We start from the raw sequence: 524,112 nt of genomic DNA, 5'->3' as shown, positions 1-524,112 counted from the left end.
CCATATTTCAAAAGTAAAGCTTGATTTGTTTGGTAAGCTTTTCAAAGAGTTGTGTATGTATGATTGGAATATGTGTTGTTTTGCACTGCATGTGAATTAACAAGGGACTTTTTTTCTTTCAAGAGCAGAAGAAGAACTTTACATCCTTTCTTGTCTCCTGAAATGAAACATTGATGACCCACCATAGATAGCGTTTACATTACTGTCAGTCTCCCTGACTGGTGTCATCCGTGCTGTTATCTTAGCCTTTCAAGGATTAATATACCTTTTCAAGTTTAATGAGATAAGAGACCTGGGGGAGTTCTCCCCCTGCTGTGTTCAAAGACCATCCGGCCCGAGGAACTGCTTTATCTCAGCCATTGATTGACCCGGCTGATAGGTGATACTGAGGAACCACAGTGGTTGAGGGAAGTGGCCTCTCCACTGAGGAGATGAGGACTGGCAAACTTGGCCTCTGCTGTCTGAGAGAATCCCAGTGGGGCTCTGGCGTCCCTGGGATGCCGTCTCCTCCCTTTGATTCCTGCGAGCAGGCACTTTTACGTGCCCACCTCCCTTACATCGTCCAATCCTGAGCCCATAAAGCAAGTCTGCTACTCTCCAGCTAGTTGGGCAGGACGTGTTTGTAAGTGTTGCCTGAACGCACCACAAGGCAAAATGACACCCAGAGGGCTCGTAAGACTCGTGATTTCTTCTCCAAGCTTGTGCCGAGGGGCCTCTTTTGAGCTCTGGCTCAGTTCTCCTAACGTTTTGCCATTTGTGGCTTGTGACCATGGACCGCTGGGGTTTGTCTCATGATCTATATGGCATGGTAATGCAATGTATTGACTAGAGACATAATCATAAGGGAAACACCGAAAGCCAGTAATAATGGCCTGAATGAAACACCACATAATAACCTCACTCTTCAAAGGAAAAATTGTTACTAAAAAAATATTCATTCTAACCTCCGAATAACAATAATATAATCATTCAAATAAATTATCATTCAACAAACATATGTTCAACACCTTATTTTGTGGTTTATTTCTACATTTTAGGATATTCCAGGAGATTTATAACACAAGATAGTGAGGTCTAAGGAATGCAGCCGGAGGGAGCATTGCTCCGGGGAAATATTTTTCAAGGAGGGTTTAAGGGCTCTCTCATTATCACTATATATTGAGAGAATAAAATGGGGGCCCCTGAAAAGGTCCCCAAGGCATCTGCATGCAAGGGAGTTCACGCCACACACTATATCACAGGCTAATCTCTGAGGGAATCATGTGTGTGTGGATACATGAGGCACGTGTTGGTGGAGTAGCAGGTCGGAGACAGTGGGAAAAGCAGGGCTCCAAGCTCCATTAAAGTTGCTGCTGCCATGTTTGCTCATCTGTGCAATTTCCAAATAACGTCATCACTCAAATACACTGGAGGATACGCCTGATGTTTGAGGGCTGTCTCGTGTTAAATTTACTGCTACTATGTAAGATTTCATAGTCCAAGGTAGTCATAGATATAATCTGTAGTTTGAGTGAAAAAAAAATCCAAATGTATTATCATATTTAGCTAAAATGTAGGTCACAATTTTCTCAGCCCAGTCGCCAGAATAAAATGTTGGCATTGTACATTTCAGCAAGCCACAAATACGTTACATTTGTACATTTCATAAATATGATGTAGTTGAGATTACATGAGATTACATGTATATAAAATGAGTCTTCCATTAGCGGGCGGGTGGATGGCATGACACCTAGAGGAGACAGCTGCCAAAAAGCAGATAGCAGCTGACCATTGCTCAAGACCAACAAACAAAAAGTGTGAGTCTTTTCAACTACACGTCTGGACCTTTCCAGCCATATTTGTGGTGCCCAAATCAGGTAATTTAAACTAAAACGTGAGTGATATTTTGCTAACTATATACAAGAGGTTTTGTGCCTAAATCTAGCTACACATTAACCCCAGTGTTGTCAATACATAAAATTAAAATTGAAACATAGAAAATCGTTACGTTTTTACACATAAACTAAATATTACGCGTACAAATTTGACATATGGTTAATCTACAGTTTGCAGAAATGTACAGCCGCAACATTAATTCATGGCGACAAGTTAATTTTCTCCCTCTGAGGCGGAATCAGTGTTCAAGGATTTTAACAGTGGAGCTTGAGAGTTCATTGACTTTGGAAACAGCAGGTTGATGAAAAATTCTCAACGTGACTCACTTATTCTTCGCAGCTTTTATCCATGGACTCTGATTCAGCGTGTTGAATCGGCATCGGCAACAGTGGAGCACGTTGGCGAATCACTATGACTGGCAGTTAAGCTCAGTGCACAAAAAGTGAGATGGAATAATTTAACTTGCTACATGAGGTAAGATTGTTTTTCTTTAACCGTTGAGCTCTTAACAGAATTGTTTCCTGATGTGTTGTTGTTCAGTGGTGCACGGTAAATATAAATTGTTCTTTAAACACTGGGCTGTATTATTAATGTGCCAACCAGCTAACAAGCATCATGGTGGTTTATGGTCTTTATAAAACGTGTATGAGTCAGTTATATCGACATACATGGGGATCTATGGGGATTGGCTGACCTCTGGAGCTAGCCTCAAGTGGTCATTAGAGGAACTACAGTTTTTGACACTTTCGCCCCAGAGGTTGATGCTTGATATTTACACCATAAACTGTTGCATGAAAAACTGAGAAGGATGCAGGAAATTAAGTGTTTGATGCACAAGCTTTTCTGGTGGGTATTGTAATGAAACCTAGGCCTTTGTAGGAAACAACAACAAGTTAAACCATGTGTTGAGATATCTTTTGTCAAATCGGACAATTCTTGGTAGTTTTTTGTTTAATGTTGTAAATGAAAGGATATCTTGTTGTATGGAGTTAATTATGGATCCGTTCTTCCAGGAGACAAATCAAATTAAGGTGGCCATGTATTTAAATTATGCCTCACTTTGGTAAAAGTTGTTTATCTTTGCTGTGTGAAACCACAGTGAGATCCAGAGGGAGCATGAAAAGTTTGAAATAAATGTTTCTGGACAATATATGAGCTCTGAGAAGTTTAAGCAGTCGGTAGCCTATGGTCATGATGTGCCCTGGAGAGTCACTGTATAAATCACATAATTCATAATGAGGAATGAACGACACAGTTTCATGTTGTGTGACTGGGATTGGGCGAAGGCCAGACTGTGAAACAGCACTGTGACAGATCCACGGTGCTACATCACAGTTTTAACAGAACAGCCACAGTGTAGGCACATTGTTGACTGAACATAACGCACCACTAATGTAATGTAAGAATGTGTTACCCGACCAGACGGGAATGTGTGCCCACGCTGGTGCTAAGAGTCGTGACAGAGCATTTCTCTTGACAAAGTGGGAAATCACCCTCTATATGAGGGGATCATGTGATTTAAATGCATAGGATGCCACAAATTGTGGTACACTGAAGTTAATGGCAGTTCCCCTCGTGTTTTGAAGTTCAGCTGGCACTGCCACCTCATATGGCCTGGTGTTAATCTGCCATGAACAAGCCTGCATTATGCCAAGAGTGGAGTAGAAGTGAGTGGGAAACAGGTGGCCTCGACTTTCCCTCATTCCTGGTCTGAGCACTGGCTTCTGGACGCAAAGTTGGACAGCCTGCGTTCTTCTGGAGGGAATTTCCTCCCAGGCCACTTTATTAGTGAGTGAAAATAAACCTCAAATATTACTCAAGTGTTTACATATGTGGATTTATGCAATACAGACTCAAATTTAGTGACTGGGTTTAAAGGACAAGTTCATCATTTTGGTAAATGTGTTTATTTGCTTTCTTGCCCAGAGATATGTGAGATGATTGATACCATTCTCATGTTTGTACGTTAAATATGAGGATATGGCTAGAAGATTAGCTTAGCTCAGCACAAACACTGGAAATAAGAGGAAACACCTAGCTTGACGCTTTCCAAAGATAACAACATCTGCCTAGCAGCACCTGTAAAGCTGACTAATTAATCTGTCATAGCTTCAGGGGTGTAAATATTGACAGTGCAGTGTGGTTGCATTGGGACCTGTGCAGTGGTGGGGCCTGCAGAGAAAGGGAGTGGTCCTCTAACAATGTGTTGGGCAGAGAGTGGACCCTTGCAATTATTCAAATTGCCTCCTCAGAAATATGCCTGTTTCCAAAGATCTGGGGCTGCCACCTGAAGGTCAAAGATTCAAATCGTTTCTCAGAGACTCCTCAGCTGACAGAGATTCTTCAAGTCCAGCAGTTCTTTGTTTTTGTCAGTCAGCTTGTAGTGCACTCTGGGGATGTTTAAATCCCCAGTTTTAGTGAGTGAGCGAGCGCTCGTTTCTTTCACGCGGCTCTCCAGTACAGGCAGCTGCCAGCACAGACCTGCAGTGACTATGAGCGAGACAGAGACTGCTGTCCGCAGGAAGAGAGGCTTTGCTTTGCCAGGCTCTAAGATAATGTTATCTTCTGCCCTCTGCTTAGAGGTGGTGAACTTAAAGCTAATATCAACTACAAATGATACTAGCTCTGGCTTTTGTTTGAAATCTAGTGTTGGCAAAAAATGTTGCTGCACATTTCTGATCTGTCATCAGTGTTGTTAGCAAGCATTAGCTATGACGGTTTACAATATTAAGTGGATGTTGCTGTCGGTCTGAATGTCGCGCTGAACCCCATTCAAACTTTCATACTAAGACTCTATTTCTGAATTGAGTACAGCTTTACGGAGAACTCATATTAAATGAAAAGCTGAGCCATTGGCTACATGCCTTTGAAAAAGGCAAGCCCATCTACGCTATTTTTTTTCCATTTCTTCTCTTTTTTGACAAAATATTAAGTCGCAATCTCTAAAACACTTACATGCGTACTCTACATAAACTTTAAAACCTGTAAATAAACTATAAAGATTATCCAATTAAATTAATAACTTGTTATTTTCTTGGGTATTTTCATCATATACACATATGCAATGATGATTGCTGGGTGATATGTATATGAATGTTTTCTAATGTCAAGTCTCTATTTAATCATCTGACAAGATGTTCCACTAAATGGTATGTGTGTATGGTGTGTATGCACTTCATAATTAGTACATAATGTGCACTGGAGCCCCGTTGTAAGTGGGGATGGGCATGAGTATTCACGTACTTGATTTGGACATCAGTTGATTTTACTTATTTTTTTGCTTTGTAAAATGAATCGATCCTGTTCTATATATTAAAAAAAACAACTCTTTTGGATGGGACACATTGATGTTACTGCTTTCTAATGATATTAGCACAGATCCATATTGCAAAAACAATAGATCTACTCGGCCGCAGATAACTTCCAGCACTTTTAGTTAGACATCACTCAATATATAGCATTATGCCAACATGGCATAACAGAGATGTTTGGAAGTATTTTGAAAAATAAACAAAGTGAATGCGCAGTGCAAGCTCTGTAACATTAAACTTGTGTGTCATTGCTACTCTCTACAGTCTGTGCAGCACAGATGTAGACTAACCCTAACCCCCTCCTGTATTTTTGCTTGTGTGTTCATTTCAGACACTATTCTTTCTTTTCTTTTGCAACAACTCAATATTAAATTCATGCATGTACTTTAATATATAAATTTTTTAAATTGCCCATCGCCAGTCATACCTACCTTACTCTCATTTGTTTAATGTGTTTAGAAATGCAGTTTTTATGTTTTAAACACATAGTGTTTTCTTTTTGTCCTCTGAAAACTTCTACAATAGCTCCATAAGTAAAACTACTATTGTTATACCTGAGATAAAAAGAGAACATAAATTCTACTGTATATAAATTACTCCATCTATACATAAAAGACAACAGACAGTCTCTTTAGAAAGAATGTCTCATCTCATCTTCAAAAGACTTTGTCCACTGTTATCACTTATATCTTGGCCGCAGCACTCAGTGTAATTCCACGGATTTGAAGAAATTGATAGCAGATTGTCTGTGAGACTTCTTCTGGCACGAGAGAACGGGTAGTAACACATCATGACTGTCTGTTTTCTTGACAAAGTGGTAAAAAAAATCAGAAAGCTCATTGACTTTGTGACTAGAGGAAGATGACGGCCCACTGCTGTGTGGGGTTTTGGAAAAGTTTCAGGTGGAAACTTGATGAAAACAGGAAAGGATATTTTGGCCCTAGATTGGGTGGAACCCACTGTGAGTTGCAGGTTTAGGTTGCGGCTTCTTTGATTGGCTGCTATATGGGGAAAATCAGTTTTATCCCTGAGAAGTACAGAAAGTCACTGGTGATTACTGAAACCAAGCAGCTCTTGAGCGATTACTGCCATACACTCTTCCCTTTCAGCATCGTTTCTGCACAGGTAGTATGGTGTAACACCAGTTTGTCACGCTAATAGACAAAGTCAGGTGTCAGTCAATAATACGCAGACAGCCTGGGGAGCCATGGCAGCTCTAGCCCTCTGGTGCTGCACTTGGATGGAGATGAGAGAGCGCGGGGAGAAAGAAGGAGGCCTGCTTTCCATAAAGTTCTGGTATCCTGTGAGGCAGCTCCACTTCATAATCATAAATCGTCTAGATGGAAATTGGGGGTTCGTCATATCCCAACATAACAGGGAAGTTTCAAAATCAAAAGATGGACTGGCGGTTCTCGTGACAGTTTAATATCAATGGAAAGATTTTGAAATTTCCCAAGGTTTCTGTTCGGTTTTATTTGAAGTTTTGCGAGCGAGAGAAGGCAGCTACAGAATGCTTGGAGTTCAGTGCGAGTTCAGTTTGCAGAGAAACATTTTCTTCTCATGACAGACACAGATTACAGCTCATTTTCACCTATCTTGAGAACAAACGGATATAAAAAAAGTTGGTATTTGTGGTTCTGGGTTTTTGTGTGATCGACCCATCTCTCTCCTGGAGGCGGTGGAGGACTGAGGTCCCCGGCCTCTCCCTGGCTTGAGCTCCGGCCAGCTCCAGCCCATGCGTGTAATGCTGTTTGTAATGAGAAATCTAAACAGGGAGCAGCAGTGAGGCATGACAGGAATGTGTTTCCATTGGAGTGAGCTCCATGCAAGAAAAAGAGAGTTAAAAAAAAAGAATAAGAAGAAACGTTAAGGCAGTTGTGTCCAGAAGGAGCGCTCACTTGGGCCAAAGCGGAAGACTAATGTTATTGTACATTGGCTGTCACTCTGCCAGCCCTCCCTCACCAATTGGTTCCTGGTCTCCTTACCAGTTTCTCCCCCGCCTCCCTCTCTCTCTCTCTCTGCTTCCCCGAGACTCTGTTTGCTCAGGTGGACAGTGACACAGTTCTCAATGAGCCCCAGTCGTCCCCCCATCTGCACGCATGGCTGTAGACTGTGTCATCGAGTCAGAGTCCGGAGGGGCCTGTGGAGAGCTGGAAGTTGAAGCTCCAACCCGGGTTCACTCTGGATGGGAGGGAGCAGGAAGTCGAGGGACAAACACTCAACAAAAATGGAGGGAAAATGCAAAGAAGTGAGTGGTATAAACAGAGGGAGAACAGACAAAAGAGGAGAAGAAGTGGGGGCGAAAAGGAGGAAAAGAAAGACAAAGAATGAGCAAGAATGAGATGTGGAAAAAAAAAATCCGACCACCCATTTTGAAAATTAGAGAGGGGTGGTTGTAGTCTGTGGAGGCCGTCTTGGTTTATGGTCCATGGAGGATGTCTTGAAACAGCACTGTTTGGAGTTTATTTTATCATGCCATGCCGTCTCAGACCCTCTGTCAGGAATCTCATTCTGCAAAGACTAATTACAGTGTAAACACTACATTAAAGCCTGTAGGCCACTCCACTTCACTATTTACCTTTTCTTCCTAACAATCCTGACATCCCTCCGCAGATTGATTTTTTCCATAGAAACCTCCTCTGCTGGTGTTTATTTGTTTTGAAACTTGCATGCAATTCATGCTGGAGTGGATGGATACAGATTTCAGCAAGAAGCACGAATGACACAGCTCAGTTTGAAAGGCAGCAGAGTTGGTCCCACCTGCAAAATGCAACTCACCCTGAGCTTAACCAGGTTCTCCAAAGGAAAAAAAAATCCATGTTTAAATTGCCAAAACATTCTACAGATACAGTGCATTATATAACTGGTGATTGTCAAAGTGGTCCAACACTCACGAACACTGAACATAACACTGAATATCTCACTCTTTATTATGAAAAAAAAAAAAGACAACCAGGAAACTGCTTCATTAGCACATGCATGGGTGCTGAGGAGTGGTCACTCAGTGTCAGTCACCTGCATGGCCGAGCCAGAGAGCGTAATTACTACCACATGACAGCCAAAGGGCCGGAAGAGAATGCTTTTAAGGCAGCCAGAGAGTTATGGCCCCCCAGATCTTTTAGCATATAAAATAAACAAGGGAACTGCTACTGCGTGCAAGTGTATGTGCATGCGTCACTGTTTGTAACCTTTGTGTTTTAATTTTACATTTTATGATAGCTGTAGAATACCCGACCCTACCTTCTTATTTGCTGATACAGAAAGTTAGTGACAACAGTGGTGTAAAAAGAAAAACTGAGATGTTTTACTTGAGGAAAAGGAGAAAATACTACACCATTAAAAGTAAGTCTTGCAATTATAACATGAAAGTTTGTACAAACTTTTTTTTAAATTTACTTTTAATATCGTCAACATTAGGCAACAGGTTAACCTTCATCAGTGTCACATTATTGACTTATAGAGCTGGAACCAAGTTGGTGTTTTGCAAGTCACAAGAACATCTCAAGTCTTTGCACTCAAATCCCAAGTCAAGACTGGCAATACCCAGGTCAAGTGCCAAGTCCTAAACCTTGAGTTTTGAGTCCGAAGTATGTAATAATGCCCTCTTAACCAACAACTGAGTGATGGTATGTCAAATTTACATAAATCGTGAGTGCTTTTTAAAATTTTCACTTATTTGTTACATCTCTCTGAAAAAGTTAAGTAGTTAAGCTAATGTTATCTAAGCATTATCTCGCTAACTATGTTAGTATTTGCCTCGACTTTGTTCATAGATGCTGAACAAAGATGAAATGTGTTGCATCTTCTTGTGACATTTTTGACCCATAAGTTTTTCATACTGCAATCTGTTTTTTTTTCATTGTTTTTTTTTTTGCTGACTACCCGGTAGTTTTTGTACATAAACAAAATTATCTATGGTATCTTTTTTTTATCGGGTGCTCAGTAACGTGACGTTAGCTCTTCATGGCTCTGTCCTGCAACTTGACTGGATGCTTGACTGGAGGATGTGAGGAATTGAGCATCGACTTGCTGGGAATGAATAGCATTAACATTAGTGGATTCAGGAAATTAATTGATTTATGGCACACTTTTTAAATAACATACTTTTTAACCTTAGGACTAAAAGAATTTTCAAGTCAAAAGGCTCAAGTCCAAGTGAAGTCATGAGTCATTGCTTTTAAAGTCTAAGTTGAATTGCAAGTCTTTTTTGATTTTGCGGAGTCTTAAGTCATCAAATTCGTGTTTCACATCTGACTGTAGGCCACACCTCTGCTGACTTCTTATCACTTATGCATTAAGATGTGAGTGGCTAATTTGAACTACTTGATACAATATTGGATTGTTTAATTTGTATCAGTGCATCGTAAACTGAGCATACATTTTGTATGTGAAACCTTCAAGTAATACTTAAGCAGAAAAACAAGTAAAGTAAACAGAAATACAAGTAAAGTAAACACAACAGAAACTCTCAAAAATAAACATTTGTTCTTGAGTACAAGTACTTACTTACACTGCTTACTAATCAGGGTTATATAATTAAAGAATGAATAAAATAGAAGACACAGTTGCAGAAAAATGTAGCATAATCCCTCCTTATTCTTCAGTATATGATTTAAAAATAGGAGATGTTGGTGTGTGTTGTGTGATTCTTTCGCTGACACCTGAGGAGTGTTGATATTCAGGCTGAGCCAGTATACCCGGCAGCTGCCTGGGAGGTGTAATAGGTTGTCTTACAAAGCACAGACAGGAAATGAACCCTGGTATCAAGCTAGAATCAGCTACATCTGGACTCAATTATTCATCCTGGTTGTTTTTGGCTGGTGATAAATGATTTAGCCGCACCGCTGACACCATTTCTCAAGTACAAATATAACTATGATATAGCTCAAGGAAAGAAAAAAAGGTGGAAAAGCAATTTTGATACTTAGATGAGGGGAATGTTGCAGTTATTTGCCTGCAGCTGTTAGACGAGTTATTTAATTATATGAAAAATATTATTTGGGTTTATTGGTAATTAAATATTTGCAGGGTTGTATCATCACAAGGCATTTTCTGTTGTTTTGTTTGTCTGTTTTTTTCTCTCTTGTATTCAACTGTAGACATTCAATCTACGCTATGCCTTCTGTAATTTTCAAAACAAAGCAAACACATTATTATCCTTATCTTGACAAAATGATCTGATGTCGAAGCCAATTCCACTATTTTGTTGCACTTGCACGCAGGGTGGAGAGGAGTAAAAACATTCAAATATCTTCCCAGTCTAAATCAAACACTGCCATCTCTGGTGTGACCACAGGAGGAAGTTTAATAGCTCCTTGGAGGTTATGAACTGTTGACAGTTAATAAGTCATAAAATTTCCCCTTAAAGAGGATGCTAGATTCCATCTGCAGGGCACCCAGTACAAAGAGCCGGAAAGTAAATATCTCTCAGTGGCTGCTCATGGAGAGTCTCTAGAGCATGTCCCTCAAGGTTTCCTGATTTCTAGAGGCATGGAGGAAAAATGACCACATTACTGAGTAATTTTCCCTGAAAGTACACTGACTTTTTTTCACTTTTGGAGAATATGGGGCCTTGAGCGTGGAGGCAGCGCATTGCAGGCATCTGACCTTCATGATTACACCTCATATTATTGTACTTGTCATCTATTTTCTTTGGCCCTTGGGATGTTTGCCATGGTAACAGCACACAGCGGGCTGTCTGGGCTGACCCATGCTGTCCTCTGCATTTCCCAGCTTGGCTGTGATGAAGGGAAGTCTCTGCCCATGATCCCTAACCCCTGATGAGGAGGGTTCTCAATTTCAGCTCCAGGTCCTGCGTGGGCCTCACATCCCTCTCTGCTCCTTTGCCACCACCGTTTCACCCCCCTCATTAAACCACAAAGGGCATCCCTTTCTTGAATAAGCAGCTATTTCCAGAGCCAAACTGTAGCAGATTATCTAAACCACCTCGCAAAGAGTGGTGCTGGTCACCAGATCCTGAGCATGCTTGACATTTTGTTTACAGAAATAGTCGGACATTTGGCTTATTCTCTATCTAAAAGAGCCAGTTTGATGATAAGATTGATACCACTCTCATGTTTTGCTCTATAATTATGAGTAGTAAAAAAAAAGTTTTAAAAAAAAGCAATGAGCAAAGAAGATGTGGCAAAGAGGGATCTATAAGGAAGTCTAAGGAAGAAAATAACCTGAAAATAAGCAATAAAAAGGAAAGTAAAAACCAAAGACAAACAAGAAAAAGAAGAAAAAAAACTAATTAAAAAAATGTTAATTTTCTTTTTACAATTTTGTTATTTTGTAATTTTAATTATATGATGGTACAATTTATAAATATATATTTTTTGGACATTTTCCCCTTATATAATATCATCTCCCTCTGCTAATTTTCAGATCATTTACTTGTTGACTTTTGGCATTTCTTTTTCAATTTGTGGGACATTTCTTGTCAAGTTGGCTATTGCCTTTTTTCCCTATGTTTTCAAAATGAATTTAACCAATACTCTCAGGTCTCAGAGGTTTAGATCTTTAAAGAGAAGATTGGGACAAATAATGATGAAGAGTTTGCATGCCTTCGGTTGGAAAAATGGATGCAGGCGGTTAGCTCGATTAAGTATCAGCTTTTCCATTACAACAACATCTTAACATGTTAACAGTTTAAAGCTTTATATGATGAATGTTATCCTACACTTAGTTTCACCAGTACATCCCCTAAAACTACTAAATTATTATGTTAGCTGACTGATCTTATTAAAAAACTTTTCTAACCGATCATCTGTCGCTCTACATGGGCATCAACTAATGGTTACAACCTAATACCAAACTACAAATTAGGTGTGAGCGAAAACATTGACATGCAATATGGGAATTCATTGAAAATGTACTGCTATCAACTTTATATTTATTTTCGTCCACCATATTTCTGTATGTATGACTTCAACTTGACAACTGTGTACCGTAATTTTTGCTGACTTCCTGAGTAATTCATCTTACTTGAGGGTGCGTTCATGTACATGAATTGTCCCAGTTGGGAACTCATTTGTCCGCTTAAACTTGCAGTGTACGGGGGCTAAGTATGACTGTTGTGTTTACAAGCAGTAACCAACAATCCATGCATAGTATACCCAAAACATAAAAATCTTAATTTGCAAAATAATCATGCGGCATAATATTCCTTTAAAATCTAATTTGCTGTTGCAAATTAATCAACTGTTTATTCTAGGGGACAGAGTTGGCTTTACGGGTGCTTTTTCTCCCTGTTACCAGTCTTTATGCTATGTTAAGCTAATTGTCTTCAGGCTCTAACTACATATCGAAATGAGGGACATGAGCGTGGCATCAGTCTCATTGAATTCTCAGTAAGAAAGCCAATAAATGTATTTCCCAAAATGTCGAACTATTCCTTAAGTAGTGACCAGTAGACTACCTGATATTATTTCTGAAGAAGTATTTTCCTATCTTTAAGCAAAGAGTAGGATTGTCATGGCTATAATTGTACTGTCCATGTTGCTTTGACAGGTGTCCGTGCCATATGCCGAGAAACCAGCCTTAACAAGCCGACTGGGCACTTGAGCAACTGGGCTCCACGTTGGTGATGACGAACAGCCACAGATTGTAAAGAAAGTACAGACATGCTCATGCGAGCTTCACCTGAGAGCAAAACTAACAATGTTTTGGCTGACTCCTCTCAAAATTTTAGGACACCCTTATCCTGGGATACCCAGAGAAGAAAAGTTGTGTTTTTTGTGTCCTGTGGGGTTGAAAGAAGAAAATCTATTTACAAAAGCATGAAAATATTTTATCACTAGCAGCAGGGGCAGGAGTGTTTTAATGACCTGATCCACAGGCCTCTGGCTGGCTGCAGGCTTTCTCAAACTGCAAAGAGCCCACTGGTCTGCCTGCCAACCCTTGGGGCAGCATTGAGATGAAACAGATAAGATGATTGTCTCTAATGAAATCCAGATCTCTAGGTCTGTCTGGACGAGTACTAGCCGGGCCCTTTCCTCCTTTTCTTTTTTTTTTTGTTGAAGGGGGTGTTCCATATTGATCTTGAATTTGAAGGGAGACCGTGGAAGTCGTTCCCTAATTCAAACCAGAGCTCCTGTACCAGCCGTGGTGGAGCTTTGATACCGTTTGAAGTTCTTGCGAGCGAACACGGCACCGTCAGCCTGCTGGACCCCGTTGTCATGACAACCCTAATTATCTTCCTTTACGGCCTAGTTTTTACACAGGAAGGGAGCCATTATGTTCTTTGGGCATTTGCATCTCTCTGGGGCAAGTGTTAAAGGTCAGGGAAATGAACCAAAATAACACATAACACGAATACAGCAGAGCAAACTTATGCGTGTGTGAGAAAAGGTGACTCACAAGCGATGCCTTGGCAGGCATTTCTTTTGTTAAACATTCATTGAACCTGCTTAAACATGTGTTCCCAAGGACATTTGAAACTTCAACTTTCTGCAGTATTTTCTTAAGGTTACAGTGAAGACAAAGAACCTCTTCGTGCCATTAGATGTTGCTAAATCACTGTGCGCCATTAAAAACTCTGCTTCCTCTAAAATCCTACATATCCTTCGTCCAATAAAAAGCACAGGAAACAGCGTGCGTTGAGAAATAATGAGCCGCTCTCCTGCTTCACAGAATTATTTTATTAACGCTTTGAGTTTGGTCCTAAATAAACAGCAGTCTAATCACAATACATTATTCATGCTTATAATGTGATAATACACTTGTAATACAAAATAAACATAGTGCTGTTTTTCCTGATGGGTTTCCAGTTGTGTGCAGACGTCGTCTGTGGAAAGTTAATGTGCCACATGTATTTCTTTGCATGTATGTGTACCAGACTATTTGGTTCAAAAACAGCAGAACATGGCCCAGACTGAACTGCTGCTTTAAGACATCTTGTTCATATATTTTGAAAAGGGAAAAGTGAAAGACTGCCAATCACCTGCATCAAAGAAGCACTTTTTAAAATGATAAACAGGGATTAAATTCATTGCACGAGCAATTTAATCTTTATTTCCTGTTTTATATACTTTGGATGAATGCAAAAGAAACCCATGCCAACCACTGACGTCATGCACATTTCATACAATCATTAAGGTTGCAGGTGTAACTCAAATCAACCCAACATCTGGAACCAAATAAAATATATTTTGTTATACTGTCTGTGACTTTTATCATTCCTATACTTCAAATCCAGACAGGTAGTGTTAAAATTAACAAAAGCCAGCTTTATGTCTCATTCACTGTTTTACATACCAATTCTCCAATCTAATTTCAGCCTTTTACTTGAGTGGGACTTTTCTGTGTGGAGGATTTTCTCGTGCATATAAAAAGCATGACATTTTATGTAAAACTGCCAGACCATAAAAATTCAAAGTGGTACAACATCAGATCACTTGTTACCCCCATTTCTTATCAGACCGACCAGTGTGGCTGAATGAAGGGCCTTAAGTGGTGTCGCTCTGCCAGGGGTCACAGAGAGCTGCGAATCAAAGGGGGAGCCAGAGGTTGACCAAACACACTGTTCTCCCTCTGCCCTTATGTAAAACTATCTGCCAAACACCAGTGGTCCTCTTTGAACTTGATTTAGCACTAAGGTCACAAACGGCCGGCCCTCTGTTGTGGAGGATGAAGTCAGCACCCTGATGACATGAAGATAGAGGAGATAAGATGAGGTTTATGTTGTCTTACACTAAGATTTTCACTGGCTTCTCAATGGGGTCTCACACGGACTTCTTTATTATAATAGTTGGTTTATTATAACAGCTCAGGTTATTAAACTTGCAGGTTTTCACTTCTATGTGTCGTCTTGAGGGCGTATATAAGGGAAAAATCCTTTTCATATGTGTAAATATGAGCATTTTGAATATGTGTTACTTTTAAATGTCATCGTAACACGTTTTAAAATTAATACTTTCTGGTTGTTTTTAAAAGTCATGTCTATGCAGTTGATATATTATTGCATCAGAATTACTGTACAAGTTGTCAGTAAAATACAAAAAACAGATGAAATGTTTTAAATATACTTTGCATTTAAATGTTAAGATTTGGACCTGAATCTATCGACTACTAAATGCCCGTATATATTGGTTTTCAATTGAACAAAGTGGTTTGGAGGTTTAGTTACTCTTTATAGCGTATTTAATCAATCATAAAACGAATCATAGCTGCTTCATAACAACTTGTTTCATGTTGGTGTTGCTGACCAGGTGTCTCCTCTGCTGGTGGACTGAAGTATCCTGACGCCATGTGTGAAGAGTCAGCGTCCTGCACCAACGCTCCTGCTGGGATGTGAGGAAACACATGATGAGTCATAACTTTATAGAACTTTAAAGCCAGGTGAGAACTCGCCTAAAGCAACACATATTAAAATTAATCCGTGTTTACTACTCAGTGATGTCATGGCAACAGTTGAAAAGATGATTAAGGCTCTTAAATCATGAAATAAAACTTCACATTCACTCTTTACACTGTAAGTCACAGCTGGTTGTTTGGAATACAGATTTGATGCCCTTGTTCAGGTGGGCGTACTCGAGGTCAGTGGGTGGGTTACAGATGAGGAAGTGGGTTTACTCTCCAGTGTATTACAATAACCGTTTGACAGACAGGTGCTGTTAAGAGTTAGAAAAAAAATGGGTATACCCCGTATACCTCTGTATACCCTCTACTACACCTTTGTTTTTCTCCAGTTAAACCAGTTCAACCACATAGTTTCCTTTTTCTCTCAGTTGCCAGTTCTATAAATCAGTACATTGCTGCTATATTTGATTTTGGCACAATTTCTCAGTTATGGTAGCTTTTTTAAAGCCACTGAAGAGTAAAGATTTAAGAAACAAATTTCTTCTTCAATTTCATGGACAGGCAGGGGGGGGGGGGTTAACAAATCATAAAAGGGGGTGGCTTGCGCATTTCAATTGATTCTTAATTTTAATGGATTCTTCTTAATTAAAAATTAAAATCTCATATTGACATCATATATAAACAGTATTATATATATGAATATAAACATAATGTCCTTATACAATTATGTCAAAAGGATAAAACATAATAAAGCCCATGAGATTATTTCCATTATTGTCATCAGGATGTAGTGTCAAAAGACCACTGATAAAGTACAAGTCTTGATTTCATTAATTTTTTTACATTTATTTTTACATTTTATTTTTATCCATCACTAAATATCCATTTCTAATTGTAAAAAAGTTAGTTTTACTTTTATCCAATTAAAATCATTCAAGTCTGCACCAAAACAAATTTTTGCAGTGACTCTCATTAGATTCTCCTTGCATACCTGCAAAGACTGGACAAGAATAAAGCATTTAAGATGTTTCAGTAGGAATAAGGAGATCATTGTAACTGAAGGTAACAACACATCAATTATAAGTGTGACATTAGTCCTGGTATTCAGTGTTGGTGGGACTGGTGGGCCAGCAGGTTAATGAAGGCAATGGGATTAATACCCGGGGAGTGGTGGAGCGCCTTCAGGGACAGGAGCAGGGACGCTGCATCATTAGAGCCCTATTAACCCCCCAGGCACCACACAAGGACTGCATGCTTCACTCAGAAACTCAATAAGAGACAAATTGTCCCCTGCCTCCATTCCCATCCAGGAGGAAGTTCCTTTGAATCAGGAGAAACTTTCTTTTTTTTTTTTACACATCACAAATGTATTATAAGAGAGTGATACTGAATCTATAGTTTTTACAGTGTGTTGCATTTACCCAAACATGTGCTTTTCTTAATGTGTGTCTCAGTTTCCACAGTGAGTGAAACACTCATCACACAGTTTACATTCTATAGTGAGGTATTCTTTTTCCTCTCCCCTCAGAAAATAATCCTTTGTATTTCATGCTCAAACTGGGGCTACAGTTATATATATACTCCGTCTTGATTGAACATAAACAGGAATGTTTGAAATCACTGTGCTGGACTGCGACGGCCCTCCACTCCATCTGTATGTTTATACTTCCTGTGAGAGGCCCTCTATTTATGGACAACTGAAGAACACAAATAATCATTCCCCTCCAGTGAAAAATCTGCTTTTATTATCTGCAAAGTTTTGCAATGCCTTTGTGTACACTCATGCTGCCTTCTGATTGCCTGTTTATTATTCCAACGTTTCTGCTGAGCCAATGGGGATCCGGCCAATTCCAAAAGGTGCCAAGCCTTTTCCAGCCCTTTTCCTGTCTGTGACATCATTGTGTATTCCCCTAAAACACACTGATCCGTGTCTTGTCTGCAGCCTGGGTGGCACACATCACACGCAAATAAAGGTTAGACACAAGGTGCACACATTTTGACTGTGTCCTCTGGAAATGTGTCAAAGGACATCTTTGGTCCTGCATACAATCAGATGCATAAATCATGGCGTCATTCTCTGTGACCCCTTCACTGTGATGAAATGCTGACCTGTTATGGCTTCACATTTCAAATTGAAAACTCTTATTTGCCAAATTAAACATTGTGTGTGCTCCCAAGCCATCGACCAGATTTAAATAAGCATCTATTTAGCATTTTCTCAAACAGCCAGAGGCACACAGTTCCTCCCATTGTGTCCACTTTTATCCAAATATCTCAAGAAATAATGTTTCAACATTGGCATAGATTATTTACCTAAAAAGGCCAGACAGGTTTTCAGAAAAATAGCTTCATGATGATTTATGATCTCACAAAAGACCCTTTGCAAATGAATGTTTCCCTGAAAAAATAAGACATTACATTCGATAGTTGTTTTTTTTTTTTTGGTTTTCTTCCTGTAAGTTTACGTGAACTCTTAAATGCAAAAATATATGATCAAAACATCTTTTTCTTTTGGAAGATGAGAGATTCAAAAAAGAAAAATGCAGTTTGACCTTATCTGAAAACATGAGTAGTAAAATTTCAAAAGTTTCAGTCAATAATTTTGCCAAATAATTCTGAAGTCAAATCACTCCTCTTGTTGTTTTGTTCTCATACATAAATCAAGCAAGTGCAGCACAGGTGTCTGTGCCACTTTAACATCAAATGCTGCTGAACCTGCACAGAAATATTTTGGGACATGAAGTATTTTCACTTCTCAGTGCCAGGTTAGAGAAATTAGAGTTGGTTGATAAAAAGTTGATAAAAAGGATTCATATAAGGACAATTTTTTATATTCATTGGGAAACATTCTCGAAAGTTCGATTCCCACATAATTTGACAGTGATTTTGATCAGTTTATAACACGTTCAAACCAACAGTTGATTATTTAGCATGTATTTCAGGAGATAATTTTTAATAATGACATAATAATGGACCCAGTGAATCCTTCTGAACTTTCAAAATTAAAGTTTTAAGTTTGAACTTAAATTAGCTTCATTTCATTGCAGAAATGAGAGCTCAGAAGCAGGGACTATAGTGCATTTGGTCCTGTTGCATTTGCTAAAGTGGGTCCCCAGCGCAGTGAATTCCCAGAAACACACCTGTGCTTGCACACACACAAAAAAAAGAAATTTAAGGGTCCACGTCTTCATGATTATGATTTATGAGAGAATTATCAAATGAAGCTTAAAGTATGCATTCATATCTACAGCTACATTTCAGCTTTTATCACAGTAAAACAAACTGATCTTGATACACACATCTGGTGACAAAGAAACTCATATATTCTGAATCTGCATTTTATTAAACCGTTTGGCTGTCCTTTTCAGTTTTTAATATTTAATATGCTTCAGCTATCCTATTTTTAACCTTCATTAACATTCGATAACAATCTATAAGATCTATAATCATTCTCCTGCAGTGAACAGACGAAAAGGAGTAGAAATATGAAATCCCATTCTTTATTCTTCGACACGCAGTTCTTTATAACTTGATGTCTGAGCTCATGATGCTGTCATCTGAACATGTATACACAGCTGCAGGTAGCTGTTTTTTTTCAACAGCAGTAAAGGTCAGTGGACTGTTAACATGTACTAATAGCTGCCATTTTCACAGAGATGCACAAAGATTATGGATTAGATATTATGGATGGATATCTATTTTTAATATATTTGTATCATATTTCCAACCAAATAATTCTTCGAATTAATTTCCTCTGCTATTTTGTTTGCCGTAACTTTTTTTCAGCTTTACAGACAGCAAGGCCAGTGTTGGTATAATAAAGACAATCAAATACTAATCATTGATTTTCCATTTTACACCAGAAATTCAGATTTGGAGTCTGTGGGACACTATATGATTTCTTTTAACTTTAACTTTGTGGACAACAACTGCCTTGACTTTTCAAATAAAACGCCCTCTCAACAAAGAGCTGAATTCTAGATGCTAATGTATTCGATAATCAGCAGACTCCAGATGCAGGAGGTATGCACTGTAGCTGTCTGTTTCTGTTTAGCCTCTCCTCTGTTTCCTTGCCTTAAGTGCAGTCCTGTACTCTGATCTTATCTGCACACACTTCAACCAACTCCTGGCTTTAATATTCACCTTCTGAGGTATTGTTAAGGTGTGGATGAGACTGTGTTTGGGACAGAAAAAGTTTAATTGCCAACCAGAAGACTTTTCAAATCTCACTGAGGCTCAAAAAGGAAAATCTGGAATTTCACTTAAAATTGTGAAACTAGCTGTAAAGTCTGCACCTGCTCTGTCAGCCAAAAATGAACTTTTTTAATGCAACAACATGAAACAAACTTTTGTTGTCTTAAGGGCATGTATTGTTGAAGGTACTCTAATCTCCTTTTATACTAATTATCACTTACACCATACTCAAGAAAGCTGTACTTCAAAAATGTCTCCATAAATGCAAAAAGTGATAGATAAATTGAAATTTAAAATAACCTACTTAAAAGGTGGGAAAATATGGAGGCCATAAGAGAAATAATAGACATGTTATTATTTATATTATTATTTTTATTTATTTTAATAACCTGTCTAATGTTACAGATCACTTGCATGTCAGTTTCTGATGCACGTCAATGAACCGCGATATCTGGTCACAAAAGCGAGAGCTTTAACTGTAAAAAGAAAAGAAACCAAAAAAAAAAAAAAAAAAAAAACCCAATCTAAAAATGTATCATGATTTTTGCACCGTGCGCCCACGACTACAGCCCTACATAATGTCAAGAACCAAGTGCATTGATTAGTTTAACTCAATAATAATAATAATAATAATAATAATAATAATAATAATAATAATAATAATAATAATAATAATAATAATTGTTTAAATAAATAAAATCGTGGGTTTATGTTGTCAAGAAGTTTTATAGTTTTTAGAATAAGATGCACGAAAATATTCTAAGCAAATTAACCATTTGGAAACTTAAAGTTATTTCTCCGACAATAAAGAAGCAAAAAGAAAATATTAAAATGTAATTTGATAGTGCAGTCAGTCTAGTGTATTTATTATTGTCCAACTTCGAGTCCATGTCTGACACAACAGTTCCTGTCTATAGGATTAGTCAGAGGTTTCTGTGTGTCATACATTTCTCTTTTTCTCCCAAAAGTTGGATGATAAATTCTCGTCCGTTTCTCAGTTACTCCCCTCCTTTAAGCCCCCTCCCTCACCACACACACACACACACACACACACACACACACACACACACACACACACACACACACACACACACACGCACGCACACACAGAGACACACACATACGCGCGCGCTTCAAAGTAGCCTGAAACTTCGTCGGCAGTAGGCCCGTTTGTGCTGGAAGCTTTAGAAAAACATCCTGATCTTCACAGATCATCTTACAGCCAAATAATCAGCAAGTCAACATCTCACGCAATCACAAGTGTTGCAGACTGTTTCTACCTTTTCTTGGAGCCTACCTTCGCCTGAGCGCGCGCCGTCACCTCCACGTTACTTCTTGCAGGTGGTGGCCCTTTTTATAAATCCATTTGAATCAAACCCACTGGATGATGTGAATGTAGGACTAAAAGTCTCAGTTTGTGTCTGTGCGGAGGCAAAGCTCCTCCGAGCTCCCTCTCTGCAGAGTAATGCGCTGCACGGCGAGTCTCCACACAGTCTGAACATCTGCTCGCTTCACGTGACTTTTTTTAAAAATACTAACATCTGTTCTAAATAGGTTTCATTCTGTGCCTCTGCATCGTGTCAATTGCCAACTCCTCTCTCCTGAAAAAATGGGAGAGGAAACTTATTTAAGCCCTTTGCGTAAGGGCTAAATTGGAATTTTCAAAAAGAACAAAGATTTTTATGATATATGCCATTTATAATAGGCCCTGTTTATTTATCTGCTATTGAGTGAAAACTCTTAAAGTGTAAAAGGTCTCTAAAGTTGATTTTGTATGTGGGCTATGTGTGGAGCATTTTTTTTTCTCAATCATTTCAGTGAGAATAGCCTCTGTATGTACAGACCTACAGCGTTACTTTCACGGTCTCCTTAAATTTCATAGACATCTGGGAATTCCATACATGCCTCGCAAGCCAATTACACACCTTCAAACGGGCACACACTTTGATTTGGACAGTGAGTAACACATTCCCAGATCACTAAGATCAATCACAGCACGATAACAGTAGGAAAGATTTATCTAGGGACAATAATCCGGAATACCTATCATGCGCAAAGACGCATAAAGTTTTGTTGGTTAATATGTTACAGATTTGCAAAAACACAAACAAATACATAAAATTATTTCATTCAACAGTTTGATTTTTTTTTTTCAAGTATGAATTTATTTAGGCCAGGCATTGCTATGCTGAACCCCCCCCAAACAAACAAAAGACTATATAGAAAGACATTGACAAAATGTCTAAAACACTTAGCCTAACTGCTTTGCTGTTTATGTTCAGCTGCAGGCAGAAGAGAGACTGTAGCCCAACAGCAGGTTGACATGACCCCAGTGTAACTTATTTACTTATAATGGCAAGTCTCAGGTCCAGTCCTTAATCCAACTGTAAACAAATCCAGGAAAAGAGAGAGTGAGGGAGAAACTGGAGACTGCTACACGAGGCCTTTCAAATTTCAATCAAAATGGACTTTTAACTTCTGACTTTTTAGGACAGCGTTTTTCTTTAATAAAACTTTCTTCACTTTTAAATTGTGACTTAAATAGTTTTCGTTATAAATAACAAGCAAATTTATTTTTCCTGTCTTCCTTTTCTATGTGTAACAATATATGTATTTTTAAAAATATGGCTGAGTGTTTCTCCAACGCTTTCACTTGAGCCAATAATAACTCCATCTGTTTTCCCAAGTGACCGGCGATATAGTGGAAGCTTTTGTCATTAAATATGATGCGAAGTGCAGCCCACGTGAAACATGCATGAAAGCTATTTCATAGATAGGCCTAATTTACGTAGTCAAATTCCGGTGTGTTTTATCTAAATCTTCGTCTCAGCCGTCGTAATAATTAGCTAAATTACACAAAAAAGAAAGTCAAACACTTTAATCTTCAATTTCTTTAATGCAAAAAATATACAGACATTTACAAAAAACGATAATAAAAAATAGGAATGTATTTCAGACACAGGATCAATTCCTCCATGTAACGCGTTTCACCAATAAATAAATAAATGTATTCTGAATTTTATTTTTGCACAGGTTAGATCCACACAGTCAGCCTATAATGTGAGCTACACCACCAGTTGACAGTCTCACAACTGCTTCTATAATGCACTTCCACAGAAATAAGTCCAAAGACATGCATTTAAAAAATGTCTTTTTTTTTTTAAAAAATAAAAACCACATGATATTTTCAACATTCGTCGTCAACAACATGAAAAAGCATCAGAGTGGGAGTGTGTGGAGCTATCGCACGGCTGCAGGTCCCCAACAGGCCTCCTGCAAAAAAAGATCCCCCAGAGCTTCTGTCGTCTATGGTTTAAATAGAGTGATCCCATGTATCCAGCATTGGACTCCAGATTTGTCCCGTCAGAATATGATAAGTAGATTCAGCAGTCACCTGTAAATTAGACAAGGCATTATTATCACTAAATTGTGCAGAGAAGTAAACAAAATAACGTTGCAGTATACAGGCATTAAAGAAGATGTTCTGGGTTGGGGTTTTTTTGCCACGGTTTCAGGCTTGGATCATGCTTTTTAGCTGAGAATCGAGCGTACCATTTAGGGCATAACTTCTCCAGATGCTAGTGAGATGTTGACATGGACCAAGCGCCCTCCATCCTCCATACAGAGAAGGCGTAGCTCAGCCTCTCGTGAGCCACATAACTACAACTTGACATTTTGGAGTCCAGCTCGTCGCTCTGCAGCACCTGATACAAGAAGTCGATGTATCTGGCCGCAAGTTTTAGGGTCTGTATTTTGCTAAGTTTGTCCGAGGGCAAAGTGGGGATAATTTTACGCAAAGCCGCGAACGCCTCGTTGAGAGATTGGGTCCTCTGGCGCTCCCGGACGTTGGCCATGACCCGCTGCGACTGGAGCTCCTCGAAAGACTGGGGGCTGCTGCTGCTGGACTTCTTCCCTCTTTTCCCAGGGGTCGGGCTATCTGAGTCCTCCCCGTTTTTCCTGCTAGGTCTTCTCTTCCTCCCACACCTCTTCGGTTGTCTGTCCAGCTCCCCCTCGCTGTTGCTCAGGCTGTCCACAGGAGAAACAGGGGAGCTGCCGGATTCTTCCCCCAGATTTTCCTCAGACATCTCCACTTGGGTAGATGGCGGCCACAAAGTGTCCCAAAAATGATTCCCCTCTCATGAAGTCACAGAATTGGTCCACCTGTAGGTCCGACTGGCTTCGAAGACACCAAAGTATCCATAGATGGGTTCCTGGGAGGACAAGTCTTTTCTGATACTTGAGAAACTTAGGCTGTTCTTATAGGCTGCATGGCGTAAACTTTTTGGGGAGGGACGGGATTGGCCGAGAAGATGGATTACGTGAAACGAGGGGTGGAGGCAGCCAAGGAGCTATCAGAAACGATCCTAATATAAAGTCAGAGTTGGAAAAGATAACTACAATTTCACATCGTTACACACTGTAAAATCTGACAAGTTGATTTTACTTAAAAAAAAACTTGGTAACCACTTTCCTTGAGAAATGAAAAGTAAATAAATATAACCACTGATCTTAATTTATGTTTACTTTATATATAATTGTTAACAAAAAATGTAGTTTTTTGTTTTTTTTTAATTTTATGACGTTGTTGCAGCTTAAAAATGGCAAGTTTAACCTAATCAATCTTTCTAAGTTTTAGCACCTTCAGAAAACCAAGTTTATTGTGCTGTAGTCTGTCAGTGGCAAACTAGTCAGTCATATTGTATATTTTTAAACATGTTAAAAAAAGAACTCGCAGATCTCCTAACTTTGGCAAAATTCTCTTTGTCATGATCAAGTTAAGTCAGACTAACCTGGTTTACTAAAGTTGCTGACACTTAGAAAGAACAAGATAATCTCACTTGTCATATTTAAGTTGCAACAAATTCACAAAATTAGGTAAATAGGTTACAGATAAGATTTATAGTTACTTTCCTTTTCCAAGGCTATTGCTTTCCAAGTAAGATAAACTTATCAGAACTAGTGAACTATTATGCACATGCTAAAACAAAACATTTAAAAACACACAAATATGCCATAAATCAACACACTGTGACACCCTTGTTTGTCCTGCAGGTCTGAGGGCAAACAATGTGTATTTTTATCCCATCAAATCACTGCTGCTATATGTTTGCTATAATTTCCATTAATTATGAGCTGAGTTGACACATCTTTTTTAAAAATCAAGCATTATTCTACCTTGGCACATCTGTGTAGACCAAGCCCACAAGGATTTTTGGATTTATGTTCATCTAGTCTTTCTTAAACCAAGTGAGATCAAAAGACTTTCATATAGGCAACATATGATACCAATCTTGCATTTTTGACATGCAGCCAGTGCTGCAGATTCTCAAACTTTTCCTTGGAAGACAGCTGCATGCTCTAATTATATTCCCCACAAGAGGGCATTTTTTGTATGCTTTAATATACCTTAAAATGTATGTAAAACTGTGGTAAAATAATGTTTCTTTGTTCATCCGTAAAACAATACAAGAAGTGATTGTTCCTTGTAGATTCCAGTCAGGAATGAGAAAAAAAGGGCGGCTCTGTGTTTAAGACCTTCTGGTATTTACTAGGTTGGTGATACAATATCCATCTTGTTTGGTGGAGGATTACTTTGTTTAGGTTGAGATGGCTGTGGTCCACAGGAGCAGCATCTGGTTCAGGAAACAGGGGGGCAGTCAGGGTCAGAGGTCACAACACCAGCGAACATCTATTTACATCCTTATGGAGGCCTGAGAGTGAAGTATTGTTCCAAGGGAAACACAGGCTTGTTTAAGTGACACATTTTACATGTGAACTAAGGAAAATGTCACATCTGTTACATTTTCTGGCTCAGAAATGCATCTTCATTCATTCCCATCACTGTACTGCAAAGTAATTGCAACATTTCATACCTTAAATTTGTAACTTGCATATATCTGTGTGTGCAGATGCTGCTGATTGAGCCTTTTCAAAGTAGCTGGTTGAGCCTTTTCAAGGTGAGTGTACCTGTCTGCTGGCTCTGTCCATGGTGCTGATCTCAACATGTACACACACAACTCTCTACCTGCTGTACCTCACAGGTAAGCTCTCCGTCATCATATCTGAATCCCTTTGCCACCATTTTTCCTGCTGTATCTCTTAACAGAATTTGCAGTGAGTATTGATCTTATCTTGATAGCTTGATTCCCTGTTTCTTAAAATAAAAAATAGATGTTTTCATGGATGGATTAGTCTACTGAACAGGCCTAATGGGCCCTCGCCTAGGTGCTCAAGGTGTCTGCCCCCTCCGACTTTACCTGCAAAAATTTACAGGTTCTGAGCAAGAAGAGACCTAAAAAGACCACAAAGAGATGCAAAGGGACTGCAAAGAGACACCAAATAATGACAAAGAGACAAAATGACCAAATAAGACACAAAATTACCATCAAGAAAACCAAAATGATCTCAAAGAGTCACAAATTGACTACAAACGCACAACAAATGATGACAAAATGACCTCCAAGATATATAAAATGGCACAAGGACTTCAGAGAGACACAAAATGACTACTAATGACTAACGAAATCAAAGAGACACAGGACAGCCCCATTAAGACTTAAAAAGAGATACAAAACCAAGAAATGACATGCATTAAGACTACAACCAGATGCAACACAACAAGAAAAAAAATTAAAACCACCACAAAGTTTTTGTGTCTTGGTCCTCACAGATGTTCAGTGGCCAGGGCGCATGGATGTGTTGGATATTTCATACAGCGTGTAAACAAAGGACTAACTTCCCTTAATAAAATATGTGAATCCAAATGTTTTTAAGTATTTTTGTCTTTACAGTGGTAAAAAGTAACTTAGTATATTTTCTTGAGTCCTGTACTTAAGTACAAATTTGAGTTACTTGTACTTTGCTTGAGTATTTCATTTCAATGCTTCTTGATACTGCTGCATGCCATGTACTAAATTATATTACATTAACCATATTTACTTTTTTGATTAAGATTTTTCATAACACACAATTAGTTTATTAATCATTTTGCATTTTTATAGAATATCTAAATGTGAGGCAGTTCAATCGGCTTCATCTTGACCAACTACAACATTAATGCCTACTTGTTAATATATCAATAACAATAATCCAATAACATAATATTATAATACAGGAGTCACTGGGCATAATGAGTACTTTTGATATTTTAAGTTTTTTTACTTCTTCTTCCACTTCAATAACCGTTTGAATGCAGTAGTATTTTGACAGTGTTACTTTTCCTTAAAGTAACATTAAGTAAGTAAAGTTATCTGAATGCTTCTTCTACCACTGTGCCTTTATTAGGTAGTACACAGTCGAGAGCTGAGAGGAAATGAGAGATGATGTGCACCAAAGGTCTGTTGCTTCCTTATTATGTTTCTTTTACCTGCTCTTGTTTGTTGATATTTATGATTACACTTTTTTAAATCACAGATTGGCTTCCTTCCTTTCCCTTCACTTATCAACCGAGCTTCATCATTATCTCTTGTAATGATATTTTAATTGAGCAAGTAAAAGCAATGAAACATTCCTCACTCCATCCAAGAATATTTTGATTGCCCAGTCAACATCTTAGAACCCTTGGCCATAAGGACACCCCATCATCCCTTGTTGTAATAATAATAATAATAATAATAATAATGCAAACGCTAGTGTTCACTCCCACTCCACATTTACATTTCCTGGCAGATTGCTCTGCAGAGTTCAGCTCTTTGCTGCTGAAGTGACTCTGAGAAAACACAGCTGCTTCTCGAGAATATGATGTCATCACAGGACAACTCCACCAGTGTTGATCTTTAATAAAGACGAAACCTTCATCAGTCAGTCACAGACTGTCAGGGCCGAACAATTACACGCAAGAGGAGATAAACAGCAGTGATTGTTTGTCAGTGTGATTTACTGTACGCTGCCGCCTGCTCGGCCTGAATCAGTGGCGAATAACTGATGAAGAAAGCCTTTGTCCTTATCAATGAGCAGTGAGTGGGCGTTATGATAAAGTCAAGTGTATATATTTCTGACTCATGCAACCTGACACACCAGTCATGAGTGACCCCAGAGCGTCATTAACCACCCCTCCCCGAGGTCACATCAAGGCAGACACAACTCAGGCTCTCACTCACTAAGTCCTGAGCCACAGCCAGATCCACAGAGACCTGTCTATTTTCTCTGCTCCAGCCTTGGAAGGCAGTGTTTCTCTATCAGCCTACTCATATCTATTGAAATAACAAACCACAGTCCTCCACATGCACGAGGCTCCCACAATTGACAGTGATATTCATGTTCACTCCATTAAACTCTAACCGCAATGAGTGCAGTGCCAGCTTGCTGAGATGGATCAACTGCATGGGATGAGAAAAGACAGGGGTGCGTTCTTCAAAGAGCAAGTCCCAGATAGCCTCTAATCAACCCTCGGGACTAACAAGGTCAAACAGCAGAGTTGGATGACAGCATGTTTCCTCAGCAATCGCCTCAAAATGTCCCATTCTGTAGAGAAACCCAGACATCGTGTCAGGGGGATTTCTGATAACAGTGGTCCGGTGGTGGTGAGAGAGGATCTGGGGTGTTGAATTGGGAGGTGAGGATGAAAACAGGCCTTTATAAGCTGTCTGGACACATAGGAGCCAGGACTCCTGAAGTTAGCTGTAAAAGAAAGCCTTTGAAAGCTCACTGCTTTGATGTTGCAGGTCCTAGTCGTGGTTCCTGTATTCCTGCAGCAGAGCACAATTTAACCTTGTCAGAGAAAACTGAGCAGCAAAGCCCTTTCATTCCTGGAACCTTATCTCATAAAAAGTATTGATTTTTGTAGAGAGAAAGGCTCATTTTGTGCATGCAGAAGTGCACATGTGCATATGTGTGAGCGTGAAAGATGTTCTGTTTAATCTATTCACGCTGTCCTAATGACTCTGTGGGACATCAGACAGCTCTACCGCACAATGACACCTTATTAGCCACTAAGAACCAACAAACCTCCGGTATGTTTTCACAGCTTGGACGCTCGGGGTGATGTGGGGTCTGTGCGGAAGGACTGGCATCCCAGCAGTATAGTCTCTGTCTCTCTCTCTCTCTCTCACTCACTCACACACTCACACACACGCAAACACACACACACACACACACACACACCCACACACACAGACACACACACACACACACTCACACACACTTACAAAACAAACACAGGGCCTTCCTCCCAGGGTCTGAGAAAGTGTTTCACTGACAAAAACACAACATATACTTGGTGAAAACAAAAGTTTGTAGAATCACTAAATTCTGCATTTAACCCACATGACCTCACTCTGTCATAACCATCAGCTCATATATTTTGTGCCCCTGCCACTGCTAAAACTTAAACCCCAAGACCACTGAGGCATGCCTTCTGCTGCCTATAAAGCCTGCTGCCACCCAGCAGACCACACACACATTCACCCAGGCTGCTGCAGCATGGAGACCAGTGCACTGACCCATGCAATGAAAATATCTGTTCACAGAGTTACAGTAGCTTTACCACGTGTGATGGAACTATAAGAGCTTGACAGGTGCTGCTATTGAGAGTTTAGAAATACTCTGTCTGCACAGTTCATGAAGATATGGGATTTATTTGTCAGTGTTACATAGATGAGAAATACTCTCAGTTGCTAGTTTATAAATTGATGCAGTCTAATACAACAGTCTTGATTATTTTGGAGGCTTTGGTTTGGCTGCGCTGTATTTGATTTGTTTAAAGGGGTAATGTGCAGGATTTAGTGGCATCTAGCAGTGAGGTTGCACAACTGAAACTTCTTCTGTGTGCCAAAGAACTAGTGGCAGATGCAAAAATACAAAATTGCAAGAAAATGCAAATGTCCCTGAACTGTAGCCAGTGTTTGGTTTGTCCATTCTGGGCTACTGCAGAAACAACATGGCAGATTCCATGGAAGATATAAATGGCTCATTCTAAGGTAGGGAAAACATCGTGATATTTAGTTTCAGGTGATTATAAACAAATGAAACGTAGTTATGAATATTAATATATGGTTCACTGTGGTTCACTGTTCCTGTAATCATGAAGGGCTGGATTGACCGGGTGCGCACGCTGGGCTATGCCTACTCTAAAGAGAAGCGATACAGCCGGGGAGTCTTCAAGGACAAGATGGCCATGCTGTCCTTCACCACTGGGTCTCACGAGTCAACCAATTATGACATTATGACATAAATGCCCCTGTGTTTACATGGAATCAGGGAGAAATGGCAAACCAGATATCATTTTAGCAGACAAGAACAGGACAGTGAAAAATTGTACATTGTGACATTGGGTGAGGCCAGCAGAGAATACAAGCAACAGTGGATGAAATTGCTGTTCAAAGTAAGGCTTGATAATTAAACTCCATGTTTCAGACAATTCAGACAGTCAAGACTGTGTTGGGACCTGCAGGCCAAACAAGTACAACACAAAGGACATTTTCTTACTTAAAAACTTATGTTTTGTAATCACTTATTATGTAAGCGCTATTTTAAAATGCCTTTGATTGTAGAAGAGAAACTTTCTCCCAACTCAATGTAGAATGCTTGTTACACGTGATTTTATTGGAAGCTATTATAACTCAAAAAGATGGATGCAAACCATTGTGTTATTTATTTATTTACTGAGCCAAATATTTTGTTTTTAGGGTGTGATTAAAGAGATGAGGGAGTCTATTAAGTCTGGCCAGGTCATTTCAAGACCAACAGCTATATTAAAGCTGACTATTTTTTTCCAGCCTCAGTCCTCACAGGTGGCACCTTCAAGTATAGACAATTATTGGATCTAAGCTTGTAGGTATTTTGTATAAATACAAACTCAGTGTTACACTTAGAGGTGTTTCTAATGTGTTGTCCACCCTTTTTATATAAATGAGGGTAGACTTAACAGAGTTCCAGTACATATCAGAAAAATACCAAATACAGCAGTCTATATAGCAGAAATGTATTTGTGTAATTAAGAAATCTACATATGCTAAAAGTCATTTTAGATAGTAAAACAGTGAAGAGTAGTCAGTGCTGCTGAGTACACACTGCTGTACTGTCAGTGTTAGTGGTTCATTTCATCCAAATCACAAACTGGCGGTATCTATGCAGATAGTTTTGGTTTTAAGTGCTGCAATTTGAGGCATCTGTTTCTGTTATTTCAGTGGAATTTTGTTTGTGGTGCTCATAACATTGAAAAATAACATTTATGAAACTCAAAAGCAGCATTTCGTTCCAGAAACAATGCCCTATACAGTTAGCCTTGATAATCCACAGACCTCGCTGTCAACTGTTCTTATTTGACATATTTTCTGTATATCAAAAAGTCCAGATGAAATGTATTGAGAAATATAGAGAAACAGGTCACAAATCCTACACGATTAATCTGATATGGGTGTCAAATACCCTCGGTTAGAAATTACATTTCGGCAATTAAGCCTTATTGATACTACTTTAAGTATCAGATCAAATGTGTTGAAGAAAAGAACCAACTGAAAAAAATGTGTCGCATTTCTGACTGCACTATATAAAAGATAAATAAGCTTGAATATGTGTTAACTGTGAGTTTATTAATATTCATGCTCACAGATAACAAGTAAATAGAAGCAGGATTTACATTAATTAGAAATACATGTTGATATGTTTTTACATCATAAAATATACATATATCTAGAAAGACACATGCACCCATACATTCATACTCATACATACACATTTACAAATACACTTACAAACAACAATGTATGCATGTTATGCATTACACAATATACAACACTAACACACTTAAAAGAAAAAAATTAAACCAACAGCGTCAGCTATCCATCTTTTGTTGCATTCCATCTATTGCTGCTTTTAGCCCTTTAATGGTATAAAAATCACAATATTAAATAACATGCATTCAAATAAACAATGCTATATAACTCCTGAAATACAGTAGCACAGACAACTCTTGCTGCTGCTCTAAAGTTATTCCTCCTCATAAAACTTTTGCAGTAAATGATGGCATCTGTGGAATGGAGTCTGTTCATGAGAGCGCACCCACATCCAAAAGTGCTTTGCAGGTGCATGCTTGGAAACAACCACAAAAAAAAAACAGGAAAAAATAAATTAGTCTCTGCTGTCATGTTCCCACAAGCTAGTTCTTCTTTTATTGTTTCATATATCGAGCATAACTGACAAGATGACTTGGCAGAGACTACCTGGTTGGAATGTCATCAGTCACACTCCCAATATGAAATAATGAAAGATTGTTGTGAATGCAACAGCAACGTCTTTCTCCCAATTTGTGGCTCAAAGCCCAACAAAATAACCTTGGCAGAAGAGCACGTGTTGAAAAGCAGCGTCAACATGCCATGTCACATTAACTTATGTAAGTGATGAGCATAATGTCAGTAGTCCAGTGTGGTTCTTCACTCTTACCGCAAGTGCTGTGAGGAGTCCCACCACAGTCCCTGTTAATAAGGGCTCTGTATAGAGAGAGGAGGTCAAACAGAGTGCTCCAGCTGCACATGAGGATGAATAGTGTACAAGGGGATGATGGGCAGAGGTGTGGGGGCGGGGGGACGCGAGGACCTGGGGAGTGATCAGGACAGAGGAGGGTCTCCCATCCTTTGCCAAAAAACACAGAGGAGGAGTAAGGAGGATCAAGCCGGCTGCTTATCTACAGATAGATAGATAGATAGACAGATAGATAGATAGACAGATAGATAGATAGATAGATAGATAGATAGATACACTGTAAAATCTGAGTTGATCTTAACTTCATTATCACACGGATGATTTTGCCAGTGAAGAAATTAAAAGATCTGTGAGATCTGTTTTGTTAACATGTTGAAAATACAAATTTGACTGACTAGTTTGCAACAAGATAAATCCAGATAAATATCAAAGTATACTTGGTTTACTGAAGTTGCTAAAACTTAGAATCGCTGATTTAATCAAGCTTGTCATATTTAAGTTGCAACAACTTCACAAAATCAAGAAAATATAACAAAGTTTTAAGTAAACTTAAGAATTAGATATAAAGTTAACATAAATCAGAGAAATAGTTGTATTTACTTACATCTTTCAAGGTAAAAAGTAAAATCAACTTGTCAGATTTGACTGTATAGATAGATAGATAGATAAATAGAGCATAATAAATTCAAAAACACTTAAACAACCCTTTGCAGGCAGTCAAGTCTAAATTATGTGAGGTAGTAATGACACTAACTCTCCTCTGAACCGCAGCTGTGTTCCCATCTCCCCCAGATTTCTGCTCACCTCTGCTACTCCCTGTGTGTCAGTTAAAGGCGACCTCCTCCTCCTCCTCCTTCAGTCAGACCAATCTGTCAGGACACAATAGGCTACCTCTCCAGCTATGTTGTTTTTGGAATGGGAACCCTTCAGCACCGCTTGTTCTCCCTCGTGGTTGATAGAAATTAGTCAAGAGGACACTCTTCTTTGAGGGGTTTATCTCGGCTGACTGTAGATTTTTTTTTTTTGCTCTTGGGGTGTTGTTTACTTTCACTCATCAGTGTGGAAGTTGTGTGATCATGGCCACCCAGCTGGGGATCTCTTCAAGATGTGAAGTCATTTTGCTTGATTAACACACTCAACATTTCCAGTTAAAAGTCTAAATAAGACTATGCACACAGCTAAGGTTTTAATTACATGTTCACAAAATACATTTCTTCATCAGTATAACCAGCATTAGATGCCTTCTCTCTCTGGATGAAGGAGGATGGACTGAGGGCTGACATCTGTTAAAGACATTACTTTCTGTTGTAAGGCGTAGACACCTGCAGCTTCTGGCAATTCTCACCATCTGCTGGACATACTTTAAGTAATAGCAGGTAACAGGAATGTGTAGGCTACAGTCATAAGCAGCAGTGATTGTGATGCCACCTGTAGCCTAGCTTGAATGTTTTCTTGATGTTTACAGTAGTGGAACACATTTACTTCTCTGTACCTTGTGCAAACTGGTGTGCTTTATCTCAAAAACATGGGGGATAAAGGCAAAGAGCAACTTAAGAAATGTTTTGCATATTGCAAGGAATTAGTAGTTTGAAAACTTTTTTTTTTTAAAGCTAGGGAATACTATATTTATAATTGTCATTATTGAATATTTAACATTTCAAGTAATTTCCTTGTTTATTTATTTCTTCCATTCTTTCTTTCCTTGTTTATTGTTTTATCTCCTTTTTTATTTTATTTTTATTTTATTTTATTTTTTTAAGAAACCAAACTATTTTTCATTTTTGATGTAATTTCTTCTTAGGTTGCTCAATGCCTTCTTCACGTTTTTTTTTTAAGAAATCAAGCCAATTTGCTCAGATTGTAATTATTTAAAAATTCAATTAATTATTCACTAACAGATCTTTTTCATCTTTTTTGCTTGTGATCATGACCCATAACAAAATAAAAAGTGTTGAGTTTTCAGAGGGAACTAACATGTAAAGTGCTACAAATAAAGTTGGACTGATTAATTAATGAGGTTTATTTTTTCGATTCCAGTTGGTTTATATTGAAATATCTGTTTAGGCCAAAGATTCGTTGGGGCCTAGATGTCTTGTTTTTGTGTCGTTAGGTTACAGTAGCCTAAAAAGGTAGGTGCTTTTATTTTGGAAGAGTAATACCGGTAGGAGAAGAGGGCGCAGGTGTGTGGTACCTTTTGTTTGTTTAGCGCATGGCCGAAAAGAGCACAAGGTTTGTCAATATTTCCAGTGTTTTCCATGTAATGTTGAGTGACATCATGATGTGCATAAAGTTGTTTTAGTCGGTATAGGCCTACATTTACAAATGGCTTATTGTGCCACTTAGTTTCACATGTTTTAATTGGGCTAATTTTGGCTAACATGTAGCCAAACAATTTATTTTCGTCCTCTAACGTTACTCGCGGCATTTTCCAGCTAATGGTCAGCTAGCATAACATTAGCCTGTTTCACGATTAAGTGTGCGTTTTTCTTCAGTTTAATGCAGGCTAATAATAAGCAAAAGGCTAACACCGGTTGATTTTAGCCGTGTGCATATCTCTTTTGGGGTCCCCTAGAAACGACTTTGGTTGTCGTGTGTACTACTTGGTTGTTTGTTTTTCTATTTGCAGCTGTGTTTTTGTCAAATTAGTGAAGATGTTTTGTTTGTTTGCATGTGTTTTCTCAGTTTACAGTGCGCTGAGCTCTCAAGCTGACCGCACAATGTCACTTACTGTAATTTCAGTCTAACAGTTAGTAGCTCTTCCTTGGTTTTGCTGCAGGTAGCCTAGTCTGGTGAAATGCTGTAGTATGGAGGCATGTGTTACAGGAGCTACTGTAGGCTCTATGACGCAAGCATGCTTAAATTGGCATTTTATGTGTTTTATTCTCAGTGACAGTGTTTGTTACGTTTTATATGTGATTTTAGATTTTAAAAAAGTGCTAAATCATTTCATTTTAAGTTAAACAGTGGTGGAATGTAATTAAGTATGTTTACTCAAGTATTGTACTGAAGTAGGCTACAAATCTTAGGTACTTGTACTTAACTTGAGTATTTTCATTGATTAATCAATGAGCTGATTGTCAGCAATTTAATTTTGCGTTTAGGCGTGTTTTAAATTTAGTGTTTTCTGAATTTTTTTTAGTTTTATAATTTTTCTTTTGTGTGTTTTTTGTGTATTTTCTCTATTTTCTTTTCAGTAATTTTGAGGTTTTGGGGGTATTTTTTCTCATTTAATAAAAAGTACGATTTTCTTTCCTTTTTGTTTTTTTTAAATTTCTCTGCATTGTGTACTTTTACCTTTAAAGTTTTAAGTACTTCTTCTAGAGTATACTTACTTACTTTTACTTAAGTAACATTATTAATGCAGGACTTAACTTGTAACAGAGAATTTTCTCAGTGTGGTATTAGTACCTCTGATTAAGTAAAGGAACTGAATACTTCTTCCACCACTGAAGTTAACTGTGCTTACCCGTTACACCCTATCAGAACCTGTCATTGTGTTAGGTTAAACACGTTTTTAGTCTTAGCTCTTAGTATGTATCCACTGTTAGTTTTTTGGTTTTTAAAATGTCAGAAACATGCGACAAATGTCAATTAGTGTTTCCCAAACCCCAAGATGACGTCCTGAAATTTCTTGTTTTGTACACAACCCAAAGATGTTCAGTCTACTGTCATAGTAATCAGAAAATAATGACATTTAAGAGGCTAAAATCAAACAATTTTTACCTTTTTTTTTCTACTCAAACTGATTAATAAATGTTTAAATTAGTTGACAATTGTTTTATTAGTTGACAACTAATCAATTTATCATTGCAGTTGTGGCTCTACATTTTGCTTGTAATACTTATGTTCTAGGAGTTTGAATGCAGGACTTTTACCTGTAATGGATTCGTCTTCTTACACTGTTCTACATGGACTTTTATTTATGTAAAGGATGTGACTACCTGTACTGGCACTGTGAAGGTTTCCAGTGCAACTCTTTAGAAGCCAGTACTTTAATTGCTCATTTGGTAAGAAGGCCTGAGATTTGAGGATTGGATGCAGTCTGTTAATATAGGTTGTGTTGTAAGAGTTGTGCACATTTTAAGAACAAAGCGACCCGCTAGTGAAGCGCTAATCATCAAAATGTTGTGCTGCATTCCCACGTCCCATTCTGGCATTCCTCCATCTGTTTTTTAGATTATTGACGAACTGGTAGTGTCACGGTTGGTACATCAGGCCTGTCAGCAGACGTGCTCTTTGCACCTCCCCCATGCCATTGTGGTACACCTGACAAAACTTCTTACTGCAAGATAGGATGTGATCACATCAACAAAAATAAACGTGCCTTCTAACAGGGGAAACTGGAGAGAGGCTTTGCCATCATTCCACTGACGGCAAAGTAATCACAGTAAATCAGGGACTTTGTTGTGGTCTGAGGTGCAGATGCTTTTCTCGGATGTTTATCAAAAATATCGGGGCTTATTTGTGTCTTCTAATTTTCCTTAATCTTTATCACGGTGTTCTGCAATGACGAAACTTGGTTTCTGTGAGGTTGGTTGATGGAAAAAGTGAGAGTGAGAGTCAAGTGAGGTGTCCAAGGATGTGGATGGTGATTACTCACAAAGCCGCTCTGAACGCTGCCAAACACTTCAGGTTGTTTTTTTTCCCTGTGAGTCATTTGGTAACAGAGCTTCCTCCTTCCCAGCGGTGGTCATGGGAAGAGGCTCCAAGCAGGCTGTTAGTCAGCAGAAAGGCATTGAACTCTGGGCAACAATCGACACCTTGTAACATACACCACAAACATTTTCTGCTAAAACTGGAAACATACAAACTGTCACAGGTTTACGAAACTACAACAGTGTCTGTATTTTTGTGATAAGAACAACTTGCATCCTAGATTTTATTGTTTGAATAAAAAAAAGCCTTTGTTTTCAGGCATGTTGTGCATCTATATACACACACAGTTGTATTTCCCATTTTAAATTTTCTGCAAGAATTTAACTGTAGGTGTTGTCTTGTGGTAGAGTTTCCTTCTCTTAATGTATGGACTCCAACTGTAGTGAAGGATGCTGTGATCTCACTGTTTGATCCTTCACTGAGTGACTAAAACACCAGTGATAAATGAAGTGCAACCATAAACCTTTTTCTGACTTTTGTAATTGCTGAACTTTCTCCTCTTTCACATCATCTATTACCAAACTATTATGAGGCTATGAGAAAGGGAAGGAGGGTGGGGGAAACGGTGGAGGGGTGTAGGAGACACCACCACTACCTTTGCAGCATGCATAAATCACCAGGCTAATAAATTGAAAGCTAAATGACTTCTTGCCCTCCACATATATCATGGAGGCAAACCAAATGAAGCCTTATATACCCCAGAGGACAGAGGAATGCTTCTGTTCATAACAGTGATTTGTGGATGGCCCACATGGCTGTTGGCTTTAGAAATCAGAATCAAACTATTTGGACTCATGCATGTTCATTTATAGCAGCATTGTTAGAAATAAGTTTATTAGGAAAGAATACAAACAATTTCCAAAATCAAATAATTTCTATCCTCTGTTTTACATTGTCCATTAAAAAAAACTGAGTTGCAGCAGTGTACTGGTTTCATAGTATGAAAATTGATGGTTACATTTGCTTAACAACAGTATTGAAAAAAGTAGAACAGGATGGAAAATCTCACTTTTATTATAGTTATTGTCAAAAGGGACACTTTTTACACATACTGTCATTTTAAGTAATGGTTTCAAGTTTCAGTTATATTAGTGAAATGTGTGACACCAAAAAACCCCTCTGTTTTCATTTCTTTAAGTGTCATTGTAATCATTATTTAAAAATATTCTGTAATACTGTGATACAGTGATATCTCGATATTTTCTGAGATGGTTATTGTACTGTGAAAGTCTGATTGCATCTCTCCCTCAAATAGCTATCAAATTCTCTATACAACTGCAATTCTTGCAAAAGAACAAATCATATCAATGATACCAAAATCATAGTAAGGCCAATATCCAAATCGCAGGAGCTGCAAGTTTTTGTAACAACATAAAATTTTAAATGAAGCATTGTGGTGCTCCAGAGGTGCTCTGTGCTACAAATCATATTCCAGATGTAAAAGAGCATGCTTGTTTGATGCAGACTCTAGCAAAAAACATCTTTATACATCTCACATACTTTTGTATTAATGAAAATGAAATTACCATTCCCACTAATACCGTGACTTGTAATGCAATGTCTGTCACAAATAATTGCAATACAATTGTTTTTGCATATTGTGCAGACATAAAGAAAAGTATAAATGTGCACTAGATCTTTATTTATTATTATTTATGACATGCTGAGAAGTTCAGGAAACTCAGTGTTCAAAAGGCCTCACACCTGTCCCACACAGGAGCAACACATGCAAACTTTATGGTAGTTTTGGCTTTGTTGTTGTTGTTGTTGTTGTTGTTGTTGTTGTTGTTTTGTATCTCTTTTGTAGTCATTTTTGTCACTTTGATGTTTTTCTTTTTTGGGGGGGTGGGGAGTCATTTTGTGTCTCTTTGCAGTTTTGCCCCTTTTTGTAGTTATTTCATGCTTCTTCGCAGTTGCTTTGTATCTCTTTGAGGTCATTTTGAGTCTCTTCCTTGTTGGTATGTGTTCATTTCTGTGAAATTTAAAGTTGAAGGCCGGAGGCCGCTAACATTTCGGCTCCTGAGCCTGGTAGGTGCATTCAGTAATCCATCCGTGAGTGTTTTTTTTTTTAGCTGTGATCCTTATCTGATAAAAACATGATAATACCATTATCATGTTTTCATTTCTGTGTTTTTAAATATGTGTTTGTCAGCAAACACTCTTCAGACCAAACAGAAATGAGCAACTGTGGAAATGATTAAAACTCACTCAATATCGGTACAATGGCGCCACCCACTGGATGGAAACTGCCAGGTTCAGTGATGCTTAAAGGCGCTCTGGGTCCTCCATGAAAACACAAATTGCAGATATAACTTGCAAGCTTCTCTATTGTAAAGATTGTTTTCAATATTCACCTCAATAAGAGTGCATCAAAGATTAAATAACTGAGAGTAGGGCCCAAATGAACTCTGAGAAAGATGTGTTTCTGAAAACATTAAACAATTTGAGGAGAGGAAGCCTAAAATATGAGTTTTAGTCAACATCTTCTCAGTTAATGCATCATCCAAATCTCTGTGAAAAAAGATGCACTAATGGACTAAGTTTTTCTTGGCAGTTAGCTGGGATAAGAGCCAGATGAAACAGTAATTTCTGCTTTTTTTCTCCTCTTAAAGAAAATAAAATCCTGCCAGCCTCTCCTTAATCCCTCTTGGATCACTGCAGCAGATTGAGCAGCCAAGATGGGCTTTGTTTGTGAGGTCTCACCTTGTCCATTGTCCCAATGAAGAATAGGGTCCATGTGGGACACTTGTCGAAATGCAAGCTGTGGTGAGTATATTGCCAAGAAACAGTATAATATACATGAAGTATGCTGAACAAACATATTTGTGATGTGCCCTAGTTCATTACATTACTGGAATTGTATAAATGTTGCAGTAAAGGGCTGCACTTCAGGGCGTGAGAGAACATTTTCAGTGTCTCAGTTTGCTCTGCAAATATTGCAAATGTATTTTTTTTAAATTAATTCTTGTTAAATATTCTCACACTAACAGGCAGGACTCGGTGTTGGCACAGGTTTAGCAGGAGTGTTGGTGACAGGGACTACTTAATGTGTTAATTTGTTGATGTGTTATGAGGAGGAGCAGTGGCTCATGTTGGCAGGGAGCTTTGAGTGAAACACAACAGCAGTCTGGAAGAAGCTGTGGACATAAACTCTGTGATATATGATCTTCTTTTGATGATATAATTTCACTGAGAACAGTCTGTCCAGAGTTCAGAGGAGAGCTGTTATATAGTCAGCCCTTCTCATAACTAAAAATGCTCTTTTGTATGTGAAGCAGTAAAAATAATACAGACAGCAGTCTACTGTCAAGTGGATGAGTATATGTGGTATGTAAAAAAAAAAAAAAAAAAAAAGAAAGAAAAAAAAAGCCACTTGCTACAGACAAAGTGTTGTGGTGGCTCTGTTGTGGTATTCATTTTCCTGGTGTACATTTCCTGCTCCAAAGACTGGGATAGTGCCAGAAAACTAAAACCAAGCAAATCGTTCTATCGTAATAGGAACTGAGTCATTCGGAGTAACAAAGCCAGCAATAATTATGATGAACAAAGGCTCACTTAATGGTAAAACAAACAAAAAACTGTTGACTAATTGGCTAAAAGATTCTGAGCAATTTTCTACCACTAACAGCAAAACACTTGAGCATTATTGTGCAAAAATTCTATATATACTGATGTTTTGTTGTTGTGAATGAATGAGGACAACTGTACTTTAAGCTTAAGTTAGTTTTGTGACATTACATCAACAAATCATTTAATTTGGATGCCCAGTTTTGACCTCAAAAAGCAGGAACGAAGGTTAGGAGTGCAAAAGGCTGCAAACTTTCTGCTAAATTTCCAGCAACGTAGTGTTTTGTTTTGCTATACACAGTGTGAAACCTGTGCTGTCTCTGTCTTTTCATAGTACAGGCCTCTGTTTTGCTAAATTATATCCAGATAGTTATTGTCTATGTTTTCCACTTCATGTTCATGTCATCCAAGCAGAATACAGGTGTTATACCTAAAAGTGTCTCTTAAAGACTGTAATACATAGAAAGATGTTTGTTGTTTGATTGTCAGCAGATTCTTTTAGGGTTTTTATATAGGCTACATTTTGCAGAGACTTGATTCACATGAGACTTGCTTGACTAACACTGATTATCTAAAATGTTTATGATGTTGTTAGATGAATCTGACCTGTGCATTAATGTAAAAGCAGGAGCTCATTTTGAACTATTAACTACTGACTATTTTCATATTAGATTAATCTGCTTATTATTTTCTCTGTTATTTGATTAATTGATTGTCTTGTAAAAAAATCTGGGGATAGTGAGAAATTGTGTCATATCTGCCCAAAGCTCAAAGTGATGCCCTCTTGATGATTAAAAATAACATTAAAATTCTTAAATTAAAACAAAAGCAAAAACAGCAACAAAAAAAAAATCACTCACATTTGTTAAAAATGAACCATGAAATGTTCTTGCATTTAAAAAAAAAAGGACTTAAACGATTTGCAGTCACTGCAAATTAATTTTCTGTCAAGTTATTCATTGACTATTTTTTAAATAACTAGAAACTAAAGCTGTCAGATTAATGTAGTGGAATAGAAGTAGAAAGTGAGAGCCTTACAGTAAAGGCATTTAGTTGCGTTACACCCCTGGGCGCAGCTCATATTATTTTAAATTTATGCCTTTGTGATTATGACTTGACTTGCATGACTTATAGCTTATAAGCTTATATAGCTTATAACTTGGCTTGACTTGCTCAATTTTCACAAGTGACTTTCTTGAGACTTTAAGATTAAGACTTGAGACTTTCTTGGGACTTGCACATTGATTACTTCTCCCATTGCTGATATTTTGTGATGTTCCCCACTCGTTTTAGTTATTTTCTCTTTCACTCATTTTATGTTCGCATCATCTGCTGTTTAGTAGTGGCATGTGGACAGATGAGCGAGGTGAATGGCATGCAGTCTCTAATACTAAGTCCATCTTGTAGCACCGTCACAGACATGTGAAAGGCTGTCTGGGTTGGATATATTTCTTAACAGTTTTGCTTATCCTTTCACAGAAAAATCGGTATTAAAGATGTCATCGTTCTGCACCGCAATGTATAGTCACAATAACATAAATGACATCAGGAGGCGAAATATTTTCTCACAAAAATATAAAGCCTCAGACAGGCAGTGATTTTCATAATAATTAACTGTTATCTGCATTCTCACAGTGCTGCTATAAAAGGCTGCCAAAACAAAGGTGGTCACATTTCATTAGTCTCAAAGTTAAACGCCTCACTGCATCTGAAAAATAGGGACCTAAAAAGGCAGTGTCCTTTTTTAAATTGGATGCCTCAGACAGTTTTCATATGTGTCCCTCACTGTAATACTGTCAATGCTTCACTGTGTATCATGTTGTGAGAGCAAAAGCTACATCCTTCAGTATGTATAGAAACTGACCTCAGCATTTCTATCATTTTGTGCATTTTTGAGCCATTTATCATATAGGTTTAGACTTCTGAATGGCTTATCTGTAATTGGTTCCAACACTGTATATACCATATGCATAAGTACACTACACATTCATACATTTTTATTATAAAGCCTGAACATTGCAGTCTTTCTTTTTGGTAACCTTTGATGCTTTATACTGCAACATAACGCTGTAGTCATACTCTTTTATGTGCACAACTACAGCAAAAACATTCAGTAGTGATATTTAATTAATATCGGTATACTATGCAGCAATTGTTTGCTCCTGTTTGTTAACAATATCACCATAGAAACTATGTTTACTCCATTTCAGCGTGCCAGTGCATGTTATGGCAAAGGCCTGGAAAGGTTGTTGGATTGGAGTGTAATCTGTCAGCAGCAGCAACCGTGTAACTGTCAGCTGACAAAACAAACAACAATGTCGGCCTACAGGGCAAAAACCAAGGTAGCTTTCCTTGTTGTCAGATAATTACCTGCATAGACAGTAATGTTCACACACTGACTTTATGTAAGTCTGAAGGACATTCATCAGTTCTCTTTCTTATCAGTCTCCATTGACTTGTTTGTGTTTGTATCGGCCATGTGGTCAGTGTGACGTATATGATGCTCTCACTGCTGAAATAGCCAGATCTGTTGGCTGTGATACCAATAAAATAGTATGCATACTATGCCTATTGGCACACCAGAGGCTTTTGCCAGCATGGCAATGGTGCAAACCCAGTAAAGGCCAACCCCAGCTTTGTCCCTTGAAATTAAATTCTCTTTTCTAAAGGAAGACTTATTTGTAGCCCCCTCTTGGATGCATGCTGCATACTATCTTGAACCTGGTTGCCACTCTTTCATCAAGTCTCTACCTCTACTGTGCGCCGTGCTCAGGAGCGTCCTGAATACAGCAAAAGAAGAAGAAAACGCAGGCAGAGTCTCTGCAGATAAATATACTGCCAGATACTTGGCAGTTTGTCATACATAATGATTTAGAAACTACCAATGAGTCTATACAAAGTTTTTAGGAACATCCTGCAAAGTATCTTTTAAATGGGAACTAGGCCCATTTCCAAAATTCATAAATGTTATTCCTGTGGTCGAAACAGTCCAAAATTTAGGTAAAACATAAACAACTATCCCAAATCCCCAAACTAGAGTGACAAAACTCAAATTTGTGATGTCATTGGGTATAAAGTCACAAGCTGCCTCATAGATAATGAATGGTGAAAGATGTTGTAGATGACACTGAGAGCACCCAGTGAATGTTGAATGAGTACATGTTTACATTTTCTGTGTCTAAACTGAAAGAACTACAGTAGAATAAAGCTCATTTGGGTCTTAAAAGGAAAACAAACATTCTCTGAGTCCACAAAATCAGGCTCTCATTTATCGTCTGTACACAGCTGTAGACTTCATTCTTGATGACATCACGAGTTGGAGGCTTACTTCTCTGGTTTGTGGCTTTGAGAGAGAGAAGCTCATGTTCACAATATTGATTACCTTTTCCTAGGTCATGGAAATAACATGCTGGGATTCTAAATTTAGGTGGTGTTCCTCTTCAGTGTTTGCTTCAGTAACTGATTGTTAACTTTTTATCTATGACGAATTATACATTTGAGCTTCAGCTAGATAAACTGGCAACTTAATCCTTCCCCTGAACTGACCCTCACTCATGTTTGACTCTCACTCAAACAGTAAACCTTTGTCCTCTGTGTTCAAGGGAGTCTGCTATTAAATGCTTTAAACTTATATATAACTTTGTTTCAAATTGCAAATTATGTTTTAGGAGAAATGCCATGCCAAATTAATCTTAAAATTTTTAGCAATGATCAGAAAAATTACACACCGAGCTGAACACTGAATTATAAGGTGCAGTTCCCTGATATTTCTTTACTCGCTGCCAGAGAAGGACATAATTCTGGCTTCCTTGTGGTAATAAAAGGGAGGCTGATATGACCACTCTGTCTGATGGATGTTTACTACAAAAGTAGTTATTTCAGTGAGAAAAAACTCAGGAGTAATTTGCACATCATTTCTTACTTTGTGTCTCTAAACATCAAATCGTTTCATATCTCTGATTTTGTCCTTGATGTTCCCTCTAAACTCCCACTCTGTTTATCATCGACCATTACAAATAAAAATACAATCTTACAATCACTCTCAGCTTGCAGATTTAATCAGTTCCCTCTGTTGTCTGATACCATTTTCCTCATTTGATTTACTTTTCCCGCGGTGCTTTCAGTGAGCCAAAGTAAAGTCGGTGCAGCGTTCTGTGCTCTCTGTTTGATAGGGAATTGGCACACAATGCTCTCAGCTGAAACTTGCTTAAACAAACAGTGTTGGGAAAAGCAAACAGACAGAGAAAAGTGGAAAACACTGCAGGGAGAAGTCATTTGCTTCAATGGTGTGATTTAACATGACTTAACTGGGAAAATTACAAATGTCTCATGTCTCAAGTCTCAATGTCTCAAGTTTTTAGTTACTGAAATACTATTTAAACAACACGTAGTTTGTTAACAGTAACAGTTTAGCCACTGTCTGTCGAATGGTCTATTATTTAATTGTCTTATTTATTACTAAAGAGATCAGATTTGAGATCAGTTTTCTGCAGCTTTATTTTACGTTTTATTCATATTTCTTGCAACACATCTCCCTTATTTAATATTTCTGTGACTGAGGGCACTGCTTACTATACTTCACTGGCACTACTCTACACAATGAGGTTTCCATTTGGCAATGAAAACATGATGATACAAACACAACAGTAACATTGTATACCTTAATGAAATGGATCTTTGTACATATCTATACACTACAGTATAAAAAATAGCAAATACACTATAATTACTTACATTTAAGACAATAGTTTATATCACTTCTATAGTAGCATCGCTATGGTTTGTTTACTGGCATCAGAAAACTTTCACTTTGGTAGCACATTCTCATTTTTAGCACACACACTTCAATACAGATGAATGTACTGTCAGTACTGCGACCCTTGAGATTGTTAGTTAGCAACAGTTTTCACATTATTATTGGCTACTTACAGTATATTACAGAATAAACAGATGTTGTACATATTAGAGATGGTCAATACTATTTTTTCCTTCCCAATAGCAATTCCCGTTCCTGAACTTGTGTATCAGCTGATACAGCTGAGTTCTGATCCGATACCATTATACAACCCCCCCCAAAAAACCCCAAAACAAAACAAAAACATCTGTATACTAGTAACTCTGTACAGATGTGAAATAATTGCTATCAATGTGGTATCACATTGCTCAGATTAACCCTATGTAAAATATAAACATATACATCCTGAGAATAACTGCCATAGAACTTTCTTTATTATCTAGTTTGACATTTTTTTTAATGGCTAATGTTACACTTTTGAACAGTAATCAGTTCTCCATTGCCACTGTGTAACAGTAGTTGCCAGTGGCTGCACAGCATAACTTGCTGTGTAAGCTACTATTTTAGAGCTGCGAAGAATTGATATCTGGGAAACCTGACAATTTATCCAGGTGTGAAACTACATAGAAAACTGCATAGACTTATGTGCTCGTCAATACCTGCCAGAGCAAGCATTTTAGGCAGTATGTGAGTATTTCTGATATTAGTATCAGAATCAGAACAACTCTAAAACATGTTACAGAAAATGGAAACCTAACTAGACTTGCATCCAAGTTCCCTCAAGGCTTTCGTGAGATATCGGATTCATGAGAAATAGATGGATGTAAGGTGACATGGACTGACAACCCCAAAAGATAATACATCCGCCCATGGCTATTGCCAGCACAGATGCATAAAAAAAAACCCCTCAGATACAAAGTTTCACAGGATCCACAAAGATGAAGCAGATTCTAATTATGAGAATCCTTAATTTAAAAACTTATTGTAGTCAGTGATTTAAGGAATGCAGTGGAAGAAATCAAATAGAAATTGAAGTAATAATTCAACCTGCTCTACAGGTGATGCATATTTGCAGAAAGTAAATGTAAATGTCAGTAAATGTCTTGAGTAACATTTCCCTTCTATGCAAAGGCAAGGGATGACAAGAAGCATTGAGATAATTGATATACAGGACAGTTGATGTCAGTCGTGAACTACTGACCTCATATGTTTGACTGAAAATGATCTACCAAAATGAACTTTCATATTAAGGCTTCATCACATTTGCACAGATATATTTAGAGAAAGGTGACAAACGGGACTTCATTTTCTTCTCTTGGTGGTATGCAGTGAGATTTCTTCACAGTTAAAAAATTGTGAAAACATATTTTAAATTCACTTAGTGAGATCCAAGCTTTTAGTGCAAGTACCTCATTAAATTTCAATTAAGTACCTTTGTTTAAAAATGAGTGAGCAAAACCTTACAGAAAAGGGCAAAGTAACATCAAAGGCAACATCAAAACCTTATTCCTGTGGAACAAAACCTTTGTGTCTCTCAAGTGCGTGGATGTTGCCGTCGTCACTAGAGTGTGCTTGCATGAAGTTTAGGATTTTGGGTGTGCAGAGGCTCTAAAGATATCGAGACAGTTCACTGTCATGAGGGCACCAGTCAGCTGCCTCCACTGTCTGGTGGCAGGGTTTTTCATTTTGTCCAGGACCAGGTGCAGATCCTGAATCATGTCTCTGTAGCTGTCTCCGTACCGCAGACTCCAGGAGTACAGGAAGTCATAGGCGGGCTTCCACATTGACTGAAACCGAACAAGAAATACAGAAATCAACTTCGAGAATTAAATTGACGTCATATTCACTGCAGAAATGCCACAAAATCAGTGTTATCTACGTTATTACCATTGCTTGCTGCATTAGTGTTTACTGTTTAACCAACCTGGACACTGACTTCTCCGCTCTTCCCTCGGTGCGGCGCCTCATAGCCTGCTATCTGAGCACTGGAGAGTTTTCCCATTTTATCAGCAAGCTCCCGCCATCGAGCTCCTAGCTCCACAGCGGTGGACAAAATGACAGTGTTCTGAATCAGCTGGGCGACGAGATTCACAGAGTCCATCTTCAACAGACCCTGCGGCGGTAAACATAGTGATAAACTGTCACAGAACCATGAAGAGCACAGAACAAACCAGCGTACAGGCTGTGAAATCACAATAGTGGGCATGTCCATTGTTTCTCAAATTTGCTGTATTTTCCCAAGATTTATTTTTCTTGTATGTAATACACACAAAGATTTTGGTATTAAATAAGAAATACTCTCAGTTCACAGTGTGAATTCATCAGAAAATTTTAAAGTACTAATCTTAAGGATTTTCATTTAGATAACTATCTTTTGCCCAATGAGGCCACACAAATGTGACCGAGCCTTTGGCCCACCATTGAAAGTACTGCAATATTTATATATATTTGCAGTATTATGTACTGGGCGTTGAGGGCTGACATTTGCGAAAAAAAAATGTAGCATTAAAGAGAGAGTTGAGATTTTTTGAAATGGGGTTTCATGGGGTACTTATCTATAGTTAGTATATTATAGACAGTAGATGTCGGGAAACCCCGGTTTGGAGAAGCAGACTGGAGTCCGACAGGGAAGCTAAGCAATCTACTGCTGAAAAGGGGTCAGCACAAAACATTTTCAGCCACCTACAAAAAAAATCCCACCTAAAAACACCAATATCAGTTTGTATACTATATTGAGAGTTATGTCACTGCCTTACCTTAATGTCAGACAAGGATTTTCAGTGGGAAAGGAATATTGCTCTCATTAAAGCCAGACTCCATTGGAAAAAAAAAAGAAAGAAGCGATTTAACATCGCTGAACAGAGGAGCTGCTGGTTTACTGCTGCCTTGATCAGTTAGTTTGTGTTGTTGTGTGACTTTTGTGTTTAAGAGGGTTAGTTTAGATACATCAGAGTCACACAATAGAAAAAACTAACTGATCTTATCACAGTAAGCCATTAGCTCCTGTGTTCAATGAGCCAAAATTAATGTTTTTGTCTTGTGGCGTAGACGAGCACATAGATGGGGAACTGAAGCCATTAAGGACTTAGCCTTCGCAATGGGTTGTCCGATGTAAAGTTATAGCATTTAAAATACAATGTTGTATACACTTAAACTGTTACTGTTTTTTCTCTTAGGTGGGACTTTTTTTTACGTGATTTCAATACATGTTTTTGCTGACATCCCTCTGGGGACATGCTAACTAACATCTACTGTATGTAATACACTGACTATGGATAAGTATGCCATACAACCCCACTTGAAAAAGTCAAAAATACTGCTTTGAATTAGGGCCCATGCAAACAGAACAATACCTGTGGCTGCAGTTTCACATAAATAACATTTAACTGCTACTGCTTTCAAAAATGCATCTACAAAACAAAACAACCATTTTCTGCATATTCTGATAGCAGATCAGGCTGAAATACTACAGAGATTAATGGAACAAGAAGGAGCAGCCACAGTGAGCTGTTAGATGAAGAGCTGCAGGCAACAAGCTACATGCCTCCAACTTAGCGAGGTCCTTTCAATGTGCCCTGCTGTCTGTCGACTCATGCCATGTGCAGCATAAAATCAGATTACGGTTGCCCACAGAGTGGTGAAAAAAGCTAATTATTACCTTATTTCTTTATTAAACAACAATAGTTTGCTGCCCCCAGAACTCTGACCTCTAGAATTAACCTGCATTTGCTGTTACCACCAGTAACTGCAGGCATCGCCAAATCGATCTGGACGGAAATATTCGAGCCACTTATTAAATACATTGTTTTTCTCCACTTACCACCAGGAGCTCACGTAGAAACTTCTTCCTGCTCTTCTCAGCATGGCAGTCCTCCTTCAGCTTCTCCAGTACGCAGGCAACTTTATCAGCTTCAGTTTCAGCATGCCTCCGTGTGATGGTGTCCAGCATCAGATTGCTATACCCTAAAGCATCAGCAAAACCTCTCCAGCTGGTTATGTGCTCAGTGACCAATGTCTGGATGGCAGAGTACATATAAGTAAGTTTCTTGAAGGGCAGCGTCATGTTGTCCAACAGGACCTCTGTGGTGATTTGAATGCCGGTGAAGTCGATCACCTGGTCTCTGGTTATGAGCTTGATGTTCTTGCAGTGAATTAAACCAGTCCTGCCTCGGAGGAATCCGATATACCACTCCTTTACTTTTGAGTTACCCACGGACCTGACGGTCTCTCGGGATAAGAGAGCCACAGTGTCCCCCTTGAAATACTCCAGAAGGTAGTCTACGCGTGGTTGGCGGAGAACTGACTTTAAGGCTACGCCGTACCACTGTAGGTTCACAGGTCTGTTTGTGAATTTGGGGGAATCTGGAACCCTTTCCTCGGGAATAGGTAAGCTTCTTGACATTTCAACCCGCTTTTCTACCTGCCTTGGCACTCGCTTTTCTGATCTGATGGGGGCTGTGGGAGGGGAAGGAACCTGGAAATGTGCAACAGTTGCAGCATTTGTTTCCTTCACTTGTAGATCCAATTTAAAAGGACTCATTTCTGTATTACTAGCACAAGATAGCGCAACTGGCAGTTGCAAAACTGTCCCTATTTTGAGCTGACTTTGTCTCACTTCTTTCAGCTCGTCCCCAGGTTTGATTTTGAATATTGAGCCTGTGAGGTTTATCCCGACATGCAGGTTGTGCAGTTTGTCTGGTTTAAACTGATGTTTCCCCCAAAGCTGCAGCACAAGTGGAGGCAGATTTTTGTTTCCTGTCACTGAAAACGGAAGCTTTGGCGGAACGTCCTCATGACAGCAAACCACTATTACAGCCTTGAATGATGGATGGATGAACCTGGGACCATAAACTGCTACTGTGATTTGGCGGTCAAGGTAATCCCACACTGATGTAGCGGGAGCCTGGATTGCAGAGGCCTCTGCGACTGCAATTACATAAAAATGTGTCTTCAGTTCCTGCAGCTTCATCTGTATCATGTTCTTGTAAATGTAACAGTCGTCCACTTTAAGGTAAGGTCCCTCTCTTTTGTTGGACACCAGCCCGAACACAGTAGTCATCACCTGACTCAACGGGTCGTTCTTCACCTCTCCAGCCAGTTTCACCTCCAGAGAGATGCACTCCTTTATGTTGATGTTGCTGAGAACCACCTCGAGAAGCGGACTCATGGTTGTCACATAGTTGTTATTGAGTCCAGGAGGAGGGTCTAGCAGTGCTTTCAGTGTAACTTCCTGGACTTCTCCAGGAGGAACATGGCCTTCTGGGATATGGATGCTAATTTCTGATTCTGGCAACTGTACTGAGCCTCCAGCATGGCCGATCTTGCAGATGACCTGAAAGTCAGTGGCCTGCGTCTGAGCCCACCCTGGACTCTGGCTCATTAGATTTAAGTCCAGACATGAGCGTGTTAGCTGCCTGTGGCTCAGCCAGGCCATCTTATAGGCCTCTCTGTCATTCTTTAGCCACTCAAAATCCGGATTAAGCACTGGCCCAGGCGGTTTGAAGCTGTTCTGCCGTTTTGGCACTTTTCTCTCCAGATCATCTAGGATGTCTGAAGCACTTCTCCATCTCCCAGATCTGTTACTGGCTTTGTGTTTTTTTTCCAAAAACTTCCCGACATTGCCTTCATCTGAAGACGTACTAATGGCATCATCATTATTTGTGTCCAGATGTTTTTCATCGTCTTGTTTTATATTTGATGTGTTGGAAATGTTTTTTTCTACGCTGCTGTCTACGATGTCCTCTAAGAAAGGGTTTGATCCAGACAGTTTGTTCCAAAAGGGATTTTTTGACTGAGATGTACGTGCGACTTCAGGCTGTAAAAGTGGCCACTCAGAGTTCTTTGTCCTGTACCCACCTGTGAAAATATTTAAAGTTTTGTTAGAACGTTGTCAGAGGGTTTTCTGATTTTGAGCAAAGGCTGTCTCTGTTGCAAAGTGGGAAGTTTTACCACTCAGGTTGTTGCTGGTAGAGACGTCATCCAGATCAATCAGTGTCCCCTCAGATTTACTCCGCATGAGACTCCCAGCACGATGGAAGGACCTTGCTCTTCCAGCTGCCATATTTTCATCTGTAAACACAAAAATTATATTGTGTTAATATCCTAATTTACTTGCAGCTTTTACTTCTAAAAAAGCAACCAGGCAGCCTGAAGTTGAGCATAATGAATATGCATTACTCAGAATAACTTATCTAGGGCTGAAACAGTTAGTCAGATAACTGATTGGCTGTCAACAGAAAATGAATCTTAAACAGTATTGAAGAAATATACCCCCTCCCCAATAAGCATTTGTATATCATTTACACACCACATGGTAAGTTTAATTTGTGCAGAAAAGAATTTGTGGAGTTTTTTCACATTCTTCATAAGAATCAAGAAACCATATTCTCAATGAATTGAGGTCAGCAGTCTGTGTCCAAAAACAGCAAAACTGTATCAACACTTCTGTTTACAAACTCACACAGCTTGTGCAGTATAATCTAAGTCTCATTTATCCTATATGCTCAGTACTTCCCAACACAACACATACACTTTCACCAAAACTATACTTTTACTAAGACACTTCTGCATAAACAATCTCACGCATGGACGAGTAGCGCACCTGTGCTGTTTATAATGTGTGGTGAAAATGTATGTTTGGAATGTGCTCAGCATATGTCTGGATAAATATGACTTAGGTTATGCTTCACGAGCTTTGTGAGAGTTTGTTCACAGATGTTTTGATATAGGTTTGCTGTTAAACGCTTTTTCTTTTTACTCCAATCCATCCAGAATTCTCTTTGTGTCTAGATTCTGTTCCTGATCCCGTTAATCGTGGAGGCATGCAAGAAAATGTTTTCTTCCAGAATTCAGCAGAACATGTGGTGAGTATTTGATAGACAAATAGTTTTTGGTGGTATCTCTTTGATAATTCATTAAGTCATAAGTCATTCTTAAAACAAAAATGCCAGATGTCTACTGGCTACGGTTTCACAAATATGAATATTTGCTGATTTTCTTAGTCTTGCATCAGGCATACTAAACTGAATATCTTTGGGACTGTTATTTGGACAAAACAAGCATTTTGGACAGGTTATATTGGATTCTTAGAGGTTGCCATGTACATTTTTTATTACATTCTGTCTACATTTTACAGACGTTTTACAAAAGATTATTCAATAAATAATAGGCAGCAATATTGTTAAAGTATGCAGGCCTAAACATTAGCAGACATATATTTTGAAATGCCATGACACAACCACCAACACCTACACGATGAAAGACGTGAAAGTAAAGTCATTGTTGTGTCACAACTATGTTTCCTTGAGCACAGTGAGCCTCGGGCTCTCTGCAGTCTGTTACAGAAACTGTTCCAAAGCGAGGAATAAAGCCTGAACTCTGTCTGTCACTTGTTTGCGTAAAAGGACACTACCCATTCAAGACTTGTCACAGTGAGTCAGTCATTAATAATGTGGTTTCTTACACCAGTGCACAAAAACAGGTTGTTCTTGTCAAGCAGATGACACAGTAGTCGGTTCTCTAAGCACTTCTACTGCAGGGCCACTGTACTACTGACAGTAAATATGTATAATCTGATTATTTGCACTGTGCTGTGATTCAAGTAGTGCAGTTACTCAGTATTACCTAAGCTGAAATCTTGTGCATGTTTCATAGTTGCTTTTTTTTTTTTTTTATTAAATCAGATGAAAATGTCCTGAAACAAATCTAGCATTTCTTAATAACCCAGAGTAAGCAACACAGATTCACATATTAAAAGCTCCAGCTTCACCAAGCACAGCTTCAACAGCCAACATTGACAAGTATCAGCGCCCCAACAGGTGTGCGTATACACTCAGTAGTTACACATTAATAAAATGAATTTCTCTATTTAGGACACTCACTTTTATGAAAAAAGAGACGCGAAAAACCATCAAATACGAGAAAACCAAACAAAGTTTGATCTCACCGTCGGCATGAGATGATTGTAGTTTAGCTTCGGAGCGCTGGCAGGAAAAAGAGAGCAACCCACTGTCATTTACACTCTTTTTCTGGGGCGTATCTGTGATGTTCACCTCCTCACGTTACAGCTCTGTACTCTGTTTGCTCTCGGGCGGGGAGCATTTTGGGAATGGAAGTTTAATATAATGCCCGAACCACGGCAAAGGAGTGGCCTCTCGCGGTTAGTGACTACAATACCCGTAATGCACCGCTCTATTTACGCACGAGACTTGCAACACCTGAAACCGAGCGATACCTGTAGTTTCGACAGGAGGCTGAGGTTAGAGATAAGCATGCTAACAAGGCTACTGAAACACGTTATTACACAGGTTGGAGGTGACTAATGCGACGAGGAGACACAATAAACAAGGTTAATCACTCAGTGAGCATTTAGCTTAAAGATAATTATTATTCAAATATATTTACACTGATGCAGCTTGTGCGGCCAACACAGCACTGGGAATTTGGCAATAAAAGCAGGTGCTAAATATGCTTGTTGCAGTAGGCTATATTAATAAGGCATAAATACAGATCTGTGAAGATCAAAAGTCTTAAGCCACCTTAAACTTTGTTATTTGATAAACATTATAATAATAAATATTTATTTCTCAGTAATCTATTCACTGAAACACAACCAGAGCATACAGAAAATATGTATGCAGTGTTTAAAAAATGCAAATTTGGTGTTTTAATGCATCATGTGTGTTCTTTGTATTATTTCTTTGTATCTTAATAGAGACAATTTATATATATATTGTCATTACAACTTTATTACAACAAAAAATCAGTGGTGGCTTAAGACTTTTGCACAGTATTGTGTCATAATAGTGTTTCTTCTTGCATTGTTATTCATGCCTTACTTATTTTTGTAACAGTTGGTATTATTGATTTTACAGAGTGTCATTATCACTGCTGTTCTGAGTGACTCAAAGCCAAAATGAAGTGAAAGGTTAATCTCATCAAGGACTCAAGCCATGTTATCTCACTGAACATGTTATGCACATGTCCTGTGATGAATACCTTGATAGATCGCTATTTTAAACTGTTACATCATATTTAGTCTTTAGAAATAATACAAAAGGAAGCCAGTGTTTGAGCTGTTCACAGCTTTGCAGTTGCATGCCAAAGTGAATGAAAAGTAATATTCCAGATACCCCTTTTGGAGGAGCTTACTGTTTATATTTCAGCTGTTATCTTTGCTGAAGTTTAAATGTTCTGTCAGAGCTGTTGTGGTCTTTGGATGCAGGCCCTGGCATCCAAAGGCAGTTCAAGGAATGCAGCTAAGTAGTCTTGAGTAGATTATGAATTTTCATGTAACAAATATGCCTGCAGCAGCCTGGACTTTAGCATGACTGATTATCATTGCCCTGCTACAGAACGTATGAAAGTGTTATGTGAAATACTGTATGTGACTGAGTATTGAAATGTGTCCATTTTTGTAAAATGTCCCTCTATTTTCCACCTTTTATGACCGCAAGCTGTGCTTGCAGGATGTTGGTGTAAACTGTTTGAATATGAAACAAAACAGATGCACACACATTCCTCACAGCTGCAATAATATCAGTATAAGCACTGAGTCAGATAAATTGATATCAGGTAGGCTTATCTTAAACAGAGGATGGATGTGTGAGCAAGTTCTGCTCCCTTGTGGCTGTTTTGAGAACACAAGGGCAGTGGCATACTCTATTTTTCTCTTTTTTTAATTTTAATTTTCCCATGGATAGTATTACTTTTGTATCCAAGGCATTTTATAGCTTATTCCTCTGTGCCCTAGACCTCCATTGTTCTCCAAAAACTATGAGAAACACATAGATGTTGCTATTTACTCTTGTCTTAATGTTTGCTAAAAACTTCTGTGCCCAGAATAATTGAACCTTTATTGCAATGGAGTGGAGAGTCAGGAAGCATTGAAAAACAGACAACACATTGTTGATTTTGTTTTTTGGTTTCATGAGGATCAGTGACAACAAGTAAACCAGAATAACTCCACACTCATCCAGATGATGATCACAGAAGACATTTTGGCATGTCACAGGAGGAAAAGCTCGCCATTGTTAACCACTGTGATAAGTAAATCCTGTGCTTTTACTACTGTGACAGGTTAAAAATGTTGGCTTTGGAAAGGACTGGTTACTAATGGTAAGATGTATATATTATGTGCAGTTATTAATGAAAATACTCTATGAGCTGTACACATTTACAGCCTGAAACATTTGTAGGCCCGTGCTTGAAAGTTGGAGTAACTTAAACTTGCATGTATGCAGCCTGTAAATATGATTGATCTCGATTTAAACAAAATTGTGTTTTCACAGTATTTTACACAGCAGCACATTTTAATTCATTGAGTATACATTAATGAGTTCAGTGTCTTAATACTTTAGCAATGAGTTATTGTAATTTATTTCATCTTAAAAGAATGGCTGTTTCTTATACTGTTAATACATTAACCTGAAAAACATTAAACAGGAAATTATATTTGAAGATCATTTTGTGTCTAGGTTTAGGAAAAAAATGATAATTCTGTTATTTTTCAAATCCATGCAACTAAAATGTTTAATTCAAGACTGTGGAACTTCCTCTATCATTTGCAATGCATGAAAGGATTTCAACAAAGCCTGCTAATATCAGTTTTGCATGGAAACATATTTACAGTTTTGAATGCCTGAAATCTGAGTAATTTTCACATTTCACTGAAGTTACATAAGATGTTCAACCTGCTGTGTAAAACATTTTTTACCCCCTGAATAATGAAATGCATTTTCATCAGGTTAAGAATTTACGACTCAAATTTAGAAATGGTGAGACTTACATGTTTGTACCACTGGGTGGAGCCATTTCTCTACTGTTCATTTGGTCAGATTTTCATTGTATTTTATTCCAAAACCAGAGAGCAGATATCCTGTTTGTTTTAGGTTTTCAAACAAGTAACAAACTATCTGCCTCATCCAAAGCAGAAATTGATTCGGAAAAATCTGGTGACAAACATGACTGTGATTCTTTCAAAAGGCCGAAATAAAACTGTGTAAAACTCGGTGTACACTGTTACTACCAGCTGATGATACTAATACAACAACAGGTATTAAAAGGTACCCAAACCCGCAGTTAATCTGCGTTCTTATCATGCAGCAGTAACATTACACTGTAATCCTGATTAGGGCTGTGATTTAGGATTATTATTATTTTGGTTCTTGATTTACCTGCTAATTAATTTTCAACATAAAACACTGGAAAACAGTGAAAATGTCCATCACAGTTTTCCATAGTCCACGCTGATGTCTTCAGATGTCATTTTGTGTGTTAAAACTCAAAGATATTCAGTTAACTGTAGTATTGGACCTAGAAAAGCAGCAAATTCACAAACATAAAAAGCCATCAAATGTTTATTATTTTAACTTGACAATAAACTATCAAAAGTTGCTGTCAAATTTTCTGTCAGTGTAGAAATTGACTAATGCACCTTCAGATTTTCCAGTATATTTTTCAGAATAGTGGTCTCTGTCAGTGTCACGGAGAGGGGAAAGCTTTAAACATGCTCGTATCACCTTCACTAAGACACCGGCTCAGGCCTTACCTGCTGTAGGAGCCTTTGTCTTGAGTGTCAGCTGTCATAATCTTTGTAGATATAAAATATTGGGATGGATTTAATAGATGACCATGACTGAATTTAATGTGATCATGCATTTCAATGTCATACTTTTAAGTTTCAGTAGTATTTTCAAGTGATTTGCCTTGATATCAGAGGAGAAAATTTGTGTTTTTATCTCTCTTTCATTGTCAGAGTTCCCTCAGACGTTTGTTTTCAGGTAGCAAAGTATTCATTTATTCATGTATTCATTTAATAGACACTGATGTTATGAAGTCGTTATATCTGACTCTGTAAAACCAGCCGAGCCTCCCTCGGTGAGGTTCGGTCTGCAGGTAGTCCACTTATCAGCACAGACAGGTGAAACACCACCTGTGACTTCAATGAATCCAAATTTCTGAAAGCATTGTATAAGGGCACCACTGTCACTGTTGCAGCAATTACTGTTAATTATTTTGACTAACCTCTTTGCCTCGTCAAATTGCCTTTCCCAGGAGATTGGTTGGTTTGATGACAACGACGGTGCGGTTGGTGGTTTTAACCACAAAATTGGCCACAGATGCATCATCGTTGAGAGGTGTCACCACAACACTGTGATTTGCTGGTGGAGCTAGAAAACCTCAATATATTTCATCATACCAAGAGCAACTGGTGTGTGCACGAAGGCTCGATCATGATTGTGATCAACCATTTTATTAAGCAAAAATCAACTTCAGAATCACTTATACATCCAAATCTTTATTATTCAGTGGAGGTTAATATTATTTGTCTTGTGTTTTCTAGGTGACTGGATTTAAGCTGGCTTTGGCTGCCAACATGCTGCGTGCTCTGACCATGGCCGTTAATGTAGCCTTCATCCACAGTTGGCAGCTCACCCTCCCTCATCGCGGCATGTGTGCCCTTCCTCTCTGAGGCCAACTTGATTCAAATGAGAGCAGCGGTGGGACACTCCTGTGAGGACCAGGTGATGCTGCAAAAGTCTGGGGAGGTGTTAATAACATGACAACACAGAGCCGTGCACTCTGAGACATCAGGCGGAAACGACTCTGTTTATATCTCGTAATTACTTTTTGAGTGTTTATATTTTAGTCATGTTGAGGAAGTTGAAAACTTCAAGACAGTTTTTTTTAAGAGAAGATTTCTTCTCTCAGATGCTCAAGTGACAGTCAAACATGTCAGTAAAAAATATATAACTTTCCACATTTTGATAGCAGTTTGTGGTAATATACAGTATGTCTAGTAGTACATTATTAAATTAATTTAATGCCTTCCAATCCAGGTTAATGCATATGAAACATATTTTCCATTTCTTAAACTACCAACTTTGCCAATAATGCAGTCTTGCCTGGAATTTTGAATGTTTTTTGTTAGGCATTTTTTCTAATAAACCTATAGGAGGTAAACAGATAAACTTAATTTATCAAACCTTATGCAAAAGAGAAAACTGGACTACATAACCAAGTATTGATATTTTACCCATGGTCCTTTTTATGTGAATATATTTTCTGCCTTTAGTGGTGAACAGCGTATTTCTCTTGTCTCTGACTTTACCGAAACACAAGCAGCAACACAAAAGCTTGAACTATATCTTGTTGCAACCTGAGTTACAAAAATGACAGAATAAAGCATGTAAGCCACATAACAACTAACAGCTATACCATTACATTTAATCTCTGGCTTTGATTACTTATTATTTTGATAAATTCAAAACACAGGTAATTCAGTATAGCATGTAACTGTGCTGAAGGCCATAAATGTCTTCATATCCGAGTCCTAATTACCAGATTACAGGCAGAATTGCTGCAGTCAAAGCTCATCTGTACTATTATTTCAGTTTCTTGGTTCCCTCAGTCTTGGTTTATTTTTTAAATTTGGCTATATGTCCCTGCAGCATTTTCTGCTTGACTGCACCATCGTCAGAGAAAGTAAGAACAGAGCAGAGGAGACAGGACAAGAGGATGCAAAGGTGAAACCAGCTGCAACGTCATCCCTTTGAGTATGTATGTGTGTGTCAGCACCTGTACACTTTGCTGTATGTGAGAAAATAAAATTGAGAAAGGAAAACTAAATATTCTATGTCATTATAGGCCTTTTTCAGAAATTCCAACACATTTGGAGAGAGTATATTCATCGCTCTGATAAGGTGTCCTAATGAATTCCCCAGAGACCTGTGAGTACTTTTACCTTAAATTTAAGTACTTTTGTTTTAACTTCACAATTTGCCACAATTGGAAAGCATTATCATAGACACCGTCATTAAATTCTAATGAGTCTCTGTTTTCAGGTTGTGCTTCATCCCAGCCTGATGCCCATTTGTGCCGCACGTGATTAAAGGAGGTCAGGTAGGGGATCTGGGTCTTGTGATTTTTTAAATATTGTTCTTATAAGTGCACGTCTCTTAATGTGGAAGAAATGGTTACTTGGATGGTCCAAGTATTCGTCTCTACAGTTGAATTTGTTGTGCAGCTGTGAAAAGTCAAAAGTGTAGATGGGTAAAGTGGGGAGACTGAAAGAGAACTTGCTTAACCCAGAATACATTTTCCCAGCCGCCTGGAAAAACTCCAGAACTCCTAACTATAAACTGCTGGTGGATTCAGGCTGGACTTTGAATTACTGTTGGTTGAACATTAAAGCGCTAGATGGCGCTACAGAGCTGTGAACAGAGAGCAGTGTACCTGAAGTTTGATAATACTGGCTTTAGTTTAACCTTTAAGGATACGCTCAAGAAACAGAAAACACAATACTCAGAAAAATATAATAATCAGTAGGGCTGATGTTTTTCATGCTGCCTGTCATTTTTGTAGCACATTTTGGAGGATGGTCTTGACGCACGTGCGCACACTATCACTACCGCTGTGTGGATATACGTGCATAAATTTGATGCGTAAATCCTCTAGAAACAAGACACAGAACAATGTAAATATAGGGAAAATGTCGTTATCTCAATAAGCAGTTATAACTGACAGAGAATACAAAATACAAACTGTCAGCTTTGGCGGAATGTAAGACGTAGTTGTGAGACCTCAAACTGATATTTAAGCCCAAATACACATAACAAAATGTGAAAACAAACAGCAAATTGATATAAATAAATTGGTAATATAAACTTATAAATATGTTGTAGTTTCTAAAAACGTCTACTGATCATTTTAATTTTTTGTAATGGTAAACCGATTTAGTCTAACTGTACATTAAGTCAAAAATAAACTCAACCTTTAAACAAGACTTCTCGCCACAGAATTATCCATTAATTGTATTACACTAATTAAATATTTATCGTCCTTAATGTAGGCGTTTATCTGTAAACACTAAACGTATTGAGCAGGAGGTGTGCCTGGTTTAAGAAATGTCCGCTGGGCCAGAAAGTTTTTTTGGTTTTGTTTTACAAAAAAAAAAATCTAAATTAATATTTTCGGAATTTAGGGAAAGGACAAATAATTGACCAAAAGAGACAGACTAATTGACAGTACGTACCTTAAGAATTGCATTAAATTACGTGCTGTTTATCATACAGTTACCAAATACCAATAAAGTGGTGGGTTGACATAATTAGGCGTGTTTGACCTGTGATGACTTTCCTCGGAGAAAATGTTATTTTCACGTTGAACAGAAAAACTAATATAGACCGGTAATTAGGTCTGAATAAATCGACTTTATACTTTTCTTTTTAAACAGCATGCTCTCAATGTAATTATTTATTTATTTTTGTTAAAATATAAAATATTTTTTGCGTGAGGCCGCGTGTATTGCTGCAGGCCCCTTTTCTCACCCTGGCCTGAAAAACGTGTAAAAACCAGCAGCTGTACACGGAGGTCATGAAATGCAACACCTGTGTTATTAAATTAATGATAGAAAAAATACGTCATGTTATAATATAAAATAATAAATTCGGTGCAATCTAATAATTTCATACTCCCTGGTCTGTCGTTCAAAAACGGACTTTATCGACTCAACAATCAAACAAACCTCGATCAACCGCTTCTGAATTCATACTGACTTTATTGAGTGGCTTACATAAAAAGCCATTCTCGGAGAGGGGGGAAATACCATTGTAAAATTAAAATCACTTTACAACATGCTTACTTAAATTAAATGAGCGGGTAAACAGTAAATGATTTCAAAACCTTAACAAATAAATTCAAAGTGCGCCTAATGATAGACCCCTAAATACAAGAAAACTCGTGGTTAAATATAACTCCCCACAATACATTTCATATCATGTCAAAGAAAAATCCAAGTACATTTCCGTATATTTTCAAATATTTACTAGAGTCCATATACAACTAGAAATACCTATACAAAATCGTCTCCTGGACAAATACATTACTCACCTTTACATCGGGCTGTAATTATTCTAACCTACATTTCTCAGTATTTACAACACATTTTGCAGCGAAGTGTAAGTAACCTCGACTACTTACAAACTTGGCTTGGCGCACATACTGTAGGCTGTGGAGTGAATAGCAATATGTGATATAAACTGCTCCTCCATTATTAAACGCTTGATGGGATCAGGCAGATAAAACAAACCCATCCTGTATCTGACCATACTCTACAGGTATTTGTTCCTATCGAGCAGTCCGTCCACAGGGACAAACATGAACAATTTGCTCGATAATAAAGTGCCAGAGTTTGGTTTTGAACAATATGTATGACAGCAGTAGCACAACTTTGCAGGCCTAAATTTTCACAGCAGGGTTTTTATCTTTTGCGTCTCCTATGCAGGGAAATAAAACATCGAGGAAGAATTCAGATGCAAATAAAAACTTGTGCCCGGTTCCAGTGTGCCCACAATGACTTGATTACACGTTCACACCGCAGATGTATTAATGAGAAGTTTCTGATGGTACAGCTATGAAATTATATAATTAGTAGTCTTAAACACTTGGAAAAGGTCAAAGAAACGTATAGGCCTATTTTCTCATTAAATGACGATACTCGTTATGAAGCATTGCGCATACAGCAAAAGTATGTCCACTCCCGTGTCCTCTCGGACAATCCCATCACAACACTTTGTTGTTTTACAGTTTTTACTTCACTGAGGGGAGCTTTAGAGGCCGTTCATGCCTACTCCCTGGGTTGACTCAGATTGGTGCAACAGGTCGGGGGAATGGCACGGAGGGCTTCCCGGCGCGCTGTGCTCGCTGTCGGTATCGCTCCCCCTCTTCCCTCCGCTGCCCCCGGAGCCAGAGCCGGCGGATCCTCCGGCGCTGTGAGTTTTTACATGTTTACTCAGGTGATCACTACGCATAAATCTCTTGTTGCACACCGGACAGGCGAATCTTTTCTCCCCGGTGTGTGTGCGTAAATGTCGCTGGAGCTCGTCGGAGCGCGTGAACCTCTTCCCGCAAAAGAGCCAGTTGCACACAAACGGCCTCTCGCCGGTGTGCCACCTCAAATGCGCCTTTAGGTGCGACGTTTTCCCGTAAACCTTCCCACAGCCGGGGATGTGACAGCTGTGGAGACCTTTTCTCCGGAGGCTGGCGCCCGCCGGTCCCAGTCTCTCCGCCTCCTGGCAGTTTGGACAGTCGCAGGTGGCTCTGCCCGAGTACCGCCGGGCAGATGACCTCGGAGACCCCGCTAAAGACGCAGGTGGACCCCCGGAGAGCATAGTCCCCCCTGCCCCGGCTAATGGAGAGGGGCTCGTGTCCGGATAAGAGGACAACACCGGCTTGAAGCCGTCCATCAGGTGCTGGCCGGTTGTCAACAGGTGTGGAGAGGGACTCGTACTGAAAGCAGAGTGACTTAAACTCGAGTAATCAGAATTATATCCGCCCAGAGGAGAGTGCAAGGAGGTTTGGAGTCCACCGGAATGTAAAGACGTTTGTAGTGCTGCTCCATTAGGGTTTTGAACATCAATCCATCCCGCTCCCACATCCCACCACGCAGAGGCTCCGGTGGTTCCGACTTCTCCAGTGGGGATACCGGGATGAGACGACTTGAACCAGGACTCGTAGGGATGCGCCACGCTCATCCTCGGATAGATACCCTGCAAGCTGTCCACTGAGGTGTGCACCTTGGAGATGAAAACCGGCTGGTGGCTGGATTCTTGGGAGCTGCTGGAAACCGACGCTTGGAAAACAGAATAATCGTTTCCAAAGTGAGAGCCGGGCGAGGCGCCAGACGTGAGGGAAAAAGCACTGGATCCGGAGGAGGTGTTGGTGCCGAAAGAGTCCGAGATGCCGGATCCATTGCGGGACACCCCGAAGCCGGACAGGCCGGATCCGAGGCTGCAGCTGCTCGCGGCGGCTCTTTTCCACGGGTGGAAGCCTTTTCCAAATGACGAGGAATTATCCGAAATGGTGGACGGTGAAGGGCTCGGACTCCCTATTTTGTTGCATGTTGCAGCTAACATGGCTAAAGGAGTCGATCCTAATCTCGGCTCCTCCTGAAAGAAACAAGAAAAGCTGTGAGTGATGCTCAGTCTAACAAGTTTAGCAAGTTCATTTCATACATTTCTATGCAGAATTTCAGCTCGTAACTGAATGACAAGTTAGTTAACACATTTTTTTCAAATATCTGAGCTGGTGTTTTACTTTTTTTAAGTTTGGAAATCATGATTATTACTTCCTACCTGGACGAACAGAAAGTAGACAACTGCAACGCGACACACAGCGCTTACAAATGCATGCCAAACACAACACCAAGGAAAACATGCGCTGTTTTTGACAAAACTTCTCGCAGAGCTTTTCTCACACGAACCGCTTGCTGAAAATCTAACCAACGCACTGCCTTTGCTGCTACTTTGCGGCCGCTGCAAGTTTAATCCCCCTCCGCCGGACAATGACAAGAACTAATTAAACCAGTAAGAAAGTCCTTTCGACTCACCCCTAGAAGTGAAGTTGCCATCACACAAAAACACTGCCCTCCTCAGAGGATCTTTTTATATTTATGAATCAGAGCACTGTTTTTTTAGAGGTGTGCAATACAATGATGTGTTCCGCCCATTCTTCCACAATTGTAGGCTCCTCTCCGGCTTTGAAGTGCCGCTGTGACACGGGCGACCAATCAGCGGCTCCGTCCCGCCGCACCGCCACATACTACCGTGAGGTCATCAATAGAGCGCCTCAGACAGCTCTCCACCCTCCTCCACCCCCCACCGCCCCCTCCATAATAAAAGACAGCGGAAGGAAGGTAAAGTTAAATGAGAGTGAATTAGGAAGGAGGAATTAGGGGGCCACTTATTGAAATTTTACAGAACATCACGTTCCATAAATTTAAAGAAAGCGGGATGATGACCTGCGCTGGGTGATGAGGCTGGTGGTAAATACCCTATATTTTTAAACTATCACCATACAACCACCAAATAGCCAAAACAATATTGTAAATAAAAGTGAACTCCAATTTAAGTTCATTTTCAAAACATGTAGCCTAATGCTCCTTACTGTGCACAAATGATCTCAACCCCAAAGGTTTTACGCAAACTCTTCTCCACAGATATAAACATTGTTCAAACTTTAAGTGGGTCAACTCAACCTGCGCATACGTGTGTAGCCTGTTTACTTCACTTTAAAGCTACTCAAGTGTTTTATTCTATAAAAACCTCCCCGTGTTTTTTTCTCTCTCTCTCGTTTTTCTTCTCATTAAAAACTTATTCTGTCTGTGACATAAATCACCCCGCGGGATTTTGCACGTTTTGACTTCTTAAGACTTAATATACACAAACTATTACTCAAGACATAAAGGCTGCATTGTTCTGCCGGCAGACCTATATTATCTCAAACTTTCACATTACTGTAATTGCGTTCAATTATCTTAACAGTTTTGATTAAAACTGGTGCATTCCGGTGGAGGATTATTCATTTTATGATATTAGTCTAAAACATCAGATGGTGAAGATGATGATGAAGGGGTCGATGCAGTTGACTTTGGAGCATTTTATACCTCAAAAATGATAAACATTAACAAAAAAAAATCTCAAGGTGGTTTATTGGCACTATAGAGACTGTTGGTGCAGCAGGTTACTGAGATTATCTATTAAAGTAAGTGATTGCACTGTGTGTCAGACTGAAAATAAAATGATAAGCTGGTTATATTGAATAGGCTCATCACTTTGCCCGCTGACATTTAGTTAAATCTACGGAGGATGCTGCTGTTACATAATAAGAACTTGTGGGCAAAACGTGTGTTGAACCCTGGGACTCTCTGTGGGCGCTATTAGCATGCAGTGCGCACTGGGAGCATAAATTTCATTTGAATTTCAAATTTAATAACGCAGGAGGTTTTTAATCATCCGCAGTTTTATTTGTTTGATATTAACATGCTTATTGACCGGGTCTGTTGACCAGCTTGGTCATTACAGGACAGGGAAAAGTTAATTAAAACGACCAGGGATTATTCATCACATCATCTGCCTAACCCATGTCGCTTCCTTTATTACACAGCGTGATAGATGGACTATCTGATTAATTCTTGTGTTTCTAGGATTGGACATCAGCTTTTTGGATTAATTTACAGCGCTTTACCTTCACGTGTAAAAAATCTAGCCTCTAAAAAACCAAAAGCCCAAATTATTATTAAACAGTTAAATAAATAAATAAATAATAAAAAAAACACCCCGAAACAGATGAAGCATTACATATGCAGTTATCTTAATTATTATTTTCGTAGCGCATGTGTTATTTAATTGCAAATATTTACCAGTATTTAGAGACATTTTAAACAAATTTCTCATATTTATAGAAATGCGTAATTCGAGATGTATATTATTTAAGTTATTTTGTTGATGTGTGCGCTTGTTCTCAAATTAACGCGTAAAATCTTGATTTAATTATTTTAAGGAAAAGCGAGAAATCACGATCAGCCTGATATTTATATAAAAACAAGGGCAGATTTTAGATAATCAAAAATAAACAAAAAACAAAACACACCCATTCACTTGTCTTATTGACGTTGGAGATAAGAAAGGACTTGTATCGATCTGTTTTCTGCTCATTCATTATTTTATCTTAAACTACCCAATCACACAAACTATCGAAAATCATAGCAAGCTGTGGTCATTATGTAACCGCGTTTAAAAGGCAAATAAAATGTGACAAAGTAATGACGGAGAATAAAACCTACATACCGTGCTCCTCCGCTCCGCAGTGCATTGATTGACCCTCGACGTTTGCTCTCAGCAGAGTAAAACACAACATCTCCTGCTGCCGGTGTGACTGTGGACCATGCCAGATAAATGTTTCACTGGCAATTCAATTAGGAATAACTTGGAAAATTATCCTCCGACCCCCTTTTCCTTTACAAAAACTCCTCACAGGTACACAAAGATATTATTTGTACATATATAATTCAAGTTTATATTTCACGTTAAAATCAGCATGCACCTGTGATCAAACTGGTTTTCCCCTTTCCTCTTCCTCCGTGAGGATCATTCACAATATTATGCGCAATAGTGATTTTTGGAGAGCGGGGCATGGGGCTGCAGCTACAGGGGACATGTTGGCCTCTAGTGACAAATTACCAAGCGATCATACCAGCAAGACTGATGTCAGAGGTCAGTGTGATAACTGCTCGACAGGAAACGTCTTGCTGCAGAAGCTTCGCGAGATATTTCATCCGCGTGCAATTCAAAATGTGATTGTCTAAGTTATTCTTGGCGCACCACCTCTCCAAAAAAAAAAAAAAAAAAAAAGAAAATCTTTTGTTGACTGTTGCGTTCAGCAGCGTTCAGAGGGTCGCTCCTGGTTCATATGGTGCGCACAGGTTGTTCTTATCGCGCGGCTGTAACTGTAAGCCGCATTGAACAGATGTCCCCATTGAAGGCTTTCTTCTCCTACACACATGGGCTATATTACCATCATGAAATCAAACTCAAAACCTGTCCCTTTCGCCACCATAATGACCGAGTTATTCTGGGCCGCTGAGCACGAACAAAGTGTGTTCAATATTGCGTGCTCCAGAATCACTGCGTTTAGAGAACCGGGAGAAAGGAGTCAAGGCAGAGATGCAGAAATATACTTTAATGTGGAGGTTTACAAAGCAAGTCGGTAATCGGAGGGCCTTCCTTTTCAATAGTTTTTTTTTTTCTTGAAGAAAACAGAAGGTAATCACTTGTGGCTTTCACCAGCAATTAGACCGCTGTTGCTCAGGGTGCATATAGTCATAGGTATTTGTAACTCGTTTTTTTCTGCAGTTATTTAAAAAAACAAAACAAAAAAACTTAAAGGGTGCATTGTCAAAACTGTTATTAACCAATAAAAATTAAGTGGATAATCCTTGAGATAATTTAGTAGAGTGATGATACATAGATGGATATATGGATAGATATTCTTGTTGCTGCATGAAAACAGTGCTACTGTCCTATCAGACATTATATGCAGTAAAGTATGTAGAGCAGAGAGAGAGCAAGCTCTGTTGCTTGTTGTTTTCTCTGTTCACCAGGAGGTTGCAAAGAGCAGATGTCCGTCTGCACTGTGAGCTGCCAAGTGGGTCCGGAGCGGGGCAGCCACAGACACAAGGGCCCAAATGGTGTGACAAAAGATGTGCAGGAAGCCCCTCTCCGCCTGGGTGAGCCACAGAGAGGGTCTCCCCTTCTCTGCCAGCCTGCAGGGACACTGCACAACACGAGCCAGAGTGGTGGCAGCAGAGCCATGTGTTGCCGGCTGGGATGCATGGTACAACCAACACTCATATTCACACAAACATAAATACACATGCATATGCAGGAATGTGCAAATGCAGGCCAATCCCATGCTCCTCCGCCGTCAATGCATGCTCACACCTGCACGTTGCACTCAGCCTGAAACATACATTAATGCTGTTTTCTTCATATAGAGAGCTAGTCAGCTATTTTCAGGGTCACTTTTATCTTTCAAATGAGCTGCTGTCAATGATGCAAAATGTGGTGGCATAAATATTAATGAAGTAAATATAGCAGGAAAATTGTAAACAAACATAAATATCTATCCATCTATCTATGTCAGTATCTCACTTGGAGATTGGTGCCATTTTTCCTTTGAGGTCATGAGTTGTGGCCTGAAAGTGTTCCAAGCACAGGTGTGCAGCATGGCCTGCAGTGAAGGGGTGCACTGAACCATAAACAATGATATAAATGTCTGGCAAATAAAATGGCTAGTTAACAATCTTTTGACTGCTCTAACCTCTGAGCCTTTGTCGGGTATCGATCAGGCAGCTGTTCTCGGCTTTGTCTGGCAGGACAGGAGCATCTGGTTCCTCCTGGGATGAATGGAGAGAGCCGCCAAAAAACTTTTTCTTCCGCTTTTCAAGTTGTGTCTGTTGGGAGAAAAATCAAAACAAGAAGCCGTTCATCACCTCCCCTAGGTCAAGAAATTATATATTTATTACATTCTCGTAAAATAGAATCATAAAGTGAGCTTGCCAGGCGCTTCAGGCACTTCCAAAGCTTTAATTTTAAGTGTTATTTTTAACAACCCCAGCACTGGCTTCTTTGTTCACAGTTGCCATGTTGTTGGTTTACATGGAAACCATGTAAATGGTAATTTGGATGGACATAATTTGTCTCTCTATATTAAGATAATTGTATGTTAAATAACGAACATCCTCAGATTTGCAGTGGGTGTCATGTGATGGGTCTTGTCACGCAAATATGTCAAGACAGGGTGCTAATGATCCGTCTCAGCACCTGTCAGTCAGAGCACGGCTGACGGCAGCAACAAAGACATTCTCTGACCAGGACTTTATAGTCTGGGTTATATGGCTGCCAGTGCTGCCCTCCTGCTACTGTTAAAGCCCACCGCAGTCTGTCTTCTCACAGCAAAAGTCTGTCTACCAGGGTGTCTGCAGGTCATTAAGTCTTTAAATTTCTTAAATTTAAATGTATAAATATTAGGCCTTAGATGTCATTAGATAGCCTTAAATTTGAATATGTAAGGTTTTATTTTTTTATGTCTTTTTGTCAAAATAAGTTAAGGTCTTCTGTGTGAAAGTCCATATTTCTGAATTTTTTAAACCTACATCCTAACCTTATACGGTAATTTTACATTACATTTGCACTTGCCTTTTTGTAAAATGTAGCCTTATCTAATTCACTCTAATAACCATGTTCCTACATAAAACCTACCATTGCATAGGACTATATACTGTATACTATTTACAATTACACTTATGAAAGAAATGCTTAAATAAGAAAAAGATGATTTGTCCAAAAATCGGTCTTAAATGTGGTTATTTTTAAAAGGTCTTAAAAAGCATTTAATTTACGTGTTTCATACCTGCAGACATTTTGGTCTACTTATGTCAGAATAAACTTGGTTAAATATTTAATTTAGGCGTTTGTTGGGTAGCCTCGTTGGATGTTATGATGTGACGTGCAGGCCACTTGTTTGCCTGGCTGAATTGACAGATTGCAGTGTTTCAAACACAGGCTGTTTATGATAAACAGAGATAACAGTGTATTTTGCCGCCATTTGGCTTGACTGCTACATCTGTGGGCCATGAGGTCTTCTTATTGACTTTCACTGAGCCCAACATTGCACTTTGTCAGTGTGAGCGGCAGTCTAAGAGACAGGCGGGCGAGGCAGTCATACAAAGTGAAGTACTTAGGATTAGCCCTGGCTCTTCAAGTTTCAGTAATTATCCTCCTGGAGGCATTCTTGCTGTGTTGGATAATAATGGAAGTCCGGGTGTACGCCTGTCACCTCTCAAGTGTGGGTGGAGGAAGCCAACGAGAGGCGCAGGACAGAGAAATGTTTGCTTTTTCTGTTATGTCATCCGAGGAGCACAAGAGTATTGTTGTTTTGTTGTAATGTTCCCCTGAGCACACACTGATTCCTCTTCTGCTTAACATGTGAGACACACAACATGGAATCTTTTCGGCTGTGGATGTGATAATGAAACATGTTCTCCAAAGGTGATAATGTGCTCTGAGATCAAGTGTAATTACTTAGTGTCAGGCGTGTGTTTTTCATAAACATATCTGTTAAAACACACAGTCACATTATTTGTTGACAGTGAGTATCATCTGATTGGCATTGATTACGTTTGCAAACTGCACAAATATGCAATCCTTTTTTCTCCCTCTCCTGTCAGATATTCACACAGGAAGAATAACTCTGTATTTTTTTCTCTGCTCCTGATGTGTTGCTTCAGTTTATTTATCACATTATCCTTAAAGTTTCATTCAAGTGCATATTGGAATAATAGAAAGGCACTTTTATTCAGCAGAAGAAACACAATGCTTTAATTAAGAGTCAGTCCGATTTCCCAGAGGGGAGATTGTCTTCTTCCATTAACTTAGTTTATCATATAATAAAGAGGTTGCCTTGTCCTTCTCTACCCAGACAATTGGTTTTAATCAGCCAGCAGGCCTTTCGTGGCTGATAATTTATGCTAAATTGACAAGGGTGGAGGATATCACAGAAAATCATTATGACAGGGCTCAGGTCACTGCCTGTCACCATCTTGTTTTATCCCGTCCATGAAGCTCACGGACAACAACAAAATTCAGGATTAAATCCGATGGAAATATTAGCTGGAGAGACCGCTCACCTCATATCTTAAAAATAATTCTACTATAAATATATATTTAAATATATACACATAATTCTGCATCATTTGAAGAAGTTTGGGCACAGTTATAGTTATAGCAGACATTGACATTATAGTCTATTTTACTGAGAAAAAAATATGTAATTAAATTACAGTTACTTATCAAAATATTGATAAACATAAAAGGGGTTACATCTGAATCTATTATTTTCAGATTTTTAAAAAAGACACTGTGCTTTGCAGATTTTTTTACAGTGTAGAAAAGCCTTATTTTGGCAAAGCCTAAAAGAGCTTTATTGGCAGTTTAAACATTTGGTAGAAAAGTAATCAAATGTATTAAGCTGCATGACTTTGATGAAGTTATTAAAATAGTTACATTACTTATTACATTTTTAACAGGATTACTAGTAATCTGTAACCTAGTTATACTCAACAGACGGCCTGTGGGCCAAATCTGGTCCATAATATGTTCAAGGGTGCCCGCTGACAATTTTCTAATTTCACATGAAAATAAATATATTCCTTCTGGGATTTTTTGTACTTTCGTAAATAATGTGCCATAGTGGACTAAAATGCATCAATTATAGCTTGTTTATCAAAAAAATCCCCCAAAAGAGGTTTGGGCTAAGTCCCACGTGTGTGTTCACATGACCTGTGTGAGGCCGCTGTGACTGGATTTGCCTCATTTATTAATTTGTTCATCCTGGGCTCCTGTCATTTTGCAAAAGTGGCCCCTGGGGTGAAACAAGTCCTTTGCTGTAAACCTATTACATTTCAGAGATTATCTTACCAACTCTGTTCACAGAGTAAAAAACACAAACAGAGAAAGTTAAAACTGAAAAATATTTTACAAAAGTAAATAAGTAAAATCAGAAAGCAAAATAATCAACAGGTTATTCTGCAAACAAAAACTAATAATATCATGTAAAAGTGAATTGTTACTGACACACCACTTTCTGTGTCAAAGGGATACCACAACACACAGCAACTGATTATTCCGGTGATTGTACGGTCAAAAATGTCTGTTTCGACTTTGGTTTTTAAGTGCGGACTGTGTGAAGTGTGAAAGTACAAATTGTGATTTGAAGTGAGGGGGTGGTGGTCGAGGTGGGGGTGAAGAGAGGGAGAGGCAGGATGAGCACGAGGAGGAAGCAGGGACACACTTCTCGCCTTGCAATTTAATCACTGTATACCCAGGGAAGTATTGACAGTTGTCCTGTGGAAGCTATTAAAGTTGCTGTCCAAGGTTAAATGAAATTGCAGTTTATCAAGGCAGCATTGAGAAAATAAGGGAATCTGTTCATGGCTGTTGATTAATGTGGAGCGTGATCAACACAAGGGGTTCATTAAGCTATACATCACCAGGGTAATTTAACATGTCATCGCGCCTGCTGTCGCTCCCCTTCACACACTCTGTGCGTTGTGTATGTTCGCTGTATATGTGTGAGTGTTTGCGTGTTGAAATCAGGACCTCTGACCTCACACTTCGAGACGTGATTGTGCCTGTAAGCCTTTGTGTTTACACGGTCGAAACTTCAGAATCCCTCCTGTTAACACACAGCATTTCTCTCCAGAGGCTGTTATCAAATGAAACACTTATGTTGTGTGAGGGCTTAGTATAAACACTGGCTGATATATTGTAATCCATGTGTCAGTATTCAATCAGTCTGGAGGGGAGCTCCTGCAGAATCAGGACACTGTCATCCAAAAAATGTTGTGATTTTAACTCAAATCAGACTTTAACAAGAGCATGTTTTTTTATCCTGATCATCTCTTCGTATGCTTTTATCAGTGTAATGTTCATCTCATCACACGCCTGCTTTGATCACTTGTAGTTGCACAGCAGCTGACAAGCATACATAGAGGTATGCTAATCAGGCCTGGGACCTGGAGCTGTGGGTTTTTTTTTTTTTTGCCTGGTGGATTTGTTTACTGGTGGATAATTGATGGTGCTTGAGGGACAGGCGTGAGTCGGACATGAATCACGGGCGACATGGCTCATGATAAGGAGCTGAAAGTCGCCTGTAATTAAGCCGGGCACTAGAGACCAATTGTTTGCAGAATGATTTGGTCGGGGCTAATTGACACTAATTGTTTAATCAGATTTTCTTCCCCTCCATACTGCATGCAAGTGTGCTCTCTACCAGCACCTCGTCCAACAATGCAGTGAAAGAAGCTCTTGATATGAGGTTCTTGAGGGGGATGGCAACGGTTGGAAATCTAGACGTCTATTTATGACATCTTCTCAAATACTGCAGGACTGGCATGTTTAGTTGCATGCCCCCAGTAACTACATGTAAAGCACTTATACGTGCATTTTAGTTAGTTTTGCATATGGTACTTGCCTTTATGTATCATTTGACCCTTCAGATAAGATTTTTAACAATATTTTAGGGGACCTCAATTTTAACAAATGTTACATACTAAAAAAAAGTACTCAATTTTGAAGTCAAATGTGAAAAGAAAAAACATAATTAAAACAGAGGTGAATAAACAGTTACAGAAATTAATCTCATGGGCTACTACGCTATACACACACACACACACACACACACACACACACACACACACACAGACACACCAGTCTTTGGCTGTATTGATCATTACCAGCGTTTTGTTTCAGGAACTCCAGAAGCCCCCCCAGATATTTTCAAAAGCTTACAGTTTTTCTTTGTTAATATATGTTGACAATATATTCGTACTTTGTTTGTTTACATCCTTCCATCCCTTTGCTATTGTTTTTTTACCTTTTAAGTAACACAAGTGTATTAGTGCACAGGCATTCTTCGTAGTAATAAAATCACTTGGATAAATACCCAGGATGCACTGCTTTGGCCAGCAACAGATTTTTTGTTTTGTCCCTTCATGTAGGAATTTGTACCATAGTGTCGATGTTCTGCCTCCATTGAAGGGTACATTATTATGGTCTCCTCAACCATTGACACGTTTGTTGTTGTCAGAAACCTTTGACTCTGCTCTCTACTGCCTCCAGTGGATGTATCTGTGGCAGCATAAATGGCGCATGGCAGTATGTGGGCTGAACTGTGAAATGTTTGAACTGAATGTATCTTCATACGTAAATAGAGAATAAATGAGCATTAAGATGATATCTAGTCTCATATCACGATACAAATATAATATTGATGTTTTGCCCAGCCCTAGTTATTGATATGAACTATTTTAGCAAACAAGATACATGACTGACAGCTCTAATAGCTTTTTGTTATGGATGGTGACATCACCCAAAACTTATTTTGGTTGAAGTGCAGTTGATTGATCTTCTGCACACAGTTACCAGGTACTGTGTTGTTGAACAGAGCAGATTTATGACATTTGGAGAAGGCTCATAAATTAGCACAGTAATACCCAGGATCCTCCCACCGCACTACAGAAACTGTCTCGTTTAGCGTACGATTACACAACAGCTGGATTTGCACTCTGTCGCAGCACCGACTAAATTACTCTGCAGAGCATTGCACTGGGAGGCCAATTTGGAAGAATGGCAGATAATTGTTTTTTAATACCTGTAATACTTTGAGCATGGGTCAACATCAAAGCCATAAAAAATTGTATGGCTCATTTACCAAAAAGTGTAACAATAAGATGATAGCTCTTACACTGGAGCTGTTTTTTTGTAGTCCCTGATCATGATGTTGTTTATTGTGATTCAAGCGACCATTGGAGTAAGGCCATACTCACATAAACGCTCTGACATAAAAATTTGGAAGTAAGCTGACACCACTGAGGCTGCTGTTCTTTTGGTGTGAATTCATCTCCTAAAATCCAAGTGAGCACTCACTCATTTTACACGATACTGTCCTGTCTGCGCCCCAAATGTGGTTGATTTTACGATAAAACACAAATCATGTTTTTATGTATGCTAAGTTAATTCAATGCTGCTATGCTCTGCCCTGAATCTGATTATCAAACACAAGGGACAAGGAATATTCCACCAAATCAGTGCCATTTGCATGCCATAACTTTTCAAACTCCAACTTCTTTTTTTTTTTTTTTAATATTTTTTCAGCAAAAAATTTAATGACTAAAGTCAAATGTGTAATGGTCAGTCCCAAGCCATTTTTTAAAATAGGCTTCTAAATTGAAAGTGGTTCATATAAATAACAAGACTTCAATACCCCTTTTCCAACAAAATTAGTGCATGCACACAGGTTTTTCAAGCAAGGGGAATCCGCTAAATGCGGGCAATTGACTATATTCCCACTGGCAGCGAACACACCGCACGAGCCTGCCTTCTGTCAGCTGGCTAGTGTGTGTGGGTTGTTTTGTTGGTGCGTCTGTGAAACCTCACGGACAGGCAGGAGAACAGGTAAACAGTAGACAGCAACAGGAACAGAGGTCTTTTCAGTGGTTCCCATACAGCAAGTGCACAGGAGACTGTCAGTGTCAAATCCTGATGTTAGTTGGCTCAAAAAGTGAAACCACTGATTTACAGACTTCTTTTTCACAATATAAGTCTACAGGAAAAAGTCTTTGTGGGCTGGATGGCATCACGTGATGGATGGAATTCCACTGTTTGGCTACTACAAAAATTGGCTTTAAAGCCGGGTGCACTTCCTTGTGGCCTGTTCCCATGATATTTAGGCCAATTCTACATAGTGGTCAAATGTGGAATTACTGTGAACGGGTCCTTCACGTTATGCTGTGGGATCCAAAAGGACTTTTTCCTAAAGACTTCCATTGTGAAAGAGATGTCAGAGATGACATTTTTTTTTAACTTCACAACCACCACAAACTGACTTGTTTCAAAATCAGGATTTGGTGCGTTTCATTTGAAACATTTTGAAAGTCTTGAAGAGCTGCACATTGAAATCATTTTATTCCCATTTAAGTTAGCAGAGCGCTTAACTGTAACTTAGCTGCTTGGCCTGCATGGCCATGCCCTGCCATGCTCTGCCATTCTCGCCACTGTAAGTCTCTTGTACACTTGCTCTATAGGCCCCAGAATGCGTAAGATCTGGATAATTTCATAACACAGAAATCAGCCTTTTTGGCTTCATGCACCACTGAGCAACTTTCATAGAAATGAGCAGGGCCCTGCTTCCATATTTGTATCCAGTTCTTTTTATACATCCATCTTCAGAATTCTCCTTCCTGGTAATTATGTGTCTTCTGCGATGTCCCAAATGTGTCAGGATAACAGGAGTAAGTGTATTTTAATTTACATATTATGAATTTCCGATGAGAAAATTTGTTCTGTCTAAATATGAAAAAGTCACACAGTATACAAAAAAAAAAGATTTCTAAAGGATTCTAATCATATATTTTATGGTGAAGTGTAGTCTTATAGAGTGTGGGCTAAAGTCCTATTTTTCAGCACTCTTGGTATTTTTTTTTTTTCATGATCGATCTTCAAAATGCAATTAGGACCATGTAATGTTTTGGGGATGGAAAAGGCATCAGCTGTGGCTCTGAGTAAACACGTAATAAAGTGTATGTACACTTCATGTCATGTTTCATCATCAACGCTCATCTCAGTGAAGACACATTTGAAGTTGAGGCTATAGCACATGCGAGGAGCTTGTTTTAGTAAGATTAAATGATGAAGCCGAGCAGATAATTAGAGACAAGTCTTCCTTCTCTATCTGATTAAATCCAGCAAGTCTGAGTAACGAGCTGGTGATGGGTGGAGCTGAACACATGAACATGAGATCTAACATCATTACATTTAACGGCAATTAAACCTGTAGCTTTTTTAATTAACACAAACTATGATGAGAAATTAATGGTTATTACTCGGGGGCCCCAGCAGAGGGGAACATTAGATACTCCCTCACCTAATGTAAACCACACTGAGCTACTGTGAAAAAAAAATACAAACTGTCCTGAGAGGTTACCATACAGCTGATCATGATGATTACTTAGTTGTATAGATTTATCACAGTATACTGTATATCTCAACTTGTACGCTTCGGTACAAATGACAAAGAAAAATCATAGATTATTTAATCACACAAGAGTCATGCAGTTTCACATGATGGAGGGATTCATTATTAAAGGATCAGTTAATCCAAATTACCAAAACACATTCTATCGCTGACAACCATTAGCAGTCTCTTTCCATGTTGACAGCTTTGGCTTTATTTGTTCAGATTCATAAGATATCCACCTGAGATTTCTGCAGCCATTTAAACATGATGGTATTGGATGGAATTCCACTCATGGTGCTCACAGAATTAAATAAATGTGGTTAAAGATTAAACAGAAACCTCTCTTTCTCCAAAGAATGCCTCTGGTACTCCAGATAACCCCCAGAGCGCACTGTCAACAGTTTGAATAGGGAGGGGAGTTTTTTTGTAGTGCCATTTAAACGGAGTGTTCTGTGCCTTGGTTAAAAGGGACATTGTTTTTGTAGATACAAGATATTTTTTTTCTGTTTGTTTTTAAAGTCCTTTACTAAGAGCGCCACAAATAAGATTCAGTTGATCTCCTTTGTCAGCCCAGTTGCCAAAATAAAATGTGAACACTGTACATTTCTACAAACCACAGATATGCAACATTTGTACACTTCATATGTAGCATATCAGCATTTCTAAAGTCATGTAGTTCAGGTTACATGTATATGAGCTGCGTGTCTCATCAGGAGGAGGGGACGGTGGATGGCGTGAGACTAGGACAATATGACTGTTGAGCCAAACAAGCTGCAAAGCAACAGACCAGTGTTCAAGACCAGTAACATTTCCAGCTGTTTGTGGCAACCTAACTGGGTATTATAGGCCAAAACATGATGTTTTCCTAACCTGAACAAAGCATTTTTTGTGTCTAATCCTGATAACAGGTTAACCACAGTGTTGTCACAACATAAAGTTGAAATTTGAAATTTTAAGTGTCACACTGTCAACTACATATAAAAAACACAAACTTAAAGAGACAGTTCACCCCCAGTTCACCCCCAGTTCACACAAATACATATTTTTTCTTTAGCTTGTGGTGCGATTTTATCAGTCTAGATTGTTTTGGTGTGAGTTGTCAAAAGTTGGAAATATCAACTGTAGACACATCTGACTTTATAATATAATGGAACTAGATGCCCCTCGGCTTGTGGTGCACAAAGTGCCAAAAAAATATATATATTAAAAAAACTCAACAGCAATATGTCTTTCCAGAAATCACGACCCAGTTACTCAAAGTAATCACAGACTTGTTGTGAGCAGTAACATGTAGGAACTGTTTTCTTTCAACCAAACTACACCTGCAGCTACATCACAGCAAAGAAGGAGGCGTGCATCTACTCACAAATGAGAGGCTGGTTCTTGTGACAGCACGAGATGTAAACATGAAAGACGTTTTCCTTAGCTGAGCTGTAATGTAGCTAGCTCACTGTTGCTAGATGAGTTAGCGGTAGATGTACGCTTCCTGCATGGTGACACAGTTGGCAAATGTAGTTTTAAGAGAGAGAAAACAGTTCCTACATGAAACTCAATTCACGAGGAAAAATGTATATTTTTGATTTTGACATGACCATGATTTGTACAAACTTACAGCGCAAACATTTATTCTGGGAGTTGGGTCCCTTGATATAATGATAGAACACTAACGGGTCATTATGCATCACAGGTACTGTCACTTGTGTATTTTTGCAAAAAGTTCATAATTAAAGTTCATAATAACTTATTTTACAGTGTGTTTGTAGCTTGCCGCACAACGTGGAAACATCCTAGTTACCTTCTCCGAGACTGTTTTAATAGTATTGTTTTTAGTATTGCCCTTATTCGCATTCCAATTAGCATTTATCTTGTCTGTGTTGCGTTTCGATAAAGTTTTCTGATTTATCGCAGAAGGCTGCCTTTACTTTGTGCTAATAATTGGATGCTATTGAAAGGATGAGTTTCATTGATTTTGTGGATGACTGGGAGCATTACTGGCCCAGACCATAGATTGTCAGCAAGGTCTGTGTTGAGCTGGGATCGATGCCGGTGAATCTTCCCCTCTGGTTTTTATTTACTTCTGTCTCCATTGATTGAAACATGCAATAGTTCAGGGGCTATTATCACACTGACGCTAAGTTTCTCTGTCTCCCCATTGAAATAGCTCCCTCTGTTCCTCTGCAATATCTCACTCCAGCAAGTGCTCCCATCTTTCCCTTTCTAACTAATGAGTTAAGAGTATTGCTATGACCTGTAAACATCAATCATGGAGAAAGAGGGAGACAGTGACTAACTGCACCAGCAGGAGGGGGGACAAAATGAAATGAAAGTGTACAATAAAAGAAACATCCAGCTTGGTGTTTGTTGGAGAAAGTGAGATAAATAATACCACAAGTGAAGTTGGATAATCATCAAATGATTGCTAGTTTGCCGATTTATGGTAAATCATCTCATCAGAGTAGAAAAACTTGAATTGTCTTATCAGTTTAATGGAGGGTGACTAATAATACCCTGAGACTTTGGCTGCATTAAAGAGGAGACAAAGAAACTGAAACTTTTTTGTTCACTCATTGTGAATTCAGTGGTGTGCTCTTAATCCAATTTAGTGCTCTTCGAGTCTGAAAAAAGCCATGAATCTCCATTCAGCTGTTAAAATTAAACTTCTCTCAAACGGATAACTTGTGCAATCTGCCTTGTAGTGGCTGCCTTGCTAGATTGTTTCCACAATACAACATAGAGATGGTCCTGTGTCCTGCGTTTACATATCTTATTTCCTGACAACACGGCAGAAAGGTCAGCGTCCTATCCAACTGGGACTCTCATGATTGAATGTAATCAGTGTGTACTTGTTATTCTGAGTGCCGGGCCTTTTCTTTTATTTGCTGGCCCAGAAGTTAATTTCCCCGGTGACCTTTGTGTAATAAAACAGTATTATCTGTTTCTGGAACCACAACAAGGAAGCAAATTAGCTTCCTCAGCAGCGTTTTGTCACCGAAGAGATCAGTTATAAGTTTATTTACTTTAATTAGATTAAGGGTGCAGTAAAGGCATGTGTCTGTGTGGGCATCATCCCTTGTCTCCTTGCATTATCTGATTGTCCCAGCCAGTGAATTGGACAATTGTTACGCATTTTAATGATTGTTCACACCACACAGTCAATGGAGACACTTGCATATATTAGATAAGTGTTTTTTTTCCCCTTTTTTGCTGCATAAAATATCAATCTATGCACTTTTTGATTATTGGCATGCTTGTAGGAGTATTTTAAGTTAACCTGAGCATTGCCAATGTTATCTTGGACAAATTGTGGGACATAATCAAGCTGTTGATTTCTCACACTTCTGCACGAACATATGTCACCTGATACTGTGGAATTCCTCTAATCCTTCCCCTACTTTTAGTGGGAGTGACGCTTTTCCTTTTAAACTGGATCCCTTTTTTCTTAAGTGCACTCAAACAAGCTGCAATGGAACACCTTACATTTCCTCTTAAGTACACCATGTACAATTTGTACCAGTACAACCTATGCCACGGCTGCTAGTACAGCCAAGTAACAGCAACAACATACATTTTTGCTTTTTTTCTGAACAGATTCCTCATTCTACATTTTCTACGTTTCTCTTTTCTTCATTTAAAAAAAGTGTTAAATAATGGGTAAGATTTATTTCTAGACAATAGAACAACACTTGCCCATCATTTCATATATCTGCTGTTTTAAATATATCCAATAGCTGTTGCAGTTTAGACTAAAGGTGAATGTGTGAGGAGAGGCTGTGAGCTGTGGAGGCCAACGTGAATGCAATGCTTTACTGACCCGAGGAATCTCTTTTATTATGGGCTCTTTGTGCCTCTCCCTCCGCTGCTCTGTCAGGCCATTCAGACCCAGTGGCAGCCACCTACATTATATCCTGGATAGGCAGGACATTCATGCCTTTTTAACCCATTGTCCTTCCCCCTGGGGTGAGGGCCCAGAGCGGGATGTGAGAACCCCAGGCCGGGCATTGTGTCCCTTTGCGCTCTTCACACACCCGGCGGGGGACTTCCTTTCTGGTGTCACCGAAACCTGTGTGGTGTAATCCGCAGCTCCCTGCTGAGCAGGATGGGAAGGTTATTAAAAGTGCCTCTAATGTCTCGTTAATAAATCGCTTCCATTTTCCGCTTCATTTCTAAGTAATCGTGTTGGGAGTGTGGATGGGAAGGAATGTGTACCCGCTCCTGTGTTTTCAGTATCAAAGCAGCATAAAAATTAGCATGTCTTTTTATTGTCAGCTACACATATCGTAGACGCGCGAGTACAGATCCATTAGAGATGTGACCCTCACATTAAAGATCAAGTATGTGGACCGCTGTGTGACAGGGTCAACCTACAAGGTGTTGATGCTGCTGTGATTGCCGGAGGAGAGATTTTTAAACACACCGAGCTTAGCCTGGAGGTTTCGGGTTAATGGTGTCTTATACTGTGACCCGATGGATGCTGCGTTTAGGTCTCCTCTGGGGGTAGCTCTATAAAGCTGCAGAGGTCACTTCAGTTAAAGTGCTGCTGTGTTAAGAGGTTAGAGAGCAGAGGTCCCCACAGCGTGGTATCACAAGCACTCTCCATGATGCGTTAAGGATGCTGATGCCTCTGATTGCCACAGTGGGACCTGGAGGTGAGGTTAGGGATGGCTCAGGACTGCTGGGGTAATCCCATTAACTGTGACTCCTGTAGCCCTCTCCCCCTGTGTGTGTGTGTGTGTGTGTGTGTGTGTGTGTGTGTGTGTGTGTGTGTGTGTGTGTGTGTGTGTGTGTGTGTGTGTGTGTGTTTCAGTGAGAGAACGAAAGAGACAGTGTCTGTCTGTGAGTGTGCAGGGGGCAACCCAAAAGGCATTAGCCTGCCCTGGAGGTCAAAGGACAGACAAAATTAAAATATACGTGAATCATTCATCAAATATGAGCGTCTCTCTTGTTCTCAGCGGCTGCTCAGTGTGAGTAATTACCTGTCATGCAACTCGCGAACCATCAAAGCTCCCAAGTTTTTTGGCGATGACCACATTCTCTCATCTTTTCTCTCGAACCACCAGCTTGTTTAATATCTTACTTTTAATGTGTTTTCTTCTCAGTGATCTTTCAGCCTTTATTTCATCGCTAATAAGCCCATAATTGTTTGTGACAGCCTCTCCCATGTCATGTATTAAAGAATATATTTCTTTTTGAAGCAGTAATTTCAAACGGCTTGTTGTTTGACAGTTTAAAGTAAGAGTAGCTCAGTCAGTGTGCAGGGAAGCGAGAGCAGCAGATTCAAGTTTGTCACTTTCATGTGGTGGTTCACATCCCAGTCTTTAGTTGAGGTGAAAATAATCACTGAGAAATTAGCAACATGTCCGACATCTCTTGCTTGTGAGGACAATGCGTATCATTGGTTAATTGGTTTAATTATCATGTGTCTCTAATTTTGGTGTGTGACAATTAGCTCGACATGCACAAAAATATGTATTGACGTCCTTGACAGCAGCGATGATGTCGTCATTGAGCTCATTTTAACTGCATTGTTAAAGGCTGAAAGATGGTGGCCATTATGTGCTATACACTGCTATAGGCTATCTGCATTTGCTCCCAGGCAGCCAGTCAATGCAGGACTACGCCTGTTGAAATATAAGTGGGGTAGTTATGGCAAACAAAAAGCTATCAGCGATTCTGAATAGAGAAAAAAATACTGAGGGGGTCAGACGTCAATGGCAGGGAGTAGGAGAGTGTTTGGTATTGTCAATAATGGATTCTCTGTTCGAGGGTGGGATGTTCATGGGGAAAAGCTTTTGGTGGGCGGGATGTGGTGGGCCAAAGTCATTCATGCAAGAACACTATATCATGTACATACTGATAAAGAAGAGCAAACACATGATTAAGATCGAAGATATGGCGTCTTTCTTCCCTCTGTGAGGTCAGGTGATGCAGAAGGAAAATATGAGCTTCTGTCTATTTCTTTACAAAAATTAACTATCTTGGGTTTTGTTTGATTTCAATTAATTGTTTTTGTTTAATAATTTCTGTGTTTTAAAATACCCATCAAGTACACAGGTCCAAATCACTTCAAGAATACTGATCGACCAGGCACAGTCATCACAAGGTCATTTACTTAAGTAAAAGTAACAATACTATAGTATAAAAATACTCCACTACAAGTAAATGTCCTGCATTCAAAATCTTACTTCAGTAAAAGTACAAAAGCATTAGCATCAAAGTAGGTATCAAAAGTAAAAGTACTCATTATGCAGAATGGCTCTTTTCAGAATAATACATAATATAATATTGGATTATAATTATTGATGCATTAATGGGTTCATCACTTTAATGTTGCAGATGGCAAAGTTAGGGCTAATTTCAACCACGCTATATTCTTCTTAGTAGCTTGATAACCATACGATTATTTCATAAATTATCGGTTGATTACTATTTTGAATTAATCAGATTCTGCAAAGTAAATAGTAACTTATTTTGTAAAATGAAGTACCAAGTAGTGTAATTTTAAAGTAGCATAAAATAGAATAACTCAAGTAAAACACCAGTACCTCAAAATTGTACTTAAATACAGCACTTGAGTAAATGTACTTAGTTACTTTTCACCACTAAGTAACATTTTTCACAGAAAATTATCTTTTCTTTATGCGAACCAAACATACATTTATTAACAAACATTTGACACGTCGGATCGTCCGTGTTTGAAAGGGCACATTTAATTATTTGACTGTAACTAATGCAGTTAAGATGGATATTCACAGTTATTGGTATTTGGAACAATATGGTGAGTGTGTGTATTGATCAGACTGGAGTCTTGTCGTGTCTGTCAATACCAGTAGATGAATCTAATTATGGTTCCTCTCCGTCTACTCAGTTAACTGTCAGCATGGGAGCCCTTAGTCTGTGCATTCAGTATGCACACACACACACACACACACACACACACACACACACACACACACACACACACTACTATCACAACATTAGGACAGCTGGCTTAGAGTCCCACCTCCTTCCTTAGCATCCTACCATAAAGTCTTAATAGTGGTGCTAAAGCAAAAGCAGCTATGGTGGTTTGTGATACTTGTCAGTAGTTGATTTGTCTGGAGGAATTACATACTGAAATTTTCTTTCATTGAGCTGCATTGATGATTCTGGATTTCTTCTGAGAATCATTTGCAGAGACTTCAGTGGAGCATTTAATATGTTCCATTATTTGTACTTTTTTTTAGAGTGACAGAATCATCATGATCTGTTTATTCACAGTTTGATCTGAAACCAACCCTATTTACACTTCACCAATGCTCTAAAGATCCATTTACTGTGAGACTTACAGCTCAGGTTGTGTCAACAGGATGTTGGGAACCTGTAGATTTAACACATTCAGTAAACCGAGGTGTAGAGGTGAAGTCTGTATCCCCCCTGAAAGATAATATGCAAATTATTCGCACTGATTAAATGTCTGTCTGAGAGGTGTTGCAGACCAGAGTATACAGATACTGAATATTTTTTTATAATACATGCCAGTGCACTAGAAGTATCAGCACACCCCTCCCCCTTTTTATCACAACAGTTAACAAAATAAGAAACAAAAACACAGCATATTAAAATAACATCGCCCTCCCCCTGTATGGTTCATTTGGTACACCACTCAAAATCATGTGGTATTAAAAAAGGTATAAGTGCAACATTATATGATAATTAAAAATGATAATCACCTGAAAAAATAAATCAAACTATGTGGATTTGGTGGTAAGATATCAAAATAAGGTCTTATGGCTTGTTGCGATGAGGCCTTTTTTCTGAGAGAAAACAGTTTTTTCTCAGGAGCACTTTTTTCAGAAGTTTTCAGATTTCCAGTTTCTAAGTTTTTAGATGCAGTGATGGTAAGCGGAATAAAATACTTCTCTTGATGAGTCATGTCAAATGAGCTGACATCAACCTGTATCCAAACTTTAGGATCAAAGTCAATATAAGATTTTGAGATTTCAGGACTTGTTGCGATGAGGTATTTTCAAATAGCCTTTGGGACTGAACAGCTCCAGAACATGTGCAGAAAAGTCCTGGTAGACATTCTACATCTTTGACACATTGAAGAGAAACCGCCATTTAGCTTGTTTAGTCTCAAAGGAGTGCAATGCATTCTTTGTACAATGTTAAAATGAATTAGTATGTTTTTTCGGTAGCTCGGTAGCTTATTTTTTAATTTTTGAGTAACACCAAGACTATGCCCCTCTGAAAATGCATTACATGAGAGACAGCCAGCTGGCCACCTACGTGTTTCACAAGCATACAGTGCTCTGTTTTCAAGGATTATTTATTTTCAAGCTTTCTCACACATATAACAAAACAAGTTTTAAACGTCATCCACAGACATGACTACACACACACACACACACACACACAGGTCTGTGTCTTTGTTTGTTCAGTCTGTCACTTCACTCAGCCGCATGTGGCCGTTCAGGGACTCCCCTATCTCCACGGGTTTTTTCGAGGGAAAGTCATTTGAGTTCGAAATCTTCTTTGGCAAGTGCAACACTTCATCAAGGGTGAAGACTCCCTGGCTATCAAAGATGTATCAGTTGGTCTGATAAAGCCCTTGCCCTGGTCCCCGCACAGCAACATCCCATCATAAATAAAAGCAGCAGAAAAGAGGCCTTTGTCACTGTTTATCTGGACTGCTTTTCTTCCTCGCCCTTGATTTCCTCTTCAGAAAATTGATGCACCCTTAGATTGAAGCAGAGGGCTTGACAGGTAATGGTTAGTGTGATAACTGCTCAGATTTCATCAGCCGGGGCTTTTTTTTTTCTTTGTGTGCAATTGTTGGAACTTTCAGCTAGATTACCTGTCATCCAGTGCATCAGATAAAAATGCAGAGTTGAGGAGATATAGCCAATACTGGAGCAGATAGGAAGAAAAAGATCTGGATGGGGAATGTTGGATGTAAAAGGAACAGTGAGGACACAAATTTACATTTATCTGATAGTGAGGCAAATAGAACATATTATTACCATCACAATTGCAGACGGTTTCCTCTTGGCATGGAGATTTGTGATTTATATTATGCGGTTTAAATGGTGTGCATGCTACATATGCATATAATTTAGCAGTTTGCAGGGGGAAAAACAGGTTGCTGCCTGAATTGGCCTGGTTTGTCTCTAAGACACAATTTCCACTGGCACCAAAGTACAAAATACAGTGCAACTGCAAGGTTTAAAACAACTATTTAAAAGATGTTATACTCAAGTTTATTTTTTACAAGGTGTTCGGCCTTAAAATTCATTAGCCTTAAATTTAAATTTGAGGTCCTAATTGCAACAACAGTTTAATTTAATTTCATTAATCCAAAATGAGTCAAGTTCTTCTGTGTCAAAGTCCACATTTGTAATGTTACAAATGTTTGAATCCACCACTGAACCTAATACTATCTTTTTATTTGATCCTCTATATGCTGGCAAAATTTAGCTTATCCTAATTCAGTCTTATAACCACGCTCCTGCATAAAAACTAACTCAGGACCACATACGTGACCTGCTTGCCTTTATACTTAACCTGCAATGCTTTAATAAGAAAAAGATGATTTGTTAAAAAAAAAAAATGTCTTAAATGTTGTTAAAAAATGATCTTCAAAAAGTCTTTAAAAGCATTCAATTTAATAGTCTGATACTCGTAGACATCCTGTTTTTAACTAATATATAGCAATATATAAATGTTTCCCTAATCCACACAAACATTTTCAAATATATTTGGCAAAGGAATTTTTGCAAAGATCTTTTCTATTATTTGAAAGGTTATTGATATTTTGTCAGGGAGAGACTACCTATTCCCAAAAAAGTCAAAACTGCATTTGATCATTTGCTCCATCGATGTTATGGTAACCAATAGAGCTGAAATCTTTGGCAGATGTGTGGCAGCAATTTTTTCTCAGCTATTATAGCATTATAAACACTCGGTTAGAGTTACATAAAACATGCATATTTTTGACTGGGAAATTTTCTGACGAGAGAAACAGCTGTGCTGGCCTTACAATGCATTAAGTATTTCATCCCTTTTAGATGGTTAAATTGTGCATGAAATGTTGCTGGCGCAGGGTTCTCCCGAGCTGGACTGATTAGGCAACATCTGTTACATTGGGAGAAATCCGTGTCGTTTCTAATTAGCTGTCAGGCTGCGGCTACGTTGTGCCTGATGGTGCCGAGGATCTGCCACAGGTTCCTCTCCTCGTACTGTCACCTGCTTGTGTCCCCCCCTCCCCTCCCCTCCTCTAGTTCCCCTTTCCCTCCCCCTCTCCCCTTGCTCTCCCTCACACACACACACTCATCAGCTGTAATTAGAGAGCAGGGTCCATACAAAGGAGCGAGCTGGGAGCCAGGCTCGAGCCCATCTGTGCAACCCCATCATCAGCGAGCTCACAGCTCCTCCAACGCTGGGGGCCGCTCCCGAGCCGGGCCCCCGCATGCTGATCATCTTAGCAGCACACAAACTTTCTTCCTTTGCCTCCCTCCTCCCTGCCTTTATCTTTCTTCTTCACTTTGCTCTCTTTCACTCTGCGCTGAAAGGAAATCTATCGCACCGGGCTAATTCATCTTGCTTTAATAAGGTTTGGACGCTGGTAAATATTAAATACACCACAGCAAGGAACAGACAACACTGTGACCAGCTATTGACAGGATGCAGCATTAGAGGGATGGAATGAGCTGAAATCTATATGGACAAATTAACAAACACAGGAGCCTCAAAGAGACACTCACAACTGATGGTGTTTTCATTCACACACATTGTGCCTTGTTGTTTTAATACCATATATCTTTAAGATTTATCATCAAAATCCTTAAATCTCAGATTGTTTATTTTTTTAGCAGAATATTAAAGGATTTACTTTCTGTTTAATATCCTGGTGACCTTCTAAACTGGATCAGTTTCATCTCATTCATTACTAACCATGCACACAATATGCCATCGCTATAGGTCAACTCTGGTACTAGTCATCACAGTATCTGTCAGGTAATTCATTTCAGCAGCTAATCAATAATTGTTGTTTGCGAATGAAAAAACAGCAAGGGCCAACACTGTTTCTTTCTTATTGTGTTTTATCCATCAAATTCTTTGGGACTTTATTTTTTAATTTACATAGCTCCTTTATTGAACCTGGTAAATGTTTTTTAATTTAAAAATACTTTTCAAGAGAGACCTGGCAAAGAGAGCAGCATTAAAACAGTGTTGAGAACAATCAGTGCAAACCACATACACAGGCCAAGATAGACCTTACATATAACAAAACAGTCAAAATATCAATTTAAAATGCATAAACAAATATTAGTTTCCAAAACTATCTCAAATAAATAACAAAATAATGAATTTAGAGGCAAACACATTGACCAAGTGCTATAAAACTGACTTGAATTCACCAACCAGTCTTCGAAAGCATTTGTTCCTCTCAATAAAAACATGAAAGTAGCTTATTTTGAAAAAATTAAAGACATTTACATCATAAATTGATACAGAAAACACTTAAAAAATCACCAGGGTACGGGACATTAAGTTTTTGATGCTTACATTTCTGTGGCAGAGGACCCCCAATCCCCCCATTTCATGTCTGCCCCCACCTCACCCGTCTTGAAACTAAACCTATAGTATTATTGTTATAGCAGCGCTTTATGTGTGTATGTGCTTATTGAAATGATGGCTGATGTGTACTGTGTTGAGTCAAATACTCACTTTCCAAAAAAGAGTTTGAAAGGTTTTGCAAGAGATGTGTAATGTTTCTCTGGTTTGGTGGAAGGTTTTGTGGTTATTGTGTAGGGTTTTGCAAAAATATCTGTAAAAAAACAACACTATCAATCAACATTAACAGTTTTCTTCACGTTATATAAAAACAGTCATGCTTCAGCTGCAGATATAGAGTTATAGAGAATTACTCTTACAGGACAAATGCCCAAAGAGAGGAATCGCTAGCATGCAACTGAGTCTTTAAACTCTTGCATGTTTTCAAATAGCTGGCACACAGTAAAACTTCCTTTTTCCATTTCTTAACCTCTTAGTCTGGCCCTCTTGCTTTGTCATGACATAGTCAGACAGCATACACATCTGTCCCCTTTGGCAATCTCTGACAAGTTCAACTGGAGAGCCTGCGAGACGAAGGGAGGAGCTGCTATAGCCAAAGCCAGAAGTTCTGCTTGAGTAGTGCCTTAAGGCATCAGATGAGACATGTAGATAATGTAGAGTTGTTATTGTAGACACTTAACCGTATCTGTGAGATGTGTTTCAATTGAAAGCTGACAGGTTCGACATGTCATGTTTTGTATTAGTAACTCGTGTTCTTGCAGATGTCATCAGATGAGCTCTTAAACAAGGCACTTGACTGCTCAACTTTCTGTCAATGATGAGACAGTTTGTTACAGCAAAATTCAGGAGATTCAGGAGATGATGCGCTGATTTGTGACTTTTCTGCATCAATTTCTGGTATAAATGTCTGATTCTGTCAAAATAAAAGTCCTCTGCTGTTTTTGTGGCGGTGGGGGGACCAATAAATGTTCAAATACAAAAATAAATGTTCAGGGGGATGTGTCCTCCCCAAAATCTACACCCATGGTAGTGAGTATTGACCGTATATTGATATAAAAGAAATGCTTTTGATAACTTTTTTAAAAAGCAGTTTGGTCCACTGTTGTGAGAATATTATTTATATTAAGCTAAAAATGTCAGGTCATCCTAGATCCCCTATCTTTGCTGCTCCCATCAGTCCTTTATTTCATCCCCACATCACTTTGTGAGAAATCACATAATCACATTTGAAGCCACATGAATTGAAACAGGAAAAATATCTAAACTGGGACCTGACCCTGAGATACATAATAGTCGAGTGGAGAAAAAATGATGAGGGAAAAAAGTTAGAGGAAAACAAATTAGTCTCTGAGGTATAGACGCGAGGCTGTCACAATTCTGCTGCGAGCAAATCAAGGCAGAGAGAAAAAAACAGTTTGTGACCAAGAATGACAGGCCTGAGAGAATGTCACAGCAATTGTGGGGCCATCACTGGCAAGAGATGATGGGTGATTGCTTTGCGTTCCATGGCAAGTCCATCCTGGAGGACATTGCGCACCCTTGCTCATCTGTGGCCCAACCTTTGGCGCTGACATTTAAAGTGTTGATTTTGGAGCACTTATGCTAATTGTTGTAATTTTCCTGATGAAGCGCCATTCTGATACCTTGATGTGGCCAAGATAGTTTTACATTTTCTATGTGGTCCTCTTTGCCATTTGCACCGTGTAGTGTCAGCTCAGAGTGCTACTGAAAGCAGACAAAATTGCAAGCAAATTGCATCAGATTGCCAACATTGTGAAAAGGTAAATTGCTTGCAAATCTATTTAAACCACTGGCCTATTTTCATCAGCTATGGTACTTGGTATTCATGATTGCTTAATTGACGACCTTTTCTATTGTGTAGTGCTTTATGGTGCGACGGAAAACAATCTTTACCAAACCAATTACCCTTTTTTTCCTCCTCACTACTACATTAGAGCTGTGATTGCAACAGCTAGTCCTTTGTAAATGAACTTTCTGGTTTCAGGGAATAAAGTGTCATTTGTTTGATATGATGTTGTTAAGCTTTTTGTTTTTTTGAAATGACAGACTGCTTTAGTAATACCCTGTCCATGTGTGACAGTAATAAGCCTATAATAACCTTGTCCATGTGAGAGACTTGTTAAATATAGAAATATTTGCTCACACTATCAATCATGAGCATTTACCTACTGCTTAGGCTTTATAAAGCTTTGGATGTGGCCATTTAGATTTGAACATTTGTGGCAGTATCTGGGCCTTTATAGCAGTCGGCTGTGGATGATGACATTTGACACACAGAATTTCACCTAAGGTTCCTCATGCTGCGATACACTCTAATATTTTGTTGGTTTTTTTTTTTTTAATTTACTACAGTTATTTCTACCAATTGGTAATGTCAGACATTTTTCAAGGGGTGGCTAGATGGGGCGAATGAAAACCTTTTTCATTTAGACATCTTAAGGTGCAACCCAGTCTCACTCCCATGTGGGGCATGAAGTGACCTGGGCAGTGGCTTTTGTTGACACTCTGGGTAACTACTGTGGTAAAAAGAGCAAGAAAGTCTGCGTTTGGGGAGTGGGAGTGGAGGTGAATGGGTCAAACAAATTGCAGACTTACGTATACCTGGGACCCTGCTGTTCGTTTCTTGTGTAAAACCAAAAGTAAACTGAGGTATTTTAACAATGACATAGTGTCCTCTGTGTATGTGATGTGATGTATGTGATATGAAGTATGTCACATGATGTTACTTTACATTAATAACAACTTTAAGCCGAACCATGAACGATTTTTCTACACCTAACCGTATGTTTTTGTTGCCTACCAATGTTGCAAGTTTATTTTAAAAAAAATATTGCGCATTTAACAAGCAGAAACAGTACATTTCATTTATTTTGAAAAGAGATGTTGCATGTACCAAGCATAAACTGACAGACCATCCCTGAACATCTAAAATATATGCAAGGTACCTAGCAAGTCATATTTTGACATGATGGACCACTGACCAAGCGTCGGTATTTGACGTGTTGGGAGTTAGAATATGCTGTGAGATGACAGTTCAGTGGACCCCTTTGAAAAAGATAATGCCAGTTGCTTCCTCCGCTGCCAAAATTTAGCCTGACTTTGTCGCGTTATTTAGCCCCCATCCCAGACAAGCTAAGCCAACATGGAACAAAGGCATGCCTTAAGTTGCTTTCTTCGTGCTAGCTTAAAAACTGAGCGCTCCTCAGCCGTTTAAAGAGGATGATGTTGGCCAACAATTATTAGCTTCTCTTACACAGAGACTGGGCTACAACAAAGTCCCCTCTTTATACCACCCCTTCATTTTTACACAGAGTCAAACGATGGTGGCCGCTCCAGTATGCGATTATACACTGATGATGTCACACTCGTACCGCTCATGGTCATGTCTTTCCGGCTTTATGCTTTTCACAGATATTTAACGATACTGTGACTACCTCCTGTCCCGGCTCAGAGGCAAGACCACTCCGCTCCCCCTTTCCGCGATCAGATGTTATACAAAACAGCGAGGCGGCATAATGGCGTAATATTCCCGCCTTGAACAGGCAGTATAAATGAGCTATTGTATCAGGAAGGCCATGGCCCCCCCGTTCCCCCCTTTGGGGTGCCTCTGTTTCTACTCATGCAGTGTCTGATGGTTTAGAAAACACTGTCCACACAAAGTCAGCACCACACTCAGAACTTTCTTCTGAATACTGACAAAATTAATTTTTATTCTGCTTCAATCAACACATCTTTCATCTGTCGCGTTGTCTGCTACAAAATTCCATTTTCATTCATTACTGTCTCAAAAGCATGATGATGAGAGAGCGCCTCGCTCCCCAGACAGACTTAGTATTCCTGTATTGAATGTACTCAAGTGCTGTCAGTCTGCTCACATCTCCTCTGCCAGACAGGCCAATAGAATTAACCCTGGATTAACCCTCCAGGCCCTAGTGCAAGGTAATGGCCTCAGCTAATGGCTGTGTGTGTCCAATGCCAGGTACCATTGACTCTCGCTGGCACAGTTTGCTCCATTTGAGGGGCAGTACGACAGCATGGCCATCTCTGTACAGCTGGTCGTCCGAGTGCCACTGCCAGGCTGCTATAATACTCAGCCGTGCCATCCAGCTAGGATCATAAGGAGCGCTGCTCTCTGGCCTTGTCTCCATTTTGACAAATATGGGAAAGCATCCTTTAGGAGAACATGGGCTTTTTTTCCCCCCTCGTCATCTGGTTCACAGATATCTTCACACACACTTGAGAAAGATTATGTGCTGCAAACACAAACAGTTTGTCATTTATATCTCAGATTGATTTAACACATACAGGACTTTGAGACATTCTAGTCAATCATCTAAAACAGAAAACTGGCACTTTTTGCGGCTATGACAGGCTTTCCTTTAGTCCAGTCATATTCTGCTCTGGCAGCTCCCTGCGTGTAGTCGCTGTCGTATATAAACAGCTCTCATCCTCAGTTCTTTTGTGCTCTTGTCTTTGGGTGAGGGAGTGTAATGCAGGAGGGTGGTGGGGGATGAGAAAGAGGACTCAAATCAGTCTGAACAAGGAAGCGGTCTCCTCCTCTCTTGTAGATTAGCTTATTTTACCTGCGGTCAGGCTTTTACACTGACAGTGTGTGTATATGTGGGTGTGGGTGAGAGGAGAGGGAGGGGGTCATACAACCCCTGCTACCATTTTAGCAGACCTGAGCTCAGTGAATGTGGAGGTTGGGGAGGGGGCTGTAAATTTTCTCTGAGTCAGGGCAAAGCTGATTGATCTCAGAGTGTAAAATCGATAAGAAGACACTGTCATTTTTGTAAAGGATGAGTTGGAAAGAGAAAATAAATTAAGACTCCCCAGATCGTGCTGGATGTGCACACACTGAGTCTTTGGTCTCATTAATTCAGTGCAGTCAGGTATTTTGGTAACGTTGTGTCCACCGCTTCAATCTCACAGGTGCCTCGCCGTGGCAGGCTGTGCCGGCAGTAGCAGGCCCTTTATTATACTATGTATATTTCATGCAGAGAAATCAGACACTTGCCCTTGCACCCCCTCCATGTCTTGATTTCTGATTAATCTATTTTGTTATTTTCAGAAGTCCATCATGCCAGGGGTTGATTAAATCAGGAATTGAAAGCCATTGTCTCTCTTGCATGTCCCTTATCAGAACTAATGTACCGGCTGTGGTCATTTGTCTTGAGTTGTTATAAGAAATAAAGACTGGTGCACTTTTCTCTTCCGCCAGATATTGCAGGAAGATTAATTTACTACCTCTCATCTCTTAGCTCCTCAGTTTACTGTCTGCAATGTCTCCTGTGATATTTTTCATGCTTAGATATGCTGTTTTCACTTATTCATTCCTGTTTCACCTTGATCTTCTCATCTATTATATTACACTTCTTCCGAGCACTGAGAGAATATAGTCCTCATGGCCTTATTGGATTGATGGTTACAGAAACCATTGCATAATATCAACTTTCAGTGGGCCATTTTTCACTGTGTGCCCCCCTATGTTTCATTTGATCAGCGCTCATGATTCGCTTCATGCTCACATCTCCAGCTTGTGTCTTTGTTTATACCCTTGTGCTTTGTGTCATGTAGGACATCATTGTCTGAGGCGGCAGATGTGTGAGCGGTGTGTGTGTGTGCGTGTGTGTACCTGCCCAGTGGCTTTTATCAGCTGGTCTCTAATGTGTCAGTTGTTGCTGAGGATCCACTCATCACCCCGCTGTCTCTGCTGTTCAGCGGGGCCATTAAGGACGCATCAAGCTATCAGGAGGCAGCTCTCGGGGACTGGCAGGCATAAAATACACCCTTTGGCCTCACTCTGAATAATCTTCAGGTCAGAGGGGCTTTGTGTTTAGCTGGGGGCTTTAGAACAAGCGCTGTGGGACAGAAACCTGACAGATTGAAGACTTAAAGAGTCACACATCATATGTGTGGGTCAACTTTTTCGGTTTACGGACCTTGGGGATTTTTAAAGGCGTGACCTTGTGGACAGACAATATGTAGTGTTTGCTCTGAGTTTCATATCTCTCTTGGCTTGAGAGGAGCAACACTAACTAGACCAGATTTATCTGGATGCGTAAAACAAAGCAAATAAGAAATGCCCAGGAGGTTCAGAGACATCTGTGTTTTGCAAACCAAAAGAGTAATTCTTTAAACCACAGTGCTGAAAGGAGATAATTTGTATGTGAAATACTCATTTAATTCACATTCACTAAGCAGGTTATCAAATTAAATCAGGGCTCTGTTAGGCCTGCCACTTGCGCTTTTGGGCCCGGCTTCATGTGTAAAATTGGCCAACAAGAGATTTGGGGGAGCGCTTTGCACGCCCCTGTCACGTCATCTCTTGGCTCCCCTCAGGAGGCCGATCCCAGGGTCAGTGCTTGTGGAGAGATGCCTCTATGGACTGCCACAGGGAGACAGGGCCACAACACCACCTCCAGCTGGGCAACTTATTACAGCCCTAGTCTTTCTCACCCCCTCCTCACCTGCCCCTGCCATTCACAACATCATCAAGCCATCACATATTCATGAAGCTGTGGGCTGGTGGAGTGTGTGTTTGTGAGGGATGGGTGGCGGTGGTGGCGTCTGGGGGGGTTACCAGTGCGGTGACACTGTGCGGTGGTTGTGGCAATGGTGCAGTGGTTGGGAGAGTGCAGTTGGAGACTGTAGGGGGGTGAGTCTGCAGGTGGCTGTCACATCAGTAATTGCCTCATACTTCCCTCTGCAGCGTAAAATTGTTTTCATTATGTGTCATGCACACAGTGCCAGGCAAGGGCCCCTTGAGAGCATTCCCAAGAGCCAGAGGGAGGAGGCACTCCACTTAAACAGCCGCTTAGCTTCAAATAAGAAAGGAGAAAAGGAGCGGAGAGAGGAGGTGGAGGAGGAGGACAGGAGAGAGGGAAGGGGTGTGGAAAAAACAGAGGAAGCTCATCATTAACTGTGTTCGAACAACAGCAGACAAGTGTGAGCTCATGCACAAAAACCAGGCAGAGCTTATCCTAAACATCTCAGTTACCAGGGGGGAGTTGTGTGGCTTCAACCACACTGTGAGCTCCTGGAGGGCTTCCGTGGTCAGAGGGGGGAGACAAACAAGGAGCGGGAAAAGAAAAGGAGAAAAAGTTTCCACCTGACTGGAGTTCCCATGGTTTGCCATGCAGGAGGGTAAGCAGGTTTCAGCAATAAACTCAGGCATTGTCAGGCAATAATGCTCAGTCAGGTCCCTCCATTGGGATTCAAGGGTGTCTTTTTCTCTGCTCCCTGCGCTGCACTAATCACAGGCCTACTTTGTTTAATTGCAGCAAAAGGGAGAAAATGTGTTCAAGAAGTCATCCTAATCCCTCCCCTTTACCCCCTGCTCCCTCAAAACAGCCCCGGCTTTGCTCCTCCATACTCTGTCCCTCTCTGCTGCTCCCCACCCCCTTTTCCTTTTTTAATGAGTTGTGGAACTTTACAGAGACAACAAACAGCACCACCGTGATAAATAAAGGATAGAGCAGAGGGGGAGTGGGATAGGTAAGGGCCCGAGGTATTGGCTGCTTATCTATGAAGAAAAAAAACAAAAACACTTCCGCTGGATTTAAACGCTTGCAACAAGTGCCATTACAGTAGTTTTGGATGCTGCTGATGCACAGGAGGTGGGGAGGTAGGAGGATCAGATGGAAAATAAATCCTGCATGCAGCTAGCTGCTGGTAGCCCGCTGGGCATGCAACCTCAGAGTAATCATTTCTGTAAAAGCATGTCAAAGCTCCCTCAATGGACACAAATTCGCTTCTTCTATTTTTCAATCGCAGATTTAGAAACTTAAGGTGCTGTGCATTGTACTTGATGACTTCGGGGTCACAGGCGCCAGGGGGGCAAGGGAGGGGATTTATCAATCAGGACTCCTCGTCTTTCTAAAGCTGAATAAAAAGAGACCCATGAAGAGACAAACCAGTCCCCTTTTAACCAAAGGCTTTTCTTATTCATTAGATCCGGATTCTGGCTTCTCCCTCTACCTCCTTTTCTAGAGAACGAGGCATCTCAAGCATAGAAAACCACTCAGTGGAAGGAGGCAAAATTCAAAAAGATCCCTGATCTAAGGTTTAGGATAACGTCATAGGTCGTTCTCTATGACTGACTGAGTGAAAAGTAGTAATAATTATTATTATTGTTAGACATTTATAACATTTATAATTAAAAAATGTGGCCACTGCAGATATCCAAGAATTCACAGAAGAAAAGTTACAAAACGCAAATAGAAAATCACATGTCATCATTTGCTGTTCGTTATTTTATTTTTTTTCTGTCAATCACTGTGCTACTGTATAGATTCTGACTGACATAAGGAATATTCAAAAAAGGGAAAAACTCTAGAAATGTTTTTAAAAAGGCATGGGAGTCACCAAAGGCTTCACCATATGATGTTATCACGATACTTAAGTCACAACGTAATATTGCCATTTTAAACATGTTGCTATATGCTTTGTTTTGTGACAAAACACCTTTTTTAACTGCAAATTATGTCGCCAAAGAAACACTAATAAGATAAAGTTTTCATTCCAGTTATTACAGTTATTATTACTATATTCTCTCAGTTTTATTGCAGCAAGTTGTATCTAGTGGGCTGAAAAAGCAAGTGATCATATTATTCTAGTAGGCTACCCAAAGTTTAATTTGTATTTGTGAAATTGATAATTTAAATAATAAAAATTAGATAGTTGGCGTCCATGTAATGTACAATATTGCCTTACAAAAATATTGTGATATATGCTGTCAATTTCCCCCTCCCCCAATGAATATAGAAGATACAGTATAACAAGCTTTCAAAAAAGTCTAGTACAACTGCAACCTGCATAAAATCTCCTCTGTCCTCATAATTTAATAATGCCAGTCTTTATTAACAAAAAACAAAACAAATTAAATATATTTTTGAGCAGTTAAATGCACTCTGCCAGCACCGTTATCTATTCCTCTGATTTTTTGTCATGATGTTAAAAGTCCAATACCAGTGTTTATTCATTCATGTTTTAGGGAAATCAAAGCCCAAGTTATCCCAAACCGGTGCAAATGAAAGCACAAACCATCCCTATAATTATTCAAAAGATGTGATTTTTGCAAAACTTAAAATTGTTATTTCCTATTTTTTTGCAAGCGAACAGTCACCTTTAGGCTTCAGATGAAGGTAGAAAAAACATCAGCAAACAGCAAACTGATTTTACATTTTAAAGTGAACCATAGTAAGAGCTGAATAAGCAATCTTTTTGGAATGTTATAGAAACATGTTTGGCCTAAGTGGATGAGGGTTTAGATGAGAAAATCCACCCTAAGTAAACGACTTCCCATGTGACCTGGGGCAAGTCACTTAACCTCTGTCTTCATGCCCACCACCCAAGTTTGAACAAGAGGATTGCTCAGTTCCTTCCCCATACACTCCTCGAGTCCCCTTAGACCAAATCATTTTGCTCAGGGTGAAAAGCCCTCAAACACAGAGCTCTCAGCATAAACAAATATACAGTTTTTATTACAATGTGTAACCTTTGACTACACTCAGGGGTCATATCTAAAATGTAAATAACATTGCTGAAATCGCTTTGTTTTTGCATCATGAATGCTGTTTCTAATCTATCTTAACCTCTTAAAAATATGCGAAATGTGCTCCTGCTTTGGTTAATCTTTTGAACCAAAATGTTCAAGTTAATGCATGTCCTCTCCTCTTGCAACAAGAAGAGACTCAAGTGCTGTGGTCATCTTATGATATTTGCATTATCTTAGTTTTGTGTTTCATCCCCTGGTTTGTCCCTTAACTTTTTTGTGAATCTACAAGAGACTGTTGCAAGCCAATGAGGGCCACCGATGCCTGTGAATGTAGCATTATGGTCCAATCTCTTTCTCACTCCCTGAAAGACTGTTTAAATGGTTTGGTTTATTATTGCCCAAGGAAGGCTAAAGGCTTCTGTCAGCATTTGGGAGAGGGAATCACTGCCTCTTAACTGGACAGCTGTTCCGGCCTTACCCCACTTTTCATATGGATATGTATGTTAATGACAGGCAATGGACTGGAGATGAAGAGGCCTGAGCGCTAGGCCCTCTCTTCAGCGCACTTCTAAAGCTTCCACAAAAGGAGCAGTAAAAGAGGCTGCAATGGTGAAGCTCCCACTTTTGTGCCCTGAATTAGTTCTGCAAGCAATGAAAGTGATCTTTTCTGGACGACAGGGGAAGTCTGCCGATGGCTGGACCAGCTCATTAGCACAAAAGTCTGTTGGGACATATAATTGACTGATGCAGATCCCCCGCCTGTCACAACACAGCACAGGCTGTGGGACCAGAGCACATACTGAAAAAAACACCTTTCCTCTTCAAAAACTCACCTAACAGTTTACATTAGAGCAGCCCTCCCCCCTCTGCCTTTAGGTGCTGCTGTGTTTACTTCCTTCATGCAAATGTTGCATCCCGCAGCCTACTGACAGCTATGGAGCACCGCTTCCTGTTGCTGTCAGCACTGTTGATATCACATCTATTGACTTTACTCAGTGGGAAGAGAAAAACAGATATCACAACCCGTGTTTCTGTTTGTAGAGTGCTAGAAGATTGACTGCATTTTTTTCTTTTCTTTTTTTTTTTTTTTTTTTTTTTACATTTTATTATAATTTAATTTAACCCATATTACTATTATGTTATGGAAAAGATAAAATAATTGTGAAGATTGTGTTGGTCAGTAGAGACCTGGTTTTACAACAAGAAGTGTGAACATTAGTGATGTTGTTGCTTACTCAAGATGCAAAAGTAAAAGGATGAAATAACTAAAATGCATCTACTAGAATATCAAAATCACTTTCCTGATATGCTGCAGGAATCTCTCTCTTTTTGTTTCATTTATAGACTGGAGACCAGAGTAACAAACATGCTCAGCACACCAGAAGCCCCTAATGGCTGCATCATGGTTAAATTGACTGGAAAATGCCGTTTTAATTTCCATGTTAATTGAAATGGACTAATTGTTAATATATTCTGAGAGCAAAGTACCAAAACGGAATAATTTTCCCAAAATTTAATCCATTTAGAAATGGCTTTGGAACTGATCATGGTTTCAGAATGTTTGCCTGGCCATGCGTTAAAAATGAATCGCAGATAACAAAATAATTCAAGACTCATAAAGTTATTTTAACTTTTTAGCATGGCACATTAATAGAATTTGTTTCCAGTTAAATTCAGAGACTTGGACAGTGTAAAGGAGTCCACTTGAAAACAATTGCCATTGTTTTTCCATTTTTAGGCAAAAGAATTTTGTCAAGCAGCTAAATAGGGTATTCTTCATGGTCTCCCTTCTTCACAAGCAACTATAGAAATTAGCCCTACGTTTCTCGGCTCTCACACATGGATACACACGCTTGCATGGACACAAGAAAAATTTCTTTTCTTCTGTCAGCATTCCTGGCCAACAATGGCTAGATTAGTGGACGTGAGGGCCCCCTCGGGGGCACGTATTGTGGCACAGAATACCCTCGGCAGGAACAGCTGGTAGGGGTTAATGGCTACTGAACCTCTCAGCCGGAGCCCTTTCTCTATTGTGTGTTCCGCTCATGGGAAGGAAGGGGGCTGCTGACAGCTTCTGGGGTGTGAGGAACCCACAGAACAGCACCCGGGTCACCCCAAATGGGGAGCAGGGCAGAGGGTGGGGGAAGGAGTAAGGGGGAGGGGGACCTTGATGCTGAGGGTGGTAGGATGGTGGCAATGGGGAAGTCTCTGTGGACCAGGGACCAAAAGCTGCACATCAACACAGCCAACAGTAGAATTAGCATCAGTGTATATTCAGCAGATAACAATAAGGGCTGGACAATGGGAGGGGCAACCTGTTACACACGGAGGGGAGTGGGGGGGGGGGTAAAGATGAGGCGGGGGGTTGGCTCTGTGGAGGCTGACATCAACACATCATGTTATTTGATGTTTACATGAAAAAAAAAGCAGTTAATTATCACTCATTTTCCTTCCAAGATTTTCAAGGCATACAAAACAACTAAAGAATCATTTTAAAAACCTTATCACTATTTAAATATTCACCCTTGAAAAGTAATTTTTGTTTTGTTTTGTTTTGTGCTTTTATTGAAGTAATCATTCAGCAGTCCAGGGTAATGAGCCTGACAATTTGTATGTAAATGTATACTGGACAGAAAAGAAAAAAAAGCACCTTCAGAAAGCATTGTCAAAGCTCCCTCTCACACAAATGATGCTCCACAGTCTCGTTGCATCTTAATGATTCCTCATTTCGATGATAGCCTGATGTGATCTCGGGCTGGGGTCACTCTGCTGGGGCTTCTCTCCTCTGTAATGGCCCCACACATTAGTATTCAAAGCTGAGGATACACAGGAGTAAGCAGTCCTCAGATGCTGCCTCTTGGCTGTCTGTGTGTTTCAGCCATAAGAGCCGCTCTCCCTTCCAGTCCTGATGTGTCTGTGTGTGTGTGTATGTGTGTGTGTGTGTTTGTGTGTGTGTGTGTGTGGCCTGTGTCGCCTTGTCTCGTCACCATCACAGGACTTGCAGCCTTGCCACCCAGAGGAGCCCCTCTGTCAGGACCAGAGGGACCGCAACTCTGATTTAATCCTTCAGTTACTCACCCCCCGCTGGGCAGCGTGGAGAAGCCCTTCTCCCTGATCCATCCAAGCCTCTCACACCAGCGGCCACACTCATTAGCTGGCTGATTATGATAGTGTGCCGGTGTAATGTTTAATCGAGTCTGACACCTGATTCGCCATGTTACAAATCCTGTCATGCAAATTGAGCCATTTGTGTTGTTTGATATGGAGAGATGGGCTATGAAATGAAAGACTAGCCCCTGAAATGAGGCACGGGGGACATGTGCCCTCTGCTCTCGCTGCTGTGATTACAAAGATGAGAACAAGCATCTTTTTCCGTGCTCGGGGTATCGCGTTGAGCTAGGACACATTAAATTAACATGGTGTTTTTCTCGCAGCAGGAATCAGGAAAAGCAGCCTATCAGTTAGAAAATGTCTCATCACCCCCTACAAACAAGAGCAGGATAATGGGCCTCTGGGAACATGTTCTTAGAAATCATGCCAGTCTTTGACAGCTGATGTAAATAATTCAAATGTCCTCTCACATTTGGAGTCTAGAAGCAATATAGCATCTTATGTGGCTCCAAATCAGTATATAGGTGAACTATTTCAGCAATTCGAATGTATTTTCAATCTTTTTAATAGTGAGGAGAAGAATCATTGGCATGCTGTGGGAAAGTATTCCAATTTTACTGCAAAGACAAAACAAATTGCTGATCTGAGTGCCGTATTCATTTGAAATTGTAGGAGGTTAGTTGACATACAGATGGGGTGAATTAAATGGGGGGGACGCGCGCAACTTGCCATTTTTCACTGCCCCTGTAATGACACCTGTTTTAGAACGACCGCTCCTCATCTGTAGCAAAAAGTGACAGTCCGAACAAGTGCTCTCATGTGGCCTCACTTATCAGCCCCCTTACTGTAAACATTTCATTTCCTCACGCTGTCAGAAATGTCTTTGTTGCTGCTGCTTGTTGCTCCAGCTTTAATCTGAAAGACAAAGTCAGCCAGATAGCCCCCTCCACCACCTCCCGCTTTCTATTTGTCTCTCAGCTTCCTCCTCTCTCATCTCTTGTGACAACCTTGTCTTTAGAGCGACTTGAGTTCATGTTCCAGTATTTCTTGCCCTTTATTCAGAGTGCAAAGGTCCTCTGAAATATGTCCTTTTAAGTGGCTCACTGTTTGTCTCTTTGTCAGTCTGAGGTTACAGTGCTGATGTTTATCTCCCGGTCAACAGTGGATTACATTACCACAAGCGCTGTCAGATGCCTTCAGTCACACAGGGACTTTTTTTATATACTCCCTCCTGTGAGGATATTTGTGCAAATTAAACACTGCCATGATTTCAGCGTCTCTGGGCAGGCAGCCAGGACTCCATTGTGAGTTATTGCAGCAGCAGAAGCCTTTTATGTGAGTCAATTTGCGTTTCAGTGGAAATCTACCTGTTTTTACAAGTCATCTCCTCTGAGAAACACCTGTACTGAGCAACAGGCTCATTGTTTTTCTCTCAGCTACATCGTAAAGATTGAGAGAGCAGCGAGACAACACCAGGCAGGTTTGCTGAATCACTCATCCTTCCTGGCGCCACTCGGCTGACTGAGGAGTTCCTGTCAGAAACACTCCATCATGAGTGATGTCGAACTAGAGATCTGTAGCTTGTTAGAACTATTATATTGGGCTGTTTGCTGCACAGAAAACATAAGCTCATCTTCGGGAAGCATTACGATATAAAGTCACATTGATTGATGATTGCTGCATTACCATTTTTTTCATTACTCAATGGGTTTTGTGGCGAAACACAAATGATTTATCTATTTATTGAATATTTTGGTAAATGTGAATTTAACAGATTGTCAGTGCACACAATTTGAATGCATACAAAAAAATAGAATAGAGAGCATTTCCAGTTGAAAAAATGATTTTCTCAGAAATTATTTTTTTCAAAAGTTATTGTGAAAGACAACAATTTCTCTCCAACAGGCAGCGCAAACAGAGTGTGACTTATTTTCAGCCTAAGTTACAGTCAGTTTGTTGGGTATAAAAGAGTGACTTGCTCTTTTCTGTTAAATATAAATGTTACTGTTTTCCCAAACTGCCCAGAATATTGTAAAGTTATTGATTAGTTGTCATGTTTGGCGGCTCTTATTGATGGCACAAGAATGTGAAAGTAGCTAGCAACCTGGATGTAAAGATCAGGATTTATTGCCCAGAATCTCTCAAACAATTTTATCAAAAGCCCATTCCACTGTGACATTTTTTTTCTCCCATAAATCAGCGAGGGGAAATCTATCAGTGGACAGTAGTGAGAGATAGATGAGCAGAGGGATGAGAGGGTCAGCAGAGATTTTTCACTGGTCCTCCCCGTCACAGCTGCAGCCTCACTTTTTCACCTTTATGAATTGGTCTTTTACTGACTGGCCGGGCTTTTAATTTGTTCCACACACTCCGGGAAAAAAAAACCTTGAACATTTAGACTTTGCACATAAGATAATGTATTGATTCTTAAAGCACTGGTGCATTGGGTTTCTGGCTTATATTTAGATAGCACAAACTTTAGATAAATGGTTCTTGGGAGATGGATCAATCCCTATATTATTAATATCCTGGATATATTCCATTTTGGCAGCAAAGATATGAAACATCAGGGGTTGGTCTTAATATGTGTAATTTGTAAAATCCCCTCAGTGTAAATTCAAATAGGTTACATGAAGAGACAAGGAAACAGACAGAGTTTGTGTAACATTTTGCAGTAATGACAAAGTAGTAATGTATGGCAGTATTAGTCAGATACGCATCGTTGTCCTCAGGCACATGCAAGAAAAATTCTCAATACGAGAAGAAGTATTCAGGGTGAGGCATCTACTGGGAAAATAAAGCGAAAGCACGCAAACAGCAGCACTTAGGCAGCTGAGGCTTGTTTTGTTTTAAGTGGATCAATTTGAGTCCATAAAAGGAGGCATATTTTTGCCACAACGTAGCCACATACTGTAATTCTTTACATTTTTTGAAGTATACTTTGTTTTTATTGTTTTTGACAAGAACAGACAAAACAAGGGACATCAGACAGTGTCATCATAGGTAAAGTGAAATGCTTGACATCAAGTAAAGCATTAAATATTAAGAAGCAGGGTCACATTGCAGTAATGACATCTGTGGTTTATGATCCATGACTTTGATTCATGCAAAGCCAGAGTATTTTTAAGTAATGCGGGATCTTCCACTTATGAACTTAAGTCAGTTCTGTTTATCAAAGCACAGAGGGGAAAAAAAAACATAAATATAAAATAAAACAATGATTTAAAATGCAGATAAGATTAAATTTTTTTCAATATTTCACATTTTTAGTGGCATGTCTCAAAGAAAAGGTCAGTTTTCTCCCATAACATAATTTTCCTGAAATTCCTGAATTTCTTTAAAAATTCCAGATTTGTTGGGGACTCTGTTCAGCCATTTATTGTTTTTTCACTCCCTTCTAGTCATATTTGAACCTCCTTAGGTTTTTTAAAATGGGGGCTGTTTGGAAACAAAAGCGATCCCATTCCTTTCATTAAAAAATGAATCCAAACACAGTATCATATTGTCTCTCTAGAGACGGTATTTTGTTGACCCTGAAAGTTTCCCCCCTTTTTTTCTTTTATTTGATGGATTTATTTCTTTGTCATTACTCTCAGTGCTGTGTTGGTGCACCTATAGTCCATCCACCCAATCTGACTTGATTGAAGGCCTTCATTTGCTATGCGGCCATGTAAAGCAGAAGCCTTGAAATATCACACTGACCTTGGTGTTCCTTTCTGATTCATTTTTCCCTGACACCCTGTCCTCAGATAGGATTTCTCAATAGTTAGACGTTCGACTGATATACTTTCACTGTAGCTCTTCCCGTAACTCTAAAATGTAATTAAGCAATGAAATACTGTGAAGTTGTAAATGTGTAATTTTGTTTGTGTTGCTGTGAAATATTGTCAAATACATTCTTTTTTGTAAGGTACATATCAGCATGATTTCTATAATGTGATACATACTGGGGATTGTTTTTATGTCTTGTGACATAATTTAAGGTTTTACTCACAGAATTTAGTCAGCCTTTAGTTTATTGTCCTGTTTGTGGGATAGACCTTTAGTGTCATTGCACAAGTACAATGAAATTCTTGCCAGTGAGAAGTGTGATTACAAAACAGGATAAATAAAATATAACTATTTAAAGGAAATATAAACATATAAAACAAAGCATTGCACAGTTGTCCACCTTTTATTTTGCGCATTACGCTGATGGATGATTCTATTATATTGCACATAGAGTTTGCAGTGTCATACGCTACTTGTTCTCCTAAGGTGAAGTCATTCATTAGCATTTGTGTTATTCTTTAATCTGAATGATAATGCATATCTGTTACAATAAAATCATATTTAAAGATAGCCAAGTTAGACCAGTATGATTAAATCTATTGTACTAGCTGCTGATGTGAAGATTTTGGTGGCGCATATGTAAATAAATCTTAAAAGCAAAACATTTATGAAATCTCCCCCCTGAAATTACCACTGCTGACAACTTTACAGTCAGAATTTCCAGCTATAATTTACAGTAATTTACAGTATTTTATCCATCAAACACTTGTCTCATACAGATTTTCCATTATCACGCATGACTTTTGTGTGAAAATTCACTCTTCACTGTGTTTTGGAGAATTGCACAAAACTCCACAACACCCCTCCTCACCGCAGCTCTCTAAAATGGTTTTGTGGTAAAATGGCCCCACGGTGTTGTCACATGACATAGTTGGCATATTTGTTTCCTGTGCCCTAAGGGACAGAAGCAGTGAAGACAAGGCATGAGTGAGCCGCCTAGTGTCGTCTACCTGTCTGATTTACTGTCCTGCTCCGTTTGAAGTAGGACAGGCGGAATTCGCTTCACTCTGGTTCTTTGTGATCAGTCCCTCCCAGATTACAGCCCAGGTGAGGCCCCTTGCCATCAACCACAGGATATAGGAAGTACCTGTCTCATATTGCCCCTGGACATTGCCCCTGAACTAGCTTTCCTAAAGTCAGCATGTTAGTCAGTGTTCAAGACCCCTGTGTAGATACATCGTGACTTATACGTGCATTGCCTAGCTGTAAAAAGTGGTGATTTCACAATTCATGATGGGTTACAATATGCATGTAGCATGAGAATAGCCTGCAGCGGCAGCAGTGTGGTGTTTTAACCTGTTGTGCACCCAGACAGTGCAGCGTGCGCCTGGCGTCAATGTTTTTTTCTTTGTCAGACCTGTTCTGCACAAACGCAAACACAAGCCAATACTTGTGATGTGGCTGTGATGATGGCTGTGGCTCTTTCTGACAACAAGCTTTTTGAAAGCAGCAACACCACTGCTGCTGGCGGCAAAATCTTACTGTTTAGGTTTCAGTATAGTGTTGGTGACAGAGTGGAAACACTTTCAATAGAGTTCATCATTTCAAAACAATATCCAAGTTCAGTCACCATTGTCCCTGCGGACATATGACTGTTACATGTATGCATCAAAACATCCTTCGTGGTGTTTATGGAGCATCAAGGCATGCTAAATATTTATGTATTTTTCAATTTCCCAGTCTTCCCACCTAATCAGCCACCAGTGTATATGGGCTTCAGGACAGAGCGATGTTGGCATGGTGAGGCTGATTAGAGTCAATCAGCGGGGGGTGAAACCAACATTTCCTTCAAAACAACCACACAGACAGAGGTCTGGAATTTGTCCTCACAGTACATCAGCTAATAGCGCAGCCAAATTTTCATAGACCAAATGACAGCTTGATTGTGAGCAGCATGCTCATGTGGAATTGGGACGCTGATTTGGTGCTGTTAGAGATGATCCCGAGAGCAAGAAAAATGCAGAATATAATCAGCACCTTTAAAAGTTAAACAGAACGGCAGCATCAAAGAAATTGATTGGGGAAGATGCTGTAAGCGAGCCGATATATCCCAAGAACAAATCAGCCCTAAACCTGACATCCTGTTGCAGGAGCACAATCAAAGTGTTGAATCAACAACTGTTTGTATGATCATTGTATGAATTTGAAACATTGATATGATATTCAGATTTGATTATGCCAAGTGCAGGTAGGGAACTCAGTCTCTTTTAGGGCAGCAGTCTTGCAGAAAACACAGGGTAAGCACACAAAAGAAATGTTCCTGAAGCTTAAAATTCCATAAAAATGACTTTCTGTCAAAGAAACTCATGCTACACATCTCCAACTGTCTAAATACTTAGAATATAACATTCAATACATTCAGCAGAGCATCGGATCATGCAAAATGTATTTTGATAACAGGACAAATTAGGCTGTCATAGGAAGTGTGAAGACCAGTGATTTTCTAACACTGTAGCAACCGTAATGAGGTGGTTGTTGGCGTGCGTCGTCTGGGCAAGACCAAGTGTCTCTCTATTCCATGAGTAGTTCCAAATACTATTTTTAGAATACACATGTACAGAGTAAGTTTTACATATAACTAACAATTAAATTTAATGTCATTTGTATTGTACTGAACACTCTTTAATTTCAGGTCATTTTTCCTTAAACCAAGGATATAGAGTGGTGCAGGATTGAGTCGTAAAAACCCACAAATGAGTTAGCATGTTAGCACTTTCCTTGTCTTAAAATCAGTGGGGTTTTTTTTGCATTTTATTCTACGTCACCCATGAATTTTGAAGCCTTGTCTTAAAACCCAGCTACTAACAAGTGGTACACTGAATGCACATGTTTGGTTATTGAATGCTGCTAACTGGCTGTTTTTAATTTGTCTCTTGCTTGTGTGTGAATTTTTATGCTTCTTTTTTTTTTACTTTTGCTGTTATGCTTATATAGTCTACTTTTTCTTTTATGTGAAATTGTTTGTGCTGCTGTCTTAGCCAGGACTCCCTTGGAAAAGAGAATGAATCTCAGTGGGACTTTTCTTGGTAAAATAAATAAATAAATGGGAATACAGAATGTCATCATGCCGGACATGGCTTCATTTAGGTAGCGACGTTGAAGTCATACAACCGTAGTGCAGTTAATAGCCTTTTTACCTCTAGCGATTGCATGTACCCTTCAAATATAATAAAAGTGGTGCTCCTTTGTGAGGATGATCTTGCCAAGCAAAACCTGTAAATATCATAAAGTTTTTAATCTAAAATCCAGTGGAAAAATCCTATTGGTTTTTTGTCAAAGGAACTATGCCGATGCTAACTTTAGTGTTGACCTAGAAATAAACGTCAACCCTGTCGCGCTCTATTGAATTTTTCTTTCAATTTAGTCAAATAATGTCGCTCAATAGCACAATGAGAACAAAAATATTGTCTTTTTATGATTGTAATGAGGTCAGGGGTCAAATTCACAATAAGAGATGAGATTTCAGATGCAAAATCGGTCTTTTATTTCACAAAAAAGTGAATGACTGCTGTGAAATAAACATCTCTACAGTGGCTGGCATTACCATGTGTCAGATAAGAGACTTTCAAGTGTCTTTAGAGAACTAAATAACTGCTATTGATATTTTAGCATTTCAATAGCCACCTTAACACTCAAAGCTGTCATTGTTTTTATTTAAGGTCCCGGCCTTTGCTGTTGGTATCAGTTAAGTTTCCCATTGAAGAGGAAATCAGAAGAAACCAACCTTTAAATGAGGGATAAGAGGCCTCTGTGAGTCAAGAACTAAGAAAAGCTGTTTTTGTCTTGCATCACTGTATTGTAATTTCAATGACTTACTTCAAGGGTAAACAAATAGTGACAGCACTCACATTGTGCACTTAGTGAATATTCTTTTCTCATTAAAGGAACATACCTCTCAATTTATGTCAGCATAACTGATATCAGTCCCTGGTTGACTGATACTTCAAAGATTCAAACATACAATTCACGTGGGGTCATTGTAGGTCAAAGTTTCGTCTTGATTATGTTGAATCACTCTGCTTAATAGAAGACAGTAATTTTCCTACTCATTGTATCAAAATAAGATGTTTGTAGTTTAATTATTTTGTAATCATTTATCTATGGTTAATTGGATAGGTACAGATAAAGTATGTATTGACAAACTGAAAACAGAAATTTGATGCAATTATCATGGTGTATGTAGTGGATGCAAGTTTGGAGCACTCGTTCTCAGAATGGCTTTTATGAAACTAAGTTTAGAACAGTAAGAGGAAAAGAAGAAACATGAAATGCAGCAAGATACAACAAAGCAAACATTAAAAACCTAATTTAAAAAAAAACTAGACATGAGTTCAGTTTTGTCCCTGATTTAACCAGAAATTAGTGGCTCTCTAGTGGAAATTTTTTTATTACATTTCAAGTGATCAGGTAGCGAGTTCCAGCTGAACAGAAAAAACTGTAAGAGCAAAAGATGTTTTGCAGAATGTAAGCTGCTCTGGTGGACCTGCTAAGACTTTCTTGATAAAGTAGCAGATAGTTTGAGGAGCAGATCCATTTAAACATATAAAGGTTCAATGTGCCATTCTTGAGAGAGATAGTTGAGTGTTCAGTCTCATTCCCAGGTTGTCAAATGTGGACCTTTGGGCTGGTAGGAATGAGACCGTATTTGACAGCTTAGGAATGAGACTCAATCAACTATCTTACTCCAGAATTATATACTACACCTTTATCACATTTGAGCTTTATATAATGAAAATCCATAAAGTTTGCTAAATCTAAAATGTTGTATTTACTTAAAACGTAACAGCATACCATCATAAATGAAGCATTGTGGTGCTATGCCCCGGCCTACAAATCATATCCCAGACGTTAAGGGAACATGCTTGTTTGGTTCAGACAGCAGCAAAAATCACAAAATTTTCTGTCCCAAACCTATTGTACTAGGGGTAAGAGATGCAATATGACACTGATGTAGTCACACAGACATCAGTGTTTACATTTTCCAGTGAAAATGAAATGCAAGAGTTAGCATTTTCACTAATATCACGACACATATCGCAGTTTCTGTCAAAAAATCGCAATATGATCTTTTTTGCATATTTTAAGCTCTAATTGTATCCAAGGTTGTCTAGGCTGATTGTAAAGATGCCCTACTGATTTAATCACAGACTGGCCTGGGATCAGGCAGCCAAGCCATATGATAGGTGTAAAATTATTATTGAATTTAGGCACAGACAAATGTCAAGCAATTCTTTATCATCTTAAAACAGCAAATCTTTTATCTCATATTGGAGCTACAATAAAGAAGTCAAATTAATGTGACCCAGCAAAGAAATCTTGTAATCTGTATTGTAATTGTTGTTTTTTTTGTTTGTTTGTTTTTCAGATGCAGTGTATTCTGCAGCTGCTCAGTGTGGTCAGCTTCATCAACTGCTCCAACTGTGTATGAACTTCCAGTGGATTGACAAATCTCTGTGTGGGGTTCTTGAGGCAGCAGTGAGTCCCAAATTGAATTACATGCACATTTCTCAGCCACAAAGGGGAGCCATCACTAATTAAAACCATGTGATTGATGACACTGACGCTTCATGCCAAAGGAGGATAAATCACTCTCACAGTCACTTTGCTGCATTGGTTCCTGTCTCCACACCGTAAAGCTACTGTAAGTTCAACACTTCCTCAGCTGAGGGGAATAAACAACACAGCATTGTTGCGGCTGCTTTGTTTTTAATGTTTTGTTGTGTATTATGTCCTTAAGACTGGAGCTTCTTAGTTACAAATGGAAAATAATCTCAGGAAACAATGTCACTTGTGAAGGCCAACACCGGTGTATGAATCTCTGTCTAATGTATATGAATTTGTCCTATGAGCATACAGTTGATGCTCTTCATTATGTTTAGCTTAGAGAAACTTTGACCTTCTAAAAGGGAAGCTGTCAGCCTATCCATCCTCAGACAGCACTTTGTGAGTAATCGCTGTCTAATGGCATTTATACTGAGTCAGTGTATTATACACAGAAACCTACATGCGCTTACTTATATACACATTGCCAAAGCTTCTGTTCTCTTCATCTTGTAGTCTTAATCCTGAACAGGGTTTTTTTTTTTTTTTTTACCCTATAGGTTAACAAAAGCAAGTTTATCTGAAGAGACCATAGTCATGCAGAAGTGTCTTCAATGTTAAACAGCAAGGTAAGGTGATTCCCCTTATTTATATAATAACAAGTGTCTTGTATTTTTTTTTAAAAAGGAGAGGCAATCTGGGGAAAATGTGGAAAATAATTTCTTGAGTAAAGGCAGGGTAAAAGCTAAATTAAGAATTCCAATATATTATTTCCATGGCTTAGGAAAGTTCAATAGATATTTATGAACACATGTTAGTCTCTCTCTCTCTTTCTCTCTTTCGCTCTCTCTCTTTCTCTCTCAAAGACAGAAACCAGGAACTCTCAAACCTGCAATGTCATTGAGCAGCCATATTTGAAGTCCAGCCAGTTGTTGCCCTGAGACAGATTTTAAATGGCCCTCTGCTTGTCTTTCAAAATATATTTTATGATTAGCACAATGTTGATTAATCAAGCAAGATCACTTTGCATTTATTTTCATTTACCTCATGATGGCAATCATACAGTTTGCTGACATGCACCAAGTAGGAGCTACGTAGGCAAAACTAATATGTTTCCATAAACCAACGGTAAACCAGATATTTTCTGCAAGGTAGCAGGCATAGCCACGGCAAAATTGCATTAAGATGACAGCAAGGGCTGCAGCTTTCAGGAATGGTGGGAAGTTGAATACTTTTTCACTTAAAGATGAAACAGTTGCATTTGTGTCATTTGCATGTGACTTTTGTAATATCCTGTATGATGTGAGAAGCAGCTGGCCCCCAGGTATTTTCATATGATCTAATCTCACCCCTGTTCAAAAAACTTTTGACACCCCTGTCATAGAGTATGAAGTCTGGACCTAAATGGGAGACTGGTTTTGTGGAACCAATCCTGCAATGTCATTGACCAGCCATATTTGAAGTCCTAAATATATATATATATATATTTTTTATAAACAAATAAGCTGTATTATATTGTAGTGTACTCAATTTTGAAATAGAAAATCAGGAAATGTTCCCAGAGAGTTGTTCATGTTTACTAATGTTTTTGGACTGTCTTAGATCATGACAAATTCATATCAGTTTTGAAAATGGACATAGTTCCTCTTTAAATGTCTGAGTGTATGTGTAGATTTTGGGGACCATGCAAGGTACACATCTCCCTCAATATTTAGAACACGGGCAAATTGCCCCCCCCCCCCCCCCCCCCCCCCCCAGAATGCAGTATTTATGTGTAATGTGAACAGCAGCATAACAATAATACCTCTATTTTAAACAGAGCATATCTTACATCAGATCATCAATAAACATTTCCTGTTACAATTATGTGTCAAACAGCAGCACTTCCTGTTGCAATTAAAATTAAAAAGAAGCAGTAAAAGGAACCCCCTCCCCTTTATTAATATTTCTGAATATGATCACCCATATGTTGTACATGTTAACTCTCTCTGTAGGTGGACTATTACAGTGGTTTAAAACTGCCATCTCTGGCCAGGAACAATTTTGCACTCTTTAAGCTGCATACAAGTCAGATCCTGTCAGTGGGTTAGCTTTGTTCAAAGGACCAATTAGTGGGTCCTACCTTCGCCTGCAGCTAAAAGGCCTAATGGTGGGGGCATCCACCTGAGAGGTGCAGAGCTCTCCCCACTGGGCTTTAATTTGAGAGAGGGGTGGGTGGCAGCTTCTGAGGCTTTTACCATTACACAGGACTTCATTGTGGCTGCTGACCGTTTGATCTTAAAATAATTTACTTAATGATCTCACCACGGGAGCAATTGGTGCTGCTCGATTAGTCTGCAAGGTCTAATGGACATGGGAAAGAAAGAAGAGGAGGAGGGGGACGGGAAGGAGGGAGAGGTAGGTGGGGGGTGGCACAGTAAGAACTAAATGAATCTGCTATGTAACCTTGGGGAGGAACATTTTTTAGCATAAATTCAGAGGTAAAATTGTGACAGTGTTACAGACATTCGGGGGCTGTAAGAGAGGCAGCAGTTTAAAAAGCCAAAATAACAAGGAAACAAATGTTTAGTTTTAGTGATAGTTTAGCAGTTTCCTATTTTAACTTTTAAAAGCCTCCCGTGGACAGGTGTTGAAAATTAGCGTTTTGCTACAAATGCACATCTGGTTCTTGTGCATAAATGTACAATTCTGATGCTACTGTGGTGTCCATATAAAATAAAATAAACTAGACATAAAAGGCACAAAATAAATAAATAAGTGCAATTAAATTAAAAAAATAATCAGACTATTCCTTATTTATGAGAGGGAAAGGACTAAAATAGAGGAGGCACCTTCAACTTAAAATGGTTGTGTTTGGTATTTATTTAAAATATTTTCTGAACCCCAAAAAAGGGGGTTTGAAAAAAAGGGAAAGGCACGTTTTCTTTAAAGATCTCCAAAATAATATGATTCATAGCCAGAGATGGTGAAATATGGTTATTTATGGTGGAGGGATTGTCATGCACATTCCCCCAGGTTACCCAGGGAGGCTCAAGGAAAAATATTTGTAGTCCTGGAGAGGGTCATGATATCAAAAAAAAACAAAACAAAACAAAACAAAACAAAACAAAACAAAACAAAACAAAACAAAACAAAACAAAACAAAACAAAACAAAACAAAACAAAACAAAACAAAACAAAACAAAACAAAACAAAACAAAACAACTAAGTCATACCCCAGCTGTCCTCATCTAAAACTTGCATTGTTCTGGCAAGCTATGATAAATTAATTTCTCAAATATTTTAGGTAAAATACCACATAATAAATACATTAACTAACAAGAGTTGCATTTTTGTTTTTAATTTTATGATATTCAGAGCAACTGTGATTGAAATGTTATTTGGATTTTTATGTGATCAATTCACAGTTCATTGTTTTCAAAGGTAAAATGTGCCCTTAAATTGCAGAGAGTGAACTAACACTGACCTTTTTTGAAAACATGACAACGGTTAAATTCAATAATTCTATAGAAATTCAGTCTGTAACACAAATTAGTATGATAAAGCTCATTTGAATGCTCATTCCTTTCATTTCTAATTGAAGTATACAACATAGTGTACGAAGACTAACAGGAGTGAGCAACAGCTCAAACCACAACGGCTTCAGGGACTCGGAATGAAGAGAGTTGAAAAGGTCACTCCACTTCCAGCACACACTCAGCAACACGACTAAAAGGCCTTTCTGACCTCTGTACCTAGATAACAAGCCAAAAGTAAGAGAGGGGGTGGGGTCTAATGCAGCCATTACGAGACAAGATAGTTGCAGTCAGGTAAGTTGGTGCAGTTTACAGCAATCCCTCTGGCAAAGAATGAAAAGCGGAAAAGGGAGGGTGGGTGATTAACACAGATCACTGTTATTAAATCATGCAGGAAGGTTGTTAGTGCACATGAAGTTGTCTGTGACATGTCACGACAAAATCCAGCTCACTGGCAGGAAGAACCCAAATAAATCTCCAAATGGAAATTTTTTTGATGGGGAGATACGGCATAATTAGTGTCATCACATTTAATGATGAACTACATCTGTTTTTCTTGTCAGCATTATAACCATATTCCGAAAAATATGCTAGATTATAGAGAGTTAAACGATAGCTGCCTGAGCCTATATGGAGATTGGCAGTGATTGTAAGTTTATTTTCATAGCACATGCCAAAAGTCTAAAAGACACATGTGAATGAAATGTTGCATATCTGGACCACTGCAGTGCAAACTGTCACATGTTCATTCACACAATCATTAGTCTGGCAGCAAAGCCAGTGGGGAGTAAAACACTTTTTTCCTTCTGTATTTCTCAAACATTATAACCTAGTAACTTAAAACAAATTTCAATTCACTCTGCATGATGAAAGGATGCTCTTCCAAAAGCTTTAATTAATCTATCAAGAGGATGCCCAATAATGTGACGGCTGAGAGGACAAACACTTGAGTTCCGAGTGTTTGCACTCTTGATTTTATGCTGAGACTTTTACTGGGACACGAGCAAAGGTTGACCTCTTTACTTTGAAGTGGGCATTAAGTACACGGTCAACAATGCAGTAATTAACAGCCTGTGTAACTGCTGCCAATGACTTTGCTGGTTTATTTTATTTATGGGCTCAATGCATTATTTATTTTTCTGCATTTTACTTATTTATTTTTAAGGGTGCAGATTTTCAAAATTGGGGGTAGACACATGAAGCAGAGAGGTTGGGGTCATCCGATAGATAATTTTGAGCATTAAACCCTCAGTTTCCTGCATCCTGTTTTTTTTTTTTTTATGCACTAATTTGTGCCTTTTCAGGATCAATTTATGGTGTAAATGTCTATTTCATTAAAGCAAAAGTTGTTTTTTGGGTGGGGGCAAATGCACAAATATTTAGGGGGATATGCTCCCCACATTCCCAGGGTCCTTTGTTGCATATCTTCTCCTCTCTCTCCCCCTTTTATATCTCTGTCACTTAATTAAAACATGAAAATGACAAAAAAAATATCTTAAAAGAATAGGAAATTTTATGAAATTAGAAAAAAAACATTTTAAAATAAATACTAGCTATTTCCTCTATATCTGTTTAATCTGTTTAAGTTAAACTAACATTGTTGGAATTAAACCAGACAAATCTGCTCATAGGTTGATGATCCGTGCATAATACAGTGCCTCTGCTGGAAAAACATACATGGATGTTTGTATAATATCTATCAGACTGTAAGGCCTCAGATGAATTTTAAACATTTATTGACCCACACCCCCCCACGCTGAATGGCAGTAATCCTTGTGCCGGGCCCTGCCAGAGACCACGAGGTGTGCATATTAAAAGTTTTTACTGAGGCTCCACAACACCTGTGATCCTCTCACCACTGAGCCTTGTGCCACAAGAACATAAATCACGGCCTGTGAGCGGAATATCTCACGGCGAGCCAGCATTCCTCTGCTCGTGCTGGGATTAGGAAATCAAAAGGGCACACGCGCTCTGCAAATGCGACACAAGGCCCCAAGGAAGCCAGCGTGTTGAGAAACAGCCAAGGAGGCTCACTCAGCTCTGTCATTTATAATGGGACAGAAGCCCCTGGGACATTACCGCTACAAACCCCAAACCACTGACTGTATATGTCATCCAAACAAGTACAAATTATGGTCTAAACGAAGCGGAAGAGCTACAACAAATTGCAGGAAGCATCTTCCTGTGTCTTCATTATCTTGTTAGTTTTTTAGATGAATGTGTTTCCAGCAGCATCTGGCTCTGATGATCAGCCTGAGAAGAGTTATTTTCCACACAGGGAGAATTTGCCAACATGATGCAAAATCTTTCAGAGAATCTGTTTGATTGTCATATAAGAAAGGCTATCTTAGCAGGTGTACTGTAAGTTCATTTATTCATTTAGCTCCAGACTAAATTACATGGTATGAAGCACAAACATTACATAAAAAAGAACAGTGGCACACAGCATGGCTAGTTAGTGCAAGTGGAGGAAGGGAAGGAAATTCGTCAAAAAAATCACCTAGTTTACAGATAACTTTTGGCTTATCTGACTGTTATAACATAATGAACTTAAACACAGATAGGTGGTTTAAATAATACTTTAAGGGCGTATTTAGGAAATCTAAGTGTGATTAACATTGCACAGAGGACATCCATGATTTGCCCTTCTCTATAGTCCATTATGCAGTCTGCAGGAAGGGAAACTGTACTGTGAGAAATTCAAGTATTTGATATGCAAAAATGCTCTCTATGTATCCTTGCCCTGTGTTAGTCAAAACATTGATGAGATGATTTGCATTTATGGAGTGAATGATTACACAAGTACACTATATGAGGAATAAAGGGCCCAGCTCAGGTTAAGGCTGATTGACAGCACCATTGTCTGCTGGGGCTTCTCTTCATTTTGAGGAGCCCGCAGTGACCCCAGGCATTATGACCATGGGGGCAGTGCCAGTCTCTCAGGATGCTGATTAAGTGGGATAAACCAGCCCCTCAGACACAAGTGGCCTCGCCGTCCTCAGGGGAGTCCTACCTAAACCGGCTGGACCCAGCTTCCTCCACAACACTCACCCCACCCTGCCTTGTAGATGCACAGACGGACACCAGCCCTATATAAAAAAAAAAAAGACAGAAAAGTAAGATGACATTATGTGCAGTGGTGAGAGAAGTGTGTAGATCCTTTACTTAAGTTAAAGTACTACAGTACTATTATCTCACTGTAAAAATACTCAGTTACAAGTGAAAGTTCTGCATACTCTGCATAATTAAGTAAAAGTAAGCAAGCATAATCAGAATCATATGTTTAAAGTATTGAAGTAAAAGTACCCAATACAGAAAAAACACTCCAAAAAACTCAAAATTATTTAATACAAATCAGAAAACAAATAAAATGTTCATCAAAAATAAACAGCTAAATTGTTAAACAGCTAAACTGATTAAAGAACTAATTGTTTCAGCTTGTATAAACTTGTGTGGTTTAATTTGTAACAAAATAGCATATTTTGTAAACCCTTTTTCTTTCAATGCAAAAATTAAAATTTATAAATTAAATTGGACTAAAGCTTTGAGATAAATACAGTAAAGTAAAAAATATAATATTTTCCTCTGGAATGTAGTGGAGTAGAAGTATAAAGTGGCACTTAAAGAACAGGCTCAAGTACCGCAAATTTGTGCACTACTTGAGGAAATATACTTTGTTGCATTCCACCACTGTTTATGTGTCCTTTATTTAGCACAGAGGAACTAAATCAAAAATTCACATTTTTAGAGTACGATGCTCACACCAGAGACCTAATAATTTGGATTTTTAAGGATTTTATATTCTCACATTTCATCTATATACGCCATTTAAACCAGTGGATTTAAACGTAAGCCTAATACATGACATATGCTCTAATATGTGTGTGAACTAACTCAACAATGGGGATTGTACAACAATTGTAGGGTAATGGGTGCCCTTAAAGCTTTTGTTTTCCAGCAGAGGAGCACTTAAAACAAGCCTTTCAAGATAAGCGGCCGGCTGTTGTGCTGCGGCTTCCCCGCTCCCCCAGGACCACATATCCATCACCAGATACCCTCGGGTGTTGGCTAACAAATTTGTTCAACCTGGGGCTTACATAACACCCCGAGAGCTTTAGCACTATCTGGTCGGATTTGGTGCGGTCTGCCAACAGAGATCTCACAGTCACAGCGGCCCTGTTTTTTAACATTTCATTACAGGGGCGTTAATTCACTAAAGGGCAAAATTTCCCACATGTAGGTCCAGGCTGTAATTTGGCACGGACACAGAGGAACACAGAGGAGCAATGACTTATGACGGAGTGACTGACAATGTATTATTTTTTAGTCAATGTGATCAATTACTGTATGGACGGGAGGTTACCAAACAACAGACGCACGCAGCGCGCTCCCCTCCGCGCGTCTGTGTTTTTAAATATGGCTTACACGTTGATTTGTGGACTTGTGTCAATCAGCTGCTCGCCGTTTGTTCGCTTTTAGGCCTATAATAATCATCATAATAAAACGGGGATGAAGGCTGGCTTAGATGTAGATCTACAACAGGTTTAACTTGACAAACTGTCCTGTTTCCTCCCTGGATCTCCAATCCCCTACACCTAGGCCTGTTTCAAGATCTGTCAAAAGAGAAAAGCCAGTGCCCTCTACAGGACGCCACTGACACGCACTGAGAGGCGCATCGTCAACTTTATAAATCATGATTTTTAATCCCAAATACAATTACTTTAGCGTTTCCACATAACTTCACTTTATTTTATCTTCAGCAAACAATCAAGAAGGAGTAAGAAAAAATGCTTATAATGATTTCCCTTCCCTGACGACTAAGACAGCATCCAAAGGTGTGAGGTCTGAGGACAGGGTGACAGGGTGTTGCACCTTGTTCACATGGTAAAGTACCCTGACAAGTATTTGTGATTATGCTCTAGCCTATAGATAAAATTGATATTCTTTACAGAGGCAATAATGATCCAGAGCAGCAGGGGCGTTTCTAGGATTTGAAGACATTGGAGTTTTAGCCCAGACCCCAGCTTTTGTTTTTGTTTGTTTGTTTTTTGATGAACAATGACTATTTTGTTTTTTTTTAATGCACTTTGGCACCTGACTTACCCTTATTTTTTACTTTCCAGATTAATTATGAATTATGATGAAAAAAATATTAGTTGTTTGTAAATAGAATCAAGTACTGTTTATTTTACAATTGCTAAACATTAAAGATGGATAGATTAGAGTTGGAAAAATAGTAAAATGTATGTTTTTATGCTAACAATGGTGGAATGTAAGAAAGTAAATTTATTCAAGTCCAAGCATGAACTGAATGAGAGATTATAAGATCCCAGGCTTTTCCAGAGACCTTTGCTGTGTTCACTTATCATAACCAGGAGGTAAAGCCAGTCGAAGCAGCACCATGCAGGTCAGATGTATGCAGGCGCGCTTCTCGGATTTGAGGACATTTGGGCTTAGCCAAGAGCTGTCAGGGGGTCCAGGGGATCCACCTATGGCACTTTATTTTGATAAACAATCTCTATTTTGTTTGTTTTTTTAAGCAGTCTGGCATCTCGTTTCCTTCGAGGTCGATCAATTTCTTTTCATTGTGAATTAAAAAATGATCAGCAGATCAACACGGCACCCTTTTGCAGGTCAGATTTGGCCCACAGGCTACCCATTGGGTAAAACTGATCTAGAGAGTAGCCCTCACTCAGCCTAGTCCTATAGAGGGCATCCTTCTGGTGTGGACCCTCTGACACCCTGGGCTGATGTGCATGCAGCAGGTGGCTGTTGGTATAAAGCATAATAAACTATAGCACTTTAACTTACCTAATGTTTGCTACAAGATTTAATCACACCTACACCTTCAATATAAACTGAGCTGACGAAAACTACATTTTCAGAAAAAATAGCTTATTAAACGTTATGGCAGTGATTAGTGTTAGTTATTGTGATTTAGTAAAGGGGTGGACTGACTGGACAATTCTTCAATGCATCATAATTTTCAAAATCTTAACCCCAAAAGACAAACTCAGAATGTGAACTTCAGATTTTATTTTCATCATGATCTTTTTGGTTTCATCAATTTTATTGCCATACTTTCTAATGGTAAAATACATGATATGATTGCTATTTTTAAATGTGTAAAACAGAAGATAACAGCAATAGCAGAGTAGTAAATACAGGAAATAGCGTACAAATGCCAATCTAATCAGAAATCTGAAATGTGAATTTAAACTAGACGAGGTGCACCGGGGCGATTACTGTTCTGCCACCACTTTGCCATTCTCCATTGGGAATAATTGAGTACTATACCTATCTATAACTAAGACTCCCACATTATCCCCCAAAACAATTTAGTAATATCAGTTAAAATGCTTGTCATGTTGTGTTGTACTTAGATGCAATAATCGTGTCACTTTGAAGTGAAACCTAATTGCTTCGCTGCTGATAAAGGTAGTCATAACCAGCAATAATTTAACAAACCATTATTTTACCTCTCTCATAATTAGAAGCAACACAGGGAGAAAACCCAGACAGTAATGAACTTATATTTATATATAGCTCACCTTCGTGGTTTCAGTTCACCGAAATAGGTTCAGGATTTGAGACAAAAATAGATTTTAGACTCATATAACACTTTGCTTGCTTACCGGTGCTTGTTGGATTGACTGGGCTGTCATGATGGAGTGTTGTTTTGTGATTCAGTTTGGGAATCAATACAGCATCATCAACAAAAGTCTGTTGACACTGCCAGTCATTGATGAGCTGCTTCCTATTACAAATGTACCTATGTGCAGTTTTGAAGACCAAAAGACAAAGTGCAACATGTACAATATGAGTACAGACCATTATACATACATAGTTTCAAATGCAAGTGTCTTAACTGCAGTGTTATTAATTAACAGATTAAACCAAGCAAACAGATCAGGCAGAACACTAATTTTAATATAAATGGCAATGACTGCAAGTGATTAATGGACTTAAATATTTCCAGTCAGGTTGCAGCACATTCTTTGTTGTGGCAGACTGCACAACAAGCAGTGCATGGGGATATTAGGAAGGCTAGCTCAGCAGTGAAACAAGCTTTGGCAGGAAAATGGTCGAGATGGCAGGTATAGTGCCAGGTTTAAACAGCATTGTTTCCTAAGAAATAGTTTTTGGTTGCTTGGGTGGTGCAGTCTGTCTTGCACACGTTTGTGATGTTACAGCTTCTGGATCAGAATCAGCTGGCAGGAAGTGATACAGAAAAATATATTTCTTTACTTTTTTTTTCCCCGTCACTGAGAGGAAAGCCAAACAACAATAAAGGAACAGAAAGAACCCCCCACCACCAGTACCAGAACAATAAAATTAAAAAAAAAAACAGACCTGGAAATTAGTTGAAAGAAAGAAAAAGAAAGAAAGAATACCCAAACAAGACTTGGATAAATAAAAATGATAGTAAGTAATTCTGTAACATAATTTTAAATATGTAATTATGATAATTATAAATATAGTTTTTCCCGATACATTTTCCCTAACTTTTTTTTAAATAAAAAAAAACAACCCCAAATCTAATACTTTCTTGCGATTTGTGAAACATTTCTCACGAAGTTTCTCACTGCGTTTTCCTCCATGTTTTTGAAAGAAATTGCACAAATTTTCTCAAGGTTCAGAGTTTCAAGTACTTGTGAAAGGCATCTGTAAACAGCACAAGAAAAGTGATGTTGCTCCAGGTTTTGAAAGGTTAAAAGACAAAATGACAATAATATAGAAAGGCTTCACTCATTGAGAGTTAAAAGCTAGAGAATAAAAATGCATTTTAAGACAGCATTAACAGGAAGAACAAGAGCTAAAGAGAAATAACATTTACCATACCAAACAACTTAGCTACTAAACAACAATCATAAAAGACAAACGGTAAAACAATACGATAAGTGTAAGTTTGAAAATTTCCTTGTCTTGTTTTTTTTTGTTTTGTTTGTTTTGTACTGCAGTTTGGGTGGCTTTTGCCTTTTCATTTTCTGTTCCTCAAATGCTCTCTGTTCAGACTGTAATGACCACTCACTTATGAACGCATTAACAAACTGACCATTAGCATTTTTTGAGTTTTTATTTTGCTATTTTTTTTAAGGAAGACGCACCACAGAGAGATGTGTATGTATAACTATATCTTTACATGGAGTGGATTGCGAGGAAGATGACCTTTCTCTTCCCATGCTGTGATGATAGTTGTAATGATCTCACTCTATTTGAGGCTGTAAGCGTTTTCTGGTCTTTAGTAAATTGAATGACTCATCTTCTCAACCATGTTAACATCTGTGCTGATTTCCAGAGTAAAATGAGCGTGTGGATTACATCAGGAGCCATCTTCATCTTAACTGCTTGAATGCATTGCCTCCAACTTGTTATTAGCACCATAGCAACAGGCATGCAATCTCTTCCCCGTAGGTGGTCTTGTCATTGTTTGTGATGAGGTCCACAACGGTAGTGCCACCTGCAAACCTGAGGAGTTTGTCTTACTCTCCTTTCCTTTTTTTCTGGGGATAAGTTTCTTTAAAAAAGAAAGTAGAAAAATTGTGTGCATTTTCCAGAAACTGTACACTCTCTGACAATGCCTTAGCCAAATCCTGTGTAACATCCTCTACCTCCAATACTTAACTTTAATCATTCTCCACTAAATCAGAGTACCACTCAGCTATTTAAATCTTCAAGCTACTCCAAAGAAGCGTTTTGTTCTTTATTTGAGGCAGTCAGACCCCTAGGCTGGCCTGAAATGGGGTGTAGTAAAATGCCTTGTAAACGGCAGTTGCTGGGTACAGTGCTCTGCTGCTAAGACAACGGTCAAACTAGTAGCACACGCACGCACGCACGCGCGCGCGCGCGCACACACACACACACACATACATCGCATACATTTTACTACAGAGTGTGGCTTCAGTACGTAGCAACTTATATGCCCCGTCCTGTCACAAAGGGGCTATATGTTTCATAAAAGGGGCCACTGATTTGTGCCTCCTTAAACCGGGAATGTTTGAATTTCTGTATACCCATATAGACTAAACCATAGGTCATGATACACACATGCCATAGTAGAACCCTAAAATAGACATGTTGTGTAATGTCTCTTAAATAAAGCATGGTCATTTCTTCCAGGCTATGCATCACTTTAAGTTCAATTTTTATTCAAAACTGAAACTAAACTAAAATAAAACTTATACTTCCTCCATCTAATTCATGTCAGCCTGACCTGACAAGTATTGTTAACTACAGCCCTGCTTAGGCTCATGTGGCCACTAGAGGGCACTCAAGAGCACTTAAATTGGCCCGAAAGCAGAGTCGGGCAAGACATAGTCACGGCACAGCATATCGACTGCAGCATGCCCACAGCAGAGTGTTTGCTTTAAACAACTCAAGCTGCTACATGGACCACAGAAACCATGCTTGCCCATGTTGGCACCACGCTGCTCAACGTCATTTTTACGCTACTAGTCTTTCTTTTTTTCTCAATGTGCGGCTCTGCAGTTCTCCAACAGGAAAAATCTAAAAAGAACTATGTTTAAAACAAATAAAATAAAAGTGATAAAAATGAATACCTCCATGTAGGCTACTAGAGGCAATGCAAATCCGCAGAGCAACCTTGTATGTGTTTTACATTTTACATCCTAAAAATCAATCAAATAAAATCAAAAAAATGTATCCTGTTGTTAAATCTATCCAATTAATTAAATAGTTAATAGGGACGATGTGTACAAACCTTGCACAACTGTGCAGCAGGTAAAAAACTCCGCTCAACTCAGCTTATGTGATGTATTGTGCCCGATGTATTTCGGCCGCTAAGCTCCTTATAAAAGGTGCATAGGGCCCCGCAAATGATGCTAGGGCCCTGCCTCCCCTCCGGGTCAAAAGGGGTATCAGTGTTATACAAACATAAAATACATATTATCAAAACAAATTTAAACAACAACAGTGACTATTCATTTCTTATAACTTTAGACTAATGCAGAATGGAAAGCAAATGATTAACATTGACTCTTGATTAAATATTGAACTTAAAATTTTGATCAGCAGGGTGTAGCCTACTGGGCAATATGGATGCATATTTCCCTGTAAATAATCACCATCAAGTGATTTGCACAGCCATAGCATAAATCATATTTTATATTAAAATGGGGGGAATTTGGGGGGAATCTGCTTAGGGGCCCTGAAAGGCTAGGTGTGGCCCTGCATACGAAACATGTCTACGAGAATTTACGAATGATAAGCCTGCTTAGATTTAACTAGTTAACATTCAATTGCAAGGCAAAGTTATACAAGATACATGGTACAAAGTACGAAGTAGATGTATCAGTCATTTTTTTAAACAACGTAAAATTATATCATGGGCATGGAGTGTGCAACAAATGAAAACACAAAGAATGGGACAGAGTCCAAACCACGGAGAGGTACAGCCACAGGCCATCAGGCATTGCATTAGAAAAACTACATATGCATTGTGGGATACAATTAAGAGCATTCTTTGCAATTTACGGTTTCCCCCCACGTGATTGATATTCTGGTCTTCTAAAATACTGTAAAAATGGTAGTTCCTATAGTAGATAGAGCATTAGGCTACTAAAACTAATGCGCCGTCATTAAGTTGTACTTAAAATCGCGAGTTACACTGGGGAAAAGGTCAGAAAGTTTTTCTTACTTCACCCATTGGAGCAACCTGGCAGTGATTGAGGACGGTGGCTGTTGCGTAGCAACGGAATGCTGAACCGCCCCCAGGACTGTACAGCTCGTGCCAATCTTCTTCTGCAGACAGACGTGCTGTATGTAACGCCACGAACATCAACTTCAAACTATTCTTAGACGAAGTTGACGTCTTTTTCTCCGTTTTGTAGAAGGAAGTGAAAGGGGGCGAAAGCATGCTGTGGTCGTAGAGAAATCATGTCCGACGACGAAAGTGTGCCTTCTTTTCTTGAGGACGTCAGAGTAAAGTTTGTTGAGGAAAAAGTTTGTGGGCTACTGAGACTGCATCGCCAAACATGGGACAAGTGTGCTGTCAACGAAGAGTTTCAAACATGTTTGAAAAACTTCTTTGACAAAGAGTCTGTTATATTTTTCTCTTCATCGAAAAAGGCCGGCCTGGTTGCTTCTCATGAGGTATGGCTGTTACAGAAGCTAGTAGTTAGCTGAAACACTACATTCGTAGTTAACTAGCTTAACGTTAACTTGTGTACACTAGACTATTAAGCTAGCTAAGTTTAGGACGCTTGTAAAATGATGAAATTGATGGATTTAGCAGGAAGAATTCGATTTAATCACTTGAAAGTGTCAAGTCTGTTTGTGCTATAATCTTGTGATATTATTTCAAATGCAGGTCCCACATGTTGCTCAAAACAAGCACATTTATATAATCAAGAAGAGAGCTGTTCCCTCCAGCTCTGAAAACTACAGGGATCTTCTGCTTTTTGGTCTCCTGTCTCCATCACCACTACTGCAGCTGTCGAGCACAGTTGAGCAGGTGATTATTATACCCTCCATCATACACCCATCTTATTAAAGAAGCATTTTGTTGTATGTGCTGTCAGTTATTTTGTTATGCATATATGTAGATTGCTTGTATAAGTGCTGGGTGATTTTATTCTGTGTCTCTTCACAAGGTATGTGTTCCACTGCTGTCAAACTACAAAAATCATCAGATGTGGCCAAATCTGATGTCTGAAGACATCATTCAACATGTTGAGAACATGTGCAGTAAGACATCAGTTGTCCAAGGACAGGCTTTAGGGAAATGTGTCCTCCCTATCCCAACTGCAGCCAACTGGATGGAAAATTCATACAGGAACTTCAAAATGTAAGAAAGCACACCTTTGTTTTGGGGGCTGTTCATTTTCTTCTTTTTCTGTAATTAATAACAAACACACTCAACATGTATTTTCACACTCAGGTATAATAACTATGACAGGGCACTGGCCCATGCCATAGAGACCCAGGTCATCAACTGGACCAATTTGATCCAGAAAATCTTAAAGGAGGATTCATCAGACCTACTTGTGACAGGCTGCAATCCAGGGCCCAGTGCAGAGCTGACATTTTGGGCCTCCAGGAAGAGCAATATACAGAACATTTATCATCAGGTTTGCTCTCTTCTCCCTGACTTTCACTAAAATGTTTTTTTTATCTAATGACATTCCACACACTGTTTAACGTTTTTGGTACCTCTCGAAGCTTCAGAGTCCAGTTGTTCAGAAAATGGCAAAGATGTTAGAGATGATGGATAGCAGCTATCATCCAACAATCAAGAGTCTGATTGGAAATGTGTTTGATGGTAAGACTGGCTGGCCCCTTTTTAATTCAAAGACGACATATTGTAGTTTGCACCTAGTCACTTTTATGATGCACAGCATAAAGTGATTTCCAAATTATCTTATAGCAGATTATGTTGTTTTAATTTAAAACCCTTTTTTCCCTTAATCAAAAGCGCTTCAAGAAGCCCAAGACATTGACCTCCATCTACAGCCACTACACGCACAACTGACTAAACTGGAGAAGGAGGAATTTCCTCACTTGGAAACAGTCATCCCTGTACTGTTTCACACACTCTGTCTTATCTGGACCAACTGCCAATCTTATCAAAAACCGGCACGCATCGTGGTGTTACTGCAGGAGCTATGCAATCTGTTCATTGAGCAGGTAGGAATCCTCATTTGAAACACCTGTAGGAAGCGATTACACCGAGTGATGCATACATGTGAAATTGCTGCAAATATAGTTAGACACAGTGCATGCAATTTTGTCAATTATGTTTTGCTGATTTTTGCCAATCAGCATTTTTCTGACTTAAGTTATTTGCTGTCTGTGTGAACAGATTCAAACTGATAAAATCTGTCACTTTTTAGGCTTCTACATACCTCTCTGCAGATCTGTTACTCAGAGAGGATACAGAGGAAAGTCAACAAATGGTAAAGAGTGTGATAAAAGTCTTCAGATGTTTCAGAGACAGTTACCAGACTCGGAGGGAGAGGTTGGCCAACCATGTGAAACATGCACCCTGGGATTTCCCATCTGCTGTGATTTTTGCACGTTTCAACCAGTTCTTTAATCGTATGCTGCAGCTGGAGGTAAGAGCAGATTTATGCTTGTATGTTCAGGTGACATAGGATGTATTCTTAAGTGCTTTTGTTTCCTGTCACAATGTTACCTTTGCAGGACTTGTTTGAAATTATGCTGGACTTTCAGAGGATGGAAAAACTAGAATTTGGTGGACTTAATGGCAAGCTGTACAGTGAGCATGCTGCTCAGATGTATAGAGAGTTCACGTACCACTGCCAGGCGTTGAAGCACAGTGAAAACAGCCCGCTTGACTTCAACTCTCAGGTGAAGTCATGGTTATTAACATTTATATTTGTAAATAAGATTTCTGTGAAAGGCTACTGCATAGATTCAAAATGCACTGTTTTACACTGATGTCTATCATTAAATACTGTTGAACTATTCACTTTGTCATCAGGATTTTGAAAATGAGTATAAAGATTTGAAGGTGAAGATTGTGGACTTTGAATGTCGCCTTGCCAGCCTTCTATGCTCAGCCTTTAAGGATTGCTCAGGACTGGAATCAGCATTTAAAGTAAGCAAGACTGGATAACAAGATGATGGTGATGATAGTACTGACAAAGTAAATTGTGAGTGACAGCTATCTTTTGGTTTTATTGTCCTTTAGTTGCTAACTATTGTTGGACCTTTCCTGGAGAGGAAACAAATCAGACAGATATTCAGTCCCAACCTCCTTCTGCTGCAGCAGCATTTCAGAGAAGAGATGGAGAGATGTAAATGTCTGTTTAAATCCCAGCTCACTCAGGTACTGGATGCTAAATAAAATAATAGCAAAATGTACTCAAGGCACAATAATTTAAATGCAACATATTCGTTTCATTCTTTTTTTGTGTGCAGATGGAGAGCGGTCTGATCATGAACATGACTCACACATCTGGAGCTTTGAAGTGGGCAAAAATGCTCAGAGAACGCATCCACACACCATGGGAAAAAATCAGATTATTGCTTGACATGTCAGTTAAAATCCCTCGCTATTCCTTTGAATGAATAAATTACTCACAAACAATAGCTTGTCAGAACAATTCAGAGATACTTACATAGAACAGACATTTGATGACTTTTGGTGCCAGGCTTTAAAATGCCAATTGTTGCACTATTATGCATTATTTTCAGGCCTGCAGGAGGTGTGAAGATGGTGAAGGAGTACAACATGTACTTGGAGATGTTGAGTCTCCTTGACCAATATGAGAAGAACATTTACTCTGAATGGTGTCATGGTTTGGAAGAGGTGTGCCCGATCAACCTGAACCAGCCCCTTATCACCAGAAATATGTCGTCTAACCTGATCTCACTCAACTTCAATTCAAAGGTAATAAATGCAATGTCTATGAAAACTAGAAAGCAGTCATTGTGCAAGCAACTAACTGTTAGACTTATGTAGAAATACCTGTCTCTTAAAAAAATAAGTTAAAGTGCTTCCATCGCGCTGCTTGCATGCCGTCTAGATCCCTCAAAATTGGGCTCTTTGTAAGTATGGCTAAAGAATAACGTATTCCTCATGTTGCAAAACCTAGATGCAGGTCCCCAATTAATTTGGGTCAATTATTCCTTGGTTCAAGCTGTATTGCTCCTTTAATTAAAACATGTTCTAACAGAGGGAATAGTTGTTTTCTACAGTTATTTAATTTTAGTTATTATATTCTCCAAGGGTTTCTGTTAGTTGAGACAAAACATTTTTACCACTACCCCACTGTGACTATGTATATGAGTTAATTTCCTTTCACTCCAAAGCTGACTGAAGTCTTGAAAGATGTGAAGTATATTCAGACTCTCAGTCAGATCAAGATCCCTGCAGCTGCACTGGCAGTTTTTGAGAAGCGTGACATGCTCACAAAGGTAAGAAACATTACAAACAATACTTTACTAGCTCACCTAAATCATTCACACCTGTTTAATGTAACCATTTGAAACGTGAGCAAAGTGACTTGATTTCTTTCAAAAACATGGGAAGAAGGCAATGAGCAAGGAAAGAAGAAATGACCCAAAATTAGCAAGAAATTAGTAGAACGTACAAGAAAATGACCTGACATTGTTTAAAAAAAAAAAAAAACACACACACACACAAAATGAAAAATAATTTAAAAACAGCAAAAATTAAAAAAAAAAGTCAAACAAGACTTGGAACAAGTGCAGGGCGTCGGGTGGCAAAGTGGATAAAGCAGGCGCCCCATATATGAAGGCAGTGTCCTTACTGCAGCGGCCGCAGGTTCGATGCCAGCTTGCAGCACTTTGCTGTATGTCATCCCCTCTCTCTCCCCCTTTCACGCTAGCAATCTCCTGTCCTGTTTAATAAAGGTAAAAATGCCAAAAAATAATGTTAACAAAAAACTTGTAACAAGTGCTTAAGGACAATTATATTTATGTAACATAATTTCAAATGTATAATTATAATAATAAATGCAGATTAATCTCTAGACATTTTCGTAGGCATTTTTCCCTATCTTTTTTGTTCCTTTTAAAGCATTTTTTTTCTAAATCTACTAAGTTTCTCATTGCCCTTTTCCCATGTCATTGCAACAAGTTTTAAAATACTTGTGAAAGGCATATTAAAGCAGCACAAGAAAGGTGATGTTTCAGGTTTCAAAGGTTTAAACAATACATATTCCCTTCTATCCTTTACTCTCTGCCTCAGAAAAAAACTTTTCTCAACGCTTGTATTTTCCAGTATGTGAGCAGTCTGCAGCTGTTAGTACAGTGGTACAACAAGCTAAAGCAGACAGTGCTAGAAGTGGAACTTCCTCTCATCAGAGCTGAGCTGAAGTCCATCGACATGCAGTTGACAAGAGCAGAGCGTGACCTGACCTGGCAGGATCCAGACTGTTGGAGCTTCATCAGCACCACCAAAGACCTGGTCCATGACCTTGTATGTCGAGTCAGTAGAGCCAAGGAAAACTGCGAAGCCATCCAGTCAATGATGAAGGGATGGAGCAAACAGGCCATGTTTTGCAGAAAGGACAACAAGAAAGGCTCTCTCATACAGCTGGAAGACAGGAGTGACCGTGTCAACAGGAAGTACAGCTGCATGAGGAAGGATGGAGAATCTATCCACAAGCTGGTGCAGGTGCGTGTGGCTAGATCTATGGATATATTCACTCATATACATTATAGATTTTTTTTTATGAATACTAATGTTGCTGTACTGTAGGACATAAAAACATCTCCATAAAAAATGAAATTGTTGGCATGGTTCCAAAACCTTTTAACATGTGGTGATATTTTTTTTTCATCAATTTACATCACATTGAAAGGAAAGTCTGTTCAGTGGCATTTTAAAACCTGGTTTATTTACATTTATTAATTTTATATTGTGCACTTGTGTTTTTGTTTGGATCCAGTTTTCCTATGATAAGATAAAACAGAGATGATAACATAAATCAAAATCCAAGCCTAATCTGTCTTATAGGTTTTTGTTCCCGTTTCGGACCCTCTATTTCTAATCACTTTTTTTGACCGATTTGACTGAAATAAAAAAAATATATTTTAAGATATATTTTAACATGTCCCAAAACTCAAAAAGGCAAGTAAATAAAAGTGCAGTAGTTATTCTGAAAGAGTTAAAAAAAAACAAATTAAATCTAGTAGGAGTTTTTAGCTGGTTATAAAACAGTCTCAATTTGATATTGATCCCTCTATTTCAACGTCATAAGCAAATCAGACCATCAGCGAGAAGATTGTCTGTTTGTATGCAGTAATTCTTTATACCTGTCCCCAGGGCTTATTCCACACGAAATCAGACAAATTCATTTACGTCACCCAGACAGGTAAAGCCAATGTTTACATTTTCCCTCGGCAAAGTTTTGCAGTGAGTAGTATAATGGCAAGTTAAAAGGAAGCAGATTTTTTTGGACAATTTTATTTTTGATGTTATACTGTTATGTTTAGGGCTGATACAAGGACATGATAAGCTAGAGAAAAAGAAAAGAAAGCAGAAAAGCTTAAAGGGACAGTTATAGCGCATCAGTGAAAACACGAGTCAAATGAAGAGAATTACAGGATTTAAAAGGATTCAAATGTCCTAAATTGGCCTTTTTCCACCTAGACAGGTATGTAATGTGTGTATTTTACTTAAAAAGTGCAGTGCAAGACAGGGTTTTACATCACTAACTGAATTTACAAAGTTTACTTTGTTTCAACATATTCATATTACAGATACTAATCTAACATAGCCACACATGGACATCACTTCATCGCCATACATCCTGTAAACAGCTGTGTTTAAATAGAAAAGGTATTAAAAATAAGCTGCATCTGTCTTTCACTTACTTCCAAAACCAAAGCACAGGCTATCAATGACAAGATCTTAACTTCACAGGGTGGTGGCCGCGTTTGTCCACAGGGGCCACCACAATCACAACAAAATTAAAGTTCCTTTTAGTTGCTATAAATGTGTAAACCAGCATTTTCCCTAGAAATCCAAAGTGATGCAACTACAGAGCCAAAACACTTGCAGTTTTTGTGCTCACCATCTCTCCAATTTCTTACAATTTTATCAGGAAAATCTGGTCCTTTTCCATGCTGACCCTGCATCAGTAGCATGGCAATCCTACCTGGAGTATGTGGATGATATGGTGGTGGAGGGACTCTTCAGCTACATCAGCCACTCTCTTCAATTCTTTGCGGACAACATGGAATCATGGCCAAACCAGACGCCTCTGTTTGAGGCTCAGTTGAAGCTGAATAGCTCAGGAATGGTTTTCCTGCCCTCGTTGGAACAAGACACTGGGGACGGCCTCTATGAGCTGGTAGAAGGACTGGTTGGAGACATATTCAAGACTTCAGTAAATGTCATCAGAGTGGCTGCTCATCTTTGCACAGAGAGTTACCAGGTGCTGTAGATTTAAATGTTAAAAAATGCACTCTGCTACTCTTTATAAAATCATTATGGAAGAGTGATTATAGTGGATTCTTCTACAAATAGCAGTTCCCCTCATGTTAAATGTCATGCAATATAACTCTTACAGGATGTAATGGATGACGTGCTAGATTTGTTGGACCTGAGACAAGAAATAATGAAGCGAGTGGAGAATGTCCTCAAGAAAGCGATAAATTACCAGACAAAGTTTGACTGCTACACCCACCTCTGGCAAGAGGACAGAGCAGAGTTTCTCAGCCAGTTTCTCCTGTATGGACGTGTTCTTACAGCTGAAGAGAGGGAGGCTTGTGGAGCAGATGCACTCCTTGAGAGCCTGCCCACAATCGATAACTTCAAAGAACAGGTAAATGCCTTCTTTAAATCGCATTTTCAACATATTTCTGATATATGTCTCAATTGTAATCTTTGTTGGAGTCTTAATTTTAGATAGATCATTATGAGGATCTGTATGCTGAAGTTTCCAAGCTTGAAGACTTCAAAGTGTTCAATGGATGGTTTCGGGTGGACATCAAGTTCTTTAAAGTGAGCCTTCTCAACACAATACAAAAGTGGAGTTGGCTTTTTAAAGAACATCTCTTGACATATGTCATCAACAGGTAAAATTAATGTCTCCATGGCCGTTGAATGCAAGCCAAACTATAACATGAATTGTTCTCACTGTGCATGCTTTCCCACTCAGTCTTGATGAGCTACAGAAGTTTATTCGAGCCACAGTTGAAGGGCTCAGCCAGCCTGTGGCTAAAGGAAACCACTGTGGCTTCTTGGGAGTGATGAGTCACCTGTTGGCTGTCAGAGACAGACAAGCAGCCACAGATGAGATGTTTGAGCCTTTTAGAGGCACAATAATGCTGCTGGAACAATATGGAGTGACCATACCAGACCAGGTCTATTCTCAGCTGGAGGTAAGGAAAGGAATGCACCTATTTTCTTGCCACCTTCTGGGCTCTTGTTTTTGGCCATTTAACCTCAAATCAAATGAATTCTCTCCATAGGAACTTCCTGAGAAGTGGAGTGGGGCAAAAAAACTGGCCCAAAAAGTGAGGCATGAAGTGGCACCCATGCAGAATGCAGAAGTGATGGTCATTCGGAGACTATGCGTGACATTTGAGGTGACAAATCACTTTAAGCTCTTTTTTCCAGAGAGTATGTTTTATCTTATTGTGGAAACCATTAAAGTAATACTTCTTGTTTTTCAGGTGAAACAAAGCAAATTTAGAGAGATGTTCAGAGCAACGGCGCCCTTTACTTACAATGCAGTGCGTCCCTACATCAGTCTGGAGAAAGTAGGAGTTTAACCAATACTTGATTATATTGTTGAAATACAATTGTATTTACAAATAAAATGTTGTATTATTATTTTTATATTGTACACTTTGGATAACAATTATCATCTGTTGTTTTCTAGTCTGAAAAAGCTATCCGTGACATGGAAAAGGAGGTTGCAGAACTACAGGAGTCAGCAAATCTGTTTGACGTTACTATTCCTGACTACAGAGACATCAGGCTTTGCAGAAGAGAGATTACTGTCCTCAAAGAATTGTGGGACATTGTTGTATTTGTACAGGTAAGTAGTTTACTGTATGCTTACTAATCTGGAGTAAAGACAAATACAGCTGAAGGCCTCATCACGTCACTACAATACCCCAATAACTTAATACCTTGACTAGCCTGTCCTCTTGGAGGCTGTCATTGATTCTTTGAATACCCTGTAGCCTCTAAATGTCCCCATTAAGTTCCCTCAGCCCATTGACCCCTCTGCATGCGTCTTTATCTATACAGACCAGTGTGGAAAACTGGACAATGACCAAATGGAGGCAGATAAACGTGGACCAGATGGATGCAGAATTGAGGAGGTTTGCCAAGGTGAGGTCACCAACAGTGCTACATCACACCAGCGCATCTCTCCTGCTGTCTTGCCGTCATGCACCATTGCTATTTGTAACAGATGCCTCTAATAACTAATTATGTTTACCTACCTTCTGTTTGTGTAGGACATACGGAGGCTTGACAAAGAGGCTCGCGTGTGGGATGTGTATTGTGGGTTAGACCTTTATGTAAAGAACCTGTTGACGTCACTGCGGGTCGTGAGTCAGCTACAGAACCTGGCAATACGAGAGCGCCACTGGGCGCAGCTAATTAGAACAACAAAGGTGCATAAATACACACAGCAGAGGTCATATAGAGATATGTTTTTTTTTTCTTGCATTATAGAAATCTGAGACTTGCATTATGACAATAATTCTTTTGAAATAGATGGACTTCACCGTGACTGACAGGACCACCTTGGAGAACCTCTTGGCTCTGCAGCTCCATTTGTTGGAAGATGAAGTTCGCAACATTGTGGATAAGGCGGTCAAAGAAATGGCCATAGAAAAGGTTCTTCTTCCATTAAAAGATACATGGATCCTGGTTAAACCATAGAATTAGAATGAATGGAAAGGACATCAAACTGTTTGCAGTGGTCATAAATGCAAAAGTAAATGGGGATTGTTGTTAGTTGTTGTGGTGACAACACATGTCAGTGGGGCCGTGAAGTGCATCACACTAACTAATCTGATAACTCCGCTTTGGTCTATTCTTAAACCTGTTTTACTTAAACATAAAAATACAACCGTGCACCGATCAAACTTTCCCTCTTTCGCTTTAGTAACACAAAGTTAGCTCAACTACCAAACTCAGCAGAAATAAATTTTACCCAAATCATCTTAGTTTGTATTGTTAGTCATCTAGATGGTTAACTGTTCCACTAATCAAAAATTCTGGTTTGGTCGAAAATAAATCCATAATTCACCAAATTAGATGTGAGAATATGCCAATCTGTATGCTGCTTATCTCTGCAGCCTCTATGTCTCTCCGTTGCACATTGAGCAGCGGCCCTCACTCGTTCTTTGGAGGTAGCTACAGCATGTCATGTTTCAACAAACATGCATATTATGGGAACAAAATAAACCGTTTTGATCATATTTAAAAGTAATGGATTGCTAGCTTGAAAATGTACTTCTCCACAGCTTGTTTGGTTGTTACTTCAAATCTCACATCAGTGAGTGTCAGTCGCTGGTTTATCGATGTGGAAGTTTATGCGGATGTTAGCCCTCTACAAGGGTTGCAATGGCAACAGTACACTGCCACTCTGACCATTCCGCTATGTCGATTTGAATAGAAATATCCGTTCTACTGTGATTCTACCTCTATGGTTGAAACACATCAGCATGAAGAGTCATTTAGCACATGAAGACAGTAATGACATCGAACAAGGAGCCATCGTGAACATGGTCCATTACACTGCTGTCCTGCAAAAACCATCTTCAGAACATCAACTTTTCATTTGTTTGTTCTCAGCTTGTTCTCAACAGTGTATTTGACAGATAATCCAGTGGATGTTAAAAGATTTATTTATCAGAGGAAGAAAGAGAATTTTCTTAATTCTTGAAGGAACACTTAATGTAAAGTAACTACACCTAAAATCATAGATACATGGTTTTCATTGGAAACGTTTAGTTACTGTATTTGGTTTTGAAGTAACTTCTTGCTATCAGTACGCTGTCCATTTTTTTCATCTCAGGTTGTGACAGAAATAACTAAAACATGGGCATCAGTGGAGCTGTCATACGAAGATCATTACGAGACCTCTGTGCCACTGCTTAAATGTGACGAGGAACTTATCGAAATTCTTGAGGATCATCAGGTAACTAAGTTACTGACATTGATATACTGTTATAATGATATTTATAATAAGATTTTATGAGTGACTTCATGGCGCAGGATGCACAATGGCTGTAAAGCCAAACAACAAGTTCTCTAGATCAGTTGTCTGTGAGAAGCACTGATAGTTAAGTGCTGAATAGAGATGAGATTGCAGAAAGGGGCCGCCCTGTCTGACTGTCTAACAGCACAGCTGAGAGTAGAGAGGTCCCTATTGAGTCCTTAGATTTATAGCTGCTGTAGGAAACAGGGCATTGTGGCACCGTGGCGGTCTTTGTACGTAGCCACCAGATGTATTGGGGGGTTATAGCCAGCAATTAGAAGTCTTACCACTTTAGTGCCTAGATCTTTGTGTAAACAGACTGTTTCCCTCCCCCATTTTTTATGGCATTGCATGCTGTTGAAGTTGAATATGCATTTAAATTAAACTGACACATTAGGAGGTTGATGTTTTTAAGATATTACTTTTTCTTGCTTCGGATCCGGTGATAGTTTAGTGTATTTTAGTTTTGCATCGGACCAAACCCTTTTGTCTCCATGTCTTTATCCTCAAGGTTCAGCTTCAGGGCATCTTTCAGAGCAAGCATGTACATCACTTCCTGCTCCAGGTAGTGGAACTTCAGAAACAGCTCACTGTGGCTGATTCTGTGCTGATGGTCTGGATGGAGGTACAAAAAACATGGGCCTACCTGGAAAGCATCTTCAAAGGCTGTGACGACATCTGCCAAAAGCTTCCTGCAGATGCACACAGATTTCAAGTTATAGATGCAGAATTTCAGGTCTGCACTTCATATGCCAGTCATGTAGTCCATTGTTCTGGTCATTGTAATCATGTGGATTTTGGCTCTTTCAGGAGTTAATGTTGGACAGTGCAAAGACTAAAAATGTAATCGAGGCCACCAACAAACCTCTTCTGTTTGAGAAGTTAGAGAATCTACAAAGAAGGTTAATTTTTATTTACTTACACTTTTTATAGTTCTCACAGTTTGGTGTTTTGTTCTTATAGTTCCTATACTCTCTTTTAACAGGCTGGCTTTGTGTGAAAAAGCTCTTGCTGAGTACCTGGAGACAAAGAGACTCGCCTTTCCGCGATTCTACTTTATATCATCAGCAGACTTGTTGGACATCCTCTCTAAAGGAAGTCGCCCCAGAGAGGTAGATTTATGTAAACACCTCCCTTTGTGTTTGTCTTTAATATTTGTCCAGTGTCACTATTTCACTACTGTATCTGTCATAAAAAAAACATTGACTCAGTGTCTTTTGCAGGTGACTGTCCACCTCTCAAAATTATTTGACAACATGTCAGACCTTGAGTTTGCCAAAAATGAACAGTTGGATAATCCTAAACTTGCAGTGGGCATGTACAGCAAAGAAAGGGAATATGTCCCATTCCAGACTGAGTGTTGCTGTTACGGGCCGGTAAGATTACATCCAATATCAAAAAATCTAAATTAGCTATCATATTTTACAAGATAAGTTAACTAATAGTAAAAACATTTTTCATTAGGTGGAAGCATGGCTTACTACTCTGGAGGGGTCTATGAAGGAATGTGTCAGGGGTCACCTGTCTGAGGCTGTGTCTGTGTACGAGGACAGGCCCAGAGAGCAATGGATCCTCGACTATCCTGCCCAAGTGGCTCTCACTGGATCTCAAATCTGGTGGAGCAGTGATATGGAGCTTGTGTTTAAAAGACTGGAGGAAGGATTTGAGTCTGCACTTAAAGACTACAACAAGAAACAGGTAGAGTTTATTTTAAGGTTTTAAGCTTTAAGGTTGACGTTTGTATTTGGGGTTTCTGCTTGAACATGTTTACATGCTTTAGTGTTATAAAAAAAGCTACTTTTCTCATACTGTCTGTCTGATTAAAGCTGCTCTCCCCCTCTGTCTGAAACAGTCCGTTTTAGTGCCTGTCTCTTTCCGGCCCCCTTCCAAACAAGCCCAGTTTACTCCAATTAATTAGCGTTTCTCGGCCTTCCACATCTGCCACATGGTGTCTCTGCATTAACAGTGCAGCCAGGTAGTGACTGTAATGGCACTGTAGAGGCAATGTCTGCCTTTTTATAGTATAGTTGTAACATCACAACTTCATGCAAGTCCTGACAGCCTGTTTTAAAGGCATGGTCTCTGAATAACTGAGCATTTTTGTACTTTCACAGTATTTATGAATTACCTATACCTACTAATAAAACAAGATACGCAAATCAGACAATGTCACAATGTCGGACATTTAACAATATTTGTAAGTATTTTCTTGATGGGGAAGTAGGCATAGTGTTTCAGAGATCTTGTCTTTTTCATATCCTGTTAATTGGAAGAAAGGTATCAATAGCTCAGTAATCAAATTTTGCTAATCACATGATTTGTGATGTGTTGAATTTGACTATTAATTTGCACGGCATACCCAATATTTTAAAATAAGAACAATTCCTTACAAAATTAGGATCTACTACAACTTCACAAACCATGGCCTGGAAAACTAACATACATCAAAACCTTTTTGGATTACTGTCAATCTTATTACAAGATCAGTTCATGTAGTAATTGACAATAGTTGTAAAGGTACATTGTTGTGATAAAATTTTATTTAAGGAAATAGTTACCATCTTGATTTAATTTTATGTCTACACCATATTATATGTGAGTGTATATATTTAAATGTAAAGATAGTATTACATTATACTGATACCTGTCAGTGAAGTGGCAGTTGCTAAAGATGATTGACACGTTTACCATAATGTTGTCATAATCACACCAGAGTCAGTGACCTGAGCTGAGTTTGTAGAGCCTTGCTGTGGGCTGTGCTCACTGTTGTACTATCACTCTTGTCAGTTTCATCAGCACTATTTAAGGTTAGCCTGTCCTTGGTTGCTGTTTGAATAATCTCTCACTCCCTTCAACACACGGCACTGCACTGATTGGATCTGCTGTCATACAGGATCAGTGACAAATGCAAGACATCCAGTGATATTTTGGTCAAAACAAGAACAAAAGAAGACTTTTGATTGTGTGTATTTCCATCAAATCACATTCATATATCTAATGTGTATGTTGTTCTGTATGGACTAAAGTTTTAATGATTTTGAATACTTAATAATAGTGAACAAGAAATTTGAACCATGCAGTTTCAGATCAGATTGTTACCAATTCAGTCTCATGTGTAAATTTGAATTGGCGTTCTTGTCTTAACTTCTGTCCAATTTTCTCAGCATTGCACTGGTTTTTTTTTTTTTTACTCCTCCAGATTTCTCAACTCAACTTGTTGATCGGCATGCTGCTGGGAGAGCTAAGCTCAGGTGACAGACAGAAGATCATGACTTTATGCACTATTGATGTCCATGCCAGAGACATTGTTGCCAGCCTCATTGCCCAAAAGGTAATCACAACTGAATCATCCAATAATCAGTTTTACCCTTTAGTACAAATAATATATTATTGACAGTATAATATGTTTTCACATCATGTAGGTGTGTATAAGAGCATATCGTTGTTGTTTTAATTTTGCGTTTCTAAGAGTAGAATATAATTTACAGAAAATCACAACCCATATGGTGACAGCCCATTTGCAATCCGTATTCGCAGTTAAGATTTGAATTAAGAATTAAGATAGCATGACAAACCTAGATAAGACCAGTACAGTTCCTATCTTTTTATAATTTTTGTTGCACGATGCAACCCCCTCCATTTCACCAAATTGACAGACTAAATTAAAGATTTCTTAAGGTTCACTCAAAATAAAACAATACATGTTTTTCCTCTTACCTGTAGTGCTGTTTATCAATCCAGATTGCTTTGTTTTGAGTTGTAGTTGTCGTTCAGCTGTAGAGATGTCTGCCTTCTATTGAATGAAATGGAACTAGATGGCACTTAGTTTGTGGCACTGAAAGTGCTAAAAAAATCAATTTCAAAAACTCAGCAGCAAAGTCTCTTTCCAGAAATCATGACCCCGTCACTCAAGATAATCCAACCAATCTTGTTGTGAGCAGTTTCATGTTGGAGTATTTTCTTTCTACTGAACTACACGCACAAACCATATCACCACCTAAGGATGCGTGTAACTACTGCTAGCTCACCGTGCACCACTGAGCTGGTTAATGTTACAGCTCAGCTGAGAAGGATACCATTAATGTTTACAATTCACGCTGTCATAAGCACAAGCCTCTTGTCTATGAGTAGATCCATTCTTACTTTTGCAAAGTGATATAGTTGCCCAGTTGATAAATATCACTACAAGTAAAAGAAAAATTGTATTGTATTTTTGATTGTGGAATAAATTGTATCGTTAAACTTAAACCAGACAATATTTGAACTAGCTATCATCAACATATTACCTGCTGTCCATATCTCTTGTGTCATAAGATGTCTGACAAAGTTTAATAGCAGCAGCGTGTTCACAGGTCACCACCTCGCAGGCCTTCCAGTGGCTTTCCCAGCTCCGACATTGCTGGCATGAGCAGCAGCACCATTGCTTCGTTAACATCTGTGATGCTCAGTTCCTTTACTCATACGAGTATCTTGGAAATACACCACGTCTAGTCATCACTCCCCTTACAGACCGGTAACTCTGCCGCTTATCAGTTATTATTCTGTGCATGTAACGTTTTAACACATTGTTGCATTCCACATTTGTTAAACAACACGTTCATGTCTCTCTTTGTGCTGTTGCTATGGACATGTTAAGATGCTACATCACCTTAACTCAGTCACTCCACCTGACCATGAGTGGAGCTCCAGCAGGTCCCGCTGGAACAGGGAAGACTGAGACCACAAAGGATCTTGGCAGAGCCATGGGCGTCATGGTATACATCTTCAACTGTTCTGAACAGATGGACTACAAGGTCAGCCCGCATAATTATTCCCTCTGGTCAGTGTATGTCCTAATGAGGTGTTTCAGTGATGATGTATGTTTAAATGCAAAATGTAATTTTTGTTTATGTTCAGTCAATTGGAAATATCTACAAGGGTCTGGCCCAGACTGGAGCATGGGGCTGCTTTGATGAGTTCAATCGTATTGCTGTGGATGTCCTATCAGTTGTAGCAGTGCAGGTCAAAACTATACAGGACGCCATTCGCTCTAAAAAGAAAAGGTAACCAGTTAAAGCTGAATACATTAAGCCGTCACACTGTAACAGTGAAAATGAGTTAACTCTATGCAACATCTCAGGTTCCTGTTCCTGGATAAAGACATTGTCTTGAAGCCCTCTGTGGGGATTTTCATCACTATGAACCCGGGCTATGCCGGCAGGACGGAGCTACCTGAGAACCTCAAGGCTCTTTTCAGGTGAGAGTAATAAAGTAACTTTAGTTATAGAGTGCTTTTCCTCAGCATGAAGTTTATTGTTTGCACTGTCTGTGTCCTGCTGTAGACCCTGTGCCATGGTTGTGCCTGACACGGAGCTTATTTGTGAGATCATGTTGGTGGCAGAGGGCTTCCGTGGTGCTAAGCTCTTAGCCAGGAAGTTTATCACTCTGTACACTCTCTGCAAAGAACTACTCTCTAAGCAGGTAGGAAAAAGACACCTCAAGGGATAGTTTGGATTTTTAGAAGTGGGGTTGTATTTCCTACAATAGACGACAGACTTTACAATAAATGTTACTTGATTTAAAGATTCATTATGTAAGTTCCAGCCACCCAGTCCAACTGTATGGGGGGCAGTATTTCACCCTTTAAATGCCGGTCTACTACTGTGTCCATACAACCACAATTTACAGTCATCAGTCATAAATAAGGGCAACTTGTAACTGAAAGTAGAGCAAGAATACAGTTGGTCAAAATTAGGCTGCTATCTTATGATCTTCATGTGTGGCGTTTGTGTATAGTTTACTTTATAGCTTACTCACTCAGTTTTAGCAACGCCACTGTAACAAGAAAACAATCAAATCACACCATTTGAAAAGTTTATTGAGAACTGTAAGCCTATAGTTTGTGTCATTATTAGTTACTGTACACTAAAGATATGTTTCGGTAAATAGCTGATGTTAGATGTTACTTACCAGTCCAAAAGGAATGTGAGTTCAGAATCAAACCCCATCTTCCTCGGCTTTTTCTTGCATCGCTTCTTTTCTTTGCTGTGGAACGTTGCCTCTTTCCAGGAGCTGCTTGTGATGGGTATAACGGTTGTGTTCCTGGAGCTTCTGCCATCGCCATGTTTCATACACACTAACTAATTCACTTTGAATGTAACTTCTATGCTGTATCTATTTACTCTATGCTCTGGCTGGCTCAACTTCTTCATCCTCTCTTGCGGCACACTAGAGGCTACAGTGGCTCACTGTTGTTAAACCAGCAACTCCATGTTCTGCAAGTTAAAGTTACTGTTTTTGCCAGTGGAGTCTAGCGGCTGTGAAGAGAGCTTAGATGGATATAATGGCCTCAGTTCCCCGTCCGAAAGAACTGTCTGACAGCCAGCTGAAGCGGTAAAAATATTCTAAATATAGCGCACATTTAAAATGATATTGATTTTTTTTTAGTTGGGAGTTCTTTAGGTGGCTAAAATACATTTTGTTGCTGCCCCCTTCCACAGCAGTACATTGCTTAGCTTCTGTGCAGGTATACCTGTCTGTTTCTCCAAACTTGGGGCATGCCAACTACCATCCACTGTGAGTAATATACTGACTACGGCTAAGTACGTCATACAAACCCACCAAAAAATCCTGACTATCCCTTTAATGCCCTTAAGAGCACTGTTACATTTCATAATGTTGAATCAGAACAGGGATAATCAATAATAAATCTTTTTAGATATATGAGCAAAGTGATGCGTTAAACCTTTCAATAAATTTTACTACATTGTATGATGTGATTTATGGCAAGTATAAAGACAGGAATACACATCTTTTCTGACTATTTCTCCTGTCCATTAGGACCACTATGATTGGGGTTTGCGTGCAGTCAAATCTGTTCTAGTTGTGGCAGGAGCGTTGAAAAGAAGAGACAAGAGTAGACCAGAGGATCAGGTAACTTACATGTGTATGTCATCTCACAGCCACAAGATGATGACTTATTATCTTATATAATATGTAAGTGCAATTTACTTTCCAGGTGCTGATGCGTGCACTGAGGGACTTCAATATGCCTAAAATTGTCACAGAGGATGTGACTATTTTCTTGGGTCTGCTGGAAGATCTGTTCCCAGGCCTGGAGGTGGAGAGAGAGAGGGACTGTGACTTTGAGAAGGCCGTCAGAAAGACCACACTGGAGCTCCGACTCCAGCCTGAGGAGACATTCATTCTTAAGGTTTGACATGATTTATACCCGGTCAGTAGTTAAAAAAAGAGAACGAAAGATTCTTTTTCTAAATATTAACTTTTTCAGGTGGTTCAGTTGGAGGAACTCATGGCAGTACGTCATTCTGTCTTTGTTGTTGGAAATGCTGGGACTGGAAAAAGCCAGGTTAGACTTTACTGCTTTAAAAAATGTGGAAGTAAATGCTCAGTTTGTTTTTTGTAAAGTAAGTTGAATGTCAGGTATATATCCTTTCAACAGATATTGAGAGTTCTCCATAAAACCTATGTAAACTTGAAAAGGAAGCCTGTGTGGAATGACCTCAATCCAAAGGCAGTAGACAGAGATGAATTGTTCGGCTTTATCCATCATGCAACTCGAGAGTGGAAAGATGGTAAACGGAGCTGGTTTTAAATGAGAATAACACATTCTAAAACTCATGAACCAGTGCTAACTCTTATTAGGTGCAGACAGTGTGTATACCTTGTAAACAGAGTTGTTATTTGTGTTCTTCAATCTCCATGTAAGGTTTGCTTTCATCACTGATGCGAGAGCAAGCAAACATCCTCCACATAGGACCTAAGTGGATTGTGTTGGATGGAGACATTGATCCGATGTGGATTGAATCACTCAACACAGTGATGGATGACAACAAGGTACCTCCCTCCTGTTCACTCATACACTATTGTACAACACATAGCAACAGAGGTGGTATAGATAGAAAAAGATGTTCCTTTCCCCCTCCTTCAGCAATCACTTCCTGGAGTGTGAGTACTTGGAGGTCTTTTTCCAGAGCGATGAATCATGTCACAGTGATCTTGTGTATTTGAAATATTCTAAAGCAAGTCTGTCAAACCTGATGAGATATGAAGTTGTTTTCCCTATCGTTTGGGTGGATACTTGTCCATCATATTGACCATGCAAATGTTGTGACGTTTGGAACCATGTTGTTTCTAACATATTTCAGGTCCTGACTCTGGCCAGTAATGAACGTGTGCCACTCACTCCATCCATGAGACTGGTGTTTGAAATCAGTCACCTAAGAACAGCCACTCCGGCTACTGTGTCCAGAGCAGGAATTCTTTATGTTAACCAGCAGGACCTGGGCTGGAACCCGTGAGTCGCACAGTTTGTATCATCACATCATATAAACACATTTTTAAGTTTTACCATAGAATTCTGTTTTGTATTATCTTTTGCATTATGTGTTTTGCTTTTTTGCACAGAAATAACCATATTTAAACTCTTTAAGGCTCCATAACATTGTTCACACTCAGGGTTTCAAATGGGAGACATTGCGGTCAAATATTATACATGTTTATGTTCTTAAAAGCGATTGATAGGCAGGCTTTATTGAAATTTATTAGTAAAATGTGCATGATTGCTTTAAAACATATTCAGAATACAAGTCCCGTCAATAGAGTCTCGCACATAACAACACTAAAATAAATATGCTTACTTATGTCGTTTGGTAAGTAAACACAAAGAATTTCCTTCAGCTTTCGGCCTACATTTTCTCAGATAAAATAAAACAGAATAAAAGCTATTCACAAACAAACAGAAAAATAGATGTAGATCTGAGTAGCTCATAACATCTTAATTATGGCATATTGCTGTTGAAATCAAATAGTCTCCGTTCACTGTAGGCGTTTCTTAAATAAGATTTAAAACATTAAAAACTCTTTAAAAACAACCAAAATAATGGCTGTAATTTATTGATGGCTCATATTATTCTGCTTCTTGTGCTTTTTTGCAGCAGTGAAGCTGCTGACTTAAAATCAAAGGTGCAGAGTAAAGTGAATTATTTTGACCGGAAATCATGAATTGAGAGATTTAAATATATTGGACTTCAACAGATTTCCCCCATTTAAAAAATGTTAATTACTATGTAACGGAAATCCTGTTCCCAGCCTAAATCAGTGAAAATGTATTGCACTCAAAAGACAATGGGAGATTTAAGGATCTTAAGGATCTAATCCTGATCAGCAAAATAAAACAATTTCTTCCTGCTCAGGTATGTTGCCAGCTGGATTGACCAACGAGAACGCCAGACAGAAAGGGCCCACCTCACTATACTGTTTGAAAAATATGTTCCTCGTTGTCTAGAACAAATGAGGAACACCTTCAAGACCATCACTCCTATCCCAGAAAACTCTATGGTGCAGGTACACAACACACAAGCATGTACAGTGACTTTCTTTTGTATGCCTATACAGTCAGCAAATTGCAATAAAACAATTACTTTCTTCTTGCTTAGACACTATGCGCTTTGCTTGACTGCCTTCTAACACCAGAGAATATTCCACCTGACTCTCCACGTGAGCTCTATGAAACCTACTTCACCTTCGCCTGCATCTGGGCTTTTGGTGGGGCCCTGTATCAAGATCAGGTATGACTTTGGTTAAATTCAAGGGGATAGAATTGTGTATGGTATAACAATTTTGATTCCATATCCACTTTAAGGACCATTTTGGTGCATGAGTTTTGCCATGACAGTGACATACTCTGCAGAAGTGTTTGTGTCCTAATAAAGCTTTGGTTTTATTTCTTGGGTGCCCAAAACTAATTTGTTCCTCGACAGAAATTATGCATTTTCATAGAAAAATATGCATGCAACATCAAGGACTCTTTGACAATGTTATAGGATTGATTGTTAATACTCCTGGTAAAAGTCCATTCATTTTTCACACTGCATACTCCTTGATTTGCCTTTGTATTTCTATCATGAAGGTATAAATATAGGCTGAGGTACAACATAGTGCCTTTTGCTGATACACATGTCAAGAGTGTCATGTGCCTGAGAATAATTTAAGCTTAACTGTCAATGATTTGGACTAATGGTGGGTTGCCCATTTAATGACATGTATTAATGCATGATATTATATCTTCAATGATTTGTCCAGGTCTGTGATTACCGGGTGGAGTTTAGTCAGTGGTGGACCAAAGAAATGAAAACAGTGAAGCTACCAGCACAGGGGACAGTGTTTGACTACTACCTTGATCCTAACACCAGACGGTTCCTGCCCTGGAGTGATACCGTGCCTCAGTTTGAAATGGAAACTTGTACACCATTGCAGGTAAGAACATTAAGCTGCTATAAATGTAGGAGAGAGAGAGATTTTTCAAAGCAGTTTGACAAATAATCACATATATGATCACAAGCAACCTTCTTAAAGAAAAATAACCAAAAATGAACAATACAGTCATATTAAAAATGTGTGTATGCCTCAGTGAACATAATAAGAGAGGGTAAAGTCCAGTCACGAGGTTATGGCAGGGGTGCTAGAATGGATGATAGGCTTTCCACTGTGTTTGATTACCATCTACTACACCCCATGCTAGACTGTGTGGGGGTGAAGGCATGAGCAACAAGGCTTGAGCTATCACCCACGCTCTATTGTCTTTCTTTATTCTCCTGCGTACAGCTGTGAATGCTCCAAAGGCTCTTGCTGAGCCATAATTAGTGGGGTTTTGTTCTGAGCAAATGATGCTATTATGACAGAATAGTTGTGGTGTACTGGGGAAATACAAGAAATTATAAATCACATACAATTCACTGAACACATGTCTGTCAATAAATCACACTCAAAGAAAGCCATAATAACTATGTATGTTTCTGCTCTCTGTCTTCCTGCTGCTTCTATGATTGCAGGCTGTTCTGGTACACACAGCAGAGACTGTGCGTCTTCGCTACTTCATGGACTTATTGCTAGAGAGGAGACAGCCAGTGATGCTTGTGGGGAATGCTGGAGTGGGAAAGACTGCACTTGTCAAGAACAAGTTTGACTGTCTGCCAGAGAGTTACATGACTACAAAAGTACCCTTCAACTACTACACTACCTCCCTCATGCTGCAGGGTGAGTGGGTTTTTGTGATTGTTTTTTTAGCGCTGTGGAGCACAACAAGTAAACTGTAGCACCATCTGCTGGTAATGCTCAGATTCAGGAAGAGTGGAGGGGGAGAAATCTTCACCCACACGAATTATTGAGGTCATTATCTTTTTCACATGACATCCCCACCTTTCCAAATGTAGATTTACAAGTGAAAGATTATTCTATCTCTTTAAAAAAGTATTTTTTTATGTATTCAAAGGTAACTGTTGCTTTGTTGATATTTTTATTGTTGTTGTTTGCTCTCTCTTGTAGTGATTCTTGAGCGACAGTTAGAGAAAAGAGCAGGCAGAAGCTACTCCCCTGTAGGCAACAGGAGGATGGTCTACTTTATAGACGATATCAACATGCCAGCTGTCGACAGTTATGGAACAGTTCAACCTCACACACTCATACGTCAGCATCTGGATTATGGGCACTGGTGAGATGAAACCGTACACTTAGTACCAGTTTTTTTTGCTCCGTTGTGTGTTGTGTCTCATGCCACCACATGAAACGTTTTGCCAAACAATGGTGTGTTCTGCTTATTAAACCAGGCTGTCCCTTCTTGCTCTCCATAGGTACGACAGACAGAAACTAAGCCTGAAAGAAATACACAAAACTCAGTATGTTGCCTGTATGAATCCAACTGCTGGGAGCTTCACTATCAATCCCAGACTTCAAGTATGTTTCCCAGTAAATTGCTCTTAATGTTATTTTCTGATGTTTGATTAAAACAGGCATACCCATTAGCATCATTATTTTTGCTATTCTATAAACTTTAAAGGTTTTAAGAGGACAGTTTTAAGTAAGAATAGATTAACACTTTAAAACCTGGATGAACACCACTTTTCTCATGCTGCTTTCAGACACCTTTTGCAGGTCTTTAAACCTTTGAACTCCAAGCAATTTGGTTTGATTTCTTTTAAAAATATGGGGAAAAAGGCAATGAGCAACTTGGTAAGAAATTTTTCACAAATTGTGTGTAATTAGTAGATTTAGATTTTTTTTTTTAAAGCGAGGGAAAAATGTCTGGGGGGAAATTAATTTTATAATAATTATAATTGCATATTTAAAATGATGTTATAGAATTATAATTTTTTAAGCACTTACTCTAGGCCAATTATTTCCTTTTTACTTTCTTTTTTCTCTTTTATTATTTTCTAGTACTTTCTATTATTTTTTTAGCTAGCTTTTGGTTAATTTTTTCTATGGTTGCTCATTGCCTTCTTCACGTGTTTTTGAAAGAAATCAAGGAGAAAAGTTCAAGCAGCACACACATACAAAAGTAATAAAGACTAAAGCTGGACAAAGCAAAAACAGATGTCAAAGAATAGATAATGTCTGTGATATCTTTAATATCAAAACCTCCTGCAGGTAATCGAATAAACGTTCATATGAGCATTTACTAGTGTGCCTACCTATTCTTTGGAAGAAATCAAGCTTATTTGCTCAGGATTCAGAGGATTAAAATACGTGTGAATTAGGGTTCACATTATTTTAAAGCTGTCTATGACAGCGGCAGAGTTTATCCATTCAAAATGCTGTCAAGAATTTTGACTTGATGTATTTTGTAGTGAGCCTTTATCTGCAAAACCTCATTTCACTTACTTGTTCGCAGAGAAAGGGATTAGCATGGAGAAGAAGCAGCAATTACGATCCCACAAGAAAATCTCTTAAAATCTCCTGTGTGGTTTGGAACACAATCAAAAACATGTAAAAGATTTCAACATAATGTTTTATACTCGAGTGGCAGCATGATGAGGATGTATTTTAATGATGTGGGAACTGCTACTACCAAAAAGCATTTTACTTCTAGACCAGTTACTTTTAATTCAAAATTCCAGTGGTGTATTTGAAGATTTTGGGGGTAGAATTGTTTGCTTAACCTGCATTTTTTAATAATTAAATTTATACACAGCAGTATATTTTCTGACATGTAGTTGTGCCTTTGCTTTCTACAGAGACACTTCTCAGTGTTTGCGGTGAACTTTCCTTCGTCTGAGGCTCAGATGTCAATCTTCAGTCAGATCCTATGTGGCCACCTGAGGCAGCAGCCCTTCAATCCGCTGGTTCAGAGGAGTGCTGCAGCTGTGGTCCAAGCTGCCATAATGCTTCATCACAAGATAGCTCACAGCTTTCTGCCCACTGCCATCAAATTTCACCACACATTTAATTTGCGTGACTTGTCCAACGTCTTTCAGGTAGTACTCATAGTGAGCAATTTTTTTTGCACTTTGACTTCTTAATAAAAAGGTAAACATTCACATGATTATTTGTGGTTTTCAGGGCATCCTCTTCGCTGGGCCTGACAATGTGGTAGAGAGCACTGACCTGGCACTGCTGTGGCTCCACGAGTCCTGCAGAGTGTACTCAGACAGACTGGAAGATGTCAAGGACCTGCAGCTCTTCCGGAGGCTCCAGATGGAGACCGTGCATGAATGCTTTGAGGTGCAATACAGATTCTGATAAACGGTGTAAACAGTATGAATTGCTGCTCTTCACCTTCAGCTTACAACATTGACTGAAAGATTTCAATGATTTATCATGCTTGTCTTCTTCCAGGGACTGGAGGACAAAAAGGTGACAAAGCAGCCCCTCCTCTATTGCCACTTTGCCCAAATGGGTGATGAAGCCTCCTATGCTCCTATCACAGACTGGGCTGTGCTCAGGTCCATCCTTGCAGATGCCCTGGAGAGCTACAATGAGCTCAATGCAGCCATGAATCTGGTGCTGTTTGAAGATGCCATGCAGCATGTGTAAGTATAGCTGGTTTGCATGTAATTATGATAATGATAATTTCTGTAGTGTACGTAATAAAATGTTTTCCTTTAATAATGTTCCTGAAAGGTTTTTAAAGACACTAAACACACATCAACTGAAGAAAGAGCCATTAAACAACATACAAGTAGTAGGAAAAGTACAGAACGATTTTATGAAATATAAAGACATGTTAAACGTTAAAATGTTGTTCTTTGCAGCTGTTAAGGAGACTACATATAAAGACTTTTGAAGACAGTCTGTATAGATTTATGATATTTGTTGGAGTAGAGATGTTTCATGGCATAACAGAGATGGTGTTGTTACCAGCTGTCGCATCAGTCGTATCCTGGAGTCTCCAAGGGGTCATGGCTTACTGGTTGGGGTCGGGGGCAGTGGGAAGCAGAGCCTGACTCGTCTGGCTGCGTACATATCCTCTGTGGAAGTCTTCCAGATCACTCTGAGTAAGGGTTATAGCATTCAGGACCTCAAGGTAAATATTGATGTTAAAAATTTACAGCCAAACAGAGCATCAAACACAGTCATCAGATATGGTTTTATGAAAATGTATAGCCTTTAAGTGACCTGTCTGTACTAACAATTATTCACAATACACTTAAGTCAGGGTTTCTTTAAAAAAACAACTCTAGAGTATTTTCCTTCTAGCCACATGCATGATATTGATGTTATTCAGATTTATTCAGCTTCCCCAGTGATGCAGGAAATACTTGTCAGATACTATTTAAAAGCCAGTGGGAAACGTTTCAATATTTCATTGATGAGGCAAGTTTGTCAATTTAATCATTTAATAGCCTCATAAAAATCCAAGGCGTTTTCATGGGACTTGGGTTATCTCATTGATTATTGTTGATATGATGTTCTCTTCTGGACACATCAGTGTGAGCATTATACAGTCATTGTCAATTCATAGCATGTGTGATTTTATTTAGATGGATCTGGCAGGCTTGTTCCTGAAGACTGGCGTGCAGAACCAGCGTGTGGCTCTGCTCCTGACTGATGCACAGATACCTGATGAGCGGTTTCTGGTCATTATTAATGACTTACTTTCATCAGGTTGGATTAAAACTCCACATTCTTGTGTTTTAGCTGCATCTACGTCATAAATTTACGCAATCAATTATTTAATTTATCCAGCCTTTGAAATCATTCTGAAATTGTATTAAAAGTGAATATTTTTCAATGTGTGATTATGACTGTGCCTCTCCCTCTAGGAGAAATTCCCGAGCTCTTCAGTGAAGATGAGGTTGAAGGTATTGTGTCGAGTGTGAGAGCTGAGGTCCGAGCCCTTGGACTGCTGGACAACAGGGAGAACTGCTGGAGGTTCTTCACTGATCGAGTTCGACTACAGCTTACAGTTTAGTCTAAGATTTTCCCTCTAAAGACATCATTATTCAGCTGTGCTTCTAGCCTTATCAGTCTGAAGAATGAAAGTTACTCATGTATAATTGCTCTTTCACTGGAGCAGATTTTGTCATGATAATGCATTCAATTATCAGTCATTGCTACTCTGTGTAAGATGATTTCTGTCAACATCTTATTGTTACTGCTTAAAGCTGGGGTAGGCAGTTTTCTGGAAATAGCTATGTCCTCCTGTATGCTCAAGCTTCATACAGTAACCTGTAAAAACACTAATCATTCATTTGAATTATCAATCCAAGATTGTGATCCTAATGCAGTAATATAGCAGCAGTTCTTTGAGAATTACTGTCCATTTTTCTTTTGGGCTTTGTAAAGCCCTTTGAGTGGACACAGTGTGATCCGAGGCTCTGGCAAACAATGTCAGCATGAACTTGAATTAGCAGCAACTGTGAGCCTTTGGCTTCGGTTAGCAGAAGGCTAAGTTATTAGCCACATTTTGCCTCCATTTCTGAAACACTTCACTCATATTGAAATGTGTTTTATTTCATTCAATGTCAGACTTTCCTTTAGACTCTCTTTTTGATTAGTTCATCTTTCTATTTTGGGTTACTTTGCAGTGGAGGTAGTTGTTACTAATGCCGGAATAGCAGCTTCCTTTGTGTAATTTTCCGCCATTGAATCAGGATGTCACCAAAGGATGTGCATGCGCATCTGCATTTGTGATCTGTGACCTGTGATCTGTGATTGGCCAAAACCTCCTGTCAAATCACATCCAGCAGCCCTGAATACCGTAGACTGTTTAAAAATAATGGACCTAGCTACTGTGATGTCACCCCTTGGTTTGTGGATTTCGACAATCTGTCATTCGAAGTGGCCACGCTGTTAATTATGAATAACTTTAAACCTCAACAAAATGTTAACAGATTAGTTATACAAAAATCCATCCCCCATACAGAAAAAATAGCTATTGGAAGAGAAACCATTTTGCACTGGGCCATAAACATATTACTGCTGTGAAGTAAGTGCAAGTCGTCTTTTAATGCTCGGAACACACCGGTTGTGTGGCGGTGCAAGCAATGCGTGCCTTCAGTGGAAAATGGACCACCTTGGTGGATCACTGACTCTCCACACTCTGTTTCTCCAGCAGAGAAACTCCCTGCTTTGGTTTGGAGGAAGGACAGAGAGCCCCACACGGAGCTTGGCTGCTCCCCTTGCTTATCTGCTTGCAAAGCAAGGAGGAGAGGGAGCTACTGTCCGGTGCTGAGATAGGAGATGATATCAATCAATCAGTAAATCAGTCAATCAGTATATAATATCTATCGGTTAATGTTGGATATACATTTTAAATAAATAATAATTAAATAAATTAAGCACAGAATGCTCACTTTTTAATATTATTTATTTATTTATTTATAAAACTTTTTTTTTGAGATTGAGAATTTTAACATTGGTGTCTATGGGGATTACCTTGCTCTTGGAACCAGCCTGAAGTGGCCATTAAAGGACCTGCAGTCCTTTCAGCTCTGGAGGTTGCCGCTTGGTTAATTTTTAAGCTGGTCTGTTGACTGGTTGGATTTTACTTCCCTACAAGCAAGAATAATTCAGATTTAGTTAGCTGTTGAAGTGGAGGACACAAAAAATGACCACCACAAATTGAAAACACAAATCATATCACTATTTTACGTGATGACTTTAATTGCACTTGAATATGCCTTCACAACTGACATTGACAAGAGGAAATTAATGAAAATTTTACACATACTCAAGCTTGTTTACAAAATTAAAAGCACAGCTGTTGTGTAGTGTTATTAAATATGTTTGACGGTTTGGAATAACAGCCAGACAAACTGGGGGGTTAAAAGGAAGGAAATTCTTGTCTCAGTACACACGTACGCCATCCAGCTAATCTTTGCGCCAGGGCCTCTGGTGGCGTCACCGTCTGCTCCAGCCAACTGGGAATGTGGCTGCCTGGTACATGCCAAGGGGATGGAAGTGGGGGCACAGAAGGCTGCCAGTTATGGGTTTCCCTTTTGGATGCATCTGAAATATCTATGACCCGTGTTGGTTTTCCTATGTGCATTTGGCTGTATATCTGGTCATTCTCAAGTACAGGGATGCATGTTTGTACAGACCTTGTTTGTGTATGTCTGCTTGGGTGACTTTGTCTTCCTGCTTCCTTCTTTGTAGGTGATACTGTGTTTGTCTCCTGTGGGCAGCGCTCTTCGTGTTAGGGCCCGTCGATTCCCTGCTCTCGTTCAGTGCACCACCATTGACTGGTTCCATCCTTGGACCTCAGAAGCTCTGCAGTCAGTCAGCTACAGGTTCATCCAAGAGATTCAAGACATTGAGGTCAGGCCTTTTAACCTACATGCTTTATCTCACTATGTCTCTCCCCCTATAATTCAGAACAAAATTGTTATTTTGTGGCTTCCTTCTTTCTACTGTACATTATTGCACATAGTAGTATTTCCTGTAAAGAGATGCATCTATTGGTGTAACATACAGTACAGTATTATCGCTAGGTTTGCTATGTACCCTCTGATCCCAGAGTGAGTTAGACTCTAATGAACACCTTGTAATTACTACAGTGCAGCTGGATTAACTTTTCCATAGATCCCTCATCATTAGTTCTCTACTGAGGTACTGACAAATTGCCGAACACATGCCTGGAGACTCACAGTGAGTGCAGCCATATCATTGTTTTCCATCATAGCAGTAGAATGATCACAACCCAGGATCATTTATGTTAATGAGAGAAGAGTGATTAAGCACATAACGACCCTCTAAGGAGGCACAGCTGTCACAACCAGGAAGTGTCATCACATATGTGAACATGTGCCAGACTATTTCTTTCCACTGTTTGTGTGTGTGCGTGTACATCTGTCCATGTGGGGAAGTTCATGCGCAGCAAAAATTGTGTTGTAATAGTAGCTGTATTACTTAAGAAGTTATGGTATGATTAGAGCATTATCACTAAGGTTGTTAGGCATGATCTGAAGAATACTTGATGGTAGGGCAGAGACTGTAGAGTCAACTTCAGCACTAATATTATTAGTGGCAAGAGGTGAAGTTATGTTATGATTGTAGTGGCGGCTGTGGTAAAATAGTATTCGAGCATGTGAATAGTAGTTACAGCTGCAAGAATTAATCCATTTGTCGACAATTTTGATAATCTGCTAATTGTTGTAGGCATTTTTTTAAACTTTGTGTTTTTGGTTTTGCATGAACATACAGCAGTGTCTTCAGAGCATTTATAAAAAGTACAGAGGTATATATTACCTCATCACATTACAAAGATATTATAAAAAATGACAAATGATGTATTTCTTACCACTAAACAGCTCACAAACACTAAGAAAACTAATTGCAACCATAACCAGATAAAAAAAGGGAAAAAGCCATCAGTCAGCTAACAAACTGTGTTCGCAATAGACTCTAATAGTCAGTACAACACCCATGTCACAACAACACAATATTGATACCACTCAAGACCACAAAAGTTAATGTAATATATGTATTTTTTTTAAAACAAAATGCATCTGCTGGTTCCAGCTTCTCAAATAGAGTGTGATTATGTTTTCTGTCATTCACATTTGTAAACTGAATATATTTGGGTTTTGGGATTGTTAGTGAGTCTAAACAAGATATGAATACACTATATTGGGGATTTTCACATTATAGACTAAACAATTAGTTGAGAAAATAATCAGCAGATAAGTTAATAAAGAAAATAGTTGTTATTTGCAGCCATAGTTTTTGTAAAGTTGAAGTAGAAGAAATGTTTTTCAAAGAGGACATATTAATTCCCGTTTTGTGGATGCAGAAAGGTCTTTGTGTTTGTTTAACTTAATGTTCATTAATAACAAAACATTCTGAAAAGTTAAAAAAAACAATATGTTATAAATTACTGTATATTTAAAGTCATTAATGATTATTTATCTTCTAAGAGCCTGGGACACAAGAAATTATCATTTATTTTAAGTTAGAAATGCACAACCCACAAATAGTTGGTACACGTGGCCAATCAATGAGAACTTCTTTCGCATCTCAACTGAACATAGCATTCTTTGTCAAAAAGCATTATGTCAGATCTTAATTAATAATGATTTTTTCCTAGTGGCTCCATGATCATTAACAATGGCTTTTTGTGAGTTATGGTTGGGTTTGATCCTTGCATTGTCTGCTCATTTGTTTTTGCTTTAATTGATCGCTAACTGTATGATTAATAGAGGCTCTGTGTCATTGAGCACCATATGATGAATACCTGGTGGGAATGTAGTACAACAGCCGCTGTGCACAGTGTGTAGAAAGTTGGAGGACATCGAAGATAATGTAAACAGTGTGCATGTTTTACTAGCTGCATGTCAGTGGTCTAAACACATTATTTTCACAGAGGTTTCAAAGCCTAATCATTCCTGCTAGCTGCACCTAAATTTCAGATTGAGTAAGTCAGGGCTGGCCAAGTAAGATGGCAAAACTTGTAGATGAATTCAGAATTTATGAAGATAATATTTCAGTCCCCATCAGGTTGGGGATGTTAAACTCTACTCAATTCAGCTCACCCTGTACTCCCCTCTCCCCCCTTGTCTGCTTATTTTTACAGCCTGCCGTCCAGGAATCCATCAGTCTTTTCATGGCCTACGTTCACACCAGTGTCAACCAGGCAAGTGAAAAATACCAGCGCAATGAGAAGAGGTACAATTACACCACCCCCAAGAGCTTTCTCCAGCAAATCACCCTGTACAGGAACCTTCTGGAGAAGAGCCGGGCTCAGCTGCAGCATAAGATGAACCGGCTTGACAGCGGCCTTCAAAAACTCCAAACCACCGCTGCTCAGGTAAACATCTTTATTATACACTGCAAGGGGTTAAAATTAGGGTTTGAGATACAAGGTTGAGGTAGTAGAAATAGTCCTTTGACATAACGTGTAGGGGGGGGGGGGTTCCTTGACATAACGTGTATTACACACTGAAGTATGTGCAATCACTTTTTCTCTGTTTCAGGTTGAAGATCTAAAAACTAAATTGGCATCCCAAGAAGCTGAACTGACCTTTAAAAACCAGAATATTGAGGCTCTGATTACAAAAATTGGGCTGCAGACTGAAAAAGTTAGCAGCAAGAGAGAGGCTGCGGATGTTGAGGCACAAAAGGTAAGATATCCTGTTGCATATTGGTTTCCATTCACTTTTAAGCTATGTACTTTTCATAGCACTATGGCAATCACTTCATACAGTTCCTTTTTTTTTTTTTTACAGTTTTGAGTATTCAAATTTTCTTGGCATACATGAATCAGTAGTTAAGTGACTTTTCAAGTTTTAATGCCTATTGCCAGACAAGATACATAGGTGAATACCTCTATACATTGATTGATAGAGAGATATTAATAGTGACAATAAAAATTAATCATTAAATCATTAAAATAAAAAAAATCATTAAAATTAATATATAAATATATATATACATATACAGAAATATGAGTATAATTTAATTCTAAATAAAAATTAAATAAACTTTACAGTAAAATATTAAAAATGAAGGATACGAGAGAAAAGGAATTGTATACTTGTTAAATGAATCATCTGCATTTTTTGATTTTAGTTTATTATGGATGCTTTTATACAGGTTGCTGTCATCCAGGCAGAAGTGCTGGTCAAACAGAGGGACTGTGAAAATGACCTAGCCAAGGCAGAGCCATCTTTGACTGCTGCCACAGCAGCACTGGACACCCTCAACAAGGTGCTTCATTTTATCAAACAAAACTGCATTTTATCAAATCTTCAGTCAAACTAAAAACCACATAATTGTTTTATGATTGATTGTAATTCTTTCTTAGGTGAATCTTACTGAGCTGAAGGCCTTTCCAAACCCTCCAGCAGCAGTGATCAACGTAGCAGCAGCTGTGATGGTTCTGCTAGCTCCCCGCGGTCGAGTGCCTAAGGATCGGAGCTGGAAGGCGGCACGGGCCTTCATGGGCAAGGTTAAGCTGTCATCATATCAATCACATCTGCCTGATGAATGCCAATTTAATTTGTGTGTGGGCCTTGACCCTGGCCCTGCCCAGCATCTCTCCAATGCTCACATTACAGCTGGATGGCTCTATGAATATGCTCACTCAGTAGGGGAGCAAGCGTGTCGACCTGTTTCTCAACCTCTAGCTGCTGTTAATGCAAGTGTAGTCATAAAATGTTGTATTTGGTTTTTCAAAACGCCTGTGGAAGTTACCATGAAATGGAGGTTCATTCTTTCTTTTCCAATAGCATATTTTCAGCATTTTAGACTAAGTTGTTTTTTGTTTATGTATTCTGATAGGTTAAAAAATGTATATGCATCTCATATGCATGATTTTACAAAAATCATAGGAGAAAGTCAAGCTAAAAGGCTTATTTTCACTGTGATCCTTAACGGTGAGTCTGTGAAGGTGGGCAACAGGTGAAAAAAGGAAAAGGCCAGTCCATTTAGTGGAAAAATTACAATGATTTCAAAGATACTTTTTTTTAAAACTTAAACTCTTCTACATTGAGGATGATACATTTTATATTTTACATGCTTGTCTAATTATATTTGGATAAATCCCTTTTACTATACATTTTCAAGGCTAAAATGTTGCGCAATAGTCGCCTCTATATTCTGTATTAAAAATAAAGAAACGGATTCGGGAGTACAGATTTGTCTCACCTTTAAGCTTGCTGTGGAGCTAGTAACAGCGAGGAAATTACATGTATAAAAGGTGTTTTTTTGTGCGACCCACCACTGAAAGATTTAAAAAGCAGTTAGCAGCTTACTCGAAGAATAGGAACTGAAAATGTCTGCCAAGTGGGGAGACAATGAGGTTAGAGTGTTCCCTATCTTCCGAACAGAGGATGAGATCACCATAAAGTAGGGATAGTAAATTATTGTTTTTGCCTTTTTATGCCATTGTTATTGTTTAGAAAGTGCTGCCCGAAGGGTTTGTTATATTTCACACAAGAAGCTGATGCTGTTGTACATGTCACAGGCATCTTGCCTCTTTTGGTTGTGGAATGCCAGCATGCTATCTAAAATCACACACTGGGGCAGCATTATGCAGGCCTTGTTTGGTTCTATGTAAAAAAGCAAAGCCAGCATGATATAGTTTCTTTGTTAAGGCAGTATTGTGAGAAAAGGGCTTTATCCGGTGTCACCACTATGCTTTTTGTTAGTTGTTAGTTTCACTTTAACTTTTTCATTATTACAATAACGCATCTGTTGGTACTGGTCCATCTAAATACCATTCATAAATCAAAGTAATCTATAAACAAACAACAGAGATTATAAAAGTTGAGTGGAGTTTAAAAGAGAAAAAAATCAAATTGTAATCCTTGTTTTGTGGGACTGTCTCTTGTAAACATAGTATTAAGTTGATTTGTGACATGTTCTGTATATGTCTCATTTTCAGGTTTTGTTAATAAGTAAAGCAGTTATTGATGTGTCACCTGCATTTCTGTCTGCATCTTTCAGGTGGATGTTTTCCTTCAGGCCCTGGTGTCCTATGATAAAGAGCACATCCCCGAACTCTGTTTGACTGTGGTGAAACAAGAGTATCTGAGAAACCCAGAGTTCCACCCTGATTTAGTTCGGACCAAATCCACAGCTGCGGCTGGTCTCTGTGCCTGGACCATTAACATTGTCAGATACTATGAGGTCAGGCAGTGCCTCCAGATAAGTTGTAGTTGTAATAAATGTTAATACATGATCTTTGATTTTCTGCAAGAAGCTTTGTTCTTCATTACAGAGCTTTTTTTTCTTAATGTGTGCCTCCTTTTTCACAGATTTATTGTGAGGTCATTCCAAAGAGACATGCACTTTCACAAGCTAATGCAGAACTAGAAACAGCGACAGCCAAAATGTTAGCAGTTCAAAAGAAATTGGCGGTGAGTGCAATGTTATTATTATACTTAATTAAGTCACTTAGTCTAAAAGCTAGATTTTCTTAATGGTGTCTGATTTCAATGGCCTCTTTTGGTTTGCTTCTCCAGGATCTTGATGCCAGCCTCCAGAGCCTGACAGCTCAGGTTGAAAGGGCGACAGCTGAGAAAATCAGTTGTCAGGAGGAGGTGACGCGCACCAACCAGACCATAGAGCTGGCCAACCGACTGGTCAAGGGCTTAGAGGTAAACAAGGAGAGATAGAGGAGTTTGTTGGTGTCACTGGGGCTGACCTGGCATAAAGTAAACTGTCAATTTGCCGGACACATGCATGGAGAGGCGCTGGTAATCGAATTGCATCAGTAATCTGGACTTGAAGTTGTTATGTCCTGGCAAGCTACCCTGACAGTTGTGTGAGTAGATCAGGCAGAGAGAGATTTTACAGCCTGGCCCAGCAGCATACTGGGGACTTGTGAGACAGGTAGAGTGGGCTGGACCACAGAAAACGCATGGCTGAACTGGGCAACTGGCTGGCTGAACGGATTCCAAATGGAGAAAAGAAGAGAGATGGCAAGAACGCTACACTAACAATGCTTTCAGTCAGTGCAGTAGAGAGGTTGTGTATCTACAAAATGCTTGTGTTTTTACTGTATTTCTAAACTGGGATATGTGTGTGTGCACATTTCTGTGTTCATGTCCTTGCACAGTCACCATTTTTTAGTGTAATAACAATTCAGTGTCAATATTTTTAAACAAATTGAAACTAGAGGGAGTTATTGAATCTAAATATAAAGAATAAATATGAATATATGAACATAAATCATGAAATGAATATGAAATAAAAGATGGCCATTTCAGTGGCCATTTTGCAAGTTTGACTTTCTTATTGCAGAAAATAAATGTGGTTTGCATGGAACAGCTTGGCTTTTAAGCATATCAAGATAAATGTTTTGTCTTTATGGCATTGACCTGGAAGCAATAGTGTTCAGACTAATAAATCAGGCCGTCTATATTTAATCATTAACTTACCTCAAAGCCTCAACAGCTGTTGGAAATTAACAATGTCTCACCCCAGACTGAGTGATATTACAGGCAATCCATAATACATTAGAGTAAAATTATAGTGATTTTTAACTGTCTGAGAATTTATTATGTGACATATTCTAGATCCACAGCCCCTTGTAAGAAAATGCCATGCATGATTTATTGTTGTAGTGCTGTCACAGTCATAGTATTGAAGGTTTAAATGAATGCTAAATTGATGCAGAGCGAATCTACAGCCAAACTTCCAAAGCTATTTTAAGGGAATGCAGTTGTATGCTTTACTGCTTACATCTTCTTAATTTGTACAATATAAATGGAGTGGGAAGTTACCCAGAACATACATTTCCCTGCAGCGCAGATTCGTCTTCAGTTCTTCAGATTAAACTGTCTTCAGATGGGCTAGAGGCATTCTCTGTGAAAATTAGTTTTCTTTTTGTGTTCTGTGTGTTTTTAAAATTATATTTAAGCTTGATCTTTGTGTCTTGCAGTCAGAAAAGAAGCGCTGGTCCCAAGCAATTGTTGAGTATGAAAAGCAACAGCAAACCCTGTGTGGTGATGTCCTCATCACTTCAGCATTTGTCTCTTACATGGGTTACTTTACCAGACAGTATCGTTTGGAGCTCCTGAACAATGCATGGATTCCTTTTCTTCAGTCTCAGAAGGTAAGGCCACTTTTCCAACAGACTTTGTGTTGTTTCGAGTCTAAAATCTTTCTTTGTACAAACATCCACTGCAGAGTCTGTGAACTGGAGCTCATCGTACTGTTACCAACGCTCCAACTAGAGTGACATCATTCCCCGGTTTCTGTTCCAGGTCTCTGTACCGCTGACAGACGGCCTGGATCCGATCCTCATGCTTACAGACGATGCCACTGTGGCTGCCTGGCATAACCAGGGCTTGCCAAATGATAGGATGTCCACAGAGAATGCTTCCATCCTGACCACCAGTGAGCGTTGGCCGCTCATCATTGACCCTCAGCAGCAGGGTATCAAGTGGATCAGAAACCGGCTAGGGTCAGAGCTGAGGGTGGTGCAGCTGGGACAGAAAGGGTGAGAAGGGGCTGTATTTTGATGGCAGTTACAATCATCTTTTAATGTATCAGTTTGTGTTCTTTGTTGTTGTTTCTGCTGTTAATTATATGTTTTCAGAGGCTTAAACCTTTCCCTCTACAAACATCCATAGGGTATGCAGAGTAATTTGTCAGCTATTTGGTTATTAAATCTTATGCTGTGTTGAGCAACTATGAGCAACAACGCAACAGTGTGACCAGCAACAGTATTGAATAGTCGCTGATATAATGTTCTCAAGTGGTCATTAACATATTGCAACACTACTTGCCACAAAACACCTCAACTAAATGTTGTCTAAAGTTTGTACTTGGTCAAAAAATGTCAGCGCTTTTGATCAGTTTCAGAGCTTCTTGTTAGCATTACATTTCGCCGCCTGAATGCATCCCCATGTGCACCGCAATGCACATAAAGCTAGCATAGTGTCAGCTAACTAAGCTAAATAACACAGTACCACAGCTAGAAACAAAGAAAAAAAGGATTGGTTGATGTTTCACTGAGTCATCGGAGTGCTGAAAAAAAGTATAGGCTGGCTCAACTTTGATTTCCAGTGCGTCACGCCTGTTGGACGTCCGTTTGTAGCTTCATGTAACTGTCACTTCCATTGAAAATAACATGTAGTCTGTTGCTGTGTTGCTCAGCGTGAGCACAGCATTGGTTGTGTGCCAAATGTCCTTGTTGGTTTTATTAATATTTAGTTAGCCTCATCCTGTTTTTTTTTTGTTTTTTTTAGTAATGTTTTTGTTGACATAAAGTCTGAGCATTTTAATTGTATTGTAGTCTAAGTCTTTAATTTCATTAGATGATATTTTGTTATTTCAGTCAAAGTTATCTGCCCTCTACCAGTATTTACTTCTGTGTTTGGGATGCTTATGGACGTGTATCCCTACAGTTCTCTGGTGAGGTCAAGGCTTTATAAAAAAGTACTGACCTGGATGTGGCAGGCATCCAAGAGACACAACTCAGAAAAAAAAACACAAATATATATTGAGGTGAAATGTAAAATGGTACATCTGGGGTTGGCTGTTTACAGACAGTAACCATAAATCTTGCATAGAATACGTTTAGTTCAAGTAAGTTCCTCAGCATTCCCCTGACTGTGCTCAGTGTGTGCTGCCAGTGTAGTGTTGATAGGGCAGATGCAGCAAAAGAAACTAAAAACTAAATTGTAGTCTTGTCTTTTTTGTCAACAATATTGCATGTTGAAATAATCACAGTGTTTAGTGATATAGGTGCTGTCTTGTCATCGATTCATGTTAGTCGCTACTAAGATATAGTAGCATGTCCACCCACATTTTGTTTTCATGTGTTGATTCAGTTTCCTTTTTTTCCATAGGTATCTAGATGTGATTGAGAAAGCCCTTGCCTCTGGTGAAACAGTCCTGATAGAGAATCTGCTAGAAAAGGTGGACCCAGTCCTGGAGCCTCTGCTGGGTAGAAACACTATTAAAAAGGGAAGGTTAGTACTGAAACATTACATTTTCATTGCCGTACTTCAGGAATTAAAAAATACACATACCAAATATTAAATCAGCTCACCAATGGTTAACTCTATGTTGCGTTGAAGCTGTTTAGCATGGGGCTTTTGCACACCAAAAACATTTTAATCAATGTCCGAATTTTGTATCGCTGTTGATACACAAGTCGATATGAGCCCACAACTTGCCCTAATGTGACTGCGGCATTAGACAATGGGAGCAGATTTGCCAGATGGTTGAATCTCACTGAGCATTGAAACACCAGTAAGACATGACTGAATGCATTATTATTGCCCACTCTTTAGATTATAAATGAATTTGCAGCACGTGTGCTGAATCCCTGAGGCCAACATATTGATTTGCCCCTCAAAATGGGTGATAGATGTATATTTGTGTGTTCATATTCTTTAGGTGTGATGAATATTGAACAGCTGAGCGTCAGTGTAAAAGCTGAATTGAAGACAGTCATGGTTATGTATAAGGACTCCTGTCTCCCACAAAAAGATGGCCTGTAACACACTAAATTCAGTGGTCCTCCATCATTATGGCAAACTCAATTCAGCTTCAATAATTTCATAAAGCTTATAGGTAATTTGCTGGCATTTGTCTGCATTGGAGACAGAAACGTTACCAAATCAACTTTAGACTCATTAAAACCACTTTACACCTTGCATTAAAATGCCTCATTAAGATTTTATCTAGAGATGATTAAATGTGATTACATTTACATCTGGTATTTATATGCTTCACCATCGTCCATAGTGAGATCTGATTGCTCTGTCCAGCTCGAACAACCCGATGTTACTTCTCCCATTTGCACAGGTCCAAAAAATAATAATAATTAAGAAAGGGACAAGTAAGCGTTCCCAGCCAGTTACTATCATTGGCTTTTCTGTATCCCTGTTTCATGTATTTTTTAAATTTGTGTGTAATTAAATGTTTCATTTTTTGTTGACATTACAGTTAGGACTCACAGGTCACAATCCTTCCTTAGTGTGTTTTGGGTGCGTTTACATATGTTTTTTTACGTGGTCAAGCACTATCCGATGTAAACTGGTCACCCAAATTGCTTTTTAATGCAAGATCTAAAGGTGGTCTGAGTTGACTCATCAGATTAGGATTATATTAAATAATAATGTGATGTTAATTGTGAGCAGAGAGGTCATATATAGGTATTTGATATCATTTTTATTTGAAGTGGAGTCGTATGAGGTACTTATCCACAGTCAGTGTATTACTGTCAGTGATACACTACGCTGCTTTGATCTGTGTTTGGAAGAGTTCATGCAAAATTCACGAAAGTCACACAATAACACAAACAAACTGATTGAAGCAGCAGCAGACCAGCAACTCCTGTGTTCTGCGAGGTCAATTTACTGTTATTGTCAAGGGATTCTGGTGGCATCTAAAAGAGCAATATAACAGCTACAGCTCCGTCGAAAAGGGTTGCCTGGCAGCAAAATAAAGCAATGAAAATATTCTAAATATACTTAAACTGGTATTTTTTTTTAAGGTGGCTAAAATATGGTTTGCCGCTAGTGCCATTCACAGCAGTACATTGCTTAGCTTTCATGGCTTTCCTGTCTGCTTCTCTAAACTGGGAATTTGCCAACTGACACTTTCTGTAGGTCATAGACTGACTGGACAAGTGTCTCATACAACCCCACCTCCAAAAAAATTCAAACTGTCCCTTTAAAATTATCAGTATTTATAAATGCCATCGAAACTGGCACTTGTGCGAAACACTCTGTATTTGTTTAAATCTACCTGATGTCACACCTGATCTTAAAACATGACTACTGCTACCTGCTGTAATCCACTTCATCAAATATAACAGTGCCATCAAAACAGCTACTCTGTAATTACCTTTGTTTGCTTACCAATTACCCTCAACAGACAATTTCCAGCAAATTTCCTAAACATGACAGCCTACATCCAAATGAATAGAAAATACCACATATTGACATTCTGCTTTGACTTGCCCCCTCAAAAATGCTTTTATCTTTCTTGCTCCGATCTATGTATGACCATGAATATTGAATATCTTGGCGCATGTTCATTGAACTTCTTCTGAAATCCTGTCTGTCCAGACGTAACAATTTATCATAGTAAATCTGATTATAAGTTTATCCCTTGTAGATGACCCACACACTTGTTTCTGTCGATGATTAATACAACCTGCTGGGGCAGCCATGATGGATCTGGTGGGGATCCACAGCTGAAGTTCATTAATAATTGGAATGTTGTAGAGTGTGAAGTAATGAATACTAATTATTCCTTTCATGGCTGACGGAAGACTACAAGCCAATCCATCAGCAAGGACTTTAATTTGGTGGAGTAATGGTTCTATCAATAGTACATTAATTCTGGCTTGTGAAGATATAGAGTTGAACCAGACCCAGGCCATGAGGAACCTGTGCCGTAAAATTGGGGCCTTGCCTGACATCCAAGGGGTAATTAGAGAAAAATGAAAAGCCACCAGGTTCGTCAGGCCATCGCTAATTTAATTGAAATGCAGGAAAAGATAAATATTGGCTACTGTGGTGATAATCTTTCATGATTTTTCAAAATTATTTGTCTACAGTATGAGTGACATTTAGAGCCAGAAAGAAGTTCTCTACGTGGTTGAGGTTGAGTGAGAGGTCAATGGGCTCAAATGCTTGATGAAAAAATAGCTTTTAAGATACAGAGGGTTTGCACTGCCACAGCTCAGATATTTTGTAGAATCATCAGTGTTCAATCATCATTGTCATCATCATTCAATCATCACAGAAGTTACCTGCAGTGTCTATTAAAGGAAAGCACTGGTCATATTTCTATTAATCATTAATGTTTCACTTTCTTACTTTGAAAGTCAGTGATGGGAAGAGAAATGTAACTGCTTTTGCTTTTGCTTTGCTTTTGAAATTAGACTCTTTGCTCTTGTCAGGCAGAAAAAATAATTACTACGAAGTCTTAAAGTGCTGTTTGATTTTTGAACAATTACTCTAATCACATATGTTTACTCTTGACATTGGAAGTAGTAGTTTGACAAAACAGTCCAAACTCTAATGCCTTTGACTAACGTTTTTCAAAGCTTTTAACCAGTTACTTTGCTTATGTGTCATGCAGATGGATCTGTTTACGTACAAGCTAAAATCTTATCCTGAATGCTTTTAGGACTTCTTGTGCATGCTGCCTTAACAGTTAACATGGTTTAAAGCTCAAAAAGAAAGCTAGGATTTGGACCTTGAGAAGAATTGTTATGTCAAAACAATCAGTATTTTTGCACAAAACTGTAAACCTCTCCAATTCTCAATCAGTTATATTCTGAATATTTGTTCTAGTATGTTTTATAGTGCCTTTTTCAATTTTTTTTTTTTTATATATTATATAAAAATGTTTTATATATAAACATATAAAAATATAGACACTATATTTATATATATATATATATATATACACACACACATATATAAAGATTCTAATTCAGTGTCCATCTACAGCAGCAACAAAGCAGTCTTTTCCCACTTGTTTTTAAAGCACATTACCTGTATTATATTATCTTGATAACAGAATCAGATTTGTATTCTCATCTCCATTACATTAATTACTAGTGACCCTTCCTTAAGGAATTTAACAACACAACTTTTAAGCTGTTATCAGCTTTTTGTAAATTTTTAAAATTGTACTCTTCTATTATCCAGGTACATTCGAATTGGAGGCAAGGAGTGTGAATACAACAATAACTTTCAACTAATCATACACACCAAGTTGGCTAATCCCCATTTCCCCCCTGAGCTCCAGGCCCAAACCACCCTCATCAACTTCACAGTGACTCCTGTAGGCCTGGAGGAACAGCTGCTGGGACAGGTAGTGTCCCGTGAAAGGCCTGATCTGGAGGACCTGAAGGTGAATTCTTAATCATTTTATGACAGATGTAGACTGTTCAACTAGAGATTTTACATGCAAGACATCGCTCCATAATACAAGGTAGAAAAGTCTGAATTGTTTTGTGTATGGTCCCTAAGATGGAGCTGACCACACAGCAGAACCACTTTAAGATTGAGCTTAAGAGGTTGGAGGACGACCTGTTGAGTCGCCTCTCTGCGGCACATGGTAATTTCCTGGGTGATATTTCTCTGGTGGAGCAACTGGAGAACACCAAGAACACAGCTGCTCACATTCAGAACAAGGTGAGGTCATTACACCAGCAGGATCCATCAGTTGTCCAACTGTAGCTGAGTGCATTTGGGGTTTTTTTTGCCACTCAAATGTTTTTGAATGTCTCACGACAGCGAGCCTCATTTTATTGCATTAAGGGCAAATGATGTGTAGTTAGGAATATGTGTAATGAGAGGGTTTTGGAGCATGACTGAGAGCCTAATAGCTCATTTTTGTGCAATTGGAACACACAGGTGGTGGAGGCCAGGGAGAACGAGACAAAGATCAACGAGGCTCGAGAACTTTACCGCCCAGCAGCTGAGAGAGCATCACTCCTCTTCTTCATCATCAATGACCTCAGCAAGATTAACCCCATGTACCAGTTTTCTCTCAAGGTGAAACCTTCACACCCAAAGTGCTCTCAGGGGACACATATTGTTTTTTGCAGCATTTAAACAGTAATTAAAGTCATCTTTTAAAATTAGTTTGTTTTTGTCGTTTAATATTTTAGACACAACCCTGTTTGTACTCTTCAGCTTAAATTTGTGCTTCTGTACCAAAACTAGCATTTTTTGTGTATTCAGCTGTCCAGTGCAAAGCCAGGGGTCCTGTCTATATGAACACTGTCCTCCCTTTTGTTGTATTGCAGGCCTTTAACTCAGTGTTTAACAAAGCAATGGAGCGTGCAGAATGGGATGAGGATGTGAGGACCAGAGTGCACACCCTCACTGAGGCCATCACCTACTCTGTATTCCTGTACACCAGCCAGGGCCTTTTTGAGAGAGACAAGTTAACCTTCTTGTCACACACTGCCTTCCAGGTGAGGGACTCAGGGCCGCCTCAAAGGTGGGGCCTCCTGTCATCCTCATCAATCAAAGTACTTTTCTGCCCCCACATTAACTTCAATTAAAAGCAGTCAGCAGGACCATACGCTGCTATTGATTACCTCTCACACCTTGCTCCGTGGCTGCTGCTCAGACAGTTGGTTCTGACAAGGGGGTTGGTTCTGATGGTATAATGCAATTATCTGTCATTGCGCCAACTGTTTTCATCTTAGAAATTGTGCTGCTCTGAAGGCTGTCCTTCATGTGGCTATTTCACATTCAGAAGCACTTATACAGCCTGTATGAGTTTAAACAATCCCTTTGCCAGAGTTTTCTCGCAGTTTTCATTTGTTTTGGAAATTATTTAAAAGAGATCAATACAGCATAGATCATTACAAACTGCACTTGGTCCTTCCCCTCAGATTCTGCTCAAGCAGGGCCTGATTGATGCTCAGGAATTTGACTTCCTACTGCGTTTCCGTGTGGAGGCTTGCAAAGTTAGTCCTGTGTCCTTCCTCTCTGCACATGCCTGGGGAGCCATCAAGGTACAGTCAAGACTATTAACATATAACATGTTAAAGGGTCACACTTTCTTGTTAGCTATCAGGTCATTACTACATACTAGGGATGGGCATTCAAGTAACTTAAACTTTAGAGTACTTGCATTAAATTATTATAAAGTACTTATATTTAAAAAATAACCTAGACAAGTGAAATTTGAAAATTCAGTCATTGAACAGCACACTTTAAGTAGGCCACTTCACCATACACTGAAAGTTAAGAAAAATCTGCAAACATCTTGCCGCTGCATGACGTTACACAGGTTAGATGCAGACTGAAGGGCTGTCTCTGGAGCAGCTCTCCTCCCAGTCAGTTCAACACAGCAGCTGTGGCTAACATTGGACACAGAGCTTTTTAATGGTCACAACAAACTCACACTGATGCAGAAACAGCTCAACTCTCATTAAACCTATTAATAACTGTTAGATCAAGTTAGCCGTGGGTTGCTAAAATTGTGTCCCTCGGTGTGCGTGTGTTTGTGTTTGTTTTTGTGTGTGTGCGTGTGTGTCTGTGTGTGTGTTTATATGTTTGCGTGTGTGCTCAGACAGACTTTTACCATCTGTCCACCCCTGTGTGGAGCTCACAGTCTCGCAGCATTAGTATCATGATGAAGACGCTGAGGGAATCAATAAACAACAATAAATGAAGATATACCTTTTTTAAATAGTAAAAAATGTATTCATAAAAATGAATCCAAATATATTTAAAAAATCATGGCAAAGCTTGACCTATACGTTCAACAAATACTGACGTCAAAATCAAGTTCTCAGTTATTCATGCTCATTCCTAATGCATACCTTATTCCACTGCTGAGAGATGTTGTGTATTATCTGTTATATGGATACAGACAATTTCTGCAATGGAAGATTTTAATGGACTGGACAAAGACATAGAGAGTTCACCAAAGCGCTGGAGGAAGATCGTTGAATCCAGTTGTCCTGAAAAAGAGAGACTTCCCCAGGACTGGAAGAATAAAAGTTCCCTTCAGAAGCTCATCATCCTTAGAGCACTTCGCCCTGATAGGATGACCTATACACTAAGGTAAGTAAATGACCAAAGTGCATTTTTATTTATGTGTTTTTATTTTATAGAGCTTTTTGACTATGTTTCCTGGCAGAAACTTTGTGGAGGAGAACATCGGAACAAAATATGTGGACGCTGCCAGGCTGGAGTTTGAAAAGTTATATGAGGACAGTGGCCCCTCAACCCCTGTGTTCTTCATCCTCTCACCTGGAGTGGATCCACTCAAAGATGTAGAAAAACTAGGTACTGTATATATATTGTTTGTTATTTATACATCCTGATGATTTGGTAGAGATATGTATGTAAATATCCTTTCTGTGCAGGGTTGAAGCTGGGATTTTCCATTGACCAGGGCACTTTGCACAACGTCTCCCTGGGACAGGGGCAGGAGGAAGTAGCTGAAAAGGTTATGAAGAATGCCTCTAAACTTGGACACTGGGTCATTCTGCAGGTAGGAAGCAGAATCATACAGTGGCTGTTTACTGCAGTGACTTCAGGCTGCTCTTCTAGTGAGCCTGTATGCACCTAATGATATTATCTCCCCCTCTGAGCAAGGAAATAAACTCAATTTGGTTCAATGAAAACCATAATTGGCTAAATCAGCTCCACAAATGCCTCATTTTAAAGGGAGAAACCTGCAGCCAAGTGAGTCACTGATGGTTTTCTTAATAATTGAGATCATAGCAAGGCATTTTTAGCATGAATCTTTCACAAATGAGCATAAATGCAACTTTACTTAAAAAAAAAACAACTAAACAAATTTCTCTCTATCAGCCTAAAACATAATCTACCTAATCTTTTTGTAATCTTTTTAAATGTCCACTGTTCAGAATGTGCACCTAGTGGCTCGCTGGCTGCCCTCTCTTGATGCTTTTCTGGAGACAGCAGCAGTCGACAGTCACCCAAACTACAGGGTGTTCATCACCGGGGAGCCTGCATCAAGTCCTGAGCAGCATGTTATCCCCAGAGGCATACTGGAGAATGCCATTAAAATCACCAATGAGCCCCCCACTGGCATGAATGCCAGTCTGCATGCAGCCCTCAACAACTTCAGTCAAGTATGTTGAAAATTTTAAGAGAATTTAATTTAATTTTTTGAATTACATTTAATTGAAAAAAAAAAGTTGCATCACTGTAATGTACGGGAGCTGGGACAGGCGATGCATCCATTTCTTTTTTTAAATTCTGTTATCTCGAGATCATGAGGTAATCAACCTGTTATCACAGTAAAACAAAAGCTCCTTCCGTCATCTAATTTCTCATGTTTATCAAAAATCAGGAGTGCCATGTCAGCATGCATAGATGGCATCTCGACAGCTTAGAGGAACTGATTTAAGATGAAACTGTCAGATCAAGGTGTACTTATTATTGATCAACGTATCAGACTGTACGTTAATCATCATAACAGTGATTTTACCAAACACGAATTTTGAAGTTCTCCATAATTATTGGGATCCTGAAAAAGCAAGTTGTTTTCTTGTGATTTATTATCTTGCTACCTCGAGAAATCTACTTTTTGTTTTTTCAAGATTCAAGATAAATTAAATCATGAGAGAAATTTACTTTGTAATCTCGAGATAACAAAAGAATTGACTTGTAATCTTGAGATAATGTCATTAAAAAGGTAATTGAAAGCATAGCTGTCCTCGGCTTCCATAGTAATGTATTTTTCTTACACACCCTTCTCAGGAAACTTTGGATTTGTGCTCCAGAGAACAGGAGTTCAACTCCATGCTCTTCTCCCTCTGCTTCTTTCACGCATGTGTGACTGAGCGCCGTAAATTTGGTCCCCAGGGGTGGAACCACAACTACCCCTTCAGCACCGGAGACCTCACCATATCAGCCAGTGTCTTGTACAACTACTTAGAGGCCAACACTAAAGTACTTTTAAATTCATATTCATATTTTTATTGCTATTGATAAAACTTTTAATTTGTTTTTTTACTACTTCTTTCTTAAGCTGTGTAAATGTATAATGATTATGGGGTTTGCAGTGGCATTATTGTCAGACAGGGATGTTGAATTGCAGTACAGTGTATCCAATTACTTATTGAAATCTTTTGTTCCACTGTTATTTGTGAAAAATGTTCAGTCGCGTCTTTTTTTCCCCACATTTCTTCTCTTATTACTATGAACACGCACCCTATAATTTAGCTTTATTTCATAAAGACAAAAAATCCATTCTTGGGGTGCTGCACCCCTCACAACTCCTAATGCATTTCTCTTAGAGCTCCTATTACTCTGGTCACAACCAATTATGTCTCCTAGGTATTCTGCCCTCCAAAAACGAATGTCCTTCATTATGTTAACCAAACAGTAACCTGTATGTGCGTATACAGAGAATTCATTAGGAGGGCAATGAAGCGTTATCCTAAATGTAATTACATGCAGCCAATGTGACAGTTCACAACGCTACATAAGTGATCACTGCAATTAGAGCTGATGAAGGAAGCAATTTGCAAAACAATACAGGTACAAATGATTGTGAACCTCCAGCTTTTGTAATTTGTTATGAATCACAGGTTCTTTTCTTCCTCCTTCACCCTCACGGATCATAATCTCCCGCTGAGGAGAAGACTCTCCTGTCATACATTAGATCAGTGTGTGTAAAGAAACATAATTTTGTTACATTTTCCAACCGTTATCATTATTAAAAGAGCTCATTTAGGAATAGATCCCATGATTACTGCTTGAAGTTTCAGCAGAGGAAAGGAATAACACGGAAAGAATGAATTAGAAACTATTTGTGAAATTATCTTTAAATATCGATGTCCTTGAAATAATTTTCACATTTGTCTATGTAATTAAATATGCTCCTAATTATTTAAATCCACCGTTTTTTCATATATTTGCATTGCCATATCATTCTACTGATTACTTTTATTATAGTCCATGCAGGTACCCTGGGAGGACTTGTGTTATCTTTTTGGGGAGATCATGTATGGAGGACACATAACTGATGGCTGGGATAGAAGACTGTGTAAGACCTATCTGCAGGAGTTCATGCATCCAAAAATGGTAAGTCAGCGCTCATATCGCTGTCCTGTGTTTGGTTTCAACAGAACTATTGCAGTCATTTTGAGTAGTTTAACAATATAATTTTAAATATTTGAAAACTGGTAAGTCATTGACTGAGTAGACTCTATTTTACCGAGTCAAACAGCGAAGATAATCTACAAAGCTGTTTTGAATACCCTGGTGTTAAGCTAAAGGGTGCCCTCTTGGGATGTAAACCTAAACTGCAGTGTTACACTTCAAGTCTTTGGCATTTCTGATTTTTACTCCCTCTCTTTGGTGATGTTGCCTCTCTATGTGCCAAATTTGTCTGCCAGCTGCTGCGTGATACTCCTCTATAAGCATTATAAGGTGATTATTTGGTCTTTAGCGTGTGTTAAGTTGATGGACGCTTCAATTGGACTTAATCTGTTTTTCTCCCACAGAGAACTAATTAGTATGGAAGCCTATTTCTGCAAGTAAAAAAAAAAAAGACAATAACTTGCCTTGTGATGAGAAAAATCATCCTGTAATTCATGACAACTTTTCTGAAAATGATAAGTTGGTATTGCCAAATTAAAACAAAATGTTCTTAAAATAATAGCGTTTGGATACTCAGTTATTGTTTTGACTAATTTTCTCATTATTTTGAGATACTAAATCATTTTTTAGGATTTGTCTTGTTATTTTGAAATACTGAACTTATTTAAGCAAGTTTTTCTTTTTTTACTATTTTGAGATGCTATTTTCAACTTTTGTTCAATTTTGTTTTGAGGAAGTTTACAATTTTTTGAGATACTTATGAGACGATAACTCTTTTTTTAGAAAATGTATCAGTTTAAGATACCAAGTCATTATTTTGAGAGAGTTTACTTTGGGATACGGACTCATTTGGAGAAAGTTTCTCTTATTTGGAGAAAGTTTGTTTTAATTATTTTCAGTCACTAACTTTTTTTTTTTTTAAAGGAATGTATCATTATGTTGAGATAGTAACTCATTATTTTAGAAAGTTTTTATTTAATTTTTAAAGTTATTAACTCATTATTTTAAGAAAGCTTCTCATAATGATGACTCACAGGATCTTTATTTTTTAATCACAAGGCAAGTTTTCATCTTGTTGATGTTATTATTTTTTAATGGGAGAAATGGGATTCCCTATGATAGATTAGTCCTCTGTCAGTTCACCTATACTACCAAGCTTACAGCAACTGTTTATTCAGTAATGCAATTTGGACAATCAGACATCAATCAGGGTGGTTTGCTGTTGGTGCAGCAACAAGCTTAAGTCTGTCGTATTGAATTCTAAAACACATGGGGTACGTTTTGTTCGAAAGATTCATTAGTGTGGTTTAGGTTGTATTTTAATTGTCATTATTTTTGACGTATGTTAAATAGTGTTCTACATGTTTTTTCATCTTCCAAAAACTTCAATTCATAGTTTGAAGGGGAGCTCTTTCTGTGTCCTGGGTTCCTTGCTCCGCCGTTCATGGACTACAGTGGTTACCATAGTTATACTGACGAACATCTGCCGTCTGAGAACCCCACTCTGTATGGTCTTCATCCAAATGCTGAGCTCGAGTGCCTCGCTGTCACCTCAGACAACCTCCTCAAGATTCTGCTGGAGCTGCAGGCGCAGGACTCCTCCAGGGGAGAGGGGACGGCTCAGAGCTCAGAGGAGAAGGTGTGGAGGCAGAGAGAATCATCAGCTGAGAATAGAAAAACCTACCTGCATAAATAATCTAATGTATGTATATTACATTTGTCAGGTTAAGTCTGTCATTGACGATATCCTTGACATGCTTCCTGAGGAGTACAACATGGCAGAGATAATGACAAAGACAACAGAGCGAAGCCCCTACATTTTAGTCTGCTTCCAGGAGTGTGAACGCATGAATCTTCTGCTGGCAGAAATAAGAAAGTCCCTTAATGAGCTGGAGCTTGGCCTGAAGGTGCAGTCTACTGTGACATATACTACATGAAAAAAACACTCTTTTTGATCAACAGTTGAGATCTTGTCGCATTAATAAGGATTCCTTTGTCCACAGGGAGAACTCACCATCTCCTCCAGTATGGAGAGTCTGCAGTCAGCATTGTTCAGTGACTCTGTTCCAGACTCCTGGGCCAGACTGGCTTATCCCTCCACTAAAACCCTGGCACAATGGTAATTTCTCTTTTCTAATAATACCAGGGTTCCCATGGTCATGGAAAACCTGGAAAAGTCATGGAATTTCACAATCACATTTTCCAGGACTGGAAAAGTTGTAGAACTAGTAAAAATCTTTGGAAGTTTTTGAAACATTGAAATTTGCTGTGTTATAATTAAATTACAATAATTTAACATAACGTTGAATTTATTTTCTATAGCAGACGCCATAAAGTAGCTTTAATATGAGTCAACGTGTGGCACTTTGTTTTTGTTAATTTTTGCCCCCAGTTCTATCTCTCCCTTCATATATGCATACTAAGCATGTTAAATAACTCCTGGCTTTAGGGGAGGGGCATACAACTTTAAATGGCTGTATTTATTTCACTGCTGATATGATTTTTTTTCTTCATCGTCTTCTTTTTTCTTTTTTTTAATTTTTTTTTTTTCTTTCTTTGAATTTTTGGGTGATTTTTATGGCAAATAAAAAATGCCCTTAAATAAAAAGAAAACAGGGTTGGCAAACTGTAAAAACACAGTTTATTGCTGCATTTTCAAATTTCTTCTGGTCCTTTAACACATTATAGGGGAAGCTGAAATCATCTTTGAGTAGAATTTAAATCTTATATGTTTAAAAACTGTTGGGCAAGTTGGGCAGGGAAAAAATATTTGGCATGGGGAAAAATATTTAGTGTCCTTGAAAAATAATAGAAAAGTTTTGAAATTTTGTCCATGAAAATGTGTGGAAACCCTGTAATACTGTATTTTTTGCTCAACATAGCCTTTAATATAATGTTTTGGGTTTTTTTTGTTGCTCCATGACACACTGCAGTGTTTTTTTTTTTGTAGTTAAAACTCTGTCTATATTAAAAATGAAGCCAATATTTGGATGACCCTTGCAGACACATTATGAAGGCTTTAAGCAATGAAATACTATGTTGTTAATTAATCTTTTTTTTTTTTTAATATAGGTTTAATAATGTTATGTGTAGCTGTCACGAGCTGGACAGCTGGACTCAAGACTTAGTTCTTCCTGCAGTTGTTTGGCTCTCAGGACTCTTTAACCCACAGTCTTTCCTCACTGGTAAGATCACAGTCTCAAAATTGGCAAGGCAGATGATTTAGGATACATCTGCACCAGACAGAGGCACCAGGAATATTTACATTGACACATTTTTTTCAGCTGTGCTGCAGAGCATTGCTCGCAAGAATCAGTGGTCGTTGGACAAGATGACTCTGACTGTGGATATAACAAAGAAGACGAAAGACGACTTTGGACATCCACCGCGGGAGGGGGCTTATATTCACGGACTCTTCATGGAAGGTCAGAATTCAGATTAAACATCCCTCCAATGTATCTTGCTATACTTAATTTGAAGTGACATTGATTGTTTGACAGTATTTTTAAACATATATCTTAGTAAAATATGGAGATCTGCAAGTAGTGCCAATGAAATCCACCCTGTGTCGCTTAGGAGCACGTTGGGACATTCATTCAGGACTCATCTCCGAGGCGGTTTTGAGGGATCTGACTCCAGCCATGCCGGTGTTGTATGTTAGAGCCGTTCCTGCAGAAGAGCAGGAGCTGAAGAATACATACGAGTGCCCAGTATACCGCACCAAGCAGCGCGGGCCCACGTATGTGTGGACCCTCCGCCTCCGAACCAAACAGCCTCCTGCCAAATGGATCGTAGCTGGAGTGGCACTGCTGCTGTCTGTGTGAGACATCAGGGGAGCAGCAGTTAAGTATTTTATAATATCTACTATCAGTATTCTGAAATCATTATTAAAAGAGTATTTTTTAGAGTAGGCATATTCTCCCATCAAGACAGTATTGAATAATGTATTGCATTCATCTTGCCTTTTATCATCTTTTTAATAACTACTAATATAATATAAGCAATTATACAAATTTTTAATCTTGCATTAAAGCAGCTAAAAAGAGTTTTAACTGGTTTTGAAACAGTCTCAATTTAATGATGCTTCTAAGTGACCTCGGTAAGCAAACAAGACCATCAGCCAGACGTTTAGTGATTTCTTTCTAGTTAGCTATGCCTTAGCTCAGGTCTGACTCCCAGCAAAATCAGATGAAACAATTTAAGGCACACGGACCAAGGTAAAGTTTTGCAGTGAGTAGGATTTTAGCCAGTTAAATGGAAGCAGGAAAAGATTTCTCTTAAGAGAAATGGATTTTTTTATTTGTATATTTTTTGGCTTTGTCTGATATTGGGATGTGATCTGCAAAGCAATTAAGAAAAGAATTGAATGAAGAACAAAAAACAAAGCTAAAAGATGCAGTGATAGTGCACAGGCAAAAACACGAGTCTCGGTTGGTCCTTCAACAGATGGAGAGAATTGCAGGATTTGAAAGGATTCAAAACCATCCCTTTATTGCCCCCTTCCTCTCAGACAGGTATGTAATATGCCTATTTCATTAATGAAATACAACACGAGAAGTGGTTTTACAAATGTGAAGTTACATTGGTGGCTGAAACAGAGGAAGGCTTATAACAGAACATTTTGTGCTGGCCTTGCTACTGAGCTATATCTTGTTGGATTATAGTTATAAAGACAGAAGATTACCCGGGCATATTGAAAACCTTTCTTGACAAAATTAGTTTTACTGAGCAGCTGAATCTGTTAGTTAAAGGCTTACATGTAACCTAGGAGTATGAACAGTACTTAAACAAGTTTTTTTTTTTTTTTTACAAACATCATATTAGATGTAAATCTTACATAACCATGTATAGATACATGACTTCATCACTATGTATCTGCAAAAAAAAAGAAAAATAGTATTAAAAATAAGCTACGTTTTTTTTCCACTTGCTTCCAAAACAAATGCATGTGCTAGCCAGATCACGATCCTCACGTCACCCAGTTTCTGCAAACCACACTTGCATTCCATTTGTAGGTTTCAATCAGTACATATGTCAACGTTTCTACAATGCCATATTTCAGATTACATGTAAATGAGCATAACAAACAACAAATCTGGTTGATTTTCAGCAACACATTCGCAGCGTTTCCATTGGACCTTCTGCCGCCTTTGAACGGGTATTTTTAGCCAGAACATGATCTTTTCCTAACCATAACCAAGTGGCTTTTTGTGCCTAAATATGACCATGTCAACCACAGCATGGTTGAAGTGTACAGCATTATTAAGTCTTAATATAATACCAAACAATAACAGGCCATGTTAAATGTCCATGTTTTAGACAAACTTATCCAAACTAATATACCATATAATATACCAATAACAAACTAATACCAACATTTGTTCTGTTGAAGGGGTTGGTTTATAACATGTGGCGGGAAATGTGTTCTTCAATTTGGATAACACGATTTTTTTTTGTGCAAAAGGGCATAATGAAAGTTCCTTGTAGTTGCTCTAACAGTGTTATATCATATTTGGCTCATACGTGACAATACTGGCATTTTAGAGTATGAATGCGTGTGTGTTTTAGATTTGAAGATAATGGAAATAAAGAGGTGGAGATGCATATTTATCCAGTGCTGAACCTGTTGTGTCTGTGTCTGACACTGTTGAACTTTTCCCCTGAGATGGTTCAGTCTGGCCGTGATTTGTTGGGAGCTTATGTCTCCATTTGAGACCATGTAATTCTGGATAGGGAGCATATTTTATTGGAAGGTCAAGATTAAAAAAGCTCTCCGGCTGCCCTCTACTAACTGAATGATACACAATGCCGTCTGGAGGGTTCCCGGACAGAATTCCCAGGAGATGATGTGCATGGTTGCTATTGACTTTTAAATGAGGTGCATTTGACATTGACCTTTTGTACGGCAGAGGCAGAATACTAACAGACGAGTGTAATTCATTCAGCCGGGGCCTGTTGGTGAAACCTATTCAAAGACACTGATAGCTTTCTATGAGAAAGCAACACATTAGATTACCCATCCTTTATCTGTCCGTGCTCTCTGTTAGCATCCTATTAACTTAATAAGAACCAAATAAAACCTTTAGCTTTGAATGAGTCTGAAGAAACAGTCTTCTTATCTAAAACGTTATCTCTTTGAAACTAATTTAATTGAGATTAATTGAAAAAGGAGAAGATGTTTAGATTAAAGTTTGACTGTGATTATGCATGCATACTTAAGACGTGCATAATTCATATGCTATTAAGACCCCTGTATGTCAGAGGTTTAGTAAAATATTTTGGGATTTCCAGAGTCAAGGTTGAGGTCATACAGCACAGAACGACATTGAGATATTTTTTTTTAAATCAAAGAAAAAGTGCCTAGAGAGAATTTTGTGCAATCATGAAAAGGAGACTGAACAGATAATATCATGTGTTTAACCTTTATTTAACATAATCCAAGGCAAGCCTTTTTTGCTCAGTTTTGTAGTGTTCATTATTCTTGACATTTGTAAACATACTGTGTCAGAGCTGCAACTTCATGATATTAGCGGAAATTTGTAAAGGAAGAGACTGGGCGTGTGCCATATTTATCTGCTAAGATAAACAAGTGACATACTATGTACAAATTACAGCCATTCACTTTTTTCAACACTCTTATCTTCTCAAATGAGATTTTCTCCAACGCTAATAACTGCTGTGTTGCTCTTAATTTCTCCCTGCAGCCGAAGTGGCTGCAGACAGTCATGTGGAGGATGGAGGATTGATGTGGTGCATTGTATTGCATGGGGGAAATGAGGAACCAGTCTTCCTGTAGTTTCTCTTCATCTGCCCTCCCTTCCTCTCATTAGCACACCACTGCAGCTAGCCAGTCATTTGGTGACAGGGAAATGATACAGTGCTTGGCAGTGTTTGGGAGGAAATGGCAGGGTACAGGACCCGGCGCAGCAGGGGTCGTGCCACAGATAGTCATGCTAAAGGCCAAGCAGGACACCTGGTTAAAGTCAGCAAGGGCATCTGGGTCACACCTCCGCCTCACAGCACCCGAAAAAGACACTCTGTACTAATGGTTTTGTTATATTCAAAAAATTTAACATGGACCCCACATATTTAGGATTTCTAAATCCCTGATTATGTGAAGATGCAGGTGCTCATGAAGTCAAATATTGTTTCCAGCTTCATATTCTAACATACAGGAAGATGTAAAGCCTAGCCTTTAAATAAATGAAAAATAGTATTAAATTAGTGTACAATTGCAAAATAGTGTGTTCCTACTTAAAGACATTTTAAGATTGTCAGGGCCAGATTAACCCACTGTGGGGCCCTTTAGCAACAATGACCACCCACCCCATTTTCCCCACTCTGTTGTATTACTATACTTACTAATACTAATTAAATAACTTATACTTAAAGTACTAAGTGTTAGTTATTTGTTAATGATAACTTGATTAAGCACAAGATTATTTAGTAAAACATACCATGTAATATATGCAAAAGAAAATAAAGGCATTTAAATTATATTTCAGTGGTGTAGACACTATTAACAAACACAGTTAAATAAATCCATTGCCATAGAGTGAGCTGGAATCATTGGGCCCCTTGAGGGTCTGGATAGCAACATTTGTCTGCTTTGCCCAGTTGTTAATCCAGCCTTGTAGATTTCTTAAGAAGTAAAATACATGACAAAAATGAATATGCTCAGTGCCAAACTTGAAACACATATCAATGGAGACTGGCTCCAGGCTTTTACGTATGTGCTCTTTCTGCTATTAAGTGCCTGTATTTGAGCATATCATGATTTTATTCATCTGTAACACTTTACTGCATTCAATGACTGCTTCCTTTTAATCTGTTATTACCAAATCAGTTGTTTATGGTGTCCTAGATGCACTTTTTTATCATGACCAGTCTGTTTGATTCAAGAACTATGTTAAAACTCTTGTCTTACTAGTCTGTGATACTATAGTTTTAATATTTCCTGAAACCTGGGTTAACAACAGAATCACTGGTTTAAGAGTTACAAAGGACCATTGCCTGTTTAAATTAATTTTCAGTGCCATTGCCTGATACATGTTACTCTTTGTCTTGAATAATAAGTAAACTCATGATGACAAAAAAATCTTTTATTGCATGCACAGTTGACACTGGTGGTCAATCCATGGTTTGCCATATCATGCAGACCAGCCAAAAACAGTGCGTACAAAAACAAAAAAGAAATCTGAAACTGAACAAAAAGAGGTGACATCTATAGAACAAATAAATAATTCTAAAATAAATAAATATCGCTATCCAGAATGTCAACATATAATACATATATAGTATAAATAGAATCAACTGTATGTTGTTAATAATACAAATGAAATTAAAAATCCAAATATACAAATAAAACATCAAGAATATGATGTGATTTTCCATCAACAACATTTCACTACTTAACATGGTCGAGCCTCAGGGCAAAAGTGACAGTTTTCAGTTGACCAGTCTAGAGATTAAATACTGTAAAGTCATCTACAGCCATACACTATACAACTGTGTACAGTGGTGTTAATACACACTGTACATCAGCAAATGGCTTCAACTTGTCTCTCTCTGCTTTGTCTCAAAGGTGCTGTAGTACTTGTTTTTGCTATTGCTCTTTACCTGTAGGGACAGTTTACCCCAAAACACAAACTTATTTTTCCTCTACAGTATCTATCCTTACATTTACTGAGGGTAACGGAAAGAAGCCGTGGCTCTGTGACATTTGATTTAAGCCCTGAAAACCTGCAGGGACATCACTTTTTTGTGCTGCTTTCAGGTGCCTTGCACGATTATTTAAACCTTTGAGCCCTGATCAAACTGGTGCGATTTCTTTCAAAAAGATGAGGGAAAGGCACTGGTAAGACATGACCCGCAAATTACAAGAAAGTAGCAGATTTAGAAAATTATTCTTAAAAAGATAAGGTAAATGTCTGGGAATAAAAGAAATATATTTCTAATTATCATAATAACATATTCCAAATTATGTTACAGGATTCTGTCATTTTTAAGTACTCTGTCCAGGTTATTTCCTTTTCTTTTTCTCTACTTTCTTTCAGTGTGTTTGTTTGTGTGTTTTTAACTAATTTTCAGCTAATTTTCTTGTACTTTTTTGCAAATTTCTAGCCAAATTTTGAGTTATTTTTTATTTTGTTGCTAACTGCCTGCCTCCCATGTTTTTGAAAGAATTCAAGCCCATTTGCTCAGGTTAGAGTTAAGGAGGCAGTCCTCAGTGAGACCGCTCAGAAAAAAAGGTTACCTTGGATTATCGTTAGTCATCATGTGTCTGCTTTTGGAAAGATGTCGTTGCTGAGTTTTTCAGATGCTACTTTATGGTAGTCCGAGTACCAAATAGCTGAAGCCAATACCTCCAAACCTCAAGAAGTCAAACACAACCTGGATTGCAAAATGCACTGAATTGTGTCTAACCTGAACTTTAAAGACCAATACAGATGTATCAGTACAGGTCCGCTGCTTCATTTAACTGATTGTCCACAGCTCAGCAAGATGGAGATCCTTATGTTTTTAAAAGATGAGCAATTAGCATTTTAATGGGTGTATGGGTATTTGGCACTAACATATGTGATTATAAGTCACACACAGAACACAAAACTTTCCCCACACATCAAAGACATAACAGTACATTTTGTACTCTGATCTATTTTTCTGCTCTAATACCATCTGAACTGCCTCATCTAATACACTTTATGGTTAAACAATAAAAAAACAGTATGGTACGAGATTCTGCAATGTAAAAATAGATAAAGAAAATAATATATGATAAATATTTAACAATTATTTGCAGTATTTCTGTCATCTTGATTTAGCTTGTTGTGCATACACTGTACTGATTTATAACTGACTGCATGTCCCACATCTGGCAGAGAGAAATGTGGATCATGTATGAGGAAAAAACAATTGTGTGTACAATATAGGACTGACATACTCTTTGGTAAACTCTGTTGAAACAACCCACTGCTGCCAGATCTTTAAACGCTGAGAATACAGAATTATGTATCATGGGTTAATCTGCACCTCCGTCACTCTGTGTGATGTGATTTATGTGTTTAAAAGCGCTGAAAAAGCTCATTAGAGGAACTTTTTGTCAACAATATGTTGTCAAAGTCTTGTTGATAGATGGGAGGCACTTCACCTGCAAGCTCTTAGTGCAAGCTGCTGATTCTCCACAAGGGGGAGCTGTTGTGTCATTAGAGCAGCCCTACACCTCAGACTGTATAGTCTACACCAGGTATACTCAGTTTACTTTGCTTGGGGGGCACTTTTGCAAAATGACAGGAGGCCAGGAGCATCCCCATACATGGAGTTTACGATGTTTATTGTATTTAAGTTTGTTTTTAGAATCTTATGACGATTCTAGGACTTTGGGACATTTCTAGGATTTAAGTATGTTTTCAGGATTTTAGATCATTTCTAGGATTTTAGGATGTTCCTGGGATTTTAGAACATTTCTTGGATTTTAGCACATTTCTAGGTTTTTAGGATGTTTCTAGGATTATGGATGTTTCCCAGCTTTTAGGACCTTTCTAGGATTTTAATGACATTAGGGGCTTAGCTAGGACCTCTGTCGGGGTTGCGGGGGGATCCTCCACTGGCACTTTTTTTTTATTAGCAAGCTCTTAGACCTCATGTATCTATACTAAAAGTGCCAAAACAATTCCCAGTTTGAATAATTTCATTTTTAATGGGAATTAGAAAATGCTTGAGGGGCCACCATGCACCCTATTTGGGGCCAGATTGGGCCATGGGCCATAAGTTGAGTATCGATGATCTATGCTCTACACCTGCCAACCTCTGCAATCTGTGAGAAAGTACAGTAACAACAGGTTTGCACCCGCAGGTCTTTGCATACATACTGTATTTACTCTTGCCACCTGGTAGCACAAGTTGAAACTGCTGAGCACTGCAGATCGGCCTGCTCTCAGGTGATTTGGATCAGTGTGGATCTACAAACATTTATGCATTTAACCTTAGACGTGTATTTTTCTGCGTATTATGTCTCTGGGTAGAGTTTCCTGATTGAGGACCAGGATCACGCAGCGTCCTCTGATTGCTCACTGAGTCCTGAGAGATAGATAAGACAGTGATAGATTGTTCCTTGGCGATCCGACAGTCTGTCTGACACAGCGGGGAAATGCAGTAAGAGCTGCTCTCTTATGCACGAGGCTCCAGCCTGTGTGACAGCTCGAACAGAGTCTGCTGATTGTCGATGATATGCAGGTAATCAATGTAGGCTCGCACTTCTGAGCTGCTCTTCTGTGTGATGCCATTTCCTGGAGGGAAAGAAAATGTTACCTCCAAGCTATGACAGCAGCTTCAAGGACAAATCCTACTGTTGTTGTCTGACAAATGATTTGAAAGAGTCCACTTTATGAGGTAAAACCACTGCTTTAGTGATACAAGTCAAACAACCTGGACTAGTCTGCTATGAAGCCATAGATTGCTGTGCAAGCGACTAGACTGAGTGTCTTTGGGCCTTTAAATGCCCTTCATATACCAATTAAATGGATTTTTTTTTTGCCTGTAGTGTGTCATTATCAAGCCTAATCTCTTATATTAATTTATAAAGGCCTATAATAATAATAATAATAATACAATATGATATTTTTACCAGGTGATTAATAATTCTATGTGCTGTGTTTGGATCATTAGTGTAGTTTATATTTTTTTTATGTAATCTAACTTTTTTTGTAATATGTTATTCGTTTTAAGCACTGACTCACTTTTTGCATTTTCTCTTGCTTCTGACTCTTGAGTGGCTGTTATATGTGAATGTCCTCGGTGTGGTATTAATCAAGGCTTATCTCTTATCTTGAACTAGGCAGTGTTAGGAAGGCCAGCCTCTTAAATATATTAATATAGTTTAATTTTGAGGCAGATCTAGGCTGCTGCAGTGCCATCTTGATTCTCCTTATCCTTGTTTTGTGCTGATATGCGGGCATATGTAAGGTTTAACGTCAAATTATTGTCAATTACGTGACAATGTGTCTCAGGGGATGTTGTGGAGTAGTGCAAAAGTAATGTAACCAATAGTGTAACAAATAACTTTCTACAGGGAATAATTGAGTAAATGCATTAAATTACTTTACTGGAGTAATGATCCAAACACAGCACATGCTGTTATTGATGGCCTGGTAAAAATATCATATTGATAAAGGCCATTAAAACAAACTTTTCTGTCTACTACAATTAACCCAGCCAAAGTAATTTTTATACAAAAAAGTGAAGTGTTTTGACATTATGGCAAGGAGTATTAATCTGATTTAAAGTTTTTGGAGGCAGTTTATTTCAAATTTGACAGTTTTGATTATTTGCCTGTAAAGACTGATACTACATCAATGATAAAGTGTAGAATTACAAAGTAAACTTCAAATATAGGTTTATCTGACACCGTAACATTAGGAATGAGTGAATACTGACCCATGTGATCCTTCTGACATTGCCGTATAAGACGTACTGTGTCTGCTATCATGTGCTGGAAATAAAGATGGACAAAGGCGCCATTATACCTTACAAATTCAGCACTACAGTATGTTTGCTGTGCAGAAGCAAATAGAGTTCATGAACTCACCAGTTTTTCAAAATTCACCAGGTTATCATGAAATGTCTTGTTGCCTTCATGAATGAACGTAATATCTAAAACAGAAAAACATTTTGTGAGTTTACACGAACAGGTATTTGGGGTAAAATGTTTGTTTCTACATGTCAAATCTGCATGATAGAAATATCTTGCAGAGTATGAATAAGTGTGGGTGAGGTATTGAAGTGACAGAATAATGAGAGCACCTTTCAGTAGCAGAGGAGGGAAAGGGATCTTTGGTGCCTTCATCTTCTTGAAGGAGTCCCTGTAGGCCTTGTGGTTCAGTGAGGGATCCTGTGAAGACATTTTCAGAACGAATGAGTGTAAACCTCTGGGGATGAGTGTGTGTGTGTGCCTGTGCATGTGTGCTTTGTTAGCTGCATTATGGCAGCATAAGGGACTAATGATCATCTAAAACACCTGATGTTTTGCACCGATGTTTCGAAATGAGAAACATCTGTTTGTTTCACCTCTTACACACTAAAGCAGAGGCTTGTATTCCAGTGGATTAATAATGTAGTAGTTTTTTCCACATCAAAACAGATATATGCAGTGAATTGAATACACTGATTTCCATGAATTATACTTACTGTAACTGCCTCCAGCTCTGAAAACAACTTTTTGAATTTCCCAGGAATTTTCTGCAGAGACAAAAACATGATTTTTACTTTTCAGATACTACGTACTTCCACATAAAAGGTGGCACAGATAGAAGAAGAAGATGAAAAGCCCATCCTTACCTCCCATGTCTGACTGAGGCGGCTCACAGCTGCAGTGTTCAGACCCATTATAATGGCAAAGAAACAGTTGAGGTTCCTCTGTGCTTTACAGCTACAAAAGATCAATGGAATGACAATTCAGTTAGTTCAAGGGATGCACTCAACAGCACAAAGGCAGATGCAGTTTATTGATCTGCCACTGGAGGGGGCAGCATCCCAGTGCAAATCTAAACATACCTCCCTTGTCATTTTGGGGCTAAACTGCTATGGTGTCAGCAAACAGTGTGAGAAGCCAGCGTGTGTATGATGACAATCATTAAATTGCTAATCAAAATGCAGGAGGATATAAGTAAAGCTACTAACTGAGCAGCAATTTTGATGAACTTCTTGATGAGTTGGACCCTTTTGCAGAGCGTTGGGCACAGCAGCACCTCAGTCGTCACCCACAGCTGGACTTCATTGCAGCGCTGCAGCAACAGCTCTAACGCCACAGTGTGGCTGCTGCTACTGTGGCGGCTGAAGGTGAAATAGACGAGTTCTTGCTGTAAAAGAACAAGATACACTCATGAGTTTAGAGGAGCAGGCATGATAATGGCACATAATGTCTGATGTTTGTTAAAGTTAAGACTCTTTTTAAAGGTCCAGTGTGTATATCGAAACGTATTACTTGGCACATGGGAGAAGTTTCAGCTGGTATTAATCTGCAGTCCTCACCACTAGATGCCACTAAATCTGACACACTGCTCCTTGAAAGGCAAATAATTCTGCATAAGCATTTAGGATGTTGGGAAAACCTCGTGTATTGAGTCAAAGATGGTCCAGTCAAAGTTGGTGAGAGCAACAGCCACGTCCCAAGTGTTTAAACTGAGCATGCGAGCGGTCCTCTGCTGCATCTCTGAGTTGTCTGTGAACGGGTTCTGAAGAGGGAGAACAAAAAACAATGTCAGACACTGTACACATGACCACAACAGGGCCAGTTTTTCACTAGACATCATACCACCTGAGAGACTGACATGTTCAAAGACAGTTTTTGCAAATGTTCTTTCACAGTTGCTGATTTTGATACATTGGGCTAATAACAGCCCTTTGAAGATTCATATTGTTAACCCCAAATATATTACATTTTATCTTATTTACGGCTTGATTCATATTTACTGCATGATTGTGAATGTACAAACTGAGAAGACACTATTTTGACAGTACCTATGTTATATGTCGAGTATGTTTAAAGTCCAGGCGATACAGTGTTTTAAGAGTTTCCAGCTCCAGTTTTGCTATTTATTTCAAGTAAAACAGTAGGTAGGATGTAATCATGGGAGGAATTTGATTTGATCATTGAAAAGAGGGCATGACAACAGTGAGAGCCCAACGTGTAACATGACGGGATAGTAATATCCATCATGGTGAGAGAGACGTATGCTTCATGTAACATTTGTTTCTGAAGCAGTCCACTGTGAAATGCTTTGCCTTCCTCAAAATAAATCAATTCTAGCCAGCGGCCTGTGAACACGGTATTTTGAGGGAACAGACTCACTGACATAGTATGCTGTTGTTTGCAAGCTAACTCAATCTTAGCTCTGTGCTGCTAAAAGTTGCAGAGTGATTGATGGGTGGATGTGGTGATGTTATTGCTTGAAACTGGTTGGTACAAGCTTACGGAAGCATACGTCATATTTTGTTTTACAGGAAGAAAACAATTGTTTTTTGTTATGAGAATATAAATACAAATTTGTATGTATTCACTTTTTGGCATGTATTGGGAAATAGGTGCACAATATGGCCAGGGATGTGGGCTAAAAGGGTTAAAAAGGCATTTTTCATTGCATCTCGACTTTAAAGGAACCCTTCACTCCCCAAATGACCTTTTTTTTGTTCCAATAAATTTGTGAAGAAATGTTATTTTCCCTCATATGCCTCTAATGAGCAAAGAATCCAAACATGGAAGATTCACTCCATTTCCCTGAACATGAGAGCTGCTGGTCTACTACTGCCTACTTTGTTATTGTTTGACTTAGGTGTCAGCGTTAGTTTGGATTCAATAAAGTAACACAATAACACAAACTATTGATCGCGGCAGTGGTGGACCAGTAGCAAGGTAAAATTACTGTTTTTGTCAAAGGAGTCGGCTTTAAAGAGTGTATAAATAGGTTTCACTTGTAGTTCAGTTTGCCATCAGAAAGGGCTGTCTGTTTACTCCATGAGTTACGTGAGAGTTTGTAAATAGATGATTCTACATTTACTGTGCAGGCCTGCGAAATTATCAAAGTTTTCTTCACTTATTCAACATACCATAAGGGAAATAGTTGATATACAGATGTTCATTTTGGCGGTAAAGTATTCCTTTAAGTCAAAATGACACAGTGCAGTGATATTCTTACCAGGACTTCACCCAGGTCCTTCCTGCACACATGCAGCCTCCCTACCGGCCGTAGAGAATCAGAGAAAACTCTGTCCTGAGGCTGCAGGAGGAGCCTCCCTGCAGGTGGAGAAAACATATCACAAACAGCAGAATACCATTAAAAATCTGTCAGGCAGCGTGTAAGCAGTTATCAGCAGCAAGAGATAAGACTCGCTGTGCCAGGCCCCACTCTGAGATGGCCAGTCACTTCAGTCACTGATAACAGATACTGACTTTATATTACTGGACTGTAAATGCTTCTCCCTTTCACGTGTTATCACTGAGCAGATATTTAGGTCAGCTTTGATTACAATCTCAATATCACGGCTCAATATATAACTCAATATAGTAAAAAGGTCCTCAAAGTATGATATTGTAAGAAATTAAAACAGTACATGGTGACCCACAGAACAATTTGACATTGAAAAGACGTTTAATACATGTTTATTATACATTTATTTGTATTTAGATGTTTAGATTTTGGTTATTCAAGGTTGAAAAGTGAAATCCTAGCAGACGTCTAGTCTTAGCCTGGATGAAAGAGTTAACAGAATCTGTGTATATGACAAACATTCATAATGTAAACATGGGAGTATGCAGTAATTTTGTTAATTTTATTTTTAATGTATTTTTAATATATATAATGATTACTTTCTTACTTTACTAAAAATCAAGCTATATGTAGCCGATAAGTCCTGGTCTATAAGAGGGCTAAAGCTTGGAGGCAATGACGCCTATTGCCCAGTGGGGAGTTTTTCATAGGAAATATTTTCTTTCACTTAGGTGGTAATATGGAGGCCTACTGTAGCAGTTTAGTAACAACAGTTTTGTTTTTTTGTTTTTTTACCTCCATTGTAAGTGACAGCCACTAGCACCAGTTCCCCCTGTGGGACATCCATCCTTTCTGCCACTGCCTGCAGCAGCTCCTGGGTCACCACCCCACCATGGGCCCTCATACTTAGGAACGAGTCCATGGTGATATAGACATGACACAGCACTGTAACAGAGAAAAATATTGCTTTAGTAAGGTGTAATGTGGAATAACCATCACGTATATAAAATGCAGCTCTGCTCCTGGCAGAACCAGTTAAGGAGCCCCAGGGCAAATTGTGTCCCCACTGATCACACAGCCTCACCCAAATCCCTCTGTGCAAAGTGTTATGTATGCTGTCACATGATAGCTTCATTATATGACAAGAGAAAGACCAGCAGCCAGATGCTTAAGTAGCCTATTAAATATAAAATAGAAAATTTCTGAACTAAAACTAGACTGTGACCTGATTTAGGCGCAAGAGTAACTAGTAATGCCAGAATCACCTGAAAGATCTTGTAATTTATTAGTGCACATTCTTTCGGACAATTTACAAATATTTCATTGACCTTGGGGATTTTAAGGCCCTTGGGTGTCTTGGTTGAGTTGCCCATTTTTCAGTGAGAGCTGGTGTAAAATCTTTTAGCAGGTTTCTTTCCAGATGTAGACTATGGCAGGTTATTTAGCCATTTAGCACACCTTCATCCAGAAAGAAACCAATTAATTAACTTACCTACTGCCTTCTCTGAAACAGAAGGAAAGAAAAGATATAACAGGACTGCCCCTTATTGATAAGGTGACCTTCAACAAAGTGGTGTAACCACTTAATGATCAACTGCAGAGGACTGTCGTGTGGCATTACTGGGATGGACCAAGCACACTCAATAGATTGGTCTTGATGAATGTAAAGGGTCAGTGGGGACAGTTTCTTTGATCCAAAGTAGTTCAAATAATAACTATTCATAGTAAGGACACTAAAGCCCTTTTTTTTTAATAATGAATACTTTCACACAGAATGTGGATATTACATGACCAAAAAAAAAAAAAACAACATAATTGTTTTCTCACAGCAATATTATTTTTGTGAGCTTTTGCACCGCAAATAAAGGCATCAACCAATCAAGTTATGCCAAACTGACATGACATCACAACCTCACGACAATGACGGATGTATAGGCGGTAACTCGATGCCATGGCTCCACTTTGCAACCGCTACTGTGCATAAAGTCACCAGTCCAACATGGCAGCGGCCACATTCAGGATAACTTCCTTTTTGTACAGTGGGAGCAAGTGAAGATGTGTCATTTGGTCTTTTTATATATGTACAGTTGTATGCATGGTTTGATACGGATGAGTATTTCGCATTTTTTTGTCACACTGCTTACGTGTAAAAGCTTTAAGACTGATATCTAAAAACCTTAGCACATGAAATCTGGACTTTCTGCATGATTAAATAGCATGAGAGGTGAACTTTTTCATTTTTTTAAATTTCTAACTTCTGGAATACTTGCCCTTTAAAGGAAGCTAAACTTATCCCAGTAAGACAAAATTAGTCATGACTCGGGAATTCTCATTTCCAAACCTTCTCATTCCTGTCTTGGAAAGATTCCTATTGTTCTACTGTTCAGACTAAATGTCTTCCCTTGACAGCTTTGGAAATTACATATGATGGGAGGAATGTGTGAAAAGCGTCATGTTTTACGACCTACCTTCCTTGGTCTCCCTTTGCATGGCCCTGGACTGGAGCCCATTCTCCTTCAGGCTCAATTGGTGGAAAAGTGCTTTGCTCTAAAAGAAGGGAAATGCGTGGAGTTTTGACACACATTGATATTGCCTGGGAACACTGCGGGCACTTCGCGAGAAGCATAGAAGAATGTCTTTAGCAGGAAATGTGAGGACAATAACTCCAACACCCAGTCAATACTGTAAAACTTGACAAGTTGTTCTTACTTTTAAATATTCAGGAAATCCATTGCCTTGAAAAAGGAAATTAAATAAAACTATTGTCCTTAAGTTATCTTTACTGTATATCTTATTGTTAAGTTTACTTAAAATTTATCTATATTTGTAAGTTGTTGCTTAATAATGACAAGTGAAATTAACGTTTTCTTTCTAAGTGTTAGCAACTTTAGTAAACCGAGTTAGTCTGAGGTTTTTTTTAATGAGGAAATTAGGACTTCTGCCAGTTCTTTATTATAAACATGTTTAAGAAAATACAAACATGACTGACTAGTTTGCAACCAGCAGAATACAGTTATATAGCATAGTAAACTTAGTTTACTGAAGTTGCTAAAAATTGGATATAGTGTAAGTAAATCTGAATAAATATACATATATATATAAATAAAATATAAATATATCCAAGTTCCTATCTGTCGATCTATCTGTACACATAAGGCAGTCGGTTTCCTAAATTTTCTGAACCGTGTCAAAGTAGACAGCCAGCTTTATATGATAAAATTCTTTTTGCCTTCGCAAAGATATCACACAATATGTTTTTGCTCACCTTTCTTTGAGGCGAATATTCATCCACCGTACTGAAAAAAAGAAGAAAAAAATAAATCAGGATATAACTGAATTCTGTCCAAAGAAAAAAAAAACAAAATTTTTTGATTTTCCTCAGGGCTGCAGCTCAAGTGCAAAAACAACTTCACCAGTCTATAATCAAGGTAAAGTGAATGTACATATATACCCTTCTGCAGAGTCCAGTCCATTATTTGAGATAAGTGTCAAGGCAAGATTAAAGTGCTTTGCAGATTGTCGGCCTTCCAATGTGATCCCTTCGTTTAATCACCCTATTCTCATCAGTTAGCTCAGCTAGCATGATGGATCGCCCTGTGTCCATTATCATCCTTCAGCTTTTACTGGGCTCTGCATCACAATAGGCATGTTGGCACAAAGCCTGCCCTGAGGGATCCCCCCTCTCTCTCGCTGGCCAGCAGCAGTCCTGCACTAATGAAAAACCTGATTCCCACTGTGTTGTCAAAACACAGCTTGTGAGCTTATTCACTGTCTTACTCCTTGAAAAAACAGACTCATGAGCGCAGTGAATTATAATGCCACATGACTAGAGAGTGCAAGAGAACAAGAGGTGTTTCATTTCTGAGATTTTTGAATCATATGACTTTCTTTTTGCACAAAGGCCAGATGGAAGTTCATAGGACCAGAGGACTAAATGAGTTCACCTTCTATAGAAGAAAATTACACCTTTTAGCTTTTCACTCGGCAGCAGATTGCCACAAAGCAGTCAACCCTGTTTTCCCCCAGGGAGAGCCTGATTGTGGAAAAAGCTCATAAATAGTAGAGTATGTCAGCTAGTAACACCCTGACAAAGTCCACTGCTTTAAAGGATTGGGTGTTGTGGATTTAAAAACATGAATAAAGCAGATAATGGCAGCAGAGTCAGGTTGAATTATCTGCACTGGTTTCTAATGGGCGGCAGGTTGGTGCATCCCCAGGGAGAAGCTCTGATTGGAGGCTGTGGTTGAGGGAGGGGAATGGGGATCTGGGTGTGGCAGTGTGTATTGTGACTGTGGGGATGTTTATGCCGTAGTGTCAAATAATAATATGATACTTATTTTATTATTTTCTTTTTTTTAACCAAGAAATAGTTCAGCAACAGATCCACTTTAACAACTGCAAAAAAAAGACTAAATATTTAAGATTCAGTCAGATGTCTATTAACCCTTTAACACTTGGATCAATATTAGGTGTCTTGTGCTGCATTTAAACCTCTGAAATTAGTAACAGGTGAAAAGGAAATGATCTGACAGCTAGCATTATTAGGTATTATTCAAAATGAGGGGAAAATGTCAAAAAATGTTTAAAATTATGTTGTAGAATAGAAAAAAACAGAAAAAATAGGCTATATTCTTTAGTACTTTCTTGAGGTTACATACTTTTTTTTTTTTTTTTTTTTTTTTTTTTTTTTTTTACTTTTTTACTACAGGTTCAAGTAACTTTTTTCTAATTTTTTGCTTTTTTTTGTCGAAGGCTTGTTGCCCTCCCATGTGTTTGGAAGAAATCAAACCAATTTGTTCAAGAAGTGTTCAAGAAATCTGACTAAAACTTATATATATGTTTAATGTATGGTATGTCCATTATGCACACATAGCCTACAGTACTTTATGTACAAGAGTTATTTGTCTAAACATAAATAGTCTGCATGCATAAATGAGCATGCATGTGTGTGTATGCATGACTAATATTCACCAGTCAGAACTGTGCAGCTGGTAAAAATAATGATTTACTGGAAAAGGCTTCAGCCAACAATTGGTCATTGCTATTATCTCTTTTTGACATTTAATCATTATTTTGTGGCATTTGAGCACAATTCTATTTTCAGTTTATGATTATTTATTTTAAAGATTTACTGATTTAAAAAAAGACGAAACACTAGAAAGCACTGGATCCAAAGGGACATCTTGCAATGACAGAAATTCTGCCAAATGGTATTTACTAAATTGCCCATGTGTACAAACGTTTGGGATGCATCCATTCAACATTTTCTCTACCCAGTTCTTCAACTCACTGTATCTGCTGATACTAAGCATCAAGCCAATACCAGGGGTTTGTTTTCCCAAAGTGAAAATCTGTAGACATTGCCAGGTGGAACTTATTGGATAGAATAATTTTATAGAAGGTGAAATGAGGCCAGAAATTTCCGTGGCACTAAAAACTCAGCTTGCAGCCCATAATGACTGAATAAATGTGTCTGGTAGCTTTACAGCTGATACACTTAAAGAGGTCAGTGTCGCCGCAGATACGAGTCTGTGGCTCTGGATTAGTGCTCTCCTACTGTATGTACTTTCAACTTCAATGGACCAACTTACGTAAATACTAGTTCAAAGACATAAAGATGTGCACTGTTCTGTTTATATGGTATATGGATGTAGAATTATACTAAAGGCTGCACAAAACAAGTGGACTAAGCCACCGTGACCATTGGTTTGTGGGCTACTGATTTGAATCCACTGGCATTTTGGCCTACATCATGTTGGTATTTTGGAACAGACTTGTTGCTACACCTGGGCAACGGGGTGCTATAGCCATTTAACAAATCTGCTTAGCTCCAGTTGAGCCCACTCAAGCATTTCAGTATTTAAAAAAAAGAAGAAAAGAAAAATAGAACTATGTAAAAGATCCCTGGCTCTATGCTCTTTCTGCGTGTTTAGCCTATGACGTGCAAGCATGTGTGTGTGTGCATGGTTAACAGGTTTAGGCTGAAGGCAATGCATTTCTTATTGTGGCTGCACTTTCGATATTTTTAATTTAATTTTGTAGACACTGATGTTGTAATAGCCATTGCATGTGAAGCATTATTACCAGGTCAGAATATTTTGCCTAGTGCATAAATGCATTTTTGTTGTTGTTGCATTTTGGGCGCATTGTGTTGCTATGCGAATGAATGAGTGCTGTCCAGTGCTGAAGTCTTTGACTTTTACACCTGAAAAAGGATTTTGTCTTTATTTTGTGGTTTATTTTGTGGGTCACAAAATCAACTATTTTCTTAGCCCCCACCCCACATATTGGTCGAGCTCCTCTGTTGCACTGGGAAAGAAAAAATCCTGGCGACAGTAATGTTTTAGAGCCAGGAGTGACTGTATTTGAATACAGGGTGGAGCTGTGGGTGTTCATTTCTCCACTTCTATCCTGATTGACAGGTTGCCGTGGTAACAACTTTTCAATCACAAGGTAGCCGTGCCCTAAAGCAGTCTATTTTACTCTAAATAGGACCATCATTTACAAAAGGAACATCATGCTAAATATAAGAAGACTTAAAACTAGTGATTAACACCATAAACTCATTTGGAAAATATTTACTGAGGTAATAGATCAAGTGACAAGTAAGGTCATTTTCTTTTATATAATCTGACTTCTTTTTGCAGCCAGTGGAGTCGCCCCCCTGCCGGCCATTGGAAATAATGTAAGTTTAAGGCATGTCCATGTTGGCTTCAATTTTCAGACCCGGAGGCTGTGCCTCTTCTTTTATTCAGTTTATGGATTATAGTCATGACTTTGAAATTGTGTCTAGTAGTGCAGCGTTCTTTCTTCTTATGGCAAGAGACAAACATTTCTGACAGCTTTTCATTAATCATCTAAATTCCTGTATTTCCTCAATTTTGGATAAAGGACTCCATGACCTTCATATTTCTGTGCATAACAACCCAGAGCACTGCAATTACTTCTCAGTCTCTGAATGAATTCATTGATGAGAGGCTGAATAAAGGCACCAAGCAGAGAAACAGCTCTTTCTTTGCACTCAGAGACCAGTGAGTGTCTCTTCTTCTTTTCAGACCTCCAAAATTATACTCATGCTTGCTGCTGTACACACCCAGATCAGCTGTTCTATTTTATAGATGATATACCCAGTGGTGGAAGAAGTATTTAGATCCTTTATTTAAGTAAATGGTAATTCAGTAAAAGTAAGTGTAATCAGGAAAATATACCCTAAGTATAAAATTAAATGTACCAATGCATATTTAAAAAAAAAAGAAAAAAAAACCCCCACACACCCAAAAAACTCAAAATTATTTTTAAAAAAGGAAAGAAGAAAAAGCACACCCCAAAATTTTTAAATTCCCAAAAGGAAGAAGAAAAACACAAACAAAAAATAAACCAAATCATTCAAAAAACAATTTTTTTTAAAGAAGAAAAAAAGCAAACACCCCAAACACTCAACATACTGAAAAAATAGATTATTAAAGATTATTAAAAAGAAATAGAAAAGAACTTAAATGTTTATCAAAATGTGTAGTGATAATTGCCTAATCATTGCAGCTGTACTGAATCTCTATAATCTCTTGTGTAATTTGTTTAACAAAAAAACATCATATTTTGTATGCCCTTCTTATGATTTTTATGCAAAAAATCTTAATTTGTAAAGTAACTAAAGCTGTCAGATAAAGGTAGTGAAGTAAAAAGTACAATATTCCCACTGAAATGTAGTTGAATAGGAGTATAGAGTAGCATGAAAAGAAAACACTCACGTAAAGTACAAGTAAATTCATATTTAAATACAGTACTTGAGTACATGTACTCAGTTACATTCCACCACCGGGTGTACCTATATATGTATTAAATCACACTGTGTCCAAACACATATATTGGCACACTAAGATATCATATGTTTACTCACTGTCTGCGATGCAGCATGTACAGTTTCTGCAGCTCCCTCACATCCTTCTCCAGGGCTGGGTGCTCAAAGAGCTCATCCAACACGTAACGACACAAAGTCTGGAAGGAAATGTCAGTTTTTATTCCTCCCAAAATTAGGTTTACCTCACACCTAGTGTCCACCCTTCCCCTTGTACTTTCATTTCCTACCTTCATGAAGAGTTTGACATGCTCGTCCTCCCTAAGGAAGTCTCTGCAGAGGGCCATCCACTCTGTCACCAGGTGCAGGACTTTTCGTTTCCTCTCCAGAGCCTCCTTCCTGTCCTCTTTCCCTCTGTGTCGCTTGGTGCAATAGGTGGGATTCAGTCAAGGCGTCAGCACAGATGGAGAGCAAGATTTATTTGCTGACATCAAATGCAGCATAAACTGAAGCATGAATAAAGCCAGTGTGTGTGTTTGTGTGTGTGTGAAATGTTGATTTAAGGACAGGCGGCAAGAGATACTGTTGGATGAGCACAGTTGAGTGAAGTGAAGCAGCTCTGACTCAATAAAGCAGTTGTGTTTTTGTAGAAAACATCTACGTCTGTCTGTAGCATCCACAAAAGAGGTTTATTATGTGTGAACCTTTGTAATAATGTCCCTGTGAAAACCACTGTGTTTCAGGATATTGTCCCAACAGAGCTTGACATAAATCACTGGTTGACATGAACACTGGGTAGGTCAGCAGAAAGTCATCCAGAAGTGTATCTGCAAAGAGAAACACATAATTGAAATGGACAAAAACATGGTACATTTGCTAGTAATATAACTATAAATTTAGTATTTCAAGTGCTTCTAGTTCCATGTATGTATAAAATATGAAAGATATCAGACTGAGGAGAGAAACTTAAAATCTGTGTGGAGCATCATCATAGATCCTCACAGACTCATTAGGTTTATACTATATATATATATATATATATATATATATATATATATATGCTGCTCGAGCGCAGGTACACCTGCCACCTCTCCTAACTACTGTATGATTAATATGTGCTAAGCACATACAGTAGGCCTGTATTTTTCTTTGAGATGGCAGCTCCAAGACTAGACATCAGTCTTTTTCTATTCCATCTTACTAATACCAGAAGGGGAGCTGATTTTTTGCTGTCATATATCAGTTAAAAAGCACTAAGAGGAGGCATTTCAGAGACAAGCATACTGAGAGAGACCTTTCAATAGCACATTATTCTTCATGGTCAGTCTCAGATAATCACTTGCGCTAACCCCACTTCCTCTGTTCCATTTGGCTCCTCCAACAAGTTCAAACAAGCCTTTACCGACTTTATCTTCAGTCTCACACATTGCATGCAAAGATAAGCCAATAATGTGTCAGTTGACTCACTGACCTTTGATGAAGTCTGTGTTTTCATTACGATTATCTTGCAAACTGAAAAAAAGCAATCTGATATTGCTCAGCCATCATCTTAATGTGTTTACAGGCCAGCGCTGTATCCTTGTGTGATTTCTTCCCAAGGTTACACCTGGGTAAGTGTTTTTGTAAAATGGATTAAATCAGAGCTGGTCAAATAGATCACCTGCTGACATTGACAGGTTCTATTAACACGAAATGCACTTACCAACACCAGGACCCTTAAAGGTATACTATGCAAAACATTTTAAAAACAGAACAAAACAAAAAAAATGTATCAACTCATACAAAAGTAATCCCTCTCAATCATCACTGAAGTGTGTAGCAGTGTATTAATCTGCAGAGACTTAGTTCTCTGCCTATATTTTCTGATTTTCTTTTTATGTTTGCTGTTTTTGGGATGTTCCTGGGTACAGCACGCAGGTAAAGTTTGGAGTTTACAAAGAGGTAATGACAGGTGCCAGACTGTGAGCAGCAGGCATCCAACTCCAAACACTACAACAAATATACAAATATCATATAATACAAATATCATAAGAGAATACAGCAAGCAAAGACAATTTGCAGTTGGCTTTCACTTTCTCTAGGATACTCTTTACAAACAGTAACCAACAACTCCTGCATAGCATACCTGTAAAGTATTGCTGGCAGTGATGAAGGTCTGTACATAACACATTATTTATTTATTTATTTTAATCGCATTAATCACAGGCCGATACAGATGATACTGGTATCATATCAAACTAGAGGACCTAAAGAATCCAGTGGTACTAATCATGTCAGTCTAAATAACACTCCAAAGTTAGACAAAATTTTGGCATTGGGGAAGCAGCATGGCCATTTCACACGGCTCCCTTGTCTTCTGATCTGCAGACATCTGAATAAAAATGGGTTCTGTGGGCACCCATGAGTCTCCCCTTTACAGACATGCCCACTTTATGAGAGTCCCGTGCAGTTTTTTTTTTTTTGCTGTCATTTGATACCTAATCAAGACAGTCTGGTAAGAAATGCTTTACCCTGTCAATATGAACTTCACAACTGTGAATGCACAATTGGATTTTTTTTAAAAATGCAATTAATCTCTTATATTTTTTATGATAAGTCAACAATTTTTCAGTTTTTCGTTCATTCAACTAAAATGTATAAATGTGTGTATGTTTAATGAACATAAAGGTTGTGACAAATTTATTTTGTATCTGGTGTACGCATAATGTTCATGTTACTGTATTCTGCTAAACTGAAAGTTTTGAGTACAAGCTGTTTCCAATACTTTTTTAATATGAATGAGCAATTTGGGGCTTACAGTGTATTGAGTACCGATGCCCAGCCCTAATCAGTACACTTAATATTTCACCATGATAAATGACAATACTGCCCTTTTAAATTCAAAGTCACTTTCTTGCAGAATTGCTTATTAAAATGGAAGTAATAATTATTCTCCAGAAATTATAACAAGGTGAAAAAGTGCATTTTATAAATTGGCATAAAAGCTACTGAAATAAAGTTCTAGGGCTTAAAGAGAGATAGGGATAGTAACTCCAAGACATGATGCTCTGCCACAAGCGAAAAGCTTTACAAATCCTATTAGGGCCAACCTCCTCTCAACCCCTCTGTAAGTGTGCCTCATACCCAGAATTGTAAATTCTCCCCTTTAATTTCACACTGGCTTCCCAGGCCTTTTGTGTGCGTTCTGGTCCACGGGACTCCCTGACATCATTATGTTAATCCGTGCAGAGCAGCTGTGGATGCATCACTCACTGCTTATGAGAGGTTACACATTCACACACATGTAGCTCCCATAAAAGAATACAGAAACACACCTGAACACAAACCCAGAAGAACAACATGCAAACGATCGCCTAACCCACCCACGCACTGTACTGTACCTCCACAGAAAGATTAACCATGCACTTCACTCACACTACTGTGTGTTTGTATATTTCCTTCAAGCTATCCAAACTGAAACACTTTCTCGTGAGTAACAGCTTACATACCACTCCACAGGCTGTACACTGTTTTTTTAAGTTTTTTGAAGTTGGAAAAACAGAATAAATATTTAATTTCAAAACCCAAAGCCATATTCTCATTTTTTTTTCTTGGTAACAGCAAAAAAAAAAAAAAAAAGAAAGCAGGGAATGTCCTGCAGAGTAGATATAATCCAAACAGTTTGGCAGAAGATGTGTTTGCCTCACTGACCCAAAAACATTTATGCATGAATTGTGGTGTATAAATAATGTTTAACAGCCTGTTGGGACCATTTGTGACTCCTACACACAACAAAATTTTTATTTGAACTGATCATCACTAGCTGGCCTGGATCAGAGGATGTAGGATGAAGATAAAGCTATTTACTCTTCTGTACAGAATCCTGCTTTCTAATGCTCAAGCCAAAATAACTTTAGTTTCCTTCTCAGAAGAAATGCAGAATTGATTCATTGATCAAGCTTGTCAATCTCCTGTAAAATCAATCCACCTGCCAATCCCTTTTCCATTTCAATAAGTGCTCATAAAAATCGACCCATGCAGCCATTGAAATAAGCATGTTAATGTGTCACTTATTGGCTCGGTAAGCACAAGAAGACATCCTCCTGGTGTAAAAGCCCTTAAATTATCATGATAGTCTGTATTTAGACACTTTAATTTCATCTCCATTCACTTAATGTGATGTTTTCTTCACTACAAATAAGCAACAACATCTCTGCACATGGTGCACCAGTTAAAGAGCTGGAACATCCTCCCATTAAGAACACAAATGTCCCATTACATGTTTTTCAGAGCTGGCAGTGTGCAGATTCTGTGCAGAGCAAGAATCAATAGCTGCACTCAGAGATTAGGCACAGGAAAGAAGGCAACACTGAATATTTGTGAATGCTACCCACAATGCTAGCCCACAGAAAACGCTGGCATATAAGAGCTCTGCACTATATAGACTGCTGCAGTGGTTCCAGTTTTGCTTCTCCTTCAAACATGCCTGTGGTGCTTACAGAAAAGTGCCATCTCTTGCAGAAAGCTCCTCTGCATTCTTAATGCTGTGTACAGATGGAAGCAAGTGCTACCATGATGAGATGAAATTGGCTTTCTAATGTGCTGTACCGCATGTAAGTCATAAACACAACGTCAATAACCTGCAGCAGCCATCAGTCATGTTGCTGCACAGTCTCTCAGGGACTTGCCTTGAGAGGAAGACCAAACGTGGCAGCCTGGTGGATGGTTCAAGTCTCTTTTTGATGAAATCAAGGATCTCATGCTATCATGTTTCTGTTGAGCTGAACCTCCAAGGGCACACTTTGCAGTTGCGCTGGAGCATGCTGAGCCTCAGCATTCACACAGAGAGAGCCAAGGCCAGCAGGAGTCAGACTATTAAACATCACTGAGTACTGATCAATGGGTGTTCAGGACTGGGTTCATTTCTTTTCCTTCTCAGGTCTTTTGCTCTTTGACCCTGGGATATCGCTCAAATTCCTGCTCTTGTACACAGCTTCCCTTTGAAGCCTTCCCTTTCACTCCCATTCACTCATTGCAAGGTGAGCTAATCTATGAGCTATTGCGAAAGGGTTTTAATGTGACTATCCTAACTGAAGGAATTAAGAGATGTCTTACCCACATGCCTGCAAAGTTAGCTCCATGTTTCACTTTTCATCAATATTAAATACCCATTTATTGCAATAAAATAAGCCATTCCACATAAAACATAACTCTCCTATGCATGTAAAATGTACCATCCTCTAACTGCAGGCATATCTCCCGAGAGGACATTTAGATCAATTTCATTCACTTTCTCATCAGAATGAGTAATGATGCCTGGTTTATAGGGTTAGCCTGCCCCCTTTCCAATGAGAGATCATCTGTGACCATCTCCAAGGAAAAAATCTGCATTTCATTTTTCTTCCCTCCTTGTTTCCCCCTTTTCTCTGCCATTCAGCGTTTCTCCTTTCTCTTTAGTATTCTTCCTCTGCTCGTCTGGTTGTGCTCTCAATCATCATCTCTCATCGAAACCATCTTTCCAGCTCAATCAAACAGAGTCTCCTCTGCCTTGGCAACAGTGTCACATTATCATGTACCTGCTGGGATGAGAGGAAATGTGTTCATTTGTCGCTGCTGTGAGGCTGGACTGCATGTCACGCAGTCTGATACAGCATCACTCTAAAAGATATGAGCAACGTTTATCTCTGTCAAAGGCTTTTAAATTAACAGGCACAAACTTAGAGCCATTCTGGGAACGATAGCACATGATTAGCCCAGTAATACTGCCCAGAGGGGGCTGCTGTCCCAGCTTCTCTGCTAGAGAGGGAGGGGAGGGAGTGAAATGGAAAGTAAATGGAGCTCTTTATCTCTTTTTCTTTCTATTTTTCACAAACACACAGAAATGTCAGTGGACATGCATAAGCACACCACCTTCACGATGCTTTAGTCATGAAGTTGTCAAGAAACCATCTAACTAAATATTCCCTTATTTTTCATCTTTTCTTTTCAAAATACAAAAAAATGCTTATTCACACACTGATAGAACAGATCGAAGACCACAGGAATGATTTTTCAGGACTTTAAAGTATGCACACTGACCTGACTCTTTGGCCTGTGTCCCTTGGTCATCATCCAGTGTCAGGTCATTCAGCAAGTGCTCCAGGATCTTCTCCGGGGTCCCTGATACCACCATGTACCTGTCGGACACAACAGAGTCAGTGGACGAGTCCTCCTCAATAGAGGACAGAGAGCGGCTGCTGCTCCATTCCTCCTCCCCCTCGGTCCCCTCATCGTCTATGTAGCGAAAGTAGGGGACGTCAAAGGTGGGCATGGTCACCGGCTCTGCCCGGCTGGTGCTGTCACTGCTGCTCTCCTCGGAGCCCTCCTCGTCATCCTCGTCCTCCTCCTGCTCCACCAAGGCAGCATGTTGCAGCCTGACCTCCTCCTGCCGCAGGTTCGGGGGCTGTGACTGAGATCCCATTCTTAGAGAGTCCCTGTGCCCTCACACTGGCAACGTTGCCGTGGTTACTGCTGCATGCCACTTTTACCCATCCATCCATCCACCTGCAGCTGCTACAGCCCGGAGTCCACTGCTGTCTATTCCTCAAGCACACTGAGGTATGTTCACGGCTGAGAAAAGCTCCTGAATGGGGAGGCAGCCAGCAGAGCTCTGCCTCACAGTCCCATGCTGCTTACTTCTATGTATTTAATGCAGTCATTTATGTGTTGGGAGTTGTGATGTAAGCATGCCTATGTGAGTGAGTGTGTGATCCAGAGAGAGCAGAGAGAGAGAATGATGAGAGGGAGAGTGCTGAGGGAGAGAAACAGATAGTGAAAGAGGGAGGGAGGGAGGGAATCTAGGAAGGAGGGGAGTGGAGAAGCTTACCTCCTGTTCCTCGCCTCCTCTCTCCCTCCTCCCCTTGCCGACGCAGAGAGGGCTGGTTGCTCTGACGATATTCTCTGGAGAACCAGCACATCGTGGCCCCTCTCCCTCAGACACACGCGGACTGCCTCGTCACTCTGGGGCTGGACAGAGAGAGAGGGAGGGGGAGGGAGGGAGTGTGTTATCACCAAGGAGATTCCCCTGTATTCTCTCCCACTCACACAAATCACCACTGATTTCCATCATAATACTCTGTCAAAGCCCTGCACTGTAAATGAAAGAGAATTTCCATATATCATTATTCAGTCCTTATCGGTGGAGCCCATTCAGGGATTTACATAAAAGACCCGTGCAAATTTTAATTACCAATTCCTATGTAGAGCCTATTAAATTATGGGTGGCTAGAAACAATGTGCTTTCAAGCTGTCAGAGGGTTAAACTCTGCACACCAATAATGGTTTAGTGTCTCAGAGTTTAAACTCACATTGTATTGTGACCACCGTGAGCAGCTATGAATGATAAATTTATCCTCATGTTGCCTGCTGTCTCCCACTCACTTCACTCTGTTTCTCCCTTTCTCTTTCAGTCACACATTGTCACCCAATCACCATGTGATCAATCAAAGCTGCAATAAAAGACACACAGCCACACCATACAGACCATACAGACCAAAATAAATTTCAATTTTAATGATTAATTGATGATAAATTATTTTTCAACAAATCAGGTAATTAACTAGACTTTACTAAGAATATGATTAAGATATTAGATATTTGTTTTTAAATTATTTTCCCATCATATTTGTTATTGTTTGAAATTTAAAGCAAGAGATCATTTTTTTTAGCTAAAAGTTACAGTTAATCCCGAATCAAAAATACGCATTTTTCTCTAACCTGTGCTATACATCAATCTAGATGCTTTAGTTTTAGTTACAGACTGTTGGAGATATCAGCTGTAGAGATATGTGCTTTCTTTTTCATATAATGGAACTAGATGGCACTGAGCTTGTGCCCACAGCATTACGAAATTTAACAGCAGTGTCTCCAGAAACTATAACCAGGTTACTCAAGATCATCCACAGACCTTGTTGTGAAAATTCATAGGAACTATTTTCTTTCTACTGAACTCTACATGCCAACTGCATCATGGCACAGAAAGAAGAGTGCATCTACTGCTTGGTCACCTATAGCACCACTTATACACCTTTTCCACCAACATGAAACTAGTTCTGTTCCAGTCCCCACACCTAATTTTGAACCATTCAGAGCATTTTGACCAAAAATAATTTGGTTCTGAACCAGAAAAATTGGTTTTCAGATGAAATAGTAGGTTTTTCTTAACCTGGATTGCAAACTGTAAACTGTAATCAGCGGGCCTGTTATACTCTATTGATTGGAAAGAGAAGATGGAGAAGGCAACAATGACATGCAGTGGTCTCATAATAATTAAGTCCATGCTTGTTTTGGTTTTTTTTTTAGCATAAAAACAAATATCTGTTATAACAGAACAATGCTTGTAGGTAATTTATGCAATCCACCACTTTGCTGTTATTGTTTACCTCTGTTGTTCATGCAACCGTTGATGACATATCTCAAAACTGGTGAAAATGTGAGCTGGTTTCCTCTATAGCACCCAGGTCCCAAAAACCTGAACAGAACCAGTTTAAGAACAAGATCTAATTTGGTGTGAAAAGGGTATCAGCTAGCTAATGTTACTGCTCAGCCAAGAAAAATGCTAGTGCTGTGCTGTCACGAGCATGGGTGTCTCGTCCATGAGTAGATGCATGCTTCCTTCTGCGTGGTGATACAGTTGGGAGGGAGTATAGTTCAGTGAAAGAAACCAGTTCCCACATGAAACTGAGCACAACAAGATTTGTGGGTTATCTTAAGAAACCGGTTCATAATTTCTGGAAAGAGACATTGCTGCTGAGTTTCACAAATTATTATTATTATTTTTTTTTATATTTAACACAGCAAGCTGTGTACTATCTAATTCAATTATGTCCAAGAGAAGGCAGACATATTTACAGCCAATATCTCTAACACTCGGAAACTCACACCAAAAAAAACAAATCTAGATTGATTAAAAGTACTGCAGATAAGAGAGGAAAATGTATTTTTGATTTGGGGGTGAACTGTCCCTTAAATGCATACTGCAGTTTAATGGATATGATGCTTAACATCACCACTCGTCTGCCTGGACATTCACAATTTTTTTTAAAGTGTTTAAATGTAAGTTTTTAAGCCTTCATTTAAAAATGGCTTGTTGTAGCATCTATAAGAAGTATAAAAACAGCGGGTAGCTGCTTGACAATGGAGGGTCTGGATCACAGATATTGGTCTTAATGAGGAGTTCACTGTATGGTGCACGCACATGCATCCTGCATCAGCTAACCCCCCTTCAACCCCACTCCCTTCATTCATCAGTCAATGCAACACAAGCCTCTGTGCATGCAATTAGCCAGGCAGACAGACTGGAAGTGGTTGCAGTTTTCTGCCCTAATTGCCTTTTCCAGAGAGTAGCATCCAGGGCCCTTCAGTTAAGCATGACTTCCTGGCACATTAACACTTATCTGTGATCTGTGGACATACATACATAAACAGGCATACTGGAAATGCATAGCACATACACAAACGAATGCATTAACACAGCATGCAAACACGCACATACAATAACTAATACAAAATAACTGAGTGGGCCACAGTTTCAGCATCAACATTAAACGGTCTGGCTTGATATCTATAAACAGCAGGGATGTTTTCATAGCCTCAGAAAGGACCATTAATGGCAATGTTTGCTGGCAGGTCTTTCAGTGCTGTGATTCATGACTGAGTGAAGTTTACATGTCTGTTAAAGTGACAACTTAATAATTGACTTCTTCTTTATCTGAATATAAACATACACACATGCTTACAAAAACTGCTTTCATGTAGTTATGGGTGTGTTCTTTGTGAAAACAGAGCATATTATCCTGTCACAGATTGGATAGGGGTATGACGAAAAGCATAGAACTAGAACATTTCCAGAAAGGGAAGACTGCGCTGATTAGCTTCCTGGTTCTTGGGAAGGTGGTTCTATCTTTATCGAGACATGACGCACACTGAGTGCTCTTAGCTCCATCAAAGTCCGCTGTTTTTGCCAAAGTGCAACAGCAACTTGAATTCTTGACTATAATTAACAGAGTATCTCAGTGTACTGTTTATGGGTCAAACAGCAAACAAACCTTTCCTCGCAATGAATTATTGATTGTGCCTCTGCTGCTGCACTGCTCAGTGTGCACTGGGCTTTGTGGTTACCAGTGTCCTTCTAAAAACACAATCAGCCTTCTAGAGTTGATGCTTGTAGTGAGACAAAGCACCAGGGCCACACAGTTCCTACTCCAGCTTGGGGGTGACCTCGACTCCCAGCCAGCACAGACGTCCTCCCAACATGGTCACCATCAGCAGAAGAGTAAACAGAACTTATCAGGCCGCTGCACAAGTCATGTCTTGCAAAATGGTTTGCTATGTCTTTCAGGGTTCCAGATGCATTCCGCTGGCTGGAGGGACACTTTCTGTCTGCATGTCCCTGTGCTGCTGCGGCAGGTCTGGCACGCATGGTATGGGACACTTAAAGGGACCTGGAAGGTGTCAGTCCTGACAGGGTGCTATTTGGATAAAATTTCTCTCAAGTAATAGCGTACATCAGTGGTTCCCAACTCGTCCAGCCACAGGGTCTATTTTTCTCCTTAGTTATTAGTTCAAGGTCCACACATTTGAGAAATCACCACATATTCAATTTTATTTCATGAAATGTAAACAACACGACTTAGAACAAGAAATAAAATGCATTGCGAGATCAAACAGAAATGCCACTTCAAAATAAAAGCTCTGTGCTGGAAATTCACTGTACTTAAAAGAAAGCAAATTTGGCATGTTCATCAGTCACTTGCGGTCCATTCAGAATGGATCTGCAACCCACTTTGGACTGTGGCCCACCAGTTGGGAACCATTGGTGAGATCACACAGAACAGGAAGATGAGGAAAAATAAGATTGTTGTTTTCAAAGAAAACCCTTTGATGCTGATGCGCTTCATTATCTCACATAGTAATTAGCTGAAATTCCTATGTCAGGCTCTGAAAGTAAACAACAATATGTGCATGTTGTGTAAAATTGTTGCACATGAGCTTTCTTTAGCTTCATACATTGGCAGAGAGCAGAATCTCTGTGTGCTAATCAGATGGACAGAGCAAAGGAAAAATAAAGTTGATGAAATAATGTTATATAAGGTGTAAGAAAAGTGTCACACACACCAGATGATCATGCACAACTATCTGATACCCTGAATAATTCAAAGCAGTGGTGATGTAATGGGACAAAAGAACAAGTGATTTCCAGAGTCAGAACTCTAAACTATTACATATAAACCTGATGGGTTTTTACAAAATGAATTATGAATTTCTTTAAAATTTAAGGAGATTGTGCAACATTCATGATGTCCCTGTACCACAATCTCGCAAACATTTTCACAGACGTGCAGTCTACAGCATAGCTTTTTCCACCAGCTGGGATTTAGCTGGTTTCTAAGCTCTTTGATGTCTGGGCTTAGATATTTATATGAGTCACATGTAATACGATATATGCATTGTGGCATCATTGGATTACTTTAAACCACAGAAACACTGCTAGATAATCTCACATAATCTTAATATTTTTACTTAATGTCAAGTATTACATACAGGGTCAGCATATCTGGACATTACTGCTAGGATTACATAAATGACACATAAACACATGCTATTGTTATACTCCTTTTTTTAAAATTCACAATATGAGAAATTTGGCACAATGCTATTACTAAAACAACAGTGGTAAAACATGTTGTATTGTGCAGCACTAACATTTGATAATTCACAGATTGGCAGTGGCTTAGTGCACATGAAAGGTCAAGATATTGAATAACAACACTGATAAGGCGATCTAGCCTTGTGTAGCAAAGGTCAAAGACCTAATGCTCTGAAATCCACCCTTAAATCATACAATGTCTTGGCATGGTGGTCCAGCCACTTGCGTCAACGTTTCCTGCGATTGTTGTCCATTTCAGCACACAGACACAGCTGGCAGGAAGGGAGAAGCTGAGCCAACCTAGAGGTCAGCCAATCAGATGTCTCCTACGCAGCCAACTGGCAGGTGATGTAATGTTTTTGAAAAAGCATGCAGGCTAAACTGAACATACAGTAACATACTGTACTTAAGTTTTCAAGGATGCTGCCATAGTGATACAGACAGTTTGGATTCTAAAAGTATTTTAAGTTTCTGTAATAACATTGGCACTGTAGCTGAAGTTAAATTTAATGGATAAAGTGCATTTATGATTTACATTTTTATGCATATGAACACACTGCACTCTACAATATATAAATTCTTCTTTATATGTCATATATGTCTTGCGTCTCTTTTGCAGCAGTCTTTTTGGTATATTTAATTGAAGAAAGCTTTTTGTCGTCTGGACAGAATCTTAGTGACAACATTCACCTCCAGAGAAAGCAGAGACACTATAGAATGTACGGAGGCCAATAAAAACAGACAACAAATTAAAAGCAGTTTGATGGATGGAGCACTGCAGGGAGTGCAAGAAATGATGCTTAGGCACAATGCTCACAGGGAAGCAGTATAAAACACCACAGTGTAGCCCCGGGTATGATGGACTCATGTTCTCTAACTGAACATTTAGGGGTGAAGTATGCTAATTGTGTTCGTAATGACATAAAGAGGACAATCTGATAAGAGGACTGACTGATGTTTTCATTGTGCATCAAAACGTGCAGTACTTCGCACTTCTGTCTATTTATAAATATGACTATTAAAATAAAACGTACATATATATTAGAAAAGTAAATGTTACAGCTGCAGCAGTGTTGTTGTGTATCTCACCTCGCTTGTCCTCTCTGGGCCCTTGCTGTGGTTCTGCAGGAAGCGGCAACCATCCTTTGCCAGTCTCTGGACCATCTCCAGTCTGGACAAGTCCTCCTTGTCATGCAGGATACACATGTTCCCCGACTGCAGTGCAGGGGACACAGAGAACATGTACCTCAGGCCACAGTCCCACGACATCGCCGCCTCACCAACTACAGGCTGTCCACCAGGTAAAACAGCTGGACTCCTGCCTTTGAGCTCACGAGGTGAGCAGCTTAAAAAATGAGTGTAGTGTGTGTGTCTGCTGTTCAGGTGAGTTGCAGAGTCCTCTGTCACTGCAGCCAAAGTAAATCCCGGTCGCACGATGCCTTGGTCAGCACTAGCGGACAGGCACGCGCAGAAAACTCTCCACCAGTTGGACTCCAGGTATCTCTCTGTCTTTGGCTTTACTCAGAGTGAATGACAGATTCTCCCTCTCTGTCCTTCCCTTTCTTTTCACCACTGGGGAGGGGAGTGAGTTAGGAATATGGCGTGGTCAGGAAACATCTGGTGAGCCAGAAAGCCCCAAAAAGGAAGTTTCAAAATCTCCCGAAAGCAGGAGAGAGTCAGGAATGGGCAGGGTACATTACACTGGAAGGTCAAACACTTGTTAGGGTGGAGATGTAACCTATTACGTATGTGGGGGTTTAAGGTCATTCGGGTACACAGGTCAGTCAGTACTAAACTGATACTCAACTGCTCTGTTTTCAGTCTAAATTAACACAATACATTAAGCAGCTTATCAAGTAAATGCAAACAAATGTCAATTTTGGTAAATGATTTAAATCAGATTTAAACCGAATATTTATATTGAATAAAAATGTTTTTTTTTTTTTAACTTCTTCAGATTTATTGACTAGATTTAGGGCTTAAGGTCCAGTGTAAAGGATTGATAGGGATGTAGTGACAGAAATGTAATAAAATCTATGTTTTTAATAATCACCTGATACTAATAATCATTGTGTTTTTGATAGCTTAAAATGAGTCACCTATGTGGTGTCCTCAGACCCCTGGTTGAGAATCTCTGAACTGATACACAAACTGTAAGCTTAGTTGTGACCCTAATACCATATTTTTTTCCTGAATATGCTAGAGAAAAGCCTTAAAAGTATACCATGGAGTTATTCTCTAGTGGTGCTCTAGAGCACTGGTTCCCAGCTGGTCCAGTAATGGGGTCCAGATTTCTCCTCATTAGTATAAGGTCCACACATGAGAAAAATTTGTCAATTTTTAGATGACAATGAAATAATATAAAATGGCAAGAATAAAGTGCAGTTACTTAAAACTTAGTAAATAAATGACATTGCAACCAAAAAAGTGCATAATATTGCTGTAAGACAAATGACAAAAATACTGCAAAGGCACAGCATGTTAGTAGGCCAAATAACACCCATAACAGAGCAATAAAGAAGTTACTGTACTCAAATTACAAAAAAAAAAAAAGTCACTCTATAGCAGCAAACAGCTCTGTGTTGTAAATTCACACTTGACCTGTTCCCCGGTCACTTGTGGTCTATTCAGAATGGACCCATGACTTACTTTTGGACCATGACCTAGTGGGTCATGGTCCAAAAGTAAGTCATGGGGAACCACTGCTTGAGAAAAAACTTAATTCGAGCTGTCCCCATAATGTTGTATCTTGCGTTCTATGAGCACAAACTGTCTGCTTTTATTAAAGATCACAGACTTGCCAAAGACTTGCTAATTAAATAAAGCTTGTCAGTTGTTTAAAGTAGTTAGAGAAGCACCAGCATGATCCTACGTGTATTGACAAAGGTAAAGCAAGGACATTAATCCTTTCTATGAACACTTTATCTATTAGCGTTATATCTTTTTCCCTTCTGTCAGCAGTGTGATGCTTCACTGGGTCCTTCCAAAGCCATTCAATTGTGCTGCTGCTCCAAAGTGCTGACATAGCAAACTGCAGAATGAGAAAAGGTCCCCATCTTTAGGTGGTGTTTCTCTTTCATATGAGGTTGAGACCCATAATTTCACTATGCTCTTTTGTTCTTTCAAAGTAACTGATGGGGAAGATGCCCATTGCCCTCATATATATGTCTTTAAATGTGGATTTCTGCATAACTTCAGTTAAATTATTACATCCCTCAATGCTTTATTGGCACTTGTTCATTAACGCTGGGGTCTTTATATTCAGAATGCACTGACAAACTTATCATTTGCTGAGGTCTTCATAAAATAAGCAAGTGCTCTTAAAATAATCCTTATTTATGCAAAACTGTTTTTTTTTTTCAGATGGTTAACCCAGCCACTATTATGTCCCTGTCTTTAAGCAGTAGGTCATTCTATACTATTTCACTATGGGAGGGTAACTAAGGAAATTGTTGGCCTTGAATGTCTAAAAACAACCTTGTCTTCCTTCCTGCTCCTTACGAGTGAACGTTCCTCAGTGAGACAAAGCCAGGAGGACAACCCAGCTTTAATGTGCTGCTACCACTGACCCAGTTTCTCAAGTAAATGAATTGCAAAGTGAGAATGCCTAAAGTCAGACTTGTTAGCGAGCTCGCTGTCTTTAACCAGGGACTACCATGACAACCACAGGAGGTACACTGTTACTGTAGGCCTGCGGCACTGCAAAACATGGAGAAAGTGATGAAACTCTGTTAAGCTTGTTACAGTATACCCTTTCCCAAAATAACACTCTGTCAAGTACAGCAATTACACAGCTGCACAATCTGAAAGAACCACAAAACAGAAACAGAAAACATCCCCACATAGTGTATGAATGCTTTCTGTATTTCTGTATTTTCAAGCACAGATCAGAATTACACACAAGAGATATGTGATCCCTGTTGGTGTCCTTTCAGACATGGAGGAGTCAAAGTAAGAGTGACCTAAACAACCATAACAACGGCATACTGCGGGGTTAGAAATCAGCACCATCCACCTGCCGCTTGACGCTTGCTGGCTGGTAGATGTTATAATCCATCAGCCACACTGCCAAATGGACAAAAAAGTTAATTTCCAACCCTGCATACTGTCTCCTTCACATCTGTGTAAGGGCCGAATGTCTGTTTCTTTTGAGGTAGTAAGCCATAACTGAAAAGACACACTGAAAAAAAGCAGGTCCTAACTTTCGGTGAGACTGATATAACAAAGCCTTTACTGAAGTTGGACGAAATTAAGCAAACAAATACAATTAAACAACAAACATATTCACTGATCTTTCCAAAGATGTAATAAAACTATACCCAGTGGCAAGTTTTTTTGGTGGTCAAAAATTGAGAACATAAACTGGAAAAGGACTTGTCTTTACCTTATAAGTATCGTATCTCAAATAATGCAAAAGAAGAATATCTCAAGTTTACATAAAATATACCTTGCTAATTGTCTTATTGCAAAGTTTACAGACATTGACACTTCCCTTTGTCAACATAATATAGAGACTATTTCTCATCTTTATTTTTGAATGTGAAATATCCAAAAGATTTTGGATAGATCTGGGATCTCACTTCTTTTAATCCTCTGACACAGTTTACTCCTTTAACCTCAGAGATATTATTTGTTACTAGGATAAAAAATTAAAAAAATAAATAAATAAAAAGCAGGTGTATTAAAAACACCGTTGTTTTCTGACTTTTCTATGTAAATTCTTCAAGGATTTCTCCATCCAGCTGTAATTTAAAAAAAAAAAAGAAAAGTCCTTTACACTATGAAAAAGTATTTAAATACATTTTCTAAAGCCAATATTGGGACTCTTTTTAATTGCATGATGTGACATATTCTTATTGGCATAATAGGTAGCCTAGGTTGTTTCGGGAGATCTATTATTTTGGTAACATCATGCACCTGAATTGTGCCAACCCCCGACGAAAGGCGAAGAACGCCTGTCACTTCCGGTTACCATTCTGTGTTTGATCAAGAAAGCTAAATTTTGGTAAAAGCGTGAAATATTAAGTTCAGCCCACGGGTTATCGTCTCAAGCACGGATAAATGAGTATTTGAGGAACCGGTACGTGTTTACAAAACTTTGGCAAATCACGAAAAAAACTTTTTTGTTGTCTTTTTGTGAGAGCGTTAGCTTTGCGACTGAAAGCTAGTTCGGTTTATCCACGGTCATGTCTCACAGCAATGTTTGGCTAACGTTAGCATTACGTGGAAAGTTACTGTTAGTCGAGAAGATGTTTTGCTGTGATTCTCTGAGCTATAAATTACCTACGTAGCAGAAATTAGTGGTAGAAATGCCGATAATGTTATGCGAAACTCCTGGACAGCTGACACTGATGAAAAAGCTACCAAGAGGTACACCCCAGCTACAGACACAAACATGCTCTGTTTATGAGATAATATGCCTATACCTAGAAAATACCCCTTTTCTTGCTTTTAATCCTTAAAAATTGTATTTGTATTTGTTTTGTATTCGTGCTTCTACCATACGGTGGGGCCGTTGAGCTGATGCAAAGCCTTGATATTACTTTTAGGATTCAAATTAGGGAAGCCCCATTAGTTAGTTAGTTAGTTCGTTTGTTTTAACCGTTTTAAAACAGTGGAGACTTTACTGGTATAAAAAACCCCAAAACAAATATATAAATATATAAAAATACACACACAGGAGCACAAGGACAGAAAAAGGAAATACCATACAGAACCTGAAAATGTATATATGCTGTATATAAAACGTAGCACACCAAATAACGATAATTCTAATGTTAATTTTTTGTTGTTACTGTCACTTAAATTAACATAATCACCAACTGTTGTATAGGAAATCAGTTTGATCTGAAATATGAAAGAAATAATAATCATAATAATAAGAATAATAAAAATAATACATATATTGCAAATGGGTAATAGGTAGGTGATGATGAGAGAGTTATGAAAAATGAATAGAAGTAAAATAAGTAAATAGATAAATAGCCTGATAGCTGTCATACACACCCTGTTTCAAAAAGATGTCTACATTGCATGGCATCAGTAAATGATGTACGGTAAATTTGGAAAAGGTATGGAATGTGTTATCATAAATATCTAATTGAGAATAGGGTTAAGAAAGTGTCCTTAGTCACAAATATTACCCTGCCAGTCACATCATGCAGAAATAAATTAAAGTTGCTTATTCTGTGATGAATATTTATGTACAAATATGTAGTTTTGACATTGTTTTCATGCCAAGTAATTCTGGCAACACCTTTTCAGATTTTTGTATTTGTCATTGATCATTCCTCTAAAGACTTAGTTAGCATCACTGTGTCCTAAATTGGGAACTTCTGGCTTGTCACCTGAGTTTGACAAAGAGTGCAACACAGAACCCAGATCCCTGCAAAGTTGCACAGGGCAAAAAAGAATTGACTGCTGAACTGTACCAATTCATTTTCAAGATCGATATTCATCACGTCTGCAGTGGTGTGTACTGCTTCCAGTAAAGGAGCCTCCCACTCCAACAACAGTTCTTCCTGGCAAGTTGCCTATACCATCCTACTCATGGCTCCTGTTCATTACCAAGGTAACTAAACACAGCCAGTGATTGCATGAAAGCATTATAACCCTACTTTAGTGTTAGGACTGCAACAGGATAGGGATTAATGATAGTTACAGATGCTGGCAGTTGTTATCATTATCATGAAATGGACTTTAAGGGTGTCAGTAATGTTAATTCCTTTATTATTTTTATATGAGAAGAATTCTTATCATGATAAAAGCAGTACTTGTGACTTGTTGGCATATTGATGTCATACTGTTATGCATGGCAACAGCAACCGTGGCTGAAAGCAAAATTGCCACTAGTTTGGTTAGTATTTGGCAACTGTTTAGATGTGTAATCTGTGGTTGATTTTATTTTGTTCCACTATTTATAATTTGTAATGTATAGTGTATGTATGTAGAATGTCTTTCCGTATTTTGTCATATCATCCAGAAAATTGTTATTGCAAAAATACCCTAAAATATTTTATATCATTTTGGGGTCATATCGCTCACCCCTAATGGAAATAAGATATCATAACATGAGAGGCTTACATTAGCCATACAGACTCAGATGTAGAGTGCTGCTGACACTTCTGGAGGTAGATATTGTAACTTTTGGTTTGCATCGTGGCAGTATTGCACTTACAGGTTCTTGCCTTCTTGCGCGTACTCATGTTTGTTATTAGTGTCCAATGCTACTGGTATATCTAGATACTGAAAATTCAATTACGATAAAGTGACATCATGGTGATGAGAATATCTAGTTTGATGACTGGATTTCCATAGTCTTCAACTGTTTATGCTTTCCCTCTGGTGTTTCCATTATTCTGCCCACCTTCATTGGATGGTGGTCATCATCAGTATCATTATGACTCTTGGATTTCGCTGACAATTTGTTAGAAAATCTGAGGATTAACTCAGGCATACTGGTATGGTAATGACCATTTAATGTGACATTGACCTCTGCTGGCTCCAAAAAGCCATTACATTTACATTATGTCTACTTTCCCTGGATATGGCATATTTATGCCCTCAGCACTTATAGTGTTTTATATTTTATCCTTAAAAGTGTTCCTTTTACAATCTCCCCTATTATTCATTATTTCTGCCAGCAACCATAGTTTTGTGGCTGCTCCATTTTAATTCTGATTGATAATGGATTAAATCCACCTGTGGTCTTATCTCAGATTATATACGCTCTTTGGTAGCTGGACTGCATGTTCAGGGACTATTAAAGAAGGTTGTCAGCAAAATCTCTGACAACCCTTGGGTGCTCAGGGTTGTGGAAGTGTATACATCAAATATGCAGAGTGTGAAACCATGTGGCTGTCTGTTTTATTGGAATGATTCCAGCACTAGCATTAGCTTCTGAAGGTGAATTTGTGACTTTATTCAAGTGTCAGGCTGTGAATAGCGCCATATGGATTCACAAAGTCCTGAATGAAATTTTGCAGCGTCGAGAATTAAAATGACTTAGTAGAAGTTCATCTAATGCAGTAGGTCCCAACCTTTTTACTTACGGGACCCCTTTTCTATCATTGATGTCGGACTAAGTGACTAAGTGTTTTTCACTGGTATTTTGTAGAATATACGATGCATAACAATAACAGCACAGAACAACTGATAAATTGTACAATTAACCCAAAAAGTGAGCAATTACGGCAGAAAGTTTGTGTAAAATGTGCAAATTGGATGAATTTTGCTGAGATTTCAGGTGAATATTGCATCACAGATGAGTTTTCCTGATATTTTTAAAAACTTGGTTGTTTGACTTCACACTTTTTTCATGAAGGATGAGGCTGTTTTGCTGAGAGTGAAGGCTCTGTGACTATAGCTTTTGTTCAGGTCATCACTGTGCCTTTTTTCCAGCTTATATCTTAAATTATAATCTAAACTGTAGAAGTAATAACTTCATTTAGTTTTCTTAAAAGATATTATTCAAATGCTGAGACATAGGCTTTGTGCTTGTGTCCATCTATTATTTTTTCTCAGCAACGGGGTCTTTTTTCAATTGTTACTTATTAAGAGCGGGAAACTGAGGCTGCATACGGCCACCTAAAGAAAAAGCGCTTCACCTGGCGTCTTTTTTCTGAGCGCTCCGCCTTTTTGCGCAGCCTGTCTGAGCACTTGCTGCCCCCCTTTAGCTACTGTCACAACAAATGCTGGGAGATTTCTTTTATAAAGTGCTTCCCATCGCCCACCACTGCTTGTCTGCAGAAGAAAAACTCCATGTGGAGAAAGGCCATTACTGTTTTTGGTTGTTGTTTTTTTTTTTTCAAAAAAGTTTTCTTACTTCATGTTAAAATCAAGAGAGCCTCATGACCCCCTGTTAAGCTTAGGCAACCCCTAGTGGGGGTCAGAACCCCCAGGTTGGGAACCAGTCATTAGTGTAACGTGCAGCACTGTATTGTACATTACATATATTTGTTGATTATTCTGGTCAGAAGACTTGAGGCCAGAGATATTCAGTCCTCTTTATTATCATAATTATCAGTCTGAAAAATAAGGACAACATACAATACAGAAATTTCACAGGAAAATTATACAAATATATTGAGATGTGTTGCTGGTTGTATGACAAAAGGTTAAACTTTGATGTTATTTTCACTGTACATGAAGGAGATATGAAAACATACAGTAGCTGAGAGTAATTCCCAAGTCATATTCCCAACAGTGTTCTTAGTTGAGGTAAGGTAATGTTTAGTTCATCAGAACTACAAAAGAGTAAAGCAAAATGTAATACAACACTGCCAATAGCAGTGATCAACATTTGCTGTCAACATATAGCTATCACTGATTTCAAACATGTCACAAAATGAAGATTGCTTTCCTCTTTGGTTTCTATTAATCTATTAATATCACTCTTTATATGGGAAGGAAAGAAAGTTTGGAAACTATTTTTATTTGTCTAAATACACAAGCAGTTAGAATAAAATAGTTTGTATTAAAGTTTGACTAAAGTACATGACGTGATGTGATATTTTTTAGTTGTTGTAATCTATAAGCCAGGTTTACATGCATAAAAAGAAAGGCAAATGTTTGCTTGATTCATCCACAGAGAAACAAACCAGGGGAAGGAAATACTTTGTCCTTCCACGTCTGTCCATTAAAAGGGGGGGCTGCCTTTCTGATTTTTTTTTCTCTAATCAAACAATCTCACATCAAGTTCCCTTTATGTTCCTTTATGGACATCCTGGAATATTTCCAAGTGGACGGATCAGTAACATCGATGCCACTTGTAGAAGTACTGTGTGTTTGCGTCATCATGTGTCACTGTTAAGTTTTCCTCACAACACCAGTTCTTTACTGAGTGAAGGTTAGAAAAAGCTCTCCATCCATCCACCCTCCCATCCAAAAAGCTATGTAAGTTAACAGGCTTGTTTGATGAAAGTCTTGCAGTAATCCTACAGGGTGTGCAAAGGCATGTGCTGGTGCCTTAGCCGCTACCTTTGTGTCCTGTTGTTTATTAGATTAGGACATTTCCCCTGGAGGTGCCATTGCTGCAGTTATTGTAGCCACCTCAACGTATGTACACGAAGGGAGAGCGTGTCTCCCACTCTATGTCACCTGAGTTCTTGTTTGCTGCTGTGGCACATGGCCCTGCAGGAAGAAAGCAACCGAGGTGGGACAGGCACTTGCTGTGTTGTGCTGAAATGAATGGCGAAGTCAGGAGTGGAGTGTTGCAATAAGATTGCTGTAGGAACAGGAGGGAGACATTCATTTCACAGGTGCAGAGTGGTGTCAGTGCTGGGAAGCATCTCATGCCTGGATGTGTGGGCCATGTCTGCTCCTTATGTGTCGAGGCGGCGTTTTCTCTTGGCTTTGTGTGCATACAGGAAGTACATAGTGTGCCCGGTGGTGATGAATAAGACAGAAATGATAACTAGGATGCCAAAGTGCTGTGGCTGTGGAGCGGAGATCACCATTATGAAGTGAAGCAGATCCATCAGATAATTCATAGAGCTTTGCACCCCGTTTACCACACCTCTCTCTGACTCACAGATGTTCTCCTGCAGGAGCTGGGTCACCGTCAAGTCGAAGGACCAGAGACCTAAAAACACAGATGCCATAGAGGTTAAAAACTGGACCTGAAATAGATATAATGACTGCATTTATTTAGCTCTTAACACAATTATTAAATTAATGGAAATAATTAACAAGAGCCCTTTGTATAGTAAGGATTTATCTTGTGCAGAAAAAGACATTTTATAAGGATCACTTACTAACTAGCATATTTGCCAGGCCTGGAAAAACCATGGAATTGGTCAAAATCATTGAAAGTTTTGGAAAAGTCATGGAACTTTGTTGTGTTTTATGAAATTGTTGCAGTAAACTTCTGTGGATAACCTTCCATGTAATATGACATAACAGGCGATTAATTCTTTGTAGCTGTTGACCAAACATAGTTAACACAGGTTTTGTCTTCTATTTTGAAATTATGTATGAACACGCTTGGCAAGTGGGGCAAGAAAAAAAAACCCAAAACTTTAATCCTCAAAAGTCATAGAAAAGTTTGGAAATTTTGTCCATAAATATTTGTGGCGATCCTGATTTTTGTAGTGCAGTTTGTCATTGCCCAACACAGGTACCAATATATTCATGATAAGCCAACAGAGTGCCACAGGGATGACCCATGACGATCTGTGATGAACAAATCCTATGATACATATTTTATTCAGCAGGATAATTTTCACAAAGTAAAAAGCTCTTGCGTGGCTAAAACAAACTACACTATGTTTGCGTCGCCACAGCTACGAGGCTACAGAGCCACGTTTGACACGGTTGGGCCTGATGACCTTCTGTTGTCTCATTTAGCCACTTGTTAGCAACTGTCTCTGTAAGACATATAAGAGCTTCAAAGTTTGTGAGTGGGGTATTTACTGACATATTTTATGTCGTAGAACAAAATGTGAAAGTCTCTTAAGCTTGTGTTAACCACAGACCTTTTTTAAGACCAATTAGGGAAGCGGAGGTGCTAAAATGCAACATCTTTCTGAGTTTTAGGACTCATTACTGGGGTTCTTTATACTGGCTGGTAGTATCCACCATACCAATGTATGGGCAAAGCTCTACAGTTGACAGTATTCCCATGTATTGTACATGGACTCTATTAATTTTAAATTTTGGAGTCCATTAAAACTAGTCACTTGTGGATGTCCTACTCACCAATGCGTGCTGTGATGACACCCAAGAACAGGAGGATGATGGAGATGTACGATTCTGGCGCTGTGTCAGAGGGCACGTTGTCAAAGAGCACAGTGTTGTTGGTCCAGTGGATGGAGGAGCGGTCGGGTAGCAGCGGCTGATTGCTGCCTCCCCTCAGAGGATAAGTGTGTTTTTGCCTTTGGCTTGCCATACCTCCAAGCTCAGTGGAGGAATTGGAGGTAATGTAGGGCATCAGCAAGCTAAGATCCATAGGGCTGCCAGGGGCAAACACAGAGCACACACAGAGCAGCAAGCAGCCTAGGTGGAGGCAGCTTGAGATGATGCCTGTGTTAACCAGGCCATAGCTCTTCCGTAGTCTAGTGAACATCACAGTGCCCATCAGCCCTGTGATAGCCGATACACCCATCAGCAGACTAAGGAGAGAGCCGCTTATGCCCTGAGTGTAGGCATACCCAGTGGTGATGCAGTCAAAGCCCAGCACAGTGGTGTAGAGGAAAGCCAGGCCCATTCCTGCCAGGAAGACAGGCTGGCGATAGTAGGCCCTCCAGCCGTCCTTGCAGGTGCTTACCAGCCAGCGAAACCTCCGGAAACACAGCGGCAGGTTGGTGATTTCTTTTAGGTGCAGGCTTGTGTTGCAGTTACCTTCGGTCAGAGGTTGAGGTTGTGCAACATTACCTTCGCCTGATGAGAAAAAGGAATCCATCACTTGTGTTCATCAGTTTTAAAGGTCCTATTCGTATTCTGCACCATTTCTGCTCCATCACGTGCACATCATCTGTCAAATACAGACCAGCTACACTTCATGGGCTGCAAATGTAGACCATGTGAACTCTGGCAGTCGGGTGCTGTACATGAACTGAAGATTATGTCTTCAAATAAAGTGTGCTTCTTCAATGAAGCTTTAGAGCTTCATAACTTTTACTTTATTATGCCTTTAGCCCCTTTAATGTGATTACCTGTTATTGTACAGAACGAAATTAATGCATTTACAGCACACATTAAGATCCAATCTGGGGAATGTAAGGTCAAAATTATTAAATGATATTTATTTGTCATTTCTACATATTGCAAAGTGTTCCAAGTTTAGTTTGAACTGGTCTATTTTTCAACCTTTGTTTCCCTTAAGCCATTTAAAAATTTAATGGCACAAATCTCACTATATCAGTGCCCTCTATGACATCTTCCGCCATAGAAGCATAGTTTTCCACATCCAAATTGAATTTAAAAGTTCAAATTTGAGTTGATCGAACTTTTAGAATTGAGTGGTCATAGATGCTGAATAATTTTAATGTATGCTGTAGTGCAATAATAGTGGTTCCAGGTATTGCTTTATCACCTGCAGTTAATAGTACATACTGTGTGTTGTTTCTACATACAGTGTGCCAGGGATCATGATTTTCTGTTAGCGTAGCCCTGGTTCCCTCATCAAAAAGTCAATGGGATCTTCACATTGGGTTTTTTTGATTATTGTAGGATATAAGCTCTGGAGCAAATTAAAGTTTATGATACTTGTGTCCTACACTTGCATGTTTTTCACAATACAACACTTTAATGTTTTGTTTTTTTTTAAGCTAATATTAAGCTATAAATTAACTACACCACAGTTGCATGACTAACGTCATCACTACAACAATACTGTTATTAGCAGCCATCTTTTAGACGCATAAAAGCTTAAAAATTAATGAGTGGGGTATTTATCAACATATTTGATGTTGGAGAACAAAACGTGAAAGTCTGTTAAACTTGTATGGACAAAGACCTTATTTGAGGCATCAAGCCAAAGCCCAAGTGAAAAAAAACTACTGACTTTAAGATGAGGCAACCAGAAGTGCTGAAATTTTAAATGATTGACAGGTTTTAGGTCTCATTGTTGGGTCACTTTGTTAACTACAAGCAAGCATTTTTAATGTATTTTAGCCTAATGCACAGCCCTAAATCTTATTGGTATTACTTTTTTTCATATCTAAAAGGCCACTTAGCATAATATAGGACTTTATGATGGCCTTAATGCACATTTTTGGTAAATCTCATCATATTTACATGTTAAAATCTAGGGATACATAGGGTGCTAGAAATCTTGAAAAAATATTTGCCTTGAACAAACTAACAAATGAAAAAAGTCCATACCTTGTGATATTCTCCTCTCCACCCTCTGCAGATACACCTGATCCTCCTCCACCGCTGGTGGTTTGACTGAGAGAGCAGGAACGATGCGGTACACCCGTGACAAGAAGAAAAACTCCACAATGAGAGAGACGAGGTTCCAGCCCAGGATAAAGCCACAGCCAACTACATTGGAGGCCAGGGTCATGACCTGTCCCACTGCTAGTGGGGCCAGGATGTTAGTCACCTGATCTATCCGCCTCATGGTCGCATTCATTCCTTTTGTTGGGATCAAAGACACAGAGGTTAATGTGCTTCCACTGGAGGACTGTTAGCAAGAGCAGAAAACAGACCAACACCCGAAAATCTCTGTAATTCAAGTGTTTATCCTGCACAACCCGTGCAGGATAAACAAATATGAGAATGAATCCCCTCACCAGCAAGGTGACCTCGGTTGTAGCCCGTGATAACCACAATCCAGTCCCTCTGAATGGCAATGGTCAGTGCTGTGCTTGCAAGGTTTGCCACATCTGCCAGGACGATCACCACCGTATAACAAACCACCTTGTGTGAGTTTTGCGATGCAACATGTTACTATGACAGCACAGAGTAGCCACAAGCTCAGAAGCAGAGACAACAGGGACACAGGACAGAGGGAACAACAACAGCAGCAATAACTCCTCCGTGTAATAATCATGGTGAGTATTCTGTTTGCAGATCAACATGTTATCACGTTGTGAAATGTAATTAGTCAAATATGCATGTTTGAGTCTACTCACAGTAAGCCATCCATCCCAGATCTGTTCAATCCTTTGCTTATAGGAGAACACCAACATGAGCACAATGCTACACACTGTCACTGAGATGTTCTGAATGAAAAGAGATGCATGTGCAACTAGAAGAGGGGACAAAAAAACTGTTTTAGAGTATCGCAACATAGATGATATATTCTGTATTCTGTAGAAACTGAATGCTAGCCTTGACAGATGTGAGCCGTGTGCCTCAAGTCCTGCTGGTGTTAAGTCAAGCTATCAAATCAGGCACTGATTTACACTTGAGACATGGGGTGAAATGTAATTCAACACCCGATGAGACACAAAACCACCAGACTTCTGGGCCCGTGATTTAGATATACTGATCTGTATCACTGTTCTATGATAGCAGGTTTGAAATTGTTGCATACCTTTATTCCTGGGATTGCGATCAACCCAGTCTCCAATCAAAGCCCCTAGCAGGAGCACTGACCCAGCCACTACCAACCCAAACACCGCAGTCAACAGCAGGTTACGGCCGTACAGCTCTATCAGGAACACAGAAATTGCAAAGTGCCACATGCGGTCGCCCTGTTTAAAACAACATAAAAGGGCATCATTATTTTTTGCAAGGCGCTGTGACACAGTTTACACAGTGAAGATTACCTTGCAGTTATTTAAATGTGAATGTCTTATCTATTTCTCCAGGAATCTGTTTCTTCACGAAATGATTCTTACCCACATTGACAACGCTCCACTGACATAGATGAGAAACTTGGGACCCTTGAGGTAGATAAGAGCTGAACCTTCACGAGGAGATGCATGAAAATTGAATAAGCACACGTTTTATATGTTACAAATTTGCACAAATCCAGCTGGATTTAAAGCTGAGTTCACCTGGTATACTCCTAGCTTTGTTAGCTCTGGCATCCCTGATGTCATCGGACTCAAACTCAACCACAACCCCGCCACACTGGGAGGCATCTGCTCGCTGGGACATTGCCTAGTATAGGATCACAGGTCAAAAAGCTGTTGAACTTGTCGCACTCTTGTCCCATTGTTGATAGTACGGTGTTTGATAACTGTAGGTCACAGCATCACTTGGAGGCTTTGAAACACACCACTTTACTGTTGATGGCTACAACGTCTAGGATTACTGGTTATTTACTTATTTACGTAATTGAAAGCAATTCTATAAACAGCACCAAAAATCAACATGTGTCTGTATTGTAGTCACTAATTAAATATACACTTTACTTTTACTAACAACAACTTTATGCAACAAAAGTTGAAACACAATGTCCTTTTAAACTAAGTAACCAGTTGTGACCTCTTAGGCGTGTTTGCAACGGTATTATCATCATTAAGTACATCTAATGTCCTTCACATCACTCATTTCATTTTTTTTTTCAAACATACAAGAGACAAAAATAATGGCTGCAATGGATCAACAAGTGCAATTTTTGAATCAGAATTTTAAAAAACCTGGAAAAATAATGACAAACAGTAAGATTTCACAGTAGCAATAGCATTAGCATCACACCTTGCATAGCTGTATAAATGCAGTCTTAAACTGAAAAAAATGAAAGCGCTCATAAGTGAAAGCAGGTTCAGACATTACCTTTGTTCTGCTGTTACACTCAATCCTTGCTGTTGTTCCTCAGTGGTGTATCTTGTGCCATGTATCCTACATTGGGATGCTAGTCTTTCCTGAGAGCTGGAATTCAAGCTGTAGTAGTTTGAAAGGCTTAATAACATCACAGTGTTCAAGTGCACCATTGTATGAAAGTGCCAGAAAAGCAGAACAGGCAGAGGGACAACAAAGGCAGCCAGCATATTCCAAAGCACGTGACACCGGGGGGACAATATCACTGTCCACCCACACCACAAAAAAGGATAACTGTGTAACTCGTATGGCTCTAAAATACACACATGCGCATGGTCAGTGAGCGTATGCATGCACCCTCACGCACACAAGCACAGTCCTACTACTCTAATACACCCACATGCTCTGTTGACATGCAAAATAAGTTACATAAAGAACACCATCATGCAACACTACATCACTCCTCACACTTGCAGGTGACAGAGGGCAGAAAGCAGATAACTATAATACATTACATAACAAAAGATGTTCTCTAGTCTGATTAGAATGCGATTTACAAGATGATGCATAATAAAGACTGGTGCAGGAACGAGTCGTAAAACCTTGAAATAAATTCACATTTTAGCACTCCTAGTTCCCCTACCTTAAAGTCAGAATACATTTTGAATGGTTTTTTTGGTTAGATGCCTGAAATAAGGTCTGTGGTTAACTTAAGCTTACGAGATTTTTCCATCTTGTCATACAACATGTGAATTTTGAAGCTTATGTGTTAAAAAAGGTGGTTGTTAACAAATGTTGCATCAGAGCGACTGTAACGAACCAAAATATCCCCCGGAGGGTTAATAAAGTTTTTCTGATTTTGATTCTGAAATGGCTAAATGTAACTACAGAACATGACTTAACCTCCTCGTTGTGGTGGCACCTAATGTTCGCTTTTTACTCCTGGCGATTGAATTTTGCGCTTCAAAAATTCTGAAAGGGTGTTTATTTATGAAGATTTTTAGCTGAACAAAAGCAGGTTGATGCCCTTTCAACATTTGTTTGCCACAGAGCTTCTATAATCCAAAGTCTAGTGGAAAAATTCCATTGGCTTTTTGACTAGAGAACCAGGCCGTTGCTAACTTTCCCATCAGCCTAGAAAATAACATGTCATCCCTGCAGTACTATATTAAAAATTACACAGATGATCTTAATTGAACATACAACCACGAGATTGCTACAGCTAATTTAGCATTGTTTGTACACATTTGCGCCAAACGTCATGCTGAATTTTTTATTTGGAAGAATTAATAATGTGCTTGTCCCAAACCATTCAGAAAGGTTATCCATCACTCTCCATTTCTACCCATTCAAAACATCAACACAGGAAATTAACTGTTGTCTTCCTTTAATCAAATATTAACACAAACCTTGGTACACTGTTGTTAATATATTTCAGAGGGATATTATCCTGCATTGATTTGATCTAGTGGTAGACAGTGTTGCATTTCCTTTACCAATATAAATACACTTGTGTATATTAAGAAAAAAATGTGTTTTAATTTAGCAGATATACTGAAATTACAGCTGCTACTGCCAATATGTTATTCTAGTGATGATGTCATTTGAATTATGTTATGTAGTTAGAAGCTTACAATACCATACTGTACAAAAAAGAAGTATGAAAATAATCAGTAGAAACTGTTACTAAATGACAAAATATTTTACATGGTAGTCCTTACCACCATTCAGATAAAGAAGCTTTCCTTTACAGTTCTCCATTACAGAATTCATTTGCATATGGATTTTGATTGTGTCTGCTCATGATGTACTTCTTCAGGAAGCCAACAAATTTGTAGAGAGCTACAAGAGGAATGGATACAACAGGAAGGACAGATAAGAGCACACAGATAACATAAACCCATTCAGGATAGTGTTGAACATCAGCGAGGGGGAAGTGCACCTGTAGGGGTAATGGAGTGGAAAGTCAATGTCTTTTTTTCATCATTTAACAAATTCTACAGGGTGGTGTTGTAGAGCAACCATAAAATCTTTCTCACATAATCTGGGTTCCAGGCGTTGTATGTTGGTCGTTTTTCAGCCTCGACTACAACATATGCCACAAAAACAACCAGAAGCATGAAAGGACTGATAAAGCGCCAAGTGGCCTGCCAGTAGATGTTTGGTCTGCGACCCGTCATCCATTCAATGTCGTCATTAAACCTGCGGGCAAATGGAAACCCTTTGCCAAATCATTCAAATATGTTTTTATGTCGCAAGTGTACTAATGAAATGAATTACAGTTTCACCTGTTTATTCCATAGATATATACCACACTGATGATCTCAAAGAAGGCAATGATGAGCAGAGGCATGGAGCCTACGAAGCTGTTGAAAATTCCCAGCCAGTAGTTTCCAGAGCCCAAAGTAAAGATGAGGGCCGCAGTGAAGGAGGTGAGACATATTAAACCTTTAAGCAAAAAAAGAACATTGTAAATTGATTTAGCTTCATGCCATAAGAATTAATATGTTCAATTAACTAATGTGGAAACCTGTAGACTGTCTACTTGTGCAAAAGTAATTTGAAAGGCAGTGTACATCTGTAAGAAAAGTATACTGTTTGCATCCTACAAGAACATACGCACTGACATAGCAGATGTTACAGCAGCTGTTCATGTTTTTCGCACATATAAACAATTTATTTTGGATTTTTACCTTGAATACTTACAACACTATTTGTTTCACACATGAAGACATAATTTCACATTAAAATATAATTCACACAGGAATTGGGAAATACAGGGTGCAGCTCAAAGCTGTTGTATATGAAAGGCATAGTTAGTGTGAAACAGCAGGTATGCTTTTATTTCTCCACATCTTGATAATATTTCTAGGTCGTCTTTCCATTCTCATGAATGGGTTGATTGAATTTCTTCAGATTTGACACAAATGTCCTCTTGGACTCAAGGCTGAACTGATTCGACTTTGGTGTTCAAACATCACTGTGACCTTGTGTCTGTCTGATTGTCACGATATCTCCAAAAAGGCCTTGAGGGAATCTCCTTAAATTTGGCACAATGTGAATGTGAACTGTAACTGAAACTTGACTGGTCCGTTGAGGCATAAAACTTCAAGACGGAAATTCTAATTTACATGTTACTTTGTTTAAGCAGCCATGATTACTGTTATGTATAGAAAGTTATGGATATTTGAAAGTTTGAAAGTTGTTTGTAATATTCTGTGACAGCACAAACTAATGTGCTCCAAATGCCATGATTGCAAACACTGTATGAAGTTATGTGATCTTTCTTTTACCTGTGAAAATTTCCTTAGGAATCCAGGGTGGAATCATGTGCAGGTCCAGCATAGGAGTAAGGACTCCTTCTAGATTTCCAAACATGGAGGACAGGCCCAGGCTGAAGAGCATGACAAAGAAGAGCACCGCCCACACCTGAGAGCCTGGCATTTTTATCACCACCTCAGTGAACACAATGAAGGCTAGTCCGGTTCCAGAGGCGCTCTACAGGTAGGATGTAATATGTGATCTCATACACAACCACGAAACAAAACTTAATAGAGGAAACAATTAAAAATCAAAACTACTTTAATAGTAAGAGAGATACTGTACCTGGTCCAGGAAAGTCTGTAAGTTGCAGGTCTTTAGATCGAGGCTTTCAACCTCGCTGGGATTGGTTGTGTTGAGATAGTTTAACCAGTCGTCATAGTTTTCAAGGGTTATGTTTTCATCCCCAATGTTGAATGAATTTGTCAACGTAAGTATATTCCTAAGATCAACAGAAATTTCATTAATTAACACTACTGGTAAAAGCATCACTGCTAATAATTATACCTAGGGCTTATTTAATAGTTATTTAAAAGTTTATTTAATAATAACTAAGACAATAGAAAATTTGGGTTTTTTTAAACTGAAAAGTCATTTAAGTAAAAAACGAACTGTTACAGTGTTGAAAGTGGGATTTTTGATTCATATTAAAGTGGCATGTATAGTCACAGCAGTCACATCACTTTGGGGTCTGACAACTTGTAATTACATAATTGTCAGTTGCACATCTTATAATAATACTGTGCAATTATCACACTGAATATACTGTTCTGTGGTATCCCATAATTACCTATGTGATACGTACCAATTTTGGCAGTCATTGTAGTTTTCATTCGCTTTAAATCCAAGAATGGCAAAAATAGGAATTGATGCATATAATGATGTAAAACTGTTCACACATCCAACAATTAGGGCGTCTCTCTCACAATTATTCCTGCAAAGATGTAATATTGGTTCAGGTTCATCATTTTTATTTTCTGCATCATGCTTACTTTCATAATGAAAATGTGTCCATAAAGTTCTTACTTCTGAGCATTATAACTGGAAAAAGCAATAAGTCCCCCAAAGGCCAAAGACAGAGAGAAAAAGATTTGAGTAGCAGCATCCAACCAGACCTTTGGATTTTTCAGGGTTTCCCACTGTGATGAAAATATTTCTTGTTAGTTTGATATTAGGTTTTACTCAATAAATCTTATCATGAAATTATTTTATTAGAAAACTAATGTGAAACTTACATTTGGAGTAAAGAGGTAAACTAGGCCATCTGTGGCTCCGGACAGAGTCAAGGATCTGACCAAGAAAATGGTCAAAACAAGATATGGAAAGGTGGCTGTGATGTAAATAGCCTGTTGGAAAAAGTTTTGATGCTGATGAAATATTTCATTTTCACATCAAACAGAATAAACACTCCAATTTAACTTCATGAGAACTAAATGTTAATGTGCAGGTGGTTTTGTAAGGCCTTTTTAAGGGCCTCAAATGTTAAACTTTAAACTTTAGTTACTGTCACTTGTTAAATTAATACACAACAATCACCCCCCCTTTATCGCCTTTAATGTATCTGCTACTAGAGTGCGTCATACATTAGAAAAAACATGTTGAACAGTATCATTGGTGAGTTTTGTTTTTGTTGACCTTATTGTCCAGGGCCAAAATGTAGTACCTGCCACTCACTAAACTAAAAAATCTAGATTGGCAAGTAATATAAATTAGTTTAGCCGTCATTTTTGGGTTGTTAAAAACAGGCATACTTTACCACAGACTGTTATCATTACAACACAGATTATTGACCACATTTTGTTTTGCATTAAATGCAACATATGAATTGTCTGACAATTCTTGACTGACTCTCGCTGTCAGCTGTTGCTATGATTATTATTGCAGCAACATTCTCTTAAATTTCTCTTATATTTTACTCTTAATTTTCTGGTAAGACAAAACATAAAACTCTGGATGCACCAAATGTTCTAAACCACCCAAACCTGCTCTTACCCAGATGTGCTCAGTGCTGAATCCCACTTGATCGTAAGTCACCTATTAGCGTAGGTAACGCCCCCTAAAGACTATATATGGGCAGATTTTGTGCCGTGTGCAAAGACTCTGGCACATGCCCAAGACTGGAAGCATGACACCCAAAAAGCTGTAAGAAGAAGAAGAACTTCTGCTGTACTGAAACTGATGAACTGTTAAATAATAATGATTAAAAGTAGATTTTGGACCCTGTTATTGTCATTCTGCTGTTTTGGAGACAACAGATTTTTTAGCTGTTAAATTTAGATTTGTGACTTGTATACACGGTGAATTTCTGCCAGTGATGAAAGTTGAAGCCGGAGTTTAATTTGGGCATGTTGCAGGGATCTGCATTGAGATGCGTGTCTCTCTTCCAGCCTGACATGACTAATGCTGGTAAGGCAGCTGTATTTCTGCTTGCATAATGCATTACATATTCATGTCTCTTTAACTTGGAGAGCCAGTATTACTCTAATGTTTCCAATATTTTGCCGTTGTTTACTGGTATCTGGGCTGGAAGATATAACAAGCAACAAAAACATATTTTTAGTATTACATCAAACAGGTATTTTACCTTTCCAATTGTCTCAATTCCACGTATGAAGCAGATATACACGAGGCACCAAGCAGATGCGAGACACAGCACAAGCCACCACTGCAGGGACCCACTGGTCTCAATGTTGGGTGTGATGTTAAGTGTTTGACGATACCAAAAATAGTTCACTGGCGAGCTCTTGTCACATTCAGTTATATAGCCTGTATCAAAGACATTATTCATATAATGATTAATTAATGGGACTGTCTGTCTGTTACTATTCAAGATTTATTGTTAATTTATATTATCATGATGTAAAATCACCAGTATGATTCAAGTTTAATGGGCAGTCCCTCCAGGGAAGTGGACTTTGAAAGGAGTGGAAGAAGTACCAGAGGATCCAGGCCAAAATCATGTTGTAGAACAGACCAACTAGGAAGGATACTACCAAGGAAGCCACACCTGTTAATACACATTGACGTTATTCACTAGTAAATACGCCCCCTCCACCCCAACCTTTTTTTTTTGCATGTTGCTTTTCTGAGTAGTGTTCATAGATAGCAAACCTTCTCACCTAAACCTCCCAGGTAAGGGGAGATTGAGTTCCATACTCCGACACTCCCCATTCTGAGCCGCTGTCCGATGGCCAGTTCCATGTGCAGCAGAGGAAGTCCCTCAAACACCAGGGCAATAACATAAGGAATCAGAAACGCCCCTTGAAATAAAGCAGAGTTGTAAGTGACATTAAAGGCCAAAGTTATTGTGATAACTGACTATTAAACCATAAACATGTAATTCTCACTAAGCAATTGACTTCTCCTTTAAACTAAACCTTGGCATGGCCTCCATAGTTGAAGGTCATTCAGTTTCTGATTACTGGACATTTTATTATCAACGCACAACTTTATCAGTCTCATTCATTCCCAGCAATAGATCTTAGCACCAGACATATCATAATGTAACTGTTCTCCCTTGTTATTTGAGTAAGATGAGTGTATGGAGCAGTGAAAACATTTTGTAGCATTTTTTAACCAGTTCATTAAGCATCGGTTTGTAAAGTAGGCATTGTCTTAAGTAGATCAGTCACAGTTATAAAGAAAAAGATACAACTTTGCTATAGTTACATAATCACTTAAGTACTATCTCGCCCTAAATCATTGGTAGGAGCCAAGAAATATATTATAATCCCTCCAGTCAGACATGTTTCTAGATTTACCTTCACTGGAAAAATAAACACGCAGACCGAAATTATCTAAGGAACTCTAGTAGCAAAAAGCGAAGGACCAAAGGCAAAAAAAGGAGAGGAAGCAAATTCACTTGTTGGCATGTTGATAGTCAAACATTTTTAAAGTGTGTGTGTGAGTGAAGTTTAAGTTTTAGTCAGCTTTGTCCCTTGGTGTAATTAACAATAAGTTGCAAATGTGTACAATAAGAAGTAATTGGAAATACATTATCACTCAAGATGATTAAAAGTTTGTGTTACCTTTGTGTTATTTAGCCACTTTGCGGTAGAAGTGTTGTCTGTGAGTGTGCATGTTTATATGTGCCTCTGATTATTTATAGTGAGGAGATACTAGAAAGACAATTATCCTGGAGAGGAAGGTGTTAATAAAAGCTTTTAGCATTTCCATAACTTAAGGGAATGAAAATGATTAAATCAAGAAATAATTTAGTTTTTAAAAACAGCATTTAAGAGCCGTTTAAGCCATTTCCCATTTTGTCAAAAAAGATTTTGTATTGCTGACTGCAAAATGGTTCTTCTCACCGAAAACCAAATGAAAAGCCAGATATTTGAGAGACTGTCCAATTTTGCTTTTTGTGTTAATATTACAAAAGGTAGAGGAAATGCTCTTACCTCCACCATAGATTTGACACAAATATGGAAATCTCCACACATTACCAAGTCCCACAGCAAAACCTATGCAGGTAAGCAAGTATTGAACTTTGTTGTCCCATTTTGGCCTTTCAGTGGTGTCCTTGGCTCCAAAATCCTGCGTCTGCTCAGCACTTCCAGCTGTCTCCATCACTTATTTGTCTTTTTTGTTATTTCAGTATATTTCATAAGAAAAATATTTTTTGTCTGCCTTGTCCAGTGTGTCTGAAGAGAAAGGGAGGAGCTGGTGACTTGTTACCTGTTTGTATCAGGAGACGAAGGGGGGACGTTTGCTTTATCAGCCTTATTTTTTGTTGGCTCTTGGAGCTGTGGGAACAATTTGGTTTGTGTGTTTAATAAAAAGCCCTTGTGTAAAGCGGCATGATATGATGTTGAAAACAGAGGCGATAACGGTTGCTTGTAACACAAAGCAGAATAAATAAGGAGCCCAGGGAGAAAAACAGTGATTGTACACATGCCTTTTTAATTCATTACATGATAGAGTTTACATAACTGTTATCTGCACACAGTCTAAATGATTTCAGTCAGCTGTAATTATCAAACATCCCTTAAACTAGAAAAAAAAACATGTAGTGTGTAGTTCCATATCAGGCTTAGTCACCAAAAACACTATTCAAAATGCCATCTACTAATTTCTCTTCTTTATCATATATTCATACAGACACCATCAGTGAAATCTATCATTCCTCACTGGAAAACACAGCAGAGTCATAAAGCACATGTAGTGTAATTAATTTAACAAATTACAGACATATGGAAAAACTACAGGATTAAAAATAACAATATACAGCTGATCTATCAATATTTAATACACTTCCCAAACACACCACAATAGTGCCCCCAGCTGGACAGATGGCTCAAAGTCAGTTTCCTTCTGGGTTAGTTCCTCCTCCCAGTGTCAAAATCTAATTGTTTAATCTATAGTGTTACTAGAAGTGTCTTAACCCAACAGAAGGATTGTATGACGTTGCAGCCCTGGAATATAAATCTTTTCGGGTTCATATTCAGAGCCTGCGTTTGCCTTTTGTTAATTTCTTTGCAGTAATTAGACAGAATACAAAACAAAATGTCGGCAAAGTCTCTCTCAGATTTATAGGAAACTTAATGGGTTTTGTCGCAGATAGTTTATGGTATTTTAAGGATGGCGAACTGTTTTTACGAATAAAATTCTGTGGTGGAAGTCTTTGAGTTAACAGGAAACAGGCTTGGCATGATATCACGTTTTCACTACATGATTATTGTGGCCTAAAGAATTTCCAATGATGATATTATTGTGATATTTATAGAAAATTTGAAAAACAGACAATACTAATGCTATTACTCAAATAAATCTTTAACTTTGTCTATTTTACGTTCTGTCTTTTTTAAAAAAAATAATGTTAGATTTATTCCACTTAAATCAATAGTGTAGGGAGGTGGAGAGGTAAACAAATATTTGCAAGATACTATCATATGTCTATCATTCACATCATATTAAAATTATTTTTTTTAATATCATAGTTATTATCAATACCAGTCTTTTGCAACACCCCTACAAAAGCAGATTGTTATGTTACTTTTTTTCCCAGCTCTTCTTATTGTCTCCTTCGTCATTGCTCAGAAGTAAGAGCTTTACGTGCTGCCACAGGTGGCTGAGGACACAAGGACTTCTGTTCAGTAAATCTCCTATTTTAAAATTGTGTCAGTTAACCCAAAGTAATCACTTTATTGTTACTGGGGAAAAAAAGAGAAAATTTGGGATTTTTGTAGAATTTTAGTGTAGGGATTTTTTGCTTTCGTTGTTCATTTGAATTTGGTCAGAGATATTATCGGGTTGTGACCTATCCCTCCTCTTTGCCTTTAAAAAATTCCAGAGAGCAAAAAAAGGCACAGCAATACTGGGTATCCCTGCTAATATAAAGATGATCACATAGATCCAGACTGGATATGGTTTTTCTTCAAGTGTAGGGAAATTATCCTGCAAAGACATAGAAAAAAAGAGATTTTCAGTGCTACATGACAGTGTTTTAAAAATAAGCCAAAAACCCACGATCATAATTCTAGGGAGATCATTTCAAAATAAAAAAATGTTTACCGATTCAGGATTCCAGGCTTTATAAAAGATATTTTCAGAAACTTTAGTGATGAAGTAAAAGACCAAGATGAAAAACATAATGAGTGGGCTGATGACTCTCCATGTTGCCTGCCAGAAGATGTTGGGTTTGTGTCCAATCATGAACTTGATATCATCATTGAACCTAGGAGGACAGTGACGCACATTGTAAAGATTGTGCAGACAAAAAAAAAAGAAAAAAAGCTTCTCTTAATAAAGTTGGTGCAGTAACATTAGTGGGGGATGCTTATGATGCCATTATAATTTGTTCCCCTCATCTCTTAATTGGCTAAATCAATGATCATGTACAAGTAATTTTATGTTAGGATAGTAGAAAAGTTGCATTTGCTTATACATCAAATATGGTCCTCATCTCTATTATCTATTATCATTATAATGCTCTGAAACCACTGTGATTAATGTTGCAGGCAATATAAATAGCATTGACCATCACAGAAAATCTTCATACAAATCTAAAAACGCAAGTATCAACAGTGCAAAACAATTATATATGTGTGTGTGTGTGTGTGTGTGTGTGTGTGTGTGTGTGTGTTTACATTATGCATGTGAGAATGACAGCAGAATGCCGACACTGGTATTCATCTATTAAAGGCCACAATTTACTTAGTTAACTTGTTAATAGTTCACAACGTGGTAAACTGTCTTTGGCTTCACCTTACCACACAACACAAAACATTAATGATTAAACAGTCAACAGATTAATTATTTTAAATTATATCAATACAGTTGTATATATATATATATATATATATATATATATATATATATATATATATATATATATATATATATATATATATAAATAAGGATATATATATATATATATATATATATAAAAATAGTCACCTGTCTATCCCATATATGTAAACCACAGAGAAATCTCGAAAAAAGCAACAACTAGCAAAGGGATGGATCCTCCATAGGTGTCAAAGAGTGAAAGCCAATAGTTCCCTGAGCCTTGGATAAAAATCAGACCCACCAGACAGCAGAATATGCATGTCACACCTGTAGGAGAGCAAAGAGTTAATATGATATATTAGGAATCATTATTAATGTAAAACGAGAGAAGAAGTGTATGAGTTACCAGTGACAGCCTCCTTTGGCCATTTCTTGGGGAAAACTTTGAGGTCTTGCAGTGGCACTAGAACTCCTTCTATGTTACCAAACATAGAAGACAGGCCGAGACAGAAGAGCATTATAAAGAAAAGGACGGCCCACAGCGGTGAGAGAGGCATCTTGGTGATGGCCTCAGTGAACACAATGAAGGCCAAACCAGTTCCTTCAACTCCCTGGGGCCCAAACAGAGCATAGTGTTATAGCAAAGCATGGCAGGGATCATTAACATTGAACATTGTTTAATTTTATACTAAGAAATAAACTTTAGTTAATTTTACACCAACAAGGAAGGCGCTGTTCTGGTGCATAAATAATCATACCTCACTGAGAAAAGTATTTAAGTCACAGGCCCTTAAATCCAGCTCTTGAATAACACCAGGGTTAGTTTCACTAAGACGTTGAAGAACCTCATCATAGTTGCTGTCAGTGATGGCGCCTTCAGGGAGCTCAAACTTATTTAATAATGATAGGATGTTTCTAAAAGCCAAAAAGATATTTGGTTAAAATACAGTCAATGCATTGTTGAAGAACAAATAATTGAGCTGCTAAAATGTATTAAGTTTACAGAAAAAACCCATAATGTACCCAGAAAGACAGCTGTCAAATCTCTCTGTTGCTCTGAAGCCAATAATGGTGTAAATGACTGTTGCAGCATAGACAGAGGTGATACCGTTGATGGAAGAGATGATTACTGCATCCTGTTCACAGTTGTTACTGAAGGGAAAATGAGATTGTGTTTTTATTTGCAATACAGTGTGATAAACTGTACCTTTAAATGACACAGGTTAAAGGTCCAGTGTGTAGGATTTAGGGGCATGTTTTGGCAGAAATGGAAATTTATGTTGAGGAATCTGCAATCCTCACCATGAGAGGCCACTACATCCTACACACTGCTCCTTTAAAAAAACTTACTGCACTGAGTTGTAGCTGGAGAAAGAAATAAGACCACCAAAAGCCAGCGAGAAGGAATAGAAAACTTGAGCACCCGCATCGAGCCATGTCGTTGGCTTTGCCAGCTCTGTTAACTGGAGGAATTAGTGAAGTAGATAATTATGGATCAGTTGGTTATTGTTCAGCGTGGGTTATACGGTACATCTAATGAGGCTAATATGGCTAATGTCTGTTCTGAGGACTAAAATAGCAAGACACAGTTAAAAGATCCCATCTATAGGAACATTTGGGGTGCCCCAACAGATTTAAATGATTTTTTATGGAAAGATTAAAACAGTTAATCCCTGCTTAAACTATCTCGGCATAAAATGTGTTTCCTGTATTTTCCAAATAGCATGTAAACATATTTTTACAATGACTTAATCATTGAATTTGTTATCTGTAGTGTTATGTGGGAGTATACGTTATAGTGGAGGGGAGGAGAAAAAACATAAGCACAGAAAACACAGAAAAATCAAGATGACCCCAGGGGTCATAACACCTCCCCACTCAAAATCAAAACATTTACCCTCAAATAAATGTGTGATTCAACACCTAGACAAAGCATCAGCCATGACGTTATCAGAACCTTTTTTGTAACAGGACAATGTTAAAGTCTTGCAACAACAAGGCCGGCGACATAACAGTAGTTAGACATGTGTGATTACTAAAGTGAATTTAAAAAAAATGCAACTTACATCTGGTGTGAAGAGAAACTTAACTCCATTCAAAGAGCCCTTCAAGGTCAACCCTCTGATCAGAAATATTGTCAGCACCACGTATGGAAGGGTTGAAGTCACATACACAGCCTTGAGAAAAAAAATTCATAAAATTACTCTTTAGCTGAATGTAAATCTTCTGTTATTTCGTTAAGGAATGGTCTGTACCTTTCCAGTGGTCTCAATACCACGAATAATGCAGATGTAGAGCAGACCCCATGCACAAATATGACATAACAGTATCCACCACTGCAGGCCACCATCATCTTCAATCGTTGGAGTTGTGTTCAGGGTCTCCCTGTACCAGAAATAATCCACAGGGGAGCTCCTCTCACACTCTGAGACAACGCCTGACAGAATTTAACAACAGCATCCGTCACTAAGCCAAAATCAAGATTTTCTGACTTCATTTCCATTCTGTAAAAGTGCAGCATCAGTTGTAGCACTACCTGTTAAATTGGCATTTATGGGGCATTGACTCCAAGGCAGGGGCTGTTGAAATGAGTTGAAGAAGTACCACAGAATCCAGGCAATAATGGTGTTGTAGTAGAGACTGATCGTCAGAGATACGCACATGGATGCAATACCTGCCAATGAAAGTTTTTAAAGGGTTTCTTTCAAATTAATGGTTCACTCTTAAAATGAAAAATACATATTTATACTACCTTTAGTGCTATAAATTAATAGACTGTTTTGGCGGAAGTTGCCGAATGTTGGAAATATTGCCTGTAGAAAGGTCTGCCTTCTCTCCAATATAATGGAACTAGATGGCACTTGGCGTGTGGTGCTCAGAACAATAAAAAATATAAATATGTGAAGAATGTAACAGCAATTTCTTTGTCCAGAAATCGTGATCCAGTTAAAATCTATAGGCCTTGTTTTGAGCAGTTTCATACAGGAACGATTTTCTCTCTACCACACTGAACCTGCCAATCGTATCACTTCACAGAAGTTGTGTGCATCTACAAATGAACAAGAAACTCATACTCTTGACAGCGTAAGATGTAAACAGTAACGGCGTCCTCCTCAGCTGAGCTGTAATGTTAGCTAGCTCAGTGGTGCTAGCAGAGATAGCAGTAGATGCCCACTTCTTCTGTGCAGTGATATGGCTGGCTGGTGTAGTTCGGTATAAAAAAAATAGTTCCTATATAAATCTGTCACAACAGGGTCTGTGGGCTGTTTTGAGGATCTTGGTCATGATTCCTGAAAAGAGACGTTTGTTTTTTCAAGAGTTTTTCAAATGTATTATTTTGTTTTAAATCCATTTACTTTTGGTGCTTTGAGCACCACAAGCCAAGCGCCGTTTAATTAAAATATATTCAAAAGAAGGCAGACATCTCTACGGCTAATATCGCCAATACTCACACCCAAAAAATCTAAATTGATGAAAAGCACTACAGGTAAGGTGGAAAAATCTGTGTTTATGATTTTGGGACCTATCCCTTTAAGGCACATTCCCACTACTTGTAACAAACATTATTAACACCATTATCACCAAACATAATCACTCACCAATGCCAGTCAGATAGGGATGAACTGTCGCCCACACTCCCAAACTGCCTCTTCTCAACCGTTGGCCGATGGCAAACTCAAGATGTAGAAGTGGGATTCCTTCCAGAACCAGCAGGATCAGAAATGGGATCATAAATGCACCTGGAGGAAAAACAAAGGAACTGTTTATGGTGTCATGGAGACAATAAATCATTACTCATTCAAATAAATTGCAACATCTTGATGTTAATCATTCAGGATGCATGTGAACACATGCAAAGATAAAGTCTGACAGTAAATGCAGTTAGGTTCATTATGCAACGCACAATCCATCCCTTTACAAGGATTTCTTCTCAGTTAGAGGGTATAAAGTGTCTTATCTGAGCAGATCAGCACACGCAGTCCACACTGCTGAAGGTGATTTAAATTACTTCTATTACTGTTTTACAGATGCTATAAGGAAATATTCATTACTGGAATGGTCTTGTGATGCTGTTCATTAACTGCTTAACTTGGAGAGGGGTATTATATAGACCTCATCAGCATACCCTCTGATCCAGACCTTGCAGTGCATTTCAATTCAGTGCAAATCAAAATGCATAATTTGCTCTACATGGAAAACTGAGGCAAGCTGGTTTGCAAAAATAAAATCACAGCAAACAATTTATTTAAAAAACCCCACATGAAACAATATAAAAATACAAAATGTGCTTGGATGTGATCACAAAGTTAAACTGTTTCCCCTTTTATGCTGACTGTCATGTCTTTTGGTTTCAGAAGTAAAACCAAACTTTATTATATTTGTTTTTGCAGTCTCAAATGCATTTTTAATGGTAGCAACAGGAAGACAAATACTGAAGAGATATAATTTTGTAACTAAATTAATGATTTGTGTAAATGAAATTTTAATATAGACACATGGGAGTATACCTCTCTTCCAGTAGACCTGGATTGGATATAATGTTGAAATAATTTTCTTCTCCCCAAACAGTATTATGTAAAATAGTCAAATATGAAATCAGTGCACTACACCTTGGAAGCATCACTTACCTCCCCCATGACTCTGACACAGGTAGGGGAACCGCCAAACATTTCCAAGTCCCACACAAAACCCCACACAGGTCAGCATGTACTGGGCCTTGTTGTCCCATTTCGGTCTGTCTCCAGCCTCTTCTTCCTCCAGCTTGTCCAGCTGCTCATGGGACAATATCCTGTCCTCCAGGCCTGGATTGGGGAGTTTTAACTTCATCTTATCTGTCAAACACTGTAGTATTGTAGTGATACAATAGTGCACAGTGCAGCGCTGCTATGTAAATGGTGGCTCACACTGTGAAATACGCAAATATGTTGCGCCTCTGTAACAGATTGACTAGGCTGTGGCGTCAGACAGCATCAGCAAGAGGTGTGCAACCTTTGAAGCGTAAGCTGAGCGAAAACACACAACAGTTAACTAGCGTGTTATCTGATGGGAGTAGTCAATTCACAGAAATCACTGATTTTGTGAGGTTTACTAGGGAAAAAAACATCTTTTTTAATGGGGTTTGTTGTATGGTAACACCTTAAAGAGTCATTGGTCATTTGTTTGAATTATGTTGTCATTTACACTAAGGGCTGGATAGCAAACCTCAGTTCTTTTTAGGATAAAAAAGACTAAGATTGGTACAGATGGAAACTCAGGTATTATGTAAAATAGCATTGAAAAAATAAAACAATACACTACATAACCCTGCCATAGTTATTTTCCCAAATTTTGATTTATCCATCTAATTTATGTTACCTTAAAGATTTGGCAATTATTATAACTTATCGTATGAAGCATCAGTAACTAGTGTAAAAAGTTAATAAATGGTTAAAAGCACATTATACAGTGCCATAACTGTGACAGGCAAGAAGCATTAGAATAAACACTTACACACTTTCTTTCTTACAAATGTTTGGTGGTGTTTAAAGTGTGGGGCGGCCTCTAGCCCAGTGAGTAGAGCCAAAAATAATAATAACTGTCATACTTTCTGTCCTTCCTCCATTTGCAGTAGCTCTATTTGCCATATACTACTATCTATTTGGGTACAGTATGTTTCTCTATTTAGTTTTTGTTTTTTCTTAATGCTTAGATACTAACAGTGATTCTTGTAGCACTTTCTCTGGAGCAATTGCACTTGTAGTCAGTGCATTTACCAAGTGTCAAACCTGTAAACATAGATCTCTACATTGCTGCACTATTTTGCCAATATCCTTTTCGTATTGACACATGCAACACTTTCCTGTAATGAGTTCACTTACGAATCAGAGCTTGAGCACTATAAATAGGCCAAAGGTAAACATTTGGTTTGGACAACTGTTAGAACATTATGAAAAAAGAGCTTCTTTCCCTCACTGTACTCAATCATGCGTTGTGTTCTCAATACACATCCATGCTTTACACATTTGGATACCTGTGTGTATGTGTGTATTACAGGTATGCAAAACTTCATGGCAAACTGCTATGCCCTGCACACAGAAAAAGCAAATGCCACAAGTGTTTTTCAGTTATACCATTAGTGCTTAGTTGGTGTTTCAAGTGCTTATTCAAATAATAGCTGTGTGTACTGCCCTAAAGCAAAAAACACTGTTTTAGAAGAGTTTGAAGAGTTTTGCAAGAGTTGTTTGCTTTTGTAAGAGATGCTTCTCACTGGTTTTAATGGACAACATCACATCAAGCTCCATAACAGAGATGTCGACCCCATTTGAGCCGGTTTTCAGCCTTAGTTCCTCAAGTGGGGCCCCTCTGGCCGTTCCAAAGTTGAGGCTTAAAATAAGGTGACCCTGCTTTTGCCATAAGGGTCCCCTTAGCTTTGAAACAACCTGTCTGCAGAGATGAGACTCACAGAATCAGTAACTTCTAAATTTCTTTGAAAAAAAAAAAACAGCTCTTATAGACTTGCTTTTATGTTACATGTTATGTTTGTGCTGTTTTATTTCTTTTATTTCCTTTTATTTGTGGTTTTATTGCTTTTGTTGTTTTTGGTTTCTTGTGTCCTGCATCTTGCATTATTTGTCCTCTTGTTTTCATTCTCACCCTTCCTCTACTCTAGTTTTGTCTCGCTTGTGTTCGGTGGAACTGTTTGGCTTTCTGTTGTATTGCCGACTTTGTATCGCATTTCTGCTTATGCATTGTTTGTCAAAGCCCATAGTTTCAAGCATAGTGCCTGAGTAGCAAGAAAAAGCTGAGGCGCGTCAGTCATTACCAACCTCACTGCAGAGCGATTTTTGTACTTTTCATTTCCGCCACTGGAGGCCGCCATCGCGCCTGTAATATGAGCTGAGCCGGCCGGCTGAGGTCTGGCTGCTGTTTCCCCTGGCAGAGTTAATGCTGGAGGAGGGAGCCGCTTCCCATCGCTCTCACAGACCAGGCGCCAAGTGTAGCAGTCCCGTCCGCAGTCTGCCTCAGCACCTCTAACGCCCGCAATGCCCTTGGATACAGCCGCCGCGCTCATTTTCACAGCGCACTGATTGACGAGGTTTCCTGGATCTTTACTTTTGGACTGTTGCGTACACTGTCCCGAGTCCTCTGCGCTGCATGACGCGAATGGAGAGCGTCCAAGGATAACAGAGGGTGCAGGATTTTGCTACTGCAGAAGACCTGCCGGTAGTTCGCTGCCCGGGGGGCTGCCTGTCCGTCAGAGGCTGTGGTGTCGCATCCAATATTTTCATGATTTGAAATCGCCTTGCATGGATGCATCATGGCTAGCTTTATATGCAGGGTACAGTTCTTAGATGATACTGATCCATTTAACAGCACCAATTTCCCCGAGCCCACCAGACCACCTCTGTTCACCTTCAGGGAAGATATTCCTCTGATTAATCAGATTGCTGGAGTCCACAGGGTGCTGAAAGCCCCGCATAAGGTATGCAGTAACCTCCTGATGTTTATGCATGTCTTTCTAAATGAGCTTAGTGAAAAGTTAACACCTATAAAATGCTACATTAATAATTAGCTTGAACATGTTGGTGGGGTTACTACCAACAAACCTAATGGCCTGAGCCTGCAAGCAGTTTGCTGTTATGTTATGCTGATGGAGTGTCAACATGCGCAGAAACAGTAAATGCATCCAAACTGTCAATAGGATAGGCTTATGATATGACATTGAGTATTTGGTGGCTTTAAGAGATGTTGGAGAGATGTAGACACCCATTATTTGACTAAGGGATAGGCATCTGTTAATGTTTACCACAACACTAATCTCCTCAGTTTGACCTGCTTTACTCACTATCCACTAGCCAGACTTTGGGGGATCTTTTAAGAGTTAAAAAAGTTTTGTAACAGTCATTTTGTGTGAGAGGAAAGTAACAAATGCAGAAATAGATGGGTGGTTAACTCAATATATTTATAAAAAAAATTATACTTTTAATCTTCCCTCAACTTGTAGTTTGGTTCATCTTACCTTAACTATGAGCTGATAGAATTTTCAAAAGTATTTTGAAGAATATGAGCCAACTTTCTCATAAGTGGTACCATGACTGGGCAGATCGATAAAGGAAACCATTCTTGCTATTGTCACTACACAGCTCCAATTAGAATAGGGAGGGGTGTCGGGGTGTCAGATGCCCAGTTGGTCAGTTGATGAGGGATGGAAGAGGGTAATTCCCCACTGGGATTGTCCTAGATCTGGGGATTTAAATTTGCAGCCATCTGACACAACTTCTGAGTCCATGTATCCAACACAACACATTTTTGTTATTTGACTTTTTTGTAGTATATACTGTTTCCTCAGTCAAAATGAGAATGCATATTGCTGTACTTTTACATTGTTGTGTTTGGTCAGCTGCATCATGTCAGTCTTCATTTAGTCTTAACTGCCTGGGGAAGCAAACTGGTACACATTGTTTTGGTTGCAAAAGTTGGCCTCCCCAAAATCCACAACTGCACAGCCAGCTTTAAGCAGCTCAAAATGACTGAATGTTCCCTTTGGTTTTGGTGTGAACTGCCTAGTTTGAGCTCCCCATAGAAAGCCAGTGACCAATAATGTAAACCTAAAGAGCTCTGAAAGCGGTAACTCCTTAGAAATCTGTGTTTTTGCCTTGTGATTAGACTATGTGCATCCAGACACTATAGGCCTCATCTATACCAACCTTCAAATTTAAACAAAGCAAAAGGGCCATAGTGTTTGAGATTGAGTGTTTTATTGAGCATTCATCTCAGTCTGTTTGGGAAGTTGTGTAAATAGAAAGTTAATTAGGGTCTTTTTTCATTCTGTCAGATCAGTGGTACTCCGTCTTGTTTGAGTAGAGCTGGTAAGATAAGTCATGGAAGCCTCAGGATGCTGTGGATCACCACAAGCCTGGCTCTCATTCTGCAGCCCACTCAGTCTGACCGGCAGGATGGGTTGGAAACGCTCTCCACTGTTGGAGAGAAGAGAGGGAAGCGGGCAGAATTAAAAACACAAACAAAGAGCTGATGTGCTTTGCACAGTTGACTGGTCTCAGTTTAGCAGTAGGCCAGCTGGAGCACAAACTAGACAGAGAGGGAGTACAGGCGATTGGCTCAGCAGCGCCTGGTTAGTGTGATTTAGTCAATTGGGCATTTGTGGTTAGCAGTAACTTCAAGGAGCAGCCATTGTGCTTTTCATTAAAAAAAAAAAAAAACAGGTGGATGACAACCTTGTGTCATGAGTGGGAGTTTCACTGAGCAGTGAGATCTGTTATTCACAACGTCAAAAGTTTGAAGAAGCGACTTTGGCGTGACCCTTTAAATGCCTTCGACAGCAAATCTGCTGTCTTTGAGCACCGTCTCTATGGTGCAGGTCAGTCTGGTATAAATAGCATGCTGCTAACACATGGTGCCGAGGGAGTCAAAACAGCTAGCATATGCTGTCTCTGGGCTGTTCCTGTCAGTTTCAGTCTGCGGTCTCAAGAGGGGTGATCTGTACCTGTGTGTTTGGTTGGTTGTTGTTTATATGTGTGTTTTTGATTGGTTTGTACATGGGGATGGTACCCTGGTCATGCTGCTGTATAAAGTCTAACATCAGTTACAAGTAACAGTTTGTAAGGTCTAAACATCCAAAGCAATTATAACAAAGGATTGTATTTATAGCAACAAGAATTGTTGTGTAGCAACAACAGACAAACTGAAGTCAGTTTTTCACTCTGTGGCCTTTTGGGAGGTGTCATGCCACCAGGTGTTATAATGCATTGTAATGTATTGTGTTATTGCAGTGACCCTGCTGCTTCATCCATACCATGTATAGCTGTAGCATCTCATCTATATACAAGCTTTTCTGTTGTGTCTGTGGATGGAAAGTATGACTAGCCATTACCTGACTCAGCCTTTTTTATTTTGCCATGAATAATACATCGTCCTTGTCAGATGACAAAGTGGGCATGATTCAAAATTTGCTGGAGTCATCCCAGATCTGCCTGTAATGTCATCGTAAATCAGTAGATCAATAGTCCTTCACATGCTTTCTTCTCCGTCAATGTTTTGTAGTTTGTGGCTTGGTGGCCTTGAGGCCTGGCATCGAATTGCACAGCAGTATTCAAGGGAGGGAAAATGTGGCTAAGTCTGGGAGAGTGGACTCTCACTTTACCAATTTCAATTTTTGGGCCGCATTTTTTCCCCCTAAGAAATTACAGAGTCCCATAATGAGAAGTTATGTTAAATGCTGTAAAATACAGGTTCCTCCTTCATGCCTGTCAGAGCTCCTTTGAATTCTTTTACACATTGTTATGCAGAGTTGAGGTTTTGCTGGTCTCTGCACTTTGGAGGTTTGTCTCAGCAGAGGGCTCCTTTCAGAAGAATGCAGCATCCGTGGACAGACTCATCCTCTGCATGCTTGACAGAAAGTTAAGATTACTGTTGTGGTTTCTTTTTCATGCATCAAGTGTGTTTTAATGTCTTTCAAATCACTTGCCTTTGGAGAAAGACCACAAATACCATACTCACCTTTATCAAACGAACTTTAAGGTTTTAAAGTGGCTTACTGTAATTCCCCTTGTTTGATTTAGACTACAGTGCAGTTTACACACAGAAATATGTGAGGTTGGCTAACATGGTGTTAGCATTTGCACAAAACTATGTGAAAGACAATGCTGTTCGGCTATAGAGTTTCAAATGTGCAAATTGCACTCCGTATGTGCTATCTCATTCGAGAGAAATTTGGAGTGAGATAGCGGTTTAAATTGGAAATTGCAGGTGTTTATTTTTAGCCCTTTCTGCCTTAACTGCCTCCCTGGTCAGTGGACCACAGTATGGTGGTTGAAGGGAGAGGCCAGACCTCAGTGTGTGAGCAGAGCACTTGTGGTTACTTCTCTGGACTTGGCCCTCATAGGCCACCGTGGGTTCAAGTCCTGGGCGGAGGACAGCTAAGGAAGCCTCTGTTACTGATAATCTGATACTACTGGATTAAGGGCCATTTAGGTGCATCAACCTGGCATGGTTATGCATTGCAAGACTTGTAATTGGTAATCCAGGTTGATTATGTAATGAAAACCTAGAGAGACACCAGTTAGAGGATGGATATGTGAAAAACTACATGGATAAGTAGATGGATGCACAGATGGGGATTGATTAATAGCAGACTTGCATAGTTCACTTTGACCTCTTTGCTTTTCCATTTTAGGTCTGTGAGTCAAAACCTTGTGTGGGGAAATGCATTTCTTGGTTCCACAGTTAGCTAATTACTGGTTACGGCTGCAAATTCAGCCCAATGTTTTGTCTATTTCAGGTTGTGATACAGAGCGTAAAGCTGAAAGAGAGCAAACATTTTTCCCTGTTATCCACAAACTTCAACAATACTTAAGGTCTCATTTAAAGAACTTTAAAATGCAAGAACCATTTAAAAACACACACACACACAAGAGATCGACACATATATATATATATATATATATACAGAGAATACTGTAATAATAAATAAGATTTTATTTGTAAAGTGAAAGTATATGTACCCAGCTCATGAAAGCGTTCTCTCTTTTTCCCTGTATTTTTAAGTGATATTTTTCTGCTTGAAAAAGCAGCAACGATGTTTTATTTGGAATTAACAGAAGAAGAATAAGTGGATAGTTAGAATTAACAGTCATGAAAACACCTTGATAAAAACAAACTCAACAACTGCAGCTCAGAAACTCAGACTTCTTCAAATGAAAATGTTTCTAGATGGTTAAATTGAAGAGAACTCAGTGACAGGTGCAGCACATCACATGTATTACTAATTAACATAAGAGGTATGACAAATTTAAAAAAATAGAGTATAAAGTAATGTATGTAGCTACCGTGATGTCACCCAATGGTCAAGGCTGTTTTGAAGCCTTGACCATTGGTATCTTGTTGTTTTGGAGCCAGAGCTGACCATATTCGTGTGAGTGGTTGGCACTGTGGAACGAGGGGTAGATCTGACTGAGAAGCTGAGAACACTATCAGCTGACAGCCTGTCACTCAAAGCAGCGAGTCCTTAATTGTTTATTTCTGCCTTAAAGTTGGCATTTTAACATGGCTGTCTATGGGGACTGACTGGCTTCTGCAGCCAGCCTCAAGTGGCCATTAGAGGAACTGTAGTTTTTGGCATTTACATGTTGACTTCATTTTTCAGCCCTGGAGGCTGCTGCTTGAAAAGACTGAGTCAAGTGAAACTGATTAATAACATATTTATTGATAAACAACTTATTCCATGATCATTTAGGATATTGAATATCCCCATTCTTGTGATTTAGACATTAGAGCGACTCCCGGCAGGAAAAAAAAGACATTCAGTAGAAAAACAAGATTTCCTTTGTGTGGTTCAGTGTCTTACACATGTGTATATAAGGCCCAGCCATTGGTCAACATATATGATTTGGTATCTTTTTCCTCATGCTACATTTCATATTACTGTCACACCCGTTACTTTTAAAGGCACGTTAGTCCATAGGCATAAAAATAGTGGGCTAACTTTGTCCCTTATGCCTGGATTTCCTGTCTGTCCAGAATCTGTCCTGTAATCTGGAGAAGCACTTGTTTCCCTCCTCTGCATGTGTATAACTTGTTTGCCTACCCACCTCCCTTTCTCTTGATCTGTCTGCTTCCATCTCTCAGTCCGCCTTACTGTAAGGACATCAACAACAATCTAACTAAGGCTTATCACTGTCTTAGATACAATACGGTTTACTGAGCGACTGAAGACTTTTGGTGCATGTTTACTGCGCCAGCAGGAACCAAACAAGACAGCTCAGAGTCAAAGATACAGATTTTGAGAAAGGGCGTAAGTTATCCTAACCAACCACATGTTTTGTTTCACTTCTCAAATATGACACAGTCCTTGGGTGCTGCAGTGCAGTAACAGAAACAGAATGGCTGAACAGATCAAAGCAGTCAGACCCATAATGTCTTTCCCAGCCTTTTTTCCTTCACGTTCAATTAAGTTGCTGTCATATGTTGAAGGAAATTGAACTGCATCAGAACTGGCAATAATCGGTCTAATTGAAAAAACACATTGTTTTACATGTTACATATTTGTTATATACATGTGTTGCTCTTCTCTGCAGGCTGCTTATTTGGGATGTGTGATTAGTAGTTTATGCAATTGTGTCATAGCTTTTGCAAGCTCAAAAAGCCACTCAGTGTGAGCTGACAAGAGAAGACAAATGAGTTGAGTGTGGATTGTACAGTATGTTGTTGTGTGAGACACCCTGGCTGTTAATTGAGCAGAGCAGTGCTACTCTCCAAACTTAAGTCATATGTTTGCCCTCCCATAATGGTATTTGTCTTTTCCTCCACTGCTTTGCTGTTTGAGCCACTGTCCTATGGAGCTGACAGACTCTGAATGTAAATAGATTAATATCTCTAATTTGGAGGTCAACCAGACAAGTGAGCGGACACAGACTCATTCCTCATCTCCTTGACCACAGTCAGCTGATGACAACCATTCAAGACCAGACAAATCATACCTTCTCTGCAAAATCATCTCTTGTGATGATAGTTTATCAGACAGGGAAAGTAGAGAGATAAGAGGCACCAGACTGCCAAACTGCTCCAGATCTGCATGTCTTCTCTCCAGCTTTGCCCTGCTTGTCATTGTAGAGTGCTGACAGGAGCTGATAAAATAACTTTCTGTGGTCTGCTGCCAACTAGACATAAACCTCAAATACCCTCTGCATTTGCCTATTGACCCAAAAAAAGGACAGGAAATTATGTTTGGTGTATGACCATTGCTAAAAATATTTTTTTTGATGTAAGCAGTATTATTGTTGCAACTTAAGATGTGATTTAAAGAATAAAAATCTCACCACATTATGATTAATACGCATGCGGTTATGAGCTATATTTAGCTTGAAACATAGACATTCAACACAGTGATTCTTCTGTTTCACAGAAGCAACAAACCAAACTCTCCAGAGCTGTACACCATTAAAAAACTCTAGATAGTCTCCCTCACAGCTTTGGAAGGGTTGACTTTGCCAAATTTTGATATCATACATGGTCATGGTTGTAACAAGGTGCCAATCTGGTTGGATTCAAGAAGTTTTTGGCACAGCAGGCCATTGGCTTCCAGCTTCAACTGACCATAAACTCCTAAGCCCTCTACATACCTAAGAGAAACTTCTTTATTTTTCAACCTGGACCCCATTTTCTTATGTTTTTGTGTCTAAGTGACTAATGGGAACACAGTTTTGAAATTGGTCCAGTACTGAGTTTGTGTGCCACAGCTAACAGTCGCAAAACAGGCTGCAAATGTAATTTTACAGGGCCATAGCGCACCATCAGTGTCTGTCCCCTAAAAGTGCTTGTTTTTTCAGCTGACAGCCTCAGATTGTTATTTTAAGTGTCTGACAAAGAAATAACGTGTTTTTCTTTACCTTTCGCTTGATATGGTCTGCTAATTGTATTTCTGCAACAAATCAACTTCAGAATGAGAATTCTCCTTAAGCAAGCCTTGGTTAAACGCAATAACGTACAGACTGGATCAAGTGAAAGGCAAAGAAAAACATTTTATGTCTTTGTCAGACACACAGACAAAAATTTGACCCTGTCATTGGTAAAAACTCACTTTTAGTGCATGCACATTGACGGTGTGCATACATTGGCAGTGCACTATTTCCCAAATATTGCAGCCTATTTCGTGGCTCCTGGCTGCAGTGCACTTACCCAGTATTGGATCACTGTCAAAAATTGTTGTCTCCATTCATCACTTAGACAAGAAAACATGGGAAAATAGGCTGAAAAATAACAGTTTTCCATGAATGTCTATAATTCTTTACATGTATTAAGTGTAAATGACATTATTTTTAGAGGAGTAAAGACAAATCAGTGTTTAACTGTGTCTTCTTCCTGTCTAGGCTGATGACTGTGCCCTTCAGCTGTCCCATAATGGAAGCTATCTGGACTTGGAGTCTACCCTGGCAGAGCAGAGAGATGAACTGGAGGGATTTCAGGAGGAAGGAGGGTAGGATAATGATCACCTCTCTCTTTCTCTGTCTGTCTCTTAGCTGTTGCTTTCCTATCACCACAATTGAAAAGCAAAAAATTGCATGTACACAAAGTACTGAAATGCAAAACACTCGCTATCAATGCACTGTTTTTCATAAATGTTCTGCACTTCAAAAGATTCAGATTGAAAACACGAGAGGTTCTGGCACTGCCTAGCAGGTTGATAATGTATGTTACTTTCCAGGCTCTGATTGTAAAGGAATAGATTTTTGATGTTGTCCTGGTGCAATGAACTGTTATGAACCAGAAATAAAATGTATTATTCAAGAGTAACTGACTTGAAGTTTTTGATTACAACAATCTGGCCTTTAAAAACACTCCAAATATTTTTCTGCCTTAACAGTCAGGCATAATCAGTAAAATGTGATGAATGTTTTTCGAGAAAGAGGCACATTAAAATGTAGGCAAGATAAGAGGGAAAAGATACAGTACATTGGGATATGTATTAATATCCTGCTTTCTATATTCCTTGTCCTAATGTAATTCTATTACGGTGATTTGAATCATAATGATACCCATTTTGTTCCAGGATGAATTAGTGAAATAATCCCTTTTCCGGGCCTGAGCTGACTGAGTTCTCCAGCTCAAAAGCTGCTGTCAGGAGATGGTTGGGTCTGTCTAAGAGCTGAGGGACAGGCTTCATCCCACCTGAGGGACTCTCAGTTTTAGAAGTCTTTCAGCACTCTAAGATTCTAAACGAAAAAGAGGTTTAAACTAAATATCATCAGTATCAGCAGTTGCACTAATTCTTTTGTAAATAGGTCACCAATATTCCAACAGTCTCACTGGTTTGCTATATGCCATTTATAAATTATATATTTGTCCTATTTAAGAAAACATGGCTATGTTCACATTACAGGGCTTAGTGCTTAAGTCCTATTTTTTACCTAGATCCGATCTTTCTAACTAGACTGTTCACAACTGTGTTTGAATATACCCATAGCTAACAGATCTCTGCCCTTAGACTTCTCACATGCAACAAATAACGTGACATAAAAAGTGCGTTGGAACAAAAACAAAAAACATCACATATGTGAACCAGGCATTTGGGAAAAAATGAATGACATAGTGGTGCAAACTTCATCGCCTGAATGATTACCATGGTAGAAATGTCCGATGATGTTATTATGAATCATAATTAGCCACATGCCTCTGTTTGGGAGAGTTTATAGCGTATTTTTGGTGGAAAAGGCCCTTTGGAGCAATGGACAATTGTTTTTGGGATAAGGGGTTGTCATACAAATGGGCTCCCAGCCAACTTGCTCTATTAGCAGAAATTGCTGTTAGTTCTGTAGTGAGAGAGATTAGGGTGTGGCTGGGAGAGGCGTAGGGAGTAGTAGAATCACTTTTTGGAGGGTTTCACTGAGAAACAGTGTCTCCAAAACTTCAGGATCTCCTGGGCTACATTACAACATCTCTGTAGGTGCCTCAAGACAACACTGACACTGCATGTAGGCAAGCTGTCAGAAAAATTCTGGCTCTACTGGCTGGCAACTGGTGCAGCCTAGTGAAGCAGCGGTATGGCCAATGCAACCTTTTGTAATTTTGGAGCTTTTGTAGCTCTGACACTGTATGGTGAGACTGTATGTGTTTCGGATTTGACTGTTTTCACAGTGAGGACGTTTTTCTAGGCCAATTTGGAAGCTAACATCGCCCTGGTTAACTCATTGAACAGTCTATGGGATTTTTCCATTAGATTTTGGATCATTGCAGAAAATAAACCCTGATAAGTAAACATTTATGATAGTTACAGGTTTTATTCAGCAAGATAATCTTCACAAATGAACACCACTTTTTTGAAGCCTAAATGCAGTCACCAGAGGTAAAAAGCTATTGCCTGGCTAAAACGAACTCCCCTACGGTTGCATTGCAGCTGCTAAGGCTGTAAAGCCGTGTTCAGTGCAGTTTGGTGAGATGAAGTTCTGTTGTCTCATGTAGCCACTTGTTATCAACCGTCTTTTATTAAAAAAAACATAAAAGCTTCAAAGTTTGCGACTGAGGTATTTACTGACATATTTGATGTTGTAGAACAAAACATGAAAGTCTTTTAAGCTTGTCTCAACTACAGACCCTTTTTCAGGCTTACCCAGGTTTTGGGACTCATTGCTGGAGTTTGGATTTAGGACCAAATAAGAAAGTGGCTAAGATCTGATTTAAAAAAAATCACATTTCTGTGTCCACACTGAAAAAATCAGATCTGTTTCACATGAGAGCAAAACAATCATACTTGACCCACATTTGCTTGTTATGTGAAAGTAGCGTCTATACATGTGTGATACTGATCTTAGTTGTAGAAAATTAGCCCTTGATATATTTTATCAGTTCTGAGGTGGTGTTAGTGCCCTTTTTTGTAACAGATTACATGTCTCAGAGTTTCCATGGCATTGGTCCATTCATGTCCCTTAAAATACCTGGCCTCCCTGGCCGAATGGCAGCAGTGATGTCATCTAAACCACTTATGAGGTGCAGACGCGTCTCATGAGTAATTGCCCTCATCTCTATTGAATGTTACCTCATCGCTCCTATTAGAAGTTTAGCTACAATTGTACACCCATCAGTATACAACTCTCAGCTTCTAATTTAGCTGCATTGTTTCACTGTAATATGAAGAGTTAAATGAGGCTTTGTCTTGACGTAAATCCCAGACATGGATAAGGAAGAGAAAGGTTTAAAATTGTGTTAGTTTCATTTCTGTTTCATACTAGTTCTTTGGCGTGTTACTTTATTGACTCCATATGTTTTTTCATGTACTGTGAAGTATGTTGATATATCATTCATGTGCTGCCCACTTTAGATGATCGCAAACCAAAGGTTGGCATGAGAGCTCCTGGTCGGCTGGACCACAAACATGTATGGATTTATTTGTCTAACTTGGAATTCATAAGCTGCTCTCTGGCTCGGTGTTTCTATTGGACGTTGAGAGTGCCGTCCGTTCCCAGTTCCATCCGAAATTGTTAGGAGCTTATGGGAGGCTATTGAGAGCTGTGAGGTTAAAGTGGGCCACTTCTCCTCTCGTTGAAGGCCGAGTCTGCCAGGGCCCCGTCTCGTGCCAGCTGGCACAGGTTGGTATGGATGTGTGTCATTAAACCCACACAGTGTTGTCTGAGGAGGCTGGGGGTGAAGGTGGTTAGCCAATTATTTTGTAGAAATGGGGCAATTTTGCTTGCTGGCTTTTTATGGTGCTGATGTGCCCAGGATTACACCCCCCACTGCTCAGCGTTGTTGATTTGATGATTATTGAGCTAATAAAAAGTCTGATGAGGCATTTCACCTTTACTTGTTCCATTTTATTTTTGTTTTCACACTCATTTTACTGCAGATCTTTCAGCAGCAGTCTCCAACTCCAAAACATTTAACCTAAAAAAAAAACTGTTTGAGTATTTCCCAGTTTTACAAGTTGACATCAAAGTTATACCGTTGCACTAACAAGCAAGGTGATGCTTAACTATTTTTGCTTTAAAGGTACAGTGGGTAACTTTTATGGAAATAATTTTTTGTCATATTTGCTGAAACTGTCACTACCACAAACTATTGCTGAAGACAGATAGTCTCTCTGGCCAGAATCTACTGCGGTGCACCAAAAACAACCAATCAGAGCCGAGACGTCTCTAACACAGCTGTCAGTCACGTCGCCCACTTTGTAAACTGTTGTCAAACTGTCAAATTAGGCAGGGCAGATCAAATATTAATCAAAATTATGTTACTGCATTGTTTATTTATCACCTCAAATGTTGTCAGAAACATAGTTTAGTGTACTGTTTAGCTGCAAAATGAGAATGTTTGTGACCTAGCCAACATGTTGGAAACACTGAAGTGACGCACCGCCCACAGGCCAGACCAACTTTGTCATTTTAGAGCTAAGCAATAGGACTACATTACTATGATATAATTGTTGAGTATTCATATTGAACAGTCAAATCTGATTCAACTGCCATAATTTTGAGTCACATACAGTCGTATGTGTCTCCCATACTACTATGTTAATTTAATGACAGTGTCTGCAAATATGTCAGTTATTTTTACGAATGCTACTAACTATAGCTTTAAGCCCAGCTGCTTATCTTTGGAGAGAAAATAATGCTGTTACATATTCTGCCTGAGTTCCTGAACTCCCCTGATCATTGGCTATCGAATCCATCTGTAATTGATATTAATGACAGGTTACATTCCTGAGGCGCCTGTGTCATACCTAGTGTCTTTACAAACAGATTAAAGTATGATCCTCTGACAGAGCGCTGCAGAGCCAGGAGATATCCATGTCACGGGAGCTTAAGGGCCATAATCACTTCCACACCGTGTTTGAAGCTCAGCTATAGGCGATTGTGACTCATAAATCCCCTGTCACTTCTCTGATACAGTCTTACTTAATAATAAAGTGACCATATAGCCCAGACATGTGCTCAGACATATCTGCACAGTTTAAGGTAGTCAGTGTGTCATTTAGATTTCTTGCTGTGATAGATTGATTGACCCCATGCATACACACAATTTCCTGCATTTGTAGCTGAGCTGAGATGTGAGTACGGAGACGTAGTAAGGATAAGATGGCCTAACATGAGCTTACAGACATTTATAGCCTTTGAATATTTTTGTGGATTACATGAATTTAAGGATGAGATTCTGTTGTAGCATTGCAGGGGAACTTATAGGGGTCTAATGTTATAGGAAAAACAATGCATTTAACTTGTGTGGTATTATGTGTTGTTTTTGCTTACATATGTGACATTGATTGGCAGATGATTTGTAAAGCTGTAAGTCCTCAAGGACATATTCCCTGGCTTGCCTTTCGAAGATAACATGAAGGGCTGTTATTGACTGCATAATTGATTCGGCATGTGAAATGTGTAGCTGACATGCAGCACAAAAAGAAGACACTTTTTAGCATTCAACTGCCGCGGTACATATAAAGCACATGTGAAAGCCAATGGGTTTTTGCTGAATATGCCTTTTTTGGTTTTATTGAGTGTTCTTGATGTGTTCGACAACCAGTCAGAAGTCAAGCATATTAAAATCCAACTATTCTTGCCTCAACTATTTTAGAGTTTCTGATCATCTCCTTTCATCTCTCTTAGGACAGCTCCACTTTCGGTATTTTCGTTTTTTTCTGACCCACTTGGACATTGTTTCGTAGACGCTCACAGCACACAAGATTTTTATTTGAGGAGGGAAAAAAAGCACTTTTGAAAAGAACCAGAGGAATTGGAAAACACAGCTTAAACTTCAAGGAGGGAAATAAAACACCAGTTGCCCCTTCCATGTTTGCAGAGCAGTTTATGGGTATTATTAACAGAGTAGAACAGCTTGGTGATTGTTCAGTGTGTATGTGGTTGTGTGTTAGACTTGGTCAATGGTTAGTGAGGGAAATTAGCTCTCTCAATAGTCTCTCAGCCTGTTTCTTCAGCCTCTTTGCCCCCCCCCCCCCGCCCCACTGAGGCACGGTGAATCCCTCTGCAGACATTGCTGAAGGAGTCTCTCCATCAGAGGGCTTCACCATGAAGTGCTGAGTCAGTCTGTGGGGCCTTCTTGTCTGTCATTAATTGGTCTTTGAGGCAAAGTACTGGCTTTACTGCATACAAGTATGTGTGTTCACCTTCTGTGGGTACACAATTTGTGTTGTTTCATAAACAGTGTCAGTAATGCTCCCTTAGATTAAGCCAGAGAGCAAGGAGCTGGCAGGTATCCACTGATCCAATTGCTGCCGCTCTGTGTATCAGGAAGACAGAGCTTTAGAAACAGCAGTGACGAATAAAGAAAATAACGGGCTATCTAATTGGCAGGTTTACAACACTTGATAGGCAAAGGGATGATGATGAATAACAGATTCATGCTATTAAGTAAAAAGATTTATAGTGCAGCGCTTCTTTTCATGTACAGAATGAATAAAAATGGCCATATGTTTTCATTTAATCTTTTATAAAGCCATCTAATTTAGACCAATTGCTTTGGGTAATGGTCAGGAAGTAAGACGTAAGTAAGAAGTAATTGTTTTGGGTAATGGTCAAGTTTATTCGGTTCATGAGATTGTTAAGACAAGTCATGGTTATTCAGATGGTAGCAACAAAGGTATTTCAGAAGCATGATGTTGCACATAATGAATCAGATTTAATAGGAGCTTGGCTTAGGATGATTATACTGTACCACCACTGGAAGAAACCAGAACATTCTGGCACAGAGGGACATCAGACCAAAAGAGGACCAAGGATTTCAGTAGGTACTATCCCAACATGTAGCCAATTTGTTGTTCGGCCGATAGTCTTTACAGTTATAATTATGTCTGTAACTTTGGGTTCCACTATTTTTTGCAGCATCGCCTATGGGAGTGTCCAGTTTTCATGTTAAATTCTGGAGGGGGATGGGGGTCTGAAAACCTCACTTATATTCCATGCACGTTCGTTTAATTTGATAATGAGCATGTTGGCCTGTGTAGCCTCAGGTCTTGGTTAAGCGCAGGGATACTGTTGCAGCCAAGCGGAGAGAAGGCAGACTTTTCGTGACAAAATGGCTCTGGTTACCCATTTGCCTCAATAGCATCACAGAGGATTAAGCTCCTGTTTGCCGTCCCATCTCACCAGCGAAGGCCCATGTTGACAGATGTTGCTCCTGTGTCACCTCTGCTTGTTGCTGGATATTATATTGGATAAATAGTGAGCATATACAGATTTCCGCTGCCATGTAATCTGCTTGTGTGCATGTCAGTGCAGCAGTCTCCCACTGACTGGATGGAGCAGGAAAGATGTCAGAACTTCTGTCTAGTGCAGTTATGCAGTAATGCTGCTGGTTTATGGTGAAGGCAGCAGTATGATCTGCCTTCTGTGCTGATGGGCCTTTTCTCTCACTGTCAGACCCACTGCTGCCTGATTGTCACTGAGAGTAGCAGTCTGTCGCTGGCACTGCGCCAGTCTGAACAATCACACAGCCTTTGTGCGGGCGGCATAAAAGCCTATTTGTCAGAGAGCCGAATTAGAAGGGGGGTTGTTGCGCAACTCTACCTGCTGTGTTCTTGTCCACAGTTGTGTCTACTGGGTTTGTTTGTATGCTTCTTGAGCTAGTTGGGAGGTTAAAGGCACAATCTGTGATCCAAAATGTAAACAAAAGGGTAGCCCCCACCACCTAAATTCAAAACACAAGACTGAAATGTTTTGTGACACAACAACAAGATCTGAGCCATTGTCTTTTAACGTTGTTATAGGTTTGTTTTACATTTGGCATGCAAACACAGAAAGACATGTTTAATTATGTCTGACTGAAAAACTCTTTGGATCATAAGGCTGATAATATCTGTATTTTTCTTATCCTCAACAATCCTACTGTCAAGTTTTGACTACTGCCAAAGCCCGATATACTTCATAACTTCCATCAACTTCCAAAAACTAATAAAACACATCAATAAGCCACACTGTCCTACTGACCTAAATACCCACTAACATATCTTTAGTAAAAACTGCAGTGCCGGCGCACCCCGGCAGCTGATGTTAGCCCCTTTTGACAACAGACTTTTTGAATTGTATAATACATGTTCTTTTTTGCCTTTAAATCCAGACAGTGTGTTAGTAAACAAATTTCAAACACTATCTGCTTAGTGTCTGGGCCTGTATTCCTAAGATTCAGATAGCTTATCAGGATGTCCCATTTCACATCTCCATTATGTCTCATGACCTGTATTTGTATTTTAAATGTTTTTTGTGACTAAACTGACACTGAATTAAATTCTCTCCTCTGCCTCAACTGTTAAAGGAAATTAGTGAACCTTGAAAAAAAACTGAAAGTACATATTTGTAACACATTGTTAGTTTTGGTCTTTTCATGTTATTTGCTGCCTCTAGGAAAAATATAGAATAATGCGGTATTATTTAAGAGGGCAATTTTACTTTTCTAAGTAGCCAAATTATCCTTTGAATAACTACAACTATGCTGCTCTCACATTCACTCTCACGACTGAATAGAATTGGGGTACATTGTTGTCGCCTTTGTTTTGGATTGTCATTCAGACATTGTAAGCAGTTGACAGGATGGTGATAGGGTCTTGGCGTATCTCCATTAACACAGGGGGTGGAGTTGACCTCTTAGCTGCTCCCATCCTTAATTTTTCACCTATGAAGACCTTTCTTCTGTTCTGATCCATGACCTGTTCCCTGTTGCACTCAAACTGCAAATACTGAAGAATCTGTAAAAGACTGAACTGCATAATTTTGTCATCATTTTGCATTTTTTGCACAGTAGCTATTGGGCTATATTTTCTTGTCAGCACTTGCCTGCTTCTGGCATACTGGCATAGATTCAGAGAGACATTTTCTTTCTTTATCTTAAAACAGTTGTGTGTGTATGGCTCTATACACACACACACACACACACACACACACACACACACACACACACACACACATATTTAAATATATATGGATTTATGCTCATGGCTTTATGCTGAAGTAAATTTTCTCTTTCTCTCTTTCTCCATTTGTCGTTTTTTCTTCACAGGAGGGGCAAGAAACACAGCGTTATTCTTCGAACGCAGCTGTCCGTCAGGGTTCATGCCTGCATTGGTAAGTGATAAACTGCACTGTAATCTAAACTGTACATTCGTCACTTCTCACTTTACGATGGCCAATTTGTCTCAGTCTGTATCACCAGTGAGGTATGAGCTTTAATTAACTTCATTACTAGTGGATCATTATACTGAGGTCCCTGTTTAAATTGCACAGTGGCAATTTTGGGAAAATAGCCTAGAATCCTAATTTGAGCGAGAATTAACAGCACTTCAACAACTTTCTTAGAAACAGACCATTGGCACGAAGCACAGCCTGAAAACATTTAATGTTTTTGGAGTTACTGTGTTCTGTCACTTTGTTTTATTGGGCCTCCTGGTGTCTTTGAGTAATGTGAGGGAACTCGCACAAAGAGCTGAGTGAAAACATATGCAAACATGCTTGCACGTGGCATGTGTGCAAACACATACACACACGATGTGCTTATCAGAGGTTGTGTTGTGATTAAACTGAGGATGCTAACTATGGTGTTCTCTGTCAGATTTTGGCTTGAGTTCCTTTCCCTGCATCTTTTTTGTGTGTATTTTGTGTAATTCTTTTAAGTCCTTGTTAAATGTACACATAATGTAGAAAATAAATACACGTTGTGAAGTAATTCTTCAGGGAATTTTAGAGGTTGTTAGCAAAAAAGCAAAGTGGTTGTCAGTAGCAGAATGTGAAGGAGCGTGCATTTTTATTCAAAGACACAAAGTGCCTCCTCTACAGGCTTCAAGTATAAAAATAACCCAATGCCTGGTAAAGCTATTAGGCTGTAAATTGTCGGATTTTTAGCTTTGCCGTATTGCAGCAGAATTTAACCAATGGCCCAGACACTTTTCATTTGAATTAAGTCACTATGATCTGAGAGCTATCTCTGATATTCATCTCTGTTTATTTATTCTACCTGCTGATGCATGACATGCAGTGGAAAGATCTGGAAACTCCAACGGATCTTTTTCTGAGATTGCTCTGTCATGACAGCTCATTAAACTATTGGTGAGACACAAGAGGAATGAGAAAGACAGCTCTTGCTTGTTTTTGATGAAGTCTAGTTTGCACATGCTGATCATAAAGAGGATTTCTCCTCGATGCTCTGACACTATAATTATGTAACTGATACAGTAAACCTATCATTCCTTATATTTGCAAACTTAGCTAAATAAATATTGTTAATAATATTGTTGGGAGACACTCCCTGTTTTTGTTACACTGGATACCTAAACAACATTTCCAGTCTTTGTCTGGTGTAACCGGTCACATGCTGAACATGGCTGCACTTGTGAATATTTGGCTGAACGTTGTCCACACACTACTCTGAACTGGCTTTACCTTATTCTCTCCTCCTGCTGGTGCTTGGCTTAGCTTAGTGGAGCCCGGGGAGTGGCAGACAGACTTGCTGCTCTTCTCTAAGTGGATGATGACCCTCTTTCTCTCTAAGTTGACAGCCACCTGTTGCCCTTCTCTAGTCTCCCTCAGTGACTGCCTGCGTGGCTGGCTGATTTATTTCCTCTAGGCGAGGTGGTCACTGTTACTGTAACTTGTCCAGACATTTGATCCTAATTTTATCTGACTAGAGGGCTTACCTCGTAGCCCCATGAGTACAGAATTACTGGGTGATTTCCCCGCTCCACACAGGAGATAATTTGTTAGTCTTCCGTAGACAAATGGCATGGTGTTCTTTAGGCTGTACACTTGCTCTGTATTAAGGGATTGAGAATTTCCCTGCTGTCAGTTCATAAAAGCCTAAATGTCGCTATAGTGAAGCCCTGTTATTGTTAGGGATTTTTTCGCTGACCGTACTCTTTCGTCTTTCTTTAAGGAGAGGTGTTATGCAATGACAAAAAAACTGCCTTTGGAGAATAGACAGCGCTAAATGTACAGAGACATCAGAATGGCCTTAACACCAAAACTCTGGAAATCCTTTTGAAATGCTCCTTTGTTTTAAGTTCTAGTATGTGGGATTAAGGGGCACCACTGACCAAAATGCAATAAAATATTTAGTTTTAATATATATATATTATTATATATATATTTAATTACCTGAAAATAAGAATCATTGCATTTCCGTAACCTGCTTAGCCAGATGAGCCATCTATCTACATATGGTGCAGGTCCTTATCCATAGTCTGCCATCTTCCACCATTCTTCTACAGTAGCCCAGAATGGGCCTATCAAACACTGGCTGTAGAAACAGCTTTTTGCGTCAGCCATTGTAGTTGTCACACATGCTTCGCACATGGGAGAAGTTTCAGTTCTGCAACCTCACTGCAAGATCCCGTTGAATCCTGCACACTGGACCTTTAAAGTCTGACAAGCTTGAACTAACAGCACCAGTCCTGTGTTGCCTTTAGGTCAAAGGATACTTTTATTAAACATTGCCAGTGCTGTTTGGATGTGATTTGTTTAATTTAACATTTTGAATGTACCCTTACTTAAATGTGGAGTCTGCGATTCTAAGCAAATACACTTTTTGTCAAATTCAGTGAATATCTGCACCGTCCACTAAGTGTTTGGTCTGTTGGTGTGCGCTGAAAAAAAATCTGTTGTTCATACACAATCCTGGCTCTGTTAATAGGAAACAAAAAACATATCTTGGACCAAGCTACACGACAATATGCTAGCTGCTGTCCCTCCTCCACATCCTCGCCCATGAGGTATAGAGTTATACCGTAATGAAAGTAAGTAGCAGTCCCCGAGGCTGAAAAATGACGCCAATGCAGAGGTGCCAAAAACTGCAGCTCATTGAATGTCCACTTGAGACTGGCTCCAAAACAGAGTCAATCCCCCTCGCTCCTCCACAGCTCCACCATCTTGTCCAAATATGGTCACTTCTGGCTCCCAAAAAACAAGATGGCGATGGTTGTAGTGAAATTCGAAGCTTCAAAGCAGCAGTTCAAAAGCCAGTGGGTGACACTGTGGTAGCAACATCCAATATTTATACAGTCTATGAATGAAACGTAAATAACATCTGCGATATTGCCACAGCTTCTGAAGGAGCAATGATTGGAGGGGTGTATTTGTGTAAGAGTTGAGAGTGCAGTCATCAACAATCTTTCCCCAACATCGCAGACTTTAAGACTGGCTGCCACGTTAGCACACCCACGTTGTCACGATGTTTTGTTTATGCCCCCTCCATTAACATGAGTGATGAGTTGTTTACGGTCATGTATGTAATCTGTGTCATGTAGCACCATTTTGTTGAAAAGCCATAGGATGCATTTAAAGTTTTAATTAAGAAGTGCATAATTTTGTTTATGTTATTTGGTTTTTTGGGTTTCTCAAATGTACACATCACAGTGCTAGCTTAAAGTTTGTGCGTGCATGTGTGTGTGTGTGTGTACGTGTGTGTACATGTGTCATGAACCACAGCAAGACCTAATCCAGGCTTGCTTAATCATTGTCATTAGCTCTCACACACATACAGTATGGCTCTGCATGGAGGCAGAAATCTTTGCATCAGAGTCAGTGTTGGAAGGAAAGTGCTCACCCAAAGAGTAAATGGTTTATTAAACTGCTTTTTACCGACCCACCTCTGGCACAGTGCTCTGTTTCTACGAAAAATGCCTATCTGGCACCATACAAATATTTATGTCTGGGTGTTTTGCAGAATGTAGCCTCATTAGTATAAAACTACGCCGATATTTGTCTGTATGCACGTTATACAGTATTACTTGATGTATGCATCCATTTTTTCGTGGGCAACAAAAGAAAATGGCTTTGAAATAAAAGTGTTTTTTCTTAAGATGCGCAGTAGTGGTGATGGTTTGGTCTTTGTTTATATTTGTTTGACCAGGCTGGGATTTAAAGAATAAACTCAACTCATCCCTGTCTGCGTGTTAGCGGTGGCCACAGCCTGTTTAAATTGTTGGGCTGTTATTGTTGTCAGTGGACTAGATGTGGTAGCGAGAGCCTGATTAAAGCAATCCTGTGCTTGTTTTAGCATTGTCTGCAAGTACACCACATTAGGTTCCCTTTTTATGTGCCATTTTGTTCTGAGGCTGTCCGAGTTGCCGTGATGTGATGGTATAAAGACATGGAGAAAGACAGAGAGACTAAAGTGAGGGCCACTGGATGTTTTAATGGGGATACCAAGTTAAGAATTAACAAATGTCACATATGTTCTGTAATCATCAGCAGCTTTTGCAAAGTTAAGACTCCAAACAAGCTTTACTTGAGCTCATACAGATGTTCAGTCAGAAGCTGCTCCTCTGGTAATTAATGACATTTGTGCAATGCTGGCCTAACATTTGATGTGGTTAGTCTATCAACAGCAATCCAGAAAATTCTCCTTGATGAGCAGAAAATCATCTTGAACTCTGTTACAGACATACAAATAATTTTATATGGAGCCAGCTCTACATCAATCAAACATCACAGATTAGTGGGTGGTGCAAACTTTTAAAAGTTTACAAAAGTAGTTATTATTCACAAATGTAAAAAATCATACAATTTAAAGCTGAAATTAGTTGGTATTCCCCTTTAAGAGCAGGTTCATCTGTCAACACATTGATCTCAGCCGAGGAGTGACAGCTGTAATAAGAGGTGACACATTCTTAGTGGATTATCTGCCTCGTCTTTTACAACCTCTTATAATCCGGGCTCAGCACATGATTCATTGTGACCGCTGTTGACTTGTGTTTCTTTTTGGTGCTATAATTTTGTCAAATTGGTAGTTTTGATCTTCAGGTTGACAACTGAAGACTCTGTGGTTGTTAAGATGGAAGAGGATGAGCAGTAAATTCTCTGAGATTATCTTCTCTGCAAACTGTGTTGGAGGATGACTTCCTGGCTGCTATGAAAATATGCAGTGTTAAGCATGTGCTTTTCAATATTTGTTTATCTAATTAGTGTATTATTAAGTGTGTGTGTGTGTTAACTGTATGTATGTGTGTGTGGGATGTCAGCACATTGACTCAAGATGATAAGATCACCTGCGGGTTATCGTGGGGCTCCAAAACAGTGTCTGTCTTTTCCACACACTCTGCCAGATCTGTACTAATCCATCTGCAGTTTTATGAATACACATAAAAAACAATTTGAGTAGAAACCTGCCTACTAAAGGGGTACTTTGCCGATTTTCAACCAGTTTTATACCATAATTACTTGTGCAGTATGTGTCAATGAACTGCAGTATACTTCCCTGCATCTTGCCAGAACCCAGATCTCCCTGCTCATCTCTCAGCTCAAATCGTGCAAACCGGTGTATTTTTAACTGGCTCTGGGGCTGTTGCTGATATTGCAGATTTGCTCACATGACATCACCCACCAGCGGGAGCGTGCATTGGTCCAGTGTGGTGCTGTGCATTTAGGTAGTTGTAGGTTTGCTGCCTCTTGAGCTAAAGTGAATGCTACAGTCCCTTTCCTGTTTTCTCTGGTCATGTAGCACCATTTTCAAAAGTAAGTAAGTATTTGTGTCAACTGCATAGACAGCTGGGTTTTGCATAAAGGTCTAGCAGTGAAATACTTCTATAAAGATCAACTTCAAATGTAACGAGCCAAGACAGTTGCCCAAGGTTATGGCACATATCCAGTTTTTTAATGATTCAGGTAAAATTAATTCTAAGAAAATCTGAAAAATATATTAATCCATTTATTTGACCTTCTTGTCTGGATAATAAAATATCTCTGATATATCTCTGTCACAGTGCAGCACCACACTTTTGAGTCTGATTAAAGCAATCAAATATCTAGTCATGTCTTTGTGACTGGAGTGCCAAGCAAGCAGGGAATAATTAAAAACATGCATATCACATGGCACCCATGAGACACTGAGGAAGATCAAATGGCCTCTTTGACTTCCCATAAAGAGACCCCAAAATGGGATCATGGATTTAGAGTCACCCCAAGAGGCCAACCTAAACAACACTGTGCCAAAGAGGAGAAATTGGAGGCAGCAAACATCTCAGGAAGAGAAGCGTGCGGAGTGGGTCGTGCTTTTACAATCACAGCTGATAGCAAAAGTAGATCAGTGGAAGGTTTGATGGTATCACTCACCTCACACTTTCTCTCACTCTGTTTTTATATATTCTCTTTGGCCGTGAGCCCTCTAACCCCATGCAGCTAGATAACAACGTAGTTTAGGTTAATGCAGCATTTATGGGCAGCAGTACAGGACAATGTTTCTCCTCATTTTGTCTCTGCGCCTTCACATCTAAAATACAACTTTATGTTTTGTAGGATTAGAGCTAATATGCAATTTTCTTCACATACTATTCATGGTTGTGGACTACTATGACATTAATTCTCATGAGCACACTCACATGCTCATGTTCAGATGCACACAGTTATGCAAAGGCATGCACATTTTAAGAAGCCATCTGGTTCCAGTTGTAAGGCCCCTCAGTGCTGCTCCTCACCCGTCCAAAAAAGAGGGGAGCTGTCTACATTTTCAACTAAGAGGGAGTATTTTTTCTTGCTGTGTGTACACGATAGAGAGAGAAGGGTGAGCGTGCAGCCTGACCAGCGGACAAATCTGTGTTCCTTTGCATAACTTGACATTCTATAGTTTCAGTTCAGTAAATAATAATATTCTGTTCTTTTTATTCTTCTCCATTCACTTCTGACAAGTAGCCAAACTCCTATCAGAAAAATTAGATAATTGGTTCAAAATTGGTTTAACTTATATTTTACAGTCAGCTCATAACAAAATAGAGTTTTTAGAAGTGGCACATCATGACATATGAGTTGGATTGCTAAGAGTGGATGCCATGTGAACTATACCACGCTGGGGTTTACCACTGCTGTGAGACTGGAGCAGCCCGTGTTGAAGTGGACAGGTGTGTAACCTCAGTGGCCACAGACTTTAAACAGCTGACTGCCCAAAGGAAGGACAATTTGGAAGGAATCTGAGTTTGTTTTTGCTCAAACCAACATTTATTTGATGTCTGCAGAGAATTGTTTATTGTATATTTACACATGGGTCTGAGATGGTTTAGAGCTGAGGTTTGAGGTGCCTCTGCACGGCCAGTGTTTGCCCTCTCTGTGTGTCCTTAACGGAGGAGGGACAAAGAGGAGCAGATTAAAAAAATGCACATGAAGTATTTTACTCAATACTGACCGATTTAAATGCCAGTGTGATTAATGTAAGAAGTGTAGGGCTATTCTTTTTCAAACAACTTATTTTCTTCCACATAACACATAAGAGGAGCAGATTCTGACACGAATGTTTGGCATTTTTGTTGGAAAATTACTTTAACGGTTAATCGACGATCAAAATAGCTGCTGATTATTTTTTTTAGTTTCTCATATTAGTGAGTTATTGAATATTTTTTCAGCTTCAAGCCCATTATTACATTTATTTCAGGAAATAGTTTTCCTCTTGAATCAGCAGGGTCAGCAAACTTTGTTTTGTGTGTGTGTGTGCGAGTGTATGTCTCCCTTTATATCATTCTGTGTCCCCTCTTTAAATTCTGAGGTTTTTGTGGATCCGTAAATACAGTACAAGGGGAGCTTTTTGTTAGTTTATTTTTCTTTAGCAGCACTTTGTGGAGATTGATAAGCTAGGTTAATAATTGATCATTTAATCCATTCAAACCTGATCAGATCAGATCAGGTCTGAATGGATTAAATGACCATCAGAGCAGATCAGATCAAAGGATGAGAGGAGCAGCTGCTGCAAAGATGAGTGAAAGCAAATTTCTATAACCAGCACAATAAAAAGTGCAGCTGGCGTTTGGTTGTTCTGTCTGTGCCCAGAGTGCCCTCTGCACCCTGAGAGTGTGGTGCAATGAACAACCAAGCAGTATGTACAGTCCAACAGCGTACCTAATTAACATGGTAGCTCCAAATAGAAAATGAAACTGTGGCGCCAGATGTTGATATTGTGGCTTGCCTCCTCAAATGAATGTGTGGGAAACCCAGCAATCACTTCAACATTTCACCTGCTGCTCTGGTAAATGTTTTATGTTTTTTTATGCCTGTAATGTTCTAAATGTGCCTCTATACAATATGTCACATAGTGCCACCACCATCATCTGTCTCTGCACTTTTAGCAGAGTTTCAGACAGTACGTAATTCATCATCTTTGTCATATTTGACTTTGGGGTTTGTGGTTTAACTATATGGGCAGGATGAATTTGAGTGCCAGTTTTGACTAAAAAACGCAAACCTTTAACTCAGTGCTCCACTGGCCTTCAGCCAAATCTCAGTGTGCCGTGGAATTCCACCTCACATCCTCCCTCACATGTCATGCAGGCTCCTTTTCTCTCCTTCATCTTTGATGTCAGCGTCTTTGTAAGGAAACGTATCTTTCCCTCTCTGCAGCTATAAGGAGAATTATGAGAAATGCTAAAGAGAACCAAAACACTTCATATATTCTCTGTTTGCCGTTACAGTAACTGTCACTCATCCGCTGGTCTATGAACCAGCGTTGTTATTTCTTCTCTCACCTTGGATCAAGTAGTGTTGCCACAGCTGGCTGGCTTTGAATCAGTTACCATTGCTGCTTGGCTTTGAAGGAGGATTTATTGGATTTTTGTCACGTTCATGCATGGAGATCAATTTAGTCTTTAGGGTGACATCAGCTGGAAAAATAAAGTTTGACATGACCTGTTTCGGGGGACGTGACTGTCATTTTCGCACTTGTAGTGTGTAAATTGGACATTGCATTCTTGTACTTAGTCTTGAAACTGGTGTAGAGACTTTTTTCTTATCATTATTTTGGTGTAGAGAACTCTCACAATTGTGGGAGCTGTAATACTCCCGTTGCGCCTTCTCTTTCTCTTTGGTTAAATGAAAAATATGGGGACAATAGTATCCTATGGAACCCAGGAGGTGCCATGGAGAGAAAAAAAATGAGCCGATATTTTGTTATATCAAGGCTACGTTTTACTGAACTTAGTGCATGAGATGCTGCTGCGTGAAGGTATATTTTGTTTCCTGATTCTGATGAATTCATTCCCTTGTTTTTGTTAATTCGTGGGCTTAAGTTAAGTGTAACGTTATATAACATTACAGAGAGCCAGCACAACAGACCAGCCTTTCTCCCCCAAGCCTGAAGTGCAGTGTACCCGCTTCAAGAAAACAACATTGAAGTTAGCTTCTGATGCACAGCTTCTGATTCAGCAGTCAAGGGGAGCATAATTTGCAATGTGTAACGACTGATTCTCGGGTTTTTGCACCTCGTACTTCGGTGAAAGAATGTTAGACATTTTAAGTAAAGTCTCAGCATTGTCTGAAACCCACTTTCAAATTTGTGAAACCTTTATACATGAATTAACCAAATGATGGAATGAATTCAGCAAAATCAGGGAAAGAATAAACCAAAAAAGGGAATAAATTGACCAAAATGAGGGAATAAATTGACCAAAATGAGGGAATAAATTGACCAAAATGAGGTAACAAATTAATCAAAATGCATCTTGATTGAGTAAAATCTGGCCTCAGTTTATTCATTTTTTCTCTCCAGGGCACCTCCCAGGCTCTGTATTTTCCTTGTCTTACACCTCATTCTGCATCCTCCCTCTGACCTGCCACCTTCTCGTGCCCTCACCACATACGATGATGTAGTCCAAGGATATTTGCTGATTTTATGTTTCCCTGTTATCAGATAAAAAGTATCTGCTTCAATTTATGGTGTAATACAGATAAACAGTATCCTTTTTTAAATCTCTCCATGGCTCCACTCTGTGCTGTTGCTCTTGAACACCTGTGGCTTCCTATGTTTCACATTGTGCAGTGGTGGCTGGTTGGGGGCCAACAGAAACTTCAGGCATATTCATCATGAGCCATTTGGCAAAGGTAGAAAGTGTGTGGCACTTTGTGGTGATGTGTGACGTTAATGATTTGAGAGCTGTCCACTTGTGTTGTGGTTCATAACAGTGTAGCCACCCAGAGGGGAAGCATGATACACAGCTGTGGAGTGATGGAGGATATTTTAGAGCATATTATGATCCATTGTAAATATTAGCTAGGTCATCAGGTATCTGTTTCTCTTTATCAGCTTCAAACATGTTCAAGGCCAAGGAGTAACAATAGTTATTATTTTAAGAGCTGATGTAAGCTCAAGTCTAGGGCAAAAATGGGATAAGTAATATTTATATCGAAATCTGATTCGCTTCTCACTGACAACCTCACAACAAGTTATTAATTTATTTTCAATTCACTTCTTACATACATTCAAGTAATAGAGGGAAGTAACATGAAAAAAAAGTAGTACAGGGTTTGAATTTGATACCGATGAAACAGAGAAGATAAGAAATATTTTTTAATAAAATCTAAGATTTTAATGTATCTCAAGCACACTTTATAAGGGACATCACAAATTTAAATGCCAATTGCTGTATGATATGGAAATGTCACCACCACTGCACAGCCGAGTGGTCAGTACAGAGACCGTATATAAATATGGTAGCTTTTGGATGTAAACAACCTCTAACGCTTTGTCAGCCAGTTACAAGCTAAAAAGCTAGCAAACAAGATAAACAAAAAGTCAATGTTTCATCAATGGTAAGAATTTTGTTTTTATTAATTCACATATAGAAACAGCTATCAGCCTCTTGTTTAAACACTCTTAGCATTATAATGCTAAAGCACATGACCACAACAAAGTTGGGAGAACAACTTCCCAGTCTTCCAACATCATGTAAACGCAGCATTAAACCCAGCAGAAGAAGAATGATTACGTCAACTCCACAGTCCAGTGGGACCTACAGTGGTCCTACACTGCAATGGAAACACACCTACTGTCTTTATGAGGCAACTGAGGCATATTTTTATGAGACTTAAAGTACATTTTAAGCAACTGAAAATGCCAAAGCAACCTCAGTGTTCTCCCTTGGTTTTTAAATAAGGCCGAAACTGAAGCTGAAATACTCGATCCTCTCACCTCCATTCCAGACGTTTTTGGGTGAATGAAGAGCCTAGTCAAAAAAAAGAGCTCAAGCACCAGGAGAATCTGCTCTTGCAGCCCACCCATAGTTTTGAAGGGGAGCACTCAGAGTGGCTGTAGCAGGAGAAGATTGGCAAACCTTTGTTACGTTCTTTGAAGTAGAAGAAAAGAGCCATACAGTAGATAGAGAAAAAAAGAGAAGAGGCCTCAATGCCTCGTGTGAATGTCGGCCAAGAGCCTACTTAATCGGTTCAGGCATGTCAGGCAGTTGGGATGGCTCTGTGTGAACTGCAGGTTACAAGAGGATTCAGCGTGTCCGTCTGAAATGCATGTGGCACACGGTCCTGAAGTGTCTTACAAATGCAGAGCACTCGTGCAAAGCATATGAACATGTGAAGCTTTTATCACATACAGTACTGATGGAGGGAAATTAACGTGGAGAATGTTGTCAAGTTTTGCATGTATTGTCAAATTTTGTGGGAAAATAGCACATCACATTTTAGCACTAATTTCATTTGAACAAACAGCTTACTCAATCTTATTCTGTGGTGAGAGTAAAAGAAACATTGTCTGTTTTTGCTTAGTCTGGATTATAAAGAGGAGTGAAAATCTCTATTGGTATGAACCATAAGTGATGTGTCCTGAAGTTGTGAGGAAAAGCGAGCCATGTTTACATCATTGTTGTGGTTAAAGCTGTGTAAAGTTAAGTCTCATCTTTCAGTGAATATGTCAGACTTTGTTGTGATCCATTCAGATCTATTCATATGTGTTCTATGGTGGTTTTCTCAGTGGTCACTTAAGGATCATTGAACACACAAAGCGTTAAAATGTTTTGCTTAGACCTCTTGTTTATAAGATAAAAGCCTACATATAAGCCTTTAATCTCAGTGTTTGGAAATGTGAAAAATGTTTGAATCTCTCCCAGTGTCTGGACCTCAGAATTCAATGACATCAGTGGCTGCTCTCTCTGCTTGTTCTATGATGAATGCCTTTTGTATTAGCGAGGTTCAACACAAAGCTAAGAGAGGCCGTATAGGGTTTCATTCAGAATTTGCTCTTCATACACACACGCACACAAATACTAAATACAGGGGGTGGACACAACATGCAAACATCTGTTCAATTTAATGGATTGCATTATCCTGTTTTACATTACTTTTTTGTTTTTATTTTAAGAGGTCGGGGGGTAGGAAGAAAACAGAAGTAAAATATAATGCAATCCATTGAAATGCCAACACAATCTAAAGCCTTAATCAGCTGCTTTCTGACAACAAAAAATACACAGAGGTTTTACAAAAGTAGAATCATATTGTTCAGGTGTTCTTGTTGTCACTCGCTGTACCTATATAAAAAAAACATATATAGGAAATAACACATAAAAAGTAGCTTTATCTTCGAAATACTACATTGCATATGCAACGGCATGTGCCAATAGCTATATTATATAGTGTGTATTATATATTACTAGCGAGATCAGATAGTCTGCATCCAAAAGCAGATATGTCAAGTTTTAGTGACAATGACAGATGGGCAAGTAGCAAAGCCACAAGTCTAACAATCTGAGATAAAACAAATAAAATATAAAAACTGGAGCATGAACCAGTGAAACAAAAAGGAACATAGGATGTGTGCTCCATCACCCCTATTCCTAAATCTGGACAAAAGCGCTTTACACTTTGCCTTTCATTCACCCACTCACACACACACACACACACACACACATTAACATATTGATGGGGGTGGAGCTTGGGGTTCAGTTGTCTTGCTCAAGGACAATTCAACAGTCTCTAACAGAAAAGCAGAGGATCAAACCAGCAACCTTGTGGTTAAAGGACAAAGTGTTGTGCCTCCTGAGTCATAGCTGCCTCAAACCAAGGGACAGTGTCTGCCGGCAGTCCTCAAACATTATGCTGGATCTGTAATGGTGTAGAAGATATTCATTGGTAACTTCTTACTTTGTTCTCAACAGAGGCGGAGGCAGAGGGAGGGAGTGAAGAATTCAAGTCATCAATTTTATGGCATAGACTACTGTTGACCTTATGTAGCAAAGCTGGCGAGTAATTTTTGGTGCACTTTATAAATACAGTCATTTTAATTTAGTTTGGCTACTTCATGCATAGAGTGCGATATTATGTGTCATCATGAACCACATATTAGCCCCAGACTCCCTCCTAACTTTCCACTCCTGCAGCTCAGCACAGCCTACTGTGGCAGGCAACAGGAGCAGCTGTGTCGAAAGGAAGTCATGAAGGAAGACGAGTATGGTTTCTTCTGTTCATCTGTCTGTGTATTTTGGCAGCTATTCTAGATTTAGTCCCATTTGTTATCTTTTGATGAAAATGCTTATTAGTTTTTGTCCCATTTTAGTCATTTTTATGCCTTCATAGTTTTCATTTTGTCCAGTCTTAGTCAATGACAACTCTCTGAAAAAAGTCATTATTTTTTTTCTTCGACTTAGTTAGATTACAATGCATTGTATTTTCCTTTCTGTCAAAAATTAAAGTGTGTCCATGAATCTATTGTTTATCTCAGACTAAACCCTCTTTATGTTGAGGCCATCGTGTTGTTGACATTATCTCGCTCTCAGTTTGGGACATCATCACCTGTATGGCTGACATTCTGTGATTTTGATACCTCAACTAATTCAACCCATGGCATTACTTTTAGTTTGACAGTGAGACTAGATGCGTACTTGGGGAAAATGACATGCATTTTGAATGTCTGATAGCCCACCACTAACATTTTAGTCAACGACATATACTAACTCCTAGGTTTTTTTGTGGGTTTTTTTTCCTGCTGTTGTTGTTGTCAAGATTTATTTATCTCGTCAACGTCTTGTCTTAGTCATGAAAAAAAAAGTTATTGATGAACATTTTTTGTCATAGTTTAGGTTACCAAAATTAGCAACTGATCTGTGTGGAGACACATCAGACCTCTAGGTGCAGTGTTTACTTCAGAACTGAGGTCAGGATCATCAAGACTGAGGGTTAGAGAGTGGTGTCTATCTGTTACAACACAGCAGATTTTATGAGACATTGATGTGTTTATGGCACTTGTTAAATTGTCCCACACGAAAAGATACTTAACCTTAGCTATTTATCCTCACAATTATTTATTGATTAGTCACAGCACAAAAAAATGAATGGATCATTAGGCATGTGAGTTTATTAAAAAGTCATTACAGTAGGCCAAAATTTAGTGAGTGACTCAACACTGCTGTCTAGGCATGCTAAGTCTGTGCACACACCTGCTTTCTGACAACTGCTGTCTGCAACCCTTTGTTCCTGTGAGACCCTGCCACGGGAGAGAGGTCAGACCTCTTTGCATACGCAAACACATTCATCACATTTTGAGCAGAACAGCTAGATTCCAGTCACATGAGTGACTACTGGAAATGTTTATAGTATATGGGAGATTTTTTTCTCACAATAGTCAAATTCTAGAGTCCTGACATTAAGTAAAGAACAAATCATAAGAGACAAACTCTCATACAATGCAGAGTAGATGTGTAGTACTGGTGGTCAAAAAAGGTTAAAATACACTTTTATTGTCCTTGCAGCTACATGATACCTTCAGCTATTCTTAATACATAATCCCTTGTTTTGTCATCCTCCCTTGAACAAATGTAAGCACTTTTCTACTCCAGGATGCATCTTCACATACCTCAATGTCAAAACTTGTCTTCAGTCCTCTCCTGGATGACTGAAAAGAAAGCAATGTGTTGACATGCTTTCAAGAATCTTCCCCCACTTCATACTGATCAGTAAAATTAGACCATGACCTCCAACTCCTAAAAGTCAGCTGTTGCAGACTGTAGGAGCTCCCAGACTTCCGAAAATGACTCTGAATGAGCCCCCCCACCCTGCCATATGCTGCCATCCGAGACTTTTGTGTCTCAGCATTTAGAGGAAGTGTTACAGCTCAACCTGCCGACCAGACATGAGCTTCTGCCGAGGCTTGTCCTGAGACAGACACTATAATTTCACTTTATTGGAACAAATACAACTGGTGTTTTCTTCAAACTTGGCATACAGTGATAACAGTTAGGTTTAAAAAATTTGTTTGGGCATGACTGCATATTGCCATTGTGACATTTAATACCTACAGAAACAGATGAGTGTTCTTGATGTACAGCCATCTGGTTTATGTGTTCCTGATGCAGGTTTGCATAATGAAAAGACATAAAAGGGACGTCTCCCATTTCAGCTCTTGAGGGACGTGACATATTGTCCTGGTTTCCTTGACAAGCTAAGGGTAGATCTCCTACCTCTGACAGCAGAAAGCCAGGGTCAACTAGGGTTAACCCTGTCTAACCCTCTGGGCCACCTGGAGACCCCCTCTGAACAGCTCACCAGGATTATCCCACACCCTGCTACACATGAGCTGCACACATATTGAGGGCCATGGAGGTCATTTCTGTCTCTGTGTCTCTCTCACACACACACATACACATACACTCTCTCTGTGTCTTTGATGCCTATGTTCTTGGATGCTGATCCTGTAAATACTATAGGATGAAAGGGCTGGTTTGGCACAGGCCTGTTTGACCTCTATAGCTTCAGCGATGGAAGTTGGCTGCTCTCCTTTTTGTTTGGGTTGACGCTTGAGGGAAGCTGTCACCCCTGAGGTCAGCCGGCGAGGGCGGGCTGAGTGACTGGAGGACCACCTCCTGTCACCATTAAATGATTTATGGAGACGAGACACAACCCCAGCTCCTGTAAGCTACATTGAACACTGATGCCATACTTGAAGCCATGATATCATTTTAGTCTGCTGCCTTCCTGTGGTGTTTTGGAGGGCATAGTTGGAATGAAAATATTATTTTTATTTTACATGAGTTGGGCTGATTTCCTTCCAAGACATTACCGTTTGGACATACAGTAGATACCTGCTTAAGGAGATTATGTTTGGTAATGCTAATGTTTGACAAAGATAAAACTATAAAACCTTTTTTATTTCATTTTTCATTGGCACACAGAAGAAAGAGGTTAAGTGAAATCCAGTCTCATGTATTTCTTCCTGTGGAAAGTTCCTGAATAGGAGGAATGATATTTCATTCCCAGTCTGGGACATTTCACATATGTCAGTTTTTTATGGCTTAATTCTGCATTAATCTGCTGCCCCATATTTTTGTTCAAAACCGCTTTTCGTGCCCCCCGTTTCTAAATTGAGAAAGATGATTTTAGAGGGAGAGAAAAAGACAAGGAGGAATGTTCCCCTGCTAAGACGTCATGTGGTGTGTGACTGTGCACACCGCCAGGCCGGGCTTTCCAGGCCCTCTCAGAGGGACAGGCCTTTCCTGGAAATCTCAATTTACCTCTGAATGATAGAAAAGGGACAATGTATCACAGGCATGCACGTCTAAATGAAACAAGGAGTTACTGGGGAGCCAGAGCAATTAGTGAAAAGTTATAGTGAGACGAGTAAATGCACTTACAAATTAATTTGATTTGTTCACCTTTTTGTACTTGATGACATCCTTATTATTCTTCACCTTTGGTATCATGTTGTCAAGCCCAGCTGAACATCGTGTGTCTGGTTCTTTATCTTCTGAAATCTTTTAAAAAACACTCTCCTCTCACATGGCTGGTCCCTGTTTCTCTCATCTATAGTGACTAACTATAGACCTTGAAGGCATATCACATAGTACAGCGCTATGGATCTCAGTAGAGGTCTTGAGCCAGCTCTTTTTCGTCTGTTCCCCATCAGGCAGGCTGCCTCAGCAGGGCCTCAGCCTGCCCGTGAGTGGAAATCTTTGGCCCGTGTTATCTTTGGAAAGTGTCGAGTCCACAGAAACCCAGGAGCATGGAGTCCAGTGTCAGTTAGACATCCTGGGCTTACTATTACTAAGGAAAGATGGAGATTTTGTGCTGCAGAATAAAGATGAGTTGAACAAAGCAGTAGAAAATATTAAGTGCCATCTATAGTTTTAAAACAGAGAGAAAACATTTCCCTGCCTGGTTATTTGACTGCATTTAAGGGGAACGGATCAGTGTTACAGTTTATTGAACATTTTTGGAAAGACACAAACAACAAAGACCTCAGCCATGATGATGCAACTTGAGCGCTCTCATGACACTGAGAGCTATATGGTCCGATAAGATGGTCCAAGAGTGGACGTTGTATCTAACTGACACAGTTAGGATTTTTTTGTCATGAATAAGCCGAGGGAATGTGGGACAAAGAGCTCCATATGTGTAGTAGACTGTAGTGTAACTCAAGTCCTGTAGTGAGCAGGGCCTCATCCACTTAATGCAGGAATCCATCTCATTCTCCCTGTCTATATTGCTGTGATTTTTTCCCTTCATAATGACCCCCAAGAGCCAGCGGGAGATTGGATGGCCTCCTATACATTGAGCATGTTGTGGCGGGGCATGACAAATTAGCACCCTGCGGAAATGCTGAATTTCTATGGATGTTTGTCTCATCAAAACAGCATGGCCATTTCCTGACTTGGCAAACAGAAGGCTCTGGTATAATGGAACATTCATAAGACTTTCAGACAGGGACAGTTTCTCATCAGATCTACTGTTTGCTTTTGATGCAAGAGTTTATCTCATTGTTATTACACAATTTCATAGTTTTTTAACTGGTTGTGTATGGAAGCAGATGTAAGTGCACTGTGTATTTAAATAAGCTATAGTACACTGCATTATCTGCTGAATTCTATTTTTAACTCTAGTTACTAGAGTTACTAGTATCAGTTTCTACCCCAGGCACTACATACTTGAATATTTTATTGTGTTCTTAACTTAATCTTATTATGTATCAGTATTATCATATATTACCTTATCATAAATTCAAGATATTACGTAATGTAATACATATACACCAAATATACTCCTGCTTTTTATTCACAATTGGGCAAAGGAAGAAATATTTTTAAAATGACTACAACAAGTCTCCGATTTATGTATTTTATACAAAGTACAGTAAAACTACAAATTAGCTGATCTTAAATTTAGACGCAAAACCTCAAAGGTATTCAATTTAGATCATTTTAGGGTATTGTTGGGTATTGAACTGTGTACTTTTAAAGGTACTGACTGAATTATGTTGGTACTACAAAGTACCAATTCAGGTTATATCAACTGTTGCCAAATTTGGTACCTTATAGCACACCTGGGTTCACCCCTAAGCTGGAAAGCCACCTGCAGAAATCCACAAAGCCACTCCATTCAGAAAGGAGGCAGAAGCACCGTGAGATGCCCCAAAGCAGGGAAGCCGGCCATGGAGCTCCATCGGCTTCCTAGCAAGCCAAAACTACTGCTACATCATCGATAGCTGCCATTTATGTGGTCTATTCTATTTTCTATTTTTTTATTTTAAAAGGTACCATTGGGTCCTGGCACTGAATTGGAGACGCCAGAACTGGTACAGGTTATCAGTTTAAATGTGAACTGTATGCAACCCTACTTTGGATTAGCTTATTTGTAATGTTATACTGTGTGTTTAATTTAAGCCATTGAGAAATATATAAATACGCCAAAATCTATTTGCAGCGCTGTCCTTTAATACAGTTATGTTTCCTCTTTTACTGGAGGAATTATTTGAAATGTCAGACGCAGGCAATTAAATGTGACTATTATTCTTATCATCACCAGACCAAGCACTCCGTGTCACTTGATCTGCTTGCGTGACTAAAATATCACATCAGCTGTGCTCATAATACAGCAGATATTCACAGATAGATAAAAAGAGGTAATGAAAGAGTGACCTGGATATTAACAGAGGGGCTTTGTTATTTGTTATTTGTCGTTTAGAGTCAAGCTGAGCATCAGCAGTGGGAAACTGTGGTTCACCACTTGTCATGTGCCACGTGTGTCTAATTCAACATACTGCATTTTTATCTCATGCACTTTTGCTTATATTTAGCATAACCCCAGTCTGTTCTAACTGCTCAGCTGATGACTCATTAAGAGTGTTTGCAACGGTGCTAATTTATTTTTTGATCTAACCCACATATATTCTGGGTGTAGACAGGTCTCACTTTCCTCTCACATACATGGAGCACACCGACACTGTATCAGCTCTCTCCTGCTGATAAGTTTAGTCACACGATCTATGTTTGGTGATTCAACCAATAATAGATCATGGAGAGCTGCGCAATAACATTTATAAGATATCATAGATATTATAAAGAGAGAAGATGTGATGTCATGAAATAATGCTTATTAATTCCTCCAATCCATTGCTTTTCAGTGCAGGACCACATAGTACTGATTAAAGTTTAACCTTTCTGTCAATTTCAGTATTATGTAACATACCATGTGCACTCCTACTTTAGCCAAGGTGAGGCACAAAGTTGCTTACACTGCTATTCATGCCTTGAGTGAGGTAGTGTTTTCTCCTGGATGTGCTATGCTACAGTATTCCACCACCCATTAAATTGTGACATGAGGGGAAATCAGGTTGATGGCTTTACAGGATGTCCTAGGAATTTCGGTCATTCTCGGTAAAGCTCAGAAAAAGAGGAAAGCAGGGAAAAGCAGTTGAGACCTGTGTTTAATTTAGCATATAATATCCACATATGGCAGTGGTGTACAAGTCTTTGATTGCTTTAACCCTTTCAATAAGAACCACTTATTTTATTTCACTTATGTGTTTCATCCAAAGAGTCCAGATGAGGTTTTTGTGCTGTTCAATAGGAAAGCAAAAGAAAACACGTGTTTCTCTCTATATAGGAATGTTTTGTTTTATACATTGAGACTACAGAGAGAGAACAGAAAAACTACAAATATGGATTAACTAAGAGGGACTGGAGCCTATTTTCTGCCTTTCTGACATCTTCAGTTCTCAAAGAAATACTGTAATACAAGTCCTGAGCCGTGTAAATGAGGAGATTTGACTGTGAAGGTGTTGGAATTCACCCTGATGTTCTGTAAACCACTCTTGAATTTGTTTAGCTGCATGAATGGGGGCTTTGCCATCTCTTAACACACTTAGGGAACAATTCATCAAAAGGTGAACCTGGTCTTGTAAAAGCTCTTCACATCTCTTGGTGTTTACACCAGCTAACATCAGACCTAATGTCTGGCATGAGATGGCCACAGATCCACCATGCTGCTGTACATGTAGGGAAAGGGTGAAAACAACTTATCACACCATATTACTTTTTCCAGTACTCTGTGATGCCAGAGTGTATGTCATTTCGTGTTAACCTTGGATATGGGCCTACAGTAAGTGATTTCCAAATGGCAGCACAGCTGTTAATATCATCTTTTCAAAGCTGATGACAGTTTTTGTTTGGAAAACTGCAAATTTTAGACCATACTTTAATGCTACTACATTTCATCTATATTTCTCTGACTGAGGTTGCTTACATGTTTGAATCATGACATCAGTATTTTTTTTTCTTTTGGGTTTGGGATGATTGGTGACTGATTATAATTGCGTTTTGGACGCACCTCTCTGCTAATGTTTCCTTTGAAAACACGATTGTCAAACCCATACTGATATTTGGCATTCAACACATGACTACTCTTTGTAGCTGCCTTCATAACTGTAATTTAGTCACTTCAAAGTTAACGTCCTCTCCACGTTGTGATTCCAGTTTGGTATGCCCACAGGCCATGATCAGGTCATCCTCTTGACTACAGCAAAAAACATAAGGTAAAAGTGAACATGTCATCACCTAGGAATAATGCAGTCCACAAATGTGTCACCTTAATTTGTAGCACTGCAAAGAGGAGAAATTCCCCCTCTAACATTCTAACATCTCATCAGTGGTGTCTGAGGTTTTGTTTGTGATGGACAGATGATGATGCGTACAAATGAACAGACAGAAAATAATTCCCCCGCCCCTGCATTTCACTTTTGGGACAAAACAATGCAACAACACAAAAATATGGGTCAGCGGAATCAGATGATTATGTCCCATGGCTCACAGCATTATAAGAGACCTTTATTTTGCGTTAGTCATATGAACTATTACAGCTGTTTGGAAAGTCTGTGGTGTCCAGAGGGGAGACAATTGGACACAAACTCAAACTCCACACCCAGCATTGCTACGTAAAATCTGATTTCAAATAGCTAATCTCTTAAAGCTGGGGTAGGCAGTTTTTTGGAAAAGGCAAAAATAGACAGAATTTTAAAATACACATATTCTTAAGCTCCTTCCACCAGATGGACATGAGCATATGCATTCACTCAATACAGCAACCTGTACGACTGTATTCATTTCAATCATCTTGTTCGTGATTGTGATCCCGTTGACATTATTGCAGCAATTCTATGAGAGTTGTTGTCCTTTTTTTGCAGACTGTGAGCCTATAAAGCCCTTTGAGATGACACACTGCAATTTGATCCTCTAGATAACATTAGCTACATAAACATGAACTTCAATAAGCTGCAACCATAAGCCTTGGCTTCAGTTAGAAGTCTAAACAAAGCAACATTGCGTCTTCATGTCTGCAACGCTTCGCCACCATTGGCACATATTTTGTCTTTTAATTATCAGCCTCTCTTTTAACCTTTCTTTTTTAAAAGTCCATCTTCCTTTTTTGTGGTTGCTTTGCACTATAGGCAGTTGTTGCCAATGCTGAAATAGTAACTTTTTCTGCAGGAGTTTCTGTCATTAAATCAGGCTTTCACCATCTAAAGGAGCATGCACGTACATCCACATTTCAGAGCAGCCACTTGGAATGTTCTCTTTTTGAAATGACCTGGGATTGACCAAAGTCTCCTATCACGGGCTAGATTTTCTAAAGCTTTTAAACAGCCAAGAGGAAATGGAAAAGTCAAGTTTTCTCTTAGATCACCAGAATTACAACTGGCTGAAAGGTTATTATGACTTTATGCCCTATGACCCCAAACAAAAAACCTGCCTACCCCAGCTTTAAACACTGAAAATCCTTAAATTAGGACACTGACCGATTGTTTATTGGTGAGAGATAACAGTTTGAAAAGCAAACAAATAACTGCTACCAAGCAAATTTGTAGGGACAAGCAGCTCCACTGTGGAAAAGAACTGCGGTGCAAAGGCCAGTTTTGGCAGTAAATAAAAATAATAATAAGAATAATAATAATAATAATTGCACTTTTCACAATGCTCAAAGACGAAGGTGAAGGTAAGGAGGAGCAGTTTTTACTGAATGCGGTGAGGGATGGGGAGCCAATGGAGGTTCAGGGGGATGGGGGTGATTTGGTTGTGGGAAGAGGTTTGAGTAAAGAGTTGGGCAGCAGAGTTTTGGATGTATTAGAGTGTATTTAGAGCTTTGGAGGTGGAACCGAAGAGGATGCTATTACAGTAATCTAGACGGGAAGTGACGAAGGCATGAATGAGGTTTTCAGCGAGAGAAGGAAAGAGACGGGCAAAGAAGGGCGATGTTACAGAGATGGAAGAATGCGGTTTTGGTGATTTGATTAATGTGGGGTTCAAAAGCAAGATTTTTGCCGAAAATCGCGCCAAGGTTGCGGATGTGAGCGGAGAGAGACAGGGTGTAGTTATCAATGGTGACAGAGAAGTGAGGGGACTATGTGAGTGATTTGGAGCCAATAATAATGAATTCAGATTTGTCAAATCTGAAGAAGGTTGAGAAAGTTTGTCTGCATCCAGAGTTTGATTTCGGACAGACAGTAAGAGTGGTATGGGTTTGAGTAGAGATGATTTTGGTGGAGATGTAGAGTTGTATATCATCAGCATAACAGTGGAAGTGGAGGCCATGGCGGCGGAGTCCATAATTATTGCCCGGTGATCTGAGATGTGGAGATTGAGACTGGATAAGTGCTGGATTGAGAGACCAGAGGAGCAGACCAGATCCAGAATGTGCCCACAGTTGTGGATGGGAAAGTTGACAGTGGCAGATTTACAATTTGTGTTGTCAATGTGAAGGTTAAAGTCTCCAAGGAGGAGGACAGAGGGTGATATGGCAGATAACTAGGTGACAAAGTGGGAGAAGTCAAATAGAAATGAGGGGTTAGGTTTGGGGGGGGGGGGGGTAGACAATAGCTGTGACCAGGGAGGTTGGAGTGGGGAGTTTGAAGGCTAGGTGTTCGAATGAATAAGCAGTAGAAATGGTGATGGGGATAATGTTAAAGACATGTTGATGGAGTTTGGGGACGAAATATTGTAGTTAAATAAACGGCCGGAGCTTCTGTGACAACAGGAATGGAGGTCTGTGTGGTTGTGGAAGTGTTGTGGATCCGTGGTAAATGTGAAAAGTGGAGGAATGATGGAATACGGGTAGAAGAATATCCAGTACAGGAGTTGTTAGAGAAACTTACAATGGAGGGCCCAGATATTGGGCCCGCTGCAGTGGATTCAGCATGGTAAGTTTTCAGTCCGGTTTTGTCATCTTCAGACGGAGGTTTTGGTGAGAGAGGTCCATGAGAGGGAAGGCAGCAGGGTCTATGGATGAAGGTCTAAACCACGGAGGTTCCTTGACAGGCCCATTAAAGTCTGCAAACTTCACACAAACTGAATTCACATGTTCGTTTGCATAGCTCCCTGGGACTTTATTGCTGTTGTCTGAGGTTTTGAACATGTCAGTAAGAAGTAATGAATATGATGTTAGTGTTTTCTTTTAACTCATTTTATTGTTTGTTTGTTATACTGTTGTGGTCACAAATTGCTGGGGAGGACATATTTGGTATGTTTCCATGCACTGAAGAATACAAGAGGCTGTCATTTTCTCTTGATCTCTGTTGGATATTCTTACAAGCATTATAATCTTGTCAAACAAATATCCTCATTCTTTAATGATTATATTCTTATTTTCCCTGTCATTGTGTAATTTTCTGGTGTTTTGCCGTGCTGGGCATTCACATCAATATAACAAGACAGACAAATTGACTGGACTCCTATTTTAGCTCATAGAAATGTGGCAGAGTATCTTTGTCGTTGTTGTTTTTGGCTTTTTTAGGGTTGGCGCAGTGGTTCAGTGGTTAGGCCGTATTCACATCATGTTGAGTGAAGAGATTGAAAAGATTCTAGTGGTTATAAAATAAAAGTGTTTACCTTATTAAATAACCCAAAATGGTAATTTCCATCCATGTTATGTATAGACAGATTGTAGTATGAAGTACTTTGCTAGGGTTGTATAATCTGTAAGATGGCATTGCATTGGGTTTAGATCCCATAACATGTGAGATATCAGTGTTAATACGCAAGGTACAAGGTAGATTTATTGTAATTTTTCTTAAATGTTGTTTAAGAAGAAATTATATTAAAGTTGACCCTAAATCCTGCTACAGCTTTTTGGCGTCGAAGGAAGAGTTGAGGGGTCTCACAGCCTGGGGAAAGAAGCTGCTCCATAGTCTGATGGTCTGCAGCAGATACTTCTGTATCTTTTTCCAGATGGCAGCAGGGTGAACAGACTGTGGCTGCTGTCTTTCAGTGTCCTTTGAGCTCTATGCAGATCTCACTTCACCGAGGTCACTGATGCTCTGTAGATGGGAACCAGTGATGTTCTGGGCAGTTTTAATTACCCACTGTAGAGACTTCCTGTCCTGGGCCGTGTACCAACCATGCCAGTTGGTGATGTTTCCAGTCAGTATGCTTTCTATTTCTCCTCAGTAGAAGTTAACCAGGATCCTTCCTAAGTTTCTGTAGGAAGCAGAGCCTTTTCTGTGCTTTTTTAACCTGGGTGGTAATCTGTGATGACCAAGATAGGTTCTCTGTGATAATTCTTGGATAATTTCAAGGAACTTATAGCTGTTCACCTGCTCCACCTCAGCTCCGCTGATGTAGACAAGGGTGTGTGTCTTTGCCTCCTTCTTAAATCAACAATCAGCTCCTTGGTTTTGCTGACCTTGAGCAGTAGGTTGTTCTCTTTGCACCACTCTGCAAGATTGTTGATTTCCTCCCCGTATGAACTCTCACTGTTGTTTGTAATATGGCCAATGATGGCGGTGTCATCCCCATACTTCACAATAGAGTTCTTCTGGAAGTGCAGTCATGGGTGTACAGTGTGAACAGGAGGGGGCCGAGCACACAGCCCTGGGGGGCTTCGGTGTTGAGCACTAATGCAGAGGAGGTGTGACTGCCAATCCTAACGCTCTGGGGTCTGCATGTGAGGAAGTCCAGTATCCAGTTGCAGAGTGTTGTACTGAAGCCCAGAGTGGTGTCATATATGTCATATATGCAGTATTACTAGTACGTTACTGACTTATCGTACAATGTGAACATTACCTCAATTGTTTTGCTGACCTTGATATTGCTTGTTATGTTTGCTTGTGTTTTTCTTAATGTTAAGCCATCGTGATGCCAATTTTCCCAATCGTCATAAGACTTGGACACAGCGATTCTCTGATTTTCACTCCATCCTGAAAAATGTATCACTACTTAAAAGAGGACACAATGTAGCTTACTGCTAGCCTGCAGCTGCACTGCACTGCAGTCCTGATAGTTTGTAGTTTTACTTTCCAACAACTTCATCCTATTTCATCCCACTCCGTGAATTAACTGGTTAAAAGCCCGGCTCCAAGGACGTCCATCCCCGTAGGCCAACAACAGCACACCAGCCAGATTATGGAGGTAACTATTGTATTCCTGGAGCTTCGCTAAGCTTGTCTGTTAGTCACAGGCGGCATCATTAGGTTTTGTTTTTATTGGCCAAATTTTGTATTATGTCTCAAACTTAATGACTTTGGGCTACTCCAATAAAGGTTATATTGTTTTATACATGCTTTCTTAGGTATATTAACAAGTGTTAATAACTTTTTTAAAAATATGTTAAATATTTTTTATATTCCAACGTCTGAATAATTAAAAGTTCATTGTTCTTTGAAAGGGTATATTTGCATTATTATGCTAATATATTATCCATATTTTAGTGGCATAAAATTGTCTCAAAATAACAATGATTACATTTATTGCAATTATTTCTTGGAAAATGTATCGTCCAACAAAAGTAATCATTCTAACAGACCTTTTTGATATCAGGAATTACTGAACACAAAATTCAACAAATTCAATTCCAGTTGGTTTTTCCACTTGGATGTTGAGATCAGTTGTATAAAATGAATGGTACATTGCAGCTTCTATAATGAGTGCATGGCATCAGCGCTTGATGACTTACAGCAAAAAACTTCCCATGTTTGATCCAAAATCTGAGCAGTTCCTTTCTCTGTCGAGTCTGCATGACCTCCCTGTGTTCGTGTGGATCTCCTCTGGGAGCAGATATATGGGTCAGATGAATGGGAAACTCTAAACTACTCACAGGTGTAAATGTGGGTGGAACTGTGTTTCTCTCTCTGTGTTAAAGATGTACTAGCCACCTGTCCAGGCTAGTCTTCTCACTCTGGGATAGATTCTAGCCCACTTCAGCCTTGAACAAGATGAGCAAATCTATAAAGGAATGGATGGATAACATGTTTTTAATCACACAATACTCTACTTCTAGATAAGCACAGTGTGTTAGATACAATATACTCTATCTGCATTATAACTGCTATCAGATATACTCCAATTTAATGAAAGGTTTGCATATTTTTCATCAGTATCAGTAAACAGTGGAGAAGGAAGCAGGCAAATGAGGAGTTTAAGGTCCAGGGGACAGACATTCACCTGTACCAGCTCTCTGCATGGCAATTTGGATAAACAGTGGAGGACTCAGTTTGACCTCACTGTCAAACACACTGACATGGGTTACCTCAAACTCCAGTGAGCACTTCAAGCCTATACTTTGTCATCCACACCCCAACTGCACCCCATCCCGCTGATGTTTTCAGGGTTATATCGTTTTGCCCTTTCTTTACTCACAAAGCAGTGATATATTTCTTCACATTTTCCTACTACATAATTCTGTAAACAGCAGCATGCACCAATGTCAAAGTATTGTTTCCTGCCATACGTTTGTATGCACATTTATGTTAGCGAAATGCATAGACAAGACAAAGGAGCAAACACGCAGCCGTTAAAACAAAAATCTCACCATGGATCTACTAATTACAGTTGAGGGTTTGCTGGCTGGTGTGACAGAGTGGGCCACAGTGGCGCTGTGAACCAGGCCTGCAGCTGTCACACACATCCACACACATGCAGACTTCACTTTTCTCCTCCTCGTTCCCCACTGATGTGGCCCAGTCAGCCCAGAGACAAATGGGCCCAGACATGGAAGACATTAAGATGGGCTAAAAACAACATGCTAAGTACAGGCTTGCTCTCCCGCAATGCAAACACAAAGTGTTCACTCTGCTGCAATTATACACATTTTGACATGGACGGCAGGGGAGACAGTTTTCTTTATATTTATGTAAACGCTTGTTTCAGGGAAAGTCTAAGATGTACACACATTCTGCGGCTTCAAGTAGCCGTGTTAACATCAGGATGAAAAGGCAAAAAAAAAAAAAAAAAATTATCCAGGACAAGGGTTAACCATGGAGATATGGTAATGTATCTTATGTGTGGTATGTTTGAAATAGAGTTTCAATACAGTTCATGGTCTACAACCTTTCTGTTGATTGCATTCAGACAACATGAGGAAAGAGGGACACATGCAAGTCAGAAAGTTTCTGAAATTCAAATCCAGCAGTGTAAGGAATGCTTCTGTAGGTTCTCCAGTTTCAGATCAGATTTTAAGTCTGTGACCTTTGTAAATACGGCTATTCTTAACACCTGAATTGTTTCTAAATCAGAGGTTGACATGATGTTGCAATTTGGTGGCTGCAGAGCACATTGAGCCGGTAATAGATCAGATGATCTGGGTTATGCTGTACACCAAATCAAAGCAGAATTGCAGAAACCTGGCAGTCTTTGGATGAAACATTTAGTGAGATTTGCTCCGGCTGTCTCAGTCACAGCTATTTCAATCAAACCTTTTAAGAGCTGAGAATAAGATGTGGGAGGCCAAGAGCTTGCTGACATGACTGGTAACAAATGACTTACTGTTGCTCTGGGCTAGAGGGGGGCCTCCTCCCCTGTGGATCCTTAAACATAGTGTATTTTCTTAAAAGAGACAATTAGCTCTTGATGAGGCACCTCAGCTCTAGGAGCTGTTGATGTCAGGCTGTCAAAGGTCACTGTTTGAAGAGGAAAGCCAGTGGCATGGACCTGCTCCAGCAGTGGCAAATACATTACTAGCTTTTTTCTCATTTTTGTGTTGAGCTGATTTGAATCTGTAACAAATGCTGATAGGTTTTTAATTGTTAATATATTAATGACACAATTAGTGCATGTTTCAGTGCGAGAAGATCATTTTGATTATTATTTTGTGTATTCACAAATTGTATTTTTTAGATTTGACATTCTTTTCCCCCATATATGCAAAAAAATAACACATAATCAAGATTATTTGGGGTTTTTTTTGCCTTCAACCAAAGGCCTTTGCACACTAAGTCATTTTTTTGTCCGAAATACTTAAAAATAAATATGGCCTTGTTTTGTGTCAATCACGTTTTCACACAGACTCCAAAATGTAAATTGGTTGTTTAAGTTTTCTCAACAAGTTTGATTTCTGTTTGTTTGAATCTGTTAGAAGTCTTTAGATATTTGCTTGGCTAGGAAACAGAGGAGAAAATATGTGATATAAAAATATAAATATTTTTATGTGGGCTTGAGATGATAAGTTGTTTAGTAGTGGATATTTGTTATTCATAGTCTATATGTGATATAGCAGTGATGTGATGTTTTATAATACAGGTAACAAACCTTTCCATCTAGTCATGGAAAATGTAGAAAAGCGCTAATATAATAAAAGAAGAAAAAAAATCTAATCCTCCCCACCCATGATCAAACATATCAACAACAGTCCACTTGAAGGAGACCAAATGAAATGGCGCAGCCATTACTCTGACATTGTAAACAAACATGTCTGTTTCCCCCTCTGGATGCCATTAGGAATGTTTCAATGTTTGTTTTAGTCATTGAACAAAATGTGTTTTTTCTTCCTCTTCATACTTCAATAGTATGCAAATCATAGCATTCATTTACAAGCCACCATTGTTCTCAGTCCAAACACAGCTTGTGTTTGTAAGTCTGTAATTGTGTGGTATATTCTGCTCTGCTTATCTAACCTCCCCTCTTTCTAATCATGTAATATTTAGAATATATAGAGGTTACGTTGTCCGCTGGTTAAATCCCGTGGCTTTTACAGAGAGTGCAAAGGCCGCTTTGAGGCCTTTATGGAATCCAGCTGGCTTGGTCCTGCATTTCCAAAGTTCCACATTTATCTGAACCAGATCAGAGCCAAGCATAGTCCAGTCAGACACCCACTGCAGCCTTGAGAGCAACAAGGATTTTTCTAGAACATGAACACATTTGTACAGATTAAACACAGGGATCATGACGTTGTTTTCATTCCTGTATCTATTGTATACCTGCTGATAGTTTTACATGGTAGGGAGAGGTTTCTGGAATCTGCAAAAAGGCTCATTTTAAATCTCCTAAACAGTGAAATTTGATCTAAATCTGTGAAATTACACTATCCATTAAGGCTTTGATGCAGCAGCTGGTAAATGTGACCCCAATCGCTGTGCATACACCCACACATACACACACAGGCAAGCACACGCACACCATCCAGACTCCACCCATGGTTAAGTACTTCAACTCTAAACACTCCTCAGCAGGTGTGGCAAAATTTACAAGAGCCTCGCCCTCGCTCTATAATAAAAACTGCTGTTCATCGCTGTCACAAAATACTACCTTCTGAATGTGGGTCACATCTATTTTAGGACCATTATTTCCAGCAGAAGTTCTGTAAAATTAAAAAATGATAGATCTGCATACCTACACTACATAACATCTCTTAGCTTTGGAAACATTAAGGCTTATTAACCTTTACTGCAGTTATCTTTGGTCTAACTACGATATAGACAAACACACAAAGTAGCTGGATAAAACATGAGATACTTGAAAAAAAACAAACATGCAATGTCAAGTGTATTCCCTTGCACACATATATCTCCACTGTGAAATACAGTATAAAGTGTAGATGTGTTAATGAGAGCCCCTTTTTTGTCAAGTTCTTCCTGTCTTGTGCAGCCGCGCTCAGGAGGTTTCTACTGTGATTGAGCATAACCGCTACCAGGTGTGCTTGAAAAGATTTTGGTGAAACTGGCACAGGGTTGAGATAGGGTGGAAGCTGGAGGGGTGCGAAAGAGGGGGGTGAGGACCAGAGGAATGGAGTTGCTTAATGTGAAAACATCAAACGGCTTGAATGTGGTACCAGAGTGTTGGGCTAAGGTGTCTGAACTTGTTACGGTGCGATCGTGCAGGGCTGTTGCCTGCTGAAATCTTGTCTCACGAAGACCCAGAAAGTCCCTCCCTAAACTCGGCATTATTGCTTTTTTTTCTTTGCCTTTTTAAGGAGGTGGAGGGTGCATGAGGGGGTGTGTGTGTGGGTTGTGTGAAGTCATAAATTTTTTTTTTTTTTAGATTTGCCTCATAAATTTGGCCAATTTTATGGGTAGGCTGAGGTCAATCAAGATGAAAGACAAATGAGGTGAGTTCTAAGATTTATTATCCATCATATGTCTCTGCACAACAAGCCCAGTGGGGCAAAAAAAATCTCCCATCTATGAAATCCACTGTTTTGAAAGACATCAGGGCTACACCCTACAGTACACCCACAGTCTCATGCAAACCATACCGCAAAGGTATGTGTGGTCATGCACCGTGTAAGAGAGTCCAAACCAGCCAGCTTTTGTTGCTTATCTGAGCCAAGTTATTTTGTATTAACAATATGTACAACAACACAGTGCAGCCAGTTTGGGAAAATAGGAGGGTTTTGTGACCATAAACTTTATAATTATCAAAGTAAATATAACAGTAACTTTCCAAAAGTAAACCTTATTGGAGATAACCATGAATTAAATCTCTTAAGATATTTTATTAAGCTAAACTAAAAGAAATACGGGTCAAATACATTAATAAAATAAAATAAAACATGTACTGCATATAAAACATGTACTGCTTTTTTATTTACACATCTGCCAACATATGAAGTTATTCATTGTCGAGGTAACACTTGCAAGAGCAGTCGCTGCCATTAGAAAAACTTGGATCACAGACCCCCTACAACAATGCAGTTTCAAAATATATATATATATAGCATGTAGCTATATGTAGCAGTGTCCTTGCACAGCCAGTAATGACTGTGTATAGCAGCACTTTCTCCCATTAAAAATTACTGATAAAAGCTTCTACACAAACAAAAATGTTCCACATGCCACAACTATTTACGTTTATATATATTATATATATATATGTATATATATATATATATATATATATTCATGTGTGTGTGTATCACATGTAAGGATATAAAATAGTGCAAATTAAGACAAGGATAAAATATAACAAACATGAAGTAAGCAACATAAATCAGTAGTTGGATGAATAGACAGAATGTAGCATGAATCTGCTTTAGTAAAAAATGTATATATGTAGAAAACTGTATGCAAGTCAATATAAGCCAGTCAGTATTTTAGGTTTTACTTTGTGGGGGACAGGAGGTGAAATACCAACGCCACAATGTCATCACATTGACCAAAATTATGCAAGAGCTTTTTTTTTCCACATTTGTGTCTCCATAGATATAGATTCAACCATGCGTAAAACTAACCCCCTGCTGCGCAGAGAGCAGCAGGGGGTTAGTTTTAAGTTTTTTCTCTCTGGCTTTATTACTCTGGCCTCCCGTCTTGTTGGTATAGTTAAACCTGTTAACTCAACTTCTCATGCACAGTAATGCTTTGGGGGAGAGAAAAAATAGACAGAGACCTCTAGGGGTTAGCATGGTAAGAACACCCAATTTACCAAACTAGTCATGAACTGTAACCAGAGTATAACTAAGTTGCTACTACTTTAAAAGCTGGAATATATTTTATTAGCTTTTTCATCAAGGTTTTATCGAATAATTTGCCTTTCTTTTCCTTTTTTCCCATAATGTGTACCCCCCATATTTTTCTTTGTAAAGACTGCCAGGAATCTCTTACCTCTATCATCCTGGGAGACACACAAACACTCACATGATAAAACACTCTCACACACACATACTTGGAAGTCTTACTGAGAAAAATAATGGAGACAGTGCCAGAAGATAAAATACAGTAATAAGATAATAAACAGTGGATATCAGAGTGTGTCTGTAGTGTGAGCAAGGCTGTTTTAGCCATTAGTGTTGGAATGTAATTTGTCATTGGCTGGGAAATAAGAAAGTGGCCAAGCTAAACCTCTCATTCTGTGTCTCGTCATGTTTAAAAATCAGATTCATGCACTTAGTAGCAGATTATATTAATCTTGAATTAGTCTTTGAATAACCCTCCCACTTACTGGAGCAACAAGAGGTGCCATATATTCACCTCATCCCTTTCTTACAAAATAAATGTTATGGAGACTCGCTTATCCCACCGGCATGTGGTTCCTCCCTAAATAATGTGAGTGTTGAGGCCAGGCACACCTCTTGTCATCCTCATACCTCAAATATCATGTCATTACTTTAAGGTATGTTTTGTTGACATTGTTTTTTATAGCTTTGGATCATAATCTTGGCTCTTGCCTCTGCCTTTTTTCCATTGCACGCTCTGTAACATGATGGTTGGCTTTGGCTAAATAAGGTAAGAGAACACTTAGCATTCTTTCTTGCCAAAAGACGGCTGATCCTCTGAAGTGCTGCGAGCCAAAACGCCTTTTTATCCTATCAGAAATTGAAGGTGCTTTATGTGTGCCAGCCAATCCCTCTCCCCCTTGACACTGTCATGCTATAGGGATGCATGACTGGCTCTTAATGGTGGTTTTCAAAAAATATCTCTACGTTTGATTTATACTGCCAGGGCATGTTTTCTGAAAGCCAGGTATGTCTCTCTTCAAAGTGGGCAGCAGTAAAGCAGACCTTCTTCCATCTCACTTTTCATTGAGGCAGTACTTTTCCCCTTTGTTTTGTATTGAAGATATGGGCCTTGTTTGATATTCCAAGCAGGCAAATTTTTCAAAATAGTCCTTCTGGGAAGACATTTGTTAGGTTGTCAAACTGAGAAAAAAATAACTAAAGCACCAGAGCTCTGTCTCTTGTTTTAAATGTAACTATGATCTGCAATAGCAGATGTTTGTGCTGTTCTTTTTCAGTCCCAGTTTTCCCTTTATAACCAAGAATAATAAGATTTGCGAGTTGTAGAAAATATGTTCTAAATATTCTGTGACTCAGGAAACTGCTTTTCAAGACATTTACTCTAAACTGTTTTTCATCAGTGTAATTGCAAAGTTAACCAAACAGTAATGGTTAAATTATGTCATTAAAGCGGACCTGGTACGATATTTCGTATTTTGTGTCATATATATATATATATAACGTAAATAGTTGTGGCATGTGGAACATTTTTGTTTGTGTAGAAGCTTTTATCAGTAATTTTTAATGGGAGAAAGTGCTGCTATACACAGTCATTACTGGCTGTGCAAGGACACTGCTACATATAGCTACATGCTAACGTCAGGGACACGTGTAATCTTATTTTCCAATTATGTTAATTTCTCCCATATTATGTGTCATGTTCCTGCTGTAACATGTATGGTTGTGTTTTATTGCGGACTTTCATTCTTTCAGTAATTCCCTGGATGTCATGACAGTGTAGACTCAGAAACAATGACTCATCACAGCAGACCAAGCTTTTTCGGAAGTGGGGCTCAATATAGAAGCTAAACTGACATGTCTTAGAGAGAGGGTGAATGCAGGTGTTTTAGCACAGACAGTATGAGGAAAATAAAATGTTTTTGATAATTAAAGCATGTACACATGTTTTAGTAGAAACCTTAAATACAGATATGAACCTGAAAATGATCTTAGTAGGTCCTGCAAAGATTATACATGATAGTAAGGTCTTGGTTTCCACACAGCTCAACAGAATCGTTTGGAAAATGCAGTAGATATACTCACACGTGACAGATGAATGATGAGGAAGAGGCCCAGCGTATTGCTGAAAAATGTGGACAGGGAGCCCACTGAAATGTACTGGACCATCTCTTGTTGGTTTTCACTGGGTAACATGATATCACAAAGGGCACTCATATCTATCAAAAGGGGTATTATTGCATTTTATCTCAAATTTGTGGAGTCGCTCTGTATCTCCTTTCATCATGATTTGGATTAATGTCTCCTGTGTGTGAGTGTGTCAGAGTTTGATGGATTTGAGCTTTCCACTCCGAGACAGGCCCGGTGTGGTACAGAGTTCCAGGGTACTGTTCAACCATATTTATTCAAAACCAATCCAAATATGTCAGGGGTGCTTTGAGGCTCAGTGTCACTGGAGAAAAATGACAATTGACCCTGCCCAATAAGGTGACAGGGAGGATGGCATGCTTGAATATTTGAGATATCGCTCGTTTTATCTTAGCATTTTACTGCAAGAGAAACATGCATTGCATTCCTGTTGTTTAGGTGTAAGAATGTAGCTGTAGAGATCACTTTTTCATGCCAAGAGTTGAAATAAATGTTGAGCAACAGTGCTTGTCTAATATCCACCATCAGTTCGTACAAGTCAGTCAGATCCACGAGAGAAAAAAAAACATTTTTATTATGCCAAAAGGCGGTTGTTGATTGTAGTCATTTGGCTTGCCAAGCAAATATTAAAACCTTATCTGCCAGTGCTAACATGAGTGAGAAATTTCTGTTATGATCCATGAGGAATAAAACAGCGAACGCATCAGTCATTTGGCATTGTTAAGTAGGATTTTGTAGAGAGGGCATTCAGTCATGTTGATTGTGTATTTGTTCCAGTTGGGCAAACAGGTTGGCCTCAGAGGACAAAACATGTCTTTCAGTCCTTTGACTATTTGTGCCAAGCATGGATTATATTCATTTCAATGACACCTCAGTTTATCCAAATAAAACACCTACTCGACAACAGAGATAAAAACAATTCAGGATGAAACTCCTCTGATCCATGAAATATCAGTCGACAATTTGGATTGAATTTTACATTTCATGCTTGATATTTACAATGTCAGATGTCAGTCTGACATGAGCACAAGCATCGTGTCTGTCTAATTACAGTATGCTTTACATATATGTTCACTGTATCTCGCCTCTTGGGTTGTCAGTAATAGTGCTGACTTGACCTTTCTCTAGGCTCTGCCACCTGTCAGCAGTCAGATCTCACCTCACACCCAGCTTGGCATAGCAACGCCAGTGCTAAGGTGCAAATTTCTGACATGACAGGGCTATCATGTGAGCCAAGGATAATCAGACAACAGATGTTTATGATCAGAGATCACTACAGTATCATATGAAACCCATTTTATGTCCACTCATATCGAGTAAAGCTTGACAGCGTTTGATGCAGTTCATTCCTCACAGTCATCCTCCATGGATTCAGTAGAGATCACTTTGTTGTACAGAATTTGAAGGCCAGATCTAAAAGGGAAAGCTCTCACACACACACACACACACACACACACACACACACACACACACACACACCCTATAAAAGTCAACTCATGCGCTAGCTTGTTTGATGATTGTACTGTAGGTAACGTGTGTGCCAGTCTGATTGTGTATCTGGATCAAAGATAATGGCATAAAATTCACACAGCCAAGAAATGAGCAGTGTTTGAAGATATTATACCCAGTAAGAGAGTTCGGCCTTTTTGTTGTTTTTGTCCTTATAACTCTGTGAGGATTGTCAATACTTGTATAATCCTCTGCTTAATTTTCATCATGAATAGTTTATTTCTGGAAAACTTGGATGTTCCCTTTGCAAGATTGTGGTTATGTGCATAATAGGGGTGTAAATAGATTCTTTGGACAACGATATAATATTTGCCTATATCACGGTGTTTCCCCCAGATATACAACATGCTAATGTTATTAGCATGAGCCTATGGCATTTTACATTGCATAAATTAGCTTAGCGGCTAGCAGATTTTTACTCTGCTCATATCTTTACCAGTTTACATGTATTATTTATGCTTTCTCTGACTCACCACTGATTTATGTCACCACATCTCCCAACAGAACAGCGTGGATGAATTTCAGTTTGTATGCACGTCTTATCAGCCAAACATTTTCGATACTGAGCAGCTAATGTTGCTGTTTAAAGCTGGCAAAGTCAGAGGCCCCAGCAGGGACTGGATGTTTCCTGAGAATGGCTTTTGTTTAGTCTGTTGACTCGCAGTTTCTCCAAAAACAAAATCTATCCACGCTAATTTACTCCCGATTAAATAACATTGTCCTCATCATTTTTGTCTGCTTGCCATCATCTGCCTGACACTTTGTGATGATGAGAGAATATCAAAATAAAGGCACATCTGAAAAAGGATGATATGTTTACACTTTGCGCCGATGATTCGTAATTATGGGGGACACAAGGTGACGCGCTGACCTACTGCGGTAAGCATGTCACCGCACTTCTGGTGCTTCTTTGTTTGTGTCTCTGTGCTGAAGGAGACTGAAATGGGTCCTACTTGTGCAGAAACCAGGTGTTTTTGACAGAAAGACTGTAAGATTGAGAGCTTTTTTCCATCTCTTTTCCATTAAGTATAGCCGCAGTGCGGCCAGTATTGAAATGAGATGGTGTACTGTCACAGATGTGTGTGCTTCCACATTGGTCTGCTTCCTATTCCTAGAGCAGACTCTGAAATAGATGTGGTCTCAGCACAACTGTGTTTATTGGACAGAGTTTGCACTGGTGCATTTCCCCACGTGTCAGGTTGTTAAGAATAGGAGGGAGCAAAGGCAGAGAGATAGCCAAGAGGAGTAAGAGAGGAAGAGGTGGATGAAGTGGGTTTGGGGAGAGTCACTGAGGTCATTCTTGAGAATAATTTCCAACTCTACTACTTCACAAAGAAAAAAACTTTAATAATTCTCAATTAATTACAGTACATGAAGTGAAAAGTTTTTGATTTTAGGGATCATACAGTCTAAATAGAGAAAAACACTTGGCTTTTTGGACCCGTCGTTTATAGAAAAAAAGCATAATAATCCCCATTTTAAAAAATGTGTGTGCACATGTGATACAAGGAATAAATGGACTGAGATGTAAAATATTACTCATAAAGCATCTGGTGCTGCAAGTATATGTCTGTTTTTACTTCAGTAAAAAAAGCTGTTGGGCTAAAGCAGCTGCCAAGCAACACATGGGGAACGACCTCGACTCAACCTCCTTCCAAACTCGTATACAGAGAATTTTAGCGTAGAATTCACCTGCACAGTCACAGGAATAATACCAACAACCAGCAGTTGCCAAAACTTTAAGTTGACTTGTTTAACTGTGTTACAGCTGTCCTTGTCACCACCCCCAACCAGACCCCACGTAAGTGGTTGATCCCCTAGTTTATATCTGTGTCAGGCCTTTGTCAGTCTCTTGAATGAGTACATGCCTTTACCCTGCTCTCCGCTCCACTAACTATCTGTGTCAGTGGTGGTGAATGTGGGGAAACCCTGCTAAAAAGGTGAAAGGGGGGCAGTTGGCTATAAAAAAAAGGCAGAGGGAAGAAAAGGGGGGTATGTACTGGAGGGGGTCACCCCACCTGGTAGCTAAGGAATGACTCATTAGACAGGCAGGCACTAATGAAAGATTTGTCTGTCCTCACATTGGCCTTGCTGTCATGTATCTCTCCTCGTCTGGAATTCTGCAGATTCCACCCTCGCTTTTCTCTACTGTTTCTCTTTGACAGCGTCAGATAGCATCTTGACGGCTGGTTTGCGTACAGTTTATTCAAGAGACTTACCAGGAGGTAATTAGCCTCTGATGCCCTTTAAGTGCTCTGCTGAACATTTTCAACCTCTACAGAATAATGAAAAGATCTCTGAGGCTAACCAGTAGCATTGTGCTCCAAAATAACTACTACAAGCTAAAAGACAAATGCCACTTCTGCCCTCCAGAAGAATTATTGTGATTGACAAAAACATAAACTTTAACTGAAAGTCCTATGTAAACACATCAATAAACAAAACAATCCAATTTCCCCATTTCCACAGAGGGACAATGAGTGCCGTTGAGCTCTGCGGGCCAGGTTTTGTGTTTATTGGAACTAAGCGGTGGTATGCTGGGTATCAAATGTCTCTGCCAGGATAGAATGTCACAGCCCAGAAACCTGATCTCCTCACTGTCCCTGTGAGATTTTAGACACCGTGCTCTCTGCACGGTGTGGATAGGAAGTCCAGGTACAACATCCACGAAGGAAATTGAATCAAAGTAGATTAGTGTGGTTTATTTGCAACTTCCTAACACTGTCATTAACACAGGTGAAAGGACATGTGTGCAGACATTTTGATTGTGAACTTTATATAGAGATAATCTTTATTAATGCGAGCAAAACACACAAAGGCAACTCACTGAACTTGTTTTTACAGCCCTGCACCGTATGTTAACTCTTTTCTCATCACTGGATTAAGCCCAGATTTATTAGTTATTTTGATGATTTTGATCGTCCCATGCCATAGCTGTGTGTCTGCTTGGAGATTTTCACGCCCTGTGGGTCCATCCGGGCCTTCCTGTGAGGCCTGCTCCCAATGACAGAGGCTTCTGTAGTGTGTGTGGCCCAACTCAGTTTTCTCTAATCTAAACCATCATCTCCATATGTCTTCCATCACAACTTCCAAAGCATTTGAATAAACTCCAGGCAACAGGAACAAATTAATTAATGTCCTTATTCTTCTGTGCAGTTTGTAAACTGCCTGTGTGCAGTTCCTGTACACACACACACACACACACACACACACACACACACACACACACACACACACACATTGTCCAAGTAATTCTCTTGATCCACTTTTTCGGTTGTGCTCAAAACCCAAACACATTGAAAGTGATCTCGTACTTACCTGCATTCACTCCTAATGATTTCCACCCGAGTGCTATAATCTACTTTTATTGACCCATCATTCACCTGATGTTTTTGTTCAGGGAGAAAGGGATAAAAAGTGCAGAAGAAACCCCAGTCCACAAAGTAGCACATTACAAGTCGATGCACATGTTGGGAGGTCTTCCATCTTAATTACTTGTGTTTTCTCTTCATAAATGTTGGAACAGCAGGTTTCCCTTACAGAAAAGGAGAAAAGGAAAAAAACAAGAAGGAAGCACTGTTGTTGATGTTGCTGTGCTGCTGTGTTTCGTGACTGCAGAGGGCCATTACGCATACTGTAAACTCAATGGTTTCTCATGAAAATGCCAGGGGACAAAAATGAAAGATGGGTCCCTTTATCCTTACACATGGCAGGCAGTGATGTGGCGGTGCTGGCACACATAAGACTGTGGTGTCTCAGATGGCTACAGTTTGCCTGAGCTCAGTCTGACCACCGTCACCTCTCACAGAGTCTGTGGCCTTTACTGACCAGTGAAACGGGCTCTCTGAGACAGGGCTAAATGCAGGCATGGGCAGGGCGCTGGCTTGGGACTGAAGTCCATTCTAACAGTCCAGCTTTGACCAGATCAGGACTTTGTAGCGCTTGCTGACCTTTATTCCTGCACAAAACACATGCAACCCAGAAACCAACTGTAGTTACTAAAGTTTTCTCCAGGAAGACAAGTTAATTATCATCATTCATTGTGCTCTGAGCTGAGCTTCACCCATGCTTGTGGGGATGACAAGGTGAGAGGAAAGTGGGTATATGGCGATATCATGACCAAAATAAAGCTTTGGATTAAGCAAGTCGTGTGTTCAAATACTTCACCATGTGTTGTTTTCTCTTCCCATCCTCCTCCAAAGAAACTCTCATGGGTATGATCACTCATTGTGGTCGCTGATAGCTCAATGAAAGTGTATCACTGGCAACTGCTATCAGTTCAGACTGATTCAGACAAGATATTGCGTAAATGAAATTACAGCGCAAACACAGCTATGAAGTTTTACAGCTGAGTGCAATTTGACCCTTTTTGCATCTGATAGCAATTATCCATGTGGGAAAGTATAAATGTCATAAAAAAAGGTCCACACACTGTAGCTACCTTAAGTGCAATTAGCACAGTAAATGTGCTGATCAGTTACACTGTTTTCGTGTTGTTTATTGCTATTGTTTTTGCCTAGCATTTGCCTAAAATGGTTTCTGGATGTGCACGACTACTATATTTTTCACGCCAAGTATAAATGTCGCCTTTACGCTGAGAACAGAGATGTTGAGCTACAAAATGATGACGTGCAGAGGCATTCCTTTGGGCAAGGAATTTAAATGTGATAGAAAGAAACCGTATCTGGGAATATGCCAGTCTTTCAGTGCTGCTGGTGTTTTCAAATGTATGCCATCAGACTTTAAAAGAAGATTGGCGTGACACAACTTATACAGGCCCTTCATTTAACAGCAGCTCTCTGACATGCTAATAATGTCACTGCAACTGTGCATGGCTATTAGTGCTGATCTTTGTGAATTGGTCTGTTTTTGCAGTGAGGCTCATTCATCCTTTGCGGGTGCTTTGAGAGTTAAACAGTTTCTGTTTATCTAATTTTGCAGGTGTAGCCACCACAAATGCCATGCAATCCTTTTGTGAACTAGCCCCTTAATAATCTTTTTTTTTTTTTTTTTTTTTACATATATCAGCTTTCTAGTCATGGTTGGGGTTGTGGGTTTCTCGCTGTTTCCGCCCAGCTTAGTAACAAATGATCTATGGTCTCATACAGTTAATGTATTCTTTTAGACCTTAGCACCCCTGCATCCCACATAAAAGCTGCTCATTTGATTGCGCGTTGTAAGACAGTTTTATAGACAGTCACCAAATCGATGCTACAGTAGAGATCCTCCCCTTCTGCTTCTTGTCTGACAGCTCCACTCCTGAAAGCAAACACAGTTTAATTTACAGCGGTGTGTGTGGGGTTGTCCTGCCCAGTGGGGTCTTTGTGGATTTCCTGGCTGTGCTTTGGATGTGGTTTATGTGTTCCGCCTGCGGTGCAGAGCATGAGCCATGGTAGTCATCCTTCTCATTTTATGGCATTTTTTGGAAACAAAGGCATGCAAGCAGATGAGTAACTGAGCATGTTAGCTGTGCAGATGCAGATGGAAAATGAGGGTAATGACTTTATTGGCAATGTTTTTTTTTCTTTTTAAAATAATTTGTAAGCTGTCCAGCAATGAGTGGCCGGGACAGGTCTTGGGTTGAGATTGGCACGCGAAGATAAATAAAGTGACCCATGACTCACACAAAGTGGTATTACTGGAATGCGCTGGCACTGACACAGAGAATCAGAAGGTGTCCGAAGCAGCACAAGATAGATTTGCTTCTAAAAGTTGTCTTCTTGTCAGTAGCACAACCATCCATGAAGTCCTGGTCTGTCTGAATATGCCAGGCCCCACAGCAGGTCCTCTACTGCGGGTAGTTGAGCACATTCCTGATGATTATAGAAATTCCACTCCTACCTTTATGATTGTTATAATTACGAGACCATTACATCCCTGTAGCTATTCCAGCTAAGAAAACGTGACTGTGTGTTGCAATTTAAGAGGAGAAAACATCTGCTCCCTGTGGTACATAAATATGAGGCATCAAAAACACTTTCACTCTGTTGAGTCATTTTCCTGTCAGGTTCTTGTCAGTAAAAGCCTGAGGGGAATGTAAAGATGACAGGAAAAAATGGGCTGCTTGTCCTCAGCTGCACTGAAGCATTATTTTTTATTTAAGCATGTCTTGTTTTGTGGTATGAAGAACAATTGGCAACATAACTATGAAGTGTACACTCCTATTAACGTTAAAAGGGTATTTTTTGTCAATCTTAAATGGATATTTCGCCAATTTTCAACCAGCTTTGTATCAAAACAATGTGGGCAGTATGTGTAGAAAATTTTCCTCCTTCTAACCAGTGCCCAGATATTCCACCTTACCCCCAGCAAAATCTTGGTATTCTAAATCTAAATAAACTTTTTCTCTGTTTTCTCTGGTCATGTAGCACTGATTTCCAAAAGTATTTGCGACTTAGTTTTATGTTGGGGCCCTCTTGATATTGCTGAAGTACTTCTTTAAAGTCAGGTAAGCTACAAGTGCCCAGAATGTGTTGCAGTGCCCAAACTACATGTTATCTGTCATATCTTCGGTTGTTCCTCTCGCTCTAGGTTTGCCTCGGCCCAATAACAGATTGCATATGTAATAAGCTATTGAGTTGGAGGTTTCAGGGTTTCAGGTGAATATGACTGTGAGAGTTTGGGTTCCCAAACATTTCCTCTGAATAAATGTGTGCCTACGTTATTTTCCCAAAGAGGGAAATGCAGAGGGCCCATATGTCTGGGTGCATATCTGTGCCAAATGGTATGGAACTAATCTCCACTGAGCTATTTCTCATTAGAGTCGGGCCTCTGGGAGGTGCATCGGTGTGTGGACTGCGGACAGGGACAAGGAGTAAACTGTGTTCCTGCAGATGGGCTTCATTAAACGTTGGGCAGGAATAACTTTCTGACAGTTTTATTGAATGGCAGTGGAACTCTGCATGGAAGAGTTTTCTCTGCCGTGCTTTTGCTGATTGACACAAACACATGAAACATGCTCCTGGGATTTATTTAAGCTGAGTGGCAGCCAGGGCGCTGACGCATCACTGCTGTAGTGCTGTGCTGTGATCTGGGCATCACTGGGTGTTCAGCAGTGCTGGGTGTAATTTATCGGTTGACTAATTAACAGTCAATGTCCGTGAAGACGTGCAGTTGCAACTTTAAGGAGAAAACGAGCTTGCTGATTCAAGGCTTGACTTGAAGTAGGACCACAAACCAAGTTTGCTTTGTATGGTGAAGGTGTGATTAGTAACACAGAGTATCTTCCTCCAACATTTTCCATTGCAGTGATCAGAGAGCTTGTCTGTTTAGAGCTCCCTAATCTAAACTCTGAGTCATCTTCCTGAGGTACAGGGCAATGGATGTGGCCCTACCTTGACCTGCAGAGGAGGGTGCAGTTGTTTGAAAGCTTAAGATGCTTTTTAGCTGATGTAGAATCAACCACAGACATGAACTAGGACCAAATAAACAAATCTGAATTAGATATTTAAAAAGTAATTTATTTTAAATACATTGCAATTGAAAGAACAGAACAATAACACGTCTGCATAAAAGCACTGAAAGCACAAAAAGTGCATGGTGTATTTTTTTTATTACTTCTATATTTAACAGCATAACACATCACTTTTATCAGTTGAGTTACAGAGTGCCTAAAACTCTGATGATGATGGAAAGATATCATCAGAAGTTTTTATAAAGGGGTGAATAAAATGAAAGAAAGATGCAACCACAACATTGTGTCAGTACTGAGAGTTGATTTAATAGATGATGCCAATTTGGCAAACCTCAGATGCTCAGGCTGGGAGTTCCACAGCTGGGGGGCCCACGCCGAAAAGGCCCGGTCACAGTTCCTTCCTGTTATTTATAAAGACACAAATCACCAACATCGCACAGCTTCCTCTCTAATACCTCTGGACTTGTAGAGATTTATTCCTTGTGGATGTTGTTGCCAGTAACTGGCTGGGACTCTTCCGTAAAAGACCAATACTCATCTACTCATGATGCATCAGAGCCATGTACGGCACAGAGTGTACAAAACATTCAAAGCTCAGCTGCACTCGTACCAAATACCATTCAAGTCGTAAATTAGAAAAAAGACATCTTCCAGAGATAAGGAGCTCTGCTAGTGTTGGACTGTGAGGTGTTTGATTTCACTGTGCAAACTCATCAAACAGGAGCCTTTTAGCCACATATAGTTCAGTCCCAGGTTATAGGCAGTACAAATTCGTAGTAGATTACACACAATAATTTATGTGTGTAATAATGTGTAGAGTTACCATACCCTGTGATACAACTTTCTGGTACATAGCAGCAAGTTTAAACCCATACAAACAAAACTTGACTCATATTTAGCATTATTAGATAGATAAATAGATTGTGAGATTTTTAATTGTTAATTATTGAGTTTTGTTGATATAAAACAGCCAGCATGTTGACATCCAAAGTGTCCTTTTTACAGAGAGGTTGGAATTCCTGATGTTGCATGATAGTTGTCTCAGTGGGCCTCTATATTCAAACTGTCACTGTGTTTGAAGTTTTATGTGTGTTGTGAAAATGGTGTTAGTCACTGAAAAAGCACCCAAAGGCATCAGACAAATACACACTCTGTCTGGTCCAGTGTCTGTAAGTAACCCTTGTTTTGCCCACAGAACAGGCTACACACACCCTGTTTCTGTCTCTCTCTCAGTTCATCAGCTGAAGGGACAACAATGAATAGGGGTTTGTTGCTCTGCATCTTAAGCATATGCCCTCATCTGTGTGTGTTTCTCACACTTCTGAATAGAATTAGTCGCAGCTGTTTGTAAGGACGAGGAGCTCATGGGCACAACTCATTTGTGTGTGTATGTGTGTTTATTGGGGATACTAACGTCGTGTCTGCTTATTTGCATTTCTCAGTTGTATGTTTGGGGATTCAATTCTAAGTAAAAAACACTCCACAGATAAATCCTGCCCATCCTGTCAGGACTGCAGTAGCTGCAGTGGTACGACAGACTACAGACACACTGCAAACTACTTACTTTATTTTATGTCGCATGGGTGTGTGTGAGAGAGAGAAAGAGAAACAAACTGCATCATGCATGTTTGCGTACACGCAAATCTCATGTCAGATCTTTGCTGACTAAGTCATATCATGCCTTCAAGCAATCAAGTATCAAAGGTGGACAAAAGGGACATTTTGCATCCGTTTAAAAAAAATACTGAGAGACAAGCAGCAAGTGTGAGTACTAAACTGTACTGCAGAGCACTGCATGCTGTACTGTACTGTATGCTGCTTTATCTGCACAGCAGTAAAAGAGGCAGGTTTTGCTGAGTCAGAGAGAGTTCAAACAGCAGTGATGAGTGAGCTGCAAGGACTGAGCTCAGCGCTGCCACTCGCTGGCAGCATCTGCAGACTGCATGCAGGGTGAAGGATTGTCAAAGTAGTTGCAGGAGATGTTCGCCTCCATCACAAGCATCTGTCATCCATCATATCTCTCCTCTAATGCACTGTGGTGTTTCCATAACTGATTAATGGGTGTATTGTTTCCTCGCCATTTGTGGCGGCTATTGGCTTAAGTTTCTGCCTTTGACTTTGTATTATGGTAAGCTACAGATATGGCTTTGTCAGCAGGAAACATCCACTGTTCACTAACTCTCCACAGATGTGCTCTGAGTTGCTCCTACCGTTCTGTTACTCTCACTATTCCTCTTGCAGGAAATTTTTCACATTTAGCTGCTTGGGATAATTGCTGCCAATGATGTGTGCATAACGCAGACACAAGGAAGTGATTTTGAAAAAGAAATTTGTAGTTCATTATGTATGATGCAAGTGATAACTAAAACACTAGAAGACAGGTACTTTGTTATTCAAGAGAGGTCACACTGAGTCTCTTGTCCATTTGTTTTATCCACTTTTTGTATGAGAACATAAGAGAAATATACCACGTGTGTGACTGTCAGCTGATTTTTCCTTTTTTTTTTTGTTTTCTCTCTCCACACAGAAAAACTCTACAACTCAAATGGACGGGAGTTACGGAGAGCCCTGTTTTCCCTCAAGCAGATTTTTCAGGTAATTATTTCTGCCTTTTAGCTTTTGCTACATCCTTAATAAACATATTTTTTTAATCTGCAGCTCACATGGAACACAGAATTCCACTCTGCACATGTTTTTTTCACAATCTCATGAATTTTCCAAAGATGCAGCATTTTGTCAGCATGTGAAGTATCTCCTGCCTTGCTGCAGGGCATTGAATGCTCCTGTGCACACACACATAATCATGCAAAAACTGTATTCAGTGTGCACACATGCATCACTGCACACTCACACTTGGACGCTGTATTGTTTTCTTGAGGCAGAGTTGTGCTGCTGAGAGTCTGCCTTCGTGGCAGCTGTGGAGTGTTCAGGTCTGGTCATACTTCACACACTGGGCTGGGCTGGGCCGGCCTGGCGGGCAGTCGGCCATAGAGGGGGAGGGTTAACCGACAGTCAGATGGAAAAGAGAGCAGCAGACATTGATGCAGGCCCAGAATAGATTAGAATACCTCACTTTTTGTACTATGAATGGCTTTGTGCGGTTTCCATTGTAGAGAGTATTGATTATTCTTGTTGTGGAATAAAATATTCACTTGGCGTGATATCAGTATTGCTTTTCTACATTGCAGTAGTGCAGGGTGCATGTATGAGTCTTAAATAATAGAGTTATCAACAGATGTGAGAGATGCAGGTGGTTTTGTCATTGAGAATAAAATGTGGAATGAAGTTGGGATGCCAAAGCAATGGGAATTTGAACACACTGTGAGCAGATTTTATTGCTTGTTGCATGTGCAGTAGCTAGGATAGATAAGTTTATTAAGTTGAGGATTTTGTAAAGGCTGAATTAAGAAATGTGCGGATGTTGTATTGCATAAAAATATATTTGCCTGTACCTGTTCTTTCTGCTAATTGTTTCTTCTGTCAGGACTGTTAATTTTTGATCATTAAGGTCAGCATGAATCATCTCAACAGTTTGTTTTTGGAGTTGATTTATTTCTTTATCACCTAAAACTGTTTAAAGTAATTGGAAAGAGTTGTGTGAGCTATGAAACAACAGGTTTCAGATCATCACTTCTCTGCAACCAGCATTTATGCACTCAAAAGTTTGTCCGAGGACAGTTATGAAGGCAGAAATAAATCTGTCAATTTAATATTAATTGTTACAAGTATTACAACAGCAATGTGTTTGGCTGTGTCTATGATGTATGACGGCACTTGAACATTCCCCTCTTTCTCCTTGACCTCTTTCCAGGATGACAAGGACCTGGTGCACGAGTTTGTGGTGGCAGAAGGACTTACGTGCTTGATTAAAGTTGGCGCTGAAGCCGACCAGAACTACCAGAATTACATCCTCAGGGGTACGTCCACTGCAGAACAGCTTTTCCCAAGCAAACTTACAGCACACTTTTCCCCTCTCTATTTCCTCACACCTCGATTTACAACACGTGCTAATCAAGGATGTTATTAATCAATCCTGTAACACTTTTCTTTCCATAAACCTATCCAGAACCACATGTGTTTACATACACCATGTAAATGATGATCGTGCTTGATGACCTCCTCACACTCACACACCTCAGGCGTATAAACAAACTCAACTGTGTGCCACAAATAATGTGAAAATTAGGCCAAGTTTAGCAGCTGGTTAATTTATCTGTCCCATGTCGGTGAGGTAAAAGATCTTTTGTGTTGAGGTAGGGGAGGAGCAGGGGCGGCACGTTCGGGGATACTAGAGGACCAGGGATTCATAGCATTCGCTACAAGGTCATTGCCATTTAACAGCCTGCTGTGAGGGGGCAGGTCACACATGCTTAAGTGTCTAATAAAATTCTGGCAGGATATTGCAGATCATAAAACTAATTTCCCCTCCTCTCTTTTTTTCTTTCTTTCTTTTTTTTTGTTTTTCTTCATGTTCTCCCTCATCTTTAATGTAAGTGTGTTGCACTTCATTTAATCAGCCTGAGCCAGTACGTCAGAGTTAATTATTCATGCACTGTACAAAGTTTTGTGGTCAAAGGTTCAATCAGTCAATCAACGTTCATTATATATGTTTTCCATATTGGGGCAGGTCGCTGGCTAAAATCCCAAGTATGGAGTGTGGACTGGCAGCTGGAGATGATGCCCTTGAACAAGGCACTGAACCCCCCATTCATGTCTGACCCCCTTGTTGTCTGTGTGTACTATGTGTGAAGGGAGAACTTGTAAAAAGATTCTTCTCTTCTCCGAAAATTGTGTAGATTGACAAATTATAAAGTACTTTGAATTTTGAATTTATATTTTAACGTCAACAAGATGGTCACACGTTCTCCTCCCAAATGTCGGTTGCTGTCCAGTATTACAGGATTCAAATTTAGCAGAGCTGACTGAGAGGTGGCTGGAAAGCCCACGCCCTCAGAGTTCAGACACTTTTTTGGGGGGGGGGTTTCGTCATTCAGCCTTGCTAAAAGGAGTCACAGTGTACTTCACCCTCATAATTTGGGGTGCACATTTCTGTCATATGTTATCCCCTTCATATTTATTCAATTAGAAGCTGCCTGATTGTAACTTATTTATTTTTCAACCTGCTCATTGTTGATCTCTTTTGGTGTTGAAACGGAAGGGTAGATGTCTGTGACTAAGTACTGATGACGCCCACTGGGCAGGTTACAAACATGCATATGATCCTCGCCACAACTACTTTTTCAACCTCCTATGTCTAATGTTTGATGCTTCTTCTGAACTTGGCCTGGTCTCTGACTCAGACAGATAAATCACACAGAGTAAAAGGCCAAAACAAGGCAGAGGATGAGAACGACAGGCTTTTGGAAACTTCAGACATGACCACATGTAACAGTTGTTAGTGTCATTGTGCTGTGAATGATGTGACCGCTTCTCATATCTTTTCGCTCCTCCTTATTGTGCTGTCCTTTTTTTCCCTTTACCTCCCAGAGAATTCAGATAAAACATCTGTGTCAGAGAGAGTTTCTGCAGGACTCTCTTTATTCTTTCATGTGCTAATTTATCGCTTCATCTCTGCAGACTTTGCATTTTCCCCGCCTGTATCTCTACATCACCATGAGAAGCTAAACCAAACTACCACTCTCCCAAAAGCCATTTTAACCTGTTTCAACTCCTGACCTAATTTCTCCTGACCAGCTGAGGAAATGTGGAGTGAGGCAGATCACACTCCCTCGTGAGCCATGTGTTGGAGAACACAAGTCGAGCATGTGCTGGAACGCAGATGCACAGGTCAGAAATGTATATAGATCTGGCTGCTTTACCGTTGATGACTTCCAAGAGGAGCTATGTCATAAGGATTCCCAGGAGGCCAGTAAATTAGGTGCCTGAATATTTCACACGTGCAGAGAAAGACCAAGAGAGAACCAGCAACCAAAATTGCTTTGGTATCAAACATTGATCACTTCTTTTGTGGGTTCTTTTTTTTAATGTTATGTCTTTCAAGTTGAGGCCAGTAAAAGAAAAAAAAAGAAGAAGAAGTAGGAATGCAGCCTTGAACCCATCTGTCTGGTGTGCATTAAAAACCTCTCTACAAAACAATCTTGCTCTCTTTCATGAATTAAAATCAATCTTATGGCTCTTTTGTGGATGAATAAGCCTGGTCACACGTGCAGTCTGCATGCATTTTACAAGAACAGGTTCCCAGCTTTGACTCTCTGTAACTTTGCCGTCATTGTAAATGGTAGTTCCTGTAGCTCTCCCAGCAATCTACACCATCTCACTTTTTTCATTTTCCTCACTTTTTCATTCCGTCTTCTCGAAGCCCTGGAGGTGTCTGTGGCCAGTTAGTGCTCCCTGTGGGTATTTTCTGGGTTTGCTGTGGCTGGGGTCTGGCCCCATTTTGGGCCCCTCACACCAGGCTCGGAGGGCTTCCAGACCTGGACTTAGCTCCTTGGAGGCGTTCATTTTTGGCCCAGGGGGAAGCTTGTACGCCTTTATCACCCCATCAGTGAGAAAGGGTGTGAGGTCACATTTTCAGAGGTGTCTGTGCCATCTGGTACTCCTGTAAGCCTTACACTCAGCCCTGGCAAAGGGCTGCGAACACACAGGGGCCAAAACAGTCATGAAGGGCTCATTCTTCATCTTGAAACAAGCATTCCCATGTTGTTTGTTTCAGAAATGAACACAGAGGTAATATTTAACTCAAGACAGAACACTTCGGCTCATTTATAATCTTTCTAAAATACTTGCTGAAATCATAAATCTTAAGCTGATGAAGTGAAAAGCTGAGCAAAGGTTTCATTCTGTATATTTTGGCAGTTAAAGGGACAGCTCACCTCAAAATACAAAATACGTGTTGTTCCTCTCGCTAGCAGTGATATTTATTTATGTAGATTCTTTTGGTGTGAGTTGCTGAGTAGACTGCATAACAGGAGGGGCACCTACTCATAGACGAGAGGCCCGTGCTTCTAACAGCATGACATGTAAACATTATTTGTGTCCTACTTGGCTGAGCTGTAAGGTTGGCAAGCCTAGGTGTGCTATGTGAGCGAGCAGCAGATGCACGCTTCCTTCTGCACAGTGATACAGTTGGTGAGTGTAGTTCAGTAAAAGAAAATAGCTCCTACACTAAAATGTACTAAACAAGGTCTGTGGATTATCTTAAATAACAGGGTCATTATTTCTGGAAATAGTTTTTCTAATATTTTTTTAAATTAATTTTTAAAAGAATTTTGGAGCTTTGAGCAGCCCACAAGCTAAGTGCCCTCTAGTTCCGTCATATTGGAGGGAAGACAGACATCTCTAGAGACGATATTACCAACACTCAGCAACACACAGCAAATCAATCTAGATTGATAGCTAGCGCTATACAGCTTAAAATATGTATTTTTTGTTTTGGGGTTGAGCTGCCTCTTTAGAAAGTTGTTTTTCTAACTACAGAGGTCTCAAGGGATAAAATGTCATTCTCTTTGTATTTGTTACCCTTTTTTTTCATACATTTTAAGCTGCTCTTTTGCCCCCAGTTGTCAACTCAAGTTTTGAAAATGGATGCAACCTTTTCTTTAAGTCAAAACATTTAAAAACAAATCAAGAAAATGTCTTTTCAGCCATGCTAGCAGCAAAGAAACAAATAAATACATAGGTTGTCACAGTAACACATCCCTGTTGACAGCATAGAACAGCCCTTAAATGAAGGCAGATTGTGCAAGAGGTCAAAGAAACTTCTGCACTCAGCTCAAACTTTTTACCGTGGTAAGAAAAGATCCCTACGGTACTTATTATCATGAGCAAAACTGGGAGACGAGGTGGCAGAACAAATAACATGTTTTTTTTCCTGGATTGTCGCTCTGCTTGTAGTATTTCCAGAAAGAACGCTAGCAAAAGTAACAACTGTGTTTAATTGGTAATTGTAAAATGGGAGCGGCAGAGAGCGGGCAGATTAAAGACAAACCAATTCCAGTCGACTTGAAGCAATTATTCCCTGCTTTGAAATGTTCACTGTTGACATCCATCGCCATAATCTGATGTTTTTAGTAACACTCTCTCTGTTTGCACTTCTTAAAGGCCAGGACATTTCTGTCTGCAAGCTGCTGTCTACAAAACACCAGCCATCTCTTAGCATTGCTGGAATCAAATTGGAAATGAAGCCTAAGTTTTGATCTATAGGAATTCAGGGAAGCAGTCTTTCGTTTGTCCTATCAGAGGAGTCTTGGATACATTTTTGGAAAACACATTCTTGCACATTACATAAATTATCCTCATACCCAGAAGGCCATATCTCATCGCATGCTGTATTATATTGTATGCACATAGGTTTACATGCTCTAAGTTATATTTGTGAATTTATAGCTTACACAGAAATGGGAGTTGTGTTGCTGTGAAAGTATTACTGTATCAAATAATTCATGCTCATTTTTCATCTTGTGCTTTTATCTCACCCTTTCTTCCCCTCTCTCTTTATCTGTGCATCTCTCCCTCTTTCCTGCTAACATTTTGAGATCTCCTGTTTTTAATGACACGGCAGTTATAATGCCATACGTTAAAGCACGTTGACTTCCTGGTTGTCCAGGGGGAGCTGCTCAGAGGGCCTTGGTGGGAAGGGGAATTTTGTTCTAGTCAAGTGTTTCATTACCTCTTAAACTGTCTGGGGCCTGGAACACTGCTCCCAATCGAGCGCTCAGTCCAGCTTTTAGTGTCACACACAGCAGTAACTTTAGTGGGCAGCAGGCTTTTTCACAAGTGCACCTGAAACACAAGACCCTTTTGTTTGAATTGTTGTTGGTCTCTTTAATGTCTCTCAGTGTGGTGGCATTACATGTTGTATGTGGCAGATAAGCGAGGCAGAACATCCAGTGACTTGTCTGTGCAGCAGTGTGTGTGCCAGACGTGTGTCACTGTAAGCAAACACAATAGCTGCTAATTACTCTTATTCTCTCTGCCTTTGTAGTATAAGGAGTTCAGTGAAACCAGCTGCTCTGCTGGATGGTTTGCTGGGAAACCTGCAAACCTTTAGACCTCCTTTTCAGACACTAAATGTATAATCAAAGGCAGATAATATTGATAATCAACATTTTTATCTATTACTAAATTCACCCTCCAGACATGTTTTAAAGTATGTAAAAAATACTCTTCAATTATTATTTTTTTCTTCTCAACTTTAAAAAAAAGTTGAGCTATGAATAGGCAAGGGATGGATCTGACATAGACCGTGGCGACGCCTCGCAGTCACTCAAGCGGCTTTGCCCTTAAATATAGACTACATAAGCCGTAATAAGATTTAAACGCGTAAGTAATAGAAAAATGAATCACTGTTTTTTTGGCCCAGGCTGTAAACATTTTATTTCTGCAGTAAAGTGGCATTTTTACAGGAGGTATGGGGATTGACCCGCTTCTGGAGCCAGCCTCAAGTGGCCATTAGAGTAACTACAGTTTATTTACACTTATGCGTTGGCTTCATTTTTCAGCTCTGGAGGTTGCGGCTGACTTAAAATTAAGAGTTTAAATAGGTCTGTTTATGCAAGACTCGCGCTAGGCTGACTGGTGAAAGTGCAGTGCCCAGCAAGATGGGTAGGATTAGAGGAAACATCGGAGAGATTCAACCACGCATGTTTGAGCCTCAGTTAATCCCAGACTCCCGTAAAATCTGTGTCTAGCAGCAAATTAGAGTAGAAGTGTTTATCATCTTTTATTTTATCATGTTGTTCATTAGCATTTGATGTTTGTGATCTAGCTTTCCCCTGGGTAAATTTGAATCTCAGATTTTAGGGAAGTGCACAGACGTCGCCCCCTGCAGTCAAGGTAGGTGAAAACACCTTTCTGGTGACAATCTTTGCACAGACATAAGTCAGAATAGTCAAGGTCAGACATTTTAGGTGGCATAAACATCAGAAAAACATATTTTGAGTGGAGGGGGACTTCAAGTTGGCTTCTTCAAATCTATATTAGTATTGATTTATAATAAAATAGATAATTTGTGAAATAATAATAACATTTGAAAGTTGGACTGACTTTATATGTGTTTAGATAGAAGTGAAAACATGCAGCTAAGTCTCTACTACAAAGGATTTCCAGTAAAGCCCTAAACACTGGATTGATGTTTTATTTCTCTTAATTTAGAATCAGGCTCATTGTTTTTGTGTTTTACTCTGACCAAAGTTCTTAAAATATTTAATGGAGCGTAACTGAAATCTCTCATTGCTGGTTTGACCATTTTGCTGAGCATTAAGTGAAAACCCAGGCACAGTCGGGTTAACGGTGCTGCTGGAAGCTCTTGTTGGAAACAGTGTGTATTGTGTTGTCTGGCTGTGTTATAGGCCGTCTGTTTGAGAGGGGGGAGACCTTTACTATGGCCCATCGTCTGGATAAACATTTCCATTCTATCTAGGCTTGAGATGCTTCGTGCAAATGCATCAGTGTATATGAAGGTTATTTTAGGTGTGATCATTTCCTTGTTTGAGTGATCACGCAAGTATGATTAAACCCTTCAGGACAGAGAGGAAATTTGAGATGGAAAACACGGGAACTGCTGACACATATGTGGACAAGTGCTGTGTTTTGAGTGAGAAGGAGATCTCCAGGAATGCCCTCGTTGTACCAATCGAAACTTGAACTCCTGGTTTGTAATGAGATCCCATGGGAACACGAGCATGTTTTCCACCCAGTCTCCTGCAACTCTCAGTGCTGGCTCCTGCTGCCCCATTTGTGCAAAGCTGACAAAACCGCACATATCCATTATAGTGCTTTTAAAGGTTAATTCATTTACACATCCTTTTTTAAAGTGCAGGATAGAATCTGAAGGTCACATGACATGGAGATATTTTTTCATTTGTTTAATATGTTTTCCTTACTTCATTAGAAACGCATGAGTTAACCTGCAAACCAAACATCAACACTAAAAAAAATCCTTAAAAGATTTTTTTAAAGCTTACAAGGTTTTTTCACCGATATTTTCATACATATTTTAGTGTCTTTACCTGTTGGAGAGTTTTTGTTTGTTTGTTTTTAATGGTTAATAGATGTTTGGAGGAAATTTAAGAAATAAAATGCCATACATGGTTTTAGTCTACAACCTCCATCCCTCTTTGCTTCACTGGTAACATGTCTTTGCCTCCAGCCTGTCCCCTACTTTATTAAATTAAATCAGCAGCTTTCAAACTGACTGACACACTCAGCACTGCACTAAAACACACACACACTGCTGTATACTCTTTACTGTATACTTTTATACTGTAACACCACCTGTAATTTTTGAAGATGTTTAAAAGTTTAGGGTAAAAAAAAGGCCAGGCAACCTTTAACTGACTGAAAAAAACATAATCTGTTGTCATGTTTTTGGTTAAGCTTAAAGAGCCTTGTTTCTACCGGATACGTCCCACCCTGTCCTCCCCCTGTGTCAGACCCCTACAGCCCCCTTCAGATCCCCCTGACTCGTGCAGACAGCTTGCATCTGAACCCAATTCAACCCCACCTGCCTGACCTATATTCTGCCTTCCTGCATCTGTAGAAGTTTTCAGCCTTAGCGAACCCACTGGCAGCAGAGTAACAACCCTGAGCTGCAGCCTGTTTTACTGTAACAGAGTACAGTATACAAGCCAATTATATTATAAGAATGTTTGATTTGGTTTATTTCTCAAGCTCTTATTTTATCATCTCTGACCTTGCCGTCTAAGATACATAAACTATCATTTGGGGGGGAAAATAATAAATCTTGTGCAGTAATGTAGCACGCGGGCAGATAAACTGAAATCCTCAGCACTCGAGTGGGTTTTTACGGCTGATTCCTATGAGCTCACTGTTTTTTGGGACTGATTTCAGCATATGGCTGGCCAGAACCAAAGCGAATCACACCACGACTCTCTCAAGAGCAGTAAGAATTTACCGCAGCTCATCTTTCAGCTCAGTCTACAAGTGGGTGGATGTCATGCAGTAGCTTTTCTGCAAAGTCTTCCCCAATTGGATGGGATGGGAAAAGCTCATCTGTTGGCCTTTTCCTAGTTGTTCATTGACCTAAAATGATTTTTTGAAATATTGTACTGCAGCAGCTCTAATCTAACAGCTTTATCCTATTTTGAAGAAACAGAGAAGTAGCCTTTTCATTTTCCTCACAGTTGTAGTCTGCTCAGCTTGCTGTGCCCTGCTCAGCACTGCAGTAGTTCATTAGGTCTGTAGCGCCTGTAGAGCTCGCTCAGCCAGATCCTGGAAAGGCCCCCCTTGCCTTACTTCATGCTATATTTCCATGAGGTTTGTTTGTTTGTCTTTAGGGAATGTGTTTGGGCTTCGGCCCACAGTAAATTGTGTAGAATACTGGCAGATGTATTCAGGACTGAAAATGGAAGCATCCCCCTGTTGTTTTACTGTATGGGGCTCAATGTAAGTCTGGCAGTTGGCTCGGTTACTCGAATTGGTCTGGCAGAGGCAGTTTGTCTGGCTCTAATGGTCTGGGTGATTAGCTGAATAACAAATGGATCGTGATGCATGAACATGTCTTATTCAGTTCATAATTGGCATGAGTAGTAAACTGGTCTTTTTTTTATGGTAGACAGACTCAATGAGAAGCGAGCTCAAGGCATTGATGCAGTAAATGCCTGTACCAAAAGGAAATCTGTTAGCTTTTAATGTTACACTTAGATTTCTTTTTCTAACTAACACGAGAAGATTCTCTGTCCTTCTAAATATCTGTCCTTTGATTTTCTCAACAACCGTGCATTCGATCCACTTTACATTTGAAGGGTATATCAACGAGGACCCAAGGTAGCTCTTGAGACCTACGGGACAAATTTATATGTAGTGCATTACTACCGCCAGAAGTACAAACTCTGTGTATTGAGAGGGGACCCTAATCACTCGTACACTAAAATAGCCTACTCTATTACAAGTATTAGCCCTGCAGAAAAATCTTTTTTTTTTTTAAAAAAAAAAAAAAAGAACACACTCAAAAATCTTAAAATTATACAAAAATAAAAAAAACACCCAAAATCTCAAAATGACAAAAACAGCAACCCCAAACTCAAAATTATTAAACAAAAAGAAAAAAAAAATCCAAAAAAGTCAAAAATGATTTAAAATTAAAAAACAACACCTAAAACAAAAATTCTTTTAAAAAGTAAGTACATAAAAAACTTAAAATTATAAACAAAATTTAAAAAAAAACCCAAACTCAAATTACAAAAAAATAGAAAAAGAAAAGTGTTTATCAAAATAGTTGGCAAATATTTTTCTTTGACTTGACGGATTGATTAATCAACTAATTCTTGCCGGCGTACTTGTATAAACTGTTTGGTATTTTAATTTTTTACAAGCATCATGGAAAAACAGGAGAGTTTATAAACCCGCCTTATGTTTTTTATGCAAAAAATCTTAATTTGTAAAGTAACTAAAGCTGTCAGATAAATGTAGTGCAGTAAAAAGTGCAATATTTCCCTCTAAAATGTAGTAGTGTAAAAGTATAAAGTAGCATGAAAATAAGAGTCAAGTACAGGTACCTCAAATTCATACGGAAGTACAGTACTTGAGTGAATGTACTTAGTTACATTCCACCACTGAGGAAATGAAAAATAGTGAAATCACAGGTCAGTGCTTTCTGTGTACCTGCCCAGAATCCACTGTGGACACTCAGCTCTTGACATCAACATAATTTACTATAATTATGGTGACACAAAGGAACAAGAATCTGCATTGTACAAAAAGTATTTTCCGGACGTTGCAGTAAACCACATCCGTGGGTACAGGGAGACACACTTTAGACCTGGGTGCAGCTCCCTGCTAATGCAGAGAATAATACGATAAGAGGCTCTAAGCTGCACTGTAGGGGATGGAGATTTGGCCCCTGTCCCAAAGCCCTGGTAAAATAAATGTTGCACGCTGACAGACAGTTTGGCTGACCCAGTTTTGATAAATTCCAAAATGTAAATGAAACCAAAGGGGTAGAGTGGTGAGTGGAAGAGGAGTGAACAGTTTTGTTGAGGTGATGCTCATAGGTAAAGTTGTCCTTTTTTAAAAAAAAAAAAAAAATTTAATCTCGTGTCAAATGACTCGTGTTGATGCTGCCACCCAGACCTCAGAGTGCTTCTCACCTCGGCAGTGGTCAGGGAGCAGCCCTTCCTGCACATTCCTGAGGCTGTGGAAGATAATTGCTGTGGTTTATGAGAGGGAGAGGCCCTGAAGAAACACTTCCACCAGACCTCAATTGCATTAGTTTTTACTTCTCTGGTTCAGACACAGGAACAGAGTCTCTTCCACACATTCAGTCTGTGGTTCCCTGCTGCAGCTCAATACCAACAAATGCTCTCTTTACTCTTAAGGCAAACGTATGTTAAGTATTGAAAGAAATGGAGTGTGGGAGTGCAGCACAGACGCCAGGCTCCTCATTGAACACTTCCAAGTTTCTTTTTAGCTAAATCTCTCCTCTCCGGCTTCCCATAATGGCTTACATTTAAATTCTAATCACTGTGCTTTGAAGGCAGCTCATTGTCTGCCAACATCTCATTACGTGACATACATGCAAAGGGACTAAGCAATGTTATTGTTGTACTTTGTGTGAGGTATTATAGAGCTGCTCATGATTACTCGAATGGAGGCCCACATTTTTGGCCCCCGATCAGTGCTTGAAGTGGAGGGTGTCCTGTCCAGACCCAGCACTCACATGCTCTTCTTATTAACCGTCTTCAAAAGTTATTGATCACTGTCTCTTTTAAAGTTTAAAAACAAATTCCATGTTCTGGACCCACAGCGTTTCACAAAGGGACAAGGCTGGGAAAGTACACTACAGTATAAAGATTTGATCTCACTTTCAAAGCGTGAACTGCATCGCACAGGTAACTTTCCATTTTCCAGGGCATTTTCACGACTAATTTAATCAAAAGTGCGTGGAAATCAGTGCCATTTGAAGTTCACAAAAGGTAATTTCTTTGAAAGTAATTAGATGTTTCCTTTAAACGGTTTCTGACCAGACTATTAAGGTTGCAGTTTCCCATAATGTTAGGTAATTTTTTTTTTTAAACAGTTACAGTATCCTTTTACCTTACTGTTCACAGGGTAACTGCAGTCCATGTGGTTTTCTGGTACTCAGAGTTGAAGTTGTACCTAAATGGCAGCTGACATGAAATAATTCCATGAAGCAGCAGTTTTAATGAATCCGAGAGGAAAGGTAATGATTGTGCGGTTTCTGGCATGGTTTGTAAGTGACCATTATATCAATTCTGTAAATCACTGTGCAGTAAATTAAATCCACATATGATATAGACATTCATTCAGATTTTATTTTGCTTGGCAACTGTAACCTATCAGTGATATCTTTAAATAATATCTTATGATAACATGTCAGTGATCTAAAAGTCATTTCACTTTGTGGTTTACTTTTGGGAACAATCAGTAATGTCTCATCTGTCAGCAGCTGTACATTCATGTTGCGTAATGACACTTTAAACAGCCTCATTAAAGCCACCTATCCTTTTTCACCCCTGTTTTCAGTTGGCATTCCTCAAACCCTCAGCAGATACTGTACACAGGTGCACACCAGAGATAAAAGTCTGTGCAGTGATGATATTACAGGTCAGACATCGGCTAGCAATTTGAAAAAAAGCGTGGAGCTCATTACTCATCCAGCAAAAGTCACAGCTGCTTGTGTCTGTTTATAAAAAAAATTGACAGAGTAGATATTTAACTGTATTTTACATGTTAGTTAGATCTTCTTTTTTGCAAACCATAGGAATCATTTTTGGACTCCAGCTGTGCGTCATGTCATTACTGCTGTCACTCATCTGTCAGCAGTGATCCCATACAAAGAGGGGGGTGTCTCAGCAGAGGGTGACACTCTGGCCTGCACTGACAGAGGAGGTTAATCATGTTTTCATAAACACGCTCTGATGTGGTCTGCTTTGATTTGGCATGTTGTCCAAGTCACTGACTGCTGTGACACACGGCTCTGAGCTCGCAGCAGGAGAGGACTGTCAGGAATTCTCTGGCCTGACATGTTGTGAGTAATTAACCCTGATTGATAAAAGATGAACTGCCCCTGTTGCTGCTACTACTGCTGCAGTGGGCCCTCAGCATGCACATACACACATATGTGCACATGCATTCATGCGTCCACCCACACACTCGCACACACAGCAGCTGCACCTGGGAATTTTGGCTTATCTATAGCATATTCACAATTTTCAGGCCCCTCAAGAGAAGAGGAGAGGAAAAATATTACTCAGTTTCTCATCATAACAAAGCCAACTGCTTTAAATGTGGTAAAAGGATAATGGACGGTACTCTTTTTAAGATGATCTCAGTATGTCAGTAAAGGTATTTTATCTAGTTGTTACACTTCCCACTAACATACAGTAAGCAAGCAAATTATGAGTCCAGTTATACTCACAGCATGGCAAGGCAAATTTATTTACAAAGCACATTTTATACCCAAAGGCGACTTGGCAACTTGTTGGCAACACAAATCATAATTAGCCCTAGAGGGCTTTACAACACGTGACATCCCTCTGTCCTTGGACCCTCACAGCAGATAAGAAAAAAACATTTAACAGGGAAAAGAAAGCAACAGTGACAACAACTAGCCAATGGAGCCCCGAGCAGCCATGAAATGGCTTATAGCAAAGCTTAGCCAAAATCCCATATTGTAAAATGTCATATTTCCATGTCTTATTTGTATCATGACTAAGATAAAGGTGGTATACAACAATTGTGACATGTCAAGACGCCCATCCACAGAGAAAGTGCCGCCACCGAGCTGTTGGTACATTTCAGACAGGGTGAATACAGGTATATTCAAGCAGACAGTATGAGAAGAACGATGTGTAATGTGTTTCTTCGATATTAAAGCTTGTAAACATGCTCTAGAAGAAACCCAAAATACACGTATGAACCTGAAAATGAGCGTAATTTTGGGAACATTTTAAAAATTCCGAATACATTGCTTTGCTTACAGTGTAACAATGTATCGCAGTACACTGTATTAAATCATAAGATATCGTATCATCAAATTCTTGCGAAAACGCTGCCCTAAATTTGGTCAAAGTTTAAACTGTCCCTATTTTGTCCCTGGATTCTTAACATTTAAAAACACCTGGTGTTTCAGCTTTTGCAGCCTATGAAGATTTCTCCAGCTATGCATTTCTGAGGTTGATCAGCAAAAGCTTATCACCTTTTCCCATGTTTGAAAAAGAAAATATCAGAGGATTATCTGAAGTATTACCCCAAAAAGGACATAGAGCTTCTGCCAAAAAATAGTCAGACAGGCTCTCCAAAAATGTTCCACTTTCAATGTGTTTTCGTGTTTATACTACTTTGTTTTTTCCCTGTGTCAGCTAATGCATCACCTAAAGTGGCAGTGGGTTCAAGCTGAGCTCATCCTGTTGCTGTGGTCGTCTTTGTGAATGCATTAACTCCCTGTGGATGGCCATTGAGATGCTGTTAAAAAAAAGACTACGTGTTTAAAGGGAGCTTTTGTCTGTTTTACTTCTTTCCAGCAGTGTTTGTCCCCCTTCCCCCTTCTCCTTGTTTAACAGAAGCCTTACACTTTTACTGCCCCCTGTAGAGATCCCTTGGCTCTTATTATGTTCTTATTTATGTATCCTGTTACAGATGGAAGTCATGTCAGCATCCAGAGAGGCACTCGGCTTAAATATTTTCCGTTCCCAGTTGTGTCCACAGACTTGAGGGATGAGAAAAAAGTTTTCGTTTTGAGGTTTTCACCCAGTTGTTGTGATTTTTGAAAAGTTTATCTCCACAGCAGCTCCAACTTGGTTGTAGATTTTATCGTGATAGGGCAGAGGAATATCATTAAACCCCTTTCACTAACACTACACTTTTTTGCTTCTTTGCATCTGTGTGATTGTTTATGCGTGACACCAACAGAAAATCATTTTAAAAAATCAACTTTTTTTTTTGCTGTTTTACATATGGCAAGGTCTGTTTACAGACAGTTACAGTTACAGACAGAGTAAACTGGTCTTTCTGATCATGTCAATTTTCTGTTTATATTACATTATTATTGACAGAAACACTTTACAATTAGATAAAAACAAAGAAAGAGGGGCATCTCTATGGCTTCTGTAGGAATCTAAAACTAGCCAGGAAAAAGTCAGAATTAGTCATGCTCATTCAATATGATCTTTTCTACCCTGCATAAAAAAAATATTATTATTGGGTTTTTTTGTTTTGTTTTGTTGGTTTTTTTTTTTTTACAAATACATATCTGATAGCCCACTTTTCTTTAATCTAGTTTTTTATTGGATTATTTTTGAGTATTAGGATTATTTCTTTTATCATTGTAGGATTTTTTTATTGTGACTATATTTTGTTTTATTTTCCTTGTCTTTTGTGTACATAATATGTCACTAAATCTATTTTAAAATATTGAACAACTTGTCAAAAATCACAATAAAAAAAGTTTATTGGGATTATTCACACGCTTTGCATTGAAAAGAGCTTGCACTAAGAGTCATGATCAGTGTTCAAAACAGACACCAAACATCCAGAGCAAGCCCTTTACTGTTTTCTGGTTATTTTGGGTGCTGTGGAGGACAAAATGTGGCCAGTTTATAGTTAAAAAAAGAAAAAACAAAATAGAAATGACAATGATTAACCCAACCCCTTTACTTTCTTTCTCTCCCTCTTTCTCTCTCCAGCTCTCGGTCAGATAATGCTGTATGTGGATGGGATGAACGGCCTCATATCTCACAGTGAGACGGTCCAGTGGCTTTACACGCTGGTCGGATCTAAGGTACAGAATGTGAACATTAAACACAGGTGAAACAATGTAAAATAACTCAGCAGTCCCATCTGTGCACTGACAAATTAGAAATCATCACAAACCCCTCTCCTCTGTCATCATGGTCCCCCCGGCCCTCTAGTGGCCAGATTTGATAATGTGCAGCATATTTGCAGCAGATGAGGATTGACTCTTCTCTCTTTCCCCTCTGTTTTCTGTTCTTACTAATTACTCTTCTGGCTTCCCGAATAAATGTTGAAACATTTGGCATCCATCTTATTTTTCTTTAATCAAAACCCTGTCTTCCCAATCATTTAGTATGGCAAATGTCCATTGTAATTAGTCATTTTGACAGTGATCATTGGGGTGTTGCTTGTCCAGTCACAGTGCTGATGTGGCAGCTGTTCAGAAGAGTTCAATTAAATCTGATGGATTTTATTACCACTGATATGATGTTGATTTTTACCAAGTAGATTTGCAAAGTTGAAGTGCATCAGGCCTAAGACTCTCTTGTCCAATAGTTTTCTCTCTCCTTTTTTTCATTTTTTGTAGGAGGGTAAATTTAGATTTTTAGTCAGCTGCTTCAGTATTTAAAGATTATTTTCAATGTTTACTATAACCCAGTCTTTATTTTATTCTGATTACAGTTGTTTGTACTTTTGTGCTATTCCCATAATGTTTTAGTAGAGAACAGTATGTTCTCCTGAGATGTTTTATGTCTATTTAGTGTTCCCTCAACGTCACCCAAGCTGCTTATCAACCCTCGCAAGACGTTTCAGACAGGAAAGACTACCATTTGATAATTGGACGTTAGCGATCCATGTGTTCAAGCAAAAGCACATAAAAAAAGTTACAAAAGCACACACATCCAGACAATAAGTACTAGGTGCTGGATTGAGGAATATATAGAAGACAGAGAGATGTGAGTCTGTACACTAGTTAATGCTCCCATGAATGTTTATTGAATTACAATAGAAGTGACATTCAGAGCATCAAGCTCTTTATCAGACCAAGTGTAACAGTTGAAATTAGGTCAATTTTGTGTTATATGCTTGGATTTATGGGCTTATGCCACAGTGTGATTTCAGTGTAAACTGTGTTTTTTTTGTTTGTTTGTTTGTTTGTGTAGTTCCGTCTGGTGGTGAAGACGGCCCTAAAGCTACTTCTGGTGTTTGTGGAATACACCGAGTCTAACGCCACCCTGCTCATAAAGGCTGTGAACGCTGTGGATGCCAAAAGAGGTGAGCATTACAGTGATTTTTTGGAATGTTACATTCAATACCTGCAGACTTAAAGGACTAACAGACTGTGATTCCCTGTATTCACTGCTTTACATCCCAAAATGTTTTGTTTGGATGTGCTTCTTCCAGCTAATGAGGTATTGTTTACATATCTGTAAAATATCACGTTAACACTATTATTTAAATGTAAAATAATGTAAATTCCCATTTATGATTAATTTACTTCAGTTCCACTAATCAAGTCCATGGTGGCTGAAGATCAAAGTCTCTTGTTACATGGCAGTCATATCTGTTGTCCTGAGCAGCTTGCATGGAGCAGAGCTTATCGAGAGAGACTGTAACTCCTGTCTACAGCCGGGTTCAGTTACCTGCCGCTATAAAGGCTCCACATTGTGCTTTGGTGTACAACAGGGGGTTGAGCATCAGCCATGCAGGGGTCGGGTATCCCTCTGTCTCAACTCCAACTTATCCCGTCACTTCTGCTGTTGCATAACAAGAATGAACTTGATCCACAGTCTCCTGATGAGAAGGAGATGCCTGACTTGACCCTTGTATCTGAGACACATAGCTGCTTCTTTTACATTGAAGATCAAGCTGCCCCTGCTGTTTTTCCACCAACACTTTTTGTAGAGGAAAACTGCTATGACTGCATTACTTCTACTGGAGCCATGAGATGACAAACAATTTTTGTTTTGATTCCTGCACCCTGGTGGAGCTGCAAGGTTGCAACTGTTTTTTTTAATGCCTTAAGATGAGCAGAAGAATTTGTTAAGACTTTTTTGTTGTCTTTCTAAAAAAAAGAGAACAGGTACAGCTCCGTCTTTCTTTGCGTTTGGAGTTTGTCTTGTGATATACAATGTGTTGTATGCCTTTTGCTGCTACAGGCACTAAACTGTGGTCAAACATCATGGAGATCCTGGATGAGAAGGATGGAGTGGATACAGAGCTGCTGGTGTATGCCATGACACTTATAAATAAGGTCAGTAAAAGAACCGCACCCAGGGCTCACAGCTAACAGCTTACCAATTGCTTACCCCAGTATAGTAAAATGTAATCAGGGTTTCTTATCTAAATTGTTTCCAAAACCTAACCTGATCTGCAAGGCCATTTTGTCAGCTCAATTGAATCAGTTGCAAAGTTAATCTGTATGTTGTGATTGTATTTGTGACAAAGTGTCACCTGCATGAAAGTGTAAAGCCTGAAGCTTTACCAAGTGACTAATTATCACTCCCTGAGCTTTCTATTATAAAGTGGAGGAGTCACTGCAGTAATTTGTAGCAGCAGCAACACAGAGTTCTAAAAAATTCATTAAAAGCAAGAATGGATTGTACAGTATCATGTATATACTGAACCTGCCTGTTTTTTCATAGTGCATAGAGCTCCAATTACACTGGAGTCAAAGCACAGACAATATAAGAGGATTAAATAGTACTGATTGAGGTTTATTTTGTTAGAATATCTGGCTACAGATTTTATTTCAATATGAGGTTCAAACAAAATGGCCTCAGAAGTAATGTTACTCCCTCTATTTCTCTCAGGTGATCCATCTTTATTGTTCCAATTTATTTTGTCTTTCACAGTCAGTCTTGAATATTGCAGAGACAATGTTAAGACTCTTATCTTGTTTTCCATTGAATGTTTTTGTGTTGTAGACTCTGGCTGGCCTCCCAGATCAGGACTCATACTACGACATGGTGGACTGTCTGGAGGAGCAGGGCGTTGAGGCTGTGGCCCAGAGACACTTGAGCAGGAAAGGCACCGACCTCGACCTTGTCGAACAGTTCAACATTTACGAGGTCAGGAAGCCTGCGCTGCCACATTATCACATAACAACTGGCCTTAATGTTATGTTAATAAGTGTCTAACAACAGGTCACCTGACTTCTCACACATTCATACAGCAGCCAGAACTGAAGTGTATGCAAATATTGTTGTTAATTTACTAATTTTCTCGAAAATACTTTGATGCAGCTGACTCTCCGCCATGAGGACGGAGACGACGAAACCCAGCTGCCTCCCAGCGTCCGCAAGGAGCGCCGGCGGGCCAGTGTTGGTGGTTCCAACGAAAGGCGAGGCCTGGAGAGAAGACGCAGCCGAAGACACTCGCTCCAGAATAGCAGAGGCCATGCTTCTGCCCCGGCATCACCTAGCAGTCCTCACACTCACGCCAGCAGCTTTCTGCCGTTTGGTGGCCAACGTGTTGAAGACATCAGTGAAAGGTGAGGCAAGGGGAGGACAGAGAGGAATGGAAAGGTGGAAGATATTCAAGAGAAAAAAAGAAACTTTATCCTTTCCTCCATTTTTGCTTGAACTTAGTCTAATCCTGGTTTTAAAAGGTTCATCCAGGAGGGTTTGTTTTGGTCTTTTGTATTTTAAACCCTGAGAGATAGCTGCAAGTAAAAACGAATCACAAATTATTCCCGCTCACTGGAGACTTACTCTGTTTCACAGGAAACAGCTTGACTGCAAGTGTTGTATTATATTTCAGCCTTGGAGAGATGCGTCCAGAGCCAAAGCAGAGAATTTAATTATATAGTAATTTAAAGAACGGCAAAGAGGAGACCAGTGCTGCAAAGTGACATTTGAATTAATTTCCCCACTGTCAAAAACGTTCTCCTGTCACGGATGGAAATAGGAAGCTTCTGTAAACACATGATATGAGGTATCTGCGCTCTGTCTCAACTCATACTTCCTTCAGTGAGAGTGCATTCAACTCAAACTCCACAATGCCATCTGTTTTATATACAACAAACCTTGTGACTACAAAAACTAGGGAAACCACAACCAGTAATTCAGGAAAGAGGCAAATTCTTGTTTAATTGTACAGTAGCTTCAACTATACCCTATAAAAGCACCAGAATAACTTAGTCAGCCAGTTCCTTTTCATGTAAGTCAAGTTAACCTTTTATTCCACCTTTTATTATAGATCGTACGTCAGAAGGCAAAAACTAGGCTTGAATTTTCAACTGGAAATTATTGCTTTTTGTCTCACCATTGATTGCTTTCTTCCCTCGCTTCACATAATTTAATCACCTATCATTAATAACAAGCCTTTGTAAGTAGCATATGCTGTAATAATACGGGTAGCACTCAGGTCTCAGGTATACTCAAATTCAGTCCAGCAGGTCATATGATACCAGACTGGCTTCTTCCAGTCCAGCACAGGAAATCCAAGCCGCCTTTGAAGATCACAATTTTCCATATTGTTAATGAAATCCAGACAACCAAGAGGAATCCAAATAACAAAGTGGCCACGTGTGTGACGGTGTATCCCAGACTATCAGTTCGAAAACCAAAGATATCTTCTTACATCCCCAACTCTTGTTATTGGATTGAATGTTTTTCTCCACATTAAAATCACTGGGAGATGTTTTGTATTTAACAGTTGTTTGCATTAATTCTGCCACTTGAATGTAGTTGTAACTGTTGCTTGTGCATAGCCATTTTTAACATTATAAGATGTTGTCAAAGCCTACTAACCATCTTGTACATCTTTCAGTGCTTGTCTCTCTTCCTCTTCCAATGCTTTTTGACAAGCATGTTTTTAGTGTTTGTCATTTCTGTGTGTTGTCTTGCCCGGGCTTTCCTCCGCTGTGTGTTTTCATATTGTCTCTGTCCAATTTCTCTTCCCTCTCGCCTGCTTACATCCTCCCCTTTCCTCCTTTCAACCCTCGGCCCCTCCTCTCGCCACAGAGATGAGGAAGAGGAAGAAGAGGAGGAGGAAGTAGAGGAGGAGGGAGAGGAGGAGGAGGAGGAGGAGGAGGAGGAGGATGATGATGATGATGAGGAGGAGGAGGAGGACGAGGACGAGGCAGATGATGAAAGTCATCCGGTCACTGAGTCCTCTAGACAGGGCGCTCACAGGTATTTTAGGCCAACTGGTTTCCCGATCCTGATTCCCCGTTTTACTCATACAGTACCCTAGTTTTTCTTCCATTTGAAAGTATTTTCTTCATCCCTTTTGGACTACTCCTCTCTTGTATTTTGTCATCCTAGTGTGGCTCCGGCTGTAGCAGACACTCCTAACATGTGTTTGAACTTAAACTGTATGGTCAACATCCTCCCTAAATCCAGTGACCAACCAGGGCAGAGAGAATATCTCAGCGCCAAGACCAGGACAGCTCCTCCTGTGTCCGTCGCACCTAAAAAGAGGGCCTTTAGTCTTTGGTGTGTTCCTCCCCAAACACCTGAATGTGTCTTCCATGTTGCTCTGAGTAGTCTGCCTGGTTCAGCACACCCTCAGTGTCACTCTATCCCAGCCTCACCCACCTTCCTCCCCCGTCAAATTCCCCCTCCGTCCCAACCTGAAACAGAGGCAGGTGTCCATCAGGGCCCGGGAGAGTGAGAAGGGCTAGGACAGAGAAAGGTACTGCAGGTAGAGGGCAGGAGCTACAGTTTATCTTCTTGTGTTACGCATCACAACGTCATCCCCATCACTGGTGTCTGCGTCTCTTTGTAGCTCACTGTACACACAGCAAAGACACCTGCAAGCCGCATGAAAATAAAAGCAGATATAGTTGCTGATTTGCTCTTCTAAATTGCATCCTACCAGGTTATTTATGCTGGATATGCTGCAGCTTAGTTCCTCTCTACCTCCTTCATCCTTAAAAAATGTGTCCTTGATCAAAGTCACCTTTATTTCCCATCAGATGTGATTTACGTTGCATCTGTCATCTCCAAAGACATGCTGTACCAGAAAAAGGAAAGACATAATTGCTTCCTTTTCACAGTTGCTGGAAAGCATTATTTTTTGCAGACATTTACTACTCATCTGTCTTCCATTGTGGCTGTGCACCACAGTTAATTCAAGACAAGTCAGTAAATTAATTCAAATCATTAAGGAATTCAAAATATTAGCATGAGTCACAGTCACTGTCCCTTAGTTATTCATGTTTCTTCAGAGAGCAACAGAAATAGAATAAGCCACTAAGTCTGCACTGGCAGAGCAGTTCCTCAGCTGATTACCATAAGTATAAATGCTTGTCAATGCAGGGGACATAAAGAAGTGATCCAGTGAAAAGCCTCTAAAATAGTTTTATTTTGTAGTTGTAATGCAGGCTAAATATCACACTGAATCGGTAAGACAGACAGAGATGTTGTCTCGCCCCTGTTTGTTCTGTTGTTCTTGTGTGGTCTTGCTGGTCCTACCTTCAACTGCTGTCTCACTATCTTTTATGTAACTAACATTTCATTTTTTGATCTTTGGAGTGTCTGAACTGACTCTTACTCTCTTTTTTCTCACTTCCATCTTCAGTCTGACAGATATAAACAACTCTCCCACACCTTACACAGCTAGAAAGCCCTGCTGGGCTGAAAGGTAAGGCCAGGTGTCAACAGGTCAAAATAGATTGTGCAGGGACAGGGTATATAATGGCTGTGGGGTTTTGTGATTTACATTAAAGGTCCAGTGTGTAAGATTTATGGGGATTTTGTGGCATCTAACAGTGAGAAATGCAGACTGCAACAAGCTGAAACGTCTCCAGGTAAGAATTCCTTCAGTGTTCACTGCTCAGGAGGTTTTTAACAGGAGCTGAATTATCTTCAGACATCTCCTCCTCTCCAAATCAAACAGACAAGGTGATTAAAATCGATACTAAACCCCCCCTGCATAAAGCAGTTTCACATTACAAATGAGTGTTTCTCCAATTCTGGTAGGCTCATCCCAGCTGGGCTGCCAGCCCAGCACCTACCAATGAGAGCTCATCTTTTTTCTCTGATAACTTAAGATTCAGACATTTATGAGGTTTTTACTGTGAGCCAAATTATCCGCAGAGGTCTCTTTCTCTCAAAAAGAAACATGGACGAGGACCAGGTTCCTGTAAAGATATAAACGGCTCATTCTAAAGTAACAAAAAAACAATGATTTTTATTTTCAGGGGGTGCTGGAGCCAATCCCAGCTGTCATTGGGCGGAAGGTACACCCTGGATAGGTCGCCAGACTATCGCAGGGCCGACACATATAGACAGACAACCATACACGCTCACAGTCACACCTAAGGGCAATTTAGAGTCACCAATCAACCTGAGCTGCATGTCTTTGGACTGTGGGAGGAAGCCGGAGACCCTGGAGAGAACCCACGCAGACACGGGGAGAAAATGCAAACTCCGCACAGAAGGGCCCCCGAGAAAACATAATTATTATACTAAATTACATTTCTGCTAATATATCCTCCTACATCCTACACACTGGACCTTAATAGTTTTAGGGAGATGTGCACAGAGTGCAGCCTTCCTAAAAGTTTGATATTGAAGCACTCATGGTTAATTCTGTTATCTTCATTTAGCTATTCTTATTTACAACGATATGTTATCCAGCTGATCAAGGACAAAATAGAACAATCTGCAGTTACAAGGCCCCGAAGAAAACAGTTGGTCTCTTGAAAAGATACATCAAAGAAGTCTTAGGAAGACGTGCTTAAGAGCACTTAACACATTCATGCCTCAGTGTAAACTGTCCAGCAATATAAGACTGGAATTCACATCGCACGATCTTGAAGTGTTGTCCATCTGTCTTCTCTGTATTTCAGTGGGAAAATGTCTTGGAGAGAACAAAGCATTTATTTTTTCCTTGTTTTATCAGAATCAGTGCCAATGGCTCTCCATACCCTGGCAGGCACCAGGCTCCTACATCACCCATCCATCGCTTCAGTAGTTCAGCAACCTCCACACCAGAATCCAAACCAGTTGACAGGTTGGCATCTCAACTTTTCCACAGCTAATGCAGAATATTTTTTTTCTATATCAACTTTTTTCGCAGCTAATGCTGAACATTCTGTGTCTTTAATGGTTTAAATGTAACCTACCCCTTTGATAGAGCTTCCATTTGAACATGTGCAAAGAACTACACCAAAACTGACACCAGTTTTGTTATTGTTATCACATTTGTTATTTTCTCTTTGGGGTGTAGACCTGCTCTAGGGGGTTTGTTGACTTCATCATACAGACAGCATCAGGAGTCTCTGGCTGCAGAGAGAGAAAGGAGACGCCTGGAGAGAGAAGAGCGCCTGCAGAGAATCGAAAGAGAAGAGAGGAATCGCTTTAAGTTAGTCTCACCTCACGAATCCTGTAAAACACTGCATGAGTTAATGTCAGAGAGAATAGATTATTTCTTTACTTTGCACCGTGGGCAGCCAATAAAGACATGTTGGCACTTTTAGAAACAGGTGTCTTGATTCTGGAGAGATATTCACAAATCTCATATGAGTCTAATAAAAGTTGAGCTGTCTTTCTTTACGAAGATCATTACTAGCAGGAGGAGTCTGCAAAAGCATATGTTCTGCATAGGTGTCTTGCCATAACTTTTTATGATGTCCTGTTTGCTTTCTTTGCACTCACCATATCATTTACAGTTAGACAACTGAAATATTAATTCATACTCACTGTGAATACATGTCCTAAATTCTGTCTCTGTTTCTGTATTTCAGTCGAGATTCTGTTGACAAGAGGGAAGAAGCGAGACAAGCCAGAGAGGAAAGGTGACTTTACTTGGGTTCCTGGGTTCACATGGATCACACTTTTATGCTACAGCTTTGAAGATACATCAAACTGCTTCTAAATCTTATTCTAAAAGTGGTAGCAGATGTAAAGCCTCAGTCTGAATTATAGGTGTCAGAGCTCTTTTAGGCCTGCTCACCATTAAGATGTCCCAAAGTTGACAAGACAAGTGTGTAATTGTGTTTTGGTATGGATTTGGTCCGGTTATCTCCCTCTGAGTGTCTGTGTGCTTGATATAATTTATACCTCAGTGCCCTCACTTATTTCACCCCTGTCAACTGCAACATGCATCTCAATGAATTTTAAACAATATGTGAACTGAGATCAGTAAACTCCAGCCAACAATGATATACATCACTTTGGCAACAACAAAAGAAGGATGTCATTGTCACTATTTGCTTCTCTGAGTAATTGGATTACATCTCCATTTCCCATAATTACCCAGGAATAAGACAAATATTTCACCGGTGTGTTCACAGCATAAATAATGACATCATTGTAGTTATTTACTAAAACCTCACTGTTGGAACACGCCATCAACTTTGTGTGAGCGTGATCTTTTTGGCTTGTTCCTTCTAATTTCTTTAAAGACAAGTGAAAGCATTTTGTCATTGCAGGTACAAGAACGTTGAGAGGCTTGCTGCAGAGGAGTTTGAGCGGGAGCGCCCCAGAGCGCCAACAAGAGGACGGACAGAGATCACTTTGTGTTTAAGTTCCAACCCTGCCAGCCGCTCTGTGTCCCGCTGTGCCACACCCTCGTCCATTGTCTCACAGGAAGACACGGTCGTCACTGCACAACAGATGTCAGGTAACTGCTGTTTGCCAACCATTTATTCATCATCAGCCATAAGCACGAGTGAAATGAGCATGGACAGTAATGTTGGCTTTTAGAGCTGGTAGAGACAATACTGGCTGTTACACAAACTCGGCTTGGCATTAACACTTGATGAGCGATTATCGTACAGAAATTTGATTTAGCTGCTATTCTGCTATGGTTATTGGGAATATCTACTTTACTTTAGATATGCTTATCAAAATGTTTATATGAAACAGTGATAGTTGAGGAAAATAGATGCAGATATTTTGATGTATGAATGTGGCTGATTTAACAGCCATTGTTTCTATGGTTTGCAGTCTAAAGGACATGTTTCTTTTAGTGTTACAGCAGTTTACTTTTCTATAACCTACTTGGGAACAACTTAAAGGAATACTTCACCCACACAATGACCATTTTATATTACATGTAATTACTCACCCTGTGTTATGTTGAATTCATAAGTAGATTTTAGTTTTCCTCACATACCTCCACAGTGAAAGAAGAATCCAAAAACAGAAACAGAAAATTCTTGATTCTGAAAATTCTTCAATTAAAGTTATAGGCAACCACTTTTAACAACAGCAAAATTACACCAAAAGATGTGTTTACAAACTCTCACACAACTTGTGCAGCTGAAAGTCAAACTTATCTATGCTCTCCTCAAAGCCAGACTCCATTGGCAAAAACAGTAATTTTACCTCGCTGAACATGGGAGCTGCTGGTCTACCACTGTCTCAATCAAATAGTTTGTTTGTATTATTGTGTGACGTTGGTGAATCCAAACTAACCCTTTAAAACAGAAAAGTGAGCATCAATAAGTTTTCACTCCGTTCACCACAGAGGCATGTAAGAAAAACACAAGGTAGGTAATTGATAAACAAATGGTCATTTAGAGAGGTGTAGTATTCTTTTAAACCGATATTCAAATTGAGCAACTTTTTCTCCTCCGAAGTTGTAGTGCACTCCCTTTGTTTTTTACAGCCATGTTGTATGTTCATTTGCTATGGTAACAGAATTTGGTGATTGCTTTGTGAATTATTTCTACAGTCTGAAAATATAGAGTCTCTCAGTACAATTAAGGATTATGTCAGGAAGCAATTTAAAACTGTTTTAATTCTAAACAAAGAATGTTTCTGAAGACTAGCAGATAATATTAGGGCACATAACTAAAGTACGTTTTTTTCAAGCTGTTTTGATTTCTCTTCCAGGAACAGAACATATCTCAGAGCCAGACCTTGACCCACAGACCAGAACTAAAAGTCCAACGCCAGAGTTAACAGCATCAGAACCTTCCCCCACGCCTCCATCCAAGCCAGACAAGCAGCAGACTGAGACAGAGTCGCCTGCAGAGATGGAGGATGTTGCTGAGACTCAGTCTGACCAGAATGTAGTGGCGGAGCCGGCGTCAGATGAACAGTCAGGCATAGAGAAAGAAGAGAGGCAGGAGCAAGGGAAGCTTGAGGTACAGACACAATGCATGGATGAGGTAGAGGTAGTGGAGCAGGTAAAAGAAGAGGAGGCAGCAGATGTAGCAGAGGTGGCAGAGACAGATGTGGAAGTGAATGTCGAGTTAGAGGAGGAGTTTGAGAAGGAGCAGCCGACGGAAAGGGATGTAGAGGACAGTGTACTGCTGAGTGAGAAGGAGAGACAGAATGAGGAAGTGAATGAAAAGGACAATTGCTCTGCGTCCAGCATCTCCTCCACGAGTAGCACTCTGGAGAGGGAGGAGCGCGAGGAGAAACTCACCAATGACATTGAAGCAGGTATGACTTGATGTTAATTTTATTCACTTATTTTGATGATCAACTATGTATTTTTCCCTCAGTGTCATTTTTTTCCCCTTATTAACAGGGCAGTGGACCAAGTGCATCAAAGATGCAGATGTGAATGACCAGTGCAACAAAATACTCAACAGCAAGCGCTTCATGCTGGACATGCTCTATGCTCAGATGACAGCGAGCAAAGATGAAGGGAATGTAGCAGAAACTGAGAAAGAAAACTGTAAATGTGAGAAGGAGGCAGAGGTCAGTGACTCCTCTGTGGCCAGCTTGGCCAGCAGAATCTCCACACTGGAGGCTCACAGACAGGCCAGAGAAGAAAATGTGAAAAAACTGGAAGTGGGACATCTGGATAACCAGGGCAGCGTCCGAGCAGTGGCCGAGAAGTTTGGAGATTTGGTCAAAGGCCTAACGTCTCCTCCTGAGGTCGAGGCCTCAAAGGAGCAGCAGCAGCAGCAGACTGACAAATCGTCAACTGCTGCCTCATCAGCCTTACCGCCAAAGAAAGAGTCAGACTATATCTGGGATCAGCTGATGGCCTCACCCAGGGAGCTGCGCATCAAAGAAATGGACTTCACGGACCTGAGGGATGAGGACGACATGGACATTTTAGATATGGACAATGTGATGGGGTCAGGTGACCTCATACCTCCTCCTCCTCCTCCGCCATGCAATGCTGCCCTGCCACCACCACCGCCACTGTTTGGGTGCCCCCCTCCTCCTCCCATCCTTGGCAAAATGATGCCCCCACCCCCACCATTCATGGCTCCTATCCCTCCGCCCTCCCCTCAGCTGAGTCGAGGGGAGATGCCTCTCTTCCAAAAGAAGAAGAAGACAATTCGTCTCTTCTGGAACGAAGTGCGTCCAGTGGACTGGCAGTGTAAGAGCCATAAATTCTGTAAAGAGTCCCTCTGGTCCAAACTGGAGCCAGTTAAACTGGACACATCCAAGCTGGAGCAGCTGTTCGAGTCCAAATCCAAGGAGCTGCCTGTCACAAAGGTAACTTTGTGTTGTACTGCTGTTACAGTAGAGCCATGCAGTATTACTATACTAAAATTTTGGAGGTTTATTTTGCAGTCTTAATCTCTCTCACTTAGCTCAGGATCTCCTGCTATCCAGTTCCATATTAAAAAGGATCATTTTCAGTAATAAATTTGGCCAAACTGTCGTCACCCTGCGTAGCATTTAAAATGGGCAAAAACCCTCTCAGTATTAGTAAGAACCGAAAATCTTGTATGCCATTACTTCATCAGTTTATCATCTCCTATCTATGCCGAATTGCAACTCAACAATGGGGAACTGAATACAAGCTGCTCTCTGTCTTCATTTTATGATAATAGCTGATAGATAGGTGGAGTGTGTTTTCACACATACTTTGTGTAGCACGTCTTTAAACCATTACGAGCTGCTCCTACTACTCAAGACAGAATTTAACATGATGATGTTTTGTATTTCTCATAGAAAGCGGCTGTCGATGGCAAACGACAAGAAATCATAGTCCTGGATTCAAAACGCAGCAATGCCATCAACATTGGCCTGACTGTCTTACCTCCTCCTCGCACTATCAAGACAGCTATCCTCAACTTTGATGAGTACGCACTGAACAAGGAAGGGATTGAGGTAAGTAAGGTGGTGCCATCTTTTTGTAGTTGTTTTTTTTTTTTTTACATTCAGAGCTTTTATAAAGGTTTTCAAATGAAGCTTTGAATGTCTGTCATCATATTTTATGACATCACCCTAAAAAGGATAAGAACAGATTTTCAAACAAAATCCTCAATTTAAGTAAAGTGATTGTTTGGATTAAATGAGTGTCACTTTCTACTGAATCAACTTTCTTTAATGAATAAGTGTAATGCGTGCTTCTCTTGAATTGTGAAAATTAGTGCATCTATCTTTATTCAATGAATTTTGACTCATGGACTTAGCAATGCTCATGGAATTATTGGAAATGTTTGGACCACATGATTTGGAAACAGTCTTAAGCAACCACCTCTGCAATCTAATTCTACAAGACGTACAATCTTAATAATATTTGTGTAGCCTGATGTCTATCATATCTGCAAATTTGCAAGATACTTGGTTTAAGCATAACGAAAAGACATGCAAAAAAAGAGAAACTGCACACATTAAAATGTTGATTTAGAATGCGAATGTCAATGCTATAAATGGAGCTTCAAAGCTTGTATCTAAATTGGTACTATATATTATAAGATCTGTCTGGCCTATCAAATATGACCCATTCAAGATCACTGGGTCCAAAATAAACATGGTTTTCTTGAATGATATTTAGTCAGCACACCGAAATACACTGGTGTATTTCCCCAAACAAGAGATTTAACTTTTCTTGATGAAATGGCCCATAATGTTGACATATCATGTGATTTTCTGGCTGCACAGCTGGCTTTTTGGCTGTTCCTATGTGATCAATCACGGCAATGATTAAAGGTTAGCTCCACATGCATATTTTCAACTTGTTTAAAGACCATACCACAGCAGATAATGATTAATGTCGCATCCCTTTGGTGTTATACAACCTGCAGTTTTCAGAGATCCACCTTGAGGTCATTCTCGAAAAAAGGAGTATTCCTCCCCATCTATTGTCTCTGGAGATATTTTCAGCCAGACAACAAAAGTGAGGTTGAAAGTTCAGATGTCACACAGGTTTGTGGGAAAAATTGGAAACATCTTAAGCAAACAAAGCGAGAAATGTCAGAATCAGTTTGTTTCCTCTCTCCTGCTATGATTTACTCCCTGATATATTGTAAAAATGTTACTCAAGCGCTGACAAACTTTTGATAGGTTGACTTGATGAATTATCCTCTAAGCCTCTTCTTTCCCCTTCCCCTCCTCTTGTGTCTGCCTTCCTCCTAGAAAATCCTGACAATGATCCCCACAGAGGAGGAGAAGCAGAGGATCCAGGAAGCTCAGCTGGTCAACCCTGATATTCCCCTGGGCAGCGCTGAACAGTTCCTTCTTACCCTCTCCTCCATCACAGAGCTGTCTGCTCGCCTGCAGCTGTGGGCATTCAAGATGGACTATGAGCTCATTGAGAAGGTCAGGCACATTTCCTGTCCACTTTTATCACATAAAGACCGATCATACTTTGGGAGGGTACAGAAGTAAAACAATCGAAAAACTTTTTTGGTAACAATTGTTTGCCTTTTTCTTTTATTTCACCAGCATTAAAGTGATAGTTGTAAATTTTAGAAAATACACTTATTTGCTTTCTTGCCGAGAGTTAGATGGGAAGATCAATAACACTATCATGTCTGTATGTCAAATATGGAGTTAGCAGCTGCTTAACTTAACGTAAAGACTGGAAATAGAGGGCAACAGTTAGTTTAGTAACAAGGATTTGCCAAATTCTGGATTGCTCCTAATGAAGTGTCACCATAGTAGCTTGCCTGGTGCATGTACAAATTAGCCATATGTCTTGCTGCCAGTCTGCCACACATACAGCCAGCCCCTATATAAGGTTAGGGAGGTTCTGTCAGTAACCGATCCGTTCCGCCTGCCCAATCCTTTCCTCGCATGCACAAGCGGTCCGCCATCTTGGACAGCTACTACAGCAGCCTAACTTGGACAAACAGGTATTTTATCATATTTTATGCCCTGCCGGATCTGATCTACAAATGTGTGGTCAAACTAGCTACTCCTGCGGAGACGGAGGAAGAACTATGGACATCCGACCCCTGACTTATTCAAACATTGTACTACTGTTTCTATATTTTGCATTATTGTTATGCCTCTTTGGTGTAAATAAAGTTTTGAAAATAAAGAACTACAGACAGAGACAGAGGAAGAGGAAGACTGAAATATATGTTCTATTTATGTGTTTATAAATATAGCACAGTTTATAACTGATTTGAAGTGATTTCAGTTATTTCAAATAAATAATACAGAGTGAGCTACCTGTCTAATGCAGACAATTCATTGTGTTCTCTAAAATGTCTAAATTGAATAAAAAATTAATCAAAATCATCCCAACTGCAGTTAGAATATGCAGACTTATGGTTTAAAACATGCATTTGGAAGATATCAGAAATTAATTCAGCATCCTCAATAACCTCCAAAAGCACCCATAAAATGTCAAAATTAGCTAATCAGTTGCTGATGTACGGTCAATATATATAATTAATAAAGTAATAATTATAAAATAATTATATCAGTTATATTCTATGCACATTTTGCTTTTCGTACTCATCTTTTCTCTAATTCCTGAGACAGGCTGTCTTAGCATGGACACCGGTTTTCAAGCATAATTTCTCTCCACATAAATATTCGCGTTTAGGAGGCACGGATCAGGTACTGACGCACCTGTTTGTCCAAATGAGGCTGCCGTAGGTAGCTGACCACGATCCATGGGCGGGCGGATCATAATACATCCATCCACGGGGCGGAGCGTGTAAAGAAAACTTCCGGGTTGCAAGAAATGGAGTCGGCGTGCAGGTGTCTAGCTCCCGCAAAGACCGTTTCATTTTACATTTTAAACGCTACTTTTCTTTTTCCACTTCGATTAAAAAAAAACCATTATAACAGTGCCAGCATTACGACGGGAAATATGTCTAAATCAGCGAAACAAGCCGTGCTAGCATAGCCGGTGCTGCTAGCGGGACTTTAACGGCAGCATTTATCTCAGACTTGCTTGAACAGCACCGAGCAGCGTTAGCCGCCGACTTCAAGGTTTGAAAACTTGGATGCCAAGTTGGACAAGATCCAGACATCAGTTTCAGGCCAGGGACAACGTATATCGGATCTCGAGTCTAATGCAGAAGATGTCAGCCAGCGCCTGTAGGCACCTTGAAGCTACATGCTCCTCGCTGCGGGAAGACAAGTGGCTCTAAACTCTCCGATTTAAAGGGAAGAAACAGAAGACCGATGTCAAAATTGTGGGCCTACCAGACTCCGTTGAGGGCGCACGCCCCACTTCCTTCTTCTCCCAGCTCCTCGTAGATGTTTTTGGCCATCAGGTGCTCTCATCTCCCCAGGAGCTGGATAAAGCCCCCCGCAGCCCCGTACCCAAGCCGGGCCCGCGGGAACGACCGCGTCCCTTCATTATTCGCTTCCATCGATACCAGATTAAGGACTTGGTGATGAGGGAAGCACGCAAACGTGGTGATCTGGAATGTAATGGGCATAAACTCCGGTTCTACGAGGACTACACCGCAGATGTTTTGAAGCAGCGGGCCGAGTATAAGGATGCCATGGCTGTTCTTTATAAAAGAGGACTCAGACCTTCTCTTCTTTTCCCTCCATATTGGCGAAAAGAGGTGGTTATCGTTTCTGATGCCACTAACTTTATTCAGAGCCTGAGGGAAAATCTGGACATTTTGCCGCCATTCACTAAATGATGATTCGCGTCAGCGGACTTTCTAGCCCTCTGAGACTTTCAGTCTGATCTTTGTGAGTAAATAATTGTGGACAAATGTCCCCTCTATCTCCACCGTTCTTGTGGACTAACTGATGCCCTTGTCAAATAAGCTGTTGGAGTTTTCTTTTGTGTTTTTCTCCACTAGTCTTATTTCTATGATTTGCTACAGCCTTAGCCTGTGAGTAGCCAGAGACTAATACAGTTGGCCAGCCCATCTAACTGTTTAATGCATATGTGGGAATTAGTACAGGTTGGAAGTAAACTCTTGGTATGTTTGTTAGTAGACCAGAGGGGTTTGTTGTAAGGTTGCTGTTTAGAGTGAAAGTTTTTTAAGAGAGTTTCTAAATGGTCCTCTCTGTAATTGTCCCTTATTGGCTGAATAAACTGAGTTAAAAATGACAGGATTGATTCCTAAATTCCTGTATCTATTCGAGTGCCTCCCTGTTATGATTCTCAAATCATTTTTAAAAGCCCTTGACTCTTTAATTTCATTTTATATCTGGAATGGTAAACATCCCCAGCAACTGAAAGCCTTTCCTCAGAGACCTAAACAGATGGGGGGAATGTCTCTGCCTAATTTTCAGTATTATTACTGGGCAGCAAATATTTGTTGTTTGATGTATTGGATATATTTCCACCTTGAACCCTCACGTCCAGTCTGGGAAACAACAGAGGTCTCTTCTAGTGGTCCAGTCTCTTTACCTGCACTCTTAGGCACTGCGCTCCCACTTGCTTCTTCGATTCCGAACAGTAACAGTTGTGAAACAATCTTTACGCATTATTTTCAATTTAGGAAAAAATGTGGACAGCAGACTTTTTTACTTAGAAGTCCTATAGTAGCTAATCATTTATTTGCTCCTTCAATGGCTAATGGTGCATTTCAAATCTGGTACAAAAATGCTGTAAATGTTTTGATGATCTATTCCTGGACAATGACTGTGCAAGTTTTTCTCAACTGACCAAAAACTTTGAAATTGCCACCACTCATTTTTTTAGATTCTTACAGGTCAGGCATTATGTACATTATTTAATACCCAATTTTCCCCATAAACCTCCAGCTAATACTGTTGATGTATTTCTCTCTGTTAACCCAGTGTCAAAAGGTATCATGTCCAAACTTTACAATCTTACCTCTAAAATGCACTGTCCCTCATTGGCAGCTATAAGAACCACTTGGGAACAGGACCTCAATTCTGCTTTCACTGTTGACACATGGAATTTAATCCTTTATCAGATAAATTCCTCTCCATGTGTACTCAGCATGTAGTCTTGCCATTTGAAGTTGTCCATCGTATCCATGTATCAAAGATCAAATTGCTCCACAAGTTTCCGCTACTTGCTCAGCTTCCTCTCATGGGCCTCCTCAATATGTTCTTCCCAAGGCACCGTAAGTTCCCACATGATGACTTTTTTGGTGGAGTCTGAGAAGATGACCACGTCGGGGCGGGGTATGGTATGAGTTAAGTGCATTGGGAACTTAAGCTGTTTGCCAAGATTCACTCTCAGCTGCCAGTCTGGGGCTGTGGAGAGCATGCACGTTCTTGAATGAAGCAGTGGGGGATTCTCGACAGCTTTGTGGAAGGAGATGGACCTCTTCTCAGGATGGAATTTGCTGGGCTTTATGGCTGTGTTGACCACTTCCGCAACTGCCTTAAGCACCTGGTCAGCCAGGGCCTTAGGAAAGCTGCTGAGGAGGCACTGCAGGGTTCCTCCTCTACCACACTGAGGACAGAAAGGTGATTTGACGTTGCCCCATGTGTGCAGGTTAGTGGGACTTGGTAAGGTGTCATAAACTGCCTGGACCAAGAACCTGATGTGATGGAAGTCTGACCGCCAGAAATATGACCAAGTGATCCTGCGCTGCACCAAATTCTCCCACCTTGTCTAGGCCCCACCATTCTGCTGAACCTGCCTCTTCCTGAAGGAGATGTTGCCTCTTTTTCCCCGTGGTTTTGCTGATATGTCAACTCAGGATGTAGCCCAGGCCCAAGCCACCTTTGCAGATAGCTGCTGATCTTCTTCTCCAGGGGCTCCACAGTTGACAGTGAGATGTCATACAGCAACAGGGGCCACAACACCCTGGGAAGAATGGCATGCTGGTACACCCAAGCCTTGAAATGGCCAGGTAGCCCAGATTTGTCAACCTTGGTTAGCCAGGTCTCGAGGTCTCTGCAAGTCTTCAGGATGGCAGCTGTGTCTCTTAGGCTGTAGTCAAAGAGTTTCCCCAGACTCTTTACTGGTTGTTCTGGCGGTGTTGGGATTGTTGTCCCAGAGATGGTTCAGCGGAACTTGTCCACTGGTCTTTCTGTCTTCATCTCCAGGGATCTCGACTTTGATGGTTTGAAACTCATCCTTGCCCATGTGATGAGCCTCTCAAGCACTCATAATATCCACCTGCTGCCAGGGACTGATGTTGTGGTGACCTTCAGGTCGTCCATGAAGGCTCTGTCTGGGGGCAACCTCACACCAGTTTTTGTCAGGTTTTTGTTTTTTTGTCTTGGCACTCCACCTCTGCTGATATGACAACCTGTATGAACTTGGAGAAAATATGTTTCTTCTTCTTTTCTCTCTCTTCCCTTTTCCATTCCTTTCTTACCCTTTCTTCAACATTTTCCCCTCATGTGTCATTTATTTTCTTTATTCATTGTTCCTTCTCTTATTTTTTCTGTCAGTACTAAGGGGTGTAATAGTCTTTTCTGTAGCGGTATCTATACATGTATTTATTTATTATTATTATTTAATTTTTAAAACTTTTTTCCCTTTCTTTTTTAGTTTATGATAGATAATGTGTTCTGTGGTCGGCTGTGGGTATCCATGCTTGGTTGTGTTTTGATGGGATGGATGTGTTGTGATGCAAGTAAATGTTTGGGGAAAAAATCTTTGAATAGTTACTGTTTTATTCAATATTGTCAATGAATAAAAAGTAATTTGAAAGAAATATATATTAAGATGCGTGTGCCTTTGCATTTGTGTACCGTATAGGCTGTGACTATAGTCGGGCTCTATACCCTGGATATCAGTGACAACCTTTTCTTTTCTTTTTTCTTTTCCTTTTTTCATTATTTCTGCTTATTTTTATTTGCCAGTACTTGCACTACCGTTACTAATGTTATGTCTGTGATTAATTTAATTTAATTTATTTTTAGTATATATTTTTTTAAAGTCTCACTCTTAAATATTTATTTCAATAAAAAAATGAAATAAATATTGACCAAAATCTGCATGGGGGATTTTAGGCCCGACTCTTACTTAGCAAGCTGCAGTGACTGTAGAAAGAACCAGGCTAGCTGTCCCCCCCTTTGTTTCCAGTCTTTATATTATGCTTATCGACCGATTGCTGACTGAAGTCTTTAAAATATTTTTCAGATTTAGTTTCATACTTGTACCACTGACAGATTCACAATGTATAGTTTATTTTAAATAGGACAAAAAAATTGCAGAAAAACCAGAGACAACATATTTTGTTGTTGCACACTTTTTTTTTTCTTTTTCAAAACCTGGTGCCTTCATTACCTTCATGCCAACCTGATTGCAGACAGTTAAGTCGGACATTTGGGCGTGTTTAACTACAAGTGGCTACCGTAGCCTCAAGATGCTAGCCTCAAGCAGAGATGAGGAGTGGACTACAAGTTTCATCTAACTCCACAACCTCAGATATTCTTTCTTTTCAAACTTGTAGTCAACTTCAACCAATGCTTCCTCAAGTCACCTGAGGCAAACTTGATGTATTTTATGATTCTGACAATTTACTGTACAGTGTCATCAAGGAAAACAGAAAAGCAGAATTAATTGGTAGAAACACGAACAGAAGGAGTGCGTTGTGACTGCATTTTCATGCTCTTTTAGGAAGTGGCAGAGCCTCTGCAGGACCTGAAGGAGGGGATGGACCAGTTAGAAAAAAACAAGACGCTCCGCTACATCTTGACCACATTGTTGGCCATTGGCAACTTCCTCAACGGCACTAATGTGAGTAACCCTGGCTTAGAGGCTCCTCTTTTTTTCACTGTCTCTCCCTCTGTGCCTTTTATGCATTTCCTCCATTTCCTCCCACGCACCCCCCCACCCCCCACCCTCCCACCAAAATATTTATTTGGCAAGGTTAACAGTGGACCCTATGTGTAGAAGAATGTGCTGCCTGACTGCACCAGACACTGTCCTTCTATAGTAAAAATGCTCATAAGGGCCTCTGCTGAACCTGGCTCTGTCTGTCTGAGGGGAAAAAGGCAGCGAGGATCTATGATAGCGGTTTTCTGACCGTTTGTATTTGTCTGGCTGCTTGTGTGTGAACACGCATCTGTGTCTTGGATATTTTTGTCTCACTCTGTGATGCCGATAACTGTGGCTTAGCATGTGCTGTTGTGTGCATCTGTGTAAATGTCTATGTATGAATGAACCTCTGGGATATGAGAGCCAAAAATGCAAAAGGGAAACATAAGTCATCAACATCAAAACAAGTAGTTCCCGTAAATAATGGCTGCATTATATTTTGCAGTAAGCCATTTAAACCTGGCAGCAGAACAAGGGAGATCCTGTTGGGATTTTATCTTTCATGATATGTCCGGGCTCTTTTTAGCTCTGCTGTGGAGAGCAGAACAATCGGTCGGGTTTGAAGTAGATTGTGGTCTCTGATAATCACCAGCCAAATGAATCTACATATCTACTCGGCGCACTCCATTGAGCCCCTTTTTCTAACCATGCCAAAAAGGAAATTCACTGCAATTTGGTCCTCGACTCGGAGTCTTGATTTTTAATTTCAGACAGTTGTTTCTGTCCCACATTCTGACCATGTTGCTGTGTATGTGTGCTTGCATCTCCAGGCTAAAGGCTTTGAGCTGAATTACTTGGAGAAAGTCCCGGAGGTGAAGGACACGGTTCATAAGCAGTCCCTGCTGCACCACGCCTGCACCATTGTGGTGGAGAAGTTTCCAGACAGCACTGACCTCTACTCTGAGATAGGAGCCATTACCCGCTTGACTAAGGTGGTTAACTTTTTCAAAAAATGTGTCCACATTATCAGTTTGTCACTATAGTGGAAACCACTTATATTGATCACGTCTGTCCAGATTGATCGCTGTAAGCCGATGCTAATTTTAAGCTAATTTCTGTCTTTTTCTTCATTTCTCACACACATTATCTTCTAAATGACATTTTTATTTTTATTATATTCATATAAAGCAAAAGAATGGACAATTTTGCTATTTACAGGGTTTCCACACATTTTAATGGACAAACTTTTCAAAAAAATTCTAATAACTTTTAAGGGCTCATAATAACTTATTTTCGTTCCCCACTTGCCTGGCATTTTTAAAACATATCTGATTTAATGTCAGCTAGCTGGAGGACATGAGGGGAGAGACAAAACGTGGGGAGAAGACAAGTATGTGATAGTAAACAAAACATCACACATCGAAACATATTAGAGCTATGTTATATCATCAGCTACAGAAAATGAATTTGTTGAATTATGTTTAAGATTATCCATGGAAGATTACTATAACAGTGTCATGGCACTGAACAAAACTTACTTTTGCTGGTTTTCCATGACTGTAGGAGTGCTGTATTTACTGAATTTCATTAACTGTTTCAAAATTTAGTACAGCTGTTTTATTACGGGGACATTGCATGAGTGAACATTGTCAAACCCCCTGGCAAGGGCAGATTCAACCACAGGTGCCTTCCCAGTGCACATTCATTTTTTGTCTCTATTACTTGCATCACTAACAAGCAGACACAAGTTTCGAGGAAATTGATTGTCATTGATCGAATATGGCTTTCTTCTTCCAGCACATGTGCATTCAGCACTAGCCTCAGGTATCCCATGACAAAACATTATGATGGGAGTAATGTAAAAGAAATGAAAGTAAAGCCCCAGAATGAACACTATAAGCAGACTACTTGATTAATATAAGCCTATTATTTAAACTGCTTTTTTGTAGATTTTGTCCCAAGCTTTTTCATCCATATAAGCGGTTGACCACTGTAACTGTAATCACTAGCTCCCCTGTGGTAGTAAATCAAAATTTAATATCCATTGATGTTAATCCTCAACAGTTGGTGATGACTTTTTGTCTGTGATATTGTTGTCAGGTGGACTTTGACCAGCTTCAAGACAATTTGTCCCAGATGGAGCGAAGGTGCAAAGCATCATGGGATCACCTCAAGGTTATTGCGAAACATGAGATGAAACCAGCATTGAAACAAAAAATGTCTGACTTCCTCAAAGATTGTGCAGAGAGAATCATTATTCTGAAGATTGTACATCGAAGAATACTCAACAGGTATGCTCAGGTGTAGAAAATGACTCCATGCTGAATTAGAATAGAAATGTCCTGTATTTTTCTGCCAAAATGTGTATATTGTTACCAATATTTCTAACATTTTTAATGGCATGTAAAACCATTTTTATTGTAGATTCATGGTTACTTTTGAAGCATATATAAACTGTTTCCACCAAAGTATTTCTGATGTTTCTTTACACATCTGCAGGTTTCATGCCTTTCTGCTGTTCCTGGGCCATCCGATTTACGCGGTACGTGAGGTCAGCATTCATCGCTTTAGCAAGATCCTGAGTGAATTTGCCCTGGAGTATCGTACAACAAGAGAGCGCGTGCTCCAGCAGAAACAGAAGAGGGCCAACCACAGAGAGAGGAACAAGACCAGGGGAAAAATGATAACAGATGTAAGTGCTCCTCACCACGAGCAAAGGTCACACATACACTTTCTCCATTTCCTGATCCTCGTCTTTATTTAGTTTTTACTTTCTCAATTCTATGAGACAGTAAGAGCAATCCCTAGACACTGGTTATAACCTTAATCTAGTTAAAGTGCCAAACGTGGCAATTTCTAACAGATGCAGCATACATTTGTAATGACATCAGCATAGTTCCCCTGTATTCACATGTATAGGTTACTGTAACAACAATCAGTGAGTTGTTTTTAGTGTATCTCATTCTGTAGCTGCAGCAGGCTAAGAAAGGCCAGAGCAAATACCTCCCTGCATGATTAAAATCCCTTAAACCCTGAGGAGTTTGCTGCTCAGAGCGGACTCCACAGCGAGCCTTGGCAGGGGCCCCTCTCTCTTCAAAGGGACCCTAATTCAATCACTGTGTGAAAATTCAAACCTTTGGACATCCCTGAAGGAGAAATAACAACGCCCACACCTCAGCCGCACTCTTAAAAAGATGTTCAGTCGAATATGCTCTCCTGTTCCATAGCTTGTATATAGGTGCAATGTTTTTTTTTTATAGTATAGGGGGTAAAAATCTCATTGCAATTTTGATGTTTAAAGGAATAGTTTGACATTGTTCACTTTCTTACCACGAGTTGGATGAGAAGATTAATGCAACTCTCATCTGGAACCAGATAAGCTTAGCCTTGCTTAAAGACTGAAAGCAGAGGCAGACAGCTGGCCTCGCTGTGTCTGAAGGTGAAAAAAATCAGAGTACAATTAAAAGCAGGTGAAAACACAATTTTTTTTAATTTTTTTTTTGGCACAAAAAAGTAATAACGTCTTAATTAGTGAGCTTTCATTTTTTTTTTTTTTTCACTTGCGCAATTGATCAAATGGGTCTACTTTCCCAAAGGCTGTTTTTACTTGCCCCTAAACAAATTATTTTTTTACAGTTATCAAATAACAACATGTACTAAAATTACGAGTCATGTTTCATAGCACCAGCAAGGCCCGGAGTTTGGGGTTGTTGGCATCCCAAGCTGCCATGCAAGCGAGATGCTGTCAGCTCTTGTTATGGAACCCCAGTGACCTTTTTCAGACACATGCCATGTCTTTGAAAAGTGACCCAGTTTTGTTCGCTTTGTTCTCAAACTTACGTCAAACTGTGCAATACATAGTTGGAGTTTGGCCTACACTACTAACCCTACCGGACTAAACTCCTTTTTCCAGGATAATTGAAACGCTCACTTGCACTTTAACTCAAAAATTTTGTCTTAACTAGCTGCCATTTTCTCTTAAGTGCATATGCAACTCTCAACAGAGATGAGAAAGAAGCAAGATGGCTCACTCTTAAGGTACTTCCATCATCAGTTCCACGAAAAACTGTGTTTAATTATTTTTTTATCAGGCAAGTGAGTTGCTAGATTTACTAGTCCAACGTGGAGTTTTACTTGGCTCGGGCGATTGGGCAGTACCTATTATTGATCCCAGTTTAGAGGTGGTGGTAGGCCAATTTTTTATCTCCGGACAGAACTAGGTTAGCTGTATCTCGCTGCTTCCTGTCTGAACTACTAAGCTAAGCTAACCAACTGCTGGGTCCAGCTATATATTTACTATAACTCTCAGCAAAAAGCAAATAAACATATTTCCTAAAATATTAAACTATTCCTGTAAAGTTTATGACAGAAATCAAGGACTACATATGTGCTTCTTTATTATTTTAAATCCATGTATCTCAGCAGTGTATGCTCATTAAGCTGAAATCCCAAAGAGTCTTTCCTGGAAAATTGTAACTTTGTACTCAGAAAGTGTTCACTTGACAGCAGAGGTATTTACAACACACCTCTTGGCATTTTCTTCTTCCATTTTCTTTATCTCTGTAGAGTGAGGATGACGATGACAGTGAGGTAGGAGGTGACTTTGTGTGTAAACAAGTGCATGTAACCTTTCCGTTATGACTAACATTCAGCCAGACTGTGCTGTCATAACTTTGAACAATAACAGGTGTATTTACGAGGACAGGTCATCAGTTAGACTGACAGGCCTTGTGTGCGTCTGACCTTACATGAATGAGGAAGCTTGAAGGTGATGACAAGTAAAGAAAGAGTTTGTATGATGTCATTCGAAGTGTTGAGTAAATCTCACTAGGACGAGCTACTTCCTGGTCAACTTTAATGGACCTCAGACTGAGAAGCTGTCTTCTTGAGCCAGCCATGTCTGCACTGTTGCAAGAAACAGTCATAGGGAATTTTTTATGTTTTGTTTGTGAAACATAATAAATAGCACCTTAAACATGTATGTGAAACTTTTGACTGTATGAAATGACTAATTGTTCTTATTTTAGACTGGAAGGTGCTGTGTTGCTTGTAAATATTAACCTGTATGATAACTTTGATATTTAAAGCTTTTTCTTGCGGTTCTTCATACACACTAAAAGTTTCCGAGCATGGAACTGAGTTATTTTTTCTCCTAGTAACATAATGTCAGATATCCTAATTCTGTGCCCTCTCCCTTCAGAGTGGTAAATTTGGCAGTGGCCCATCAGATGCACAGGAGAACCAGCCCCAGGGTATCCAGTATGCTGAAGATGCAGCTGAACATGAGAACATGAAGGCTGTACTTAGGAGTAGCCTGCAGGGTGGAGATAGTGTGACGTCCACAGTGCCAGGCCTCCGTTCACGCACCAGAGCCAGCAGCACCAGAGGTCAGTCTCATTAATATGTTTTACTATGTTTACTGCCACCATCCATTCAGTACACAGTGATTTTCCTCTATGGCCATGAAAGCTCCAGGTGCACTGCATAAACATTTCTATTTCACTGAAGTAATCCTACCTGAAGCCTTAAAGCTGATCTTTCACTAGGTGTGGTATGTTAAGCCTACAATTACCTATCATTACTACCAGAAATTGAAGAAATTAGGGAAAGTTCAGATGAATTATTAACCACGGGGATAGAAAAGAAAACAAGATTTTTGTAACAGTCCTCCTGTGAGGTGGGGCCTAGAGCAACCAGATTATTAGCAAGAAGACTGTAAAATTGACAGACTGAAAGGACTTATGAATACAAAGAGACTGAAACTATTTTCAGGAATTATTACAGTAATTTGTATAGCCAACCACCGTGTGCTGATATTGAGCAAATAAGGGCTTCTCTGGAGACACTGGATTTACCAGTAAACTGTGAAAGACCAGAATGACCCAATGACTTCAACCATAACAAGAGCAGAAATGGAGAAAGAAATAAGTAGATTAAAAACAAATAAGTCACCAGATCTTCCTCCTGAGTGGTACAAAAAACTCAGCGAAAAACTTATTCCACTACTTGAATCATCATCAATCAATTACACACTTGAACATGGTGAACTCCCACCATCATGGAAGGAAGCTGTAATATCAGTGAATCCCAAGGGAAAGAACAGTGAGACCTGCTTAGACTGCCGACCCAGTCTGACTGATAGTATAACATTAGAGAGATCTACCCGACAGGGATGTTGCCTTTCGCCCAACCTTATTCGCAATTTTTATAGAGCCCCTGGTGCAAGCTATCAGGCAGAATTAAGAACTCAAGGGGATAAACTCAAGGGGATGAAGACCACATCATCAGCAAAAAGCCTGAAGATGTGGTCTTCATCCCAAATTTTAACAATAAACTGTCAACCATCTAAAATAATACGACAAAAATATAATTTGAATTGGAGTGCTGAAAAAAGACATACCTAGAGGTAACATTAACAAAAGAAATAGATAAATTATATAAAGTCAATTATATCAAAGTGGATCAGGATATTAGGAGAGATACTGAGACGTTGGTTGCCCTTCCCCTGAATTTCAGCTCACGAATAGACTACACTACCAAGACTCCTCTACTTATTTCAGTCACTATCTATTGATATCCCTGAAAATCAATTTCGAGTCTGGGACAAAATTATTTCAAGGTTCATATGGAATGGTCAAAGGAGACACAAATGATGCAAAGGATATACTTCAGCAGGTAGTTGTGCCACTAGGTTCACATTAGAATTGTGATTTAATTTAATACGAAAACTACTTCAATGGATAGCCTATGATAAACATTTTACCACAGCTAGTTTTGATCTAAGGTTCAAATAATGGATTCCACATGGTATAACGGCACTATGCACTGTAATGTTATGAGTTTCCAGGAGTTGAAACAAAACTATACTTGAAGCAGCCATGACTGCTTCAGATATTTGCAACTGAGGGACTATTTAGTTAGAGAAATAAAGAATGATGTAAATTTGGATAAAAATTGGATTATTAGAACTATAAGGGGAGTTTACAATTCAAAGAAATATAGGATAATATCTACATTATATAAATACCTATTTGAGAGAACAGGAAATGCAACATTGAATATTAAAGTGTGGGAAAAAGAACTGGGTGTGACTATTACAAAAGAAAAAGTTACATTTTTGGAAAACACAACAGTCAACAACATCCTCACGTATTTGGAGAGAGCACTGTTGGAAAATGTAATCAGATTCCTTGTTACACCCCAGATTAAAAGCAAATACTTGTCTATAACACCGCCATGTTGGAGAAGCTGTGGGACAGTAAATGTTGATTATAGCCATGTATTTTATGTAGTTTAAAGTTTTATGTACTATACTATTTTATGTAGTTTAAAGTGGTTTCCAGCACTTTTTAGGACGTGTCATTTTTTGACATTTTTGCCATACTATAGCCTTGCATTTTCGGTGGATTTTTCGACATAAAATTTTGTGTTGTTTTTGACCGTTTTTGGAAAATCCTTTGCTTTGGCGTGTCATTGCACGCTAATTTATGTAGTTTAAAGTGGTTTCCAGCACTTTTTAGGAAGTGTCATTTGTTGCATTTTTGGTGGATTTTTCGACATGCTGTTTTGGGATGTTTTTGGCCAGTTTTTGCAACAGCCTTTGCTATGGCGTGTCTTTGCACGCTATTTTATGTAGTTTAAAGTGGTTTCCAGCACTTTTTAGAACGTGTCATTTTTTGACATTTTTGCCATACTATAGCCTTGCGATTTCGGTGGATTTTTCGACATAAAATTTTGGGGTGTTTTTGGCTGTTTTTGCAACAGCCATTGCTATGGTGTGTCTTTGAGCGCTATTTTATGTGGTTTAATGTGGTTTTCAGCACTTTTTAAGACATGTCATATTTTGACATTTTTGCCATACATTGTTGGTGGATTTTTCAACATGCAATTTTAGGGTGTTTTTTTGCTGTTTTTGTAAAATCTTTTGCTATGGCGGATCTTTGCACGCTATTTTATGTAGTTTAAAGTGGTTTCCAGCACTTTTCAGGACGTGTCATTTTTTGACATTTTTGCCATACTATAGCCTTGCATTTTCGGTGGATTTTTCGACCTAAAATTTTGTGTTGTTTTTGACCGTTTTTGGAAAATCCTTGGCTTTGCGTGTAATTGCACGCTGATTTATGTAGTTTAAAGTAATTTTCAGCACTCTTCAGGACGTGTCATTTTTTGACATTTTTGCCATACTAAAGCCTTGCATTTTTGGTGGATTTTTTGACATGCTATTTTGTGTTGTTTTTGACCGTTTTTGCAACAGCATTTGCTATGGTGTGTCTTTGCACGCTATTTTATGTGGTTTAATGTGGTTTTCAGCACTTTTTAAGACATGTCATATTTTGACATTTTTGCCATACATTTTTGGTGGATTTTTCAACATGCCATTATGTGCTGTTTTTGACCGTTTTTGGAAAATCCTTGGCTTTGGCGTGTCATTGCACGCTATTTTATGTAGTTTAAAGTAATTTTCAGCACTCTTCAGGACGTGTCATATTTTGACATTTTTGCCATACAAGCAAAATACAAGCAATGTTTGACCTGTACACACAGCTTTGACTAGATGAGGCCGGACACAAGTGATCATAGACGTGTATCTCTCCACCACTGGAGGGAAACCCACTTCAAGCTGGGCTTTAGAGTGGCCGGCTCGTTTCATGATGGTCTGGGACTTCTTACACCACGGCAAAAAGTGCATGTACATTGCCTTGCATTTTTGGTGGATTTTTCGACATGCTATCTTGTGTTGTTTTTGACCGTTTTTGCAACAGCATTTGCTATGGCGTGTCTTTGCACTCTATTTTATGTGGTTTAATGTGGTTTTCAGCACTTTTTACGACATGTCATATTTTGACATTTTTGCCATACTATAGCCTTGCAATTTTGGTGGATTTTTCGACGTGCCATTATGTGTTGTTTTTGACCGTTTTTGGAAAATCCTTTGCTATGGCGTGTCTTTGCTCGCTATTTCATGTAGTTTAAAGTAATTTTCAGCACTTTTTAGGACGTGTCATTTTTTTTACATTTTTGCCATACTATAGCCTTGCATTTTCGGTGGATTTTTCAACATGCCATTATGTGTTGTTTTTGACCGTTTTTGGAAAAACCTTTGCTATGGTGTGTCTTTGTACGCTATTTTATGTGGTTTAAAGTAATTTTTCAGCACTTTTTAGGACGTGTCATATTTTGACATTTTTGCCATACTATAGCCTTGCATTTTTGGTGGATTTTTTGACATGCTATTTTGTGTTGTTTTTGTCTGTTTTTGAAACAGCATTTGCTATGGCGTGTCTTTGCACTCTATTTTATATGGTTTAATGTGGTTTTCAGCACTTTTTAGGACGTGTCATATTTTGACAATTTTGCCATACTATAGCCTTGCATTTTCGGTGGATTTTTCATCATGCTATTTTGGGATGTTTTTGTCTGTTTTTGGAAAATCCTTTGTTATGGCGTGTCTTTGCACGCAATTTTATGTAGTTTGAAGTGGTTTCCAGCACTTTTTAGGACGTGTCACATTTTGACAATTTTGCCATACTATAGCCTTGCATTTTCGGTGGATTTTTCATCATGCTATTTTGGGATGTTTTTGTCTGTTTTTGGAAAATCCTTTGTTATGGTGTGTCTTTGCACGCAATTTTATGTAGTTTGAAGTGGTTTCCAGCACTTTTTAGGACGTGTCATATTTTGACATTTTTGCCATACTATAGCCTTGCATTTTCGGTGGATTTTTCATCATGCTATTTTGGGATGTTTTTGACTGTTTTTTTGGAAAATCCTTTGTTATGGCGTGTCTTTGCACGCAATTTTTATGTAGTTTGAAAGTGGTTTTCAGCACTTTTTAGGACGTGTCATTTTTTGACATTTTTGCCATACTATAGCCTTGCATTTTGGTGGATTTTTCGACATGCTATTTTGGGGTGTTTTTGACCGTTTTTGGAAAATCCTTTGCTATGGCGTGTCTTTGCACGCTATTTTATGTAGTTTAAAGTAATTTTCCAGCACTTTTTTAGGACGTGTCATTTTTTGACATTTTTGCCATACTATAGCCTTGCAATTTTGGTGGATTTTTCGACATGCCATTATGTGTTGTTTTTGACCGTTTTTGCAAAATCCTTTGCTATGGCGTGTCTTTGCACTCTATTTTATATAGTTTTTAAAGTGGTTTCCAGCACTTTTTAGGACGTGTCATTTTTTGACATTTTTGCCATACTATAGCCTTGCATTTTTCGGTGGATTTTTCGACATGCCCATTATTTTGTGCTGTTTTTGACCGTTTTTGGAAAATCCTTTGCTATGGCGTGTCTTTGCACGCTATTTTATGTAGTTTGAAGTGGTTTCCAGCACTTTTTAGGACGTGTCATTTTTTTGACATTTTTGCCATACTATAGCCTTGCATTTTCGGTGGATTTTTCGACATGCTATTTTGGGGTGTTTTTTGACCGTTTTTTGGAAAATCCTTTGCTATGGCGTGTCTTTGCACGCTATTTTATGTAGTTTAAAGTGGTTTTCCAGCACTTTTTAAGACGTGTCATTTTTTGACATTTTTGCCATACTATAGCCTTGCATTTTCGGTGGATTTTTCGACATGCCATTTTGTGTGTGTTTTTGACCGTTTTTGGAAAATCCTTTGCTATGGCGTGTCTTTGCACGCTATTTTATGTAGTTTGAAGTGGTTTCCAGCACTTTTTAGGACGTGTCATATTTTGACAATTTTTGCCATACTATAGCCTTGCAGTTTTCGGTGGATTTTTCGACATGCCATTATGTGCTGTTTTTGACCGTTTTTGGAAAATCCTTTGCTATGGCGTGTCTTTGCACGCTATTTTATGTAGTTTGAAGTGGTTTCCAGCACTTTTTAGGACGTGTCATTTTTTGACAATTTTGCCATACTATAGCCTTGCATTTTCGGTGGATTTTTCAACATGCTATTTTGGGATGTTTTTGACCGTTTTTTGGAAAATCCTTTGCTATGGCGTGTCTTTGCACGCAATTTTTATGTAGTTTGAAGTGGTTTCCAGCACTTTTTAGGACGTGTCATATTTTGACATTTTTGCCATACTATAGCCTTGCATTTTGGTGGATTTTTCGACATGCCATTATGTGGCTGTTTTTGACCGTTTTTGGAAAATCCTTTGCTATGGCGTGTCTTTGCACGCAACTTTATGTAATTTGAAAGTGGTTTCCAGCACTTTTTAGGACGTGTCATATTTTGACAATTTTTGCCATACTATAGCCTTGCATTTTCGGTGGATTTTTCAACATGCTATTTTGGGATGTTTTTGACCGTTTTTTTGGAAAATCCTTTGCTATGGCGTGTCTTTGCACGCAATTTTATGTAGTTTAAAAGTAATTTTCAGCACTTTTTAGGACGTGTCATTTTTTGACAATTTTTGCCATACTATAGCCTTGCATTTTCGGTGGATTTTTCGACATGCCATATTTGCTGTTTTTTGACCGTTTTTGGAAAATCCTTTGCTATGGCGTGTCTTTGCACGCTATTTCATGTAGTTTGAAGTGGTTTCCAGCACTTTTTAGGACCTGTCATATTTTGACAATTTTTGCCATACTATAGCCTTGCAATTTTGGTGGATTTTTCGACATGCCATTATGTGCTGTTTTTTGACCGTTTTTGGAAAATCCTTTGCTATGGCGTGTCTTTGCACGCAATTTTATGTAGTTTAAAAGTGTTTCCAGCACTTTTTAGGACGTGTCCATATTTTGACATTTTTGCCATACTATAGCCTTGCATTTTGGTGGATTTTTCGACATGCTATTTTGGGGTGTTTTTGACCGTTTTTGGAAAATCCTTTGCTATGGCGTGTCTTTGCACGCTATTTTATGTAGTTTAAAGTAATTTTCCAGCACTTTTTAGGACGTGTCATATTTTGACATTTTTGCCATACTATAGCCTTGCAATTTTGGTGGATTTTTCGACATGCCATTATGTGTTGTTTTTGACCGTTTTTGCAAAATCAGCATTTGCTATGGCGTGTCTTTGCACAAATTTTATATAGTTTAAAGTGGTTTCCAGCACTTTTTAGGACGTGTCATTTTTGACATTTTTGCCATACTATAGCCTTGCATTTTCGGTGGATTTTTCGACATGCCATTATGTGCTGTTTTTGACCGTTTTTGGAAAATCCTTTGCTATGGCGTGTCTTTTCACGCTATTTTATGTAGTTTGAAGTGGTTTCCAGCACTTTTTAGGACGTGTCATTTTTTGACATTTTTGCCATACTATAGCCTTGCAGTTTTGGTGGATTTTTCGACATGCTATTTTGGGGGTTTTTTGACCGTTTTTGGAAAATCCTTTGCTATGGCGTGTCTTTGCACGCTATTTTATGTAGTTTAAAGTAATTTTCAGCACTTTTTAAGACGTGTCATTTTTTGACATTTTTGCCATACTATAGCCTTGCATTTTCGGTGGATTTTTCGACATGCCATTATGTGCTGTTTTTGACCGTTTTTGGAAATCCTTTGCTATGGCGTGTCTTTGCACGCTATTTTATGTAGTTTGAAGTGGTTTCCAGCACTTTTTAGGACGTGTCACATTTTGACAATTTTGCCATACTATAGCCTTGCATTTTCGGTGGATTTTTCATCATGCTATTTTGGGATGTTTTTGTCTGTTTTTGGAAAAATCCTTTGTTATGGCGTGTCTTTGCACGCAATTTTATGTGGTTTGAAGTGTTTTCCAGCACTTTTTAGGACGTGTCATATTTTGACAATTTTTGCCATACTATAGCCTTGCAAAGTTCGGTGGATTTTTCGACATGCCATTATGTGCTGTTTTTGACCGTTTTTTTGGAAAATCCCTTTACTATGGCGTGTCTTTGCACGCAATTTTATTGTAGTTTGAAGTGGTTTTCAGCACTTTTTAGGACGTGTCATTTTTTGACATTTTTGCCATACTATAGCCTTGCATTTTGGTGGATTTTTCAAAATGCTATTTGGGGTAAAAAGTGCTGAAACCACTTTAAAATACATAAAATAGTGTGCAAAGACACGCCATAGCAAAGGATTTTCCAAAAACGGACGTGTCAAATTTTGACAATTTTGCCATAATAGCCTTGTCGAAAAATCCACCAAATATGCAAGGCTGTTAGTATGGCAAAAATGTCAAAATATGACACGTTCCAAAAAGTGCTGGAAACCACTTTAAACTACATGAAATTGCGTGCAAAGACACGCCATAACAAAGGATTTTCCAAAAACAACGTTCAAAACATTCCAAAATAGCATTGATGAAAAATCCACCGAAAATGCAAGGCAATAGTATGGCAAAATTGTGAAAATATGACACGTCCTAAAAAGTGCTGGAAACCACTTCAAACTACATAAAATAGCGTTTTAAAGACACGCCATAGCAAAGGATTTTCCAAAAACAGTCAAAAACATCCCAAAATTGCATGATGAAAAATCCACCGAAAATGCAAGGCTATAGTATGGCAAAAATGTCAAAATATGACACGTCCTAAAAAGTGCTGGAAACCACTTCAAACTTTTTTGACATGAAGTTGCGTGCAAAGACACACCATAACAAAGGGATTTTCCAAAAAACATGCCAAAAACATCCCAAAAATAGCATGTTTTTGAAAAATCCACCAAAATGCAAGGCTATAGTATGGCAAAATTGTCAAAATGTGACACGTCCTAAAAAGTGCTGGAAACCACTTCAAACTACATAAAATTGCGTGCAAAGACACGCCATAACAAAGGATTTTCCAAAAACAGACAAAAACATCCCAAAATAGCATGATGAAAAATCCACCCAAAATGCAAGGCTATAGTATGGCAAAAATGTCAAAAAATGACACGTCCTAAAAAGTGCTGGAAAAACCACATTAAACTACATAAAATAGTGTACAAAGACACGCCATAGCAAAGGATTTTCCAAAAACAGTCAAAAACAACACATAATGGCATGTCGAAAAATCCACCGAAGATGCAAGGCTATAGTATGGCAAAAATGTCAAAAAATGACACGTCCTAAAAAGTGCTGGAAAATTACTTTAAACTACATAAAATAGCGTGCAAAGACACGCCATAGCAAAAATCCTTTGCCAAAAACGGTCAAAAACACACATAATGGCATGTCGAAAAAATCCACCAAAATTGCAAGGCTATAGTATGGCAAAAATGTCAAAATATGACACGTCCTAAAAAGTGCTGGAAAATTACTTTAAACTACATAAAATTGCGTGCAAAGACACACCCATAGCAAAGGATTTTTTGCCAAAAATGGTCAAAAACACCCCAAAATAGCATGTCGATTTTTTTGAAAAATCCACCAAAACTGCAAGGCTATAGTATGGCAAAATTGTCAAAAAAATATGACACGTCCTAAAAAGTGCTGGAAACCACTTTAAACTATAAAATAGCGTGCAAAGACACACCATAGCAAGGGATTTTCCAAAAACGGTCAAAAACAGCACATAATGGCATGTCGAAAAATCCACCGAAAATGCAAAGCTATAGTATGGCAAAAATGCATCAAAATGTTTTTGAACGTCCTAAAAATCCTTTGCTGAAAATTACTTTGCAACTACATAAAATAACGTGCAAAGACACGCCATAACAAAGGATTTTCCAAAAACAGCAAAAACATCCCAAAATAGCGTGACGAAAAATCCACCGAATATGCAAGCTAGTATGGCAAAAATGTCAAAATATGACACGTCCTAAAAAGTGCTGGAAACCACTTCAAACTACATGAAGTTGCGTGCAAAGACACACCATAACAAAGGATTTTCCAAAAACAGACAAAAACATCCCAAAATAGCATGTGAAAATCCACCGAAAATGCAAGGCTATAGTATGGCAAAATTGTCAAAATGTGACACGTCCTAAAAAGTGCTGAAAATTACTTAAACTACATAAAATTGCGTGCAAAGACACGCCATAGTAAAAGGATTTTCCAAAAACGGTCAAAAACAGCACATAATGGCATGTCGAAAAATCCACCAAAATTGCAAGGCTATAGTATGGCAAAAATGTCAAAAAATGACACGTCCTAAAAAGTGCTGGAAACCACTTCAAACTACATGAAATTTTGAGTGCAAAGACACGCCATAGCAAATCCTGTTCCAAAAACACCCAAAAACACACAAAATAGCATGTTGAAAAATCCACCAAAAATGCAAGGCTATAGTATGGCAAAAATGTCAAAATATGACACGTCCTAAAAAGTGCTATGGGAAACCACTTCAAACTACATAAAATAGCGTGCAAAGACACGCCATAGCAAAGGATTTTCCAAAAACGGTCAAAAACAGCACATAATGGCATGTCGAAAAATCCACCGAAAATGCAAGGCTATAGTATGGCAAAAACTGTCAAAATGTGACACGTCCTAAAAAGTGCTGGAAACCACTTTAAACTACATAAAATTGCGTGCAAAGACACGCCATAATAAAGGATTTTCCAAAAAACGACAAAAACATCCCAAATAGCATGATGAAAAAATCCACCCAAAATGCAAGGCTATAGTATGGCAAAAATGTCAAAAAATGACACGTCCTAAAAAGTGCTGGAAACAACTTTAAACTACATAAAATTGCGTGCAAAGACACGCCATAACAAAGGATTTTCCAAAAACAGCCAAAAACATCCCAAAATAGCATGACGAAAAATCCACGAAAATGCAAGGCTATAGTATGGCAAAAATGTCAAAATATGACACGTCCTTAAAAAGTGCTGAAAAACCACTTCAAACCACATAAAATAGCGTGCAAAAGACACGCCATAGCAAAGGTTTTCCAAAAACAGTCAAAAACATCCCAAATAGCATGATGAAAAATCCACCCAAAATGCAAGGCTATAGTATGGCAAAAATGTCAAAAAATGACACGTCCTAAAAAGTGCTGGAAAACCACTTCAAACTACATAAAATAGTGTACAAAGACACGCCATAGCAAAGGATTTTCCAAAAACAGTCAAAAACAACACATAATGGCATGTCGAAAAATCCACCGAAAATGCAAGGCTATAGTATGGCAAAAATGTCAAAAATGACACGTCCTAAAAAGTGCTGGAAATTACTTTAAACTACATAAAATAGCGTGCAAAGACACGCCATAGCAAATGCTGTTGCAAAAACGGTCAAAAACACACATAATGGCATGTCGAAAAATCCACCAAAAATTGCAAGGCTATAGTATGGCAAAAATGTCAAAATATGACACGTCCTAAAAAGTGCTGGAAATTTACTTTAAACTACATAAAATCGTGCAAAGACACGCCATAGCAAAGGATTTTCCAAAAACGGTCAAAAACACCCAAAATAGCATTTGAAAAATCCACCAAAACTGCAAGGCTATAGTATGGCAAAAATTGTCAAAATGTGACACGTCCTAAAAAGTGCTGGAAACCACTTTAAAACTACATAAAATAGAGTGCAAAGACACGCCATAGCAAGGATTTTCCAAAAACGGTCAAAAACACAGCACATAATGGCATGTCGAAAAATCCACCGAAAATGCAAAGCTATAGTATGGCAAAAAGTCAAAATATTAAACGTCCTAAAAAGTGCTGAAAATTACTTTAACTACATAAAATAACGTGCAAAGACACGCCATAAACAAAGGATTTTCCAAAAACAGCCAAAAAAACATCCCAAAATAGCATGTGACGAAAAATCCACCGAAAATGCAAGGCTAGTATGGCAAAAATGTCAAAAAATGACAGGTCCTAAAAAGTGCTGGAAACCACTTCAAACTACATGAAGTTGCGTGCAAAGACACACCATAACAAAGGATTTTCCAAAAACAGACAAAAAAATCCCAAAATAGCATGATGAAAAATCCACCGAAAATGCAAGGCTATAGTATGGCAAAATTGTCAAAATGTGACACGTCCTAAAAAGTGCTGAAAATTACTTTAAACTACATAAAATTGCGTGCAAAGACACGCCATAGTAAAGGATTTTCCAAAAACGGTCAAAAACAGCACATAATGGCATGTCATGTCGAAAAATCCACCAAAATTGCAAGGCTATAGTAGTATGGCAAAAATGTCAAAAAATGACACGTCCTAAAAAGTGCTGGAAACCACTTCAAACTACATGAAATAGAGTGCAAAGACACGCCATAGCAAATCCTGTTGCAAAAACACCCAAAAGCAACACAAAATAGCATGTTGAAAAATCCACCAAAAATGCAAGGCTATAGTATGGCAAAAATGTCAAATATGACACGTCCTAAAAAGTATGGGAAACCACTTCAAACTACATAAAATAGCGTGCATGACACGCCATAGCAAAGGATTTTTCCAAAAACGGTCAAAAAACAGCACATAATGGCATGTCGAAAAATCCACCGAAAATGCAAGGCTATAGTATGGCAAAACTGTCAAAATGTGACACGTCCTAAAAAGTGCTGGAAACCACTTTAAAAACTACATAAAATTGCGTGCAAAGACACGCCATAACAAAGGATTTTCCAAAAACAGACAAAAACATCCCAAAATAGCATGACGAAAAATCCACGAAAATGCAAGGCTATAGTATGGCAAAAATGTCAAAATATGACATATCTTAAAAAGTGCTGAAAAACCACATTAAACTACATAAAATAGTGTACAAAGACACGCCATAGCAAAGGATTTTCCAAAAACAGTCAAAAACACAACACATAATGGCATGTCAAAAAATCCACCGAAATGCAAAGGCTATAGTATGGCAAAAATGTTGTCGAAAAATGACACGTCCTAAAAAAGTGCTGGAAAAAACTTACTTTAAACTACATAAAATTGCGTGCAAAGACACGCCATAGCAAATGCTGTTGCAAAAACGGTCAAAAACAACACATAATGGCATGTCGAAAAAATCCACCAAAATTGCAAGGCTATAGTATGGCAAAAATGTCAAAATATGACACGTCCTAAAAAGTGCTGGAAACCACTTCAAACTACATAAAATAGAGTGCAAAGTCACGCCATAGCAAAGGATTTTCCAAAAACGGTCAAAAACAGGACATAATGGCATGTCGAAAAATCCACCAAAAATGCAAGGCTATAGTATGGCAAAAATGTCAAAATATGACACGTCCTAAAAAGTACTGGAAACCACTTCAAAAACTACATAAAATAGCGTGCAAAGACACACGCCATCGCAAAGGATTTTTTCCAAAAAAAACGGTCAAAAACAGCACATAATGGCATGTCGAAAAATCCACCGAAAATGCAAGGCTATAGTATGGCAAAACTGTCAAAATGTGACACGTCCTAAAAAGTGCTGGAAACCACTTTCAAACTACATAAAATAGCGTGCAAAGACACACCATAACAAAAGGATTTTCCAAAAACAGACAAAAACATTCCAAAATAGCATGATGAAAAATCCACCGAAAATGCAAGGCTATACTATGGCAAAAATGTCAAAATATGACACGTCCTAAAAAGTGCTGAAAATTACTTTAAAACTACATAAAATTGCGTGCAAAGACACGCCATAGCAAAGGATTTTCCAAAAATGGTCAAAAACACCCCAAAATAGCATTTTGAAAAATCCACCAAAACTGCAAGGCTATAGTATGGCAAAAATTGTCAAAATGTGATACGTCCTAAAAAGTGCTGGAAACCACTTCAAACTACATAAAATTACGTGCAAAGACACGCCATAACAAATGCTGTTGCAAAAATGGTCAAAAACAACACATAATGGCATGTTGAAAAATCCACCAAAATTGCAAGGCTATAGTATGGCAAAAATGTCAAAAAATGACACGTCCTAAAAAGTGCTGGAAACCACTTCAAACTACATAAAAGACAGTGCAAAGTCACGCCATAGCAAGGGATTTTCCAAGAACGGTCAAAAACAGGACATAATGGCATGGTGAAAAATCCACCGAAAATGCAAGGCTATAGTATGGCAAAAATGTCAAAAATATGACATGTCTAAAAAGTGCTGAAAACCACATTAAACCACATAAAATAGCGTACAAAGACACGCCATAGCAAAGGATTTTCCAAAAACGGTCAAAAACAACACAAAATAGCATGTCGAAAAATCCACCAAAAATGCAAGGCTATAGTATGGCAAAAATGTCAAAATATGACACGTCCTAAAAAGTGCTGAAAATTACTTTAAAACTACATAAAATAGCGTGCAAAAACACATCATAGCAAATGCTGTTGCAAAAACAGCCAAAAACACACCAAAATAGTATGACGAAAAATCCACCGAAAATGCAAGGCTATAGTATGGCAAAATTGTCAAAATATGACACGTCCTAAAAAGTGCTGGAAACCACTTCAAACTACATAAAATTGCGTGCAAAGACACGCCATAACAAAGGATTTTCCAAAAACAGACAAAAACATCCCAAAATAGCATGATGAAAAATCCACCGAAAATGCAAGGCTATAGTATGGCAAAAAATGTCAAAAAATGACACGTCCTAAAAAGTGCTGGAAATTACTTTAAACTACGTCAAAATAGCGTGCAAAGACACGCCATAGCAAAGGATTTTCCAAAAACGGTCAAAAACAGCACATAATGGCATGTCGAAAAATCCACCGAAAATGCAAGGCTATAGTGTGGCAAAAATGTCAAAAAATGACACGTCCTAAAAAGTGCTGGAAACCACTTCAAACTACATAAAATAGAGTGCAAAGACATGCCATAGCAAGGGATTTTCCAAAAACGGTCAAAAACAGCACACAATGGCATGTCGAAAAATCCACCGAAAATGCAAGGCTATAGTATGGCAAAAATGTCAAAATGTGACACGTCCTAAAAAGTGCTGGAAACCACTTCAAACTACATAAAAATAGCGTGCAAAGACACGCCATAACAAAGGATTTTCCAAAAACAGACAAAAACATCCCAAAATAGCATGATGAAAAATCCACCGAAAATGCAAGGCTATAGTATGGCAAAAATGTCAAAAATGATGACACGTCCTAAAAAGTGCTGAAAATGACTTTAAACTACATAAAATTGCGTGCAAAGACACGCCATAGCAAAGGATTTTCCAAAAATGGTCAAAAACACCCCAAAAATAGCATTTTGAAAAATCCACCAAAACTGCAAGGCTATAGTATGGCAAAAATTGTCAAAATGTGACACGTCCTAAAAAGTGCTGGAAACCACTTCAAACTACATAAAATTACGTGCAAAGACACGCCATAACAAATGCTGTTGCAAAAATGGTCAAAAACAACACATAATGGCATGTTGAAAAATCCACCAAAATTGCAAGGCTATAGTATGGCAAAAATGTCAAAAAATGACACGTCCTAAAAAGTGCTGGAAACCACTTCAAACTACATAAAAGACAGTGCAAAGTCACGCCATAGCAAAGGGATTTTCCAAAAACGGTCAAAAACAGGACATAATGGCATGGTGAAAAATCTACCGAAAATGCAAGGCTATAGTATGGCAAAAATGTCAAAATATGACATGTCTTAAAAAGTGCTGAAAACCACATTAAACCACATAAAATAGCGTACAAAGACACGCCATAGCAAAGGAGTTTCCAAAAACGGTCAAAAACAACACAAAATAGCATGTCGAAAAATCCACCAAAAATGCAAGGCTATAGTATGGCAAAAATGTCATAAATATGACACGTCCTAAAAAGTGCTGAAAATTACTTTAAATTACATAAAATAGCGTGCAAAAACACATCATAGCAAATGCTGTTGCAAAAACAGCCAAAAACACACCAAAATAGTATGATGAAAAAATCCACCGAAAATGCAAGGCTATAGTATGGCAAAAAATTGTCAAAATATGACACGTCCTAAAAAGTGCTGGAAACCACTTCAAACTACATAAAATTGCGTGCAAAGACACGCCATAACAAAGGATTTTCCAAAAACAGACAAAAACATCCCAAAATAGCATGATGAAAAATCCACCGAAAATGCAAGGCTATAGTATGGCAAAAATGTCAAAAAATGACACGTCCTAAAAAGTGCTGGAAATTACTTTAAACTACGTCAAATAGCGTGCAAAGACACGCCATAGCAAAGGATTTTCCAAAAACGGTCAAAAACAGCACATAATGGCATGTCGAAAAATCAACCGAAAATGCAAGGCTATAGTGTGGCAAAAATGTCAAAAAATGACACGTCCTAAAAAGTGCTGGAAACCACTTTAAACTACATAAAATAGAGTGCAAAGACATGCCATAGCAAGGGATTTTCCAAAAACGGTCAAAAACAGCACACAATGGCATGTCGAAAAATCCACCAAAAATGCAAGGCTATAGTATGGCAAAAATGTCAAAAATGACACATCCTAAAAAGTGCTGAAAATTACTTTAAACTACATAAAATAGCATACAAAAACACACCATAACAAAGGCTGTTGCAAAAACAGCCAAAAACACACCAAAATTGTATGTCGAAAAATCCACCGAAAAATGCAAGGCTATTGTATGGCAAAAATTCAAAATATGACATGTCTTAAAAAGTGCTGAAAACCACATTAAACCACATAAAATAGCGTACAAAGACACGCCATAGCAAAGGATTTTCCAAAAACAGATAAAAACATCCCAAAATAGCATGATGAAAAATCCACCCAAAATGGCAAGGCTATAGTATGGCAAAAATGTCAAAAAATGACACGTCCTAAAAAGTGCTGGAAACACTTCAAACTACATGAAATAGCGTGCAATGACACGCCATAGCAAAGGGATTTTCCAAAAACGGGCAAAAAACACACCCCAAAATGGCATGTCGAAAAATCCACCAAAATTGCAAGGCTATAGTATGGCAAAAATGTCAAAATATGACATGTCTTAAAAGGTGCTGAAAACCATATTAAACCATATAAAATAGAGTGCAAAGACTCGCCATAGCAAATCCTGTTGCAAAAACACCCAAAAACAACACAAAATAGCATGTTGAAAAATCCACCAAAAATGCAAGGCTATTGTATGGCAAAAATGTCAAAATTTGACACGTCCTAAAAAGTACGGGAAACCACTTCAAACTACATAAAATAGCATGCAATGACACGCCATCGCAAAGGATTTTCCAAAAACGGTCAAAAACAGCACATAATGGCATGTCGAAAAATCCACCGAAAATGCAAGGCTATAGTATGGCAAAACTGTCAAAATGTGACACGTCCTAAAAAGTGCTGGAAACCACTTCAAACTACATAAAATTGCGTGCAAAGACACGCCATAACAAAGGATTTTCCAAAAACAGCCAAAAACATCCCAAAATAGCATGATGAAAAATCCACCCAAAATGCAAGGCTATAGTATGGCAAAAATGTCAAAAAATGACACGTCCTAAAAAGTGCTGGAAACAACTTTAAACTACATAAAATTGCGTGCAAAGACACACCATAACAAAGGATTTTCCAAAAACAGCAAAAAACATCCCAAAATAGCGTGACGAAAAATCCACGAATATGCAAGGCTATAGTATGGCAAAAATGTCAAAAAATGACACGTCCTAAAAAGTGCTAAAAAATTACTTTAAACTACATGAAATAGCGTGCAGAGACACGCCATAGCAAAGGATTTTCCAAAAACGGCAAAAAACACCCCCAAAATAGCATGTTGAAAAATCCACCACCGAAATGCAAGGCTATAGTATGGCAAAAATGTCAAAAATGACACACCCTAAAAAGTGCTGAAAATTACTTTAAACTACATAAAATAGCGTGCAAAGACACGCTATCGCAAAGGAATTTCCAAAAACAGTCAAAAACAGCACATAATGGCATGTCGAAAAAATCCACCGAAAATGCAAGGCTATAGTATGGCAAAAATGTCAAAATATGACACGTCCTAAAAAGTGCTGGAAACCACTTCAAACTACATAAAATTGCATGCAAAGACACGCCATAACAAAGGATTTTCCAAAAACGGTCAAAAACACCCCAAATAGCATTTTGAAAAATCCACCAAAACTGCAAGGCTATAGTATGGCAAAAATGTCAAAAAATGACACGTCCTAAAAAGTGCTGGAAACCACTTTAAACTACATAAAATAGAGTGCAAAGACATGCCATAGCAAAGGATTTTCCAAAAAACGGTCAAAAACAGCACATAATGGCATGTCGAAAAATCCACCGAAAATGCAAGGTATAGTATGGCAAAATTGTCAAAACATGACACGTCCTAAAAAGTGCCGGAAACCACTTCAAACTACATAAAATTACGTGCAAAGACACGCCATAACAAATGCTGTTGCAAAAATGGTCAAAAACAACACATAATGGCATGTTGAAAAATCCACCAAAATTGCAAGGCTATAGTATGGCAAAAATGTCAAAAAATGACACGTCCTAAAAAGTGCTGGAAACCACTTCAAACTACATAAAAGACAGTGCAAAGTCACGCCATAGCAAGGGATTTTCCAAAAACAGCCAAAAACATCCCAAAATAGCGTGACGAAAAATCCACCGAATTTGCAAGGCAATAGTATGGCAAAAATGTCAAAATATGACATATCTTAAAAAGTGCTGAAAACCACATTAAACCACATAAAATAGCGTACAAAGACACGCCATAGCAAAGGATTTTCCAAAAACAGTCAAAAACAACACAAAATAGCATGTCGAAAAATCCACCAAAAATGCAAGGCTATAGTATGGCAAAAATGTCAAAATATGACACGTCCTAAAAAGTGCTGAAAATTACTTTAAATTACATAAAATAGCGTGCAAAAACACATCATAGCAAATGCTGTTGCAAAAACAGCCAAAAACACACCAAAATAGTATGTCGAAAAATCCACCGAAAATGCAAGGCTATAGTATATGGCAAAATTGTCAAAATATGACACGTCCTAAAAAGTGCTGGAAACCACTTCAAACTACATAAAATTGCGTGCAAAGACACGCCATAACAAAGTATTTTCCAAAAACAGACAAAAACATCCCAAAATAGCATGATGAAAAATCCACCGAAAATGCAAGGCTATAGTATGGCAAAAAATGTCAAAAAATGACACGTCCTAAAAAGTGCTGGAAATTACTTTAAACTACGTCAAATAGCGTGCAAAGACACGCCATAGCAAAGGATTTTCCAAAAACGGTCAAAAACAGCACATAATGGCATGTCGAAAAATCCACCGATAATGCAAGGCTATAGTATGGCAAAAATGTCAAAATATGACGTCCTAAAAAGCTGCTGAAAATCACATTAAACCACATAACATAGCGTGCCAAGACACGCCATAGGAAGGAATTTCTAAAAAGGGTAAGAAACACCCCAAAATAGCATGTCGAAAAATCCACCAAAAAAGCAAGGCTATAGTATGGCAAAAATGTCAAAAAATGACACGTCCTAAAAAGTGCTGAAAACCACATTAAACAAAATAAAATAGCGTCCAAACACACGCCATAGCAAAGGATTTTCAAAAAACGGCAAACACCCCAAAATAGCATGTCCACAAATCCTCCAGAAGTGCAAGGCTATAGTATGGTAAAAATGTGAAAATATGAAATGTCACCAAAACTGCTAAAAACCACGTTAAACCACATGAAATAGCATTCCAAGACACGCCATAGGAAATTATGTTGCAAAAACAGCCAAAAACAACACAAAATAGCATGTCCAAAAATCCACCAAAAATGCAAGGCTATAGTATGGCAAAAATGTCAAAAAATGACACGTCCTAAAAATTGCTGAAAACCACATTAAACCACATAAAATAGCGTGCCAAGACACATGGCCAAAAACACCACAAAATCGCAAGTCCATAAATCCACCAAAAATGCAAGGCTATAGTATGGCAAAAATGTCAAAATATGACACGTCCTAAAAAGTGCTGGAAACCACTTCAAACTACATAAAATTGCATGCAAAGACACGCCATAACAAAGGATTTTCCAAAAACGGTCAAAAACACCCCAAAATAGCATTTTGAAAAATCCACCAAAACTGCAAGGCTATAGTATGGCAAAAATGTCAAAAAATGACACGTCCTAAAAAGTGCTGGAAACCACTTTAAACTACATAAAATAGAGTGCAAAGACACGCCATAGCAAAGGATTTTACAAAAACGGTCAAAAACAGCACATAATGGCATGTTCGAAAAAATCCACCGAAAATGCAAGGCTATAGTATGGCAAAATTGTCAAAACATGACACGTCCTAAAAAGTGCCGGAAACCACTTCAAACTACATAAAATTACGTGCAAAGACACGCCATAACAAATGCTGTTGCAAAAATGGTCAAAAACAACACATAATGGCATGTTGAAAAATCCACCAAAATTGCAAAGCTATAGTATGGCAAAAATGTCAAAAAATGACACGTCCTAAAAAGTGCTGGAAACCACTTCAAACTACATAAAAGACAGTGCAAAGTCACGCCATAGCAAGGGATTTTCCAAAAACAGCCAAAAACATCCCAAAATAGCGTGACGAAAAATCCACCACCGAATATGCAAGGCAATAGTATGGCAAAAATGTCAAAATATGACATATCTTAAAAAGTGCTGAAAACCACATTAAACCACATAAAATAGCGTACAAAGACACGCCATAGCAAAGGATTTTCCAAAAACAGTCAAAAACAACACAAAATAGCATGTCGAAAAATCCACCAAAAATGCAAGGCTATAGTATGGCAAAAATGTCAAAATATGACACGTCCTAAAAAGTGCTGAAAATTACTTTAAATTACATAAAATAGCGTGCAAAAACACATCATAGCAAATGCTGTTGCAAAAACAGCCAAAAACACACCAAAATAGTATGTCGAAAAATCCACCGAAAATGCAAGGCTATAGTATGGCAAAATTGTCAAAATATGACACGTCCTAAAAAGTGCTGGAAACCACTTCAAACTACATAAAATTGCGTGCAAAGACACGCCATAACAAAGTATTTTCCAAAAACAGACAAAAACATCCCAAAATAGCATGATGAAAAATCCACCGAAAATGCAAGGCTATAGTATGGCAAAAATGTCAAAAAATGACACGTCCTAAAATGTGCTGGAAATTACTTTAAACTACGTCAAATAGCGTGCAAAGACACGCCATAGCAAAGGATTTTCCAAAAACGGTCAAAAACAGCACATGGCATGTCGAAAAATCCACCGATAATGCAAGGCTATAGTATGGCAAAAATGTCAAAATATGACGTCCTAAAAAGCTGCTGAAAATCACATTAAACCACATAACATAGCGTGCCAAGACACGCCATAGGAAAGGAATTTCTAAAAAGGGTAAGAAACACCCCAAAATAGCATGTCGAAAAATCCACCAAAAAAGCAAGGCTATAGTATGGCAAAAATGTCAAAAAATGACACGTCCTAAAAAGTGCTGAAAACCACATTAAACAAAATAAAATAGCGTCCAAACACACGCCATAGCAAAGGATTTTCAAAAAACGGCAAACACCCCAAAATAGCATGTCCACAAATCCTCCAGAAGTGCAAGGCTATAGTATGGTAAAAATGTGAAAATATGAAATGTCACCAAAACTGCTAAAAACCACGTTAAACCACATGAAATAGCATTCCAAGACACGCCATAGGAAATTATGTTGCAAAAACAGCCAAAAACAACACAAAATAGCATGTCCAAAAATCCACCAAAAATGCAAGGCTATAGTATGGCAAAAATGTCAAAAAATGACACGTCCTAAAAATTGCTGAAAACCACATTAAACCACATAAAATAGCGTGCCAAGACACATGGCCAAAAACACCACAAAATCGCAAGTCCATAAATCCACCAAAAATGCAAGGCTATAGTACAGCAAAAATGTCAGACTATGACATGTCCAAAAAACTTTTGCAAACCACATTAAACCAAATAAAATAGCGTGCCAAGACACACCATAACATAGGATGATGTAAAAACGGCCAAAAACACCATGGTCTGGTGAAGAGACCTAAGATGGGGTTTTTTTACTTCTGGTGTTTAGGAAAGGATTGAGGCACATGAAAGCAAGCTTGGGAAATATCAGACCCTCATCCTCAAAATCCAACAGAGGGGATGGAGAGCCTGGAACCTCCTGTTGGAGGTGGGCTGTAGGGGCTTCCCAGGGCTGACAGTCTGGGGAGCCTTTTGAGTTCCTTGGGTTAGAGATCAAGCCCACAAAAAAATGGCCACAGACATCACCATGTAGGCTGAGGCAGCATTCAACGGCTTTGGCAGGAGAGGAGTGATCAGTTGCGCAATCAGGCTGGCAGTGGAGAGGACGGGCAGAGCAGAGTGATATATAGCCCAGAGCGACTGGTGGGGTGGTTCCAGGACGCTGGTTCTACTGTTGAGCCCCTTCGATGAAACACCAGTTAGGGCAGGGTTGCCTACTTGAAAACCGTATCAAAAATGTCTGAAGTCAAAAATGTCTGAATCACATGGCTCTGCCCTCGGATGATGAAAGGGTGATTGAAGAGAATAATTCAAGCTAACACAAAAGGTGCAAGAGGCAACTCCTGCCAAGTGTGGCGGCAGCGATGTGACATCATATGAAGACATACTGAAAACAAAAAATAGCAATTGCACTGCATGTCATCAATAATATATGCCACAAAAAAAAACAGTAAAGTGATCTGATTCTTACCTTTCTTTTTTAGGGCGTGTTCCCCCATGGTGCTCTGTCAGTGATGACCCAATGAACTGCACAGATGATACAGCTGATGAGATCATGGAGAGGATTGTTAGGTCAGCCACTCAGGGGCCCAGCCAACGGACACAACCTCGGGAGAGGAGACGATCCAGAGCTAACCGGAAATCATGTGAGTCCTGTCAACTATTAGCAAAGTGGCATCGTTTGTTATTATACACAGAGAAATTTAACCAGCTGCACATGCAAACACTGCAATGATACACTTTTTTATCCTGTCTGCACAGTAAGAAGGACACTGAAGAACGGTCTGACAACAGAGGAGGCAAACGCTCTTGGCTTGTCCAGTGGTTCAGAGATGCAGGTGTGAGCCGGAAACGAGGACGCCTGGAAGCCCTTTCACTGCCCCTCCAGTGCCCACATTCAACCTGGCAGCCCGCTCCACTCTGGCTTAGCACTAAATTCCCTGCCTCCAGCTTTGATGAGTTGACCTCATCTTTATGCGTTTTGTTCACATAAGCTTGACATAAGTGCTTCCTCAAGAGAGTGGAAAAAGGTTTCATTCATGAACTGATGGAAAAAGAGAGCATAAACAGAGCGCTGCATTCAAACCACTAAGCTTTGATTTCGCTGGATAAACATTGATGACGTGCACTCACAAGGCTTAATTACAATCATCCTAAGAACATGACATTGCATACAAACACCTGCGCAAAAATGTGCTTTTTAAGGCGGAGGGCATCAAAAGAGTTGGCAGTGCGTGTGCTTCACTCTCAGTGGCCTTGACTGAATCCAAAGGGCAAGAGGTGTGGCACAGACACTAAACTGTCCGCTGCTTGGGTTTTAAGTCATTGCTGCAGCTTTAGTGACAAACTGAAAGACATTTCATCTGTTGAATAGATGGCTTTGAGGGTTATTCTGTTATATACTACTGTGGTAGTTTTGTGTTTCTTTTTATTTTGCTCAAGAGGGTGCTCAAATAAGGAACATTTGCACTGGATGTAAAAGTTGGGTATCAATGGAATGTGAAATCCTTGACACTGATGAACCACTGACATCTGAAACTATACTCAACAATTAAACCAGCAAAAGAACAGTAGCACAGTTTTTAAAGTCTAATTTAAGTGGACACATTCAAGGCAGATGAGGATCGAAGGCTTTGTCTCAAATGTCTGTTAGTTGATTAGATAAGAAGGAATTGATCAGAGAAACATTTTTTTAAAGATAACAGTCAGTTACTGATGTTAAGACTGGTGATTCCACTAGTTTCTGACAAATGCTCATCAACAGTTTTAGCTTAAACAAATCATGTGACTTATTCTTACTGATTGAAGAGTTTGAGATGGTTTAAGGAAGGCAGGCGCAGTGTTACTGGTGAGCAATCTTCACAGTTATGTTGTTTTATTTTCTAGAAACTATGAGCTGCACATCTCAGAGTGCCTTTCAGAGACAGTTATTTATTAAGATGTTTTCAGGGACATATAATCAAGAAATTGTTACTACAGATGTGCAGTCTGCGAGGGCGGCGAGAGGATAATACTGCAACGTATATCGTTCACGAGCTGTGATTTATTTTTAACCAGTGTTTTTAAACTTGTCCTGGAAAAAAAAAAACACAAAAAACCCCCATGTTATGTCTTAGATCAAATAATGTTATGAAGATAGCTTTAAAGTATTTATGACAACTTAGGGATTGGTCATGCACATTAGCTGTATCCTGTTGCCTTACTGTAGAATAAGGACCTGCATTGTTCTACTTTAGTCAAGATCTAGGTTAAAATGTTGAAAATAGACCAGGCCAAATTAATTTACAGTTCAACAGGCATCACTGGAGGTCTCAGTGATTTGCACACGTGGAGCTTCATTCTCTAACTATGAATGTGAACATCAGGGGTTAAATGATAATTAGTAAAACAGACACACATGAAATCTCCATTATTTATCTATTTTAAAACATGTAAATCTGTATTGAGGAACCCACAGCTTAACTTTTTTTATTATGCAGGTCTATTTTTGACTATTGATGAGCTCACTGTGCTATTAATTTGGAATGGCCTTGGCTAAATTTATAACATGCATAATTTCAATTCATATCATGGCATGGTAACTTCAATAGCAAATTTTCACTGTGATGGAAACACAGCCATTGAGAGAAACAATAATCTAGCGCGACATCATCATAAGGCTACATAAAACCACACCAGCAGTACATGTTTTTGTTTTCTTTTGTTAGATTAACTGAAAACTATTCAGCACCTTAGACTCAATGTGTAGCATGCAACTTAGTAGAACTGAAGTTATGAGCGGAAAAACTCATCGTGTTTCCCAGATTGTACTGATTTGTCAACACAGAAGTGTTAAGTAATATAGGGGGAATGCTGTAAAATGATGTACATGTCATGACTGTCTTTATGTTGTTATTTTTTCTTTTTTTTTGCTCCATGTGTAGAATTGTGTATAATAGACTAAAAGCAGTATTATTCTAAATATAATTTAAGCAAACCAAGCCATGCATGGTTTAAACGGTGTCACTTCTGCTTGATACAAAAGGAGGTTCACTTTGGTTCTCAGAGCTGTAGGTTTGTGTTATTAAACCTTTTTACTTCAGACTGTAGCTGAAAAAATGTGGTGAAACGTGCAGTGATGAAATTCACCAGCTAGTCCTGTGGAATCCCTTAAAAGCCTTTTGATTTCATTGCACTCAACATTTTTTTCTTTTAATTTAATTTAAGCCCACCACACACACAAACATTGCTGCCTGTGCCATAACATCACTGTGGAACTTGGACACAAGTGCTATACAACCAAGGCTTCGATTGCATCTGTGCCCACACCAAAAACTATGTAACAAGATCAATAAAAAGGCTCATTAAGACGTCTTTTGACTGCTTTGTTTTTTTGTTGTTATTTTTTTCCTGTATCTTTAAATTGGGTTTTAGAAAAATAAGTGTCACATCTAACACATTTTGGAAAGAAAAAGCAAACAGTAAAACTTAAGCCTTTTTATTTTCAGTCCACACAACCCATGCTTCAAGTCACTTTATGTTCAAGAGCATATAGAGGTCGATGACAAGCTTAACCAGTATCGCTCATCTGGGGTTTGCACATGGCCGTCATACAGACCTCATTTGGTCTTGTTTAAAATTCCTATATGTCCACAGGTGTTATGGATCTAAATGTGATTATGGTTTGCTTTTAATAAATTGCAGAGACATAAACTATGAACAAGACAGCTACCTACAAAAAGGGGGGAGGGGGGGTTGGAAAATACAATTGAGCATCAAAAAAAAAAAAAAGCACAAAAAATAAAAATCAGCTGAAACAGTCTCAGCAAATCCAGTGCAACCCAAGACATGTTCTGCTTTATACTAGCTGAAAACTTAAAAAAAGGGCACATATTAAGAATTATATAATTTGTATATCCTGATCATAATTCAAATTTATCAATATACATTTTCCCTGAACGATTACTTTTGCACAGTACCTTTGAATTGTATAGATAAATTACAAAATGGAGTATTCCCTTTCCACCAGACGCAATTTACTTTGTAAAACCCCTCAATGACTGACAAGCAGAAAGCTTTTATGCTGTTAACATTTTATATTGCTACATTTTAACAAAGATTAACAAAGGGATTTTCAGTTTTGCATATTTTCTTAGGTTTGTGGTTTTGGTGTGCATCTGCACCAATGATGTCAAATTATTACTGAAATAGCACCAAAATACAAACGCCCAACTATTTAAAGGCTGGGCGTTTAAAAAAGTGTTTTAGAAATAGTACATAGCAAGTGTGCAGTGCAGTTTAATCGTTAACCACAAAGTGATTAGTTTTATAAAATGGCAAAGAAGTAAACAACACTAACTGTATATTACCAGACACATAAAGCTGATCCTAAATCAACACGGACAAGTCGGACCTGACTGATGCAACCACTGACTTGTCTTCTATCGCAGGGTCACTGTTAGGATTTTATCTTCTGCAAAGGACTCAAGTAGACTCAGAGCTGTTGTTGGACACAGTTACCGGTAACTGTTTGGTACAATTATATTCTTTTAGAGCTGGCTTGAATTAGAAATTAAAAAAAGGAGACTTTGCCCTTGATGCATACATGATTCAGGTTGCCTTCCTTTTAAAAATAGGTTTTGGAGATCAGTTCAGTTGGAGAAACAACTGAAACTTGATGTTTGAGGTGTTTAAAAAGCTTATATAAAAATGTATACCCAAATTATAGCTCCTGTGAGGGAAATATGTAAATGTTTACATTTTTAAAAATACTTTTTTTTAACCATAGGTACTCATGAAGTTATTTTAACATATAGCACCAGCTTGTAGATCATGCCAAGCCTTGGGTTTGGTCTAAAGAGCAAATCTGTGCTGCACTAAAATAGTGTAACCCAGACAGCAGTGAGACAAATTGACAAATCTTCAAAGAACTTAAAGTGCCACTCCAGTCCCACTCCAGCTTCCCAGACTTCAGCTATCTAAACCTAACCACAGTACGCGTTTCCTATCTAAGACAACTGATGGGGAGCTTCAAGCATTTCCATAAGGAAAGTGTCAATAGGTGTGTCACCGATCAGCTTAAAGAAGAAGAGATGCTCCAAGCACTTCAAGCCAATGGATCGCAGTGCCGGCAGTCGAAGAAGGAGCTTTGCAAACCTGCACAGGGCAAAGAAGACATCCTTTAGTTGGATAAGATAACCAGTGCACTAACAATATTTAACGCTGACATTTTACAATGTAAAGTAAATGCAGCAGAGTAAAACACAAGCTTGTGATAGGAGCGGGCATTTACCTTCCCTGCTGCTCTGGGTATTTCTGTTTGCAGTAGGCTTCCAATGATGCATAGACCTTTTCTCTAAGGAGCTCTACCTCACCAGTGTTGGAGAGCCCTTTAGCATCTGCAGCAAAATAAAGAAAATATTTTCATCAGGGTGAGATTCTTAAAAATTCATTTTACTTTAAAATTTCATGAGGATATCAGCATTGAGGAGGCACCTGGATTGAACAGGACGATGGCTCGGAGGCAGCCCAGCTCTGTTTTGTCCATTTGCATATCTCTCATTTTGTTGACGAGCTCCGTAAGAACCCTAAATTTTACATGTTGTTGTTATTTTAAAAAGGTTTTAGAGTGTGAAATACAGAGAGCATAATGTTAAAATTACACAAACAATACTGACTCAAGGACATTCATAAATCTTACAAACATGTGAAATTACCTGTCAAATATGGCGCCGACCTCTGCACTCTGCACACTCTCCCTGTGTTAAATAAAATCATTAATCACACAGACACATACAGCATTAACAAAGGCATTAGCAATAATAGCAATTTATTTTTGAGTATGCTGGCAGTTTTTTGTCTCATCGATGTACCTGTCAAAAATGGCCCCGACTCCTGCACTGTGTACACTGTCGCGCTGCAGCTCAGAAGCCAGAAGAACGCCATCCTTCAAAGCAATGGAGCGATGGGAGAACGAGGCGATGAGGAGCTCATTCCAACCTGACAAATTAAAAACGGTGAAAACTGTGAAAAACACTGCAGAAGTGCTTAAGGTGAAATTTCACTCAAAATGAATGGCTGTTTTTGAGAGGGAAATCTTTGAAGTGTGTCCAAAAGTTGCCTCTATAAGCTTCAAACCAGTGCTATAAAAATAGTTTTGATCTCCGTTCATTGTGTATCCTGACACATCAGGATACACTCCTACTGTCGCAAACAGCTGCTAGCTCCCCACCTTTGCGAGTCACTTCCATAGGGGCAACACACTTACAAACTTAAGTTAACTTATTATTGCCGGTAAAACTTCTTGGGTCATCAACTACAACATAATGTCTTCACACCAGGTAACTCTGCCTCCGTTTTCCCAAACTGGTAGTCGATTGACCCCTCACTCTCTTCTGCGCTCCTTCCCCTACAGCTGCATACACTTAAGTGGTCAGTTGGGTTTCAAAATAAAACCGGACAAAAAAACCTTGTCAAAGAATTCCAGACTGCCATCTTCAAATAAATTACACTGTGCATTCATTTGTAAGATATCCTTTTAATCTATGTTAATCTATTCATCAACAAACACGAATATTCATACCATCAACATTATTGCCATAATTGCGGGTTTTCACGGATGTTATCATTCACGTTTCTTTGTTGTCATGGTACTTTTGGTACTATGGTACTATACTTATGGTACTATACTTTTTTGTATTGCATACAATCATGACAGCCAGTTTTCTGGTATTGATTACAGTCACACTGACACAATCTTGATAAAATTGAGACTATTTTCTTTAGATTATTTATTAGACCAGACAGATCAGCAGCGTAAAAGGTGGGGACAGAGTGGGGACAACATGTAGCTAAAAAGCCTTGAGCGGGAGTTGAACCTGAGGCTGCTGCATCAAGGACACTGCCTTTACTTATGAGGCACCTGCTTTATCCACTCAGCCACTGATGCCCCACAGAGCCAAGACTATTTGACTTTTGTTGTTTTTTTTGCTCTCATTTTTAAATATTGAAAAATAAATGAAATATTTTAAGAAATAAAAACCAACATCTCTCTATATATTGATATACCTATGTATCAAATACACATAAACACCGACACTCCTACATGTATAAGAAAACACAAGAGCTTTCTGAGCTTACTACAGGAAATGCTGAACTGAATGCTCCCCCGTTCACTTTGTTTGATGCCTTTAAGTCAACAAAACAGGTCAAAGAGAAGAGATTTTGGTTAGAAATAAGCAGCATTTAGGAGTTCATACAGACTAAGAAAATCAAGGAGGTGCTCTGGTCAGATGCAAAATCTCATCTCGCTGACTGTCTGACCAAAAAGGGGGAATCGGCTGTGGTGCTACTGAAAGCACTGTGGACAATAAGCTGAAAACTGAAAACTGAAAACTTTGATTGATATGCAACAACTGTTGTGTCTTAAGTTAAGATTACTGTTGCCCTTGTAATCTAAGATTAAAAGGGTTTAAAAAAGTTTTGGGACGGGTGTTGTCTGAGGCTGGATTCGAACCCACGGCTGGCGCAGCAAGGACCCAATCTCTGCACACGGGGCGCCGCTCTATCCACTGAGCCACCAGGCAACCTGGGTATTCTCAAGATTTTGATGATGCAACTACTCTTACCGATACAGCTTATCAATACAGTTCTGCTATAGGTTCTTTTTGTCATTTTTGTCAAACAAAAAGTTAAAGAACAGAGTTAGCGTTGCTTTATTTTCTCAGATGCATTTTATATTCTGTGTATAAATTACAAATCTAGGTAGCGACTGCAAAAGCACTGTGAGCACTGACTCCAGTGTAGTGTAACCTGTCCACCATTATCACTAAGAGCAGGATCTGTGTGTGCGTGTGTGCGTTTGTATTTGTTTTTGTGTTTGTGTGTGTGTGTGTGTGTGTGTGTGTGAGAGAGAGAGAGAGAGAGAGAAGGGAGAGAGAGAGAGAGAGAGAGAGAGAGAGAGAGAGAGAGAGAGAGAGAGAGAGAGAGAGAGAGAGAGAGAACATAAAGAGCTGAGGTCTGGGGAGAGAGAGATTGTGAGAAGCGAATGATGCATCACAGACGAATGTCTTCACCTTTATTGAAAATTAGAAACGGAGTGAGGGAGGAAAAAACTGTAAAATGTTAATGTAGCCTAAATAAACATAAAATGTTTTCATTTCTCTTGCACTGAGAGCAGAACTGTTAATGTCGGAGCTTATCATTACCATGCTGTTTAATGATTTAGCTGCAGGGCCCCTTTCATACCATGTTTGATCTGTTCTCTGTGTTGATTTTGAAGGTGCAGTTTCACACAGATCATTCATGACAGCAGGTGTTCGATCATACCTGCTCGCAGGAGGATGACCTGGTCATCGAGGGGCAGTTCAGAGAAATGAGGGATTCTCTTTGCCCACTCCACCAGGGCAAACAGCTGTTTGTCTGCAGTCTGACAGATGTTGGTGACTGCATCATGGGGCTGAAGCAAAACAAACATCATGTTTCTTAGATGTACCACAAAAACAAAAAACTTCTAGAAATTATGTAAGCATGTATTTCAGAGCATGTTTTTAATTAAGTTATTCTAAAAACACGGGGCCCAAGCCACCATGCTTCAGCAAAAAACAGATGACTGAGAATTCTCTTGACTGCGATGTTGTGAGCACTCACGGAGTTGCCTGCAGAACCACCATCAGAGTGCAGCTCAGTCTTCTGCTCCACAGCCGTCTCTGCCTCTAAAATCTTCTCCACGGGCATCTCCTCATTCACTCCGACACTGAACTCCAGCTCTCCTTCACGCTCACGGTTCCTCTGGCGCTCCTCCTGGACCGCTGCACAGTGGTGGGGGCACAAAATGAGTGAGATGATGGTAAATACTAAGAATGACAAACACAAAGTGATGAATGTATGCATTAGAGAGTGATATTGTGCAAAATGCTCTGCATCTTTGCAGGATTTTTGCTACATTGAGAAATTCCTTTTCAAATTATATACTGTCTCGACACAAATGTCATCGTGACAGCGGCGCTGAATTTCAAAAGCATGGCATCCAATAGATTATTGTCAATTATGTGTGAAGTGTGGGCCTGACAATCTCTACAGTAGATTCCTCAAGATCTGATTTTGATTCAAGGAGTTAAGAACCGATTATAAAATGTTTCTCAATGCATCTTTGAACATACTGATTTTTCATTTCCATGTTTTCTATTGTTTAACACATTTGCGATAGCATTATTAATATCCATCATGACAAAAGTCAGATGAATTTACTTCCATTATCTCAACAGAAGTATAGTAGCTGGCAAATTGAAATTACATGCATAAGTTTGTTATTAACATGCCTTCCAGTTAGTTTATATGCATTAGCCTAATATTTCACAATCAAATACTAAATCGTTTGTGACAAAATCACAATGCATCTAAAAATAAAAATAAATTTCCCACCCCTTCTGACACAGCAGCCCTAAACCAGAGTGGTGCTTTCCTACCAGCACAGGGCAACATGAGGACAACTGAGACTAGCATGTGAAGTTTGTTAAAAGTTAACGGTAGTATAAAAAATGTAATGAGAGACAGAAAAAGAGTGAGTGTCTCTATGGAGTCTACAGTAACCAAAAAAGGAGACTGTGATCTGACTGAGACTTGGTAGAACAGAAGCTGTTGTCTGATCCAAAGTATTTGGACTTCCTTCAATCAAACTGAGAGGAAAAAAACAGAACCTGTTTGAAAATACTGATTCTGTAACAGATAATCCATCCACCTCACTGACAGATAAGACACTCAGATAAAAGTGCAACCACAACAAACTGACATGGTGGTTTAACTGGTGGCAAAGCAGAGCATACACACTTGATATGCTTAAATCTAGAGCCAAAATTTGAGCTGTGCAGACCTAATAAAAATGCAACAGCTCTCTTAATACATGTATCATATATGTAGATTTGAGAGCCTGACTTTGTGGCCTACGAAAGCGTTTTATATTTTGCTGCCTCAACACCAATCTGCTCCATCAGATTTTAAATACACACATTCAACAAATAACTGCAGCTTTCGGACTGCTGATATTATAAGCAGTCTATCCTCAGTCTCCATCATTTCTGGGTATGTTTTCACACATTTATCCCCCAGATAGCAATTTTGCACGTCTAACACAACAGGCTAATTCCTTTAGTAGCATAAAAATACAATATCCAATTAATATTTTAATGTCATACTCATCCATCCCTCATCTTTTCCATCTTCTTTTATCCACTTTACATGTTTGATCACTATTGAAAGATGGAGAAAGGGTAGAATAGGAGAAAATGAAGAGAAGAGATGGAGAGGGGTTAGTTATATAAACCAGCCCCAATACACTCGTCTCTACCTTTTATTTTATCTAATCTGTCTAATCTAGCATCCACCCTCACCTACTCCAGAAATAGTACTAATCCAATATAACTTAATCAATTTAAATGGCCTTCCTTTGGTATAATTAGATATTCTGAGAAATCGAATTCACTGCCAATTTTGAAATCATCATAAAAATGCATATTTAACTCAATGTTGCAGGAAACTTCAATGTAAGTCACCTTTGTATTGTTGCATGGAACAACAAAACATGTTCCTAAACCTTCAGTAACCAAAGAGGCTCTCAAAATGAACCTAAACCTCAATTCTGTTCCTTGCATACCTTCCCTCTTCATGCCCATGGCCAGGCACTTCTGGTAGCGGCAGTACTGGCAGCGATTGCGCTGGCGTTTGTCAACCAGGCACTCTTTGTTATCTCTGCAGGTATAGCTAAGGTCTTTGCGCACAGTTCTTTTGAAGAAACCTTTGCAGCCCTCACAGCTGTACACTCCATAGTGCTTGCCTGTAAATTACACACACACACACACAAAAAAACGTTAAGTTAGAGGCTAATGGTACAATCGAACAAAGTGACGGAGACAGTCCAGCAAACATTTTGTATTTTTATAAGCAATAGTGACTGTGATCCATTTTGTTAAAATGTTGAGGAAAAACAGGCAGAAACATAGGAGAGCAGGGGATTATCGACACTAGAATGAAATTAAACATTCTCCAACTGATGTTTCACTTCTGCTAATCTTGCTCTTAGCACACTCATTCACCTGAAGAGCGGTCTCCACAGATGACACACATGCGTTTCTGAGACAACATTATTCCAGGGCTGTGAGCTGGCATGGGCCTCAGGCCAAATGGAGGCTTGATATCCTCTGAGCTGCTGATTGAATGCATCCCTGATATGGGTGCTGAAGAAGAGATCTGGACACATGAAACAGCAAAAATGACAATAATTAAAATACTGTCAAGACTTCTTTTTGCATCACCTAAAATCTCCTTTTTTGAAAACTGACTGTACTGTACACACTGTAAAAGACTGCACTGCAGTAGCCAAAACTAACATGTTTAGCCTCTAACGCATGTAAACAAACATCAATGCCCTTAAACTACAGCAGATTAATCCCTTAAATAAAAAATATGTATTCACGAACTTTCTAATGGCTTTCACTTACCTGACTGTTGCTGATGGGTCCAAATCCCAGAGAAGGTGAGACCACCTGAGGATTGAGTGAGGGACTGATGACTGAGAAAGGAGAACCCAAGACGTTGGTGGGGCTGTTGGAGGCTGAGCTGTTGGGCTGCTGTGAGGACATGGCTAGTAAGCTACCCAGGAGAGGATAAGGTCCCGTCAGAAGGATATCAATCTGTGGGTGACACAAAAGAAAATTAATAGTTTTTTGGTCAAACTTGAACAATCATCTGTCCATGTAGTAATCGGTCTGGATTGCATACTGAGCTGAAAACATTTACTTGATAAGTCAATCAACAGAATTTGAATCTGCTAAACATTTTAGTCATGTTTCAAAGCTGTCCCAGCTGTCCTGTCTGTGGCACAATTTGCTACTTTATCTCTGTTTAATGCAATAAAAAAATCTTTATATCTTTGTTATTTGGAATAACAGCTAGACTAAATAATGAAATTTGAAGACATCATGGATTTAAGTAAATGTGATGGCATTTCTTCGTTTACTGATGAATAGTAAACAAATATATACCTGAGAAAATAAACGTGAATGTTGTGTGGTGACCCTTGTTTGAGGACACAATGACGTTAAGCTCCACATTTCCCCAACTAAAATATTCATCAAGCAATCTATCAAATTCAAGCTCTAAAATAACTAAGACATGTACTAATCTACGTGCAAAACAGAGTGGTGTGGTGGAAGGATGTTATTGAAAACATTTATGTACCAAACAGACGCCCAAAATCCGAATTGTTTTGCATGTGTCGCCTTCATCAACTTAATCGCATTAAAAGGAGGAACACTGAGATTAAGCAACACCTTTTATTTTTAGTATGCGAATCTTGATTTAAACTATAAAATTCATAAAGTACACAAACATTTGCTTACGTTAGTCAGTGTTGTTAGCTAGCCCCTGTTGGCATCGCTGTAACGTTACACGTTTGCTAAATGCTGCTAACGATACGCAGTAACGTTGACATTAACCTTAATCCGTGGAAAACAATATTCAGGAAATGTAAACAGCTAAAGCCAAACAAAAGGGCCTGTGCCCACGGGTCTCTTCATAAATGAGTATTTGTATAATGTTTTACCGATCGCAACACATAAGTAGTACACTACGTTTTCTTTAAACGTTAACTAGCTAGCTAGCTGCAAATCCATAAAAGCTCGAAAGCCCCTGACGAATGCTAACATTAGCTTTGACTTACATGTCTGGTTTATATTGCATTGCACAACCTTTTGTAAAACTACAATAAAAACATACCCCGTTTATCAACAAGAAATGTGAAGTTTGACAACACGACGGAAATCAAAACACTTCAACAAAATCGCAAAAATAGCGGTGTTTTCTAGCGAGCTAGGGTTAGCTTGTTAGCAGCAATAACTTAGCTATTGTGGCTAACATTAGCTTCATGCACGGTTCAGTCTGAAGAAGCAGTTGCTGACAAAATAGCTCATGGTCGTTTGAAGGTTGAAATTACTTACCAGACACACCTTCGACGCATTGTTGAAAACAGCTTCACTGTACTTGTTGTAATCAGATCAACGCCAGACTACGGACCGACACTCAGATCCAGTTTACTTCAACTTGACGCCGCTGTTGTTGTTTACAGGCCATAGTGGCTCGGTGCCAGTATCCCTAGAGCCAAAATGTCTCATGGGACCACCCATAACAGCGCTGTCATATGACACTCCTGCAGTTTGTGTTCCGCTTGACTTATTATTTAATCAGACTGATATAAATTCATTTTAACTGCGTGTTCCATGTTTAGCAATGCTGAGCAGCGTTTGTTACATAATTATAATAGATTACAATACGGTTTTTATATATACATTTAGCATAATTTATTGTTTTTAAACTGAGTAAATGACCTTCAAAAAAGGTTTAATAAGGTATATCACTGATGCATTCTGTGTGTCGTGTAAAATGACTGAAAATGTGCATATAATGGACAAAAGACTCCTTCTTGGACACCTTTCATGGAAAAACAGGAATCACGTTTACCATGATGTATTGATGCACTAACAATCAAGATGGAAAATCGCAGTACATTCAAACAGTAATGCTGTGTTTTTTTGGGTAGCCTAATTCTGGCACAACACATCTAATCTGAGCCAACTCTTGGTCAGCCACACCTACAAGAAGTGCTGGAATGCTTTTCCCTTTGACAGGAGAGGAACATTCTGTATTGCACAACTTTTTTATGCTCCAGTGGTGTCCTGCAGTATCATCTTTCACCATCTAAAATATTTAAGTGTTTTGTTTTTGTAATTTTTTGAGTTCTTCAGTTCACTTCTTTGTTTTAAAGTTAAAAATGAGATGTAGGCTACTTTTAGAACAGAGCTGTTAATTAGTTTGAAAACTTTTTTTAACCCATGGATACAAACTAATGTAGCATTTACGTTTTTTGACACTTTGACACTTTTTGACAACAAGCTTTCTCAAGGAAAACTCTTTGTCTTAAGGAAACTAGACCACCTTGTCACAAGTACTGCTCTAAGTAAGATGCAGACTCCCAAAAAGTAACATTTTATACAAGATTCAACAGATAGTCTTTACTTTTCAGATGGACTTATGTTGACTTTTCAATATCTAACACACACACACACACACACACACACACACACACACACACACATAAAAAGGTGGGTGATATAGAGATATTTTACATGATAAATTATGTGTTATGTATGCACTAATTCATTGTCAGTATTTGTCTGTAATATAGGATATGGAAGGGAGACATGGGAAAGAGGTTTGCAATTTTCCCAGTTTGCAAAACAACATGCCCACCTTCATTCTTGACCAACCACGTCACTGCTGGACAAGATATAAAAAGCCCCATTTGGATTGGATGTTATTTGTCCAAGGGAGGTGGGGTAATTTTAATATAGCCTGTCCAAGTTGTGTCCTGGGAACTTAATGTAATTATGTGTAATTATTTGTCGCAACCTGTTGCCAGACAATGACAAAATCATAGATCACACATATATCCGCAGATTGACAAGGCTGTCCCCCTTTTTATCACTGTATTTGAAGTATCTGTTTCCATCTAAACAGACCAGGAAGCCATGTGCTGTACAGCATGTACAAGACAGAAGGGGAGAGAATCCTGATAAACTGCTTTGTCATTAGCCCCTGTTGAAGAGGAGTTTCTGAACAAGCCAAGTGGCATTCTTACTTTAGACTGTGCTGCTTACAGCACCGTCAGTAAGACGGCAACAGATCATAACTGATTATTAACTTAACTGCTTTTTGTTTTGCTGTTGATCATGCCTGAAAACAGATTCTGCGCAACAAAAGAGACTCAAACTTTGTATCTGCTTTTTATCTCAGGTTTGAACCTTTCATGTTTGTTGTCCATCATATTCTTAAATGTATGATGCACATGCATTAATGTAGTTGGCTATTTGTGAAGAAAAGAATTAGCCTTTTATTATTGTTGCTATTTAAATTGCTGTAATATGCCTCCTGTAATTTCACAGGGTTTTGCTCCTTCACAGCGGGATCTTCGGATTTTCACCTTATAAGTATTTCTAAGAACTACACAGAGGCAAAGCACTACTGCCGGGAGATGTACACAGATTTAGCTACAATTCACAACTCAACAGATACTGATAATTTGATCGCTTTAGTTCCAAGTGACGTTATCAGAGCCTGGATAGGACTGGAGGCTGGAGACGAGTGGACATGGCATTGGTCCTGGCCTGATCAGAAAGTGGATTTTGTTAACTGGAAGGCAGGAGAACCTCAAATAAAGAATGAAGATACGTGTGTAGAAATGGATCAACGCGGGGAGTGGATTGAAAGCGACTGTAGAACTAGAAAAAGTTTTGTTTGTCATGGTAAGCGAGATAGCAATATTATGGTCAGAGTTATTTCAGATGGCATAAATGTTTAAATGCACAACATCAGTATTATCTCTTTGTATAAAATGTCAAACCTTTGGATTTTCAGGCAACAGTGATACCAGTGGTCTAATTTTTGTTGATGAGACCAAATCATGGAGGGACGCTCAGAATCACTGCAGGGGCTTGTCGTCTGATCTCATCAGCATACACTCAGCAGAGGAGAATGAGGCAGTACGTAATGTGTCTTTGTCACAAAATGTGTGGATTGGCCTCTTCAAAGATCCCTGGAAGTGGTCTGATGGGAGCGAAACATCATTCAGATACTGGAGAGCCAATCAGCCAAACTACAATGAAGGTCAGGCTTGTACTGTTGCTGTGTTCAGAGATAAAGGGAAGTGGAATGACCTGAAATGCAGCACCAAGCGCAAATTTGTTTGTCGTGGTGGTAAGTTGCTGTATTACATGCTCTCTCTGTCAGAAAAGTGGTCTTGTGTATGTAATATTTTGTAATATTATCAGACATATGGACTCAGTCACATAACTTAGACTTGAGTCAGACCCGACTCACAAACTTGATGAATTTAGACTCGACTTGACAAAATCAAAAAAGACCTGCAACTAAACTTGAAGTTTAACGGCAATGACGCCACTAAATCAAACACACTGGACCTTTAATTACCCAGATCCACTTATTTAAACCAGTCCAATCAAGTTGCAAAGCTTATATTACATTACCTGTTTTAACAAATAAATATACATTTTTAAATGCATTCATGATTTCTGTAAATTTACTGAACCTTGCACCATAACAACAACATAACTGCATCTATAACTCATGTCTATTCATTCATGACTTACTTTTACAGCAAGGAAATCAATTCCAACAACCACCAATCAAGCAAGTACACAGGAGACGCTTACAACAGATCAGCCAACAGTGGATCTGACAACTCTTCCAAACATGTCAGAAGTCATGACGACGTTAGGCCTACATTTGACTGTGGATACCACCAATAACTCACAGGCTATTAATGTTACCACAGAAGAAGCAACAACTTCCAATGGAATGACAACACCAAATACCACAGATCTTGTGTCAAGTATGTCAAACACTGAGGTCCACAATTCGACAACAGAAATGTCAACTGTGACAGAAACACAGCAACCTCCCACAACCACTGCAACAGTTACTACAGACGGTGTTTCTACTTTAACAACACTGATGGGGACTTCAGCCCAGACCACTGCACAGTACTCAACCCTAACACCCACTGAAAACATTCAAAGTGTGGCTACAGGTATGTTTCAAATTATCACATTGTGTCCATTTTGCATACATTTGCATGATAAATGACACTCTGTTTTCATCCGTTTGAAGGAAACCTGATACTAATCCAGGAAAATATGACATGGATTGAAGCTATGGGTTACTGCAAGGAGCACCATGTTGATCTTGTCCACATTACCAACAAAGACATTCAAGGAAAGGTGGCTGAAAAGGCAAAGAACGCTACATCGCTCCATGTTTGGTTAGGTTTACGCTACACTTGTAAATTTAACTTTTGGTTCTGGACTAAACAAACTGCAGGCTGTTATCAAAACTGGGCCCTTGGACAAGGGCCTGAAGGGAAATATGAGTGTGGTGTTACAGGTGCCATTGAGGCCACTGGGAGGCAGCAGTGGGTAGGCTTGCCTGAGACAGAAAAACTGAATTTCATCTGCTACACATGCACTGAGTGAGTGTGGCTGGCCAGAGTCACTTCAGATAACAATGTTGTTGCAGCTCACTTAATGCTGTATGGACAAACAACCCATTTGTTCTGCTGATGCATACTTTGCTGTTTCAAAATTATTATTTTTTTAACAGTTATTAATTCAATATAATATTTTTCACAATTGATGGACTAACAGAGATGTGATGCTTATTCTAATGCTCACTGATGATGTCATACTTCCACCTTTGTTAAAACACAGCTGCCCTCTCTATTGTTAAGCTTGAATGTCATTAGATATGAAAACCTCATGTGGTGTGTAGGCGTGCACATTCACAGTCATGGGCAGCAAGAGTAATGTGAGAACATTGATCTGCTCTTTGCCTTTCACTCAGGGGTTACTATTTGCATGTTGACCCCCTGGGTTGGGCCCCAACATTGTCTTTTTCAGACCACCAGAGTGTGGCCCCGATCCAGACTGCCTGCTGCCCTCACTGACCTGACCTTCACTAGCAGCCACATGGAAGACAGAGCCACAGACACTCACCTTCCTGTCTGCACCCTTGAGGTACACGGACCATCTACAACCATGGGAACTATAAATGATACATTTTCATTGAGTCTCAAACTGCATGGCAGAATGCAACAGTGGTATCTTTCACTGCTATCATACAGCTTTTTGGATAAACATAATGTGCAACCTGTGTACTTTTATTTTTCATGTTTTAACTTTTCACTACACAAAACATACTTATTTGGATTTAATGGCTCCAGATACTTGTTTCAATGGGCTTTACTGGCATGTTAAAGAGTACTTCAACCACAAAATGATTATTTGTAAATCAATTAGTCCTGCTATGTTTCTTACACTCTGTGAAGAAAACATTGGGGGTTTTTCATACACCTTTACAGTAAATGACAAACATATCAATTAACTGATTGGGGACCATGTTTAACAAAAGCAAAACTATATCAAAACATCTGTTTACAAACCCCCCACACAATTTGTGCAGGGTAATCCATGTGTCAGTTATCCAGACATATGCTCAGTACTTCCCAAACCCATGCATTTTTTCTAAAACCTCCCTCTCAAAAACTGAACTGAAAATGAAACTTTTTTATTTCATTTTATTCCAATACAAAGATTTTTATCAAAAATGCATGTGTTTGAGAAGTACTGAGCATATGACTAGTTAATGAGACTTGGATTGTACTGCACGAGTTGTGTGAGATAAAGTGTTACTGTTGATAAATGTAGTTCTTAATAAGTCAATAAATCAATATCTTTGCCATTCTCTTTGGAGGCATGTGAGAAAGATTTCTTCATGAGTTCGAGGTAACACTGCTTGACATAAAAATAGTCATTTTGTGGTTTAAGTATACCTTTAAAGTTTATGTTGATTATGTAAAGACTGATACAACTCAAAAACATACTGTGCTTACTACTTTAAACTATTACAACTTCTGTCAGTTAAAACTCTTGAAAAACAAATGGTGATAACTGGTGCATACTGAAGGGAGTCCTTATACCACAAACTGATAATAAAGTAAAACATATCCTAATACGCCTTTAGGCCTCTTTTTGGAAAGAAGTGACCTTCATATTTTTATACATGGTCATTATCCTGTGTTAATACTTATGATCAGTATTTGAGTGTGTTTGCATAATTTAATTAAATTACTCCATATAACGAGTGAATATCAGTGCGTATAGCTTGTAATCCACCGCTGCATTTTGAAAACTGCTTTTGCATCCACAATGAGGGTCTTGTCACTTGTCAATTACCATGGACCATTACACATGAGTGTGTCATAGCTTAGTTTCTCCCTGAATAGGCATTGGTCAGTGAGCCTCCAATCAGTTCAATGTTAATGTCCCGTTGGGTCCAGTCAGTCAGTCTGTGGACTACCCCCTCACCTCTTTTTCTCACCCTCGTCTCCTCTTGTGTGCTGTCCAGCTGGCTCTGACCTCTGACCCTTTCACCCTCACTCCTGACCCCTGAGGACATTCCCACGCCACACCCTTTTGTGTACATCTCTCCATGGAAACCCAGCGGTCACTCCCTCTGCATTTTTAGAGATTATGGTGATGGACATAATTCACTTTCACTGGGATAAGTGTAATGCAGCCTAATTTGCCCTAATCCCAATTCAAGTGTGAGGTGCTACAAAATGTAAACTTATATATTTATTAAGAGTGTGCGTGAAAATTTTTCCGACGTGGGACATTAAATATATCCTTCAATATACATCTCATTCTATCATAAACATTATTTACTGAATTCAATACAGAATACATTTACAAAATCAAAATCTTAAATACAATGACTAAGTTCTACTGTCTGAGGGTGCAAACATACAACCAAAGCTGTGGTCATAATGTGAATTTACTCCAAAATTTCTGAAGTTGAAACTTCAAGAATGAGCACAAATATTAGTTTTTAACTTTACATCTCTCTACCTGCCATGCGCACTTGTGCCCTTACCTCTCTTCTTTTCTTCTTTGAGCATGCACCCCTCCGTGGATCCCTCCCTTCTTTTCCTTCTGTCACTTTCACAGTTAATTGTAGAAAAAGAGATTTTCTCCATTCAGGCTGGGTCTCTTAGGTAACCCCACTCCTGCATGAAATGAGATGGATAGAGGAGAGGAGATAGAGAGGGGACATGGACAGACAAACTGAACAAGCAGCGGTTGAAGACGGATGCAGAGGAGAGTGAACTTTACAATATTTGAAAAAGAATGAGAAACTTTGATATTTCATATGCATAGGGATAATGATTAACTTCTGCTTCTTTGGGACTATTATCACTGAATTACTGATGGTACATGGTGTGAGTATTACAATATTTTTTTTCGTCTGTTAGTAGAAGTTAATTTACTAATATCTCAGTTTTCTATAAAGGAATTGAAGGGAATTGTTAGATGTATTATAAAAAACATTTAGTGGTACAAACCTATATTTAATTGTTTTAATAGCTACTTTTGAATTACATTTTTAAGTGTGCAATATGCTTTCTTTTGGCAGTTTAATAATACTTAAGTCTCCTAACAGCAAGAGCTTGAACAAATACTTTAAACATGTCAGAGTGTTTTTTAATAGATATTTCTTCATGTGTTTTAATTAGTGTCCTCTGATATTTTATTAAACCATCATCTCCACAGGATTTACTCCCAGGGCTAAGAAATGCTAGTGCTGTTCATCTGAAGTTTGACAGGGAGTCTGATGTTGATTGTCCAAACGCAATTCTTGAGTAACTTCTCCATATCCAGGAGTTGTGGATGGACATCATGCCCCAGACTCTCGCTTACTCCCTCTTACTTCTCACTGCACTCACTACAGAGACCAACTTGGATATTTATTTAATGTCATGAAGCTGTGTAAAAAGAAGGGACTGAATTTTAATCGTTGCCAAAAAGTTTGACTTTGCAGGGTCCATACTGGATTTTAAACTACTGTTTGATCATTATAGGCATCTATAAGGAACATGTGAACATTAAATACAATTGAAAAAGTGTGATTATTAAAAAAAGAAAAATATATTTGGCTGATTTTTGTATTCACATTGAGCTTCCAGACCCTGGACTTTGGCTTTTCATGTCCCTGAGCTCTCTCTTATGGGAAGAAGCTGCGTCAGTGAATTGACATTTTTCAACTGTCTGTGAAGTCCTCAAAAGCTGAAATTGTTTCATTTGTGCCATATTATCTTGAAGAAAGAAGCAAACCAAACTTGTGGATAATGCCTATCTAAGGATGAATTTTAAACTTATTAATCTCTCTTACTATGTGTGGAGAATCCAATTATTAATGGGTGAGGAGATGATATGGCAACAGGCCACATGGTTTGTGGCTGGTAAACTGACAGATGTTTCTTCCATGTGCCGAATCTGTCTTTGGATCGTACAGGGCCACGACATTACCATTTTATTTTGTTTATAATTGTGTGTAGATGTTAACTTTATTGTAACTTTAACTTAAACTGTTATAAGCTTAATGTTGATGTTACAGCTATGTATTATTTAATCTGGAATTTATGGAGGTTATTTTAACAACAGAATTCAAAACTTTTAAATTAATGACAGGAAAAAGGCTTTGAAAAGAGCTGATTGTGTACTGACAAAAAATGAGTCAGACTCTAGGGATCAATGTGGAGCATTTTTAAGCACTCAATCTGGACCATGTTAGTGCTTAAATTCTTTGAAAAACCTGACAATCATGTTAATGGGTGTTCACATTTACACAAGCGACAGTACAGTCATCAATAAAGACATACACTTCTAATTCATTCACTGCAATTTTGGTTTATTATTTTGTAAAGTTAAAAAATGCTGTTCTCTTAACAGTCTGTTTAATATTGCATTGCACATTGTATCCTGACTACTACTACTACTAAAATAAATAAAGTTTCTGATCCTGTTTCTGGGTATATTTGTTACTATCATACACACACTGATAATAGTTTGTGTCTGTGTCACAAATCTTAAGTCTGTTCCATTATTATAAAGTTACAAGAAAACTGCACAGGACATTTATGTTTTAAATAAAGAGTACTCACTCCACCCCCTACCGAAAGAGTGCAAACTTGACTTCTTGTAAGTCATGTGATTTTGGGGAAATCTGGCTGAGTATATGACCAATGGGGGAATGGTTACACATTGGGAAACAGAAACAAACAGTGTCCTTGCTGCAAGCCAAGCTGGGATATAAAACTGACTGTTATAAAAATCAAACATGTAGTCTAAAATGCATCTGTCAGTCCAGAATGATCTGATCTGTGGTGTTGACCTAATTTTTCAGAAAAATGTCTACATCTCATTATTTCAATTATATAGAAATGTACTCACTGTTGCACATCAGTGCATATGTTTTATCTAATAGTAGAAAGGGTTTCTCAGTTTATGTATTGTCAGTTAACATGTGATCTATCACCTTTGATACTCAATAGTTATTTTAGAGAGAAAGAAAAACAGAGGGAGGGCACTGAGAGATTCAGCGATTGAGAAATACAGGGGTGGATGAATCACAAAACCACAGTTAGTCAAAAGCCTGTGTGAGAGCAGGCAAAGCAACAGGAGATGCACAATGGAGTGCTACATCTTTTCAATGCTTCTCCTGATCTGGACTGTGGGTTCAGCCTCTTCAACTGATGACGGGTAAATGGAGAAAAAGCTGCATGAATCTACATTATGTACTAATTTAACGTAAAGCCAACCTTTGTGTGAAGTGTAAAAAGGGTTAAAATAGGGTCTCCGTCTTCTAAGATTTGATATCATTACATATGTGTTTAAACATATTAAACAAATATGTAATGATAAATGATTATCACTTCTTTTTTATAATGTAGATACGATAAAATATATAATGTAGACACGATAAAATACCTATTTCATGTGTCTATCTATGTGCACTGAATTAAAGGACACAGTAAGAGTTAGTTTTCACGTTTGCATGCAGATTTTTTATCTCAGCCCCCGGATTGCTTCATGTTGGTGTTAAAGAGAAAGTGTTTGTCCAGATGGGAAAGAATCATCTCAACAATCCTGTTACTCTCTACCTGAAGCATGAGAGTACTGGTACAATCGTGTCTGAGAAGAAAACTACTCAGTGCACTGCTGCTGGGAGTGTCAAAACAGTTGAGCTCATGGTATGAGAAACCTTCCCACGCAAACAATTTTAGACGAGACTGAAATGTCATTAACTTAAAAATCTAATTTGCATCTTTACAGATAGACACAGACATTATGTCAAGATTGCCTCCACATTATAGACGTTCCACCCTTGCACTGGTGGCAGAGAGCCCCTCCTTTAGTGGCACAAAGGAGACGCGTGTCCTATTTTCAAAACACAGGGGCTATATCTTCATTCAGACCGATCAGCCAATCTACAACCCAACACAAAAAGGTAAAAGGATAGTCAACAAATATGAAGAACTGTAAAACAATGTGCAATAATTCTCCACTCATAAAATAATTAATAGTCATTTTATGTTGATTATCTCTCTTCTAGTGAGATACAGGATATTCACTCTTAACCACTCATTCAGGCCTACTGAGGAGGTCTTCCAGATATCAGTGTTTGTAAGTATATACATTTTCTCTGAGAACAAAGAGGACTTTGACAGATCTGCATTAATGCTTTCTGTGTATTTCGTGATTAATGCTTTTATTATTTTATGAAAGAATGCTGCTGGAAACAGAGTAATGAGGACCCTCAGGGTTGCAAAGGGAGGAATTCTGCAAGACACATTCTCCATACCTGATATCTCTAAGTATGTTGACAGATTTACCATGATCTGTATGTAACAGCAAAAATAACTGATATATCATTAAAACACATGCATGTTTTGTTTATATAGAATGGGCACATGGAAGATTACAGCACATTATGAAGGGGATGAAGCAAATGCTGCCTCCCGAGAATTCAAAGTCCAAAAATTTGGTACGCTAATTTATTTTAAGTATTTCATCATGTATTGCATTAACAGATATTGCCTTGTAAAATATTTTTTATCACACTCCCTAGTTTTACCAAGTTTTGAAGTGAACATTGCAATGGAGGAGAGCTATATTTTGCAGAATGCTGAACAGTTTGACTTCTCGATCGTAGCAAAGTAAGTGTTGATTACTTTCTGATTTATCTTACTTTACTGCTAAAGTTTCCAGTTAAAACTGCAATTTTGGTCACTATATATGCATAGAATGTGGTGGCCCTGAGAGTCAAAACATAACATTTTAGAAAACATGAGATTTCAGAAAACACAACATTACATAAACACATTTCACAAAACATGACATTTTCCAAAACACATTTCAGAAAAGAACCTGCTTATTACACCCCAGGATAGGCCTCATACCCCATTCAAAGTTATTGCTTACTGTAATGCTATTTCACAATTTGACATTAGGCAGCTTGACAAAACTCCAAAAATATAATTTTAGATTGTCTTTTTAATCATAACAGTAACAATTGTCCAATGATTTCCTCTAGGTATTCACATGGTGAGAGAGTTAAGGGGGCCTACCACTGCCAATTTGGAGTGGTAGAAAAGGGTACAACCCCGGGTCAAAAATTGAGGCCTGCCATTATCAGGGGACTGGAGTTGACTGGTTCGGTAAGAAATTATCTTTCTAAAACTTAATGCAGCACATTTCAAGACCTGAGATCAGACAATCTGGTAACATATTGCATCTCTCAAGTCTTTTGGTACTTGATTATCAACAATTTAAGCAATTTCTTACAGGTCCAGGATGGAAGTGCATCAGCTTCTCTTCAGATAGCGGACTTTCGTGAGCGACATAACAAAACCCTTGCCGAATTACAGCAAAGTGGAGCACAACTGTATTTGGGAGTATTTGTCACCAACATACAAAGTAAAGGATTCTCTGTTATTAATGTTTAAGTGAGCAACCGTATGGCGTAAAGAGAAAAAATATATTTCATAACATGTAAAATACTTGATGTTTTGTACACAGCTGCATGATGTTTCCTCATGTGGGTAAAATGCCAGACAGCTGCTTCAGTTTCCTGTTATGCACATCCAGGGGACCGGATGACTCCGGAGGGTGCAAAATGGTCTTTATTATATAGTCAATGATTGAAATACAACAATTTGACCCACATTACAAAAGACTGCTTGTAAAGTATAAGGTTGTCATTATAATGAATACTGCAATAGAGTGTAGGAGTAGTTGGTTCAATGTGCCATGAAAATGCCCAAAGATCCAAGAAAATGTTTGTATTGTCCCTCCAAGGTTAATACTGAATTTTTTTTTCTGATATTCTGAAAATAACTAAGAACAACTATTCAATTATTGCTATAATAGGCAGACATTTGGAATATTTAAGTGATTTTTCACTGAATCTAATATCTGCCATTTTTTGCTCAGGTGGTGAAATACAAGAAACAGAAGTTTACCTTCCTATCATTTCCCATAAATACACTGTGGATCTCTCTCGAACTCGCTCGCATTTTCTCCCTGGATATCCACTAGACGTTGCGGTATGCATGAAACTAACAACTGGGTACACAGCTAAGTACATGACTGTCGTGACTTTGTATATAAAAAGATTTGTTGTATTATAGGTGGTCATACGTCTGCCAGATGGCTCCCCAGCTGCTGGTGTGCCTGTAAATATTGATGTATTACCATCTACAGAGGGATCGTGGCAAGGCACAACAGACCAGGAGGGGGCAGCGTATCCTGTGTTTAACATACCCAATGTGGCTCAGATTACTGTTGAAGTCAGTATCCCCAAACACCTAATGAGTTAAAGATGTTCTTGAGTTGATAAAACACAGATTTTCTTTTAGTTAAGTTTAAATGTTTACACCCTGAATTCCTTAGGTGGTGGCAGATGGTCTTCAGCAGAGGAAAATAATTCAGCGTGCTTCATCACCAAGCGGCAGCTACCTTTACCTGAGCTTTACCCACAAGATGTATTCTGTGGGCGAGTTATTAACTGTGAATTTCAACACCATCAATGGCCCAGGAAAGGGGTTTATATACTACATGGTGAGACAAATCTGAGAGAATACAACATGGGTTGTTATGACAAACAGAAGCAACAGTTTTTATACCTTAACTTTTTCAATTGATTATGTTGTAGGTTTTAAGACGTGGGATGCTAATACAAGAGGGCTCTCTTGGATTTGGCACTGCAGTTAAACACAACCTGCAGATAACGTCTGATATGATTCCATCCTTTCGGCTGATTGGCTACTACTACAGCAAGCGTGGTGACATCATTGCTGATTCGGCATGGGTAGATGTCAGGGATGAATGTGAGATAAAGGTCAAGGTGAGTAAATATAACAGATAAGAGTGCACTCAGAGCAGAGTGACAGTAGAAAAACAGAAATTTACCTCTGTTGACAGTGTGAACAGATTAATTATGTATAAGTTGGACACTTATTGTATTTTTTGCATTTTTCATACACTGGGGATTTATTCTGTTAAATTTAAGTTAGTTCTAACTACTGAGCACAACCTCGAAGTTTACATGTATATATTTGGATGTTTTGTTTGTATGTATTGACTGAATTAACATTGACTTGAGTGAATTACATTGTATTATTTTAACTTTAATTTAGGTGGAACAAAAAGGACCGTTCATACCTGGAAGACAGTCAAAGCTTGAAATTGATCTACATGGTCAGAAAGCCAGAGTGGCTTTGCTGGCTGTGGATAAAGCCATCTACGCTCTCAATGCTGATAATAAACTCACAGCCAAGCAGGTAACCTTTTCACACACTCCTTTCACACTTATGCTCTCTTACTGGGGTTATTTAATTCAATCCATATATTATAATAAAGTAAATCCAAGCTCTTCTTCTTACTTTACAGGTGTTTTCCACATTGCAGTCATATGACCGTGGTTGCTCATACGGTGGTGGGGCTGATCCAGCGTCTGTACTAACAAATGCTGGCCTGTCTTTTGTATCTCAATCCCAGTCAATGTCGAAAGAAAGTATGACAAAATCACAACATTTTTTTCCATTTAAATTCTCTAAAATGTTAACTGAGAGCAGGACAGATAGATTATTCATCCTCTATAAGTTTTGTTATTCAGTAATTTTACCTGTCTAGATGCATTAGAAATGGTTTCAAATGTACATCAAATCAACACACACAGGCCTACTTTAGTGTAGCCCAAGTTTGAAAAAATGGGACAAAGCCTATTGCAGTGGGAGTACTGATATGGTACCTCGCCATTCAGATAATTTCTATTTTATCCAAAACTAAGTAAGCTTTCATAATGCCAACAACCATCAAAACTCAAGCAGCTATCTGTTTGCTTATCCCATACTAAGCTTCAGTGATTTCATACTACTTTTTCAGAGCTTGCCTGTGATGCACAATCTGCACGACAAAGACGCGCTGTGGACCTTCAACAGGAAATGAGGACCTTAAGTAAGACAACATTCTGCCATCACAACTCAGTGTTGATGTAAGATACTTCTGGTAAGAACATGTTAAACGTAAATGTTTTTAATGTCTATTTCAGAATCAAACTTTTCCGAAGAAAAGCTGCAAGAATGTTGTGCTCGCGGGTTTTCTCTCATCCCGATGATACGGACATGTCATGATAGAGCGAAGCGAGTCTCTCTGGTGGAAGTAAATTCTGACTGTGCAGACGTCTTCTTAAAATGCTGCCTTGAAGGAGAGCGTCTAAGACAAAAAAAGCTCCAAGAGGATGCCCAGAGAGGACTTGGCAGGAGTGAGATGAAATTTTTATGTGATCATTTAATGATTAACATACCTTCCTAGGATAGCATTAAATAACTGTGGCAAGATAATCTTATTACAAATCCTTAATTTTCAGCTGCAACCACAGATGACATTGAACAGTTCTTCTTGGACACTGCTGCTCAGTACATTCGCCGCTTTTTCCCGCCAAGCTTTGCATTCACTGAATTTGATGTAAATGACAAAGGGAGGTAAGAGGTGGATGGACACATACAGTTTCTAGTTACAGCCCTTAAAGCTTTTGCTACACCATTGTTTTGTTTATGTCCTTTAGATTTGTCTCAATTTCTCACTTCTAATAATGTGAATGTGAGAACTTCAGCATTTAATAATTTTTAGTGTAAGTAAATCTGAAAGTACATCTATAACATTAACTATTTGTTGACAAAGCATTTTATCTTCATTGAAAACCTTTAGGTATTCTTTGACTCTACCGGATTCCATCACCACATGGGAGGTTCAGGTCGTCACTATGTCTGCTGCCACTGGTAATAACAGATTCCCACTTCACAAAAACATTGTGGGTATATGACTGAGGAACTTTTTGTTAGTAAATGCAATTTACTATGTTTCATTCAGGTCTCTGTGTTGTTAAGCCATCTGAGGTCAGAGCTTTTAAGAGGACATTTGTGTCTCTGAGACTGCCTTATTCTGTGAAGAAATTTGAGCAACTCTCCATTTCACCTGTTATCTACAACTATGGCTCAGATCCTCTACAGGTAAATATAACCTAATGCTGACGTTAAGTGGCACAAACTGAAATTTAATACTTAATGTTATTTTTCTGTGTGGACACTTGCACTTTTATAGCTGGCAGTTCATATGGAACAAACTGAAGGACTTTGCTCCCCTGGCTCGGCCACCACTTCAGCATTTGTCAACATTACTGTGGAGCGAGAGTCTTCCCAGTTTGTCTCCTTCAGTGCTGTCCCCATGGTAACTGGTTCAATACCCATCAAAATACGTCTCTTTGATATGGAGAATGAGATGGGAATCGATGCAATTGAGAAGCCTTTGAAAGTGTTGGTGAGTGAATAAGATATTTTATCTCTTTGCAGAACCTTACAAAATAAATATGGTAACATATGTGACATGCTGGTAGTCATTTTGGACCTAAGGTTCAGCAAAAGTGACTCACCTTTGTTGAACCGCCATGTGTGTCATATCAGCAACTGCTTACTACTCCTTAACACGTTAATTTCAGTCTTTTAACCAAAAACTCTGATAACATTGTCAGGTGTTTTTTAAATGTTCTTTGAGTTATTTATATCTATGCTAATGATCAGTCAGTCTTTGCAAACTGATGAAAGTGTTATTAACAGTTAGAAACTGTAATATCTGTGCTTGTGTGTTTTAGACGTTATTGTTATTAAGTATGCATTAAAACAGTTGTTTTTTTTTTTTTTTTTTAAATGCTTTTCAGGCCATGGACCCCTTGGCTGAAAGACAGACAGAGCAGGGACTCCCTACTACAAATATTCTATAAAATTGAGCTGCTTATTAAGCTAAAATAAAATATAAGGCAGCCTTAAGTGCCAAGACAAACAAACAAGGGCACAGAATACAAAGCTATTAAAATAATTGTTGACACATTCATATATCTAGGGATCATGTTTTCTGTCTATCAAACATATGGAAGGCATAGTTATTTAGCATAGGTTAACTGGTGGTCAAGTTTGTGTAGTAGATAAACCAAAATGCATTTTCCACTTGTGTATTTTCTTGTGTAAGGCAATTACACACAGTAATCAGCTCACTATTTTGTTGTAGACAGAAGGACTAGAAAAGAGAGTGCAAGAAACCAGAGTGATAAAATTAGATGGTGAGTTCTTCCAGTATTTCTTAATGACACATGTCCGGCAATCATTATGTTTACTCTTACTTTAATAAATTTACTTCTCTCTATCTTGATAGGGAGGAGCACAATAGATTTCAATATAAGTGGAATTTTACCAGAGGACATAGTCCCCGACTCCAGGTCCAATATTTTCGTTTCCGTGGAAGGTATGTGCTGTTAGACAAAGACATGTAATTAATTTACCTTTTTAAATGATAGTGTTTTACCCTTTCAATGTTCTCCTCTGACAGGGGATGGATTTGGCAGTTCACATGCGAAGAACCTTCTTTCTCCTCAGAAGGTTGCTGACCTCATCGTATTGCCTACAGGATGTTTAGAACAGACAATGGTAAAATTGGCCCCAACAGCTTCAGCCCTCCGCTACCTCGACCTGAGTGAACAATGGTTTGACCTGCCTGCTGGTTCCAGAGATGATGCTCTGGATAAAATTGAAAAAGGTAGGAACACACAGAGCAGTGAACTGCACACAAATTTGCAGTAGAAGAATAAAGTTTCATAAATTCTTACATAATTTCTAAGGACGCCATAAAAAGCTAATGGTGATTGCTCCTCTTGCCCATTCACAGAGCCTAAAGATGGTAATGTTAGCCCATCTGTCTATGTCACATTTTGGTTCAGAACTTCACAGCTATGGAATGTATTTTAAGCAGACATTGAGTACAAATTCATACTAATCAAAGTATGTCTATTAAATAAATCCTAAAATAAATAAATGGGGCATTGAATATCTAAATAATGTAATAAAATGAGCTTTGCACCCTCACTAGTTATTAACAAGGCTAAAGAAATGTCTGCTCTTAACACAGTAAACACTTTCTTTGTCAGGTTATATGAGGATTTTAACATACAAGAAACGCAACGGATCTTATGGGCCATGGGGTTCAGTACCGTCTAGCAACTGGTGAGTATAAATACTGCCCTAATGTCTTTTGATGTAAGGTGCTTACTTATAATATCTCACATAATAAATCAAGTTTCCACATTTTCTGTAATTATTTTTCTTTCTCTTGTCCTCAGGGTGACTGCTCTTGTTGTGAAAGTATTATCGTTAGTGGCGCAGCGTCAGACAGAGGCTTTCGGACAGCAGGCCAGGAAGGCTCGGGTTGTGCCAGACGAAGAGATCAGGCAACCAGTCAGTTATTTGCTCTCAGTACAGAAGAATGACGGGTCATTCAGTGACCCAAATCCAGTGATACACAGAGGAATTCTGGTAATCTTTACTGCATACATATAATTCAATGTGGCAACAAACTCAATAGCAGTGCTTTGAATACAATACTGTCTCTGTGTTTAATGTAGAAAGGCAAAGACCAAGACGCATCCATGACGGCCTTTATAACTCTTGCCCTGCAACGGTCCCTTCAATTCCTGCAACCTGAATTGAGAAATAATGCGGTGAGATAATAGAAACTGTACTGGGTATCTGTTTAAAGCTATGCTAGTGGTTGGGATGCGATGTTAGTCAATCCACCATATTGGTCTAGACTTAAGTATCTCAGCAATGAATAGATTGTCATGCAGTTTTATACAGACATTTATGTTGCTGAGGATAAATTCTGATAACTAGTGATTACCTGACTTTCCCTCTAGTGCCATTAGCAGGTCAAAGTTCTCACCTTTCGAGTGAAATATCTCAGCATCTACAAGGGGAATTGTACAGACATTAATAGGTCCTAGGCTATGCCCCCCTCAGGATCAGTTGAAACAGCTTTGGTGATCCCTTGACTTTTCATATAATGCAGTTTTCAGGTCAAAATTCTAATGTATTCAGTGCTCTTGTTTATGACTGAATACCTGCAAAACCAGTGACATTCCCTCAGCCTCAGCTATACTTTGTATTTTGGGCTGATTAGCAAATATCAGCATGCTAGCAAGCTAAAATAAGATGGTGACATTATACATGCTTCACAGAGGCGCTAACATGGCTGTTAAAACTAAGCCTCGTTTCTGTTTATTGTTTTAAATATAATGTATTTTAACACACTAATCTATGAATAATTTGGAAAGATTAGGTGCAAAAAAGCGAATTGACTGCCTTCCTGCTACTTTCTGCCAGGAAGCAAGAATTTCAAGATCAACATCATATCTTCTGTCACACCTTGAGGAGCTTCAGCATCCCTATGCTGTTGCCATCACAGCCTACTGCCTCGCAGTCTGCCTGCCACAGGGAACAGATCATTCATCTGCCTGGACAAAACTTAGAGCACTGGCCACTGAAGGCATGTCAAATCAAAACTAATAGGTGTGGGCAATATAGATAAAATATGTCATTTACATACTGCGTTATCCATACAGTCGATTGAGCAACTGATTATGGATAAAATAATTACAGACATGTCTGTTTTAAGCAAATCCAGTAAATTACCTGACAGAACAATGTATTTCATTATATTATTGTAAAAATATATTTAATTACAAATATGGCCTTGCGGTTGCATGCTTTTGTGAACTAGTCAAGTTGCAGTTACATTTTAAATCCATGTCTGTCCAGATTCATAAGAAGCCATCAGATTTGACAATGCTTCAGGTATTGATGTTGGTGCAAAGAAGCTACAAATCTAAGACCTGGATGCTTCACCCACATATTCAGCCCAGGGAAGATCAATTCAATCAGCACAGTTTCAAGGTGGATATCCAAAATTAGTATCACCAAATCAATATCTGACCAAATGTCCTCCCTTGCTGAGTCATGGTGTTCTGTAATGGTCAGATAAGTGTTTTTGCTGAAAATTATGTCACAGTGAAGCTGACCTTAGATGTAAAATGTAAACATGATCATGATCATTTTTTTTCCTATTAGATATTTGTGTGACATTCTTGTCACAAAAATAATTTGAGTTAGGCCAAAATCATGTTTATTGAGGTCACAGTAACCTTGACCTTGGACTGTCAAACTCGAATCAGTCCATCATTGAGTCCAAGTGAACGTTTGCGCCAAATTTGAAAAAAAAAATCCTGCAGGTGCATGTCCATGAGAATGAGATAGACCAGATTAGTCGAAGTGACCTCGACCTTCGACTACCAAAAATCTAATCAGTTTATCATTGAATCCAAGGGGATGTTTTTGCCAAATTTGAAGAAATTCTCTCAAGGTGTTAAACTATTAAGTTCACAAGAATGGGATGGGCGGACCAAAGGACAGACGGAAATCCCAAAATCATAATGTCTCCAAACAATATGTGGCAGACATTTGTCAGTTGACCAGTTTACCTTATCTTATATTGCCCAAACCTAAGAGCAACCACACTTATAAAGTTCAACAAAAGAGTGTATCAGAATATGCTATTGCCTGAAGTTGTTATAATGTTTTACTTACCATCTACTTCTTATGGCAGGGAAGAATGGCTGTTATTTGTGGACAGCTGATGCCAGCCCAAAGAATCAAGCTCAGGCAGATGGCATCACGGTAGAGACTACAGCCTATGCCCTCCTAGCTGTAGTGGAACTTGGACATACCAAGTGGGCAGACAAAACAGCCTGCTGGTTAACCACCCAAGAAAACTACTTTGGAGGCTATAAATCATCACAGGTGACTGGGCTGTGCATAAAGACCAAATTAACCCTCAGACTTGAGATGTTGAACATGTTATTAATATTTTATTACTGTGCCCAGGATACCATTATGGCATTGGAGGCTCTTGCAGAGTATGAGCTAAAGAGGTCTGTCAGTCCTGAAGCAAATCTAATAGCCGAGTTTACGGCCCAAGGAAAAAAAGACATTATAAAACTTGCACTGAAAAATAAGAAGGAGAAGGTGGAAACAGACCTTCAGGTAAAAGAGCATTGTCACCATTACAGTTAAATACACACATTAATCTTTAACCCCATTCTTGGATTACTTGTTTTTGTGTCTTTTGTCCCAGAAATTTGCAGGGAACGACATTGTTGTACTATTAACAGGAAAAGGTGATACCAAGATAAAAGTAAGTTTAATAAATGACAGTGCATCTACAGTATATGATGAAATACTGCATAAATTAAAGTAAATAATCAATCTCTTGGGCAGATTGTAAAAGCGTACCAACTAATGGATCCAAAGGACGATTGTGATAAAGTGTCTATCAGAGTCACAGTGGAGGGGACAGTGAAGTACACTGGTGAGCTTTTTGCCATCAATGACAAGTCACAATCATGTATTGCTGATAAAAGTTACACAGTTACAATAACCTCTGTCTCCCTAGCTAAGGTCAAAGAAAATTATGAATACTATGATGACTACGAAAACAATGAGGAGTGGGTGGAGAAGGAGGTACGAGTGCCACAATCTGCAGTTGAGCGGTTTGATGCTCACACCAGAAACAGGAGGGATCTTGATAACAACTTAAATTCAGATGAGATGCTCACCTACAGAATCTGTGTCAGGTTTGTTGAATGAGACTATTTGCTCTTTAAGTATTAATGAGACAATGAGCTTTGCATGGAAAGTCACACATCCTACATTTTTCATTGTTTTCCTGTTTATAGTCATAGCCTGAGCAGCAATCTCACAGGAATGGCCATTGCTGACATCACACTTCTTAGTGGATTTGAGGCTGTAACTCAGGACCTGGACAGGGTTAGTAGCTCTTACTATCGCCTTTTCATCAGGGTTATCCTCGGCATTGTGGGAGCAACCATTTCTGGCACCTGCTGTCATATCCCACTCATTTCTCAATAGAAAAGCTGAGGGTTTTTGACAGTTGGATATCAAGTAAAAAATACAAGTGTGTAAATTAAACAAGAAAAGTTAACTACCACTTGTAACCTGGCAAACAAAGACTTACTGCTCCTGGCCAAGAAAGAGTGTGACATAAAACCCTGTGTAAAATCCTAAATGTAAAAGATAGGCCCTACATATTAACTAGTCATCTTTAGAGATGTTAAAAGGCAGATTTTATTACCTTTGGACAGAGCTTAGCTAGCTGTTTTTTTCTACCTGTTTCCAGATTTAATTCAAAGCTAAATTAGCCTTTATATTTGGCCTACAGAGATGACTCTAAGCAAGAGCATCAATGAGCATCCCCAAAATGTCCTAATTTCCCTTTAAAGATGAGTGTTGAGAAAACTAATTTACCAATCTAAGTTTAAGCAGTCACAATTCAGCTTTTTGGCTGTTTACATCCATTTGTTGGACACGTTATTATGGATGCAACTGCTTGCTGATGCAGAGGTCGGGTGGTTAGGACTGAGGCAAGGAGATCATGGTCAAATCTTGGATATTCTAAAATTAGAGTTTCCTAATTTACAAGAAAATAAAATCACAAATGTATTGTCAGAAAGTCAGGTGACGTATAAAAACTACACAGTCTGGGGGGGGAATGAGATGTGAATAAGATGAGGTGGATGAATTGGTCAAGCACAGAATTTTTCATTTAGGTGACTGGGGTTTGTATTTTGCGTGAATTAATGTTGGCTTGATATTTACTTAACAAGCCAACATAAATTAGGTTTAAAAAGACTTAGTTGATTTTTTATTTTCAGTTTTTAAGAAACCTAAAACAGTCGAACGCACATTGTGTAGATAAACTTTAGCAGTATAGCTGAATAGACTCATTCGTGTTCGCATCATATGTCAATGTTGCCAGGACACCCAGGAATATATGTACACCTGCATGTAAATAGCAAAACTGTCTTTTTACATATATTTATTAAAATGTCTAAAATCACTTTTAAAAGTCCGAGAGGTCGGATTTGATGTTTTTTTTTCACTACATTGTAAAATTTCAAAATAATTGTTGACAACTTTTAAAAACAACAACAACAGCAACATATAATTTATCAAATTCCTATCACATGAATTTAACCCAAAAATATTACTAAGTGTATTTTGGCAAAATTGTCCCTAACCCTAAGCAGTTCATTTTCAACTGGGGCTTTGATATGAATCTTTGACAAATTAAATTATCTGGTAAAATCAAATTTCGTTGTGAATGCACATTGAGGACATCATAAAAAGCAAAACTTAGTGAAAATATAGTTTCCAAAAGGTTATTTTCTTGTCTCCTTGTAGCTAACAGAGGAACCTGAGAGATACATTTCCCATTATGAAGTCTCCTATGGAAGAGTGCTGCTCTACTTTAATGAGGTGAGGCTAAAATCATTTTACAAACACACAGATTTTACATTTCCAGTACTAAAATTTTTCTTCTTTCACTCTAGCTTTTGGAATCAGAGGAATGTATTAGTTTTGATGCTATACAGAGAGTACCTATTGGCCTTCTACAGCCTGCTCCAGCTGTGTTCTATGATTATTATGAACCAAGTAAGCTTTTTATTCTAAATTTTCTGCATCTTTTGTCAAGACATCTTTGTTTAATTCACCAGGAATTTATGACCTATTTATGCTCTCCTTGCAGACACAAAGTGTACTGTTTTCTACTCTGCCCCCCAAAGAAGCAAGATGGTCTCCAAACTATGTTCAGAGGATGTTTGCCAATGCGCAGAAAGTAAGCCATTCCTCTAAAACCCATACTGACAAACACCTGTGAAAAATGGACCTTTATTATAGTTGCAGTGTTTTAATTTCTTCTTTAGGACCCTGCCATAAAGTACAAAATACATTCCAACTAGAAAGAGGCCAAAGAATCACAAAGAATCATCGTTTACAACATGCTTGCTTCTTCCCTACGGTAGATTATGGTGAGTTATGCAAACAAGACATGCTGTAAAATCTAATACCTTGACTATAAAAATACTACTACATACTTCCATATACTGACACTATGTTTTATTTCAGCATACATTGTTGAAGTCCGAAATGTTACCATGAAGAGTAACTTTGAACTTTACAAAATGACTATAAACGAGGTTCTCAGATCACGTAAGTAAAGCAGAAGCTGCAACACTGACCTTCAAATATTTATGCTTGGACAATCTATCTTAAATATAATGACAATCATCTGTCTGCCAGATGGAGATATCCTTGTTGATGAGAATTCTGTTCGAGTGTTTGCTAAGAGGCGCCATTGTAAGGGACAGCTAGACCTAGGAAAACAGTATCTCATCATGGGCAAAGATGGCATCACAACCGACTCAAATGGAAAGTAAGTATAGTCGATAATATAAAGTTAATATAAAGTAGAATTTTACACTGATTCATTCACATTCTGTCACTACATCACTCTCTGTTTCTTTCTGTAGGATGCAGTATCTGCTGGAGTCAAACACCTGGGTTGAAAGAAAGCCAGAGGAGGGATGCAAAAAATCTGCACATAGAGCTGCCTGCACAGGGTTTAATGCATTTACAGTGCAGTACAAGATAGATGGCTGCAGGCAGTAAAACAAAATGATCAGTTTAGTGTGAGTTATAGTAGCTTCCCATGAGATTTATGATCAGCATGGGTGTTTACAACTCTTTTTCTCACTGTTTATACTTAGTCTTTAAAGTACAGTATTAGAACCATACATAGATTAAATGGGGAATTCATTAAATATCATGTAGATGTGTGCAAAGAAGAGACTGAATTTTAATTGTTGCAAAAAGTTTGACTTTCAGGGCCCGTACTGTATATTAATTACTTGTTGAAAATCATTAATAATGGCATCTACACAGAAGAATTTTACATATAAAACATTTCAAAACTTGTGACAGTTAACAAATTTGACTTTTGGTGTCTCAATTAAAATCTCTTTTCAGTTCTCTCTGGTAGGAGGAGGCTGCAACAGTGCACTGACATTTTTTAATTTACATTTAAGTTTGAAAAGCTGAAAATCATTAAGGTGTTAATATATCATCTTGAAAAAAACAAGTAAACTCAACATGGATCTCATGCTGTGTGAGGAGAATCAGATTATAATGGGTGGGGAGATGACAGGGTAACGGGCCAACATCTTTCTTCCATGTGCCAAATGTGTCTTTTGATCGTACAGGGCTGTGACTGGCCCATTTTAGTATGTGTGTAATGTGTATACTGTGGATAATTTACATGTAAATGTTAGCCTGATTGCAGCTTTACATGTACCAAAATTTTTCAGTTCTTTGAAGATATTTTAAACTCATTGTTAATGTTAAAGCTATGCATGTTGTTTCAAAAATACAAGAAAACTTATAAATGAATACAATGGGATAACCTGACCTGAAAAAGTTTGTACTGAAACACAAACAATCTGTATCAACCAATTAGAGAAAGACCCAGCAAGCTAGAAATCTTGAGGCAAAATTTTAAAAACTTTAGGGATTTTGGTGTTAAATTCTTCCAAAACTCTTGAAAAGGATGTTCAGGGTGTTTACAGTAACATTTGAAATGTAAACTAAAGAAAACAAACATTAATTTTCTTTCCAAACAGTGTTTCATGTTGAATTGCATAATGTATCCTGATGTAATATTGGCATCTTGTTAAGTGTACTTTACACAATGCTTTTCATGTAGAAAATAGTAGCTGACCCTCTTTTTGAATATATTTGCTACTGTTATCCACATGTGCCAATAGTCTGTCATAAATCTTACATCTGTTCCATTTTACTAGTTCGGGACAAAGTTTGGCAGCTGTTTAAATTTCATTCGTCAACAATCATCTCACTGATGAATAAACATGAAAAAGGTTATAGAGTTACAAGAAAACTGTATAGGAAATGTATGATCTGTTAAATAAGAAGCTTCAGTAACTTCTGATAAGATATATTAAAGATCTGAACCACCAAACTGTAGAAATGGTTGTAATTAGGAAGTTTACAGATATAGCTCTACATCACTTCACTCTAAATTATTCCTGCACCAGTAACTAGTACTCTCTCCATCCCATAGTCAAAGAGCCCAAACTTGTAAAGCCCAACTTCTTGTAAATCACATGATTTGGTGGAAATCTGGCTAACATGCAGCAACCAATCAGGGAATGGTTACACATTATGAAACAAAAACACTTTCCCTTCTGCAAGCCAAGCAGGGATATAAAACTGGGGTGTATTCATAAAGCCTCCTAGTACAAAAAGTGTCTCTTATTGACAAAAATCCATGAAAATTCTGAGAGTTCTGACATTTTCTAAGAATTTTCCCTTGGAGTTAAGACAAAGTCCTAGTAATGATAACAGTTATTCAGTAGAGAGGAGGACTTTAAAGAGGCTTAAGAGTTTCTAAAGCAGAGAATAAAATGGTGGAAAAACAAAAAGGTAGGACACATATTTCCAAACACTAAATGAGAGTGAGTGAGTAAATGAAACGCTACAGATTAGATGTTGCAAGGATAATTTTTTGATTGATCTCATTAGAGATTTGCTCACATCATCCACCCAACGCAATAACAATATAACACCACAAATAAAGTAATCATAACACAAATATATTTGGCAACTGTAAAAAATGGTGCAGCAGTGATGACTTGTCTCAATTTTCCATCAGCAGAGTGATCACACAAGCAATTAAAACTGCAATCAGCGATGACAGGGCCCTCCCACCCCCACGTACTTCGGGTTTACTGGTGGGACTCCAGCTAAAGCGGACATTCATTTCTGTTAAATTCTGTTAATGCACCTGAAGTGAGATATTTCTCATGGGGTAGTACTTCTAGCGCCCATCAGGTGGCATTGGAGGGGACATAAATTCCACTTATTCTTGGTGTACATCATTTGTAGACCAAACCATGAAAATTTCATGTAAATTAAAAGATAATCGTCTTGCAAGGCTTACTTTTTGTTGCCAGTAGGTGGCGCAGTGAGTATGACAGTTAATTGACATGTCGATGCCTTCAGGTGTTCAGCCCGATCACAACATAGATTAGCAACGATATCATGATTCACAATAAATATAACAATATTTACAAGATAGTATAAAGAGATAGAGATCTTTGCTACTTTATGGGCCTTTGTAAATACTGCCATGCTTTTGTATTGTTCACTTTTCAAAATGTTATTTATATATTGCAAAATAATGAGAATGTCATGTGACTCATGCGTAGCTGTTTAGCACAGCTGTGAATGCTCATGTTATTTCACTGAGCGAACCTGAAGAAGCCACAGGCGAAACGCGTCGCTCACTCTGAATAAATCACAGTAAAGTCATTCAGTGTGCGGTGGTCTACTTTGTTTTCCATATTTATTTTCATATGCTTTTTTTTTTCTTTTACTGGCAGCAAAGGATCTGAGAGGGGTCTCTGTACTCAACGCAACCCCCCTCAAAGTTACCCCGCTGCTTACTTAAATCTGCAAGGTAAGGGAGAAGGAAGAGTGGGAGTAGTTTGGGGTTAGCACAGTGCATACACATAAAGTGGCACAACAGTCTGCACATAAGATCCGCTTGCTTGCCCCTAGCGGAGTTACACAGTGATAGACATTTGGATCAATCATCACCTCATAAAGATAATAGCTTTTTATTAGCTCTAGAGAGCCTCTTCTCAAACATGCTTCACTTAAAAACACGCTGCAGAAGTTACTCAGTGCAATTATATAATGCATGTTGAGTTGCGGGTGATGCAGAGAGAGGTAATGGGTGAAAGCAGGGGGTATTGGGAGGGAGCCGTGCAGCAGGAGTAGGAGGGAGGCATGGGTGGAAAGGTGAGGAACAAGCGAGGGCTTATGTGCTTATATTATTCTAATCTCTGAGGCCCAGTCCAATGTAAGCAACATGGGAGTACTGACCATCACTTCAATCACAGCCAGATCAATGCCTGCACTGTTTCAGCCTTTGCCATTAGACATTTCATTAAATTTGAATCAATAAAGGGTAAATAAATACGCAGACTTCGGCATCACACATTTTCATCTTGGGATTACTTCAGTGCACCGTCAGTAGCCAACAGCAACAGCACACTCAAAAACGCAGTCATTTTTTTTACTGAAGCCCTCTCAAGGTAATCAATGGCTCGTCATGACTAAGCAGTGTAGACCCGCGCTCATGATTAGACTCACTATCAATCAACATTAGTAGCTGTTACTGCAACACAATAAAATACAAATATTACATTAAAAAAAGAACAGACTGCTAGTGGCGACGGGGTAAGATTTATATTGTGTTTGATATTTTTGATATGTAAATTGCTACAACAGATTTATCATAAATACACAGTCAGCAAGTGCAGAATAACCTTCTCTGACCCATCAAATATGCTTGAGCATCAACTGTGAAAAAATCTGGGGAATTGTGAGATGTGCTTGTACGACCAGGTGTATTTTGTTAGGTGTGTGTGAAGGTGTGTCTCCAGCAATTTTTTCCAAAGGCCATGACAGGGTCAGCGGTTTGAGGGTGGTCTATGGTGCAAAAAGGACTAAAGTGAGGGCGGAGCTGTTCCTGGAGGCTGCCAGCAGATGGAGGCAATGATGGAGTGGGACCACCCACTCAGGAGTCCACACTAAACTGACAATTAGTCTGTGTTTTTCATCTCGATACCAAGGTGTCTTGAGGATAGCCCTTTTTCACAGGAGACATTTCAAGACGTCAAAGTCTGAAAAGCAAAAATGTATAACATTAATGATGGCTGAATACCATTTATTTGCTTAAGTTTCAGGTGCATGCTGGCTCACTGTCACACTATCATCACTTAATGGGACACTTGAAAATAAGTCTCCATTTATTTAGTCAGCAACATCTGTGCTTTTCCAACTATGACCAGTCGAAATGCCTGCTGTTAAAAAGACCTAAGTCTGACACGTGGAAAACTATGGAAAAATCCTATTTCGACACAAAGACTCAAAATGGTATAAGCAGCTCCAGCTGATCAAATTTTCCATATTTTGATGTGATAATCGACATTTCAGGGCACAGAGTAGGCATGACTGCATATAAAAAGGAATCCTAGTGGAACATTTATTTTCATTAGCCATGTAAACTTGCCTGATATCACAGGAGCACTGCAGCTCACCTGGCAGAGCGGGTGCCCCATGTAGGCTATGTCCTCGTCACAGCAGCTGCCGGTTCAATTCCAGCCCACGGCCCTATGCCGCATGTCATCCCTTCTCTCTCCCCCTTTCACACCATAGCTTTCCTATCAAATAAAGGCCAAAAATCCAAAAACTTGCCTGATATCAAACAAAACTGTCAACTTGTTACACTCCATTTCCATCTTCACACTCAGTCACCTCAAACTCTTTTGAGAGGGCAGATTTAAAGGTATGGACCCAGGAAACATGTAACAAGCTTAGTAAGAATATTGTCATTCTTGGAATAAGGGCAGAAAACAGAATATTTTGTGAACGTAAACGTAGTCGGACATAATGGAAATTTGTCTCTCTTCTTTGTTACCCTTCTCTTCTAACTGCATCCACAAACTGATAAATCCACCAACACACACGGTGCACATGCAGCTAAAGGTCTTAATTAGACATTACGTTTGAGAGAACATTCTCATACAGTCAACCTTGAGCAACATTCACTTTAAAAGCAAGCGGCAACCAACTCCTTTGCTGTACAGTCTCATGGTGCTGCCTGGCTCAATGTGCAACATCAGCTGTTCATATGACATTTGCAAATTACTGAAATAATCATAACAACTACATTAATCACCAATTTGTTGTCTTCTACATAGGATGCTGCGGTAAAGCAGTGTAGTTTAGTCGTCTTTTAATATCAGAACATGGTGTACTTGCCAAGGAAAGCATGTTAGCTCAGCTAAAATATCTAAAGGTAAATATACATTTTCACTGTGAGCATTTACATACCCACACTGTAACATATATAGAGTGAGTACATGCAACAGTAATAGAAAATGAGACTGTGGTTTCTTCAGCTTCAGCCAAAGACTCACAGCTGTTTCATAAAGTGGTTTTGCATGCTCATCATCTTAGTGACTAAAAACATTGATGGCAAAAATATATCTGATCATGTATAGATTCAAAAATACACTAACTGGCATAAGGTTGGCACAAGGTTAACCACTTTGTGAAAATATGTGTGGGCAAATTGTCCAACAGTTTAAGAACAACATTTCTCAAAGCACAATTGCAAGTTCAGATTCTAACCGAAACCAAAAGCGCCGGACAAAGAGAGGGAGGAGAGCCGGCATCAGGGTAAGGCTGACCTGACTTGGACCGAGAACTGTTCCTCTACCAAGCCATCTTCTGGCTAATGTCCGGTCAAAAGAGAATAAAGTGGATGAGATGTGACTGAGACTCACTCAGCAACAGGAAATCAGAGACTGCTCTGTGCATGTCTTCACAGAGACATGATTAACTCCTAAAATGCCGGATCAAGCTATTGCACTGAATGGGGGGACCTTGTTTGGAGCCATAAGGACACAAGACTCTGATGCAAAATCGAAAAATGCACTGCAGGAATTGAACATGTCCAGAACTAAATGGAATTTTCATAGTAGCTGCTGATTTTAATCAACTTATCCTTCAACTCCAAATATGTAGCAGGATCAAAGACAAATTAGATTTTGTTTTTTAAACTTTGTTTAAAAAATGACTAATAAATCTACCTGCTACCTTCTACCTTCTAAAATTCAAAGTGAGAGCCATATATCCACAACATCAAGAAACACGGCTGACTTCTCTGGGCCTGAGCTCATCTGAGATGGACTGACAAAAAGTGAGAAAGTGTGCTGTGGTCTGACAAGTTCACATTTAAATGGTTTTTAGGAATCATGGATGTTGTGTCCTCTGGAGTAAGGAGGGAGAGTACCATCAAAATTGTTACCAGCGTTAAGTTCAAAGCCAGCATCTGTGATGCAATGGAGATGTGTTAGTACCCATGGTATCATCGGTTACTTGCACATTTGTTAAGGCACCGTGAATACTAATAGATACATATATGCTATGGAGCAACACATGCTGCCATCCCAGTGATGTCTTTTTCAAGGATGTTCCTGCATATTCTAGCAAGACAACGCTAAGCCAAATTCTGCAAATTTTGCAACAGTGTGGCTTTGTAGTAAAATGAGTGGGGGTACTAGATGGCCTGTCTACAGTTCCTACCCAATTTACACTGATAACATATGGCATATGATGGGGCGCAAAATACCACAAAGGAGACCCCAGACTGTTATTCAAGCTGAAGTTGAATATTAAGTAAGAATGAGAAAGACATTTCACTTTCAAAGCTTAAACAATTAGTGTCCTCATTTCCCAAACACTTAGTAAGTGCTGTTAAAAGAAAAGGTGATGGGGCGCCCAGTAGCTCCATGTACAGAGGCTATGTTCTCACCGCAGCAGCTGCAGGTTTGATTTAAACCCCTCAAATAAAGGCAAAAAGCCCAAAAATTAATCTTTAAAATATAAATGAATTAACTAAAATAAAAAAGGTGATGAGACACAGTGGTAAACATGCTCATATCCCAATTTTTGGAACATTTGCTGACATTAAATTCAGAATGAGTGTGTATTTCCAAAAAACAATCAAGTTCATCAATTTGAACAATACATATCCTGTCTTTTTACTGTATTCAATTGCATACATGTCAAAAAGGACTTGAAAATTATTGTATTCTGTTTTTATTTACATTTCACACAACTAATCAGGTTTTATATATATTATATTAAATTTGTTTTGGTGTTTGCCGGTTTATTAGAGATGAAAAAAGTATGGCTTATATTATTGGGTAGTCTGTTGTAGTATGACTTCATAGGAACAGCTCATACAAAAAAAAAAAAAATCAACCAATTTTTGATCTACAAACAGCAACTTACATTATCTTTGGTTATACATAAAAGCTCCAATGATATAACCATAAGTTTTTAAACTCCAGTAAAATTAGGAAAATGTCACTTATGCCCTGTTTGCTCTAGACCCTTGATATACTTGTCTTCATGTGGTTTACAAAAGGTGGGATGGTGGGTGGCCATTTGGTCAGAGATTCAGAGCCTTCACAGAGCATCCCTTAAATCTGGTGGATACTTGGTCACTTACATAACTCCCACGTAGTTACATCTCATTACTCCCAACAAACGCCCAATTCATATAGCGAGAGGTTCCTGTCCCCCAGAGTGCACACTGAATACCTGCAGTGTTATGCTATGTATTCCAGCTGAATCATGATTCTCAGACGAGGGCTTTATTCAATCAGAGCTGTGTCTAGGTGTAAGCGATGTCTGGTATAAGTCAAGTTACATTTAGCAGACACTGGAATAACTGTCATCAGTCATGCAAAGCTGAAACATGCAGCCTGTTTTTGTGTTACTGTACATGAAAGAACACAAAAGATCTCATTGCATGTGTTGTGTAACAGTTTTAAACAAAACTGCAATTTCTATATGTTCACAACATTATATGTTACATTACATGCAAAAAGTTGCAGCAAACGTGATTTACTATACCAAAAATCGTTGAATTATTATATTAAATGGTCTAATCTACCAGAAAAAAATTATAGAAACATTACATAAAAAGAGAAACAAACATAAAAACAGGATACAAGAGAGTATTTGATGAAATTTGATGCACCAATCTGTTTAAAAATGCCACTCTTTTTGTAAGTCCAATACAAATATTTTCCATGGTGGTTAAGAGAGTGGGACCACTAGGCGTGGAGGAAGAGGGGGGGTCCTTAAGTAGGAGCAGACTTTATCACTCTCCTCCTTTCTAGTGGTGGTCCTTTCTCTCACCTCTTTCCTCCCAGATCATATCTAGCAAGTCTGTGTGAGCTTTTCCACTCAGATGGAGGCAGCAACACAAAGACAGAGATAAAGCCAACAACTACAATATTATTCTGGTAAGTTCATTTTTTTCATTGGAATGTCAGAGTTGTAACTGCAGAAATTTTTTGAACACATGGATTTATATCCTTGATTTTGGTGTCTGTAGATATTCACTTCACAACATAATGCTTTCATATTGCATGTCTAAATTTATTGTCAGGATTTTGAGTAAAAAAATGTTGGACAATGTCATGTCGCTGTGTTTCAGTTGATGAAAAAACCTTAAACAGTAAAGTGCATAAACTGCAGTAAGTTGTGAACATGACATGACATTTTTAAGTGTGCACACATAATTTGGCATGGTTATACTATCAATAACCTTTATCTTTCATTATTTTCCATTTGATGCGATTGAATGAAATGTTAGTACAGTTTACATTTTACAAATAAAAAGACACTAATTCAGTTAATACTGCAGCCCAGTTAATACTGCAGCCAATTAGGCAGTTAATCCATGCACTCCATTGCTATATTTAAAAAAAATTGGCTTCCTGTCTAGCAAAGCATCCTAATGTGTTTACATGCCGCACGATTTATTTGATTTTATGCAGATTTAAAGCCAAGGCTGGACATATTTCTTTTAGTGGTTTTATGAGTTGTGGGTGCAGCGGATTATGTAACCTTCTGTATAGTGAAAGACGTACAGTGTCCCACAGTTCTATACAGTAACGCTCTGTTGCCTCTCTGCATAGTCTCTCCAGCAGGCTCTCCCGCTCAAGTCACCTTCTTCCTTCCTGTTGAAAATCAGCTAATTTAGATTTTTACTTGGTTTGGCAAGCTATTGAATTAACTATTATGACTGATTCCAACACTGCTGCAATTCAACTTAGATTTGTTTTTTTTTCCCTTTTAAGTATATCAGTACACACAATTAAAAAAAGAAAAAAGTTTGATATAATTTTTTATGAAAACTTTGCTCAATTTGATGAGTAAGCTGAGTCATTTTTTGCTCTGTTTTCCATGTCTTGCAGACAGCAATCTACTGAGACTGAAAGATTTCTAAAACAAGTTTTTATTTTTCAAATTGAATCTTTAAAAGGATATAATGGCATCCTTTGCCATTGCTGTCAGGTCACTTTTGAGCAAGACATGAAACCAGAAACTGCATCCTCGATGCCAGTAGGGGATTGTATAAGGGGGCATCAAAGTGTGAATAGGAACTCTGTGAATGTGAAGCTGGCAAATAAAGAGCAAGTATGCTCAGCAAAGCCTTACTTTGGATAAAAAATGATTTGGCAAAAACAATTTCATGCATTAAACTCAGTTATAACTCAGCTCTTTCATATTTTTTTTTTTTCATTTCTAGGAGAGACCTGGCATATTCCTCTTTACAAGTGGTCTCAGAAATATAGAGGAAGGAGTTCATAATTTTACAGTAACATACATACAGATCCACCAAAGGCAATACCATCTCTGGCTACTTCTGCTGGCTCAAAATGCTGTTTACTGTAGGACTTCTCCTCCTTCTCACCCCATTTCCCTCCTTTCAATCCCCGACCAATGAGAGGAGAAACTCCACAGGAAGCGACGCGATCAGACCAAATGCCGTTTTCACACTGTCAAAACCAAAACCCACTGCTGCACTCACCAAACAGACCGTTCGCCCAACCCCAAAACCAAACACAGTCAATCAGACAGTTTTATCCACTCCAACCACAGCAGCGGTAAAGGCCTCTACAGTCAGTGAAGTGAAGGTTACCAAAGACAAGCCTGCCCCCACTGTAGTCCAAAATGTTCAGTCACCAGCCACAAAGTCTGCTCCCGCCAGTAGCACTAAAACCACCAAAAACAAACCCACAGCCTCCACCAATCAGACTGTTGTAGCCAAGTCTCCCTTCATCAAAGAAAAGTCTGCCCCCACAGTAGTTCAAACTGCTCTTTCAACAAAGGCCAATCAGAGTGCAGTAATCAAAGCTCCTACTGCGACCACCACCAAAGAAAAGCCTGCCACTGATCAGCCACTCAAGGTGGTCATCAGCGATGGCTGCGACTCAAACAACGCCAAGGAGCAGGAGCTGACGCTGAAGCCTGGCGCTCCTCTGGTAATGACGCATAAAATCAGCTTGTTGACTGGTGGCTGCAGCGGGGGGTGCGAGGCCGAGATGTCTGCACTGAAAGGACGCGTGGCGCGACTGGAAAGAGAGATGTCAGCCCTCAAAGATAAATGTATGACTCATATTCACCAGATTATTATATTAACGATCTCATTAAGGATGTGAATTTAGTAATTTTGGTTGTATTTGTTGCTGCTCAGGTCCATGTTCTGCAAATTGTCCAAATGACTGTAGTGGCAATGGAGAATGTGAGAAGGGGAAATGTATTTGCCAACAGGGATTCACAGGTCCAGACTGCAGTAAGTGTGCACAAGGAGCTGACTGTAACAGAAGTAAGTTTGAGTCTACACTATTTGAATACGGTAGCATTAGAGACGTACATTAAAGGGTTTAGTGTGTAGGATTTCGGGGGATTTCGGGGGATATATAGGCAGAAATGGTATATCATATAATAAGTTGTCTTCAGTGTATGATCAAAAAAAAGAACCGAATTTTTGTTACCTTAAAATGAGCCAAGTGGGTCCTTGTCTACAGAGATTGTCATGTTGCACCACCATGTTTCTACAGTGGCCCAGAACAGACAAATCATACACTGGCTCTTGATGCAGCCATTCACGTTTATGTGTCAGTCATGGTACTTAGCGGCAACTTCACAACGAGAGCATCATAAAAACACAGATTTTTCAAAGTGACATTGCTTAATTCAGTGTTAACTGTTTACATCACTGAGGAATAAGCCTCTGCAGATAATTTTGCTCCTGATACAAAAAAAAGCTGAACGTCTGGATCTGAAGTTATCAGAGAAAAAAGGTGAGCACATTAGCTGCTGCTGGGCTAATGGCCTCTCTCTGACTTACTGAACAGCATTGGAGAAACACTGATTTGTAACTTGAAACTGCTTTGTACAGTGTTTACTGCTTTAAATTACCTGGTCTGTTAGTTTTGGAGAGGAAGGGACCTCTGTAGATTATTCAGCTCCCAATGAAAATCTCCTGAATAATGAACACTGAGGGAGTACTAATCGGGAGAAGTTTTAGCTGGTTACAACCTGTAATCCTCAGTGCTAGATGCCACTAAATCCCCCTAAATCCTCCTAAATTTTAAAGAATGTTCCTTTAAGTGAGAGAAACTTATTTTTACTTGACTATTATTTAATTCACACATTGCTTGTAACCTCTATTCTGCAATTTCAGAAGCCGCCAAAGGAAAGGTCAAGGTAACTGTGGAAACAGTAGAGCACACACTCTTCCAGAGGAGGGAGCAGAAGAAAGACACTGACACTAAACCCAAAGTGGCTACTAATACTAAAGCAGGACTCGTTAAAACACAAACAAAACAAGAATCTGTAAAGAAAATAACGACCTCAAGTGCCACAAAGACCAGCCGCCCAACTGTAGGTCAAGTTCTCCTGAAACATGAGGAAAGGAAGCAAGAAGAGGCCCGCAAAGGCAAAACAACAATCCTGACCTCTAAAAAGGTCCTCCAAAAAACTGACCTCAAGCTTGTTAAGGAAGGAACTGCTGGTAAAACTCATCCTAAATCAAACCAACTAAAAGACGAACCTCAAACCAATGTAACCCAGAGTAATTTAAAGAAATCCAATGGCACGGCTAAAATTGTGACCATTCTGACCAAGGCTGTGGGAACAAACAAAACCAGAACAGGGAAGGAGAACTTGGAGCAGTCCACACTGGCTGAGAAGAACATTACTCAATCATCTGGACATAAACACACCAAGAAGGTCAAAGTTGACACGGCAAATGTGCAAACAGTTGATAATAGAAACACTGACACTAGCAAAACTGGAAAGGTCACACAGAAGAGTCAGTATCTAGTTAACACAACCATTGCAGCGACGTCAAGTGAGGGTCGAGTTCAGGATAAAACAACTATTCATGGCTCTGGGAGCTCGAGGAGGATGGGAGGAAGTGGATTAGGTTCTGTAAAGGTTGTAAACATCTCCTCTTACAGCTTCACCGTCACATGGTCGGCACCTCAAGGGATGTTCAAGAACTTCACCGTGATCAGGAGAGAGCCACGGACAGAGGGCGACGAAGAGGACCATGAGGAGTTTGAAGAAGAAGTCCTTGAGGGAGACAAGATCTTCACATCTAAGAACGCAACCGAAGTGCACGTACAGGTTGAGAGCACAAACACAACTGGGGCCTCCGTTAAAGCTGCAGGATCTAGAGGCAAAGCCGAAACAAAGAGGATCTCTATGGTGGTACCTGGCAGTGTGCGCTCTGTGGAGTTCAGTAACCTCCGAGCAAACACAGGCTATGTCCTGTATATGTATGGTACAACAGCTGACAGGAGATCAAAGATTCACAGAGTAACTGCAATTACAGGTGACTAAAGTTGGACTAAAGTTTAATTTAGTAAAATTGTTTAATCACTCCAGGGACAGGATCAGTACTGGGAGCAGGAAAATGTGAATAGAAATCTCTTTATTTTCTCTCATCAGGTCCTGAGCCAGCCACAGAGATGGTTTTCAGCAATGTGACAGAGTCCTCCCTCACTGTTTCCTGGTCCAAACCAAAGACCACATTCTCAGGCTTTAGGGTCACATACACCAACATCATCACAGGTTTGCCTGCCTCGAGATTGAGTATTTATATATCAGTCAGTGTGGATTTTTTTTGCATTGTTAATTGTTTCAGTGTGATAGTTTTGTTGTATCGTTCTGCTAGGGGAGAGCCGCTTTGTGACCTTGGAGTCACAGCATTCGTATGTGGTTCTGTCCAAGCTGTCTGCTGGAACCTCCTACATTATCACTGTAACTACTACACACAGCAGAGCCCAGAGTGATGCTATAACTTCAGTTATGACAACAGGTACAAAGTTGGATAAGCTCACTGTTTTGTACAGCTGCTTTTTCTGTCTTAACATGTGAAAACACCAATAAACACATTATGTATCATATCTTTTCTGCCGCAGTACCTGCCCCTCCAACACATCTCCAAGTTGTCAATGTGACGGATACCAGAGCTGTGCTGCAATGGACACCGAGTCTGGGGAAAGTTGACCGCTTCATCATCAGCTATGAATCCTCCAAGAGTGAGTGTGGCAACTTTACCCTAACGACTCATGACAAAGTGCTCATTAGGCCTGTCATGATGATAACGTTATTGAAATATCAATGTCAGCAAAAATTACTGAGTTCACGTCCATATATCATGTGTTTACATTAAAGTGTCACCAACATTTTAGTCAACATGATGCCAGAATAAAAAGCAGGGTTTGGTAGCATTATTGCCAATGGAACGAGGCTCTATCTGAGTCCTGCACAGGTCTGATTTTTAAAAACCACTCCTGAACCAGAACTATGATGCACAATGCTGCACCCGCCCTGCCATCCGAAAATATGACCAGTTAGTTCTACAACCCTACCAACACATGATCCGCAGCTATAACCGAAACTGTAAATCCTATACTAGCCAAGCGCTATTATTTGGTTAGGCAGCACATTTAAAGTGATAATTTGGGGAGATTTTCTGCATATAAAAATAATAATAAAAAATAAAATATTATATTCTAAAACTAGAAGCAGCTCTCAAATACCTGCTGGCACATAAAAAAAGAGTCAATACGCAAAGTCACCAGTCAGAAGATTAAAACGTTGAAATGAAATTATTATTAATCTCATTTTATTCTAATATATATATGATCAAACACCCACAATCTGACTCATTTTTTTCACCGAACTGAACCTGAAAATAAAATTAAGATGAAATACCACCAGCAAATCATCTTTTTTTTTAAAAGTCACTTGTGACTAGTCACTTTCACATTCCAATTCCAATATCTTAATTTAAAGTTAAAAAAAAAAAAAATCAATTAATTAATTTAATACAAAAATAATTTATTTTTGAAAGGATGAACTTGCATTATTATGCTTGTATATTATCTGTATTTCTTTTTTTAAACAACATAAATTTCACAGTTTTGCCAGGGACAATATACTGTCTACACAAAGTTGTTATCGTGACTGTTGCTCGGGACAAAGCTAAGCCTTCTCTCCTTCTTACCACAGCTCCTAATGTGACAGTGACAGTGATGCTGTCTGGAAACTCAGTGGAGCACCAGCTGAGAGGCCTGCAGAGAGGCACCCTGTACACAGTCAAAGTCCTGAGCCAGAAGGACAGTCTGCAGAGCATGGCCATCTCAACTACTTTTACTACAGCTCAAGGTGAGAAGAGAGGGGAATACATCAAGGGACATCAGGCTTATCACTTGCTGAAGTCTACATAGTTTGTGTGTAAAGCGTGTGATCTAAATTCCTTTTTTGTGTCTCTCAGTGGTTAAAGCCAATGAAGTGGGTGCTCGCTCCGCAGTGATCACATGGAGAACTTCCACTGTTGTTTATTACAGCTACAGGCTGATCTATCAGGTGGTAGGAGAGGAGGCAAAGGTGAATACTATCCCTTCATCATTGGTACATACACTACAAAGAGAGTATCCAAATGCAGAGTAGCCCAACTTCATGAGTTTTTCTATGTGTACATTAGGAGCTGATCCTGGACCAGTCTATCACAGAGTATAAGCTGACAGGGCTGTTGCCAATGTCACGTTATATTGTTCTGGTACAAGGCGAGAGAGATGGACACTACACATCTATTGTCACCACAGAATTCATCACAGGTGTTGTATTTCATGTAACACACTCCCTGCTTATTCATCTGCCTACTAGCACCTCATCACAACTCAGTTTTTTATTTGTATTTTTTTTTTACTTTTAGGCAAACTGCGTTTCCCCTTCCCCACTGAGTGCTCTCAGGAGCTACTGAACGGAGCTCTGGAGTCAGGAGAGGTGGATATCTACCCACAAGGAAAAGACGGACAAGCGTTCAGAGTCTACTGTGACATGGAGACTGATGGAGGCGGCTGGACAGTGAGAGAAACTGCTTTTATCCAAAAAAAATTGCACTGAAGAGATGGCAGTATGGATTTAAATAATCTGCAACAGTGGTGTGGATTTGATTCACAAGTTTGATGACTTTAGACATGACTTGACAAAAAAAAAAACTTGCAACTCGAGGACTTAAACATCGGTCCACTTGGACTTGAGCCCTTTGACTTACAAATATTTGATAGCTTCCCCCAAGAGATTAAAAAAGATTTTAAAAGTATTTCATTTAGAAGTGTGCCATGAATCAGTCCATTTGCCACCATTTGCTGAAGCCACTGATGTTTACACTATTGATTCCCAGCAAGTTGAAACCTCATTTTCAGACCCACTTTGTTTGAACCAGTCAGACAGTATCCAGTCAAGTTTCAGCGTTTCGTTACTGAGCAGCAGGTAGAAAAAATTCTACAAAAGATAATTTTGTTCATTTTCATAAAGTATGCAATAGTCAACAAAAAAGAAAACAAAAACATGCGGGCTGAAAATTACAGACGGACACGTAACACCTTTTAGCTTCATGTGACATTTTAAGCTTAACAAAGAGCCGTTAAGTCAAGGCAAATATTAACGTAGCTAACAAGATAATGCTTCACTAATGTTAGCTTAACAGATAAGTAACTTTAAAAAAAACTTGATTTAACAAATAAATACAAATTTTAAACAGCATTCATAATTTTTGTGAATTTAAAATATTATTACTCCTTTGTTAAAAAGGCATTACATTTGGTGAAGAGCAACTTGTCTAGGACTCAGAACTCTAGACTAGAGTGTAAAAACTTACACCAGAGTGTAGAAACCTATATATGACCTGCGAAACAATAACTTGGTCCCACCTCTGATAGACAACAACTGGATGTTTGTGCTTTAGGTGTTCCAGAGGAGGACGAATGGAAAGATCGATTTCTACAGAACCTGGAGTGAATACAGAGCTGGCTTTGGAAACCTCAGCGAAGACTTCTGGATTGGTAGAAATGAAGAAAGATCTAATTATCATCTCATCTGCATAAAACCATTGATATCTTAAAATAAATTACCCTCACCTTTCATTTCTACCACTATTAGGAAATGAGCTTCTTCACAACCTGACCAGTGTCGGCCCTGTGAGTCTCAGAGTGGATTTGCGATCTGGTAACGAGACAGCTTACGCTCACTACGCCGACTTCTCCATTGACTCAGAGGAGAGGCACTATACTCTGACAGTGTCTGGCTACACCGGAACTGCAGGTGAAGACTTTACTGAACATGTGCAGTGTTATTATACAGTAAAAGCCTGACAATTCATACCTCAACATCCCTATTTCTCTGTCAGGTGATTCTATGAGGTACCATACTGGACGTCCATTCTCAACCCGGGACAAGGACGCTGATCCTCTGGGGATCCACTGTGCCAGGGCCTACATGGGAGGCTGGTGGTACAAGAACTGCTACAAGACCAACCTCAACGGTCTTTATGGCATCAACAGTAACAACCAGGTACAGTTCCTCTCTCTACCAAATGGACTTAAAGAGATAGTTCAGATTTTTTGAAGTGGGGTTGTAGTGGGGTACTTATACATAGTGAGTGTATTATATACTCTTGATGTCAGAGGGCAGGAGCAGAGAAAACACTTCTAATACAGTGTACACTTAAACTGATATTAACTTTTTTAGGTGGGACATTATTTTAAGCGGCTAAAATGAATTTTGTTGCTGCCCTCATCCACAGCAGTACTTTGCTTAGCTTCCATATCGGACTCCTGCCTCCTTCTCCAAACGAGGGGCATGCTGACTGACATACTGACTATGGATAACTACCCCACACAACCCCACCTCAAAAATCCTAACTATCCTTTTAAAACACCTTGTCTTCTAATAGAGCACAGTAACCAAATATCTTCACTTCTGCTCTGATACAGGGAATAGTCTGGATAGACTGGAAAGGTAAAGACTCCTCCATTCCCTTCACCGAGATGAAGTTCAGACCGTCCAGGTTCTCTCCTGCAACTCATGGCTAAGGATACACCAGTCGTAACACATCTGGCAGAGAATCAAAGCTCCAGAAATGCACAAGACAGTGGATCTCACAGCTGCAGCATGTCACTTACCAACTGATGATGCATGTATGGGGGTTTGATAGCTATAACAACAGCTAACAGTACATTTCATTCAATATTGTGCAAAATGTGTACGATTTTTTTTTCTGATCTGTTTTTTTTTTCTGGAAATATACCAATACAGTGGAGAAATATTTTATTGCAACTTTTTGTATCTTCTTGTTCTGCCTGACCCGTCCATTTCAACACAGTATTGTTTAAACTCAAATACTTTCTTGTGCATCATCACGGTTTGCCACACCCACTACTACTGTAATTGAATATGCACTGTCTCACTCCATTGGAATAAATGTGGCTAATGTGGGTCTGAAGTGTCTGTCTATTGTTTTTTTGCTTTGTAACAGTGACTTAAAACAAAGAAATCCTCTGACAAAAAACAAAACAAAACGGCGTCTCCACTCCCTGCGCTACAAGATAAACAAATCCCAGAATGCCTGACATGTTATCGTGCCCTTCTGTGTGTCCCAACCATGCTTATCACTCTGTTTCTTGTTACATGTGATACATTCGTCTCACCGTCAGATATGTTGACCTAAAAAATATTTAGACGTCCTTGATTTTAGTGAAAACAACAACATTGCATCAAGCTGACAGGCTAAGAGACTGATGAGGAGACTATAAATGCAGCAGGCAACGTGCTGACCACTTTTCTGAGGGAGGATACCGGTGAGAAGACACAAAATGGCATTAGAGATATCAGTGATCACTGTGGGAGCTGTGCTGCTAGTTATGCTGCTGTTGATTTGCATTTGTGGTCAGAGAGACAAATTTGTAAAGGATGATCGCAAGGGAGGTAAATCCACAGGTAATTATTTGCTGCCTTTGTATGTGTATATTTGACTAGGTTGGTTATAATGAATAAACAATGAAATATTAATGGGACATTTTGCCAACACATGAAAAATTATTATGCCATTGAAGGTTATCTCATCGATTTCTAAGATTAGTGTTCATTCGGTCTCTTTTTTACCTTTGTCTTCTTGACTCCTTGTCATCCTGTAGTTGAATGGGGACTGCTGCAGTCTTTCTATCAGCTCCTTCCCTGCTCCTCGTCTCCTTCCCTCCCAGGTCCTCCCAGTCTCTTCCTCATAGGCAACATGATGGAGCTCACACACGACCACCTGCCAATTCACCTGACCAATCTGGCGCTGCGGTATGGAAACATCTATCGCCTGAAATGTGGAAACACAAGTAATCATCTCATTTCAAATTTACAGATTTTGCACAGTTCCTCTAGACAGGTTGCCCATAGTTAAAGGTAAAGCAGATTTTTGGACAAAATTAAAATTTTGTGATTCAAGCATTGCAGGTTAGAATAAGGGTATATACTGTATGTTGTCCTTGCGGTCCTTGTCCTTTATGTAGGAATATTTTTATTAGACTGAGTTAAATTAATCTACACTTTAAAAGATTAAATTAAAAATTAAAAGATTATTAAATTAAATAAAATGTTTATGGCATTAAAGCCCCCTCAAATCATAATTTAGGACAATGACTTTTAAAGTCTAATATTTATAAAATTGATTTTAAGACTTCAAGGACCTACAGACACCCTGATTATAAAACATGTTGATATAAAAAGCAAAAACTTTTTCTGTAGATGGCAAAAACCCTCATGTTTTTTCTTCCAGCCATGGTGGTACTTAATAGTACTGAAGTCATAAGAGAAGCGCTGGTAAAAAAATGGTCAGACTTTGCAGGGAGGCCAGTTTCATACACAGGTAAACAACTCAAAACTTGTTTTGCTGTAATAGCATGTATTGTTTTATTATCATATGTCCTTATTTACCTCCCCTGACTCGTATCAGGTGATATTGTGTCTGGGGGAGGGCACACCATCTCTCTGGGGGACTATAATGAGGAGTGGAGGGCACATCGTCGTCTCGTCCACAGTGCTTTGCAGCGCTGCTGCCAGCAGTCGTTGCACGATGTTATAGAGAGACAGGCGCTGCATCTGAAAGAGGTACAGGAGACAAGAGGAACAAACTGTACATCAGTGGACAATAAAGTGCTTCATCTAAAAACATAATGACCTGCAGTGTGATAGAGATCAGTGCAAATGTTTGGGGTATTTCCAGAGTGGTCACATAAAGAGATAAATGTGGTTCATTCACTGTTTAGGTTTTGATGGACTATCGAGGCAGTGCAGTTGATCTCTCGGAGGATTTCACAGTGGCAGCCAGTAATGTCATCACCACTTTGGCTTTTGGAAAAGAAGTAAGTATTTTACGCCCCTAAGTACAGTTTGTACATGTGACTATCAGATGAATTTGCGATCAATGAACAGTTGAGGTTGCGGCAGACCAGTATATGGTTGCCTGTTTAGTACGGAACTGGGCAAAAAAACTGGGCAAAACATGTTTATGTTGCCCTCTCTGGAAACTGGCATTACACGAGTGCATTCATAATGTGCCATTCTGTCACTGGCCAGTGCATTTTATTGGCAGGAAATTTTAAAAATATGAATCTCTGTGTTTTCTAGTACAATAAGAGTTCTTTGGAGCTGCAGCAGCTGCACAGCTGTTTGAATGAGATCGTTGCTCTGTGGGGCTCCTCCTGGATTTCTGTTCTGGACTCATTCCCACTGCTCAGAGTCAGTAAATACTCTCTCTCCCGACTGTGGATCACAGGGCTGACTAACAAACACTTCCCAATGAGATTTATGTCATTTGTTCTCTCATAGAAATTACCTAATCCTGTGTTTGCAAGTCTCCTCAAAGAGGTGGCCAAGAGAGATGAAATTATAAGAGAACATCTCAACAATTACAAGGTAAGTAAAAAAAAAAAAAATAAATAAAAGCCAAAGACTTAAAGGTTAAAAAAATGTGTGAAATAAATTCAACCAAAATCAAAATTTCCAAATGACTGGATCATAAAAGGAGACATGTTATCTGTGGAAGCCTAATTTGAAAATAGACTTTTTTTAAAGTCAGCTTGGATTATAGAGCCAAATCGAAAGCAACTATGAGGAAGTTAATTTTCTTTGTCTATGCATCCAGAACAGTCGATATGAATCCTATGTAATTTACCACTATGTTTATGTTCATCATCCTTGCAGTCACAAGCCCAAAAAACTGAGAATGCCATCACAGGGTCCCTCCTCCAGGGCATTGACAAACATCAAACCACAGAACATGAAGTGGCAAGTACACAAACAGTGGATGCCAAGGGGATCAATTTGACATGTGCCGGGAGTCAATCTAACTTCAATGAAGACTAAAACTGTAATTAAAATGCAGTCTACAGTAAATAGTAGTAGAGCACTAATTTACTTGTTTTCATGTATCCAGCTCCTGACAGATATTCACGTTCACATGGCCACTGTGGACCTTCTCATCGGGGGAACAGAGACCACAGCAGCCTGGCTGAACTGGACTGTGGCGTTCCTCTTACACAGACCAGAGGCAGGCAACAACACTTACCATGACACAAACTATTATTTACACACCAAAACATTATCTCCATGTGTCTCTCCTCTCTATCTTTCATTTTCAGGTGCAGAACAAAGTGTATGAGGAGTTGTGCACAGTGCTAGAGGGGCGATACCCCAAGTACAGTGACAGGCACAGACTTCCTGTCCTGTGCTCTGTGATTAATGAGGTGCTCAGACTCAGGCCAGTTGCCCCGCTCGCAGTGCCACACAGAGCCGTCAGAGACAGCAGGTCAGCTGAACGACAATATGCACAATATGAAGTTACAATTAAGAAAAACAACAGTGGTTCACACCACGGGTTCAAGGACAACCTGGCATCCTTCAAGGAGCTCCTGGAGGACACAAGAAAAACAGGAATAGCTTTTCTTTCCATTATTCCATAATGCACTATAAAAGTGAGTCCACTGTGAGTAACAGTCATAAGAGTGACTATTCTGGTGATAGGTTTCACTTTCCACACTGTTATGAAATGTCGTATCTTAAAACCCAAATATTTCCAGATGGAAGTTGCTAATATGAAATATTATGAATTTAAGGGTCCTTGACACAGAAAAAGCTTGAGAGCAACTGCATTAGAGGTTGAGGCATTGTTACTGTTTGGTACAATTCAGACCAGTTTACATATCTGGCACAGACCCACATTTCTCCAGTATTTCATTCAAAATGTTTACATTTTACTTTTGCACAAAACAATATATGCAAAAAGCAATTATGCAAACACTGGAAAAGGAAACAAGTAAACAGCATGAGACCTGGGCTGAACTGTAGCTCTGCATAATGAGCCTTTGTATAAAAAAGTGTTTGCTTCCTGCAAACCAACAATGTCATCACGAATAAGAAAATAAACTAGAAAGCACCACAAGTGTCTAAATGTTTAGTTTTCAGAATTTTTTAATTACATCTGTATCTAGCTCTGCAACAAAATACTATACAATGGTTCTTTATATATAAAGCCAGTTGCTACATTTATACTCTTATGTCCTGTCAGTCAGCAGGTATGCAAAAAGGTCACTTGTATTGATGCTAACTCTGCTTTTGCTTTGCATTACAGCAAATGTATAACCCCTTTGCATGTTTAGTATTGCAGGTTACTTCATCCCAAAGAACACAGTCATCATTCCTAATCTTTTTGGAGCTCACCACGACCCTGCAGTCTGGTCTGACCCATACAGCTTCAAACCAGGTATACTGCTCTAACTGTGAGGGGAGGTGCATTCCTTTCACTTGGCTCAGCAGAAGTCAAATAAAGTAGCTACTCTCTCTCTCTCTTTCAGAGCGCTTTCTGGAAGGAGGCGGGGGCTCCACACACGCCCTGATCCCTTTCGGAGGGGGGGCTCGCCTCTGCCTGGGAGAGTCTGTCGCCAAAATGGAGCTCTTTCTGTTCACTGCCTATTTGCTGAGAGATTTCCAGTTCATCTCTCCCGAGAGCGAGGCCTCTCTGCCCGACCTGAGAGGAGTTGCTAGTGTTGTGCTCAAGGTCAAGTCCTACACAGTTATAGCACATCCGAGACCTGCGACCAATCCCTGAGCTACAGAGGGTATACTGCTTACTTGCAGCTTAGACAATGTGCTTTTTTTTTTAACTTTTACATGTTAAAATAATAACAAAACATTCATGCATATGCTTTTCATCCATAATTCTATTTTCCTGTGGTGTTTTAAAAATTAAAATGAGCTGTTAATGGGTTCATTATTATTACAATTATTTATTTGATCATCTCTTAATTAGGGGTCGACAGATTATCGGCCTGGCTGATTCTCAGAGCAGATATTTGGCATTTTGCCAATTAAATTAATTAATTAAAAATTGCAAAGAAAGTGTCAGCATGGTAGGAACTTTTACTTTGCAAAACTTCAGGGAGCTAGTTTTATTTTCTCTTTTTTTATTTAAATTTTCACTCGGCTTTATGAAAAAAAGTTGCTGGGAAATTGCTGTATATGATGCTGAACGTTACAGTTTTGATTAAACATTTGTTGAAGGCATTTAAACAAAGTTTTGTGTTGGAGTTTGTGATATTGCCAATTCTAAATATTGACAAAAAATGTTTTCCTTTTTATTGTAAATGCATATCAGTTTCAAATATTGGTTATCGGTCTCATTAACTACTAAAAATTATTGGTATCACTCCTGAAAAAATTATATCAGTCGCCCCCTACTCTATATGTAAAGTCTAAATCCTGGCCAGACTTTTAAAGTGATTTCATCTCTTGTTTAAAAGTCAAGTCAAGTCAAGTCAATTTTATTTATAAAGCCGATTATCACAAAACACACTTTGCCTCAGAAGGCTTTACAGCATTCGACATCCCTCTGTCCTTAGACCCTCATATCGCCTAAAAAAAACACTCCCCCCAAAAAAACCCTGCAAAGGGGAAAAATAATGGGAAACACCTCAGGAAGAGCGGCTGAGGAGGGATCCCTCTTCCTGGACGGACAGACAAAACCACGATCAGGCAAAGCAAACTGCACAAACTTTATATGAAAATAACCAGGCTAAACATCAGCAGTGGAGGGGTCAGGTGATCAGATTTCTCCAGAATGGAAACAGCAAGTGAAAAAGCCGTCAGAAACCAAAGGCACTGTTCAGGTAGAGCTGCATCAAAACCTGGATAACAACACAGGTTTGTACAAGTTACTGCACACTGAAGCTGGTCAAACATTTGTCAGCTTACAAGAAGCAGCATATCTGTCAGAGGGTCTGACAGCACCACCCAGTGGACAAAAACTGAGCATGCAACAGAAAGTGAAATAACTTCCCATCCATGCAAAGTATTCAGCTGACCTACAGGTTATCACTCCTCATCAGCAGGTTGGAGGAACGTCTTGTAAAGTGTTTGTTTTCACACATTAACCATCTGATGGCAGATCACAGTGATAATGGGTATTATTATAAGGTAGTATTATTTGCACATGTGACAAAAAGGGAAAATGCAGAACATGGACAGTACACATAAAGCTTTCACTTATATAGTGGCCACAGTTTTGTTTGGAGTTGAAGGGTTGAACATGGGCCTCTCATGGGCTGGTCTTAAACTTAAAATAAGTTAGCTTGATGTCATTTCCTGAACATGTGTTTTTAGAAAACTTCTGCTATCAGAGGATTTAGCAATAAGCAAGAAAATCTGCAAAGAGACATCTTCTGAGAGAAGGATGTTTTTCTTTTCTTTGTTAAGACTCTGTCTTCTCTCTCTCACGCAGGCAGCAGCTGGACTTCGGGCGTTTGGTGATTATTCAAAAATAGCTAATATTCTCATGGTAATCTGTTGTGTATTTGTTTTAGAATATGGTTTAATAACTCTAAGCTCTCTGACCTTATTGGCAAATTTTGAGGTAATAGGTCTAAAGACTCAGTTTTCCATACATAATTGAATTAAACTACATGTTTACAGTAGATTCAAGATAAACTTGTGATGATCAAACATGTTGAAATAATGCATGAATGCTGTGGTTATAAAATGGGTTGGAAAAAGTATTAGAATTAGATCCACGTAAACGTACTGTTACTTTTAAGAAGATTTACACGAGTATAAGTAAACTTTTTTTTTTTTGTAAAAAATGTAGGCTGCTGGTAAAAGTAGGTCCATTACAATGTCACTGCGTTACACTTTTTAAAGGGCAAAGGGGGTATAAGAAAATATCGTATTAGATATGACAGATCTATTAAAGTAAAAAAACATTTGGGCTAAAAAGTAGCCTATACGTCACTGACATGATAACATGTAGCCTACCTCACACCAGAGATGACACCTTATGTCAAAAACAAAACAGTAACCTTTTTATACCATAGGCAACAGTTTGCAGACTGCGCATACAACTGATGTAGTGTTTATCAATTACACAACACAATAACACAATCCTCTGTGTGGGCCTAACAAGGAGCGACAAAACTCACACTTACAACTGGAATAACAATGTTATGAATAACACCACCAAGGCAGACAACGCGGACATGTGTGTAAAGTATGAGCTACACAGCTATGCTACTAACACAATTTTCGGTTTAGCCTACTTTAGACCGGTGTGAGGTTTGGCCGGGTGTTTTCTCAGGGGCAGATGAATCTATCGTCACGGCTGCAGCCACATACACACCAAAGTGAAAAGAAAGCTGCAGTCGCAGTTTTTGCAAAAGGGAGCTTAAAGTTACCTTGCATTGCTAAAGTTAGCCTACAACAAATGTTTGTTGCACCCACCTGTCCGGATAGCTTTTTGCCAGTTCTGTGCACCGTGAAATCCTCCACAGGTCGCACCAGGTTGAACATCTCAGCTCGTTTATTTGAAGAATAGAAACCCACTCTTTGGCTGTCCTGGTGTCAGCAGATAAACACTCAGTGCGCCCCTCAGTGTTTTCAAACATTTCCAGCTGAACCAGGATCTGCAGTCACTGCCGCTTATTTTACATAAGGCCTCACATACTTCACTGCAAATCACTGCAGGTGAGCATTTTAGCCTTTAACATAATGACTTATTTTAATCATAGACTGAGAATAAAGATACAGTCTATGATGTTAACCGACCACACCCAGTGTGCACCTTTACACGCCATAACGTCTTGGCTGTTAGTTTGAATCACGTCACGTGCTTCTTCTTCTTCTTTCTTTCTTTTTTTTAAAAAATGGCGGTTGGCATCCATAAAGTTGCATTACCGCCACCTACTGTCACCTAATATACACACTGGGTGGTAATACAAATACAAATACGACTTTTGGTAACCAACTAGGATAATAAAATCAACTTTTTTCAGTAATATAGGCCCCACATTTTGATGCAATAAACAGTGGGATAATCAAGCTGAAAACCCTTTAGATAAAAACATATGTTGGTTTTAATTTGCAGTTGATAAAAGGTAGAAAAAAAACTAAGCATGTTCCAAAACATTTACATGATTTTGTATATTGACCTAATTAATGCCATGTGATTCCCAGGCCTATAAAATTGCTGCTTAACTTAGGTAGGCCTACAAATAAAATTACTGATTTTAGTACGCAATATTCAAGACTATATCAATAGGGTTACTTTCCCGATTATGAATATGTTCAGTCCTAATGGAGGGACGGAGGGTCACCAACTATGCCTTTAGTTTTCAGTGGTGAACATTGTTCCGATTAAGTAAATGAGATTTTTGACAAAACTGCGACCTGGAATAAAAAGTGCTTTTTTTGTTTCTTTTCCAACAGATCATTTGATGATGTTTGCTTTGGTAGGTGATGGCATTACTTTGCCATGTGGCATACCCTCTATAAAATCCTGCTCATCTGTTAACTGGAACAAAGCTGGAGAGTTTGGATCAGTCACTGAGGTGGTGTCTGCTGGAAGGGTGACAGCTCTGGATGCCGTCAGGCTGGGTCTGCTGAAGGACTGCTCTCTGCAGATTAATCACGTGGAGCTAAATGATGCACGACTGTACTCATGTGAGAGTGGAGCGCTCAATTCAAGTGTTTCGCTTCAGATTCTTGAACGTAAGTCACTTAAAAATTCCTGAACAAGTTCATGTCAGTATCACAATAATACCTTTATTTTCATTCACCAGTCACTGAGAGCTCAACTCCAGCAGACGGCACAATAGAGCTCCACTGTTTCCTCAACATGTTTAAAGGGCATGTCCACTGCAACAACGAAGGGATACATATCAAGTGGAGCACTGAAGATAATACAACATTAAATGGGAATAGATTTAGCATTAAAAATCCCTCTGAATGCTTCTCTAAACTGATCATCACTAAAAAACTGACAGACCACCACAGAAAATGGAAATGCCAGCTAACTCAGAGTGACACGGTTAAAGCCGCCATCACTTATACAACAACAGTAAAAGGTAATAAACTCCACTTCAGTGTACTGTAAATGAAAAATGTGGTTTGAGATGCTCAAAGTGTAACCAGAGTTTCCTTTCCCTTTAGATGGTGTAGAGGAAGTGTTCGCTGCAGTGAATGAGTCAGTGTCACTCTCTTGTAGCAACACTTCCTCTCTCGGTGTTGGTGGCCACGTGAAGTGGGTTGTGGGTGAAAGGACGCTGACAGACAGTGTGTCACCTTATAATGGCCAAACAGGGCCATTTCATGTCCATAAAGACTCGTCACTGGTTATTAGCAAAGTGAGTGCTGTGCATGCTGGGGACTACCAGTGTTCTGAGTCTGCTGGTCAACAAACTGTGTTTAACAAAATCAGGCTGTACACCCTCGATGGTGAGTGTTAAAACTCTATAAGTGCCAAAACAGAGTGTGAGTTCTGCTTCTATATTTTCTATTAAAGCATTTCCTCTCATCTCTTTACAGTTACTTCAGAGCGCGGGCCAGGAGATGATAATCTCACTCTGACTTGTGTGCTTACCTGCTCTACAGAATGTGGAAAAGACTTGAATTTAACTTGGAGTGGAGGTAGCCAGAGTAGCTGGCAGAGTACCTTAATGAATGCCAATAACACCCTTATAAAAAGGCTATTCCTCCCAGTTTTTTCAGCAACTGATGAATTCATTTGCTTTGTGCATAGAGAGGGTGGTGTGACGGCATTAAAGAAGTGGCGCTCTGTTAACCGTAAGTATGCATCATGCCATTGTTGATTTTTCTCCTAAATAAAACCCACACATAAGCCAAAGTAGTAATGAGTAATGATGCATTAACATGGAATCAAACAAGAGAGGGCAAATGCAAAAACACCTTTCAGGTGGCACCTAAAAAAACAAATAGTCAAACAGAAAAGAATGCTTCAACAATGAGTTTTGAAACCCAGAAATGAGCACTCCTGGTTCCCACATTTCTAAGTCAATAGGGTTTTTGTATGGGTTTTTGGTTAGATGCCTGAAATAATGTCTGTGAACTTACACATTTTGTTCCAATACAAGATATGTCAGTAAATACCCCACTCGTGAACTCTGAAGCTTTTACGTGTCTTAAAAAGGGCAGTTGTAATCAAGCGGCTAAACGAAACTACAGAACATCTTTACACCAAATACGACTTTACAGTCTTGTTGTGTTGGTGATGTTAAGTCAACCATGGCGTAGTTTGTTTATAGCCAAACATTTGTTTTTTATTTCTGGCAATTGCAATCAGGCTTACAAAAATGTAAAAATGATGTTAATTCATAAAGATTATCTTGCTGAACAAAATTTGTACATAGGCCTATAATAAATATTTGTTTGCCTCTGTGCTTACTTTCTCCAATAATCCAAAATCCAATGGGGAAATCCTAGAGGCTTTTGCATGAGGGAACCAGTGCAATGCTTACTTACGCATCAGCCTACAAGAAATCTCCTCCCTGGAGGAGAGGTGAAAGGTAAACCAAACCATGCATGACGATATGTTGTGATGCTGGTGCTGTATTATAGGCAAAGAATGGAACAAAATGAATGAAATAAAATTCTGGTTGTTAGTATTATTGTCTGTATTTTTTGAAGTAATTACCTGATCACGAATGTTTTCTCCTTGTAAGAAGGTGCAACATCCAGTTGTAAATTTTGCCATTGACGTTAAAATATTTTAACTTTGAACAGCAACGCCATCTGTCAATACAATTGCTGGTATTCCCTGTTGGCCTTGAGTAAGTTTACTGTACTGCTCTTGTCCACTAAAATGATAGTCGGTTTGCTGTCTGCCTCCTCCCTGATTCCATGTAAATGCAGCATACACACAGAAAAAATGATTGATATTTAATGTCCACAGCTCTGCAAACACATGCATGGGTAGCCCTCCCTCTAGCCCTCCTGATCTGTGGAAGTGCTGGAGGACTCTACATGTATACGAAGAAGAAGCACAACAAGGATGCAGGTAGTGAATGTGGTGAAGCCACACAGTTTACATTTCAACTATTCTATGAGAATGTTCTGAGAGCTTTGCTGAAAATGAGACATCATCTGAATAGCTGTTATTTTCATACTTTTCTGACTCCAGGAAATGAACAGTCAAGCATTGGAATGGTAAAAGACAAAACACAATCACGCTAAAATTAACTTTTGTCAAGCTGACAAATCCTGATGTAATAACTCCAGTGTTTCTCTTTACAGACTCATGTTTATGAGGATATTCTGGATGCAAATACTGAGGAACTACACAAGCGACGACAAACCAAAACACGAGCTGCCACCACTGCAGAGAGTTTCTATGATTTATTACAGGCTGTAAACTAAACAAACATGTTTCTTAACATTGATTTCAACCATCAATCCACTAAAATATATTTTCAGTAAAAACTGTTTTAAAGGGGAATGTTTGCCTGAAGCAGACAGAATAGTTGGTCAGTGTTCATGACTCCTTCCTCATGATCATTCATCTTCCTACAGATATTTACATATTGGATAGATTTTACTGAAAGATTAGATTGTTAACATATCTCAATTTCATTTAAGATAATACAGATGATTAGATATCTAGACAAAAACGGTAATGAGGAGGAGTCTTTAACTTAAAACAGAGGTAACATTTTCCATGTTGCGCTAGTGTACACATTTTCCATGGTCCTCTATGTAAGTGACTCTTCTTGCAAAACTTCACGTTAGATGTTATATGTTTTTACATGATGCATAAATCTAAGCAGGGTATCCAAATTAGCCAGTACATTTTATGAGGAAAATCTTCTTTGTCTTGAGCAGACTGACAATGATTAACACTGGACTGCAATGGAAGAGAGACATTTTTTATGTGGTTATTTTGACATAATTATCATATAAATTTGATTTTATGATAGGACTACTCCTTACAAGTACACAGGCCTTCATCTGGGATGTGTTGGTATATGCTGTTGACTCGGGTTGTGTCATCTGTGAGATAAAAAAGTTGTCAGTGAAGAGGTAAACAAAAGGAGGAAAGGTCACAGTGTCTGAACTTATAGAAGGTAGTGAAAATATAGGATGGTGCTCACCCTGTGAAAGTGTAAGATTCACAAACTCATAACCAGGAGTAGACACTGAAAGAGTGATCAACAACAAGAGAGCATGAACTGTGACAACACTTCATGTTACTGCATTGCTATCACAATTAATGAAGTGACAGATCAAACCTGCAGGGCTTCTCTGGGTGTGCTGTGTGACTCTGTGGTTGTTACATCTGCGGTAAATGAACAGTCCTATCAGTGCAGCCATTATGACAGTCCCAGTGATGACTGAAGCCACAACTGCAGTGAATGTGCCGCTGCGCCTCTCCTCCGGGGCTTCTGAAATAATCTCACTGGTTGTTAGTGCTGGTGAAGACAGGAAGCAGATCTCAGCAATTAAAACATCACATTTTACAGGACAATTACAGATGCAATTTAATTAAAAAGTAAATTTAACATGTGCATGTGTTGCAATACCTGGAGCCGCTGTGGTCATAACAACATTTTCCTCCTCTTACAGGAAATAGAAAAGCTACATTAGAGTTATACATATTGGCATTTTTGCTGTCAATGATATTATGAGATAGTTTAAAACCTTACCTTGGAGCAGTAGGTTAATGATAAAGCAGCGCTGAGTTTGTCCGAGCTTGTATGTACACCTGTACCAACCACTGTCACTGTAATCCACAGACTGGACAGCTAATGACGTTCCATTGATTACAACCCTGTTAGAGCTGACAGATACAGGGTTTCCTCCTTTCTCCAATGCCCAGGTGATGTTTTGAGGTCCTTGTTGTCCTGATGTTATGTTTACTGGACAGTTCAGGGTAACAGGAGTGCCAGGCACTGCCTTCACTGGTGGATGTTTACTGCAGTCTGAGAGAGGGGAGATTTATGTTAAAATGAGTAGGATTTATTTTTAAAACAGCAAGAGTAAGTAGAATATAATGCAGAATCTTACCTTTTACTTTAACAGATATGTTTCTGACAAGAACACAGATCCACCCTTGCCAGATTTCACATCTGTACAGTCCCTCATCAGATTTTTGGGATTTTGTCAGAATAAGAGACATTTGTCCATTTCTGTCAGCTTCCAGTTTCACACGTTTAGCATCCTGGAATTTGGGTGTTTTCGGCCTGGCAAAGATAACCTTCTCCTGACTCGCATCTGTGGCATACTTAATCAGTTTGACTCTTTGGCAATTTTTTGGATCCATCACATATGAATCAAAACAAGGGAGAACCACATTTTCTTCTTGCGAGGCAGACACATACTCAGTGACTGGTGAGTTATCTTTAAAATGATAAGAAATAAAGATTAGAATTAGTTTAAGAATATAACCCGAGTTAATAACATGTATAGGGGCTTTAGACAGCGTACACTGACCTGCGTAAATAATGGCAAATCATTCAAGAATTCACTATAAATGGCAGGCTCTCATATCAAATATCAAACAGGTATGTCTGCCACCTTTTAAGTTCAACCAGTCACACTCAGTATACACTGAGCACTTCTCATGTCTACTGACTTTATTAAAAAATAAAAACATTTAGAAAGAAAAAACTCAACCTACTCACCTATGCACTCTGATTTGACAACTAACACAACTAATAGCAGGAGGCCCTGTGGATTAAATTGTGCCATAATCTGTGTGACATAGCCGAGTGGAGCGACAGTTATTGTCTTCTAGGGTCTTTTGGTCGCTGCACATTTTCAGTTCTGTAAGTCACACAGAAGTCTCAACATGAAACTACCTGCACAGTCAAACATTAGTTTTTGTTCTGTTTATCCGATTATGTGGCCAACAGAGCCGCCTTGTGGCCAGAATAAGACATTACATCAAGCTGATAAATGGAACAGAAGAGCAAATCTTGACAAGTTGCAACCACAATTCTAAAAAAGTTAAGATGCTGTGTAAATAAAAACACTGCCACTTTTCGGAAATCCTTTTCTAGTTTTTTATCTATTTCTTGTACACACTCGTTCTGAGTTGATGTCTGCAACACATCCCACAAAAGTGGAAAAAAAATGTTTTTTGTTTTTTTTAAATAAAGTCAACTTTCAAGATTTAAAGACTTCCTATGTGAAAAAATAGGTCTGAATCATCTGGATCCAACCTGAACACAGGAGGCACCCTAAAGCTGGCATTGCAAAAAAAAAAAAAATCTTCTCAAAGTATTACAAAATATATTTAAGTTATTATGTTAAATATTGTTTTCATGTTATTGCACATATTTTTAATGGATAGAACTGTAACAGTTTCTTTATCAGAGTAGTATTACTTAGTAAATACCAAAGTCTGACAGAAACTACATGTAAATACTTGCATTAGAAAGAACATTGAAGTGTTGAATTCTCATTTCCCCACTGTATGTTGAAAAGCATTTGTAAATCATTACATTCTATATCAATGTATGTTTTGCAGTGTCCCAACTTTTTTGTAAACAGGGTAGTATATATTGTGCTCACATTTGAATGTTAGTAGGGAAAGTTTGCTCCTACATTATTACAGAGGTGCCTTTGAGCAAGTCATTCAACCCCCTGCTGCTCCACTGGAGCTGCGGCTGGCCTTTAAGTGTGGATGTGTCTAACTGTGTGAGTGTGCATAGTGAATTCTTGTAAAAGGGAACAACACTATCAGTGAAAGTTTCCTGGATAAAAAAAAAAACTTACCAATATGTGTTACATAATTCAAAACATACCTCATAGGCAGATTATTTCTGCAGACTATGTGCATTGCACTCTGTTTCCATACACATTTCTTCTTGCAAAATCACTCTTACTTCCTTAATTACAAATATGTCAACCTATTTATAAAGTGATGGTGATGAACCACTTTTCTGCATAGACTGTATAAGAAGTTAGAAGTTATACATTTGAATGATCCCATCTTGGCCATTACACAGCAGGTACGCTATATACAATTTTCTTTTAGTGAGCAAAACAACAGTGCCTTTTCTTTCTGGTCAAATTTAGTCTGTGTGAATGTTATGGTGTGCATTCTGCTGTTGACCTCAGTTTTACTGCAGCCTTAAATACTACAGAGGAACCTCACTAATGCTAACTGAAACTTTGTAACTCCACTTCCTCTTGTAGCTTAATTTAGTGAAACGCCATCATCGCTTTTCACACTCTAAGTGTTCACAGGCTCTGAGCACAGAAATGGACAGCTCGGCTCAAGGTCAGTTTGCTTTTCTTCTGCTATAAGTCTGTTGGTGATCTGAATATATATTTTTTATATTGTCTTGTCTATTATCTCACAGGAGGTAAAGCATATGGTTTTCTCAAGTCTCAACAGGAAGAAAAACTGAACTCTATTAATGAGGTATTTTTACTCATCAAGTTACAATAAAGACAGCACAGAGGCTCTACAAAAACATGACACCTGTGTGATACCAATAATAATATGTTGGTTATCTTGGTATTTTTTTGATTTTTATTTATCACTCCCCTATAGGCTTTTCTCTCAGATCCAAAATATGCAGAAGAGGAAGACCTGTGCTCAAAGCTTGAAATGTTTAAAAGTGAGTATTCAAGTGTTTATCAATAACTGCATAGTGAATTGTTTGGTTATTAAGTGCACAGTTATACATTTTGGAATGATATTATCTTTGCTTGTATTACAGAGAAGTACATGGAATTCGATCTAAATGACAAAGGAGATATTGGTAAAAATGCACTGGTCTAAAAACTCAAATATGTTTAGCTACAGTTTGCAACTGATTTCAGTAGTGTCTTAGCTTTACAGATTAAAGATATGAGCACTTTTTACTTATTTGTCTCTCTGGACTATTGACTTTATAGATATGATGGGGTTAAAACGAATGCTGGAAAAACTCGGATTGGCCAAGACTCATTTAGAACTGAAAAAGATGATGTCAGAGGTTGTTGGAGGGACATCAAAAGACACCATCAGCTACAACGACTTCCTGAATATGATGTTGGGAAAGAGAAATGCAATTCTAAAACTGTGAGTATATACTGGGTAATTCAGAGGACGGGGGATCCAGAATTGAGTCACATGAGGAGGGTTAAGGGGAGATTAAGTCCCAAAATTATTGAATAGAAATACATTTGTATGAAGCTGGAATTGATGTCCATGGTCTTAACTTTAAATCTAGCTGATAAAACTAATAGCTTGATATAAAAAAAAAAAAACAACAACTGTGTTTAAATTCTAATCCATAAATTAAAACTTAAAAAAATAGAAATGCAAATACTGTCTCAGTGATAAAAGTACTTCAAGTAGCCTTCAGGAAACAAGATGTCTGATAAAAAGTACTCCCCCCTGTCCAAATTTTACAAGTTCACAGTAACAGCGTATAGCAGCTTATATGTCATTTTCTTAATTTCTTAATTTTAGGATCCTGATGTTCGAAGGCATGGGAAAGGAGCAAGAACAGACAGAAAATGCTCCACCTCCTCGCAAAACCTTTTCAGACCTGCCATGATGGATCTCTCTATCCCAGCAGGGAATGACTCAGATTGAAACATCACCAAAATGCTGCGAAACTAATGTAATGAGAGGGGAAAACCAAATATAAGACTTATTGCAAAATATTCGACGTCTTTGAAGTAGCGGAATCAATATCAAATGTTTTTGTGTGACTGTGCCCACAGGACAGATTTCCCACATAATAGAAAGATAAATGCTTTGTTGGTGCTATTACACGCTTATCATAGTCAATTGAATACATAAGATGTAACTTTAGCTGCTTAGTTAAATACAGCACATAGTCAAATGACATGGACTCCGCAGGGGATAGGCACTATCATGCCACTCAAAATACCCTAATAATGCTATGTATAGACCCACTTTTTGAAACATATGGATTCACTGTTTTAACATTAAAAACACATATGCTACACAACAAAACAGTCATGTTGTCATAGTTTTGCTGGAAATTCATTAAAATGTGAATGGACATAAAATTGTATTTTTTGTCTGTTTTTACTTAAATGGGTTTAAATACATCAACACTTTATAGCCTTCAAATTCCCTTTTGATTGCTTGTTATTAATTTTTGTTTTTATTATAATTTATTTTATTATTTTATTATTCTTTATTTCATAACATTTGTTTATTTATTTATTTATTCGTAATGAGGAACTTTATTTCGAAAACTCTCCCTGACCGGAAGACGTATTTGTCATCCAGGAAGCGGCGATAAGGCAGCGAAGCCTGCAGTTGATGTGTTAACTAAAATAGAGAAGGGTGAGTAAAGGTGGCTTTTGTTAACAGTTGTACACACGCAGGAGACAGTACCTCCAAATACACATTGCAGTTTAAATAATTAATTTCCACATAATCTATCTGTACTAATCATGTTAACGCCATCGAGCGCTAGCAGCTAACGTTAGCTTGTAACCAGGAGTCAATAACGCAGCGATGTTAGCAGGTTAGAGACAAAAACTCAGAGGTAGTTGGAGAATAAACACATAAAATCTTTTTTTTTTGTTCAAAGTCATTGACATAACAGATTCAATGTGTTGCGCCTATGGCGGAGTAAAATGTTGAATCTGTGCTTGTAAAGTTTACATCTCATGAAAATGATCTGCCGGGTTTTAGCTGTTAGCCTCACAGTGAGAGTATTACATGGATGTTGGTGCATCATCACAGCTCTGTTTTGTTTTGTCAGGAGGATGAGCAGCTCAGAGGAGGTGTCCTGGATATCCTGGTTTTGTGGACTCAGGGGGAATGAGTTCTTTTGTGAGGTTTGTCCAGATTCCCCATATTATTCCTAAACTGGGATTTTAGATTGGAGCCTAGATTTGGGAGATTACCACTGATTTGCATCTGATAAAGTAAAAATGATCCCAGTTTCACAGGCACACTAGCACAGGTACACACATCTTTTACCACATACAGAAGCATCACGTCTAACATCACCAGATGTGCAGCAGATGTGCAGCAGTCTGACAGCCCCAGGCAGAGGATTTTAGTTTAATTATTATTTATCGTTGCTTACATTTGTGTCCTTATTCAAACGTGAAATACATTTGTTTTTCTTTTAACTAATATGCACCACTGAGGTTGCAATTTTGTTATGCTTGTATAATGTAAAAGTTCTTCAGGTTTTTAAAGTCAGAGTGCACTAATGGCCATGAACTTTCAATGTTTTTAGCCTCATGTTTGTTTGTTTTTCACCCTTGCTCCAGAATAAACTGTTTCATCTCAGTTTATCTATGGTCATATTATTTTTATGACTGTAGTTGTTGTTGCGCACTTGAATGTATAGGAGTGCATCTCAAATTTTCATAGCCACAAACACGTAATTGCAGATGTAAACTAAGTTTCACACTAATAGTAATGTGTGCCGTTTGGTTTCACAATGTGGTTTCACGTTGAGACCTATATTTAAGTGGAGCATGAAACAGGTGTGTGATATCAGTTTCATGTCTGGTTGGAAAACGGGTTACACAAAGCACTTGGACTAAAAACTATACGTGCATTTTATTTCTTTTTTTTATGTTGTTGCTTTTGCTTTGTGATAAATAATTTAAATTTGCAGGATCAAATGCTGCCGTGAGGTCAAAGCTAATTGCAAAGCTAAACAATTGAGTTCATTTCAAACAACAGCTAAGTCAACACACTTGCTGTTTACTGCTAATCGGGTCCACTAAAGCACATGGGGCCCTCTCACTCTAAAAGCACCTGAGGGAGACATGTGAAAAGGAAAAACACTTAAAATAAAAACACTAGGAATTATGTGGTAAGCATAGGCATCGATGTCTAACACACTGGTTTGTCTGATTAGCACTCACACAGTCCAGTTCTAATTTTAACCCCTTGCTTTCTTCATTGGCAGCATCTAAGTAATCCTGTTAAGCTCTTACGTAATGCTTCCGTACCAGTGTGCTGTGGCAATGTGCTGTTGCTCGCAAGAGTAATTAATGCCATTAATAGCCTTTCATTGTCTCCAATCGTGTGTTATAGGTTGATGAAGACTACATACAGGACAAGTTTAACCTGACAGGTTTGAACGAGCAGGTGCCTCACTATCGCCAGGCTTTGGATATGATTCTTGACCTGGAGCCAGGTAGGAATATAAAGGAAGTTAGCCATTCTGATATGAAATAAAATAAAGGGTGAACTCCGTAACTGACTAAATAATTTTAATCTGACAGATGAGGAACTTGAAGATAACCCCAATCAGAGTGACTTGATAGAGCAGGCGGCAGAGATGCTCTACGGGCTCATACATGCACGTTACATCCTCACAAACAGAGGCATTGCACAGATGGTAGGCCATTACTTCATCATTTCACATTTTTACTTGCTTCATGACATGAAACGTCAGTGATTTCTAAATGTGGTGTTCTCCTTAGTTGGAAAAGTACCAACAAGGGGATTTTGGCTATTGCCCCAGAGTCTATTGTGAGAATCAGCCAATGCTTCCTATTGGTAAGTCTGACTTTCATTTTTTTACATTCAAATTTAACAAATTCTCCCTGACACAAAACCCAAGCTACACATTTGACCTTTGTCAGTGACTATGAAGACATAGAGCTGTTCTCGTTTCTCTATTTGTGCCTCCTCGTCTCCTCCGTCTTCCCACCTATGACCCGAAAATTGATCCCACTATAGATGCCTCAATTCCTAAAATGCATCATCAGGAGAGAGTAGGCGTTCTGGTGATGCTATAAGGATGCAGAGGTGTATTCTTGCAGAAGTCTTTCGGCATCTGTGATGTGTAAGGAGGCGTGACACACAGCTGATGATGCAGCTGTGCAGCACGTCATATTTAATTGATGTCACTTTGAAAACAACGGCTCTGAAGTATGGGTGTCTGGGTTTATTAAACGCTTCTGCCTCAACTCCTCTCCCCCCGTGTTTCTTCCTTGCTTCACCTGCTCGATGCACAAACTGAAGCCCTTTTTACACAGAGATCCCACTATAACAGCTTTTTAAATCTCAGGGAGGCGGGTCGCACATACCTGTATAACACATCATTGTAACATCACAGCCATCAGCTCCATGGTCACCTCCTTACGGCTGTCCCTTTTACACAGACGTGGATTCAGCGCTGTTACTACCTCTGCTACCTGCTTAAAGGCGAGAAAACTCCTTTAAGAACCGTGTGACATTCCCGCCTTGAACAGGACGTGTGAAAGGGACTTGAGAAATAAGATGCGCAGATACTCACCAGTCTCTTTCTGATGCAGGTTTGTCTGACATCCCTGGAGAAGCAATGGTGAAGCTTTATTGCCCAAAGTGCATGGATGTCTATACCCCCAAATCCTCCAGACACCACCACACAGATGGAGCCTATTTTGGGACGGGGTTCCCCCACATGCTGTTCATGGTGCACCCAGAGTATCGCCCAAAGCGCCCAGCCAACCAGTTTGTGCCAAGGTGGGTTTGATCGGACTCTCATTTAATTTATTGTTAGCATTAACTTAAACTTGCATGAACATGCAACTTGAGTATGTTTTAATTGATTGGCAGTCATGTTTGTTTAATAATTTAAATTTTCATCATGAAACTGTTTGTTTTTGTATCTGTATTGAAACTTATATTGGGACTGGTATCATACAGTCCTCAGCCCTTGACCTTAGGACTAAAAGGAAATTTGCTTCTGTCCAGCAAGTGATTTTTTTCATGTTTTTTTTTTTTCCAGGCTATACGGTTTCAAAATTCACCCGATGGCTTATCAACTTCAACTTCAGGCTGCATCAAGTTTCAAAAGCCCAGTCAAGACAATTCGCTAGAAATCCACTTTGATGCACACAGTGGACTTAAAGACTTTGTTGTTTACTACTGGTTTGAAGGAATGGATTAAATATTTCCAATGAATGCCTGTACAGTTTCCCAAACTCCCCTCTGTCTCAATAGACCCTCAGAATCAGACGTTCTCTTATTTAGTGAAACACAGTTACAGTTGAGCAGGTTAGTTTTTCTGCATTAAACATGAACTTCAGTGTTTGACTTTAATTGATGTCAATCCATCTTTTCACATTTTAGAGTTGTTTCTTAGAAACAGAAAAGTGGCTTTAACTTTGTGATAATGAGACCTACAATGTGCTTTGTAGCTGAATCGCAGGTGATTGAATGAATGTAAGAGAAAATCTTGCCACCAGCCCGACAGGTTTGCCTTATCAGCGATAAGAGTCGAGTTAGCATTAAGTCACATCCAATCATATGAGCTTGTGCTGCGGAACATATTTTGGAATCTGCATAAGATTTTATTATGTTGAGATAAAGGATTTTATTTGAAAACAGCAATATGTTCAAATGTGATCAGGTGCTACTTAAATGAAACAATGAATACCAAATTAAAGGTGAGAAGTTATCTTAAAAAAGGACCTACCCTTAATTTAGATTTTATTATTACGCTGTTTATTTTCCTTGAATTCAGTGGCTTTGGATGTACTTTCTTTAGGCAACTGTATTAGTGTTTTCCCGATAATCCTGTGTTTGTGGTTTCATCATGTTTACATTATTACGGTATTACAATCTTGACCGATGTTACATTTTTTTCCTTTTAAGAGTTGATTGAACATGCAGCAACATCTCGCATGGAGCAAGTGAATGCCATTAAATATTTATTTCTCAACAAAGTCTCTTTCATACTTTTTAAGTTTTAGCTTCACACATAGACGGCCCAGTAAAATGCAAAATAATGCATATTTTATTTTTTCATAAAAAGACAGGGATAAGTGACAAAGCAACAATATTTTCCATTGTCTAAAAACTATTTTCTTCATGTGAAATTCTACATTTTTTCTTTGAGGAGAGGTTTCTGTTGTTGTCCTTGTAGCTACGATACCAATGGCTTCTTTTGGGTTAAAAACGTTTGCTAACAAACACGCTATCTAAAAAGGGATTTGTATATATTTTAAGCATTTTCTCTTCTATGAAAAAGCACAGGAAACAGCAAGTGAGAGAGCAACCTACATAGACTATGTGGTAAAAAGGCTTTACAAACTTGGTTGATAATTAATGCAATATTTAACATTGTGACATTTCTAGTGGAAGCCTGGAAACCAGCTTGTGTTGAAACATCACAGTACATCAAATCACACGAGACAGTTCCTACTTTACAAATAAATTACTGTATAGTAGAACATGTAAAAAAGACAACTTGTGCTCCTATGAGAGAAAAGCCACATATAGTGGGACAGCTGCCTTCACCTCTTACATGTGTGGTTACTGTGACAGACAAGCTTTGCATTTATTGACCTCACTTGGCTGAACATAAATGTACATTTAAAGTAGGGATGGATATACATATATGGACATTCCTCGTACAATCATATGGAGGTCTGTAGTCTTACAAAGAATATCAAAACCTGAGATAGACAGACCGAAGCTTGTGAAACATTTCTTATCAACCAAATATATTCAAAGCAGTTATGACTTCTATGCTACTGAACAAAACGGGGCTGAGGGAAGCACTCCATTGAAATCATGAAAGGTTTGATAAACTTGGTGGACTACAAGAGGAAACGAATAAGAATGATTCAGGGTGTCAGGCAAGACAGGTAAGCTTAAGTAGAGACCTCAAAATTCAGTAAACAGCACAATGGTAACCTACAACGTAATGAGCAGATGGATGAATAACTTAAAAACCTCAAATTTGTACAAATACTATAAAAGCATCATTTCTATAAAATAGAGAAATATTTCAAAATAGATCCATATTTAGTTCAAACTTTACAATAATGTGTAGGCTACTGGTTCCTGGCTGGTAAGGGAAGAAAAGATTTTTTTTAGGTTTTTGTTTTTGTACCTGAGCCGTGAACTAAGCCAAAAAACTGTCCAAATTTGAGCACAGAATATCTTAATTCACATATTGATGCGAGGTATGTCATTTGATGTTTTAAAAAAGATGTCTCTCCTGAATTTAATAGACAAGTAAACAATGACAAAGAGAATTCCCTTGAATGAAGTCTTAACGTTCCCCGAGCAGCACCAAGGGAATAAATGCTGATGATGGTTTCTAAACAAGAATGGAAACAGTGCATTGTATAAAATCAACAATGTAAAAACCACTAGGAAAATAAAAGCATTTAAAAGCAAACGTAACTGAGATCACTCAACTGAAAATGTTGTTTTTTAAACAATGAAAATGTGATCACTAAGCTTTTTTAAAACCCAGGTGGGATAAGTATTGTGCAGCCCTCCTCTAACTACAACTGAAAAACAAAAAAAACAAAGAGGATCTACAAAGATTTATCTACTCAGCAAGTTAGGTGTAGATTTATGAGATATTTCTTTTGGATGTGTGTGCGCAGATCAGCTGGTCAAGTGTGTGTCAGAGGTGGAGAGTCAAAGGAATAAATGCAGGTGGTGATTCAGTTACAATGCTGATGCTCCGCCGCCTTTCTCCTGCAAGACAGACATTATGTGCACATGTATTACTCTTAATCTTTATTAGATGGCGCCTAATGGAAAAATTGGACACAACCAGGCAAGCCGTTTCCCCCCTGTAAGCTAAGCTAACTGTCTCCTGGCTGTAGTTTCATATTTGCTGGAGAGATATAAGCATGGTATTGATCTTCTCATCTAACTCTTAGCAAGAAAGCAAACAAAGGTTCCTATGAATGTATAAAGCGAGCTGGATACAGGGTTGAAGGGGGCCCCAATTATTACTATGAACGGCACTCAGTGGCACATGAAGCCGAAGATGCTCAGTTTCCACAGTATGAAATAACCAGAGATTTAATAACGCAGCTCTTTTGCATTGTGGGGCCCATGGAGCGGGTACACAGCGGCCAAGCAGCCAACTTCTGCCGGTTGAGCAGCTAACCTCCAATTTCACCCTTTGCTATCTCAAAGGGTGAAATTGGAGGTTAGCTGCTCAACCTCCAATTTGAGGTTGAGCAGCTAAATCATTTTATCCCCATCTTAAATGGGGATAAAATGACTTAACCTTGCTGCTCTTCTACACTTTTCAAATGTTATCAGATCAAATGGATCAATTCTTGATAGTGAAATGGGACATTTGACAGGGGCTGTGACACTCAAAAGAAAGTCTATGGGGGAAAGTGTTTTGAAGTCAATGGATCATGTAACATACTCAATATAATTCCACTTTTGGCCACTATGAAAAATTTGCTTTAAACCCCGACGCTGTATCCCTTTAACCCATGCCACCACATAGGTTGTATGTTTCTACCCACTGAAAAAGACCCACAGGGGCGTTTCCTAAAGTTGCAACCCTGGTGGACAACAGAACAGTTTGTGAATATCCATTAATGGTCACATTTTTAAACACATAATTAATCTAGTGAAATGGTCCCAGTTGCACCAAAACTGCCTGGTTAGGTTTAGAAAAAAAAATAGTGGATGAAAGTCCTGTATTCATTTGATGCATTCCCTTTACTTGCGTAATTATTACTATGGCTAATACAGGTGCATCACCTAACTAACTAACTAACTGTCTCGCATCTCTCAAAATGTTCAACTAGTCCTTTAATACACAATTACTGTTTTGTGTCATGAGCGGAGGGTTTGTACCTTATCTTGGTCAATGTCAGAATCTGCAGTTATGACGATTCTCTTCTCCACACGAGTCTCTGTAGATCCGCTTTTCACCACCTAGTAAAGGGAAGAAATTTTTTTTTATTTGAGATGCAAATAAAATAAAATAAAAACAATACAACAAAGAGCAGAACTTGTACTGCTGACCTTTGAGATGTGAGTGGTAGTCGTGGTGACTGAGGTGCCACTGGTGGTCTCTGAAGAAACAGTCTTGGAGCTGGACACAGTAGTGTTGTCTTTGTCCTCGTCTGTCCCATCAACTGCCACCTGAGAAAAAGAAAAAGACCAAAACAGGTATAGTGAGTAATCATTGTTAGATACAGCAACTCTGAGCTTCAGCTCGCTCTGGAGCCCCTGGCCTGGTCCTCCCAGACCTGCTTGCTCTATAGCGCTGATGTCTCCTCCATGCAAAGAGATTGCCTGCAGCTGAGACAGATCTGGGCTGAGCAGGTGCTGGAGCCCCTACCTTTGAAGACTCATAGATGAAGGTCTTGGTCGGGACGATAGGGACCTCTGTGGTGGAGATGCCACTGGGTAAGGAGTTGGAGACTGCTGTGATGGTGACTGTCTGGGTCTGCACCAGAGGGGGCTGTGGACGGGAGCATAGCCCCATGAGTGGCTGTTTAACCAGACACTTGACACCTCACCGCAGCCAGTTTGTTTCACAACATGCAAACCCTTATAAGCCTGTGTGGAGTGATTTTCACTGCAACAGCCCATTTTTCTCAACAGATTTGTTTAGGATTTTTGCAAAGAACAGAATCACCTGGTCATTTCCCTTTCCCGTCACCAACTACAAAAGAAACAGGGAGGCGGAGAGCCATAAGTTGGTTGGAAAGTTTAGGAAAGTAAGTCAGTGTGTAGATTTTGTGGCGGAGAAGAGTGTTACAGAAACCCATCACCATAGCTGAAAACACATCGCCATGCAACACCTCTGCAGCAACCAGTTACAACTGTATGATGAGCATAATTTACACAGCACTTCATACAGTTTCAAATGTTTTGCAATGGTGCTGCAAAGGAGTGAGCAAGTGTGGCAGCCTTAAAATCACAGAGGCCAAGCAGAGACGGAATCAGCGTCACCCTGAGGGGGTCGGGAGGCTACCTGGAAGCAGCGTACGACCTGTGGACCATCACTCCTGAAATAGGAAGCTGGGGAGGATCCAAATATCTTTCCGGAGTGCTCCGACAATTCGGGACACGATCCTTCTTCCTCCTGGATCCCATCTAAAACTTTAGGGGATAGGCCGGGAGAGGGAGGCAGCTGCGCCATCTCCACCTCTACGATGGGCACCAAAGAGGTCTCAAAAACTACAACCTCGTCCTGATCACATGATTCTTCCTCAGCTGGAGCACCAGGAGCTTCAACACAATCAGGCTCACTCTTGTGGCTCAAAGCAGGACTTGGTATGCCCGAAAAGCCCACATTGCTGCTGGTTTCCTCGTGTTCTGTCTTTGTCTCTGAACCATTGCAAAGGGGGCTAATGCAAACACTCTAAAAAAGACACAACAGTCACCATGTGATCATGGGGCAGGTAAAGTATTATTTACACTGATTAAAATGCATGCATGTTTAATATTATACAATTATATGGTATGTACAGTGCAGTATCCATTTCATAAGGTGCTACAGTGCTTCTGTTGGAGGATGATTTTAATTGGCGTATTTTAGAATTTATATGACAAAAACAGCACATTTAATGCCACAGCTTAAAGGATAACTTTGTTTTGTCTTACATGGATCCTATTTTACCATGTTTTTTTGTCTACTGTCTACAGGGGTACAACTTTTGAAATTGGTCCAGTATTAAGTGAGGCAAAAACAGCTGCAATGTGATCTCTGCAAACAACAGAGCACTGTGAAATTTTGTTTGTGTTTAACCAGAAACAGCGTTGAAATCACAATCACCGGACTCCATTTAAATAAATGGTAATTTTAGTGTGTATAGAGTCTGCATATTGTCACATATAACTGTGTATAATAAGGTATTAAGGACGTTTTTTGAGAGTTTTATTCTGCTTTTGTCGACTTTAAATGAAGTGTGATTAACAATGATATGACTGCTTATGTAAACAGAAGTCTGGTAGGTTTGGCAAAATCAATTCTGGGGCTGTTTCTGGTTGAGAAAAAAAGGATCTTCAGCTTTCACAAAGAGGGTAATTCACTGTAGGGATCCTTTCCACGATGTTGTCAGACACTTAGAATAATACCTAATCCTGTCAGTAACAAAAATAAGCACATTTTTGAGTATCTGGCTGTGCACATTTACTCAATACTGGATTAATTTCAAAAATTGTTGTTCTGATTTGTGATTTTGACACAAAAACATGAGAAAACAGGATCCAGGGTAAAAAAAAAATCAAGAAGTTACTGTTTTGCAGACAATGTACACATTCCTTCATAGCCAAAATGTACCCTTTTCCTAACTGGGTTCCATAAGATGCATGCTGGTTGATCACCCAATAAGATGGATACTGAACGTAGGTGCTGCTCCATATTGTTTATTTCATCCGTGTGTAGAATTCAGTATGTGTTAGAATAAAATAGATTTTCTTTTTCGCTTAAATATTCTGTCAATCAGGAGGGACTGCAAAAATGGCATGCCACTCACACTTGCTTTTGCCGGACAGTCATCAACTAAAAGTAATACTGTTTTATATAAAGAAAATAATAAACTTAAGTAACACATACAAGGAACAATCGATCATATGAACTGTATATGGAATGCCTTTTATTCTTTGGTCAAAGTTGATTGTCAAAAAAGTCATGCAAAAAAGGAATCTCTTGCAGTTGCTACAGACTGCCTCGCCAAATACTGGTGAAGGACAAAGAGGTTAATAAGTACTACAATTAAGCTGCCTCAAGGTCTCCCATCATAGGAAATACCAAACTGTGACAAAGAATGTTCAGAAATTTCCCAGTAACATGACCGCCGTCTTCTAGTGCTTACTGTGAGTTCAGGGGAAAAGTTTGTAAATCCAAAGGTCATATCACAGTGATCAGCTCAGACAATATCCTTAGATTACTGACAATATAAATGTACCTCAAACTGTGTATAAAATTGGGCTCAAAGTGATATGGTCAGACATTATAAGCCTCCAGATAAAAGTCAGTTGTTAGGTAATATTTGTTGATTTTAAGTCCAAAAGACACACAAAATGCAAAAGAGTATTGGCTTGATTGTCATTTCCAGTCCTAATCAACGAGTCTTTGGAGAACAAGTCTGTTTCTGGCTGGAGAAACCAGGTCAATTGTGCTGCAGTCGGAAACAGAAGGAATGAAAGTCTCATCCCACAGAGGCCAGAAAAAAAGGGGCAGCTTCTCAAGTGGAGCAGAGGATGAGATGAAGAATGCTACGGTGATGTCGAAGAGGAGGCAAAGGAAGGAGAGGAGGAGAAGAGAAAGCTAGAGGTTGATGGGTAGATGGACTAGGTGCGGTCTCCGTGGGTCACACTCACACCTGTGTGGGATTTCCGCAGGATCGAGACGGCCCCTCAGCTGCGTTTGGAGTAGAAGTCTAGCAGGGGGCCGCGTGGGAGGCGGATGACAAACTGAGGGGGAGGAGGAGGAAGGGGGGAGAGAGATGAGAGGAAGGAATTTTGAAATGTTTGCATGACCGAAACTTAACTGAAACTTGTAAAAAGCCACAGTTGCGCAATAATTTATTACTGAAAATATAAAATGTGATTTTGACAGGAATTTTTGTTGTTCAGAGCATGGAAATGTTACTTGTACATGCATTTTAACATGCTTTATTTTTCCATGTCCATAACATTTTTGTTTTAAAAGACAGAAAGTCATCCACACTTGTAGTGTCTAATTAAAAAAGGGATGTATTTCATGCATTTTTTGCAATGGAACAATTGTACCTCAGTAAGTTGAGGTCAACTGAGTAATCTTGGGCCTCTAGCTTGAGGGTGTTAAATTGGCGCAGATGGCCTGTTAAAGATATAAAATGCAAGACTTTCCTCGAAAATAATTTATTTTTAGTTTATTCTCAGAAGTAATTCCTCTCAGTCATCACTTATGACCCATTAGAAGTGTACAGTGGGGGTTTTTATCTACAGAGATTCTGCCCTTTTTCTGTATTTTTTTTCTTATTTTGCTGTGTTTGGGACATTTCTGGGCACAGCGCGCAGGTGAGGTTGTAGGTGAGGTTGGGCTTTATGAAACACTAGCGACCAAGTGCCATACTGTCAGCAAGATGTATTCAAGAGGAAGCTTCAAAAATCGCAGACACACTGAGGCAAAAATTAGAATTGCCACCTTGCGATTATTATCTCTGCAAACCAGTCAAGTTGCAGTTACTGTTTACATTTATGTCTGTCCAGACTCATATGGTGCCATGACAGCAGACAAATACGGACGTTTCTTCAAAAATGCTGCATATTCTAAAATGTGGATGCTTCACGCACATCTTTAACCCCGCAGAACAAAAGATCTATACAATCAGCACAGCTTCAATTGGGCACCTGACATTGGTATTATTACTTCAGTATCTGACTAAATGTCTCCCCTTCTGTTCCTGATGGTGGGTTAAGGCCAGAAAGTGTTTTACACAGAACACTATGATGTCACAGTGAAGCTGACCTTTGACCTTTTGCATTTGAAATGTAATTTCATAATTTTTTCCTATCAGAATTTTTTGTGAAATTGTAGTGTATGAATGATTGATTCATGGACAAAAAACATCTTTTGTGAGGTCAAAGTGACCTTTGACCACCAAATTCTCATCAGTCCATCGTTGAGTCCAAACAGACATTTGTGCCAGATTTGAGGAAATTCCCTCAAGGCCTTCCTGAAACATTATATTCACAAGAATGGGATGTACCTGTATATGTGTATGTACGGACAGATGAATGTACCGCCATACGACAACCCAAACACATAATGCCTCCAGCAACTGCTGTTGCAAACACCAGGCAGACAACGCTCGTTCCTCGAGAGTGACAGTGAATATGGAGTTGGCTTTCACTTTTATTTTCACTGCCGAGTGTTTTTTTTAAACAGTGACCAATAATTCGCACACAGTATATCTTTAATGACTCACTGCAGTATAGTGTTTGAGTGATAAATGAATTTGATCTGTTTGGAGGCAACAAAGCTTTGAACTGAAAACTTTAATAATCTTGAGTAACAGGTCAGAAGCAGCAGGACCAGTTCAGCTGCTGTGTGTCAAACCAGCAAACCAACATTAATATCAATGTTTACTCCTCTCACAGTTGGGGCGTTAGTCTGTTGTCAATACACAACTGAAGAAGAAGTTCAATGACAAACTGGCTTGTAAAAGTCAGCACAAACTGTATCGTGCCAGCTCCGCGAGGCAAGCAACATTTGACCAGTGTCATATTGTTGACTTCTTACATCAAGCATGTTGTACATTTGTTCTGATTCATCTCCTCACTACAGACACTACGCTGTCAGATTTGCTTCGCTTTGATTTCAACTCTAATGCGTTCTGACAATATGATTTACTCAGAGGCATTTATCTCCAACTGTAAAAATGCTTTGTGTCCAAACAGTTATGCTGTTCAAACAGTTGAGTTAATCTCTTGCCAAAAGGCATGCAAAATGAAACTCAGCAGATTAGACTTGTGTGACTGTGTGACAGCAGCTCAGATTGGGGGTCTATTTCTATTCCACTGAATAACTTTCATTTAATCTTTTTAACTGCAACATAGCTATTATTACCACTTAGAAACTGTATTAGTTTTATGGAATCCTGTGATAGCTACATTGTTATTTAAAATAACGAGAGTGGGGAAAAAACTGCTCATACAACTGTGAATGTCTATTCATGGAAAAACAAACATGACTTGGAGAAAGTAGCAGCCAAAGAAAGGATAAAAGCTGTGTGAATAGAAAGGTGTGCAAAGCAAAACGCAGAAGGGAAGCTCATCAGTGATAGACAGACAGAGGAGAGGGGAAAAGGTAAATTCTGCTCAGTCAGCAGAACGTGCAAAAATTAATCTCAAAGTCATGCGGTAAATTTTCATCGTCAGGTCTGTCAGTCATGCATCACAAACATGTCAGGGTTCAGAGGCATCTGAGGCAGAAAAGATTAACTAAAGTGAGTTCTTAACGAGTGGACAACCTGTCCCAAAGATGCCTCGCCCACATCAGTCTTTGAAGTGCCAGAACAAAAGTACAGACCCTATTCAACAAGTCCAGCTGCATTCTTCATACACATGCATGTGCAACATACCACATGCCACCTCCTTGAATAGGTCCGCACATGCAAACATAATTCATTACACTCAGACTGTAAGAGAACCAGGAACCACTGGAAGCAACTTGATTCCTTCTTATACCAATTTCTTTCACTCGACTATATTCACCATGTAAAAAAAGAATCCAATGAAGCAATTCACAGTTTTTTACAAATTACTTAAAAACCAAACGTTAGCAAGAATTTCAGGTTCTTCTTTTCCAGTATAAATCCATGCACACTGCTCACACTAGTGTAATGATGTTTTCCAATGAAGTACAATCATTTCTGAACCATAAAAAAACAAATGTGATGACGCAAAAATCAAAACAGCCTTAACCAAGTCAGTTCAGGAATGGAAATTCTTCATGACGATTTCCTTATTCAGTTTAAATGAAACATTTTGCTTTGTTTGCTCCAATTCCTGAACAGGCAGACTTAGGTTAAATGAAGTAAAAAGGATTTGGTGGCGAATGGTTTCTGTGAGACTTACCCCATCTGCACTGGGCAGCGGCTGACCATTTATACCCAGGGTGCGGAACGGAGAGTGTGTGGAGAGGCGCTTGTCCCACTCACTGGGTCTGCTCTCCGGGGCGGCTTCCATGAAGTTCCTCTTCAGCTCGCTGATACTGGCATGGTGCCTGAGCAGGTCCTCCTGAGGCTTATCGAACTCCTATATGGAGGAAAGGTGAGAGGGGAAAGACCATGTGGAGACGGGGAGGGCACCAAGAAATCGGAGCAAGAAAACAATAAAGGGAGAAAAAATAAGAGGCGAAGGCAGATGGTGAAAGTTGGATGGGGAGAGAAAGATGAAGGATATGTTCATAGTTGGGAGAGATTAACAAACAGGAGAGGACAAAGAAAAAAAAGTCAGATCATGTTTTCTGTTGATGCTGTAAAATATGTGTTGACTTACTGCTGATTAAATAAACAAGCAGAAGCAAGGTTAATTGGTGATTCTAAGGCCTTGTGCAGACTGCCAGTCAAAATCGATTTCTGGGCAAAGCCAGATTGATTTTAGGAAGTTTGGACAGCAAAAAAAAAACCCCAAAAAAACCCCCCCAAAAAAACATGAAATCTGATCCATACCACATTTGGAGGTGGTATGAAACAAGATTCCAAATGGATTTCTACAGATGCATCTCAGTCTTGACGAGATGCGTCAAATTGAATTGTAAAGGGTCTTAAAGAGTCAACGTCAAATCTAAAGAAGTGGTGAGCAGATCCATGCTGCTACTAGCAGAGTGCTAAAATGGACAGAATGAAGAACAGCAGAACGTGGACGGACACCAAATTGAAATTGTTAGGAGGGTGAAATGTTGGACCTCCCTTGCTCACGCTTCTGCATTGGAAAACTGCGTCACTAGCGTTGCTGAGTAGTTACTGACGCCTACGTCTGTGCCAAAGCAGATAGGTTGGTGATGTCTAGAAAATAAAATCTGATCTAATCACTTGCAAATTAAAGTCCGGACAATCTGTCTTCAAGATCTGATTTGAAAAAGAAAAAAAAAGAAAAAATCTAATATGCCTGCAGTCTGACCATAGCCTGAAAAAACATAAATTAGAAGGGACCATTAATTTAGATGATCATATTATTTGGATTCTTGATACATTATCAGCAACTCATTCTCAAAATGAAACTCAAGTCTAGGAATGATTCAAGAGATCAGACTTTGGTATTATAAAGGGAAGATTCAGAGCACCCAGTGCCGTGATTGATTAAAGTCGATCATTATTTTAAGTTTGGATGAGAGGAAGCTGAAAGCTACACAGCACAGCATTAATGATCCATTATTTGATAGCATTAGGCTCACAGTGAAACATGTCGTGGAAACAGGCTGCAAATCAAACAGCAATAGAGATGACAACAGCAGACATGAAACAAGTTCTCAAAGATGAAGCCTCAGAAGAAATGAGACCTGTTCATTTATCACAAATGAACAAAAAGCAACAGTAGCAGCACTCATTTGGCAACATTTAGCACCAAGTTGATCTTTACTGAGATCTGCAAGATACTCACTCTCATTTTACCAAACATACAATGATTCTAGATGATGAACATTAGTATTAACTATCAATTGTGACTAACTGTGGTGCTAAAGAGCAACTTAATGGTAATTGTTCATCCAAATGTCATTCCATTTACATACGCAATAATTATTCTGGTTTGAAATTATTTTGTCAGAAGATGTATTTGCATAACTGCTGAGAAAGTGCAATGCAGTACTGGCAGTTAGAAATGAGATGGGGGTAAAAGAGCAAAAGCAGGAACAGGAGAATACTGATGATGTGGAAAAAAAATTATATAAAAATGGAGTTGCTTATGAACTAGGGCTGCATGATATGAGGAAAATAAGCAGTAACACTGAATATAGTGTTAATAATATTGCTTATGATAAAAAGACACGTTTATTATACAGCAAAAATACAAAAGTACTGCTTATTGACTTTTTAAAAATCAAAGGGAATAATTTACATTATTTTATTGAGCAAATTAAACTGAACACAAAAGGCTCCAATAGAAAAAGAATATTTTTTCATTATAAATTGTGGTTTTCGACTGATACTAACTCAAAACTAACTCAAAAAATCTCTCAGTGTAATATCACAGTCTTTCGCAATGTGTTCATTGGGTAAGTTGACGTCACGATGATGATAAAAAACAATATATTATGCAGCCCTAATGTGAGTAGTGACAGTTTAAGGATGCTATGGACTGCAGCATTCTTGACAAGTTCATGTATTCCAATACAATTTTAAAAATCCCTGACCACAACCAAATACTCTTTATAAATTCAACAGCACTCTCCTGAAACAACCAGATTAGAGTTATGTTGCAACACACACACACGCACACACATTTATCTTGTAGTCTATAGCCAGACATTTACACTGATGCAAAAAGTGTGACATGCCACATGCAAGCGTGATATTAAACAACAGCCACTGTGCCAAAGAGCAAGAAAATACAGACAGAGACTGACGTCTCCGGATGGGATACAAACCTCCAACATTAAAAGGCTATGTCTTATATAAATTGAGTCACCCTCAATTTTCTTAGCTCTTTTCTGTGAAAAATGAAAAGAACAAAAAAGTGTGGGTTTGTTTCAGTTTCCCTGTGTGTTGGCATTAAACTGCCACATGTTGGACATGCATACTACAAAATTCACTACAGTGTTATTACAAGACAAACAGAGCCGTGAGGAGTCCGCATGCAAAACAATGTGGAGCTTGGTGGCCATAAGGTCTAAACTGCAATGTAACGGCAAAACCAAGTAACCTAAAACTACAGAGGACTGACTTAATATTTCTACTTTCACAATGAAAAACAAAAAAAGAACTGTGGAGTGATAGAAATGTGATAAAACACCAGATGTCATGCCACTTTTTTAGTAAAGTGCACAAATCTATAGTCATGCATGTGTGCATTCCAGGGTTTACAACAACAGCAAGCAATGAGAGGAAATGAATGCCTTTCCAACAGCTTGCATATATAAAATAGTATTTTCTGAGGCAAGCATAGTCCCTCCATATTAACATATCATTCTATTAACAACAGGTACTCATTGTTTACATATTCCATGTATTCTTACATTTTTCTACCGCTTAAAATACACTGTATATGCATCGAACCTGATGTGGATTTCATTTAAGACCTAGTCGTATGGAAGCACAACATGAGAAGAGGGTGAGATTAGTCTTTTGGATGAGAAGCTCGAAATCATCAGAATGGAGGAAGAGAAATGGCTACGGAGACCAGGCTAAAGAATCTGACCTTTCGCATTCGCACCACCTCCGTGACCGTCACCTCAGACTCGTGCTAACCAAGGGAGGAGAGAGGGACACTTGTTAGCATCCTCTGCTTTAAACCTCAGCCATAGTGGAAACAAGTCTTCTCAAAGGGGCCACATGCAAGAGGCCAGTGTCTGACACTAACCTGAATGTCCCCATTGATGGTGGATATCAGTGAAGAGTCTACTTCTCTCTGGTCCCTCCACACTGCTGGCTACAGCAGCAAGAGAGACACAGTTCACACTCAGACACCAAGAACAATCTGTGCTCGCTACTTCAACATCTTTTACTATTAAAGACTATGAAGCGACTACAATAAACAATAAATCTTCATATTTTATCATTATCTAAAATCAAAGTACCCCGGCATTCTCTATAAAGACACTGGTGCCAGTTATCCTGTCAGGAATAATATGGCTTACACGTATGTATGATGCCACATTTTTCCCACACATAAACATAAATTACATCACAAATATGTAAAATATTGATCAGACAGAAACTGAATACCTTGATCTCAGCCACAGCCTCGATTTTTGAAGGCTCCACAGCTTCTACAGTGACCTCCAGCTTTCTTTCCTCCTGGCGGCTGGTCTTGATTGGAGTGGAGGTCTGGGGCTGATCCAGAGGCGCCATGGGGATCCCCGCCTCGGCCAGGGCGGCCTGGGAGAAGACCGGAGCACTGACAGGACGGGTGCCCCTCTGTGTGCTCACTACTAGATAAATACAGAAAAAAGAGAAATGTGAATAAAAGTAAAAATGTTTTAGCACAATGTAGGGATAAGACTGTAAGCACAGAATCAAATCCCAGCAGTATGTAAAATGCACAGTGAAACAGGTAAACATATAAAGTAACACACAAACGCACATCTACGCAGCATCATACTTACAGTTTCAAGTCTCGAGAAAAGTGCACACACTGAAGGTTATACTATACCTCATATGCTTTGTTTAGTCACTTTAAAAAGGACAAGCACACGTCAGAACCTGAGGTGGGCCAGAAGCGGATATCCACAACGAGGGATGAGAGCAAAAGCGTGGATTAGTTCTTGTCGCGATCAGTTGATGAATGCAAAGGCAGATGACATAAGGCTGCAAACAGCTGAAAAGCTCAATGTGGTTGAGCCGCCGAGATTAAGAAAGCATTTTTCCTTATATCTGTAAAGCACAGTTCAGCGAGAGGTCCTTCAATGAGGGTGAAAGAGCATCTGTGGACACATTCTCTTTTGAAGAGAAGTCACTGCATCCTGTGAACAGGCTACAAATGTGCCAAGCGTTTCATGGAGCGAGGAAAGCATAACCGCATGTGTAAGAGGCTCATCTGCAAAAAAAAAACAAAAAACGCCAGACCCAAACAGGTAGGAAATACCTGTCTCTTTGAGGCCAACATCTAGCAGAACAAACCAATCATCGTTGACATGTGTTTGTGTGAGTGGACGTCTTTCTTCCAGGATTCGTTTCTCAAACTGGGGTCTCCTCTCGGAAATAGCGATCCTTGTTTTGGCCACAGCAGCTGGAACTCTCACTTCTGCTGGGAACTGGGTGTGCTCAGGGACGGCAACTAATACAATTACACAACCAGGTATTATTGTGGAAATAAAGCACATAATATTAGGACACTTTGATTTATAGTGAAATAGACTGCTCTGCTAAATCTATGTAAAACTGTTAAATTAAATAAATAAATAAATGTTTGGTCTTGATAGACAGTAGGTGCAGATATAAGAACAACTGTGCACTTTTAAATCAAGCAGAAATGTTTGTACATATAAGCTGGACAAAATCATTTTTATTATACCTGATTTCTTAGTGGCCACATCCAGAAGAATAAACCAATCATCTTCCACTTCTCTCACTGCTGGACGCGGCTTCTCCTGTACTACCTTCACCTGCTGCCATGTCTCCTCCACCGTAGTAACTCTCAGCTGTGCTCTCTGCTCTAAGGCTGCAAACTCTTTAGTTGGTCTTACTTCGGGATACACACGGATACGTTCGTCCACAGCCACTAATGCAGAATACACACAAAGTCCTCTTAGCCATATCACAATTTAACTTTAACATAATAAACAAGACATGTAATAGGGCTGTAAGACACACGCAGACACATTATTATCTGATTCCATCTCACAGTAGCAGCCGCAAATAAAAAAACAGAATACCTGGAACTTTGGCTGCAACATCTAGCAGCACAAACCAGTCATCATCCACCTGTCTCGGCTGTGGTGGTTTAATCTCCACTAACTTCACAGGGGGCCTCACATCTTCCATCATCAGTTTTGGTTTTGGTTCAGTGGCTGCTACCACATTCACAATACGCTCAACCACAGCAACTAACACAAAGAAATAAGGGTAAATTATCCTGTGATTTCATGTTTTATTTTTGCTAAAGCCATATTCGGTTCAAAGCGTCAGGTGTACCACTCATTTTTTTAGCACAGTGTAAGCAGACACTTTGGCATTGAAAGGTACCTGGCGGTATGACAACTGGCTTTTCGCGGATGATGTCGAACAGGACAAACCAATCATCTCCTCCCTCTCTCTCTGACGGTGGTGCCATTTGTCTAGGTCTAATTTCAGTCAGACGTGTCTCATCTTGCCTGCTGTCCACACCAATTATCATCTTCTTCCATGTTGTAGACTCTGTGGTTGTCACCTTAACTTCAAATGTCTTCCTCATATCCGGAACAATCTCAACAGGAATAACTGGCACAAACAGACAGAGTTCAAGACTCAGACTTCAAAGAAGTATAGCCACCACAAAAAGAAAATTAAGAGCTGCAGAAATTTTCAGAGTAAATATCTTTAAATTGCGGTCTAATCTGTTCAAGATCAACCTGCTGTAGCTTCTGCTCTATCCTTATCGTTTCAACTCGAGGTTGAACACTTGGATTCATTTGGCTCAGTACTGCCACAGAAACTGAAAGTAAACAGAATTCATACTAAAGCTTCAGCGAACACTTAAGAAATAACTAATATTTTATAGTTTAATGGAAATTATCTTGTGTGACACCCAGCTAATCTTCTTTGGTGTGATAATATGTGTGGAAAAATATATATAAATAATGAAGGCTGTGGGTACCTGGAGGTACATAGGCAGTTTCTTTGGAAACAACATCCAGCAGAAGAAACCAGTCATCATCTCTTTCTCTGACTGGCTGGGATATTTTCTGCTGTGCCCTGTCCTCTTTCTGCACCACGATCTTTTCAACTACAACCTCCTTCCTGGACTCTGTTGTAGTTTCAGCCACAGTAGAAATGCTCTCTTCACGATAAACCTGAACGTAGTCAGCCATGGTAACTAATGACAAACAGAGGGATGCATGAGTATTTTTAGATATGAAAATAAGCTTGCAAGTCTTCATGGTGGGCCTGAAGGAAAAGTCGACAATACCTGGTGGCACATATGATGGTTCTCTAGTGGGAACCTCCAGCAGCACAAACCAGTCATCTTCTATCTCTCTCGCAGCCTGTGGCAGAGGCAGAGATACTACCTGCTTCACACTCAGCACTTTCATTTCTGTTTCTTCTTCCACAATCTTCCCCCTTTTTTCTCTCCGCTCAAGAGCTGTAATTTCAACCACAGAGACATGTTCTCCTGGGGACACTTCAACACGCTCTGCAGCAGCAACTAAGACAAAAGAGATAAAAGTCCTCAGACACTATGGACAGTACAGGAGGATTAAGGATAAGAGTCTGTAGAGCTCAGGATAATTGCTTGCTTTCATAAAACTGTCACGAAGTACGGGGGGATTTTTGCAGTACCTGGTGGTACATATGATGCTTCTCTGGGAACAACATCCAGCAATATAAACCAGTCATCATCTCTCACTGTCACTGGCTGCTGTGGGATTTCATGTAGAAGTCTTGGTGCCTCTTCTATAGCTTCTACTTGTCTAATCTCCTCCTTGGCTGCACTTTGAGCCTCAGAGACAAAACTTTGTGCATCCAGCTGGTCTCTTTCCTTCAAGGTAACTGATGTGAGTAAAATTGGGAGAAAGTCTTTTAAGACCACAAGTAATAAACACTTCCTGTGTATTAGCAAGCAGGCGCAAAATAAAGCACAAGAGAGCCAATATTTTAGCAATACCTGGTGGTACATATGTCGTTTCTCTGGGAACAACATCCAGCAACACAAACCAGTCATCATCTCTGTTTGTCACTGGCTGTTGTGGGATTTCTTGTAGAAGTCTTGGTACCTCTTCCACTGTCTTTCTCTCTTCAGCTACTACTTCTTTAATCTCCTCCTTGACTGCAGTTTGAGTCACAGAGACAAAACTCTCTGCTCCGATTTGGTCTTTCTCCTTCCAGGTAACTGATATGAGTAAAGTCAGGAGAAAGTCTTTTAGCACAAATAGTAATAAAGAATTACTGTATATTAGCAAGAAAGCGCAAAAAAAAACACGATAGCGAAAGTGTTGAAAAGAAGCACTAGTTGTTTTTTTAAATCAGTACCTGGTGGTACATATGATGATTCAATGGGAACAACATCCAGCAACAAAAACCAGTCATCAACTCTTTCAATGATGGTCTGTGGTGGTGGGATCTGAAGTATACGCCGTACTTCCTCTTCTTTTATTTGTCTTTCCTCTACTATTATCTCCGTTTTCTCTTCAACTGTTTCAATCTTACTCTGTGTTGAGAAATACTCGCCTTCATCCACCACTTGAGCACGTTCCCTGATGGTAACTAATGATGACAGGAAAGACACAGAATCTTTGAACATGAGAGCTAATACACAATGCCAAAAGGCTCATAGCTGGTAATGATATTAGAGATATTAGTAAAGGTGTAAAGCTGTTTGTACAACGAATTAATGTACCTGGTGGTTTGAAAACAGCTTTGAATGGAGGCCGATCAAAAAGTATGAACCAGACATCCTCCTCTGCCACCTCAGATCGATCCTGAGTGTGAAGCCTCTCTTTAACTTCTCTCTCAGTTATCGTCTCTTGCGTTTCTGTCTTACGCCATGTACCCACATTTTCTAGCCTCTCCTCTGACCTAATTACACTGCTCTGTACCTGAACATCTTCCTGCCTCTGCCCTGTCTCTTCTACAATAGTCACTGTCCTCTTAGTGTTACTCTCCACCTTCTGGGATGTTACTACAGATGTGGAAGTGGTGACATCTGAAGATCCAGACTCGAAGTTCTCCTCTACATCCTCTTTCCATTCCCTCTCTATCTGACATAGCTTCTCTCTCAAGCTATCATCTGACAGACTGTCATCTGTCACTTCTTCTTTACTCTCCCTCTTCATCTCGGCCTCTTCATCTTCAGGCAGCAAGCCTTTCAAAAACACCTGCTTTATCTGCTCTTCCAATTCATCCACCTCCTCTTCTTTTATCTCTACTGTCCTTAAAGATTCCATCATGACTTTTTCTGTTATGCGTTCAGCGTGTTCTTTCTGCTCAAATTCCATCTCTTCCTTTCTTAATTTCTCTACTTCTTCTTTACCTAACTCCTCTTCTATTACTCCTTGAAGTCTCTCTGCCATTTCATCCACCTCTTGGAGCCTTTCCTCTAAATCCTTCACTTCTTTTAGCCTCTTTTCCAGAACAACCACCTCTTTCATCTTGTCTACCAAGGTCACAGTTTCCTGCAACATCTCAATGACCTCCTCCCTGGTCAGTTCCTGCTCTGACACACGCATGCTCTGCTCATCCTCATCCTGGAGCTGGAAGTGAACTCGAGGAGAGGCTGAAGGGGAAAAGCAAAACCATGAAGAATGAAAGGAACTCAATTGTGATTCGTATCGCAGGCTGTTAAAATGTTTTTGTACGATCAGTATTCAAATTCTGAGGGTCATATTTTTACACAAAGTCACAAAGGAACTTACTTGGTTTGTCAACACGCTCAAGCGAGGATAGGCTGAAGATTCGGTCAAAGTAAAGGAACCAGTCATCTTGCTGCTTCAGTTTTGGCTGCAAGAGCCGGTCCATAGAGCTAATTTTTGCCAAGCTGATCTTAGCTGACAACATCAGAGAAACAATATTGAACACTTTGATACCAGATGAGCACACATATACAAATCTCAAAATGCTTGAATACGGGGCAGACCGGGCATCCCATACTCAATTTCTACAGAAGCCTTTGAAGATAAAGCAGTGTATATGTATTTGCGTCATTCATAAAATGCACGCCGGCCACATTAAAATAAAAAATAGATGCATGTTTTTTTAAAGATCTATGCAAATCCAAAATGCCAAATGAAAGGTAAAGGGACCCTGGGTTGAGGTTTCCTTCAGATTTAAAAGTACAAATACCTGGCTGTTTCACAAAATCAAAAGCTGGGAGAAGAGGAAAAGAAGGTTGACGATGGAACATGGCAAACCACTCGTCCTCCTTTCTCCTCTGCTGTTGCTCATCAGACGCCGGCTCCTGCCACGGCTGACTGACTGACTGGGTGATGGTTTGAGAGCCAGTCTGCCCAGTCTCAGTGTCCTGCCAGGTTGCTGTGAGTGTGTGAACAGACTGCCCTTCCTCCCTGGACTGAATGAAAGTCTGCTCCCCTCTGGCTGTGAAGAGATGACGAGGTGACGGCAGTTATGTAATGGTTCTGCTGGAGAGATGACGGCCACTGTGAAGGCTTCACAGTGCTTCAAGCGTGTTTTTGACCAAGCCAGACGCCAAGCATTTGAACCAGACTATTGTGAGTTCAGTAAGCTGAGGTTAGTACAAAGCTGAATGAAAGATGACTCTCATCCTTTGCAACAAGAACGGATGAAAAGGACAAATGAAAGCAATTGTGCAACACACAAAAAGAAGCAATTTCTGAAAAAGCCACAAAAAAATGAGGAACGGCAGCCTCAAGACTGGCAATGTTCTTAAGTGTGTGAGGAAGCTCCTTGTTTTCCTTTAGTGACCAAAGATACCCTGGGATCATGCCAGGGAAAGTATTAGGTGGGTGACATTACCCCCCATGTCAGGGTAGATCAATGCTCTGACTGAAGTAAACCATCTGTGCCGCAGCCAACAATGTTTTCAAAAGGATCACAGGCATAAAAGCAAACGAGCCAGAATGGATAAGCAAGTTAAATGATGTTTGTAAGGGAGAATAAAATTCTGCATATATGCCAAAAGCGCTGATGTGGCTCCACACAGTTCCTGGTACCTGAGAATTCAGAAGAAGGCTGAGGTTTGTCAGATGTCAGCAGCAGCAACCAATCATCAACCTCAGACCTGGTTGATGCTGAGAGTTGCTGCAGGAACTGGAGAGTGTCATCTCCAGCTGCAAGAGCAAAACAAGTCAGAGAGTAACCTGTGCCTTATGTACAATGATTGCAACACGGGCTCACACACTTGTATCTACCTCCATCTAGGTTACGTGAAAGCCTCTTGCTTGCAGAGCGTGTGAAACGAGGGGCTGGGCGGTCAATCAAGGAACTGGCCTGACGGGTCTGGGCCTGAGTACGTCCGCTGTATCGGAACTTGGAGCCCAAGACGAGGAAGCGACGTGATGACGGCGGCTCTACTGTTGGAACTCTGAGGGAAAAAAAACAAAAAAATCATTCATTCAATTTTCACCCATTCACCATTAAAGGGTAAATTTGGTATTTTTCAACCTGGATCCTATTTTTCCATGTTTATGTGTCTAAGTGACTAATGAGAACAAAAGCATTTTAGATTGCCAGTTCAGAAAGCAATAACAGCAAAACAGGCTGCGAAGTAATCATATAGGGCACGGTCGCACTAAGGGTGTTCTGTTTTTCCTACTGACCACGTCTGATTATGATTTCAGATGTCGAACAACTTATGGAAAGGATCCCTACAGATATACAGTTTTTTGTTTTAAAGATCTTCTGTGTTTAACCAGAAACAGCCTCAAAATTGCTTTCGCCAACCCCCCCAGATTCCATTTAAATAAACAGCAATTTTATCTTTGTAAAACACACTTCATTCAAAGTTGAAAGAAACAAAATAAAACTCACAAAAAACCTCCTGTTTCAACTTTCCACTGTTCCAACAATAACCAGCTCTGGTTTGGTTGAAATAAACCTGTTATTCATCCCTTAGGATGTGAAAATATGCTGGCTCTATATATGCACAAATGATTTTTTTTTTTTTTAATGGAGCCTGATGAGTTTAGCTATTGGTGATTTCCAGGCTGTTTCTAGTTAAACAAAAAAGATCTTACTCTTTAACAAGAAGGGCTTTTTCTTTAGGAATCCTCAACATAATGCTATCACACACCCATAGTAACAATTTGGACATGTCAGTGGCAGAAAACAAGCTCCTTTAGTGGATGTACATTGGTGGTGCGCACAAGCCCCAAATGATTACATAACAGCCTGTTTCACTGCTGCTGGCTGCAGTGCTCTCGCTCAATTCTGAACCAGTCTAAAAACTTGCTGTTCCCATTTGTTACTTGGACACAAAAACATGGGAAATTGGGGTCCAGTTTTAAAAAAAAATACAGATCTTGCTCTTAAATACATTTGACAATTTCCTTTCAGTGACAGATACACATATCAGCAGTTCAAATATAAATTACATAATTTCACATCCAAGGATTTTGCATTCCCTTGAAAATTGTCATTGTTATGTAACAAGGTTAGCAACAACTTCAACCTTCATCTTATTAAGCAGACAAAACCTTTGGGGTTTAATTCTCAGGTCAAGACCATGGGTATGTAGTGTTTCCTCTGTGGTTAAACTGTCAGAGAGCCAATATAAGGCTTAAGCTGCAAGGACCAGTTAGCCAATTATCTAGGGGACAGGCAGAACCTCAGAACGACCTCTGCTGCCGGGCAGGGAAGTGTCATTCAGAATAAGGCAAGAGTGATCTGGTCTTACCTGAAGAAGGTATGATGTTCAACGCAAACTTTCCACAGCTTCTTTGAGGCTTTGTAGTTGGGCAGTTTAAAGCCAATGGTGCTTTCATACTGCTCTTGCTGTATGAGAAAAACAAATATAAAAAATCTAAGTCAAATAAAAAGACCTTATGTTGATGGCATTATTCTGCTGTGTGTTCAGAATGATACATGACAAATATCCCGGGGCTTGGCTGAAGTAACATATTAGAAATCCTGTCAATTCTAAAAGACAACTTCTTTAAGTATTTGAGATCATACTTATGAAATATTTATAAAAGACCGCTATAGACACAAATTTACTCATCAATTTTTTACTCATCAAAAATGTGAAATACAACAATGGGCTTATAATCCAACAACAACATTGAATATCATATAGTAATGTACTTAACTCTACATCAGAACATAAAATAAGTCTCCAGAAAAGGCTAAAAGGCTCCATTATTCAAGGACAATGGCACCAGAAAGTTTGAGTAGAATTTAGGAGAAAATTGTGGTGGTTTGCATTTGGGGCTGTATGGATTTTTTCTTCCTGCGGTGAAAAAGCGACTTATCCCCCTGGTTTGGTGATCAATGACTGTAACTAAGGAATGATTATTGTGTTTCTCACATTTCATATCACACACCATACACATTCCCAGAACATTACATGGCTGTGGTATTGTGGTCATGCTGTTATCATCACAATTATACTTAAAAAAATGACTGGACATGAATATTTACCTCTGATGGCCTGATTTTGATAAAGAAGCTGCTGCGTTTGTAAGAGATCTTTAGCACTTTAGGCCAAGGGAAACGGTTGATCCTCAGCTTGTCCTTGTAAACCATCAGGCCACTAGAGCAAACCCCCAGCGTAATGTCGACACCATCAAGATCCTGCGTGCACAAAAAAAAAAAAAAGAAAAAATATGTATCACTGAATGCCATCACCCTGACCCTGCACTTACAAAAGACAGTCACTGGGAGGCAGACTTCCTCACACTATGGAGGACATGGAGTTTGAGGTCATGGGGTATGAAATTATATTAATCTCTTCTTTTTTTCTGAACCCGGGTTGACATCAATTTTGTAATTAAAATCTGGATGCTACTGATGCAACACAAGCATGCTGTTGCAAAAAACGGACATGCATTTTATAAATGAAAATTGTAAACATTTTGACATTTTAGAATTCCTATGAAAACGTACAGCATCAATTAAACCACACATCGTAATAACAGGTAAAAATTGAGAAGAAAAAAAAACTACCTTAGCTTGGTGCAGGTCAACTCCATACATGGCAAGTTTCTTGGCATTTTCCAGAAATAACATGTCTGCTTGGGCTGGACTCATTGACCTGGAAAAAGACACATTATAAGGGTGCTTCAGAGTTTTTATTATTGTCAGGATTATTTGAAGGATTTAAATCACACATCATAACAGATATATAAACACTGAAGATGCAGCATTCCCTCACAGCTAGTGTTTACTGAATTGTGCTTAAAGGGACATTTTATTGCAAAGTCAGATTTGCCTCTTATCTGTAGTGTGATTTATCAGTCTAGATTGTTTTGATGTGAGTTGCTATATGTTGAGGATATCAGCCGAAGAGATGTTTGCCTTCTTTTAAATATAATGGAATTAAAAGGCACTTGTGGTGCTCAGAGCGCCAAAAAAAACCACAAAAAAAACTCAACAGCAATGTCTATTTCCAGAAGTTATGACCTCCTTTCCTTAAAATAATCCACAGACCTTGTTGTGAGCATATTCATGACAGAATCATTTAAATCTCTACAGCTGATAACTCCAACAGACATCAAGTCACACCTAAACAATCTAGATTTTTAAATAGCACTACAAGAAAGAGGAAAAATATAGATTTTGGGGCAAACTGTCCTCTTAATGAATATTATGTTTTAACTAAAGATAGCCATCACTGTGTTGCTCCCATCAATGCCCATCCTCTTTCATTACCTGTATGTGCGGTGCAGCTCCATCACCTTCTCCTCCAGCTCCTTGCTCTGTCCCGGGGCCAGGCTCAGATCCTTAACATAATCTGTTCCATGGAGCTCTGGGTCATACTCCCCGAGCTCTGACTGGGCTGTGTAGGAGCCCAGCAGGGACAGTGTGACAAAGGAACAGGGGAGAACACCACGTATAATGTCCTTCCTCAGCTGGAGGCATAGAAAGTACCTGAAAAAGTTATGAATGGAAAAAAAACAAGCTCACTTGTGAGGACGTAAACATTTTGTACTGCTTTTTATGAGATAACAGATGTTATTTTTTGAAAAAGAACAAAATAAAATTCTTGAGAGGATGCTAAGACTGTGGAGACCTCTCTAATGTATGCACTCTATATATGAAGCTGAAGCTGAAGCCGACAGCTTAGACAAGCATAAAGGCTTGAACCCATAGGGATAATGGCTAGCCTGGCTCTGTCCAAAATGTAAAAAATCCAAATACCAGCTAGGGATGGATATTGACAAGATTTTATTGATACTGATTCCATTATCAATTCTGATTATCAGTCTGAATCTTCATCAGTTCCCCTTATTCCTTATTATTTTTCTGTGTGGAAAAAAGCAGGCCTACACTGGTTTTCAGCATCAGCCCAACTGTTGTATTACATCTTATTTGAACACAGTGTAGCTGAAATGAGAGAATATCTGTTGTATGTTGTATATTTTTTTTTCGTTTAGGTTTTCCTAGTCAAAGAAAAAATCTGCTACGCCTGCCTGTGAGGCGCTAACGTTGTTATGACAGGTTATTTACAGGCTTTGTACAGACACAGGCAAGTTAAAGTACTTTTGCAAGCACTCACTTTTATTTTCAAGGTTAAAATAGTTTTCTCCAAAACAATCTGTTGCAAGAGAATTGTGCAAATTCAGAAATGGAGGAAACACATGCTACCATGCCCTAAAATTAACATATCAGTAACTAGTTGTTTATTCAGGCATGTGACTGTCTGAGAACAAATTTCGGTGACAAGCAGATTCTTTATTAGGTCAAACTATTCAAGATACTCACCTGGTGAGGTCTTCAGTGAGCTGTGCTGGATCAGGAGGGTAGAACTTGACGCTGAATGTAAACTCGTACACAGCACCTGAAACCTGTTTCCGGATCTCTTTGGTGGATTCCAACCATGTCTGTGGAAAATGAGAGAAAGAAAAAATAACCAACTGCTCACAGCAAATTTCTGTGTCACGTATTAAATATCTTTTGCACAGTAACTAAAACTACAAGAGTAGCCTACCTTGCTGGTTGGGCTTTCCCAGATGGCGAGGCCAAAGTAATCCCTCTCCAGCAGGTTGACATGGTCGCACACCTTTGTTAGAAGTTCTTGGGCTTTAGCATGTTTCTATAGCGGAGAAAGAAAGACAGACAGGGATATTCTTCAGACCATAACTATGTCAATCTTTCACAGTGGTGATGGCCATTACATAAACACAAGGCACCATACTGCAAATCTGGGAGGTTTCTTACATCAAGCTCACACTCAAACTGAGTGTCGTCCAGTAAGGTGACTTTGCATTGCATGGTTTTCTGACGTTTAGAGCCTTTAGCCTCTTCTGCCTTCTTCTCTGTCTTCTTGTCTTTAACAGGCTTCTCCTTCTTTGCCTCCTTCTTTGCCTCCTTCTTTTCTTCCTTCTTTTCCTCCTTCTTTTCCACCTTCTTCGCCTCCTCCTCTCCTTTGGCTTCTTTCTCCTGTTCTGCTGGTTCTTCCTCTTTTTTCTCTGTGTCCTCCTCCTTTGCTTCTTCTACAACCTCGGGCTCCTTCTTTATCGCAGCTTCCTCCTTGTGCTCCTCTTGAGGCTGCAGGTAGAGTAAACACAAGACATTTGCAAAGTTTGTCAGATACAGAAAAATATGTGGGAGGACTATTTTTTTTCTTTATAAGCGACACCCCTGTAATTAATATAACTACAGATCTTAGTAAACAGCAAATATAGTGCTGTTGATACTAGATGTACCAGGGTTACAAGTTAGTTACATTTAATACTTATTAAGACTTTTTAATGCCACTCAGAATGAAATTTAAGACTAATTTTACAATAACCATTATTTACTTAGGGTTTTGGACAATTTTGCCCAAATATTTAAAATAAAACCTAACTTTTTGGTGAAATGATAAGTTATTTAATCTATAAAACATAACACAATGCTGGTGCTGAGAAAAGGGTAGAACAGAACTTGCATTTGTTTTTAGGTTGTTTTGACATTTTTTTGTACCTCACTTGCACGTGGGACATTCAACTGCCTTGATTCCCATCGTACCAAGTTTGAAAAACTTTTTGCATAAAATAAACAGAGCCTCATATGCACTGCCTTGTACCAGTTCCAGCCATGCTGCGAAATCTCAGTTAAGTAGCCAGTTTTCATTGAATTAGCACTTTCCCACTTTCTGTCCACTGACAGCTAGCCAGCAGACATTGGATCCTCTGCTCTAAACATCCCGACCAGGGACCAATTATTTTGAGATTTCACAATGCAATGTCAGAAAAAAAATCAATTGAAAAAAATCCTACTTCCCATGTCTAGGCATATTTAAGACTTTTGAAATTTTGATTTACGACACTTTAATACCAATTAAAGCCTTATTTTTTTTTATGAATTAGATGACTTTTAAGAATCTTCAACGATCTGCAGTAACCTAGTGTGGTGTCAGACCCGCATGGATCATTTTTGTTTCAGACCAAGCTTTCAGCTCACACCAGCATGGCTACTTCTGCTGAGCAAGCTGCCCACATCATAAAATATTCAGTAGAAAGAAAGAAAAAACATGTGTTCCTCTACTATAATCCAATCTGCTGCATGAATTTGTACACGAGAGCTCCATTCTCTCCTCAATTCTCACACATTTAGGATTAAAGGAAAAGTTCGCACTTGTTTTTCTTCCCTAGTGTGAAATGATAAAACTGACACCACTCTTATTTCTGTCTGTCAAATATGATGCTGCAGCGAACGGCCAGTTAGCTTAGCATAAAAACTGGAAGCAGGTGAAAATAGCTCGCCTGGCGGTGTCCTAAGATACTGCCTACCTGCGCTGCGGAAGCTCACTAATTGCTTTAACATGCTTTATCTCCTTTGTTTAATCAGTACAAAACCAAAGTGTAAAACGACGGGGGGTGAATGAATGTGCGTGACTATTTCTTGGCCTGGAGCAGCAACCTCCTGGAATCTTGTTATCACAGTGGCAACCAGAGGAGACTCTCAGAAGTCTCACAGGCACAACACGCACCCAGAAATTTGTTATTTTTATGCTTTGGATTTTGTGTGATTTAACAGACAATATAATATGTTGATTATTGTGCTTTAAAGATGCTTGATTTTGTTACCTTTGGACAAAGTCAGTAAAGCTGCTTTTCCATGTTTCCAGTCTTTGTCCGAAGCTAAGCTCACTGGCTGCAGCCTTACATTTAACAGACTGACCTCAAGTGTCGGGGAGTAACTAATTACATGTAACAGTCATGTAATTAAATTCCAAAATAAATGTAAATGTAATCAGTTACAGTTACTGAGAAAAAATATGTAATTCAATTACAGTTACTAAGCAACATGTTGCTGATTACAAACAACTTTACATATGGATATCATCTTTTTGATAAAAAGTACATACAGTAAGTGGAATAAAAGATGTATTATTCTGCTTTGCATCTTTTTCTGTGAACGAATGCTTTCTTTTGGCATATTTTTGGACAATGCAGGTAAGCAAAGCCTTTGGGATGAATTTGAGTGCAACTTTTACGCACTTATGCGTTTAGGACTTTTAGCTTTATTGCCAAATTTGAAAAAATTGTTAGAGAAGTTATCAAATGTAAAAAGTTACATTACTTTGATATAGTGATTAAATAGTTAAATAACTTATTACATTTTAAACAGGGTTGTAAGAAATGACTTTCGGCGGGAAGGCGAATGAGCTCGGTAGGAGTGTGATATCTGTCGGTGTCACTCTCACCTGTGTCTCTCCGCTGCTTATCGAGTGCTGATCAGGAGCCTGTTCAGTGTCCGGCTCAGTTTTCAGCTCAGGCTCTGGAGCTGCAATCGGTGCTTTCACCTGCTCCTCACTTGCCCCTTTCACCTCCTTATCCTCCTTCTTTCCTTTGTTCTTCCCCTTCTCCTTTTTCTTCCCCTTTTCCTCTTCCTTCTTCTGCTTCTGTTCTGTCTTTTCCTCCTCCTTCTTTACCTCTTCTTTCACCTTATCCTCTTCTTTCTTTTTTAACTCCTCTTGTGGTTTCTCCTCGTCTTTGTTTTTCGCCTTCTCGTCTTTTATTTTCTCCTCCTCCTTTTTCTTGGCCTTCTCCTCTTCTCTCTTCTTTAATTTTTCAGCCTCTCTCGCCTTTTCTTCCTGTTTCTTCTTTGCTTTCTCTTCTTCTCTCTTCTTCGCCTTTTCTTCTTCCTCTGCTTTCCTCTTTGCTTTTTCCTCTTCCTTCTTCTTTAACTTTTCCTCCTTTTCTTTTTTCTTTGCAACCTTCTTGTCAACTTTTTCCTCCTCTTTACTCTCTTTCTTTTCCTCCTCCGCCTCCTTTTCTTTAACTTCAGCAGTCTCTTTCTTTTCTTCTACTTTTGTCTCCAATTGTTCGTCTTTTTCTACACTCTGCTGTGCTTTCTCCTCCTCCTTTGGCTCCTCTTTCTTTTTTGCCTTTTCCTCTTCCTTTTTCTCCTCGTCACTTTTCACTTTCTCGTCATCCTTCTTCTCTCCTTTCTTCTTGGCTTCTTTCTTTTTCTTTTTACTGCCCCTCTTCTCAACCTTTTCTTCCTCTTTCGCTTTCTCCTCTTTTTGTTCTTTTTCTTCCTCCTTTTTTACTTCTTTTTCCTCTGACTTAGCTGCCTCCTCTCCACTTTTCACCACTGCCTCCTTCTCCTCTTCTTCCTTTTCAGCCTTTTCCTCTTTGTCTGCCTTTTCCTCTTTGGCTTTTTCTGCCTCAAACCCCTCTCCCTCGGAGCACTGTGAGCGGCGTTTGAGGAAGTTGGAGAAGAGACGAGACAGGCCTTTGCCAGCAGAGGTGCGGGTACGAGGCTTCAGCTGCTCCTCCTCAGGGGAGGTAGCTGCATCGGCAGGCCCAGGCTCAGAGGTCTGCTCCTGGGCCTTCTTGCTCGACTGCTCCCCCTCTGGCTCGGACGCTGCTGCCTCTGGCTTCTGCTTGTCCTCTGGTTCGGGTTCGGGCTCGGCGCTGCTGGCCTTCTGCTTGCCCTCTGTGTCCGCCTCGCTCACTGCACTTGCCTCTGTTGTCATGGTAGCCACTGGAAAGGAGAACAGAGGAGAGTCAGAGATGGAGAAAGGTCACGGTGCTGTGCAGAGTGTGACAGTGCACAGCATGGCTATACTTGGAACGCAACAAACAAGATTAGGAGCAGTGGACTATTTGCCTGTGTGTAGAAAAACATTACACTTCACTTTGCTGTGAATGGCAAACTGTATACGTTGTAGCAATGGGCAACATAACAATATTATATCCATATAGAAATGAGACCAGATATCATCATATTTTGGATATCGTAATATTGTAAGTGTTGTCTTCTCCTGGTTTTAAAAGCTGCATTACAGTAATGTGATGTAATTTCCTTTAACAACTCAATCATTATATCCATGATAGATGATTATTTATCAGTTTGGAAGATTTATTTATATATTTATTTATTTTTAATTTTATTTGCACACAAATAACACTGTATAAAATCCAGTTAGTAAAAGATCAAAAATATGTCCAGTCAGTGAAGATGTTACCAGTCAGTGAACAAAAATCAAATCATTGATCATTTTTTGAAAGCACCATTAGTCATCCTCACAATATTGGCACAATATCGTGGTTGAGGTATTTGGTCAATAATTCAATATTTTATTTTCTCTTTATTGTCCAGCCCTACATGGATTGTTACATATAATGTGTAGTGTTGTTTATCATTAAATCACTAATGTCAAGCACTATGATGAACATCAAGAGCAGAAAAAAATAGTGAATTTTTAAGTGTATAGACGGTTACAGACAATGAATGAATGAATGAATTATTCAAGCCAAAAATAAATCAATAAATTACTGGCTAGAAATTCTTAAATTTGCATTTGTCTTTCTTAATCTTTTATTTAATGGCTTTTGATCAAATAAAACAAGTCATTTAATGATGCTGGGCTCTGAATTTTTTTGGTCATTACTTTAAGAGAAATATTTATTTATTCATTTATTTATTTTAGAATATTCTGATGTTTAATGGGTTAAACAATGAATAGATTCTTCCTGAAAATAATCAGCAGATTAATCAATATTAAAAATTACAATTTTTTGTTGCAGTTCAAAAACAAACAAAAAACTATTTAATGTGTTAAATCCCAAAATGGCCTTCTATTTTTTTAATCACTTAACTCAATACATGGTGATGATGTAAAAGAAAAAGAAATCCATCATGCAAATAGGGTGCTCTATATGCGTGCTTCATTATTCTCAGTTATAGCCGATGCTCCAATCAAGAGCCATTTACCAAGAGCAAATTGTACAATTAGTAATTTAAATAGCCACTTAAAGTTTTTGTTATTTGCATGAATGAGACTTATTCCATAAACATGAAGCCAACCGCCAACCACAGATTATATTCTAACACAAACACACACACCACACACACACACACACACACACACACACACACACACACACACACACACACACACACACACACAAACACCACTTCATCACACAATAGCCGTCCTTGTTGAAGAGTGTGTCTGTGTGTCTACATGGAGATCTGAGGATAGGCTCACAACGCTTCCTATCAGACTCATTAAATCTCATTGGCACAAAGGAGGCATTCTGCTCTGGAGCTGCATATGAGCACCGCCTGCATCATCATCCTCGCCAAGCATGCATGGCTCTCTCACACACACACACACACACACACACACACACACACACACAAAACCACCCTTCACAGGTCATCTGAAACATGAGGATCAGGCTACAGGACCATGTATACCATGAGATGATACAGTCAATTAATCAGGCAACACTGTAAACCAATGAGCAGGACTACTTTATCAGTGACTCAATAATATTGAAAATAGAAGCAAATGCGTTACCTCCTGTCCATTTCAACCTGACTGTACAGTTACAACGGAAAATACCAAGATTGTAGGCAAATATTGTATTGGCAGATGGATCCCAAGTATCTTTTCTTTTTTAAATTGTACATACATTTTTAATGTTGCAAGAACAAATAAATGTTTTATGATTGCATTAACCCAATAAAAATGTTGTGCTATAAATGTTTCCTAAATATTTTTTCCTATAGACTGTTTTTAACAAAAATTATAAATAAACTATTATTAAGTGAGTTGTTGTCATGTTTGTATGATAACATGCAATGTTCATAATGAACTATGCAGTGCCACCCATTTCAGCAGCATTTAAAACACGACTTAGTCAGAGAAAAATGTGTTAAACAATTTGAAACTGCTCTTAATTTTCAGATAATGTTTGAGCCTAAACCGAGATCAATTTTGACTTTTTTCTTAAGTTTTCTTCCTTTTAAAAACAACACTAAATTAGTCTAAATTTAAACCCCCATTTAAACATCAAGGAAATTAGTCATTAGGAACATCCCTGATGCAATCACACTTGCCTATACAAAGATGTAATTCACAGTCACAATACACAAGCTTTGGAGTTTAATGCACACGACTTTGATTCACTCGTTTGGCAACGAGAGGACAGATCTGATATATTTAGAAACTTCTAACCAGCTGATTAAATCACACAACTGCCTGAAATACACCGCAGGTATTATGCAATCACGCTACCCCTCTCCTAAGTGAGATATATCAGACAGCTACACTGGCTCACATCACAATCAATGCTGGTCTTCAATGAGAACGATTTGCATCCTGTCTCTACCAGGCATTGTCTAATTGCTGACCAGTGAAGCTGTGTTTGTCTTCTCCATATGTAGTTCAAGTCCCACCCTGCCCTGTATGAAGTGGGGGAGGGGGAATGCTAGACAGGCAGACAGGCAGGCAGCCCAATCTTCCAGATGTACAGGGCCGTCCCAAAGGGTGCAGCCTGGCCCGCTATACCATACACTTCCCACTGGCACTACAGGACAGCAGGAGGGGAGGAGGGGAGGAGGGGGTATGCACACAGACCAAATCCTCTTTAGCCCTCCCATTGTTTGTGTCCAGTGACCAATAACTGTGCTGCACACTATAACTAATCCTGCCTACCCTTCCCCCCACGAGACCCCCCATAGGCCTATTCCCTAGGTCACCACACACACACACACACACACACACACACACACACACACCGGTATGCCTCAATGCTCATGGGCTCCTCTGGGTCTTTTAATGCTCTGTCATCTCAATTGTGATTGTCAGGACACAGACATGCTCCTAATGGACCAGCTGAGCTTGTGTCTGCTGCCTCCTCCATTTTGTGTTGCCTATCTAACATCTCTGCTATCAGCCAGCTGAGCAGGACTAACCTGCATCATGACCGATTGAGATAGCGGCAGTCACACCACAGGATCTCTAAAAAAAGCAGCATCAATCTCTCATAATATGATGCAGATTTCTTTTTTTTTTTCATGTGGAGGAAATATTGCTGCAGTGCTGCAAAAAAAATGCCCTCGATCCTACATAATTAGTCTCTCTAATGAGCTAAATTATAGATGAAGTAGGCCACCCTCGAGCAAGACAGAGCTCTCAAAGAGCTACTGGATCAGGTGCAAACACCAGGGTTACAGTTCAAACAGGATTTGATTTAGAGTTTCTGTGACTTTAAATTGATTTTAATGTTCCCACAGGAAGATAATTTGAGATCTGATTAGGCTCAGTGAGCTTCACTTAAAGGAAAAGTCGCATTTTACTTGACTTTAGTTGATTAACTGGAATGAAATGGCTGGCATTTTGTGGAAATTCATTATTCCAAATGCTTAAACAACGTGAGCTAAAATGTATTAATTATTCTCATTAAAATTATGCAAAACAGTTTGAAACAATGCTACCTCGGTAGCTTAACTGCTATTAACTGACTTTAATTGGTTATTAATGGAAGTCTCCAGTTTGAAAAAGAAATTTTCAGGAATTTGTAGATTCCTCCATATTATTTGCCAGTGATGCTGCAGTGCTGCTGTGCGTGTTACTCTGTGTGTGTGTGTGTGTGTGTGTGTGTGTTTGTGATGAAATGAGACAAGAGGGCTGAATGGGGAAGAGCTTGCAGAGAGGGAAGAGGAGGAGGTATAGTGTATAAATAGCTACATGTGCTCAGGATGCAGAGACTCATTAGCTTTTAACAGACAAGCTCATATCTATTTCTGTTCACAGTGTGCTGCACACAACACGCATATGCACACGTGCATACATGTGTGTCTTAAATGCACACACAGCTGGATAAAAGAAGTCTTTGAGATGGAGGAGAGAAAAAAGATTTGTTTTGTGTGAATTCGTCAAACATTGGTCACTGACTGACAAGTAACATGAGTTGTACAGTAACATGATCCTGTAGGAATACTAGGACAAAAAGAAAGCATGTTTCCTGGGCACTGAGAGTAGGCTTAAGGAATTAGAAGGAGTTTAGAGTTAATCATCCCCCCAAGTGACCAAGTGAGATTATCTCCATCTATCTACCTGCCTACAGTATCTCTCTCTCTCTGTATCAATCTGTCTGCCTCCACTCTGTCTCTCTGTCTCTCTCTCTCTGTATCTCGGGTCTGCCTCTCTGGGTGTGCGTGCATCTGTGTGTGTGGGAGAGAGAGAAGAGCTGGCAGAAGCACAGTGGCCATCAGCTGTGCTGATTCATGGTTTTATGTGGAGCCCCGCCTACCTGGCTGAAAATCAACAGAAATGAACTGAAAGCCAAGATATCAGTCCTCTGACCACATGGTGGCTCCTATTAACCTCTGCAAGTAAACACAGGCACACATGCCAACATACACGCTAACACGTGCCCGGATAAACTGTTCGTATGTTCAGATCATGCACACAAGCCTGCCCAGCAACATCGGAAATACACACGAAAATACCTTCATTTATATAGTGAACACATGTACATCTTTAGATGCTTTCATGAGACGTATGACAAGTGACAATTCAACAATTTAAAAACGTGCTCAAATTTTGAATTAAGTGCTTTAATCGTGGAGTCTGTGACTATTTATCTCCTGTGTGTTCAACTGTAGTCAACAGAAAGGTACTGGACTACAAGGGGTTTATTTTAGTCAAGTCTTTTGTGTAAACCTATCCCAAACCCGGTTCTTGCCTGATCGATACACACAGATGGTCTGTGAGCATGATGCTGTAACATGAACCGACATGGGAAAAGAATGAAGTGGCTTGATTGATTTACTGCGGTTGCCCTGAAAGCAATCCTGAATCCATCTCCCACATCACCTCAGCCAAAGCCCTTTGAAGGAACAGCATATGTGTACATTAGTGCACATTACAACAGACATGTTAGGTCTTTTTATACGTTGGACACGTGCAAAAGACAGATCTGCCTCTCTATGTAGCAGTACATCATTAAGGGACTTAGAAAGGGTACTTTACTGTGAGCTCAATTTATATTTGAATAAAATAATCCTGCAATCCTCTTGATGATTTTAGAATTATTTGTGTCAGTGTTATGTAGAGTTTTTTAGCATGTTGTTTGAGCTTGGAAAAACCCACAGTCTCCCTCATTCATGAAGAGAGGGCAAACATCTCTGTATGTGGAGTCTGTTCCCTCTTTAGTAATGCACACACAACAGAGTAGTAGTCTAACTGCACGAATGCATCATAACTCCCAAAAGAGGATTAACACCAGCAAGCTCTTCTGGGACCTCGGTGACCTCGCTCTCACACAGCAGAGCCAAAAACATCCTTCAGCATCACTTCAGCAGCTCTGTGTTTTACAACACTGCTGATTCAGCAGCGCAGGAGACCCCGTACACTCGGGTCTTATCTGTTGTCATTTTTTAACCTCTGTGTTTACCTCTGTTGCACTTGCCAGTCCTTCTGCACTAATGCTGCCTCTGTCTCTCCCTCATCCTTCCTACGTCATATCTGCAGCGCTTCATAAAAGATTATCTGACTATATATATCCAGCGGTATCATCAATGGAGATGAGGCTTATTGGATGAGTTTCTCTTAAGTGCGTTAAGGGTAGTGCAGGCATGTGCATACACACGTTCACATATGCCGCCCTCCAGCGAAGATGGATATTTTTAACCTCCTCTTGGGGTAAAAGCAAGTCATGTCAAGCGGAAAATGAAATCCAAAAGCAATGCTGTCTCTGAAACAGCATGAAAAAACAACATCTGAGCAACTGAGCAGACACGTTCTTGGAAAATAGCTGTAACACACCACAAAGAGAAGCCCAAGAATAGCCTGGCATGAAGTAAATCATGTGGAACAATAACTGCTTAACATAAGAATGAGTTTGGGTATAAATTATGACATTAATGTCACCTTTAGTGGGCTCATGATTTTTTCTCAAATAATTCATATATTGCAGCCCAGTATTATATTATCCTGGATCATCAGACTTAATGTAAAGATGAGCCTGAAAAAGGAAACTGAAAATATATTTTTCTCCCATATAAATCAACATTTATCATCATATTTTATAATATTCATTAGCTCATAATGCACAATTCATTTAGTCTTAATACAAAAACAAACACTTGAGTAAAGTGTGATTTCTCCTCGTTTAGCGTGTCCATTCATTTTACAATAACAACTCACACAATCAAAAACGACACTGCAGCCTGCGCTGACACGGAGCACTTCTGATTTATGGGGATGTTGTAAAACAGATATAGGGCTATTTTAATATGCGATATAAAGGCGAAATAATTCCTATTTGCTCTTATTAATAATCGTTTTAAATCGCATGATAATAGAGCATATCACGACTTAATTTTCCAACTTTTTTCTATTAAATCGCACGAACAGTTATCGGCAGCATCGGGCCAAAGTACCAGGGTATTTAAACAATCTGTGTATGAAAATGGCGCCGAATGTACAACAAAACAAATAAACACTAACTCATCCCCACCGCCCGAGCAGCGTAAATCTTAAATTTGGCTTACCTACTCTAGGATTAGCATCGATGGGAAAGCAAACAGCACAAAATCCGACAAAATCCTATATTCCGCACGTTCAGAGGAGAAACAATGTTGCGGAGCGACACATGCTTTGTTGTGCTGAAGGTGTCCGATGCTCGTAAAGGGGTGGAGTCTCACACTGAGGCTTGGACTTGAGTTGACCAACTGAGCACCGAGCAGCACGCCTCACAACCGCATGCCGAGGTGGAGGAGATGGACACAAGTTTCATATAAAGAGCTGCGCTAAATATCTCGCCGTGTTAAAAAGTGTGAAGGTGCTTCAGCAATACAACGCTAAAATACGTTGCAGTAATCAAAAAGTGTTAAAAATCTGTGGAAAAACAACAGATTTCTACTAGTATCAGTATATATATTTTTAAGAACATTCAGAACTCATCACAATGTTGGCACAACATATTAAGCCTCGTTACAGAAGTCCCACACAGGCATGGAGAAAGGCCAGCCAAAGAGTGCAATCATTAACACAGTACAATGTCCAGAAACAGGAGGGAGGCAGAGGGGCAACAGGAATACCCCTCAGAGTCCTGCCCAGTCTTTTCAGGCACCAGCGTGGTGCATTCATGTGCACAGTATGAGGCTGTCAGAACTACAACCCTGAGCCAAATGAGGAGATTTTAAAAGAGACACAGCTTCAGGGAAAAGGGTATCAATTGAAAATGTAAAGTCCAACAACAGACACACCCTTAACCACCTTATCTAAAAATTCAAAAACAAACTAACCAGCACACACATGTACATCCCACAAGCTGTCTTTATGGACTCCAGCATGGTCCCCACCCATATGCCTGACCCCATTAGGGCCATACGGTTCATAGGCAAAAGGGGGGGTCGGTGAGTAAAGGGGTTCATTATTCTCACAGCTACACAGAGAAGCCCACCATGCACCTTTGTCTCACAGAGACAAGTTCATGAGGCGTGCACGACACTCGTTCCTGTGCAATTTATTTCAAATTCAAAACTCTTACCAAAGTGGATCCTGCAAATCTCATCGAGTCCAAAAGAGGTAGCAAGAAGCAAGCGAGAGAATGTCTCTCTTGCACAGTAACAGTCAGAGTGTTTTTCTTTAGACTTTGATCACTGAACACAGTGATGACACACAGGCAGCACTGAACTGGTGGTGTTAAACATTAACAGGAAGACAGCACATTAACAGGAAGAATCTGAGCTGGGTTCAAACAGAAAGCGAGCTATTTTGGATACAGCAGTCACAGTTTTAGTTTGGGATGGAATGAGCAAGTCAGAGAGAAAACAGCAGAAGAGCGAAACAAAGACTGCATGAGCTCCTCGTGTTGCCTTCAGTTGCTTAGGAACCCCTGCCCTGCCCTGTGCCTACTGCAAGGAGCAGGTGTTGAGCTGGACCCAGGAGAGGGAGGAGAGACGCAACGGAGAGGGGAGGAGAAGAGGAGCAGCACTCACAGACCCACAGTCCCTCGAGACAGTGACAGACTGGAACCATAGACTTTGAGACGACTCACTCGCACAGTAGACACACCCAAAAAGACTGACGCACACTCTCTGTTTCCCCCATCAATCTTCCTCATTTGTTCAAAAGCACGGGCAAACACGCACATGCGATGTTGCAGTGCATTATTCCAGCTGAGTGCATGGGAGGTTATGTTTGTTTGGTACATCTTTATCCCTCCCTGGCTCCATCACTCAGTGATTACATAATGTCCCATACCCCCTTCCACCCAATTCATTGCTCTTTGACTTTCAATACTGCATCTGGGTACGCATCACAAACACACACACAGACCATGCTGCCGTGCCTCCCGCATCTTATGTAAAACAACTTGTGCAGCTTTGAAATTGCTTTAAATGTGAATTTGGAGTGCATGTGATGGAGGCATGGTTGCAGGGGTTTTATTTGTGCTCCGGATCTGAGCTCTCAAGAGCACTAACGGGATTGATGGTAACAGCGCATCAATATTCATAGTGCACCATTATGTTATGAAGAATTCATGAACCAGGAATGTTCCATGTTTCTGCCCTTTTCCGCCAGCAGACATGTTGCCCATCCTTTTTGTTTGAGGCCAAATTTGAATTCTCACCTTCTTGTACACTTTGGAGAATTTCAATTGCATGCTGTTCCTTCAAAGGGAAAGGTCAGGACATTATTTTGTAGATTAAGTCCACCCAGTGCTAATACACAAACAGGGCAGGACAACTTTAAAAAAAAATATGAATCATGAATTTTCTGAAGCTACTAAATCTACTGTAAACATTTGCATCCAGAAATAATGCTAAAAGGTGAGTCATATCGCAAATGAAAAGCTTAAATTAACATGCGTGCCCCTGGATGTTATCAGCGATCTCTTAAAAAGACACTCGTACCAAGCCCTGAGGCTCAGAGTGTGTTAAACAGATTGTGGCAGACATTCTAGGCCACCTTAGTATATGCTACATTGTGTTTGATCCTCTGGTGCTACTGTACACAGTCATGTTTTCTTAGTTTACACTGCCCCCTGGAGGAGAGACAGTAAATGAACCAACTTCTCACATGCATGCAGTTCAATTTTCTGAGCAGTCATTGTGATGGGTCTGTAGTAAAAACTGGCAGAATGTTAATTGGACTAAACTGCTGTGCACACATTAAATATTGGACTGTAATAACAATTCTTGTACCTCCTCCGCACTGACACTTTCCCAATAGAAAGTGCAATCTGGGCACACGTGCACTTTCAGTCTTGTAATAAAAAAAACTCCATGGTGAAAAATCGAATAACATCTTAAACGTTATTTATATGTTGTTAAATAAGAGGGAATCCCCGCCAATACTAATCTACGTCAACCCAGATCTGTGAGACATGCTGGGAGCATGTGTTCATGAGAGATAAAGACGTGTTTGCGTCCAGATGCCTCAGGGTGACTTGGTCAGACTACCACTCCCACAAGTAGTTAAGCATGGGCGCCAGCAGGTCAGCAAAAGTAGTGCGCCATAAATTCAGCTACTAAAGTGCTCATCGAGATTCCTTCACAATCTGTTCAGATCTGTTTGATGGTGATTGTTACTAAGGATGCCATGCATTTGTATGAGTCATTCACAAAATAATGTACAAACTTTTTCTAGAGATACAAAAAAATGCTCATGGTTGAGAAATAGCAGCCACTTTTTCGAAACAAGTAGAGAAACAATCGTGATAGAAAAGCATTTTAGACTGCAAAAACAAGGATGTAGAAGATACAGAGGGAGCCTGCACTAAGATCCCAGGAGGAGTGACATGTCAAATATAAATCATTGAGTATTAATATTTAACAGTCTCTTTAAAGACTGATGACTTCATAGAATCATTGCATAAATATAAATGAAATGCTTCCTTGCAGCTGAGAACAGCGTTGTTTAATTATGCTCTGCATGATCACATTCTCCTATGTTAAGGGGGACTCATTTACATATATATTTGATGAGGTACAATAAATCTTACTCTGAATGTAGTGTATGTAAAACATATATGCAACACCCTTCAAACAAGGCTGAATCAGATCATAACTCCACCTGTGAAGTTGTTTTCATAAAACTTAAATGGTGATTGATACTCACATTGCACCCACGTAGAGGGTCATTGTAGTGGGCGAGGACATCCCAGACCATGTCAAAGAGGGGGAAAAAGGAGTGTGTCAGTTTAGCAAAATACTTATTTTATCCATGTAACATAACTGAGTTTATACAATTCAAGCAAAAAGGTGGCAGCACATACAGAAAATGAGATGCAAAGCACTCAGGTAACCTCTGTTTTACAGAACAGAGTGCTTATCAAAAGGCTGTTGCACATAAACAAATACTAATTTTTCACATTAGCCTGAATCAGAGCATGAATAGCTCTTTAAAAGTGTAGCATTTAAGCTAGAGTTAGCATCTGCTCAACAGAAAAACAGAGCTAAACAGGTTACCCAAATAAGTCGCTAAAGTCAAAATAATTCATGTTTTACTCTAAATGTATACATCTGTTATCAACATAATAGAGACAGCTGCATAATTTACATATTTTCTGTAGGATAACGTACCTGTTTAGCTTTGATAATATTGTCTTGTTTATGTTAATTAAGCTAGGTGTCTGTGTTTATAAAATATTTAGGGCCCTTTATCTCTGGGCTCGCGACAGCAACCTCATAAAAAACCTTTGCTAGACATTTCTAATCATTTTAAACACGTACTCGTCAGACTGCAGTAAACTACGTGCCATGTTTTATATTTTTCAGGTAGGCTAACAGCACAAACACGGCTGACCTCGTCTCGTTTGACATAATCCCTCTAAATACGGAGCACTGAACTCCAGACGAACCGCCGCCGTCGCGAGCTCACGGGAAATGAAAAAGCTCGCAGTAAAAGGTGTGTAAATGTAAACGGCGTCTCAGTAGGCGAGTCATACCTGAGCAGACGGATGTCTCTTCCTGGGTGTCTCCTCCACCTTTAGTTTGTTGCCATAATCCCGGTGTTTCCCTCCGGAACAAGTTGGAGACTCTCTGTGAGGTTTCCACAGAGAGGCGGTGTCGCAGTTACAATGACGAAGCAGTAAGTAGTGATGGGTGGAGATCAGAGGTGGGAGAGTTACTTAAAAACCAGAGGTGGGAGAAGTAAAAGTAGCAAATACTCCACAAACAGCCCTGCATTCAAATATTTACTGAAGTAAAAGTATCCCTCAATAGTGTAAGCATCAAAATATAATTATCTAAAGTAAAAGTAGGTCTCCTGAGTGTGCAGAAAGGCCCATTTCACAATAATGTTTATATTAATATTAGGCTTTGTACTTTGATTATAGTCACTGCTGCATCAATGTGAAGGCTACAGTGGCTCAGTGTTGCAGCTTGTAAAGGTGGAGTTGATTTTGACAACTTCATATATGATAGCCTACTGCTATGTAGTGGTGGAAGAAGTATCCAGACTATTTACTTAGGCTAAGGAAAATTTGCAGTATCACCACGTCAAAATACTCTTTTGGTAAAAGTGGACCTCGTTGTAATTACCTTAGGCTACTGCTGCGTATGTTAACCCATGTTAATATAATTTATTAGCTGATTAATGTTTTGCATTAACAACATATGTAAATCTACTAAGTCACTAGTAACTTAAGTCATCAAATGAATGCAATGGAGAAAAAAGTACAATATTTTTCCAAAAATGTAAATGAGTAAAAGTATAAAATAGCATAAAATGGAAATACTTACGTAAAGCACAAGTACCTCAAAATTGCAATTCAGTAGTTATGTAGTTGAGTAAATGTAATTAGTTATTTCCCATAATTGCTGCTGGGTAGTTTAATCTGTAGTAAGACATAATCATATAAAAGTTGATTATATTTTGTATTAATAATATGAACAAACAAAGGAGCTAGAAAGTAAGTCTTTCAAATAAATGTTGCCTAGTGGAATAAAAGTACAATACTTGCCTCTCCACAGTAAAAAAATAGCCTATAAAGGAGGGGGAAAATGAATTATTCATGTAAATTACAAGTAGGCCTCCCTTAAAATTGTACTTATGTACAGTCATGGATGGATTAGTGAACAGACCTACTGGGCACAAGCCCAGGGGCACAAAGTGATTAGGGCCTTCATTTGAAAAATGCCACCCAAATTAACACAACCAGAAACAGACCTGAAAGTGACCCCAAAGAGATGTAAAGATACAGCAAAGACAAAAAATGCACAAATCAACCACAGAGAGATACAAATCGACCTAAAAAAGACAAAAAGCCACAAAAACATGCATAACAATGACAAACAGATGCAAAACTGCAAAAGAGAAACACCATCACAAAATCCATGTCTTGCTCCTATGTACAAGGCGGTGCCATTGTCTCATAATTCGCCAATGAGTAGAGTACTAACGTAAATGTATTTAGTTACTTTCCAGCACTGTTAAAAACCTCAAAGATTACTCACTACTTGTTATTTTATAAAGTAATGATATACTGGTTGTCTCTTAGAAAACGTGATACAACATTACCCATACACATGCCAATGCATCTCTGTTTGCCATTAGCTTACAGATGAGTCAGGTGCAGTATAGTTCCTGTATCACAGTGGTTGTTATCGGGTGAAGTAATCCAAACTGCCTTTTAACAGATGGGACGCACTGAAGGAGGCGTCAAGAGAATGGTGATCATGTTGTCACAAAGGATTCCTTAACAAAATGTGCTCAATGCAGAACAGGTGCAGCTCTCCTGCTCTATGTGTTTGACTGAATAGTCTCAGTATCAGGGTCCTTAGCATCAGAGGAATGTGTGGTTAGAGATTAAGCTTCTGTTCAGCTGCTGCCAACCATTTGTTAGTTCTAAAGTAAACAGTCATAATCAGTCTGATATCAGCAAAGTCAACCCCCGGTCTGTGGGGCCATTTCTGCAAATTATATTGGTGGCTCCACAGGGGGGTGCTGTTGTGAGTATGCATGTGTGGAAGTTGATTTGGAAATAGAAAATGTGACTTTATTTTTTTTTAGGAAACTCTTTGTAACAAAGTATATTTCTATAATCACCAAGGAACAAAACATGACCTAATTAAATAGGTACTGTGGCAAGTAGTTTGTGGGTAAAAATGAATTCTTAGTAATTTTGTGTTACTGGTTGGTTCATAGATGTTTATCTTCTTCATGCTCCTGGTTGATGTCATGTCAGTAAAGAGTAAGTGACTAATCATTACTTCCTTTTGAATACATATACAAGTATTGTTACTATTTTTGTGGCCACCTAAAATAAAGTGATGTATCCTTAAAGCTACTCTCTTTACAGAAAACAAAACAAAACAAAATAAAACACACACACACACACATATATATATAAATATATATTGCTCATTGATACTACACTTGGATGTTGGAAATGTGAGAAAATATTAGAAACATCTGCATATTTATGGATTCTGGATTTTTGAATGAGGAATAAAGAGATGATTAGAGGAATAATGTCAAGAATTTTAACACATTTTTTCTTTGTTTAAAATCGATATCAGACACAAAAAAGTTTTTTAAAAAAACATGTTAACATTTTATATACTCTTTACATTCCTTGTGGCCTTAACCTCTCACTTGTGTGTGCCCTAAATCAAAGTGGTGCATCAAGTGTTCAAGGCAGACACAAATCCTAACTATGGCTCTCTTTAGTGACCTTGAATATCTCCAGTAAAAGCAACATTAATTCCCAGAAGGTGCAGCTCTGTCTAGCATCTGCTGCAGCTGGAACATCTGTCTCATTGTTACCTAAAAACACACTGGCCATTTTTGGCACCGTCCCAGTAGGTTAGCCAAATATATCTGGCTTTAAAGGTATACTCAAATGATTTTGGATTGCATTTTCATAAATTTGGGGAACTTACAAGAAGTTTAAGGTATTCTGATTATTGTAAAGCAGCAAAATAAGGAAATGTTGGGTTTTCATCAGAAGTGACCTAACAGACTCCTGTATGGCTGAAAGCAAACATAAAACAATAAAGCAGATAACTTGAAGTACAAAGGGGATGCAGGAGATAAACTAAAATCAAAACCAGAAAGATTCAGGTAGAAGCTAAAAAAGCACTGAGACCTGAGACAGAGGTGAGTGGAGTCTGGCAACACACACGCTTGTTATAGGGGAGAAGGGGGGTTGGTAGGGGTTGGTAGGGGTTGGCAGCAGTCGGCGAAACATCACAGCTGCCTGCTTTGAGGCTGCTGGGCACCCTTTTGGCCCTGCTACAGGAAAGGGCTTTTTCTACCACAGCTTGGCACAGTTCGGCAGGTTAAAACTGACAAAGGACGCTCAAATCAGCATGGTTTGACTCAGTACAGCCAAATGTACCAATGGGAAAGGTCCAGTAGTTCCTATGTGAGCCAAGCTCCTACATGTCCCCTAGGCAATTCAGTGGCGTCTTTCGCAAGCTGAATAGTACTTCATTTATTATCATAGTTTGACAGATAGAACAAAAATACTGCCTTTCAACTTTCACAGTATGTTCTCACACTGCACCACTCATCCTTTATCAGGCTGAGCAGCCAGGATCCACCCAGCAGTGTGATGAACTTAACACACCAGACTCCAGACTTCTGGATGGAGATAAGAGCAACCGTCATCAACAACACACAGCAGTTTATACACATGCACAACACAAGTATGTGAAACTTTGACAACAGAAGACAATTGGATGCCCCCTGTTGAATGTCCCCATTATTGTTTCGAGCAGGTATTTTCAGCTACCAGGGGAAGAAAGAATAAACACATGGATTACACACATGGATAAACTTGTACCGATTTTACAATGAAAATAAGGAAAGAATAGCATCAATAAAGACGATTAAATGTCATCTAAATAAAGACATGTTGAAACCAAATAGGGTATTTTCATAAATTTGTGACAATATAAATGCGTTTTTTGAATTTTTGAAAGTTATTCTCAAAAAGTTAATAACAACATAATTCATACATAAAGTTGATTGAACTGATCTATGTAAACAATAGAGCTGAGATAGTGTCACTCCTCACTGAGAGCAACGTAATGCTCCCCCATTATATTTGACCAGGAAGAAAGCAGAGCGGGTAGGATAACGTCAGACCTCAGAGGGAATAAGAGCTATTATACTCGGCGACGTATTTACTGAAGTTATGACTTTAATATGGCTGATAAGGGTCCGTTTTTAACGTCATGTATTATTTTCTACTTGTCGATCGGGGCCGCGATTTTCCAAATTCTCGAGGAGCCAAACTGGATATCAGCCAAGGAGGAATATATCCTACAGAAGGAAAAGGTCTTAAAGAAATATACCTGCTTAACTAAAGAAAGTCTGGATGAGATTATACAGGTATGAATCTAATTTTAATTGTATGACAGTCAATTAAAAACACGACTCTCAGACCATTTATTGATTGTTTATCCTAAGGAAGGTAACTATTCGCATTGTGTGAGTAACTTTGCGGTGAGTGACGTACCAAAAAACTGCCACCAACTCTCATAAAGTTATTAGATGAAAGCTAACAAGTAAAACAAACTACAGGTAGTCGTTCTTTGACTGTATTTCTATAGCCACGGTGTATTAGAGCACACATGATGAAATAGTAAAAGGGAAGCTCGTCGCCTTTGCCTGTCAGGGCACCCCAGAACCTGTTTTTCCTGGTTAGGAATAAACAAACACAATCTGGGTGAAGAAGATCAGGTGACAAGAAAGCAACAAAATGTTATTTGGTTGCAATGTTTATATTTATTATCGCTCAGGAAAGTTTTGAGCATTCATGCAACACACGGTGGTGTGCTGAGCATGAAGGTGCATGTCTCCACCTCAAATATTTGAATATTTGCGCAAGGTGTGTCCGCTTTTATGGCTGTATGAGTAACGATGCTCTTTTAAATAGGCCACAATAAACGTTTTGATTCAAATTGTTATCGCTGTTGTAAAAGGACGGTAGTGGCAGAAGTGACAGTACTTTGTGAATGGGTTTTTATTGTGACTTTATTGTGTTTGCTCGCCCAGATAGTGTCAGAGGCTGCGGGCCAAGGTGTGACCATCACTGGGGAAAAACACCTTAACACGTGGGACTGGGGCAACTCTGTCATCTTTGCTGCAACTATTGTCACCACTATAGGTTTGTATGACATCTAGTCGGTCGATTTCATTCGCAAAAGTTATTTGTAAGCCATCAGTAGTGGAGTGCCTATGTACTGAACAATTTTGGAGTGTTTTAGTACATTTTTTTATGCTTTGCATGAGTTTTCAATTTTTGTACTCCAATATATTTCAGTGGGAAATATACTTTTTACTTAATATATCCGATACTTGAGATGCTAGTTACTTTGGGCTACAGACTAAGATTTTGCAAACAAAACATGATCAATTTGTAAAATATAATAGTGTGCTGTATATTATACTATCCAAAAGTATATAAAGTAGTTAACATGTGCTTCACCTCCTGCTGTAACAGTCAACTTCTCCTTAGATGTAAAGCATTAGCTGTTTCTATGACATGATATGTATAATAATGTAACTCTATGAAAGGGACCTTTTGATTCAAGTACTTGTACTTTAATTCTTTAAGTACATTTTGCTGTTAGTACTTTTGTACTTTTACTTAGTCCTACGTGAAATATTTTACTTGTAACAGACAATTTTTATTGAGTTGTATTGCTACTTTTTCTGCAGTAAAAGCATTGAGTACCTTATCCACTGCTTGCCACTTCTTGAAACAGTTTTGTTAAGACAAAAAAAGTCAATACTGTTTTGTCGTAAGTAAATATTTTGTCAATGCTTTATACATTGGCTATAATTAACAAAAAACAGCTTTTGTTGGCTCTTGAAATCCTTTTTAAGATTTATTAGAAATGGACAAAGTCACAACACTCATAAATGAATAACTATCATCAATAACTGCAATTTTGACAGTTCACAGCAGTAAAATAAACATATTTCTTAAATAACAAGAATAATTCTGCAGTTGTAAATATCTGTTTTTAATGAATGGTTTTATAAATGAATTCTGTGAAGGTGATCAAACTGTATGTTGGAGAGGTTTGTCCAAAAAATGAAGACTCAGGCCAGTTTAAAAAAAAAAATCAGTCTTTTAAAATCTGTCAATCCAAATGTTATCCTTATTGCCTTATATCCCATCTATAAAGGGTTAAAGCGTTTCTATTTTCCGCTATTTTTTTCTTTTGCAATAATTGCAATGTATTCTTCAACTTATTACAACTTATTCTTCCATAAGATTTTTTTAAAATTCTTTTTTACAATCTCATTGTATACCAATGCTATTTGCACTTTTGCGTGTTTTACTGAGCGAATGAGGTTGTCTGTCATGCATCTACAGGCAAGAAGCAATTTTAATTTCGTTATGACAATATAGGCCTTGTACTCTATTTTCAATGACTTATAAACTACAAGTAAGCAAATAGTACAATACTTTATTCCCTATATCTCTCATTGTTGGGACTTAATACTTTATCATGCAATCTACAGGTTATGGTAATGTTGCTCCCAAGACTAAAGGTGGCCGTGTGTTCTGCATCCTATACGGTCTGTGTGGGATCCCCCTGTGTCTGGTATGGATAAGCACGCTTGGTTCATTCTTTGGAGACCGGGCCAAACGTCTGTCTCAGGTTATGATCCGTAAAGGTGTTTCAGTGGTAAGAATCTGAATGAAAGCTGGAATCAGTATTTGTGTAAAGACTGAATTAAAAGGCATCTCAAAGTAATTTTTCTGTTATCTTAAGATGTGTTTCTTTTTTCCTTTTGTCAGAAAAAGGTCCAGCTAACCTGTACAGCCTTATTCCTGTTATGGGGGCTGATCGTGCACCTGTTGATCCCTCCATTAGTTTTCATGTCTCTGGAGGGATGGAGCTACCTGGAAGGCCTCTACTTCTCTTTCATTACACTCACAACAGTTGGGTTTGGAGATTATGTGGCAGGTATGTCTAATTTTTTGCATATTGCAACTCATTCCATTTAAAGTTAAAGCCATAGTTCCGTTTTTTTTAAGTGGGACTGTATGGGCTACTTATCCAGAGTCAGTGGATTACATATAGTAGCAGGAGTGCTGACATGGAAGCTAAGCGATGTACGGCTGCGGATGGGGATAGCAGCAGAATGTATTTTAGACCCCTAAAAAAGTCCCAGTTAAAAAATTTTTTTTATCAATTTAAGTGTACGCTATACTGAGAGTATTTTCACCACTTAACCTTTCTGTCAGACAGCCCTTACCAGCGGGGAGCCCAGAAATTGGCTTCAGTTTCCAATCTATGCTCTCATCAAAGCCACCAAACTCCTTTGAGGAAAATAGTAATTTTGGCTCCTTGAACGCAGCAGCTGCTGGTCTACCACTGCTCGATCAGTCAGTTAGTTTGTGTCATTGTGTGACTGGTGAATCTGAATTAACCCTTTAAAACACCAAAGTCACAATAACGAAAACAAACTGACTACTGGAAGCAGCAGTAGACAAGCACCTCTTGTGTTTAGTGACATTAAATCACTGTTTTTCTCAATGGAGTCTGGCTATGAAGAGAGAGGTGTAACAGCTTCTTTTCCTTACAGGAACTCAGTGTCTGACGGTAAAGTTAAGCAGTGAAAATATTCTAAATACACCATACACTTGAACTGATTCTGATTTCACTAGGTGTTACTTTTTTAGGTGGCTAATATGTGTTTTGCCGACAGCCCTGTTCACAGCAGTATATTGCTAAGCTTCTGTGGTGGTACTCCACCTGCTTCTCCAAACTGGGGGCATACAGACCTCCAGCTAATCTATGAAATATATTGACCATGGATAAGTAGCTCATACAACCCCACTTCAAAAGATCTAAACCATACTTTTAATAGTTCTCTGATCTTATTTATGGGTCTGAACTTTTTGTTTGGCAAGTCCTTTGTTATAAATGTAACACCGGTGCATCAAATTTCAATTAAGGTGTAAATCCAAACATGGAATACCCCAGACTCTACAGAGTGTTTGCAGAGTTGTGGATCTACATGGGCCTGGCCTGGCTGTCTCTGTTCTTCAGCTGGAACGTCCACATGGTAGTAGAAGCTCACAAGGTGCTGAAGAAAAGAAGACACAGGCACAGACGCTTCTACAATGAGGAACACCAGCCTGTAGACGAGAAGCTGACCCCAGAAATAAGGCCGACGGTTATCGACATTTTCAACTTCCTATCAGACAAGGACGACGACTACAGCACTGTCATCAAGGAGATCGGAACCACAGCAAGCAACAGAAAACCCACAGAAAACATAAATCGCTCAAAGAGCTGCAGCGACATCTTGGCCACTAACATCAAGACACTGGAGCACTCGCCAAAGCACAGACGCATGATCAGCATCAGCGAAGTGTTTGTGAACGCAGAGCCTGTTGTGCACAAAGGTGAACACAAGATGCATCCTCTAATCAAAGAATGTAGCAAAGATACTGAACCTGCAGAATGTTTGAAGATAGACAATGAAGAGAACAAGGACAGACCTGCATCTGATTCAGAGACTACTGGCATCATCTTCAGTGTACCTACCAAAGATGGGGAGGAGCAGGAGGAGCAGGAGGTGCAGGAGGAGCAAGCTGAGGACAAGCAGGAGGAGGTGCACAAGGAGGAGCAGAGGGAAAGTGTACCACATCCTGATGGTGGTGGAACTAGGTTTACAATATCTAAGGTTGTAGAGGAAGATTTGTTAATGGATAAAGATGAAAAAGGATAAAAAAAAAAATCTAAAATGTCCAATACCTTTCCCCAAACTGTGGAAATAGTCAGGCTGTGTTGTGTCAAGGAGTTCTAGATGAAAATATTATAATAAAACTGTTATGTATCAAAAATCAAAAACAAAATGAATGTTTTACAGTTTCCTGCTTTAAGATAACATTCACACAGTGAGCCTGTGTGTGTATCAGGTAAAATGACTGCAAACTGTGAATCAGGATTTCATTTATTTTTCATCCCATATCCATTCAAATCTTTTCTTAAAACATTTCTATTCTTAATGATCATTGATACATAGCACACAGATTATTTCAGATCACAATACAGGGCTTTGTGGAACACAGTGCCAATCAGCAGCTTTCCCTCATAGGGAGCTGCTACAGTGGAGGCCATGAGCATGTGGCCATCATCGGCGTACTCCAGGCTCACCACTGGCTGCTCTGAATGTATGTTCTTAATCCGGATGACCTGAAGGAAACAGCAATAAAATGCTCAGACAAATTCAAATAACCCTTACGGTCTTAAAGCCTGTTTAGACCAGGTATTCGTATGCATTTCACTGATCTGAAAGCAAATGGACAGCCAAGACACATCAGCGTTTACTCCAGTGCCTATCATGCACCTGCAACTGAGCACATCTGTTCAGATTTCGTTACTACCTGACACACATTTATTGCGTCCACACTTCTGCTAGCTGTTCTGTAGCATGCTTGCTACTCAGGTTAGTTGTGTCAGTGCAGCTGGAGATCTTGCTGTCAGCAGAATTGAACTTGTCTCCTTCCATAGAGCAAAATGAGGGACAGTAATGCAACACTTCATCCAACAGGACATCAAATGGGTAAGTTACAGAGCATTAGCACACTGTCACCAAAACAACCAGCACGCCGTGCACTGATGACGTTCTTCTTGGAGACACATCAGGACAGTGGTAACATTTATACTATAAAATATTTGTGGTCAAATGCGTCCTATAGTTTTTGGATTGGAAATACAGTAAGTCTTGGTGGTGAATAGGATATAGGAAAAGAACATCATGGTGCCAAGAGAAATCCACTGCACCTACACTTGGCTACGTAATTAGGGGATGGTTGGTGTTGGTCTCGTGTGGTGAAACAGTGATCTGAAAATAGACTTTGCTCTGTGCATTCCTACCACATCATTTTACTCAGACTATATAAACATGGATAACCTGGTGAAAATATTACTTTATTACTAAGGTTGGAATTGGACAAAAAATGGAATAAACAGTAGGATAAGAGACACAAAAGTGAAATGAAATGGTTGCCACATTGAGAAAGGTTGCTTAACCTCACCTTCCTATCAACTCATATTTATTAACATGAATCCCAATTAGTTTGACTGTATAAAAACAATGCTGAATTTATACAAGATAGGCATATTGTGGGATGGCATTAACTCCTTTCCTTTGGTAAAGGATGGCAGAGTTTATCCTTTGCTAAAAGACATAAGAAAGGAGGTACTAAAGCAACTATACTTTGCATTCAGATTCAATTCCACCAGCAACTACAGCAGCCACTTAGATACATTCAGGTCATTTAGGTCTGTTAGAAACCCTCATAAGCAGAAAAATATTATTCGACTGCAGTGCATGTGTTCATTCTGTCTCTCTCCCTTCCGACAGCTGACATCCACCCTGCAGCATCTTCTTTTGCTTTTGCACCTTTAACACCTCCACAGCACACACGCCAAATTTTTATGCATTACTCACATTGTTGTTAATGCTGATACGCAATTGTTCATTCCTGTTAAGCTATAGTTTAATAAATTATGTTTCAAGTATACCCTTGCCTGGACTCTCTCCTTGTTACATTCCCAAACAGTTTGTGACTCAATGTTGATATAAATTCTATTAAAAAAGAAGAGAAAAAAACACCCACTAACCTCTGAGCCGGGTGGATCTTCAGGGTTATATGGAGATAATTTCATGCCATTTGGATGACAACCCAGCCATAAGTCACCTGTCCTGTGGTCCACCTCGATGTTATCACAGAGTGACCCAACAGCTACAGACTGATTAGAAACAATACACACAGTGAAAGTTTAGACTTAAGCGTATATGAATAGTAATTTTAGGATTATGCAGCAACAATAACAAAAACAACAACAACAACAACAACAAACAAAAATAACAACACGGTAATGGTGATGTTAAAAACAAAGTTTAACAGTTTGGGAAAATATGCTTAATTTGCATTTTTGCGTAGGGTTTGATTAAGAGATCTCATATCTGTATGTTAAATATGAAGCTATGGTTAACATAGCTTAGCATAAAAACGGAACAGGTCACCTGGCTGTGTTCAAATGTAACAAAACCCACATACTAGCACCACCAAACCCCATTAATCAACACTATAGATATATATATATATATAACTATATATACATATATGTGTGTGTGTATATATAGTGTGTATATATATATATATATATATATATATATATATATATATTCTCAACTGAAACACACATGCATGCTCAAACGGGAGCTATACATGCACTAAAGACATCAGAGTAAGGGGGCTCCCCATGAACAGTGCTTGGTGTCTTGCTCAAAGGCACCTCTGCAGTGCCCAGGAGGTGAAGTGGCACCTCTACCAGTCCACGTTCCATACTTGATCCAGACAGGGACTTGAACTGAAAACCCTCCGATTTCCGAGTCAAGTCCCTATGGACTGAGCTACTGCCACCCTAACATATCTTATGTCCAGTGTTTTTTTTTTACCTGTATGTATCTGGAGAATAAAAACAACTATTTCAAGTTTTACTGAGGGGTTTCCAGTCTTTATGATAAGCTAAGCTAATTGGCTGCTGGCTTCAGTTTCATAGTAGAACTGGTCATCTCATCTAGCCTTTGATAAGAAAGCTAATATGTGTATTTCCAAAAAATAAACAATTCCTTAATTGAATTGAATTGAACTGAATTTTTTGGTTGAAGGTAGAAAACAGGAAAACACTGTATTACCTTAACATGCATTAATTGTTCTCCTTCTTTTCTCTCATAAACCTCAATCTCATGTTCAGGGATATCTGCAACATAAATATACCTGTAAAAAAAATAATCCTGTTTTATTATTTAGTCATTACAAAGGACATATTGCAGTGTAAATACATTCGGTATATGCAGTGACTGCTAAAATTAATCGAGAATACCGTTTATCTGGTGATATATTAATGCCATTTGCAGACAGAATGCCACTGGCTGCCACCCTCACTTCCTGTGGACTGTAGTACACCACCTCACACCAGGGGAGACCCAGCAGTAAAGTCAAAAAATGGAGTGCGTCATTTTGAAAGGAGTGATCAAGTGTGGCGTAGAAGCTCTCTACTCCGACAGCAACAACGTCATTTACACTGAAAGACACGATGAATGAAGTTAAAAGCATATGGAAACTGTGTAATGTAAAATGTGTGATACTGTGAAGGGTTATGATACAGTACTTACTTATGGAGTAAGGGGTGGGTGATGGTTTTTAGGTGCACAAGTGTGTTGTCCGGAACAAAATGAAAAATCTCTACCTGGCTTTTGTGCTGAGGGTGATTGACAACAAACAGGTACACAGAGTCATCTGCAAACAAACAGCAATAAGTTCTGTGTTGTCATTATTCTCCTCTTCTACCTTTAGAAAAATAAGAATAATGCACATTTCTCTCCAGACTTCACAGCATGGTTAGACTTGATTGACAAAAATTCTGTTCTGGTACTACTATCACACCATTGCAATTTCATTTTTTACTTAAAGGTGCTATACGTAACTCTAGAGAAAAACTGCTGATTGTTGAGTCTCATTCTCAGAGTTGATATTGGACTTAACCACCGACCCAAAACATCGCTTTATGACAACCTGGGAGTGAGACTCAAACAATCGACTATCTTTTTCCAGACTTACATACAGCACCGTTAAAGTTGTAAGTTTTCGGTTCTGGTTGAATTTGCGACTTGTGTGGTTACTATGGCAACAACAAGTGTGGTTTAACACTACCAGAAAGTGACTGTTTTGGTTTGTTTTTTTTCTTTTTGTAGACCCCTGTTTGATGAACGATTGTGGTCAGCGCTAACCTATGAGACATGCACATTGCGTTTCCTGTAGCTGCTTCACAGTAAAAGCAGAAACAAGGAAACGTTGGGTGAGAATTAGGAGGCTATTCTAAGAAAGCATACTGCATTCCTGTGATTCAAATACCCTGTATGTGTGAAGACTATTTTAACCCTTTGTGACCAATAAAACTACTTTAAAAGAGATAATCAGTAAATACAGAACCGCAGAAGACCATTAATAATAGCACAAATCTGGTTTGATTTCATGAAAATCTTAAGGATCTTAACTATAGAAAAAATGGTTTCTTATTGTGCTTTTTTATTTAAAAAAAAAATCAGTCAATGGTCAAAAACTACTCAAGAAGAGCTTAAAAAACAGAAATAAAAGTTTTTACAATGGCCCACTTTTTAAAATTTAAATCTCAAAATTGCATTAACATATATAACATTTTAAAGTAATGTGTCTGGTAAGTAATAAGAAACCAAATTCTAACTTGTATATATGAACGCAGTATTCCTACATCTATTTTTATCTGTTTTGTATTCTATATAAGTATGTTTGGTTACCTCATCACCAGTAAATTAGAAACTAGTAAGCACATCAGTTTTGCTCACCAATCTGCTTTACCACAAAAGGGCAGCATTACTTTATACTGCAGGACTTTGTTGCATGAGTCAACAAATTCTAGGTACTTGTGGTTGTACAGTAACTACTGGTTTCACATAATGTTCCGTGCTCTCTAATTAACTTATTATACATAATGCATTTTAGCATATTATGTTACATTTTGCTTGTATTGTTCCTCAACAGAACACAACAAGCGCCACAGAATAACTTCCTGTCTATTTGCTGTGCATCAGATGAGCACTGGTCATAACTATAGTGCATAACATCTTTTGATGTGAAGGCACTGGAACTTCTCTTGTATTTTTTCTTTTTGCCATTATGTTTTTTTCTGTGTTCTGAAGTCTTTTTTGGCACCATTTGGACAAAGACTTGTGTTTCGAGTGTCAATTTTTATACACTAAGAACTGGCTATTGATTGATCATAATTGTTTAATACTTGAAAACCACAACAGTTACAACCATTCATTTAAAAAAGGAGATTTAGATCAGTATGCTGTATATTCACTTCAGCCTATTTTATATCTTACTTGTCAAATTACTTGTGTAACAGCTTGATTGAAAAATAAGACATTTTGCTAAACTTGCATTTTTTGTTATGCTATCAAATTATTCAAAATGATACTTTATCAAGAAAAAGATAGAAATCAAAAGGGAGAAGCACATGAGAGGCATTTGATTAAATTCACAACAACCTATGAAAGGATGTAAGATGTCTAATGTTTGATTTAGAGGTTTTAACAATCATGAATCATTTTCATTAAATGAATCAAGTGTGATGGTTTCATGCAGTTTCTCTGTTTTGCAGGTGATTTTTATGTTACCTGCTTCATCGGTGTAAACACTGATGCCATGTGGGTTGAAAGAGCTGAGGTCCAGCTCTCCTTTGATTTCCAATTCAACTGGAGTTGGTTTTGGGTGCAGCAGATCCACAATGTACATTTTCCCTGGTCCATCGGAGAATGAAGGCAATCCAGGATAGTGCAACCCCTGAAGTTGGAGACACTGCATGTTAGATGTTGCTGCAGATGCTGATTTATGTCAACTAACTGGACATCATAACTCTCGTTTTAAACTTTTATACCACAATTTGACTTTATGGATTATTTAAGGAAACTGCATTGATGTCGTTATTAAGATTCATACAACTATGCTAAAATGTTGACATACTGTGCTCATGAAGGCCAGTCCATCTTTTAGTATTGTGATATCCTCTGCTCCATATTCTGCACAAAACAAAAATGACTAAACATTTCAGTTATTGAATTCTACCACCACACCCTTACTGCAGTGCTGACCCTTGACCTACTGGCAGTAAGGTGGACTTCAAACTCCTCATGTGTGATCACGTGACACAGACATGCCCCATGTCCCAGAAACATGTTTCAGTCACAGAACATTTTCAAACATTTCTGTTCATCCCAAAATTAAGGACACAGACATTACATTAAAAAAATACCTACCAATATTCTGTAGATATTGGCAGCTGAGGTGTTTCACAGGCATGTCTCTAGACGCAAGGACCATTTCCCTGCAAAGAAAATAAAACATGACAGAGCCTTCACAGGACAACATAACAGAAACTTAAAGTCTGCTATTAGTAATGTTTTACTTGTAGAAGGTTGTTTACTTAAAAACTTGGAGGACTTCTTCCATTCCTGCACTCCAGTTCTTTATCTTCATAGTAAACAACAGTCAACATATAGAAAAAGTACAACTGCACATCTACTATATCTCCATGTATGGTCTCTAAAGTTACTCTATGAAATACTTACTTGAGTTTCATTATGCGGTATCCAATGAAAGCTGCAAAGGCAGCAACAGCAGCAGCAAGCAGCACTTTCTTCATGGCAGCCATGTTTGAAAATGTCTTACATGGACTTTCAGAGTGCATTATTAAGCTGCACCAAAGATGGAGCCAGAGTGCTTACCAAAGACATTGCTGCACTCAAGAGGCCTGTCAGTTACTCTGAGTTGCTTTGGTATGTTTCTCAGAACAGAACTGAAATTCCCAAAATAAAATTGGCAAACTAGGATAGCAGTAATGCATTTCACCCAGATCTTGTCACTCTAAAACATCAAAACTGTGCTCTTGACCTTGACAAAAGTATGATCTAGACTAGACTAAAAATACTTTTTAAACTTCCACATCTTCTTGTCCCTTGTGCACATCATAAAAGCTGCTTCTCTCTCTTTTTTAAGCAAATACTTGCAAATACTCTTTTTTATTGCAAATTTATGCAAATGATTATGTACAACTGTCTGCTGTTTCCTGCATTATCAGTTGTTTACATCATGTCAATGAAAACACACTGTACTGGTTCTCTGCTGGATTGTCTGACAATAACATATAGGCATTAGTTCTTTGTAATCTGTCAACTATATTTTTTACACGTTTCTGTGAATGTGTCATTAGCTGATGAATTGCTCTCAGGTGAATCTTGGAAATATATGAAGCTTTAGCTCAACCATTTCTCTAGAACAGCTCACAGGTCAGGAGGTTCAGAAAGCCTGCACTGTGTAATTCCTCCATACAGCGCTGCATGTACAGTTCTGCCTCAGGGATGTTTTCTGTGTTTACATTTCTCTTTTTTATTTCTTTCCCTTTGTTCTATGCAGTGCTGTTAAACAGTATTTTCTTTTCTGTACTGCAATAACATGGTCTGTTAATAAATTAGTTATAACAGTGAAAGCGTACAGGGGAATCCAGTCTAATCTCTTGCAATCAATCTCCCACATTTAGGAAAGATTATCTCTGTACTGTTGACATTGATACATATGTAGATGTATCAGTGTATTGATACGATGTATAATGAATATACTAATTGTTTTGATAAAGGCAGTCAGGCCTAATATTTTACAAATGTTAAGGATGATTAGAGAAATGTACCAAAGTGACTGAGAAAACAGTTTACATCACAATTATTACAATAAAAAATCTTCTCACCTGGCAACAGATATGGACCAGTCAGTATTGACTTAATCATGTGTCTGAAGAAAATATTTGTGCACAAAGATAAAAAACCCATTAATGCAAACAATGCATAAAAGCAAATAAAATGAATAAAGGTTAATAAAAAGTAATTTCAGATGTTTTGAGTGCAATTTGAGTACTGTTATGTTTATACAGTCTGCAGCAAAGAGGGTTAACAACAATAGGGAGGAAAGTAGACCAACCTGAATTTCTTGTGGGTGAGAGAACATGAGTTACGCAACAAAATTTAATTTATAAAACCACCCCAATTTTTTATACAGTCATTTTGTGTGCAGTCACCTGTCTTGCACAACTTTTGTTATTGCACATTTATTGAACTAGTTGCAGCCTGACTCTCCTTTGTCGATTTATTTAAACTAAACTGCATGACAGCGATAGGACAAGCAATGACAACAATGCATTTCTTCAGACCTCAAATCTCCAGGTGACCAGTGAAAAATATTCCTTTCATGATAACCAGCACATCTCTCCTTTATTGCTTTTTTTTTACACTCAAATGCATGGAAGCAATGGAACAAGCAATTAAACAAAGTAAAAATGTAACATAAAATTATTCTGTCTCAATTTATATCAATAAATATGTGGATACAGTATATTTAATCAAACATATATACATACGTTCATACATACATTTGATTGAATATACTGTATCCACATATTTATTTCACAGTGGTTAAAGTATCTTGGCAGTTTAGTAACTTCGGTGTCTGAGACCACTTTCATATATGCCTTTATACCCAGGGCTCATTGCTATAAAATCAGGTAAACAAAGTCCATCTATCTTTCTCCAGCCCCTCCTAGTGGAGCTTCAGGCACTCATTTCTTGGTTTATTATCAGATCCTGTCTAGTAAAACAGTGTCAAGCCTTTTCCTCTACAACCAGTGCTGCTATAGTATTCATGCTTATCTTCATTCAAATCATCATTGCTGTTTCTGAGTGAGAACTTTTGCTTAGAGGTAAGTCATGTGTTAACAGGTCATTGCTTACTGCAAATCACAGCACAGAGCTTTATGGAACACAGTGCCAATGAGCAACTTTCCCTCATAGGGAGCTGCTACAGAGGAACCGATGAGCACTTTGCCGTCGTCAGCGTAAACCTGAGTCACCACTGGCTGATCAGAATGAATGTTCTGGATTTTGATGACCTGATGAAAACAAAACCATGAGATAAAAACTATAACAGGGTGAATGATTAGATAAGCAGAATATGGCAGATGAAGCAAAAATAAAATTTTATATTTTATTTGTTCTTGTTATGCTGTCAGGTTTTTCACAATTTTACTGTCATCTCAGAGTGAACAAACAAACCTCAGATCCAGCAGGGGTCTCAGGGTCAAACCTGAGAAGTTTCCATGCATTAGGATGACAGCCCATCCACAGGTCTCCAGTTTCTGGTTCCACTTCAATGTTGTCACAGAGTGAACCCACAGACACAGACTGAGGAGGAGTCACAGACAAGGTTATGATTAGACATTCATCTTTGTGTCTTGATTAAGTTAAATGACAATTCTAACATGATCTGATTTTATACTTGAATTGACTGATGTTAATACTTTTTTAAAATAAATTTAAAGGGACAGTTCACCCCAAAATAAAAATGTTGAAGATATCGGCCACAGAGATGTCTGCCTTCTCTCAAATATATTGGACGAGGAAGCAGGGTGTAAAGTTCTCGGGCACTTTGCCAGGATTCTAGTACGGGGCTGTTTTAGATTTGAAACTAGACGATTTAATGTAGTTAACCACACGTCTATATAAAATATTCCTCATATTATTTTTTTTGTGTGCTGGAGCGCTCTATGGTTGACAACTGCATCACATCACCAAAAAAATCTAGATTAATATATAGCAGGAAAGAGGAAAATATGTATTTGGATCAAATGTCTCTGTAATTCTTCATACATTAGCCATACTGTCATATCAAACAATAATGGACATAATATTACTAACATCATGATGATTAATATCATGATATTCATCTTATCCATATTTTCTCGCCCTAATGTACCCAGATGAATAAATGTATACACTAGTGGTGTATTGTATAATATTAGTATAATAAAAACAAAAGTATAAACAGTTTAAAGCTGATGAAGCATATAATTTCATCAGTGGAAAAACTGATCATCAAATATGCATATCATATTGCTGTTATTTCAATTTATTTACCTTCACAGAGACCAGCGTATTGTCTTCTTTGCGCTCCAACACATGTACTTTGTGGTCAAACAAATCTGCCATATATATATGCCTGTAAAGGAAGAAGAATATTAAAAAGGAAACAAATTAGTCATTTGAAATATTAATAACCAAATGCATAGCCCTGTATAACATCCTCACCTTTTGTCTGGTGAGATATTAATGCCATTTGCGAAGTAATATCCCTCAGAGACAACTTTTACTTCCTCAGGACTGTAGTACACTACATTAGTCCAAGCCTGGCCCAGAAGCATCTCCAAACTTTTTAGGTGTTCATGGGTAACGTAGTGATCATTAGTTGCATAGAAGCTGTCCACTCCTGTTGCAAGAACGTCATTTACACTGCAAAGATAAATCAGAATTGAAAAAATACTTTCGTTATTTCTTCAATGATTATATATTCGATCACAAAATGCATATGTTTCTCAATAACTATATTATAACAACATGGGATAGTTTAACAAATATTCAGTGATGCCCCCAAAAATGTTTCATAGAGACGGCCTGATGGGTCCAAAGAAAATCATGGGGTCTGTTATGCTGTTGAGGTTTATAGGCTCGTTGAAAACTATGTCAATATGGAGAGTTAAGGAATCACGTACTGTTATACTTTGGTCCATATTTCAGGGTTAATATTACTAATTATCTGATGTGCGTAGACTAATACCAGCGCAGTTAACACTTTGAGCTCCACAACAATCCTGTTTTAAAGTGCTATGTATCTATACGTGTGTTAGGCAGATCCTTCTTCTTAAAATAGGCTGGTTATTCATTTCAGTAAAACAATGAATGCACAAGTTTTATTTGAAGGAGCCCATTGATTGGAGGAACAAAACATGTGCTGGGAACCGACTCACCGGATTAAGACTTTGGCTATAACCCTACCATTGGCCGAATACTTTGGCTGGCATTCTTGTTCCCGTCTGCTATTTTTTATGTGTTGCAATTTTCAATATCACCTTTGCCATGGAGAACAGCAACCTCCAAGTTAACAACTTAAACACTGAACATGGCAAGCTTTAACAAAGACTTGGATCCTGCAGGAAGACATGCCTGCTTTGTTCTGTCAGTGGATTGTAAAGATGTACAATGAGTAAAAGAACTCGTGAACAGACCACGGAAAAAACCCAGACTCTGTCTCGCAGGATCCTAATGTTCGATGTTGATCTGTTTTCTGATGTGGCCAGTCAGAACCTCTCTTTCAAAATGTCTCCAGTTAAACTGCTGCTGTCAAGGAAGCAGCTCACCTCCCACACACCGATACTGAAAGAGCAGACTCTATTGTTAAACCCATTAATAATAATTTGGTAATGTTAGCTGTGTGATGTTGACAGTTAGCCCTGTCAATGTGTGTTTGCCCCCCGACACTATTTTGCAAGGGCATTGTCACTGGATTCTGTGCTTAGTGCCGCCCAGGGCAATTGTGATTGGTTGAAAGAAACTAAAACAAGCCAAAGCGTTCCTTCCCCCGTCGCAGAGTAGTAATATAGTGATTCCAGAACTTTCTCATGTGCTGAGACATCGCTGAGGAGATGGGTATCTTGAGATATCTTGAGGTGAGAGCTCAAGGGACCCATTTGAAAGTTGCCATTCAAGTTGTTCCCATGCCAAAATGTTGCCTAAATTTGGAGCTTTGTTTAGACCCTTTCCTGTCAAGCAATGTCCACATTGTGGGTAGCAATAAATGCCTTATGTTGCAGAGTTTCCCCAAAGGTAGTTAAAAAAATGCGCAGAGGGAGGGCTACCTGAGGGCACCACTGCAAACATTTCTGCAAACTGGCTACATCTCAAGTGCAGTTCATGGTAGGTGCAATTTAAATATATCAACATACTGTACCTGTGGAGAAGTTCGTGTTTTATGGTTTTCAGATGTTCCAGGGAGTTGTCATCCTCAACAAATTTGAACAGCTCTATTTGGCTTTTGTGTTCAGGATGATTGACAACAAACAGGTATATTGTGTCATCTGACAAGAAACAGGGAAGGCATTGTAAATACTGGCAACCAAACTAAGAAGTGTGTGTGTGTAAAAGTAGAGGGGCGTGGATGACTTCAAATACAAGAAGGGATTATCAAAGCTACCATAGATACAGACACTAACACTTAAGAGTATTCCTCTGGTTAAGAATACATCAGAATCACATCTGTATTTGATTTTTTCTCAAAAAAGAAGCCAAAGCATGTTTCATAGAAATAAATATTTGTTACTTTTTTAGTGCTGACAAGCAAAGGAGAAATGTACTGATTGTGCATAATTCGAAGTAGATTTCATTTGAAATGTACTGACACATCCAAGATGGTGCAAGAATCTTAGCTTGAACCATTACACCTAAAGGCACCTATTGTTAATAAAGCAGCAGGCGATAACAACAGGTTTCTCTGGATGCTCTACATGTACATATTCAAAAATACCATACAAACTGCCTTCAGTAGTTAAACAGTCAGCTGAACTGACAATGATTTTTTTTTTCTGTTGTAAAATGTACATAAATGTTGCAATTGTATGCATATCTGTTGATAAATGTAAACATTATTACAAATTTAAAAAGCAGTAGAAAGTCACCCAACTAATTTGTTTGCCCTGAAGGTGTTATCCTTTTGAGACTTGTGTGTGTGTGTGTGTGTGATAAGAGCTGGGTGCTGTTACCACTTGGATCGGTGTATACACTGATGCCATGAGGGTTGAAAGTTTCCAGATCAAAGTTTCTTGGCATCCGCAACTCCACTGGTTTCATCCGAGGATCTGTCATATCAAGGGTGAAGATCCTTCCTTTCGCATCTGAGACTGGCATTCCAGGATACCTCAGACCCTTCAAATGAAAAATAAATAAATAATAAAAATACAAAGTGGGTCAGAAAAGATCAGGCCTGGGGTCAGAATGGCATAATCTTTGTATAAGAGTTTTTTTCTCCCCAGTGCCCTTATATAATCACTTTTTATTTGATTTTTTTTTTTTTTTTTTTTTTACATTTTAAGACATGTCAGCTAAGTACATTTAAATATAAATTTATCACAATTTAATCTATAGGTGTAAACATTGTCCTTATAAATATTGTGTATTTTATAAGAGCACTGTGAGTTATGAACATTACACATTATCCTCCATGACAACAACTCAATGAATAAAATTTAACAAATAACATTTACTTTAAACAGTATTCTTTAGGAAACATGCCTGAATATTACAATGGCATTTTCACTGTGTGAACTTGTTTGCATAGAATAATACAAATTTTAATAATATCTTTATCTGACTAGAATTTCTGTTGCTGATAAGAGAAGGCAGCAACATTAAGGCAACATCAGCAACATTACTTGCATCCCTGGTTCTAGGTAAGCTACATTGCATGATAATAATAAAGCTGCAAAAAATATTAAAATATTTTTAGGTCAATTGACAGAAATGAATAATGACTGATTAATCTTTTATGTAAACCTCATGCCAAAATAGCCTCTTAATTCTGGAAAATTTCTGCTTTTCTCTGTTGTTGTTTTTTGTCACTGTGAATTAGATTTCTTTATCAGACAAACTCCAAGAAACTGAATGGGACTTTTTCATAGATTTGTCACAATTTATTAATTAATGAAGGAAATAATCGGCAGATAATAAAAATAATCTTAAATTGCAACCCTAATTAATAACAATACAACTAATGTAAAAAAATAAAAAACTAACGTCCCTGACTGACAAATTGGAAGAAACTGATCAGATAAGAGAGGGTTTTATCGACAGGTAAAAAGCTCACTTTTCTTAGTTGCTGTTGACCACACAGGCGAAAATTTGGCTGCTCTGCAACTCAAATACTTACAGTGCTGATAAAGGCAAGCCCGTTTCCAAGGATCGTTATATCTTCAGAGCCCTGATCTGAAAGCAGGACAACGTTGCGCAGTTAATTTTATATTCGCTAAATGAATCTAAAACTTGACGGCATTTTCCTCTGGTGTTACTCACTCAGATTTTTGAGCTCAACACAGTTGGGGAGGTGATTCTGCTCCAGCTCTCTTGAGGCGAGGCACCTTTTCCTGCAATGTTTGCAACACAGATGTCACATTGTGTTTTCTACAACAACAACAACAACAACAACAACAACAACAACAACAACAACAACAACTTTGTTCTCCAGAAGAAAAAATCGGGATCAAACGCGGGAACATAGTTGCAGGCTATCGTTTCTAGCAGAGTTGCTCTCTGTTTTACCTGAAAGTAACAATCCTCTCTCCAAGAAGCGCCGATAAGGCAGCAATTACAACTGAGATGAAGACTACTTTTCCCATTTTGGAGTCGTGATAGACAAAGTTGAATAAACAGCTTTAGTGACTGACTGCTGCGCGACTACTGTCTCCAGCCGAGGCGTGCCACAACGTAATGCTGCCTTCAAGACTGTCGGAAATATGTAAACATATCTCTCCTTAAAGGGATAGTCCAGATTTTTGTGGGGTTGTACGAGGTAGCCTACTTATCTATAGTCAGTGTGTTATCTACAGTTAATGTCAGCACGCCCCCAGTTTGGAGGAGTGTGTTGGAGGAGTGCTGCAACAGAAGCTAAATAATGAACTGCTGTAAATAGGGGCCAGCAGCAAAATGTTTTTTATAGCCACCGAGAAAATCCCACCTAAAAACTTCTACAACAGATCAAGTGTACATTTTATTGGGAGTATTTTCACTGTTTTATCTTATCCCCAATGCAGGAACAGTTACTGACCTCAGCTCCACATATACTCTCTTCAAAGCCACCAGACTCCATAGACAAAAATGGTCATTTTAACTTGCTGAACACTAGAGCTTCTGGTCTACCACTGTTTTTGGGTGTACCAATTACAGAATTTGTTTGTGTCATTGTGTGTCTGCTGTATGTAGCCTTATATATTGACTGTGAGTTGGTACCTCATATAACTTCACTTCAAAAAAAATCCAAACTATCCCCTTAACAGTTTGCTTTTGTTGTCACTTATTAACATCTCTATCTTGTATTAGGTACATATTCAAATATTTCAGTGAGTTATGGCATCTTACAGTTTTAATCATTGGCATCTGACCTGAAAAGTGGTATGCACATTCCACCTTTCTTCACCTTGCATTTGCAGTACTAGTTTTGTCAAAAATATTGATATATACATACATACATATCAGTTATGAATATTTGAGAGATTTTATTCCACATTCTCTGCAGTATCTATACCAGCTGCACACTCTCTTATTGTTGGTGTTTACAACAGTCATTCTGCTATTCTCTGCTACTAACCAAGAGAAGGAAAGTCGTTAATGTCATGTCATAGCTTTGTTATATTTATTTTTTAATAAAAAAAAAAATTGTGTGCCCTTAATGTCAAGTTTTTCCTTTGGTATCAAAAATCGATATTTTTCAAGATATTGTCAAAGTTAAAAAAAATTCCAGTATTGTAGCCTCCCTGTGTATTAGCTCTGTATAGGTACGTCTCGATTCATGAGATAAAATTGACATTTATGTTGGACAAAGACATTAATGTTTGTTGTCGGAAATTAAAACCCTTGAAGATGAGACGTTTGTGATTTCCAACTTAAGAGAGGCACCTGAATGCATCATGCTTCCATGGCTGAGAGTAGCTAGATAAGTAATTATGTTGACCTCAGTCGAGGGTCAGTGCTTGTCAATGAGTGTCTGTCAGATACTGCACATTTAAATGGACTTTAACTGAGTTGTACATTAACTGATAACGGACCTTTGCATAATGGCAGGAGTCATCCGTGTGTAATCTTAAACTTTAATATCTGAAAACAACCAGTGCAGTCTGTTTTTTTAGCCTTGATTGTTTTTTTTTCCAACAAAGAACATGTGTGACTCATGCAGACTCATCCTCCACTTTATTGAAATTAGTCGGAGTGTAATATAGTCTGAGGCGTGCATGCCCCGTTTTGGCCAGCACTACAGAAAAAAGTTTGCTCTGAATGTGGTTGAGTGCTCCTTCTCACACATTCAGCTTTTATTCTTTTGATGCTCTTTAGAAATATATACACAAACACATTTGATACCTCCATAATCCAAAAGATTAAAAAACACTATGCAAAAATTGATTTAATGTGTTGCACTTTGTTCAGCTGTGAATGAACACACAGCTAGAAAGCCGGGGAATCCACTTTGTTTTGATCACACATTAAATCATTTGGTGCCAAAATTAATTCAGTATAAAAAGACAAATTGTCCTCTGGGATATGCTGACTACACCCCTGTTATAAATTCACTCAAATCTTGCCAATTCGACGAGTCAACAGACGGTATACTCAATAACATGTCGCGCCTGCAAAACCTGTTTAAATTGTTTATTTTTGAAGTTGTTTTTGTAGGTGATGACTCCTCCCAACATAAAACAAAAAGTTACAAAATTGTCTATGTAATCAAAATCATGTGTAAGAGACTTCATAAAAAACAAACATGAACACATACATACACATATAGAAGTGAAAGTAACATAAAATTGGCAAACTATTGACCCTGTGATACTCAGCATTGGGTGCATGCAACCTGACAGTAACTGTAGAATATCTACAAAAGTCCAATTAAAGAATTATAGCATCTAACAACTTCAAAACACCAACAACTCCTGCACATTACATCGTGTGCAACCGGCAAGCACTGTTAGGTGGGGCACACCAGATTCCTGACTCTTTGTGAAGTCTTGTCAAGGTTCACAGTGTAATACAGCAGGATCCCCATCAAACAGTTTCAAGCAAGACTGTATATTTGGAACATACAAAATAAATTTTATTATCCATTCTCTTCATGTCTACATCTTATTAGAGTTTCTAGACAATGGCATTGTCAAATAACACACCCAAATTAATTCTAATAATCCTGACAGGTGCAACAATACATTTCTGTCAAGTCCAGGTGTCAAAATATAACTGAATGTGAAAAGCAATTTAAATCTTCTTCTTTGTTATTTTCAACATAAAAAGGGGAGCCATGGCCCTGGGTCGCAGTGAGAGCTAGGCAGGACATGGCCATGAGCACACATAAACACGGGTGAGGAAGTGGCTTCAGGGTTGAGCCCCGGTGGCTGCAGGGACTTGTGTGGCCAGGGTGTTGGGAGCAGAGATGACGGGTGATCCAGCAATGTTAGCCAGTGGCTGTGAGGAGGACATTGAGGTGATGCCTAGGAGAGACGGGGCTCATTATTAATCATTTTGAAATGTGTCATTACTTACATATCATCACAATGTAAAACTAATGTTTTAACACTGACTGCAGCCAGTAAAAACAGACTGATACAATTTTCTAATGAAGTTTCATCTCTAATTTGTAGCCCACTCCGAAAAAGTCAGACAGAAGATGTAAATTTTACATGCAGCCTGTCACCTTACTTCACCTGCTTGTAAGATATCTGACTTTCGTAAAAGGGCTACATGCAAAATTGGATGTGGGTTGTCTGGACACAGTTTTTGACATAGAGGCAGCTGAGCTGGCGGCTAACAGTGCTAACTCCATCAACAGTGCTTAATAACCGTAACAATGCTGACAGAGTTTATAGTGTTAACCAGGAGAGAACCAGACAGTGGTATATACACTACAGGTTTCAGTTTCAGTTCATTTTAACTGCTTAATTTTTAAGAAAAAGTGCAATATAACATGCAATACAAGAGGTCCTTCCTTTTATTACAGAGCTCTATTGACTCAGTGTGACCTTGCCTCTGCATCTCAAAGCGCTATCCTTTCTGTGGTGAAATGCAATGTTTTGTGATAAATGTCTTCCCTTTTATTTTATTTTCTGTTTGCTTTGCTGAAAGGCAGCCAGCGAGCTACAGTAACATGCTGAAAGATAGTGCCCTCTGGCCACTCTAAGGCTTAGCTGGCCTTGGCTGCTCCGCACTTTATCAGACGGGCCATGTGGAAGCTGGCTAATGGCACCACTCATTTGCAGTTACTTCTGGTATGTCGTCCCAGTGTCGGGATGACATTGCCGCAGAAACATGATGGCCACCCTCCAGTCTCGCAGCAGGTCACCCCATTTAGTAAGAGTCTTTATTTAGAGCCGCAGAACCCCTCAATCATTGTTATCTATGTTAGCACCACAAGCCGTGCTGACATTTCTAACAAAGCTAACAGTGATGATGTAGTTTACAACGCTTAAGGGGTTTCGTGGCTCAAAATTAAGCCGCTTACTCACTGGGGCGAGCTGGAAGAAAACCGGGACGTGGGAACCATGTTTCCACAGCAACACTGTTGGGTTAGGCAGTTACTAGCAATAATCGCCCAATGAGGGGCGCAGCTAACTAGCTCCTGCACAACCAGGATGGTACACAGTGCGGAGAGGCCAAGGCCTGGTAACCAATGGAGACTGGAGTGTGGGCAAAGGGCACTATGGTTCTGTATATCAACACGGCTAGCTGTCTGTCTGCCTCCCATCAAGTCTAGCTGGTGCACAATGCAGTGAACTGAAGAGTCACTTTAGCAAAATCAACCTACAGTATAACCACCATGCATAACCGGTCAAAAATCAGGTAACCAATTAACAGTAAACGGTTAACATCCGTAATACAAACATGCACTAACATGCACACACAGCAGGAACAGACACCACAACCAACCACAGAGAAGCTACATTTACAACACACACAGAGGAAGGGCTACTTCATTCTCTGCTCGGACTGTCACATACAGAACCTTTGAATAGTCACATTATTAGAGGAACGTCTAATTCTGAGCAGGATTACTTACCGGCCATCATACTTGAGGAGCTGACTGGTGTGGAGCTGGCAGCCATCCCACCAGGAGTGGCCCCTCTTCCCTGATCTTTAACAATGGGATCTGCAAAAAAAAGTGGACGTGAGTGCCTCATAAATCAAATGTGTTGACACAATCCAGCCACTTAACATAGTGTGCTTAAATTTTGGTTTGAGGCAATTTACTTAAGCAATAAGTAATAGATGCAGACAGGGTGGTAAAAATGGGGAGAAACAAACTTACAGAAGTAGGGATGATCCATGGCCTCTCTGGCCGTGAGGCGGGCTTGATGGTCATAACGCAGCAGTTTGTCCAGAAAGTCTAGAGCCTCTGTGCTGACCAGGTGCTGGTTCTCACTGTGCACAAACCTCTCCCACCTTTTACGGGAGTGTCTATAGACAAACAACCAGGGGACACGGTATTAAAGGAGTACTTAACTGACAAAATGACCATCTGTATATCGACCAGCTTTGGCGTGTGAAGCTGAATTTGAAGAAAGCCTTGTTTTTGTCACACGCCTCCATGGAAACGGGCAAACATATTGATTTTTTGAGGACCACACAACAGCATAACTATATCAAAACATCTGTTTGCAAACTCTTGCACACAGTATAATCTGGGTTTTATCCAGTCGTATGCTCAGTACTTCCCAAACACATGCTACAACACCGCAGTACTGCAGTTTGGCTTTAAAGAGATTTTGAAGTGAGCACAGACAAATTCCATTTTCTGTTCAGTTTTTAACAGTAAGGTTTTATCAAAAATGCATGTTTGCAAAGTACTGAGCCCACGACTGGATAATGAAACTTAGTTTATAATGCAAAAGTTGTGTGAGAGTTTGTAAATAGATGTTGCTGTCGTTAAACATGGTCCCTGATCAATCAAAAAAGCAATATGTTGATTATTTTCCATGGAGGCCTGCAAGAAAAAAGAATTTTCTCCGTGGTATGACAAACTGATTTTCAATGGTCGTTTTTGTAGGTGAATTGTTCCTGTAATGTGAGGCATTCATTGGCCAAAATCTTGGTGAAATTAGTCCATGATACTTTATCCTGGTTAAATGGCTACAAAATGTTACCTTCCGAGAATGTCATTGAACCGTGGATCCAACTCAATGTTGTACTTGTCAATGTAGTCGTAGAGGTCCTCGGTGCCGAGTACTTTAGCGATTCGCACAAGCTGAAAGTTAGAAGACGCACAACTTAATCATTAAAAAAGTACTGTTGGGCATTTTTTTTAAGCATATGAAGGGTGAGTAGGGACATGGATTCAGTTAACAGTAGTATACTCATTAGGGAGGGGCCTTGTATGGATTATATACATATTGTAATTATGGGAGATTAGTGATATAGGAATACACAATAAACAATGTGCATGCTAAATTAAGTCTTTGAACGGACTGAAAATATTTTTTTTTCATTATCAAACCTAACTGTACCAGTGGATTTTGCCCTGTAAATGGTAGGTTTCATTGCCTCATACGCTTCTGAACATTAGAATTTTCAGCTAGACAAGTATAAATTTGACATTTTGTTAATAGCAAACCTTTCTAAATTTACTAAGCAAACCTTACATTTAACTGATTTCAAAAATGATCTGCCATTTGTCTTGATTACTAGAGGAATAGTTAATTCAATCAGTGAGCACAGTGAGTAAGTGTAAGGGGGTAAAAAGTCAATCAGTGCTCTCCCAAGTGCAACATGGCATCCTCAAATGTCTTTTTTTGTCCACAATCCAAAGAAATTCAGTTTATTGTGATAGAGTAAAGAAATCAGGAAACTTTCAAATTCACTTTTTCTACTTTCAAAATGATTAACACCAAAACAAAACCAATAAAATAAGTTGATGATTAATTCAATAATTGAAAACTAAATGACCAATTCTTGCAACTGTAGTACCAACTGAACTGAAACACCATTTCAACTATAGAGTAACATTAGCTTAAAAAAATACAAGCCCAAAAAAAAACCATTGAATATATTGGAAATGCTATGTTGGTGTTCAAGTGTACGAATGGCGAGCCCACAAAACCAATGACACCATCCATGGTAGCAAAATGTGTTACGACCTACTGGTACAGTCCTACAATTGTCTTTTCAGTGCACCACACTCCCCAAAAGTTGATAATAAATGTCTACCCTCCCCCAATAACTGCCGAGAGAAAGACACAAAATCCACAAAGCTCCAGCAGAGCTGCTGTGTCCAGTGTGACAAGAATGTGGTTTGACTGTGCAACACTGACAATACTTTGTATTACGCTATGCTAAAAATCACACATCCCTGGTGACTGTTCTCTTTAGGCCATGGCTTTCTGACCACATACACAAAAGACTTCACTGAGAATACATGACGGTTCATACCTGATCGTAGTTGTCATGACCGTGAAAGAAAGGCTCCTTTCTGAAGATCATGCTAGCGAGCATGCAACCCAAACTCCACATGTCCAGGCTGTAGTCATACATCTATAAATATATAAATAAATATATATATAGAAAGGTGAAAAAGCTTGAACCGCTTCGCAGCTGCATTTGAAAAATAAACAATTCTCTCATCTTCCACACTATATATCCAAAGTGCCATTTTGACCAACTTGTGTAAACCTGGCATCACTAAACTTACGTTAAAAGTGTATGAGAGGCTCACCTGGTAGTCTACCAGCAGTTCAGGTCCTTTGAAGTACCTGGATGCCACTCTCACGTTGTATTCCTGGTTTGGGTGGTAGAATTCTGCCAAACCCCAATCGATTAGGCGGAGCTGTAAGTAAAGACAATAGAGTTGATTATGTTTCATAATGTGATTAAGTGGTGTCACTGCAAGGAAGACAAAAAATGTGGAAAATGGTCAGCATGTGCGACAATACCTTTCTGTGTTCATGATCAATCATTACGTTGTGTGGCTTGACATCTCTGTGCATAATCCCCATACTGTGGCAGTAATCCAGAGCCTATAAGGTAAAAAAGAGAAAATACACTTAAGATCGTAGATTGAGTATGTCATGTATTTAGACCAGGCTTGATATAGTGTTTTTGACAGTTATTAAACAAACAATGCAGACTATGAAACTGAGTGTAACAAATTCAATGTACCAAGGGACGCTTTTTACCTTTAAGATTTCGTACATGTAGGACCGTATGTCAAAGTCAGATAGGGTTTGATACAATTGCTGTAAAAAAATAAAAATAAAATAAAATACATGTATGAGCCATTTGACAGGATTTCATTTTAAGTCAACAAATAGCTGCTTTTTTACCTTGAAATCTGTGTTGTTCACATGTTCAAAGACCAGAGCAGGGGTTCGGGACTGAAAGGGGAAAAAGAGAGAAATAATGCAGATGTGTGTTTATACATGAAAACTTGTACATCCTTAAGTTCTAAATTTTTACGGTGCAGAAAAGGAGAACAAAATTACCACAGGATCCTTGACGATATCTAACAGTGAGATGATATTTGGGCCACCCCTAAGATTCTCCAGGATCTTTATTTCTCTCTTGATTTTCTTTTTCTTTACCGGCTGTGAACAGAGATAGTCTTGTGAGGCCCACGAAATCTCCACTGAGGTGGCAAAATATTACGAAAACATTCCACTGAGAAGTCATTTGCAAAAATGTACAGATTATTAGTATGATGAGTTGATTATCTCCATACCTTCAGTATTTTGACGACCACTTTTTCATTGTTTGTGATGTTTATGGCTTCAAACACTTCACTATATTTGCCTCTCCCTAGTTTTCTGACTAGCTGATAGTCATCTTGGTTCCTAAAAACACAAAAAGCCAGGTTAAAAAAAAAGCTGAGACCTAACAAAGCAAAACAAAACACATACAGCTAAAGCACCAACAATTCAATTTTGCCTTACCCCCATTCAACAACATGGGACTCATAGTCCCAGTATTCCCGAGGTCTCTGTGTGTTTACATCAGGGTAAACTCGAGAGCGGCTTGGGACAGGGCCAGACATATTCTACACGGGATCTTCTCTAAATCTCCTAGAACAAATCATCGGAAAACACTGATTTACTTAAGACTGCAGCAAAAATAAATGCACATTGCAGAGTAACGACTCAAATCAAAAGCATTTTGTGTGTTAATGTAAAATGGTTTCAAGGTAGGACATCATATAATTAAAAAGGTGAATAAGGTAATATATTTATGAGGCAACACAATACCTGGGAGGTTCCCTCCAGGATGATGGTGATGGATGAATTGAACTGGAGCAGTTGAGATGCCTTTATGGTAAGAAAGCTACATGGGTATACAGACATAAAATACACAGTTAGCCTATTCAAGTCAAATATCTCATATTGGCTCAACACGATATGCAGAACTGAGAAATGCTAATCCAAACTTAAAAGACATTTTAAGTTGAAAATGTTTTCCCCAGTTACACAGGATGTTGATCTGAATGAGACAGTTTAAAATGAAACTGCAGATGTTTCATAGTAAGTGTCCTTTTTGGATTTTCTTTTTAGAAATAGAAATGGAAAAAAAAAAACCAACAACAACCAACGAACAGCTTTTCGATATTCATTTCAATTCCAAAAATAAAAAACAAGTAATTTTTCGTTTTCCGGGTCAGAAATTGAGTGTACGGAATAGAAGTGCCGTTCAATTTTCTTTTCCTCCTATTAAAACAAATACCAAGAAAACAAAGAAAAAAAACTAGTGTTTTTTCATTTTTGGAAAGTGGAAGGTGTCTTGGGTAAATAACAACAATTTACAAGGTTTTTTTTTTAAACCCCCAAACATTGCATATTTTGCCCTTTTTGAATAAGAGTAAATAAATTAAGCCGCAGTTCTATTCTGTAGATTCCATTTCTGACCCTGAAAACTAAAAAATGGCTTGTTTTACATTATTGAATTTCGAAATGAAAATCAAATAAATATGGGTTTATAATTTGTTTGTTTTCTCATTTATTTATGAAAGAAAAATGTATAGACAAAAAATTACACAGCCCTTTCATGCAGAAGGCAACACACATGGTAACATAAATAAGCCGCATGTCATTTAAATTACACGGAAACTAACAAAAAAAAAAATCTAATTAAATTCAATAATTTGTGTTAAATGTGCTGGCGTGTGATTGTGAAATTATAAACCTGAATGTTAAATGGGGGCATCCAACCAGTCTAATCGGGAGGTACAGGGCTCAATACAGTCATCACTGGGGGCTACACCAAGGCAGTATCTCCTGTCGGAAAAAAAGGCACAAAGTAGGTTGAATAAAATCAATGCTGTCAATTAGGCAAACATGAGCAAACTATGTGAGCCGATACAGCTAGTAAGGCTATAGTAAATTAACGGGTTTGTAATACGCGCCCAATCGACAAACGGTATCTCTGTTAAAACTCGTTCAGTTATAACCAGTTTGCCCGCTAAATACTTTAATGAAAAGGTGAGTGTACGCACAAACCCTCTGTGGCTCAAGGCCTGCACAAGTGCAGTGGAGCTAATGGCTAACAGCTAGCTGTAAGGCAGCCGGGCAGCTGGCCGGGCTGCTAGCTGTTAGCATTAGCTCGTCAACAGCAGAGGGAAAAGCCGGTTGGAAAGTCACAACTAGCTTTCGACCACATTATGGGACTGGAACGTAAATAAATAAACACCCCGCGTCGAAATGGACAAATGATCACTACAGCGATTATAATTTATAATAGAGCTAAACAACTGGCTTCGAAAAATATATTTCCTAAAGCTAGAAAGTGCTAAGCTAGCAGGCTAGGGGAGTGAATAGCCTGCTGGCTGGCGAGGCAACTGACTGACAACGCCTTGAAAAAACATCCTACAAACACTGTGATCGAGCAGTAGAAAGGCTCCTTGGCTGTGTTACTTGTTCTCATCTTTTCCGCATATATAAAACACCCAATGGTAGCTCCAAACCTACGACGATTTGTGGTTAAATAACACGATTACCTCTCAGCGTTGTTGGGACGTCAATATGGCGATGCTTGGGATCAAGAGCTTAGTGCGAACAGCCTCTCCCGCAGAGGGCGCTCTCCCTTTTTCTTTTTCATGGGGGGGATTGTTGCTCCTTTTGCCACCAACAGGTCTGACAGAAGCAGAAACTTTTATCTGCATGTGTACGTATTCAGTCACAAGTGTTATGTTTTGTTTGTGAATCACATTTGTAGAAATCATAAAGTGACTGTTAATTTTCACAAGCAGCATGCACGTTTAACTATCACAGGCTCTGATTGTTGGGGGCTGATATGAATCAGCAGGCTTAGATAAGTTAATTTTTCATATAATAGAGGCAGATACATGAGACTGCAATTCACAAAATTCCCTAAGGGACTGTTTGCAATAGGCATATATGAGAGGGGAATAGAGGGAGACATGTCAAATATTTTTTTAACACTTAGTGAAGGACTTATGTTTTTTCATTTGGACTTAGGGGAGGAACATACAACTTTAAATGGCTGCATTTTGTATTCATTTAACCACCATATTTATTTTAAACAAAATATGTCTTCCACTGTATGGAAGGCATGTTGCAGGACTTTTGTATGTCAGCTTCTACATGTCAATATAAGGGTGTATCTTAGCTGGTGTTTTATTTTTCTCTTGCTTTTATGGTTTACTTAGGGCATATATCAACATACTTTTTAGTTCCTCCTTGTAGTAACTTCATTTTGCGTTCTTTTTTTTTTGTTTTATATGGTTTGTTTTGGAGTTGTGTATTTTGATTTTGTATTTTGGTTCAGTGCTGTCTGTCAGTAACTTATGTAGCTTTCTATTTTGGCCATGGCACTCTTGAAAAGAAGATTTTAAGCTCAGGAGTTGTTTTTTCTGGTTAAACAAAAAAAAATAATGTTTCATTAAAAATCGCAAAAATGGCACCATTTATCATAGCCAGAAACTGTAAAGACAGGAATTATGATTAGTTTTTCAAATATCCAACAGTCCTTGAACACATAAGGTGGGATGAATGTTTCCATCAGAAAAAAACATTACCAGCTCCGCTTCAAATAGTCATATTTCATCAAAATATGGGGGATGCATTTTCCCCAAGTCACTCAGGAAGGGTAAAGTAAACATATTTGTAGCTTTGGGGTGAATAAAAAACAAACAAACAAAACAAAAGAAAAAAAACTTAAGTCACAAAGTCACACACCCTTGTCTTCTGATAAATAAAGAACAGACCCAAACTCATTGCTTTGCATCACCCATTAACTGCATTACTGTGCTCTCCATTTCAGGATATTTGTACCCGGTGGCATTTCTACAGACGAATGCTCAGCACAGAGCCTGCCTGCTTTAAAAAGGTCTTTGTTCAGGCAAAATATAGGGCTCACTGGGTAAATGGACAATGGCAAAATAGAGAGGTAAACAATACATGTTCTGTGGCATCATTTACCTCTGTCACAGAAAAAGCCAGAGGCATTTTCGTGAAGTAACCAAGCACCTGTAAAAACCCACAACAGAGAGAAAGAATGACTGTGAGATTAAATGTTGAAGTGATATAATGAATAGACTCTTGTAAACTCATTCTGTAGCCTAATTGTTGCTCCCCTGCCTATAAGTCATGCACTGTTAAACACACAGAAAAAGGCTTTGACTGCTCAATCGGTTACATCTTGTCCAAATCTATAATTAACTGAGGTGAGACCTATTAAAGGTGAAAATCAGGATAAAGCAGCACATACAAGCCTAACAGCACTCTTTCTACACACAGTAGGCATTGCTGAGGACCAGAGTCAACAATGAAACTGTAAGTTTTTATTTTGTCGCTTACATATTTCATTAAAAAGAAAACCTGTCACTGTTATATCATTCACCCCAGAGCTGCAAAAGACAATGCCACAAAATTCAATATAAACATGCATTTTAACCTTTGATTAATTGTTTATTTGTTTCAGCTTCACATGTTGTCTACATCTCCTGTTTGCAACTATGGTGGTGACAGCCCCAGTCAGAGGTAAATCAACCCGAAGAGAAGAAATAATAATCGAATGTTTTGAGATTAACTTTGTTTAAGATTTATTAAATAGGACAGTAGGGATAATACTACTTTTCAATACTGCTTTTCTTTCTTTCTTTCTTTCCAAGTGCAAAGAGAAAATGTGTTAAGCTTCCTAAATGGTGAGATTTTGTCATTTTTGCAAAATATCACACTACCTTTTGAAATGAGCTGACTGATCAACTTCTGTGAATTTTTATCACATAACTTGTTAATTACTTTTGTTATAGATGCACTTGGCACAACTACTGAAAAGACCACACCTGCAAACACAACAGGTCTGTCATTCAAAATGTAACTTTCAGACATTGAGAGAGATTCTATTTTAACACAGGAAGATCTCACCTCACCAGATCCTCAAAGTACTTTTTGTTCCCCAAGAATATAAACGTGAAACCAGGTCAAAAAGAGACAAAGGACAGAACAGAGACATTCTTGGTATTTGTGTTGCTTAATCTTCAGGTTGTACGGTAGCAAGCACCGACATTATCTGATCGTTACAATGTAAAAAACCACCCCAGTGATGATCATCAATGTTTTCTCATGTCTGCAGTGTATCGGAAACCTCCAAATAAACCAGAGAAAGAGCAAGAGTCCGAAGGTACGTTTTTGTGTTTTTTTCCCTGTTACACATAGTATGGTGGATTATACTATACAGTACAGTATGTATAAATTATCACTTTGATTTCTAGACTGTACTTTCATTTGATGCAATACATGTCTCAGATCTAATAAGAAAGCAGCTGTTATTTATTTATTTTTGTTTTAAATAGCAGCAAACTCATTTACAGATGTGTCAGAGGCAAATTCTATGGAGAGTTTTAACACCAATGGATTAACAGGTATGGGGCTTTATATTTATGTATGAACGAAGGAAAAATATTTCATTTCATATCGACAAAATCTAAATTTTCTGAATATTTCAGGACCTGAAGTATCAGATAAAAATGGTGGTGAAAGCAAAGGTGCAGTACCCCCGATTCAAGTTAAAACTAACATCCAAATATAACAGTTGCGACTTACTGATGCAGATATTGTAGCTAATGACTTTTACTCTCCCCAGATGCGATCAAAGGCCCTGACAGTGATGAGATCATGACTCCTGAAGTTGTGGAGAAAGATAAGACACAGTCAAGGAGGAAAACCAATGTGGGGCCGAAGGATATGAGCAGTAGGCTGGTTCAGGACCGGGGGAGCAGGGAGCACAGTGGACCACACAGGGAACAGCAAGCAAGCAGAGAGCTGACTGATCTAAACAGTGAAGAAGGAGTGATGGTGAATGCTCAGGGGGCTGAAAATGTGTCAGGAAAACAAGTTATCCACTCGAGTAGAGACCAAATGTCTGGCAGTCTACAAAGGAAGGGAACACCAGGAGGAGCTCATGGGTTGAACGGTATGCAGGTGCCAGGCAGGAGCAGAGAGCTGCTGGATCAGGATAGTTTGGAGGGAAACAATGGCAGACCTGCTCCAGTGGGCAACAGAGGAGACACAGACTACGATGGTAAGATCAGATTCTATTAAAGAAAATGCACTTTTTACAGGGCCATAATTACCTTTTTTATCATCGGGGTGGACCCTGCAGAGAGAACATTGGGAAATTCCACCCAGAATAAAAAATTGAATTTTAACAGTTAAACTATAACACTTTAGAGCATTTTGAAACAAAAATCTTAGATCTGGAGTTCTTGAGGTTTTTATGACTGAGTGCCATGTTTGAGAGCCAGTGTATGATTGAGCTCTACACTGGAAACGTGCACACACACTATGACTATATTTTCTAAATGAATTTTTTTCCTATGATATATTTTGGGATATCGCGAATGACTTTTGACATACAATGACTTTTTATGACATTTTGTAATGACATACCAACACTCTACAAAAACAATCAACATGAATGGATACATATCACTCAGTTTACAGTCTAGTTTTCCACTAATACATTTGAAAGTAATAAAGACAGAAATATAGAGACAGTACAGCGTTTGACACTGATTGTACTCACAGCAGTCAAACAATGCCTTCTGCTGGGGTGCGGCGATACCACACAGCATCAAACCAAATACAGAGCTGCAGCACACCGTAATACTAAGAATGGTAGCAACAATAATGGCATTCTATATGTATGTATATATATGAATATATATACACATATATATTTGGACTGCAATGCATAGTTGCCTTTTATATTTAAGCTTTTTTTCGCAGCATTAAAAAAAAAATCTATATATTGGGGAGGGGGCATTTTAAGCATATTTCAATGTTTTTTTTTTTAAATATATATTATAATTACTGCCTAGCGTTTTCCAATAATTATTCTCTGAACAATCAAAAGGTGAATACTTGGTTTTGATATTCCCACAGAAACCAGAGAATTTATCAGCTCTGAAAGTTATTTAATAGGTAAGAACACGTTTTTTTCTTCCACTAGTGAATATTGTAACAACATTGTTCAATAACTCATCATACAGCAACTGCTCTCCTGAAAGATCTGTCATTTCTCATGCAGCACCTCCAGAGCACATGCCCAGGAGCCTCTCTGTCCCAGCAGAGAGCCGAGCCTCCTGATGGTCATACGAAGGGTTTGTTTCCAACACATTCAAACCAGATAAAGATATTGGTTTATATCTCTGTCCATCAAGTTTTGTCCATCAAGTCTGCACCACATAATGCACATCAAAAATCATGTTTCATCTTTGTCTAATTATGAGAAACAGTTCCTAGACCTTGTTTTTTGTTATTCATCTGGTATAAATGTAATGTTGAATAGCAATTGTTTTTCTCTCTTTTTTTTCCCAGATTCTATTTCTTCCTCATAATGAGTCAGGGGCCGTCATCTGTTGAGTCATAGGAGGCAGGCCGGCTGCTTCCAATTTCAATTGCTTTTGGGACTTTTTCATCCATAATTAGATTTTTACATGTACTTTTTTTGTGTGTGATCATGTGAACAAATATAAGAAGTAAAGATGTTTTGGAAACTGGTTAAACAGAGCTGCTGCAGTGTGATATTTGGTATGATTGCTGCGTAAATGAGTGTCAGAAAATGGATTTAGAAATGAGCACAACCTTTTTTGATGACCTAGAGCAAAATCTTGCTGAGCCTGAAAATGTGACGCTCTTATCTAAATATCTGAAGTCTTTGTGTTCCGCGGTAATGGGAAAATGTGTAACTAATCTCCTAAAATAAAATAAATAAAGAAATGAAATGTAAAGAATGCATATTTTTTATGTCCTTGGTTTTAAATAGTTTAATTTACAATCAGTTAAATACGAATACATACTTGAAAACAGCTTAAGATTTACAAGAAAACAATAATGTGATACAATGAACATCACATCCAGCATAAATGTTATATTAGTTACATGCAAAATACACTGTGCGTTATTATCTATAATTCTGTGGGAATATGCTGTAAGTGGAAAAACAGGATGTGTGTAGAAGAGCGTGTGGTTTTATCCAGATATAGCTTGCGTTTTTATAGTTCTATTGTTTCATTTCCGAAAGTGCCGAAGTTCACTGTACACATCTGACTGGACTCCATGCAACTCCTACAAAAAAATTCAAAACAATTCATAGTGGAAACACAAATAGTATTTAGATATAGCCTCAACAAATTTCATATTTAGCATATTCGAGGTTTAAATAAAGTCCTGCATTACCTGGTAGGGAGATTCTGTGACCTCTGTTGCCATTTTCTTTGATACTGATGATGGCAGACTTCTTTTACCTGTAAATTGGGGTCAAAAAGTTACTACCCAACCACCCATGCACAAATGTCAGCAGCAATACACACAAAGTTTGAGCTCACCATCATGAGAATCCCATTCCCTCCTCCTCTTGTGGTGAGTCGCAAAGCAGAACACAGAAACAGCAATGAAGATGGTCAAGAGGATATCAGAGGCAATGATGCCGATTACAGAGCCCATATTTATCAGGTAGCATGAGCCACAGTCTGTGAGAGAGTGAAGATACAGTGTCATGACACAAACACACAACATCATATTCCAACATCCCATAAGAGGAGACGATTGGAGGGCAGCTACTTACCTTGCTGTCCCTCTGTAGATCCTGAAAGACAGAGAGTAATAAAACCTCAGACCAAAACAACAGGTGAGAGACTGCAAACTCTCCACTACAATAATTCAAAATACTCACCAAACATTGAACCCACAATACAGAGAGCGTCAGACATCTTCTTTATGTTGTTTTCTGATGAAGGAGGAAATGAGACAGGTTGAGGGTCCTTCTGTGCTCTTTCAAATGTCTGCGTTGTCGCACCCATAAACAAGTGGTTGAAAGCCAGACGTGGGAGGGTTCACAGATGAAGAACTGTCCACAGGCGATACTGGCAGCGGTGTGAGGGCTGTCAGCATGTGACTGTGTAAAGGAGGAGGGAGTCCACTGCGAGAAGAGGAAGCAGTAATGTCACATTCATGTGAGGATTGCATGCATAAAAACAGAAAACTTCCACTCTGTCACATTTCATCATGAGGATTCAGGCCTCATTTTGGGGGGCTTTTTAACAGTATGTTCATTCTTCAAATAAGCATGTCCACATGATGCATATAAAGATCTGTATACAGTTAGGTCAGTTTCATTACACCTGCAGTTTCTGCTGAAATGCATGCGATCGAATCTACAAAGGGAGCATTTCCTCATGACCTGTGGTTTAGAGCAGGCGGTTGGCCACAGTGACTGTTTACTAGTCCGTGAACCATGGCTTAAGCACAAGTTTATCTTTAATGATGATGTCCTGTCAGCAAAATGAAAGCACACCTTCATTTCACTTTTGTTTCTGTCAAGGAGACAAAGTAATTACTTCAAATGATTTAAAAAATCTATGTGTATGTCATGCGTACTTAACATACACAACAACAACCGTAATAAAATTGTTTATTAATATAGCAAAGTGCTGCACATTGTTAAACTAAAAAGATGGTTAATAAAAGTAAACATTAACTAAACAGAGCCACCTGTAAATTCATTCAATTAAGATATGATTTAAGGCAATGTAAGAAAAGACCACTTTTGTGCAAACCTGAGTTTCTCAAACATGTTGCTGCAAAAGCTAAGTGCCTCAATAACAGAGAATTATCCCCTCTCGTTATCAAACTTTATGAGAAAAGTCAAAATACCCATAATAATTTGTAAAATGTTAGAATGAATATATATTAGAAAAAGAGCTACATTATGTTTTTTCTTTTTACATATAAATGTCCTGCATTACTAAGGCATAGTTAAGCCTTTTTAACAACCCACAGGCCAGCAGCATGCCCCTAGGTGAAAATTGAATGAAATTTGTTTAGTATGTTTTAGAAAACAAAAAGGTGAGATGTAATTGCTGATAGAGACAAATTGTAGGAGTTGGTATCATCCACTAAACAGTAAAAGAAATGGATAAACAATGAAATTGGTCACACTAGAATTTAACAGTGAGACACTTCACAGATTATGAGCTAGACGAGATTAAAGAGATTTTTCCTGTCTCAACCAACAGCTGGCATCTACATATAGTGCATTTCAAAAGCTGCTTGTAAGTCCAATAGTAAAGAATAGATCAGTTGCTTCTGTGCAATTACAAGCTCAAGGGGAATTCCTCATGCACAACCACCCTGTAACAACTTCCCAAATGTGTGAAAGTAAGAACAGACACTTTCCAATCCAATCCGTTGGCAGGCCTCTTTAAAAATTACCACTGCAGAAACTGAGACAACACGGTGCATGTGTAGAGATCAGACAGATATTACAGAGATATTTAATTGGCTTTGGTCAACAGCAACTTTATATGTCACTGAAATGCCAGACAGCAGATTAACCACAGTATCACCTCAGCACACAGCGAGACTCGACATCATCTGCCTCGAATTTAATCAGGTCTCCTGTGTTAGTCACACAGTTTAGACGTCTCTTCAGTACAGTGAGGCTAAAAGATGAAAAGAAGTACTTTTGAAAAAAAAACTTCCAAAAGCATTCATGAACCAACAAAATACACAGAATTGCACAAAAATAGTACTGAACACTAATATAATTCTACTACCGTTGTTTTTTTTAAAAACTTATTTTATTAATGTGCTTAAGATTAAATTTTTATTTCAGAAACATTTCACTCAATGCATTGTCAGCTGAGAGGTTTGTCAGATTCTACAACATAAAAGCCTTCGATAATGGAAATATTTACATAAAATCTCCACGGTCTGTTTAAATACAATACAGTGCTACCAAAATTGAACTGCAGGGGGTGCTGCACGGTGTTTTTACAGTCAACATGAGTTGAGTTGAGTTTTGTTTTAACTGACTGACACAACTTCCATTTATTAGGCATCGCAAAAATAACTCCAAGCAGTTTGCTGGAGAGCACACACTGATGTGATGTGAAGGGCTCTTTGTAAAGTTTTCGAAAGCTTTTATACGGGACATTGAACAACTAATGCATTCACGGGCATTTGAAATGTAGACATTCTACTCGTGTTTATTGCAAATGAGTTTAATATAAGAACAGCTTTTAATATAGTTTTTTGAAAAAAAAAAACAGATTTAAAAAATGTAACATCATCTCATATTGTACTGCACCATCTTTGGATTAGCTCTTGCAGTTGGCGCGGACATTCATATACACTTTGTTAGCTGTGAAGAGATGAGACATGAATAAAGAGAGAATTTAGTATTTGACAACAGCGCACTACCAAATTCACATAACATAATCAGTACGTGAGATGAACATAGTGATATTGTAGACTGCACGGACTCTTGGCACACTAACTTTAGGTCTAGTGTGTAAAATTTAGTGGCATCTAGCAGTGAGATTGCAGACTTAAAACTTCTCCCATGTGCAAAGCATGTAGGAGAGCTAAAGAGGCCAATGGGAAAACTCGAATGGCCCTTTCTACGGCCAGCGTTGGATTTGTCCGCTCTGGGATACTTTTGAACATGACAGACTCTGTGGAAGAGTACCCACTCTGTACGTAGATACAAGGCAACAAAAACAAAATAGTTCTTATTTTTAGGTGATTAGAAACTAATGAAAACAGGATTATGAATATTTATTCAATTTCTGCCAATAGATGCCTCCAAATCCTACACACTGGACCTTTATATAAAAGAAAAAAAAAGCTAAAAAGTTTCACAAATGTAAATGTAAATGCAAAAAACTAATAATAATAATAATTATTATGATAATAATAATAATAATAAAAAATCTTGTCCTCAAAAAGAAAAGCTGTCACAATATAAACAGGCATGCGCAGATGTGAAATGCCAATAAACTTTATCATTTACTGTAACACACAACATTGCAGATATATGCACAATGAAAAAATGACTCCTCTCCTCACCATTTTCTATCTTCTGACGGCGAAAGCTGGCACATCGGTAGGTGATAACAACAATGACGAGGGTCAGCAGCACATCGGCACAGATGATGCCTGCTATTGTCCCTGGCTCAATCCTGTAGCAAGACACAGTGCTCTCTGGCAAACACAAACAGAAAGTAAATGAGGCAGGCAGACAGAAAAGAGTGGGATGCAGGATGTGAACTGACTGGAGCCTGACTGGAAAA

At 39.0% G+C, this 524,112-nt stretch overlaps 24 protein-coding genes and 1 long non-coding RNA gene across 43 annotated transcripts; 10 read left to right on the top strand and 15 right to left on the bottom strand.

Annotated features, from left to right (window-relative positions):
• Positions 1 to 14,415: 14,415 nt before the first annotated feature.
• Positions 14,416 to 21,124, bottom strand: LOC121945128. Its single transcript, XR_006105945.1, has 3 exons — positions 20,980 to 21,124; positions 15,395 to 15,472; positions 14,416 to 14,830 (listed from the first exon to the last, which is right to left on the bottom strand). It is a non-coding gene; the product is annotated as an uncharacterized LOC121945128 (long non-coding RNA).
• A 1,521-nt stretch (positions 21,125 to 22,645) lies between these two features.
• twist1b (twist family bHLH transcription factor 1b) lies at positions 22,646 to 23,892 on the bottom strand. The gene is made up of 2 exons (XM_042490587.1): positions 23,235 to 23,892; positions 22,646 to 23,076 (listed from the first exon to the last, which is right to left on the bottom strand). The coding sequence occupies exon 1, from the start codon at positions 23,765 to 23,767 to the stop codon at positions 23,261 to 23,263; it is 507 nt and encodes a 168-aa protein (XP_042346521.1). The 5' UTR covers positions 23,768 to 23,892; the 3' UTR covers positions 22,646 to 23,076; positions 23,235 to 23,260.
• A 20,912-nt stretch (positions 23,893 to 44,804) lies between these two features.
• macc1 (MET transcriptional regulator MACC1) lies at positions 44,805 to 53,180 on the bottom strand. 2 transcript variants are annotated; one of them, XM_042490843.1, is made up of 5 exons: positions 53,066 to 53,180; positions 51,070 to 51,189; positions 48,941 to 50,976; positions 47,045 to 47,233; positions 44,805 to 46,907 (listed from the first exon to the last, which is right to left on the bottom strand). In XM_042490843.1, exons 2-5 carry the CDS (start codon positions 51,179 to 51,181, stop codon positions 46,704 to 46,706), a joined length of 2,541 nt encoding a protein of 846 aa, XP_042346777.1. In that variant the 5' UTR covers positions 51,182 to 51,189; positions 53,066 to 53,180; the 3' UTR covers positions 44,805 to 46,703. The 2 variants fall into 2 exon arrangements, with proteins under 2 accessions (XP_042346777.1, XP_042346775.1); XM_042490841.1 differs by having other exon boundaries at positions 53,001 to 53,071.
• A 7,515-nt stretch (positions 53,181 to 60,695) lies between these two features.
• Positions 60,696 to 63,594, bottom strand: sp8b (sp8 transcription factor b). Of its 2 annotated transcripts, none has more exons than XM_042490295.1 (2): positions 63,509 to 63,594; positions 60,696 to 63,068 (listed from the first exon to the last, which is right to left on the bottom strand). In XM_042490295.1, the coding sequence occupies exons 1-2, from the start codon at positions 63,527 to 63,529 to the stop codon at positions 61,731 to 61,733; spliced, it is 1,359 nt and encodes a 452-aa protein (XP_042346229.1). In that variant the 5' UTR covers positions 63,530 to 63,594; the 3' UTR covers positions 60,696 to 61,730. The 2 variants fall into 2 exon arrangements, with proteins under 2 accessions (XP_042346229.1, XP_042346230.1); XM_042490296.1 differs by lacking the exon at positions 63,509 to 63,594 and adding an exon at positions 63,255 to 63,453.
• Positions 63,595 to 124,005: 60,411 nt separating this feature from the next.
• LOC121945510 (dynein axonemal heavy chain 11) lies at positions 124,006 to 174,864 on the top strand. Its single transcript, XM_042489723.1, has 82 exons — positions 124,006 to 124,221; positions 124,439 to 124,582; positions 124,722 to 124,915; positions 125,009 to 125,198; positions 125,290 to 125,389; positions 125,543 to 125,754; positions 125,961 to 126,182; positions 126,271 to 126,438; positions 126,572 to 126,688; positions 126,782 to 126,919; positions 127,012 to 127,127; positions 127,288 to 127,483; positions 127,906 to 128,010; positions 128,840 to 129,235; positions 130,668 to 131,000; positions 131,136 to 131,390; positions 131,474 to 131,643; positions 131,727 to 131,949; positions 132,040 to 132,156; positions 132,244 to 132,330; positions 132,453 to 132,611; positions 132,827 to 132,910; positions 133,039 to 133,197; positions 133,301 to 133,423; positions 134,610 to 134,732; positions 135,304 to 135,528; positions 135,603 to 135,694; positions 135,778 to 135,904; positions 136,016 to 136,168; positions 136,257 to 136,490; positions 137,992 to 138,123; positions 139,145 to 139,305; positions 139,429 to 139,585; positions 139,689 to 139,834; positions 139,912 to 140,028; positions 140,114 to 140,252; positions 141,612 to 141,704; positions 141,790 to 141,984; positions 142,063 to 142,140; positions 142,234 to 142,366; positions 142,501 to 142,628; positions 142,940 to 143,088; positions 143,987 to 144,137; positions 144,230 to 144,361; positions 144,876 to 145,049; positions 145,625 to 145,829; positions 146,118 to 146,283; positions 146,423 to 146,525; positions 147,806 to 148,045; positions 148,131 to 148,292; positions 148,407 to 148,600; positions 148,932 to 149,094; positions 149,552 to 149,675; positions 149,834 to 149,976; positions 152,169 to 152,330; positions 154,585 to 154,818; positions 154,985 to 155,131; positions 155,604 to 155,717; positions 155,815 to 155,958; positions 157,458 to 157,640; positions 157,769 to 157,870; positions 157,976 to 158,110; positions 159,397 to 159,570; positions 159,722 to 159,957; positions 161,312 to 161,434; positions 165,140 to 165,344; positions 165,464 to 165,628; positions 165,851 to 165,991; positions 166,246 to 166,416; positions 166,843 to 166,965; positions 167,829 to 168,022; positions 168,099 to 168,247; positions 168,328 to 168,455; positions 168,835 to 169,062; positions 169,694 to 169,885; positions 170,894 to 171,022; positions 172,437 to 172,679; positions 172,765 to 172,947; positions 173,044 to 173,159; positions 174,113 to 174,225; positions 174,325 to 174,465; positions 174,617 to 174,864. Exons 1-82 carry the CDS (start codon positions 124,006 to 124,008, stop codon positions 174,862 to 174,864), a joined length of 13,386 nt encoding a protein of 4,461 aa, XP_042345657.1.
• Positions 174,865 to 181,597: 6,733 nt separating this feature from the next.
• LOC121945621 (rap guanine nucleotide exchange factor 5-like) lies at positions 181,598 to 207,806 on the bottom strand. The gene is made up of 18 exons (XM_042489892.1): positions 207,354 to 207,806; positions 201,444 to 201,583; positions 200,657 to 200,754; positions 195,348 to 195,426; positions 194,890 to 195,034; positions 194,702 to 194,799; positions 190,070 to 190,100; positions 189,273 to 189,351; positions 187,600 to 187,749; positions 186,733 to 186,830; positions 185,149 to 185,271; positions 184,718 to 184,896; positions 184,376 to 184,466; positions 184,226 to 184,276; positions 183,842 to 183,929; positions 183,627 to 183,691; positions 183,476 to 183,530; positions 181,598 to 182,328 (listed from the first exon to the last, which is right to left on the bottom strand). The coding sequence occupies exons 1-18, from the start codon at positions 207,531 to 207,533 to the stop codon at positions 182,210 to 182,212; spliced, it is 1,869 nt and encodes a 622-aa protein (XP_042345826.1). The 5' UTR covers positions 207,534 to 207,806; the 3' UTR covers positions 181,598 to 182,209.
• An 8,780-nt stretch (positions 207,807 to 216,586) lies between these two features.
• On the bottom strand, positions 216,587 to 221,816 carry si:ch211-254p10.2 (solute carrier family 40 member 1). Its single transcript, XM_042490742.1, has 8 exons — positions 221,714 to 221,816; positions 221,555 to 221,622; positions 221,248 to 221,407; positions 220,844 to 220,959; positions 220,502 to 220,628; positions 220,089 to 220,343; positions 217,962 to 218,642; positions 216,587 to 216,846 (listed from the first exon to the last, which is right to left on the bottom strand). The coding sequence occupies exons 1-8, from the start codon at positions 221,814 to 221,816 to the stop codon at positions 216,587 to 216,589; spliced, it is 1,770 nt and encodes a 589-aa protein (XP_042346676.1).
• Positions 221,817 to 224,169: 2,353 nt separating this feature from the next.
• On the bottom strand, positions 224,170 to 230,312 carry LOC121945402 (sodium-dependent neutral amino acid transporter B(0)AT3-like). Its single transcript, XM_042489555.1, has 12 exons — positions 230,144 to 230,312; positions 228,863 to 229,003; positions 228,613 to 228,750; positions 228,328 to 228,509; positions 226,979 to 227,089; positions 226,770 to 226,882; positions 226,549 to 226,677; positions 226,029 to 226,185; positions 225,716 to 225,920; positions 224,711 to 224,870; positions 224,462 to 224,624; positions 224,170 to 224,364 (listed from the first exon to the last, which is right to left on the bottom strand). The coding sequence occupies exons 1-12, from the start codon at positions 230,310 to 230,312 to the stop codon at positions 224,170 to 224,172; spliced, it is 1,863 nt and encodes a 620-aa protein (XP_042345489.1).
• A 1,496-nt stretch (positions 230,313 to 231,808) lies between these two features.
• slc6a19b (solute carrier family 6 member 19b) lies at positions 231,809 to 237,800 on the bottom strand. Its single transcript, XM_042489538.1, is given in 13 exon segments — positions 231,809 to 232,139; positions 232,257 to 232,419; positions 233,142 to 233,172; positions 233,175 to 233,300; positions 233,380 to 233,584; positions 233,732 to 233,888; positions 233,997 to 234,125; positions 234,324 to 234,436; positions 235,040 to 235,150; positions 235,229 to 235,410; positions 235,510 to 235,647; positions 236,573 to 236,713; positions 237,602 to 237,800. Coding segments are annotated over 13 exon segments (1,899 nt in total). The 3' UTR covers positions 231,809 to 231,935.
• A 2,124-nt stretch (positions 237,801 to 239,924) lies between these two features.
• fhod3b (formin homology 2 domain containing 3b) lies at positions 239,925 to 370,176 on the top strand. Of its 4 annotated transcripts, XM_042489534.1 has the most exons (27): positions 239,925 to 240,435; positions 247,838 to 247,944; positions 256,464 to 256,528; positions 301,663 to 301,730; positions 302,947 to 303,052; positions 317,762 to 317,856; positions 318,974 to 319,085; positions 319,970 to 320,064; positions 320,738 to 320,881; positions 321,056 to 321,303; positions 324,339 to 324,401; positions 325,665 to 325,775; positions 325,992 to 326,126; positions 326,509 to 326,559; positions 327,196 to 327,386; positions 328,604 to 329,158; positions 329,247 to 330,172; positions 330,635 to 330,793; positions 332,045 to 332,227; positions 338,391 to 338,510; positions 339,362 to 339,523; positions 340,632 to 340,822; positions 341,031 to 341,223; positions 343,098 to 343,121; positions 343,732 to 343,918; positions 366,033 to 366,194; positions 366,310 to 370,176. In XM_042489534.1, exons 1-27 carry the CDS (start codon positions 240,271 to 240,273, stop codon positions 366,390 to 366,392), a joined length of 4,701 nt encoding a protein of 1,566 aa, XP_042345468.1. In that variant the 5' UTR covers positions 239,925 to 240,270; the 3' UTR covers positions 366,393 to 370,176. The 4 variants fall into 4 exon arrangements, with proteins under 4 accessions (XP_042345468.1, XP_042345470.1, XP_042345469.1 ...); XM_042489536.1 differs by lacking the exon at positions 324,339 to 324,401; XM_042489535.1 differs by lacking the exon at positions 343,098 to 343,121.
• Positions 369,010 to 378,682, bottom strand: rxrbb (retinoid x receptor, beta b). 4 transcript variants are annotated; one of them, XM_042489540.1, is made up of 12 exons: positions 378,528 to 378,682; positions 377,022 to 377,213; positions 376,617 to 376,770; positions 376,178 to 376,357; positions 375,720 to 375,773; positions 374,176 to 374,336; positions 373,855 to 373,984; positions 371,400 to 371,526; positions 371,244 to 371,285; positions 371,023 to 371,114; positions 370,820 to 370,925; positions 369,010 to 370,683 (listed from the first exon to the last, which is right to left on the bottom strand). In XM_042489540.1, exons 2-12 carry the CDS (start codon positions 377,160 to 377,162, stop codon positions 370,536 to 370,538), a joined length of 1,335 nt encoding a protein of 444 aa, XP_042345474.1. In that variant the 5' UTR covers positions 377,163 to 377,213; positions 378,528 to 378,682; the 3' UTR covers positions 369,010 to 370,535. The 4 variants fall into 4 exon arrangements, with proteins under 4 accessions (XP_042345474.1, XP_042345473.1, XP_042345475.1 ...); XM_042489539.1 differs by having other exon boundaries at positions 378,519 to 378,680; XM_042489541.1 differs by lacking the exon at positions 378,528 to 378,682 and adding an exon at positions 378,298 to 378,411.
• Positions 378,683 to 380,231: 1,549 nt separating this feature from the next.
• On the top strand, positions 380,232 to 384,632 carry LOC121945956 (macrophage mannose receptor 1). 2 transcript variants are annotated; one of them, XR_006105983.1, is made up of 6 exons: positions 380,232 to 380,370; positions 380,520 to 380,879; positions 380,992 to 381,330; positions 381,752 to 382,183; positions 382,264 to 383,165; positions 384,556 to 384,632. XR_006105983.1 is itself a non-coding variant. In XM_042490343.1 (5 exons), exons 1-5 carry the CDS (start codon positions 380,307 to 380,309, stop codon positions 382,623 to 382,625), a joined length of 1,557 nt encoding a protein of 518 aa, XP_042346277.1. In that variant the 5' UTR covers positions 380,232 to 380,306; the 3' UTR covers positions 382,626 to 383,301. The 2 variants fall into 2 exon arrangements, 1 of the variants encoding a protein (XP_042346277.1); XM_042490343.1 differs by lacking the exon at positions 384,556 to 384,632 and having other exon boundaries at positions 382,264 to 383,301.
• Positions 384,633 to 387,617: 2,985 nt separating this feature from the next.
• c4b (complement 4B (Chido blood group)) lies at positions 387,618 to 403,322 on the top strand. The gene is made up of 41 exons (XM_042489209.1): positions 387,618 to 387,749; positions 388,051 to 388,240; positions 388,323 to 388,497; positions 388,603 to 388,673; positions 388,776 to 388,864; positions 388,952 to 389,034; positions 389,119 to 389,206; positions 389,584 to 389,707; positions 389,837 to 389,966; positions 390,483 to 390,595; positions 390,680 to 390,838; positions 390,942 to 391,109; positions 391,204 to 391,395; positions 391,688 to 391,831; positions 391,941 to 392,064; positions 392,436 to 392,507; positions 392,602 to 392,814; positions 392,920 to 393,034; positions 393,261 to 393,331; positions 393,423 to 393,562; positions 393,654 to 393,869; positions 394,614 to 394,665; positions 394,758 to 394,847; positions 394,932 to 395,138; positions 395,527 to 395,602; positions 395,719 to 395,911; positions 396,001 to 396,096; positions 396,758 to 396,920; positions 398,037 to 398,230; positions 398,315 to 398,473; positions 398,565 to 398,624; positions 398,708 to 398,798; positions 398,883 to 399,063; positions 399,166 to 399,256; positions 400,691 to 400,765; positions 400,840 to 400,942; positions 401,037 to 401,126; positions 401,215 to 401,319; positions 401,417 to 401,500; positions 401,591 to 401,723; positions 401,821 to 403,322. Exons 1-41 carry the CDS (start codon positions 387,679 to 387,681, stop codon positions 401,957 to 401,959), a joined length of 5,130 nt encoding a protein of 1,709 aa, XP_042345143.1. The 5' UTR covers positions 387,618 to 387,678; the 3' UTR covers positions 401,960 to 403,322.
• Positions 403,323 to 412,287: 8,965 nt separating this feature from the next.
• tnxba (tenascin XBa) lies at positions 412,288 to 419,196 on the top strand. Its single transcript, XM_042490787.1, has 16 exons — positions 412,288 to 412,408; positions 412,497 to 412,663; positions 413,459 to 413,527; positions 414,045 to 414,058; positions 414,613 to 414,644; positions 414,761 to 414,883; positions 414,987 to 415,130; positions 415,234 to 415,353; positions 416,330 to 416,485; positions 416,595 to 416,707; positions 416,805 to 416,937; positions 417,036 to 417,187; positions 418,071 to 418,167; positions 418,265 to 418,426; positions 418,512 to 418,675; positions 419,098 to 419,196. The coding sequence occupies exons 1-16, from the start codon at positions 412,288 to 412,290 to the stop codon at positions 419,194 to 419,196; spliced, it is 1,866 nt and encodes a 621-aa protein (XP_042346721.1).
• Positions 419,197 to 419,976: 780 nt separating this feature from the next.
• Positions 419,977 to 424,256, top strand: LOC121946285 (steroid 21-hydroxylase). The gene is made up of 12 exons (XM_042490788.1): positions 419,977 to 420,100; positions 420,298 to 420,486; positions 420,927 to 421,016; positions 421,104 to 421,258; positions 421,417 to 421,512; positions 421,778 to 421,888; positions 421,979 to 422,065; positions 422,354 to 422,437; positions 422,586 to 422,699; positions 422,791 to 422,957; positions 423,808 to 423,911; positions 424,003 to 424,256. The coding sequence occupies exons 1-12, from the start codon at positions 419,977 to 419,979 to the stop codon at positions 424,254 to 424,256; spliced, it is 1,575 nt and encodes a 524-aa protein (XP_042346722.1).
• A 6,554-nt stretch (positions 424,257 to 430,810) lies between these two features.
• On the bottom strand, positions 430,811 to 433,304 carry LOC121946368. Its single transcript, XM_042490932.1, has 8 exons — positions 433,108 to 433,304; positions 432,491 to 432,823; positions 432,130 to 432,405; positions 432,007 to 432,042; positions 431,716 to 431,895; positions 431,578 to 431,622; positions 431,417 to 431,476; positions 430,811 to 431,330 (listed from the first exon to the last, which is right to left on the bottom strand). Exons 1-8 carry the CDS (start codon positions 433,172 to 433,174, stop codon positions 431,320 to 431,322), a joined length of 1,008 nt encoding a protein of 335 aa, XP_042346866.1. The 5' UTR covers positions 433,175 to 433,304; the 3' UTR covers positions 430,811 to 431,319.
• Positions 433,305 to 434,626: 1,322 nt separating this feature from the next.
• LOC121946369 (allograft inflammatory factor 1-like) lies at positions 434,627 to 436,462 on the top strand. The gene is made up of 6 exons (XM_042490934.1): positions 434,627 to 434,711; positions 434,794 to 434,855; positions 434,988 to 435,054; positions 435,157 to 435,198; positions 435,335 to 435,500; positions 435,894 to 436,462. Exons 1-6 carry the CDS (start codon positions 434,693 to 434,695, stop codon positions 435,979 to 435,981), a joined length of 444 nt encoding a protein of 147 aa, XP_042346868.1. The 5' UTR covers positions 434,627 to 434,692; the 3' UTR covers positions 435,982 to 436,462.
• A 201-nt stretch (positions 436,463 to 436,663) lies between these two features.
• On the top strand, positions 436,664 to 441,087 carry LOC121945190 (casein kinase II subunit beta). The gene is made up of 7 exons (XM_042489243.1): positions 436,664 to 436,745; positions 437,170 to 437,245; positions 438,468 to 438,570; positions 438,659 to 438,774; positions 438,860 to 438,935; positions 439,697 to 439,886; positions 440,152 to 441,087. Exons 2-7 carry the CDS (start codon positions 437,174 to 437,176, stop codon positions 440,240 to 440,242), a joined length of 648 nt encoding a protein of 215 aa, XP_042345177.1. The 5' UTR covers positions 436,664 to 436,745; positions 437,170 to 437,173; the 3' UTR covers positions 440,243 to 441,087.
• Positions 441,088 to 441,139: 52 nt separating this feature from the next.
• Positions 441,140 to 468,944, bottom strand: LOC121945189. Of its 9 annotated transcripts, XM_042489237.1 has the most exons (32): positions 468,765 to 468,944; positions 466,292 to 466,621; positions 466,062 to 466,166; positions 465,836 to 465,954; positions 464,783 to 465,001; positions 464,078 to 464,165; positions 463,553 to 463,705; positions 462,810 to 462,907; positions 461,326 to 461,498; positions 461,128 to 461,244; positions 460,280 to 460,531; positions 459,853 to 459,984; positions 458,838 to 459,713; positions 458,471 to 458,704; positions 458,106 to 458,330; positions 457,781 to 457,990; positions 457,410 to 457,646; positions 457,098 to 457,316; positions 456,488 to 456,721; positions 456,178 to 456,348; positions 455,817 to 456,023; positions 455,388 to 455,579; positions 454,529 to 454,734; positions 454,164 to 454,232; positions 454,002 to 454,046; positions 453,232 to 453,294; positions 450,720 to 450,899; positions 445,123 to 445,512; positions 444,484 to 444,606; positions 444,165 to 444,284; positions 443,994 to 444,074; positions 441,140 to 442,862 (listed from the first exon to the last, which is right to left on the bottom strand). In XM_042489237.1, the coding sequence occupies exons 2-32, from the start codon at positions 466,343 to 466,345 to the stop codon at positions 442,833 to 442,835; spliced, it is 5,622 nt and encodes a 1,873-aa protein (XP_042345171.1). In that variant the 5' UTR covers positions 466,346 to 466,621; positions 468,765 to 468,944; the 3' UTR covers positions 441,140 to 442,832. The 9 variants fall into 9 exon arrangements, with proteins under 9 accessions (XP_042345171.1, XP_042345173.1, XP_042345168.1 ...); XM_042489239.1 differs by lacking the exons at positions 445,123 to 445,512; positions 468,765 to 468,944 and having other exon boundaries at positions 466,292 to 466,429; XM_042489234.1 differs by lacking the exons at positions 453,232 to 453,294; positions 468,765 to 468,944 and having other exon boundaries at positions 466,292 to 466,429.
• LOC121945401 (cilia- and flagella-associated protein 251-like) lies at positions 467,953 to 477,928 on the bottom strand. The gene is made up of 3 exons (XM_042489554.1): positions 477,862 to 477,928; positions 469,541 to 470,050; positions 467,953 to 467,987 (listed from the first exon to the last, which is right to left on the bottom strand). The coding sequence occupies exons 2-3, from the start codon at positions 470,040 to 470,042 to the stop codon at positions 467,953 to 467,955; spliced, it is 537 nt and encodes a 178-aa protein (XP_042345488.1). The 5' UTR covers positions 470,043 to 470,050; positions 477,862 to 477,928.
• Positions 477,929 to 485,369: 7,441 nt separating this feature from the next.
• LOC121946210 (potassium channel subfamily K member 5-like) lies at positions 485,370 to 490,150 on the top strand. Its single transcript, XM_042490694.1, has 5 exons — positions 485,370 to 485,660; positions 486,327 to 486,438; positions 487,806 to 487,972; positions 488,086 to 488,254; positions 489,250 to 490,150. Exons 1-5 carry the CDS (start codon positions 485,475 to 485,477, stop codon positions 490,026 to 490,028), a joined length of 1,413 nt encoding a protein of 470 aa, XP_042346628.1. The 5' UTR covers positions 485,370 to 485,474; the 3' UTR covers positions 490,029 to 490,150.
• Positions 490,106 to 496,567, bottom strand: LOC121946211 (serum paraoxonase/arylesterase 2-like). Of its 2 annotated transcripts, none has more exons than XM_042490695.1 (9): positions 496,485 to 496,567; positions 496,173 to 496,240; positions 495,880 to 495,935; positions 495,534 to 495,699; positions 493,491 to 493,614; positions 493,199 to 493,399; positions 493,011 to 493,092; positions 491,930 to 492,058; positions 490,106 to 490,495 (listed from the first exon to the last, which is right to left on the bottom strand). In XM_042490695.1, exons 1-9 carry the CDS (start codon positions 496,565 to 496,567, stop codon positions 490,334 to 490,336), a joined length of 1,071 nt encoding a protein of 356 aa, XP_042346629.1. In that variant the 3' UTR covers positions 490,106 to 490,333. The 2 variants fall into 2 exon arrangements, with proteins under 2 accessions (XP_042346629.1, XP_042346630.1); XM_042490696.1 differs by lacking the exon at positions 496,485 to 496,567 and adding an exon at positions 496,340 to 496,380.
• A 1,582-nt stretch (positions 496,568 to 498,149) lies between these two features.
• Positions 498,150 to 504,260, bottom strand: LOC121945606 (serum paraoxonase/arylesterase 2-like). Its single transcript, XM_042489872.1, has 9 exons — positions 504,102 to 504,260; positions 503,856 to 503,926; positions 503,713 to 503,768; positions 502,550 to 502,712; positions 501,742 to 501,868; positions 500,046 to 500,246; positions 499,875 to 499,956; positions 499,014 to 499,142; positions 498,150 to 498,850 (listed from the first exon to the last, which is right to left on the bottom strand). The coding sequence occupies exons 1-9, from the start codon at positions 504,176 to 504,178 to the stop codon at positions 498,689 to 498,691; spliced, it is 1,068 nt and encodes a 355-aa protein (XP_042345806.1). The 5' UTR covers positions 504,179 to 504,260; the 3' UTR covers positions 498,150 to 498,688.
• A 2,009-nt stretch (positions 504,261 to 506,269) lies between these two features.
• Positions 506,270 to 514,594, bottom strand: LOC121945993 (casein kinase II subunit alpha-like). Its single transcript, XM_042490384.1, has 15 exons — positions 514,510 to 514,594; positions 513,699 to 513,790; positions 512,768 to 512,843; positions 512,459 to 512,587; positions 512,248 to 512,359; positions 512,012 to 512,113; positions 511,853 to 511,903; positions 511,706 to 511,765; positions 511,463 to 511,546; positions 511,246 to 511,356; positions 510,963 to 511,064; positions 509,681 to 509,781; positions 508,846 to 508,994; positions 508,597 to 508,686; positions 506,270 to 507,034 (listed from the first exon to the last, which is right to left on the bottom strand). Exons 4-15 carry the CDS (start codon positions 512,557 to 512,559, stop codon positions 506,919 to 506,921), a joined length of 1,179 nt encoding a protein of 392 aa, XP_042346318.1. The 5' UTR covers positions 512,560 to 512,587; positions 512,768 to 512,843; positions 513,699 to 513,790; positions 514,510 to 514,594; the 3' UTR covers positions 506,270 to 506,918.
• A 1,885-nt stretch (positions 514,595 to 516,479) lies between these two features.
• Positions 516,480 to 519,124, top strand: LOC121945400. Its single transcript, XM_042489553.1, has 9 exons — positions 516,480 to 516,514; positions 516,646 to 516,678; positions 516,787 to 516,834; positions 517,110 to 517,157; positions 517,348 to 517,398; positions 517,483 to 517,521; positions 517,620 to 518,057; positions 518,921 to 518,959; positions 519,066 to 519,124. The coding sequence occupies exons 1-9, from the start codon at positions 516,490 to 516,492 to the stop codon at positions 519,122 to 519,124; spliced, it is 780 nt and encodes a 259-aa protein (XP_042345487.1). The 5' UTR covers positions 516,480 to 516,489.
• Positions 519,125 to 524,112: the final 4,988 nt, after the last annotated feature.

This window comes from Plectropomus leopardus, chromosome 7, assembly GCF_008729295.1.
Source record: "Plectropomus leopardus isolate mb chromosome 7, YSFRI_Pleo_2.0, whole genome shotgun sequence".
NCBI lineage: Eukaryota > Metazoa > Chordata > Actinopteri > Perciformes > Serranidae > Plectropomus > Plectropomus leopardus.
The sequence above is the reverse complement of the archived record's forward strand: the minus strand, read 5'-3'. Positions and strand labels throughout refer to the sequence as shown.

Excerpts from the sequence above, each read along its gene's own strand:
- twist1b (XM_042490587.1), bottom strand. The coding sequence starts at position 23,767 with ATGTCTGAGGAAAATCTGGGGGAAGAATCCGGCAGCTCCCCTGTTTCT.
- macc1 (XM_042490843.1), bottom strand. The coding sequence starts at position 51,181 with ATGGCAGCTGGAAGAGCAAGGTCCTTCCATCGTGCTGGGAGTCTCATG. Across the intron at positions 47,234-48,940 it reads TTCTACGTGAGCTCCTGGTG|GGTCTGTTGAAGATGGACTC; the intron begins GTAAGTGGAGAA and ends TTACCGCCGCAG. Across the intron at positions 46,908-47,044 it reads GCGGAGAAGTCAGTGTCCAG|TCAATGTGGAAGCCCGCCTA; the intron begins GTTGGTTAAACA and ends GTTCGGTTTCAG.
- sp8b (XM_042490295.1), bottom strand. The coding sequence starts at position 63,529 with ATGGCAACTTCACTTCTAGGG. Across the intron at positions 63,069-63,508 it reads TGGCAACTTCACTTCTAGGG|GAGGAGCCGAGATTAGGATC; the intron begins GTGAGTCGAAAG and ends TGTTTCTTTCAG.
- LOC121945510 (XM_042489723.1), top strand. The coding sequence starts at position 124,006 with ATGTCCGACGACGAAAGTGTGCCTTCTTTTCTTGAGGACGTCAGAGTA. Across the intron at positions 136,169-136,256 it reads AGTGTTGCTGTTACGGGCCG|GTGGAAGCATGGCTTACTAC; the intron begins GTAAGATTACAT and ends ATTTTTCATTAG. Across the intron at positions 143,089-143,986 it reads CAGGACCTGGGCTGGAACCC|GTATGTTGCCAGCTGGATTG; the intron begins GTGAGTCGCACA and ends CTTCCTGCTCAG.
- LOC121945621 (XM_042489892.1), bottom strand. The coding sequence starts at position 207,533 with ATGTCGTGGGACTGTGGCCTGAGGTACATGTTCTCTGTGTCCCCTGCA. Across the intron at positions 194,800-194,889 it reads ATGTCAAACTCTTCATGAAG|ACTTTGTGTCGTTACGTGTT; the intron begins GTAGGAAATGAA and ends ATTTCCTTCCAG. Across the intron at positions 189,352-190,069 it reads AATATTCGCCTCAAAGAAAG|AGCAAAGCACTTTTCCACCA; the intron begins GTGAGCAAAAAC and ends CCCTTCTTTTAG.
- si:ch211-254p10.2 (XM_042490742.1), bottom strand. The coding sequence starts at position 221,816 with ATGTCCCAGCGAGCAGATGCCTCCCAGTGTGGCGGGGTTGTGGTTGAG. Across the intron at positions 221,623-221,713 it reads CAAAGCTAGGAGTATACCAG|GTTCAGCTCTTATCTACCTC; the intron begins GTGAACTCAGCT and ends CTCCTCGTGAAG. Across the intron at positions 220,960-221,247 it reads TCGCAATCCCAGGAATAAAG|TTGCACATGCATCTCTTTTC; the intron begins GTATGCAACAAT and ends CCCCTCTTCTAG.
- LOC121945402 (XM_042489555.1), bottom strand. The coding sequence starts at position 230,312 with ATGGAGACAGCTGGAAGTGCTGAGCAGACGCAGGATTTTGGAGCCAAG. Across the intron at positions 229,004-230,143 it reads GTGTCAAATCTATGGTGGAG|GGGCGTTTCTGATTCCTTAT; the intron begins GTAAGAGCATTT and ends CTTTATTTCAAG. Across the intron at positions 226,678-226,769 it reads TCCAGTTATAATGCTCAGAA|GAATAATTGTGAGAGAGACG; the intron begins GTAAGAACTTTA and ends ACATCTTTGCAG.
- fhod3b (XM_042489534.1), top strand. The coding sequence starts at position 240,271 with ATGGCTAGCTTTATATGCAGGGTACAGTTCTTAGATGATACTGATCCA. Across the intron at positions 317,857-318,973 it reads ACACGCTGGTCGGATCTAAG|TTCCGTCTGGTGGTGAAGAC; the intron begins GTACAGAATGTG and ends TTGTTTGTGTAG. Across the intron at positions 343,122-343,731 it reads AGGATGACGATGACAGTGAG|AGTGGTAAATTTGGCAGTGG; the intron begins GTAGGAGGTGAC and ends CTCTCCCTTCAG.
- rxrbb (XM_042489540.1), bottom strand. The coding sequence starts at position 377,162 with ATGTCCTCACAGCAGCCCAACAGCTCAGCCTCCAACAGCCCCACCAAC. Across the intron at positions 374,337-375,719 it reads AAAAGATGAGGGATGGATGA|CGGTCCAGGAGGAGCGCCAG; the intron begins GTATGACATTAA and ends ACCACTGTGCAG. Across the intron at positions 370,926-371,022 it reads CATCGTCCTGTTCAATCCAG|ATGCTAAAGGGCTCTCCAAC; the intron begins GTGCCTCCTCAA and ends ATTTTGCTGCAG.
- LOC121945956 (XM_042490343.1), top strand. The coding sequence starts at position 380,307 with ATGCCTGAAAACAGATTCTGCGCAACAAAAGAGACTCAAACTTTGTAT. Across the intron at positions 380,880-380,991 it reads AAAAAGTTTTGTTTGTCATG|GCAACAGTGATACCAGTGGT; the intron begins GTAAGCGAGATA and ends TTGGATTTTCAG. Across the intron at positions 381,331-381,751 it reads CAAATTTGTTTGTCGTGGTG|CAAGGAAATCAATTCCAACA; the intron begins GTAAGTTGCTGT and ends TTACTTTTACAG.
- c4b (XM_042489209.1), top strand. The coding sequence starts at position 387,679 with ATGGAGTGCTACATCTTTTCAATGCTTCTCCTGATCTGGACTGTGGGT. Across the intron at positions 388,498-388,602 it reads CTACAACCCAACACAAAAAG|TGAGATACAGGATATTCACT; the intron begins GTAAAAGGATAG and ends TCTCTCTTCTAG. Across the intron at positions 398,231-398,314 it reads GAGGCTATAAATCATCACAG|GATACCATTATGGCATTGGA; the intron begins GTGACTGGGCTG and ends TACTGTGCCCAG.
- tnxba (XM_042490787.1), top strand. The coding sequence starts at position 412,288 with ATGACGCATAAAATCAGCTTGTTGACTGGTGGCTGCAGCGGGGGGTGC. Across the intron at positions 414,645-414,760 it reads CAGAGTAACTGCAATTACAG|GTCCTGAGCCAGCCACAGAG; the intron begins GTGACTAAAGTT and ends TTCTCTCATCAG. Across the intron at positions 418,427-418,511 it reads TGGCTACACCGGAACTGCAG|GTGATTCTATGAGGTACCAT; the intron begins GTGAAGACTTTA and ends TTTCTCTGTCAG.
- LOC121946285 (XM_042490788.1), top strand. The coding sequence starts at position 419,977 with ATGGCATTAGAGATATCAGTGATCACTGTGGGAGCTGTGCTGCTAGTT. Across the intron at positions 421,889-421,978 it reads ACTCATTCCCACTGCTCAGA|AAATTACCTAATCCTGTGTT; the intron begins GTCAGTAAATAC and ends GTTCTCTCATAG. Across the intron at positions 422,066-422,353 it reads AACATCTCAACAATTACAAG|TCACAAGCCCAAAAAACTGA; the intron begins GTAAGTAAAAAA and ends TCATCCTTGCAG.
- LOC121946368 (XM_042490932.1), bottom strand. The coding sequence starts at position 433,174 with ATGGCACAATTTAATCCACAGGGCCTCCTGCTATTAGTTGTGTTAGTT. Across the intron at positions 432,406-432,490 it reads CATATCTGTTAAAGTAAAAG|ACTGCAGTAAACATCCACCA; the intron begins GTAAGATTCTGC and ends CCCCTCTCTCAG. Across the intron at positions 431,896-432,006 it reads TATGACCACAGCGGCTCCAG|CACTAACAACCAGTGAGATT; the intron begins GTATTGCAACAC and ends TGTCTTCACCAG.
- LOC121946369 (XM_042490934.1), top strand. Across the intron at positions 434,856-434,987 it reads AACTGAACTCTATTAATGAG|GCTTTTCTCTCAGATCCAAA; the intron begins GTATTTTTACTC and ends ACTCCCCTATAG. Across the intron at positions 435,055-435,156 it reads AAAGCTTGAAATGTTTAAAA|AGAAGTACATGGAATTCGAT; the intron begins GTGAGTATTCAA and ends CTTGTATTACAG.
- LOC121945190 (XM_042489243.1), top strand. The coding sequence starts at position 437,174 with ATGAGCAGCTCAGAGGAGGTGTCCTGGATATCCTGGTTTTGTGGACTC. Across the intron at positions 437,246-438,467 it reads GGAATGAGTTCTTTTGTGAG|GTTGATGAAGACTACATACA; the intron begins GTTTGTCCAGAT and ends CGTGTGTTATAG. Across the intron at positions 438,571-438,658 it reads GATTCTTGACCTGGAGCCAG|ATGAGGAACTTGAAGATAAC; the intron begins GTAGGAATATAA and ends TTAATCTGACAG.
- LOC121945189 (XM_042489237.1), bottom strand. The coding sequence starts at position 466,345 with ATGCAATGCAAAGTCACCTTACTGGACGACACTCAGTTTGAGTGTGAG. Across the intron at positions 457,647-457,780 it reads AGCATCATATGTACCACCAG|TTGCTGCTGCAGAGCGTGTT; the intron begins GTACTGCAAAAA and ends CTTTTGTCTTAG. Across the intron at positions 444,075-444,164 it reads CTACCACTCACATCTCAAAG|GTGGTGAAAAGCGGATCTAC; the intron begins GTCAGCAGTACA and ends TCCCTTTACTAG.
- LOC121945401 (XM_042489554.1), bottom strand. The coding sequence starts at position 470,042 with ATGACAACAGAGGCAAGTGCAGTGAGCGAGGCGGACACAGAGGGCAAG. Across the intron at positions 467,988-469,540 it reads AAAGGTTGAGAAGAGGGGCA|ATTCCAGGAGGTTGCTGCTC; the intron begins GTAAAAAGAAAA and ends TGTGATAACAAG.
- LOC121946210 (XM_042490694.1), top strand. The coding sequence starts at position 485,475 with ATGGCTGATAAGGGTCCGTTTTTAACGTCATGTATTATTTTCTACTTG. Across the intron at positions 486,439-487,805 it reads AACTATTGTCACCACTATAG|GTTATGGTAATGTTGCTCCC; the intron begins GTTTGTATGACA and ends TGCAATCTACAG. Across the intron at positions 487,973-488,085 it reads TCCGTAAAGGTGTTTCAGTG|AAAAAGGTCCAGCTAACCTG; the intron begins GTAAGAATCTGA and ends TCCTTTTGTCAG.
- LOC121946211 (XM_042490695.1), bottom strand. The coding sequence starts at position 496,567 with ATGGCTGCCATGAAGAAAGTGCTGCTTGCTGCTGCTGTTGCTGCCTTT. Across the intron at positions 492,059-493,010 it reads AACAATTAATGCATGTTAAG|TCTGTAGCTGTTGGGTCACT; the intron begins GTAATACAGTGT and ends GTTTCTAATCAG. Across the intron at positions 490,496-491,929 it reads AAGATCCACCCGGCTCAGAG|GTCATCCGGATTAAGAACAT; the intron begins GTTAGTGGGTGT and ends TGTTTCCTTCAG.
- LOC121945606 (XM_042489872.1), bottom strand. The coding sequence starts at position 504,178 with ATGGGAAAAGTAGTCTTCATCTCAGTTGTAATTGCTGCCTTATCGGCG. Across the intron at positions 503,927-504,101 it reads GAGAGGATTGTTACTTTCAG|GAAAAGGTGCCTCGCCTCAA; the intron begins GTAAAACAGAGA and ends CAAACATTGCAG. Across the intron at positions 498,851-499,013 it reads AGACCCCTGCTGGATCTGAG|GTCATCAAAATCCAGAACAT; the intron begins GTTTGTTTGTTC and ends TGTTTTCATCAG.
- LOC121945993 (XM_042490384.1), bottom strand. The coding sequence starts at position 512,559 with ATGTCTGGCCCTGTCCCAAGCCGCTCTCGAGTTTACCCTGATGTAAAC. Across the intron at positions 512,360-512,458 it reads TCCCATGTTGTTGAATGGGG|GAACCAAGATGACTATCAGC; the intron begins GTAAGGCAAAAT and ends TTGTGTTTTTAG. Across the intron at positions 511,904-512,011 it reads ATATCGTCAAGGATCCTGTG|TCCCGAACCCCTGCTCTGGT; the intron begins GTAATTTTGTTC and ends TTCCCCTTTCAG.
- LOC121945400 (XM_042489553.1), top strand. The coding sequence starts at position 516,490 with ATGGTGGTGACAGCCCCAGTCAGAG. Across the intron at positions 517,158-517,347 it reads GAAAGAGCAAGAGTCCGAAG|ATGTGTCAGAGGCAAATTCT; the intron begins GTACGTTTTTGT and ends ACTCATTTACAG. Across the intron at positions 518,058-518,920 it reads AGGAGACACAGACTACGATG|AAACCAGAGAATTTATCAGC; the intron begins GTAAGATCAGAT and ends ATATTCCCACAG.